The sequence below is a fragment of the Uloborus diversus genome, chromosome 3, assembly GCF_026930045.1.
Source record: "Uloborus diversus isolate 005 chromosome 3, Udiv.v.3.1, whole genome shotgun sequence".
NCBI lineage: Eukaryota > Metazoa > Arthropoda > Arachnida > Araneae > Uloboridae > Uloborus > Uloborus diversus.
In genome coordinates this window covers 55,261,134-55,837,849 of record NC_072733.1, presented here as the reverse complement: position 1 = coordinate 55,837,849, position 576,716 = coordinate 55,261,134, and the positions used below count along the sequence as shown (strand labels likewise).

At 33.7% G+C, this 576,716-nt stretch overlaps 3 protein-coding genes and 1 long non-coding RNA gene across 4 annotated transcripts; all 4 read left to right on the top strand.

The window, feature by feature from the left end:
• Nucleotides 1–9,483: 9,483 nt before the first annotated feature.
• On the top strand, nucleotides 9,484–20,019 carry LOC129218634 (uncharacterized). The gene is made up of 4 exons (XR_008580352.1): nucleotides 9,484–9,573; nucleotides 11,552–11,684; nucleotides 15,935–16,041; nucleotides 19,846–20,019. It is a non-coding gene; the product is annotated as an uncharacterized LOC129218634 (long non-coding RNA).
• Nucleotides 20,020–77,075: 57,056 nt separating this feature from the next.
• On the top strand, nucleotides 77,076–79,422 carry LOC129218372 (probable ATP-dependent RNA helicase DDX43). Its single transcript, XM_054852616.1, has one exon. The coding sequence runs from the start codon at nucleotides 77,156–77,158 to the stop codon at nucleotides 79,139–79,141; it is 1,986 nt and encodes a 661-aa protein (XP_054708591.1). The 5' UTR covers nucleotides 77,076–77,155; the 3' UTR covers nucleotides 79,142–79,422.
• Nucleotides 79,423–138,739: 59,317 nt separating this feature from the next.
• On the top strand, nucleotides 138,740–383,409 carry LOC129218754 (calpain-B-like). Its single transcript, XM_054853077.1, has 13 exons — nucleotides 138,740–138,849; nucleotides 139,464–139,653; nucleotides 156,528–156,713; nucleotides 215,130–215,261; nucleotides 215,967–216,160; nucleotides 256,179–256,347; nucleotides 261,092–261,172; nucleotides 262,871–262,962; nucleotides 263,042–263,216; nucleotides 288,846–288,975; nucleotides 370,235–370,356; nucleotides 372,934–373,139; nucleotides 383,242–383,409. The coding sequence occupies exons 1-13, from the start codon at nucleotides 138,740–138,742 to the stop codon at nucleotides 383,249–383,251; spliced, it is 1,797 nt and encodes a 598-aa protein (XP_054709052.1). The 3' UTR covers nucleotides 383,252–383,409.
• Nucleotides 383,410–417,028: 33,619 nt separating this feature from the next.
• Nucleotides 417,029–553,377, top strand: LOC129218753 (histone-lysine N-methyltransferase NSD2-like). Its single transcript, XM_054853076.1, has 8 exons — nucleotides 417,029–417,132; nucleotides 459,152–459,284; nucleotides 496,868–497,064; nucleotides 516,346–516,481; nucleotides 521,888–521,968; nucleotides 522,060–522,127; nucleotides 545,817–545,997; nucleotides 553,166–553,377. The coding sequence occupies exons 2-8, from the start codon at nucleotides 459,161–459,163 to the stop codon at nucleotides 553,375–553,377; spliced, it is 999 nt and encodes a 332-aa protein (XP_054709051.1). The 5' UTR covers nucleotides 417,029–417,132; nucleotides 459,152–459,160.
• Nucleotides 553,378–576,716: the final 23,339 nt, after the last annotated feature.

Genomic DNA, 576,716 nt, shown 5'->3' with positions numbered 1-576,716 from the left:
ATAAAAATAATAATATATTAATAAAATAAAAATAATAGTAAAGTGCTTAAAATTAAAGCGAGTTTCTAGTTTTATTCCAAACTGATTTTTGCATATCCAAGCACTGGTACACACTTCAATTTTAACATTATAGTGCATTTTATGCCATAGACTATAAATTGGATAGACAAGAAAGAATTTATAAGACTACACAAAGAAATCAAATTTTTTTAACTGTTCGCAAAAAAATAATAGTTTTTTAATGGATACAATAGGGGGCATTAAATGTCATCCCTCTTCTAGAACCCTTGGTTTTTAGTTACATTATCATTCCCAATAAGAACTTTTATACACATAAAAGCAGGCCCGGACTGGTCAGGTCGGCAAGTCGGCGATCGCCGAGCCCCCCCCCCCCAATTGAAGCGTGTTTTTTTTTTTTTTTTTAAGCGAAAAATGATTAAAACAGTGTTTTTTTTTATTTCCTTGTAATTCTTTCGATCTGCTTTCTTATGCTCTTTGCGAGGATCAGAGTCTGATTACTGAATGGGTCAACTACGCTGTGGCCTAGGGCCCTTGCTTTTTCGGGGCCTCGAAATAGCTAAAATTGTTTCAGTCAAAGACTAAATGTGTATGGTTTGACTGCATGGGAGATTAAAAAAATGTCTTGCTGAGGGCCAACCTCAGAACTACAAAATAGGCAAGTTAAGTGGCTGTCAACGGGACCCAGGCCCGAATCTATAAATTTCGGGCCCCTTTGCAACAAAATCTGTAGGGCCTGGCCTCTCCCTCAGAGGCCACAAGCCAGCAGTGTCTATTTGAAACGTTAATAAGTCTTAGTGCTAGTTTTTTTTTTTTTTTAAATTTTTTAGGTCGTTGGGCTTTTAAGGACATGGCCCCGCACTGTGGGGTCTGCAAGTCCAGGTCTGAAGGCCGAGCCCGATTAAGGTATTAGAAGGTCTTATAGGCCAAACAGTTTTTCGGGGCCCCGCTGTAGTCAAACTTTACAATTTTAGCATTATTAGATTTTTGGCTAAAGCAATTTCAGCAATTTAGGGGCCCCTAGGCCACTGCCTAGTTGTCCTATTCAGTAATCAGGCAAAGCGTGAAGGGGCCCCGCTCGAGTAATCCTAGAGTTGAAAAAAAAAAAATGCTCTTTTCCAAATTCCAACTAACTTTCATTTAATCCGATTTTCAAATAAATTAGAAATTGAGTTTCATTCACGAAAATTAGCTTTAATTTCAATGTTTTAGGAGCTATTAAGGATAAGCTAAGATTGCTTCAATAAGGAATATTGAATTTTTTTTCCCTTTCCTCTTTTATTGCTATTGCTGCCATGGAGGATATAGAAGGGAATTGTTCATTAATTTTTAAAAATATGATGTTTAATGAAATACACGAGGTATCCCGTAGGGGACAAAATGACTGTTTTCTGTGGAATGGCCCTATTGCGCTCAGTTAAATGCATCCTTGTTTCAAAACTTGAAGAGTCATTCTTTTGCTCAAGGTCCATTAGAAAATCATGCGGTATATTTAATTCATGCAGTTTTAAAGGAGTACTATTTAAATGTTAGGTTCAGATATTGGAGGGAGAAGATGGGGAAAAAAATTAATTTGAATTCTGAACTTTTGAATTCAAATTATGCTTCTTTTAAATACTTTCTCAAGTAGATAGCAAAAAAGATTAAAGGATTATCAACAAATATTTTTATATTATGAAAAAATGCTTAATTAACTATTGAAGATACAACTTATAATACTAAACACACACACAATTACATTGTATATTTATAGCAGCAATATTGGGGGGTTCAGATAAATGGAAACCGATTTCAGTAGTACATTAGTTATTAAAATTTTGCATTTTTAATAACTCATTCATCAATGTCTGGAGAAGAAATGATTTTTTCATTTTTGCAAAGAAAAAAATACTAAAAGCAAAGAAATTCTAATTTCTATGAGCGCCTCTCCTGAGCCAGCTGAAGGGGGGGGGGGATATTTTTTGACTAAGTTCTATGACCTAGAAATGAATTCCACAAATCCCAAATACAGTAGAACCTCTTAATAAGGGGCCGGCAGTTTTGTCTCTTAAATAGAGGTGCCCCTTCTACGGAGGTATATGAAATGATGCATGTAGTAGATTAACTCAGTATAATTTCATACTAAACATAAACTATTAGCATTTAAGATAAATGCTAAAAAGGTTTTATACTGAATGAAATTTTAAAATGTTACTCTTTAAATAATTAAAATTTAATTAAAAAATTGGCCAAGGTATGGTTTTGTTACATACTTGAATTATCGAATTCATGCAACATTTCAAGTTTTTTACAAAGTTATTCATGGGCTGTTAATTATTCTTCAGCTGTTAGTCTACTTGAAAAAATTACTAACGGGAAAACATGCATGCAAATTTTAGCAAAAAATTGTACAGTATGTCATATTTGTACAAGTTAATTTTAAACTTTCATCAGTTAAATTTTAGATTTTTAAATTCCAGTAAATTCAGTACTTTGTATGATGCATTTATACATTTTCTCTGTAACTGTCCCTTACAGGAGGTACTACTGTATATGAAAAACCAATTACTGTGCTGAACTACAACATGATAAATGTACAAAAGTATAAAAAACCCTATGCATATTTCAGTTTTAGGGGGGTAACCCACTTCCCCCAACGAAACCTATATTAAATTCTTAACAAATCCTGCTCCTGTTCATGGATTATTCAAATAAACTTGAACTAAAATTTCCCTTTTCAAATTAATTAAAATTAATTCATCATTATTTTAAATAATTCAATTAGGTCAATTTAGCTTAAAATTTTAATTGCATGGATTAAAAGGAACACACATAGACATATAGATATTTACATATTTTATTATAGTACTGAATGCATGAAAAATGTTACAATCATAGAAGTGCATCAGTTATTTATACATCTGATCTATTGTTAGCAATTGATAATAGCAATTTTAAGGATGCAATGTTGGTTCAAAGCTGCTTCTCCAAGATTCATCCACTTCTTCCTGAAGAAACGTTGAAGAGAATATGCAAACCAAAAAGCATAAACAGAAAGGTTGGCATTAATTAAAACCAAATCTTCCTGCTGTATGCTATTCAGTACAACATTTACTTGGAAAGAGAAAGAAACAGTGAGATTGCACTAATCCTTGTATTGAAACTGCTGGTTCCAGTTTTGGATCATATGATCAAAAGAAGGATCATAGAATAACTGAAAAAGCAAGAAATGATTTAATACTAAACAACACATTTTGGAGTTAACTAAACCTTCCTGCTATTATATACTCTTCAGTACTTGATAAAAATGTTGCACAATTTTCCTTCACACTTTATCCAGGCTTAGGACTGGCAGCTGTAAATGCTGGCGTGTTTAAAAATTGTTTAAAAAAATTTAAAAAAAAAAGTAAAAAACACATACACACATATTATAGAAATCCAGTAAAATTCCCAGAGAATCCAACAGACTAAAAACTTTTTTTTTTTAATTTTTTTTTTTTTTTTTTGGTTATACATTTTTTTTGAAGAGTTTTTTAAATTTTGTCATTTTTTTACCAAGCTCTAAGTCTGCTAGCTGCACTTTACCTTAAGTACCAATGCACAATGAATAATTTTACTTTTACATCATTAGTTAATCAACTAAGCATTATAAACAGTAGCAGATAAAAAGCAATGTTTAATGAATCATCATTTATTTCCCATACATTTCTAAAATTAAGTTTCACGTATAATTATTTAACTGTAACCCATAAGAGTGTTATAAATTTGCTTTCTAAAAGCAAGTATATGAAATGAAGACGTTAAACTTTGACCATTGAGAATTTGTTGAGCGAAATAACAAACATACACTCCACAATTCATGTTATCCATTTGAGTGGTATGAGAAGGATAACTTATATTAATATTACTAAGATTTAAAAGTTTACAAAAGAAGTTTCTCCATAACATTATAAAATCAGAATAAACATCTAAATTTTGCAAACCTTTAGGATCATAAAAGTTGATCATTCTATCTTGTACTCTAAATAACAATAGAACCCAATGACTATTGATGTTTGCTGGAATAAAAACTAAATCGGCACAAGAGATATCTTCGCTCCTGTAGAAATGACACAACATATTCTTCATTTGTAGGAGCTGACTATGATATGATTTTGCAGCAAGTGAATTATTACCTGCTGAATTTCTTGTTACATGTTGTAAGAAGCCATCTACAATGCTGTCAAATAACCAACCATTTCGAAAGATTTTGCTTTTTGAGTTTAAAATACTTATTTCATGAGCAGATATATTGGGATCTAAAGATTTTAATTCTAAAAATGTTATGGGCACATCTCCTACTCTAAGAATTATTTGATTTAAGTTGAGAACATGTTCAACACTCTGAGTAAACGAAATTCCATTACTTATTTCACATAGACTATCACTTTTAGAACTCGCTTGATTAACAAAATTTAAAAGTTTATTCTGGGGACTATAATCAAAAGTTGGAGCATTTGAAACTGTAGAACTTATTTCAGGTACTGTATCATCACTTTTGGAACATGTCGAGTTATCAAAAATTTTTAATTTCTTATGGGGAACATCAGTACTTGGAGTGCATAAAATTCTAGTACTTACCTCAGGTATTTGACTATCACTTTCAGAACATGCTGGATCATCTAAATTTAAAAGTTTCTTCTTGATTTCCAACTTTTCAATTCTATTCGGATGAATGAAATTTTTGCGTTTAATGCCTCTTGAAGCCTTACCTCGAAACGTGTTTTGCTTAGTGAAATTTACATTTGGGGCCATTTTAACTGGTGTAACATTACTGTGCTCAGTTTTGAGATCTTTAATATTAGAAATGCCTTTACAACTAGATACCATATTTCTTAAATTCCGGATGATGCTGTTCGACAAAAATTTCTCAACAGAGGGATTTTCCATTTGCATTAATAATTCTGTGGTCAGCTGCCGACAAATCTCCAGATTTGATTCCTTAGGTACTACACAAATAGCTTCAGAAGGTTTAGTAACTAAAGTAACAGGTTTATAAAGTTTTGTAGGTGAATCAGATTGAAGAGAAATAGTAGTAACAATCTGTCTTGATATAAGAGAATGTACTTTATGAACATGTTTGCACATTGGATTTCTGTCAGGACAATCGCAAAAATATAAATGACTACATAAACCTATGCAAGCTAACTTATTGCAAGTTTCATAACAATAATCTTTCTCTGGACATTCCTCATAAAATTTTGTGATTGTATATTGGATTTTATCATCTGTTTGTGACTTTAATACCCATGTGTTATGCATAGCATATTCCACATCATCATCAGAAATTTTCATTGCAGATGCATGACGAGCATAGTAATTAGGTGAGTAAACATTATAAGGCTTATTCATCATAATATTGTTGCGGTGTTTTAGATACGTATCCTTCTCGATTTTTAAAAGTACAGTAATTAATGTGTCTAAACGTCTATTGGCTTTTCTTTTAAAGTAAAAGGTTTTCAATTTATTATGAAAAGATTCACAGTACATATTTGTATCAGTGAAAAAATGCGGAAAATTTCGATAAGCCATGGCCCACAGTTGTGTTCTATTAAAATAATTAGCTTCAAAATAATCAACAAGTTCTGGTATCTTTTCTTTATATATCTTGACAAAAGCGTGTAACATTCTTTCAAATTCGGTTCTCCTTCTTTCTTCCAGTAAAGTGATTAATGAGCGATAAACTTCATTTCGAAATGTGACGTCCGAAATGCAGGAGACTAGTTTCCGTTGCCATGCACGATGAATATGCCACTTGCAGAGTAGATGAAAAATCATCATATCAGGGCCGAATGCTCTACTGAAAGCTGGAAATGTCGTTTTATCATCATCCGTCATAATGCAGTTTACATTTAATTCTGGAATTACTTCTTTAATGCTTATAAATAGATTGTGCATTGTTTCTAGATCTAAAGTATTGGTAATAAAATGAGCCACTGGATAACCAAAGCCAAATTCATTCGGAACAATTAAATTAAGCAAGTAGAATCCATACTTATTCGTCTTGTGAGTAGAATCAATACATAAAATTCGACTACAACCAGAAATCATCATCTCTTTCTGCTCCTTAGTTTGCAAACCAAGAGCAAACGACTCAGATGCACGAGGTAAAGTATCAAGCCCTTTTGGGCCATACAATGTTGATTCTCCTAGAGGTTTAAACAAAATTACGGGATTATATTTCTCATTTCTTAGTTTTTCTATAAGTGCAGATACAGATGCAGCATCATCTTTGATTAAAGGGGCTTCAGCTTTTTTTGAATAATACTGAATAGATTTCTTTGATATAAAGGCTTCTTTTGGAATAAAGCTTTGTCTGTCATTTCTATCTCCTGCTTCATCTTGAAGAATCTCTTGAATAATACTTACTGGTACATTTAAAGATGCCTTAGATTTGATAATATTGCGAGTAGATTCATTTAGAGGGTGAAATTTGACATTTTCTAACAGAAGCTCATGGTTATGGCCAGGATAAAAAAATGCTGTAACAAGATCTTTTTCTTCATGGACAATAACACGTGCTGGACAAAAATTATTCACAGGCAAAACACCCTTCGAGTTTTTCCGGCTTGTTAAACGTTCAACAGGGAAAACAGATTTAGTATGAAACTGACATGAATAATAATAAAATACTTTGCCCTTACCTATTTTGCTTCCTGTAGTCTTTTTAAACGAACTAAGTGATTTAGTTGCAACCGACTCCAACCATTTTTGAAAATCTTCAAAGGAATGGAAAGTATGCTTTTCCAATTCAATATTACTATCATGACATTCTGTAACATGGCTATATAATTGATTAATGAAATGATATTTAAACTCACAATCGGGATAGAAACAAGAATTTAGCAACGGGTTACTTTGATTTTCATTACATGACTTTTTATGTTTCCAAACACCTGACCTAGAAGCAAACTTTCTGTTACATATGTTACAATTAAATGTTAATGGTTTATCTATTTTATGTATGTCATCATTAACTAAATTTTTGAAAGAGGTATTGCATTTAGAAAAGTTAGAAGAATTTAATTCACTTTCATTAAGTTCAGCAGCACAAGATGTTTCTTCATCTGTTCCTCCACCAGTCAATGGAGTTCTTCCATCATTGATGCAAAAAATTTCCAAGCCTGGAAGAGAAGAAGAAATAGTTACCTTTTTTTTCCCCTTGACATCCACCAAAAGTTCATCTTCATCAGATATGCTTGGCCATACAGCAGAATTACTGAAATTCAGAGGAAAAAAGCTATAAAATGAAAAAAAAAAACTCAACTAGGAATAATTTTTCCAAAAGAAACTGTTCAAAGAACTAACATGAAAAACCGAGATGAGCATCTTTTTTTGATAGCCTTCTGGTCGTTACATCGCGGGAATACTGGTGCGGGGATATCCTCCTCCTCCTCCTTCTCAAGTCTTTCAGGGAGGCTTGAAGTTTTAGATACAACAGGCCTGAAAGAAAGAAATGTAAGAATGCAAGAAAATAAAGTGCAAATGAATTCTTAAAAATACAAATGAAGGTTGCGTCAACAAGAGGCTTTGGCAGGTAGGTGGGCAATGCAACTAAACTAACAAGGAGTATGCCTAGGTTATGAAAAAATTTATCAATACATTTCTGCAAGAAACATGTAAATACAATCCAATATTATCCAATACAATTCAAGTGTAATATAAATTGAACAACAAATTATTGACACAAAGTTTTCAATGCAAAAGATATATAAATACATGTTAATTCAAAGAAAATACAGCTTAAATTAGTGTTAATTAATAATTTAAAGGAAAAAGTTGAGAATCAAGAAATAAATGCAGGAAGTTTGAATAATAACCTAAATTAACTATCTAAATTTTAAAACTGCATAAAAATTAACTTACTTGATGATACCATTCTTCCTGACTTTTTTCCGTTCAACCAGAATCCATGGGTCTGAATCTGTGGGTGTTACACCAGTTAGTTTCTCTTGAGCAGGCCTAGATGAAACATAAAACACATTATTTTTCATTTCATCGTATTTTGTTAACATCATGCACTATAACAACATGCAATAAGATAGAAATTTAAGCATAACTATTTAAAACTTATACTTACTTTGGTGGTTGATTTACCAAGTTTACCTGAGGACAGAGAGTTTCCTTACTTACTTGGGGCAATCCAACAGTATTTTTAACCATGTGAAGAGCAACAACCTCACTGTACAGCAAAGCAGCAGAAGGCCTACAGTCTGCGGGCAATGGAGCAGTCGGTAATTTCTCCAGGCAAGTCCTAGATGAAGAATATAACCCATTAGTTTTCACTTAATCAATAATTGTTTTAGAACATCACAAGAATAAATCAAAAAATAATAAATTATTCATAACTAGCCAAACTTGTTACTTACTTTGTTGGTTGAATTACCAGTTTTACCTGAGAGTTGGAAAGTGTTACCATACTTTCCTTAGGAAATCCGACAGCAGAAACTTTTCCTTCAGCTCCCTTGGTTGCAACGGATGTGAAGCAATTCTGAAATAGTTGGGCCAACTTCATGTTACCTCGAACATTTAGGTGCAGTCCATCCCTTGCCATGCAGCCTTGCCAAGATGTTTTAGACCTGCAAAAGAATAGTTTTGGGTCATTACTACATAATTCAAACAAAAGATCATTTAACTTACCAAATTTGATGTTTTGTCGTTCCACGCGTTCCGCAAACATCAGCCGCCGCTCCGATAATGGTAGGTAAAAGTTTTCACTCCGAGGTAGAACCCCCGAAATAATTACTTTTACCTTGTTGTTGTTCCTCTCCACTTCCTTCAGCAAATCCCTGTAGTCTTCAAGACATTGAAATTCATCTTGAGTCACGTTGTTTGTACCTACATGCAAAAACAGAAAATCATAATTAATCAAATTCAGAGATGAAACTCGTTTCGTCAGACGTTTGATGGTTGTACCTGGAAAAGAAACAACATTAATTTTATGACCATATAATTCTGATGGCATATATTGTGACAAATATTTCACCATCGAATCACCAGTAATTAATAGTCGCATGACAATTAGAAAAATAAAGTACAAATCAAAATAAACAAATTTAATCATAAAAGAAAAATATGAAACACAGAAATAAACAATAATTGCAGGTCAAAATCGCAACGTGTTTGCCTACACGATGCAAAAACAACGCCTCGTGGTAGGTGTAAATAAACCTGTGCCTGTGATCAGTACTTCACATAACGATTCCCACAGCTTGGCATGCGTGCGGCGACGAGTTCGTTTTGGCGACTCTTTTGGCATGTTTCCTGTTCCTATTGAGGGCGTCTCATTCGAGGAAAACTTGACCCAAGCTATAACAATAGGCTAACCGCGGCATTCCAAAGGAGTTGTCCATGGGTTGCCATAAAGCAATTAGCGCCGGGTTGCCAGCTTGGCGTCAATAGTATTATTAGAAATAGTTATAGTTTGATCTAACTGGTTGATTTCGATGTCAACCGGAAGTTCCAGAATGTTGTCTTGTTTTTGCTTAACAACATGGCGATTCGTGAGAAATCTACTTGTGGTTTTCTACGTAAGTCGTAAGTATTATGATATTTTCTTAATATAATTGAAATTCAGGCTGAATGGAAAAAAAAAAAAAACATATTCTTTCGTAAGCATTTTATTTAAAAATTGTTATTGTGTGTTTTTTTCTGTTTGTTTACCCGTTTTCTCTAGTTCAAGTACTAATATGATTAGCCAGATTTGTTACTTATAATGCTTAATCTTTTAAAATTTCATTTTGTCTACTTGTTATTTAAGAATAAATTTTGAGTTGAAATTTGTCTTTTTCCTTTTGACAAATTCAGTTCTTTTTACATATCATTGTATTATATCATGTAAATTATTGATAGTAGTTCAGATTTTGCTGTGTAACTCAAAGATTAAAAAATTTTGCTAATAAGAAGAAAGCTATGAAAATGTTGGATAAAATATTTTAATGTAGCTGTGCTAATTTCTTAACTTATTTTGGTATGAATCAATATCACGTAAGTAGTAGATAGATGTATATACAGTAGAATACCTTTATAACGTCGACCTATGTAACGCAATTCTCTATAAACCGCACAACTTTTCAGAAGTAAACAATAGGTTTTTAAGTTTAAAAAATCCCTTTGTTATGCCTTGCTAATATAAAAGTTGTTAGGAAAATTGAATTTTGAAAGTTTATCATCTTTCCAGCTTAATTCAAAGCTTTTAAATGAAAATCAATATTCACAGTAAAAAGAGAAAATATCAGATGGCTCTTGAAAATGCTGTTATGCAAACTATGAAACTGGCAGAAGTGAAGGATAATTCACTTTCTTTTAATTTTAAAGCATATTTATTTGTGAATGATTAGTTGTGTTTTAATACTCATTGCAGAGAGAACTAATTCTGAAGTGCTAATATATATATATATATATATATATATTCTGAATATTAGTTTCAAAATTTGTGAAATGACCTATATAATGCCAAAACCTGTATAACGCAAAAGCTCTGGTCCCAAGGTGTGCTTTATTACGGTCTTCTACTGTACTTGAAAGTCATTTTTGTTGTTTACAAACCTAATTAGATTTGAAAAAAAATATTTTTGTAGCCTCATCTCATCAAAAAACTAAGAATTATAGGTAAATTTAATGCACTTATCTTTATACATAAATGGCTACTTCTCTATGTATGTCCAGCGTAATCTTCAAAACTACTGAACCGATTTTAGCCATTTTTTCACTATAGATAGCTACATTATCAGGGAGCAACTTAGGCTATAATTTATTCCTAAAAATCGTAGTTTGAAAACGTTATGATCAAAAACAGTAAATGTCATGTAATTTCCCCATTAAATGATTAATATAAAACCCATTGTTACAAAAGTTTGTTGCCTAACAACAGCAATATTCAATATTAAAAGTAATCATAATGAAAATTTTGAATGAAGGCTTCTATGCAGCAAGCATGACATTTATTGCTATCTTAGGATTTTTATCCTCATCTATATACATAAATGACTACTTTTGTATGTATGTCCGGGGTAATCTTAAAAACTACTGGACCCATTTTAACTATTTTTTCACCAAGATAGCTACATTATCAGGGAGCAACTTAGGCTATTATTTATTCCTAAAAAGCTTAGTTTAAAAACGTTATGATGGAAAACAGTAAATGTCATGTAATTTCTCCATTAAATGATTAAATATAAAACCCATTGTTACAAAAATTCTGTGCCTAACAACAGCAATATTAAAAGTAATCATAATGAAAATTTTGAATCAAGGCTTCTCCGGAGTAAACCTAAGTTTAAAGAAAGTCATTTGGAAACTCTACTTTTTTCTACTTTATTTCAAACATTTGGAAACTACTTTTTGCACACTTAGAGAAACAGCGCCAACTTATATAACGCAATTCTCTATAAACTGCACAACTTTTCAGAAGTAAACAATAGGTTTTTAAGTTTAAAAAATTCCTTTGTTTTGCCTTGCTAATATAAAAATTGTTAGGAAAATTAAATTTTGAAACAGTTTTTCATCTTTCCAGCTTAATTCAAAGCTTTTAAATGAAAATTAATATTCACAGTAAAGAGAAAATATCAGATGGCTCTTGAAAATGCAGCTGTTAATGCAAACCATGAAGCTGACAGAAGTGCAGGATAATTCACTTCCTTTTAATGGTAAAGCATGTTTATTTATAAATGATTAGTTGTATAATTAGTGTTTTAATACTCATTGCAGATAGAACTCATTCTGAAGTGCTAATATAGATATATTTTGAATATTAGTTTCAAAATTTGTGAAATGACTTATATAACGCCAAAACCTGTATAACGCAAAAGCTCTGGTCCCAAGGTGTGCGTTATAACGGTCTTCTACTGTACTCGTTTGTTCATACTTATTGCTATTTTACTTTTATGGGTAAGGAAGAAGCTCGATTTTTAATCACGTCAAAGCGGTGTGTTTTGAGTTCTTTCAGTTAAAACAAAACGAAAGAAAGTAGCGATTGTTTCTCCCAATTATTACTGACCCAGGCTACGCCGGGTATTTTTGCTAGTTAATATATAAATCTAAAACCTCGCTTGCTCAAGTAGCATCAACAATGGTTTTAAAATTTAGGGCTTACTTTGATATAATCGATATTCTATTCCAAACTCAAATTTTATTATGTACCAGAGGCATGTGCAGAGTTTCAATAATGGGGGTACCACTGCATCCGGGCCCGTGATTTAAAATAATCAGTGGGAGGGCAATTACTACTCTACTCCTCCCCGTCCCACAATAACATTACTACTGCATCTTCACTTTTTCATTTTCATACATCACTAGGGCTGGGCAATATACCGATATACCATCATATATCAATATATATCTACTACCGCAATAAAAATATTTAGATTTCTATCTGTTCGATATATCGTTTATAAAGAAAATACGGGACTTCATTACAGAGAAATTAAAATACTGACTTAGCAATACGTAATCTTTCATAGCTCTGTGTGATGGGTGAATGTTTGAAGTTTTAAGATGTTTTCTGCATTGTTCAAAGAGTTATTTAATTTTTAACTATAGTCAAAGGGAAGAATTCACAAGGTCGCCGAAGGTAAATATGGGCCCCTTTGTCAGTAGGTCTCCGGATTTCCTCCCCCTATAGAGTTTTCAAAACTTATATTACTATCATTCAGAGCAGGTTCCTTCCAAGGGTCCCTGCTCTCTTTCTGACAAAGCTGACATGACCTCTCATAGGCACATAAAAGTGAACGTGTATTGGTTAAGAGAGCATCTTAATGCAACAATTAAAAATTAACCAATTGAGGTATCAACACGATTCATAGTTCAAATTAAACAGAAACTATTGATATTGAGCTGAATAAAATGTTTAAGAAAAATACTGAACATAAATATTTTTATTTAAAAAAAATGAAAAACGAAAAAATCCTAATAAGAATACTTATGTCTAACATTTATCACACAAGAGGGAGAACAACTCAATTTTTTCAGCTCTTCAGTTAAAGTGCATGATAAAGCAATAATTAGCTTTAAAACTGAATTTTTTAATCTTAACCCCTCCCCCCCCCCCCCCCCCAAAAAAAAAGAAAAAATGTAATTTGAAGTGCTGCAATTAACCAACGTCATTTACATACTTAGCAAAAATGAGAAAATTATATTTTTCAGTAACATGCTTTTTTTTTAAATTGAAATCCAGAAAAAATTGAAAATTTTAACTGTTAAGATTTGTTCTTTTTTACCTTTTTAATGGCTGCCTTGTGCTTGATGGATCTCCGTTAAAGCTTTGATGTCTGTGAAATTTAATCTGAGGTCCCCTTTGAGGCAGATGTCCAATCTATTTCTTTGCTTCGTGAGAAGCAGCACTACAGAGCTAAATCCTCTTTCAACTAAATATGTTGAGGGGAATGAGATGCGGAGCTGTTCAACTTATTTCCAAAGTTATGGGTAAGTACCCATAAGCTTCACCCAGGCAAGTTCGTAACCGTATTGCTTGAAAGTAATTTTTGATTCACAATCAAATTTCAAATCCATAAACTCTGTCTGCAAAGAGTTTTCCAGTTCATCCACATCTTCGAAACTAAATGGGTCTAAAATCCAGTCAGAAATTTGTAAGTTGATCAAATCTGCAAACCTTGATTCCATGTTCTTTTTTAACTGATCAAGGTGATCAATATGAATCAAAATTTTTTCTTCAGGAAATTCATCATCCACGATTAAACTTTTTTTTAGAATTGGAAACAGGATAAATTCTTTACGGTCAATATTTGCCTTGTGGATTTTGAATTTGGAAATGAATGCTGAAATTATGCTTTTGGCCTTGATGAGGTTTATCTTGTTTCCTTGAAGCTTAATGTTGACTTCGTTCATTTTTTCAAAAATATCTGTGAGATACGCAAGTTCCAATTTGTGCTGTTTCAAATTCTCACTTAAAGCAGGATCATGCAAGTCGAGAAACTCAGATACAAAGTCGAATAATTCAAAGAAAAACAGTTTCCTTTGGAAAGCCATCTCACAGACATATGTAAAAGCAAGCAATCGAATTTTTCATCATTTTCATGGCAAAGCTCACGAAACAGGCGATCATTGAGAGAATTAGTTTTGATCTTGTTAATATCAGTAATGACTAATTGTAAGGTTTCATGTAAAACACCACTCAATTTTTTTTCCGCCAAGTGTTGACGATGAATGACACAACGGAAGTTCCATAAGTGTTGGACAGAATGTATAGTTATCTTATCCACGCCAACTACACTTGGATGGTTGCATAAACTGCAGTTTTAATTGCGGATCTACAAAGTAAGACCAAAGATAAACGTGAAGCAGAAAAGTGCACAACTATCCTGGAGCAAAGAGAAGCTCATTTGGATGCAACAAGACTGAAAAGACATTTTATTCAGTGATGCATATTTATTTGTAAAATCTGTTGAAAAAAGAGGAGATCAGGGGCAACCTCAAACAGGGGCAACAACGTTGGAAAAGTATTATTTCCATTTCAAAAATGATTCAGTGACGAATCATTTTTGAAATATCTGTAAACAAAAAAAGGTGTTTGGGTTTGACGTTTAAAAGGAAAAGCATATGAGAAATCTTGTGTAAGAGGTTCTCTCTACTTTGTCACATCCTTCTTGATTTGTGGGTGCATGACAGCTGCTGGAATTGGGAAGTTATATATATCATAAAATAAAACAATGCGTGATTTCCGCTGTTAATCAATAATACTGAATGATACTTCATCTGAGGCACAGCAGTTACCCATTTAGCGACACATTTTATCTTCCAGCAAGGTTCTACTCCGTGTCACATCTCTAAATCGACTCATAGATTTTAAACAGAAAGAGGAATTTCGGTATTGAACTGGTAAATCAACTCTGCCAATCTCAATACAATCAAGAATTTGGTGTACCATCAAATCTAAATAAATCCGTTCAAGATCTGGTGCCCGCCAACAAAATTTAGCTTGTTGCCGCATTGAAGAGAGTATGGAAACATTGTCAGAAACGATTAATGTAAATAGGTGGTAGAATCCATGTGAGAGAAAGGATTAAAGCATCGAATTCAACAAAAAATGACGCATTCTAGTATTAATGTTGTTTCTTTTTGAAAGTGTTTTCCCCCCTTTAATTTGAATATTCTAATTTTTTGACTCAATGTAAATCTTCATCACTATAAACGTTTGGATTATTCTGTCTAAGATTATTTTTAATTGAGTATATTTGAGATGAAATTCACACTTTAATGTCTAAGAAAGGTAGCATGTTCATTTAAATGCCTAATTTACACTTATATTTGGTTAGAATAAACTTTTTTTCCAAAATGTGGGAAGTATTCTATTATTTAGAATTTGAGTTGTATTTCATCGATTAGCTGAAAATGAAACTGTTAAATTTTTTTAAATAACTTTATAAATGTAATCATAAAGTGCAAATAATTTTAGGTACAAAGTACAAACATGCTTAAAATTGAGTTTTTAAAATTTCATTTTAATAAAATATCTGAAGAGTTCAAAAATTTTGGATGGCCTCTCCCAAAATGATTGGCTAGATCTGCCACTAAGCTAGGGTGTATATATTGGTAAAGATTAAGAAAAATATAAAAGAGATGAATAGCAACGCACACACATGTACGTGCAGTTAGGTAATTTATTGAATTATGCTACAAATATGCAGCACTTGTGTTAAATTTATTTGAATATAAGATAATTAGGCATGAAGAAAAAAAGTTCCAAAAAAAAGGCAATTTAGACTATATTTGGTCAATTAAAGTCATGATGTCCGTGGATCCGCCCCTTTCAAAAAGAAAGCACTTATTTAATATTTCTCGTTTCTTATACTTTGCATAAATGCAGTCATTACATTCTTTTGATTTCTGTTATTAAATTACAGTTTTATCTTATGATTAAAAATTTTGCTTCAAATTTCAGAGATTGTGAATGGAGATAACAAATAAGAATGCCTGTAGTGATGACCATTCTTTACATGCTGTGGAGGAAGTTCTGCTGATGATTACGCTATTTCTAATTAAGTGGCGGTAAGTATTCCTTGGCTATAAACTTCTTAGCTGCAAATAAAATATTAACTTTCATGCAATAAGCAAACAAAAATTAGCTTGTGGATGAAAAGACTTCTTATGTTTTGTTTGATGTCTTTTCAATAATAAGGTTGGTTTTTTTACTTAATTATCAAAAGTCCTTTGTAACCCTAAAGCGTGTGTCTCCGATTCTAGTTGCTATTTGTACCATTTAAATGTTTTTATGATGTTAGCAACTTCTTTTAGTTGTGTAACATCAATTTCTATTTGTACAGAACTTTTCTTTTGCATTTTCTTTACTTGGAAACCAGCCAAGGAAGCTGGGGTTCATAATAATCCCTACTTGCATTAAGACATTCTGAGATCGGTAATATGATCTAAAACTAAAGTCTGTGGGAACAATCCTTTCTCACCCCCTTCGTCTGAACAATACCCTTGTTTTATAATGTCATAGTATTGCTTTTATCATAAGTAATAAAATATGACTTAGTAGTTGTTTGCTATCATGTACAGAGAAAATAATTTTTGTCACTATAATGCACAGACTAAACAAATGTCAACGAACTATAATGTACAGTACAAATGAAAAAAAGGCTATCTTACTTAAAATAATTAAAAATATACCTAAAACACCTTCAAAAAAGTGTTACAAATATAACTTACATTTTTACCGCAATAGTAACCTTTTTTTAAAACTTTGCTTCCATTGATCATATTATAAAGTATGTGAGTAAGCATAATTAGTCCATTTGCAAGTCTATAAATCTTTTATGGTACGTTTTTGATCATATTAGTTTTTTAAATAGTATCTGGAAATCCCTGGAGCAAAGTTTAAACCGTATATGTTGATTAAATTAAAAACTAAATAATTCATTTTACTATTTTGAAATACATATTGTGTTCTTGAAAATAATTTGCCAATAGTTCTGTCACTTGATTGTGAAAATACACATACTCTAGTTTGAAATGCAAGCAGTGTGTTCTATACTGACCCTCAGTGCACTGAGATACATGCCCCTAAAAAGTACACATTTTATCATATTTTGATGACAAAACTGCTCTTTTTTCTTAGCATTGAGCATTAACCATACATTTAATGAGCCTATTTAATAATTTATATATATCTCTACACAAATTGCTCATAAAAACTATGGTTGAACCGCAGTGCATGGAACCGAGATGCCTCAAACATGACACATTTTCACTTACTTCGTCAGTTTAGCCACCCTTGCCAGGGTCCACTGAAGGTCAGCCATAAAATTTGTGATATATTTCATTTGAGGCACTAAATATCATGGTGTAATCACAAAGATTACTTTTGCTGATGCTCCATGCGCATAGATAATTGAATTATTAAAAAATGTCTATGTGTGAGAAAAACCCTAAGACCAACTTTCAGTGTTTTTGTAGGTCATAAAAAATTTTTTGGAAGAAAAGAAATGTGTCTTCTAAAATCATTCAAAGAAACCACTAAAATTTTTTGCGAAATCAAAAATGGCATGATCTGACCTGTCTGACTCTTATAAAAACTGGCTCTTAATATCGAAAAATATCCAAAAGACCCATCAAAGCTTCCCAGTTTCGTTACCGTCACCAAAGATAGTATAAAATTGCGCTTTTAGAAATATCCGCTTAGGAGCCCCAAAACATATCCTTCCTAAAAATTGCCTAAAAAAGATTTTAGTTCCAAAAAATATTTCGGTTCGGAATATTTTTGCGTTTCCCCTATCATTTTCAGATATAGCCAAAAAATCGGTTTTTGAAACAATAGGTGCCGAGAAATTACAGGAGAAAAGCTGAAAGATCCCCTACCATCACCAAAGAAAGCCTACATTTGCATTTTAAACTTCAATTTCGAAAACTTTCGATGGAAGACAATTGAATCTTCCTCCCTCTAGCAACGTCAACAAAGATAACCCAAAATGGCGTGTTTAAAACTTCAGTTTCGAAAAATTTTTGGGAAGAGAACTGATCCTTCCTAAGCTATGGTCACAAAAAATAGCTTCAAATTGATTTCAATTTTGAAAGAATTTTAGGAAAATACTCTGAAATTACTTTTCCCTGAAGTCTTGAAAAAGTTCCTAAAACTGCAATAACATCAATTTCAAGAATTTCTCCATGCACCTTGAATATGCCTGACTCTTTTGTCCTTGCAATGAAACACAACCAAAGATTAACTAAAACTTTTTTTACTCCAATTTCAATAATTTTCTGGGCGCAATCCCTCCTTCCCTGACCCCCTGCCTCCCCCCTCCTGCATTCTTCTTCTGATGTCACCGAAGATTTCTTACTATTTAACTTTTCTTCCTTTTTATAAGTTCATCATTCTTCTGTTTTTTTTTTTTTTTTTAAATTAAAACTTGATATAGAAATTTGAAGAAAGATTTATGTGGACGTTGAATAGTAGTCAAAATATGAAAATTACTTTTGAGGGGCGGCACATTTGGTCTTCGCACGTGGGCGGCTGACACCCTAGGATCGGCCCTGTTGAAGAATCACAGTAACACTACCAAACAGAGATATCCAACCTCGCCTAGCTTTTAAATGGTGTACAATAGTTCACTTTGGAACCCCAAATTATCTAACTACTACATTGAAATTATCTAATTCACGCCTCATTTTTCAGATTTTACAAGACTATCATTGCTTGGATGTTATATTTCAAATACAATTTTTCTTGATCCATTCTTTCGAGCCGATTTCTCCCCATTTTCCAAATTTAATACACAATTGGAATTCAGAAGTTATTGAAGAGAAAATATAAGAGTGAACTGAAAATAGAAATTATAAACAAAATTAAAGGCAAATTGCATGGGGTCACATTTGCCCCACAATATAGGGTGCACTTCAAGGGCGCCCATATGGGGAGGGGGGTCTTTTTTCTTTGCAAATGCATTTCTTCTCCAGCAATTAAGGAATAAGTTATTAAAAATGTCAAATTTTAATAACTTTAATCTGAAGTGAAATCTGTTTCAATGGGGAAAATATCCTGCTAAACCATGGAGAGGATATCTGGGGCACCCCCCTCCCTCTTAAAATTTTGCATATGGACGCCCTTGGTGCACTTACCCCATCTTACTTTAAATAAAGGGAAAGTGCAACCCTTCTTATAAACAAAGTCTGGTTAAAGTAATTAACTAAAACATGTCATGTATGTTAGTATGTAGTAACTTGTTGCTAAAAAAATACAACGTACACTTGCTGACTTCAGCTGTTTGATATGACAACAAAGTAAACCAAACTAACTTTATCAATCTTCGCATTGGAGTATTTAAGTTATCACTGATTGTGTTTTATCTATGAGAAACCAGTGCCAATCTCTACTTATAGGATTCATCACCAGACATTCTCCCAACATGTTCAATGCATGGCAGAAGTCTCTTCAGGCAACATTCCCCAAATTCTCAGGCGACGCACTTACCTGAACTCACCTCACATAAGTTTTTTTTTTTTTAACTAATTTTAAGTAACTGGACTGTTAGTTTTTCCACTGCCTTTAATTTTCAATCCTAATCTTGATTTTTTTTTTCAGTTGGGTATTGACTATTTATGATTAACTGTAATGTAGTTTAAGATAGGTACTGCTTGCTATGTTGTTATTTATATTATATTATTATTACTATTATATTGTACAGATTGTATTACTGTAGATTTTAAGAGGGAGAAAGGGTCAAAAGATATCAAACCCCAGGCAGCAGTTATGTTTGCCATGCCATTACATGCAAACTTTTGTACACATTCAACTTTTTTTGATAATGTACATCTGGAATGCAAACTTATTTATTTTTATTTATTTATTTTCAGCTGTTAATTTAAAACTGACTTGGAAAAAAAGAAAAAAAGTGATGTAGATGCCAGCTATTAAAGAAGACTATTCTGTAGTTATGATTGACTCTATTTGTACCTTTGACTCTTATTTGTAGTAAAAAATTTTGAACTAAAATTTTTAATGCAAATAAATTTGTTTAATTTTTCTAATTCAGTCTATGTTTATTTCTTTTAAGTCTTACGTTTAAAAAAAAAAAAAAAATTCATTCATTTGTGTTAACTACTTATAAAATATGATTTTAATGCTCTATGTATGTTTTCTTTTTTTTTGTATGGTGTACGTTTGTAGTAGTTTGGTGGTAATTTAGTTTTAGATCATGAAATGGCGCCATCCTGAAAAGAAAATCTTCACAAAGCTGTAAAAGACTCGAATATATTTGTAGTTCAAAATTGTCATTTATTACATTTAAGTCAATTGTTGCATTATATCTTGAGCACTTTCATTTGCACACAAGCATAAATATCAAAAAAAATTAGTTACTATTATGGAAAACAAAAAAACTCGTGTACAAATTGAAATCTTTGATGAAGAATTCAACTTTTATGTAACTAGATTAGAATCAGCTGAATAAATAAGATACATATATATTTACACTTGAGTGTTCACATTAAATAAATATTCAATATAAAACATAAATTTGAATCATTTCATTCTGTTTTTGATATTTTCTCACAAAATAGTTTCTCTAAAAATGTAGTTTTGGACACTTTCGTACAGTTTTAAACACAAGGGTTTTGGACAGGGCATAGTGTTCAAAACTGCCAACCCTGCTGTTGTGTTGCTACAGTGGAAATTTAAGTTCAAAATGTATGATTTTTTTTCCTTGTTGTCAAATCTATCGCTTCTAAGTTAACTTTAAATTATGGACAATTTTAATTGTTATTTTCCTTCCTTTCTGCAGGTAAGTGTTCTCAAAACATATCTCTCCAATACCCTAAAAGACGATGAAATGTAAATTGCAGTACATAATTTATTTATGAAGTATATAATACTTTTTTTTTTTTTGATCCCACCATCTTATTAACAGTAAACTGACAAATCTTAAGCTATTTTATACTATATCTAATAATTATTCTTACATTTTTTGTTTTTGCTATTTTATATTTCTGTTGCTATGATTACTAATAATAGAAAATTTATGAGTACAAACTTAAAATATTGAGCTATCATATGAAATAATATGTATAGAATGATATAAAGCAAAAGAGTAATCATAACCAATGATGTGGATCATGTAAACACCCAGTAGGTAGGTAAATATTTTTGGGATATTTACCCGAGGCCTGGATAAATACTCAAATTGGACAATTTCGAAAAAAAATGTAATAGGTGAATAATTGATAAATTTTTATCCAAAAACGAAATAAAATGTAAAATTTAAATTAATATATACTTTTAGGCAGTTTATACTACAGTGAAATCCCGTTACAATGAACTTCAAGAGACCACAAATTGTTTGAAATGCAAACTTATTTATTTGTTTTTTACTTTTCAGTTGTTAATTGGAAACTGACTTGAAGAAAGGGAAAAGAAATGTGATAAAGATGACAGTTATTAAAAATTTACTTTGTACTTTTGATTGTTGCTCACTTTTAACTCTTAATTGTTGTAAAAAATTTGAACAAAAATTATTGTTGCAAATAAATTTTACTTATTTTTTTCTATATTCTTGTCTATATTTCTTTCTTTTTGAGTCTCCAAAACAACGTTTCTCTTCATGTGAAGTACATATATAATATAATTTCAATGCTCCATATATGTTTTTCTTTGTACGCTTTTTTTTTTCAACAGACAATATCTTTTGACATTTTATACTATACCTAATTCCAATTCTTGTATTTGTAATTGTTGTAAATTATTTTCTATTTGGATTGGTATGATCATTAATAAACACATAAAGAATAATGTAATGCAAAAAAGTAATCATAACTCTGTCCACAAATAAACTTTTCTGTGTTCCAATCTTAAAATCATTAAATATTTGGTTCTCAGAAGAATTGAGAAATGATAAAATGCATTTGATGATTTAAGTTTTAAAAAATAGTTATCACTCGAGTTCAACTGTCGAAAAAAGTATTATGAAACATACAAAGCTATTTTAAAGTTCAAAATGTATTTTACTGCAAGTAAGAATCCTATATGCAAAATAACATAAGAATTTTGCTTTTTCTTTTCTTCAACAAAATTACTGAATTAAAAGCAGAAAAAGATAATTCATTATTTTTCATAATGTCGATGAAATGATATAAGAAAGGAAAAATGTTCAGAATTATGTTATTGTCACAAAGGTCTAAAGCAACGGTGATTAACATATGGCTTTTTGGGCCTCATCCAGCAGGCGAACTAATCCACAAAAGCCACCATATCCATTTAACCACCACCATTAAGTAAATTCCATAACAATGTTTAAAAAAAGGGATAGGGGTTTCTTTGTAAGGAGATTAAATTGTAGAAGGGGTGGGGGGTAATGTGTGATAAGATCTTGTGCGACTGGAGGTGCCATTGAAGGCATTGCTCTCTATAGCATGTTTCCTTATGAGCTTTTCCAGGGGAAGGGAGGGGGCAAATAGTGTCACTGCAGTGAAATTATACCACACCAATTCCAAATTGGGTAGTGGTGTGGTGGGGACCAAAACCACACCAATTTACATTTTATAAATACAAAGGGTTGGCACAAAAGTCATGGCAACTATTTTTTTTTCTTGAAGATACCAGCCCGGTTGGAAAATGATATATACAGACAAAAGGACAAGGTGTTAGCTACATGTGTGGACATTAGGGTGTTTATAAAAAAAAATTCTTTTCAGCTAGAGTCCAGGACACCCCCTATTTTTCTTTAGACTTACTAATAGTATTACGCTGTAAAAGTTTTAGCTTCTTACTCAAATTTTAAGATGGTGCTCAGTGGAGCTATTAATTTAACATTAGCCATAGCATAGAAAAAGAAAAATTTAGAAACATTTATTCTCCCCAGCTGTTTTTCTTTTTTGTAAATGTTTTATTGCAATGTATGCATGTTACTAGTGTATATTATAATGTGTAGCATTGTTTTTTCAGTTAAATATATTTTTTTTAGCCTCTTTCCTCATACTTATGAAGTTTGGGGGCGGGGGTTGAGAACCCTCTTTCAGTTGAAATAGGAAGCTAAAATTCTGCCAGTATATTACTATTTATAAGTCTAAAAATATTGTGGAGTATCCTGGTATCTAGGAGAAACTTTTTTTTTTATACATGTATTTTTGAACCAGCCTAGTGGACAATGAATAGTAACGCTAATCAGTGGTGTTCCCATTGAGTATATTCCATATACGCCATATACTCTTAAACATTTATTAGACATATAGGGTATACACTCAAGTTTTAAAAATTTGCATATTATGTTATATTATATATATGATCGCATACACATATTGTGCATAAAATTACTGGGAGTATACCCTCAGAAAAACTAACGGGAACATCACTGACACTAATTTATTATGGTAGAATACAGGGAAATATGGCCTTCACGGGGCACAAAAATAACTCAGCACGCATAAAGTTAACATGACAAACCTGGACCAAAAATCCCTCATTGTACTCCCCTACTATTGTAACCACACTCTACCAACGATGTGGGGTGCGCTGAATACCATCAGCCTCAGTATTTGGTGCCATGAGGGAATCTGGTCACCTGTTGGCGCATAGCATTAACAATGCCCTCTCTTATTGCAAACCGCCTACTACATATTGGTTTTTTAATCTTGCGAATGATATCTAAGTCACAGGGAGAAAAGTCGAGAGTACGGTGGGTGCTCTAATTCTTCCCATCCCCGACGTCGGAGTAGCTGCAGTCCACACTCTGTTTTATGTGGTCTTGCACACGATTCACCAACTGATTGATTTCTCAGCCCTCGCTGCGCTACCAGGAGCGGATCTAGTTGGGGGCCATGGCCCCTCCCAAAGCCTTGTGATTGCAGGAGTTCTTTAAGGAAAAAAATATTATGAGAAGATAACAAAATTTAACACATGTATTTTACTGAAAAAGAAGTATAGGCCTTAATTGGGAGATAAATTATATCCCTATCCTCAAAACAAAACTTTTGTTTCCAAAATGTTTAATTAACTACAGACACTTGGACGATCTCTAAATGCTGCTGTTCTCAGAGTATACTTATTGTTCACAAGACCAAAGAGAGCCTAAATTTTCGTTTTTATGGCTTTAATTTCGAAACTAGGAGGAGAACCCCTTTTCCCGTGCCCTTTCACAAATGCCTTGATATGTAGCAAAAAATTGCATTTTAAGTCTTTTATTTGGAAAAAATTGTCAACGGAAACTAGCTTATCCAGCCCTTATCACTTAACTTACTTAAACAACTTAAATGAATTTTTTTGGGACTTCAACTACAAACGAGTTTTGATAGGACCCCCTCCCTCCTTACTTTATAACGTGATGATAGCTTTAAAAGGAGGTTTTTTGGAGGAGCTCACGAATCTTCCATCCCTTTCTAAAATATGTATAAATATAGTTAAAAATCGAATTTTTAAAGCCTCAAAGGCAAAATATTTCCAGGAAGGAAGGATTCTATGCATTTTCGAAGGATTCTATTCATTAAAAGAAGTGTGAACACTTCTTTTAATGTAAGCAAACATTACCTAAAGGTACATTTTTAGGCTGGACAGCTGAAGAGCTAGAAGAGCACCCCTCCTCTTCTAACTTCTCAATGTATAATGACAGAATATTTTGGTTTCTAAGCTTTATTTTCAAAAAGTATTTTCGGGCCAGCTCCCGAAACCTGACCTTTCTCCGTACATCATCAAAAACATACAAAATGTGTTTTTAGTTTCCTAATTTTCAGAAATTACTGGCAAATTTAAATTTTGAAACATTTTCGAGGGAGATTCCTAAATCTACCCCCTCAGTTAATGCCTCGATACCCCGAAAATTGAGTTTTTAAAACTTTATTTTAATAAAATTTCTGGGGAGTTATCAGGGCCCAATTTCTCAATAGGCAGAGCAGGCAGCTGCCTATGATCATGCTAAACCGTCGTGATGACCCCTGATGATTTGTGGGGTCTCTTTTCTTTTCTTATGGAGGGGGGAGGGTATCGTTTTTGTGGGGATGGACACCGTATCACTCCTTTGAATGCCGAAATGGGAAGATGGGGCGCCGCAGACATTGGGCGCATGCCGGGAACATTGGGCACAACATGCTCGGCGCCCAATGTTCTTGTGCCCAAAGTTAACGGCGCCCAAAATGCTCGGCGCCCAAAGTTCTCGGCCCCCAATGTTCCCGGAGGCCAATCGACGGCGCCCAATGTGCGGGCCCAATCTTCCTAGACTGAGGACCCGGTCCTCAAGCCTCAACCGAAATCCTTTTAAAATTGATGTAAAAAAGTGTGTTGTAGTTGATCTTCAATGATATCAGAAGAAAGTCAGTGTTCGGAGGCTGTCCCTAGAGTTCCTAGCTCTCCTCAAACGAAAATTTTCGAAGTGGAAGACCTAAAACTGCATTAGGCTATTTGTATAGATGATGAGGGGCGGACGGTAGGTTTCAGGAGCTCTTCCTCAGAACCTTATGCAGTCTTTACTTGTTTTGACTTTAAAGTCAAAGGGAGCAACGACACAACTGTGCCTTTTGGTTCATTTAGCGCCACTGTATGAAAACTACCTTTTCTTATAGGACTCTAGGTTCACTATAAGAAGAGGGGCAGGACGAGGACCAATAAACCAGAACTCTGTTTTCAAAACAAAAAGATGCATCTAGATTGTAAAGTTAATTGTTCGTATCTCGTCCAAAGACGGCTGCTCAAGGGCTGATTATATCAGGACTACTGAAAAACGTCTGGAAGATATTGCAACATCGGCCGATGTTTCACCGACATTGCCACCAAGTCCATCATTTAGACAGGGGAGCCAACTGCCCTCCTGGATTTGAGAAATTGATGCACCAGTGTTGTTACGGGCACAACTATTTTGTTTTCTTGTAGATAAATGAACGGATTATAATCGTATGTGTATCGCATGAAAGATAGAGTATATGCAGAACAGGAACTAATCACTGAGTTGTAGCTGGTATATAGTAGCGCACAGTTTTGGGAGGGACCATCCGAAATTTTTGAACTCCCTACGGCCGAATTTAGCTCCATGCCGGCCCTAGGCAAATTTGAAATCTTCGCCCCCTAACTCCCTTTAAGAAGAAAAATATCCTTGACTCAAAAAAACGTAAAAAAGTGTTCCCCAGATTCAAACTGTCAAACTTATGAAGAAATGATGACGTTTCACATTCTGAGGCGCCCCGATGAAATAATCTCAGTGATCTCCCAAAAATTTTTTTATTCGGCAAATTTTGCTGACGATTCAGCAAATACCATGATTGAAAAACATTTGACTTTCATAAGATATGTTAAGTAATCATTATTAAATTACAAGAAAAATTGTCTCTGTGGAAAATGAAAGAATGCTAATATTTTTCTTTCAAGACTAACTATTTAATTCGAAAAATGTGTATTTTAATAGCAAATTTGCCGCCCCTGAAAAGTTTGCCTCCCTTATGAGAGAGTTAATTTCCATTTCGAAAGAAAGAAAATAGTATTGTTAATTTCTTTCACTACTAAAGCTAACCGCAACGGTAGGTTAGCTTTAGAAATAATTTTTTTAGGAATTGAGGATTATATGGATTATATTGGGAACCTCCCTGTAAATGATAGCATTCTTAAACTCATCTTTAATTTCGAAAAAAGAACTAAAAATAGCCTACAATTTCGTTTCTCAGAATTCAGTGAAATTTTTCTGAAGAGGACTTCCGAATATTCCTCTCATCATCACCGAATAGTGCTTTTAAAGCATCACTTTCAGAAAACTTGTAGGAGGAGCCTCCAGTCCTCCAAGTCAAATTAAAACGTCTTCAGATTTAAAAAAAAAAAATCAAAAATCGAAATTTATATAAATCAATTCAGAAAAGTTCTCTGAGGGAAGCTCTGCACTCCTTAACCCTCACATCACAAAAAATGTGTCTTTATACCACTAAAATCGTATTCCCTCCTAAATATATCTATGTATAATGTATATATACTTGTGTCTGTGCATCAAATAAAACGTTACCATTGCGTTAATAGAAAGGTAAGCGATTACGACCGTCTAGGCCCGGATCTGCGTGCCCGCTGACCCCACAGTGTGGGGGGTGCACGTCCTTAAGGGGCCCTACGCAGAAGAAATGGGAGGGGGAAAAAAGCATTAAAGGCTTGTTAACGTTTCAAATATACACTGCCTTCTAGGGGTCCTACAGATTTTGCTGCAGAGGGGGGGGGGGGGGCAAAATTTAGGCTTTATAAGAGTCAAGGAAATTTAAATTATTCCTTAAAATTTAAGGAAAGGTCGTCATGAAAGAAGTATCAGCAAAGTTAACTAAAAAACGCTATTTATTAGCTTTACACAGAAACAAAGAGTCAGACCTTGGCTAAATTAGGGAGCTAACCACTTCCCCCCTCAAAAAAAACAAAATAAATAAATAAATAAATAAAAAATAAATAAATAAAAAGGAGGTAAACTCTCAACTGAACAGTTTGCGCCTAGCCCCCCCCCCTTTCGATGCGAGGTCACCCCGCATATACAATCACTTTTTTAATGTTTCATATATTGAATAGAAATTGCATTCTACATTTTCGGATATATAGTCAGGTCTTAAATACCGTAAACGCTTATAGTCATTTTTGTCTCACTTTGTTTGGGTGATTTCAGCTTAACTTTTCCTAGTTCAAAATAAACCGTCGATAGAAAATGATAGTGTTGATCGATTCAGAAGAATTTGCTTAATGAGTGTGCGTTTTATACTCTTCTCATGTCATTTGATAAAAAATAAATTCGAGTTTTGAATTGGACAGGCGAGTATCCAGGATTTCATTAAGGCTTTGTCCTGTATTTTGTAGAGGTCATTCAATAAATTATGACGTTAAAATTTAGTTGTCTAGTTCTTTAAATGAAGAGTTAGTTTCAAGCCAACCCCCCTCCCCGCCCAAGGTTTTTTTAATACCAATTGCCTCTGGACATTGACACAAAATAGTGAATCGGGGATACACAAGCATCATCAAGGTTCGACTGTATACAAATACTATAGAATTATAACTGTCCGAGTCCGTCGGGCCCGAACTCGGATAATTGGACAGGCAATTAAAGGATGTCCATGACTGAAATGAAAAAATGACTCAAGTTTTTTGAAGAGAGCAAATGTCTGTTTTTGTAAAATTTAGTAAAAAGTTATTATCGTATTGTCATGTGTGTTCAAGCTTAGGATTGTAGCTGTTAATGCTGGTACAACATATTCTGAATTGCAGAATAAAATGGAATAAAAAAAAGCAGAAAAACTAAAACTTTCTAGTTTTTTGCTACAAAAAAGATGATTATGAAATCTTTTAAAATTCAGTGAACTCCAATCATCCGAATCAATTGGAACCGGACCCCATTCAAATAATTAATTTTCTTCAAAAAACAGGGTCTATTTCAATTAATTACTGAAGGTATGCATTAAATAAGGGGGAAAACTTATTTTCAAAGAAGAGCTTTTCATTGATGAATGTACTTTTAGGGCTGTACATTAGCAGATTGGCCAGAGGTTGCAAAAATAGTTTGCTTCATATATATATATATATATTTACCAAGATGTTACTTTATCTTGGTAAATATTTTTACCTCAGAATATTCAATGCATCATTGAAACAGGAATCCAAATGTTAAGCTAGTTCTCTTAGTAAAAAGCTTTGAAAGCAGAATAAAGGGGAGAGTAAAAATGAATAAAATAACTCACTGGCTTTGGTTTAAAGGTTAAGGACCCCCCCCCCCCCCACCAACCTTTAGAAGGTGGATGTAGGCCTGCATTACTGGATGTAACTAAGAACAAACTTTATCTTTCAGTTAATTTTCATTAGTGAAACAATGTCAAATTGGCTATGCTATCAGGGCAATAAAAATTTGAAGAGAAACAAACTGTAACTAGTATGTGTCATTATAAACTAGTATGTTGTGGCCATCATGAAAATTTCTTCTATATCTTTCTTATAATTCTGATCCCTCACCACTCTTGACGAGGAAGCAATATTCCCAACAAAAACAAAATTACACATGCAAAAACTTGACAACCATCCCAATGTCTGAATTATCGCAAAATCAAAGCAAAGAGTGAAAATTGAAGGTTATTTTAAAAGACTTGCTTGAATTAATTACAAATATTTTATTTGTTAACAAACATGAGATGGCAACAGTTAAAAGTTTCAAATCATTTTGAGATAATATTTCCAATCATTTCCATACAATTAAAATCACAAGAAATACGCAGACGACAGTTTATTACGATTTATCTTTCTCATTGTTGCATTCATAAAGCTATTTTTATTCGCAAAAAAAAAAAAAAAAAAAAAAAATCAGCACCTTTTGGAGCGATTGGCGTGAAAATTGAACCAATGCCTGTTTCACATTTATTCCGAATTTCATGCAGAACGTAACATTACTTCTTGAGATATGGCACTCACAATGGAAAAAAAGAATGTTCGATTACCCCACCCCCTTTTCAGTTGTTGACACCAAAATAAAATCAGCTCTTACACCTTCTAAGGGCTACCTGTCAATAAATTTTTGTTTGATTCCGTTCATTATTTCTTGAGATACAGCAGTCACAATTGAAGACAAAAAAACGTTCTATAGCTCAAGCCCCGTTTGAGATATCAGCACCTGCTCCTGTTAGGGGCAACATAAGGCCCAATATTTGTTTAATTACGCCCGTTACTTCTTGGGTAATAGCAGGCACGCATAACTCAAGAAACGTCCTATTGCTCCACCCCCTTGGAGGAATTCGCCCCAAAAACCAATGGGCACATATGTGTACCAAATTTCGTTCGATTTCATGCGGTAGTTTTTGCTGTAGAGCGGCCACAAAAAACTGGTCACACACAGACGTGACACACACACATACAGACATTTTCCAAAAACAGTCGAAATGGCCTCAGCACACCTTAAAACGTTCAAATCCATCAAAATTTGAACGAATTCAATACTTTTTTCTATATATTAGATATAGAAGAAAGTAAAAATAGTTTAACCCATATTAAAGTACAGGTAACTTGAATAATTAAAATATCCTAAAATTTTCTACTTTTGATTTTCCAAAATTGCACAGAAAAATAATAATAATAATATTCTTCATGTACAAGTATATTTGGAGTTCTCGATTGAGAATTATTAAACTTGTTTTAATATTATTCTGATTTAGGTCTCAATTGTATTGTGAACAAAATTATACATATATTTTTATTTTTAAGAGAGGACTAAAATGTAAATTTTTCCATCACCATCTCTCTTTATTACAACCTTAAAATTTCATGATAGACGTTGTTCACTGTCGCACTTTATTCCGACTGAATAATAAATAGCCAATTTATCTGCTTCAAAATGATTGATTTAAGAAATAAAGTACAAATTTGATAATTCATTAACAGCAGTTTTCATAACTTCAGACTTTCAGCTGTATATTTTCATTATTTATTTACATATTTAACTCTTTGCACTATACATCTATTTTTCTTGCTGAATTTTCATTTCCAAAATTTGAATGGAATAAGTTAATTCCCTGGTATCAAATAAAATTGAATATCCTCTCAGATACAGCAATATATCACATAATGCATAGGGATCAAAATTATTTCTGATGTGGAAGTAGAAACTTTCTAAAATTACATGGAGATGTTTACTTTAAAGTTAAAAATATAGACATAATCCAACAAAGTTTTGTGAATAAGATTTTTATATGCATTTTACAGGTACATTCATAGTCCATGATTTCAATACATCTTTTTTATAACAATAAAAATTCAAAAGTAGCTGATATAAGAATACATAAAATAAATCTCACAAGATTCTCAAGTTAAAGTACATTTTAGAATCTTAATACACTGAGTAATTGAATTATCATTCCACTCGAAAAGCCTAGCGCACCACATTGCTAATATTAGACAAAACCGAGCAACACATCACTCAGGATTAGTAGTAAAGTGAAATAGTCTGTTCAAATCTTCAATTTTTGAGGAGATATCCAGATAGAGCACAAGCATCTTCAAAACATACTGGTAACATCAACTGTTGGAGGGGTAGGGGTCCAGGAGCAGTACTTTTCAAAGAACTAAAACCTACAAAATATAGAATAAGTACAGTTAATACAAATAAACAAACTCGGGGAAAAAAAAGGAAAAGTTCTAGGATAGTTCTTTAGAATTTATAAGCACATGCATTTTCAAAATATGTAACCGTATGACCAATAAATGCATTATATCATTTAATGTTTTTCCAGACTAAAAATCGGAAAAGAAAAGATCAAAATAGAATTACTACAGGAGCATATGAAAACAATACAATTGTTTGTATAGATATTTCAAAACAAATAAACAGATTGCGTGGGCCCAGCAGTGTCACCATAATCAATTTTTTTTCAACTTATAGCATCTAACAAAGTTTCCACAGATTGTAGAGCTGCAGAGTAATAAATTATATATTTATGATTTAATACATCTTTTTCACCAGTACAAATATAACTGTTTTCAACAATATGTTTACATGCCAGAAACCGGAAGCAAGGCCCACATAGTATCCCTTCGACACCAGTCTTCATTTCTTCATCAAGATTTTTTTCCCTGGCTTGTTTATCACTCAATTTGATATTACAGTTACCCCTTGTTATATCGTGCTTTTCGGGGGACAAAGAAAAAGCACGTATTATCCGAAAGCGCGAAGTAACCAAGGTTATTAAAAATAGTCATCCATCCAACACATACATGTAAACTAGCATTCACTCTTTTTGACATGATTTTCGAAAGGTTTCGATATGTTTCAATAATTTACTATCGCACGTATTGAAACTTATACAAGATTCAAATTTAAGTAAATTTTCAGCGTCAATATGAAATGGTGATCTTCATCAAGAGTGAGCATTCCAATACCCTCTTATTCCCAAGGGACTTTCTAATCCCTTCAATTTGCAGTAGAAAGGATGTGAAAAGTAAAAGTATCCAGATTGTTTAAAGAACTCTTTTATCCGTCCAGAGCATTCTTCCTTTCTTTGATACAAATCTTGATTTGTGGAACCAAGCACAAATCTTTTCTGTGCTAACAGGCAGTCAGAGAGGGTGTATGTTCTCTTCTACTTAGAACAGTATGACACCTGCCTGCTCTCTCAATCATTGTAAAGGTTTTGGTATCAATACAAAAGAAAACGTGAAGTAGTTTCCAAGCTATATCTTAAAATGAAATATACTGCATGTATGTACATTTGGATAACAAGAGTTGCCACTGCTTTTCCAGCGAATTCAGAAGTTATTAAATACAAAAAAAAAACCTGACTGCGTAAAAACCAAAAAAACTAAAAAGAAAAATGTATAAGCCCAGTAGTTTAGAATGTTATTAAGTACTACTGAATAACTACACCATTGAAATAGTGTTATAACCGTACACAGGTAAGACAAATCATAAATTCAAAAGCAGGAGAGAAGGATCAACAGTGGGGGCCCATTCCTTTCTGATTCAAGGAACCCCGTAAAATTTGAATGGGCTCCGACTGTTGATCCTTCTCTTCTGCTTTTGAATTTATGATTAGTCTTATCTGTGTACAATTATAAAACTATTTCAATGGTGTAATTATCAGAAGTACTTAATAACATTCTTAACTACTGGTCTTATACATTTTTCTTTTTAGGTTTTTACGCAGTCGGGGTTTTTTTTTAAATATTTCTTTTTTATTTTACACTTTTTAGTTAATTTTCATTGACTTAGATGATTATAAGAGGATACACTTCTCAATCTTGTCATTTTATTGAGAGAGTTTGTATCTTGAGGTTTATTAAGTAACTTGCGGTGGTCTAAACTACTGATAATTAGTCCCTCTAGGCAGGGTCTGATTAAAATATCGAGGGGTCCTAGGCCAAATACTTTTTTGGGGGCCCCTGTATTCAAACTTTATAGCATTAGGCGTTGGCTGAATAAATTTTAGCAAGACTAAAGTAATTTCAGACATTTAGGGGCCCCTAAATATCGGGAGCAATAAGCCCGGGCCTAGTTGGCCTATTCAGCAATCAAGTCCTGCTTCTAGGGGCCTAACTCGGCTTAAAGCTACATGTGCATGACCTTCAGCAAAAACAGCCTGTATAACTCATGCTGATGCGAGCTAGGAAACGTCGTCAGTCAAATCTATCTCTCAAAACTAAAAAAGGTAGACAAGAAAGTACATAACGCAAAACTCAGTCTCCTGAATCACGACAAAAACAAATGCAACATGTTAGAGATGAAAATTGAATTAGTAGACTTTCCTTCTTTTGGTGCTTATTGCACGGGTTTATTTTGATGAGGACTACAATCTGAGTGTATTGCCGCCCTTACGCATGATATATTTTTTATTTCAGTAGATTACATATAAAGAACACATGAAAGAATTTACATCAGAAAGAGGGGGAAGTACATGCGGAACGAGGGTGGGAGTTGAACCCACCGCCTCAAGTGTGAGAAAAGCCCGATCGGTAGAGTGTCGGATTCGGGGCCGGAGGGTCCCGAGTTCGAACCTCGATGGTCGAAGACCCACTGTCGTCATTAAAGGGGACTGGGCGATGACTCTCAATGTCCGACTCTCAATGTCCTCCAAGTGAAACGATACCTCTGGGGGTGCTAGTACCAGGTAGCTATTAGTTCCTGGACTAGTTCTAAATTCTCATTAACTGTTCGATCCGGTGATGGTGCTGCCATCTATCGGTACATAAAATAATGGAGGCAAGGCACTTTGTATGCAGTCCTCGTCATAAATACAGTTGTAGTCATTGTGACTCTTGAATAGAAATAGAAATAGAAAACCGAACGGCGGACATTAAGGGCGCGTTTCTAAACTCGAGACCGGTCGCGACCGAGCGACCGATCGAGACCAGGAGTGTTTATAAACTCTCTCCGGGGACTCCGGACGAAACCCACTCGTGTTTACAAACTCCGATCGTGGTCATTTCGGTCGCGACCAGAGCGACCGCGCTTTTTCGCCGGGCGAATTGGTCACGTGACCGGTCGAATACTGTTTTTGCACAAATAGGCCGCGAAACTACTCTTATTTACATTTTGTTGGCTGCCGCGCAGATTGAGAGCATTAGAACAAAATAGAAAAAGTGCATTTTAGTCTAAAATTCTAAATCATTTTAATTTTTTTAACTACTGACAACCTGATCCACTGAATGTTTGGCGGAATCAACTCTTTTATTTTGTCTGTTCTTTTAGAGGAACACATTTACATTGCATGTTGAAGCTAGAAATTCATTCGTACAGCGGTCCTTAAATGTGGGGATAGAAAATAAATTTAAATTTTTACGCTCGAATGATGCATATGTAGGGTAGAATTTAAAGTTGAAATAATGGTAAATTTTTGTATTTAGCTTGAAACAATGATTGAAAGCTTCGTTATCATATTTAATGCATGATTGTTGGCCCTAATATGCTGTTACAGTTGATATTTTTGTCAACCTAAAATTTGCAACTTTAGATCTGCATTTAAGATTCTTTTGATATAGTATTTTCAGTGTGTTGGTTTTAATGAACACAATTCAGTTTTATTTGCTTCAAGCTAAATGGAAATTTCATATGTCAACACTAATTCTTTTTAAATTCTGTTCCTAGTACATATTAACAGGATACTATTCTGTTTCTTTTTTTCTGAACAAGAGAGTTTCATCAAATATTACAATATACTTCCAGTTTCAAAACTTCAACTGAATAAGTTCTTTCTTTAAAGTAAAGCAGCTGCATTTATTCCATGTTAACAAAATATGATAGTTCTAGCTGTATTACAGAATAGTACTTTTAATTTCCATTTTTTAATTTTAAATGGTTATCTCTTCTGAATATTCTCTAAATCTGCCAAAAAACCCAAAAAAGGACATATCTTTAAAAATCTCGACAAAGGTACTGATAGAAAAGTGGACTGCCAGCTGAATATTACTTAGCACTAATTTTACATGTTAAGCTTTTGTTAACTTATGTATACAAGATAGCAAAAAACAATGAGTTCTCAATTTGTACCAGGATACGTGTACAACATATAGTGTAAATTGCACAAGTAGGATGAAAGTGGCATTTTTTGAATTTGATTACCATTTAGTGTGAATGCTCCAATGCTTTTCTAGTACACAACAGCTTTGAAAATATACGGATTTTCTCATGGAAGGGGACACCACTTTTTACCAGAGCTTGAGCATCACTTTCGGTTGATCGGACACTGCGTGTTCTACCATATTGGGGAAGGGGGTATCATTACCTGTTCTAGCTTTTATTAAAATAGACCAGACTAGCATTTTTAGAAAAAGTTGATTTTTTTGAGTAATATACCTTACTATTCACGTTTAACGCATCAAAGAAGAAATTAATATTTGTGCAAAACAAAACTTTTGATGAAATTTCCAACAAATCATATTCTGATTTTTGTTACAGCATTTAATTGGTGTAGTCCTGAAAAAAAAGGTGGGGGATTATGCTTATAGATGAATCAGTGGTATGTTCAATGAACACTGGTTTGGGAAATTAAAGAGTTGGAGAACATCATGCCCTCTTGACTACACACCTGAAATACTTGAACTGCCAGATCTAGGGGGAGCAAGCCGGAGCTTTTGTCAGAGGGTAAAAATCTACAGTATAACTTCGATTTAACGATACCTGATTTAATGATTTTCTGAATTTAAGGATACATTTCACTGGTCTGTCTTGACTGCATTGAATGTCTATGCTCCTCGATTTAACGATATCCTTGACTTAATATCTTTTTCCAGTCCCTTGACAATTGTTAAATCTGGGTTAAACTGTATTTGTCTTTTTTTTTTTTTTAAATCGATGTACAAACTCAAAGAAAAATGAGTGAAGAAATCAGTTGTCTGGATGAATGAAGGTTTACTGCATTACACGTTTCCGTGACATAAAAAGCATTTGAGTGTTTTAGACTAGCGCTTCTCAACCTTTTGTGACTGACAGACTGGCAAAAGCTGTTGAAAAGAGTTCGCAGACCATTTAAATTTCTTTAAAAAATATGTTAAAAAAACTTATATTTGCAGTCTATATTAAAAACATACGACACTTTTTTTTTTGAGGCTGTGGTTTTTCCTCCATTTATGGATTTATTTTAGAAAAAAAAAACTTCCGACTCAGGGAACGATAAAACTCCGTAAAAGATTGTGTTGACAGCAAAGTTTTTTTAAAAAATTGTTGCAGAGTAATAAAAATAAATGAATAAATAAATAAAGAAAGGAAACTTAACAGGATTTTTTTTAAAAACATGAATGAAAAAAAAGTGTTTGAGGACTGGCCATGATTTTTTCCTGCTGACCAGTACCGGTCTGCCGGACCACTGGTTGAGAATCGCTGTGCTTCATTATAAAAAATTTTATTTTTAAATACGGTAAAAAAAATTAACATGAAACTGAAGGGACTAAATTTTTTTTGTTTAAAAAATCGAATTAAATTACACAATACTTTGTCCGGACTAATATTTCATTGCGTGTTAACCATATATCATGTTAAACTTTTTTCACTGTATATCCATAGATGCAAGTTAGGAGACGAGCCCTGGATTGAAAGTATCTTGGATATGTGCCAGCATCCTATAGTGCTTATTTAGCAAAAAAATCAGATATTGACAGTTGGCCCAGTTATTCTCATGGTCAATTTTTTTTTTTTCATTTTGCCATTACCTGAACCACGAAGGTTCAGGTAATGGGAATGTTCAGGGTGTGGAAGGTCCACCTACCACATAATTTAATTACCCTAACAAAAGTTTTGTAGTCCTGCCTACATCTTCGGACATTTTTAAAAACCATATTCAGGGGCGAACTGGATCCCGCAAGAAGGCGTCAACCTTGGCCTCCAAAGGGTGCAAAAAAAAAAAGGTGTAAACAAAAAAAAAAAGGTACACAGGTTTACGAGTTAAAAGAAAAGAAACAGAAAAGGGAAGTCACACAGGTTCGTGAGCGCAAAAAAAAAAAGGAAATTGCACTTAAATGTTTTTTTTTTAATTAATTAAAAGAAACCTTTTTTAAAAAAAATGTTTTTAGGCTTGAGGGCACATTGGCCTGCGGGCCAGTTTGCCCCTGGCCATATTTAAATCGCTTAGATGGAGACTGAACACTAAGCACCCTTAAATATTTTTTAGTGTAGTGTCCATAAAATGAAAGATACAATAAACCAAGTTTTACTGTAAAACTATACCACCTTTGCATTTTTCAATATTAAATTCAAAACAAGTCATTTTGAAAGATCTTCTCTATTTTAATTCTTTGAAACTTTACTGGTAATTAGAAATATGCATTACATAAAATGTTTAATACAAGAATATGCTTTATTTAGAACAACAAAAAACTTTTAAATTACGGTAAAACTACAGTTACCCAAATCAACCAGACCCCATTCGTATTATTAGATTTTTCCGATAGTACATTTTAATCTACTGTCGGCCCAATTTACAAATATTGTTAGTTCCACCAAATATTTGAATAAGTGGGATTTTTAACATTGCATCTATGGCATGGTAAATATTCGGTTCCGGGATATTTTATTTATATGCGTGGTATTCGTTTATCCGTTATGCGATTAAGCAAAGGCGACGGTATTTACTGTATGAATTTTGAAATTCAGAAAAACTATCTTTAAAGAGAATGAGCTATCAATTGGTCAAGTAGAAAAGCTAACGCTTTTCATGCCAAGTGTACTAACAAGTACTGATGCGGAGAGAAGGGTAATAGCATGCGCCGACAGAATAATAATTTTCCAAATTGCAGCGAGTGCCATTGCCTTTATTTTTTGCTCAAATTCTGAAAGCGATTCAGATAGTTGTTGTAGAGTCATACTGTATTATGTTAATGTATGGCATAACAATAAGAAACGCTTCGAATTTTCAAAAACCATTTTATTAGTTAAATTTTTCAATAGTACTTTTGTCATTTACTAATCATAAAACCAGACACATGTTTACATATATATATATATATACAATGGAGTCTCGAAAGTTAGAAGTTCCACTTAATTTGAGGTGTTTAATTTATATTATCAGTTATACAGTTTAGTTCCGAAAAATTGATTTTTATTAAAATCGAAAAATAAATACGTACAGCGTACAGACCTCGTGAGAAAAAAAAGTTGCTTAGAGGTAATTAAAAGCAAAATTTATGCTGAAATATCTGTGATAATTTTTCATGAAGGCAATACTTCCTTTTCTTTGCACAAAGAAAAGAGGCTCCTCCATACATTCTCTAAAAAGGGTGCAAATTTAATCTGGAAGAGTTTTCCGAATAATCCGAGTTTTCATCGATACGAGTCCCCAATTACCTTGAATTTTCGAGTTTCTACTCTGTACCCCATATGGTAGTTTCCGCTTAATGAGATTACTTGGACAATAATTTTTATACCTAACTAAATTTGCAGAAAGTTTTTCAGGGGTCCATCCAGTTTTTATTTTTTGGGACCTCATTTTGTGAAAAAGCTAAATATTTTTGAATTTTCTTTATTTTTGAAAAGTAAATCATTTTGAATTGCCAGGTTATATTTCAATTTGATAGCTATGAACGTGGCAAAATGATGCTTGTGCAAACTTTTAATTAGGTGTAAGAAGGAAATTGTTAATGTTCAAGCTATAGAATCACAAAAAGTCTTTATTGCGGGTCACCACTTTTTCAATTTGTAGTGTCCCATGGTGAGGGGAGACTCTGAATCTGACTTTTATTTCATGATGCAAATTTTTGTGAATGAGCTGCATTTACAATGTGAAATTTTGTGAAGTAGCCACAAAGTGGACCCAATTCAGGTCTGGGTCGATCCCTGTTCTTATATTTTTTCAAACAATTCTGTATAATTAGATACATATTTTGGCAAGCTCTGGGCCACAGAGAGCCAAGGATTGGAGAGCCCCTTGTCCGTTTGGTCGATGGGTGTCCTGCTTCTTATAAAACTTATAACATTTCCTGACATGTCCTATGGTCGGCTCTGGGTGAGCAACAAAGGTTGTTCACAAATTTTGAGGTACTCCCAATGTTGAAAAAGCAACAAGAATAACTGAAAAAATATGCTGGTATCATTGTGGAACTCGACTATGGACATTTTTGCTGTCGTCGTAATATGGCACTCGTGACTCGGGAGAAGTACAGCGTTTTTATTTTGCAGAAATTTTTTAAGAGATAATTTGAATCACAGACAGTTTTAAATCTTATCAAGATTCTGGTTGAGGTTATTGTGTACTTGAATTTGTTATTTTTGATTTCAATGAAATCCTATCAACTTGAAACAGCAAAACATGTGGGAAAAATCAAGTAATTTTGTTTGTTAATTGAGCTTTTTACCGAAACAATATTATCAATGTATCATGATTATTACATTGTGCAAGCAAATGAGATAGAACGAACATCAAAACACCATAATTGAAATAACATTGGACAAGAACTATTCTTACTTACCTGTCACAATCCAAAAAAGGGAAGCATATAGAACAAAAAAGGTCAGCAACAGAGTATGTTAGATTTTAAAGTATACTAGCACTCTCTTTTGCTGCCCATTTTGTTATCGATATTTCCATAATAAAGCTCGTTTGATGCAGTAGCGTAGTATTGACTAACTTTATATTAAAAAAAAAAAAAACGATGCTCCGTTGAAAACAAAATAGATTGAAACAAAACGCTTTTTGAAAAAACCTTCTTTGATTCTTACGGCTATAATGCATACTCAACAAAATTAGTAATGAGAGCTAAATATCAATCAAATTCAAATAAGAGCTAATGAATAAGCTGCTCTTGCAGCCTTGTTTTTTTTTTTTCCAAAGCTTCCGTGATTATAAATTGACGATTAAACTAAGTCATCTTCTCAGAAACATTCAGAGAAAGCCACAGAATACTTATTCATCCGATTGACTTTTTACATCCTCTTCTTTAGACAAGCACGAAAACAACAATAGGATATTATTATTCCTGAATTTTAAAAGCGAACTTTCTGTTTCACAGTACTTAACACTGACTTCCAAAATGTAAACTCCATTGCGCAAATAAACGAAATCGACCGGAACGACCGCGCGTTTGTTTATAAACTCCTTCGATTCAGTTGATGACCGTGACGTCAGAGCCCCGACCGGTCGAGAACGGAGCAACCGAAGATCAAGAGTTTATAAACGCGCCCTAATTACAGCTAAATCCTGGCGATTTTTACAGGGAAATTTACGGCAACCTTGACATTTGGCAACGCAATGGTTTGGCGCGCGAACAAACGGTAGATACACGAGGGGGCCTGAGGATTTAGGTGATTTTGAGGTACGTTTTAATGATTAATTTGAATTTATGTTTCACAAAAACACAAATTAACTCTTCAAATTAGTAATGTTGCAAGTTTCATTTGTTATTTCAACGAATATTTATTCAAAAACTGCCTAATGACTTGCAAAATAGTTTCGCTCGATCTTAAATGTCATAAATGTGATTTGATGTCAATAACATGTTACAAGGGGCCGTGGTAGCCTGATCGGCAGGGCATTGGACTCGGGGCCGGAGGGTCTCGGGTTCGATCCCCGCTGGTCGAAGACCCACCGTCGTCATTAAAGGGGACTGGGCGACGTTAAATATGCTCGTGGTCTCAATGTCCTCCAAGTGAAACGATACCTCTGGGGGTGCTAGCACCAGGTAGCTATTAGCTCTTGGACTAGTTCTAAATTCTCATTAACTGTTCGATCCGGTGATGGTGCTGCCATCTATCGGTATATAAAATAATGGAGGCAAGGCATTTAGTATGCAGTCCTCGACATAAATACAGTTGTAGTCAGTTGTGACTCTTGAATAGAATAGAATAGAACATGTTACAATGTATTTAATATTGAGCTATTGAGATGAAATGATTAATTTATGTATTTCTCTTTCTTCAAAGTGATCTCGTAATGGTTTGGATAACTAGTTCCGAACCCGAGGAAACAAGCACTTGGTGTTCTTGACGCAGGGGTTGCATGCCGGTGACTGTAACTGTTTGCGATTCGAGAACTCTCGCGCGTTCCTTCGTCGTTTCACTAGCCCTTCATTTCCAAACTCACTCCCTATGGAAGTGGATCGTTCCATTACTATTGCAGGTGGGGAAAGGAAGAATATTTCTTCCTGAATTTAAAATAGTGGCGCCATCTACTGGTTTCAAATTGAAACAGCAATAATGCTTTTCAAGTTTTTTATATTTTAAAATAAAATTTTTCTACAAGCTGAGGTACTACTTCACTCTTGGAAAATTTTCCTTGTTCGGCAAATATTCTCTAACGACGATTTGGTGACATCTTTGCAAGATTGATTTCCAATGTCAAAATATCCGTTTTTATAAGATCGATATGTGTCCAACCATATTTTATCATTTGGCACAAGTTGGAATTCTGTTCCGCAAATTAAGAATTTCCGCCCTCCCAAATTTAAGTTTGGGGTGCCCTGCCTACGAGTTACATTTCTTTTGTTCTAATTGTACTTTTGAGTCATTATTATTATTAAATCACTTTCTTCTCTACTTAATTAATTTTTTAGAAAAAAAAAGAGCAAAAAATGAACAGTATATTATGCTTGCAGAAAATTATTAAATCTGTACTCGGTTCATTTTTTGAATTTTTTAGCAAGACTTATGAATACTTGATTATAGTACACATTGAGTTTAAGAATTTTATGAAAATTTTGATTTGTATTTGGATTAGCTGTATTTTAAAGGATTGATCAATTGTCTTTGATTAATCATGACATAGAATCTACTAGAATATATAATTAAAGATATCATTGATTGAATTTATCTAAATTTAAGATTCAATTTTTTATTCTTTTTTTTTATGAATAACTGCCGAAAACGTTTTCATCACTAAAGTTCATCCAAATTATTTTATACACAATCAAATATTTAACTAAAGATGCTATCTTAGTTCCTTTTAAAGTAAGCATTCTGCATCATTAATCATCAACTTAATGCAAATATATGTTATATTGCATGAGGTTCTGCCTTAGCCTGGCTTAGGTGCAGTAATTTACTGTCATAACCTTAATGTTTCAGTTCACTTTCATCATCCAAAATCCGTTCCGAGTCGTCAGCATTATTGTCTGAAGTCAATATTTGATCCGTATCCATTAATTCATTATCCAAAATCCGTTCCGATTCGTCATCTAAATTAATTGAAGTTGGCCCTGAAAACGGCCTTTTTGTTTTAAAATGATCAGACATGGCAAAATAGCACGCTGTAAACGAAATCGTAGCCAAAGAATATAAAAGAAACAATTCCCCCGCTCTTCAGCGCAAAGTTTCTGAGCATGCGCATTAGTTTGCTTCGAGAGCAGCGAAGATCTCTACTTTCCCCACCTGTAAGGGAAATGGAACGATCCACTCCCGTAAGGAGTGAGTTTGGAAAAGAAGGGCTAGTCGTCGTTTCTCTTTCGTTCTTTGCACCGAAGAGAGCTGGGTCGACCCTCCCGGGACGGGGAGCATGACGGTTTCTTTTCTTTTTTGACTTTTTCCTTTTCGCTCTCAGGGTCCCTCAGCTTAGTACGCTATGTGCCGGGCTCTACTGGGAGTGCTTTGGCTTTTTCCTGTTCTACTCGTGGCTTTTTAGTTTCGGTTTTTTTTTACCTCGCGTCTGTGCTGTTCACACGTGCACTGAGTTTCAGTGCGTGTCATCGTGCTTCCGTTTATGCCGTTCAGGTAAGGTTTTTTTGCTCTTTTTTTCTGTTGGAGATGTTGCCGAGCCTTCACGACAATAACTTTTCCATGGCTGACACAGAAATTGTCAATTATTTTTCTACGATATCTGACAAGCTTTCGGTAATTGACGCTATTTCAGGGAATGGTGGCAAATCATTTAGTATTCTTTATCAAGCTAATAATAGTGCAAATACTGGTCTACCTCGGAACAGACCAAAAGATATCAAAAATGAATTAGAAAAAACTATATCGAATCATAAATCTATTGAATCCGTCGAATTTACGAGGACAAACCAAATTATAATTAAAACATACAATGCTGCTTGCGCAAAAGAATTGTTGGGAAAAAACGAAATTCTCAAAATCGACATAGATTCTAAATTGCTCAACGACGGTACCACCACCCGCTTCTTACTTAAGAACATCTCCACAGAAACTAAACTTGATGAAATTGCTGCGGAACTCTACGACCAAGGCATATATAGTAAAGAACTCCGTAGATTTTTTTTTTACGAGGGAGGGATCGCGAAAAGCAAGTGAAACAGTTTTAGTCACCATTTATGGGACCAATATCCCAAGTCACGTTAAAATTTGGTATTCCAGACAAAGTATTGAACTTTTCGTTGACAAACCAAGATCGTGCCAAAACTGTCACAAATTTAACCATATCTCAAGCACCTGTAAAGTTGACCCCATATGCGGTCACTGCAGTGGTAATCATAAGAGTGTTTCATGTGAGAGCGCGATTGTGAAATGCCCCAGATGCGAGGGAAACCATTCTGCGTTCGACAAACGATGCCCGGAATATAAGGAAGAAGAAAAATTTCTTAAGTTTAAATGCGAGAACTGTCTCTCATTCCCGGAAGCCAGACGTCGGTTCAGAATGGAACAAAAAAAATCTATGGCGCAAATTGTTAGAGTAGAAACAGACTTATCCCCTCAAGTAAATCTTCAGTCAACAATGGAGGAATTCCTCCTAGGGGCCCTGAATAGGATGGAGGAGAGGTTTACTAAAGTGTTAGAAATCCAGACCTCCATGTTCGAAAAAGCTATAGTTACTACACTCAACAGTGTACAAAACATGTTGTCCACAGCATTTGCTAACATGGCACAAAGTCCTGAAAGACCCAGGAAAATTGCCAGCTCATCTATTTCGACAAATATTATGGATACTACCCCTTGTCCCTCTAAAGTAGTTCCGGCTACTTCTTCCGCTTCTTCTTCTCCCCCGGTCCACTCTCCTCCCCCCTCTTCTGGGCCCCCGTGACTTTGGGCCCCCCTCTTTTCGTCCTTCTTTTTTTTCTTGACGCTTTGTTTTCCCTTGGTCCGGAGGACCTTTCCCCTGTTTTTTCTTTTTTGCGTTGCTGAGGGCTTCTCAGTGATCCAATGGAACTGTCGTAGTATTACCAACAAGCGCCATTATTTTAATAAGTCTCCCTTTTTTAAAGATAATATTTTTGTACTCCAAGAGACCTTTTTAAAGGACGAACTTTTTTCTTATGCAAATTTGGTCTGTTATCGTAAAGATAGAAGAGTGGGTGCGGGTGGGGGCCTTATGACTATGGTTCCAAGATTCCTGCCCTCAAGGGTCATTAATTTAGACCGCCTCTACTCTGCAGATACTGAAATTTTGGGCGTTAGCGTCTGGCTCAATGACAACCAGATCGACATAGTTAACGTTTACCTCCCTAAAGGAAAAATTTCTTTGAATTGGCTTAATAATTTAAAAAAAAAACTCTCCCCTTCGTTTATAATCTTAGGTGACTTTAATTTGCATCATAACTATTGGGGCAGCACTCTAAATTCTAACTCTTCTGACATTTTAGCCAACTTTATTATTGACAAAAATATTTGCATCATCAATAACAAAATACCTACCCATAGGGCCCCCTCCGGCATCCACTCTCTAATTGACCTGTCTCTATGTTCGGTTGATTTATTCCCTCACTTAAACTATCATGTCCATCCTGACTTATTTGACTCTGACCATTATCCCATTATAATTAATTTTTCGGACTCCTATCATAACGTGAATAAAATGAATAAGAAAAATAAAACCTTTATAAACTGGAATAAAGTCAATAATGATCTTATAAACAATTTTAAAAAGGACTCTAATTATAAAGATCTTCATCTCCTCTTCACTGACTCCATTAATAATAATAGCAACATTCAAAATTTTCAACAACAAAAATTTCCTCCGTGGTGGAATAAAAAGTGCAGATTCCTGATGGGCCAAAAAAGAAGATATCTCAGAAAATCAAAAAAAAATATATCGAGAGACGATTGGATTTGTTATAAATATTTTTCTGCCAAACTCAAAAAAGAAATTAAAAATGCTTCCAGAGACTATTGGGACAAGAAATGCTCTAACTTGGGATCCTCTAAAAATGCCTTTCATCTTATCAAAAAAATTATCCTTAATAAATCCACAGAAATCCCTAACTCCAATATTATTATTAAAAGCGGCACACAGTCCATCACGTCTGCCTTAGCCCAAGCTAATGCCTTCTGCATTCATTATAGTTCCAGACCCACCCACCCAGGCATTCCATTAGATTTCAACATTAATAGTAACGAAACTCTTGACAAAAACTTCAGCCAAACTGAACTTATGAAGGCAATTAAATCTATGAAAAATACTACTCCTGGAGAAGACAATATTCCAGCAAAAATCTTTAAAAATCTTCCTGAAAATATTCTCAATAATCTTCTACTTAACATCAATGAAATTTGGAACAACTTCAGCATCCCGGACGACTGGAACTCCTACATCATCCTCCCTATCATGAAACCCAATAAAATTGCTGATAATATCTCCTCCTACAGACCAATTTCTTTAGGATCCACCACCGCGAAAATTTTTGAACGACTCATACTTGATCGTCTCATCAAATGGACCTTAAAAAAAAAAAATTTCATAACAATCACATGGGCTTTCTTCCGTTTAGGGACTGTAATACTACTCTGGTTAAATTCTCTGAAGACATTCAAATTGCCAGGAGAAGCAAACAATTTATTTTTAGTATCAAACTAGACATAAAATCGGCGTACGACAGTGTTTGGATTGACGGACTGACATGGAAACTAATTAAATGCGGAATAAGTGGCAAAATCGCTAAAACCATTAACCATCTTTTACACAATAGAAAAATTAAAGTTCGTTGGAGAGGAGCTACCTCTTCTCCCTTCAATTTGAATGTCGGAGTTGCTCAAGGATCTGTTTTAGCCCCCTTTCTTTTTATGATATATACTTATGATATTTTTGAAAATCTACTTCTTGGTGATAAAATCTTAATTTATGCTGACGATATTACAATTTATGCATGTGCTGACACTCCTGATCTGGCCAAAGACAAAATTGAAAAAACTCTTAATCATATCGCAAATTGGGCTCAGAATTGGAAACTTAACATAGCTCCTGAAAAAAGCACTGCTATTAATTTCTCTAGGAAACATTATTCTCCTAATTTTTTCTTCAAATGTAACAATAATATCATTCCGTGGAGTGACGAATTTAAATATCTTGGGATGACCTTTACTAGCAACTTTCTTTTTAATACTCATATTAATAACATCCAAAGAAAAGCTGTTCAAAGATTAAATTACTTGAAAACCATCGCCAATAATAAAAGAGGTACCAACGCTAAACATCTTATTATCATCGCCAACAGTCTCATCAGAGGTCTTATAGAATATGGTGTCATCATTTATAATGCTGCCAGCAAGTCTAGTCTTAATAAGTTAGAAATCATCTATAACAGCGCCCTCCGATGGGCCATGGGACTTCCCCGATGGACTCCTCTCCCAGTTCTCTACAAAGAAGCCAATGCAAGTAAAATTAAGGACAGACGCTCGCTAATGACAATTAAATATACTCTTCGCCACATCTCTCTCAACCAAATGTCCCCCATCATAAAGAAAACTAAGGAATTCACTAAAGACACCAGATATAAAAAAGACAATCATCATATCTTTCCAATTTTGTATGAATATTTGTCTGAACACAATATTAACAGTAACCACATAATTAAAAAGAATTTCAAGGATGACTTAAATATTTTCAACAATCTCAAAATCATCCCAGAAGGTCTTCCATTCCAAGACAAACATATAAACCCAGCTATAGCCTTCGCCCTCTACAACGATTATGTTCAAAACCAGCTGAATAAAGCCACTATTCTTAGCACTGATGCCTCCAAAAATCCCAACTCGACCAGTATTGCTGCGATCAACATATCTGAGAATATCGAAAAAGCGTGCCACATCAACAATAATTCTTCAATTTTTACTGCTGAGGCTCTTGCCATCTCTCTCGCTATTATTGAATTTATTACCGATCACAAAGACTACGTCATTTTTACCGATAGCAAGTCCAACATTACAGCTCTCTCGGCTTTTAATCTCAAATCTCATTCGGCAGTTTTCTACATCGCTGAAGCGATCTTTGAAGCCCTGCATTGTGCGAATTCTATTACCATCATCTGGTCCCCGGGCCATATTGGTATCCCTGTTAATGAACGAGCAGATAAACTTGCCAAAGACGGTCCCTTCACAGCGTCATCTACATATAAAATCGCCTCTGAAGACATAATTAATCTGAAAATTAAGGAAAATAAAGATAAAAGAATCAATGATTGGATTAACAGCAAATATAAAAATAATATGAACTATCTAAACAGCATCTACGATTATATCGATTGGACACCTAATAGGAAGATAGGAGTGCTTTTAACTCGCCTCCGTACAGGTACTCTTCAAGTAAACAAAAACATGTTTCGCTTCGGCTGTTCCACCACCCCCCTCTGCCCATACTGCAACCAAGAGGAAACTACTGAACACTTCATCCTTCATTGTCCGGCGCTTGATTTCCCTCGCCAGTCCCTTTTTCGTTCCCTTAGAATCTCCTTTTCGTGCATCCCTCCCCTCCCTTCGGTTATCTCCCTCATTTGTGCTCGCTTCTCGTCTGTTCGTGCTTTCGGCGTGTTTGTGTCCCGCTCTGGCCGTTTTTGAAAAGTTATTTATTTATTTATTTATTTATTTATTTATTTATTTATTTTTTTTTTTCCCTCATGCTGCTCCTCGTTCCCGGAGGGTCGTCCTTTTTCTCTCTGCCGTGATATAAGCCTCCCTTCTGGGATAGGCAAAAATCACCAAAATCAACTCAACTCAACTCAACTCAACTCGTAATGGTTTGGCGCTCGTGAACATGAGAACAAAGAGGATTTTGCTTTGATTCATAAAGGAAACAAACAATGGTACAATTTTATTCATATTTTAATTAAAGCATAAGTAAACTTAGATAACGGCTTGTAATTCAGTGTAGATTTCATATTAAATCAACTAATTTCTAAAGAAATGCATCTTAATAGTATCTTACAAAACTGTTTCGCTCAATGATGAACGTCGTTATTATGGATATGAAGTAATAAGGATTTGATTTCAATAATTTCTTGCTATGAACTTAATACTTTGCTCGTTAGACGAAATGTGATTTCTCTGTTAACTAATAACTATTTCTGCAATAGTTATTATATTTAGCTTCCTATATAGTGTATCTGTTTCATTTGAGTAAAATTGCAAAGTTACAGACAGGAGCAAAATATGGTATTTTCTAGAAGAAAAATAATTTATGCATTTTTCTTTTTCAAAATGCAGGTACCTATTGACCAAATTATGTTTTTAAACAGGAGTATATTCATCTGATGCAGATTCTTACCTTTTTGAATTATAAAACAGTTATCAAACAATCATTTTTTTCCTTCTAGCTTCTGCTATTTAATAGAATTCTGTGTAAGGGAAATCTCAAATTAAATAATTCCCTCATCATCCTTTAAAAGATCTGTCAATCATGCTTTTATTTGATTTTCTTGCCAGTTCCAGATATTGTCACATGCTTAAGGATAAATACTGAAGTATTTAAATCAAAGTATCATGTGGGGTGCAGTAGCTGTGAGCAGCAACAAACGCTCCAGATTAAAGTGCTTATATGTTGAGGATTTTTACTGCTTGATATTTGTTTTTATTCTTGAGATTTTTTCTCCATTCGCAGAAAGATGTCCAATCTATTTTAATTTATTACAGTTCTACTTTTTGAAACTATTCTATATTGTTTATCTGTGTAATTATTCCTAGGCTGTTATGAAACTTGATCCTCAACTTGAATTGGTTTTGTATCATACTATAATTTGAGAATTTTCCTGTAATAAGCAGGTCGTGCATTCAATTCTTGAATAATACTTTTTATGAATTTGTCTTACTTCTATTCTTGATGTAATATTATGAAGCAATCATAGCTGAAGTATTTTTTTCTATAATAGATGGTCACACCTTAGTGTAATATACAACAAAAAAAGAGTATAAGCTATTGATAACAGCTAGTTTACTATTGTACCTGTTGAAGAATATTTTAATTAATAACATGTTGAGAAGCAAAATATTCTAATTATTTTCTGAATAGGATGGATACCTATTTAGAACTATTGTATGCCATTCCATTAGCATTGTTATAGTGTTGAATTCAAATTTTAAATTAAGTTTTTCCTCCACAGAGTCTAAAAACTGTTTCTGGTGTCCAGTTGCAGAGGCTGAAAATTCCTGACTGAATGGCACATAGTAGAGGGAATTGGTTTCATTTGCTGCCGTTTCCTCTGCTTATGCTTTTCGGTTTTTTCCGAGCTTGAAGAGTAATTACTGAATCAACGGAAGTGTGGGTATGTTTGATCTTTAAAATTGTTACTTTCTTATGGATGCTATTCTCTATTGTTAATCTATGTAATTGGAAACTTGGGTTACTCCCAGACTGTTATGAAACTTGATTCTCAACTTGAATTGGTTTTGTGCCATACTATATTTAGAGAATTTTCTTGTAATACATAGGCGATGCATTTAATTCTTGAATAATCTTTCGTATGAATGTGTCTTGCTTCTATTCTTGATATAATCTCTATTACGAAGCAATCATAGCTAAGTAAATTTTTTATATAATACATGGTTACACCTTGGTGTAATAGATGACAAAAAAAGTAATAGCAAATAAGCTATTGATAACAGCTATTTTACTATTGTACCTATTGACAAAATATTTTAATTACAAACATGTTGAGAAATAAAATATATTATTTTTCTGAACAGGATGAAAAACAGTATTGTGTCCATTAGCATTGTATAATATTGTTGCTTTTAAATTAAATTGTTTTTTCTTCCCAGAGTCCAAGAACTATTTCAGGTGTCCAGTTGCAGAGGCTGGAAATTCCCGACTGAATGGCACATTGTAGAGGGAATTGGCTTCATTTGCTGCCATTAACTCTGCTTGTGCTTTTCGGTTTTTTCCGAGCCTAAAGAGTAGCTACTGAATCAACTGAAGAATGGGATTCTCTCTCTCTCTCTCTCTCTCAACATTCCAGGGTCCCCATACTTACTACAACATGGAGATTAACCAGTTGGATGAGGCCTTGAAGACAGTTCTGGTTTTTTGATTCAGACCAGGAGCCAAGCAACCCCTGATCCAGCAGTCCCAAAAGTATCAGTTTGGCATGGGAACTTGTACTTTAACCATGGATATATTTAACAAGCCCTGGTCACCACTAACGATCACTGAGGTCTTCAATCGTCTGGAATAAATTCTGGAACACATTTTTTTATTTGTGTTATACAATCAACTCTCAATATCTCAAATATTCCTTGAGGGGCTGTGGTAACTTCCCATAACTTGAAGTTTGAACCAGTCTGAGATTTGAATGTATTATATATTTTCACTAAACATAATGAAGAGTAACCAAAAGTGTGGGGAATTAGTGTCATTGAACCCCTTAATTTCCAATGACTGGCACAACTAAACTTTTTTTGTATGTGTGTGTGTGTGTTTTTTTTTATAAATAAAGTTTTTTTTTTCTCATATCACTTCTTTAAAAACCTCTCTCTCTCACTTTACACAACCTTTATAGAATGTATAAAGCAATTTTACTCCAGGTGTGGGAGCTTCTTTGAACATCCCATGATTTGCTCAGTGAGTCATCATCACAAGTAATCCCTTTTCCTTGATACCTCATTGCTATTTTTTTCATGTCCTGGTATCTTACCCAAGGGTGCCTCTAGGGTCAGGGACTCAGCTGCATTCCATGTAGTCTAGTAATCAAAGCTGATGTCATTAACCCACATAATCCCTGATCTGGGCCAAAGGGAAAACCGAAGAGTTTTGTATTGCTATATGGTTATCCTAAGGCTTCATGTTAAAAGTAAAGATGCTTTTGAAAAAAATAATGGCATCAACTGCACAACCTGCTTAGCAAGATTAAATCAACTTTATTAAAAGAGTTTTGTTTATAACCATGTATCAAATTTCTGTTTCATTAATCACAAAGTAAAGATTACATATTTTGAAATGGTGCCTATATTTTTTGTAGCTATAAATAACATTCTTATATCCAAGTCTATGTGTCTGTATATTTAGTTTTTTCGACTAAATAGTTATATTTTTGCAAACCCTCAAATTTGCTACTTCTGTGTGATATCTTACAAGTGTGATAAAGTTACATCAATTTATAAACTTTATTTTTGCTATAAAGAAGCCAGAAAGGGGAGGGACCATTTTAATCAGGTGAAGTCTGGTTGCTAATGTAGCAGATAAGCATTAGTTCAGTTATGTTTGATTAAATATGAGTAGAAGAAATTGTCTCAGACATACAGTTCATCAATTGTTTGTATATTTATATATTACAGAGGATATGTTTCTCTTTTGAAAATGAACACTAATAAAAGGTATAATGAAATATTAATTAGAGAAACTAAGCATTAGTTTCTGACTAATTGATGAGCAGGGGCGGATGGGGCCGGCGGGCAACCGGGCATTTTCCCGGTGGGCCGGCTCTTTGTCGGCCGGTTTGAATTTTATTACTGTTTACCCCATCTTTCCTTTTTTTTTTTTTTTTTTTTTTTTTTTTTTTTATAGATCGAACTTCAGTTTTATTTTATAAAGACGCAGCAAGATGCAAAACGGAGACGCAAGCCTTAAAAGTTTGTTGTAAATAGGTCTAACTGATGAAAAGAAAGAAAGAGACAGTTTTATGGACTCATGCTGTGAGACCACATGTTTCCTTGGTGTCTACCGATTTTCGCCTACGCTGATAACGAGAGCATTTTTGACGAGTGGATCACGCCCTCCGGAGAGGATTAACGTCAATCACATGGAGGGGACGATTTCCGGTTTTAGAGAAGGGGTTGGGTAGGGATTTCTAATTTTTCCCTACGATCTCCTCTTAAATGTAAAACGTGTTAGCAGCTGAGATTCAGCCATTTTTTTCTTCGGTCTTTTCGTCTAGTAATTATTCATTATTAAAATGAGCATTCATTTTATTGATTCCATCAGGGGAGGAAAAATATTAATTTATGACGACTTTATGTTCCGAATAAATCGGAAGGGAACTCAAAAATTGTTCTGGAAATGTAGAAAACTAAATTGCAAAGCAAGCATCATTACAATGAACGGAACTGCACAAAATATTAAAAATGTCCACAACCATAAGCCACAGACAAATGAAAAAACAAGAAAAGTCTTTTATAACCAGCTGAAGAAAAGGAGCATAGATGAACCAACTTAGGTATATAGGTTATATTCTTTTATAGAGCTATCGGCAACTAACTACGCGCGTTCCAATAGTTATCTAATTTTCAATCGACCAGCCGAGTTTACCGGTTGCTGTTTTCGAACACAGGCACAAACGACAGTCGAGTCTATTATTAGAGTGAACATTAAAAATGTTTTAAATTCGAATTGCGGACTACGAATTTTTGCAACTGAAAGAGCAGAAACACTAATTCGATATTGCACCTCCTATGTCTAGAGAAGTGCTTCTTAATAAGGGACTCGTAGGGATGGGAGGTGGGGGGGGGGGGGACAGCTATGGGAATAATGTACTTTTAGGGACTGGTAACTAAGTTATATGCTGTCAACAATGTTTTTCAATCCTTAATTCACGAACAACGAATTCTGTATCATTACAACGCAATATAGGACATGTCAATCAATGAAATTAAATAAAAACGTAGTAATTTTAAAAAATACGTCAGACATGTCCTGCTACCGTTAGAGTACATTTATTGACTTCGGCAAAACGGATAAAAAATGAGCATCATGAACTCGATGGAAAATGTGACTGTCTTCGATGAAGACGAAATTGAAATTCGTGTTTAGTTTGACCAGCAAGCGGTTTTTAGGATTTAAACCATTTTTTTCCTAACAAATCGTGTCTGTCTTTATTACTTTGCAGTGTTTTCAAAAATTGAATTTTAATTTAGCTTTGATTTTTATTACCTTTAAGCTTCATTCCATTCTAACAGCTTACAGTTTATGAAAAAGTACAATCATTATTCTTCACAGTCAAATCTAGGAAATATTCTCACTTTGTTTTATCAAAATATGGATCTTATTAATTTATGATTGTTAAAACTTTAAATGTTCCAAGAGGCTCATTAACATTTGATCCAACACATTTTAAGTTCAAGTACAGAGATATATGAGGTAGTGATGTAGTAGAACTTTGGTGCATTTCTCTCTCATCATTCAGGTTTTCGATCAAAAGGGCAAATCGACTCGTTTTTTAAACAAAACAGCACATATCCAAAATCAAAACAGCCATATCTCTTTCATATTTTACTTTAAAAATTTGTTGCTCTGTTACATAATATGTTATGCCTTTGTAACAACTATGTACCTATAAAATATAAAAAAAATATTTTGCTGTTAGCTTAGTTAGTTTTATTCACCTCCTGAAAAATTTTGAAAAGGATGAATTTTGGATGAATTGCTCCTCAGATGAAAAAATAGTTATGATAAACATTTCCGCCAAAAATATTAGTCATGAAGTTGCCTAAAGTTGTCTTTTCTTTTAAATTGGAATTCACATTTGCCTGAAACTTCTCAGTCCCCACAAATAATTTTTTTTTTTTTTGAGCAGTTGAAAAGATGAAACAAAACTTTTTCAAACCAAAAAATGAATTATGGGTGGTCACGGCCGAACGAAATCTTTCGAACAATATATAGTTTTTGAATCTGACCTCTCAGCAGAGACCGCGTTAGCTCCATGCCGCCCCTAGGCAGATTTGTAATCATTCTCTCCCCCCCCCCCCCCAATCAAAAGATAAAATGCAACTTTTCTTGAATGTCTCGACTGAAACCTTTTTAAATAGTAATTTCAAAATTCACTTTTCAATAATTTCATAGTTAGTATATATTCCTTTTTTTTAGGGGACAAGAACATTAAATCAATCATTAAATTAACATTCTTCTGACGGGTTTAGAGAGGTAATTTTTTTTTAAATCAAGTTTCTTTGAAGCGAGCTGCAAGACTCATGACGTAAATATTTTTTTTTTCAAAAATATTTAAAAAATAATCAAAACCAATATTTTTTTCCCTAGGGATTTGTTTTACAATTTTTCACTTACTTTTCGGCTTGAAACTAATGTATCGGTCTCACTTCTATGAGCCAAATGTCCGAGAAAAATTTCGCGGTAGGAAAAAAAAAAACAGGACAAAATCTTGGATTTTTTGCATGCGAATAGCATCGCAGATCTTCAGAAACGAAATTTCCCAAATAATTTTTATTTATTGAAATTACATTCACAGATATAAGTAAAAACAAATGAAATTAAGTATGTCTATAATTAAGCATTAACTAATATTTCTGGGGATGTATAGTCAGTCCCCATTGTTTATCACTTCTTGGAAAAGGTGATACAATTTAATAATAAGAAAATGACTCAGTATGGAAAATAAAAAATAATGAAATTTTATTTTCAACAATATAGTAAAAAATGATCGTAGTAAAATTTTGTGTCCCCTAAAAATGTATTAACCTCGTTTATAAATTCGGCACTGCTTTTTAGAAGTTCTTAGATTCTGCACACACGAACGCGGTAAAGGCATATAAAAATAAATCAAGCCCACAATATATAATTTATGAGCGGTATGAACAATCATTTTCTACAATGCCCCCGAATACTTGCAGTTCTTTTCAACATTAATCCAATTGTTAATTCCGATGCAATATTTTGTACTTCAAGCAGTAAAAAGCACAAAATATCAATACATCTAAAAAAAACTAAAAGCACGAAAGCTGTATGGACGCAAGGTAGTTTTTTTTTAAATCAGAATTACTACAAATTTTACTCTCTGTTTTATGTTTATTATTTGTTATTTTTATTAAAGCGCATTCTTATTTGTTTCATTAATTGGATAATTACAGCAATTTTCAAATTGAATATCAGGTCTCAAATCTATCAAATGCTTTAGCAGAAATTGAACTATAAGCATTCATGTTTTCAAAATTTTTTTGGTTGATATAAAGGATAAGTTTCCTTTATAAAGTTAAAATTGTACATAAAATAAATTTTGTTTTTAAAATAAATGTTTCAAATTCTCAGGTTTAAAAAATAAATTTAAGAAAGAAGGGGGAAAAAAACGATGTAGCACACGAGGCGCTGAAAACAGCTGTGCCAAACGATAACATTCCACTTATTTCGATTCGTCCCAATCTAGTGGAAAGAAAAAACCCCTCCAAATATCCCTATCACAGAAATTACCCCATCCATGCAAAACTTTTTCCCTATGTCCAGAGAGAACCCATCAGTTGTCAACCCACTTTCCCGGTCTCTATTGTTAGCTATTACCCCTCGGTCCCCTGCTGTTCACGGTGACAGGTTCTAGATAAGGAGCGTAGGCAAGAATCGGTATGAACCGTTTCCTTCTCTCCAGGGCTCCTTCTCTCGGGCCGAGCCGACACCCCGGGGGGGGGGGGACGTGTCGGCCCGACTCCTTGGCAGATAAGGTGACATTGTTGCAGGGCTGCCCAAGTAGTGCTGGAATATAATTGGTAATTCTCGTTATCCAGCAACTGCAAGCTCATCGGCTTCGCTTGTTGCTTTAAGCTGATAAGGTGACCATAAAAACATCACCGAAAAAGAAGTCATGCCTAGGATTTGGATTTCGTCTGAGTGGCCTGAGGTATGTCGCTATGGTTCTCAGACGAACAAAACGCATAGAGAACTCACAAATGGGTAGCATTTTAAGCTAATCTTTAGTACTTTACACCCCTATTGAGGTCTGACGGAGGGCGGGAGGGTTTGTCAGGAGATTTGATGAAGCTGTTTTGCTGAAAATTACTCGCAAATATGTTTCTTATGTATTACCTCTTGATTAACTCCGGAAGATCTCCGACCCTGAAGAAGGAGAAAGAAATTCTTGGGAACCAAAGAGTCCGATTCAATTATACTAAACACATGTGTTTTATTATTATTTGGTTTCGGGATAAATATCAATGGTCACAAGGAAAGGGCTGTGTGGCAAAATCTAGCTGCAAGCCATTCTATAAGGAATTTTCTGTGCGGTCTGTGCCTTTTGATATCTCGTCAACAGAGGATACCAGCGAAGGGGATTTGGAGATTTCATATCCCAGTACTTGTGGTTTATAACACCTGGTCTTTAGTAGGAGTTTCTTTGACTTGTGATTTTAGTAAAAGGAGAGTACAACTTGGGCCGTGAGATGATCAGATCAAAAAAAGAATCTTTCAGCAAATAATGACAAATCTCCTAAGAAATGTGCGAAGAAAGAGTGAACTACTACAATTCACTCCGTTAATTTGTAGCTCATTCGTCATTGCCTGATGTAAGCGAGAAAGAGTACCAGGATAAACAATTATGTAAGTACCAATTTATGTTTTAAAAATACACACTGGACTCCTTTTGAGCAGACGAAGAATTTTTCTTACTGTTGATACATTGTTCTTAGTGCTATGGTATTCGTAAATTTCAAAAGCGTGAATCGACACGACACGACACCCTTTTCTCTACAAGAAGAAAACTTAGAATATATCTTTTTAAAATAAGAAACATAACACAGAAGTCAATAGATAAAAAAGTGCCCGAAATCAAATTAATTTTATGCGAAGGGCCTAATGATAGAGGTAAGGAGTTTTAACTTGGTGCGCGGCTTTTTATTGGGTTGAAAAAAATTGATGCTTTAAAGCTTTAATTTGCAATAAAAATTGGATACAAGTGTTTAGAAGTTAGAAAGAACATTTTTTGCAGTTCCAGGAAACTAAACATTGGTCAATATTGTTAAAATTCTTGCAAGGCATTTAATATAATTCAAGTAAAGTGATATAAAATGATCCATGCTCTTCAGATCTTATTTTATTTTAATTCAAGAACTTTCCACATTCTGAAGAATTTGTTAATGGTTTGGTATTCGAATTCGTTCATGTGGTTCCCCATTGTTCAACTATATCGCTTACAGTTTGATCTCCTCATTTTTATTTTGTTTTATTGATAATGTATCATCAATCACATTTGAATAAATTTGCCAATATTTTGAACATGTTTCAAAATTATGCCATGTTTTTGTCATGTAACTAAATTTTGTTTTTGGAAAAAATAAAGGTGTACTTCATTACTTAATTAAGGATGAAGCAATTTTTATTGCAAAATTAAGCATTATCATCATAGTACTTCAGTTTTGTGGGAGCGCCATTCCCATAAACATTTGCAATGTTATGCCAAAAATATTTTTAATATTTTAAAAACCACAAGTTTGTTATCAAAAAAGCGCAATTTAAGAATGAATTTTAAAAAGGGTATTGATATTATATTTCTTCTCTTCAAAATAGTTCGAATGAGAAACTAACTGTTTACTTATTCACAAATATAACTCAAAAGGATTCCAAGTGTGTTATTATTATTATTATCATTATTATTATTTTGTGATTAAAAATTTGTACTATGTCTGCATTTTAACTGCACAGGGGAAAAAAAAATAAAATAAAATAAACCACTTTGAAAATGTTTCTGACACCATTTTTGCTGATTTTAATGTAAAATGACCATTCGAACCTAAATATGAGCACCCTTTTTTCTTATTACACAACACTTTTTTGGAGATAGCCCATCCTCCACCAATTTATTTATTTATTTATTTATTTATTTATTTATTTTCAGTTTTCGACTTTTTATAGTTATTATTTTGATATGGAGGGGGAATTAGTATTATATTCCTCGTTAACGTTCTTCTAAATCGCCAGAGAAGTTGCAAATTTCAGAAACACCAACATTTGTAGGAAGCTTGCAAGAAAGAAGACTGGGGGGCGGTATTCACCCCTAAAATACTATTAAAATATTCAAAAATGAGATTTTTCTACTGCCCTCTCCCAATCTCCACACACACACACAAATTTCTCTCTTATTTTTCAATGTGAAACCAGAGAATCGACCTCACAGCTATATATAAGCCCTTTTCTAATAAAATGTTCACATTGCAAAAAAAATAAATAAATAGATAGATAAAAATAATTAAAGATATGGAATCCTCACAGAATGCACACAAGAATGCAGATCTTTAATGAAAAGAAAAACTTCTCGCATTTTTTATATTTATTCAAATTAATGTACATTTATATTTCTTTGGATGCACCGCCCTCATTGTTTTATCACTTCTTGATGACGATATTAAAGAATTTTTCTCTGTAATTCTTTGCAGAGCATTAACGCATCCATGATTACTTGCGTCATTTCCATGATGGAATCTTCCTTCACTAACAAATCAGAAAGATAATTTCTATTGTCTTGAAAGGGCTCAAAATTTTCAACATGAACGTTTTTGGTTGTGTGTCACCGATGTCGGTATTCCCGTTGGTTTTGGAATTCTTTGTCACTCCTAAAAGCTCTTCTTCCAGTGAGTTCTGAACTGTGAGTTTAATAACTGTATTTCTGGAAAGAGCTTTGGAACCAATCATAAAATGTCTCCAGTGACTCAAGCTGGATTATTAGCACGCCAAAAAGCAGTTGATTACGCGTAATCTGCACTTTTTAGGAGTTTGGATTTTAAGAGGGAAAAATGTTATGTGTTTGCATTGCCGCATCCGCGTAAAACCAAAACTCATCCGCGTAAAATGAAATAAAGGGGCCAAATCTTAAACCGCGTATAATCGAAACCGCGTAAAACGAGGGTCTACTGTATTAAAAGTAAAATTAATTTCATTTTTGGTCGTAACTATATCTGTAAATATAACTCGAACAAACATAAATAATACGGAAGGTTTCTTTACTGAAGATCTGCGATGCGACTGTCAAGAGTTTAGTTGAAAAAATGTATTTATACAAGTTAATTTTTTTTTCTGAATAGGCGTTCGAAGGAGTAAGACGGATAATCTGCTTTTCCACCGAAAATTAAGTGAAATCATTGTCAAAAGAAAACCCGAGGAAAAAAGATTGTTTTTGAGGGAATTTGTTTTTGATTGTTACTTTAGGTTGTAACACCGACATAAGTCTCCCTTCTTGCAACAAATGTTGATGTTTTTGAACTTTTCAACCTCTCTAGTTATTCAGAAGAAAGTTAAGGGTCATAATGTTCCATTCCCCTCCAACTCAAAATAACCGTTATTAAGATGTCGAAAATAGGAAAGAATAGGGGTGAGTTTTATCACCAAAAAGTGGTGGATGATGGGGCAAAAGTAGTTGTCATATTTGAATTCAAGGGACCATTTTCCATAAGAGTCAGCAAAAATGGTCTCAGAAGCATTTTTATTAAAGTTTTTCTTTTTCTTTTTTTGGGGCTGCGCAATGTTATTACTTCAGTTAATTGACTCTTATGTAAACAAACATAAGAATTTGCTTTTAGAACAGTAATTTCAAACCTGGATGGGTTTCTCAAGGGGGTGATAAATTTGTGAGGAGCGATAGAGGATAGATGAATATGAAAAAAAAAAAAAAAAAACTCTAGATAATAATAATAAAAAGTCTGAGAATATCAAAATTGAAAACGTTTGTTTTGAGTTTAGAGAAGGAATCACAAGTTAAAAATGAAAAAAATTAAAGTTCAGGGGTCCATACACCTTGGTTGAACTTTAAGGAAGCAGTTCATCATTCATTGCAACCATGAATTATTATTAGTTATTTTAGTCTTAAGTTTAGTAGTTTCAGTTCTCTCAGTTTCTAAATCAAAAAGAAAATATTTTCGTAAAAAATGTGCTTCTGTTTTTTGAAAAGTATGTTAATGATCTTAGACAAGTACGCGTATTTCCCTTTAAATACCTATAAGTTCGTTTTGGAAAAGAAAGAAAAGAAAAAATAATAATAATGTACTTCTATTTGTTTATTTATCTTTTAAATTTAAGAGTAATTAGATGAGCTTTTCCATGTACATATTACTTTAAATTTAAATTATGCTAGAGGAAAGACAGGCTCAAAAAGGTTGGGAACCACTGATTTCTAGTATTGTGATAAATCATTTTATGATCAAAACCTGAATCGGTTCCTTAAAACTTAAAAGTAATAATAATATTAAAAAAAAAAAAAAAAAAATGTGTGATAGTTAAAAGCGGTAGCTTCAGTAAAACAAATTGAAGATTTGTAGCACGAATTGTTTTGATTACATTAAGCGATTGATAACACGAACGGCAGTCAAAATCATTGGAGTCTGTAACAAATATATAAAAATCATAAATAAATAACTTGATATCTCTTTGGTAGAAATCGATTTGGCATATTCTAGATCAAACAATAAATAATGGACCAATGGACATATTCAAGTATTTACCCATTACAATTTTTTTTTTCAGTGATCAATATGGAATTTTACTGAAAACTTTTAGTCAGAGAAATAGTAATTAATTCAGAATTGATGTCTTTCCTTGCATTTAACAGAACCTCATTTCTATAGAAAACCTTGTTCTTGACATCTAATATTTAACAAAGCATCACGTGTTGGTTCTGTTGTTGCTAACATCATTCAAGAACATATTCAGAACTTTGTCTTCTATCGGTAGAAAATGTGAGCAAAATGTTCATTAATTATTTAACAAATCCATTTTTTAATACACCAAAATAGAATCACTGTTTCTCACAAAACCAAATTTTTATTTACTGATTGTATACAAAATAAATTATTTTTTATTGCGATTTGAGTTTCACTACTTTTCACGATAAGTTGTATTAAAAAATAGACTGGAAAACAATTAAAGTGCTTCATTAAAAAAAAACCACACACACAAACACATTATATATATATATATATATATATATATATATATATATATATATATATATATATCCTGCTTGATTTAAGTCGAACCTCTATGCATCGAAGTAGCAAATTATCGGAGAAAATTTCGATATATAGAAATTTTGATACATAAAAACGGTCTTAGTTTCATAAAAATCTTCTAAGACATTAAAATTAAAACTCATTTTTGTGCGAAACCCAATTTCTAATTTATACGAGCATCGGATTAAATGAAAGTTAATAATTAATAAATTAAATGTGAAACATTTATTGAGCACTGCATTGTTTCTGAAAAACCAACTGTAATGCCGTTTAATGTTTTTGAGTGAAAGTTTTATGTAAGTTTCAGTACTTTTATTACGGCTTTACGAAGTCTCATAATGGCAGGCACTCTGTTTGCAGAAATAGTAAATTTACCAGAAATGAAATTTTTGCTCGTTCATACATCTTCATTCTTCGGCAATTCAACTTGATCCGCAACATAGTGGATTTTCATTTTGACAATGTAATCGGGAGAAAAGTAAAAAATCAATCTACTTAACTTGAATGATTTTCACTGAAGCTAAAAAGACTAGGAATGATAATCAACAGTCAATAGATATAACTAGAAACTGATTTTACTGTATTGCTGGTTGCAACTAAGATTTGTAATAAACTATTGGGAATTTAAGAACTTCAGAACGGAACAACGACCTATCTACACACCCTTCAACCTCAGATTCCTTATGAGTTTCGTAGTAACTTTTAGTGAACATAATTTTCTCTCGTTCTTTTTTCATGAGACAAACAGTCTAAAGTGGAAAATAAAAATATACGAATGTCTCGAAAAAAATTTCGATATCTAGAGATTTTTTCGATACATGGAAACAATTTTTCTATGTAATGGACATGGAAATTTGCTGGGATTTCGATAAAAGATTTCGATTTGTGGAAGTTCGATTTATAGAGGTTCGACTAGCTTCCTTTTTTGTAAGACGAATGCTATCATTTTCAGTTTCTGCACATGTATTTAAACTTTTGTTATTACTGCTCTCTTGTAATATGTTTATAGGCTCCCATACGTGCAGGTTTGATTTTTCTATTACTGTTCGTTTAGTTGAAGCAGCCGTGCTAAGTACAAAAATGGTATCCGCACTTTTTATCAAAGTTGAGTTACTATCCCGAAGTGGTTCTTTAGAACCTATTTAACCTATATTTAATGTTTTATGGTCGTTTGGTAATAAGAATTTTTTTTTTGATAAAAATTCTGAAAAAGTGGAATTTGAATCAAATATACGGAAACGCAAAACTTTAAAAAGCAGTTTCTTGTTTTGAGCTTACGCTAGGGATACGACTTTTGTGCTTAGCACGACAAAATACAGCAAGAATGTTTGATTCTTGCTGTATTTTGTCAATCATGCAATAATTTTTCCATGACAAATTTAATTAGCTGTTTTAAAAACTTTTATGCTGTCATGGTACGATTTATATGCCTAAAACAAATGAGTTCCAATGATGCGCCTACATCGCACCAGCGTTTAACTTAAATTACATTGGTCAAATTTTTTTTTAATGATAATGATAATAAATGCTTTTTTTTTTAAATTAAGTGTTGAACAATTACTTTTACTAATTCTGAAATAAAAAATTTCCAGACAAATTTTAATGACATGAATGGTAAAAAAGAAAAAGAGAAAGGTGGTGCTGAAAAAGAAAGAGAAAGGAAGCGGAAAGCACTACAAAGAGATGCGAAGAAGTGCAGAAAATTGGAAACTTTTTTTGCAAATGAACAGTGGTGGCGCTAGGAAATCCCCGACAGGGTGGCAAACTTGCCCGACAGGGGGGCATAGCCAAATTTTACTTTGCAAGATTCCCCCCCCCCCAGAGCCTGATCATCCTGACATTGGACATGGGGCACATTTCTATTTCAGGAAATTCATTTTGTGCCTCCCCCCCCCCATTCCAGCTTTTTTTTTTATAAGTTGAAGCAATGAAATATTTATTTCGATACTTGCATTTTTACACAACCGTACTAAATTTGGTGGTACCTCATATCACAATGTAATATATACATTTAAAAAGTAGAAGATATGTAGTAGTATACGATAAATATATAAATGTGGTTAAACTTTGCAATAAACCGTAAATACCAAAATGATCTATCATATAATTTTTAATAGTAAATAGAGACTAAATTTTAAGGCGAATTTTTAACAACAAATAGATTTTTTCCTTGTTTTGGCATTTGCAAAACTATCAATGATATCATTGTACTCTAGATTCTGAGTGAAATCATTATTTATTTTTAATTAACATGATAAATTAAGGGTATTTTGGGCCCCCCTGAAATCTAAGAGGAAGGGCTTGTGCCCCACATGCCCCTGCGGTAATCAGGCTCTGCCCCCCCCCCCCCTCCAATTCAAGTGATAAAGAAACTAATCATTTTTTGCTTCTAAGAACACGAATTCCCTATAAAAATTAAAAGCAAAAAATAAAAAATTTAAAATAGATAAAATGAAATATGTAGGGAAAAAAATCAAATTTTAAATGAAAAACATGAAACGTAGGCTTTTGTGAGCAGGGTCATCGCGAGATCAATAAACTAGAACTGTTTGAGAATTAGATATTGACGAAAAGTCTGACTATGATGTAAAATCATTATAAATGTGTGCCCAACAGAATTTTATGCAGAGAAAGAAACTTAACAACAGGAATTTAGTTGTGCTTGTAGAAATTAGGGGGGTCCGGGGGTTCTCCCCCGGAAATTTTTCGAAATTGTAGCTCTGAAAACGCAATTTTAGATGATCTTCAGTAATTTCATGGAGAGAAGGATTTGGGTGCTCACCCCCAAAGAATTTTAAGAAATTGAAGTTCAATAAACGAACTTTTAGTCGATCTGTAATGGTATTTTATAGGGAGTAAGAGTCGAGGTGCACCCCCGAAAAAGTTTTAAAATTAAAGTATCGAAAACGCAATTGTAGGTCATGTTTGGTAACGTTAGAGTGATGGGGTTAGTGACCGATTAAGATACTGAGGGTCCCTCCCCTCCCCCCTTCCCGTAATCAAACCTTATAAACACACAAATTTACGGAGGGAAACTCCCATGGCTCAAGGTTATAGCAGGGCTCATCCACTAGCTCAAAATATTTATTGGGGAGCAGAGAAACCCACATCTTAAGTAAACAAAAAAAAGAGCAACTAATATTAAGTTAAAAAATTCAAAAGAAACTTGAGCCCGATGCCTAGCTTTATATTAAGATGAACCTCGCGAGTCAGAACACGTATAAAATTAAATTTATTTATATTTTCTTTCATTATATTATTTTTCCGGGATAACTTGGGAAAGCATGGAAAAGGGAAGACGATTACAACTACTAAGTTTTGCTAGCGCAAAGCAGAATCAAGAGAAAAAATTGAAAATCTTTTGAAGAGCCTAGTTTGCTAAAACCCAATACAAGTATTTTATTTGATAACAAATAGAAACTGGAAACGGGTAAAAATTTTGCGCTAAAAAAATTAGAAAAGGTGCAAATTTTTACGATTTTTAATTAATTTGTATGGTAATAAAAGGTCTACATCGATTAGGCCTAGCTGGTGGTGGATGGAGCTGACGGGCAACCGGGATAATCAGATAAATAATCATGATAGTTTCATAGGAGCTGCACACATATTTCATTCCTAGATTTTTACAAATATCATCGTACAAATCACAGCTATTTGGAGGAAAATGTGTGGGCCGCCGAAGCATGTTTGAAATAGAAAATAAAAGTTAAAATGTAGTGAGCGAGATTTAAATTATTGAAATGAATAGTCACACCAGCAGTTCTAAGCAAGAAAAATGACAGACTCCGACTTCGGGAATTTTAGAGCCTTCGACTCTGATTCCACAAGAACTGGCAGGGGATTTTAAGGGAAAATGATCGACTCCGACTGCTGAATTTTTAAACCTTCGACTCCTGACTCCGACTTCTTTACCTCAAAATCAGTCCGACTTCAACTCCTCACCCGTTGGTTCTAAGTTTTTGAATGTACTAAACGAAAGTAATGTGTGTGTTTTGTGTAATCCAAAAAAAAAAAAAAAAAAAAAACGAAACTTGATAATATGATCGGCACTATGCTAAACTCGGTAACAAACGAAGGTGAAAAATCGCGAATCTCGTTTTTCAAATTCAATGGTTTGCCGTAGTACTCAAAAAGGGCTATTACTACTGTTCACTCCCGATTATCCGCGGAATTGAGTGGCTCAGGTACCGCGGATAATCCGAAAAAGGTTTAAAACCAGAGGTAAAGAAGACAGAAATTATCTTTTGCTTGAGAATGATTGTATTGTAAATAAAATGTGAAACGTTTAAAAGAAATGCGGCATTAAAAAATATGTGTGTTTCAAGTTCTACAGAACTAAAATAAACTAAAATTTAAATCAGGAACTTTCCGTCAACCTAAAACATTCAACAGCCCAGAAGTGAAAACAGTGTGTGACCACAACAAAAAAGACCCCATCAGAGAATTCCCAGAAGACCTGTAGGCGTTTTCCTAACCTTTCTCAATCGGAACAGATGATAAAGATAATGTCTTATGCTCTTTTAAACTAGGGGTCTTCAATAAACACATGTGTTTTACCGAAATCAGCTGAACGCTTTCCCTTGAGGCACGTGTCAAAGAGAAGTTGATGACAATGCATACCGACTTTCACGTTTTTTTGAGAAGGAGCACTTGTCGTGGGAAAGGGGAAAAAAATCTGGAACGAATTGATTTCAGATCCGCGTTTTTGAAGAACAAAATTTTTCAACTATTTTTTTTTTCTTTTTCCGAGACTTTCGCAGATAATCAACTCGTGAATAATCGAGAGTTTACTGTACTTCAAACAATAAGATTTACACTTAATGTTATTTATAAAAATCAAAAAATTGAAAATAACTAAAGCGTCTGGTGGACAAAAATATTGTTTCGGCTCTCCTGAAAAGAGCCAATTTTCACATTCGGTAGTTCAGCATAGTGCCGACGATATTACGTCATAAACAAACTTATTAAGTATCAAAGTGATTAACATTAATTGCACTAGTTTCTTTTGTGTAAGGTTTTTCTCTTTTTTTTAAAAATTACCTATATACCTAACTTTTTTCAAGTTTTTTGAAGCATTCATAATTCGAAAATGCATAACCATTAGTTTCAAACTTTTTATTGAACATGCCAGTTGAAATAGGTCATAATTTCAAATTTCAAGTTTTAATTCTCTTTCCAGACTAAAGGGGGAAAATGTAAATTCAAAGTCTTACTCCAAAATTTATCTACATAGATCATTTTTGCAGATCTACGGAGTCGGAGGGAAAATGGCCGACTCCAACTCAGGGCCGGATTTAGACTTAACGGGGCCCTAAGCCATTTTAGGTGTGGGGCCCCTTTTGCAGTTTTATCAACGTTTCTCTCGGTGGTGTAAGAGAGGCACTTTTTTTTTTATAATTTTTTTTCTCCTTGACAATGTCGGTCTCTTTCATCTGATACATACAGCAATACTTTAATTTTTGATGATCGTGTTTTAATGTGTTTTCCCTGATGTCCTGTGTTGGATTGACCTTAAGAGGGGAAATGTTATCAAGAAAGTCACACATGACTCCCCTTTAAGTGGAGTACAAAATATTCCCAATTGTAGGGGGCCCGGGGATTTCTTCCCCGGAGGAAATTTTGAAAAATAGATATAAAATTCTGCATTTTGAAGCCTTATAAGATGTAGTTGCAACTACAAAAATATCAGGACAGAAATAGGCAAACAAAACTTTTTTTAAGTTATAAACTCTTTCAAAAATTAAGATAATACACAGTAAAAATTGTTTTTGATTCGAAAAACCAATGACAGCAGTCGACAGAGAGAAACAGCGCGGGAAACGAAAAGACAACGCATTGCTTCGTGCTCACATTGGCTTTCGATACAATTAGTTTTTAATCACCCCTCTAACTCACCGACAAACAATTCAACTCCGACTCCTTTACCTTAAAATCAGTTCGACTCCAACTCTCACTCCGACCCCGCAATCACTGGCAGTGTTACAGGCATTGAGGGAAAATGACTCCGACTCTTGGAATTTTTAACCTACAAATGCCGGCTCAAGACTCCTTGTCTCCAAAATCTGTCCGACTCCGACTGCGCAGCACTGCTTTTTTACACTATTTTAGCACTTGAAAGAAAAGCATATTAAAAAAAAAAGAATATAGCTTGCAAAAAAAAAAAAAAAAAAAAATTAAACAAGATTGAGTCTGGTATCAGTCTGTAAGTTGGTTTGATCGATCTCGAAGGAGCAATGTTGACTTTTGAATTGGACTTGGTCCGATCAAATGATTACAGCGGTCTGGGCTAAGCGCAGCTTTTACTTTAAGTTAGAAACAGTTTCGACTACATGATAACATCTGAAAAAAAAAAAAAAAAGGAAGCAAAATGTATGTTTTCAATTGCTTTTAACACATGATTTATTTATTTATTTAATTTTGCCTTTTCCAAAAGGTTCGCCCCTAACACCCTCCCCCAAACATTTTTCTCAAAAAGAACTCAAACCCGATGCATTATCAACCCGACGTTTAATAATCTAATGATTGTTTAGTTGTGCCAAGCCTGAATGTTTAGTAAATCATTCTCCATTCCCAACAAAACTATTATGCAGCCTACAATCAAGATCAATATAAGTTTTTGAGAAAAATGTATTTAAAATGTTAAACATCTATTTGTTTTTATTATATTAGTCCAAAGAATTTTTTTCCTGCATTTAGCATTTGAAGACAAGACATCATTGCACTAAAAAATTAAAACATTAAATCTACTTTTGTACACTTCCTTGTATGAGGAATAAATCGTTTACTCATCGATATTGTTACAAATTCTGTAAATAGTAATTATTGTAGGAACGTAACCTGTAAATAGTTTCCCGTAATGAATATACAACCCCTTTTCCATTCGGCTAAAGTATACGACCCCTATTTTCTTTCTTTTCATTGATAACGGTCTACTACTTTACAGAAGCGTGTGGAATATTTGAGAAATTTCTTTTCGGTGTATTTAAGCCGTTAGCGATGGATAAACAGTTAGTTTCGATTGAGATTTCGAACTGAGTGCATTTTTGCTCTGTTTATTGCGAGGCATTTTCGCTGTGTTGTTTTCGTATTTGGAAGTAAATACGTGTGTAAACGTTGAGTTTACGGTGTTGTGTGATAATTGCTTAATTGCTGATGAATAATTTAGCAGTTGTTGAAGATCTTTCCTGTACATAGTGTAAATAAATTTCCTGTGTTTTTATCAAGAACTGTGTCTTCATTTCAAGAAAGTGGAAGTCGCACCGAATCCGTTACAATATGTTTTGTTGCAGAATAATCAACAACAATCAGAAAAGTTGTAAATAACTATAGTAATAACTTACTTGTAACTTCTGAGTGAAAATAAAGTACTTTAAAACGCATCAATAAGTGCGGTCTGCGTCTGCGGGATCCTGCACACTTGACGTGCTGATGAAGAGCTGTTTAGCGAATGTAATAGGAAAGCAAAAATCTCCGAAGCATGTCTTTTCTTCCCCGATGACAACCCCCACCCCCTCTCGTCTCGTCCTGGCTATTGTCATTCAGTACGTATACGTATTTCTCTTGTAACCCGATGACGACGCCTTAGGTCTGAGCGTTAATCACCACTGCATTCTGCAGGGACGGGGATGGTACTCTTTTAGTCTAAGTGGACACCCTGAGGTCAAAACCAGCCCATCGACACACCATTTCCCCCGAAGTAATAGCTATATTTTGTCACCATCTGGACGACGTTATACGGACTCGGGCTAAACTTGCCTCAAAGGGGATTGATTTTTGTTTCCTTTTATATATATATATAAGATACTTCTACTTTTTTCTACTATTTTTTTTTCTAGTTCATATATGAGAAAATTTTATCATTTACGATAAACGCCAAAGCAAACAGATTCCCCGACGAAATACTAAATTTTCCCCGACGGGGGGGCAAGACGCTTCCGACGAGGGGGCAATTGCCCCCCCTGCCCCTCCCTTGGAGCCACGTCTGCAAATGAAGAAGCTACATTACCTGCAGCTAAACTGAGCAAAACAAAGGAGGCTGAAACTCAAAGCTCAATCCCTGCAGAGTCCGATAATGCTAATATTAACGCTATACCTAGTACACATGTTCAGGTTTCAGCAGTATGTAAAACTGCAGTCAGTAATCCGTCTAACGAAGATAAATTAAACAAAACAAAGGAAGCTGAAATTCAAAGCCTAGACCTTACAGAGTCGAATAATGCTCTTTCTAACGCTACATCTAGTGCAAGCGTTGAGGTTTCAGCAGTATTTGAAACTGCAACCAATAATCCGTATAATGGAGAGGGAGAAATGTGTTTAGTTAATCTTTTCTTTCGCCCACAAAAAAGTGAATTACATTACTTTTTTCAGCAGCATCCTCAACAGCCAGCTCAAAATTACACCATCCCATTTCAAACAAGTAAAGTTTTTAATCGTAATAATGGCTCTCAACGTGCCTGGGTTTCGTATAATGGAGCAAATGAAAAAATCTACTGCACGGTTTGTTTAGCTTTCGCAAAATCTGAAAATGCATTCACAGAGGGAATGTCTGATTGGAGACATGTGCATCAACGCATAAATGAACACGAAGCAAGTTCAGTACACGACAAAAGCATTGAATCATACCTTTTGTTTCAACAAGATAAAACAATTGATTATTTTGTTTTCAACAAATTAAAAAGAGTCAGAGCTGAACAAGTTATTAAACGTAGAGCAATACTCAGCAGAATTATTGACATAGTAAAATTAATAGGCAAAAGAGGTTTAAGCTACAGGGGTAGTCAATACGAAGCTGCTTATACCTTAAGTGACGAGAAGGTTGATCATGGAAACCTTCTAGAAATTTTACTCCTCTTGGCCAAATATGATGTGGCTCTGAAAGAACATATAAATGAAGCAATTGAAGTTAGCAGGAAATCGCATGAAGCTGGAAACAAGCGGCGTACTGGTTACACCACTATGTTTTCGAAAACTACAGTAAATAAAATTATTTCCGAAATTGGAAATTTAATTAAATTAGAAATCAGCAACGAAATTAAAGAAGCAGGCATGTTTGCAGTTGAAATAGATACAACGCAAGACATTTCTGTAAAAGATCAATGCAGCGTCACATTTCGATATGTCTTAAATGGCGAAGTAAAAGAAAAACTGCTAGCGGTTTTGAACTGCCATGACACTTCGGGTCGCGCGTTTTACACTTTGCTTGAGTCGGTTCTTAAAGCTAACAACTTAAACATCTCGAAGTGCATCGCCGACTCCACTGATGGTGCAGCAAACATGCAAGGAAGCTACAATGGATGTTTCATTTATGAAAAAAGAAGAACCCGAACACGTGCATGTATGGTGTCATAGCCATATTTTAAATTTAGTACTGACAGATGCCACAAAATGTTCTATAGAAGCAGCAACCTTTTTTTCATTACTAAATTTAGTAGCCGTTTTTTTCAAGGAGTCTCACAAACGAATGGATGTTTGGATTAATGTTGCGAAAAGCAACAAAAGACTGAAAGTCATTGGGAAAACACGCTGGTTGGCCAAAGAAAATGCTTTAAAACGAATTTTTGGATCTTATGACGACCCAAGTGACAGTCTCTACGTTGAGCTGCTTCTGGCTTTAAACCAAATTGAAAATTTCCAGCAAATTAACTCCGACACCAGAGCTTCCGCCCAAAATTTTAAAGAACAACTAACAAAATTTTCAACCATTATTTTGTCCCAAATTTATTTAAGAATATTCAAAATCACTGGTCCCATTTCCCGGTATTTGCAAACAGAAGGATTAAATACGTTAGTGTGCAATAGTATGATCAAAAATGCTTTTGGACAACTAAAAGAAATTCAGAGAGATTTCGATTCTATTGTTCAAGCAGCTCAAAATTTTGTTGACTTTAGTTTAAACAAGCTGGAAAATGACGACGACGAAAATGACATCTACATTGAAAGTGAACTAAGCAATAAAAGAAGGCGTAAAATTAAAAAAATGAGCGGAGAAATAACAAGTGACGAAAAACCTCAAAATGAATACCAGCGTTTTAAAATTGAAGTTTTTAATGTAATAATGGATAAGGTTGTAAATTCGTTAGAAAGCAGATTTTTAAAAAATATAGAATTCAGTCAAAGTTTGTCTTTTCTTTCACCAGACACGTTTTCTTCAACTGAGAAAGAATTAGTCCCTAAAGCATCTTTTGAGTATCTATCTAAAAAGATCGCAAAATTTAATGAAGCTGCAACTCCAGAACGAATAGAGGAAGAACACATCAATTTTGCTCAAAACTGGCCTAAACTTAAAACAATCATTAAAAATCAATGTGAAATATATGAGCCGCAGGTACAAGAAACCAGTGATGACGAAATGGAATCTGACCATGAAACTTATGAAGAGCTTGCCTCTAGTTCTTGCAAAAATTGCCAAAATTGTGTTGTTTGTTGTTATAAAGTACTTATCAAGTATAATTTGTTCAAAGATTGTTATTCAGTTTTAACTACTGCATATCAATATTTGTTAACGCTACCTACAACGCAAGTAGCTTGTGAAAGAAGTTTCTCAAGTTTGAAGATTATAAAAACTAGAATACGGAATACTTTAGCTGATGAACGACTAGAGCCGTTCATGCTAATGAAAATAGAAAAGGATTCTTTACAAAATATTGATAATGAAATAGTTATTGACAACATTGCTCAAAAAAGCGAAATCCTAAAACGAGAATTAATACATTGATGTTATCAGATCTGTAATTTAAGTGTGTTTTTTTTTAAAAACTATTTCTTCTTTTAAAAGCTTTTATCTCAAACATAAGGCGTATACTTTTTTCTTCATAGTATGAATCAGAAGTGTTATTTTATATGTAGTTATACATATTCAAAATTTTATAGAACCTGTAATATCTATAAAACTACGTAAATTTTGTAAATATTCATTAGTAGTATCATCATTTTTCGTGCCGAACAATACTTTGTGATTTAGACTTTATTTTACCAATGTAATTAAAATTTCATATATATTTTCAAAAAAATTCTTCAATATAGCTTTTTAAGTTAACCGTAGTGTACAGTTTGCTAGTAGTTTCTTGATTATGTATAATTCAGTTTTATTTTTAATGCAACCAAAAAAGTTCTCTCAGTGCTTAAATTTAAATGTTCACAACTGTAAAAATTTCAAATTTCATTTAAAAAAGAAACTAAGCAACAATTTTGAGTTGAAGAAAAGGAACTTGTTTCAAAGTTCATAACTTACTTTAATTATGTATAATATTTGTGTTTGTGATGTGTTTCTTCTTTATTAATATAATGGTATTAAATATGTGTTTTAAAATATATTTCCGTCATATGTTGTCCGTTTTTTAAAGTATGAATATTTTGAGGCTTCCAACTTTTCACAAAATTCGATTTGTTTTTAGTTCCGTAATAAGCGCTCCACTCAAAGATTTATTAAATATTGTAAGGTTATACATATGTATATACTATATTTTATTTAACTAGTTATTTATGCTATATATGTAGCAATTGTACACCCTTCACTTTTTCATTAGTGCATATGAAATACAGCTTGACTTGTGTTGCAGAAACGTTCTGTAATTATGTAAATTAAGATGTTGAAAAGACTTCCTGTTTTCATTGTTTTCCCTCATCTAAGCAGCCTGTTTGAATTGTAGAATAAGAAACCAGTTTATAAGTTCATCACCTTTACTTTATGTATGAACTTCCATTATCAACTCATTTATGAAAATGATCTCAGAAATTATACATTCTAAAAGATGTTGTCGTCATGTTGTTAGTTTTTGAAAAATATGTTAACACCAGATTTGCTTCAATTGGAGAGAAAAAAATCAAAATAAATTTCAATTTAAAAATTGATCAGTGTTTTTCAGTGATCAATAATTCCAACTTTCCCCATTTTCAGAGTTCAATTCTTTTTTTTTCCTTCAGAAAGTAATACGTGATCAAAGGTTTTAGTGTTATTTCAATATTGAATATTTTTACGTTTTATACATGATACACTATTGATCTGCTTATTTACATTTACAAATATAATTATATCAATTGTACATCTTAAAATTTGTTGTCAGTGTCTTAAATGTACATGAATAACAGCTTTACTTGAATTGATAAAGTGTTTTTTAGGTATATGTCAGTTGAGATGCTGTTAAAACTTCCAGTCTTTATTATTATTATTATTATTATTATTATTATTATTATTTTACTAAACGACCTTTTTTAAGTTGAAGAATAAGGAATCAGTTTCAAATTTTATCTTCTTTACTTAGTACGAGTATATATGCGCATACATTAATTTCCTTTATCTACTTACTTATTAAAATATCATCGGTAATTATACATTTTAAAATATGTGGTCGTCATGTTATTAGTTCCTGAAAAGTATGTTGATAGCATATTTACTTTTAATAGGGGGAAAAAGAAATTCTGACGCTAATTTGGAGAATGATCAATGTGAAATTTCCAACTTCCCCATTTTCATACAATTCCATTTTTTCTTTAGTTAAGGTCTCAAAGTTATATTGAATATGGCTGTGTTCTTTCAATGTTGAGTATGAGACAGTCAAAAATATGGCGTCTATTTCAAGCTTTTGAAAAGCGCGTTAGTAATAGACTCATTTTAAATGCATAAACATATTCCGTATGTATGTAAATTTAGAGCCCGATTAGTGTTGAATTTCAGTATTTTCATCTTGTTCACAATTTTTTCTTTTGAGATCGAAGATCTAGTAATTATGTAGCATTATTCAGTTCTAAGTATTTTTACGTTGATACAATATATATGCGGATATATTTATTAAACTACTTATTTATATTTATGTAAAATCGTAGCAGGTGTATGTATTATAAATTTGTTGTCCAACTCTTGAATGTGTACATGAAATTGTGTGTGAAAATGTGTATTTTTATACTCAATACAAAAACTGCTCTCCAAATGTGTAAATTTACACATTCATCAATCGAAAATTTTCTGTTTTCACTTTTTTTTTTATATAAAACTAAGCATAATTTTGAATTAAAATTTAAGAACACCTACTGATTCTAGAATCATTTCAATATCAGAATTTCACGTCGAGGTACATTAAATAATACTAATTACAGGTATATATAATCTTAATAGTTGCATATACGAAATTATTCATCCAGCTTCTCAACTTCTAATTCACAGCGCCATATATATATATATATATATATATATATATATATATATATATATATATATATATATATATATATATATATATATATATATATATATATATATATATATATATATATATATATATATATATATATATATATATATATATATATATATGTGTGTGTGTGTGTGTGTGTGTGTGTGTTTTTATTTATATATAGTGAGTGACAGGGGCCGGCCTGCCGATGAATGCCCGGGCCGGTCCAAGGTGCTCCATCCGCGGCTGTTGATGAGTGGGAGAAATTGTCTCAGTCAGGCAATGTTCATCAAGGACATGCTTATTTATATATTAGAGAGGATATGCTTTTCCCTTTTTTAAATCAATACATGAATTGTAAATAGAGCTCACTCATTTTCGCTTTCTCTGTTGTAATTTCTTAGTTTTCCAGATTTTGTTTATTTTCCAAACATTGGCAAGGTTTAATTTCAAATTAATACTTTTATTGATACAGACAATGTATAGATTAAAATTAAAAACTGTTGTGTAACATTTGTTTATCACTTCAAATTTTCTGAAAAATTGAAAAAAGTAATATATTTTTATGGCTATGCTAACAAAGGGCGTGCCACAACTATGGAACCTGGGCCAAATTGAAAATATCAAAAAGAGATTAAAATTCATGATTGATATTTCTAAGTTCCACCAAAATGGAAGGGATCGGTGTAGTACATTCTGTCAAGAGGCCGCAAAATAAAGGATAAAGTATAATATAGTTAAATAGAAATGAAAGAGACTAATTAGTTAACAAATATTTTATTGATTTCCTCCCCCATTTTGCGGATTTATATGTCGTGTATTTTATTCATTTTCTCCCTTATGGAGAGAAAAAATTTTAAATATAAGTTTTTATTTATTTATTTATTTATTTATTTTCTAGTGATTCAAGAATTTAAATGGAATATCAACGTCATTTTTTGCTGGTCGGAGTAGAGATGCGACAATGCATTAGCATATCGGTCAGCGGCCACTTTAACAATTTTTTTCAGCCGTTTTTTACTGATTAATCTGCGAAAAGATGCCACGAAGTGCCCACGGTAACATTCGTACACATATATGATCAATAAAGACTGGGATGCCTCGGAAAATTATATTTCTTCTAAGGCTGCCGCGAATCGAAAAAGTTTGGGAACACCTGCGCTATGGGATAGAATCGAAACCAAAAGTGAAACTTTTCGGAAAACGATGGACCGCGTTTCTATTCCCTAGTTTTGAATATATGAAAAAGAAAAAAAGCTACATTTTAATTTAAAAATGTAGATTTCACATGTTAAGAGCATCTGTTAAATAAGTGGAGACAAAACCAGAAAGTTAGAGAATGATGAAATTTTTTTCAACAAACACTACCTTGATGTTGGTATGATGAATATGATTTTTGAGACTTTGATACTAATTTATATACCTGAAATTATTTTCGTTAATAAATATTGGGCAAAATTTGACTATATTTAAAATTAAGCTGCCCAGCCACCAGAAAAAATGGCAATGCTTTATTGAAGGTATTTAATTAACGCCCTTTCATAATAATCGAAGCTTTCTTTTTTATTACTAATTTAAAATGGAAATATTTTCTTAGTTACTCCGTAAAATTACACATACAAATGTCTATGTATGCAGGCAGTCGAGGAGGGGGGCGGGGGAGGAAATAACAGTTGCAATTTGGCCTTGAGCTCACAGATTGGTCCTGTAAACGAGATGCCTGTTCAAAATTTTGTTTTGCGATTTTTTTTTCTTTTTTTTTAACAATGGGATTTTAGGAGTTTACTAACGAAAATTTTTTCTAGCATTTCATTTGCATTGGGCTGCGAAAAAACAAAGAAATAAATGCACCAAAAAAAAAAAAAAAAACTGATCTGATTAAAACAAAAAAATTATCTTCGTACTGAAATGAGAAATTTATATTAAACAAAGTATAGAATACGCAAATTTGCTATCCATTGCAAATTTTATTAAGGAACGGCTCCAGATGGGGACGGGTACCCCCCCCCCCCATTTGAGCTCAAGAAGAGCAATATGTGACACGACCCCTCCCCCCTTTTCTGAATAACCCCCCTAAAAGCAGAAGTTGGATCCGCCCTTGATTTATGCATGCTCTGACTGATTCGAGCATTTTATTATATAAGCATGTATGTACGTTTGTAGCAATGTGTCTTTTGTCCCAAAGGCCCGCCATTTCAAATTTTCTGGAATGGAGGGAGGGGGATAATGTCCCCCCCTCCATTCTAGAAACTTACATTATAAGTGCTCGAATCAGTCAGATTGTGCGCAAAGCATTTAATTAAAAAAAAAAAAAAAAAACCCACCAAATTCGTACAAAAATGCCCAATTTCAGAAACATTTCAAAAATCCAGGGGGAAAGGGCAATTGAATCCCTGATCATCCAAATGACGAGCATGGTTGTATGTGTTGGGGGGGGGGATTCATGGGACAGAACTGCGCTGCCATTAAAATTTTCTTTACAGGTATTTTGGTTTCGTTCTTGGGGGGGAAGGAGGGGTATCACACTCTTGAAGGAAAGGGCACCCCTGCAGATCATGGAACAAACTTTGCCGTTGATTTTTTTTCGGGGGGTTGAGGAGTATTTAAAGAAGTCTTTTTTCTTTCATTTATGGTGTCTTTTTTTTTGGGGGGGGGGGGGACTTTGTACAGATAGCTCCAATGAGTTATTAGAGTCCCTGTATGAAAAGTTTATGACCCTATATGACTCTACCATAAGTATATTAATAAATTAACATATAACCAAATTTCACGGTGAAGTTATAATAAAACAAGTAACTGCATTTAAACTGTGTTGTTTGTTTGTTTGTGGCTTATTAGTGCTTGCTTTTCAAACGTGGTACAATTCGATTTTTTAAAAATAATTTTTCATATTTGCCTCTTATGTGACATTAAAAATATTTTTTAAATTAATTAAAACGAATTGGATGAATAAAACACAATTTAGGAATGGTTCTTAAGTTCAATTATAAACTAATATACTTAAATCATTAAAAATAAAAAATTGTTTTTGTTAAATGTTTTTTTTTCTTAACTGTATACCATTAATGAAGTAACTTAACTTGATCCGTAACGATTGTATCAAAAGAATTGCTTCATTTTGCTTATCGCCAAATAGGGCGATAAACAAAAGAATCTAGCAACCTTTTTCAAATATGGCGGCTGGATTTCGCTGTATTTAACGGACGGTTAACCGAACGTGTTCTACGGTTCTGAATTGTCAAATATAGGATGAAACTGTGTTGTTAACATTCGTGTGTTGAAAATTTTTTGGAAGCTTCGTTTCTGTTGACGAAAACAATGGAAGATGAATTTTGGGATGATGATCCATATGATCCTTCTTCAGCACAAAGCATCGATTACTCGAAACTGCCCCAATATAAATTTGATGAAAACAATGATCGTCCAAAATCTGAAAGACGTATGCATGAATATGGATCGGAAGAAAAAATATACGATAGAAAATACAATCATGATCGTTCATCACAAATAAGAGGCCGAAGGAGTGATAATTTTTCTAGAAATCGACCAATTGAAGAATCAACAAATATCGATGTTGATTCAAGCAATGTTGGTAAAATAATCGGACGAGGTGGGGCAAAAATTCAAGAATTGCAAAGAGAAAGTGGTGCCCGGATTAAAGTCATGCAAAATAATGATAACGGGAACACTACCTTAGTTCGAATTACTGGTTCAACTGATGCAAGATCAAAAGCAAAACTAATGATTGAAAATCTCACTGCCAGTTTTAATAAGCTAGCCACCGCAGGCTATAATAATAATAATAGTGATTTTAGCATTCCTTATGTATCTACCAATAATTCATCGGAGGAAGCACCTATTGATTGGGATTTGTTAAATCTGAAAAGTGAAGAAGCTAGACGCAAGAGGCTTGCTGCTTTGCCTCCAATAAAAAAAGATTTCTATTTGGAATCGCCAGAAATTGCAGCTCTGAGTTCTATACAAGTTGCAAAAATTCGAGCTGAAAATAATTCCACTAGTGTAGTTGCAGTGGAATCAGAAGATAACAGGCCAATACCTAACCCAGTGCAAACATTTGAACAAGCTTTTAAAGAGTACCCAGAACTTTTACTAGAACTCAAGAAGCAGGGTTTCACCTCACCATCTCCTATACAGTGTCAAGCATGGCCCATCATAATGAAAGGATACGACATGATTGGCATTGCTCAAACAGGAACTGGGAAAACCATAGCTTTTCTTTTCCCTGCATTGATTCATATAGTAGGGCAAGTAACTCCTCGTGAAGAGCGGATAGGCCCCAGTTGTCTTGTCTTAGCTCCTACTCGTGAACTGGCTCAGCAAATTGAAATGGAAGCCAAGAAGTATACTTATCATAACATTAAAAGTGTTTGCGTTTATGGTGGTGGAAATAGAAGGGAGCAAATCGAAGTAGTGACGAAAGGAGTTGATATTGTTATTGCCACTCCTGGCCGCCTGAATGATCTGGTAATGAATAAGGTAGTGAATGTCACTGGTGTAACTTACCTTGTGCTGGATGAAGCTGATCGTATGTTGGACATGGGGTTCGAGCCTCAAATTCGCAAGATTCTGCTTGATGTTCGACCAGATCGTCAAACGATTATGACAAGCGCAACCTGGACTAATGAAATTCAAGAATTAGCTGCCAGATACATGACCAAGCCTCTAAAAGTTAATATTGGAGCTTTCAACTTAGCCGCTGTTCATTCAGTTACCCAGCATGTTATATTTGCTGAGGATGAAAATCGTCGAGATTTGTTGATGGACTTTATCGAGCAGATGGGACCCGAAGACAAAGCAATCGTCTTTGTAGAGAGAAAAAGCATTGCTGATCATATATCAAGTGATCTCATACTACAGAACATTATAGTCCAATCGATACATGGTGATCGTGAACAGTGCGATCGTGAGCAAGCTCTGGATGATCTCAAAACAGGTTACGTTCGCATACTTATTGCTACTGATGTCGCATCTCGTGGTTTGGATATTAAAGATATCACTCACATATTTAACATGTACTTTCCACGTAATATTGAAGAGTATGTGCATCGTGTCGGAAGAACTGGGAGAGCCGGTAGAACTGGGACCGCTATTTCGATTTTTACGAGAGAGGACTGGATGCATGCCCAGGACTTAATTAATATTTTGGAAGAAGCCAACCAATACGTGCCTCAAGAGCTCTTTGACATGGCAAGGCGCTACAGGGCCTGGAAATGTAAAAAAGACGCTGAAGATGCTGCTTGTGGAGGCAGACGTAACAGAGGAAGGAGATCTGGGCGGTTTTAGATGCTTAAACCAACTGAAATTGTTCAAACATTGAACTGTGAGTACTTTTTGAACTTCGAGAGCTTTAAAATCTTGCTGTCTTTCAACCATCTGTCTTCTATCTTTATTTTGTTTTGTTTTTTCAAGTTTTTTCTGGCAATATGTTTCCTTTTTTTTTTCTATTTCATGTTAAAATCTGCTAAATCTACATTGAGAATGTGTTTAAACATTAAGGGAATCATACCTTCGTGGAAATATTTTGTATTCATCAAATGAGAAATAAATGTTTTTTTTATTGTTGATTTCTTTCCTTTACAATATGTTTTTAAAAAATTCTTTTAGAGTTTGTCATAACTTTTGAGGGATGAATATTCTATATAATGAACCCAAATTGTACAGTTGTGCTCAACAAAGTTTCTTCCAGGCAGTTGAATATCAGCACCTGTAATTTAAGAAGACTACAACTTTATTTCTTATACTTTTCATTAAGATAGGAGCAGTAAATTTAATTTCTAGTTATTATTTATAGCTTGTTTAGTTGTCCTCTTAAGGAAAAGAATATAAGTAATCTTTAGAATCCAAGAACACCTATAACATTGGTGCAAATTTTTTTGCAAATACAAATGCAAAAGTGACGACCAGCAACAGGCTCTGGGCCCAACTAGGCTGGTCCTTGTCAATTTACAATCCCCAGTGAAGATCAATGGTCCTCTTAAAATTATCTACTGCTTGAAGAGTCGGAGTCAAACTGATTTTGGGGCAAAGGAGTCAAAGGCTCTAAAATTCCCAGAGTCGGTTATTTTCTCCGACACTGCAACACTGGTGTTTTCATGGTCTTTCAAACTTGCTTTTTTTCGTGACAATGACTTACTAAATGTAGAAAAATGCATTCACTTAACTAAATCTGTTTTTGAATACTCCAAAAAATTTCGTTCTTCTCCCTCTCTTCTATTCCAATGATATGGAACTCCAAGGTCACTGAAACTTGATTTTTATTGTATCTACACTTTTGATACATTTGGGCATGAATTGCTGCATGTGTGGGTAATCTGAAGCACTAATGAGAGATTTTTTAAAAACTTTTATATGCACTGTTATGTACACTAATATTATTTGTACTTATTTTACAAATTACTGCACTGTTACTGTGAAACCCTGTTCGACGGATAAATGGGAGTTTACTGTATTCCAGTTAGATTCTAAAAAAAAAAAAAAAAGAAGCAGCAATTGATTTTGCAAATTACAAACTTAAAAATGAATTTTATCTATATTGGAGTTACTTTTTGCAAATGATAATCTTTTTCTGGAACTTATATATTCACTATTAAATGGTAGTTTTTTTTTTTTTTGGTTTTTGTGAAATAATGAATTCTTTAAATAGAAATTTTTATCTATGATTTAGTGCAACCATTTCATCTGCTGGAATGGAACAAATATTTTTTTTTATTGTTTAATTCAGTTTAACTAAAATGTCGAAAACACTTTTAAAACTTTTTCTTTTTTGTTTAAGGGTACAATGGATAATGCGAAAAACTGACCAAAAAACATCAATTCGTACTATTTTTACAGAAGTTATAAGCTGTTCTGTCAGTGGGACATTTTATATTTTGTGAACAAATGTTTCATTTAAATGCAAATGTCTCATAATCGTAAAATTTCAATTCATGTGTTTCTTTCAAATGCTCCCTGCAGATCAAGATTTGTTTAATTACTTTTGAGTTATTTTTTTCAGATTGATAATGAGATCCAAAAAAAAAAAAAAACTGGGGAGCAAATTTTTAATACCATCATTTTTTTTTTTTTGACTTTTTTCAGAAAAATTCAAAATTTTAAGAAAAACTTTGTTTTTGACACTTTTTGAACAAAATATTGTGGTTAATGAAATTTTGCTCCCCAAGTTTTCTTTAAATATGAAATATGCATCTAGGAAAAGAGATAATCAAGTTAAAAAAAAAATTGATGGTCATGGAGTGATTTTTGTGGTTCAAATATTTACGATTAGAAAATACAATATCCTCTGTATTTTAAAAACTATTCAGAATTTTTGAACAAAACTTTACATATTACTTCCCCCCATAAAGATCAATAACATAAAAATTTCAGACCTATATCTTCAAAATGAAAAAAAAAAAGATTTTCATACTCCATCATTTAATAGATGTATTCATAATTTTTTAACTCGTCAGTTTTATTTTTGTAACTAATATGCTAAACATTTGCTAATTCATTGATGAAACTGAGCTTTATATCGTGAAAGATAATTCTTAATTCGTTTAAAAAAGGGGGAGTTAATTGAATGAAGTTTAATAGTGAAAGAAGAGACTTATTCAACGCTATGTGTACCGTTAAATGGTACAACTTTGTGCCAAGAGGGCAACATTGGGACACTAGTGCCGTGGTGATATTTTTTATCTCTAGTGGCCTCTTTTTCAAACTTACGCACTCCAAAAAAATTCACCAGGTAGTGTAACCATTTAGGTAGTTAAAGAACCTTCATCAGAGATTGCCATTGTTTTTGTATGCCTCAGATAATTTAGTCGCTTTTAGTGTGTGATTCGACTCACTCGTGGAAGAGCCAAAAGTCTCCTTTGGGCAGACCACTAAAACTATTTTCCAAGATCTGGTAAGTTCAAATTTGCTTTACTAGTTTGTCAGTTATGAATTAAGCCGCTTGTTGACTTAAAATGTTTCATAGTTTTCACAAGCTCTCAACGTTTATCGAAAATAGGAATTTTGGGGTACAGCAATGGGCCACCTGTTTTTTATGGTTTTTAGTGGCTTGGAGCTTCATTTTATTCTCTGTAGGGATGCTTTCGTCATATTTTGTGTTACTTATTGTAAATAATGGCAAGAAAAGAAAGAAGAAGGCTTGGGGGTCGCCCTATCGCCCGTACTAAGAGTTTTTGAAACTGAGATAATTTTCAAAAATTATTTATTTTGATGAAATTTGGAATAAGAAATGTGATTTTGCATTTTAGTTTTCAAAAATTTTTTTTGATCTCGTTTAAAATTTGTCAGACCTACATATTTTCTGAGACCTATGTATAGGTACTAGTGATGGGCATAATCGAGTTCTCATAATCGAATCACTCGATTATTCAAGATCATTCGAGAACTCGATTACCACGAGTTCTCGATTATCACTTCTCGAGTTCTCGAGCGATGAACTTCTCGAGTACTCGATTATCACTTTTCGAGTTCTCGAGCGATGAACTTCTCGAGTTCTCGATTATCACTTTTCGAGTTCTCGAGCGATGAACTTCTCGAGTTCTCGATTATCACTTTCCGAGTACTCGAGCGATCAACTGCTCGAGTTCTCGTTTGTCCTTTCCGAGTGCTCGAGCGATCAACTGCTCGAGTTCTCGCTTTGAACTTCTCGAGATGTTGAGTTCTCGAGATGTTAAGTTTTCGAGATGTTAAGCTCTCGAGATATTGAGTTCTCAAGATCTCAATCACTCGAGCAGTGTAATTTTTGATCGATTTGAGAATCGAATGAACCTCTCAATATAGTTGACTTCTGACAGGGGTGCCCACCTTGGAGGGTGGGGATCGTGGCGCAGACTGCGCCATTGACATTTTTAGGGGGAAGGGGTGTTTTAAGGGGTATTTTTCTTATTTTTCGGGGGGCTCTGTGATATTGAGGGGGTGCGCCCTTGACCTCAGGGGGCACCCCTGCTTCTGAAGTGATTCAATTGCAGGGGTGGATCCGTCATTTAGGGGATCAGAGGGCTGGCTTTGAAAAGTTAATGATTTTATTTATGAATGGTCATGGTTTTTGTTGCCTTCCGAAAAGATATGCATTGAGACATTTTAACCCTTTCCCCAGAAAAATTTGGAGTGACGGGTTGAGCTGAGGTGCCCACAGGGGAGGTGGGTCATAGCGCAGAATGCGCCATTGAAATTCTCAATGGACGTTAATCTTTTTTAGGGAATGTCCTTTTTGAGGGGGGGGGGGGGGTGTTTTGAGGGATATTTTTCGCTTTTTTTGGCGGTGGGGTGGTCTATGCGATATTGAGGGGGGTGCCCTTGTCCTCAGGGCGGGTCGGCACCTCTGCTTCTGAAGAGTTTCAGTTGCAGGGGCGGATCCGTCATTTAGGGGGGTCAGAGGGCTAGCTTTGAAAAGTTAATGATGTTTCATTCGAATAGTGTTATAATTGAATGTATGCTGTCGAATGCTTGATTATCAAATGATTATTTGGGATGCTTTGGTAGTCTAATGATATGTTTGGTGGAAGTGGGTGCGCTAATAAGGTTCCAACTTGAGAGGCATTAAAATTATAATTATATTTCAGGTAAAAAGGTGGAATACTTAAGTTGAAAACCTGAGGGAAGTCTTTCCCCTTACGTCCACCTTCGACTATACCATTAGGTAATGATACAGGTGTAACAGGCAACAACAAACGTTTTAGAGCCCAACTATACAGATTACTGCAGACACGTGTTTCGGGGTTTCAAGGAACCCTTTTTTCAACGCAAAATAGTGAGATTGTGGATGTACGGACATTACTGGATGTCTTTAGGGACCATTCATTAATTACGTAAGGGTCCCGAGAGGGAGGGGGCTTCAAACCCATTCTCACGCAATATTTTCCAAGTTGATGTTTTACATTTGAAATTGTGCAGTCAAGTGGTTTGACGGGAATTATATATTTTATTTGCGTTTGGAAAATAAAAAAATTATTAGGATGAGCTGTTTTTTATTTGTTTTACGAAGAACGAACCGTGTAAAACATGATAAAAGAATCGCACTATGCATAGCATGTTTTATTTTTAATAATTATCGCATCATACACAAAAAAAAAAAAAAAAAAATGTCGAAAAAACATTCAGTCTAGATTTCAATTTTTTAGTAAATATTTCATTACACAAAAAGGATTAATTTAATAATAGTGAATTTAATTTCGATTCCCAGTGATGTTAGATTCGTTATTTTATTGTTTTGAAAAACGGAATGGAATCAATCTTACCTAAGAATAGGGGGAGCAGTTTGAAAAATCTTACATACTTTTACATGGTGGGAGGGGGATCAAAAAATGCCAAAATCATCCTTACGTAACTAATGAATGGCTCCTTGCACGCAAAAGCTTACTATTTTGTTCAAAAAAGGGTACCTTAAAAACTCCAAAGCACGTTTCAGCAGTACTCTGTTTATTTGGGACACAAAACGTTTGTTATTTCATGTTACTTCTCGGCACTAAGGTATTTACTTATTCCTTAATAAAACAAGTGGTTTACTTCTTGTGTAATTCCTTCCTATGGGTGCAAATAAGAGGGGAGGGGAGGGGAGTTTTGACGCAAACTGCGGGATTGTAATTTATAGGGGATTTTGTCTCATTTGGGGGTATTGCTCTTGGGGAAGAGCTTCATAGGTGGTGCGCCTTCGCTCTTGGGATGGATAGATTTGGAATGATTTTAAAATACAATGAATGCTTTTCGCTTGCTTTATTCGAATGGGTTTATAGTTGAATGTTTGGCGTCGAATTTTCGATAATTGAGAGATTCCTTAATAATCAAACGATATTTTTCGAACAAAAATTGTTAATTATCATATGAGCGGATTTATGGAGGGGTATGTGTTGTGTGAGTGGCGGATACAACGGGAAAATCATGGGGGTCAAGTCCCCCCACAATAAACCGTCGACAACAGTATCCGTACACATTGTGTTCAAACACTTCATGCATAAAATGTCAACGATGACAGTATCTTTTCAGCTCATTAATTATTTTTCAAAGTAAATATTTGAACTACTACTTCGTTTCATTGCCAATCAGGTGCCTTATTCCTGACCGATTTGGTGCTTTTTATTGACTCCCAAACAGATTCAGACATTTTTCGTACCAAAAACGGGAATTTCGTTCAAGGGCGTGGGGGGCTTTCTTCAACATGAGCCCCCTCTCCCCCCAAAAAATGGTTTTCTGTATCCGGCCCTTTAGTGATCCGGTAGTGAAATCTTGAAACAAAGGGTAGAGAAACGCTTTCCATACTATTTTGAACTTGACAATTATTAAGATCAAATATGCACAATTTTTATTAAAAAGTGAGGGATAATGATAATATGGGTGGGTCTTTGGGCGACACTAGCAGGTTTAAACTTGAGAATTGTTGAACTTAAAAATATATTGAACCAGTAAGTAACCAGTAGTGTAATTGAAAATTTAAGGTGGTCTTAGGTTCTTTTTCGGATTATTGTTTCTTAGGGTGAGGGGGGAGGGAGAAATTTTCATAAGATGCGTGCCATTGCTCACAGGGACGGACGGACACCCCTGTCATTCTCTAAAGTTTCAGAATCAAATAATAGCTTCTCAAGTGCTTTTTTCCGAATGGGGTTACTCAGAGAGCACACTTTGTTGAGATAAAGGTTTTAAAACGATTGTTAACGCTGTGACAGTCATGTTAAAACGTTTGTGAAACGTTTAAACGCAATGTGTTTAAAATGCAGTGGTGCCCATCCCCCCTCCCCCCTGGCGATGACATTCATGTCTCAAATGCGACGGAGAACCCCCTCTTCAAAACTTCAATGGCATGGACTGCGCCATGAACCCCCCCTCCCCCTCTGCCCTCTCCATCGGGGGGTATCCTTCTTTAATATATTGCTTGTTGTCGAATGTTCGGTCATCGAGCGTCTCGGATGATTTGAAAACCGGATACGTAATCTGCTTTTTAGAGAAAGTTGGTAATCAATTTAAACCTTTTTGAGGACCAACGCACGGAAAATCAAGCGCAGCTATGAAACTAAGTTCCGAAATGGACCGTCGCGAGCCAAAGCATTTTCAGCAGTTTTGCCTCAACTTTACAATAATCATTCAATTGTAAAGTTGATACTATTCAATCGATTGATACTATTCAATACCAATATCGATTGATACTATTCAATCTCATAAAATCAGCACATCAATTGACTCCAAATTTTTAAGTTGAGTGAATAATATACTAATCAACATTTATGAAAATATAAGGAATATCACATTGAAAATATAAGGAATATGACTTAAACAGAAGCGAGTAAAACAAGAAAAACATTTAAATTCAACTACGCACGCGAAAATAAATGCTACGCACAAAAGTCATAAATATCTTACGTATGGAATTTAAAAGAAAAAAAAATCTGTATAAAATATTATTTTTATTTTTTAAAAAATGGGCCAAAGAGTGGAAGCTAATATTAATTCCACACGACAAACTTCCATATTTCTTTTTAATGTCCCCTGAGGGCTATCAACAGTCAAGGGCACATTGCCAGTTTTCTAGCCACTACCAATAAACCTATAAAAGTTTATACTAGTCTGAGCCGAGTCGCCCAAATGCCGAATTCCTAGTTTCTGACAAGCTAACAGGGAATCTCGTCGAACCAGCATCCCCCAAGGATTGCGACCCCTAAATGAAGACTAAAATCTATCAACTTGATCCCCCTAAAACAGTCTTGCGTTTCGAACTTTTCCGGAGGGTAGGGGGGCAATGCTCATTTTATCGGGAAAAAAAAAAAAAAAAAACTAGACCCACTGAAACGTAAAAACTAGATTTTTTCAAGGAATTGGGGGAGGGGGGCAGGCACTTTACAAGAGAGGAGGAGGGATTAAAGAGTATCCTATGAGTTGCATATTATGCCGAATAAGAGTAAGAATTTCATTTATATGAGTACAATAACTTCTAAAAGCCAGGACGGTTCGCCCCTTATTATACCCCTAAATGATAGGCTTGATGGCACATTCCTATTTCGAGAGCACCCCTGCCAATACAACTCGGGAATTCAACTGTTCCAAAAGTCAAAGGTATCCCCCCCCCCCTTCGCAGGGCGATGGTGCACCCTCTCAAATGTTACGGAGCATCCGTCTAGAAAGAGCTCCCCCCTCCCAAAATGCGATTTAAAAAACCCTCTCAAAAAACCACTTTTATAGAAATTTCGGTTTCGCAGGCAGCGCCATGGACCCCCCGACCCCTCCCGAAAATAAGATTTAAAGAACCCTCTCAAAAACCCAGTTCTAAAAATTTTAACGGCACAGGCCCCACCCCACCCGAAAATGAGATAAAAACACTCTGAAAAAACCGGCCAATGGCGCAGGCCGCATCATGCCCCCTCCCCTTTATAGTGGGGCGCCCCTGTAGCAGTCTACTCAATTCTGGAAAAGCTCAGAAAATGAACTACTTGAGTACTCGATTTAAACGTCTCGAGATCTCGATTTGAAACATCTCGATATCTCGATTAAAAACATCTCGAGATCTCGATTTAAAACATCTCGAGATCTCGATTTAAAACATCTCGAGATCTCGATTTAAAACATCTCGAGATCTCGATTTAAAAGATCTCGAGAAGTCCATTGCTCGAGTACTCGATTCAAAAGATCTCGAGAAGTCAATCGCTCGAGTACTCGATTCCAAAGATCTCGAGAAGTCAATCGCTCGAGTACTCGATTCCAAAGATCTCGAGAAGTCAATCGCTCGAGTACTCGATTCCAAAGATCTCGAGAAGTCAATCGCTCGAGTTCTCGAATTCAAAAGATCTCGATTATCAATCACTTGAGTGATCGACTTGAAAAGATCTCGATTATCAATCACTCGATTATCAGAAGTACTCGATTCCCGAGATCTCGATTATCAAAAGATCTCGATTATGCCCATCACTAATAGGTACCTAACCTTTAGTTGGTGAGAGTTTTCTAGTTTTCAAATGTTTCTATGTCAAAACCTGGGTAGATAATAAAGAACATTACCTACATTTACCATGTTGAACTTCATTAATCACTCAAAATGACAAATGATGATTAAGTTTTAAAAAATTTAAAAAAAAAGATAAATGTTGGTATAAAAAAAATTCTTTATACAGTTTCAAGCAGAGGACAACATGTAGTCGCAGACAACAATAGGCCCGATAGGCTGTGTTTTCTAGGTTAAAATGAGGTATCCCATAGTTATACCCAGTAGGGGTACAACTATGGGCCGTGGGGAAAAAATTCCCCTTCCTCTTCTTTCCAACTTAGATTTATTTTAAACATTTCATTCGAAAGATGAGATGTATAGCTACCATTGCTAAAGTACTCAAATTTCTAAATCAAAGATATACATGGAATTTTCATTGAAAACATCAAAAAGTGGCCCATAGTTGGACCATTTTACGGTACTACTGTATCATATTTTAATTAACTACATTTTATTATTATTACCCTATGTTTCAGAAACTATTTTATATTGTTAAATATAACAGATTGCAAGACATTCTTATGAAATGCTGTGAATAAAAATAATAATATTTAGAATATTATTGATTAAATAATTAAACAAAATATATAATATAAAGCAGCAGTAAGATTCTTATTATCCAGAATTTACAATTATGATTTCATTAATTTAACGTTGAATATTTATTAGTGTACTTTAAATTTGATTCAAATATTTTTAATTTAAATTTCAGAAAAAAAATCAATTTCTTTTAATTATAATTTTTTCCATAAAATCATAATCTTTTTGAACTTTGTGTGCAGTGCATGTTATGATAAAGCTATATTACACAAATAAATTTTGCAGTAGCAGAACTAACCTTTTCTTTTTGTCAAAGTGGAACAAAACAAAACTGGAAAATCACACTGGAAAAGAGATGATGGAAAATCTGTTAAAAAATATAATCAATCTAAAGGCTCTTTGAACCACTGAAAATAATGGACCGGTCCCAATAATTTTATTATTACAATACAGAGTGAAGAACCATTTATCTGGGATCCAGAAAAGAGCAAATTTTTGCCTGATTTTCTGCTCCGAATTCAAAAAAATTTTACGCTCGAAAACCTGACATTTTTCCTATTTCTTTCTAGCTGAGCACTAAAAAAATGAATGCTAATACATTATAGCACGTTTTTTTTTTTTTTTTTTTACTGTACGGCCATACATTAAAGTCTATTACAGCAAATATCTGACTGTATGAAAGTGCGGAAAACGCAGAATATTCATTCGTGAATTTTCCGCATAGTAGATTGCACAGAAACTAGAGTTCATTTATTGATTTTACTGACATAAAGTTTTAGGAATTTAAAAAGAAAAATATTTTTGCTATTAATTCAATGTAAAAGAAACAGTTAACAAAAATTGTAACTACGAAAATGAGTTCTTTCCAAAAATTGTGTTCACAAGAATGAACTTTTCAGACACTGTTACAAATAAGTGCACTTATTCATTTTCTTGCTTCCTGAAATGTTTATACCAGTTCTTATTTATTTATTTATTTATTTTTTTCAAAATTTGCTGTGTGATTTATTTAAAATATCTTTGCTTTTAAATGCTTCTCTCTTTTATTATATCCAAACTTATTAGCATTTATTAACCGTTTCTTTTTAATTTTGAAATGCAGTAGGTACTATTTATTATTGTAGTTTGGACTTTATAAAAAATCAGTTAACATCATTTTTTAACAATCTGTAAAAATGGGAAATTCTGATGTCCGGGATTCCAATGGTCCCAAGCATTCAGGGTAATTGGTCCTCTACAGCTGTATTTTTTATTTTAATTTATGACCAACAAATAGCACCTTACTCTTACAAACCCTATAATGAAATCACCAGGCCCGTGTGCAGGATTTCATAAAGGGAGGGGTTTTTACAGTCTTGTCAGTTCAAAATATTTTTAGGGGGGGGGGAGGCAAAGCATTTGCTCAATACATTTTATCCGGAAAAACAACAAAATACATACAAAAATGCTTAAATTCATCACGTTTGCAGGGATGTGCCAGCTGTGTCAAACTGCTTCAAAACACTGCTAAATGAATTTTTCTGCTCCAAAATTGGACAAACTTGCACCAAAAGTACGATTTTGCATTTAATGTTGCAGTTCCTTCAGCATATTTGGCAGTTTTTGCAGATTATCATCAAGTTTATGTATTTGGAGCTTGTTTGTACGATTTTTTTAATATAGTCCCGATTTTTGCGTATTTCAAAATCCGATTGCATCCGCGATTGAAAAATTCGATCATTTTAATTTATTATGTGATTCGGTTCTTTTGAGTTGAAACATTTTGCATTGACCATTATTTTCAACCATTCGTATCTTTTGTCTTAGGGCCGTGGTAGCCCGATCGGTAGAGTGTCGGATTCGGGGCCGGAGGGTCCTGAGTTCGACCTCGATGGTCGAAGATCCACCGTCGTCATTAAAGGAGACTGGGCGACGTTAAATATGCTCGTGGTCTCAATGTCCTCCAAGATACCTCTGGGGGTGCTACCACCATGTAGCTATTAGCTCCTGGACTGGTTCTAAATTCTAATTAACTGTTCGATCTGGTGATGGTGCTGACATCTATCGGTATAAAAAAATAATGGAGGCAAGGCACTTAGTATGCAGTCCTCGACATAAATACAGTTGTAGTCAGTTGTGACTCGGAATCGAATCTTTTGTCTTCAGAAGAAGAGGACTTGTCAGTTCGTCTTCTTGCCACGCCTACTCAAAAATGTCAATCCAGTTGCATCCAACTTGATCTAAGCAAATGCCATCTGTAAAAATTAATATTGTTCACCAGTTTTTTATCTTGGGTTTCTTAAGATTTTAGGACAGGAAATTGATCCCAAGTTTTGGTTGGAGATAGCAAAAATCGGGAAATTCTAATGCTCTGGCGATGAATATGCAGACATTTAAAGTTTCTGAGATTCAAGCATCATTTTCCATATTCTGAGCCTGCTTCAAAAAAAAAAAAAAAAAAATATATATATATATATATATATATATTTTTTTTTTTTCACATGTATTTTAAAATTCCTTTTCTTATGACATCATTTCTCAAAAGCATTTTTTTTTTCATTGTAATTTCATTATTAATTTTGTGATTAAATATCAAACAGTTAAAAATAGAAGGTTTGATGGTTGCCTTTGCTTGATCTTCAGATTTTTTAATCAAGTAGCTCAGTATGTAACATATATGCCTATGTGTATAAGATCAAATGTAAGTAAATAACTTACAGGTACCAAAAAAAAACAAAAAAGATTAATTAATAGCTCTTTAAAACTCACTTGTAACTTGTTGAGGTAAAGTTTTTAAATTGAACTATTATTTTTTGCTTTTCTTTTTCAAAGCATTTCTGAATATGTTTTTGAGTTTTATGCATATATATATATATATATATATATATATATATATATATATATATATATATATATATATATATATATATATATATATATATATATATATATATAATAAAAATGAAAAATATTGAAAAGACCACACCAAGAGCCCATAGATGCGCAACGCAGCAAAACTAAAAAGCCAAGTAAATATAAAATTAAGCAACAGGCGACTCGGTATGTCTTTGGACCGATTTCCGGATATGTTTTTAATGTTTTGTTGACGAATGGATTGGCTTTTTTATCAGGCTGAACAATGGACAGGATTTGTTTACGCGGATTTCAAGGTAAGACAATTTTGTTATTGGCAGGTACTGTCCCGTGGAAGGCTAATTATCGGAACATGTTTTCCTAATTAGTCAAGGCCAAACCCCCTGCTTTTAGTTTTAGGTTTGAGCTCTAGTTTATTGTTTTTAGCTTAGCAAGTGGTGCGTTTGCCCATTGTTACTCTATATTACATGCACTGGAGCTTAAGCATTCTCTTCTAGTTTATAGTTAAATTTTGGTCTTTTGACCATAATTAATGAATCCTCCACGGCTGATGAGCTCTGGATTCACTCTTTTTCTATTCCTACTTAATAGCTGTTTGCATTTTTCCTTTTTACCATCATTTGTTATTTATAATTTGTTTAATATTTGTAATTCTGTTTGCTTAATTTTATATATATATATATATATATATATATATATATATCTTATGTCGTTTATATGTATGTATGAACTACATAAATGCAAATGAAATTTAAAAATAGATATCAAAGCACCAAAACTTAAATGTGAACAAAAGCAGTGATGTATTAAGCAAAGTAAATATGTGAACTAAATTTAAATCAGTGTAAGAAAAAAGTACAGCAGGACATGACTTGTTTTTTGTGAAAAATATTAGACAAAAAAAAACATAAATAAATATATATAAATAAAAATTCAAACAAAATAAATAAGTGTAATTAAGAGAGCTTCATGGTTTTTACCCTTAATCTCCTTTTTTTTATTTTTTTATTATGTCACACATGTTTCTGTGCGTGAAATATACATAGTTGCTCCAAATTGATGCAAAACTTAACTTTTTGCTGCTGCAAGCTGCTCCTAATTTGCAATTTTACTGCTTCATGCTGCTCCAAATTTACAATTTTACTGCTTCATGCTGCTCCAAATTCACCGTTTTACTGCTCTAAACTCACCATTTTCCTGCTCCCAAGATTGCTCCAAAAGCGAGTTTTGGACGGTACATCCCTCTGTGTTTGTAAAATCCAGGGAGAGGAGTAGCAATTGACCCCCCCCCCCCCTGATCTCCCAAACGACAAGCCTGCTTTTGGCTTCAATTATTTTCATTCTTAGCTGCATTGTCAGGAAAACACGACAGTGCGCAAATAATTCATCACTGTTTAATGATCACAATGAGGGGCTTGGGGGTTCGGAGTGGAGGGGGATGGCTCAAATTCGCAGAAGAACAGGTTTTAAGTAATATACTACCTATTCTATTAATGTATTTTACACACAGCAGAACCTTGTTTATTCAGCCCCCGTTTATCCGGATCAGATTTGTAGAAAAAAATATATTTACGTAAATAATCATTTAAAATTATAATTTCAAGAACAGAATTGCCTTTGGTCCCATCTAATCCGGATAAACGAGGTTGTATTGTACATGTAAGGATCTTATGAAGCCCACCTCTCAGAAGAAAATTTCTGGTTGCGCAAGAAAACCTCAGTACTTATCCATTTTATTGCTTATTTAGATTCAAACCTATTATCTGTTTACTGTGCAATATATTGCAACAAGTACTGAGAAAATTTCACAAATTCTTTTATGACATATGTTTTCAGGTTTTAATATTCTAAGATAATGCTTAGCAAACTAAATGGGAAGAGTTTCGATGCGGATGTAAATTATATTAACAAACGCAATTACTATGCGTTTACAGAGCGGCAACACTCATCACTTTTTGTGAAACGCCTCAGATCAAAACTCCTTATGAGAAACAATATTAAACGTGTATTGACAGCTCATTCAACTATTCCTACATCTCTGTTTTTCCAAAATGTGATTTTAGTTGATTACGAGAAGACAGTCGTAAGTTGCTGGGCAACTTCAAAGAGAATGCTTTTAAAAAAAGTTCTGTGCACAAATTTCAACATTAAAGCTAATTTTAAGTCAAATATGCATTCTTCATTTATTTTCTTATTATTTTTTCCGCAATGGGAGGGGTTTACCCCCTAAAACCCTCCCCTTGGACACGGTTCTGGAAATCACATGGTACAGTTATATTGAACAAATTTTATTTCAGAAGCAAATTTTATTTTTATTTTGGTAGTGCTAAGTAACTTTTACAACTTTACTTTTTTAAATGGTTGTCATGATGAATGGAGCAATATACTGAATTCCCTCTCCTAAAGAAAGTTCTTTTACTTCATAATAATTTGTAGTTTCTTTATTTTTGGCCGTAAAGTAAAACAGTATGACAGCATTTTTTCAGACTAAGAACTTGGGATCAGATGGTTCTCCTGATGTGCCTTCTTAATCGGCCAGATTTTGGCAATTAATCGGCGGAAAATGCATTTTCCAAAATAATTTCTTTTAAGCATACCTTCAACAAGAAACTATGATGAATGCATTTGTTAACAATAAATAAACGCAGTTTCCTGCAAACATTACTATAACATGTAGTATGAAACTATGCAGAGTAAAAATAAAACAAATAGTTTAGAAATTCCTAAGTTAAAGTTATGATACCCTCACCCCAGCTTTAGAAGACACGACATAAAAAGAAAAGAAAAAAAAAACAGTTATTTGCGAATTGTAACTAGTATACACATACACATGATTACATCATACATTTTGCAACTTACTCTTTAAATTATTAATTTTTGTATCAAGAAAACAATATTATTATCAAATATCATTTAATATTTAAAAAAAAAGATGTACATACTTTATTACTATATTATTATTTTACAAACTGATGGTTGGAATAATGTCATTTTTAATTTTTTTTTTTTTATTTTGAAAAAATATACACATTTTACACATGTATACAATGTTACTTCATTTTTCATGTGTGATACTTTGCTCCTTTAGCATAATGCTTCTAGACAACCTTATAATAATTTTTTTATAAAGAATAAAAGTCTTGGATCAAACTCCTACTAATAATAAAAAAATAAATTTTAATTAAAAATGCTCCTAAATTTGCCAGCTGACCACAGGCTACCCTCTAATAGTTTTAATTTTTCTTGTGTAGTTAACATAATATAATTTTATTAACGATAATATGAAATTGGCTCATAGAAATTTGGATGAAATTTCAAATTTATTTTGGGAAAATTCAAAAAGTGAGGAAAAATAATCATTTTTCAGAAATGTAACTAATAATTGTTTCTAAAGTCGAAATTATAAAGAAAAAATATGATGGAGAAATTAGTAGTGTTAAAAATAATCATTATGATAATTAATCGGTGATGGTTCTGACATAAATTTCGCAAAAGTAAAAGCTTGTCGATTTAATATTTTGTTTAATTTAATGTGGTATATTTATCTTTAAATCGTATGTTTTTCACCCAAAACATAAAGCAACATAAATTAGTTACAATATTGGATAATGATTATCATTAAAATTGTAACAGAAGTTGTTTTCGTAATGCAGTCCAACATACCCCAGGCCCGCGGCTTGTTGGTCCACTTCACAAAGGTCTGTTAAAAAATTAATATAAGAAAAAATGACATTTTCAAAAAACATCTGGGACTATGAGATATAATCAAAGAAACTGATAGTAGAAAATCAAATTGCTCATTTAATATTTTAATGGAATAAAATTTCAAAAGTAGAATAATGGTCAATATAAAGAAACAATTTTTATCAGACACTACATTTCTTTTTCAAAGTTTTCACTAATAAATCATGTAATTAGCAGGCCTGTCATTTCAACTTTTTCCAGGAGGGGTGGGCAAAGGTATAATTTTATCGGAAAACATTAAAAATCACACCCACTTTTAGTAAAAACATTAATTTTTCACCCCCCTCCCCCCCCAAAAAAAAATAACGGGCCTGGTAATGAGTATCTTTTACTAAAATGCAGCAAGGATTTTTTTTTTCAATAACATTTTAATAAGGCAACGGTACATCAAAGTGATATTGTATTTCTTCTGCCAGAACACTGTCTGCACAGGAACTAACACGCTATCCATCGCATGTAGAGATGCGTCGAATATTCAATTGGTAATGGTTTACTGCATACTCGGCAGACAAACCAAATATTCAGTCCAGCAAATAACTTCAATATTCGGCAACCGAATAGTACACAAATTTAAATGCTCCATAATTGGTAAACAAATATATTTTGTTACACAATAACTAAAAGTTACAGTATAGTATTGTAGTACAAAATAAATTCAAATTGTTACGTATTAATTTTATTACATTCAAAGCTTTTTTTTTAATGTAAGAAAAGCACTCATATTTGAATTTAAATTTTGTTGCTTTCAATTTTTCTTAAAACCTATGACACATTACATTAACCTTCTTAGTATTACTAACTCATTTTAATATGACACTGACCAGAATGAAAAACTCATAATGGTAAGTAACAGTAAATATATAAAGTCAATTTATATATTTACTTGCTTAAATTTATTACTATTAACTGCTATTTTTTTTATGTAAACTATGACGCAAAAAAAGGAAAGCACTGGGTCATTAATCTTTGCAATATTTGAATTTCTAAAGTTTTACACCATATGAGGTAGTGAAAAGCAAAAGGATGTAAATGACAAAATTAGAAATTTGAAGATAACCATTACAAATGGTAGATGGACCTCTGTTTTAGGGCAAGAGATAGTACTAGCTGTACAGCTTGATTTTAGAAAATTTTCCACCAAAAATGACCAAATTAGCCATTTACAATATTAATTTGTTTTTGCTTTTGGAATGATTTATTTTAAATTAATAATTATACTTAATGTAGATAAATTCAAGATGTTAAATGGAAATGCATAGAAATTCCCTAAATAGAGAAAAATTTTCTATTTTGTGGCTTAAAATTCAGGTATTGCAGCTAAAAAAAATTAATTCAGTATTCGGCAGAATATTCGGTTCGAATTATAACCGAATATTAGGTATTCGGCAAAATATGGTATTCGGTGCATCTCTGATCTCATAAATACAACAGAATGAGTAGCATCTGGGTATGTTGATGGCGTCACCTCGTGAAAACAGTTCAAGTCTTTAAAAACATCATGTAAGTGAAGTATGAGTTTCATTTCAACATACTTAAATTAACAAATTTAAAATATTGCATCACCAAACTACATTACTATTGAAAGCATCATTAACGTGTCTAAATATTTGGGAAATAAGCAACTATTGAATAATAAAGAAAAGTCAGTTATGTTTAAATAGAAAACGTGCTTTTCTTTTGAGCAATTTAGAATTCCCCAATTTTCGTTTGAAAATATTGCATTGTGTAGAACGTGACGTGATGCATTAGGGGTACTGAAGAGTACCGCAATCGCAACATGTGGGTGAGGGGCAATTTGATTTTATGAGGCTCCTGATTTTATCGAAAAATGGCATTTCAAATAATTAAAATTTGATATCGCAATTACTGGTATGGGAAATTCATATTAAATCAAATCAACATGGTGAACTTTATAGAGAAGAAAAAAACTGCATCTCGGGGGGGGGGGGGGGGAACAAGCGCCTTCAGTGGCGCACGCAGGAATTTTGTAAGGGGAGGGTCCAGGATCGAAAATCCCATTCTCATATCACATTCCAACACGACGTCAAACATATTCACTTAATTTATCGATTTGCGAGAACAAAAAACAGTGAAAAATGAATTATTGAATAAATAATTAACATAATTAATAAGAAAGAAAATATCATTATAATCTGCAATTACCAAACTAAAAGCATGATTATTATGGTGTATTCATTTATAGACACCAATCTGTTTCTATAGGCTTTTAAAACATCATAGAATGAAATAAAGTTTTCTAGTTTTTCTTTTGTTTTCATTTATAACTTCCTCAGAATGTGATGGTGACATTGCTTGAATTCAGCAGTGCAAAACCATTTAAACGTTCATCACACATGGTACTACTTAGGTATGTTTTTAGCCTCCTCGAAGTCAAGAAAGATCTCTCACTCGTGCAATGCGTTATAGGAAAATTGCACAGTTAAAAAAATATATATATTTTAATATGAGATTTTTTTTTCTCCTATTAGTGCACAGAAATGGTTGTAAACTTTGTTTGGAATAATTGTACGAGCAAAATATAGAGAATTAAAATCAAACGAAAAAACAAATGCAAGAGCTCAAGGGAGGGGTCCGGACCCCCTGGACCCCTCCCTTCTGTGCGCCACTGAGCGCCTTCCTTCTCCAGCGGCGCCCCGAAATTAAAGTTGTGGGAGGGCGAAAATTTTCAATGAATGATAAAATAGGGGAGGCTATGGATACTTGATCCGTGGAGGTACATGATCCCTCAGCCAAAAATGTATCAAAATCATTAAGAAGAAATTTGAAACGTGACAACAATGTTAAAGTAATACTTGTACATAAAAACTGGCAACACTTTGTCTTTTTCAGCCATTTTGTCTCAAGAAATGATTGTCTGAATGTGTAATGGGGAAACTTTTTTTAAAGAAAGTATTCTGAAGTTTACAATATCTGTTATACACAACTTAAAAAAAAAGCGAAAAGTATATACAGTCATTAATAAGTAAGACACATTTTTTAATAAACTACCACTGATTGCTAATAACAGAACAAGTATGTTTAAAAAATCTCATATTAGGGATACTTGATCCCTTTCGTTTCAGGGATATATATGATCCCAGAGATCAAGTATCCCTGTAACAATATAAAGACAAAGAAAACAATATAACTGGTTTACTTAGTTGACTTTAATTTTAAACATTTAAGACCATGTTAGCATAATAAAATCTATCGTATTATAAGTGGTAGATATAAATAATCACTGCAGTAAATATACTAAATATTTCAAATATCAGTTTGCACTTGTAACCAAACTAAGGGTTCTTATTCACGCATAACACCTCAAACACTACTGATAAATTATGTTCTGATCAGCCAAATGAGCTTGAACAACTTGAAGTTGATTATCTTTGTTTGAATTTTTTTTAAAAAAATGATTTTGTTGGATTTCAATGAAAAAGAGAGCTGCTCATTATGTAAATCAAATGGAATGTAAAGTTAGGTTTCTAGAGTTTGAAATAAGTTTTTAAAACGTAAAAGTAATATGCTTAATCATCCTATTTTTCCTAAAAAATTGACAAAAGTGTAGCAGATGAGAATGAATGTGTTAAGATGCCACACATCCAGTTAGGTTGAGCGGAACCTTAAGAATTGTAATGTTTGCAGTTGACTTTTCAGGTTTTGAAAACTTATGCGAGGCTTTCTTTTCTTTTTCATAAGTATATAGATGCTTACATTCTTCTTCTTCTTTTTTTTTTTTTTGATAAATTCAATCGAAAAATTTTTAATATTGCAAGTAGTGATGTTCTGGATATTCGTATCCGCGGATATCCGAGAGAAAATAAAGATCTGTATCAGTATCCGTTACTTTTCTGACAGATCTTAAACGGATCATTTCTATTTAAAAATTTTTTAAATATTTGAATAAAAGACTCTTAAATTCCGTTTAAATTAGGTTTCATTCCCTATTTAATTTATAAGGTATCATTTTAGAAGCCAATTTGTATCCCCCCCCCCACCTGTTGCAAAAGAAAGGGGAAATAAGTTTTAAAAGTATGCATCAGTGTGTCTTTTTGTGGTATCGTAGCTCCTAAACAGATGAACCGATTTTGATAGTTCATTTTCCGTTCAAAAGTTGACTTGATCGAAAGTGTTCTTAGCTTGGCCTCGTTTTTGTAGAACTTTAATTACTGGAGATATTAATTAAAAACTGACTTAACGTCTTTCACAATTATGGTGGTAAAAATTTACCCGTACGTTAAAAATGTTGGCCCTAATTGAAAGAACGAAGTTTTCTGCGTTTGATATTTATTTGAAACTTCTAACTTATATACAGTAGGAGCTATAATCTTGTTAAGTAAATTTTAAATGCAATTCTAAGCCTTTTTACGCGTGATTGGTAGCGATTTCATAGTCGGAAGATAAGGAGAAAAGCTCAGTGATTTAAAATTTTTGCCTGCTGTCAGTTCATATTTGTTAACAAATGTGTAATCTGACCTGCGAAATTCATCTTAATATGAGGTCGGCTCTCTGGGACATGCTTTGTTTTTTTTAATTTTTAATTTAATGTTAGTTTTTGTTATTGATTTGGGGTTTCTGTTATTCTCCTTTTTTGTTTTTCTTGGCATCTTTCAAAAAAAAAAAAAGTGAGACTAAATTCTTTATTTATTGTTTTTAAAGGTGCTCCCGGCTCTGTATTTCGTCGGTCGGAGTAAGTTCGGTGGAATGAGTCAGCGCTGCATTTATGCTGAAACAAAATGCGAAAAATTATTTCTATCCTGTCCAGTAGCAGCTTTCACTCTTGCTCCTGTATCCTACATCTATCGAGTAAGCTAGAAATAATTTTTCACTTTCCATCAAAGCATTAATGCAGCGCTAGCCCATTTCTTCCAACTCTCCCTCAATTTTAACGGAGATTTCTTTAAAGCTTAAATCATAGTCTTGATTATATTTTTGTCGCAGTTGACATTTTTTGAAGAAACTGCCATTATTCTGACGGCAATACCTTCCGTAACAAATTTTATACTTGGATAGTTGAATTGGGTAAAAATATATATATATATATATGAGATCCGTATCCGTGGATCTTGACACTAATGATCCGTATCCGTATCCGCGGATCTACTTTTTTAAAGATCCGGCACATCACTAATTGCAAGACAAGAAGCAAATAAGTTGATTTTTGCAGTTATCATCGTTATTTTTTTATTACTTTTTGTAATTTAACTTCACACCGCTACTTTTAAAAGAATTATTAGATTTCTTTATAAAATATATTGTTCTGAACTGAATTGGAGAATAAGCAACTGATCAAAAGCATCTAAGTTCATTAAAGTTGTGCAAATTTTTCTACAAATTTCCTAGTTGAATTTAAAACAATGTTATTTTTGTGTTCACATTATTATCATCTAAGAAAGAAAATTAAAAGTATTGTTATTTTTTCCAAACATGATGTAGAAAACAAAAATCCATAGGTAAATTGCTGATTTAATGAAAAGTCTACGTGGGATCAAGTCTCCCCCATGAAGGGATCAAGTATCCCTTAATGTGGGGATACATGATCCCTTTATAAAAATTTTGAAATAAATTATTTTACCAAAACTATCTGTTTAATTTCAACTGGAAAAAATACTGTCACATAGAGGAAACAATTACGATTGTTCACACATTTTTTTATCTGATAATTTGCAGCAGAGAAAAAAAAATTGAAAACAAAAATGGGGATCAAGTATCCCCAGTTTCCTCTACTAATATTCACACGTAAGTAGGGGAATGTGGGGCAAAGTGAAATGGTGAAGATGACTGAGTTTTTTCAAAACTAACAAATCGGAAATTTGTTTTGAAAATTGCAGCACATAAAGAACATTGTATTTTATGATAAAACTTGCGTTGAGACAGTATTTTTAATTTTTAGCAGTAAATTTGAGTCTTCAAAAAAAAAAAAAAAAAAAGGAAAACTTTCACTTATTTTTTTCATGGGGGCAAAGTAAAAGACAAAATATTTTTCCAATAAAATATTTTTTATTCAATTATAAAACACATTTTTGATCAAAAGAATCAGTAAATAAAAGGTTGAAAGAATAAATGAAAATATAATGAAACAATAAACGAATAATTAAATGAATAAATCAATTAATATATCGTCGCCTCGGAACAGCAGTAAGATAGCTTACTGTTATTTCTAGGATTAGATGTCTTACTGTTGCTCTGAGGCGACGATATGAAGAATAATAAATGAGCGAGTAGAACAATGCATGAATAAGAAAATAAGTGAATTATTAAATGAAGCAATGCAAATGAATTGATTAATAAATGAAAACGTAAGTGATTCATATTAACTGATTGGGTGAGTAAATGAAACTATTTCACTTTGCCCCGTATGTACTTCACTAATTGTACGATTTATTAAAAAAAAAAAAAAAAAAAAAAAAAAAGCTCAATATTAACTAAATTTTACCGCATTGAATATTAGGATGTCTCAATTAATATTTAAAATGTTAATAACAAGAACTTTATCATTTCATAGTAACAAAAATAATTTTTGACTTACAACAAAATATTACAATATGAGTATCATTTTTTTTTAAAACTTCCTGTATTACCAAATGCTTTAATCTTCGGCTGATTTTTTTCCTGACTGGAATAGACTACATATGGTACTACATAGTTAAAATAATACGAGATAGGTGGACCTAAAAATCGAGTAAATATTCCACCATTTCACTTAGCCCCATGTCACCCACTTCAAATGGAGTGGGCATTCGGGCATTTAAATATTACAATTATGTCTCCAAATTTGCCAAATCGTCCGATCAGCATCACTGCGTTACAGTAACGAACATTTCCAGTGGCGCACACAAGGGAGGGTTCCAGGGGGTCCGGACCCCTCCCATAGGTCTTGCTTTTCCCCCCGATTGATTATATTCTATGTATTTTGTACCTAGAATAATTTCAAACAAAGGTAACAATACGTTCAGTTGTTATAAGTGAAATAATACAATCCTCATGTTAAAAGATTTTAAAAAAAGTAGTGCTCTTTTTTCTATAACGAATTGTTTGTAAGAAGCAGAATGGTGATTATAAATGAATACACCGCAATAACCATGTTTTTAGTTTTGTAATTAGAGAATAAAATGAGAGTCTATGAAATTGAATCAATTTTTTAATTATAAGAAAAGTAAAAGCATAAATTATTTTGCTCTCTGGTTATTTTTTTAAGTACATTTCATTAAACAATGCAAATTCAAATACAACAGTTTATTTTTTACTGTTTTTCATTCCCGGGAATCGATAAAATCAAGCCAATACATTTGACGGCATATTGGGGTATGATAGGAGAATAAGGCTTTTGATCTTGGACCCTCCCCTTACAAAATTCCTGTGTGCGCCACTGAACATTTCGGTTATAATGTATACCACGCATGAAAAGGTGGAATGCAATATGAAAATGGGCTCTTTTTATCGGGAGTTGATTTTACAATGCCACGCGAAAACATGCCCAGAGGACACATCATTAGTTTCCCTTCCCCCCACTCCTTATGGAGCTATTTCATTAATTGCTACAAAACAGAAACCTTATAGCATTTGCATCGATCGCACAAGTTTGAAAATCAATACGTATCATTTCGCATACAACTCTTCAGTTCAGTTTAATCGATACCATGAATAAAATAATTTGATAAAACTTCATTGTGAAATGATCTCATACGCTACCCGATAACAGAAACATCAATAAAAATAAAAAGAAAAAAGAAAGAAAGTGGTGGGAAAAAGTAGGCCTGAACATGAAAAACATCCCATTGTCCAGTAATAAAAGTGCTTCTAGTTCAAAGCAGTATCAGACACCATCTCTTCAGACTAGAGCTTAATCGATCATTATTACCAAGGTAACAAGTAAATTGACTCAATCGGTATTGGTTGGACACAAATCGGGGGAAAGTACTTAAAATATTGCCTTATTTGTTTAAACTGAATAAATCGTGCGTTGTGGCTGAAAATATACACTTCAGCGCATGGACAGAGAGTTCTTTTTCAACAGTAAATTTCATGTTCTGATAAATATCTCATTCTTTTCGGTATCGGGAAAGGTACTTGGACTTGTTGCACAGTTGAGGTTAAAAATGCTTGTTTGTCAATAGCAACATATTAAATTTACCTCAAAAATGACGTTCTTGATTTAAAACCACGGTGGAAGCAAAAGTTGAGGTAAGTGCTTATAAACTCAAACGATTTATTTTTTAAAAAGTGATTCATCATTTCAGTATTTTTCAGGACAAAAACAGTTCATAAGTTTGCTTCAATTGTAACAGAGAGGTGTTTCCGAAGCTGTCGATTATTTAGTGTCTTAAAAATTCACTTAATTTAATTAAAAATTTCTTATAATTATGTGATAAATCCAACTTCAATTTGCTTTGTAAAAAAAAATATATCATAATAAAATAACCAGAAGTATCAAGAAGTGAAAAATGCCGAGTGTTGGTTTAAAACCTTTTTGCTTAAAAATGGTTAACGATTTACAGAAAGAACACAGATTTTTTTTTTTTTTTTTTTTTTTTTTTAAATGAGATATCAATGTTAATTCCAATGCAAACTGAAAAAGTTATAAATTGGCGACCACTTGGTGATAGACCGTCAAGTTTTCTGTCACCAGCACAACGATGTACATCTACTTAGAGATAAATTATTAAGCTGGCGACAAAGTTGGTACCAAAAATAAGATGCGGAATCCCGTGTCAGTTTGACGATATTTAGGAATATTTTATGCTGTATTCTCATATTAAAAGAGCAAATCGAAACAAGTTTCAGTAAATGCAGTTAATTTTAACTATTCAACATTATAAGCTTATTCAACAAAAGCTCAGCTTCTGTTACTGTCTTTTTTCAGTATTAAAAAACATGTCATTCTCCTAGGTAGGCTTGGACCACCAAGCTTTTGGTTAACAGCCGATCGCACTAGCCTATTGCGCCATGGATGCTTCGCTGCATTTGAAATATTAAGCTATTTCATATGAACAAAGCTTTGTCCTTCGCGTTAAAGGTAGCACGTTTAATGCTTTTTAAGCCGTTATACCCAGTTCTATTCGGCCGCCAACCTTCAATGAGAAGAATAGTTTCAAAACTTTCAGGAAATGATTCGTGGGAACTCTGAGCCTGTTTTTGTTGACAAAGTTCATCAGTGTTTGGTTCCAGCTTGGTCAATTCGTATATTTGCTCACGTAAGTTTGAGCTAAACCTTGGAAAATACTTCAGAGCAATGTCTGCAAGAGATGTGTATCCATTTTTTTTACCGGTTCAGAAGTTAATTAAAAAAGTATTTGGGAGATCCCACCTGCTCGCTTCGCTCGCCACCCTTCCCCCGTTCACCACCTGCGGTGGTTCAATGCCACCTGCGGCGGGTGACAACTGATGATTTTAATGCTTTTCAGTGTGTTAGGACATCCTCAGGACTGGATTTTCGGCCCCTCAAGATTTAGAGGGGTGAAACAGGGTAGAATTGCTGTCCCTGGATGTCCTGTATCCATTGACCTAGTAGTCATTACCAGTCCGAAGGAGATGGGGTTACATACACACACGACAGATGCGCAAAGGTTTTGAAACGGTGATTCACAACCGATGGTCTGGCTTCGACCCGCAGGAAAAATTGACCGGTCGTCAATTTTTCATGCACCTTGTCCAAGCAAAAAAAAAAAAAAAAAAAAAATCCTTACCCAAGAAAACAAAAAGAGGGGGGGGGGGAATAATAATAATAATATCATAGCCTGTACGACATCTTTTACATGAATTTTGTGCTCGATTTTCATTACTTTTGATGATCTTTTTCAAGATTTTATTTACTTATGCATAATTGTTGCAATAATTGCTTATTTTTGCATTTGAATATAAATGTGGATACATTATTTAATCTTTTTCACAAGTAAATTCTAGCGTTATTGATAAAATGTTGCATATTTTTCCGTAGTTTGTCGCATATTTTGTATAGATTTTCGTGTATCTTAAAGGGTAAGCTTACCATCGATTGCGGATCACTGCTCTTAGACACTTCTGTTTTGTATTTTTGTTCCTTTGAGAAGAGTCGTTTAGTTTTTGTTGTAGCGATTTCAGAGAGATGAAAAAAAAAAAAAAGCTCCAGATTTGAAAAGGCCAATTCTCTCTATGTTATTTTTCATATTTTCGTATGTAGTGTGCTTACGAATTAATAAAAAAAGTAAAACTAAAAAGTCATTTTAAGAAGTATGCATTTGAGAACCGTAACGCGGTTTTTACCGTAAATGCGGGCTACTTTGACCCTAGGATCCATCTATGGACTAAATTGAAAAAAAAAGATTAATTTGAATTTTTGGCATCTTGAATTCAAATTATGTTTTTCGCAATCACGAGCGTGTGTGTGTATGTATGCGCGTGTGTGTTTGTGTAGGAGCATGTGTGTGGGTGCGTGTGTGTGTGAGTGTATGTATGCGTGTGAGTGTTGTGTAGCAGTGCTGTGCGTGTAGGCGTTCGTGTGTGTGTGTGTAGGCATGTGTGTTTGTGTCTGTGTGCAGGCATGAGTGTGTGCATGTGTGTGTGTAGGAGTGTGTGTATGTGTAGGTGTGAGTGTGTGTAGGTCTGTGTGTGTGTAGGTGTATGTATGTATGCGTGTGTGTATAGGATATGAACGCAACCTGGACACGGTTTTCGCTAAGGAGCCGGTCGACGGTGATGCTGCAGAGGGTGCTGGCGGGAAAATAAAATCAGCGTAACGTCAAAAACAGTCAAATGAGAACAAAAGAAGCAATCGTGATTGCTCAAAAAAATAATAAAAATAATAAATAAATAAATAAAAGACACAACGTCCTCTGTAAACCTTCAGGAAGCAATTTTGAAACTTATTTTGACAGAATCCGTTAGAGAGCAGCTTCAAGGACTCAATAATGTATACCAAGCAGTTTTATAGTTCTCCACAAGGAGCAACACTACTGGTTTTGTGTTCATTGTGCTAACATTTCTTTATAACCTCTTAGACTTTTACCTGTAGAAGCAGTTCTATAACAGCTAAGAGTTTGTGGGTTTTTGTTTAAAAATTCACAATGACAACATATCTCGTTACCTAAAAATTACAACCTACTTTGGCCCAGCATAAAAACTTGAAAAGATCCATCAGAGAGATTTGGAAAAGTAAAAAATAGCTAAAAGATCATAAACAGGAAAAACACAAGAAAAAACCTGGAATTCTCGACGAGAGATTGCAGACTCAATTCATCAGGGCTCAGTTATATGGTTTTTATCATGAAAAATGAAGAGGAACTGAAAGTTGTAGCAGGTTTAGAAAAAAGTTGACTTAGTTGCGCTTTTTTATTACAAATTTTGTTAAATTTGTTGTAAAGTCATAAGAATTTTGTTCTTGTAAAATAAAATGAGCTCAGGTTTTCATGAATAGCTGTTGATGTGGGAGAAGGAGTTAACGTTGAAAGTACGGAACGCACTAACAAGTTTTAGAAGTGGCCAACAATTTAGGATCCTTTGTTTTACGAATGGTGTTCGGTTAGTAAAATTATTCAACCTCTAAAACTAATGAAAGTATGACCGTTCTCTGTCGGCAATTTCCGAGACAATAACTAGGTATGCACACAATTAAAAAATAAATAAATAAATAATAATAATAACAATTTAAAACAAAAAATGTGCGACTGAAACTTCTTTTAAAATGTATTTTTCTTTCAAATAAATTCTTTTCGTATGAATATACGTCTTTCTTTGACTCTACTTAGTTCAACAATGATTTTAAATAGGAAAAATCACTTTGGGCCAAAGTAACTCAAACGCAAGGGCAACATTGTCACAAAACAATAATAAAGGGTAAAATTACTTGGAAATAAACTGATTACTATTCAAAAATTAAACTAAGAGATCTCTTGATGTGTGACTCTTGATGTGTAAAACAAGTCTCCACAGCTTGGAAGTATGAATAGTAACAAAATTATTGAGAAAAGAGGGAGAAAAATTCCAAAATGTGGGCCAAAGTAGCCCGCGTTTACGGTACTTCTAACGCGCGTACATGAATTCAAGCACTCATTTCCTTTTCTGCCAAAAAAAAAAAAAAAAAAAAAAAAAAAAAATAATAATAATAATAGGCATTTGAGTAATTCATGTAGTGTCCTCGTCAGATTTTTTATGTTACGGTGTTTCAAACCTTGAAATGAGAGCATGAAAACCAATGTATATACTTTTGCATTGCATTTCATTAATTCTAAAGTTCCGAAATTGCTAGAAAATTGCTTCTGACACTATTCGGGCTGATTCCTATATAAATTAACCACCTGAATACGCGTACGACACTCGTTTTCTCCCAATATCCACCGTTTTCAGGAGACACTACTCACTTTGTTATTCACTTTTCGATAATTTTATGATAAGTAATAATTTTAATTTGGAGGAGAAAGGGAACGCTATTTCATTTGCGTTGTATTTTCTGAAAAGCTAGAAAGTTGAAATATTTGACAATCTAAATACTCATAGCAAGAAAGGACGCTTTTCTCTTTTAAAATATTTTTAAAATCGTTCCCCCCCCCCCCCAAATTTTCAAATACTTTTTACTGTAAAAACCTGAGTATCGGCATCACTCGTGTAAGCACCTTATCCGAAACAATGCTCATGAAATAATTATTAAAGAAAGCTCATTAAAAAAAAATCTTTGAAGTGCCGCGCGTGAGTTGCGTTGCAGAATTGCAGCTGTTCAGTGAAATTTTCTCTAGAAATTAAATTTATTAAACTTACTTTCGAAATGCAGGGTATCTGAGACGCATTTTAAAATTTCGTTGAAAAGCAACAAATTGTCATATGAATATGCGGATTGCGCCACAGTACTTCACATGTTCAGAATTTTTTTATGAAATCGTAAAAGAAAAGAAAAAGTAAGAAGTGTGATTATATGTGATTGTTGAATCATCACAGTAAGAAAAACAAACGTCATGTGAGGTGTTTAATCATTTTATTAAATAGAAAGCAATACCTTTCATTACTAGATTCAATGTGTGCACCGTACATTGCTCGAATTACATCGGAACGGTACTTAAGTTCATCCCATGTCCACAAAGGGTACACATATTAAACTATAGTAATGAAAGATATCAATTGCTTTCTGTTTTATAAAATGATTAAAAAGCTCACATTACGTTTGGTTTTCTCCGAGCTACTTATAATTACTTTTTTTTCTTTTCATTTTTTCCTTTTTTCACAATGCCATAAAAATTTCTTGAATCTGTCAAGTATAATGACACAAACCGCATACTCATAATGGTTTGTTGCTTTTCTATGAATTTTTCAAATGTTTCAAGGACTTTTCTAACAGCCTCTATAATTAAGCTTGTAATTTATTGCGAATGTGTAACGTGAATAAATATAATTTAATTTCCTTACTGTACGCACAATATTTCTCACATCTACCTACTCACTATTAAACTTGATTGAAACATAAACTTAATGCGTTAAAAATGTACTGGTAGAAGCATGCCTGGTGTTGCAGTAGTCTCAATTATCCAAAGGGCACGCACTAAGGTTATTTCTATGCTGTACATCTGGAAGCGCAAACACAATTCTGTAATCCCGACAGGTTCAGATAGCATTGATAAACAAAAAAGTTTTTCTTAGGAATTTTTAAGAAATTTAAACATTTCAACTCGTAGGAATTAAGAAAATACTCGTAAAAAAGTGAAGTTGGTTCTCGTTTAAGAGATATACTTGCTTAAATATACCAAGAATTCAAATTTTTTGACTTTAAAGGTGCTTTGTTTTTTCAGAGAAATGATCAGTGAGTGGTAGGTAATATTTAGATGAGTTTCATCTGACACTATGTCGCAAGATGAATTTCATTGTGGACTTATCATTTAAATAAATTAATTTGCACAGCATTTCACAACCTGAAAAAAAAAAAAAAAAGTCATTTTTAAAATGTATGTTTGAGGCGATTTCGTGAGCACTAACAGAAAAAATATGTAACCGTTAATTAAAAATGCGTATGAAACATTATTTTAGATATTAGATTGGTAAGCAAAAGTCGCCAAATCGCATATTTTTATGAGGCTATATTTCATCGATTAAGGGGAATGGGGATCTTCAACTAAATGGCCTCTCTCTGGATCCGCACTTAGTGAAAATAAACTTATAACTTGAGATATCTATCACTTGTATTGAAGTATGTAGATTTCAAATGAGAAAACTTGTGCTACCTGAAATGAAAAGTAATTTTTATTCTGGGAAGCATTAATTGACGACTATTATTAGACTAACCATCAAGAGAGTGAATGAATATTTAAATAAAAACGGGTACTAACGTACTTGATTTAATGTACTTAAATGTGTTCGGCTATGTAAAATGTATATGTATACCAACACACTGCAGATGCATTAAAAAAAATAGGTGTTATCTCTAGAATTGGTAATGTATTAATCAGTGTTGGGCATTAATCAACTAAATCCTCAATCGACTAAAGTATTCTGACTCCCATTTAGTTCAGACTAATATTTTTTAAAATTTAATTCAATTGCAGACGAAGATTAACGTTAGTTTAAACTAACTCGTTAGTTGATTAAAAAAACTAAATTAGTTCAGATTGATTTAGTTCTGATTAAATTAATCAAATTGAATTTAGTCAGATTAAAAGTAATCAGATTAAAAGTAATCAAATTGATTTGATTACATTTTTAATTCAGATTAAATTCGTAAAATATAAATGTCACATGAACAGAGACACATTTGTATTTCTACGTGTATGTACATATTTACGCAAGCATACACGAGTTAATACGTGTATATACGACTATGTGCGTAAATATATGTATATAAACATGTTATCCCGCGTATGTTCGTAGTATATTTGAATTGTATGTTGAGGTATATTTGAATTTTTAAGTGAATATACATATCTATGTGTGCATACAAGAGTAAATATGTGTATATACGAGTTTGTACGTGTACAATAAGAGAATATGCATATGGATATGTGTTACCCCGAGTATACTCGTGTACAGAGGTAAATTTGCTTTAAATTGTGAAAACACATACTTATGCATGCACACAAACGAAAATACGTGCATATACGTGTACACGTGAGAATGTGCGTATAGATACGTTTTATCCCGAGTCTACTCGTGTAAAGAGGAACATTTGTATTTCGACGTGCATATACATATTCAAGCGTGCATATACGAGAAAGTACGTATATATACAAGTATGTTTGTGTACACATGAGAATATGCGTATAGATATTTGTTACCCCGAGTATACTCGAGTAAAGAGGTACATTTGTATTTGCACGTGTATATACATATTTGTGCGTGCATATAGGAGAAGGTACGTGTATATACAAGTATGTTCCTGTACCCACGAGAATATATGTAAACATACGTGTTACCACGAGTATACTCGTGTACAGAGGTAAATTCCTATTTAAACGTGTATATACATATAAATGCATGCATATAAGAGAAAATTCGTGTATATACGAGTAAGTACGTGTACACACGACAAATAAGTGTTTAACCCGAGTATACTCGTGTACGAAGGCACATTTGTATTTCTACGTGTGTATGCATATTTATGCGTTTATAAACGAGTAAATACGCGTATATACGAGTATGTACGAGTACACACGATAGTATGCGTATAGATACGTGTTACCCCGAGTATACTCGTGTACAGAGGTAAATTTGCTTTTAATTGTGTATATACATACTTATGCGTGCACGTAAGCAAAAATACGTGTATGTACGTGTACACATGAGAATATGCGTATAGATACGTTTTACCCCGAGTATACTCGTGTAAAGAGGTACATTTGTATTTGTACGTGTGTATACATATTTGTGCGTGCATATAAGAGAAGGTACGTGTATATACAAGTATGTTCATGTACACACGAGAATATATGTAAACATACGTGTTACCCCGAGTATACTCGTGTACAGAGGTAAATTTCTATTTAAACGTGTATATACATATAGATGCATGCATATAAGAGAAAATTCGTGTATATACGAGTAAGTACGTGTACACACGACAAATAAGTGTTTAACTCGAGTATACTCGTGTACGAAGGCACATTTGTATTTCTACGTGTGTATGCATATTTATGCGTTTATAAACGAGTAAATACATATATATACGATTATGTACGAGTACACACGATAGTATGCGTATAGATGCGTTTTACCCCGAGTATACTCGTGTACACATGAGATTATGCGTATAGATACGCTTTACCCCGAGTATACTCGTGTAAAGAAGTACATTTGTATTTCGACGTGTATGTACATATTAGTGAAGTGCCGGATCGTTGAAATGACGATCCGCGGATACGGATACGGATCCGGATCATTAGTGGCAAGATACACGGATACGGATCTCAAAATATTTTTACCCAAATCAACTACCCAAGTGTAGAATTTGCTCCGGAAAGTATCCCCGTTAGGGTAATAGAACTGTTTCTTCAAAAAATGTCATCTACGGCGAAAATATAATCAAGACTATGATTTACTCTTTAAAGAAATATCCGTTAAAATTGAGGGGGAGTAAGCTTATTTCTAGATAGCTTGGTAGATGTAGGATACAGGAGCAAGAATGTAAAGCTGCTTCCGGACAGGCTAGAAATATTTTTTTGCATTTTATTTCAGCATAAATGCAGCGCTGACCCATTCCACCCGACTTACCCTGACCGACGAAATAGCAGAGCCAGGAACACCTTTACAAACAGTGAATAGAGAATTTAATTTCACTTTTTTGAAGGATGCCGAAAAAGATCAAAAGGAAGAATAACATAACAACAATAACAAACACTAATATTAAGTTAAAAATTAAAAAAAAAAAAAAAAAACATATCCCAGAGGGCCGACCTCATATTGAGATGAACTTCCCGGGTCAGAACACGCATTGCTGACAAATATGAACTGACAGCAGATAGAAATTTTAAATGTTTGAGTTTTTTCTCCTTTTATCTTCCGACTATGAAATCGCTACCAATCACGCGTATAAAGGCTTAGAATAGCATTTAAAATTTACTTAACAAGATTATAGCTCCTATAATATAACTTGAAAGTTCCAAATAAATATGAAACGCAGAAAACTTCGTTCTTTCAATTAGGGTCAATATTTTTACGTACGGGTAGCTTTTACTACCATAATTCTAAAAAACGTTAAGTCGGTTTTGAATTAATATCTCCAGTAATTAAAGTTCTACAAAAACAAGGCCAAGCTAAGAACACTTCCGAGCAAGTTATCTTTTGAACGAAAAAAGCAACAATCAAAATAGGTTCATCTGTTTAGGAGCTACGATGCCACAAATAGACACACAGATACACACTTTTGAAACTTATTACCCTTTCCTTTTTGCGCCGGGGGGTAGAAATTGGCTTCGGAAATGATCCCTTATAATTTAAATAGGGAATAAAATCTAATTTAAACGGAATTAGAGTCCTTTATTCAAATATTAAAGAATTTTTAGAATAGAAAAGATCCGTTTAAGATCCGCCAAAAAAGTAACGGATACAGATACGGATACAGATCTATATTTTCCCACGGATATTCGCGGATACGGATATCCGGAGCATCACTAGTACATATTCAAGCATGCATATACGAGAAAGTACGTGTACATACAAGTATGTTCGTGTACACACGAGAATATGCGTATAGATATGAGTTACCCCGAGCATACTCGTGTAAAGAACTACATTTGTATTTGTACGTGTATATAGATATTTATGCGTGCATAAACGAGAAGATACTTGTATATACAAGTATGTTCATGTACACGCGAGAATATATGTAAACATACGTGTTATCCCGAGTATACTCGTGTAAAAAGCTACATTTGTATTTCTACGTGTATATACGTATTTAAGCGTGCATATACGAGAAAGTACGTGTATATACAAGTATGTTCGTGTACACATGAGAATATGCGTATAGATGCGTGTTAACCCGAGTGTACTCGTGCACAGAGGAAAATTTTTATTTATGATTGTACATACACTTTTATGCGTGTATGTAAGAGAAAAGAAAAGTATATACGAGTACGTACGTGTACGCACGAGAATATGCGTTTAAACCAGTGTTGTGCATTAATCAACTAAATCCTCAATCGACTAAAGTAATCTGACTCACATTTAGTTCAGATTATATTTAATCTGATTTTTTCAATTGCAGACGACGATTAACGTTAGTTTAAACTAACTTGGTTAGTTGTAGAAAAAAAAAAAAAACTAATTTAGTTCAGATTGATTTAGTTCAGACTAATTTAATCAGATTGATTTAGTCAAACTAATTTAATCAGATTGATTTAGTCAACTAAAGTAAGCAGATTAAACTTCGTCAGATTAAACTTTATACCAAATCTAGAGAGATTGAAATAAATCTACACCGGATGTACTTGTATTTTCTCATGTATGCACGCATAAAAATGAATGTACAATCTTAAATACAAATGTACCTCTACACACGAGTATACTCGGTGTAACATTTATCTACACGCATATTCTCGTGTGAACACGTACATACTCGTATTCTCTTATATGCACGCATAAATATGTATATAACACGTTTAAAAGCAAATTTCTCTGTGCACACGTATACTCGGCGTAACAAGTATCTATACGCATATTCTCTCGTTGGTTCACATAAATAATCGTATATACATGCATTTACCTATGTATAAGCGCATAAATATGCATATACACATAGAAATTCAAATGTACCATTGTACACGAGTATACTCGGGCTAAAAAGGAATATATACGTCTATTCTCGTGTGTACACGAACTTACTCGAATGTACACGTATTTTCTCGTATATGCATGCATAAATATGTATACACACATATATATATATATATATATATATATACGTTTAAATACAAATTTACCTCTGTGCACGAGTATACTCGGATTAACACGTATCCATACGCATATTTTTTGTGTGCACGTACATACCCGTGTAATCACGTATTTACTCGTGTATGCACAAATAAATCTGTACATACACTTGGAAATTACACATACCTCCGTGCACGAATATACTCGGGATAACAGGTAGAAATCCAAAAAAAAAAAAAGGGTTTACACTTATCTACTCGTATATACACGTATTTACTTGTGTTTACACGTACTTGTAGGTATATACACGTAGAAATACAAAATTTCCAGTATACACGAATATTCGGGATAACACGTATATATACGGATATGCAAAAAACTACTCGTTTATACATGTTTTTACTCGTATATATAAGTGTATGCGAGAATAAATATGTATTTTAACGTATTAACGTACAAATACAAATGTACCTCTGTACACGAGTATACTCGGGTTACACGTATCTATTCACATATTCTCTTCTGTACACGAACATACTCGTATATACTTGTCTTTTCTCGTATATGCTCGCATAAAAGTGTATGTACAATCTGAAATATAAATTCTCCTCTCCGCACGAGTATACTCGGGTTAACACGCATCTATATGCAAATTCTCGTGTGTACACGAACATACTTGTATATACAAATACTTTCTAGTATATGCAAGCTTAAATATGCATGAACACGTAGAAATACAAATGTACCTCTTTACGCGTGTATACTCGGGGTAACACGTATCTTTACATATCTTCTCATGTGTACAAGACCATACACGTATTTTCGCTTGTGTGCACGCATAAGTATGTATATACACAATTAAAAGCAAATTTACATCTGTACACGAGTATACTCGGGGTAACACGTATCTATACACATATTATCGTGTGTACACGTACATACTCGTATATACACATATTTACTCGTTTATAAACGCATAAATATGCATATGCACGTAGAAATACAAATGTGCCATCGTACACGAGTATACTCGGGTTAAACAAGTATCTATATACCTATTGTCGTGTGTACACGTACTTACTCGTATATACACGTATTTTCTCGTATATGCATGCATCAATGTGTATATACACGTTTAAATAGAAATTTACCTATGTGCACGAATATACTCGGGGTAACACGTATGTTTACATATATTCTCGTGTGTATATGAACATACTTGTATATACACGTACCTTCTCTTATATGCACGCACAAATATGTATACACACGTAGAAATACAAATGTACCTCTTTACACGAGTATACTCGGGGTAACAAATATCTATACGCATATTCTCGTGTGTACATGAACATACTTGTATGTACACGTACTTTCTCGTTTATGCATGCTTGAATATGTATATACACGTTGAAATACAAATGTACCTCTTTACAAGAGTATACTCGGGGCAACACGTATCTATACGCATATTCTCATGTGTACACGTACATACTCGTATATACGCGTATTTACTCGTTTATAAACGCATAAATATGCATATACACGTAGAAATACAAATGTGCCATCGTACAGGAGTATACTCGGGTTAAACAAGTATCTATATACCTATTGTCGAGTGTACACGTACTTACTCGTATATACACGTATTTTCTCGTATATGCATGCATCAATGTGTATATACACGTTTAAATAGAAATTTACCTCTGTGCACGAGTATACTCGGGGTAACACATATGTTTACATATATTCTCGTGTGTACGTGAACATACTTTTATAAACACGTACCTTTTCGTTTATGCACGCATACATATCTACAGACACGTACAAATACAAATGTAGTTTTTTACACAAGTATACTCGGGATAACACGTATCTATACGCATATTTTCATGTATACACGTATTTAAACGTATTTTCGCTTGTGTGCACGCATAAGTATGTGTATACACAATTAAAAGCAAATTTACCTCTGTACACGAGTATACTCGGGGTTACACGTATCCATATGCATATTCTCGCATATTCTCTTGTATACACGTACATACTCGTATTTACTCGTATATGCACACATAAATATGTATATTCACTTAAAAATTCAAATATACCTCCGTACACGAACATACGCGGGATCACACGTTTATATACGTATTGTCACGCACATAGTCAAATACACGTAAGTTAATACACGTATTAACTTGTGTATGCTTGCATAAATATGTACATACACGTAGAAATACAAATGTGCCTCTGTTCATGTGACATTTATATTTTACGAATTTAATCTGAATTAAAAATGTAATCAAATCAATTTGATTACTTTTAATCTGATTACTTTTAATCTGACTAAATTCAATTTGATTAATTTAATCTGAAATAAATCAATCTGAACTAAATTAGTTTTTTTAATCAACTAACGAGTTAGTTTAAACTAACGTTAATCTTCGTCTGCAATTGAATTACATTTTTAAAATATTAGTCTGAACTAAATGGGAGTCAGATTACTTTAGTCAACTAATCAATCAATTACAAATTTAGTTGATTTTTTTAGTTGATGCCCAACACTGGTATTAATTTATAAATAAATGTGTTGTACGCTCAGAGAGCACATAACCCAACTTTGCCCCCCCCCCCCCAGCTTTGTGGTCTTTTTGGCTCAGTGGTTAAAGCACTGGATTCGTGGATCAAACCCCGCCACGGACACACATAGCTCAACCATCCCGTCACACATTCGTACGCCGCATACATGTTATTCATTCGATAAAAATGAAAACCAAGTAAATATTTTTACCATTATTTTTTATGTACCCATGAATGTAGCTTACCAAAATGTTAACTTTACTTTGAGGGAAAAAATAAAAATCCAATTCTTGTTTAACCGTGGTAATTGGCACTTTACTGTATTTCATATGGATGGTAAGATACCAACACTGACGTACGGTACACAAACTTCAAGCGACATAAAAAGGAAAAGAGACTTTGGAGGAATAACACACGAATGGACTTTTACCAGAGGAAATCACAAATCAAGTCTGAAACATAGAAACACCAATTTCTCAACAAGCTTTAATATTAGCTCTATGCGAGACTAAGTGCTGTAAAAAATCCACGATACAGGGAAAAATATTTTCATTTTCGTAAGTAATTCTTATCCTACGAATACGTAATTGAAAAGTTCGATTTACCATCTTTAGAACCAGAACATACTTTTGATCAAAACACGATTGAAAAACTTTCTTTCTCTTAAACACGATATTATTGATTGGCTTTGATTGAATTATATATCATGGCATTGTTTGTGACTTGTAATGTGAGAGCCTTTTTCTTTCTTTCTCCCTTTTTTTTTTTTTTGCGAAGACAATTTACGAGTGCAAAAAGCTTTGTGTTTGAAATGTCAGATGAATTCAGAGAGTTAGCCACCTTTTTGCTATATCGAGCGAAGAGCATTTTGGTGAAATTTATTTGGTATGTGACAGCACATTGATGTCTTAAATGTATAGTATATGTTTTTATTCCTGTACTTTTAAGGCTATTATTACTTCCTTTTACAAAAAAGGAAGTATTTTATTCGCGAAAAAAATTTTCACTCAAAAATCGACCTTAATTTCCATTTTGCTCACCCCCGAATGAATGTTGAGTTATTTTTTTCGACTCGACCACACGTGGATAAGTACCTAAGAACGTATAGACAGGCGAAATATCCATTTTGACGATTCCCGAGTTGGTTACGAGTTTTCTCGTGACGTCTGTATGTACGTATGTATGTATGTGCGTATGCGTGTATGTATGTCGCATAACTCAAGGACGGTATGTCCTAGAAAGTTTAAATTTTGTACGTAGACTCCTAGTGGGGTCTAGTTGGCACCTCCCCTTTTGGTTGCATTCGGGTGCTTTTAAGGGGGGCTTTTGCCCCTTTTTGGAGGAAAATCATTGTTAATTTCGATTTAAACTCAAGTGGTGTTACAATTTGGCGGACACTTGGCCACATATCGCCAGTCTTTTGCTCGCCAAGTTTTGTCGCCAACTTGGCGACAAATTTGGCGCTTTTTTTTAAATCTGGTTTCAATTTGGCCACAGTTGGTGATATATATTTAGAGAGTAAACTATTGAATCAATAATGGGAAAATGACATTAAATTGGAGTAAAAAGGAAGTCATGTGAGGCACACATCAGCTCGTTTTTCAATGGGATAGTATTGAATTTTCGAAATTTGTTTATCAGATCTTCTTGGCTTAAATTTTGTAATTTCTGCCTAAGGTTTCCGATAAATAAAGGGAAGATTTGAATAAAAGGATTTGAGAAGCCTGAAAATATCACATTTAAAATATATTCAATTTTACAACATTTTGGGGAAATAAAAGCTTTAGCGTAACAACGTTTTTGGGATGACTTGTTTCCGGACAAAATTGGAACCATACTTTGGAACAGCAGATTTCACATGAAATTTCATCAAACAGACATGAGTGCAGAACTCTTCACGAAAAACTGGTTTAATAGTATCCAGAACTTTACATTTTTGTATAGACCAGAAACTCGTAATTAGTGAGAGAAAAGTAGAACGAGAAACGCAGCTGGAGTCAGAGAAAATTCAATGTGAGAGAGCTGAAAAAAAAAAGTTAGAGCTTGCTGAAATCCAAAGCGAAGCAAAATTTGAAAATTTAATTGAGCCTTAAAAAATTTAATTGCTGGACTCACTCGTCAAAAATATTCGAACTTTGACAGTTAAAATTCGAAGTAGAGCAGAAGGATGGAGTTAATTTTTAGAAGAAAAAGCAACTAACGTACTTACCTACACTAAAGGATGACGAGTTAAGTAATTATACAAAAATAAAATCAATTGTTGTAGAAGAGTTTCAGCCAAAACCCTCTGTCATGTTTAGAGCATTTCAATAAAAATAAAAAAATAAAAACACTTCACTAGCCTAGTGAAATACACGTTCAATACGCGTCTCGTTTAATTGCGAGTTACGATTATTATTTGAAACTGAGAAATGCGTCAGGTTTTGAAACCTTATAAGGGTCATTCTCCAGAAAACGTAACTTTAGAACGCAAATATTTTTCTATTTCGAAACCTTTTGTTTTCCTTTTTTTTTCACTCTTAAAAGAAAGTGTTACCTACTAGAAGTAACCATAAACAATGGCCCAGCTAAGTTCCAATTATTTACTCATAAATTAAAAAAAAAACAACTTTTAATGTTCAAAAATTGAAGCCAATTTAATATCAAAGTAGTAATTTTGTTAATTGTGCAAACAATGACCTATTTTAAGATTAGTGGGAACCTAATATTAAGCTCTCCGAGTTAAAGTACGGCTTAATTAGCAGTTATTTTTTTAGTTCAAATGTGTGTTAAATTATAGTATTTAATAAATTTGAGAATATACTGGCAATTTATAATTTTGGTACAATGCCTAAGATTGATATATTTCCCCTCCATCAGTTATTTTCACCTATAGAGGTCTGTTAGTAACCGCAGCGTTATGTGATCTATCGGTTGATGCACCGGTTACCGTTTTAAGCTGTTGATTGGTTGATTGAAGCACGTGATCATTAGCTGCCACGTGATCAACCAACCGGTAGCTATCGGTCGAGGTCGTCGAAAATAAGCAAAATGAATAACTGAGTTTCTGTCATCTTTACTAAATTCGTTTTTATTTATTTTATGATTATTTTAAAAGTACAATTGACGAATAATAATATGCCATTAACAAAAAGGAAAAAAAAAAGAAAAACCAGTTTTCGCATTTTGATTTTAATAACTCAAAAGTCTGCTCATTGAATATATCTGCACTAATATGACAGCCTAATTTTTTGGGGGGCTAAAGCTTGGAATAACGTTTTTATCCCAGCTTTCGGGGTGGATTCTTTCAAATTTGATCTATTTTTTAAAACATGTTTTATCCTAGAGAGGGGTGATCAGGCGAAATGGGTATCCCGAAATATTCCGAATCCGCTGGTACCTTTTTTGATCCCGGAGGGCTAACAGATTTTCATAATACAGATCATGGCAACTCTGTTTCGCATGAATTATATATATATATTTTCTTTTCTTTTTTTTTTTCATTATTTTCATCGCAAAAAAATGTAAAATTTTGCCTTGTTTTCCCAAAATTAAGATAAATGTTTTTTTTTTTTTTTTTTTTTTTTAGCATTGTAAATAAAATTAAACCTCCACCCGCAATAATAATAATAATAATAATAATGATAAGAATAAGAATAATGCAAAGGCATTATGCATTCAATGCTGTGGTTTTGAAATTAAAATTTTTTTTGCATTTTCCTCTGAATTTATTGATTGACGAAAAAATCTACAAAAATCGTGATTTCAAATACATTTTGCATTTTTCTTATTTTTGCATAGTTAATAAAGCTATAGTCCGTTTTTCACGAGAAGGCACTTCCCCACACCTCCTCGAACGCAGAGTTCCATTTTACGCCGGTGTGATCGGTAAGCAATCCACGCGCTTCTAAAGGAGACAAGACCAGACATCCTTAACTTGGGCTTGCATTTTAATGTGCAAAAAAGTCTTAGTGTTCTTTACATCACTTGCTTCATTTGTCTGTTGTCATTTTAGTTATTTTTACATTTTAAAAACTGTTACTTTTGCAACAAAATGCCATGATCCGAATATACCTTCTGCCAAAAATAGCGAAATAGAATCATCAGATACCGTGTGACGAGGGAGGAGTCAAGTGTCTTCTCGTAGAAAACGGACAATACCTGAGAATTAATTACTAACCGTTTAGCCTTATGTTTACTTTTTTGAAATTGAGTGTTTTGAAGTGAATTATTTTTATGCGAAACCTTTAAAATTCTGATCGGCAAACTTTTGTGTGACGGAAGAGACGTAGCTGTTTTATGAGACGAAAAGTCGTACATACGCTCTTCTCGCTTTCTTTCTTTCTCGTTGTCAGTGCGTTCATGCGGTGTAGCGATCACTGAGTACAGGTGTTGATTATCAACAGAGCGTCATTGAAACACGTGTGTATAATCAACGCATTTCAAGTATTGTTATAGGTTCTCGTTGTTTATAATCTATTTTATTCATTAAAATATACAATTTTGCTGTGAACATATCTCAGACGTCTTTATTGGGACTCGATCCAGTGCACAGACGGGTATTAGAGCGAAAAAGCTGGCCAAAAATCGAAATTGTCGACTTTACTGGTATTGTCGGTCCTGAGTACTAAAACAGGTAAATAAACATGGAGGTATGTGAAAGCATTTTTTTTTTTTCCATTGAAACTAACCATACAAATTTACCAGCAGTCGAAACTTAACACTTTTATGATTCAGTTGTCCTTTTTTGTTTGGAGTTATTCAAGTTTTTCAACAAACCTTCATTGTTTTATTTTTCACGTTAAAAGTGATATCAGACGAAACATTTATGATATTTTTAGAAGGAAGATCTCGAGCAAGGTTTGTACTCTATGATTCATCAATTTATATTTTTATTATTTCTTTTAATGCTTTTTTCAAGTCTCACAAAAACACATCCCCCTCTATTTTTTTTGTAAGAGTTTTTAAATCTTCTGCTCTCATTTGTACTACTTTCAACTTTTCCTACAATATTGTCTATTTTGACAATCTGCATAAAAAGTTTGCAAGAGTTCGCACACAAAAATAATAAAGCAATAAATAGAGCAGATTACTAATTTCATAAATTTTCCTTTTTTCGGTTATTTTTCGGTTCACAAGGTCACAGTCAGGTGCAAAAATTGAAAACAACTACAGGATATTATAAATTGGACTATGAAAGATATTTTGATGCTGCTGACGGACTTCAAAGTCAGACCCAGAAATAAAACAGGGTGATATTTTTCAATTTTCAATTTCGATATTTTCAAGAGAAATCCACAATTTCAGCTTGTTCCATTTCTATTTGCATGAATTTTGCATCAAATAACCTCTATGTACTGCATTTTATAATATTGTGTAGTTAATTTTGAGTCGTACTCATGACTGAAGCCATGCAATCGCAAAAGCTCAAAATTAAGAAATTAATAATGTGCTCTATTTATAGCTTAAAATTTTTTTGGGCAAACTTTTGCTACAGATTATCAAAGTAGACACTCTAAAAACATAGGGTATAACTTAGAAGTAGTACAAATGAGTACATAGTGTTTGAAAATATTCATTTACATAAAAAAATTCAAAAAAATGGAGGATACTTTTGCGAGGGTTCAAGAATCGCATTAAAAAAAATTTACGGTTTAAAAAAGTAAAATTTGATAAATAATAGAATACAAACCTTCCACAAGCCCATCCACAATAAAATTTTCTTCTAATATAATTTTAAACTCGAAAAATAAGACTTTGAAGGTTTATTGAAAATCTTGAATGTCGTAAGCAAAGACAACCGAATCATCAAAGTGCTAAGTTCCGATTGCTGGCAAATTTTTATGGATAGTTTCAATGAAAAAACAACACTTCCACATAATGGCATATTTATCCACCTGTTTCGAGACTTCAGGTTGACACCGATCATTAAAGTTGACATTTCGACTTTTGGTCAGTTTTTTGGCTCAAATACCCCTCTGTGCAGTGTCCGACGGGTTCCAAGCTTAGCACCCTGCCGATTGAGATACTGTGATTGTAAGCCAGGTTGTGCTGTGCGGCAATATTAGTGTGTGGACATAAACGATAATTTCTCTTCTTTAAAACTAAGAAGGTGATGCACAGTGACACACGTGTATATAGTTTTATGTAAATAAATGATTGCGTAATACAAACTATACTATTTAAAAATGCCGTACAAATGTTTCACTTCTATCATATCTCTTTACGACACACTCTGTTTTTTTTTTTCCTTTTATATTACAACCATTTTCTTTTTCAAATTTAGAGTCTTGTATGTTGTTTGAAGGAAATCTTTTAGATTTCTTAGAGTCTGACGGGTACCCATGAGGGGGCTTTGGGGGCTTAAGCCCTCCCTATCTCAAATTGAGATTTTCGACGTTTAAAGCAAGCACGGCATTGACATTTCAAATGTTTCAACGGGGTTGAAAAGGGTTCAAGTCAAGGATAACTGAATTCAATACTATGTTTTAAAAATAACAAAATAGCAAATACACACACATATGAAATGCGTTATATCTCTTAAAGTGTATGTATGTGTGGGGGGGACAATTATTTCCACCTATTAAAACCTCCCCGCCTCCTCCTTCTCCTCATTCTCGTACAGTCTCCGTGAATTCGAAGTATGGTTCTCAGTTGCACTCTCACAGGCACATAAGACGCGAGCCCATAGGACCTTAGCAAAGTAAGGGGCCTCAAAATCATGTATATCGTCATCAAAACCAAAATAGTTTTAAATTTCAGGATACGTTATGATTTTCTGCTGTGACGGATTTACAGTTATGGGGGCCCGTCGCAATGTATTTTTTGGGTCTCTTTGTCTATCACAGAGCTGGTAAAAACGTTTATTATGCACATTTTTTGAACCCCATGAGCCCACTCGTCCACTGTGGTTCAATGTTTCTTTCAGGTATCTCTCTGAGAGGGTACAGCCCTCCCCTAGTTTACAGTTGTACTTTTAGGACTTTAATTCCGAAAAATTTCTCGAGTGAGATCTGAATTCTACCCCTTTCTGTTTCGCCATCAGAGATCCCCTACATTTACGTTTCAAGGACTTCAGTTTGGAAATGTTTCTGGGAAGTACGACCAGTAAAAACCGTCAAAAATTGTGTTTTTAGGACTTCACAATGTTGAAAAAAATTCAATGCAAAATTATTCCACTTAACTTCTTCGAAGATCACCTCCAATTGAATTTTGAAAGCTTCAGTTCCGAAAAACTTGCAGGAAAGAGTCCACGAACCTCGCTCCTTTTTCTAATACTATTACCAAAGATGAACTACAACCGTGTTTTTATGATTTCGACTTTGAAAAAATTTTCGAAGTGTAATTTCCCCTCATACCTTTTAGATAATTTACAAACTTTTGTTTAAATAAATTAAAATTTTATTTAGAGTAGTTAGTGATGAGTTTATTTCAGAGAGGAGAGGGGTGGCCCCCTTCCTCCCGCCTAAATGCACCCATAGCCCTTCCTAAAGCTCATAGTACCTTCCCGGAGCAAAAGGTCCGAAAATGCTCGCATAGACGTAACATTAACCCAATTTTTCTGATATCCTCGCGAAATAAGGGTTCTTGTCTACAAGGTTATAAGCAAGTTCGATTATTATATTCATCGTACTTCGTACGTCAAAAGAATAACACAATACCACTGGTTTTGGTATGCCACTGCGTGTTACACGGTGAAACATTTTTTTTTTTGTAAAGAAAGAAATTGTTTTACGGGGAGCCAGAGGTTTTGGTGAATGTCAAGAGAATATTCTGAATTTCCTTTCGCACAGCAATTCATTTCTATTTTTACTTCCTTTTACAAACGAGCTGATGTGTACATCACATGACTTCCTTTTACTCCAATTTAATGTCATTTCCCCATTACTGGCAATTTTATAGTGATTCAATAGTTTACTCTCTAAATATCACCAACAGTGGCCAAATTGAAACAGATTTAAAAAAAAAAAAACCCCGACAAAACGGGCGACAAAACAGCGACCAAAATGGCGATATATCGCCAAGTGTCCGCCAATTTATAACACCACTTGAGTTTACATCGAAATTAACAATGATTTCTCCCCAAAAAGGGGCAAGGACTCCTTTAAAAACACCTGAAGGCAACCAAAAGGGGACGTGCCCAACTAGATCCCACTAGGGGTCTACGTACCAAATTTCAACTTTCTAGGACTTACCGTTCTTCAGTTATGCGACATATATACGCACATACGCACAGCCGCACATACATACATACATACAGACGTCACAAGAAACTTCGTTGTAATTAACTCGGGAATCGTCATTACGGATATTTCGCTTGTCTATACACTGGACGAGACAGTTTTTTCAATATAACTTTGTACAAAAGCTTTCCAAATCAACACATTTAATACCGTAAGATCCCCAATACGTAAGGACATGTGTAATGTAAGCAACACTTACTAAAAGAGAAATCAGAGGGATAAAAAGAAGCTTTATTGAAAAAGTAGAATGGAGCGCAATGCGACTGAAGGCCGAAACATCCCTGTGATGGGTGTCCAGCGAGAAACATCCGGTCTTTAGTAGGGGATATGATCTCCCCCGACTGCTAGGCAGGTTTCACAGCGTCTGCCCATGCTGAGAGCGAGGGTGTCAATGAGTTGTTGAGGCATTGCTGCCCATTCGTCTTGCAGCGCCAATCGAAGCTCCCGAATCGTTACTGGTGGTAAGGTACGAGCTGCCAAGCGTCTGCCTAGAAAATCCCATACATGCTCGATGGGATTGAGATCCGGAGATCGTGTCGGCCAATCCATACGTTCAATATCCTCACTCTCTAAGAGCTGTTCGGCAGCTACTGTGCGATGACATGGTGCTTTGTCGTCCATGAAAAGGAACTGCGGACCCATAGCGCCTCTAAAACGACGCACACGTCGAAGATGTGAAGGTCTGTATGACTACCAAGCATGATGCCTCCCCAAACGAGAACACCGCGACCTCCATACCTGTCCCTTTCAATGATGTTCGAGGGATGATTGCGGCTTCCCCGCTCTCTCCAGATGAGTATGCGATGAGAATCGCAACTCAGACTGAATCTGTTCTCATCTGTAAAGAGTACTCGTCCCTATTCATTGTCTCTCCAATTCCGGTGTTCCCGGCACCACAGAGAACGCCTTCTCCGATGGGCAGGCGTTAGAAGTACACACCGTGTAGGGCGTCGTGCAAACAGACCACCACCGTGCAGTCTTCTGGAAACGGTAAAACGCGATATCGGTCGTCCAGTCGCCTGTGTCGTGTGTCTAGCGATTTCTCCCGCTGTCTGCCGCCTGTTTCTTCTGGCCTGTCAGACAATATACCGGTCATCTGCGGGTGTGGTTCCTCGTGGACGACCACTACTGAACCCCCGGATAGCTGTTCCTGTAGTTTGAAATTGTCTCCAAAGTCGTGATTGTCGTGAAACGATGCTGTGAGCAATTCCGAACTCTGCAGCCACACTTGTCACACTGCGACCTTCCTCCAACTTCCCAATGATTCGACCTCGGGTAAAAGCATCCAGATGTCGTCTAACCGATTGATTATTCGCCATTTCTCGCTGACGCAGCAACTCGGTGTGATTTTAACTGCTATACGACGTGCTATCTCTTTGCCAGAAATACTGATCTTACACCGAAAACATGCTTCATAATACTAAGGCACTCCCCCATTACGTCTGCCTGCATATCTGCGCATGTGCTACCGTACATCACCTTACTTAATCTCCTGATTGGTCTTTCTGTCCGCTCTGCCACTTCGTTCAGTTGATATGCTAATTTTTCGACTTCGTCCTTAATTTTTGCACACCAGTGTACTTTCTTATGCACTTATCCACGTCTGGTCGAGTCAAAAAAAAAACCTCAATATTCATTCGGGGGTGAGAATGAAGGTTGAGTTTTTTTTTCGAGTTAGTTGCAACGAATTTTCTCGTGACATCTGTATGTACGTATGTATGTAAGTGCGGATGTGTGTCGCATAACTCAAGAAGGGTATGTCCTAGAAAGTTGAAATTCGGTACGTAGACTCAGTGTGGGGTCTAGTTGTGCATCTCCCCTTTTGGTTGCATTCGGGTGTTTCTAAGCGGGTGTTTTGTCCCTTTTTGGGGGGAAATCATTGTTAATTTCGAAGTAAACTCAAACTTAAGTGATGTTACAATTTGGCGGACACTTGGCGATATATCGCCAGTCTTTTGGTCACTAAGTTTTGTCGCCAACTTGGCGACAAATTTGGCGATTTTTTTTTGAAAAATCTGGTTTCAATTTGGCCATTGTTGGTGATATTTAGATAGTAAACTATTGAATCACGTTAAAATTACCAATCCACGGGAAAATGACATTAAATTGGAGTAAAAGGAAGTCATGTGAGGCACACATTAGCTCGTTTGTAAAAGGAAGTATTGTATTCGCGAAAAAAATTTCACTCAAAAATCGGCCTTAATTTCCATTTTGCTCACCCCTGAATGAATGTTGAGTGTTTTTTTCAATCCGACCACATGTGGATAAGTGCCTAAGAACGTATAGACCCACGAAATATCCATTTTGACAATCCCCGAGTTAAGTACAACGAGTTTTCTCGTGACGTCCGTATGTGCGGATGTGCGGATGTATGTCGCATAACTCAAGAACGGTATGTCCTAGAAAGTTGAAGTTTGGTACGTAGACTCCTAGTGGGGTGTAGTTGTGCACCTCCCCTTTTGGTTGTGTTCGAGTGTTTCTAAGGAAGTCTTTTGCCCCTTTTTGGGGGGAAATTTTTATTAATTTCGATGTAAACTCAAGTGGTCTTATAATTCGGCGGACACTTGACGATATATCGTCAGTGTTTTGGTCGCCAAGTATTGTTGACAACTTGATGACAAATTTGGCGATTTGTATTTTTGAGCAATCACGATTGCTTATTGCTTTCATTTGACTGTTTTTGATGTCCTATCATTTTATTTTCCCACCGCCACCCTCTGCACCATCACCGTGGACAGGCGGGCTCCTCACGCTGCTGCACCTATAGCGAAAGCCGTCTCCAGGTTGCATCCACGTCCTACACACACGCGCATACATACACAACTACACACACGCGCATACATACACAACTACACACACACACGCGCACATACACACACACAAACACATACACCTATACACCTACACACACATACACCTACACACACAAACACATACACACACAAACACACACGCATACATACACACACATACACACAACTACCCACACATTCCTGCCTGCACACAGACACAAACACATATGCCTACACACACACACATACCCCCCCACACACACATACACATATCCCCCCCCACACTTATGTCAGCACACAGACACAAAAACACCCCCCCCCCCACACACAAACACACATGCCTACATACACACACTCGTGATTGCGAAAAACATAATTTGAATTCAAGATGTCAAAATTCAAATCAATTTTTCTTTTTATTTATTTATTTATTTATTTATTTATTTTTTTGAGCAATCACGATTGCTTATTGTTCTCGTTTGACTGTTTTGATGTCCTATCTTTTTATTTTCCCACCGCCACCCTCCGCAGCATCACCGTCGACCGGGTCCTCACGATGCTGCTCCTATAGCGAAAGTCGTCTCCAGGTTGCATCCATGTCCTACACACACGCGCATACATACACAACTACACACACGCACGCACACACATACAAACACACACAAATACACACACACATACACACAACTACCCACACATTCATGCCTGCACACAGACACAAACACATATGCCTACACACACATTCACATCCCCCCCCCACTCACACATTCATATACACAACTACCCGCACACTTATGCCAGCACACAGACACAAACACACATGCCTACACACCCATACACATGCCCCCCCCCACACACAAACACACAACCCCCACACACAAACACACACGCCTACATACACACACTCGTGATTGCGAAAAACATAATTTGAGTGCAAGATGTCAAAATTCAAATTAATTTTTCTTTTTTAATCTGGTTTTAATTTGGCCACTGTTGGTGATATTTAGAGGGTTAACTATTGAATCACATTAAAATTGCCAATAATGGGGAAATAACATTAAATTGGTGTAAAAGGAAGTCATGTGATGCACACATCAACTCGTTTTTTATGTTTTCGAGATATATGTGTTGAAAAAAGAAAAAAACTGTCTTCGTTTGTTCCTAGGTTGCAGTTACCCCACACTCCATCCTATTATTACCATGAACTCGAGAAAAACTCACATCCCTGAAACCCGAAAGACAGGAAACACTTTGACCTTTAGTTCTTCAACATTCGCGTATGAATTTTTTACCGAAAGGTGGAATTAAAAACCGGCCGAGTTGGTTTTCAAATGGAGTAGCTTTTACTTTTAGACTGCTAGTTTTATTTATTCTAAGAAGAAAGAAGGCTTTAGGCGCATTCTGAATAGTAGCCACTAGTAACCAAAGTCACAGAAAATGGTAGAGCCACTTTTGGTATAACCTATTCGCTAGAAGTAAAATTAACAACAAATTAGAAAATTATGATAGTCCACAAAAACACAAAATTTCGCTGGATATATATTTTGAATATAAAGATATAGGCGAATAACAAGAAAGGAAATATTGAAATATTTTACAAATTTGTAAATATAATACAAACGGGGGGGGGGGGGGGGGGGTAGGCAATACATAACTAAATGAAAGCAAATGCGAGAACTCATACAGGCTTTAGTTTATTTATTAGACGGAAAATGTCTGTCGTCTGACACGATTATTTTCCCCAGAATTTTTAATAGGACCATTTTTAATTACAAGTAGATATAAATACAGTAGTGTACCAAGGGGTTTGCAGGAGTGGCTCTCGCCAGGGGCGCAGCTAGGGGGCGTCATTTCGACTAATAAAAGAAAAAAAAACTTTTTTGCATTTTTAAAAAAATTTGATGAAAAAGAAAAAAAAATGCTTCAAGAAAAAAAAAGTACCCCGCAAGGAAAACAGCTATAGGAAAAAATAAAGCAATCCTTAATTCTCAAAAAAAAAAAGGGTGGGGGGGGGGGGGGGTACTTGTGGCATGAACTTCTATTCCGATTCATTGAGTTAGCTAAACACTTTTTCTTACAATTCCTATTCCAGGGAGTGGTGGTGGAAGGCGTTCTATAGCTAATGATTCCATTTTCTTTTTTTCCGGAGAGCTGTCATTATAATAAATGATATGAGCATAAAAAGTCTTATTTGAACAAAATGTTGGGAGGTCTTAATTAGTGAACATATAGTACTTTTATTTTGTCTGCATGTAAATGGTCGTGTTTTTTTCAAAGTCAAGTTCAGAGTAGCAATGTTTCTTATTTTTGCTTTGCTTTCCTATTTATAATAGAATTTTTTAAATGCTTTGGTTTTTATTTAAAAAAAAACTAGAAAGTCGCCCGTCAAGGTATGACGGGTGAAAATTGTTTCTACATTTGAACGAAGCCATTGCCTGTTTGGTGATATTTTGATAGTTGAAATTGTAACCTAACTCCAGTGCATTAACTCTAAACCCCAGTAATCCAGTAAGGTAACGTTCATTGTTGACCATTTTTTCATTTCTTCATGCCCCTGAAATGACAGTCTTCCCAGTAAAACAGTTAAGTTACCGGATCCAATTCAACCTTGCCACAACAAAGCCTTTCCCTGCATGTTCAACATTACCAAAACATATTATCAAATTATCATGCCGTGGCGCGAGTTTCATTGTTGAAACTCGCGCCACGGCATGTTGAAAGTCGCAGGCATTGTTGAAACTCGCGGGTTACTCAATCATTGGCTAATATAATGAGAATTTTTAAGGTTTCTTTCTTTCTTTTGGTAAAAATGTAAATTATGTTTATTGTATTTTAGCTAGGCTTGCCAGACGTCTCGGTTTTCAAACAAAATCCCGGTGTCCCGGCCGGTTTACTTCACGTCCCGGAAAAAGATAAATTTGATTACAAAAGACCAAAGAGGTCCAAAAACAATTAACTGTAAAGAATCATTTAGGATAATTACTTTATCATTAGTAACATTGACTTGTAAAATTAATACCGGATTAGCTTGTGAGGATTTTTACAACAAGATTAAAACCAAAAAAGCCCTATAAAATGAGAAGTTTTCTCAAATAATGTTCACTTTTTTATTCCTCATTCAAAATGTTTTTTCTTACTAAAATAAATTGTAAATATTTATATTGAAGACGTGAAACGTTCAGGTATTATCTGCTTATGTGAAGTTTTATTTTCCCTGTTTTAGATTCATATTTAGTAACCATTAATTCATAGCATTAATAATAAACTGCCCATATAAAGCACTCCAAAAATCAGTTACAGGTGTGTACTCTTGAATACTAGCGACGCTAGGGGGGGGGGAGCATTCCTGTATTCCTGTGTCCCGGTTGAACATTTCAGAAATCTGGCAAGCCTAATTTTAGCCCAATTTAAGGAGTATGCGCAAACGAATGATCTAATGTAAAAGCTATAAAATATTTCTTTAGGTTCAAATTACGCTATATACTGACAAGTTATGGCTGTTGCGTTATAAAAACGTAAAAGAAACTAATTTTATTATTTTTTGAAACATTCAATTTTTTCAAACTTTCACCCTTATGCGTGAACTGAAGATGTCGACTTAGATGTTTTTTATTATTTTTCTCCAATTGAGGACACGAAATTGCAACTTTTGAGAGGTAACGCGATTCCGAAATCAAGAAATCGATTTTTTCGAAGCACCCTATTAACCACCACATGTAAATTCACTTCGAGGTTTAACAGTGTCATCACGTATGCGCGCTAAACGAGAAAAAAAGAGGAATATAGTATTAAAAGCGAGTTATATGTGTGTGTCGAGCGGGATGTTATTTTTAACGAATAAAAGGAATACATGGTCACCACTTTTTGCGGCTGGAACTTGATTCTTTGGTAGATATTTTCAATGAAATGGTCGCCCATTGGCGACTGACACCCGCTAATCTAGAGCATTACTCTCTCCCCCTTTTCTAACCTTGTACAGATAAAAAGCTATATATTTATTATTTGAAACTTAAATACGTGGTGGGGGAAAGGGACCATTAATTTCTTTCTCTCCATTTGTCAGTCTTATATTTAATCTCAATTTGTTTGGCAACAAAAATATCTAAAGGATTTTGCTTGTTTTCAAATTGAAATTGGGCCGTGGTAGCCTGATCGGTAAGGCATTGGACTCGGGGCCGGAGGGACTCGGGTTCGATCCTTGCTGGTCGAAGACCCACCGTCGTCATTAAAGGGGACTGGGCGACGTTAAATATGCTCGTGGTCTCAATGTCCTCCAAGTGAAACGATACCTCTGGGGGTGCTAGTACCAGGTAGCTATTAGCTCTTGAACTAGTTCTAAATTCTCATTAACTGTTCGATCCGGTGATGGTGCGGCCATCTATCGGTATATAAAAATAATGGAGGCAAGGCACTTAGTATGCAGTCCTCGACATAAATACAGTTGAAGTCAGTTGTGACTCTTGAATAGAATAGAATAGAAATTGAAATTGTGCTAAAATTCTCTTTTTGGGCAAAACCACTTGGCGAGTTTCCCCGAAGACAGTTACATAAATACGGGCGTTTAAACAATCACACAATTGTATGGAGGAAAGTGGAAGAACAGCATGCAACGAAACTTGAGTTGATTTTTTAAAAAGGATAATAGCTTTTTATAATCGGTAGTTTGCCACTGTCGTTAACTTTTGGGCAATAACCGTTTTATTTTGTTTCCAAAGATGGATACGGTCGTCTTTTCATAATTTTGATAACCAACTTAATAACTTTTATAATTGAATTTTCCGTTTTAGATACAGTGAAGTGCTCATAATTAGGACAGTTTTGAACTTTTACCTTTAGTAGCGTATTTATAATATGTTTTCCATTTGAGCGAAGTATTTTAGGAAGAGCTTTAATACTTTACCTCAGGACAAGTTTTAGATAGATACACAGATATGACACTTTAAAAATAAAACAAAATAATGTTCACCGTCCCAAGTTAGGGATCTTCCTCCCTAACTTGGGACACTTAAATTTTTTCTTTTATGCATGCAGCGTTAGATAAAAGCTTGGTACTCCAATTATTATTTTAAAGAAGTTTATTTTACAAAAATATAAAGAAAAAATAACATTAGACAGAAATAACATAGTCTTGTAAACTTTCAAAGTTTTCAGAATGTATCCTTTCCCCTGAAAGCCATCTGAAGATTAAGCGGAAAAAATAAGCCAGGCAAGGTAGCACGGACTGAAAAATATAGGAAAAGAGGATTTTTTTTTTCAGATTTATAGGAAATATAGGAAGATAAGAGCGCTGTGAGGCATGGTGTATAATCATATTAAAAGGCACTTGAGCCAGAATCAGGTCTCCTTGGTTCGAAAGGATCAAGTATCTTGAAGTTTACTTTTCAAATATATTTCAAAATTGCAGCAGGGGAAACCAAAACTTGGTAAATCTTTATGCTTGTAACACTGCTTCGAATCTCATAACATACCATAAAAGCAATGTATCTGTTGCATAGCTTCTTCACGAACCCTAGCGACCTCTTTTATCCCCTATAAAAAATGATAATAATAATAATAATAAATAATTTGAATTTTTGGCATCTTGAATTCAAATTATGTTTTTCGCAATCACGAGCGTGTGTGTATGTATGCGCGTGTGTGTTTGTGTAGGCGCATGTGTGCGTGTTGTGTATGCAGTGCTGTATGTGTACGCGTGTGTCTGTGTAGGTGTGTGAGTTTGTAGGTGTGTGTATGTATGCGTGTGTGCGTAGGATATTGACGCAACCTGGAGACGGTTTTCGCTAAAGGAGCAGCATCGTGAGGCGGCCGGTCGACGGTGATGCTGCAGAGAGAGCTGGTGGGAAAATAAAATCATAGGACATCAAAATAGTCAAATGAAAGCAATGAGCAATTGTGATTGCTCAATAATATCAACTTTGAAAACTGATAATGACACATAGCCTCAAAAGTACGACCAAAACGCACCATCTGACACTAGGGGGGTGTAAACCTACCATGGCTGCTCAGTAATGTGGCTATTATTCAAATTTTGTGTTGTTGCATTTTTGAGATTTGAGAGAGTGAACAAATCTCCAGAGGAATAAAGTACTACATTTTAAAACTAGTTTCATGTTGTTGATTTGCCTTACCCACGTTTTTAAGGCCATTCACCGATTAATAAGTCAAAATATTGTGTATAGTGCTCTTATTCAAGTAACAAGAACAATTTTCTGCATTGGTCATAATAGAGTATCGTCTCACATTTACTTAAGTCAATAGAATGGCCTCGTAGTATTCAGCATTTATTTTCTTACATAAATATAATTTAAATAGCATGCAGAAATTCACATAAAATATATGCAAAACACAAGTGCTCCCATTCAAATTAAGCATTGGATCTTTCTAATGACACATTTTCAAAAATCATTTCAGTAAAATTCCACAGTGATTTATTTTTCAAATAATGTTACCCAAGTTTTTTTCGCTTTAGTGACGATGTGTTTTCCAGGTCGGAACAAACAAAAATAGCCTTACAATATAATTCTTGTAAAAAGAATATCGTAGGAAAATTTAGTATTCCCACATTTTTAAAAATTTTATTCAATGGCCTCTGGATATAACAGGATGAAAGGTTGTCCAAATTTAGCCCCCCCCCCCTTTTAAAGTTTAGCTCTGGATAGGTACCTGTTTTAGGTGCATTCACACCGTGGGCCTATCCAGAGGGGAGCAAGGGAGTGCCCCCCTTCCAAAATAAAAATTGTTAAAAAAAAAAAAAACTTTCAATTAACGGTTGTTTCACTTTCGAAATTTGTCAATGAGTTCAGCTGTCGAAACTTTGGGCAGAGTTTACAAGTGTACACATCTTCTTTGAGAGCCCATTGAGAAGTTTAGTTGGGTTAACACCGCTATCATTTTCGAATGACATAGCTACCAAAATCTTGGAGGGAGAAGGGGGGAGGCAATATATCAGTCCTCTAATTGACCAAATGATTCTGCCTTGGGAGACCCGAACTTAAATTTTTGGGAGGAAAGAAACTCTCAGTTTGCCGAATAGAACTCCAAATTTCGCCGAATGATGATAATTTTGCGAATAGAACTCCAACTTAAACCGAATGATATTTTTGCCGAACGGTTAGAAAAATTTAACAAATAAGGAAAATGTTGGGAGTTTAGAGTGACCTGCCTAGACCACCCATCGAGGCTCCTCTGGGGGCACCCGCAAGAGGTCGCCAGCCTTGACTCCCAAAAAAGGGCGTAAAAAAAAAATAAGAAAAGAAAAGTTCGAAGGCATTAAAAAAAATAAAATAAAATATAAAAAAATAAACATCGCACAGGCTCCAGGGCGAAAAAAAAGATAAAAAAAGAAAAGGCGTTAAAAAAAAAGAAAGAAAGAAAGAAGAAATAAAGTCTCGCAGGTTTGTGGTAACAAAACGAAGTCTCATAGGAACAAAGGCGCAAAGGAAAACAAACGCGCACACAGTTTTAAGGGTAAAAAAGAAACAGAAAAAAATCTAAAAAAAAAACCCAGAAGTACACAGCTTTGAGGTCGCAAGGGGCGCACAGGCCGGAGGGCGCATCGGACCGAAGGCCGATTGACCGGCGGGCCAGTTCGCCCCTACCCCTGAGCCTGCACCCCCACCCCTTCCATATTGAGCTTCTGGATACGCCCTTGATCCACACGAGAAGAAATTTATTTTTTGAATATAGGGAAGAATTAGGACTTTTTACAGAGTGGTTTGGTGAGGTGCAGTAAATTAAAGGCTGGAAGCAATACAGTTTAGGTGGAAAATAATCAAAATCGTATCTTATCACTATCTTTAAGATGTGTGTGTAACTCTTGTACTAAAATTACTGCTTGAGTTTGCTTCATTTTAAATTTCAGTCCATGTAAATATTTTGCTCATAAGATTTGAAAGACACGGATTTAAAAAATGACTGTTTCTGTTGCATCTGTACTGCGCGTTTATTTTCCAACCAAAAGTTGTCACAATTTTAAGGACTTCAATTGTTTAGTTCATTTATCTATTTAACACTTTGGGGTATTTTCTCATTATTACTTTTTTTCCCCTCGAACGTGCTAAAACGAAGACTTGGAAAAAGCGGTTTTTGAATTCCTTTAGTGCAAAAAATCGGGCATAAAAATATACATGATTTTTTTTTTTAATCCCTATTCAAGAATTTTAGCTACGTTCCTCAATAAACAATTTAAAGTTTACTTTATTTATTTATTTATTTTTTTTGTGTTAACGGGGGGGGGGGGGGTTCATATAAAATGATTCTTTGATTTTTTTTAATACAATTTTTATTGTTTTTCTTTTGTCTTCATCACAGTCACCACACTAACTCTTCAAACTTTTCTAGCTTTCATTTTAAACGCCTCACGAAAACTGCAACTATAAAATGCTTGAAATATGCTAGTACAAATTTATTGAGATATTTCTTACATATGTTTTACATTAAGTCAATATACATCGATTTTATAGCAATAAATCTAAGCGCAAGCTATCGTATTAGCTCCAACGTAGAAAAACATAGTTACATTGCGTGACAAAATCACTTAGCCCGATGCGAATAGATTTCCAGCAATTGTTGCTCAATATTCATATCAGAGAGTTGAAAATTGTTCTAAAGAAACGATCTTTTAACCTGAGAAACAATCTCTTAACTAATAAAGAAGAACTTTAGCAGTTCTTGACATTCTCAATCAAAATTAAAAACACAAAATTTTTCGCTGTACACAATTTTATTTTTAATACAATGTCAGACGTTTTAAAACAGCTTTAAATTGTTCAAGAACAACCAAAAATTGTTCCAAGCTTCATGCTCTATTGCATTCAGCACGTTTCACGAGCTGAAAAAGATTTTTCAACTCTGATTCGATCCTCTTTTTTTTACTTAAACTCTTTCTGATACATTTTCTTTTTACATATAGTGAATTAAATGTATTTAGTGAGCTTTAGTTCACGCTAAATACATTTTTTTAGTTTGCCTTTTATATTTTACCTTGTTGCGTTTTTATATTTTACTCTCTCTTCATGTGTGCTGAGTGCGCTATGTGCACTCACTCTAGTCAATGAATCCTATGTTGAAGTGCTACTGCTAAAAAAATAAAGTTCACGCACTAACTGATGGTTCACTTAAACTGATATCCTTATATATATAATAGCCTATGATCGAGTACCGCTCCTGACGTCATCAACAATGAAACTCGTTCCACAGCATGATAATTTGATAATATGTTTTGATAATGTTGAAAATGCAGGGAAATGCTTTATTATGACAAGGCTGAACTGGGTCCGGTAACTTAACTGTTTTACTGTAGTAATACTGTCAATTCAGGGGAATGAAGAAACGAAAAAGTGGTCAACAATGAAAGCTATCTACTGAAGTCTAGGGTTAATCCACTGGAGTCAGAGTTACAATTTCAACTATCAAAATATCACCAAACAGGCAGTTGCTTCGTTCAAATGTAGAAGCAACTTTCACCCGTCATATATTGACGGGCCATTTTCTAGTCTGAAATAATAATGTAATGTTTAAAAATGTCAATCTTTTCTGGCGACCATTATTTTTTAATGGAAATTATTGACGATAGTGTTTTAAATAAGCTTGGATTAAGCATTCTATGACTTTTTCATAGCTACATAGTATTGCAGTACATCTGTTTCTGTTTTAGTTAGGATATTCACGTAAGAACTATTAAAGAGAGAGGGCAACCAATTTTGAACCATTGTAATCAGCCGACTATCTAAATATCAAAGTCATATTTTTTGAAAAAATAATATAGCGTACAAAAGCGAAGTTTTTGAAAGCACACAACTCTACTACGGGTGGTGCTAGAGAGTGAAGAAAATCAATAGTTCTTGTTATCGTTGTTGTTATCCTATGCCGCCACTTGGGAAGCTCTTTTCGTGTAACATGCTGGGTTAAGGCAGAAAGGAGCGACCCCTGAGAAAGTGTAACCTCCCAAAATGGCGAGGGAGTCTGTGCTTAAACCAGTGCTTGGTCTCGATAGATGGCAGCAGTGGCGTACTGTACCACAGGATACCGAAAAGATTCCCGGTGCGCCGGTGCCTAAGTCTTTTTTTTTTGAGCAATCACGATTGTTTATTGTTCTCACTTGACTGTTTTTGAGGTCCTATCATTTTATTTTCCGCCAGCACCACCGTCGACTGGCCTCACGATGCTGCTCCTCTAGCGAAAACCTTCTCCAGATTGCGTCCATATCCTACACGCATACATATACACACGCATGCCTACACACACACACACACACACACACACACACACACACACACACACACATATCCACACACACATACACACATACGCATATGTACACACACACACACACATACATACACACACCCACATGCCTGCACAGACAAACTCACACGCCTACATACACACATACCCACACACACATGCCTGCACACAAGCAAAAAAACACGTGATTGCGAAAAACATAATTTGAATTCAAGATGTCAAAATTCAAATTAATTTTTTTTTAAGGATTTTGTACTGGATATTGCGGCGCCAGGTACCATAAGATTTATTGTGCGAAATAAACAAATAAGACTACGGTACTACTTTATAGGATTTTTATTTATTTATTTTTTTTTTTTTTGAAGTACAGTGAACTCTCGATTATCCGCGGAATAGGGTGGCACGGCAACCGCGGATGAGCGAATACGCGGATAATCCGAAAATTACGTAAAAACGATGCTAGTGTAAAACAATATCAGTATGTAAAAGCTAGAGAAAGATCGCTCATTATTGCAAACACACACTACACACATACGTGTACAAATCGTGCAAGCAGATTAACTGACTGTAACAGATCAATCTAGGTTACACCAAACACACAAAGGGGAGAGAGAAGAATTTTTTCAAGTCTGGTCGGGTCACTTGTTTACGCACGTAAGTAGCGTAGTTCAAAAAATCAGTAAGTAGGGCAGGCAGGTCTAAAAATCAGTTAATAATGAAGATGTAAAGCAATAAGTAACGTCGATTAAAAAATCAGCTTTCAACTAGTCTGGGTTCGGTGACTTTAAAAGGTTTAATGTTATTGGAACAAGAAAAAGAAAGCAATAGGAAGTCAGAAAATAAACTTTGCACTTGTTGAGTTAAAATATGAGTATTTATCTACATTTAGTTAACCATCACCAATTTTTTTTTTTTTTTTTTGGAAATGTGAAAGGATAAGCCTCTTGCGAATAATCGGGTGTTTAGTGTATAAATTTACGAATCGTAAAAACAACTATTTTTAGCATCTAACCTTCCTACGGCGCCCTTCTCTCTGTAACTCAGTGGCAAGGCAAGAGTTTTAGTCCGGGGGCGGGGAAGGGGTAGGGGGTTGAGGTCGGAATTTTTTTATATCGTCTTGATGTCGGTGATGGCAGCAGCCCCTCCACAGTTAAAGCATGGTTCTAAAGGGAATGAAAGGAACTCTGCACCCATGGCTACCAACCACAGGATTTTCGGATCCAAGGATTTAACTAGCACGTATTCCACATGTATTGTCCGTTTTCCATGAGAAGGCACTTGACTCCTCCTTCGTCAAGTGGTATCCGATGATTCTATTTCACTGTTTTCGGCAGAAGGTATATTCAGATCATAGCATTTTGTTGTAAAAGCGGCAGTTTTTAAAATGTAAGAATAGCTCAATTGAAAACAAACAAGTGCAGCAAGTGATGTAAAGGACACTAAGACTTTTTTCACGTTAAAATGCACGCCCAAGTTAAGGCTGTCTTATTTAGCAGCGCATGGATTGCTTTCTGATCACCCCCACGTAAAATGGAACTCTGCGTTTGAGGAGGCGGGACGAAGTGCCTTCTCGTGAAAAACGGACAATACTTGGTGGGTATTTGGCGACGTCGGAAGTTAAACGCGGAGTTCTCCAATTCCAAGTTCGACGCCTTATCCACCAAGCTACCTACGGCCAGCTAAATAAGTTGAAGTAGTTTTTATAGCATTTATGGCTTCTACAAGGATTCAGCATTGAAAGAAGAAAATTTGGGTTGTGTGTTTTGCAACAATCTGTAACCTCTCTACAGAGATTTGGAATCTCGGGGTTATATCATGGCTATTTTTCATTTAGAATTTTTTCCATGTTGCAGCTCTTTGTTTCTGATGGGCTGTGGCGCCAGTGTGGACGGAGATTCCGATTCGCAGGCATCCCTGGAAGAGTGGGAAAAAGTACAGCCACCTATCCGGCGATCTGCAACACCAGAAATATCAGATGTCGACTCTGACGATGGTATGGGATACCATAAAAATGACAAAGATATGCGAGCATCTGGTTTTCAGGTAGATATGGATTACAAGTTATCGTTACTTACTCTTGCAGATTCTTGCAAAAAAAATTTCTTAATGGTATTGTAGTTCAGTACGAATTTAGAGTAAGGCAAAGGGGCAATTGCCTCTCGCTATGAGAGTCATGCATTAACATACATATTTTCTCAAACATACTTCATACCACAAGTAAATTTCCCTCTCTTTAACAAAACCCTGTACCCGCTCCGGATTGTAGTTTCATTGTCCAACTCTTAGTGCTTCATTTTATCCAAGAGCCATTCGCGAAAAGATGATGTCAATTTATAATAATTAAAAACATACAATTTATGTTTGCTGGATCATATAATTGCGCAAATAAATTAAACTTTATCTTTATTTATCGATATTTTCTTCTATAAACCTCTTTTTTTTTCCTGCTTTGTTATTTTCTCAGTCATTTTTTATCATAAAAGGTTTCGTTTGTTGTTTGATTAATACTCGTACTATTATAACCATTTTTGTAGAGCCGTAAGATGTTCACTCACGAGGGGATTATTCGAACTTGTTTTTCCAGAGAAAAATTTAAACATTGTTGTTATATTTAGTCAAGACGCTGAATCGGATGGTTAAGGCAGTGCCGAATCTCCAATTTTTTCTAGCCGGGACATATCTCGAAACTTGCTCCTGCTTGAAACCTTGCTTGCTTGAAACCTTGCTCAACTCCTTTTAAATTCTTATATCGAGTTTCAACGAAAAAAGCACAGAAATAGGGTAAATTTGCCACCTGCCAGAAGTTGCCGATCCGGGCTTGCTACCCCTTAGATACTATACTGTGTTAGTGTCAAATTTTCCGCAACTCTCGCGTTTTCGAGATTTCTGAGATTGAAAAGTAACAATCACGGTTGCTCTTATGCGTCTCCTTGCCAATTTGCTATGCAATGCTTATAAGACTAACTGTCCGGTAGTCGTTCTCATACGTACCCTATTAAATCTCAACTAATATTAAGTTCGGTGGCGATGCATAAAAAATTTTAAATTTAGTTCTTATAATTAATGTTTGAGGGTTTTAATTAAAAGTTTCTGGTTTCTGCATGATACACCGAGACTTGCGCGTCGCTGAATGCTAATTTTCAATCGCCTACAGCTCAAAAAGTAGGAAGTTGTGGAAAAGTAGACCCCCACCATTGGATTCAGCAAGCAGATTTAAATTGTGTTACAGCGATGTTTTAATTTTTTTTTTCTGGAAAAACAGTTCCATACCCTCCTCTTGTCAGTCGTATTTTCCCTTTAATGTGAACTAATCTTATTAGAAACAGTTTTATTTATTTATTTATTTTTTTTTTGAGACAAAAACATAGTGTAACGGCACCAGTAACAAGGGTCCACTCACCAGTAACAGACAGTCATAAGTTTAGTGTTAAAATAATAAAAATTTTATGCGGTTAAAACTGATGTTGCTGTGGCCCCTGAATATTGTGCAACCGTCTAGGGATTTTTATGAGCCAGTTGGTATTTACAAGGCAGTAGCGTTAGGTTTTGAACAGCCACCACGAGCTCAGCAGGTGTTTCATGTTCAAAGAACTTATGCACATTTTAAAGAGAAAAAGGGGGTTTGTCCATTACTCATCCTTTCCTTATCGTATCTGTTACTGGGTATCATCAGATTTTTTGGTGTCTGTTACTTGGGGTCGGACCTTTTTGCGAAGTTGAGCAAATAAAAATAGAATTAACTTGTTCAGAGATCCAGAAGCAGCCAAACGTTAGATGAGATGTAGTTGCATGAGAGAAAAATAGTTTTAAAAGTCTAAATGCATTAAAAGGCTCAGAAAATTGATTTAACCTGCACTGTAGAAAAATTCCGAAACGTTACTGAGTATTTCCGTGTCACGCTTCGCGATTTCAATAGTTTTTATCCACTTCCTGGAAATATCAAGTATCATTGTCAAAAAGTTTCCTGAATTGCTATAAGTTGCCCGAATGCAGAGTTCTCCCTGTTGTAAAAAATATGTTTAGCTGCTAGTTTAAAGACTAACTGAGAGTTATTTATAAGGCGTATCGGCATCAGTTCGGTTACGGCACGTCCATGCCGATTAAACTCCCAAAGGGAGTGAATCAGTATGGACTACTTAGCTCTGCAAGAATTGCAATCAAGTGAGATACTTACTTGCAGTTCTGTCTTAGCTTTGGCCATGTTTGCTATACTGCTTTTGGAACTGTTTTGATAACTCTGGAAGGTGCCCAGCTGTTAAATTATCCCTACTAAAGATTACACTGAAGTTCCAGAGACGCGACTGGCTTTAACGGAAAGGTTACTGAATTTTAGCGGAAAAGGTTCCTGGTTTTTGCGAGATATGTTACTGGTAAAAATTGGGCACATCAGCTGCCTATTAATTTCCAGGAACGTTTCTGAATCGTTTTTACAGTGTGAGAGCGATGTCTTAAGCATGTCTGTTACCAGTGCCGTTACCTTAAATATTGTGTTTATTAAGCTCTGGGAGCTGGATGCTTGACCTTAGACGAGCCCATGAATGTTTGCTTTCAAAGAGGAGAAATTTTAGGTTTACACAGTGACCATGATCGTTATCTTAACTCAAACTGGCTTTTGTCAACCCTATTTGATAAAATGGAACCGTTTAAGTCTCATTAGAATGAAAATCCACTTACCATAGCCAGACTATAATGAGCGGGAACTTTTCTAAAGACTGCTGTTCCATTTTAGGGGGTACTTTTAAGGAATGTTATCTTTATTCTGTTGGGATTGATGGGATCACTTAATTTTATCGTTAATATTGAACTTTGAAAAGTGGAGATGCAAAACCCCCTTATTTTTGAAAGTGAGGGAGCAATTGCCTAGTAGCACGAGCCACCTATGCCGAGGTAAAATCCCTAATATGGCTGGACTACATTGTCATTTGGAAATAAATAATAAGCCCAAATCCTTTAAGAGAGCTATGCAAAAGAGAGTCTTCTCAAAATTGTTTTTGGGCGCAAAATATCCGTTTTAAATTATCTCTAACAGTTAAATTAATGAATGACATAACAAATACATTTGTGGACATACGTTATATGTTATTTTCAAACTGTTTTGATTATTATTCAAAGCATCTAATAAATTTTATATTTGAGTGAATGAAACATGTTAAAAGTTTTAATCGCTGTTTTGTGTTCTTTTCTTTATCATAACTTAGTTGCATAGTAAAGAGCTTTATTTTTTTTTCTCCCTCGCAGTACGACAGTCTCCCAACCCCTTACAATTAAACCAGAAGATGCAAAGGTGCGTAGAATTTTGCACTTCTTTAACTCCCATGTCATGTAAAGAACAAAAATATTTTTTTTATTCGTATGTTTTCGGTAGAATATTTAATAAACTCCTTAAAAAGTCAATAAATATAATGAATTTCTAAAGCTGTAACCATGTAAACGTTAGGGTAATGACTATGTAATAATTGCAAATGAAATGTGCCGTTCGTACTTGTGAATATATTTAGCTCACTTTATTTCCTAAGAAACAATTGTTTCACTAGAGATTTACAAGTGAAGATGCAATGCTTTTTAATGAAGTTTCCTTTTTGGGATCCTTGGTCTTTACATTTTTGAATCCGCAAAACTTAATTTGTTTTATACACATACTTTCTGTGAAAGAAAAGGATTCAAATATTTAAAATTAATGCATGTTTTTCAACTTAATAAACTGCATCAAAAAATGCTTATTTGTATAAACGATTCCCTTATGCATTACTTCAAAACATTTCTTAGTCAAACATTTTTTTTTTCGCATTGCGTATTATCACTTGAATGTGTTTTTGAAAGTCATTTAGATTTTTTTTTGCAATAAATGACTCTATAAAAATGATAGTAATTAGAGAATCTTGAACCTTCCCCCTTAACTTTTGACACAGCATTGGTCAATATCATTACATTCCTTACGTTATCAAAAAAAAAAAAAAAAAAAAAACTGCGAGATATTTCTTGTATAGGACTTCTTTCTGTAATAATTGTCGATTATACTTCACTGGTGAAGTAATTGGTGTGTTTGTTACCACAGTTATATACTTTTCGTGCACTACACAAAATTCAGCAACTTAAAATAGTAAAATTTCCAATGACTTTTGGTGTGGTGTAAGTTACTCATGCAAATACAACTGAAACAGTACTGTGAGTGACATACACATAAAGCCATGAGTGTTTGTAAACACTACAAAACGTTTGAATACAACGGTCCAGTTCATCTCGAGTGTAAAACACTACATCTCACCAGTTACGGGAAGAAGCTACCTCACATTTTACACAAACTACATTCTATGCACATCTGAAACAATTTTGCTTAAGCCTCCATAAATAGTCACTGAAAGTGTCTCCAAAGCAGCTCCTTGAGTTTATCCAATTTATGTAGGAAAATTTAAACAAAATAAGTTATTAAACTCTCTTGCGTCATATTTCAACTCAAGTAATTTTTAACCTTTGCAATACTAAAGCTGAGTTCAAATCAATTCAAACCCTGACATTGTGTAGGGTTTCGCTTTAAAATATATGATTTTTTTTTTTTTTTTTTTTGAATTCTCTCTTTAAAAGTCCGTTTTATAATAATGTCCATTTTGTACGTTTCGCACACTTTATTAAAACAGTAAAATCCCTCCTAACGGACAACCCTCAAATGCGGACACCCCTCCTATGCGGAAAAAATTTAATTTCCCGATTCTAAGGCAAATAAAATTTTTAAACCCCTATCCTGCGGACACCCCTCTATTGCCTGCAGAAATTTTTTTTTCTGTTATTGTCCGCATCAGAGGGGTTTTGCTGTATTTTTTTCCAATTACAAAACGAGGAAAGTGTGCTCTCAGTTGTAAATGTACAAGTGATAGCAAATGTTCTCAGAAGTGTTAAAAATTCAAGATGTTTACGGGCAAAAGTCGCATTTCGTGTGTTATTGTTTGTCCTAATAGAAATGAGCATCAGAATTGAAGGGAGTCACTAATGAAGTATTACTATCATTCTTATACAATGCTATTGCTTTTTATAATACAGTGAAACCCCTCTAATGCGGACAGTAACAGGACAAATTTTTTTTGTCCGCGGGACAGGGGTGTAATAATTTTATTTGCATTAGAATCGGGGAATTAAATATTGTCCGCATAGGAGTGGTGTCCGTTAGGAATGGTTTTACTGTATATATATAAAATATATGTACTAGATTGATTTTTTCCCGTGAGTATTTTGTGTTAAATTACATTTTCATAATGTTTTGTTATTGCATTTTGCTATTTCTAATAGATGTTAGATAGCCGTCATTATATAAATATTTCATTCATATTTATTTTCTATGTCCTAAACTTCATATAAATCTGTATAAGGTAAAAATATCTCCCCCATATTAGGCATTTAAGTAATATTGTAATCTTAGCACTATGAGATGTTTAACACTTAGGCTACAGAATAAAGCCAGTAAGCGAAAGTAATGCAGTAAATGGGAAAATGTTTGTGCCTTTACGAATGCAAAAAGAACTAATGCATCTGTTGCTGTAATCTGTGTGTACATCTGTGATTTCTTAGTCAAAAAAAAAAAAAAGTTACTTGCAAAGTTTTAGGTAAAAACACGTTTTGAAATGAAATATAGAGCTCTCGCGTTCAAGACAAAATGTCTAATTTTCCGTGGAATGGCTCTTAGGTTATTTATGATGTTTAAATCAGCATGCTTCCCGAGAAAAAAATGTAAACTTCTTTCTCGTGAGATTCCCAACTATTTTTAACCGACTTCAAAAAGGAGGCGGTTATCAATTCATACCGTATGTATGTTTTTTTTTTTTGTTTGTCCACTCATAGCGTCTCACCTAGTGAACCGATTTTGATGATTCTTTTTTTAATGGATAGGGGATGGCTCAACTTAGGTCCCATTACTTTGTTTGACCATATTTGTTCTTTAGAAAAAAAGTTATGGGCAAAAAACAGTAAATTTTATGCAATTTCCCTATTAAATGTTTTTGTAGCGAAGTTCGCACTTTTCATCCGTGGATAACGGTGGCTCAGTGGTAGAATTCTCGCCTCCCACACGAGCGACCCGGGTTCAAATCCCGACTAGGACAAAGTGAATTTTACTAAAATTTCGTTTCTACTGTTTTCCGTATTTTCTCGAATCTTCTATTAATTTCTGTATCTTTCCAAGTCTGGAAAGTTCCAGCACTTTCTCAAGTTGTATATAAGGAGATGTAACGTTCATTCGTGGTTCTGAATAAAGATCTCGAGTTGAGACTAACGAGTATTCGCTTCATTTTGCTTTCACATTGTCTTCGCTATCTTCATCTACGCGACAATAGGAAACTCATTGTTATAAAAGTTTGGTGCCATATAACAGTAACATTAATAGTAATTGTAATGATAATTTTGAATGAAGACTTCTCTGAAGCAAGCATCAAATTTCTTCAAAGGACATTTCGATAATGGGGAATCTGGCGCTGTCATCTCATTTTTGGCGTAAATAATTTTATTTTAGTAACCCTGCTGATTTATAGTAACCCTATGTGAATTATCAAAATCTTCCTTTCTTCAGCGCTATTGCTCCATAGTAGGGGTAAACCTAACCTGGAAGCGAGGTGATGCAGTGATTAGGATCTGCTTAGCCTTCACAATGCTACCATTAGGTTTGACTCAACTACTCTGTAGTATTTTTATCGTTATCATCTATGCCGATAACAGATGATCGGGGCTAAGTAAGAAAATACAGGATTGCATCATGAGCAACTTAGATGCTGTGGAATGTAAATTAGTTAGGAAAAACGTAATACTTAAATGGTTATAATTAAATTAAGTACGCATGATTTCCAGAGAGGAACAAAGATAAGTTTTTAGTGCCAATTGCTTAAAGTTTGACGCGTGTCGATAGTTTTTTTTTAGTATGGAGCATTTTTAAGAAAAAATGTGAAGTTTCGTGATGGTAACTTCTTATTATTTCTGAAATACCTACATTTACACTAAAAAGAATGAAATAAAAAAAATTTTGAAAAAAAATAGAACCGACTTCAAAATTGCTCTAAAAAGTGAAAAATAATTTTATTCTTTAAACACCATCGATAATGCTTTTAAACATAATTTTTGAAGTTGGCGCAAAAACGATAGATAAAATCATTCACAGCCATAACTCAAATACAACTATAAATTTAACCAGGACCAGTTTCTTCACTATCACATACATTATGCATTGATGACAGCATATTTGAATAGCTATATAAATGTTTCGTTCGTAACTTTGGATGCTTTTCTGAAAAAAAAAAAATGTGAACGAAGCATGGTTACACTGGATTTTACGTTTTGTTTTTGCGCCAACTTCAAAAATTATGTTTAAAAGCATTATCGATGGTGTTTAAAGAATAAAATTATTTTTCACTTTTTAGAGCAATTTTGAAGTCGGTTCTATTTTTTTTCAAAATTTTTTTTTACTTAAAAAATGCTCTCCTTAAAATGTTCGGTTTTCGCTTCCCTTTGAGTTATCGCTTTAAATCGACCGTTTGTTTTATGGAGCGTAACTTCGTTCCTAGGAAGCTAATCACCCTTCTCAAGTCCCCCTCACGTAAGGAGCTCAGAAAGGAAGAGGGAAGTCCCACTCCTTACATCTGCAAAGATTGCCGAAATTCCTCTTCAGGCAAAAAAAAAAAATCTGTCCTAAGAGAAAGCCGTCGCTTATATGAATCATGTTTGTTCTAAACGTGCACATCAGCAGAAAAGCAGAAGCCTAATTCAAAACTTTATCAGTTAAGACCTTAACAATATTTCAGTTATTTCAGTAAGAAACATATCATTGGGCTTAAAGTTCATTAGTATTTTAGTTATTTGTCAAATAAAAACAATTTATTAGACCATAATATTTTAGTTATTCTTTAAGTAAAAAAAAATTCCCTTCATATTCACAATATTAAAGTTATTGCTTAAATAAAAGCAAATCATTAAGGTCTAAATCACTATATTTTAGCTCTTCATAAACAAAAATTCATTGAAAAAACATCAAATTATTCTTTGGGCCAAAGCTCCCTAAGTAGCTTTCTCTTATCTACCTTAATGTTTAGCAACTTAGATCAATAAAATCAAATCATTAGGCCTAAATCACAATATGTTATCTATTCAAAAATAAAAAAATCATTGAAAAAACATCAAATTAGTCTTTGGGTCAAGTCTCCCTAGCTTGGGGTTAAAGCTTCCTAGTTAGCTTTTTTTTTGTTTACCTTAAATGTTTAGATTAAAGTTATATAAAACTACTGCATATCAATAGATAGCTAGAAAAGTGACTAAAACATGCATACTTTTAAAATTCATTTCCTTCAAAACTGGAGTAGAAAATCAAAAAAATTTCAAAATCTTCAAAATTTACCTTTTAGGTGCAGTATCATTTAACACTGAATTTCTTGAAAACCACTGATGATTCTGAAATATCTTATCCCTGCTAAATACTGTTGTGTAACTGGTCAACCAAAAATATGACTAAAATGTTCCCTAAGTATCCTCTTCATGGAAAAAATCCTCATGGGTCAAATCTCCCTTTGGATAAACCTCCATAGTTTTCCCCAATCAAGACCTAATTTATGGCTCATACCTATTGTGTGTGATCTTTGCCGAGAACGATTTCATATGCTTTGATATTGTGTTGCGAGTAATTCGGTGAGGAAACTTTAGTCAAACCAATGAGTGTTTCTTTTAATGCAGTGTTTTTGTTCTTTTTTTGTATGTATTTCCACATCCGCACATAAGTTGAGCTTTAAATGATTTCAACCATTTTGAATGCGCTATTTTTCTGTGATAAAAAAATGATTTGTACAGTAGTGATTTTCTTTTAAATCAGAAAAGCTTCGGAGAACTAAGTTTTAGATTCGCAGTCGGAATTTTCAGACAGTTTTCAATTTTAGCCGAAAAAATACTTGAGCTTAGAAGGGTATAGTAACCGCTTTCTCTAAAGTACTTCGTCATTCTGGCTGTATGCATTCATGAAATATTTTTTTGAACGTTTCAATTTTTAGGGACCCCAAAATCATTAACCTAACATGTACCAGTTTCTACAAGATATTTTTCCGAAAAACTTAAATTCATCGAATTTACGGTATGTAATTAGATAGTCGCGTTAAATAGGGGAGAGTGTTGTACCTTGGGACACTTTTCATATTTTAATTTTTGAAGTCAATTATTTGAATCAAATTTAAAATTACAAGTCACATTAAAATACCCCAACATAATGCTTTGCAATACATATATACTTTTAAATTCAGACATTTTGAAAATGAAATGTTGCCAGCCATTTAAAGTAAAGGTTCCAAGCTGTGCCAAGGTACAATATCCCATTGTACCTTGGGACGCATCCTGTTGTACTATAGGAAAGTTCTTCATGATTCAGGAAACAGCCATATACTTGAACCAATTTTGCACCAGAAAACAAAAGAAAAAAAATTATGGTAGTGAATTAAATCATTAATATTGAATAATGAATTACGAATAATGAATAATAAATTATTATCTAACATTAAATGTGTTTAAAAGATTACATAAGATTAGAACATTATTCCATGTTCCTAAACATATCTTAATTATTAAGAGCCATGCATATGTTGTACCTTGGAACGTGTCCTAAGGTGCAAAATGTTTGGTTATCCCAAGGTACAATCACCACGTGGTTTAAGAAAAACCACCCCACTTGATTAGATGCACTATCATTATTTTCTCATAAGCAAATTATTTAAAGTTCTTCTCTTTTTTAAGAAAATAAAACTATGTTGATTAAATTTACAAATACAAAGACAGAAAATGAAATAAAAATGAAGAAAATGGGTCACTTTTGAGTTATGAATTTTTTTTCTCTCACAAAATTCTCAACTTACTCAAACGTAAGCTAAATGCACGCGTCGCCCTGGTCATTAGCTATGCAACGCTTATGAGTATTTCCTGTATTCATTCATTAGTCATTCTCTTAAACAGCATATTAGTTTTCAATTCTTATACTAAATTCAATGTCTATGAATGAAGTACAATGAAATTCTAATATTTAAAAGGTGCATGATAATATTCTGCATGATAATATCTCTGCAAAGAGAAATACGCCATTGAAAAATACCATTATGCGCTATATTTCAATCTCGTATATATCGAAAAGGAGAAATTTACAAAGAATTAGACCCCACCATCGAATTCAGAAAACCAATAAAAATCCATGTTTTGAAATTTTTTCTGGAAAAACAAGTCTGTACCGTTTCTTTGTAAGCAATAAATATTTGCTCATGAAGCTCAAAGCTTTATCATCGTATTTTAATGTCGTAACGATAACAGGAAACCTCTTACATGACAATATTTGCATGCTAGTTTCTAGATACTTGGACAACATACTGCTTGGAAGGCTCATTGAAAGTTATTTGAACTTCTAGATAAAGTTACTTTCCAAGAACACAATTCATTCATTACGTGTTGGTAACTTGATTTTTTCCAGTGGATAAAAGAAGACTGACGATTTTTGGCGAAGGTAGATCTTTTTACTTCCTTTTACAAAAAAGGAAGTATTGTATTCGCGAAAAAATTTTCACTCAAAAATCAGCCTTAATTTCCATTTTGCTCACCCCCGAATGAATGTTGAGTTTATTTTTCAACCCGACCACACGTGAATATATGCCTAAGAACGTACAGACACCCGAAATATCCATTTTGACGATCCCCGAGTTAATAGACACGTTTAGTGGTGACGTCAGGGGTTGCCAGAAACTCGGGGAAGTTTCCAATCATGCCGTTGCTATGCGCGTTGCTGAGGAAGAAACAACATAGGATCTTCGTGCGAATAGTGTTAGAGCGATGTTTAATTGATGGTTTCTTGCCAATTAAATGCTTTAAATAATTTTTTTAGTGGTTTCAAGTCACATATAAGCCACCTGTAGACATCATTTAACGAGTATCGATAGTTTTTACATGTGAATCGGGTTAAAATTGGACAAAACATAGACTTATTTGGAGTACAAGTGTGTTTTCTAGAGTTATACTCTTCTTATTGTTATTTCTTTTTCTTTGGTGGGAGGAGAACAGCTCCGCCATTAGAGAGGATCTAGAAAGACATTCCCCCTTCCCCGCTTTCGGAAAATTGCTCTATTTCTATAAATTTGGGCGTTTTTTTTTTTCTTTCGATGAAATATATGCATTGACTGCATATGATTTGCAACTCCCCCCCCCCCCCCTCCTTTGTTGAAAAATTTGAAATGACGGGACGAGGGAGGTATAATTTTTTTTAATCTTGTTTAAAGCTTAGTAAGAATTTCAATATAATTATTTTCTTCGGGCGGGATTTTTTTAAAAAATTGTATAAGTTATTTTTTGTTTGTGAAAGGAGAATTTTTACTTTACTCGATTGTGATGCTTGTTTGCATTGAAATTATTTTTTTTTTTCGGGTAGGAGGGGGATGTTACATTTTCCTTATCCTGATGCATGTTTGATCAAGATATTTTAATTTAAAAGTTTTTCTTTAACCCACACATAATTTAAGCTAAACTCCAATTGAGCTCTATTCCGAATAGGAATAAAAACTAGCTTGAAGAAATTATTATAGTTCCCATTGAAACTAGAAAAAAAACTAATATGTATATCCTCGCCCCCCAAAGAGCAATTACTTAAAATTACGAACAGCAAGAAGAAATATCCCCTCCTCCCGAAGAAAAAAAGAATTTAATTGAGCTATGCATTGCAAATAGTAGAACAAACTGAAATTTTTAATATATATTTATGTATATTGATATAAAAATATGTATAACAAGATAACAAGTAGAGTAAATTAAAAATCTTCCGCCTCGGAATAAAAAAAAAAAAAATTAAAATACTCGTGACAATTCGAATTCTGACTTTCACCCAAAGAGCCCGAAGGAATGAAGTTTTATTAAAATATGCATTAATTACTGGAACAAATGGAAAAAAATCCCCCCCCCCCGTCTAGGTATCTGACTAGGCTGACATGGCCTCTCGTCTTCTAAAGAAAAGAATGCATACAATTCAATTAAAGCTACTCCTGTTGCTCGAAAAAAAAAAAAGAAAGAAAGAAAGAAAGAAATTTCACCTTAAACTTTAAAAGAAAAATCTCCCCCCCCCCTCCCCCCCCCAAAGCATGATATTTCAAATTTTCTAGAAGGGTACATGCAAAAGGCAAATAGTCAATGTATGTTGCGCCGAAAAACAGCAAAAATTACGCAAAATTTATAAAAATATAGTTATTTTCCAAAAGCATGAGAGGGGCAATGCCTCTCCTGATTCTCTCAAATGGCAGACCTGCCCCCGTCCCCCCAAAGAAAAAAAAACAATAAGAAGAGTGCATGACTCTAGAAAAAACACTTGTATTCCACATAAGTTTATGTTTTGCCGAATTTTAACCCGTTTCACATGTAAAAAACTATCGATACTAGTCAAATGATGTTTATGGGTGGCTTATATGTAACTTGAAACCACGAAAAAATTATTTGAAGCATTTAATTGGCAAGAAACCATCAATTAAACATCGCTCTAACCCTATTCGTACGGAGATCCTATGTTGTTTCTTCCTTAGCAACGCGCATAGCAACGGCATGATTGGAAACTTCCCCGTGTTTCTGGCAACCCCTGACGTCACACTAAACGTGTCTATTACAACGAGTTTTCTCGTGCGTCTGTATGTACGTTAGGGTGGAACGAAAAAAAAAGTTTTGGATTTTCAATTTGCCGTAGTGCGGAAAAGTTGCCTTTTCATGCAAACAAGATGTAAAAAAAAATATGAAAAATATTGAAGCACGTCTTGAGGTGCCGCAAAGAGCATAAAGTTTTGCAAAATTGCAATTTTTGCTACATTTTAAATTTTTTTAAAAAAATTTCAAACTTATCTTTATGCTTCAAATGCTGTCGAAAAGCAATTTTTATGCTCAACAGGTCGCAAAATAACTTTTTTTTTGTTGTTCGGATTATGTCTTGAGGTGCCGCAAGAGCGAAGTAAGTTTCGCAAAAACGCACTTTTTGCCGAATGCACTGGCATCTGGGAGCTTGAGTCATTGCAGCAGCGGATGTGTAAATGGGGCGGGGTTGGTCAGCAGTGATTTGTGTGAGTGGGGCCAAGCTCAGATCAGGTGTCAATTTCTTTGTCGAGTTGAGTTAGTGAGTAACGTAAATTTTCGTTAGTTGGTAAGATACTTCATTATCGTGAGTTGCAATGGCTCAGTCTAAACAAGTGCAGACGAGACAAACGTCAGAATGTCCGATTTTGGGAATCTTGAGCGATTTCAATGAAGTTTTACTACCTACTTACGAAGATGTAATGAAATGTTGCTGTTTTATTAGACACGGCCTAAAAAGTGCGGCTGGAAAAGATCTTTCTGTAAGTGAAATATATGACTTTTTAGTTTCCAGAATAGATTACATTTGCTCAAGAGCATCTTTGAGACAACCGAATAGAAACCTAATGGATTCTTAGATGGTAAACCAAAAGAATTAAACGAATTTAAAGACAAAATAGGTCAACAGCTGGAAACCTGTTCTATAATCTTCCTGTGGTTGCTTCCTTACCTATTGAACGTTCTTTTTGATAACATACAGGACATAAGTACCGATAACAAATATGTATTGGATATGTGTGTCACTATATCAAGTGGGACTTGCTCACTAGATTTATCTTCAAGGAACCTGGGAAAACTTCCCCACTCCAGATGACTTACGTTTGCAAACCGTATATTTCCATTGTACGTGACAACTAAAAATCCGACTGAAAATATCAAGACTCTAACTCAGTACATTGTTAAAGTGTAGTAAAGTATAGTTTCCTTTATATGGGTGTGGCATTTCGCTAAAATTGTTTGAAACAAATAATAACACTGAAATATATTAATAGTAATCATTATTCATTCATACATTTTCAAGAAAGGATCCATTTCTTGTAGGGATCAAGTGGGCAAAGCGTATACTCCTGTGTGGTTTAAGATCAAGTTAAAACCTTCTCGTACTTACGGCTCTAAACATTCATTTGAACTTATCTTACGTACACGATATCACTCTCATAATTTTAAGAACATTATAGTCCAGGTTATATAAAGAAATGGGTATTTTGATGCAACAGAAAATCTCCATTTGGCTATGTTATGCAAAGAGCGTAGAAATGTAGGAGAACTTGGATTACGACGTGTGTTGAATGTAAGAACACAAAGTAGAGGCGGGGTTAAGAAGTTTAAAGTTCAACAAATAATTTTTGCTGCCAAAGATTACGATTTGATCTCGTGGGGTAAAAATGAAATAACCGAACCCCCCTTGGTAAAACATTTGTCTAGTGAATCCCTCAAAGTGAAACTTGTAACCCCTAAGCAGCTCTTAAAAAGTATGGTTCAGTCGCAGGAGACGAAAAATTGACTCAAGAGTTATTTGGAAGAAAGAGTTATTTGGTACAAAAAAAAAACAAACAAAAAAAACACTTTAATGTGTCAAAGAAGTAGACACAAACATCATACAGGTTTAACCATTTATTTACAATCATTAAGAATACTTTAAATGGTAGAAATTGTAGAAAAATAAAAAGGTCATTTGGTTTGCTTGTATATTTACAAATAATGTAAGAAGAATTTCTCACCAATCGGCTTGCCCATGTTACGGTTCCACGTTATGACAACTTGGTAATTTACTCGCCCATCTTATAATTTTGCTCGGGTAAATGTGATTAAAATTGGAATAGATAAAGAACAAAATCGAATTTTCGAAAAATCGCTTCGAGGTGTACATCCCCCATGCTACAAAATAACTTTGTGCCAAATTTCATGAAAATCGGTCGAAAAGTCTAGGCGCTAAGCGCGTCACAGAGATCCAGACAGAGATCTAGATCTCCAGACAGACTTTCAGCTTTATTATTAATAAAGATTATGATTTTTTTTAAATGTATTTTGTAATTAGTATTTGTTTTCCTAATGTGATGCTTAAAAATGTATTTACTGTCATATTTTGTGCCGTTATATACAGTAGGAAAGCATAAAAAGGAATTTCATTGTTAAATGGAAATTTTGGTTATTATCAAGCTTTAAGCTCGTTGCGGCACCTAAAGATATTGTAGTAAAGCAATGAAATTTCTTCTGCTTCTTTTTAAACTTAAATGACAACTTTCCCCCTCTACGGCAAACCAAAAAAATTGAAAAAAAAAAAAAATTAAGGTCATTTTCGTTCCACCCTAATGTACGTATTGATAAATTGGTTATAAAAATGATCATATTTACTAAATGGTAGATTGGATATAAAAGGTCATTTTTTGATATTAATGATGAATTAAATATTTAAAGCGTTGTGTAAGGAAAAATGCAATAAACCCATATTAACGTATAGTGGAAAATTATCAATCAAAAGTATACTTCGAATAGTTGGGATTCTTATTCCCAAATAAAAATTCAATTAACAATAAATTCATAAAAAAACAATTCAATTTTGTGAAAACTTACCATCCTTTTTTTATTTTACTTTGATATCATATTGTTATAAAATACTAAAGTAAATCATCAATAACAAAAAAAAACATAAGAACCAATATTATATATATATATATATATATATATATATATATATATATATATATATATATATATATATATATATATATATATATATATTCGTAAATTGATTTATGCATAGATTAGATGTAATTTTGGATATTTCATTATGTAATTATTGAATATGTTGGATAGCATCGGAATACGACGATTCCTCTGCTCCCTGATAAATTGGTAACGGCTATTTCTTTTTGTTTTTGAAGGAAACGGTGATGGACTGCTTTTATACTATAGAGGCATTTTTGAAAATCACTGGCTTGACAAAACGTTCATTAGTCCTTCGGTGTTCACGACAGGATTAAAAATATACAGTTCACTGGCTATGGAGATTTAGTGGTCAATACAATCCTTGGAATGTTGATGGATTTTCAAATGTTGATGATAAAATACTGATGAATTTGCTGCTCCATGGCTTATGGATGCACTTCCAAAGGGGTATTAAAACTTGATGGATTTTCGACGATAAGAAGAAATTCAATCTTGATAAAAATGCTCTTGATTAATATAATTAATTTTCATTTTAAACAAGAGATAGTTCATATCATACTCAGGATGATCAAGGATTCTGAAGAAACTTATATCGTTTTTTCCCACGAGGCTGGAACAGCACAATACGTACACGCACCCGCGCCATGCTGATTCTACACGAGTACTGCACTGAACTTTTTTAATCGCAAAAACGAAATGGCACACCGACGCTACCGTCTCAATATCCAATCACATTGTTGCATTTCAAAAGTGACAGCATATGACTCCACCTTTATTTTTTCAAATTTAGGTGAGCAATTTTGGCTCGTGTTGGTGCTGCCCTCTGTCTGTACAAAATAACAATATTGTAAAATTCCAAAAATGAAAATGTTAAAGTCTGATTCTTTAACACGTATGTATGTGCGTATGTGTGTATGTATGTCGCATAACTCAAGAATGGAATGTCCTAGAAAGTTGAAATTTTGGTACTTAGACTTCTAGTGGGGTATAGTTGTGCACCTCCCTTTTTGACTGCATTTGGATGCTCCAAGGGGGGTGTTTTGCCCCTTTTTGGGGGGAAATCTTTGTTAATTTCGATGTAAACTCAAGTGGTATTATAATTTGGCGGACACTTGGCGATATATCGCCAGTCTCTTGGTCGCCAAGTTTTGGCGTCAACTTTTCGACAAATTTGGCTATTTAAAAAAATTTTTTTTTTTAATCTGGTTTCAATTTGGCCACTGTTGGTGATATTTAGGGAGTAAAGTATTGAATCACATTAAAACTGCCAATAATGAGAAAATGACATTAAATTGGAGTAAAAGAAAGTCATGTGATGCACACATCAGCTCGTTTCCTATTAAAAACTGAAAAAAAATGTACTAATTATTTTTCTTTCTTAGCAGGGAGCAAGTATTGCCATTGTTGATGATATTGCTTACCCAACAGCAGCTAGAGAAGTCAGTTCTATGACAAATGCGTCTGAAGAAGAAAGTTTGTTTCTTGACAATGACTTTCCGCCATCTGAATCTACTTTATACCACAGCAAAAGAACAAGAGATCCTCAGATAGTCTGGTTAAGACCCCACGTACGTAATTGAATAGAAACTGAAACTCAAACTATTATAAGTTTTCTTTTCTAAGTATAACATTTGTCTAGTAAGTACTGATTTTATAAGTTCAACTTTAATGTTAAACCCAGGTTTGAGGTATCCAATTTCTCTTGAAAATAAATATATTGAGTATAAAATGATAGTAACGCTCTTTGTTAGCTAAAAATTTGATTACGACAGCAATGCACATTAGATGTTCGAAATATGAAGATTCGCTTTAAAAATTTTAATTTTTGTGTAAGATTACTTATTTGTGAAGCTTCGATTCAACGAGTGCATTAAAATACCAAACAGAAAGATGAATAATAGGGAGAAAATTCAAATGTATGAGTGTACTTTTGAAGTATAAGCTTAGACTAGGGTTCATTGATAGACGAGGCCCAATTCATTCATTGCCACTGTGCGCGTTTGGATGACAGTAAAAAAAAAAAAAAGCCTGATTAACTAACGCAGAATAGTAAACATTACTTCATTCAATGCTGTTACGCGTTCGATGCAGCTTCAAACTTTCTTTAAATGACGACACTGTTCTTGAGAAAACACAGGAGATTTATTTACAGCTATGAACAGGAAATGTAGTTACAACTGCTAAATCAATCATCAGCAACTAAGCAAATAACAATTAAACATCGTAAACTCAACGGTGACACACATATTTACTTCAAAATACGCAAAAACACAGTGAAAGGCTAATACACACAGAGCCAAATACATGCTCTCAGTGCGACGGCTCAGACCAGTCTGACTTTTTATCACGTGCGGAGGCTATTTATAAATTCCAGAGAAGTTTCGACAAAATTCGAAATGCTTTTCGATGTTTCCTTTTTATTTCATTCACAAATCTTAGCGTGCAGAAATGGAGGGACCCTATATACTTCATTCGAATGTAAGGGGGTTGTATATTCATTACGAGAAACTATTTACAGGTTAAGTTACTACAATAATTTTTAGAAGAAGAATAATGGAAAATATGCCAAATTTAGCCAGATTACAACAAATTAATTTCAAAAATAATTACTATTTACAGAATTTGTAACAATACGTTTTTGTAAAAAAAAAAAATATTTCTTCTCCTGTGATTACTTTATCAGCCATTCAAGATAGGTCAATGTATCTTAATAATGCATTGAATAGCTTATAGTTTCTTGTTTTGAATCTGTTAAGACAAATATTTTTACATTTTTTGCTACACGGGGTCAAGTGCTACATTTATCACCCCATACTCTAAATCTGTGGCAGAAATTTGGTGAGGTCAGTACAATGCAACAACTGGGCACAAGTGAAGAGAACTAAAAATGCTACGTTTTACATGTGCCTAAATTATAATTCCGATTAAATAACACATAATCGGACTAGATTTTATATTCCTCAATTTTTTGTTTGTCTACACTATAAAACTAATAATTTGATATGATATCATTTTGTTTTCATAATTGATATATTTTTTAAAAATAATAAAAACATTACAATAGATAAAAACGTATTTTAAAGTAGTATTACTTTTCTTTTACGTATCAACTAACCCTACATATATCTTCTGACTCCACTACTGGGGCTATTTGATATAAAAGAAGTAACAACTGCATTATATTTAATTCTACCCTCATTTTTTTTTTTTTTTTTTTTTTTGAAATAAATAAATATATTTGTTACGCATGATAGCTCACTGTAACATTTTAGACCATAAACATTAAAACAAATTCAATGTAATAAAAAAAAAATCCCAAACATAAAATGTGTCCATTAACCTAAGTCGCCATATTCCTTAAGTCTCGATTCTGCATTTTTCATCCATTAGAACAAGTTTTAGTTTCATATCATCAGTAATTATTATGACTTATTAAGTACTGAGAGCTGGTAATCATATTTTCGAAGAGAGCAAAGAACTTTATAAATTATTGCTTATTTTCGTGAGAGCGTGATACACACGCAAAAAGTGCGTGCGTTTTTAAATTTATTCATACAAGAATATTTTACAATAGAGTTCTTTGCATTTTTAGATTACTTTGTGTTTTTAGTTCATTGTTTGAAGATTTTATATTACTGGTAGCTGTGGAGGGGGATTTTTTTCTTAGTTTTTTCTGTTTCATCCAATTTGAGTATTTTTTACTTGTGAAATACGTTTTCCATTGCACTTTTAAATGTCTCAATAAACCTAAATCTGTTTTACTTTTGAGAAATTTATCAAATGAAAGCATTTAAGAGCTTATTCTTTACTATTCGTTTGCTGGTTTTAACAAATCGCACGTAGGAGAAATACTAAATCATACCATATTGAGAAAAATGATTTGATGTACTAAGTATTGAAACAATGAGAATAGTTTCAGCCATATTGTAAAGATTTCCGCAAGAGATATGAGTTGACTCCGAAACTAGTTTGCGTTCGTTGAGACATAAGCCTATTTTTCTTTATTGCCTTAATAAAAATATTGAGTTAATTATTTATTGTATGTGTCTCTCTCCTTTTAGGAAAAAAAAAATATTTATTAAAAAATTGTTTCAATGAAAGCATTTGTCATATCATTTATCCCAACTCTTTTTACTTTCTTTTACAAAAAAAGGAAGTATTGTATTCGCGAAAAAAATTTCACTCAAAATTCGGCCTTAATTTCCATTTTGCTCATCCCCGAATTAATGTTGAGCTTTTTTATCAACCCGACCACACGCGGATAAGTGCCTAAGAACGTGTAAACACCCGAAATATCCATTTTGACATTCCCCGAGTTAATTGCAACGACTTTTCTCGTGACGTCTGTATGTACGTATGTATGTATGTGCGTATGTGCGTATGTATGTCGCATAACTCAAGAACGGTAAGTCCTAGAAAGCTGAAATTTGGTACGTAGACTTCTAGTGGGATCTAGTTGTCTACCTCCCCTTTTGGTTGCATTCGGGTGTTTCTAAAGGGGTCTTTTACCCCTTTTTGGGAGTAAATCATTGTTAATTTCAATGTAAACTCAAGTGGTGTTATAACTTGGCGGACACTTGGCGATATATCGCCAGTCTTTTGGGCGCCAAATTTTGTCGCCAGCTTGGCGACAAATTTGGCGATTTTTTTTTCTTTTAAAAATCTGGTTTCAATTTGGCCACTGGTGGTGATATTTAGAGAGTAAACTATTGAATCACATTAAAATTGCCAATAATGGGAAAATGACATTAAAATGGAGTAAAAGGAAGTTATGTGATGCACACATCAGCTCTTTTCAAGTGGAAACTAATTACGTACACTAAAAACAATCAATCGTAATGTATTTCGTAACATCTAAAAAGAGTACGCCTAAAAGCTTTTGCTCATGAACAGCGTTTTACAGATGATATGCAGCATCTAAAATTTGTTGAATTGTTAAGCAAGATTTTGATTAGAGTTAATTAAATCGTGCAGACTGAGACAATTTGACCATGCGTAATTTCGTGAAATATAGATGAAATATGAAATATTTCATGAACATTTGTGAACTTTTTTGCAAGATTTTCAGCTGAGAAGCTTCATAAACAGAGTATCACCCAAAAATCTGAATATTTCAAACCTTCGTCTCTGTCATTAAAAAACTGTGCACAACCTTTATTTTCATTCATTTTGTATTTTTATGTAAGAATTAAATGTCCCCCCCCCCCCCTTGCTCAAATATACATATTTTTAGGAGATACATATTGTAAGTATGGTTGATCACGAACTTATTTGCTATTTACTTTACGTTTTCTTTGTAATGAAACGAGGCAGCTCCTCCCCCCCCCCGTTTAAAGTACGCTAATTATTTATTTATTGACATGCTATGTAGTTGCAATTTTCAAAATTTTGCATTTTTGTTGCTAACACATCAAATTTCCTGCAGTTTAATGTACGAAGTATTTTAAAAATCCAAATGAAGGGAGTTCATGTTATGAAATATTTGGTTTGATTTTTTAATTGGAGGTTATCAAGAAAGTTAGAGAAAAATGATTGATTGGTTTTCTTTTAACAGTTGGAAGTTTTCTGAAATATTTCAGTTGAATAATATGATAATACTTTTCTTAAATATCTTTGAAATCATTTTAAAATATTGCAGAATGCGATTAAGCATTAATAAGAGTGAGAACAGGCTGTTTTCCCCGCACTGACGCTACACCACGAAAAAAAAACTTTTATAAAGTTCACTTCACTATCCAATGAGCGAGCGAGCGAGTGAACATTTTCATTTGGCATATGAGAGCATCTCTTTACCAAGATTCAGTTGCATTGGAATGGAAGCAAGCCCTAATTACCCAATAGGCCAACCTAGGCCCTGGTCTAAGGGTGCAAGCCAAAAAGGGCGCATATCCCCGAAGAAAAAAAATAAAAAATTAACAGCTCATTAGAAAAACAAAGAAGAAGAAAGCGGCGTGCTAATATTTGGAGAATAAAAATTCAGCTAGAACTGATTTGCAACCTGCCCACTAAGCAGAAAAAACAATAGAGGAGAGGGCGCGTAATGCTTGAGTCAAGGTACCATTTCTGGTCAAAACAGATCATTTTCCAGGGGCGCCGACTCCGAGGACGCTGCAATGATCCAGAACCCCCCCCCCCCAAATATTTGTGGGGGTTCCGGGCACCCCCACCGCCAGCAAGCAGAAGAAAGAGGTCAATACAAAAAGGGACGAATTTTTAAATATTTAATTAAGCTTAACAAAAAGAACAAATTATACCGTTGTGTTTCTGTTCTTATACTGTTTGTGTTTTTATTTTCACTATTATTTTCTCTGCTTTAATTTATTTGATTTACGTTATTTTATTTTTATTTAGTTATTTTTTTTTTCTCGTGGAATTATTTTGCGGTAGAAACCCGAAGTGAAAGTAGATATTTTCCGCCAAGTGTTTCTGTTTAAAAAACTGAAGCACATTTTCTCGAGAGTTATTCGCTCTGAAAAATTGGCCTTGTTTGGGTTCCCCCCCCCCCTTTTTGTGCTGGGTGTTTGAGCACCCCCACTGGTTTTCAAAATCCGGAGCCACTGTAAATTTTCAATATCTTTGATTTGAACAATGATTTCTTAAAAATACTGCTCTGCCAAAGTAAAAAAAAAAAAAAAAAACTTATTAGAGATACGCCACATACAGGGAAATTCGTAAAAGCTATGATATAGAAAATGTTCAGAATATAAAACTTGGTCATGTAACAATTTTTCTTTTGATGTCTTTAAATCATGTGAGTAAGTATATGTTTTGCAATTAATAATTTTTTAATTCATGTTTAGTTTTGACAGTCAATAATTAGCGGCGCTCGAAGTTTAAATTTTTGAAGGGATGAAATTATTCATTTACTTAATGAAGCTTAAAATTTTACGGAAGGACAAAAGACGAGTATGCACAATTATACGTGTAGCAAAATCTAACGAAAATAGAAAATAGACATAATTTTAAAGAACATTGTTATGTTGTCTTTAAACTCTCAGACATTGTTTGACGAATAAGGAAATTCTGTGGAATTCACATGATATTTCCTATTTTGTACACAAAATATTCACCATAGTCAGTTTTAGTTCTCTACACACACAAGCGTTGCGTGTAAGTTTACTAATAAATAATTTCTTAGACACAATTTTCTACATTTTCCTTTATAATTACCTCTGTTATTGGGTTTCACTTCCAACATATTACTTTTCTGAACATTTTTTTTAAAATATCGTCTTGGAGATCACAAAAGAGTGGATAAAAATACATGGGATACCCCAAAAAATAAAAGAAAATTAAATATATTTACAGAGATAGAGACCAGCAGTTCTAAATCTTTTCAAGGTAAAACTGAAACTATCAAGAAATTCAAGAGTCATGATATTTAAATGTAAAAAAAGGGGGGGGGGGGTGGAATACTTAAGATATCACTGCTAAATATTCTCTCAGCTCAAACGGGTAAAAGGTTTTTCCTTTGACCACAGACATTTGTTTTCCAAACAGATAAACATTTTGAGGCGGAAAATTGAAAATTTCACTGTGGAAAACCAAAACAGTTAAATATTTTTGGAAAAGAAAAGCTGGGGCAAGATGTTTTACAACATATTTTAAGAAATGAATGAATGTTTCGGGACGTGGCTATATGGAGAGGAAGGCGTTTTCTGAGCCTAATCCCATCATGTTGCGCCACCAAAGCTAACCCAAAATTGCTAATTTTATAAATTTAATTTCAGAAAAAAAGTCCAGGTAAGATTCCCCTAACCCACTTCTATTAACATCTTCAAAGTTTATCGGAGTTTGCTCTTTATGAAACGTCAATTTCAAAAAGTTTCCGAGTGTTTACGAGTGTCTCTTATTTTCAGAACATCATCGAAGACTGCCAATAATTTTTTTTCATAGGGCCTCAACTTCTGAACATCTGTACAGGAGCATCCCTCCCCCCCCCTTATGAGCATTTTGAAAGTGGTCTAAAATTTCGAAAATTTACTGGAAGAGAGTCCTCAAACCCCATCCCTTCACCCAGCACCGTTAAATGCATTAAAAGTCCTACAAATGCATATTTAGAGTTTTCATTTCAAAAATTGTTAAAGGGAAATCCTTCATATCATAATAGATCGTCTGAAACTTTGTTTTTAAGGCCTCAAGCCCGAAAATTTTCCAGGGATGTGACCTTGACTTCTGTATCCTCTTCCCCCTTCCCCATCTCATTTAAAATCGCCAAAGAATAGGACCTGAATTTTGAAAAACAAATCCGAGTAGCCGCAGAGTTCAACATTTTTCCCCCAACATTATAAAAATTGTCTAAAGTTTTGCTTCTAGGTCTTTAAATTCGAAAAATTGACAGAAGAGAGTTAACAAATTCCATCCCTTCTCCGTTTGTTATTAAAGATAGCTCACATTAAAGTATTTAGGTTTTCAATTAAGAAAACTTTCTGGGGGAGAATGGCTTAACCCCATCCATTTCCCTAACATCATAAAAGATGTCTTCGAATGTTGCGGTCTTTAATTTCAAATAAGTTTCATGCTAAAGCGCCGATCGCCCGCTCATCGATAAAATAGCCTCTAAAATTGTTTAGGACCTCAGTTTCTTCGTTTTCCCTCCCAGCATCATTAAAGTTTTTCAAAAATTTCGTTTTATGACTTTAATTTCGAAAAGGGATGGGGAGAGTTCCCTAACTAATCCCTTTCTCTAACATCATCAAAGATGACCGTTACTTCTAGTTAAATCGCCTTAAATGTCCTAAAATTGTATTTCTGAAGCGTCAACTTTGGCGAATTTTTATGGTGCACCAGCGAATCCCCCCCCCCCCATTTTGAACATCACCATAGGAAAATTAAAAAAGAAACTCATCCCTTAATTTTCAAACTGGGAAAGGGGTGCGAAATTTTCACTTATCCCCCTGACGATTTCGATACATTTCGGATATGTCAAGGGGGTGGGAGGGCGTAATCTCTAAGCTTGGCGTAGGGAGTAAATAGACGTTTATCCGGCCCTAAATGGGAGGGACATAGAATGGAAATGTGTCAACCTCCAGGTCTTTAGGATACCTAGGAAAAGAAATTTTTTTTCTTCTCTTTTTAGCGAGAAGGCCGGCGAAGGGAGGAAAAGCCGTGATTGGACGACAAGGAACGCGTGAGTCTCTCAAGGAGCAACAGCGGTGGAGGGGTGAGTTGGGGAGGGTGGAGAGGAGAGGGAGAGCGCGTTGTGTTCCGAGATGAAGGGAATGGGAGTATAGGGGGGGGGGGGGAGAGAGGATTTCTTTGCGTGCTGAGAGAATCGAATCGTGATCTGCTTGAGTCAATGAGATAACTATATTTGATTTCTGTAAAAAAAAAATCGCTTTGGAATGAAACCGTATTATTTTCATGATTGGAGACCCTGTTATAAAATTTGATGGCATTTATTTGGATGTATTTAGAACGAAACGTTTTTCGCCTCCAGCTCAGTTGCTTCCTATTTCGGGCTGATGAGTGCTAAAAAGCACGAAACTGCAGTCCTCGGGAGGAATAACTGAGCTGGCAGTGTATTTTATGTATTTCTGCCTTAGCCCTGGCTTAGGGCTGTAACTTACTGCAAAATACCATGCTTTGCCATCAGTCTTTGAGTTGAACCACACCATTGCTACGGTCACTCGTCTGGTGTGCTAATTCTACATTAGCTACCAGTTTGTTTGGCTCTCTTGGCTCCTTTAAGAGGTTTTTCGCCTCCAGCTCCGTTGCTTCCAACTCCGGGCTGATGAGTGCTAAAAAAAAAACGAAACTGCTGTTCTCGGACGGAATAATTAAGCTGGCGGTGTAATTTAAGTATTATGCAGACTTGCCAACCCTCCGGATTTAGGCCTGAGTCTCCGTACTTTACGTTATTTTCGACACATCCGGATTTAGCGCTGATATCTCCGGATTTTTGTTCAAAAACTTAACAGCACCAAAAATTAATACATTTCTTCAAAAAAATATTCATTTTGATTGAAAAGAGAAAAAAAAAAAACCGCCCGCAAAGCTCTCAAACAGTTTTTTGGCGTTTTGCCAAACTGCCGAAACGCAGGTGTAGCCTACGAAAATGCAATGCAGCACAGAGGTTAACGGACAGAATTTTCGTAGGCTACGACATGGGACTCGCTTGTTTCTACGGAGTACGTCGTTGATCACGTAGCGTGTCTCATTGGAAGAAACAGGTGAACTAAAATAACTTTAACTTTGACGGTTTTCCTGCTAGCTCACGTGGTCAGAACTTGTTTGTTGTTTGTGTCGGCCGGTGCGAGTGCGAATTGTGTAATGTAAATTGTAAATGTACATGTATGTTGTGTTGCGTGTTGAGTAATATAAATTGTAAAGTGCGAAACGATGTCAAAAAAATATCGGACGGCATTCAGCAAAAGCTACACTGAACAATTTCCGTCAATCAAATCGTCAAGAAAAGGCGAACACTTTGCGTTTTGCTCCACCTGTGCCTGTGACTTCTCCATTTTGCATCGAGGTAAAGCTGACATAGAAAAACATATAAGCACAGAGAAACATACACGGAACTCGGCTAGCTTAAAAAATAATAAAAAACTTGATGCCCTTAAGTCTAATCAAGACTTGAATGTTATCCGTGCGGAAGCTCTTTTTACTACGTTTATTGTGGAGCATAATGTCGCAATTCATGCTAGTGATCACGTTGGAGCGTTGTTCCGAAAGATGTTCCCCGATAGCGATATCGCAAAAAAATATGGGTGCGCAAGGACCAAAACTACTGCAGTCATTAAAGAGATGGCAAAGTTTGAAAAAGAAAGTATTGTGGAAATACTGAAGAAAAGTCCTTTTTCAATTGCTACTGATGGTAGTAACAAAACTGATTGTAAATTATATCCAATTTGTGTCACATATTATAATGAATCTTCATTGCAAATTGAGTCTTCTTTGCTGTGTTCACCTGTTTTAGAATCAGATGGAACTGGGGTAAACATATCTCATCTTTTATTAAGCGCATTGAATGAAAACCAAATTGATCTGGACAATTGCCTAGCTTTCGGGGCTGATAATGCCCCTGTGATGATAGGAAAAAAAATTGGTGCTGCTGGCATTATGAGTAAAAGCATTTCCAATTTATGTGTTATTGGCTGCCCTTGCCATCTTTTAAATCTCGCAGCTGAAAAAGGTGCAGCTATGCTCCCTGTAAATGTCGAGGAATATGTTATTGACATATATTACTATTTAGATAAAAGTTCCAAAAGAAAACAAAACTTAAAGCAATTTCAGGCATTGCATGATACAGAGACAAGAAAAATAATAAAACATGTATCAACTAGATGGCTTTCATTAGGGCGTTCTCTAAAACGCCTGTTGGAGCAGTGGGATCCGTTGGTATCTTTTTTCAAAGAAGAACTGAAAAGCAAGCCTAATTCAAATAATACTTTAAAAGATTACAAAATTCCAAAAGTAAAGGCCTCTGAAACAAGCAGCCGTTTTAACATGCAAGTAGTAGAGTCAACATCATCTAGAGCTAATTTTCAATCTAGCGCTGTTAAAAGACAGAAATTAGATCCTGATGTTGGTGATCATAAACTGTCCAAAAATATTCTTTCGAGAGAAGAAAGAATCTTTATGTTTCTAACTTCTGATTTAAGTAAAGCCTATTGCTTATTTTTAACTCATACTATACCACTTTTTGAAGAACCCAATGTCAAGTTGCAGTCAGGATCTCCACAAATACATATTCTTCATGAAATTTTAATTACAACTTTTAGGAATGTTTTATCCAGATTTATTGTTCCTTCAGCAATTAAAACCAGTAATGGATAATTTGAAGTTTTTTTTATATGTGTTTTGGCGGCATAAACCCAGATTTCAGACCCGTAAAGAATAGTCGGTCGAATAATTTGAGTGTAGAGTAGTACAACCTTGAAGTGCGACAGCAATAATGTGTCTGTTTCGTAGAGTGTTTCCCATTGACTTTAATAGCGAAAGTGCGATTTTTAAGAAAGGATTGAAGGAAGTTGATAAATATAAAATGGGAAGTTGAATTTGATGAACTTATAAATCACAAACCCTTACGCCAAACGCGATCAAACGCTTTTTCAATATCAAGGAAAATCGTGATAGTTCTTTGTTTAAAAATTATGCCCTCAGTGATGTAATTAACAACGCGGAGTAATTGTAGTTGACAAGAATATTTATGCCTAAAACCGTATTGATGGTTGGGAATAATAGTTATCATCAAGATGAGATTTAATTTTTGAGGGAATTGCTTTCTCAAGAATTTTAGATAAGTTACAAAGGAGGGAAATAGATCTGTAATTTTGAGAAAATTTTGGATTAGAATTTGGTTTGTGTATCGGAACAACTATTGCGTGTTTCCATTGGCTAGGGAAATAACCAAGTTTGAACGACTTAATAATTTTGACTAAATAAGTGATAGCGTTCATAGTGAGGTGTTTAATGGTGTTGTTGGTAATTCTGTGCTGCCCGGGGGTTCTCTGTTGGGAAGTTTTTCAATAATTTGTACAATATGAGTGGGGTAAAAAAGGTGGAAGGGGTCATCTTCAGGCGGGTTCTTGAAGTAATTGTTAATTCTTCTGTTGACTTTGTTTACAGTGGATTCATGATAAGCGTATCTATTATGCATAAAATGACTTTCAAAAGTGTCAGCAAGCATGCTGACTTTTTCTTGCTCAGAGTAATTGATTTCGTTGGGTCCGTGAAGTGGTGGAAGGGAAAATCCTTTAATAGTAAGGCAGTGGTGCAGCGAAGGGGAGGTTGGTATGGGGGTGGAACCCCCCAGGTACGAAGGTATCATTGGTTTAAAAAAAATAAAATAAAATAAAAATCCCCCTCAGAGGCATTTGTTTTAACATAAATGCCAATTCTAATACATTATTTTTTCAAATTAAAGGACTGTTTTGATCCAAAAAAAAAAAAAAAAACCTCTAGGAGGCATTTTTTAATCGAAAACCCCCCTCCAGTAGTATTTTTGATTAAAAAAAAAACCTTACAGAAAGTATTTTTGGATTAAAAAGCCCTGCAGAAGATATTTTCGAAGAAAAAACCGCCTTCAAAAGGTATTTCTTGCTGCGCTAGTGTAGTAAGGGATTTAGTGAGATTATAGAGAGAATTATCAGTAGTGTTGCCATTTTGGAGGAAGTTATTCCAGTTCTCACTATTCAACGACGGTTGTGTTTTTCTGGTTTTGATAAATTTATCCTCATTTTGTTTAAAGCTCTGTATCGTATTGACGTTTATTTTACTACATCGGAACAGGTTTTTTTCCCCCTTCAAAATGCAAAATTGAAAATTTCCAAAAAAATTGAAATTTTATGACTTAAATAAATGCATTTTTTTGGCTGATACAACGCATTATTTTCTCTAAGCAGGTGATTTAATTTATTATTTTTCTTTAATTTTTACAAGGCGCTTTATGCGTTCATAATCTACTCCCCCTTTTCACGCACCCCTCGTGATGAAAATATGACCTATTTCGTTCCACATGTTGAAGTTTCTTTAGGTCGCACATCTTTCTGCTTCAGAGTTTTCTTTTTATGCGCTCTACTAAATGCATTTCCGTTTGAATTTTAATAAACTAGAGTCGGCGCCACCAGGCTGGCTAATGGTTGCGGAGATCTGGCTATTATACATTGGTTTAACAGACTTTTGATTGTGGTCAGTTCCTGATTGGCTTAACATGCTTGTGATTGTGACCTGCACCTGATCGATTTAACATACCTGGGATCGTGGTCCGTACCAGGCCCGGACTGGCCATAGACTTGACCGGGACTTTTCCCGGTGCGCCCTCTCAAATGGCGCCCTTCTATTTTCTTATTTTCCAAAACAATGTTTTAGCAAAATGGAAAGAAATTATGTGGAACCAAGAAGTGATTTGCATGAGAATATTTTCACATGCAAAAGCAATGTTCTTCTTGTTTATATAAACGTTCCCTTTTATTACCCTCATAAAGGCAGTTAATCCCCTCTCCTTTTGTAAACGGTCTGCTCCCAGGGCATCGTTTGTGGCTTATCTTTTGCTCCAAGTTTCAGTTCTGAGGACAAAAGCGGACCCATGGTGTTTCCCCATAGACTTGATCGTCTGTGGGGTTGATTCCCCCATTGATCGTCTGCTACGATCAACGCCCGCTGTTGCTAGGATATCCACCAGTCACATGGTTTGGTTTATGAGCAGCAAAAGGGTTGCCATAGCTCGGTCTACTCTTATTATTAGTCTATGTGTTTCCCCAATAAATAAGGGATAGAAAGTGACAGCACATATCTATGGTCAGGAATACGAGAATGGTTTGATTTATTGATTGTACTTAAGTTGTAAAAGAGCGTATAGCATGACTCCCTGTTCTGCTAACGATCATAAGTGCAATAGAAGCAAGTAAGAAGGCAAATAATGTTAATTTTTGAAATCTGCGCATTAAAAATAGTGTAATGTCGAAATAAGCCGCATAAAAGCAATATTTTATTGGATGGATGAACACGATGACAGATGTCGCATTTTTTGTCGGAGTCAAGGCGCCCTTTTTGGAACTAAGATTTTCGCATGGCGCCCTTCCCAAAATAAAAGTATGACTTGTAACTGACAGTCAAAAATAAATACGAGTCGTGTATCTGCATTGAATATCCCTTATTTATCCTGCAGAGGCTCTGTAAAAAATAGAAAAATGTTTCACAAATAAGTCTGACTTAGTTGAGAAAAAATGGTTAATTTTCGATGTGATCCTAGGAGTACTGCAGGGCTCCCCAGGGCACATTTGGGGAATTACTGGACTAAACAATAAAGATGCCGAACAGTTTTAAAGATAAAACATTTTTAGGTTTTAAGCTAAATTTTGTCAATTAAAATCATAACAAACATCTTTGCCGTTGGCAAGCTTTATGTTCCAAAACATAATCCAGTTTTTTTAACTGGATTTAATTCCTTCACTGTCTTTTTAGCCACAGGTGTGCACAAAGAAAGTGGGTCATGTCATAGCCTTCGGCATTGAAATTGTTAGGGGTTAACTTGAGATATTTTTAAATTCTCATTTTAGGGGTCTGTGACAACAAAACTTGTCACAATTTCAAATAATACCTCATACTGAAAATCAATTAACGCCATGCACCAAACCTAGATGTCAGCACCATACAAACAGAAAACCCGTTTTTCTCCCAGCCTACCTGAGGGGGCTTATTACGAGTTCTTCGGCTTCGACTTCGGGAAGTTACAAATCTCACCTTTCTCATTCCGAACGAAGTCGTTAGGCGTATTACGAACTGCAAGTGAGAAGCATACTCACAGTGGGAAAGACTTGCCGTTCGGGAAAAAAATATGACGTCGTTTTGTAGGCGTGGTGTAAGATGAACCAATAAGAGATTGCAGAGTGAAAATTTGAAATGGTGTTGTTTCTATGCGTTCTCGTTTCATATGGATTTTGTGAATTTTACTAGTGGCTTCGTTTTTTTGTTTGTTTGTTTTTTTTTCACCACATGTTAAACATTTTTTTATAACTAATGAAATTTCAAAAATTAATTAGAGATACAAAATTTCCGGAAATTTTGCGGCGGTGGAAAAAAAAAACTTTTGAATTAAAATGGAAAAATTGATTTTTTTAAATTTAAAATGTATTAATTGATATATTTTATCAGAAAGCGTTTAAAATTTTCAATATTTGAAGGTGTATGCAATCCATGGTATTTTTTTTCTTTCAAACAGATATATTCATAAAACTTTTGCTATTAAAGTAAATTCGCCACTAGCTTTCTTTGTTCTAAGTATCAGAGATTTTCCAAATTACAGTGTAACAAACAAAAAAAAAAAAAAATCAAAATGCTTCTGACATAATTCTCGCTGCTTGTAAAATGAGCCCCGGAATTCAAATATGATCACCGTTTTCTCCCTACATGTCCCATTTTTTAGAAATGGTGCCCCACCCCCTCTCCCCATTTTTTCCCCGTTTTCGATAGTTTAATAGCCATTATTTTTATTTGGAGGGAAAGGAAGCATAAAAATAGCCATTTATACTCTTCTGAAGGTCTAGAGAAGTGCAAGGTTCCAAAGTATGAACATTTAGACTAAGTTAAGAGACTCACAGTGGTACTCCCCCTAAAATATTTTGAAAATCATCAGAACCCATATTTTTTGTATAGGGGTTTTTTTTGTTACAATTTTTTCACTTATTTTGCGATCTAAAACTAGAGTGTACAACTTACTCCTGTAAGCTCCATGTCCGAAAATTTTTTTACGAAGTCAAAAAATTAAACAAAAAGAAAAAAAAAGAAGCATCGCATTTTTTTCAGAGTCGCATCGAAGATCTTCAGTAAATAACCTTCCTGTATTATTCAACTTGCATTCCCAGATATAAGTATGATTAAAAATGAACTTAGGATATGCTTATAAAGTTGCATTAATGTATAGGGATTTATTTAGTAAAATATCTCTCATGATTTAATTTACTTCATGTGAAAGTTACGGCTTTGTTTTGAAATTTAATGAACAAGACTTTAAATTCATTTCATTTTAAATTTAGCGTACAGTAGTTTTAAAAAATGTCGAAACCACATTGATATCTACACTAAAATGTAATATATTTTGCAGTATGTTTCCGTATTCTGTTTCTGCTCGATGGAATAGCCAGTAATTTTGATGAATTTTCCCTCCCCTCTTGCATACACTGTTTCATTTTTTTAAAAATAAACATCGCTTGCTGATTTCCCTTTGCTAGGGCTTAATGTTTTCAATTTATTGTCCTTGTGACTGGCAGATAGCTAGTCACGGTGATTTAATATCATTGCGAAAATCAACCATCGGTTCGTCGTGTTACTGAACGTAAATAGCGAAATTCGGGACCCCATTCATTAATTTAACTTTTTTTTTTTTTTTTTGCAGGCGATAAATCTTTTCGTAGCTTATAAATTATTTTCTTCGCTTTATTTATTTAATTTTTTGACACGATAAATCTATAATTTGTCAGTATTTCTCCTGTAAATAGACTTCTATTATTTTTGTATTTTGCAAACGTCATTTTCTAATTTGTTTTTCGATGGTTGTTGTCCTTATTCTAATTAAAGTTATTTTATTTACTTTAGAAATGTTATGCGTTTTTAATTACTTTTATTTTATAGACAAAAACATTTGTGCGTATTTTTATTATGCCTCGAAAGGTTTTTTTTATTTTTATTTTTGTATTCCTATCCTATTTCAAATTTGATTACGAAAAATACAGTTTGACTGTCTCTAAATCAAGACTAATTCAAGTCATTTATTTATTCCTTTGTTTTCCATTCGGTAAGGAGAGAAGCATCCTTCTTGAGTTGAAGTAGTTTTCTTAAAACAAAATCTATTTTTCAAAAACAAAAAAGAAAGGAAAAAAAAGAAAAGAAGAAGGAAAAACATGTTTTGGTCCATATCATGTTTGTGCTCTCTGTTAGGCGTTATGTAATTCAAGCACATTTGTTTTTAATATCGTATGAGGAAGAAAGTCACAGAACCGAATTGCACCAACAATCTTTCCTCACATAGTTAAAAATCATTAGGTTAAAAAAGAAATTTAGTGCAAAATTTATAATTATTTTCAAAGGTTATCTATTTGTGAACAAATCGCATTAAAAAAACGAATTCTCAATTTGGAAGAAAATATTTTATGATCTGATTGTTGATAAAAAGAAAAAAAAAAAACTGTCAACATTAATACTAAAAAACTAAAAAAAAAAAAAATTATTCGAGTTTTTGAAAAACATGCCAATGGTGGGATTCGAACCTTCGATCGCGTTTATACAACGCGCGTGCTTATACAACCACGCCACACAGGAACACAAGCTCGCCGCCCAAATACAAGTTAAACCCTTTGAATCATACGCTACTCCAGCTATCTAAGATGTGTATGCATTAAATGAGCTGTTTAAGTTTACTAAATCATTCAGTTTGCTCGTCAGTTGATATTAAGTAAATGTAGAAAGTTATTTCCATTTTTATTGTTATGTTTTTGTGAATTCTTGAAGCTTAAAACTGAGAGCATATATATTCGAATAACGTTGATGATTTTTGGCTGCAGAAATCAGTTGTTTTAGTTCAAGGGTTCTAAATGTTTTAAATCTTTTTCTTTCTTTCTTTTTTTTATCTTTAAGTTACTTTTACGGAAAAGTAGGGTAACATAAAAAGCAAAATTGTATGTAGTTCGACCTGGGGAATCCATTGGTTTAGTTACGTTAATAAGGTTAGTTCTATAAACTATTTTCAGAGCGCTGTGTTTCATTTTATGTGTATAAAAAAAGTTGCTTTTGTAAAGGGTTCAACATGTAAGACTCTCCAGTTAGATGCAAAACGTTTTAATTGATTGCAATAGCAAAATACAAAAATCGTGCTAACACTAACATGTCCGCATTGTTGAAAAAGTTCCATCTCACTGTATCTCACCACGATCTCACCACCTCTGAAGCGAATGAGTAAAAAACCCAAAAACGGGTTCTTTTTTCCCGATTCCGTACAGCTCGTAATAAGCCAACAGTGCACGCGTCGGGAAATCGCCTGTTTTTCCCGATCTCACTCCCTTCCGAAGAGCTGGTAATAAGCCCCGAGATTTTTTTCCCTTCCCGCCACTTGCTCGAGAAGCTATGGAGAGACGGGGGCTGAAGAATAGAGAGGCCTGGAAGAAGCGGAGGAAGAGAGGAGTATTTTTTTGGTAGCGCGACTCGAGAATGAAATAATCGATAAAATAACCCCTTCAAAGAAAAAGCACAGTCGTTGGCCAAGTTAAAAATAGAATACAAGCATGAATAACGTACTTGGTGCCCGATGGAAGCAGATGGCGGCCAGAGACTAGGAACTCTGGACTCGGAAACATAACCCCTCAAAATTGATGCTCAAGACGCTGGCAATCTTCTAGCACCGCCTGCAGCCCTCATCTGAATTCATCTAATAAGTCGTCGGAGCTACATCCTCAACTCTCAAAGAGCCCGGCGCAGCGGAGCAGCCCCAGCGTAGCAGAGCAGCCCCTGCACGGCTGAGCACGTGTGAAAATGGCGCAACGACTTCCCACCGCCTGAATATTTTCCGGATCCCCGGAGCAAGGGTAGGAAAACATCCTAGCCCTGTTGGAAAAATGTCCGGCTCCCTCGCCGTGTAAATGTGAACTCAGTGGCCAATAAGGCGAAGAATCAGTGTATCCAGTGCGCGTGTTCTTTCAAGCGAGGTCTCGTAGAGGTCGATTCTACGGCCGCGCGCGACCTAAGGTCGCTTCTATACTCCAATCCACATCCGGCGTCGTCGTCCGAGTTTTTGAACTGGATTCTTTGGGTGAGGTTAATTTTTTTGCACATGTATATTTCTTTTACCATGTTTAATTCCTAGGCACATGTATGTTTTTTTACCATGTTTGTTTAATCGGAATAGTTTCAAATGATGCTATATTTATTGAATTATACTCATTTAAGGTGTACACCTAATTTCAAATAATTGTGATATCTAATGTCTCCTAGAGAGAATAAAGTGTTTTTCTGACCTAACGTTAATCGTTTTTGATGCAGCCAAGCTCATACTCCTAACTCCTGTAACCAGGAGATTCTTGTACTAACCACTATACATATCGCGTCCGCCCTGCTGGTGGTAAATCCCCCCCCCCAGCATAACATATGGTGCCGTTCTAAAACTAAATTTTTTTTTTCTCAAGGTTGAGTTTCTGGGTTATTATTGAATTTTCACGAGAAATTCAAAAAATATTTTTAATTGAGCTGCATTTTGATTCATTTGAAAGTTGTGATAAATTATTGATTCATTCGATCGTCAACTCATACATTGTTTTGTGATATGCCATAATTCCATTCTGATGTGTTTTTATTTAACGATGCATGAATTCTTTAGAATTGAAATTTTGAAATTATTGCATTTATGTATTACATAGATTATGTTAGGGGTATTTATATATATATATTGATTATCAAATATATTGAGATATTTCATCATGAAATGAACTTTTTTTTTTTTTTGCAATGTAATTTGAAGTGTTGCAATGATTATGCAATGCATATATGTACAATTTCTAGGAGTAAGGTATGCTTTTTTTAACATTTGTTTGAAATTTGTGTCAAAATCTCGCTTTGCTATGTATTATGCTTACGCGAAGTAAATCACTTGCCAGAGTTAATCAAGCCACATCCCCAATCGCTGCTCACAATTCTAATTCACCAAATATGTCTTTGGCAAATGCTTTACCCTCTTTCTCAGGCCAGGAAAATGAATGTGTCAGAAATTTCGTTTCACAAATATCAGATGTGGCCGAGTTAGAGAAATGATCACCTGAAAAGAAGTTAATATTCTTAAAATTAAATTTAAAGAACAAAGCACTTGATTTCCTGATCAACGACCCTCGTGCTGTATCAGCTAAGTCTTTTGATGATTTAACAAAATTATTGATAGATAAATTTTCTGTGAAAACAAATTTTCAACAAGTGCAGGAGAATTTCTCTAATATAAGGCAGAAACCAAATCAGTCAGTTTCGGACTTAATCGAGCAAATTGAAATAGCTGCCACTAAATACATTGATGTCAATGATCCTTCAGCTGAAATTCAGAAATTAAAGGAAAATTTAAAATTTTCAAAACTCTTAGAAGCCTTAAGGGAGGACATCAAAATTGAAGTCAAAAAACTCGGTCCAGTTAATTTTGAGGAAGCGGCAAAATTTGCCAAAAATATAGAAAGTGCATTTAGCTCTGATGAGTATAGTGTTTCAAACATAAGCTGTCGCCCGAATATTGAGATTCAAACTTTACTTCAAAACCAAATAGAGACAAATAAGCAAATAAAAATTCTCACTGATCAGTTAAATCAATTCAAAGAAAATTCTGTCCAGGTGAATAACACCCACCAGCAAAATTTACCAACCACGTCTTGGGCCAATCCTTCTGTTCAGGAATTTATTCCTAGGTCCCATTTCACGACAAATTTTCAAAATGACAAAATTTCATGTCATATTTGTGGGAAACCACATCTTACCACCCAATGTTGGCATTACCCTACTAACACTAGTCAGCAGGGAAATTCGTATAGTCAGCGGGGAAATTTATACAGTCATCGGGGCAGTAATTACAGCCAAAGGGGTAGTTTTAATGGGCATTCAACCAATAGGGGCAGTCGTAGATCTTTTACTAGTAGGCGAGGTCCTTTCAAACCCTACCAAAGAAATTCGAACTATGGGGGGGGGGGGGGGGAATTTAAACTAAAAGGGGGTTTTTGGCAGAAAAATAAGAAAATAGAACTAAGGGATCCCACAGAAACCCCACAAAAAGAAGCAACCCTTAGTAATGACAGTAACAAAAGTTCTCAAAACAAAAGAAAAAACTTAAAATCTGACGTGAATAGGGACCATCCCAAAATTTCTTCCAATGATAATGAATCAGCTGAGAATTCTGAAATTCAAATTTTATCATCATGTAATATTCAAAATCCTTGCAGCTTACCATTAATTGAAGTTAAATTTGGCAAACAGACTTACATTGCTCTTATCGATTCAGGTGCAAGCATCAGCTTGGCTCAGGCTGACATATTATCTAAAATAAAAGAAGTTGCAAAGGTGGAGTATGTCTCCCGTTCAGTCAAAATTCAACTTTTGAACAGCTCCACCATTCCTTACATGTCATCTGTTAACCTGTCTTTCAAAATAGACACTAAATAGTTCAGGAACCTATTTTTCGTCACGCAAAACAACTGGGGCTACGATTATCAGTTCATCTTAGGATATGATTTCTTACAGCGAAACAAGTTGATAATTGATCCTGCCAATAACAGGCTTATCATGGACAATAATCACTTCAAATTTTTTGACCCTGACACTGAACCTGAAAATAATCAGACTCCCAATGACACCGATTTGGACAAATGTATATACAATGCTAAAGTTGTTAACAATATAACTATTTTGCCAGGAAATTTTGAGGTAGTGAAACTTGCAATCCCAGAAAAAATGCAGATGCACAAACAGGTCTTGCTCACCCCAAAAACAAATAGAATTGGTTATCGAATCAGTGATTCCATTCACACAACCACCTGTGACAATTTTATTTATACAATTATTGAGAATGACACTGCTAAGAAGATCAAAATCAGAAAAAAAAACAATTGTTGGCACACTCGAACCTTTCAATGAAAATAATTTAGTGAAACCCACAGAGGAGCAGATTTCTCAGGTCAACAATTTAAATATCCAGGATATTGACAGTTTGAGGAAAGAAGAATTAAAGGAGTCTGACTTTGATTTAAATCACCTTAATGAAAATGATAGAAAGGAAGTTTTGAAGTTGTTGATGGATAATTACTCTGTTTTCTCAAAGAGTTATGCCACACTTGGTCTGACTGACGCCGTTACCCCGGAATTCAAACTTCTTCACAATTTTCCTTTGCAGACAAAGCCCCACCCCATTCCTAAAGTTGCAAAACAGTTTGCTCAGAGGGAGATTGCCCAGCTCCTAGAAGCCAAGTTGATCGAACCAAGCACTAGTTCCTATAATTTCCCTGTACTTTTTGTCAGGAAAGGCAGTCATCCCAACCAAGATTCCAAAGAATTAAAATTTCGCATGGTCATAGACTACAGGTTATTAAATAGCATAACTGAATCCTTTAAAATATGCCTGCCTAAAATTGCTGAAATCATACAAAATATTGCTGGTCAAAATTATTATTGTGTTTTGGACCTTAAGTCTGCTTTTTTCCAAATTAAACTTCAGGATCAGGATAAGGAAAAACTTGCTTTCTGCTCAGAAATTGGCAATTTCCAGCCTTGCCGCTTGCCGTTCGGTGCCAAAAATTCCACTTCTTTCTTCCATTTGGCCATATCTAAATGTTTAAATGGCCTGACAGGCAAAAATGTTCAATTTTTCTTGGATGATATCATATTAGCTTCTTCATCACTCCCTGAAATGCTCAAATTGTTAAGTGATGTTTTCCATCGACTGAGATTATTCAATTTGACATTAGACCCTGCTAAAATGCAAATATGCAAAAACAAAATTGTGTACTTGGGCTACACCTTTGATAAACATGGGTATTCTCCATCTGAGGAAAACATCAATAAGATTTTGTCTTTTCCCAAACCCAAAGATCTTCAAACCCTTCAATCATTTCTGGGAATGGTAAATTATTTTCGGCATATGATTTTTAATTTTTCAAAAGTAATTGAACCTTTAACCAATCTAACCAAAAAAAAAAACACACCTTTTATTTGGAACTCTGAATGTCAAAATGCCTTCGACACATTGCAGGACACAATACTTAAGAAGCCTGTATTAAGAAATTTGAACCCTAATGAAGAATTGTATCTTGTGACTGATGCTTCTCAGCAGGCAATATGTGGCATATTAAGGCTGTTCCGGTAGAAAAATATGCTAAACTTGACTCTTTGGGAACAGCGACAAAAAAAATCTAATCGCCTGATTGCAATGAAACTTTTTACTATATCAGATGAATGTGTAAAAAACAACGTGCATGAAGTAAATTGCTGCTGAGTTACCTACATTTATCACAAAATGATATTAAAAAGTACTTTTTGTCAAATATGAAATATTTCTCTTGAACACATTCATGAAAAATCATCTAAACACAGAGATTCGAGATTTTTTTCTCTGAACCATAGAAACAATGTAGACGCATTGCAATTGAAATATTTTGTAAATAACATTAAAAAAATTTTCAATGCTCACGTGTTCTGAAACTTACTCGATTCTGTCCACTAATCTTATAGTTGCCTAAAGTGCCAATAGATGGCGTCAAAAACTCGAATAAGTAAGGATACGTGAAATTAAGATCTATTTTATTAATAGCTCGGCTTTTTTCTCATTTTTATGCTAATAAATGATTCCATATGGACCATAAACTTTCTGTAACAAGTTTCATTCCTTCATATTCTTCATAAATCAGTCTAGATTTTTTTTTCTATAAAACCAATTGTTCGTGATCGCGTGGGGATCCCGCCGGACAAATATCGCCATCAGTGAGTTTTGCAGACGAACTAGATTTTTGCGAAAAAGTGAGGCTTTCCATGCGCATGCCTGAAGTGATGGCCAGTGGTATCGGATGTCAGTGCTTGTAGCTTGTGCTTGAGGCGGCAATGATTGTAGTCGAGGAAAGAGAAAGGGGGGAGGGAGGACGTCCCCGTGTGTATTTTCCGTGTTGTTAGAAACAGGTGGGTGAACAAGAAGTGGAGGGTTGGCCTACGAGAGTGCTCGCCACAGAATCTTTCCTAATCCGCAATGAATATCTTTCTAAATTGACGCAACAGAGATCATTAAAATTTCGTGATATTTTATTTCAACAACGATTTTAACTATTTTTCAAGAAGTAATTAATATTTTCTAATGTTAACGAAGGACAAAGATGATCTGAAAATAGTTCTTATTTAATAAAAAAAACCTTGCTCAATCCATTTGCGCAGGTGTGACATCTTTGTGCATATATTTGCCCTTTATAACAAAGAGCAAAGTATTATGTATGATAATATATGAACTTTCAAAAAAAAAAAAAAAAAAAAAATTGAACTTGAAAAGTAAAGATTTTTACATATTGTGTGCGTACGCGTAATAGGCTCAAATCATTACCTTGTGGACACGAAACTTTTTTAGAAAGTAGGTACTTCGTATATTATGTAACGTTTAATGGTTTTTATATTTGAATGTATCAAAATTTTAAGACAAAGCTTAAAATTCTGGGAATAAATTGCAAATACAAGAATAAAAATGTCAAATTTGTGCAAATGGATTAAGTAAATCTTCATCTCAATTTTATACTTTAAAGTTTTAGACTTGGAAAAGTAACAGATTAAGTAAACATTATATTGATAAGCGTTTATTTAAAGTGCACAAGAAGTATTATAGTGTGATCCGCGAGTTACTGACCATCAGCCAGTAAGTTGAACTAACTTGTAACAAAGGTTTTGATTTGACCATTATGAAGGTTACGTACGATATACTTACAGAGACATCTAGAAGTTTTCAAGGAAGTCACTTTTCTTACTGGTGCAAATTGTTATCAGATAAAATGTTGAATCACCTTTTTCTAGGTTAAATTTAATTTTACAGGTTCATTTACTGAGATATGCTGATCAATGCTTATTCTCAGTGAAGGAAAAAAAATGCATTTAATAACTATCCATTTATGCTGTTTGTTATTGAAGGTTGGTCGATTACATGCATTGATCTAAAATGCCTTCAACGCCAGTAATTGACAAACACGATCTACCTGTAGTAATGACATAGTTAAATGCTAGTTTTAATACTTTTTTCTTTATACCAAAGTAATTACAAACATTTTTATGCTAAAGATATGAATGTGTATAGTACAACTTTTATTGAGAAAAAAAGTATTTTAACCATTAATTGACTAGCTTGGTTAATTACTAATGCTCCAGATCAGCGGTTCCCAACCAGCATGTTGTGACTTCCAAGGGAGTCGCGAAGAATTTCTTATAAGAGAACACATTCAAAAACATATCATTAAACAGTTTAAAAACTAAAATATGTAGAGGAAAAAAAATCATTTTAGAGAAGCATCAATACTTGAGCGTAGTGGCGAATTTAAAGAGCCTGATGATCCCTCAGCATTATTACATTTTGGTTTACGGACTTGCATCCCTACAAATTGCCGCGAAAGAGTCGAAAAAAACCTCCCTATAACATTATCTAAAATTGTCTGAAAGTTCGTTTTTGGAACTTCAATATCGAATTTTTTTGTGAGACAGTCTCTTAACCCCAACCCTCATCCTGAAAGATGTCATGTAATTGCGTTTTCAGGACTTAATTTTGGAAATATTTCGAGAAGTTCCTAGAACCCTATCCCATTCCCTAAAAATAGCAAAGAAATGGATTTTTACGCTTTCAATTTCGGAAAAATTTCACAGGAGTGCCTTCTATTCCTTTTGCATAATTAAAGACCGTACAAACATTCCTTTTCAGGATTTAAATTTTAAAAAAAATTCCGGGTGAGGGTCTCCGATCGTTTCGCCTTGCCATCAAAGATAATCTACTATTCAATTTCTGAAACTTAAATTTCCAAAGTTTCCTTCATATTACCCCCAATCATTCCCCCCCCCCCCCCAATCACTAAAACTTGATTAAAATACGTTTTGGAGACTTCAATTCCGGAAAAATTCCGGGGGAGAGGCTACCTATCCAAAAATTTGCCTAATATTTAAAGGAACAAACAAAAAATACGAACAAAAAGACTATTTTTTTTAAAAAATATTTCTAAAATCCAGGGGGTTCCAATGGCCCCTCCTCACCCTGATTTCCCAAATGACGGACCTGAAATAAACTTTGAAACGAAATCCAGGAAGGATAGATCGTTTTATTGATTTTTAAAATATTTTTGGGGGAATACCCCTTTGGATCTCCATGCTACATATTTTCCTGGTTTTCACCTCTCTAGCCCTTCCGAAGAATGCTCGTAGTCATAGTATATATTCCATTCTCCTCCAAATAAAAATGATGACAATCAAATGACTACTCATCATCGAAGGGGGGGGGGGGAGTTCACTAATCTTGCTAAAACAAAAGGAAAAAAAAACAGTACTTAGTTAAAATTTCATCACGTTTGGGAAGCAGAGAAGTGCTTGAACTAAATCCAATAAGTAACTTTTCTAACTTGGTTGTCCGTTTTCTGCTCAAGTCATTGTGGCAAAATAAGACGCATGTTTTATTCTGATCAACGTTTTGAATACAACCAACTTTAAACTATAATACTCAAAAATATACTGTCGTGAAATGTATGATAAATTTACATTTTCCCCAATCAAAATTGAATATTTATATCTCTCATATACAGTCGGCTTCCGCTCCAAAGCGATTCAACTTACGCCAAATGCCTATAACGCGAGTTTTTCTCGAGTAACGAATGTTAGAGCTAACGCTAATTTCTCACCCACAACACGAAAACTTTTGGAAAAGAATCGTGGCGCAAAATGACGGCTTCGCTATTTACTACTAAATATTAGTTTCGTGAATATACTTTCATCCTTTTAGCATCACTAACTGTTCTAGTTCCCACCCAGCGCTAGTCAAAACATCGCTTTGTTAGTGTGTATAAATAACAACTCCACAATTTTCTTTTAATATTTTAAATTCTAAATATGAAAGGTGATGAAATATTCTGCACCAAAGCACGCTGTTTCATGCTATGTTTGTGAAGATAGAAGGAAAAAGTGAAAATTTGTGACAAGATAACGAATTCTTGAACGCTTGAAACTCTAAAAAATGGTTCGAAGGCAGTGGCGGATTTACCAGGAGGGTGGTGGAGACGACCGCCCCCTCCGTAACTGTCATTTTCGAAAACCAATAATATAGAATTAAAGGAATTACTAGCTTTCGCTATTAATTTCAATTAAGTACATTCCACAAATTTGCTTTAAATTAAGTTGAGACAGTGTAGTCGAAGATGGACAGCATTACCCACTTTTTAATTTGAAACCGAAGCTCGCCCCTCCCCTCTTTTTTGAACATTAATAATTTTTATATTTCTATATGTATCTTCCAACCTTTTTCTTCCATGGACTACACTATACTGGTATGATGATACATTTTGCTATAATTTAGAACAGTGGTTTCTAACCCTGGGGATGATAGCCCCCAAAAGGGAGATTTAACTCTTGAGGGGGCGATAAGTTTGTGAGGGGCGATATTGATTCCCTCCCCCCTACATAGTGGGTTGAGGGGAGGAATATGGCTTTCACGTTTTTCAACCGCCACCCCCTTGAAAAGAATGTAAATCCGCCACTGATCGAAGATAGCACAGCAATACTGTATAGTACTATTACAGTGTAGTGCTTTATTATTACTGCATACTGTATATGTACCGTACTGTTTTTTTTTTTTTTTTCATGTCTCTCTCTCCCATTGATAATTGATATTGTGCATCGTTTAAATACTGCTGTTTTTTTAAAAATACGGTAAAAATTCAGCTGTTTATGCAAGAAACGGTAATATATTGTTAAGAAATGGTCTGGAACAGTTTAAAGGGTGTTTAAAAATGTCTTAAATAATTGGATAAGTTAATACAAAATTCGTATATTGTACACGTATATTTGTATATAACACACACACAAAATCAACTCCTTCAAAGTTTCAGTAAAGATACTAAAGTTAGTTGAAATCTATGATCTAATAAACTTTAATTTTAAAAGCACCAGCTTTGATACGGTGCTCCAAAACTTGAATTTGTTTATATATATATATGTTTTTTTTTTTTAATTATAAAATGAGAAAAAGCTTACTGATGATCAATTGGGTGACGGAGAATTAAAAACAGCAACAATAGTGATAATAATAATGAACAGAAATTTAAAATTAACTTAAAATTTCTTTCTATTAGAATTATGTTGTCTGAAAATTAATTTTTTTTCTCTCTTTTTTCTTCAAGTAATTATTCTATTATACCCTTCTCAAATAGTTTCAATTATGCGTGCTCAGTCATTTAAAACGAGGGGCACCATGACCGGATAATTGGACAGTTCGGGCAATTAGAGTTTGGATAACTGGAATCCTACTTTGATATAACACAAATGTAATGTATCTTCAAATTCAGAAACCTGTAATTCTGTTATGGGGGGAAAATTCACTTCAGAGAACTCATAATTTAAAAATATTGATTTTATTTTTAAAAAACCATTTTTTGTGAAGTTATTTCTGAAATTAGATTTTTTTGGAGTTTTAAATAATAAAAAATGTAATAAACATCCATGGAATGACACAACCAATGATTAAAAAAATTATAATAACGAAAATTTAAAAAGAATCGCCGTTTTTGGTTCTGGACCAAAAATGGCCGCCAGGGGGGGGGGGATTTTGGAATGCCTCCGCTTTGTAAAATTTTTGTTTATACAATGTCTACAAGCATGCCGAGTTTCATAATTTTATCACAATTTGCAGTTTCTTCCCCCGTAGCCCCCCGACTATTTCCAAGTTAGGCGAAAACCAAGATCGATCTCGGGGGGGGGGGAGCTGTTCCTCCCCCTCTTTGCACGACTGGGCCCTGTTAAATGCCGTAAAAAACTATGTTTTCTTCTTCAAAATTTTAAAAGATTCGTACCACCAAGTTTCCTCTGTAATTCCATGGTAATTTTTGTGGACCTTTGTCATGAACAAAAGGTAAAATTCCTCGTAAAGATTAAAAAAATGTGACCTTTCAAAGACAATTTTCTTTTAAACTGTCCAAGTCTGATTTAACAAACTTTCCAGTCTTTTCTATTACTATTTAGCAATTTCTAAAAATGCTGCATGAAGGAAACAAAGCTTCTAAAGATTAATATTAAAAAAAAAAAAAAAAAAGAAACTACTTTAGATTGACAACTTTTATTAGTAGATTTAATAGCCAAAAAGAAGACATTTCTAAAATATGTTGCGATAAATTTACCGAAGTTTCCGCGGTTAAAAAGATGAACCCTTGGTATAACGAAATCATTTCTGATCTAAACTTCAAATCGAAGCAAAAATGCTCTCATCTCATTTCTCTGCAGCGGTTTTGTTTGCTTTTCCGATTCCTTCGCGCTGTCAATGCCTGAAGGCACTTGAGGGGTGTGTTTCGAACAATGAATGACATTCCTCACTGACTCCTCTGAAGAACAATATCTCCTCCACACAAATTCCGGTTTGTCCCCTTTTCTGGATGTCGCGTAAATCCTGTCAGTTGTAAAACTAGTTTGCGGCTAAAGCGTACAACGAGCATGATGCTTTCGTCACAACCAGGGTGCAACATTTTGCGCCATCTATTGGGTAAAGGAAGTTTTTTTCATAAAATGGGACACTCTTAATGCAAAAGGATAAGGGAAAATTCTATCCCATTGAATTTTACTCAAGAAAGTTGTCAGGTGCTGAATCCCGTTATCCTTCAATTAGGCGTGAACTCTTGGCAATTTTTGCATCCGTAAAACACTTTCTTGAAAATCTGTATGCAAAACCCTTTACAATTTTAGCCGATGCAAAGGCACTAACGTATCATCTGAAGTTAGAAAAACAACCCGACATTGTTGCACGTTGGTTATTATACCTGCAGCCTTTTGATTACAAGATTTCACATCTGCCCATAAGGCAGCATCAGGAAAGGGATACTTTTGTATCTGGTATCTTGCAAAAAATTCAAAACAACACTCTGACCCATAAGGAACCCTATTTTGTCGACTCACACACCAATGTTGTCATGATCAAACATACAAACCCAAAGGGAAAAAATAAATCAATTCATAATAAAATCTTAATTCCGCGCTCACTTATAACAACTTGCTTAGAAAATGCACATGCACCGCACTTCGGTGTCAAAAAGACCTATGATTTTCTTTATCAAAAATTGTTTTGGGTAGGGATGTTTTCGGATACTAAGAGTTTTTGTGACAATTGTTCTAAATGTCTGGAAAATAAGTCTAGAAGCACAAAAACAAAATGTGCATTGATTCCAAAGAGTCATTTGGCCCCAAATGAGATATTAGCAATCGACTGTGTTGGGCCTCTGCCTCGTAGCTATGACAATAAGAATTACATCCTAACAATTGTCGACCACTATTCTAGGCATCTGGAGGCAATCCCTTTACAAAACATCAAAACCCCTGCCATTATAAAGGCTATGAATGGTTACTTTTCCCGATTTGGTCTATGCAAAATTTTGTTATCTGACAACGGTCCAAATTTTCGCTCTAAAGAATTCGAGGATTATTTACAAAATTTGCAAATTAATCACAGAAAATCCTCTATATATCATCCGGAATCAAATGGCTTGATTGAACGAATACACTTGTCTTTAAAACAGAGTCTCTCCGCAATGTTTGAGAAAGTATTTGAGTGGCCAGACAGACTACTTTTTTTTAAACTCCATTACAACAATTCTGTCCATGCGGTCACACAGTTTGATCCTGCTGAATTGTTTTTTGGGAGAAAACTGAATATGCCATTCAGCAATTTTGAACAACCCCAGACGGTCGAAAGTCATTCTGTGTACATAAAAAAGTTAAATGAACACTTTGCTGCAGCAAAAAAAATTGTGCAGGAAAATGAGGAAGGATACTTCGAAACTGCGAACAAACAAATCAAAGGCAGGAAAAAGCCTATTTTCAAATTAGGGGACAAAGTATATTTAAAGAACTTCCATGGCTCAACTGCATTAGGTAGTAAAAATTCAGGGCCCTATGAGATAACACGTACAATCAGAAATGATAATTATATCATTCAAAAAGATGATAAAGAAATGAAAGTACATATGAGCAAATTAATCCCCATTCATGAATTGCGTCCAAATTTGCAGCACTAATTTGCTTTGATCTTTGTGTTCCCTTCGCCGTGTCATGTCTTTATTGCTGCACTCTGGTATAGGGAAGAAAAAGTGAGGAAAATACCAAAATTTGATTTCCTGTAAATGTAATTTTTGGCCAAAATTGCATTTTCTTTCGGTTTAATAGCTGGCTGGTTTCGTGTTTGACTGATCAGGAATATAAAAAAAAAAAAAAAAGAAAAAGAAAAAGAAAAAAAATGTTGTAAATCAGCAACAATTTTTTTTTTTCCTTTTATTTTTCTTCTCTCTCGACCATAAAAATTTGTGCAGTAATGTTGGCTAAAGTTGATACGTGCAATCGGGACATTTTAAACAAACGACATGATTTCGCAACCCAACGCTTTTGGTATTCCTCATGAGTTGATGATCGAATCTTATCAATAGCAAAATATGAGTTGCTGCATCATATGAATATTTTGTATTTGTTTTTCTATTATATGTATATATGCAATTTTATTCAAGAATTTTTCATTTATCATGTATGTCACCAATGCGACGAGCTCGTAGGATGTGCCTACCGTGTTGACAGTGTAACGCGCCAATTTTTTTGCTTTTAAGGGGGGGATAAATGTGACAACAAAACTTGTCACAATTTCAAATAATACCTCATACTGAAAATCAATTAACGCCATGCAGCAAACCTAGATGTCAGCACCATACAGCGTGCATCTAACAGAAAACCCGTTTTTCTCCAAGCCTAATTGGAGAGAGATTTTTTTCCTTCCCGCCACTTGCTCGAGAAGCTATGGAGAGACGGGGGCTGAAGAATAGAGAGGCCTGGAAGAAGCGGAGGAAGAGAGGAGTATTTTTTTGGTAGCGTGACTCGAGAATGAAATAATCGATAAAATAACCCCTTCAAAGAAAAAGCACAGTCGTTGGCCAAGTTAAAAATAGAATACAAGCATGAATAACGTACTTGGTGCCCGATGGAAGCAGATGGCGGCCAGAGACTAGGAACTCTGGACTCGGAAACACAGCCCCGGAAAATTGATGCTCAAGCCGCTGGCAATCTTCTAGCACCGCCTGCAGCCCTCATCTGAATTCATCTAATAAGTCGTCGGAGCTACATCCTCAACTCTCAAAGAGCCCGGCGCAGCGGAGCAGCCCCAGCGTAGCAGAGCAGCCCCGGCACGGCTGAGCACGTGTGAAAATGGCGCTACGTCTACCTATCGCATGACCATCTATCGGATCCCCGGAGCAAAGAGCCCGGCGCAGCGGAGCAGCCCCAGCGTAGCAGAGCAGCCCCTGCACGACTTCCCACCGCCTGAACATTTTCCGGATCTCCGGAGCAAGGGTAGGAAAACATCCTAGCCCTGTTGGAAAAATGTCCGGCTCCCTCGCCGTGTAAATGTGAACTCAGTGGCGATTAAGGCGAAGAATCAGTGTATCCAGTGCGCGTGTTCTTTCAAGCGAGGGCTCGTAGAGGTCGATTCTACGGCCCGCGCGCGACCTAAGGTCGCTTCTATGCTCCAATCCACATCCGGCGTCGTCGTCCGAGTTTTTGAACTGGATTCTTTGAGTGAGGTTAATTTTTTTGCACATGAATATTTCTTTTACCATGTTTAATTCCTAGGCACATGTATGTTTTTTTACCATGTTTGTTTAATCGGAATAGTTTCAAATGATGCTATATATATTGAATTATACTCATTTAAGGTGTACATCTAATTTCAAGTAATTGTGATATCTGATGTCTCCTAGAGAGAATAAAGTGTTTTTCTGACCTAACGTTAATCGTTTTTGATGCAGCCAAGCTCATACTCCTAACTCCTGTAACCAGGAGATTCTTGTACTAACCACTATACATATCGCGTCCGCCCTGCTGGTGGTAAATCCACCCCCCAGCGTAACAGGGTCACGTTCTCGGAAGGGGGGCGGGGGCTGCGTAGCATTTGGAGGAGGTTCGTCATTGCCCTGGCGGTTCAGGGTTGTTGCCCTTATCTAAGCTACAATACTACCTTAAAAATATTATTATTTGAATTCCTGCAAAAAATCATTATATTATTACATTTTATGTTGCCTTTACATCATTTTCGGAAATTTTTTAATCTGTGTTTTCCCTCAGATGAAGCTCGACACTGCCCCCCCCCCCCCAATCTCTATCTTGCTGACTTGTGAAGCTTATCTTCTGTCTATCTTCTATCTTCTATCTATCTATCTATCTTCTATTCATATAATAAAATAAGGTGTTTGTGTTTGTGGCGCGCATCCCAGGAAAACGGTAAGGCCTAGAAAGATGAAATTCGGTATACAGGTGCAGTTTTTGCCGAAGTTTTGCACCTCGGGCTTCGATTTTTGATATTTTAATTAAAAAAAAGTTATTTAATGTTTTATGTGATTTTTTTGCGCTTTTTAGTACTTTTTACCTCACAGACCCCGAACCAATCACGCCAGACGAATATTTTTTGCACTACAGTGTAGGAAATTTAATTTTAAATATGATAAATGAAAACATTTTAAAGATAGAACAATTTTTGTATTTTTTATAGATTTTTGAAAAAACCTTTAATTGGCATTTTTTTTCTGGGTTTAGTTTTTTTCGAAACCCATCCTGCGAAAGGTATTGAACCCTCAATTCTAAAATTTTAGTTGGTAATAGTAAAAACATTCTTCCCCCTTCAGAAGAAAAAAGTTTTTAAAAATACGCAATAGTTTTTTTTTAACAATTTTTTTAATGCAGAACGCAACGCGAGTTGTTCGCTTGCCGGCTGAGTTCCGAACTTACCTCATCACGTGATCCAACTAAAATCGTTTGCCTTCTCTTCACTTTTTTTTTAGTTATTTTTTTGCAAGCGTTACTTTTTGCACACTCGGGGCATATAATGGTCACAAACAATAATAGTAATTTTAAACGTATATCCATACATAAAAAATGATTTCTCAAATAATTTAATTTCAAGCTTTTCCCAATAGTTTCAGTGTTATCAAAATGATATTATTTATTACGTACTGCAAAGAGGCACTGGATGAGTAAGTGTTCGATTGGTTGTATTTTCCTGTAACTTTCCTCCAAGATATTTGCTATGACATGATCAAATAGACTTATAAGGACACTAGATATTACTTATGTTTTATTTATAAAAAATATGTATTTCAAACATTAAGAAAAAAACATGATATTTTAACTCATTTTCATGGTAGCAGTTACTTTATAGCATTCATAAGCCGATTTCATTACAAATGCATAATTCGTATCAAATTTGACGTTTGAGATGAAAAAAAAAAAATAGTACGTGTAGCTACTATAAGAACAGAACAAATGTGTAAACAACTCGAATAATCTTTTGACTTTGGGGACTGAAATTAAATTAATCACTAGTGTCATGTCTTATGTTATATCCACACTAAATTCTTCATCTTAATTACTCTTTATTAATTTTCATTTTTGAGAAATTATAATATTTCGTGATTTACCCAATTTGTAAAATCAAGTTTTCCCTTCATGACTGAATGCCTTTTTTGTATTGCTATTCATCCAAAAACATACCTTTTTTTTAAAAGTACATTTATAGAAGCTAGTAATTGTCTGATATTGATTACCACTCGCTCCTACTCTCAATTAATTGAATAACTAAAATTCTTTAAAAGAGCACCATGCAGAGATGCAAAGATTTTTAACAATCCAAAGAAAATAAATTTACGATTGAAATGATATTTTTAATTTATTCTTTTTGAGTTTTGAACTTTAGCACAATAAATAAAGTGGAAAAAATATTTAAAAACAGTCTTTGAAAACAGACAACAGTTTGAAACGTCATGTATATCTCTTTTTAATTTTAAATTGCAGAAGCATTTTGTCGAAAATGACAAACTAGCATATGCAGGGACAAAAAAAAAAAAAAAAAAAAAACCTGGGCATGAATATCGATCGCACGGAGAAAACCTTGTCAGCTTAAGGAATCGACAAATTCATGTAACAAAATGACAGCAACATGTTTTAAAACAACAGCAGATACCAGTGAAAAAAATTCAATCAACAACACAAAAAAAAAACTATCACTGCAAGAGATGTTGTTACTTAATGCTACTGAGCTAGTGAATGATGCATTTCAGAAAAAATACGAACAAGCAATGAATTTTCGGAAGTACTGTCTGTTGAGAAACATTTAGCAAAACTTCGCATTCTTCGAAACTAGAAATTATTTCCTCCCCCCCCAACCGCCCCCTACGTTATTCAAATTTTCAGGGGTTATTTTGGTGGTCTTTCCTCTCTTTTTTAGGGGGGCCTATTTCTAGGGGTAATCATTAATATTTAAGGGAATGTGCCAACGCTCTTTGGGGGTAATGGGGAGGTCTCTCCTACTATTTTTTAACTTGCAAAAAATATGACTTCTTGTTTGGACAGTTTCTGCAACGCAAAAAAGGCTTCATTTGCTTTTCAATGATTTTTTATCCTTTTAAAAAGTCCGCACTAAATCTTAATTTCTTAGATATTATGAGATATTATGGAGGCTCAGTCGGCGCCCTTCAACTCAGCTTTCCCGCGCCCTGTCGACCACCCAGTCCGGCCCTGGTCCGTACCTAATTGGTTTAACATACCTGTGATTATGACCGGCACCTGAGTTTAGCTTACCGTCTCCCACGAAATTTTGTAAACCAGCATACAGCATAATTATGAGAAAAAATCAAAACAGAACTTGAGGTTTCCCAGCCACTCGGTTCATAACACGTCGAGTTAAGAATATGTGATTGCGACAAATTTTCAAGCCAAAAATTTTCAAAAATGCAAGATGTCGTAGGAATCATCACGAAGAAAAATAACAAAGCGCCCAGTTTCTCAAAAGATGACTTCACAGATTTTAAAGCTTACCACGAACAAATAAAACATTTTAAAATGATTAAAGTAAAGTTTAATATTTGTATAAATATTAAACTTTACTTTAATATTTATACAAATTTTACATTGAACGAAATCAAATTTATTACGTTTCTACTGCTCTGTAAAATTTAAATGATTGCATCTGCTTTGTGTATGAATATTTTAGCCTTCTGGTTTTCTTCTCAATCTTTTTATAACTGTTATTATTTATTTATTTTTTGTAGGATCAATTGCTTACACCTTCTTCTGAATAATATTTTTCATTTAATTTTTATTTGATTCTTCAGTGATATTACCGCTGGAGAAAGGTGCAGGCACCAAGTATTAAAAAATTTGCAGTTTTGAAGTGTAAAATTAGAGTTTTGAGCTTCAAAAATTCATATTTCGAGAAAAGGCTTCTTTGCGGGTAAAAATAGAAGTTTATATCTCTGTATCCAAAAAGATCGTATTGATTAATTAAAAATTAAACTATGGGCTGCGCAAATAGGGGAAAAACGTATTCATTTTCTTATTAAATAAATCCAAAGTTATTATTTGCATCCGTAAATGTTTTATATCAGCTTTTGAGCCGGAAAGTCTTCTATTCTTATCCTATACATTCCCAATCACATTCCCGATATTTAATTGAAAGTTTTTGACTCGCTTGTGTTTGAAGCAGTAGCGCAGCGAAGGGAGGAAGGGGGGGGGGGTGTTTTCACCCCCCCTCCCAGTGCCATTGGTATTAACATAAATGCAAATTCTAATACAGTAGTTTATGCATATCAACGGCTTGTTTTGATCAAAAAAAAAAAAAACCCTTCAGAAAGTATTTTTCATCAAAAAACCCCTCCAGAAGATATGTTTGATGAAAAACAAATAACCCCGAGTGTATTTTTCATCAAAAAACCCCTCCAGAAGATATGTTTGATGAAAAACAAATAACCCCGAGTGTATTTTTCACCAAAAAATTCCCTCCAGAAGGTATTTCTGGCTGCACTAGTGGTTTGAAGCATAGACTGCAAAAACTGCCAGGCAGCCACGACAGCAGCAACGGGAACTCAATTTTTTTAGTATAGTTTTCATTCGTTTTGAAAGAAAAGTATGATTATTTAACGGACGATTTTATATAGTCATTCACATTCAAAGCAAAATAGTTCTTTGAGCCTGAGAGATGTAAAGATGATGAGGTGCATGAGAGGTTCTCGATAAGAAGTAGTTTAAAGATTAAAAAAATGCAGGTTTCAATGTAAAAAATTCGTTTCATTTGCAAAGAAAATGTTACAATGTTGTGAAAATGAAGTTTTACAATATTTCTGTCTAAAAAATATACAGACAATTTTCAAAAATTTCCTTGCAATTCTGGAAAAAAAAAAAGATGTGGTTACGAGATTAATCGTGAAATTTAAAAAAAAAAAAAAAAAAACGAAATGTTCTAGTGTTTATTTGTTTTCATTGAGAAATAAAAAAGAAGTTACCCAGTCGGTAACTTGGCAACATTAGTGGACAAATTTGGCGAAAAGACTTGAATACCCCTATTAAAAGAGAGAAGTCCCAGGAAATTTTCAAACACAAGGTATCTGGTATGCTCTAGAATCTTCCATGGTAAAAATCAGGTATAAAAGTGAGGTGCTATATAAGAAATGAAAGGAACTTTTCATTCGATGATACTGCTTGGGCAAGAGTAATACTGTGCCTTTATATGAAATTTGTTAAAGAACTTCCTGACTTTCTTTTTCGTTAATAGTTTCTCGCTAAGCTGTAAATCGCTATGGTTGTGCTAAATAGAGATAGCGAATGAACTGGAAGCGGAAACGGAACATCTCATTTTATAGAGAAGTACACTGTTAAAAAAAAAACTGAAATTCAGGTGGTTTTCTGACTGATTTTAACAGAATATTTCCGTAATGCTTCAAAACGTATTTTTTCCTTACAATAACAGAAACATCACGAAAGGAAATAACGAAAACAGAATTTTTCCATTTCTAGGGTTGCTACTGTGCTGTACTTCGCTCTGATTAGCCTTCAAGTCATGATAAACATCACTTTTGATAGTACTTATAATTCGCACTGTTACATTTTGCTAATTAAAAGCATATTTAGAATAACAACTCAGATGCTGTAGACAAAATAGATAGCTTGCTATTTCATGTCTGGAGAGTAATAGTACTCGTATGTCAAAATTGTTTATACGCCTTTGAGCTTTGCAGGTTTGGAAAAATGTTAGCGCCATTTTTAGACTGGCAGATGTGTTTTGATCTCCCTGGTGATTTGATGTGGGTTTTATTGAGTCAATATTAGAATATTCTTGTGGTTTTAATATTTTGCTCAATACTTTGAACAATTCTATTCGTTAGTCATATAGTGTGTTCTATTAGTGAGAATAGTTTTAGGATCTCGTGTTATCAATTTAAAATAAAGTCTATTGGATTAGTTGTATCCAGATGCAATGGAGATACATTCAGCACCGCTGGTCACATGTAAGTGTTGTTGAATATCTTTGTCCATGTTAATATACAAATGTAATTTCCTTATTAATATGCATTTGATAGAATTCCGATGTTAGTTTATTTAGAATTTATAGAACTATTATAAAGTTATTTTTTATTGCTCTAACGCATTGCATTCTTGAAAGTCATTAACGCTAAATGCCAACATTTCGTATCTACCGGAGAGGAGTGCGAGCAAAAGATAGGAAAAATCACTTCAATAAGTACTTAATTCAATTTGTTAGGCTCTTATCCAACAACTTATTTGTGATTATTGCAAGTTTCTTGGAAAAACAGTTCGGGTAAAACGAACTGATTGATATTGATATGCTTAAGTATAATGATTATGTACTAAAAATCTATGTTGCGATTCCAATGAGTGAAAAATTGGGATATCGTTGGGGGGGGGGGGGTGTAGGCATGCAGCATCTGAATCAAAAATTCTTCACGTGCATGTCAATGATTCTGTTTTTAAATACAATAGATATGCGGTACTCTCTATCAGGTATATTATTAAATGATAACGTCAACCTGTTTTTAATAGTATTTTATTTGACATATTCTGCAAATAAAAATATCATATTTTTCATGTATGTTTTTCCATGCCACCCCAGACACTGTGCGAGGAAGGGAATATCGAACAGTATCAGCAGGGATAATTGGTGTCATATTCAAATCCATCAATTTTTCTGCTGGTACTATTTGATTAATTTGATTCATCTGAAGTTGATATAAAAAGTTTTGGTCAGTCATGGATGCTCGGAGTAGAGATTATGTTAGGTAAGTTCTCTCTTCAGTTGTTAATTTAAAAAATCTTTGAGTAACAAATGCAAATACAAAAAAGTAATAATTTTAGAACAGTTAACTATGTCTGTATTATATATCATTTTAAAGAACTAAATTTTTGATGAAACGAAAAGTCAATACTTGACATAACTTTTTAAATATTTTTTTGAAAATAAACTCTTTTTACTTAAATACGGGAAAGTGAGAAATGGAAAAAATATCGCAATGAAAAAATAAGGAACGTAAATTTTGTTAAAACACAGAAAGATCGTAAATGAACGGAAAAATTAGAAATGGAATTTTCCTTCAGTCACGGGAAATTTATAAACGGAAAACTACAACTACGGAGAAATAAGAAATGGAACTTCTGTTAAGTCACGGAAAGTCATTGAACGTAAACGTAATATTTACGGCAACTTTGCTGCCGGTACTTTCTCCGTTATTTTCAGGAAATTTTTTTAACAGTGTAGGATCAGCTAGAACGCAAGAGCAGTAGAAACTTCACTGCTTGCGCGTTCACGCTAATTGTACCTTTAACAAAATGAAGTATTCTATTTCCGCTTCCAATTCTTTCGCCATCTCTCTGTTGCACAATTTTTAAGGTTTCTTCAATGATCCGAGTTTGGCCTCTACCCGTCATGATTGCAAACATGCAACAATATTTTTAAAGGTTAATAATAAAGTGTATTTACAACTTAACGCATTTGCCCCTGTCTGACACAGGCGAACGTTACTGGTAAATTTGCTCATTCCTGTGTCTCCCACGGGCGATCTTGTATCTCGCGTTATTTTATCTGTAATGTCCGTCTGGGATTCGTTGTAATAAAAATAGATATACTAGATTATAATTAAACGTATTAACCATAAATGGCACCACTACGCTACATTTTTCATTTACATATATATAAATATATATATATTAGGGTGGTCCTTATTTATATGGGAATTTTTTTTTTTTTCGGAATTCAACAAGTGACGCCCCCTAGTTTTGTGACACTATAATAAAAAGTAATCGGTGCAAAATTTGAACTCGATCGGTCAATAATAACACGTGCCCCTAGACCGTTGAACTTGAACACTTTTGATAATTTTCTCACAAATCTTCGAGTTTTTACTTCAGACCCCGTACATCGTTTCTCCTATGTTTGCAAAATATTTTTACAGCGAGGTATCACTAAAATTAATCTTTTTAATTACTTCATATCGTCTAAAGATTTTACATTGAATAAGAATGAAATAGTGCTTTAGAAACTTTACGTTAATCGTACGCTTTTCTCAATGTATCTTAATCGTGTGCATTTTTTTTCCCTCGATCTTGGACTGTCTCTAAAATACTAAATTGCTTCTGTGACTCATATTTGGTAAATTGATTGTGAAATTCTTCGATTAATTGTGCTCCTCTTTCAGTTGTATCATTCACAACTTTCAGCATTTTAACGATATCTCTTCCCTTTAAATAGCTTCCTTCATTTTGAAATGAATCAGGATCAAATAGGAAAACTTCTTTTGGTGTTTTTAACTTATCAATTAGTTTTGTTGACTTGTAATCTATATATATAAAAATGGATGTATGTTTGTGGGTTTGTGTGTATATTCCATATACAAATCCACAGTTTTCGTCGGATTTCTTCCAAATTTGGCGCAAAGGTAAATTGTTGCTCAGGAATTCATATAGGCGGGTTTGCGGAATTTTAAAAACACCCAAAGGGGTCTAATTTCATATTTTGAGTCATAAAATTGCTCTTTTCTGCACGAACTAATTTTTGTATAGTTATAAATTTAGTCTAAATGAAAAGCCCGCAAAAAACTGCCCTAGATGAAGTTTCTTCAAAGATTGACTTTGATCGTTAAATTTGTGAACCTTGGTTCAAAGCAAATGAAAATGGTTAACAACATATAACCACCAGGAGATATTTTAAATGCAATCAACACAAAAAGTATCCTGAACAATGGCCGTTAATGTTGATTAGCGACAAACGTATAGCATGTTTGGCAAGAAAGCCGAACGAAAAAGAAATGCTGTCTTTCAGTAGTTCTTAAATTGCACCCTCCAAAGACACAGGGATGCATTGAAATCACCATCGGTGTTTCTTCTTCAATTTGCTTGCGCATTTCGCAAATAAGTTTTCAAGCAATAATACCGTAACAGTAAACGAAATTTTGATCTGTACTTTCTATACATAAACAGCTCAGAAAATACCAAAATGAGATAGGTATTATCGAAGTACAATCATCAACAGTTTTACAATTAGAATACTAAATTTATATTAAAACGACATCACTGCATCGGAAATATAATTTAGTATTGTATTATCCTTAAACAAATCAATATGTATATGTTATTTATACTATTCCGTGATTTACCTAATTCAGTTCACCCAAGTTTCACAGAAATCGCTCCAGGTTATCAGAGACCAGGGGTAAAAATACTAATATGGCTAATGAATTGCAAAATAATCACTTTTGTGCATAGTAGCGTAGATTTAATTTATCTTTCAAGGAGGAGGGGGATAGTCATGGGGTTCATTACATGTACATAAACTATCATACTATTATTGCTAATGTGTGGTAGAGTAAAAGACTGTGCACCTTTAGACTCGAAACCACACGAAAATTTAATACGGCGGAATTCATAGTTTTAGAAGGATAAAAGTTTAAAATTTGAAAAATGTAAAGAAATATTAATTTACATTTAAACTTTTAAAATGCATAAAATGTCTTCATTTTTTACGTAAACAAATTTCTTAATCGTTTAAAATATATCGAGCGTTAATATTACTTTAACGCTCGAAGCAATCGTACACCTGAAGAAGCATCATCGCTGACTAGCAATCATTTTTAACCAGTTAGCGGGTATGAGGCTACTTTTGACACGAAGAGATTGCTACTGAAATGGGCATGATGAAATATTACGCCACATTACAAAGTTTTTTTTGTTTTTGTCTTCATCGTGAAATTAGTTGAGCAAAGCTCCATTTCCAGTTACAAGATTTTCAGTTCGATAACTTTTATTGTAAACAATCGAAAAATATTACTGTTTGTAATTACCACTAAGTAATTCAACCGTCACTGAAAAAATGCTGTAAGATAAAAATTAATACGTATCAGTGTTATAGAAGCATCTCTGTTCACAGTGGAGGGATAAGGCGAAACAATTTGTATCTCAAGTATATCCGCTAATCGCAATAAATCATTCTTTTAACTTCAAGAAATTAAACTCTCCAATGAGACTTAAGTTCTGTATCACGATCAATAAGTCAGAAGGGCAGGCGATTAAGTACTTTAAATGCATGTGAAATTTACTTATTTCCCATATAGATAATTTTATGTTCCATGCTTAAGGTTGGGTTCATTCAAAAATGTATTTCATTTTGCTGCTGGAAGGGGGACTAAGAATTGTATTTAGGAGCAAAATTTGAGTTAAATTTAAGAATGAGAAAATTTTGAATAATTTAACTTTTTAGTACTTGGATTACGTTTCTAAACGTGGAAATACATTTCCTTCGTTTAAAAGCTGCGGATATGGGGAATAGAATGTGCAACAAGCTTTTGTAAAACATAAACAAAACAATTGTCTATTATACAGTTGCAAGTAGGAACAAGACGGTTTTTTCTTTCTTTTAATTTCTTGGCCTGCAAATAAATAAATTAAAAAAAAAAAAAAACGACGCGGATAGTGACCAAAATGTGCACGCCTATTTCTTTTTCTATAAGGCAGTTAAATTGGTGGGTTTTATCGGGGCCATCGTGAAGGCAGTCGGTTTCCCTCTTTCTACCGGGCCTGCTTCAAGATTTAATTGCGCAATCCACGTGATCCCATACTTTTAAGCGCTTCATCCCTTCTCTTCAAACTTACAATTCGATATGGAGCACGAAAGTCTTAAAACTTCAGTATCTTCAGTTGATTTTGACATATACACAGCAAACAATAGTTCTCATACATATTTCATTGAAAAAAAGATCAGAAAGCAATATAAATAGTGCAATGGTATTTTTGATTATCATACATTTAAGTATTTAACATATGTACTTTTTATGTTTTGAATTGTAATTATTCTTTTAAATTTTAATTGAGTGCGACAAAAATGCTGTAAGTTCAGATTACTGCCGTCAAAACTTAAATAAAGAAAACAGATTATTCATTACATTTTTGAAATTTGTGAGATACAATAATCTGAAAATAAATCTTTTGGTAGTTGATCAGTTTAAATTTGGTGTTTAAAATGACCAACTTCGAAAATTCTCAGACCTTTTAAAATTTATTAACATTTTAGAAGTAAGATCCTGATTTTACAAAATTTCGTCTTTTTGCTTATGATTATGTTAATCTTATTTGGTCGAAATAATGTGAAAATTTCAACCAGAACGTTCAAGAATAGAGTAAAATTCAGTGAGAAATTTTTTTTTAAATAATACATAACACATTTCGAGAGTACACACTTTATTTACAAACATAAAAAATAGCATAAAACAGCTTTAAAATTGAACAAATTCAGTGATAATCTGTTACTAACGATGTGACAAAACTAATAAGCACAAAAGTTACTAATGTACCCATAAGCTACAAACTAAGGGTTTGTGTTCTCAAGTTTTCAAAAATTTGAATATTAAAAAACAATAACAATGATTGTAAAAATGTAAGTTCAGAGGAGTTTGAACATAATTCCCCAACACATTTATTAATTGCAATAATGGTTGTTTATGTGAATTCCAGCCAAGTTTCATATGAAATCTGAGATATAACTGCCTCTTTAACTATTTTATGGAAAAAAAAATTCATGAGAAATTAGAAATGTAATCACATGAGGTTTCTAATTAACCAATTCAAATCCTTAATATGACACTTGAGACAGTCACTATGATACTTGAAAGTTGTTAAGAATGAAATTCGTATTTTTGTCTTTAAAGTACTTTTAAGTTTTTAATAGCAAACACTTGGATGAAATTATTTGCGATACACAGTACATTGTTTGAAAAATTATGCTGTGTAAACCTGTTGGCTTATTATGATTATATATTTAATAAATATATAACCATTGTATATGTTCATATTTCATAGTAAACTCAGAAAAATTAGAAAACGCATTTTGATCAGTTTAAAATATTTGATATGTATTAGGACTTTATTTTTATGAATATATTTCAAAATCACCCCCTATCGATTTCGTACATTCAACACAGTACTTTAAAACTATTGAAACTGAAAAGGTCTATTTAAACATACTTGTGCTTTAATGTATACTATTTACACATCGTGTCACACAGGTACCTTTTTTAAAATCTTTCCGCATAAAATTAGTTGAAATAAATTCAATTAGACTCATCTTTAAAAATGACCTAAATCTTACATTTTCAAACATATTAACCTTTAGAACTGTCAATTTTTATTGTTAACTTTCTTTCCTGTCAACGAAAATTTGCCTTTCATTTTAATTATGCTTGGTAGTTGGTCAAAGTACATAACTTTCTTTTATTGCTATTAGAATGGCAATCATTTTTTGTTTTTGTATAATCATTAAGAAATATATTAGATATTCCTGATAAACAATATTCAATATGATTTAAGACAGATGTTCCACAGGTACATTTAACTAAGAAATCCATCCCCAGAATTTCCATTTTTTCTATTGAAAGCTGCACTAATAAACTTCTTTGGTCGTTAAAGTTTAAAAATGATTTCTCGTGATCTTTACTTATAAGTTTCCTAAATATTTGAAAAGTGTATACAGTCACATCTATTAACAATTTTTGGGGGAATTTAAGTTTACCTCTGTCAGTCAGTAGTAGAAGTTGATAAACATCTGAATTCTCCAATTCTAATGTTTTATCAGACACAAACATAGAAATGCATTCTGAACACTGTATCTTATGTGATAATTTATACCCTACATAACCGGAAATATAAACTAAAACTGACATTTCATCATCTTTAATTTTATCATGACTATTACTATTAAACACATCATAGAAAGGTTCAGGTATTTCAATTTCAGGACTGTTAGTTAACTCTCCACAATTCAAATTCCTTAACTTAAACTCGCCATTCTTTTCTGAATACAAACTTATTAAGCTTAGTATTTTTAATTTCCGCTCTGCTTCCATAACTTGAATACAAGATACGTTGTAGTTTGCCCCACTCATTTGCCGATATTGGCCAAATCTAGCATCAACAAAATTTATGATCTGCAGTTTGTGAAGGAAAATGATCTGCCAAATATTAATTCATCAAAATTCTTCACATCAGAATTTCGTCCCTGAATTTAAAAATTAACTAAATCACAACATTAATTTGATTAAAAAATGATAATAATCAGAATTCTGAACGATTTTTAGTACATGCACTGTAAAAAAAATCCGGAAACGTTTCTGAGTATATCGTGCAGCTGTGGTTCATTAAAGTTTCAAAAACGTTTCTGAGTATTTCGGAATCCTCTTTCTGTAATGTCCAGAAACGTGTCTGAGTATTTCGGAATCCTCTTTCTGTAATGTCCAGAAACGTGTCTGAGTATTTCGGAATCCTCTTTCTGTAATTTTCAGAAACGTTTCTGAGTATTTCGGAATCCTCTTTCCGTAATTTCCAGAAATGTTTCTGAGTATTCTGTGCAGCTGTGGTTCATGAAAGTTTCGAAAACATTTCCGAGTATTTCGGAATTCTGCAAAAAATTTTCAAAAACGTTTCCGAGAATTTCAGAATCCTTTTTCCGTGATTTTTTCTAAAACATAATTCTTTATTATAGTATTGCATACCATATCAGTTTCAATTCTTTCATATCTAAGAGCAATAATACAAGCAATTTTAGAATTATTCGTGGATTTTTTTTTTTTTTTTTTGGAATTTCTAATGACAAATAGCATGGTTAACATATGCACAGTTATAAATTTTTGAAAAATTATGAAATAATCTAGTAGTTTCATTCCTAATCACAAAATCGTCGGGGAATTGGAGTGGGGGTACCTTCTGAAAAGTGGGGATTGTTTGTTAAACAATCTTAAACTTCAGTTTTTCTCTCAATATTTTCAAGACAAAACTATCAACATATTGTATTTTTAATGCAGAACTTAAAAACATATCTTGTATCAAACTTGATAGCTTTTATCTTCGGATAAAATTTGACAGGACTTACCTACCCTTCGCGTTCCGGAATTCGTTCACCTCAAGTCAATTTCTCTGACGAACAAAGTGTACCGAAAAGTACCAACAGAGAAATTGATGAATTTAAATATGACACCAAGTCCCCCTGCTGGAACCATTCGGGTTGATTCTTCTGTTCTTGCCCTTTTCCAGCTCATCACAAATATAAATACTTATTCAAAATAGGTTACTGATTTTATTTTTACAGTGTGCGCAAAATGCATTATATATTTTATTTATTAAAACATTGAACTCTATTACATGATTATTCCATTTCATATATACGAGAATAACCCCTCCCCCACCATAAAAGTGATGGTGCACCCATAAAATGCTATGAAGCGCCCACCCCCCCTTGAAAAAGCAACATCATATACATTATAAATCAAAGTATCACATACATTATAAATCAAAGTATCATATAAATTATAAGTCAAATACTTTAATATGGTGTAAAAATACAAAACTATTTTATTAAGTCTTTTTTTTTCTTTTTTTTTTTTTTTGCTTTTGGTAAAATTGAGGCTCGTAAAACGAAAAAAATGAAGACACTTTTAAATACATATATGTATCTATTTGTTAAAGAAATTAATACACATTTAACTAATTTAAAGCGTTTCGCTAATGCAAATATTTAAAGAGATATCGTCATTTAGATAATACTGAAGCACTATGTTCCTAATTACAAGAGATAGTTTTTTTTTTTTTACTTCATACAATCTAGCTACACTGTTTACAAGAGAATGAAAACATGCAACCTTAAAGACGAACTATCAAACCTGACAATTTGCATATTATAACATTTAATTCATAATGCTTGATACATAGCCAAATATTAACTGAGATTGACACATAAAAACAAAGTACACAATAACACATATTTAAATTTTTTTATAATCTTCAATTCATAAATTTTACAGAATAAAACTAGACACACTTGCACTTTAAATATGTGTTCTATGTAATGTAAAATATTTTCAAATTGCAATAGTTCACAACGAAAAAATAATACTGAAGAAAATAGTTTTTTTTAACGAGATTTATATGAACTAAATCTCTTTAAAGTAATAGAGTTGCAAAGCGACTTACCTATTCGTCGGTGGTGGTTTTTTGCAGGCTTTGGTCACCAAAAAGGTGATTTTTATGACATAATAAAATTCTGCCAACAAAAATTACCCATTTGGTAGAAAGAAGAAAAGTATCCAAGAAAAAAGTAAATTACCTACACAAGTTATGCGACGCAATGAATTTACATGGCGTCCTCTCGGTAGTTATTTGGTTTTCAATTTCAGTTTGTATTCCTTCCGCGAGCATGCGTCGAGAATTTGCACTTCGTACTTAAAAATAAGTGACATAGCTTCAAATTCAATCTTATGACGATACATATGCAAGAAAATATAAGACTTTAGAATTATCTTCAGTGAATTCATGCGAGGAACAAAACTTCTACTAATCCCCTTGATGAGTGTTACTTCGCATACATGAGTCAGCACTTGTTTTCATTGCGTGCTTTCGAAAGTTTCAGTTTAGATTTGCTGCTGGACTATAAAATTGCGAGCTGCGCATGCGTCGACTCTTACTTTCTTGCTATACGGGAAACGTTTTTGATTATAGCAGAAAACTGCGGAGGGCGTACTAATCTGTGTATTACGGAAAACTTTTTTATATATTCAGAGAGTTTTCCGAGATTTTTTACAGTGTGTAAATGTAGTCACTTTTTTGTGATTCAGACTAAACTTAAATTGCTCTTTTATTAACAGGCAGATACCCTCACACGTTTTTTACGAAATATAGAATAAATAAATTAAATAATACTATAAAAAGAAAAATATTACTTACTCAATTTTTAAGGCATTATCTCCTGTTAGAATTTTGAATTTTCTAATTCTCATCCAAGTCTGCATGTCTGTAACGGACAGCAAACTCGACTCGAACTAAATGCTCTTTGTAAGCAAACGCCGTTCTGTCGATAGCCGCTGGCCGTAGGGTTGGGGACCATGGGATCACTTGGATGACTCATCCCAGGAATTCGCTCGCTTGAAGCAGGCCCGGTAGAAAGAGGGAAACCGACTGCCTTCACGATGGCCCCGGTTTTATATAGTTCGTTCCATAAGTTCGCGTCCACGTACTCCATTTTTAATGCTTTATGTATCTTAAAATAATAACTGTAACTGTTTCTATGGCAACTATTATTCAGTGGAGCCATTCTTACCCCTAATGACGACTGTGCCTCTGCAAATTAAAATTTCGATATTCTCAAAGGAATAGTTCAGAGCAGCAAACTTAAATAAGTGATCTTACTGCCTGCAATAGTTGAGTTATCATGTACAACATTTACGGCAAGTGTGAGGTTTTAAAAATTTGAAATAAAATTTTAATCTAGACAAATTTTGAATCGTTGCAAGACACCAACATTAATATCTAACTGTCATTTTTACCTACGAAAATAGAAATTCGACATAAATATAGGAAATAAAATGTAGTTGACGTACGTCTTTTTATACAATTTACACTTATCTAATATTACTCCATGGCATGCTACTAAATCGCCATGGAAAGGGCAAACAGACACATTTTGTGAAGTTATTTATACTACGTGAACGTTTTCTACGGAATGTGCTTACATTCCTGAACACTTACAAAAAATTATAGAATGAGTCTATCTAACACGTGAAACCTTGAAAGTATGTAATGGTGGCATATTTTGCATATATTTTTAACTGATAAAAGCCACTGAATTTATTAACGACTCTTTCTAGGAAAACACTCCAAGATTTTTTTTTTCCAAAATAAAATGTATGTGAAGAGTACTATAGCATGCTTTAATGTCTTGAGGTGTACAAAATCGTGAAAGGCAGCACAACGGTTTTCGTATTCGAAGCACTACGCAAAAGGTTGTCCCACAAGATATGCAAGACAATCATTTGTCTCTGCCATTAAGACATTGGATGTACCGGACGTCTGATTCAACCGCAGACAACGTGGCAGTGGACACGGCAGAACCAAAGAATATCGTTGACAGAACCCCGATAACATGTCTCATTGCTTTTTCGTTTTTACTTGATGCTATTTTTCCTGCAAATGCTCAACTTTCTGTGCTATTTACAGTCTTTTGAAAATTTGAGCATAGAGTGGTGTGAATGCAGTTTCTTACTGTCATTTAGATAGAATTCATCCATTTAATTATCTAAATGATATGTTGCATTGAGAACACCCGGGCAACGCCGGGTAATAAGCTAGTTGATTCTGTAAAGAGGAACATCTTTACTAAGAAAGTATTCCAAATCATCTACTGTTATCTGAAATTTTTTATAGTCATCAGAAACGTCTTCCTATTCAGCAAGCATTTTTTTAGGTAGTCTTTTCCTATCTATAATAACTTGTAGAAAATTAATGCAATACTGCGTAAGAGATGAACAGATGCATAGGACAGTGACAAACACAAGATTAAAAAAGAACGAACCTTTATTTGCAAGCACGGGAACTCAACTGATTTAGTGTTGGCGTTGCCAATCAAGAAGTTTAAACTAAACATCACAAATATTGATACGATATAAAATCGATATATTACAGTACCCCCCTTCAAAAAATGTATAAACACTATAATACAATAAAACAATTAAAAGCCAAGTCTATCGGGTTTCTTCCTATTTCTCAATGGGTATCTCCTAACAGGAATTTTAGCATCAACATTTTCATTTGGCATATTAGTAACATTATCTTGTACAATGCATTTGGGATTTACATTTTTATCAAAAATAGGAGAACTAGTACTACAATCTGGTACATTATTATTAGAACTTGACAAATTATCAGAAAATGATGAATTATTATCCAAACATGGTTCATCATTAGAAATATTAATCGGTTGACTGTCCTGAATAATTTCATTTGAAGGCTTTATTTCATCACAATCAGACAGTTCTTTATGCATATCATCTTCAACTATACTTGAATCGGTATCAATAACAGAAGATGGACGGATTTGCTCATTATGCGCTAAAAAAAATTTGCCATCAATGTTGACTACCCATGTGTTAAAACCTTTTGGCTTAACTAATGTGCCTTGAGTCCACTTTTGTTTACTTCTATGAGATCGTATCCACACAATTTGATTAGGTGAAAAACTAGAATTTCTAGAATGGGAACGGTCGTGATAAAATTTCTGCTCGGCTTGTTTCTTTTCAACATGCGAAGAAGTGCAGGGATGGAGTAAATGTAATGTTGTTCTAATATGACGACCTAGAAAAAGTTCAGCTGGTGACTTTCCAGTCGTACTGTGAGGAGTCGAATGATACATTAACAAAAATCGCTGAATTTTGTTACCAATAGATGAGTTATCATTCCTATCAGCTGACATTTTATCTAGAGCATATTTAAACGTTTGCACAGATCTTTCGGCTAATCCATTAGATTTTGGATGATAAGCAGGAATCAGGGTATGCACAACACCAACAGATTTTAGAAACTGCGAAAATTCACGAGAAATAAATTGAGGACCATTGTCCGAAACAATTTCTAAAGGAAAACCATACCTTGAAAACAATTGCTGTAGAGCTGCTATAGTACTTGACAATACCGTAGAAGACATTTTGATTACTTCGATCCATTTGGAGAAACTGTCAACCACGATAAGGTAATTACTTTGATACTTTTGAGCAAAATCAATATGGACACGATGCCATGGTGCTTTCGGCCAGCGCCATGGTTGAAGCGGAGATGCAGGAGGATCTCTAGCTGTTTTCTGACAACCCAGACATTGAGATGAGATACCTTCTATGTCTTTATCCAAATTTGGCCACCAAACATGGCTACGAGCAATAGCTTTCATCTTTGTTGTACCCTGGTGTGTACCATGCAGCAAATCTAATACTCTGCTCCGGTATACACTTGGAATAACAACACGCATGCCCCACAACAAACAGTTCTTGTCACACGAAAGTTCATCTCTCCTATTGAAGAAAGGCTTTAACTCAGGATTATCAGTACTTTCTGGAAATCCACTCTGAACATACTTCAGTATTACACCAAGAACTTTATCTACTCGCGTAGCACGAGCAATGTCATCCGACATCAGAGGCAATTCGTCAACATAAGATACCCGAAAAATATCAGAAGGATACATATCTGTTTCAATATTTTCATCAGGTAATCTAGACAAAGCATCAGCATTTTGGTGTAAAATTCCCTTTTTGTACTTAATTGCATACTTAAATGAAGATAATAATAGAGCCCACCTTTGCAATCGGGCAGCAGACATAGCAGGAATGGATTTATCGGGAGCAAAAATAGTCAACAAAGGTTGGTGATCCGTGACTAAGACAAATGTCCGTCCGAACAGGTACTGATGGAATTTCTTGCAACCGTACACTATAGCTAGAGCTTCTTTTTCTGTTTGTGAATAATTACTTTCAGCTTTAGTCAATGTTCTAGATGCATAAGCAACGGGACGTTCCTCCCCTTCCACTATATGCGATAAAACTGCCCCTAGTCCAACAGGGGAAGCATCACAAGACAGTTGTAAAGGCAACCTTTCGTCATAGTGAGCTAAGACAGTTTTAGAGGTTAACAAAGATTTACATTTTAGAAATGTGTCCTGGCACTGTTTGGACCAGATCCATGGGACATCCTTGTTAAGTAATTCATATAGAGGTGATAACAATGTAGATGAATTTTTAATAAATTTAGCATAATAATTTAAAAGTTCTAAAAAAGATTTGAGCTCTGTGACATTTTGTGGTGTTTTGATATTTTTTATTGCAGACACCTTTTCTTCAGTTGGATGAATTCCAAATTCATCTATTATATGTCCTAGAAACTCAACCTTAGTTTGCATAAAAACACATTTATCACCATTAAGATGCACATTGTAGTTTAAAAATTGTTGTAAAACTTGCTCTAATAAGCGAAAATGTTCTACTTTTGTAGTTGATGAAATTAAAATATCATCCTGAAAGCAAATAACTGAAGGAAAACCTTGCAAAATTTGTTCAATAATAGATTGAAACATTGCAGAAGCGGAAGTAATACCATACTGTAATCTAGTAGGTCTTACTAACCCAAGATGAGTATTAAGTGTCAAAAGTTCCTGAGATGCGTCATCTAATTCAATTTGTTGATATGCATGAGTCAAATCCAACTTAGTAAAAAACTTACCTCCCCGAAGTGTTGCGAATAAATCTTGCTGGATCGGTAGAGGATATTGATTCGCATCCAACATTTTATTGACACTGACTTTGTAGTCGCCACACAACCTGACTGTTCCATTCTTCTTTGGCACAACAACGAGCGGCGTAGCCCATCTTGAATGCTCAACAAACTTCCAAATACCTCTTTGTTCCAGAAGCCTGATTTCATCAGAAACAGCCTTTTTTACTGCATACGGAACCGGTCTAGCCTTGCAAAAAATTAGCTGAAAGTCATCCTTCACTTTAAGCACAGCTTTAAAATGCTTGATTGGTTTGTCACTCACTTGAAAAATATCTTTGTATTTTCCCTTAAGAGCTTCAACACAACTTTCACTTTTAAAGGATACTGAAAATATTTCACTCCAATTTAATTTGAAAATCGGTAACCTGTTCTTTCCAAAAAGAGATGCACCATCACCCTTCACAACAACTAACGGTAACATTTCGCACTGATTATCGCACTTAACTTCCACGAGAATTTCTCCCACTACTGGAATTTCTTTTCCATTGTAATCTTTCAGTCTAGTAGATGATGTCAAGATTTTAGAATTTGGTAGATTGTTCTTTACCCATACTTCTGATGTAATAGAAACGTCAGCGGCTGTATCTAGTTCCATGTCTAAACTTTTGCTATTAATAGTGACCGGAATTATGTATTTCTTATTTCCCGAAACTTGATTTACTGATTTCACAGCATAGAGCGAAAGCTTAGATTCACTTTCCATTACTTCAACCTTTTTAGCTGAAGAACCTCTACTTCTACACACTGGTGAAATATGTCCTATTTTGCAACAACTGTAACATTTGGCATTTCTGTACTTGCACTTAGCAAAATCATGTGTAGCACCACAACGATAACACTTCAAGTTTTTCTTGCCGTTAGTATTTGCAACATAGTTCATACGTGGTTGAGGGTTTTTATTTGCTTTAACGTGTTCAGTCTTACGAACTTTATTCACAGCTGGTGTGAATGTTTTCATATTAGCGGCATCGCTTTCAGCAATTTCAATTGCAACAGCTGTTTCCACTGCATCTGATAGCTTTAAATTTTTTTTCGCGAGAAGTCGCTTTTGTATATTTTCATTACACAATCCACATACGAATCTATCCCTTAACGCTTCGTCCAAAAATGCGCCGAAGTCGCAGGTAGACGCCAATCTCCTTAATTCCACTAAATAACGAGAAACTGATTCACCAGTCAGTTGATTTCTTCTATGGAATCTGAATCGCTCAGCAATGAGGATTGGAGACGGTTTGAAATGCTGTTTCAAGATACTTGTTAATTCGTCGTACTTACAATCTCCTGGAGATTTTGGTAACAGCAAATTTCGAAGAACTTTGTAAGTCTTTATTCCTATTACGGAAATAAAAACAGATACTTTCTTGTCTTCGACTACGTCGTTTGCAAGAAAAAAGTGTTCCAACTGCTCCACGTACAAATTTATGTCGTCATGTTCCGCTTCGAACTCGTGTAAAGTTCCGATGAGGCCTAATTTGCTCATTTTAACTACAGTGCGTTTTAACCAACTTTTAGAGTTCACTTTTACTCACCTCGTCGCCATTATAATAACTTGTAGAAAATTAATGCAATACTGCGTAAGAGATGAACAGATGCATAGGACAGTGACAAACACAAGATTAAAAAAGAACGAACCTTTATTTGCAAGCACGGGAACTCAACTGATTTAGTGTTGGCGTTGCCAATCAAGAAGTTTAAACTAAACATCACAAATATTGATACGATATAAAATCGATATATTACACTATCTTCAAAGTTAATTCCTTCATCCAATACGGACAAAGCTACTAGTTCATCCCCTAAGTACCATAAGTGATTTATGAATTTTTCAATCACAGCTTCTGCTGCATGTTTGTCATCATTTTGTACGCTGCAGGTTTTTTAGATACTAGACTTTATATTAATTTAAAAGGCCTAGAATGGGTTGCTGCGAAAAACTATATCTTCATACAACATTTAACTGTAAAACAGCATTTCCGGGCATTCTCTTCATGTAAGGTCAATTTAAATTGTTTCCTAAATGTATAATTATTCAAACAATAAATTCCTTTTGCCACCCATCTGGCTCTCAGATAAGCTCCAGGTTGCCGAAAACATATCCTTGTAGGAGGGAGGACTTCAACAAGAAATATTATTACACGTTATGAGAATTCTCTCTAATATTTCTTAATTCCGCTTTCTACGAACAATAATATGTCATTAAATTCTTCTTTTAGGATTAAAGTGGTATGTGTACTTTTTGAATTTTGAAGCGCTTAAATAATGGAATATCGAGTCTAGAACTAAGAAAGGCAAGAACTTCTTTAAAGACACTCTGCAGTACGATTTCAAGTGCATGATGATAGCAATACAAATGCAGTATATCACCGTTCAGCTTTTACTCTAAAAAATTACAAGCGCAATTTATACGGCCGGTATTGTAAGCCGCTGTATAAAACACTACAGCTTGAACAGTTAGCAATAAATAGCAATCATCTAAGATATATATATATATAATACAACTGAAGAAATATCTCAGAAATTCTGAGTAGCTGTTCAACATTGGGACCTGAAGCTTATCATGGTAAGCCTATAGGCGTTTTTTTCTAGTTACATCTGGATGTAGCTTTGTATCCCAAGGAATAACAAAAAAATCTAAATTTAAATTCATGAAATCTGATTTTACCTCTTGAAGATTTTCTCTTGCTCTCTTAAGTGATGTACGATTGATCACAAGGTTATTTGGATTTAAATTTACTGCATCTACATAGGTTGTTAATAAATGAGCAGCATCTTTGTCCCTAATATGGCATTTGTCTAACATTGATGAAATGTGAGCAAATATCAATAGTTGTCAAGCTTTTTTGCGTTGTGGTAGACCAGATATAGAAAAAAGGTTCAACAGGTTAGGTACCCATTTCGGCTTCTAAATCTTGCGAATTGCAAGAGGAATTTGATGGTAATAAAGGATTATGTACTGAAATAGAAGACAGTTTAAAGTATAGATTTTTATATTATTCGATCTCGAATTTTTTTAAATTTATATTTTAGATATGGATTAGATGTTATTTTTATGGTAGGGTAATCGAGGATTTTTCAAAATTTAAATTATAAGAATGCATAAACATTTAAGTATAAAACTAAAGAACAGCGAATTAAAAAATATAATTGTCATTACTTATATTCATAGCATGGAAACCTAGTGACGCTATTTGCCACACCTATTACATACACAGAAAATTTTCTAAATCAGCACCCCTAAAGCCTGGTGGAGGCAATTTGTTGTTGTCAAAAATCATTCATTAATGGCCTAGGTCATTCATTAATGACCTTTAGAATCCCTTGTGTCCATCTTGGTGGAAAGAAATGTTCTCCTGCCGCTTGGTTTGAAGCGAGCGCGAATAGCGGTATGCCTGTCCCAAGGCCATTGGTGTACATGTACCCTTATGTAATATGTAAAATTTTACAGAATGAAAGTGAGAGAATGGTTGGTCTGGAAGCAGCAACATCTATTGAGGTTCAAAATGACTTTAAATATGAAATCTAGGGTTATTTTTACATAAAAATGAGAAAATCCGCAATTTTTTCTTCGAAACTCAAAAAAGGGGGCCCTAGGGGCACGTGTTAATATTCATGGATTGACTTAAAATTTTGCATGGATCATTTATTTGTATAATGGAACAAATTGAGGGGACGTCGTGTAAAATATCTACAACTTCAAAAATAAGGACCACCCTATAATATATATATATATATATATATATATATATATATATATATATATATATATATATATATATATATATATATATATATATATATATATATATATTCTTATCGCGTTTAATATCCCAAAGTTAAACAGTTAACAGTAAATTAATTTTTTCAAGCACGTGTTTTTAAAAAATCAGCTCTCCCACGACTTTCTGGTAGTTAATTATATGAGGTAATGAATACTAAGAGTAAAGTGATTGTAAGTTTTAAAATTAGTTTGGTTGTAGGAAAATTGAAGACATGGCATGTATGGTAATGTTTTGAAAAAATTAAGGGTTACATTCCCGATACTGATTGTTGAAAAAAACAACTAAGTCCTAAAATGCTTTTAAAAACGTCAAAAACTAAGAATACTTGAAAATAATTAAACTCATAAATAGAAAATCTAAGCCTGAAAATGGTGAAAAATAATCAAAGTGATAAATGATCGGAAAAAACGTTAAAGTTCCTAAATGTATGAAAGAATGATAAAGTTTGAAATAATTGAAAATAAACTAAGTCACACACACACAGAAATACTATGAAGTTCGAAAGGTGCGCAAATAATCTAAGTTGTAAAATATGATAAAGTTCGAAATGCACGAAAAAAATCAAAGATCGAAATATATTTCAAGTGTAAATAGGTATAAAAATACAATTGAACTCCTAAATGTATGAAAACAGGAAAAGTCGGAAAAATGATGAAGTCGAGTACACTTGTAAATAAATAAAAGATGCGAAAATAGTTAAAGATCCAAATGCATAAACAAATCGTGAAAAATAAGAAGATCAAAAGATTTTAAAATAGTCTAAGACCCTAATGCGAAAAATTATTCGAACTCTAAAATGCATGAAAATGATCAAAATCGCGAAAAATATTCCTAGTTCAAAAGTGTATGGAAAGGATCTAAGACGTAAATGAAAAAAGAAATGATGGTGTGTATTGTTTTAATACACCGGGCTGGATGGTGGGACCATCAACTTAAAACAAAAATTTATTTTGTGAAAAAACAATCAAGTCCGAAAACGCGGGTGCGCAAAAAGCCCTTGTAACCTTTCATGGTAAAATGGTAAAGTTCTAAAACGCGCGAAAAAAAACCCTCGTAATCTTTTATGGTAAAACGACTAAGTACAAAACGCGGGAAAATTTCACCGTAACCTTTCACGGTATAACGACAAAGTCCAAAAGGCGCGAAAATATTCAAAAAAGCGCGAAATACCCTTGTTATCTTTCACAGCACGCAATCGGGAGGAAGAGTGACAGGCGGAGGTCACAGGAGGATCAACCCGAGGTCACAGGTGCAGCCAGCTGAGGGCTGCGCCTGCTAGCGCAGAACCAGCCTTTATCTCCCTAATTACGGCGTGCGGTCGGGAAGCCGGCAACAGGTGACCTGGGTAGTGTCGTTAGACGTGGTCACCGCAACGTCGCATTGTGTACGTCACTGCGAACTGACATTCGAAAGTTGCTGCCACCTGTTGGCGACTTCGCTAAAGTTCGCAGCGGTTCCTTTATGAAGGTCATTAACGAAGTGAAAACGTCTCAATGACACCGTTGAGAAGTTGTCTTGTAGTCACTCTGTGACATTGCTGTAACTTCACACGTAGTTCACAGACGGGTCGCAGTGTCGCTGTGACCACGGTGCGTGGTTGGGAAATGGAGCTAGATGACCTGGGCTGCAAACTTGTCGTTAGACATCGTCACTGCAACGTCGCCGCGAACTGACATTCGTAAGTTGCGGCCACCTGTTGGCGACTTTATTTGTGAAGCACACGAGAGTCACAAAAGCGTCTTATTTTGGTCACGGTGCTATAAGGGCAATTTTAGATTTCTGAAAAAGTGGTCACATACGCATCCCATTTTGGTCACTGTGTTATTAGGGGTTAAATTGTGACGTCACCGCAAGAGGACAGTGACGTGAAGATAACGTGACGCAACAGTCACAAATGGGTCATTTTGTCATTGTTCTTCTAGAAAGTTATTAGAACACTTAAATTTTTGGTTTTGATTTGATTGTGTAAATGAGAGAATGATCATTTCACCGTCATCAGTCAGTAAAAAGAAAAAAAAATTATAAATGCATATTAGGGTCACAATGCAACTTCTCCAGAACGTTACCTCGTGACCGGTCACAATTCAGTTGTTTCAGTGACGTTGTAATGAAGTCACATGAAAAATATCGCAAATGTGTCACAGTGTGACTTCTGTTTGTCGTCACAATTCAGTCACTTTGTGACTGCGAGTCACAGTGGAGACACTGTGACTTAGCCGTGACACGTTGTGCTATTAGGGACAGTACGGTTAATGCGTGCTAATATTTTTAGTTTCTACATCTCTTTTGTACAGCATTTTACTGCAATATATACTCCTTTGAGCAGGAATTAGTAACTGGAGGGAGCAAGTCCAATCATTGGTTGAGGAAACGCTGAGGCAAAGATCCCAAGTCAGATAGCTCAAATGCGTCGAATAGGAGACACGCTTTACGTGAAACGAGTGAAAGAAACTTGATTTCTTCCAATACTTAACTTTAAAATAAATCACGTGACTTGAAATCCTCGCTTCAAGCTTTGAAAGCTTCGTCTCTCCACCTTTTATCCCTTCTCAATAATACTGTATTTAAAAAAAATCGTCGTCCCAAGAATTAGTTGTCAGAATGAAACGAAATCTTACATACGTGAGGTCAACGGCATAAGAAAGTTAGGCAAGAAATAGTGATATTTTGACTTGAGAAAGGGATTACAAAATAAAAGCCAAATGATCATTTATTACTGGGAAAAATCCCAAATGAATGGAGGTTTCCGTACACTGTTAAGCCACCTCTAGTGCAAATGTACGAAGCGATACATTCGAGCATTGAAGCATAGAAGTCGCGTACAATGTCCTAACGTCATGTCGTACCGCAGTTACTGTAAACGAGCTACTAATTCGATCAAACTCAGGTTGTCCAATTTACCGTCTCAAGTGATCCCAGATACGCTCGATTTGGGACAAATTGGGGCATCACGTAGGCCAGAGAAAGTGATAATGTGGAAAAAGAAGTCTCTGACACCCTTGCTGTGTGTGACAGACCACTGTCCTGGTAAAAAATAGCTCCTGTGCCCCGTCATGAGTGCCAACACGTTGCAAATTCGGCGTTTGCTTGCAATTGCATGCGTTGTATACATGGTTGTCGAATGTCTTCAACTCAAAAGGCTCACTTCTTGTAACCCCGCTAAGGGTTCTTGTATCCTCAGTACAGATTCCTTATAAAACTGAACCTCAACTGCGTTAGCTTCGGTCATATTTTCTAAGATATTCTATAGGAATCATTCCCTGGTAAATCACGAAGGTTCCAATCTATTACTATCATAGGTTTCTTGGAAAATTCCTTAGTTATTCCAGAAACATGACTGGATTTTATTGGGAAGGTTTCTGAATTCTTCAGGAAGATTCCAGGAAGGTTACTGACTTTTAGAGGGAAGTATTTTTGTTTTTTATCACCTATATTACTTGTAGACTAGCTGCCAATTATTGTCCAGGAACGTTCTTAAGTACTTTTGACAGTGTAGCTTAAAAAATTTGTTCTAATAACAAGTAAAAATATTTTTTACGAAACTTTCAGGAGCTAACTCTCAAACCTCAGCTGTTAGTTGATGGCGTTAGCAGACACGATATTGTGCAAGGGATCTTAGCAGACTGTTGGTTCCTATCCTCGTGTGCTGCCGTTGCTCAAAGACCAGATCTCATGGAAAAAGTAAGATGTTTTTGTTTTTAAAACGAGCTCAAAATTAAAATTCAGTCATTTTTTTTAGAAAGTAGACATTGTCTAAGTCCTCCTTTTTTTTAGAAAATAGGCATTGTATAGTTATCATTTTTAATAAAAATTCCAATCAAGCGCTAAATTAGTTTTAAAATGTTTCTAATATTTTATGTTGTGAAAAATCCATTTTAACTACATTACAAATAGTTGGTAAATTGAATTACTTGCTTTGTTCAATAATGCTAAAAGTATTATGTGATATTATATTTCTATTTTAGAGGTTTTGAAACTTGTGTAGAAAAGGAATTTAATTGCAAAACGCAACATTCACTTCAGTCAAGCATTATGCATACTAGCTATCATTACAGGATATCAGAAAAGCAATTGAAAACCAAAGTGCTATAAAAATAAGTCTTTTGTTCGATTCCTTAGTAAAGTTTCGAAGTTCAGTGACGCAAATATGTTCAGTATACATGATATAGAGTATGATGTACAGTATACCACTTTGTAAACGTATATCTTATTTTGCATCCTTTAACAGATTCCCTTGTACTTCAACATTCCCCTATTAAAACTTTACCATGAAAAATACAATTGATATTTTGAAACTTGCTTTTAAATATTCTATTCTAAAGATAAATTTTATTACAAATAAAATCATTTTTACCAAAAAAATCGTAAACAAAACCTACTTTTCAGGTTATACCGCCAAATCAACCACTAAGCGGGGAAAATTATAAAGGCATTGTTACATTCCGCTTTTGGAGGTTTGGAAACTGGATCACTGTTTATGTGGATGACCTGCTACCAACAAAGAAGAGAAAACTTATCTTTTCAAGAAGTTCGGAACCAAGAGAATTTTGGGTTTCTTTGCTGGAAAAAGCGTATGCAAAGTAAGTGTAGTTTACCTTCGTTGAGAATGTAAACGAGCCAAAGAATGGTTCAGAGTTAAAATTTAGTTTGGTAAGATGAACTGTCTCAAATAAAATAAATCTATGTTTTATACACAGGGTGATTCACAAAAACGTATCTTAGGCAATCAGAACTGGAATTTCAGAGCCCTTCGTCCATTACAAAACTAAAGCTAGCCTTTAGAAAGTTGAAGAACCATTAGTGCGGGAATTAAAAAAAAATTGCTTTTATAAGCAGTCTATATTTTTTCTTCTTATTAAATGAGGGTGTATTTAATTTCTCTCTTGTCCAACAATAGCAATAGGACGAAAAAAAAGAATAATCGGATATTCAAACTGAAAATCGGTTTTGGAACAGCACCGAAAGCTAGGGAATTCAAAATTATTTTTTTCAAAACAATCTCCAAAAAAAAAAAAAAAAAACTCTTATGTACTCTTTGAAATTAATATTAATGAGTTATCAATGGTCTGTAGAAAGACTCCCAAAAAGGAATTAGCTGCGTAAGCGTAAGCCTCCGTACTTCGAACCCTGAGCCCAAACAAATCGAAAAAACTCCATAATTACCCAAACAAGTGAAAGAGGTTTTAAAAACATTTTAAAGCGCTTTTTGGCGTTTTCGCCCCACTGTGCGTCGTACTACTAGTGATGTGTCGGATCGTTAAAAAAGTAGATCCGCGGATACGGATCCGGATTCGGATCATTAGTGTCAAGATCCGCGGATACGGATACGGATCTCATTTTTTTTTTTTTTTTTTACCCAATTCAACTATCCAAATGTAAAATTTGTTACAGAAGGTATTTCCGTCAGAATGATGACAGTTTCTTCAAAAAATGTCAACTGCAGCAAAAATATAATCAAGACTATGATTTACTCTTTAAAGAAATCTCCGGTAAAATTGAGGGAGAGTTGGAAGGAATGAGCCAGCGCTGCATTAATGCTTAGATGCACTGTAAAAAAAATTCGGAAACGTTTCTAAGTATATCGTGCAGCTGCGGTTCATGAAATTTTCAAAAACGTTTCTGAGTATTTCGGAATTCTCTTTCTGTAATGTCCGGAAACGTGTCTGAGTATTTCGGAATCCTCTTTCTGTAATGTCCAGAAACGTGTCTGAGTATTTCGGAATCCTCTTTCAATAATTTCCAGAAATGTTTCTGAGTATTTTGGAATCCTCTTTCTGTAATTTTCAGAAACGTTTCTGAGTATTTCGGAATCCTTTTTCCGTAATTTCCAGAAATGTTTCTGAGTATTCTGTGCAGCTGTGGTTCATGAAAGTTTCGAAAACGTTTCCGAGTATTTCGGAATTCTCCAAACAATTTTCAAAAACGTTTCTGAGAATTTCGGAATCCTTTTTCCGTGATTTTTTCTAAAAAATAATTCTTTACTATAGTATTGCATGCCATATCAGTTTCAATTCTTTCATATGCAATGAAACAAGCAATTTTAGAATCATTCGTGGATTTTTTTTTTTTTTTCTGAATTTCTAATGACAAATAGCATGGTTAACAGCATAACATATGCACAGTTATAAATTTTTGAAAATTTATGAAATAATATAGTAGTTTCATTCATAATCAAAAAATTGTCGGGGGAGGGAAGGGGAGTACTTTCTCAAAAGTGGGGATTGTTTCTTAAACAATATTAAACTTCAATTTTTCTCTCAATATTTTCAAGACAAAATTATCAGCATATTGTATTTTTAATGCAGAACTTAAAAACATATCTTGTATCAAACTTGATAGCTTTTATTTTCGGATATAATTTGACAGAACTTACCTACACTTTGCGTTCCGAAATTCGTTCACGTCAAGTCAATTTCTTTGACGAACAAAGTGTACCGAAAAGTACCAACAGAGAAATTGATGAATTTAAATATGACACCAAAGTCTCCCTGCTGGAACCATTCAGGTTTATTCTTCTGTTCTGCCCTTTTCCAGTTTATCACAAATATAGATACGTAATCAAAATAGGTTACTGATTTTATTTTTAGAGTGTGCGCAAAATGCATTATATATTTTATTTATTAAAACATTGAACTCTATTGCATGATTATTCCATTTCATATATACGAGAGTCCCCCCCCCCCACACCATAAGAATGATGGTGCACCCATAAAATGATATAAAGCGCCCCCCCCCCCCTTAAAAAAGCAACCCCTTGAAAATGTCAATGGCACAGTCTGCGTGGTGAACGCCCCTCGTCTTCTCCCCATATGTGCATTGCATATTAATAACATAGTATTTAAAAAATGATCACTTTTAAAACGATGACATGAAATAATATTACTTTTTATTTCGGCATGTAAATACAGCTGTTCCATTTTTGCCACTGACTCATTCCTCCTGACTGTCCTACATTAAACTAGTATATCCACGAAGGAAATGTTATTTTCGGAACAACTAGTGTCAAGGAATTTTTTTACTGTTTACCACATTTAACAAAATGAAAAAGCAGATGAATTAATTGCATAACTATGTTCTTACTAATAGATAACATGGTCATTTTCTAATGGTATAAATTTTTTTTAAATGAATGAATAAATTATAATAAAAAATGGTAAATAATACTGGCACATTTTTTGTGAAGCATATAACAATACTAGAAAATATTTGCATTACCATATTTTTAATGAATTAAACAATTGATTTTTTTTTCTTTTTAAACCAAAATGTATGTACATCCAAGTATTTCGAAATAACTTTTCTGTGATTGCTTCTCAAATATAAATCTAATTTCTTTTGCGTAATTAATCAGTTTCAGTTGGTTACAACAAATAATACACCGCGCACATCGGTATGTAAGATAACTTTAAATTAATTCGATAAACCCAAAAACAGTTACAATTGGAGCCTCATCAAATGCAAACGAACAAAAATATAAATGTATATAACAACATGTTTTAAAATCTTCATTAATACTTACAAGTGAACATGAGTGGAAGAAAATCTAAGTACCTCCATTACAACTGAATAAGTAATCCAAAGGGTTTCGTTTCATTAAGTATAAACATGGGTGTTGAAACTATTCACGCTTGAACACACAATATATATCTAATTATAGTCGCACTGGAAAGCAAATGGTTGTTAACTAACTTAATAGCTGCGTACATCGTCTAAAAAATCAAGGGTAGTCCAAAATGCAAAGGCGTAAAATTAGTTTCGACACATTTTACTACTCTCTAGACATGAAATAACTAGCAATCCAACGCTAAAGAGTTGCTGACTGCAGCAACCATAGATAAGAAAAAAATAAGTTCTCGTTATTTCCGACTCATTGGCCCCCATGTTGGAAAGATGAAATACGTTTCGAAGCGTTGCGTCATCACTTCCGCGTCTAGATTTCATGAAATAACAAAAAGCTTTCTGAATAATGAGGAGTTCGCTATTAGATGAAGGGTTCCTACTATTTCGGAAACGTTTCCGATATATCCAGAAACGTTTCCGGAATTTGTTACAGTGTGGAATGTGAAAAATTATTTCTAGCTTACTCCTTAGATGTAGGATACAGGAGCAAGAGTGTAAAGCTGCTGCTAGACAGGCTAGGAATAATTTTTCGTATTTTATTTCAGCATCAATTTAGCGCTGACCCATTCCACCGAACTTACTCCGACCGACGAAATACAGAGTCGGGAACACCTTTACAAACTGTAAACAGAAAATTTAGTCTCACTTCTTTTGAAGGATGCCGAGAAAAACAAAAATGAAGAATAACAGAAACCCCATATCTCAATAACAAAAACTAATATTAAATTAAAAATTAAAAATAAACAAAACTGTCCCAGAGAGCTGACCTCATATTAAGATGAATTTCGCGGATCAAATTACACATTTGTTAACAAATATGAACTGCAGCAGGTAAATATTTTAAATCATTGAGCTTTTTCTCCTTGTTTTCCGACTATAAAATCGGTACTAACCACGCGTATAAAGGCATTTAAAATTTACTTAACAAGATTAGAGCTCCTACTATATAAGTTGGAAGTTTCAAATTAATATCAAACGCAGAAAACTTCGTTCTTTCAATTACGGCCAACATTTTAAGCGTACGGGTAAATTTTTACTACCGTAATTGTGAAAAACGATAAGTCGGTTTTTAATTAATATCTCCGGTAATTAAAGTTCTACAAAAACGAGGCCAAGCTAAGAACATTTTCGATCAAGTCACCTTTTGAACGAAAAATGAACAATCAAAATCGGTTCATCTGTTTAGGACCTTCGATGACACAAAAAGACACACTGATATGCACTTTTAAAACTTATTTCCCCTTCCTTTTTGCAACGGGGGGGGGGGGGATACAAATTGACTTCTGAAATGATAATTTATAATTTAAATAGGGAATAGAACCTAATTTAAACGGAATTTAAGAGTCTTTTATTCAAATATTTTAAAATTTGTAGAATAAAAATAATCCGTTTAAGATCCGTCAAAAAAGTTACGGATACGGATACAGATCTTTATTTTCCTTCGGATATCCGCGGATACGGATATCCGGAACATCACTAGTACTAACGATCCACTCTGACAAGATTTCACAGATTGCTAAGTTATGAGAGCTGCAGGCCAAAAATTTAAACAACCGCAGTGAGTCTTTCTTAAAAACTAAAATGCTGTGTAAAGTCGTCTTTGTGTTATAAGTATGTGGTATGTCATGCATCCACCAGTGTCTGGCATTGTATGCATGTAGCGCGTCAGCATTGCGTTTGCGACCCTGTGTTCCTTAGCGTTTTTTATCCTTGTAGTATGACTGATCTGTGCCATATCGATTTTCTTTCTATCTTGAATCACCCTGTATTTAATGTTTAGAATTATTAATCGACTTCCACAGAAAATTTTTGAAATCGTGAAAACAGGATTAAGGGGCTTATGACACCCCTTCTGTAACGTTGACTGCAACGTTACAGAAGGGGTGGATAGTCAGAAATCCTTCCTTTGAGTTTGAAAATTTTCTAAATGGATGTGCTAAACACACATTTTACACTATTTTTAATGATGATAGGAAAACGGTTAGGGTTCGGAGGCTGTCCTCAGAAGTTTTTTGACATTGTAGTTTTAAAAACTCAATTTTATTATATTTTGAGACTTAAAGGGAAGGTGTGCGTAGGCACTCTTCTTCGGATGTTTTTTTTAGAAACTGAAGGCCCAAAAATGCATTTAGGCTATGTTTAATGACGTTAGACCATTAGGGGAAAGGACAGGATTCGGGGGGCTGAAATTAAAGTCTCCCGAAACACCATTTCAAGTTAGAGGAGAAGCTACTGGTAAGCGGCTTTCTTCAGGAAAATTTCAAAAATTATCGAAGTCTTAAAAGGCAATTGCAAGTTAACTTCTCTGACACTGAAAAACAGAAGGGACTCTCCTGCAAGCAATTTTTGATATTAAGGTCTAAAAACAAAATTTTAAACTCTCTTTGGTCTCGTCAAAGAGAGTCGTGACTCAAGGACGTAGCCAAGGGGTGGGTCCATGGGGCCGGACCCCCCCCCCCCCCTTCCCGAAAGACCCCTCTCCTTTTTTCTCAGTTGCTGCATCTCGCATCAACAAAATTTTTCCGAAAGATAATAATTTTATAAAACGCTCTCCCCTTAAATATTCCCAGTAATCGGCAATTTTCTCAGCGCTTAAATCAATTCAGAACACGAGAACCTCGTGCAACAACTGCAGGTTCCCAATTTTCGTCTGCTTTTTGCTGTGTCACCTGCTCCGTCCGAAACGGGGAAATGTCCCTTTCGACTTTCAAACCAGCTGGGTCCTGTGACCTTGAAATTCTGCCCCTCCCCTTGGTCCATCAAATTGCCATAGGCAATGTAAAAACAAGCATTTATTGCCACTCCCGCCGTATCCCACAGTCTCATTGGCGTGGTTTTCTTTATTTCTTTCTCTTTTCTTTTTGGATTTTCGTGGATTTCGTAGACGCATGTTGTACGAAAGACAGCCAGAATGAGGTGCGTTCCTGGTGAATAAGTAATTGAATTCCGATTCTTTAGTTTTAACACGCAGTTTTTATCTACGTCATACTTATCGAAAACATATCTTGAACAAAATTGTATGCTAAAGAAAATTAAGTTTACCCAAACTAGGTAAGTCGCAGTGCTCCCTTTTAAAGTTTTCTTGATAGTGCGAGCAATTTTACGTGTTTATGTGTTTTTCCATTTAAAAACTAATTTTTGATTCTAAGCCAACAGCGAAAAAAGAAATTCTACACATTTTGTGTGTTTGAGGATGAGAAAAATAATTATTGATTTTTTTTTTCATTTTAACTCTATATTTTTGTCATGTTTCATTTCAGATTCATTTTATATTTTGATAAAAATTTTATTTGAACTTTTAGATTACTTTTAACATCTCTCTCCTTTCTGAGTAACAAATTACGTAGATTTTTTACTGATGTTTTCCCCCCAATATTTAAGCATGATCATGGAACATATTAAATGCCCAAAGAAAAGAATTCGTTTTTGAAGGTAAAATAAATAAAATAAATGAATAAATAAAACTTGAAGTTGATGTAGCAAACTTTTTACGGTATCAAAATTTTATAGAAAAATTAAATTGAAAATTACTTGAATATTTTACTGTGATCAGTTTATGAAATTACAAGTTCGGCCATATTACGCATGTAATAAGTAATTTATTAGAAATTATTACTTTTAAATCTTACTGAATTGTGATTCTATGATCCCAAAAGAAAAACATTTAGTTTTTAATTGACGAAAAAAAAATCTTATTCGATGTTGTTCCATAAAACATATTTGTATTTGCATCATTGGAATTTATTTTCTGATTGTTATTCACTGGCTTTGTACTAAGGAGTTATTTAATTAGCATCTATGCGTCCATCTTTAGTAAATTGTGAAGGTAGCATTAAACGTAACAAAAAACAGGCATGTGCATTTAACTATAAATTACTAGGTGAAAATTACCGCTATTTACTGAGTTACAAGCAAGGAAACAAAAAAGGTGAATACGAGGTAAATGTTTTTGAGCTTTTCTTTTATATATAGCCTTTTTTTTAACACTTGTTTTCTTCAAGCTAAAGATATTTACTATTTCTTGCAATAGAGTGTTTTGCTAACATCGTATTGAAGAAAAAAAAAATCATTACCTGCGTCGTAAAATATGATATGTATTGTTGTTAAAATTAACAACATGTTGTTAAAATAAAATTACACAGATGCTTAATTTAATTCATTAGGTATACATTTCATTAATCGGCATGTAAAAGATCCCTTAGGTCGTTTGACTGTGAATACTCTTGACAAAATTAAATTCCTTTTGCAGTTTCACATCGAAGAGAGCTCAGGTCTCTCCATCTGGTGGAAACTGGGCATCAAATTTTTCTGTGACATTTACATCCGCGCCTTAATGGTGGCATATGAATGACTGGATGCCATACCATTGGTTCGCACTTGTTCTGCAAAAGGCTAAAGCCTCTAACACAGCCCCGTTAGAAAGAAAAAAATAATGATAAAAAACGGCAATACGCCTTTTCCGATATTTAAAATTTTTTCGAACAGCTTTCACCCTTTGAGGAATAGCGACTTCACTTGAGAACACCATTTATTTCTTGCTTCTCTTTTTTTTCAGCTAACTGTGATCACTGTGTCAGTTGGCTGAAGAAAGAAAATATATATATATATATATATATATATAAAATGGTTGCAACAAAGGAAGCCTCCGTCCCTCAAAGAGTTAATAGTTTGTTCAAGCTTTTAATTAATGATTAGGAATAATAAATAGAAAACGGATAAGATTGGAAATATCATTCTATTTCGTGTTATCAAAAGAATATTATAAATGTAAATAAATAAAAACTAATTCAAGCTTTTTAAATGAAACCTTCTTAACATTTTCGTTGAGAGAGTTGTGCGATTTTGCCTGAAATGTTGTTCAAATCGGACAGGGTTACGTTATGTAACATTCATATAGTTATACATTCGACTCCATAGATATAGATTTATTTATCCTTATATAAATAATGCCGATGATCGAGTAACCCGCGTGTTTTAACAATGAATTCGCATCACGGCATGATATGTAATTCGATAATATGGTTTGGTAATGTTTAACATGCAAGGAAAGGCTTTATTGTGACAAGACTGAACTCGATCCGGTAATTTGAACAGTTTTACTGGTAAGACTGTGTCATATCAGAGGAATGAAGAAACGAAAACAATGAACGCTATCTACTGGAGTTTAGGGTTAATCCACTGTTGTTAGAATTAAAATTTCAATTATCAAAATATTACCAAACAGGCAATTGCTTCGTTCAAAATGAAGAAGAGTTGAAGCAATTTTCACCCGTCATGCCTTGACGGGTGACTTTCTAGTTTTCAAATAAAATGGCATAAGTACAAATGTACATATTTTGTTGAAATATATTACAAAGCTTTAATATTTTATTAAATTATTGCATGCCTTTTCCAAGTAATTTCTAGAACAGTTTTTTTTCTTTTATTGTGCTCTTTTTATTAATAGAAAATATATCAATTATTTTCAGGAGGACAGAGGTTCACCCATATTTTTAAACTTTGTATGTGATAACTTTCAGTTTAATGTTAATTTGCAAACTGACAATAATTAATATACCACTTAACATAAACTTTTTGTTAACTATTTTTAACTATTGACTCTATTAATTTTAGTTAATTATCATATTTTAATGATCTGTTTTAATTGGATTTATCTTAGCCTTGTGTAATTATCAGTTACTAATTCTGCTTTAGCATGCCTCTTCTTTTTGAAGTTCGTGCAACCTTGGACCCCCCCCCCCCTTAACAAAGTTCTAGCTACGTGCCTGCGTGACTCCATTTTGAATCCACGCTTCGGCGCAACACACTTGACCCACCACCACTTTTCCACCCCCTCAGAAGCTGCAGCCGTAGGCAATAGTACCAACTTGCCCCCCCCCCCGCCCCCCCCCCCTAGATTTACACATCTCCCTGTCTGGTGTGTCCGTCAAAAGAATTCCCTTCCGTTAGTACTTCTTGAATAGATTTTTTTTTTTTTTTGACGGAAGTTACTAAAATTTTTAGGCGTATTTCCGGTTTTCAATGCATGAAAAACGATTTTATAAGAGGTGGTAAAAAAAATCTTCGGTGTTATTCTTTGTGATTTCAAGCATTTTAAGGTAAACCATTCTGTTATTGAAGTTTTTGCGGATGGAGTATTTATTCAGAGGCAAAGACAGAGGTTCAACGGCGACAATAGTGACACATCTCAAAAACTGAAAAACGTAAAGAAAAATCTTAGAATTTTATTAAAAAAAACTAAAGGGCTCCGCTCGCAGCTCTTCAGTCCCCGTTCGCCGCCGGCGGGTGACAGCTGATGATTTTTATTCTTTAGGATGTCTTTAAGATGTCTGATTTCCTTTTTTGTCATATTTGCAATTCCATGCCAAAAAAAAAAGTCTAATTTTAAGAAGTTAATTTTCACATCTGAAAACCAAAAGTTTCTTGCAGCCGTTTTGAAGGGACAAGTTGTTTCGTGTAAAAAGGAACCCTTAAGATTTAGCTGAATTTAAAAATAAGTCCCCCTCCTCCCCCTGATTTCTCTTTAACGGTAAAGTTATTTTCCACCGTATTTTTTTTTTTTTTTAATATTTACACGAAAAAAAGAAAAAGTCATTAAATATTTTTTTCTAAATCATCTCAGAATTAACTTTTTAAAAACTCCATGCATATTTTCTCAAATGTTTGAACATGTCCCCCCCCCCCCATGCTTCATGCCATGGGGCTGTCCATAAGTGATACCATACTTATTTTCAGCATATTTGACACTTCTCCCCCTCCCCCCTTTTGTCAAAGTATCACATTTCACCTCTTTGTCACAAGTCACTCTATATATAGAGTGACTTGTGACAAAGAGGTCAAATGTGATACTTTGACAAAAGGGGGGGGGAAGTGACTTGTGACAAAGAGGTGAAATGTGATACTTTGACAAAAGGGGGGAGGGGGAGAAGTGTCAAATATGCTGAAAATAAGTATGGTATCACTTATGGACAGCCCCATGGCATGAAGCATGGGGGGGGGGACATGTTCAAACATTTGAGAAAATATGCACTACATAGACACATAGCTATAAAACATGTTTTTATTTTAACCAAAATGTGTGATGTTGCACTTCTTGCTACCTTCTCCCTCCCCACTGTTACAAACTATCTCAATTTCATGAACCCCCTCCCCCCTTTAAAGCGTGACATCATTTGTGGACGACTCCCATGTTATATAAAAATCGACGCTTGATATCACGCGAAGGCAATTTTTATGCGTCTGAAAATGAAAGTTTTTTTTTCTGAAGCGTCACTTGCCAGTAAAGTAGCCACAAAAGAAGAAAAAAAAAAATCACAGCCAATCAAGTGTGAGACCAAAACGCTGCGTATAAAAGGCGTGTGGGGGGGTGGGTATTGCCATGAACAAAAAAGAATGAAATTAAGGTAAGAACTCCGTCGAAACGGCAAAACCCATGATTATCGACTTCAGTTTCCTGATTCCGTATTCAGTTTCCTATTCTTCTAGAGGGCAACTTTCGGGGGCCATGGGGTCATTGCTGAGTGCCTTTGCTTCTAAATCACTTAATGACATGTTTCAAATACCTGCGAATATCTCTTTCGGCGACTTAAAATGATCTCGCAATTTCTCATGGCCACGCAATTATTTTTCATCAAGGTTTCCTGATCCCAGCTATTCATTGCTTTTCAGTTCTTGGGCCTTTTTTTTTTTTGTACGTAACATTTGATTCTTGGAAATCAAAACAAGGAATCCGCACCAAATAGTCACCACCACAAAAATATTTATCCAAATTAAAAAATGTTTAGGTGTCCAGCCGGAGGCATAAAATTTATAAATTTCTTCAAAAAACTTGATTTTTTCGATTTATATTTAAAAAAATTGCATATACATTAAACAAAATATCAAGTTTGAAAATTATTACAAATATTAATTTGGTTGGTTTTTGAAAAAGTTTAGTTTTATAAAATGTTATTTTTTTGGGGGGGGGGGCGGGAGTGAGGGTAAATTTCTATTTAGGAGGGGGGTCATCCTATTGGGCAAGTAACTCTGCAAAAGAGAACAGGCATCGGCCATCTGGAAAAAAAAAAATTCAAGCATTTTATTCGAATAAGACCTAAAGCAATGTGGAATACGGGGGGGGGGGGGGGGGCAGTTGAGCGGGTGGTGCAGACGGTCGGCCGTCTGAATAAAAAATAATTCAAACTTTTTATTCGAGCATATTATTAATAAGATCAAAAGCAATGGTGTGTACCAAATGGGGGAGAGGGATGGAGTGGTTCATGGCGCAGAGTGCGTCAGTTACAAAAGGGGGTGTTTTTAAAAATTATTTATTTTTTAAGGTCTTGTATTGGGGGGCAGCCCCTCTACCAATATCCCCCTCCTCCCATCCCCCGTAACACATGAGGGGCTACCTATTTTTCATTGGGGGGGGGGGGCACCCTAGCCACCGGAATTGAATACTAAAATGTGTAATAGGGAAAAGTGAGGGTGCCATTTTTCACTTCTAGGGTGCAATCTTTTCACCAGCGGTGTACGCTGGGTTTAAGGGTGCCAGTTTTTCACCGGAGTTAAGGGTGTCATTTCGGCACCGTATACGTGCCGCTGATGCTACAAGCTTTTCCCCCCTGAAAGGTGCCAACCGCAACTTGTGGTTTTAACAGTAGATTTATTTCAATCTGTTTCGATTCAGTCTATATTTTAATCTGACGAAATTTAATCTGATTACTTTAATCTTGAATAAATCAATCTGATTAAATTAGTCTGAACTAAATCAATCTGATTAAATTAGTCTGAACTTAATCAATCTGAACTAAATTAGTCATCTTCGCAAACTAACCAAGTTAGTTTAAACTAACGTTTATCCACGTCGGCAATTGAAAAAATCAGATTAAATTTAATCTGAATTAAACGTGAGTCAGATTACTTCAGTCGACTGAGAAATTTAGTTGATTAATGCCTAACACTGCTTCTCCGAGAACTCGAACACATTCGTTTCCCCCGTACAAATCAGGAAAAAAAAAAACAGTATAAAAAATTCTCCGAGCGAGATAGGTTTAACTAAAATATCTTACTGCTTTTAATGATCGAGAGGCAATCACAAACTACTTTCCAATTCTTAAATATACAAATATTTCATGATGAGCACCTCAGTGATTTTACGAGAGCCAGGGACGTAACTAGAGGGGGGCAGACGGGGCTCGTGCCCCGGGCGCCAGATTTTGGGGGCGCTAAACTGACTAAATAAATGCTTAAATTTAATTTTTTAAGAAGGACAAGCTATTAGAAGCCACCCCCCCCCCCCCCCCCAAAAAAAAAAACCCACGCTGTCCAGGCGCTGGCAGAAAGTTTGCATGGTTTAATGTGGATAAAGAGTGAGAAGGATAGACAGAGAGAGAGAGAGAGAGAGTAGGAGGGCGCAATAAATAGTATGAATGTGTTTTCTCAGAGTGATTAACACTTGTTATATCTTATCTAAGAATTTTCCCTTGGAGGAGGAATATGGGAGTTAAACTAAGGGAAGTACACATCAATACAAAACAGCGGAAATGCTCAAATGTCCTTTTTCTACAATTAAACGTCATAAAGCTGTCAACATGATGTCTTCCTCTCAGCTTTTACGAGGACGAGAACTTGTCTACCCCACCCCAAGGGCCTAAGGGAAAATCGTTACACTGTTCCCATGGCTTAGGAATGAGGAACCTGCATGCATTTTTTTTTTTTTTTTAATGAAAATTTAAGCCATTTTATAACGATAGACACCGGTTTCAGTTCATTCTGTCTGCTAGTTATTTTTTAATTAATTTTTAAAGTCTACCGATTAGCCCCGCCTCCTTAGTTTCCCCATCTCCGTCAAGATTCATTCCCGCACAAACTGCCGAACTGCAAGTACTAGATTGTATCTCATTGCAAATATTCAGCATCGTACATAACAAGTTGAATATTTTTAGACTACCAAGAGATAAAAATAGTGCAATGCCATCAACACTATTAAAAAGAGAGATAGAGAGAGAAACTAAACTGTGTTATTCACTCTTCTGTTGCTACAGAAGCTAACAGAATTGTATATTAATTATATAAAATTGTTTTAATTTTTACAAAAGTTATCCCTGATCACTTCTCCTTTTTTTTTTTTTTTTAATTCTTCGAATTGCAACGAGTTTATTTTCTTTGAGGATAGAATGTTATTTTTCATGTATTGATTTATTTCATTTTGCTCTGCTTCAACTATTGCATTCAAAACAATTATTGAAATCAAAAGTCTCGATTTAAATTTTGAGTAATTTTTAAGATTTAAAAAAAAAAATGAAGAGGCTTTTTGAATGATTTGCATCTCTAGTCTGCAAAATTCATGAATAAAAATAATGATGAATAAATAAAATACTTTAGGAGCAAACAATAAAAATGAGGAAGAAACGTATTGAAGAAATGATAAATTCTCAAAAATTCTAAATTTAAAATCATATTTCCTTTTTACTTCAAAACATATTGAAAGAAGTAGAAAATTCGAAAGGAGTTACAATAAAGATTTATATAGTTTTCATTTATTAATTTGTATTACTTTCCTCTGCTCTAACTTCTGCGTCCAAAACCCGGGTCGTACGAAGACGTGACGTTACCCCCCCCCCCCGTCCCTCCATGCGACCAGAAAATTAAGCTGGTTCGTTGTAACTTCAATGCACAATAGACGAACGTCTTCGTAATTTAATTGCTAATGAATAAAAATCTGAATTATATAGGTAGTTAATATTAAAAAGGTAGCAAATGAAACTTTTATTTATATTTATTAAGTGTTAGCTTTTCAAAAACAATTTTCGGAAAAAGGAATGCTGTTGAAAAACTAAATTATATTTATCTGTAAAACGTCACTACATCAGATAAAAAAGAAGCAATCAAAAATTATTTCACTACGCATTTAAATCAATCTGAAAACATGTATAAGCATTTAAAAGCACAAAAATAATGAATATTAATTAACCTAACACATTACGTGTCATTTTTCAGATTAATAATATCAATTTGAACTGCCCAAAATAAAAAAAAAGATATAAAGAGAATGGAGTTGTTTCCGAAATTTATAAGAAATATTTTTTCCTGAAAGAGCATGCTTAAAAACAATGGATTTGACCATTTTTTAAATAATTTGACAAAGTTTAATATTCTTAAAAATTATTTTAATCGGTGCGCAGATTCAATTTTCTTTTCTTACGCTTCTGCACATGACATCACAAGTGATGAAATACCATTCACTGATGTCATTACCACAGAGCACAATATTTAATTCGCTTCTGAATTATCATAACCTGGAAACGTGCTAGACAGCAAGCGTAAACATTCAGCGTGCCAGTGGAGTGCGCGCTAAAGTTCATCACTTTTGATGTTATAAAGACCACGCCTTGTTTTAAAAATCGGACATTTTGAAATATTAATTAAAAATTTAACGTTTTGAAAATAAAAGATTTTCCTGGCTCCGTGTTATTTCTTTTTCGTCCTATAAACTTCAGTTATTAAAAGTAGTACTTTTGACTGATGGAAACAACCCCATTAGGGGAAAAAAAAAAAAAAAAACGCGTAAATTTGATATCTGCTTAATGTTATAAAGTATTAAATTAAGAAGGTTTATTCCCCCATATTCCATGCGGGGAGAGGTATCTGCCTAGCTTGACACTAGCAATTTGTTTGATATCTTCTTAATTTATTTTTTGAGTGTCATAATTTTTCATGGCTAAAATGGCAAAAGTAGTGTTCATTTGCTCTGCCTCATTAATAAACACAAATACTGTTTTATGAATGTCAGCATCTTTTGCAAGCTGCGACAGTCACTCAGGCCTGATTGAGGCACATGTCTACTAGGCCCTGGGCCTGGGGTCAATCTTCCTAAGGGGCTTCGATTTTTTAAAAAACCTATGACAGCATTAAAAAATCATGTATTTTTGTGAAAATGAAAAAAAAAAAAATCATGAATTACGTTTTAAGTAAATGTTAGTTAAATATTATCTTGCGTTGACTTAAAGTGATAGAATAGGGGGGGGGGCTTCCAAAGCATTGTAGGCCTTGGTCTCAATTTTAGTTAGTCTGGCCCTGCAGTCACTGGCATTGGTCTAGTTTGTAAAGTTCTGAGTGGTATCCATAAATCTTTATACATAAAGGGCTAATCTCTGTCCGGGGTAAACTTCAAAACTACTGGAGGGATTTTAACCATTTTTTCACCATAGATAGCTACATAATCGGGGAACAACTTAAGCTATAATTTATCGCTAAAAAACTTAGTCTAAAAACGTCGTGATTGAAAACAGTAAAGGTCATGTAATTTCCACATTAAAGATTAAACCCATTGTTTCGAAAATTCGTTGCCTAACAACAGCAATATTAAAAGTAATCATTATGTAAATTTTGAATCAAGGCCACTCTTGAGCAAGCATTTTCGAAACCCATTGTTTCGAAAATTCGTTGCCTAACAACAGCAATATTAAAAGTAATCATTATGTAAATTTTGAATCAAGGCCACTCTTGAGCAAGCATGACATTGCTTTCTTAGGAATTGCATCCTCATCTTTATACATAAAGGGCTAATCTCTGTCCGGATGTCCAGGGTAAACTTCAAAACTACTGGAGGGATTTTAACCATTTTTTCACCATAGATAGATACATTATGAGGGAGCAACTTAGGCTGTAATTTATTCCTTAAAAACTTAGTTGTAAAAAGTTATGGTGGAAAACAGTAAATTTCATATCATTTCCCCATTAAATAATTAAATTCGCTACTCCAATAAATTATAGGGGGCGCAGCAGCCACTGTCTAATCGCAGATGAAAAAATGTGAAACAAACAAATGCCATAACTTATAACTTGCTTTGACGTTTAGTGAATGACAGTACTTTTTCATCGTATTTGTGCGAAGCTTTCTTTTTTATTCTGCTGAAATTACATTACACCTCAAACTGCTTGAAGCCGGAAATTTACCCTAAAGAAAACTCGTGGATTGGAATGTTTTACCTTTTTCTTTAGTATTGGCAATCACCGTAAGGTAGCGTATTCGAGCTTTGAAGTTGCGAATATAAAACCCATTGTTACAAAAATTCGTTGCCTAACAACAGCAATAATAAAAGTAATCATAATGAAATTTTTAAATCAAGGCTTCTCCGGAGTAGACATGAGTTTAAAGTAGTTTCAACATTTGGAAACTCTACTTTTTGCATCCTTAAGAAACATAAAAGATAGCTTATTTTTCTTGTGAGTGTGTACTATTTAATTTTAAAAAGTGCACGGTTTTTTCAGTGATCTTTGTTTTTGTTAGCTCATATTTTGGAAATTCTTCAAATTTTTATATGCTTAAATTCGTGCCTTCGTTTCTAAATGAATATTCGTTCGTTCTTTATACTTATTGCTATTTTATTTTAATGGGTAAGGAAGAAGATCGATGTTTAATCACGTCAAAGTGATATGTTTTGAGTTCTTTCAGTTAAAACAGAAAACGAAAGGAAGTAGCGATTGTTTCTTACATTTATTTCTGACCCAGGCAACGCCGGGTATTTTTGCTAGTATGGAAATAAATCTTTCATTTTTGTTTTCTTAATTAATTTTTAAATTTTACATTAAAGTGATTTTATTTTGAATTAGTTAATGATGTACAGCTCAAAATGAATTTTTCAAAGGGGGGGGGGAGTTGTGTCTCAATAAACCGTACGCCCATGACATATAGAGGGTCAATAAATGATCTGTATTTAATTTATTGTGTAAACAATTTGAAGTAATTTACTTGTGAACAAAATATTGATGTTCAATTCAAAGTAAGTTTTCTTGTTGTCGGAATTTCGGGGGTTGAGGGTGGGTGATTCAGCTAAGATATACACCTCTTCTTCTTCTGAAGATCAAAATAAGTGCACCTTTGTTGTCAATAAACAACGGCAAACCACGCTGCGCTCCTATCCGTTCTCGGGGGCCACGTCCTATCCCCTTCGTGATTTATCCCGCGTTCGCCTTTTCCGTGTTCGCCCTCTGAGAGCCTGAACTACTCATGCGTGAAATGCGATTAAGCACTGAGGTGAAAAAGCCAAGCTCCGCCATTAGTGGTCCAATTTCTTATGCCTCCATTCGTACCCACCTTCTTATTCAGCCATTTGTGGTCACACATTCGCCTTTATACAAGGGTGAATCAGAAATCCATTTTAGTTAGCTTGAATGATTTTATACCTTAATAAAATTGTAACTTTTTTTTCTTTCTTTCTTTTTTTTTTTTTTTTTTGACTCCTTTGCAAACATTTCTTCCTTTATATTTTAGCATTGAATAACTTTTTGTTGTTCTACATTTAAGAAAAACAGATCAAAAACGACAAATTTGTACTCATCCGTAGGATAAAAAATTAAGTATATTTCATGAACAAAATTTTCTACAGAAAAAATAAAACCGTTTGGGAGCACAGAATATTGATAGAGATTGCCGCCTACCATACTTGATTAAAATCAAAAATAGTACGACACGAAAATTTTTTGATTTTATATGGAATGACTCAGTAGCAAATTTCACATTTACTCTGCTCAAAATAGCTCTACAGTTTGGATCAAAGGGAAATAGTTTATTTTTTTACTTATTCATTTATTAAATATTACGTATTTCTTCATTTATAAATTCATTAACATTCTTTTACTTATTAATCAATTTATTTAATCATATATTCACTTATTTTCTTACTCATTCCCATGGATGCAAGACCTTCCGTCTCAGGACGGATTTCCGTCTTGGATCGAATTTCCGAGACAGAGGTCGGGACGGAAAGAAATTCGATGGCTTTCCTCCAGTTTTTACTAAAAAAAGAAAAGTTGCCAGCCGCCCCCCCCCCTTGCCACCTTTTTCTATAATATTTTCGAAGATCGCCCAATATTGTGATTTTGGGACTATCAGTTTGAAAAAATTGATGTAATAGTCCGAACTCCTCCTTTCCCTGAACTTTACAAAAATGGCCTATCAATTTCCTTGGAACACTGGAACCTTTTTTTTGGGGGGGGGGGGGGAGGGATGGGGGGATTTTTAACTTGATGCAAAAATAAAAAAAAAACAGAGCTTTCTGTACCAATTTAATTATAACTTTAGCAAACATTTTCCCAGCCCTCATATTAAAGGATTTATGACGACATTTTGATTAAAATTGGAAAAAGCAAATAATTAATTATTAATTAGTTCATTTGATTATAGATAAATATTTCATTGTCATCGAATCTGAAGTCGCATTCTAAATTTTTGACTGAGATTACCAAGATTTGGATAAAACTTGAGTTTCAAGATTTGAGCAAGACAAATAAATATTTGAATAAACCTTTAGACGTTGTTAGGTACTAGTAGGAATTGAAAAATATGAAAACAGTTCTGACATATTTTTCTCAATTTTACGTAATGAACTCAAATTGAAAGAAAAAAAAATTCTTATTATTGTAAGCAGAAATTTGAATTGCATTTTAAATTTTATTTTTATTTCATTAATTAATTAATTAATTATTTTTTGTATTACAATTGAAGACAGAAATGCGCGAGAAAGACTTCATTAAAAACACGTCAAGACTTAAACTTAAAATATGATAGAATGCACAGCTAGGCAGCAAGTAAAAAGTACCTTATTAAGAAAGGGTGGGAGGAAAATATTGCTTGATATAAAATGCATTTTACAAAAGACGATGTGCTAAATCGGGAATTCTCAATCGATGCTCCTTCGGAAAAAATATGATCTGTCTTCCATGATTTTTACCTGTCAGCGTTAGTTAAAAGTATTTATGCAATGACAGTAATAATAATAATAGTCATTATAGCTATTTACAAGATCCATTTAATATGCAGCTAATGATATGCAGTAAAATAATTTTAAAAATTCTCCATTTTTTTTTTTTTTTATCTGAAGCGAAGTCTATTTTACAGTATATAAAAGGTAATGAAAGTTGTTAGGCAACACTTAATACGTGTTTTACTCACATAAAATCTGAGGTGAATTTTCAAATTTCTCTCATTCTTGCACTTGATGTGTATTAGAGAAATAAAGGATTTACATAAAATGCAAAAATCATAGAAAGAGGGAAAAAATGCTTTATTAAAATTTTATAAATGCATATGATACATTCTTCAAATATTTTTCTAGGGTTATTTTTTTTCTAAGTAGTTGCTTTTTTAATTTTCTTAATCTTCTATTTAGTAGTCTGTACTTTTTCTTCTGACGCGTTGCTACCTCTTGTCCCCCGTCCAGTTGGAAAACTACGGCTTGATTTGCTGCTTCTTCCTCTTGTAACAATTTTATCATTGAAAACAAATCTAAGTGTCTTATTGATGCTTTGTTGTTTAAGCTGCTGTGCCAGCCTTCGACTACGTTGTTAGTTCGAGCACCATTGGTATCGAAATGATTCCATATAGAGCTGCATGAAAAAAAAAGAAAAAAGAACGAATTGAATTGAGAATCTAAGTAAAAATTTACTTTTCAACTGACTTCAAAAAAAAAAAAAAAAAAAGAGTCCGTTATCAGTTATGCTATATGTATGTTACTAGTTTTTATTTTATTTACGAATTTCTTATACATTATCATCTTAACACTAGGTGTACAAATTTTGATGATGATTTTTTAATTGGTGAGGGTTGGTTTAAATTATGTCCGCTTATTGGTCAGTCCATTTTTCGCTTTTAAAAAAATAATAAAGGAACAGTATTTTTTTTTAACACATGATTAGATATGAAACTAATTATTACAAAAATAGGCTGGCATTACTATGTACTTATAAAATATGTTTCAACTAAAAGAAATGACATCAAAGAAAAGGAGAAAAAATCTAAGAAACGACTTCAAATTTGCATCAAAGAAACGAATCAAATTCGAATTTTAAGATGGAGCACCACTATTTTCAAATTAATAGACTACAGCTATTATAAAAGTAAAATATTTAGATTTAAAAAAAATACTCACGCACACAGCATTTTTTGTACTTACATCGGAAATTTGGCATCTTGCTCATCGAGCCAAGTTTCTGCCATGTAGGATATAAAAGTGTCTTCTTCTCCTGTACTTGGCTGATTTTCTTGTATAATGAGGAAGGCCTCAGGTACCAGAGTTGGTGGAACTAGAGCCAGAGCAGCCATTTTTCTGAAGAAATTCCTTACTTCTTTATTTCCAGCATACTCAGTGACTAGACCAAGTCTCTGAACCTGCGAAAAAAAAAATCGAAATTATTATGATTCGAAAAACTTGCATAATTCTTTCCCTCCAGTTACTTAAATCTAGTTATGAAAGTACACACTAAAAACCTTCAATTTCATTAAGATCTTAATTTTCGACGTAAATTTTAAAAATTCAGCGACAGTATTTAATTTTATTTTGTCATAATAAATGTTCATTTACCATGTACAATCTATACATATAATAAAATAAGATGTTTGTGTGTGTGTGTGTGGTGCGCTTCCCGGGAAAACGGTAAGGCCTAGAAAGATGAAATTTGGTATACAGGTGCTGTTTTTGCCGAAGATGTGCACTTCGGGCTTTGATTTTTGATATTTTAATTAGAAAAAAAGTTATTAAATGTTTTATGTGTTTCTTTTGCACTTTTTAGTACGTTTTACCTCACAGATCCCGAACCAATCTCACCACACAAATATTTTTTGTACTATAGTGTAGGAAATTTATTTTTAAATATGATGAATGAAAGAATTTTGAAGATAGAGCAGTTTTTATATTTTTTATAAATTTTTGAAAAAACCTTTAATTTGCATTTTTTCAGGGTTTTATTTTTTTCTAATATCATCCTGCGAGAAGTATCAAAGCCTCATTTCTAAAATTTAAGTTGGTAATAGTAAAAACATTTCGCCCTCTTCAAAAGAAAAAAATTCTTAAAAATACGCAATAGTTTTTTTTTTACAATTCTTTTAATGCTGAACACATCATGTCTTTTCGAGCATCGGTCGAAGAAAGCGTTCTTCAATCTTTTATGCCTGTGACGTCACTACTTGGATTTCGATTCGATATTTACCATAGAATCTTAATCGCAAGCAATGTTAATCTTTTTTTTTACTATATAGCTTACTTCTACATTTTATGACGTGATGACCACGTGTTTTTCTGGTAGCGCTTGCTTTTTTTCTTTCCTTTTTTTGTTTTGTTTAGGGATTGCATTTATTTCTCCCCCCCCCTCCCCAAGCTGGACCTTTTGCTGTATCTATATTACGTTACATTTCATAGTTGTGCGCATTTAATTCAATAAAAACAGCGAGATTTTTTTATCTTTGTCAAACGCTACTTTTTGCACACTACGGGGAATTTGAGCTTTTTTTTTTTGCTCTACTTAAATAAAAAAAAAAGTGGTTTTTTGAGTGATCTTTGTTTTTATTAGGAAATGGACGGGGAGGTTAAAATAAATAGAGATGCATAAGAAAATTTAGAGACTTTTAAGAGATCGTAAAGGTAGATAGCCGCTGCAAAAATGTGAATTGCTCAAAAAAAAAGAGAGAGATGGATTGATTAATACTGCTGCCGAAATTATTTAAACAGCCGCCGAAGGCGGCAAACGTGAAGTAAAAAGGTAAATGACAAGTTAGCCTAACAGCCGCCGTAGGTGGTTGCTTGCACAGAAAGGCGAATGGCGTAAGAAGGCTAACCAGCTGGTCGCCGAAGGCGGCTAGTTTAAAATAATTTTAAATCCAAATTTTTTTTAATTGAATTCTAAGTACATAAATTTGTGTTTAAAATTTTATTGATTTTACTGATCTAAAAACTAAAAGGGGGGAGGAAACTTTTACTCACCTGCTTCCATATACATTGGCTGAAATGAAAGAAACAGCCTTTCACGACAACACCTTTAAATACTTCTTCCAGTGCAGCTATGCAGGCCGTCTCGAAGTCCATCATGACGAACTTCGGATGAAATATCAGACCATGGGAACGTGCATGTTCTTTTATCGCCGAGAATAACTCAATATATGTTTCTTTGGATTTGCTCCCGATCAAGCAAAACGCTAAGGGAAAAATCTTTCTTAAGTATGATCCGTGGATGGTATATAATTGCGAGAACAATTTTGGTACGATTTTAAATGTACCATCCATGTGAATGCTATCACTTTGGCAAAGTTTTTCCAAATCCTCTTCAGAACAAAACACCTGAAATAGAAATAAAGTAGTGTAAAAATATTGCTTTAAAGATTACTAGTACGTGCATTTTCACTCAAAAATACAAGTTTGTACTTTGATTCGTGAAAGCGTAAACTCGCATGCAGAAAGATACAGAAAAATTAATATCACAGTCCATAAAGTATGCATGCAATAAATGAACTCAATCCTTACCATCATTCGATTTTCTGGACCAATTATTTTGTCTATGATGAGGAACTCCCGATTACCATCTCGAGTACTTGTCCACTATCCGCTCAACGAAATATCCTGGATGGTTTTAGGCAAACTAGGTCTTGTCGAGTTTCTGACTTTATATAATTCAGTTTTAATTTGTTGGAATGGTGGAATAGCACTTGCTGTTTCAATATCAACGGCAATTTCAGACAAACATTTCCTAAAAATAGAATAATATGAATTCATTAGACAACCTCCACCTGATAATTTCATTTTTATTTGTGCGTAAAACATACAATATTTTTGAGAAATTGTAATTAATAGTTAGCTTAAAAAATATTACGTACTAAAAAAAGAAGTGTATTTTTTAGCTAGGTTCTGATGGGAGAGGGCAATTAGATAAAATTTCATGAAGTCCAGAACTAATTTAATGCCAAGAGTTATTTGAAGTTTTTTTTTCTTTAAAAGATGGGAAAAGAGGTTTTGTTTGATTTACAAAGTTTGTTTTTACTATGTCAAATATATTTATGTAAGACGTATAAAAACATTATGATTGTTGTGTAGCTATGAAATTATTGGTTATATATATAACCAATAATGTTGTAATATTATAATAGAAAATATCGGATAATATCACAATATCAGGAATTTCTTATCTTTTTGAACCCTGTTTATGAGGAAAGCCTATGCGACCTTCTTTTCATTATGAATTAAAATTCAATTTTAAATATTTCAAACTTTCTGTGAATAAGAATTGCCCCTGATTCTGAGTATTTCTTGATCACTTCTGAGGGCCCATAATGGTCACCTTTTCTTTCATTCTTCGTTTTTTTTTCTTCAGATAATGTATTTTTAAAATGATAATACAGCAATAATTTATAAATACAGAGTTGGTCAAAATTAGAAGGACAAAGGCTACATTTTTGGCTCTATTTGTTCGGAACATAGTAAACATTTTATGTATTTAAGATAATATGAATGAACGTCTTTATCAAATTAGTTTTATTGGAAATGTACTGGAATTTCGTATTAATAGAGTGAAGCTTGAATTCAGACATGTATGTAATATGATCCAGTTTTCATAATTTTATTTTTTAATTGATTATGGGCAATCTTTTATAATTTAAATTTCTCAACTGTTCTACATTCCATAATGATTTTTGGTATAAAAAAATCATTAATTGCTTACGTTTCACTGCATTATTTGAGAAACAATTTTTTCCTGTTTATTTTTCTGTTTTCCTAGCAATGCTGAGCACCACCATAATATTAGATGAAATAAATGAATCTGCAAGTATTAATTAAGCATCAGACAAGATGTTTTTTTTTTTTTTTCAAGAGAGGGAAAACTTAATGCTTCAAAGTCTTTAAAATCTTTGAATCATGTTCATTAACTTAATGTTTATTTTTCCCATTATTTAAAATATTTTTAGTATCTTTATATTGTTTGCAGTTAATTAAATATGAACAGTCATCTAATATAGTACTAAAATTGTATAAGCATCATCTTTTTCAGATCATATTTACTACCAGAAACGTACATTATCAACAATTTTCCCGTTAGTAAAAAATTGTTCCTTCTATGAGGGGCAACATTTAATATACCTTAAAATGTATACATCAATAACATATTTTAATATTTACAATGCGTGTAGAAACACTTATCACACATCCAAAGCTAACACTGTGTTTAGTTCATTTTTTCTTTAAAGTAGATAATAATTCAATTCTAAAAATGGGATAATGATATTTGTAAAAAAATACTTAGCGAATGCTTAACACATATAAAATACTTCTCAATAAATTCAAAAGCGATTTTTCGTAATTTCGATAGTGCAAAAATTTTCAAATATTATTGTCAGAGATGTGAATACGAAAATGTTATTTCTTCACCACATTTATACAAATTTCTAATCTGTTGCTTGTAGTGATAATCAATCTATTTCAAAAATATCAGATTAATGAATTTTGCGCATAATGGGGCCCCAATTTCGGAATACTCATTCATATCCAGGATATTCGAAATCTAGGATTTCTTCTGTAAGTTCAAAAAAAAAAAAAAAATCTCCTTCATTTAAACGTTTAAAACCATTAACTTTCAGTTATTATTTTTTGAAAACACAATTTCTGAAAGCCTATTTTTACGCTTCTGCGGTCACACGTGTCATGCACAATTTGAACCTTATGCTATAGTTGTTTAGCTATCTTTTAGCATCTACTTTTAGTTTTACGATACTTCTATCTGTTTTCCTATTAGTATACACTACAAAGCATATTGAGTCAAAATCTAATGTTATTTTAGTGAAAACTATTTATTAATGCATGAAAATTAAAAGTAACGTTCGCGAATAATATAACGTTACATGTTATAAGCACAATTTTTATTTTTTAAAGATTGATCAATAGAAAAGGAGAAGAAAAAAATAAAAGAAATCGGGCACAAATATTAATAAAATTGTGAGAACATATGAACTGTCGCACAACGCAATAATGTTCGCATTTTTTAAATTCTAAAATTTGGAAGGGTAGCGGTACAGAGAATTCCGAATACGGGATCACATATACAATATGCTAGTCCGAAAAAGTAAAACTTAAATAAAGCGCTTCAGTTCTCACATAAAATATACGAGCAGGCAAATTGTTACAAAAATTATAAGCATGACCAAAAAATGCAAAATGATTTTATTCCCAAAAAACTATACTGCAAAATTATTGTATCGATAATAAAATAGTAATTAAAACTTACTTGAATATCCTTGGCACCGGTTCAGTTGCATTTGCTCGTATTTCATCCTTTATCTTCATTAAAAAGCTCTCTTTTTCAGCTTTCTTCACATCTGGCTCATGATTGTGAAAACCGTTTGAGCTATAAAATTCATTCTCCTGTAAGCATAATCTCGCTTTGCAATGTGGTTTTCGAACGCATGTCCAGTAACTTTTATTTTGTTTGCAATAGCTTAAATGATAATAATATTTTTTGTGGTTAAGAAGTTTTCCTCCTCTTTTTGTTGACGAAAACGAAATGTCGGACATTTTTCAAGCGTAGAAATCCTGGTGTTTAGTACTGCAGAGCAGAAACTGAAGTGCTATATTGAAAGTTAAAAGTTTGTGAAACTGGTTTGACCTTTCAGTCCCCGGTTTCTTGCCCTTGGAAGCCCTGTAGGGGGTGTATCTGACACCTGCGTCTCCATTGTAAACGGGCAGGTGTGCTCCATTGTATATTTTAGAGGGCGAAGAAGGAAAAGGAGAAAATGGAAGCCACCCCCTTCGTTTCGACTCCTTCGGAACCGGTTCTATTGCAAACCAGGGACTGAAACCTGACGTTGTGCATGCTCCTCCTCTTTTTGTGTCACGTGAGCTTCGTTCCGTTTTTAGCTAATTTTAAGCTGTAATTTTGAAGAATCCAAGTCAGTTTTTTAAAAACTGAGTTGATTTTTGGGAGTTTTAAGTAGAAGACTATTCAAATCAATTAACGTTCCGCGATTACCCGAACCATGCAGGTTCCTCATTGGAGCCATTATCTTTATCCAACAGAACCATTCTCTAAAGAAAGAGTATCTTCTCTAGCTCGTACCACGAACTTTTTTTCTGCTTTTTACTCCGTTCTCAGGATATTTTTTGCTCATCTTGTATAGTTTTAAATCAATTTTAAGATATGTCGAAAAAACTGTCTGAAGCTGAATTCAGAAAGAGAGCGAAAGACCACGAAAAAGAGGCCCCCAACAACCTTCATCTTATTTATCATCGTGGTTAAATGCTAAAGACGTTAGGAGAGTAGGAAAGGCATTGTTTATCTAATTTGAATGATGTAATACAAATTTGTTGAATTTTATAATTTTTCTCATTCTTGGAAAAAAAATCTCGCACCATAATAATGGAGATTCAATTTAAAGTTCGGGAGGCTGCCAATTTTTCTTTAGAAAATACTAGGGTTATTTTGAGGATAAATTGAACTAAAACGATAAATTTTCGACTTAGTTTCAATATATTTTTTCCATCCACACAGTATTTTAAATATGCTTAAATCATCAACGTCAATCAATGTGTCATAAATCAGCTATTTTTTACGGCTCTAAACTTGAATTTTTCTTTGGTACTTTTGATGCATATTAATAATTACAGTAGTACCTCGTTTATCTTGCCCCCGTTTATCCAGATCTCCGGCTTATCCAGATCAAATTTTTAAAGTTAAAAAATACATTCACTGAAATATGATATAATTCTAAATTATGATAGCCGGAACGAAACTGTCAATGTCCCAAATATTTGCACTTTATTTTGATTAAGTACAGAACTCCTGCATAGGACGTGCAATAAATTATAGTCATCTAATAAACAACATGGCATATTTGAAGTGTCATTCCTACACCACAGCAGCTGAACTATAAATGCTTAAGTGTTTGCAAGTAACAATCCTATGTAATTTTGTTACAGCGTTTTTTGCTGTTATAAAAGATAAGTTTGCTTATTTACGAATGTGTTTTACAAATTACCCGGATTTTCGTTATCCGGATTGCCTTTGGTCCTCGCTAGTTCGGAAAAATGAAGTTGTACTGTAAATGAAAATAGCTTGAACGGAAGCGCACTGAAAACATATAATATTTAACAATTTTAAGATATGTGTGTTTTTTTTTTTTTTTTTAATTTTATTTTAAAGATTAACAGAAAGAGTTTTGATCTCAAGCACACTAGGTTTCTGTTTTTCTATTAACTGTTTCTCAGACGTATACTATATACCAGAGTTGGGGGACGTGCGTCCTTTATAAAAATTAGCTCTTGTAATAATTAATATTTAACTGTACAGATTGCGAAAATTTAAAATGTGTTGCACATAAAATTATTAAGATAGAGTTTAAATAAGATAATCGGTCCTTTTGAACTACAGTAAGATGTCAGCTTAAAGTCAGGATAAGTCAAGTATAGTAATATTCAATTAATTTCAAGTAAGAAACAAAAACAAACAACCTACTAAATTTTTTATTGGATTTAAAATTATTTCACGCATTATTGCGATATGTTGCTCTTTTGTAGTTGAATATTGTTATTTTTCTTGTGAATTTCTTCATAATAGTATATTAAAATACTGAAAAATAAATAATTGAAAATCTTTGTTTTATTGAAGTTATAATTTTTAATGTATTTTTTAAAAGCAATATTGCAACAAGTTGTGAATTACTCTCTTGTGGAAATAAAAGAATATTTTTCCTTGAATAACTTCGTATGTTAAATAATAAATAAAATATTTAATGATTTTTACTCCCTATCACTATTTTTAAAAAAGGAATGCAGTGATAAACTGTATAAAAACTTATGATTACTTAAAAGTCGCATTTATAAGGCTTATGGCATTATAGGCAGCGGACTCCTTTATCACTGCGTAATTCAAATATGGCTTCCAGTGGTGAAACGGTTCGAAAATGATACCAAATGGAATGTTATTTATCTATTTGTTCTACTGGTCAAAGAGTACTTACTCCATCACGGTGTATCGAAAAGTTACATTACAAGACATGTATAAATTGCAAATGCAGTTTGTGTAAAATTCGTCCATGGCTCATATGAGGCAGTGAGAAGCAAAGGGACGTAAGTGGACATTTTCAAGTTTTGAGTAAAACGCGTATAGCCTAGGTAGGCTTTCATTGATTTTTCTCTAAATCATGCTGTACAGCAGCACCTACCAGGACTACTTTTACTATCTCTTGCCCCAAGACAGAGGAGGGGTTCACCTACTATGTGTACTGGTTATCTCCAAATTTTTAATTTTGCCACTTGCATACCTTTGCTTCTCACTGCCTCAAATGTAACCGTCTCCTCCGTGATTCTGCTCCATTTGCGTTGAAATTTGATAGTTAGAATTAAATTTTAAATTTATTTAAGATCTTAACTTTAGGTTTAAGTTTCAGTTTATTGTAAGTTTACCATGTGGTGCGTTTAGCCCAATATGATATTCTATCGTGCATATACTGGAGCTTAAAAACCCTCTTTTTAGTTCGTAGTTTAATTTTTTGGTCTTTTGACCATATTTATTGAATTTTCCACGACTGATGAGCTCTTAATTCAACCTTTCAACTTTTTTTTATCAATTGCTGCTTGTATTTTTCTTTTTCTCGACATTATTATTCTTAAAAATAGTTTAAAACTTGTTATTTGGCTTGTATATTTTATATATATTTACTTAGCTTTTTAGTTTTACTGCGTTGCGCATCTATGAGCTTTTGGTTTGGTCTTTTGTTTTGGTCTGGTGTTGACGTTATGAAATTTCTCGGGGATTTTTTTTTTTTTTTTTTTGCTTTGTTTATTTTGTATGGGGGGGGGGCGCCGAAACGAGGTCTTGCCCCTGTTCGAAAATGACCTAGTTACGTCCCTGACGAGAGCTAAAATGGTCTCAATAAAGCGTAACAGTTTATTCATGGTTGATCAGCACTTCCAGCACTGCACAAATCCTTTTCAGGAAAACCCAGAGAGAGGAAGCCTTCCACACCGGTTTTTCTAAGGCTCCATCTCAATTGTTTTCCGTTTTAAATGATCTCGCGAAAAATATAAGTTTAAAACACAACTAATGATAAATATATCGTGCCTTTCCTCACTTTCTTCGTTTTAAAGTCAAAATTATATCAATATGAATTATGAATTATTTTTAAACCATTGTTATGAATGAATAATTACTAATCCATCGAAACTCTTATCTGATTAAATTTATTAAATGTTTTTGCATTATAACGAAGATGAGAGAAAGTAACCATTTTCGATTTTGAAAACTCCTTTTAGAAAAATTTTCTGGCTGCGCCACTGCTTGGATGTTCCTAAACAATATTCAAAAATTGCATTTTCTTTCAAAACTTGCAGGAAAATACTTTTTGTCACTTTTATTCTATTTGTTCACTTGTCATTACTACTTCACAGGGTGCATTAGGCGCTACAATCATATCGTGCTAGTTGATCCTTTGGAGCAATTAAACGACTAATCAAAAATACCATGACGGAGGAGTTCAAAAAGAACTTCGCGCGCTCTGAAAACAAGTCGAACGTCATGAAAATGTTACGTATCATCAGTTATAAAATGGCCCAGACATAAAATGGTGGCTGAGTTTAGGCTCGTCACTGGCGATGACTGTCTCCCAAAACCCATCCATCATCTTCGAATCATTTCAAGTCCCTTTCTGCAGTCTTCGTGATCCGGGACGGATCAAGGATGCTGACCATTTCGACATTCCTGTTCTATCAAAACGCTCTATTACGAGCCGATACTGGGAGGCCAATGATGGCCTTTTAGATTCATAGACTGTTGCTACAAAGTTGCTTCTAATATTTTTTGTATCTTTGTCTACTTGTTTATTGCCTTATTCCAGTTGCTCTTCTGTATTTGCAGTTGTCCTATAATCCTGTTATAAAAAACTTAAAAAAAAAAAAAATCACTAATTCATTTTTTTTCAGACCCTGAAAAGTTTTATTTTTTCATCACTAAGAGGAAATTTCCAGCCCCATATCTGAGAAACTGAAGGGTGGGGGATCGCATCCCTCCCTTCCCCCATCTCCTTGGCGATGGCCCTGATTTCAGTCCGAAAATTGCACTTTGACCCTTTCCCATCCTAATGACTTCCTCCAAAGCCCGGAGCGGGAGAATCCGGCGGGATCCACCCTTCGGCCAAATAAAAGCCTGCAGCTAATGCGAGACACAATCAACCGACCTTCACGCAATGCAATCCTTATGCTACGAGAACACTTGGCATAGACTTGTGGCGCCTGAAAAATTTTTCTTTCTTTCCCATTATTTGCTTTGCATAAAATGGCATGAAAGGACTTATTTTTCATCAAGCCCATTAGTAAAGAAAAACTAGGTAAAGCACAGCTATTCAACAGAAGTCAGCACTTTTACACTATGATTAAGTTGGAATTCTTTCCTTAGTATACTAATGAGGGAGTCTTGAATAGTAAAATAAAGAGAGAGAATGAGGATTGTCTTACCGTGTTACCGTGCACTTTTAAAGCTAGCTCAGTTTTTTTATTCTATTAGTTTTTATCTTCCTCCCGTCCGCTTAAAATCAACTTTCGCCTGTGATCACGACCACGAGTCTCTCATATGCAGTAATTTGAGTGTTATGTTATACCTAAACAGCAAAGAAAAATCAAAGCATTTAAGAGAAATAAGTCCAAAAATTCCACAAGGTTTGTGCTCAAATTACATGTTATTCGTCTCTCCTTCCAACCCGGTCAAGTCCGCCTACCGCGGGAGAATTTTTTTTGTATGAAGTACGATTCCAAGAAATAAATGCCCAGAGCGATATCATTAACTAACGAAGTCTGCTGACTGATTCTCGAGGGGGAATATGTGAATAGTTTTCCACCTCATTTCGGGAAAGCGTATTTCGAAGCAAAAAATATTTCTCCTAACGGTGAACAAACATTTTATTCTGATGGAAGTGTTCCTTTTCTTTTCTTCATATTTTCAAAGCAAGATTTGTTGTAGTGGCTATAAATTTTGAGCAGAGTATCGACAGAAAAGAAAAAAATGTTTTTAGTCTTTGGTGGTTTTTTTTTTTTTTGTCAAAAGCTAAAAATTGCTCATATAGCTTTTGTTGTCTTACTAGCGGTACCCGCACGACTTTGCCCGTAGTAGAAAATTAAAAGGCCATTTGGTGTGCTTGTATATTTACAAATAATGGATGATGCATTTCTTGCCAATTTGTTATCTTCATTTGCTCGCCCATGTTACAGTTCCACGTTATGATATTTTCAGAAGAATAATAATTTATTCTTCCATGTTAAAATAATTTCCTCGGTAAAATGTTTTTGAAATTGGAATAGAAAAAGAACAAAATCGAATTTTCAAAAAATCACTTCGAGGTGATCGCCCCTATGCTGCGAACTAATTTTGTGCCAAATTTCATGAAAATCGGCCGAACGGTCTAGGCGCTATGCGCATAACAGACATCCAGACATCCAGACTTTCAGCTTTATTATTAGTAAAGAAGATGAACACCCCGTTCATTCCTACTAGATTACAAAAATAATTGTTCAATGAATGCTCAGTATATTTGCACACGAAATCACAGTCATGTATTGTTAAAAATGCATTAATACACAATACTGAAGAGTTTAGAAATTCTGATCAGGAGCTCCCCGTTAGGAGTATCGATTGCAGAACACAATCGATTATTTCCAATTAATTTGCGTAAGTTATATCAGCCAATTAATCGTCGTTTAGCATAGTAACTTTAGTCTTCTTATATAAAGGTAAGAAAGAATGGAAGATGGTTTGGTAAATTCTGTATCTCAGGGCCAGACTGATGCAAGTCACGTAAGCGCTACTTCACATGAGAGAGGGAAAACGTTTGTCAGGCGCATGCAAAGGATGGGACACGCGCTCTTTTAACACTGGTAAATAATTAAAAAGAATCTTTTTTTTTTTTTTTAGAATTACGTTCACATGGCTCGATGCGGGATAGGAATCTACATACAATGTATGCACTAATAAACTGAAAATCGCAGTTTTTGGATTTACGTTAGTCTGACTCCAATGCACAGAATTCACACACGAACGGTTTTAATTTATCACTTCGTGTGCATACATGGGTAATGCTTTTTTTTCTTTCTTAGATACATAATTTAACAATTGTAATGTAAAACGATTCTTTTAAACCACCGCCAAAGAAAAGATGAATCGTGATACATTTGCAGGACCGATCTTAGTAAGTGTGCAGCGCAAGCAACGCGCACGGGCTGCCGAATGTAGCATATAAATTTTGATAAATCAAATAAATATGTTGAAGTTATTGAAAAATCAAAATAATTCCCTATTTTCCGGTAGCATGGAATAGTTAATAATAATTACACTCTGGCGAACCCAACTATGGGGAGGGGTCATGACCATGGCGCAGATGCGGCATGGATTTCTTTTTTTTTGGGGGGGGGGGGGGGGGTTATGGGTGTTTCCTCTCTTTGGGGGAGGACTTTCACTTTTGGGGGGTTTTCATGGGCTTCTTTGTTTGATAGTATGTACTAAATGTCAAGACCGGTCGTACTCCAATGTTGAATCACCAACAATTGAGGACTCATTTGATTCTAACGAGGAGACATACTATGTGTCATTATTGGGGCAATTTACTTGCACCCAGGATGAAGAAGAAGGAGGAGGAGAAGAAGAAGAAGAAAAACAAGGAGAAAAGGAAGCAGAGGTATTAGAAAATTGGGGCCGTGGTAGCCTGATCGGTAAGGCATTGGACTCGCGGCCGGAGGGTCTCGGGTTCGATCCTCGCTGGTCGAAGACCCACCGTCGTCATTAAAGGGGACTGGGCGACGTTAAATATGCTCGTGGTCTCAATGTCCTCCAAGTGAAACGATACCTCTGGGGGTGCTAGCACTAGGTAGCTATCAGCTCTTGGACTAGTTCTAAATTCTCATTAACTGTTCGATCCGGTGATGGTGCTGCCATCTATCGGTATATAAAATAATAATGGAGGCAAGGCACTCAGTATGCAGTCCTCGACATAAATACAGTTGAAGTCAGTTGTGACTCTGAATAGGAATAGGAATATTAGAAAATTAGGAACTAGATGGATAAATTTCTCTATTTTTTTTTTTTTTAAATTTACCCCGCTTTTATCACTTTTATCATTTTCAACCCTTGAATCTTTAATTATTCAATATCATCTTTAGTTTCATCTTTAATTATTCAATAGCTTCAAATCAAACAGAATCACAACAAATCCGTAGCATAGGCCTACCAGGGAAACCAAGTTAAAAAAAAAAACGTGCTAAGTACACTACCTCACAGGTGGCGTGGAAACGTGTGCATATTATGACGATACAACTCTTACAACTTTTTGAATCATTACATCTCAAAAACGGTGGCTCTTAGGGGGGGAAAAGTATTGAGACTTTTTTTTATAGATAATTATCTGATCTACAATTTTTGTCCGGGCTAATTTTATGATAAAACTTACCGTTTCGCTGAAAATCACGAAAAACCCGTTTTTGCGACCTTTGACTCCGAGTAATATTTTTTCCATTGGGTCGGGTCGATGAGAACTTTTTATTTTTCATTTATGATGGTGTTTTGAACAATCCTACTAATTTTCTGCTGGGTTCGAGTTTTTGTAAGCTCGGATGTCTAAATTGTCCGGACCATTAAACCATCAATAAGCTGCTTAGGAATCACTTTTCCTTGGTCAGTGTTGTAATAAACTCTTTGCTAGTGGATACTTTAAAAGGAATCCTATTTTCCTTTCGAATTCCCCTCCCAGAAGTTTCATCGTTATAAAAACGAAACAAGACGAACACGAAATTGGCGGTAGAAAACCGCCATTTGATTTCACTAGACGGGCTTCTGCAATAGAGATTTCAAGACAAAATAGAACACATCAAAGCCCCCCAATAGGCTTGATATTTGACATGTTTTTGCATCAGGCGGTGTGCCTAAAGTTGACCATTCATAATATTGTCATTTTTGAAAAAAAAAAAAAAAATCAGTTGACGGGTTTCTGAAATGAACGATTCAATTATACCTGAAATTCTCTTTTACAAAAGGATCAAATGATTGATTAAGGAAGTGGAAGAGATAAAGACGTAGGGCACATAAACGCACGAAAATGCGATCCATCACACTATCTAGTGATGAAAATATCATTTTGTATTCTTTCCGCTACCCTGATTTATCTTTAATATGCTATTTATTCGTTCTTTTGAAGTCAAATTTTTTCATCAGTTGATTAATTTTGCTAATGTCTCACCGAAAAAGAAAGGAACATTTAAAATATCAGTAGATATCTAATTAGTTAATTGAAAGCTCTATAATTAAAAACTATCTATTATTTTCAGTTTTCACCTAAAATACCGGTATTTTACGTCAGCTAATACCATTATTACGAAACTGCACCTGTATTCTTTATACCTGTAGCAGGTATTGCGATCACTAAACACGAGGTCACGAGGTTTGTAAACGCATTCATGATAATGGTACAAAACTGATTTTATTCAAGTAAGGTTTGAGATTTTAAACAATGGTTTTTGTAAAAAATTTGAACTCCGGAGAATAATAGAAACTTGTGCAATGGGATGATACTAAATTTATTAGATCCCTTTAGAGGCACATGTCTCTTCCTCCCACCCCCTCTTCCCTTCTCCCATATGACAATAAATTCTCGCTATGGTCTATTTCTCAAACAGAAATTTCGCTAAGTAATGTGTGTTTATTTTGAACACTTTCATTTTTCATTAATATTCAATAATAATAACAGGTTGACTCGCTTCTAAGGTCATGTGTCGGGTAAACTTTTAAATTTTGTGCGTTTCAATGCCTAAGTGTACTACATTCCAATTTTCCAGAACATATATATCAACTTGATTATTTAGCCGTGATTATATTATGTTGTCAACTGTTTTGTGCTCTTATTTCTTGAAACAAATCATTAGAAATAATAAACATTTCTTATTTTATTATCACTCAACTTTATATATATAATGAAAAAAAAAAAAAGCAGATCAGAAGCGTAAGGAATTCCAAGAACTTGAGACATTGACAAAAATGATCTGCATAAGAAAAAAGGGCGGAAATATCTGAGAGATGGGCAAATATCTTTCCCACTGGGGCTCTAGATGCTTCAATCTAAAGAGCAAGGTTTTCGTAGCATTCGAACGGAATTGTAAAAAAGCAAAAAATCGTTTTTCGCAGGCTAAGACCACTGGTAAGCTTGTATAAGGCTGGAATACACCACTCTAAAAAAATAAGTAACGGAAATCATATCTGAGTGGGGTTAAAGTGCCACCTAGGATATTTATGACACTGGAAAGGGTGCGCGACGATATGCACTGTGCAGGGTACCATCTGTGGAACGTGGGTAAACAGTTTGCTAACCTTGAAAGATGGTGGAAGCCAACTGCCCCTTACGTGCTTTAGAAATGAAAAAGCTCATTTTACAAGACATTCCTAGTGATATTCTGACAGATTTATTGCTTTTCCCGTAGTCCAAGGAAGTGATTTAATGAGGCAAAAAGAGCAAGGAGTGGAAAAAATTGACCCCCATGCGTTTGATCTGCCGAAATCCGTCGATGAGCTGGGCTTAGAAAAGAGAGATTTATGTAACATATGGGAATAACATTTTACTTTGGGAGGAGGGAGAGCAGAAGTTTCAGTTTACGTAGTTCCCCAGACACCAATAGATAAGCTAAATTCCTTCTCAACATTGCTAAGTCGACGAAGAGTGAGAAATAAGCATAATGAAAGAAAGAAACCATGTCACTACAAAGGCGAAGAATTCTTCAGAAAATAAGGAATAGAAACTATCCGTTATGTTTCTTCTACAGAAATATATTGAAAAATTGTATTCGTGAATGATTGTTTCTGGTTTTGACAGTGTTTTTTCATATACGTGCATCTTTAAAGTATTGCGACTTTGTTTGCCACAAAAGAAAAAAAAAAAATAAATAAATAAATAAATAAAAATAATAAAAATAATAAAAATAATAATAATAATAATAATAATAATAATAAGATTTGCACCCAAGATCATGATCATAACTTCAACTTTAAATAAGTATTTTACTCCGGACCTTATCCGGATAATTTTCAGTGGGGGGGGGGGGGGGGTCTGGATCTGGGTACGTGTGTGAATAAACTATATAATAACTAAGAATTGCTCAGGTCATTTTTTGACCATCGGTTTCTTATTGCTCATCAGCTTTTCACTTCTTCTACCATACACATCAGCACAATGTTATTTTGTGGTGCAACATAAATAAAAATTATTTTAAAAAAATGCTGTAATGCTCGATTCTGATAAAAGTGACTTCTTTGAACAAACAATACATATCAAGAAACATTTGCTACTTAAGAATGTAATAACATATAACCTGAAGAACGTGCTAACATATTTTTCAATTAAAAATTATATTTTCATCCCCTCTCCCCCTAATAATAAAGAAAATTTGTTTGTAGTTGTTGTTGTTGACTCTCATTTAGAAATAGGATGGTGGTTTGTTTTCTGTAATGAAGCGATTGAAGAAAAGTTGGAAATTGTCTTTGAAGCCTAATGCATTCCTTATGATGTGGAAGTTTTGTACAGTATAAATCCACGCAAACGAATAAGTTTTTTTTTTATTCTTCAAGTGATTAGTATAGATTTAAAAGGTTAAGTTAATTGCTAAGTTATTTTTCTACAAAGCCTGAAATGATGCTATTGTCCTTATCAGAGCCTGTTATTTAAAATTTATTTTTATAGTTTTTTTAATTTTGAAGTTGTTAGTGAAGATTTAAGGTTGTATTTTTTCACATATGAGGCAGTGAGAAGCAAAGGGACGTAAGTGGACAGTTCCAAGTTTTGAGTTAAACGCGTTCAAAGATAACGTCCTAGGGGGGCTTTCATTGAATTTTTTTCCTAAATCATGCTATATAGCAGCACCTACCAGGGCTACTATAGTTAGTACTATCTCTTGCCCCAAGACAGAGGAAAGTTTCCGTTACTATTTGTACTGGTTATCTCCGAATTTTTAATTTTTCTACTTACATCCCTTTGCTTCTCACTGCCTCATATACTTTCCATATTAACTTATCATTGATTGTTAAAACGAAGTTTTGTGGCGTTACATTGTTATTGTTGTGGCGTTACTCCCATAAGTTTCTATAGAAAAACCAACCTATCACAAAGTCGCTTCCCCTTGCGGGTTGGCTTTGTGACAACTGTTGTTATTTATAACCGGATCATGAATTAGTATTTCTTTTGCACCAATATGTTATTGCGTAACCGAAGAGAAGCTACACATAGTAGCTACGTATACACATAGTCACATATTACTACACATAGTAGCTAGTATTCTAAGTTGACATCTTCAGCGCGCGCATGAGGCTGAAAGTTTGAAAAAATATGCTAAGCTTGAATTTTTCAAAAATTACTAAAATTAGTTTTTTGGTATTTTTATAATGCAACAGCCATAAATTGTCAGTATATAGCGTAGTTTGAACCTAAAAAAAAAAAATAAAAAAAAAAAAATTTTATAGCTTTTACATAAGATCTTTCGTTTGCGCATATAACTTAAATTGGGCTAAAATCTCCTGCCCAACGTAAGGCTTATGCGCAAACTAAAGATCTTATGTAAAAGCTATAAAAAAATTTTAGGTTAAAACTACGCTATGTACTTACAATTTATGGCTGTTGCATTATGAACAAATACAAAAAAAAAAAAACTAATTTTATTATTTTTTGAAAAATTCAATTTTTACCATATTTGTTCACATTTTCAGCCTTTTGCGTGAACTGAAGATATCAATATAGATTTTTTAAAATTATTTTTCTCCAGTTGAGGATACCAAACTACAACTTTTGAGAGGTAACGCGATTCCGAAATAAAGAATTCGTTTTTTCGAACCACCCAATCATACACACAAATCTCTTTCAGTCAGACAGATCTCTTCTCCTCCTCACCCCTCCACATCCACATAGTTTTTTTTTTTTTTTTATTTAATAACTCCTAATTTTTTTACACCTTGGTCCATCACAGAATGTTAATGAGTCTTGTTACGGATAACATTTTAAAAACATTCTTTGATATACACTTTAACTAGAGACGTAACATTTTTACATGATCAAAACTACCATTTTTAATCCAATTATACTTTTGATGAAATGCTTAATTTTTGTAGATTTTAATGAATTAAATATAGTTAATGCATGTTTATAGCCTTTAAGAATGTTAGTTTATTTTTTGAGGTGGTGATTTTAGGTTACTTTTCAACTGTGACTATTTTCACTTATTTGCCCGAAAGTTATTCTAAAAGCCCCCGTCGTATGCATTTGTAATTGCAAACATACAATAAACACTGTATGATGAGTTATAGACTGTATAAATGTATGCAGTCCTCTTATTTTGATGAGTCTCGGATAGTGTCAGTATTTTACCACTTAGAAACAAATGGTGCTAACAGAATAAATGAGTAGTTATCTTTTGAGGCTATGAAAGTTAAAATGTGATGTATCAGCTTTATGGGTTAGTTTAATAATTTTGAAAATTTTCAAAAAATATACGATTTTTAAGTATGGAAATAACTTTGGTTACCTACTATAACTCCGCAGCATTAGTTTGAATAGGTTGCACATTTCAGCATGCACCTGTGCATTATTTGGGCAAATTTATTTCTACTTAACTAATTTCGTTTCACTAATTTATTCATTAATTTGAGAAATTGCAAATACGCTCCAAACTTGGGACACTGTTCCAAGTTAGGATACTAAAGCATAAAAAAGATCAAAAAGGAATATTGAGGAATTAAAGTGTGTAATTATGTTAAGAAAAAAGTATAAACACAATTTTTTCCAAATGATGACTATTCTGATGACAATAAATGTCTCATACCATAACAGGACATAAAAGTTGTCATTATTAAAAGAATTCGAATCTATTGATGAGCAAAATGCGTTCTGCCCATATTACATATGTTAGTTCTACTTATTAAAATGAGTCTCAAAGATTTTTGAGACAAATTTACTTGTTGTTAATTTCACGTATTATGAAGGAATGAAAATGAATGGGAAAAGATGTGAAATGAGGAACACGGAAAGCTAAAAATCAGTTGCATTAAAAATCATATGGGTTCACAATTGCTTTTACGCTTCCAAATATAGAGGTTAATGCGGAAATATTACATTCAAAAGAATTGAGAAGGTAGAAAAGACATTCAATATTTTCAAATGCAAGTATACATTCTGAAATCTTTGAACGTTTACAAGATTATATTACTTCCATCTAATGATATTTTTTTCTTTATTGAGTTATAAAATAAACTTTTTTAAAAATGATAGTTGGTTTTCCAAACTATTATCTATTGCTGCATACATGAAAGGAAGATCAAAATGTTAAGTGTCCCAAGTTAGGGAGGGGGATCCCTAACTTGGGACAATGAACATTTTTTTGTTTTATTTTTAAAGGGACATATCTACACATCTATATCTTGTCCTGAGGTGAAGTAGTAAAGCACATCTTAAAAATAGATTATTTCATTCGAATGGAAAACATATGATCAATATGCTACTAAAGGTGAACGTTCATAACTGTTCCAAGTATGGGTATTTGACTGTATTTGATCATTTTTCATTTAGTACATGCTTAATTGAAGATCTCGGTGCGAGAAGGGACAGCTGCACTTTTAATTAGTTTTGTGTTTTACAATGAAATGCATCAAGGAAAATATTATCTTTCATTATGTACAAGAACGAGACATCTCCAACCAATATTTCAGAAAGTATTTTCAAAAAGTTGCTGTAACTGGCACCGTTGCAGGAGAAAATGAAGAAAACTGTTACACATTTTGTTGTATTATACTGTTACTAAAGTACTTTTTATCCCAAGACTGGCATTATTTTCTTATTAGAGCCAAATATTATTGGAATTTATTAGAAATCAAAAATTTGTTACGATTATCATGTGTATTTGGTGCAAAAACGGGACAGCTCCGATTTACAACATTTAATTACACCTAGTTTACATTATATTTTATTGAAATGTCATTGAAGTTGGTCTCATGGTCAAAAATTCTATCATAATATGAAACATGAAAAGACAAAAACTTGAAAATATTTTAAACACTTGTTCGTGATTCCTGAAGGTTTTCAAGGGACTGTGTCTTTTTTTTTTTTTTTTTTTGCACCGAAATCTTCAATTGAAGTTGAAAAATTATTAATTTTTTTGTTTTGTATTTTGGAACGTACAGATTGCATGGATCGTACGAAGCTTTGGAAGGTGGACAATCAATGGATGCATTAGTGGATTTGACAGGTGGCTTAGCAGAAATGTACGTTCTGGAAACAGCTCCCCCACATTTATACCATTACTTATTGCAAGCTTCTTCAAATGGCGCTTTCATTACTTGCTCTAGAAAGGTATTTATACATCTTGCTTATAATGGTGCCTTAAAAACTACGAAGTTTTTTTCATATCTTTATGTAGCTCATGCGTACTTAATATGCATGAAAACTGAGTTTAGACACTAAAGATTCGTTAAATGTAGCAACTAAATTTCGAGTGATTATTTTTTTTAGTTGGGTCAGTTTCCTTGCCTATGTGCGATATGTTGAACAACTGAATAGGTTGACTGGAGCAACCGTTTCTTGTTATAAATTACGCATTTTACATTCAGAGTTGTATTAGAATGCGGACAACAAACTTTTGCCTATTTTATGATTCCCACAAGTAACGCTGTTCCGTAAAAGTACTGGAGGAACTGAATTACTTTTAGAGTAATAGAAAAAACTTCTAAATACAAAAAAAAAAAGTGCTTTTTTCCCCAAAAAATAAATATAGGTCAAAACAGTAACACAAAACGTTGTTTCAGTCACTTATTGAGCAATCACGATTGCTTATTGTTTTCATTTGACCGTCCTTGGCGTCCGGTTCCTTTTTCAGCTTATACCAGGGGTCTCTGCAGGCGCCCCTCCTCTGGCCCTGACCACTGTCCCTCGAAATCCAGTGGCGTGCATGTCCTACACACACGCGCGCTCATGCACACTCACACAGAACTGCACACACACGTAACCGCCCAGGAGGAGGGGCAGGCTTGATTGGACAGAAGTCGTTTCTAGAAACAATAAATCCAATGAGTACAGTCCTGCCGAAACTCGAGATTGCGAAAAACATAATTGAAATTTAAAATTTCAGAATTAAATTAGTTTTTTTATCATTAACCGTTTTCTTGTTTATATATTTATTTATTTTCAATATGAAACGGCTGGTAGATCTCCAACCGAATAAAAATATGACTTTTAAAGAGCTAAAATAGTTTAAGAATGTAATGACTTAAATGAAAAGAAAGCCGTTAAGTTCTTATAAAATTATATTAAATAAATTATCTGAACCTCTTAGTCGTTATATATTAGTAAATAACAAGTATTATATATTTTCTTATATTATTTTCTATATTAAAACTTTTCAGTTTTTTAATTAATATCTTCATTAATTATTGTCATCCAAAGACGTAAGCTAGCTAAGAACACTCTCGATCAACTCTCTTTTCGAACAATTTTTTTTCCTCCGAAATCGATCCACTCGTTTAGGCGCTAGAAAGCCGCAGATACACACACACAGACACATCAAACTTATAACGCCGTTTCCTTGTGTGTCGGGGGGTTAAAAACAAGTAACTGCAAATGATTAAATGTTTTAATTTTTATAAACATACATTTATTTACATGAAATATATTTTCCTCGTAACAGGTGAATTGAAAAAGTACGACGTAACAGGGGACGTGAGGTCCCGCTCTTTTTGCAAATTTTTAAAAAATCGTGTAATTATGATATGTTCCTCTAATTTCCCACAGATGTTCATTCAACTTTTATTAACAAGGGGAAAAATATTTTTGAATTTTTAATCGAAATATACCTTTTCCAAGGAAATTTTTCTAGAGTCTCAAGAATTTTCGAGAAAATCATTTGCTGTAGTAAATAACTATACGTAATAAAAACGAATCTATTATTGAGCAATCACGATTGCTTATTGCTTTCATTTGACTGTTTTTGGCGTCCTATCATTTTATTTTCCCACCGCCCGCCACCCTCAGCACCATCACCGTCGACCGGCTCCTCACGATGCTGCTCCTATAGCGAAAGCCGTCTTCAGGTTGCATCCATATCCTACACACAAGCGCATACATACACAACTACACACACTCACAGACACATACACACACACACTCACAAACACATACACACACACTCACAAACACATACACACACACACTCACTAACACATACACACACACACTCACAAACACATACACACACATACACCTACACACATACAAACACACATACACACACAAACACATACACACAAGCAAACATACAGACACCTACACATACACGCACACAAACATACACACACACATACACACAACTACCCACATATTCATGCCTGCACACAGACACAAACACAAATGCCTACGCACACATACACATCCCCCCCACACACACATTCATACACACAACTACCCACACACTTATGCCAGCGCGCAGACACAAACACACATGCCTACACACATACACATACCCCTACACACAAACACACATACCCCCCCACACACACATAAACACACACGCCTACACCCACTCACTCGTGATTGCGAAAAACATTTGAATTCAAGATGTCAAAATTCAAATTAATTTTTCTTTTTTTTTCAATTATTCTGTAGATAATCATATTGGCATGCAAAAAGTTCTAATTTTTGTTTTGTTCCTTATTTCATTTCTGAAGAATAAAAGCCATATTGAAAAAAAAAAGTATTAAAGTATTGAAATGTGTCACACAAGAGTGCAACTTACCTGCTGTGGCTTCTAAAATTGTTCGAACGCTTTAAATATGTGTGATAAAAATGAAGTACTCCTAGGAATTGAAATAGTAGTTCAATACTTTTTCATACTGTCCCTACGTGATTACATCAAGCCAAAATTTTTTTTTACAAAATATTAAAACTGTTTAAAATGGGTCAAAAATGAGGTGACCGAGAAATATTTTCAGAAAAATTCGAAATGAAAGTTATCGTCTGTCGTCTTCTTTTTTTATTATTATTATTTTTTCAATGCGGTGATGTTAAAAAATCTTTTGACATTAATTTTTGCTTGTTTACTACACAAATAATTTGTATTATTTTAAAAATGGCTCGTATTCGCAAAGTATCAATTCACTTTGCGAATTAAATTTGAAAATGTATTAATTCTTCATTATATTCGAAGTAAAACAGTTCGAACTATTGCAAAAGCAGTTCATTTATCCCATACCACTGCGTAATATTTAATAAACTTTTTCTATTCTATTCAAGTGTCACAACTGACTTCAACTGCATTTATGTCGATTACTGCATACTAAGTGCCTTGCCTCCCTTGTTTTTATACACCGATAGATGGCAGCACCATCACCGGATCGAGCAGTTAATGAGAATTTAGAACTAGTCCAAGAGCTAATAGCTACCTGGTACTAGCACCCCCAGAGGTATCGTTTCACTTGGAGGACATTGAGACCACGAGCATATTTAACGTCGCCCAGTCCCCTTTAATGACGACGGTGGGTCTTCGACCAGCAAGGATCGAACCCGAGGCCCTCCGGCCCCGAGTCCAATGCCTTACCGATCAGGCTACCACGGCCTAATAAACTTTTTAAATTAGAAAATTGGATCGAAAATAAGGTGAGAGATGGTTGAGCAGCAAAGTTAACGAAATGCGATTAGAGATTTATAATTAGAAAATCTGTGAAAACCCCCCGTTTGAGTGGTGTGAAAATTTCAACAGAATAGTATGAAAAATTTTCCTTCCAATTTCAGTTGTAACTGTTTACCGTGTTTTCAAAAATGTTTACTTAGTGTGAAAAACAGAAAGTTTAGGTTTTCCCTCGCAAAATCAATGAGATAAATTAACCCGAAACATATAGAAATACACTGTTGGAAGGATTGTCTTTGTAGTACACTTTTTTTTCGAGATGGAAGATGGGATAGGATTTCTTAGAAAATTATAGAACACTCGTCTTCTTCCAGCGCGATAACGATGGACAACTCGCAACCTTTCTCAGTGTTGGTCTGAAGCCTCATCCACAAAACACGGATATAGAATCGTCCGATACCACGTGCTGGGGGCGTGACCAAGTGCCAACTACTGAAAAACGGACAATAAACTGAGTCGATTCCAAGGCACGTACTATTTTAACTGGCTAGTATACCGAAATAACTTTGTCATCCAACTATATTATTTCAAGAGGTGTTTAATACGTACAGTTTCTTTTTCTTATCAACTGAAAAGATGTCTAAAAAAATAATAATTTGAATTCTGACATTTTGAATTCAAATTATGTTTTTCGCAATCACGAGTTGCGACAGGACCCTACTTATTGGTTACTACCGTACTCTATTGTTTCTAGAAACGGCTCCTGTCCCTCCTCTTGGGCGGTTACGTGTACAGTTGTGTATGTGTAGACTCGTGTGTGTGCACGTGTTTATGCACGTTGACGAGTGTGTATGTGTGAGAGTGTGATTGTGCATGAGCGTGCGTGTATCTAGGAAATGGACGCCACCGACCAGGAGAAGCGGCTACCGGGAGGAGTCACGCCTGCAGAGGACCGCCTGGGGTTGAAAAAAGAACCACCACGCCAAGGACGGTCAATTAGCAATCGTGATTGCTCAAAAAAGTGCAAAAAATGTAAGAGAAAAATACGCTCCCAGAGCATCGAATTCATTACTGATTCATTTTCATGGATGAAGACGTGTATGTGTGTTTTCTACACTAGGAAAACCAACAATCAATGCATATATATGTTACGGAAGAATGTGAGTGAGTATGTGTGTGTATGTTCTTTATACAAATCCATAGTTTACGTTGAATCTTCGCAAAATTTGGCAGGTGATTTGATGATTAGTAATTCATATAGGATTTTTACCTTTTTATGAGTGATAGCACTAGTTGTCAAAGCATCTCTAATCAAACTTTTCATCCATCCATCCATCTATCAATTATATATATCTATATAATGTGCGTGTGTGTACAATTTATATTTAGTTCATTCTTCCATCTGTGTTTTTCAATGAACATTCTAAGAAAACTTGAGGAAAAAAAAATGCTTCATACTTTTACTTTTTTATTTGAAAGGGTGACTGGACAGAGTCTAGAAAAGCAGATGCGAATGGACTGGTGTCTGGTCATGCCTATACCATCAGCGCAGTGGCGACGGTAAGTTATTGGCAAGTTAGGCATTAAAAAAGAAGAGCAGTACTTGTAGCATATACATTGTCTTCATCATGTATATCACACACATAGACTTCGTTATCATTTCAAATTAAACTCAGAGTAAATAATGAGACTCATTAACCCATAAATAACTAGGACTTTATAGACAGATAGCAGATGCAGCCAGAACTCAAATCAAATGCAAAAATTCGAAATAAACTGCAATTTATGAGAAATGACTGCATACTGGTTGTGTTCATATGCATTTATCAGTTAATTTAGTACAATTTTGATCACTTTAAAGATAAATACGTAAATTAATAAAATCTCTCTCTCTCTTTTCTCTAAATGAAGAGCAAAATATAAAATTTATTCCAAAATTACTTGAACTTATTCAGTTTTTTTAAAGTTAATTGCATTAACCAATTTAACCGAATAAAAGAAAATAATTCCTTAAGGATTTTATGAGGAGTTTATTTTTAAAATGGTTCAAACTTTAGATCTTTTGCTATGTTTAAACATATTTTATTTTAGGATGGAAATGAAAAGGGTTGTTGGTCAGTGAGGAAATGAGGGGGGAGGGAGGGAATGGAGTGTTGTGTGTAAAGGAGTCGTTCTTCAATATCGTTCCTGTTTTTATGACTGCGATTGCGAGCTCATCCCCCCCCCCTGCCCTCAATATAGAGTCCTGACTTTCTACTAGAACTAGTGAATAGTTAACTACTGGAAGTTTTTCTTTTGAAACGACAAGACAACTTTAATGAACTAAAGAACAGGTCTTTCAAGCCTCGAAATTTTGGGGTGCAGTTTATTTCTTAATTTGTTTTGAAATTACAAAAGTTGGTCTTAAGCAAAGAAACACCCCTTTGAAATCAGTTACATGTCAGCAGTCTTCCACAGTACACACAAGACATAAAGGCACGTTTATAGGGTAGCACAACGCAAGAACACATTCACACAAAGAAGAGAGTTTTCGAACCCGGAACCTCCCCATCGCAGTCAGACTCCTCTGACCACTAGACAGGGCGGGCGGCAAAACAATTAGTTGAAAAACATTTACACTAAAATCGTTCTGTAATGATCATTTTAGGCAATTTCCTTTTTTTTTAAAGATAAGATAAGATTTATCAACAAAAACACACATACATAACAAACAGTAAGCAAAATAAAATAAAGTTAAAACATACAACGTGAATTACAAACGACAATCACAAAACATTAAGAAATTCTCTATTATAGTTCAACATGAGTTTGTAGTAAGAATTCAACACTAAAGAGCGCCAAAGGCACTGTCCGCAGTGTTATTAAATATATATATATATATATATATATATATATATATATATATATATATATATATATATATATGTACACACACATATATATCACAGTACACACAAGTAGTAAATATTTCACACCGAACAATAATTTGAATGTTTGACTCCAGAAAAAAAAAGTAATAACTCGCATTGAAACATTTTATATTATAAAAAATACAATACAAAATCCCCCCCCCCCCGATCGGCAAGTCAGTATATTTTATCAGCTAAAAGTTTTGTGAAAAGTTTTGTCTTTGTAAAATATATAATTTATGATTACTATTTCTTGAATGGAACTCAATTCTGTAATATTATCTCTGATGCTTTTTGAACACAAGATCAATATGACTTCTACTTTTAGTTACTTAAAATATCCTTTCAGGTGAAACTCAGTACCGGGTCTGAAGCTTGTTTAATTCGAATACGAAACCCGTGGGGAAACGACACAGAATGGAATGGCCAATGGAATGACAGGTATGTTGTAAGAAAAAGCATTTTTCAAACTAAATGCTTTCTTAGGCCAAACTAACTAAAATATTTCTAATTATTACAGTGATATGAACTGGCACAATGTTGATTCTAACACTAAACAAAGCATTGATTATGCGAAGCGTGGTGACGGAGAATTCTGGATGAGTTATCATGACTTCTGTCGAGAATTTGAAGAAGTTACGATCTGCAGCCTTACGCCGGATTTAGGATATTCCTCTTTTAAGCACACAACTGCGGTATGTTAAAATATAAAAAAAAAGAAATATATTTATAATTTATACTATGCGTGAAAATAACTCCGAAAATTTTAGGAAAATGTTTTGCGCACGATTTTATTACATCAGCGCAACATATATTTCTACGAAAATCGGAACTTTTTTTGTGAAAGTTTGAAATCTCTTTGCATTGAACTATAATGCACTCCTAAAATGAAATTAATGCCCTTAAAATATGTAGTTTTTTTCGTCTAAAATCTCCTAGTTTAAAAGTACAAATCAGCATTTTTACTGGCAAAAGACAATAATAAGGCATACTAATAAACATCTCTGAAGATACAATATTATTGTTTGGTTGTTTAAACAAATGCAATGTATTTCAACATTTGGTAGAATAAATTTTTGTGTATGATATAAAAACTTCAAATTTCATTAGAATAATAATAGTCAAAAGTACTAGCAAATGGTTTTGTAATCGATGTGCTAAGAACTTTTATAAAGAGAAGATGGCATAGACCATGTCAATTCAGGTAAAACAAGAAAAAAATCTTACCTTCATAGTCTCGGAAGTTTTTGAATTTAACGTATGTTACTTAAAATACAGGAAGAAGTAAGTAACAGGCATATTATCACATAAAATAACACCGCCAGCTAAGTTATTCATTCGAGGACTGTAGTTTCGTGCTTTTTAGCACTCATCAGCCCGGAATAGGAAGTAACTGAGCTGGAGGCGGAAAAAGCTCTTAAAGGAACCAAGAGAGCCAAATAAACTGGTAGTTAATGTAGAATTAGCACATCAGATGAGTGACCACAGCAATGGAGCGGTTCAACTCAAAAATAGAAGCCAACCCCTCCCCCTCCCCCCGTTTAAAGTACGCTAATTATTTATTTATTCAATTGCTATGTAGTTCCAATTTTCAAACTTTTACATTTTTGTTTCTAACACATCACATTTCCTGCAGTTTAATGTGCGAAGTATTTGAAAAATCCAAATGAAGGGAGTTCTGAAATATTTGTTTTGTTTTTTAATTGGAGGTTATCAAGAAAAACGATTGATTGCTTTTTTTTTCTTTAACAGTTGGAAGTTTTCTCAAATATTTCAGTTCAATAATATGATAATGCTGTTTTAAATATCCTTAAAATCATTTTAAAATATTGCAGAATGCGATTAAGCATTAATAAGAGTGAGAACAGGCTGTTTTTCCCGCACTGATACTACACCGACAAAAAAACAACTTTTACAAAGTTAACTTCATTATCCAACGAGCGAGCGAGTGAACATTTTCATTTAGCATATGAGAAAATCTCTTTACCAAGATTCAGTTGGATTGGAATGGGAGGGAAATGTGTCAGCCTCCAGTTGTTTAGGATGCCTGGGAAAAGGAAAGATAGTATGTTCCCCCCCCCCCCTCTTTTTCAGTTTTTTATAATCGACTTCAAAAAAGGAAGCTATGAATTCGTCTGCGGCGTTTTATGTATGTTTTTCTGATTTCTACTGCACCGATTTAAAAAATCTTTTTTTTTTTTTGTTTGAGAGGGTATACTTTCCTGATGGTCCCATGGTAATTTTGTCTGGATCAAATGAGGGGTCCTGGAGAAATCTAAGAAACTTTAAATTTCACACGTTGTGGCTACGTAATCTAGCTTAAGTCAGCGGGCGGAATACGTCACAGGTCACGTGGTTAGTAGTGGGAAAATGGGGGTTCTGCCGCAGGAGGCGCAATGCGCAATATTGCGCCTCCCACTCTTCCTCTGACCTTGGGGTTGCGCATGAATCTTGAAGAAGGTGACGAGGGTTTTTTCCCGTGATTTCGCCCTTCCTCGCTTTTGCTCGGCTACGTTTTCGCCCTTCCTCGTTTTCGCTCGGCTACATTTTCGCTCGAGTTTTTGCTCTTCCTCGTTTTTGCTCGCGTTTTTACCGTGAAAGGTTACAGGGATATTTTTAGACTTTGTCGTTTTTACCGTGAAAAGTTTTTGGACTTAGAATATTTTTCCGTAACCTTATACGATGGTTTTCGAGTGGCAACCTGTTTAGGGTATGACAAAACGTCACAATTGTTGTCATAAGAATGTGTGATACTTTTTGTCATGCCATCCTCATGAAGTTGTACAGAGCTATTTCCAGTGTTTTTTTTTTTTTTTTTTACAAACATACTGGACTTTGTCGTTTTTTTTTTTTTTTACCGTGAAAGATTTTCCCTACGTTTCTGAACTTTGTTACAAAATAAATTTATGTTTTAAGTTGACGGTCCCACCAACCAGCCCGGTGTATTAAATACACCCCATCAACTTCTTTTCATCTGCCAATGCAATTTGCATACAAATGCAGATCAATTTTGAAGATTTTTCACAAGTTAGATCAATCAACTTTAATATTCAATATGATTTATACATTTTCATGAGTTATGTTTTAATCGCGTTATTAATCGTTTACACTGTCATTTTATTATTTTCATGCATTTATTATACTTGTAAAAATAAATCCCAACTCTGTTATATTTATCATTCTTTCGGTGATTCTTTTTTTTTCGGACTTTGAATAATTTCGACGAATGGTTGTCAAGACAACCAAAGTTTCGCGAATTTAATTATTTTTTGAATATTTTTCGCGAATTTGATTATTTCAATGCTTCATGAACTTGGATTATTTTTCATGAATTTGATTATTCATTTTAGAGTTCGAATATTTTTTACATTCAGGTCTTAGACTAATTCGACGTCTTTCGTTCTTTTGATTATTTTCGAGCGTTTTCAAACTTTAAATATTTTTCACAAAACTTTTTTTTTTTTCATAGTACCAATCAGCTTTAATATTCAATATGATTTATACATTTTCATGAGTTATGTTTTAATCGCGTTATTAATCGTTTACACTGTCATTTTATTATTTTCATGCATTTATTATACTTGTAAAAATAAATCCCAACTCTGTTATATTTATCATTCTTTCGGTGATTCTATTTTTTTTTCGGACTTTGAATAATTTCGACGAATGGTTGTCAAGACAACCAAAGTTTCGCGAATTTAATTATTTTTATTTTACAGAGTGTCGGGAATCGAACACCCAAACTTTGAGTTAGCAAAAACGTATGCTAACCACTATGCTATATTTCCCATTACACTTTCAGTCTTAATGTGAATCTGTACCATGACAACGAATATTACAATTAAATTAATTTTAAAACCATCAGTTAATTCACTCTTTAGTACTAATCATGGCATATCATTAACTGTATTTCAGCTCATAATTGAAACTATCATCATTATTATTATTTTTCATAATAACAAAGTTTTCACTTAAGTAAAGATTTATTTAAATACAACCCATTCGAGATTTTAGATTTGGTTCAATGCTTTGTGGACTTGAAATATATTTTAAACTTTGATTTTCTTTTTCATGCATTTCAAACTTTATCATTTTTATTTTTTCTAACTTGTTAAATTTTCTTAACTAATTTCTTTTTTCTTTGTCAAATTGACAAATATTTTTTCTAACTTGTAAAAATTTCGAAGAAATAATTTTCTTAACTAATTTTTTTTTTGACTTTCATACAACAAAATATTTTTTCTTACTTGTTAAATTTTCGAAGAAATAATTAACTTAAATATTCTTTCACACATTTTGAACTTTAACGTTTTTTCCTGTCATTTAGCACTTTGATTTTTTTTTTTCACTATTTTAGCGTTTTTCAATTATTTTCAGTCTTTAACTATTTTCTTAACTTTTTAGTCTTTAACTAATTTCAAGCATTTCAGACTTAGATTATTTTTTCGTGATTTCGATTTTTTTTAGTATATTTTAGAGTTTGATCATTTTCTCGCTTGTTTTTACTTTATCGTTTTTTTCCGATATTTTTAAACTTAGAAATTTTTCACAAGTAGTGACAGGAATCGAACCTTCAAATTTTTCAAAACGTTATCATGTCTTCAATTTTTGCAATCATGTCAAACTTGCAATCAATTTACTCGTAGTAGTAATTAACACTTATCATTAACAAATTTTCTCAGATTTTAAAAAATCAACTTAATTAATTTTTTCCAGTAAGCAAATTGCACACTCAAGGTACATTCCAACACTGCATATACGTTTCAAGAGTTTCATTGAATTTATCACATTCCATTTAATTAACTCTAATAATTACTTTTTCATTAATACTTAACTTAATCATTTTATCATACATTTATTCCAGTTACAAAATTATGCTTAAAAGTTATTTATTTTTCTTAGCACAAGAGATTTTAACATGTTCCTACTAAAATGCTTTTCACTCTAGTTTGAGTTTACTAAAATAGCAACTCATTTACGATTTAGATTCATTTAATCGTCTTTGATTCTTTTTTCATTGTTAATATTTTAAATTATCACATACGTTATTATTTTTATACATTTATCCATTTAATTTTCCAAAATCTACAATCAATTTACTTTTCGTATTAATTAACACTTATCACTATCAAATATTTTCATGAATTTTAAAAATTATCTTCTTAAATAATTTTTTACTGTAACCAAATTTCCCACTCAAGTTATATTTTATCACTACATATGCTTTTCATGAGTTTCACTTAATTTATCGCATTTCATTTAATTAACTCTAATAATTATTTTTTTATCATCGATATTTAAGTTAATCATATTTTCCTTTCTTAATTTTTTTTTTCATGCAAACACTCTTGATGGAATAAAACAAAATTTTCAACTTTCATGAATTAAATCCCCTCTGAATATTTTATTTTACTTTACCATACTTTACTATTTTACTTACTGCGTTTTACTATTTATCATTCATTACAGCTTTTCCAAAATATTACTTTACAACCAACCAATTTCATTAACAGAATTTTCATTACAATTTATAAATTTCACTTTTATTTAATTATTTTTACCTACGGTAAAATAAAACACATAACACAAAAATGTTAAACATCAATGAAGTACCCAAGAAATGTTAAAATTATAGGTCGAGTATCAAAACTTCATGTCAGCAAATTTTAAAAATAGACTTACCGAAAAATAACTTCTACTGAAATTCATTTCAAAACTTGGAATCAATTTACTCTTAGCATTAATAAACACTTATCATTAAGAAATTTTCATGGATTTTAAAAATCAACTTATTTAATTTTTTTCCAGTAAGCAAATTTCGCACTCAAGTTACATTTTATCACATTTTATTTAATTATTTTTTGATTAGTATTAAACTTAGTCATTTTATCGCTTAGTATTTAACTTAATCATTTTCTTGCTTGTTTTTACTTTATCGTTTTTTTTTCCCCGTTATTTTTAAACTTAGAAATTTTTCACAATTAGTAACAGGAATCGAACACACAAATTTTTCGAAACATTATCAAGTCTACAATTTTCATCCAACTAAGTTAATTTAAAAACTTGCAATCAATTTACTCTTAGTAGTAATTAACACTTATCATTATCAAATTTTCACGATTTTAAAAAAATCAACTTATTTAATTTTTTTCCAGTAAGCAAATTTCGCACTCAAGTTACATTTCATCACTTTATATGCTTTTCAAGAGTTTCATTTAATTTATCACATTTTATTTAATCAACTCTATTAATTATTTTTTGATTAGTATTTAACTTAGTCATTTTATCGCATAGTGGTTTACTTTATTATTATTTTTTTTTTCATACAAGCACTCTTGTTAGAATAAAACAAAATTTTCAACCTTCATGAATTAGAATCACTTTGACTATTTCATTTTCCCAATAATATTTTACTTTAACAACTAATTTCTTTAACAAAATCGATATCATTTATTTTAGTCTTTATCCTTTTCGAACGATACATTCAAATGGACAGCTATACGTTAGATTAAGAAACTTAATCTAAAATTTGACAAATTAAGTTAAAGCTAAATACTGACTAAAATTAAGTACAAAAGACTAACCTTTTTGGGGTGAAATCTCTCAAGTACCAGCTATCGCGAAGTTATTTAAAAACAGTGAATGAAATTGTAATAAGTGGATTGTTAATTATAACTCAATCTCACAAATTACAACTACACGCATGTTTTATTTGAAATCGCTGCATACGGCTGTTTGCCCATCGTCGATTTGCAGAAGGCATGCCGTAAAATCGCAAATCAACTCGGCTGTTGAAAAAAACTACCGTAATCCTACAGCACTTCGGATGGTCCACACACAACGGTGCGAATTGAGGAAATGACTTTATCAATATTTCTATCTACCCTTTACCGATAACAGATAACAAACCCCACGTGCGAGTATGATTCACCCCTTAGCAAGTACGTCTTGTAAGTGATGTCACTGTTTCTGACCAATTAAAATTAGTTCACGTTTCTCAAATATCAAGCACATAGATCGACAATAGTCTGATGTCAGGTTTTCCAAACAAAATTTTAGATTTTAATTCGTAGTTTCGAATTAATTTCTTTTTCATTTCAAACTTATAAAAAAAAATTTCCAGCTTGTAAGAATATTTCTTTCAAAAACAGATTTTTGATTCAAAACAGTATTTTTTCAAACTTGTAATATTTTTCTACTTAGAAAATGAAATCAAAAATTTTTGTTTTCTTTAATCATATAAAATGTTTTTAAGAAATAATTTCTCAAACTTGTAATATTTTTCCACTAATTAAAAAAAATCAATTTTTTTTCAATCATATAAAAATAAATTTTTAATCTTACAACAATAAATTTTTCCGCAAAAATATTTTTTTTTCAAATCAAAATAATAATAATATTTTTGTAACATATTATTTTTTTTCTTTTCAATCTTTTTTTTTTTCGCAAAACTATTTTCTTTTTTTTTTTTTTTTCAAAAATTTTCAAACTTACAAAACAAAATTTTTTCAACTGAATCTTTAAACGAAATGCTTTAATTAAATTTAAAACTCAATATCACTTTACTCTTAGTATTAATAACCAATAGCACTTAACCATTTACTCTTTGCACTCTAAGTATTAATTAACACACATGCATTAGAAATAATAATAATAATGTTTAAGATACTTACAAATCATCCACTCAAGCTTTCAAATATCCATCTAGCATGTTATTGTTCATTCGTGTGAGGGAACTTGTAATAAAACTTTACACATCAACCGAAATTATAAGCGAAAATATCACATTTTTAGCACTTAATATAATTCTACAATTAACAAATTGGTTTTAACTTTGAATTTAAGAAAAATAAAAACTATTACACACTTAGTAACATATCTATCGATGTATATTATTTCATGACAAATCACAAATAGGTGAGGATCTTTTATCGATCATGTGACCAACTAAGTTAAGAAAGAGCGTTCTTATCTCATATGAGAATTTATAAGTCTTTAATATTTCTCTTTAATGTAAGTGTATTGATACGTACGAGTTTGTGTATGTGAATATAACTGTGTATTGTTTTCAAACCATTGACATGTTTAAGCTTTACGGTTCTAATTTTGACTTTCCACTTAGCATTAGTCGAAGTCCTTCGCATGTATTAAACTATAGAAATATTACAAAAATTGTAAAAAATGAATCCATTTTTACAATCCACACATTCTTTTTTAGAAAGGTAGTTTATGTTGCATATGAGCTCATCAAATAGTCACTTACGTAGAGAATCAGCCAGTTTACGAACTTCTTGTGATGTATATGTGCTGATTTTATCACATCGACAATCACAGGGATATTTTTTCTCAATTTCCGAAAGGATGTACTCTTTTAGAGTATAAGTCATAAGTTTGTCTTTGACACTACGTGAGATACAAGGGGACGCGTAGCACAATTTGTCAATCTGGCTTTCCAAAAGTAGAATTCTATCAGGCATCAACTGGAACACTTCTCGTTTCAGTTTGAACAATCTTTGCACACTAACACAGATGTTACCATTCGCACTCGACTTTCCTTTTTTTTTTTATAACAAAAGCGAAATCACGGTCTTCGATTAATTTTTGATTTATATTTTTACGTAGGCTTGAAATAAGTGATCTCCACACATCTGGTTCTAATAAAATTCCATCCTTAGTTGGTCGAAGAATACCATCTTTCCCACACGTATATCTTCTAATATGCACGCATGTACGTTTCCGAAAAGTATTCACCTAAAGTGAAAATACAATCACCCAAGTGTATCATATCATCAGGCTGTGGAGAAGCCTCAGTGTTCATTTTCATGTTCGTTGCATCCCATCTGTTCATCTTCAGGCTTCAAAGTTTCAGAATGATTTTCACCAGCCTTAGTCATTCTTAACTCTCATAGGATTAAGAGTCACAATACTAAAACAACTTCCTGCGAACTTAAAAAATAAATCAAACTAGGTTTTAACACTAGCGGGTGAAGAAAAATCCTAAGTACATAGAATAAAATTTCACGACATCTTTCAAAGCTCAGAATCACTCTGAAAATGATTCTCCAAACATCCACTATAAACCAATGAATATTCACTTTAACCAATGAGAAGTGTACATAAATCTCTTGCTACTGACGTCATAGAATATCACACGAACTTTTGAGCAGAATTGAGTTGTTTTACACAGTATTCAGATTTTTAGAAAATGCCAACACTTTGACTTCCAAATTCATCCTGACCTACTACGAGTAATTTTAAGATGGTAGCAGGTTTTCACATCACACCGAATGTCGATGACGGTTTAGCATCTCATGCAAATTGACATGATCAATTACACGTGATTGACCATGTCATGCGCGAGATGCGAAACCGTCATCGACATTCGGTGTGATGTGAAAACCTGCTACCATCTTAAAATTACTCGTAGTAGGTCAGGATGAATTTGGAAGTCAAAGTGTTGGCATTTTCTAAAAATCTGAACACTGTGTAAAACAACTCAATTCTGCTCAAAAGTTCGTGCGATATTCTATGACGTCAGTAGCAAGAGATTTATGTACACTTCTCATTGGTTAAAGTGAATATTCATTGGTTTATAGTGGATGTTTGGAGAATCATTTTCAGAGTGATTCTGAGTTTTGAAAGATGTCGTGAAATTTTATTCTATGTACTTAGGATTTTTCTTCACCCGCTAGTGTTAAAACCTAGTTTGATTTATTTTTTAAGTTCGCAGGAAGTTGTTTTAGTATTGTGACTCTTAATCCTATGAGAGTTAAGAATGACTAAGGCTGGTGAAAATCATTCTGAAACTTTGAAGCCTAAAGATGAACAGATGGGATGCAACGAACATGAAAATGAACACTGAGGCTTCTCCACAGCCTGATGATATGATACACTTGGGTGATTGTATTTTCACTTTAGGTGAATACTTTTCGGAAACGTACATGCGTGCATATTAGAAGATATACGTGTGGGAAAGATGGTATTCTTCGACCAACTAAGGATGGTATTTCCTTAGAACCAGATGTGTGGAGATCACTTATTTCAAGCCTACGTAAAAATATAAATAAAAAATTAATCGAAGACCGTGATTTCGCTTTTGTTATAAAAAAAAAAAGGAAAGTCAAGTGCGAATGGTAACATCTGTGTTAGTGTGCAAAGATTGTTCAAACTGAAACGAGAAGTGTTCCAGTTGATGCCTGATAGAATTCTACTTTTGGAAAGCCAGATTGACAAATTGTGCTACGCGTCCCCTTGTATCTCACGTAGTGTCAAAGACAAACTTATGACTTATACTCTAAAAGAGTACATCCTTTCGGAAATTGAGAAAAAATATCCCTGTGATTGTCGATGTGATAAAATCAGCACATATACATCACAAGAAGTTCGTAAACTGGCTGATTCTCTACGTAAGTGACTATTTGATGAGCTCATATGCAACATAAACTACCTTTCTAAAAAAGAATGTGTGGATTGTAAAAATGGATTCATTTTTTACAATTTTTGTAATATTTCTATAGTTTAATACATGCGAAGGACTTCGACTAATGCTAAGTGGAAAGTCAAAATTAGAACCGTAAAGCTTAAACATGTCAATGGTTTGAAAACAATACACAGTTATATTCACATACACAAACTCGTACGTATCAATACACTTATATTAAAGAGAAATATTAAAGACTTATAAATTCTCATATGAGATAAGAACGCTCTTTCTTAACTTAGTTGGTCACATGACCGATAAAAGATCCTCACCTATTTGTGATTTGTCATGAAATAATATACATCGATAGATATGTTACTAAGTGTGTAATAGTTTTTATTTTTCTTAAATTCAAAGTTAAAACCAATTTGTTAATTGTAGGATTATATTAAGTGCTAAAAATGTGATATTTTCGCTTATAATTTCGGTTGATGTGTAAAGTTTTATTACAAGTTCCCTCACACGAATGAACAATAACATGCTAGATGGATATTTGAAAGCTTGAGTGAATGATTTGTAAGTATCTTAAACATTATTATTATTATTTCTAATGCATGTGTGTTAATTGATACTTAGAGTGCAAAGAGTAAATGGTTAAGTGCTATTGGTTATTAATACTAAGAGTAAAGTGATATTGAGTTTTAAATTTAATTAAAGCATTTCGTTTAAAGATTCAGTTGAAAAAATTTTATTTTGTAAGTTTGAAAATTTTTGAAAAAAAAAAAAAAAAAAAGAAAATAGTTTTGCGAAAAAAAAAAGATTGAAAAGAAAAAAAATAATATGTTACAAAAATATTATTATTATTTTGATTTGAAAAAAAAATATTTTTGCGGAAAAATTTATTGTTGTAAGATTAAAAATTTATTTTTATATGATTGAAAAAAAATTGATTTTTTTTAATTAGTGGAAAAATATTACAAGTTTGAGAAATTATTTCTTAAAAACATTTTATATGATTAAAGAAAACAAAAATTTTTGATTTCATTTTCTAAGTAGAAAAATATTACAAGTTTGAAAAAATACTGTTTTGAATCAAAAATCTGTTTTTGAAAGAAATATTCTTACAAGCTGGAAATTTTTTTTTATAAGTTTGAAATGAAAAAGAAATTAATTCGAAACTACGAATTAAAATCTAAAATTTTGTTTGGAAAACCTGACATCAGACTATTGTCGATCTATGTGCTTGATATTTGAGAAACGTGAACTAATTTTAATTGGTCAGAAACAGTGACATCACTTACAAGACGTACTTGCTAAGGGGTGAATCATACTCGCACGTGGGGTTTGTTATCTGTTATCGGTAAAGGGTAGATAGAAATATTGATAAAGTCATTTCCTCAATTCGCACCGTTGTGTGTGGACCATCCGAAGTGCTGTAGGATTACGGTAGTTTTTTTCAACAGCCGAGTTGATTTGCGATTTTACGGCATGCCTTCTGCAAATCGACGATGGGCAAACAGCCGTATGCAGCGATTTCAAATAAAACATGCGTGTAGTTGTAATTTGTGAGATTGAGTTATAATTAACAATCCACTTATTACAATTTCATTCACTGTTTTTAAATAACTTCGCGATAGCTGGTACTTGAGAGATTTCACCCCAAAAAGGTTAGTCTTTTGTACTTAATTTTAGTCAGTATTTAGCTTTAACTTAATTTGTCAAATTTTAGATTAAGTTTCTTAATCTAACGTATAGCTGTCCATTTGAATGTATCGTTCGAAAAGGATAAAGACTAAAATAAATGATATCGATTTTGTTAAAGAAATTAGTTGTTAAAGTAAAATATTATTGGGAAAATGAAATAGTCAAAGTGATTCTAATTCATGAAGGTTGAAAATTTTGTTTTATTCTAACAAGAGTGCTTGTATGAAAAAAAAAATAATAATAAAGTAAACCACTATGCGATAAAATGACTAAGTTAAATACTAATCAAAAAATAATTAATAGAGTTGATTAAATAAAATGTGATAAATTAAATGAAACTCTTGAAAAGCATATAAAGTGATGAAATGTAACTTGAGTGCGAAATTTGCTTACTGGAAAAAAATTAAATAAGTTGATTTTTTTTAAATCGTGAAAATTTGATAATGATAAGTGTTAATTACTACTAAGAGTAAATTGATTGCAAGTTTTTAAATTAACTTAGTTGGATGAAAATTGTAGACTTGATAATGTTTCGAAAAATTTGTGTGTTCGATTCCTGTTACTAATTGTGAAAAATTTCTAAGTTTAAAAATAACGGGGAAAAAAAACGATAAAGTAAAAACAAGCAAGAAAATGATTAAGTTAAATACTAAGCGATAAAATGACTAAGTTTAATACTAATCAAAAAATAATTAAATAAAATGTGATAAAATGTAACTTGAGTGCGAAATTTGCTTACTGGAAAAAAATTAAATAAGTTGATTTTTAAAATCCATGAAAATTTCTTAATGATAAGTGTTTATTAATGCTAAGAGTAAATTGATTCCAAGTTTTGAAATGAATTTCAGTAGAAGTTATTTTTCGGTAAGTCTATTTTTAAAATTTGCTGACATGAAGTTTTGATACTCGACTTATAATTTTAACATTTCTTGGGTACTTCATTGATGTTTAACATTTTTGTGTTATGTGTTTTATTTTACCGTAGGTAAAAATAATTAAATAAAAGTGAAATTTATAAATTGTAATGAAAATTCTGTTAATGAAATTGGTTGGTTGTAAAGTAATATTTTGGAAAAGCTGTAATGAATGATAAATAGTAAAACGCAGTAAGTAAAATAGTAAAGTATGGTAAAGTAAAATAAAATATTCAGAGGGGATTTAATTCATGAAAGTTGAAAATTTTGTTTTATTCCATCAAGAGTGTTTGCATGAAAAAAAAATTAAGAAAGGAAAATATGATTAACTTAAATATCGATGATAAAAAAATAATTATTAGAGTTAATTAAATGAAATGCGATAAATTAAGTGAAACTCATGAAAAGCATATGTAGTGATAAAATATAACTTGAGTGGGAAATTTGGTTACAGTAAAAAATTATTTAAGAAGATAATTTTTAAAATTCATGAAAATATTTGATAGTGATAAGTGTTAATTAATACGAAAAGTAAATTGATTGTAGATTTTGGAAAATTAAATGGATAAATGTATAAAAATAATAACGTATGTGATAATTTAAAATATTAACAATGAAAAAAGAATCAAAGACGATTAAATGAATCTAAATCGTAAATGAGTTGCTGTTTTAGTAACCTCAAACTAGAGTGAAAAGCATTTTAGTAGGAACATGTTAAAATCTCTTGTGCTAAGAAAAATAAATAACTTTTAAGCATAATTTTGTAACTGGAATAAATGTATGATAAAATGATTAAGTTAAGTATTAATGAAAAAGTAATTATTAGAGTTAATTAAATAGAATGTGATAAATTCAATGAAACTCTTGAAACGTATATGCAGTGTTGGAATGTAACTTGAGTGTGCAATTTGCTTACTGGAAAAAATTAATTAAGTTTATTTTTTTAAAATCTGAGAAAATTTGTTAATGATAAGTGTTAATTACTACTACGAGTAAATTGATTGCAAGTTTGACATGATTGCAAAAATTGAAGACATGATAACGTTTTGAAAAATTTGAAGGTTCGATTCCTGTCACTACTTGTGAAAAATTTCTAAGTTTAAAAATATCGGAAAAAAACGATAAAGTAAAAACAAGCGAGAAAATGATCAAACTCTAAAATATACTAAAAAAAATCGAAATCACGAAAAAATAATCTAAGTCTGAAATGCTTGAAATTAGTTAAAGACTAAAAAGTTAAGAAAATAGTTAAAGACTGAAAATAATTGAAAAACGCTAAAATAGTGAAAAAAAAAATCAAAGTGCTAAATGACAGGAAAAAACGTTAAAGTTCAAAATGTGTGAAAGAATATTTAAGTTAATTATTTCTTCGAAAATTTAACAAGTAAGAAAAAATATTTTGTTGTATGAAAGTCAAAAAAAAATTAGTTAAGAAAATTATTTCTTCGAAATTTTTACAAGTTAGAAAAAATATTTGTCAATTTGACAAAGAAAAAAGAAATTAGTTAAGAAAATTTAACAAGTTAGAAAAAATAAAAATGATAAAGTTTGAAATGCATGAAAAAGAAAATCAAAGTTTAAAATATATTTCAAGTCCACAAAGCATTGAACCAAATATAAAATCTCGAATGGGTTGTATTTAAATAAATCTTTACTTAAGTGAAAACTTTGTTATTATGAAAAATAATAATAATGATGATAGTTTCAATTATGAGCTGAAATACAGTTAATGATATGCCATGATTAGTACTAAAGAGTGAATTAACTGATGGTTTTAAAATTAATTTAATTGTAATATTCGTTGTCATGGTACAGATTCACATTAAGACTGAAAGTGTAATGGGAAATATAGCATAGTGGTTAGCATACGTTTTTGCTAACTCAAAGTTTGGGTGTTCGATTCCCGACACTCTGTAAAATAAAAATAATTAAATTCGCGAAACTTTGGTTGTCTTGACAACCATTCGTCGAAATTATTCAAAGTCCGAAAAAAAAAGAATCACCGAAAGAATGATAAATATAACAGAGTTGGGATTTATTTTTACAAGTATAATAAATGCATGAAAATAATAAAATGACAGTGTAAACGATTAATAACGCGATTAAAACATAACTCATGAAAATGTATAAATCATATTGAATATTAAAGCTGATTGGTACTATGAAAAAAAAAAGTTTTGTGAAAAATATTTAAAGTTTGAAAACGCTCGAAAATAATCAAAAGAACGAAAGACGTCGAATTAGTCTAAGACCTGAATGTAAAAAATATTCGAACTCTAAAATGAATAATCAAATTCATGAAAAATAATCCAAGTTCATGAAGCATTGAAATAATCAAATTCGCGAAAAATATTCAAAAAATAATTAAATTCGCGAAACTTTGGTTGTCTTGACAACCATTCGTCGAAATTATTCAAAGTCCGAAAAAAAAAAGAATCACCGAAAGAATCTATACATATAATAAAATAAGATGTTTGTGTGTGTGTGTGTGGCGCGCATCCCGGGAAAACGGTAAGGCCTAGAAAGATGAAATTTGGTATACAGGTGTAATTTTTGCTGAAGTTGTGCACCTCGGGCTTCGATTTTTGATATTTTAATTAGAAAAAAAGTTATTTAATGTTTTATGTGTTTTTTTGCACTTTTTAGTACTTTTTACCTCACAGTAAACGAACCAATCGCACCACACAAATATTTTTTGCACTATAGTGTAGGAAATTTAATTCTAAATATGATGAATGAAAAAAAATTGAAGATAGAGCAATCTTTGTATTTTTTACGAATTTTTGAAAAAACTTTTAATTTGCATTTTTTCCCGGGTTTTACTTTTTTCTAATATCATCCTGCGAGAAGTATCAAAGCCCCATTTCTGAAATTTAAGTTGGTAATAGTAAAAACATTTCGCCCTCTTCAGAAGAAAAAAGTTCTTCAAAATACGCAATAGTTTTTTTTTTAACAATTTTTTTAATGCTGAACACATTATGCCTCTCCACTCATCGGTCGAAAAAAAGCGTTCTTCAATCTTTTATGCCTCTGACGTCACTACTTGGATTTCGATTCGAGATGAGGCATCGAATCTTAATCGCTAAATTGTAATTGGAGGACGAATTTTCTTTGCATTATGTCAAGCTGTGCGTTTAAATTCTTGTGTTTTTTTATTAGCGATGTTCTGAAGTTGGCCATGCTGTGACTTCGTCATTGCTAAAGCTAAGAGTTTGATCATAAATATCTTTGATTATTAATATTAAAAACTGAATGCATTGTTTGTTTCATTTATTTTTTTTTATTTTGTTTCAGTCGATACATTGTTGTGTAATATAATTCAGCTCTTTTTCTTTTAGCGGTTTGGTACATTAATTTGTTCTATAATGTGAATAAAAGTTTTTTTTTTTTTTTGAATTTCAATCGAATAGGTAGATAGATATACATTGAGTGTACAAATTTTTTTTTTTTAATTTTGTTCTCGAATTAATACTTTTTCTCTTTGAAAAAAGATTGTTAATTACTATCAGAGGTAAATTTCCATGGATCTAGAAAAAGATAAATCTACAGGTCGATGTACAGTGAGAGATAGACAGACTCCGTTTATTTAAAGAACAACAACGGGGGTTGGGGGGGGGCGCTGCTGTGATTTGAAAACATTGTTAATTACTGTCAGAGGTAGATACGCATAGATCGTATAGATAGATAGATAGATAGATAGACAAATGCAGAGGTCGATATAGTAGATGGAGAGCAAGAGACATGCCCGTTATTTAAGGAACTTCAACGGGGTGTCAATGCCCCTCCCCCCACACACCATGTCTTTGAAAAAACAATGCTTTCAAGTAAAAGTGGAAGTGTTTTTTGTTATTTTTCGACAAAATTTGCATAAAGTGCAAGCAGTTTATGTCTCCCCTCCCCCTCCTTTAAAAATATTCCAAACGACGGAACTGGAGATAGATCTAGGAAATATTTTATTTAAATTAATAATGATATAGATATAGATCGATTGATACCGCCACGAAACTTATTTAAGCAGCCGCCGAAGGCGGCAACACTGGCGTAAAAAAGGCAGATGATAATAATGATATGTAGAGAAAAACATTGATTAATACCGTCGCTGAAATGTCTAAGCAGCCGCCGAAAACGGCAACCCTGGCGTAAAAAGGCGGACCAGCTGGTCGCCGAAGGCGGCTAGTGATAAATATAACAGAGTTGGGAGTTATTTTTACAAGTATAATAAATGCATGAAAATAATAAAATGACAGTGTAAACGATTAATAACGCGATTAAAACATAACTCATGAAAATGTATAAATCATATTGAATATTAAAGCTGATTGATCTAACTTGTGAAAAATCTTCAAAATTGATCTGCATTTGTATGCAAATTGCATTGGCAGATGAAAAGAAGTTGATGGGGTGTATTTAATACACCGGGCTGGTTGGTGGGACCGTCAACTTAAAACATAAATTTATTTTGTAACAAAGTTCAGAAACGTAGGGAAAATCTTTCACGGTAAAAAAAAAACGACAAAGTCCAGTATGTTTGTAAAAAAAAAAAAAAAAAAAAACACTGGAAATAGCTCTGTACAACTTCATGAGGATGGCATGACAAAAAGTATCACACATTCTTATGACAACAATTGTGACGTTTTGTCATACCCTAAACAGGTTGCCACTCGAAAACCATCGTATAAGGTTACGGAAAAATATTCTAAGTCCAAAAACTTTTCACGGTAAAAACGACAAAGTCTAAAAATATCCCTGTAACCTTTCACGGTAAAAACGCGAGCAAAAACGAGGAAGAGCAAAAACTCGAGCGAAAATGTAGCCGAGCGAAAACGAGGAAGGGCGAAAACGTAGCCGAGCAAAAGCGAGGAAGGGCGAAATCACGGGAAAAAACCCTCGTCACCTTCTTCAAGATTCATGCGCAACCCCAAGGTCAGAGGAAGAGTGGGAGGCGCAATATTGCGCATTGCGCCTCCTGCGGCAGAACCCCCATTTTCCCACTACTGTGGTTTTGCCATGACCGGTGTATTTTAACAGCTAAGGTTTTGCCTTTGTCTTGAACGATATTTAATTCTCGCGGCATATGGATGACTAATTTTCGCGACGCCGCCTGTTAATTTTTAATTATAGATGTTACTAGTGTATTTATTACTACGTAGCAAAGCAGTAATTTTGTTACTTTAATTGTTGAATCAATTACCTTAATATTTTTTTTACTAATAAATAACTTTATTTAGTCACTAAAAGGTAAATGTTTTTTGAAATTTCAGTTTTAATTATATTTAGTGTTCAATTCAAGGGGAATTGAATAGAGAACACTCCTCCCCGATGGTTTAATTTATATTTTTTAATAATATATTGTAACTGTTGTCTGATTTCTGAAGCTTGACCAGTGTTCTAGATTTATTATTTCACGATGTCGCCAGTTTAATTTGAAATTAGGGTTATACTAATTGGCAGGCTTCAAAAAAAAAAAAAAAAAAAGGAGGACGTTCTGAGCTAGTCGGATTTGTTTTACCGATTAGGAAAATTCCTTTTTTTTTTTTTTTTTGTTTGAAACAGTATACTTCCCCAGCGGTCAAACGTTAATCAAGTCCGGGTTTGATGAAATCGAGGGAACTCTTCAAACATCATTCTCACATTTAAAGCGATTTGTGCTTTATTAACTTTGTATATTGTCTCGTTTAATGAACGGGTTTATGATTTGTTTTGTTCAGTGGATAGGGGGTGGTCTAACTTACGTTCTAAGTCTTCGATTGGCTTTATTTGAGGATGGAAAACAACTTATAAGGAAGCCAAGAGTACCAATGTTATTTTCCATCTCTAGCTCAGTCCCTTTCCTATGCCTGGCTGATGAGTGCTAATAAGCAGAAAACTGCAGTCCTCGACTGGAAATGACTGAGCTGGCGGTGTATTTCATGTAAGAAATGAGTTATTCAAGTTGTGTTGCCAGGGTTGACAAGTATTTCGCCACGGGTGGAAAAAACCACGGTTTTCCCCTTCCAGCAAAAATAGATTTTTTGCCAGTATTTAAAAGGGAACAAAAAATGGAATTTTTACAGACAACTTATGTAGTTTTTTTTAAATTTTGCTCTCAGTAAATTAATAAAAGATATTAAACATGCTTTAATTAAATTCTAGTTTTGGTTTTCTTTGACAGCTAGCTTAAAATAAATGTAATGTTAAACTTGCTTAAACGAATGCTTCCAAAGATTTTTTTTTTTTAACAAAAATTTAATTTACAATTTGAATTTGAGACAGGAAAATAAATGCAATGGGGATGATTGTCTAAAAGGACTAGACATTTACAGTTCTCAACCGCTTTTCCTCAGGTATCAATTTCCCCAGTCAGAAGAAAAAAACGTATTACTTCTTCAGAGAAAAGAGATAATTTTCTATATTGTTTGACTATTTTATGTCAAAATGAAAATGAAATAGCTTGAAAATCTAAATTAAATCTGTAAAAAGAATAACAGTTTAAATATTTGATGAGGTTGATCGTCCTGCCAGGAAAGGGTTATTTTTACCAGGATAGTGGCAAAAACTGGGAAAACAAGTACAACAGTTGTACAATTTGAATAATCCAATTGAAACTTAAATTAAAGCAGACCAAGACTAGGTTCTTCATTAATATAAATGTATAAATAAAGCAATTTAAAGTAAACTAGGGGAAATAGATAATGATTTAAAACTTGCATATTGCGATGCAATGTTTAAAAAAATGTCCTGAAATACCCGATTTAACTGAATTTGAATAAGTTTTGACTATTTTTATGAGTAATTGTCAATAATAAAATTTCATTTAGTATGAATTATACATTTTTATCACATTTATATTTCACACTATGTAATACTAGTTGACCTCTTATAATTTTTATTACTCTGTTGGCATTGCAAAATTTGTACTACTTCCCTGCAAAAAATTAAAAGATGAGAATTTCTTATTTAATAGTTAGGACAGTTTAATATTTTATACCAAAGTCAGTGAGTTGATTTTTATTGCTTTTTATTCTCCATTTTCTTTCTGCATTCATGAAATAAAAAACAAAAGCATTTCACAAAAACAATGGGTTACTGTTCTACTGAGGCAATTTAATATTTTAGGCACAAAAACATGAAAATTATTAGAATGCAGTTAAAACTACTATGATATTAAACACGTTATATTCAATCCTCATAAATGAAACAAATCTAGTTTTGCCACTTTGTCAAATATGGGTAAAAAATAGTTTTTTCAGGACACTTTTATGATTTTTTTTTCTACCTTTGGCAGAAATGTGCCAAACCTAATTTTTAAAAAAATTTACTTATCTGAAATTTTATGTTTAAAATAATTAGGCTCATAGAAACATTTTACTGCATTATATTGCAACATGTTGTGGTGCAGGTTTAAAATGATTACTTTTGTTACTAAACGCAAATTTTGCAAATTATAAATAAATATAATAAATAATAAAATTGATAGTTAAAAAATTTCATTCCTATATCTTTGTTAACATAGCTCAATTCAACTTTCTCTAATTCTGTTTTTGCCATTTTTTCCACTGTCCCGGCATAAATGACTTCTTGCCTGCAAAATGTCTAACCCTTTGTGTTGCCCACTATTGCCCTTTAAAGTGCAAAAGTGCAATAATTTTGAATACAATTGTCTAAGTGAATTGCTTTTTTTTTTCAATATTTTTTCCCCCAATAATTAAGCCTTACATTTAAATATTCTTTTATAATGGCACGAAAGATATCCCTGGAATCTTGTTTCCCGGTCTGTTTGTACACCCGTACGCAACACAAACAGGCATTTTAGTTAAATCAACAGAAAATATTCACTGTTAAACGCAGCATTCTAGGTAGAATAGCGACAGGTTTTGTCGCTTTGAGCGTCTCCCCTTTCTTCTATTCTCCTTGGATTGAACGACAAGAAACACGTGAGTCTCTCAAGAAGGAGCAACAGCCGTGGAGGGGTGAGGTGGAGAGTGTGGAGCGGAGAGCGCGCGCTCTGTGCCCAGACGAGGAGAATGGGGAAAACGGGGGGGGGGAGAGGATTTCTTTGCGTGTTGCGAGAATCGAATCGTGGTCTGTTTGAGTCAATGGGATAACTATATACAGTGCAGAACCTTTTATCCGGGAGCAAAAAAAAACCGGGAAACCAGAAAACCGGCAACTGTTTGCAGATTTTCCCGCCATTTTTTAAAAATACGCATTTTTGGCAATTTTTGAAAAACTAACTTTTTTTTTTTTTTTTTGAAAAACCTAAAAGAATATGAACTGTTTCTTAATAAATACCATATTAATTACGTAAAACTGGGGAAAATTTTAACAAAAACGATCTTCAAAGGGTTAACCTTTATGCGGGCCAAAATTTCCGAAATATTTTCTTGAACTAAGAAGCACACTCTTAAGTTGGAAATTTTCGTGTTTTATTCTAACTGAAAACTAAAGAAATGAAGAAATGAATATTGTCGAAGTTTAATGCAATATTTTATTGAATGGCCTTAAAAAATGAAAGCCGTTTAAAGCGTCAGTGATGTAGCGATATTGCGGGAAACGCCGAAAACCAGATTCGCGAATTTTCCCGATATTTAATCGTGGAATCTAGAAATCGTTAAACGCATGACTGTAATAATACTGCAAGAACTCATAAATAAACTCCTATAGATGTTGCAAAAAGCAATAGTTATCAATAACCACCGTAATCACAAACACAAAATCTTTATAAAAATTTTTAAAAAAGAACGCGCTCATGAAAACAAATTTTTTACTTCCTTTTACAAAAAAGGAAGTATTGTATTCGCGAAAAAAATTTCACTCAAAAATCGGCCTTAATTTCCATTTTGCTCACCCCCGAATGAGTGTTGAGTCTATTTTTCAACCAGATCACGCGTGGATATATGCCTAAGAACGTACAGACACCCGAAATATCCATTTTGACGATCCACGAGTTAATTACAACGAGTTTTCTCGTAACGTCTGTATGTACGTATGTATGTGCGTATGTGTGTATGTATGTCGCATAACTCAAGAATGGAATGTCCTAGATAGTTGAAATTTGGTACTTAGACTCCTAGTGGGATCTAGTTGTGCACCTTCCTTTTTAGTTGCATTCGTATGCTCCAAAGGGGGTCTTTTTCCCTTTTTTGGGGGGAAATCATTATTAATTTCGATGTAAACTCAGGTGGTGTTATAATTTGGCGGACACTTGGCGATATATCGCCAGTCTTTTGGTCGCCAAGTTTTGTCACCAACTTGACGAAAAAATTGGCGATTTTTTTAAATTTTATTTTTAAATCTGGTTTCAATTTGGCTACTGTTGGTGATATTTAGAGAGTAAACTATTGAATGACATTAAAACTGCCAATAATGAGAAAATGACATTAAATTGGAGTAAAAGGAAGTCATGTGATGCACACATCAGCTAGTTTCATACAAAATAGCAGGAAAATCGCACATTTCCGTTCAAAAACTTGTTTCTAGCCCTTCCCTTTATTTATTTATTTCGTTTTAAAACATCGAAAAGTGGTGTTTTTCTTTTACAGATTGAATGTGAGGGTCTCAGGTCTTATGAATAACTTGAAGTTTTTTTGTGTTTAAATTATTCTTTCACTAGTAGTTTTTAATATTTCAATAGTATTTATAAGCATTTCTGAACTGTTTTCTTCTTATTTTAATATGTATTACTATTTATTATACTAATTTAAGTTTTATAAACAATCGGCCAACAAAGGTTTTTATCGATTCAGAAAACAGGGAAATTCAGATATCTGGGATAGCGATGGTCCCGAACTTCCCGGATAATTGGTTCTCTACTGTATTTTTGATTTCTTTAAAAAAAATCGCTTTCAAATGAAACCGTAGGATTTTTTCATGATTGGAGATTGGAGACCCTGTTATAAAATTTGATAGCATTTCTTTGGATGAATTTAGAGCGAAAAGGTTTTCGCCTCCAGCTCAGTTGCTTCATATTCCTGGCTGATGAGTGCTAAAATGCACGAAGCTGCAGTCCTCGGGTGGAATAACTGAGCTAGCGGTGTATTTTATGTATTTTTGTCTTAGCCCTGGCTTAGGGCGGTAACTTACTGCAAAATACCATGCTTTGCCATCAATCTTTGAGTTGAATCGCGTCATTGCTGCGGTCACACGTCTGGTGTGCTAATTCTACATTAGCTACCAGTTTGTTTGGCTCTCTTTGCTCCTTTAAGAGGTTTTTCACCTCCACCTCAGTTGCTTCCTATTCTGGACTGATGAGTGCTAAAAAGCACGAAACTGCAGTCCTCGGATGGAATAACTGAGCTGGCGGTATATATTAGGGATTTCTGCCTTAGCACTGGCTTAGGGCGGTAACTTACTTCAAAAGAGGCATATTTTTGTTGCGCCATTTCTCATTATCGATTTTCAACAAAATTTTCAAACTGCTTTATCTTCGGAATGGTACACCATTCCGACGATATCCACCATTTGGAAATATGTGTTCAAATTATCTTGCTACAAATACACATTGTGTCGAAAAAGTCCTCGACACATTTAAAAAAAATCGTAGAAAAAAAACAAAATGTCGTATGAATATGCAGTTAGCACAAGAATACTTCACAGGGTCAAGAACACTTTTTGTGCTCATTTGTGGTAAATTGTAGAGCATTTTGCTATCATTGAAGACCTGGAGGTACGAATTGCCCAAGTAGAACAAACTGTTCAGCAGTCCATGCTGGCGAGAACATGGGATAAACTCGTGTACCTTGTTTAGATGTGGTTCAAACAACAAACGGTGCACACATTGAGCTTTAGTATTGAAAGGTAACTTAATCTTTTCCAAATTTTAACATGTGTTAAATTCAAAAACTTCTGAGACTCTGAAGGCAACCCTCTTCCTGTATTGACATGGACTAGAGTAACGGCAACAGTAACAGACAAGGGTCCAGTAACAGACAGTCGTTTTGGATTTAAATAATAAGGATTTTAGACGGGTAAAACTGATGTTGCTGCGACCTATGAATACGGTGCAACCATCTGGTGTTATCAGAATGAATTTTATGAGCCAGTTGGTATTTACAAGGCAGTGGTGGAAGATTATGAATGGTTACCACGATGTCTGTCTTTGTTTCTTGTTCATTTGAATTTAATAAGGTTTTAGATATAAAAATTAAGAACTTTTGCACATTTTGAAGAGAAAAAATGGAGTTCTGTCCATTAATTATCCTATACTCATCCTATCTGTTGCTGGGTATCATCAGAATTATCGGTGTCTGTTACTGGAGATCGGACTTTTTTTTTTTTTTTTTGAAATTGAGCAAATAAAAATAGAATTAACTATTTCAGAGGATCCAGAAGCAGCCAAACGTTAGATAGGATGTAATTGCATGAGAGAAAAATAGTTTTAAAAGTCTAAATACATTGATTGATAAGCTCAGAAAGATGAGTTAATTTGAGAGCGATGTCATAAGCATGTCTGTTACTGGTTTACTGGTACCGTTACCCTATGCCGGAAGTATTTTTTAGGATGTCAACCGATTTTTAAGAACTTTTTGTGGTTTTTAGATTTTTTTTTTCGAAAAACTTTCGGAAAGAGAATTATCCTCACGCAAATATTTTACATAGAAAGTTTCAGACTCTTATATCGTGATGTGACATCGAAACATTTTGTTGCTTGTTCCGCTCAACTCATTTATATTGTTTTTTGTAATACAGTATCAATTTAGTAAAAGTTCCGTTAATTGTACTAATACGTTTAAAATTAGTATTCTGTTTCATCATGAGAGGATCTTCAAGAAATTTTATTGGGCAGTGGCGCACCCACGGCCACGGAGGGGGTTAAGGGGCTTAAGCCCCTCCCAGAGATCAGGAGGAATTTAGAAAGGGTCATGACGCATGACCTTCTCTACCAGAGTAGAGGGAAAACCTAATACTGGTTTTTTTTGGGTCTTTAATTTTAAAAATTTTACAAAATGATTGAAAATTACTCCTCTTACAATACGGCTGCTGCAAAAATCTTTTTCCAGAGGACTTTTCTCTCCACCGAGAAGCCAACATATTTTTCTTTAAAAAAAAAAAAAAAAAAAAAAAAAAAAAAATATATATATATATATATATATATATATATATATATATATATATATATATATATATATATATATATATATATATATATATATATATATATATACTATATACTATATATTTGCCACAGCTTTCTTTATTCAAACCTTTTTCAATTTGAACATAATTAGGTTGCTGTATAGCTTTTATCATTTACAAGTTTATACTGATTTTGTAGCTCAATAGATATACAGGGAAAGCAGTGAGACACAGGAAATAACACGATTTTATTCTTCCCTGACATTTTAATTTCGTCATATAATATAAAATAAAATCTGTGTTTAAATTTTACTAATACAAAATTTAGAAAAAAGAAAATCTACATAAATCTGAGAGGGGAAAGCTGTTGAAATTTCAGTGATTTTGCCTCTCACTTCGCGTATTAGTGCTCCTTAAAAATTTCTGACCACTCCCAGGAACAAAGCTCGAGTGCACCGCAGATTGGGAGTTTTGTTCATGAAAAGCATTTTGAGATCATGGATGAATATTATAGTTTTTGTAACTCCGCATTTAAGATATTGCATACTGCCAAACTATGAAGCGGACAAAATGTCCGAACATAATGAATTAGGTCTACTACGTCTCGGTACCATATTGAAGGAAATATCTATACATATTTCTTTTAACATTTTTCACTTTCTCTGTAGTCGTCGGATCATCCCTATAAAAGACTGTTATACAGCCGTGATGAAATAAAGCTTTAGTAAATTACTACACTGCTACTTTTCAGTTAAATGAGATCGCACGCAGTATAGATGGGGAAGGGGGGCAACTACCCCCTCGCTTCCAAATAAAAAACGCCCCTGCCTTCTTTAAAATTAATGGTCGATTGAAAAAAAAATATACAGGGTTCATAGATTTATTTCACGAAAGTAAAACTAAAAATTACAAACGAATGAACTTTTCTCATGTTGTTTCATATTAATGGAACTTTGAATTAGAAGGCAGAAATTTACAGCTTCAGGAGCGCCGCTCCCTTATCCCCCTTACTTTTGACCCCCCCCCCCCCGCTTTTTGGTGCACGAGCAGCCTATGGCGCAGAGCACTAAACTTTTAACGATGCTAGCAGCGTAAGAATTTATAGTAATATCACTTGCAATAAAATTTGTAAGGAGTTTTGAAGCAATAATAGTAGTGAAAGCTGTGAAAATAAGTATTTGTCTGCATTACGAATGTTAAAATATAAAGCCATGTTTTAATATTTTTTCCAGGATGGTCCTCAACTTGCCACATTCACAAAATTTATTTATGGTCGTTGGGAAGAAGGAAAATCTTGCGGAGGATCACGGAACAATTTAGTTTCCTTTGCCACTAATCCTCAATTTCTGCTCTCCTTATCAGGTAAATTCATGATTTCTGAAAAAAGGCAAATTAAAGAGCAATCATGCAAGAATTTACTTCAAATGTTCACTGATTTTAAGGTGCCGCGGTACTGAGATCTATTTTGGAACTCGACCACCGTTTCAAAGGACGATTCGATTTTAACGAATAGCAAAAAGGCATGGGCTAAGCAGACTTGATTGACAGACGAGTATCCAATCAGAGACGAAATTTAGGAGAAAGTACTGAACTACACAAGTGATCTATAGTCGTCATTGAGGCTCTTCGCCTGTGCCTAGGGGCTCGGGGTTGGTGTTGTCTGCGTCTGCCCTTACTTCAAAAGTATCCCGCATTTACTACCCAGTCCCCCACATGCTGACTTCTCGCTTCCCGCTATTTCGTTAGAAGCTGGCACATCAAATCTTGGGACAGTATCGTTGGTAGCTGTCCCTAGAGTTTTGTAAGCGGAATTCTAATTATCGAAGACAAAAAAATCGCAACTTCGTAATGTGTTTTTCATAACTTTTTTCCAAAATATTATTGATGTTTTTTTTTTCTTTTCAAAAAAAATGGTCGACCAATAATTTTTCTTTTTAAACTTAAGAAATGAATTAATTGATTAAAATCGACAATTTTAATCATGCTAAGTAGCTAAGACACTTCTAAATTTCACTACTTCAGCCTTTTTAAAGTCTGTACAGCCTTCGTCCTTATTTTTGATTCTGTTAATATAGGGTTTGTCTCCAGGCCCGTAATTTCAAATTTTATAGGGCGGGGGGGGGGGGCAGAAGGTATGTGCTTAGTGCAAATTATCCCAAAAACAGCAAAACCACGCCGACTTACAAAAAACAGGGAAGTCAATTTATTTTTCTATTACTCAACCTGAAAATTCAAATGGTTAGTAGCCAGTGGCCAGCAGACACTTTTTCTATCACTAGAAGCCACATTTTTCAGAACCTAACTTTTTTAACTGAAAAAAATCAGGCAATCTTCAAGCGTTGCGCTTAAAGGTGGATCTGAAAAAAAAAATGTATTGGGAAAGTATCCTTGTCGCTACATTGTATGCATATTTATAAAAGTGGAGAAAAGGAAACGTAAAAATTAATCTTGCTTCAATCATTATTTCCAGTTGAAAATTTAAAGAGTGTATGAATAAAAATGCAAGAGTTATTTTGAAAACATTTATTATAGATGAAAAAGAAGTTTTGAAATGTAAACTTCAAGTGCAAGTATAAGCAATAAACAAATATTTATATACTTTTGCCAGAAATGGGGGAAAATAAAAATGGACTGACGTCTAAAAGATACCAGCTCTCGACATAAAGAGCACTTATTATTATTATTATTTTATTAATACAAATTTTTAATCTGGTTCGAAAAAGTCGAATTAAAATGCAATATACAGGGTCGTTCCATGTCAAGTGACCTAGGGGTTCCCAATCGACTCTCTCCAATTTTTATCAAAATTTTAACGGATGTTCATAGAAGACGAATATGAAGCTATGCCAAATATCCATAAATCGTATGGATCTGCCGATATCCATAGTTTCGCCTCTTTTTCCGCGTTGCGATTAAAACGACAAAATCATCAAGTTTGTGCTTTTAGTCGAGGAGCAAACGGTCAAATTTTAGCTCCCGTGCGATTTTTGTGATACAATTATAGCAGTTAGTTTTTCTGAAAGGTATTTGCATGAGGAAAACGAATTCAGATGTTGCCACCCCCCAAAATGGTGCAGGGGGGCTGGGGGGCAGCTATAACTGCCGTGGGGGGCAAGTGATTTCCCGTTCAATTTTTGTGATACAATTGTGTGACTTAGCTTTTCTGAAAGGTATTGGTACGAGAAAACCAAATTTCGATAATGCCAACCCCGAAAATGGTTCAGGGGGGCAGGGGGGCGGCTATAACTACATTTGGGGGGGCAAGCTGTTTCCCGTTCAATTTTTGTGATACAATTATGGGAGTTAGTTTTTCTGAAAGGTATTGACACGAGGAAACCGAATTTGGATGATGCTACCCCCGTAAATGCTGCAGGGGGGCGGAGGGGGGAAGGGATTATAACTGCATTTGGGGGGCAAGCTGTTTCCCGTTCAAATTTTATGATATAATTATGCGAGTTAGTTCTCCTGAAACGTATTGGCACGAGGAAACCGAATTTAGATGCTGCTAACTCCGAAATTGGTGCTGGGGGGCAGGGGGGGGCGGTTATAACTGCGTTGGGGGCATGTAATTTTTCGTTTAATTTTTGTGATACAATTATGGGAGTTAGTTTTTCTGAAAGGTATTGTCACGAGGAAAACAAATTTGGATGTTGTCAACCCCGAAAATGGGGCAGGGGGGCGGGGGGCGGTTATAAATGTGCAGGGGGGCAAGAGGTATTCTGTTCAATTTTTGTGATGCAATCATGGGAGTTGGTTCTGCTGAAAGGTATTGGCACGAGGAAAACGAATTTGGATGTTGCTATCCCCTAAAATGCTGATGGGGGGCAGGGGGGGGGTATGACTGCAAACATAACACACTTATATATTCAAAATTTCTCGGTTTACAACAAGTTTTCAAAGTTTAATATGCTTAAATCCACTAATAATAACATTAAATGCAAAAAACTCCGAATTAAATTGCTGACACGTGTTTCGAAGCTATTAAGAGCTCCTTTTTCATTGTAAAAGATGTGAGTTTATGAATGAAAATTCATCCGACTAAAGACGATCTTTCCATCGATAATGGGTTCCTGGTAACAAAGTTTATCATTTCAGTAAAAAATATTAGGAGGAAGGGGAGGTCCCCCCCCCCCCCCCCCGTTGATTAAAAAAATGCAAAATTGTATTTGTGTACTTTATTATTCTTTGTATATATTTCCTCTTCCGAAATAAATTTGTACCCTTTACCCAGGCCTATCATTTTGGGGGGGGGCAGTGTTAAGCCCCCCCCCCCCCAAATGACGGCTTTGACGGCCCCAGCTCTGAAAGAATAATGTTTTTTCGTTTGAGTTTTTCTCCTTTTTTTTAAAGTAAATTTTAACTAAGTGGTGGGAGCGCTTGGATGAAATTTCCAACACCATGGTGGTCGTACATTAAAGAAACAAACATATGTCGAAGGAGGTCTTTTTACTCCTTTCTCCTTTGTACTTATAGAAGCGGAGGACAAAGGCATTGTTACGAGAGCTTAACATGAGTTCCTTGCCGCCGCCTTTAATTTTGCTTATCTCTTCCTTCCCTTTGTATTGCGGCCTAGTGTATCTTCAATTCTTGGTTGGCGGTCAGTTTTTCCAAAAGCAACAATGTCAAAATCTGATCCAGTTCTCACGGAATCGGCATGTCCAGTTTTACAACCTATATGTCTCTAGTTATTCTACAAAGCAACTTGATGGGTCTCATTTTCCTAATCAGATCGTGATAGTATTGGTTTTTTACAATATCTCTTTTCTCTATGAAGCACACCGTACCTTTTTATTCTTCTGAAAGAAAATTCTCACGAACAAGTTTCAGAGAGGGAAGAGCAGATCTCTTTAAATGGTCAAAACAGAAATTTATTGCTGTCACCAGTATTATCTATTTTATTGGACATTTTAATTGGCCACTTTTTCTCTGGAGTCACATGAAATGGAAATTCGTCAACAAGGGAACGTTGTACCATTTATTTTTAAGAAAGAGAGGAGAAGGGATTCTTATTTTAGTCTAGCTCATTTAAAATAAAAATATTGTATGCAGAAGTTTGACGCACGTCGTTTATTAGTTTAGTAAGCAATTAGTCACTTTCAGATGGATCTCACTGAACCAAATACAAAGCTAAAAATAGGAATTAATTATACATTATGTATTATATGTCAAGAGAAATCCACCGAAGGACTAATCATTAACCCTACCACACATGAAAAGGTTTTAAAGAGTGTGCTAGAAAATGCTAATTATGAAAACGTCAAGTATGTTTCATCTAATATCCGTTTGCGTGGAACGACTGCAAAAATACTGGCTGACAACAAGGCATCATGGCATCGAAGTTGTTACCAAGATGTCACTCATAAGGGACATTTTGAACGCATAAAAAAGCGATATGAAAGTCAAGCTCAGCATACATCACCTGTTACAAATAGTAGCACATCGAGACTGACACGTTCACATTGCATTCCATTCAATAAAGAGAAATGCTTTTTCTGTGACAAAGGTCAGACACGTGCAAAGTCCCTCAGAAAACTGTCGGTTGATCATGCTCAAAAAAGTCTGAGTGATGCTATTGCTAAAAGTGGAAATGAAGCCCTCCAGATAAAACTTAATACAGCAATAAACCCTGAAGATGGTCACGCTATCGACATTCGATACCAATTACAATGTTTTGCGAAGAATGTGACAAATGTACTACGATGTCCTAATGCCAGTGCACCCAACACTTCTAGAGCCCCTGAGAGTGCGTCAGAGATTGAATTTACTTGTATGATTCAAGAATGTTTAAAAACAGGTACATTGAGTATGGCTGATGTACAAACCACGTATGAAAACATTCGTGCTATGAATAACGTCCCTTATCCATCCATTACAAGGAAAGAAACAAAAGAATTGCTACAGAAATCTGTTGCAGATATTGAATTTCACCGTCCGCAGAAAAGAAGTCAAGCAGAAATTGTTAGTATGAAGCATGCACGAGACAATAACATGATATCCCAGAATGATGATGAAGATTTAAACATGACCATGAGGAGTTTGTATGATGCTGCTAATTATCTCCGTAAATCTATTATGAAGTCACGGTTATGAAAGTCACGGTTTCAATAAATGTTTTGTTTTGTTCAAAAATACTCTTTATATTCTGAAACCGAAAGAAACACCTGTACAAAAAATTTGGGGGGGGGGACCCCTCCCCCCTTCCTCCTAATATTTTTTACTGAAATGATAAACTTTGTTACCAGGAACACATTATCAATGGAAAGATCGTCTTTAGTCGGATGAATTTTCATTCATAAACTCACATCTTTTACAATGAAAAAGGAGCTCTTAATAGCTTCGAAACACGTGTCAGCAATTTAATTCGGAGTTTTTTGCATTTAATGTTGTTATTAGTGGATTTAAGCATATTAAACTTTGAAAACTTGTTGTAAACCGAGAAATTTTGAATATATAAGTGTGTTATGTTTGCAGTCATACCCCCCTGCCCCCCATCAGCATTTTAGGGGATAGCAACATCCAAATTCGTTTTCCTCGTACCAATACCTTTCAGCAGAACCAACTCCCATGATTGCATCACAAAAATTGAACATACCTCTTGCCCCCCTGCACATTTATAACCGCCCCCCGCCCCCCTGCCCCATTTTCGGGGTTGACAACATCCAAATTTGTTTTCCTCGTGACAATACCTTTCAGAAAAACTAACTCCCATAATTGTATCACAAAAATTAAACGAAAAATTACATGCCCCCAACGCAGTTATAACCGCCCCCCCCTGCCCCCCAGCACCAATTTCGGAGTTAGCAGCATCTAAATTCGGTTTCCTCGTGCCAATACGTTTCAGGAGAACTAACTCGCATAATTATATCATAAAACTTGAACGGGAAACAGCTTGCCCCCCAAATGCAGTTATAATCCCTTCCCCCCTCCGCCCCCCTGCAGCATTTACGGGGGTAACATCATCCAAATTCAGTTTCCTCGTGTCAATACCTTTCAGAAAAACTAACTCCCATAATTGTATCACAAAAATTGAACGGGAAACAGCTTGCCCCCCCCAAATGTAGTTATAGCCGCCCCCCTGCCCCCCTGAACCATTTTCGGGGTTGGCATTATCGAAATTTGGTTTTCTCGTACCAATACCTTTCAGAAAAGCTAAGTCACAGAATTGTATCACAAAAATTGAACGGGAAATCACTTGCCCCCCACGGCAGTTATAGCTGCCCCCCAGCCCCCTGCACCATTTTGGGGGGTGGCAACATCTGAATTCGTTTTCCTCATGCAAATACCTTTCAGAAAAACTAACTCCCATAATTGTATCACAAAAATTAAACCAAAAATTACATGCCCCCAACGCAGTTATAACCGCCCCCCCCTGCCCCCCCAGCACCAATTTCGGAGTTAGCAGCATCTAAATTCGGTTTCCTCGTGCCAATACGTTTCAGGAGAACTAACTCGCATAATTATATCATAAAATTTGAACGGGAAACAGCTTGCCCCCCAAATGCAGTTATAATCCCTTCCCCCCTCCGCCCCCCTGCAGCATTTACGGGGGGTAGCATCCTCCAAATTCGGTTTCCTCGTGTCAATACCTTTCAGAAAAACTAACTCCCATAATTGTATCACAAAAATTGAACGGGAAACAGCTTGCCCCCCCAAATGTAGTTATAGCCGCCCCCCTGCCCCCCTGAACCATTTTCGGGGTTGGCATTATCGAAATTTGGTTTTCTCGTACCAATACCTTTCAGAAAAGCTAAGTCACACAATTGTATCACAAAAATTGAACGGGAAATCACTTGCCCCCCACGGCAGTTATAGGTGCCCCCCAGCCCCCCTGCACCATTTTGGGGGGTGGCAACATCTGAATTCGTTTTCCTCATGCAAATACCTTTCAGAAAAACTAACTGCTATAATTGTATCACAAAAATCGCACGGGAAACCATTTGCTCCCGGACTATTTCCTTGCTCACGGCCTGAGATGGTTACAATACTGGTATTGGTGATCCTGAACAACTTTTGCGGTAGAAGAGCCTAGTTATATAGCAAAAGATCGATGCATGGTAGATTTTTCACAATTTGCTGCGAAAGCAGGATAAAAATCGCATTTTTACAAATTCCAACTTTACACATCGGCTTGTACCTGCTGAGAGATTTGTTTTCTGAAGCTAATTATTTCCTCGTTTGTATTGTCCGTTTTTCACTAGTTGAGACTTGGCCACGCCCCCAACACGTGGTATCGGAAGATTCTATATGCGTCTTTTGGGGATGAGGCTTCAGACCAACACTGAGAAAGGTTGCAATTGGCCATCGTTATCGCGCTGTAAGAAGACGAGTGTTCTATAATTTTCTAAGAAATTACCTCCCACCTTCTTTCCCGAAAAAAAGGTGTGCTACTAAGACAATTGTTCGACTTAAAAGTATTTTAAGATTTGCAGTGTATTTCTATACGTTTTGGGTTAATTTATCATTGATTTTGCGAAGAAAATCCTAAACTTTCTGTCTTTCACGCTAAGTAAACATTTTCTGAAAACACGGTGAACAGTTGCAGGTGAAATTGGAAGGAAAATTTTTCCTTCTATTCTGCTGAAACTTTCACAGCTCTCAAACGTGGGTTTTTCATAGGTATTCTAATTATAAATCTCTAATCGCATATTGTTAACTTTGCTGGTCAACCATTTCTCACCTTCTTTTCGATCCGATTTTCTTCTTTAAAGCGTTTATTAAATATTACACAGTGCTTAGGGATAAACGAACTACTTTCGCAATATTTCGAACTGTTTTACTTCGAATATAATGAAGAATTAATGCGTTTTCGAATTGTGTTTGTTGTTACTTTGCGAATACGAGTCATTTTTAAAATAATACGTAGATTTGTAAAGTGAACAAGCAAAAATTAATGCCAAAAGATTTTTTAACTATCACCGCATTGAAAAAATAACAAGGAAAAAAAAAAGAAAGAAAGAAAACGACAGACGATAACTTTAATTTCGAATTTTTCTGAAAATATTTCTGTGTCACCTCATTTTTGACCCATTTCAAACAGTCAATATTTTGTTAAAAAAATGTTGAATTGATGTAATCATGTAGAGACAGTATGAAAAAGTATTAAACTACTATTTCGATTCCTAGGCACTTCATTTTTAACCATACACATTTACAGCTACGAACAATTTTGGAAGCCTCAGTAGGTAAGTTGCACTCTGTGTGACAAATTTCAATACTTTAGTACTATTTTTTTTTCCAATATGGCTTTTATTCTTCAGAAATGAAAAAAGGAACAAAACAAAAATTAAAGCTTTTCACATGCCAATATGGTTATCTACAGAATAATTGAATAAGTGCCTGAAACAACGTTTTATGTTACTGTTTTAACCTATTTATTTTTGTAAATACGAAAAAATATACATGCTTTTTTTATTCAAGTTTTTTCGATTACTCTAAAAGTACTTCAGTTCTTCCAGTACTTTTACGGAACAGCGTTACGTGTGGGGATCATAAAATAGGCAAAAGTTTGTTGCCCGTATTCTAATACAGATCCGAACAAGGACGCACACAAGGGAGGGACGATGGGGCGACCGCCCCTTCCTTGAGTCGAGTGCAGAACTCTTCCACGGCATGTCTTTGATACTGAAGTTGAAAATTGTTTTAGCCTATCTTCAATAGTTTGACGAAGCTCTTGCTCTCTGGAAAATGAAAGTGTAGCACATATCTTATTCTTAACACATTACTGATAGAGATCTGAACTTTGTATATAGGAAGTATTTCAAAGTTCCAAAAATTCAATTTTAGAAGATTTTAGATGATATTAAATAGGGTTATAGGGTTCAAGGGCTCTTCTCAGGAAAGTTTCGAAAATTGAAGTCCCCCCTCCCCCAAAAAAAAGAGGAACTTTAATGGGACACCTTTGATGGCGTTAAGGTAAGGGATGGGGTTTGGTACACTCCTCCACAATTTTGTAGAAAAGGAAGTCCCTCCCCTTCCCAAAATAACTGAAATGAGACGATCTTTCATGGTGTTTGGAAAGGGGGGGGGCGGAGGTTTGCGAATTTATAAAAGGGTAAGGGTGTGAAATCAATCGCCTCCTCCTTGAATAGTTTCTGGATCCGTCCTTGGCTCTGAATGTAAAATGCGTTATTTTTATCGAGAAACGTTGCTATAGTCAACCTATTCAGTTGCTCAACATATCCCACACTGGCAAGGAAACTGACTCAACCACAAGAAAAAAAAACAGCAATGGAGAAAATTAAGGTTTGACGCAATAGTAATTTTAAGTGATTTAGTCTCAAACATTACAATATGCGCAGTCAACTTATTATGTGATATTTATTAATTAGTTTTTGAAGTATAGATACATAATGCATATTTTAAGCTCGAAAAATATTCTTCCACATTATGAAATTTTAATGATGTGTCATTATTGATGAAATCGTTTCTACGCCCCCCCCCCCCGCACCATTTAGGTGAGCTAACTTTGTGGTTTTTGGGTCGAGAAAAAGCACTAAATTTAGATTTTAAATCAATAGCCGGTACGGTTTTCCCAGATTTTGAATTGTGTCACTTTCCTTGCCGGAGTGCGATATGATTTTTTATTAAAAACATACATGATCATAAACAAATTGTGACTAGAGCTATCCAGGAAGGAGGGGGGGGGGAGCCGGTCTTTTCCATTAAAACAATTGTTACTGCGATTTTGGTAACTTAGAGCAAACCTAAGGAGTCGTTCACAAATGATGCAAGGCCGACTAGAGGAGGAGGCCATGTAAGAAACAGGCAGTGAAAACATCGCGCAGGGGAATGCCGTCTGAATCGCCTACCACCCACTCTCTAAATTTCCCCCAACCTTTGTCTGCATTCCCATCATTCATTGCGTGAAAGTGGAGAGGGAGTCCTTTGTTTATGTTTTGCGGAGTCAAGTTTGAATTCTCTTGCTATTTACTCGTGTTTTTTAGTATCTACTATGCTTAAAATTTGTATTTGAAAACTCAAACATGCCTGATAAGTGTTGTGTTACCGGTTGTAGATCAAACTACGATGGAAGTACGTCGTATGTTTCGGTATTTAAATTTCCGAAGCAAGTAGAACAACGCGACCGTTGGTTGAAAAAAATCCCGAGGAAAGATTTGATAGTTAATTCTCGAACTGTTGTTTGCGCGAAGCATTTTCCGGAAGAGCAGATTGTTCGAGAAGATGAATTTCCACTAAAGGATGGAACTACGTTGAAAGTCCCAAGGAAATATCCTAAACTTATTGACAATGCATATCCCTCCATTTTCCCGGGATGTCCCTTCTATCTCACCGAAACTTATCAAAAGAGCCGGCAGTCAAGGGAACAAAAGTTAAAATGTTTGGATGATGCAGCATTGGCTGAATACCATGAAATGGATAAAATCGAAAGTTTTGATGCATTTTCAAATTCTGTGAAGGATAAGCTCATTCATGCTGAGGAGGGAAACATAACCATTGTAAAAGCGTCAGGTACTATATTTATTTTGATTTTAGATTTTCAACCTGCCCCTAAAATATTGAAAAGCATTCAAATAAAAAACGACATGACTGTAGCAGTATTTCATGGTGATAGTGAACTTCCCACCCAATGTTTTAGTCACATTTTGGATGGTAACCTTTTGAGCAGATGGAGCCAACTCGAAAATATAATAAGTTCTGGGGTCGCATCATTTACCCCGCTCACTGAGAGCAATTCCGATTATGAATTAGCTGTTAAACACTGGAGAGCATATTGTGATGCAGGTGCATCTGAATTAAATTCTTATAACAAAAAATTATTTTTGCTTGAGCAACTACAGTTATGTGAAAAACAGAGAATGTCTAGAAGGTATAGCACCAATATTATTACATTTGCATTCTCTCTATACATTAAATCAGCAATTTCATACATGGTGCTTTATGAAAGTCAGCTTTTAACTATTCCCTCCATAGATTACTTTAAAAAAATATTAAATCTTATCAAGTTAAATCACTCCACTAGCCTTGAAACAAATATTGAATATATTAAAGGAAAATTCTTAAAATTGGATGAAAGTGACAGAACAGTGAATTTAATAATCGATGAAATACATGTCAAAAAAAATGTAACTTATAAGGGACACTGCATTTCAGGATTTGCTGAAAATAATCCTAATTCTGAAGCAACTTCAGTCCAAGCATTTATGATTTCCTCTCTGTATTCGTCTTATAAAGAGGTTATAGGACTTGTGCCTGTATGTAGCTTAACAGCTGATGATTTGTATAGCTTAACAGTACAAGCTCTAAAGCTTCTTGAAGAAGCAGGCTTTACAGTCATTTGTTTAATTTCTGACAACAACAGAGTAAATAGAAATATGTTTGAAAAGTTGGGAAATGGAACAATAGCGAATTGTGTTAAAAATCCTGCAAATGAATCCAAAGATCTGTACTTGTTGTTCGACACCGTTCACCTTTTAAAATCTATTCGAAACAACTGGCTTAATCAACTTGACTCTGAAAAAACCTTTATTTGTCCAGATTTTCAAGATAAAACTAATACTTGCATTTCTCCGAAATTTTCACATCTAAGAAAGCTCTTTAACCTAGAAAAAAATTCAATCATTAAATATGCCCATCATTTAAATTTTAAGTCTTTATATCCATCTACTTTGGAACGTCAAAATGTTAATTTAGCTGTAAAAATCTTTGACGAAACGAATTGCGCTGCTTTAGAAATGAGAGCGAATGAGTTACAAATTGACTGTAAGGACACTATCAAATTTCTGAAACTAATTAAACAGTGGTGGGACATCATGAACATAAGCCATGCAAAAAAAGGTATTTTCACTAGAAATCCGAACAGTGCTCCCTTCAGATCTGAAGATGATGAAAGATTAATTTTTTTATCCAACATGGCTGAATGGCTAGAAAACTGGAAAGCATTAAATCATCCCCCTCGTTGTGGAGGATTGAGCAATGAAACATTTTTTGCTCTTCATCATACAACAGCGACCATCGTTTTAGTAATAAAACATTTGCTAAACAATGAAGCAAAATATGTGTTAACCTCCAAGTTTCAGTCCGACAATTTAGAGTCAAAATTTTCTCAGTATAGGCAGATGTCAGGAGGAAATTATCATGTATCAGTCCAGCAGTTACTTGAGTCAGAGAGGAAATTACGCTTAAAAAGTATTTTACAATTACATTCAAACAAATTTGGAAACATCCCAATCAAGAATTTAGTACTTGAAATATGTGGAAATGAACAAAGTGAATCAATTGAAGCAGGCCCGGACTGGCCCGCCGGGCAACCGGCCACATGGCCGATGCGCCCCTACGCCAGAAAAATATTTTTTTTTTGTTTTGTTCAAAAATATTCTTTACAAAAATAAATTATCCGCCCCCTTTCTTTTTGTTACTAAAAAAAAATATTTTTTTCCCCTTTAACTGATGATTTTTCTTCTCTCTTTTCCTGACACCTCGAAATTGTTAAGTACAAAAGTTTTACGGTAATATAAGTCTTTTATCACTGAGGAACCTGGAATTATTTTGCCTTTCTTTTCAAAATTTGTTCCTTTCTTCTCAATCATTGTCACTGCTCACTGGTGCGATTTTGAAGGTAATTTGGGGGTCAAAATCCTTGGAACAGGGGTCTTGACGAGTAAATCATAAATTCTAGGAACCGCTGATAGCTTACTCGATACCCAGAATCACCAGCGAAATTCTGGTGGAAATTTAATAGCGGCGATTAGGAGGGAGGAGAGCGGATAGACATGGAAGATTATTCAGCTTTTTTCTTGAGTGCTTCCTGAAAAGTAATTATCAGTTGTATATTACGCTACCATTTTTAATAGTAATTTAGATTTTGCCTCCCTTTTTCTCCGAAATAAAAATTGTATAGCTAGTCTTTGTAACAGTGTATCAGGACCGCAATATTTTCTACTGCAATTTCAATCATCAATTTTCTTGCTATCTTACCTCCGATTGCATTAACACAATTAACAAGCATCTAGAGGTGACTCATCTTTATTTGGCAGAAAGCAACATCCTGTAGCGCCCTTTTGCCTTCTAAAGAGCCCTGCAGATTTTTTTTTTCTTACACAGACAAACACCCCATACCTTTAATAGTTGTTGTTTTAACGCACAGGTGCGCCCTTCTGTCGTCATATTAAAGCGCCCAGCAGCCATACTGTGACCCCCCCCCTCTTTTTTCAGGTCTTTAGAAGAATAGTTTTTGAAAGGCCCGTTTTTGCGATCGTGAATTTTAAAATCTTTTAAAAAGACAATTTAAGAAATTAAAAAAAAAAAAAAAATAAAACATTTTCAGAAAAGAGAGCTCTTTAAATCTAGAATCAAGACAAACATCCAATTCCTGCAATTGTTAGTTAGTCTGTAAGGGCCCTGTTGCGTTTTTAGATGCGCCCTCAGTCTTTTCAATTTACGTAATCTCGACAACTCGACAAAAATGTCTTTTTTCCATGGTTGCGGAGTCAGAGTCGAAGAGCCGGAGTCGGTCTGATTTTGGGGTGAAGGAGTCGGATTCGGGAGTCGAAGGTTTAAGATTTCAAGAGTCGGAGTCGAACTCTCTTTGGGGTAAAGGAGTAGAAGTCGAAGGTTCTAAAATTTCCGGAGTCGGAATCAGAGCCGTAGTCATTTTTTTTTTATTCGACTCCGCAGCCCCGCTTTTTTCCTTGAAAAACTCCCCCCCCCCTCCCGATCTCCGTTTTTCAGGTCTTTAATGCCATTTTTCATACACTGTCGTACGCAACAAGTTTCTTGAAGGGTCCGTTTTTGCTATCTTGAATTTTGAAAAGACTTAAAATGACATTTTAAGACATTAAAAAAATTGTTTTCGGAGAAGAGAGGTTTTTTTTTTTCTAAATCTTCTCTTAAGGGTGCTCTTCACTGAGAGTCTGAAAGATTCGGATCTAATGTTAACCTACGGGGGGGAAAGTTGGAGCTTGTTTTACAAATTCCTGTACAGTTTTCGGATCCGTTTTTTTTCTGAGTATTTTTCAAGACCATGTCTGTTTCTTTTAGTTTTTACTTTTTTGATGTGTCCATTCTCCGATTTTTTAAAATTCGAGAAAAAATGAATTTCTTCGAAAACGAGGTACTGTTGGACATTTCGCTCTGTAAAACATCTGCAACTCGTGCTATCGAAATTTTAAGAACGCCCTGACACGCAAAATATTTCCAGCTCTCTTTTGAGATCTTGTTTGAAATAATGCGACCATTTTTTAAACAAATATCATGTTCTAACTATTGAAAAAAATTTCAAAATACGTTCACTTTTTGCATTTGCCCCGCCTTAGAATAGTTACCTCCCCTTTTTGAGGGGTAAAAGTTAATGGGGTGTAAGATTTATTACCCTCTCATTAGTTCCCCTCAATGACCTCCGCTGGACGTCCTTTCTTCTTTCCTCTTTTCCTAAGGCTTTCGTGAAGAATCAAGTGCTTTTGAAAGTGAATCCATGTAGATGCGTGCTATTAGCTGTTAAATTCGCAACATCTGCTTTTTTTCAAATTTGTCAAATTGTTTATTTACAATATAATGAACATTGTTACAATGCTGTCGAATGCGAAAAGTTGACATTTTTCCCTTCCAGTGGAAAAATATTTTTATATATAGATTAAATCGTATTCCAGATACTGGGTATTTTGCATCGTTTTACATGTGTTTTATGTTACTACAAATGGTACACACATAAAGTGCTTTCCACAGCTCAACAAACATTTTTGAAAATTATTTGTGTCTTTAAGAGCCAGACTCGTCAAATTTCTTTAGAAGGTTTGGGAGGTGGAAAATTCAATAGCGGAAAACATTCCGTACACCAACATACTCATTAAATACATAGAAAATCATGAAAAATATATTAGCAATTTAATATGATTCAGTTAATGTAAAAAACACACCGTGGTAGAATTACTAAGCATTGTATGTATTAGTTTTAATGACGTTTTCAGCCTTATGTTGCCGACAAAGCTAACTAAAATGTGAACAATATAGAATGGGGGTTACAAGTTTTCACTGTTTTCTATTTTCATTCTCAGAAGCTAGATCAACATTTTAATACAATGTAGAAAAAATTAATTACAGGCATAAAGGTTTTCAGGTCACATAAGCACCCCCCCCCCCCTTAAAAAAACATCATTAAAGATCGTCTTAAATTTCGTTTTTATGGCTTTAATTTCAAAAAATTTCGGGAAGGGAGTTTGTGAAAAGTCCTTCTTTGACCATAAAAAAAAAAAAAAAAAAAAAAAAAAAAAAAAAAAAAAAAAAAAAAGTCGTCTAAAATTGCATTTTTGGATTTCAAAAACCTGCATGTCCCCAACGTTAATAAAGATGGCCTACAATCATGTTTATAACACTTTAAAAATTTTGCCTCCCCCCCAACATCACACTAAGACTGCGTTTTTAGACTATTTCGAAAAATTCCGGGGAAAGCTCCCGAACTCCCCGTTTCCTAACAGAATTGAAGAACCTGAAATTGTGTTTTTGGCGTTTCAAGTTCAAAAATTTGCTGGTGGAAGATCACAGGACCTCTTACTTACTTCCAAATACTACCAGAGATCGTCTAAAAGTGCATTTTGAAAATTTTTATTTTCGAGAAAATTAAAAGGCATAGCCCCCAAACAGAGTGCTTGGGAAAATAGGGAGTATTTCTGAGTAAATAGTATGCTTACGATAAAGATCATGTTAATTAAATATAGAAATGGTTCCCTCTCCTAAACAAGAAGCTAAATCCTTTCTCTCGCTGTATTTAGATATTACTAGGAGTCAATAGAATAGAAAATGTGGGATCTCAAAAAAGATTTTTGTTCTATACGAATGAAAATTACTTGATAATCATTGGATTAGAACATTCATTTTATTCTGTGACTGAAGACAGGATACGATAATTTTTCGGCACAGAAGTGCGTAACACAGAACTTAAAAGAAAAAGTTTGTCTTGTTTTTTTTTTTTTAATTGTGAACCCTTACTTGTACCTATAATTGCTTTCCTAAATGTAAGCTGTTCATTTTCATTTTTGTTTCAACTTTATGTATTTCCTGCAAATCTGTTTCTTGCCTTTTTTTTATTTTTTATTATTGATTCATTAAATGCAAGATGCATGAAAACGAGGCAGAGCGATAAAAACTTTAAAATCTGGCAGAGCGAGGCGTTGAGATTTTTTTCATCTAAGTATTTCGAGATTTTTTTTTTTTTTTTTTTTTTTTTTCAGGCAGATATACATGTAGGTAATATTTTCGTGCCTTCTGAGAAAAAGGACAACCCTTAATATTTATTATGACAACTAACGAGGATCAGACACCAACAAGACTCATTAGAAAATTTTAATAAAAACTCAATGTGTTGAAGTAGAAGCACTATATACACTATATGACCAAAAGCATTGGGACACTTTCAAAAATTCACATGTTTAGGGATTTCTCGAGAAATAATAGACCAATTGCTCTATAATTTGTTTCGCATAAAATGTATACTCTAGTTGTCATTTTCCAATAAAAATTAAGTCTGCTATTCATTTAGGGGACCGACAACAAATTGAGTAAAAAAGTTTTTTGATAATTTTTCATTGCAAATTGCTGGGAATAAGCTATAATTTTCAGAAATGAGTTAAAAATCTATCAAAAACTTATTTTTATATTTTTGTGAAAGTATCTCTTATACCCATGGAAATATAAGCATTTCTTTCAAAAATGCAAAATTTTTTTGAAGGTTTTCGCCTTATATTACGCAGAGTATTTCGTCAAACGTTACTAAACTTTTAAAATATTTGACAGCATTTTAGAGAAACATAATAATAAAATTTGAAGTTAAAATATTGAAAATTTGTTGAAATATGAACAGTTAAAGCTATTAATTTTTCACTGCGCAGACACGAAAGATAGCAATTTATAACGTTCATAATTCAAAGCTCAGATACATCCTACAATCCATGAAAAAAATTCCACCGCAATTTCTTTAAATTTTAAAAAGTTATCAGCAATCTAATGAGCCGAATTTCTATAATTCTAGGATAGGCGACGAATGGTAAGGAATTGTTAGCAAACTGGCAACACTTTCCTGCCATCGTTATAGAGTGATTCATGATAAGAACAGATTATTTGTTGCTGGTCCCCTAAATGAATATCAGACTTAATTGTTATTGGATTTGACGTCTGGAGTATACTTTTCATGAGAAAAAAATTACAGAGCAGAGAGCAATTGGTCTTTTATTTTTTGAGAAATCCGTAAAATTGTGAATTTTTGAAAGTGTCCCAATACTTTTGGTCATATAATGCATGTAATACCTCATGTATTTTGCCGAATTTAGTAACTGGGAATCTGAGACTCTAAAAGTGCTAGGTTTAGTTTTATTGCAAAATTTCAACGCAAGATAGTTTACAAACATTGAGAGTGGGGGAAGGAGTGATTTTTGCCTTTGAGCTTGGAGCAGGGTGAGCACCCTTGTATACACAGATCAGAGAAAAATCTTTAATTTTTCAAATTTAGGAAATCCTTATCCGTAGCCGTCCGCGACTTTGCCGTTGTTATGCTCAATTTGAAAGAACTTTCACCATAACAACCCCTTGAGAAATGCTATCGTAGCCTTCTCATCTGCATATAGTACTTAGATAAATAAATAAATATTTTTTCAAAAAGAAAAGGATTCAAAGATAAAGATTAGGGGAATTTTCTGGTCACCAGTGGTGAGAAAAGGCATTTATAGTAGCCACATTTTTTTTCTAGTCGCCACTACATTTGTAAAACAGGTAACTAACCAACAAAGTAGTATTTAATTTAGCACTAAAATATAAATATTATCAGTTCAAATAAAGGTTAATGTAAGTAATTAGTGGCATTAATGTTTATTGTACAATCAAGTATTAACTATGCAAAGAGGATCTAGTTTCATTTTTAAGAATGTTTTCTGCTAACTCGGATGGGGTTGGGGAGAGTGGCAAACAGGCAGAGGAAGTGAAAGAATTTCGCCAACCGATAACTAGTTAGTCCCCACTTTTATTCGGCACTCGATTTTTCAGATTTATTAAGTAGGATCATCCATTTTTAAAGAATATTTTTTTGTTAGAATTTGGAGTTCATTTCGTTAAAATTCAGTGTGGTCATGTAGGCTATCTTTTTTTTTTCCTTCCTTTTTTGATATTATCAATTTTCAATAACGAACATTTTTCTAAAAATAAAACGAATTTATAAATTTATTTATTGCAAATATTCATTCTTCGTTAATTTTTCCTAGATGAGATCAGGAACCGTATTAATGGGGAAAAAAATCTTCGTTTCAAAAATTAATTTTAGTGCGAATGCAAATAAATTAATATCACAAGCGGGATTGCAAAATGCCGCGCCTTTTACACTGAGTAATTTTTCTTTTACCTATGTAGTCAAGACTCAAGAGGGAAAGAACTAGAATTTCCTTGGAAGGGTCTGTAAAAAGCTGCGGTTTCATTTCGCCGTCAGCTATTACCTCCTTCGACTACTCTGCACAGCAGGGGAGCGTCCGGTCTGTCCCCCTGCAAAATGTGACAGGTCACATGATCCACACTTTCATCGGCCACCGCTCGTTCTATTGGTTGTTGAAGTGTCAATCACTTCACTGATGAACATTGCTTTCGTTTAAAGAAAAAGCCCATTTTCAAGCGAGATCGTTTTTCTTCCCCACTGAAGAGCAGCCTTAAGGCTGCTCTTCAGTGGGGAAGCAGCCTTAAGGCTGCTCTTCAGTGGGGAAGAAAAACGATCTCGCTTGAAAATGGGCTTTTTCTTTAAACGAAAGCAATGTTCATCAGTGAAGTGATTGACACTTCAACAACCAATAGAACGAGCGGTGGCCGATGAAAGTGTGGATCATGTGACCTGTCACATTTTGCAGGGGGACAGACCGGACGCTCCCCTGCTGTGCAGAGTAGTCGAAGGAGGTAATAGCTGACGGCGAAATGAAACCGCAGCTTTTTACAGACCCTTCCAAGGAAATTCTAGTTCTTTCCCTCTTGAGTCTTGACTACATAGGTAAAAGAAAAATTACTCAGTGTAAAAGGCGCGGCATTTTGCAATCCCGCTTGTGATATTAATTTATTTGCATTCGCACTAAAATTAATTTTTGAAACGAAGATTTTTTTCCCCATTAATACGGTTCCTGATCTCATCTAGGAAAAATTAACGAATGAATGAATATTTGCAATAAATAAATTTATAAATTCGTTTTATTTTTAGAAAAATGTTCGTTATTGAAAATTGATAATATCAAAAAAGGAAGGAAAAAAAAAGATAGCCTACATGACCACACTGAATTTTAACGAAATGAACTCCAAATTCTAACAAAAAAATATTCTTTAAAAATGGATGATCCTACTTAATAAATCTGAAAAATCGAGTGCCGAATAAAATTGAGGACTAACTAGTTATCGGTTGGCGAAATTCTTTCACTTCCTCTGCCTGTTTGCCACTCTCCCCAACCCCATCCGAGTTAGCAGAAAACATTCTTAAAAATGAAACTAGATCCTCTTTGCATAGTTAATACTTGATTGTACAATAAACATTAATGCCACTAATTACTTACATTAACCTTTATTTGAACTGATAATATTTATATTTTAGTGCTAAATTAAATACTACTTTGTTGGTTAGTTACCTGTTTTACAAATGTAGTGGCGACTAGAAAAAAATGTGGCTACTATAAATGCCTTTTCTCACCACTGGTGACCAGAAAATTCCCCTAATCTTTATCTTTGAATCCTTTTCTTTTTGAAAAAATATTTATTTATTTATCTAAGTACTATATGCAGATGAGAAGGCTACGATAGCATTTCTCAAGGGGTTGTTATGGTGAAAGTTCTTTCAAATTGAGCATAACAACGGCAAAGTCGCGGACGGCTACGGATAAGGATTTCCTGAATTTGAAAAATTAAAGATTTTTCTCTGATCTTTGTATGCAAGGGTGCTCACCCTGCTCCAAGCTCAAAGGCAAAAATCACTCCTTCCCCCACTCTCAATGTTTGTAAATTATCTTGCGTTGAAATTTTGCAATAAAACTAAACCTAGCACTTTTAGAGTCTCAGATTCCCAGTTACTAAATTCGGCAAAATACATGAGGTATTACATGCATTATATGACCAAAAGTATTGGGACACTTTCAAAAATTCACAATTTTACGGATTTCTCAAAAAATAAAAGACCAATTGCTCTCTGCTCTGTAATTTTTTTCTCATGAAAAGTATACTCCAGACGTCAAATCCAATAACAATTAAGTCTGATATTCATTTAGGGGATCAGCAACAAATAATCTGTTCTTATCATGAATCACTGTATAACGATGGCAGGAAAGTGTTGCCAGTTTGCTAACAATTCCTTACCATTCGTCGCCTATCCTAGAATTATAGAAATTCGGCTCATTAGATTGCTGATAACTTTTTAAAATTTAAAGAAATTGCGGTGGAATTTTTTTCATGGATTGTAGGATGTATCTGAGCTTTGAATTATGAACGTTATAAATTGCTATCTTTCGTGTCTGCGCAGTGAAAAATTAATAGCTTTAACTGTTCATATTTCAACAAATTTTCAATATTTTAACTTCAAATTTTATTATTATGTTTCTCTAAAATGCTGTCAAATATTTTAAAAGTTTAGTAACGTTTGACGAAATACTCTGCGTAATATAAGGCGAAAACCTTCAAAAAAATTTTGCATTTTTGAAAGAAATGCTTATATTTCCATGGGTATAAGAGATACTTTCACAAAAATATAAAAATAAGTTTTTGATAGATTTTTAACTCATTTCTGAAAATTATAGCTTATTCCCAGCAATTTGCAATGAAAAATTATAAAAAAAACTTTTTTACTCAATTTGTTGTCGGTCCCCTAAATGAATAGCAGACTTAATTTTTATTGGAAAATGACAACTAGAGTATACATTTTATGCGAAACAAATTATAGAGCAATTGGTCTATTATTTCTCGAGAAATCCCTAAACATGTGAATTTTTGAAAGTGTCCCGATGCTTTTGGTCATATAGTGTATATAGTGCTTCTACTTCAACACATTGAGTTTTTATTAAAATTTTCTAATGAGTCTTGTTGGTGTCTGATCCTCGTTAGTTGTCATAATAAATATTAAGGGTTGTCCTTTTTCTCAGAAGGCACGAAAATATTACCTACATGTATATCTGCCTGAAAAAAAAAAAAAAATCTCGAAATACTTAGATGAAAAAAATCTCAACGCCTCGCTCTGCCAGATTTTAAAGTTTTTATCGCTCTGCCTCGTTTTCATGCATCTTGCATTTAATGAATCAATAATAAAAAATAAAAAAAAGGGCAAGAAACAGATTTGCAGGAAATACATAAAGTTGAAACAAAAATGAAAATGAACAGCTTACATTTAGGAAAGCAATTATAGGTACAAGTAAGGGTTCACAATTAAAAAAAAAACAAACAAGACAAACTTTTTCTTTTAAGTTCTGTGTTACGCACTTCTGTGCCGAAAAATTATCGTATCCTGTCTTCAGTCACAGAATAAAATGAATGTTCTAATCCAATGATTATCAAGTAATTTTCATTCGTATAGAACAAAAATCTTTTTTGAGATCCCACATTTTCTATTCTATTGACTCCTAGTAATATGTAAATACAGCGAGAGAAAGGATTTAGCTTCTTGTTTAGGAGAGGGAACCATTTCTATATTTAATTAACATGATCTTTATCGTAAGCATACTATTTACTCAGAAATACTCCCTATTTTCCCAAGCACTCTGTTTGGGGGCTATGCCTTTTAATTTTCTCGAAAATAAAAATTTTCAAAATGCACTTTTAGACGATCTCTGGTAGTATTTGGAAGTAAGTAAGAGGTCCTGTGATCTTCCACCAGCAAATTTTTGAACTTGAAACGCCAAAAACACAATTTCAGGTTCTTCAATTCTGTTAGGAAACGGGGAGTTCGGAAGCTTTCCCCGGAATTTTTCGAAATAGTCTAAAAACGCAGTCTTAGTGTGATGTTGGGGGGGAGGCAAAATTTTTAAAGTGTTATAAACATGATTGTAGGCCATCTTCATTAACGTTGAGGACATGCAGGTTTTTGAAATCCAAAAATGCAATTTTAGACGACGATTTTTTTTTTATTTTTTTTTTATTTATTTTTTTTTTTTTTATGGTCAAAGAAAGACTTTTCACAAACTCCCTTCCCGAAATTTTTTGACATTAAAGCCATAAAAACGAAATTTAAGACGATCTTTAATGATGTTTTTTTAAGGGGGGGTGCTTATGTGACCTGAAAACCTTTATGCCTGTTATTAATTTTTCTACATTGTATTAAAATGTTGATCTAGCTTCTGAGAATGAAAATAGAAAACAGTGAAAATTTGTAACCCCCATTCTATATTGTTCACATTTTAGTTAGCTTTGTCGGCAACATAAGGCTGAAAACGTCATTAAAACTAATACATACAATGCTTAGTAATTCTACCACGGTGTGTTTTTTACATTAACTGAATCATATTAAATTGCTAATATATTTTTCATGATTTTCTATGTATTTAATGAGTATGTTGGTGTACGGAATGTTTTCCGCTATTGAATTTTCCACCTCCCAAACCTTCTAAAGAAATTTGACGAGTCTGGCTCTTAAAGACACAAATAATTTTCAAAAATGTTTGTTGAGCTGTGGAAAGCACTTTATGTGTGTACCATTTGTAGTAACATAAAACACATGTAAAACGATGCAAAATACCCAGTATCTGGAATACGATTTAATCTATATATAAAAATATTTTTCTACTGGAAGGGAAAAATGTCAACTTTTCGCATTCGACAGCATTGTAACAATGTTCATTATATTGTAAATAAACAATTTGACTCAGAAATATTCCTTTCAAATCTATTTCTTTTCAAACCACAAATTTGAAAAAAAGCAGATGTTGCGAATTTAACAGCTAATAGCACGCATCTACATGGATTCACTTTCAAAAGCACTTGATTCTTCACGAAAGCCTTAGGAAAAGAGGAAAGAAGAAAGGACGTCCAGCGGAGGTCATTGAGGGGAACTAATGAGAGGGTAATAAATCTTACACCCCATTAGCTTTTACCCCTCAAAAGGGGAGGTAACTATTCTAGGGCGGGGCAAATGCAAAAAGTGAACGTATTTTGAAATTTTTTTCAATAGTTAGAACATGATATTTGTTTAAAAAATGGTCGCATTATTTCAAACAAGATCTCAAAAGAGAGCTGGAAATATTTTGCGTGTCAGGGCGTTCTTAAAATTTCGATAGCACGAGTTGCAGATGTTTTACAGAGCGAAATGTCCAACAGTACCTCATTTTCGAAGAAATTCATTTTTTCTCGAATTTTAAAAAATCGGAGAATGGACACATCAAAAAAGTAAAAACTAAAAGAAACAGACATGGTCTTGAAAAATACTCAGAAAAAAAAACGGATCCGAAAACTTTACAGGAATTTGTAAAACAAGCTCCAACTTTCCCCCCCCCCCCCCCCCGTAGGTTAACATTAGATCCGAATCTTTCAGACTCTCAGTGAAGAGCACCCTTAACGACCAACATTCCGTCCCACCGTACCTGTAATCGTTAATTTTTAAGCAAAGGCACCCTATTGCGTTTTTAGTTGCGCCCTTCAGTCTTTTAAAACTGCCCTACAGCCTTATTGTAACTCTTGTAACAATAAATATTTTCGCGCTTTACACGACATTTATGCTATTGCGGCAAAAAAGTCTTTTTTTCTTCAAAAAACACTCCTCGCCTCCAAAAATTCTGCCCCCCCCCCCCCTGAAAAAATCTTCAGGGCCCCCAACAGGCCACTGGATAGCCCCCCCCCCCCCGCACCTCGAATGACTATTTTGTTAAACGAGTGGTTGTTGTTTGTTTTTAACTGTTTCAATATTTCTACTTTAATTATGAGTTCATTTGTTTTAATTGTTTAAATTTGTTTGTAATTATTATTAGTTTAAAGTTTTGAGCAGTTATGAGGAACTTTTAATCCTAATTTTTATAACAATGTTGAAAATATTTTCAACTTTTTAAATTTGAGTACACATTTATTATTTATTTTTTAAAAATATTCTTTGGTCACTCGGACCGTAGGTTTTTCTGTGGTGTGCCCCCCCCCCCCTACTGCGGCGTCTGCGGGTACGTAGATTTGGGTCTGCCCCAGAAGAAGAGGACCTTTCTAGAAAGATGTTTTTTGCCATCTTGAATTTTGAGACAACAGAAACTTCTTGCAATTTACAATAAAAAATTTATTGACGAACTATGTTAAGTCAAGAAATGAGACAACTTTTTTCACTGTGTGATAATTTATTAAATTATTCCTGCAAACTTTATATTTATAACCTTTTACATTTTTGAGGGAAATGTCCGTTTTTCCATTTTAATCATTATGTACATATATTATTAATTCATATCTTCTCTTACCTGATTCCACAATCTTCATTATTGATTTCAGTCCATTTACTTATTTTGTAAAATTTATTCACAATTATTTATAGATTTTCCGTTTCTTGCAGATAGCATAATATTACGTTCTTATGTTTAGCCATGTTACTTTAGCTTTGGATGTGGTCATAATTTTGACCTAAAGAAAAATTTCTTGTAGACTATGGTACGGTAATCACGTTTTTTAAACATAACTATACAGCCGAAAAAATCATATTTTCCTTTTATTATAATAAGATATTTAATATTGTCAGTGGTGTATCGGGAATCAATACTATTTTAATTCGCTCAAAAAAAGCAGGAAAGTCCATGAAATGTAATCAGTTGAAGTAAAAATGTCATAAAAGCTTTACAGGTTCCGTTTGCAAAATTTATATTTAATTACTAGCTGCGTTGCCCGGCTTTGCCCGGTCTATTTTGAAAACAAAAATTGTGTCGAGTGACGTATATTCAACAATCAGGCATAAATAAAAGAAAAAAAATCATCATGCAAAATTTCCCCTCCAAACAATGACGAGAGATATTAAAATACTTTTAAGAAATTTAAATGAGAAAGATGAATTTAAAAAGCGTAACCATGGAAACACAAAGTAAAATAAGTTTCAGAATTGAAAATGAGAAAGATGGAAATGATGGATTCAAAAAGCGTTACCGTGGAAACGCAAAATAAAATGGTTAAAAACTTGAATAGAGAACAGATTTTTGAACTTCATTTAATTCGCTTGTAACTTTTTTTCTAATGGAGATAGAGGGTTAAACTTCCGACCATAGGTCGAGTTAGATCTGGAGTAAAAAAAGGTAGCTCTTTTCAATGGTGTCAAAAAGAAAACTGTAGGACAATTCCTTCAATTTTTATTGATAAATTTAATGAAGACAATAGTGCCTAAATTTCAGCTAAGCCTAAACAAATTCAAGTTAAAAACGTAAATAACTCCCGCCGCAATTAAGTTAGAGCGTTGGAACAAATTGCGTAGAACGCGGAAAATTCTTCTCTTTCCAACGATATATAATGTTACTAATTGCGAGTAATTTTTCACCCCCATATTCGGGAATTTATGTGAAAATTTTCCCTAAATTGGAATAAAAAAAGAACTATTCATCGAATTGTTTTCGAACTTGTCTGCCTGCAAACCTTCTCAGGACTTAAAGGAACAAATTGTGAAAATTTCAGCAAAATCGGCCGGGTAGTTCTCGAGTTTTGAGAGTTCAAACAAACAAACGTTTTTGGACACTTCATTTTATACTATGTAGAGATTAAAAGATTTTTGGTTGGAGGGCAGTGGCTCAACCAGAAGAGGGACCCACAGCTCCCCCCCCCCCGGAATGCTGAGCTAAATGTTTTTAAAAACTATTCTTTATTATTGAAGAGGAAAAAAGAACACGTATAGTGGGAAAACAAAGTGATTTCAATTTTCAAAATAATACTGTCCGGGGGAAAATCCTAATTTATTTTAAAGAAATCTTTGAATTAAAAATATTTAATAGTTGCAGCTTATTGGTCAAGTTCAAAAATCGCTAAAAGTTGAGTTTTGTGAGCTTTAATTTCGAAAAATTTCTGGCTCTAGTATAAGAAGATATGGTCCTTCAATCGTGTTTTTAAGATTTGAATTTAAGAAAATATATAGAGAGACTTCTGGATTTCACTAAATGATTTGCTTCATTTTAAGGTACAACTTAACGCTGAAAAATTAAAATTCTGAAGTAAAATTATTATTTCGGTTAGGATGGAAAATAGCAAATTTCATGTAATTTCCCCTATTAAATGTTTAAATACAAAACCCATTGTTACAAATTTTGTTGCCTTACAACAGCAATATTAATAGTAATCATAATAAAAATTTTGAATCAAGGTTTCTCTGGAGCAAGCATGATATTTATCCACTATCAATGCTTTCTTTGGATTTTTTATCCTCATCTATGTATGTCAATAATCGAAAACGGGGCTAAATAAAGAAATACGGATCTTTATCACGAGTGTTTTGTCTGTTGTGAAATATGAATTAGTTTTTCAAACCTTTAATATTTAAATGGCTCTAATTGTTATAGCTTTTTTTCCCTTTTGGTATGAAGCATTTATATGGAAAACAGAGGTGAAATTTCCTGATATTAACATTATTCTATCTCTGAAATACATTTACAGAATAAAAGAATAAAATACAGAATTCTTAAAAAAAAAAAAAAAAAGAAAAAAATACTAAGCACTTTTCACACTCAAAGGGACAAAATAACTTATCTGGGTCAGAAAGAACACTATTTAAGTATTCCTGTAGTTTTCAATTATTCCAAGAAAATGACTCCACAAACGAGGAAAAGTGCAGCTCAAGTCATTTCAAACCAAACTTTCCCCTCAAAAAAATATGCCAGAAAAGTTATTTTGTCCTTTTGAGTGCATTCTGAAGTGCTTAGTATTTCTTGAAAAATTCCGTTATTCAAAAATCGATCCTGACAGTCCCTGAAGCTCCATCCCTTACCCAAAAGTCAACAAATATGGCTTATAATCGCGTTTTTAAGACTTCAATTTCTAGAATTTCCGCCGAGACCCCTGTACTTTTTCCCCCCTAGCATCAGCAAAGAAAGTCTTAAATTGCGGTTTTAAAACTACAAGTTTCAAAAACTTTCCGGGGGAGAACCCCCATACCCCCCTTTCTTTTCTTCCCTATTAGATCTAAATCTTTTTTTTTTTAATATGCTCCCCCCTAAAAAAAAAGTTCTGGTTGCACCACTGTTGAAGAGGTGATTAAAGACTACTCACACCGAAAGTTGATGTAAGCAAGAAACATAAGCATTTTTTTTTTCTCCTCCCTCGCTCTGCCGACTACAATCATTGATTTGTAGACCCCAAAGCAATTTTTACTGTGTATTATCTTAATTTTCTAACGATTAAGTAACTTTTATAAGCTTTGTTTGTCTATTTTTTTCTGATATTTTTGTAGTTCCAATTTCCCCTTAAAAGGCTTCAAAATGCAGAATTTTACATCATTTTTTCGAAATTTCTTCTGGGGGAGTAACCCTCGGACCGTAATTTTAGAGTATCACATAAATCACTTAAATGGAAACCCTGCACTACTCTCCTAATAAAGACCATTCCCCCTCTTAAGGTCAATAAAACATAAAAAAAAAAATTAAAAAAAAAGATCGCAGGCAAAACATTAGAATTCCAAGAACGAGAACTCCCCCCCCCCAAAAAAAAAATCCCCAAAACACCCAAATAACAATTTTAATGCCCCACTCGTGGGATCACCTATGCAAGAAGTTTTGTAATGAGCAATGACACATGAAAATATTTTCACCCTCGCACCCTGTCGTATACATCTACAATGGGTAAATAAGTACAGAAATATCCTGCGCCCCTCTGAAGTTCCAAGGTTTACGCCCTTCTGAGGGGTCCAGTCCGGCCCTGAATTGAAGAAAGGTGTGATTCACTTTATAGTGATATCTTTGAAAATTTTGACCACACACAAGTAACAGCGGATGATATTGAAATTTTAACTTTTATCGGTGGATATTGTGTTCACAAGTTAAACGTAGAGTGTCCTCAATGCAAGATTTATTTCCAGTCATCCAAGAATGTATCACTTGAAGATAATATGGAAACCAATAGTAACTTACTTTCTGTCAATTATTTTACTTACATCAACCGAGGAGGTTTAAAGCTTCCATCAGAAAAGGTAATAGAAATGCTGTCATCATGTTTTTTACTATTTCAAGCTCTCATTTCAGAAAAATATGAAATTACTTTTATGAATTCAAATACCAAACAACATTCAATAATAGTGCACATTTCAATGAATTACATTCAAGGCAATTTTTTCAAAGATAATCCAAAAGAATGTGACGACTGTAAAAAATCTCTTTTATTTTACACTGAAAAATTAATTAAAACATTTAGTAATATCTGTTTAAATAACTACACAAAAGTTCTGAAAGATCGTCAACAGCAAATATTTACTGACCGCAGGAAACTGAAAAAATTCAAAAGTGATATAAAAGAAAAAATAAATACTACTGTAGTACTTTCTGATACCAAGTCTATTAGGAAAGAACCAGAACACTCAAGCAAACTGTGTAAAGATACAAAGTCACAAAATGATAGTCAAACGTCTTATTCTGAAAAACAGTGTTTGGACAAGCTAGCAGCGGCACCAATCGTTTTAAAGCCGCATATTTGCAATGTTTGTCAAAAGAGTTTTGCCCAAAAACAGTACCTTAAAAAACATGCTTTAATCCATAGTGGTGTAAAAACCCATGTTTGTGACATTTGCTCGAAAGCATTCGCAGATAAAGATAAACAGCTGAAGAGACATTATCAGGTACACACCGGTGAGAAACCTTTTACTTGCAACGTGTGTGAAAAGAAATTTTCCCAAAAACAACATCTGAAAAAACATAGTTCTACGCACAAGACATAAAAAGAGGTTAGTCTTTCATTTGTTTTAATTTTTAGCATTAATTTAAAAGCTTATTTAATCTTATAATCTGTTTCTTTTTCATTTTAAATTATTACGAAGTCTATTTTTTATGTTTTTCAAATATTAGGTCAAAAAAATTTATTAATGAAGTTAAAAAAATATATTATCATTTGATGATTGTGCAGATACTCATGAAGTTAAAAAAATATATATCATTTGATGATTGTGCAGATACAAATTTTAATTTTTGATGAAAATTTTGTTTAAATTGACCTTTTACATTATAGTTGTGAATATTCTTTTAATTTTCACCAATATAAGATTCCAAATGTATAAATAAGATGAATTATTATGTAGAAAATTTGCAACCTGAAAACGTGCTTTTTTTCAGATTCTAATTACTTTTAAAAGATATTTCCAAGCACTTTTCAGTTCAGTAAAATACCTAAGAACTCAAATTTTTAAACGAAGTGTCACATTTGTTCGATTTAAACAGAATATGTAAATTAAGAAAAAGAAAACTTCTCGTTAAGTATAAAGTATAATTGTAATATTAAGGGAATAAAGCATCATTGGTTTAAACATTGCTTATAAAAGCAGCAAGTTGTTCATTTTCCTAACAAGACAGTATTTAGTTCACTTTTAGCACAAATATTTTACTTGTTAAAATTAAGTATTTTATACGTTAAGATTTTCTTTTAACAAACTACTAAGTGTATTTTTTAAATGTAAAATTGTAATGTGTTTCTCATTGTCAACTAAGACAAACGTATTGGTTTCATTCCGTGTCGCCGTTCAATGCGGCCATTGAGGTAAGACGACTTGTGTGACTCACTCGAAGCTTACCCGGCCTCAATGATGTCACGCCTGAAAGGGGTAGGGAGAGAGGGTTCGGGGTTCATGAACTTCGGACAGTTAGTCTCAAGGGGGAAGGAGGGGATTATAAGAAATATGACTTCACATATTTTGGTCCAAATAAAAGCGTTCGTTATAGCAATATGTTCATCGAACATTGCGTGAGATGTAACGAGGGGAGAGGCTAAGGTGAAGTGTAACGTCCTTTATGGACAATCCGTGTTTACGTTAGGCTACTGTGTACTGAAGTGTTATAACTAACTTCTTCCCCCCCCCCCAGAAACGAAGTTGGTTACCTCCCCCCCGCCATGAAAATATTCGCCCTGGGGGTAGTCGTCATCTCTTAAGCCGGTCCAACCGATGAACCTATAATTTTAAAACAGTATTCAAACCAAAGACACTTTTTATAACGCATCGCAAATTATTACATATTTCTAAACATTAATATTCATGCAATACTTAGAGAAATAGCCTTGATTTTAATAGTCAATTGCTTTAAATATTTCAGATTGATTTTTTATTGTTTTCTCATTTACTTTTATTTCTCACATGTAAATCCTTTCTGGAACAATTGCCCAGTCCCCGACTTTGTTTTTTTTTGGGGGGGGGGGGGAGAGGGGGGGGGCAACTTTTGTTCGAATAATGTTTTCATCATTTTTCAAAAATAACTGCTACTGTAGATCTACTGACTGCATATCCGCTCTATATGATCTGAAATTTTGTACAATCCATACAGATGCCTCAAAAAGACCCAACCCGTAAGAGCTACTGAGTCACCCCCCCCCCCCTCAAGAAAAGGGAGAGGGAGATGGAGAGAGATATTAAGTCTTCAAAACGAACGCAACCCTTAAGCATTTCAATGCCGCAGTCTGTGTGGCAATGAAGTTTTCCTGTCCCCCCCCCCCTTTTTTTTTCATCAGCGCACTTGCAATTTCGAATATAGGACGTTAGTGTTTAAAAGGATATCGTTCAAAATTCAGAAAGCCTATCCTTAATAGAAATGTTTCATTCGGAAAACAAAATACCTTACTTTTTGTTTTGTAAATACAATATTTTTGTTCTGAAATTTTCAGTTTAAAAAGTATAGATTCCCCGTAGACGACAATTACGCGAAGCTAGAAACGAAAGGAAAGAACACAAAGACATTTTTGAAAATTTAAATGCCCGCCAAATTTACACTCTTAATTCAAAAGAGCGAAAAAATAACTCTTAAAAAGAGTGAAATCTATTGCGGGTGCATTCATTCTTTCTGAGTGCTAGCTTTATCGAAAAAAGACGCTTTACGAAAAAACCAAGACTAAAACTTTTTTTTATTCGCGTGAAATTCGGAAACACTCCGTTGATGAGCGAAATATAAAAACATTCTTTAAAAGAAGGACTCAAAAACATTTTCATTGGTTCGATTCTGTCACGTGATTTTGTTTAGGGAGAATCTTCTACACCTCCACGTTAGGCTTACCCAACGTTGGTCGCGAGTAACAAGTGGATGTCGCATTCTAAATGTCTTCATTTAATGAATTTAAACAATATTTGTTGCCGAATGAGGTTTCTGAAGGAAGTGCACAAAAACTGCATGGTAAGTGCGAAGAATTTTCTTTTTTATTAAAACTTGTAACTGTTAATATTTCTTGAACTGCTCGTATATCATTACAAATCATCCACGTGCAATGTTACGGCGAACTTTTTGTAACTTTTTCTTCCAAATGAATGAAACTTTCATCAACAATTTTATTTCGATCATCGAATCAAAAATATGACATTTGAAACGGTCGTTACCATCTTTGGTGTGTGTGTACTGTATATATATTTTAGGCAGGTGTTACAGACCCGACCATGCGCAAATCTATAGGTTGGATACCGAATCCGCTCCCGATGGTCGGAGCTCCAACCACTGCGTATATTTTTAATTAATCAAACATTGTTTTTGTGTATAATAAACTTTAAAGAGTATCATAAACTTTGTATAATACACTCATTCATATGTGTAACGGGCCATTCATTAATTCAGGGTCCTGAGGGGGAGGGGGTGGAAAATTCTCTACATACCCTTGCTTGGAGAGGGGGAGCGGGGGGGGGGGGGTAGATCCATTCTTACGTAATATTTTCCAAGCCGATATTTTATATTAGAAATCCGCGGTCAAGTGGTTTGGCAAATATTATATTTCATTTGCTTCAGGAAGGTAAAAGTATGTATTGTAGGATGAGCTGTTTTTTACTTTTGTGTCAAAGAATGAAACGTGTAAAATAAAATAAAAGAATCGCACTGTGTTTTGCATGTCTTATTTTTAATTATTATCGCATCATATACAAAAATTATTTGTCAAAAAACATTCGGTCTAGATTCCTTAAAAAAAATTTAAAAAAAAAGATAGTTAATTTAAGAACGATCCCAGTGATGTAATATTTGTTATTTTATTATTGTGAAGAAAAAAAAGAATCTGACCTAAGATGGGGGGGGGGGGGAGTTTTACATACCCTTACATAGGGGGAAGGGAAGGTCAAAAATTGCCAAAATTGTCCTTACGTAATTAATGAATGGCCTCGAAGAAACAAAATTGAATTCAAACGTATCTTGTCACAATTTATGAGTGACTTTTTAAATTAATTTGAACTGATGTAACTTTTAAAACATTATTCATGTTAAAAGGCACACCCAGAATATCAATATAGAGTTTCAAAATTTTAAATCTATTTATTTGGAACTGTGTGGGTTTTTTAGTTTTATTTCAATCTTTAGATTCGGAAATGTACGTAATATTGCACGTGGGTGATTTGTAACGATGTACCAGTAGTTCAAGAAATATTACCAGTTAAAGTTTTAATAAAAAAGAAAATTCTTCGTATTTACCATACAGTTCTTGTGCATCCTCTTCGGAAACACTAAAAACATTTTTTTTTTTTCATTTTTTAAATTAAAAAACTAATTTTTTTTCAAATGAAATAAGTTTTAAAAACAGTTTTAAATTCAAATACACAGCATAAGCACATGAAAACACGTTTAAAAAACAATTTCACCAAAGGCGAGTGAAATGATTTTACCTATTTTATTCTAAAAAAAGAGTGAAATAGCGGCTTTCCAAAACAGAAAGCAACCACTCATTTAGGATATTAATTTAGTCTTAAAAAGAGTGAAAAACACTTATCAAAAGGGAGTGAAATAAGCCTATCCAAAAGGAGTGAAAATAACCGCTCCGCAAAAGGAATGAAATTCACTCCTATAAGGAAAGTGCGTTTTCGACACTGGAAAGGAGTGAAAATTTACTCAGTCTGAGTTAAAATCGCTGGAATTTTTTAAGAGAGTTGGGTTGTCTCAATTGAAAGCGGTAGCGATCACCCCTGCGCTAAACTTAGCTTTGCTTTCGGGAAGGTGTTCCGAAGTCTCTTCTCCTCATGAACGCACAATAGCCTGTTTTTATGCAAGTGGCATCTTGATAGCCCAAATAATTGCTGAATTTTTTACAGTTCAGTCAAAACTGAAGTCAAAAGTTTTCGTCAATATTGTCTTAATTAAAAAGAGCAATCTCAAAATGGGCCTCTTTGATTTGATTTTTCTTCATATCATTAAAAGGAGCACACTTTTAATTATGCAACATTAAATTCTTACTTATAACGTAAATTACTTTTTCAATTACTTACAAATTCATGTCAAGCAATTCTAATAAAATTTACAATATCTACTGCACACCTGTGTTTTGAAAGGAAAAAAAATCAGATATTTTAGACCGTTTGTTTTTGTGGGAGAGCGCTCCCCAAGAAAACTCGAAAAATGTAAAACGTTTCGGTGCTTTTTTCTCAGCTCCTATGAGAACGAGAGTGTTCGACTAGGTATTATTTTAAAGCTTTCAGGAGGAGGGGGGGGGAATATGATTTAAATTTATATGTCACTTCGCAAGATTATGCGACACTAATATTTCAAAGTCATAAAAAGCATTGCTAGATATTTTCAAAAAAACAGAAAAAAAGAATTTGAATTCTGAAATTTTTAATTCAAATTATGTTTTTTGCAATCACGAGTTGTGACAGGACCCTACTCATTGGAGTTATTGTTTCTAGAAACGGCTCCTGTCCCCCCAAGCCTGTCCCTCCTCCTGGGTGGTTACGTGTGTATAGTTGTGTGTGTGTGCGTAGGCGCGCGTGCGTGCATGTGTAGACTAGTGTGTGTACGTTGACCTGTGTGTATGCACGTAGGCGTGTGTGTATGTGTGTAAAGGCGTGTGTGTGCCACCGCCCAGGAGAAGCGGATTCCGGGAAACAGGGCTCAGGATCAGAGGAGCCGTGCCTGCAGAGGACGGTGGTGCGGCATAGGCCCCTGGTCCAATCTGAAAAATCAAAGGATCTCAGCAGCGGTTAAATAAGGACAATAAGGAACTCGGATTGCTCAATAAATGTGGTGCATAAGTGGTAAAATAATTCAGAATGATACTGTAAAGGGTTCTTTCCAAAAAGTAATAATGAAACTGTGAGAAAGAGATTTACAGATGTTTTTAGATGTTGCAATTTCTTCGCTATGTAATTGTTAATTGAAAATGTGAAAAGCGGTAACTGAAAATCATGTGTTTTGACTGCCGTAGTTGTGAATAAAAATTCTGACTGGGATTGTAATGAGCTCATAATGGGAAAAAAAATGGCTTTTCAACCGTTCCACCATTTAATTTACTGAACTGAAGTAGTGAACCATAGACATTGGTGACTTCTGAAGATATTTACGAAAAAAAAATGCCTAGGGCAAAATACTCTTAATATCATATGGCAGTAGCAGATCCGGGGGGGGGGGGGGTCGCTAAGGGAGCTTCTACACTGTTAAAAATTTTCCGGAAAATTTACGGTAATTGTTACTGGCATCCATGTTGCCAGTAACTATTACCGTAAAAATCAAATGTTACTGTAAAATTTTACGGTTTCCTCGGTAGGCCACAGCAACCAGTTGGCGCTGGGATCGCTTATTTCTCCGGTATAAATTACCGTAAAAATCAGCGATGCAATTTTACAGTAACAATTACCAGAAAATCTTCCTGAATTTTTAACAGTGTACCTTCTGAACTTACACTACATAAAAATGAAGTTTCAGAGATTTTTAGCACTACAATAATTTTTCAAATTTAAATGGGCCCATAAATATGTAAACTATATATGTACACTGTAAAAAAAAATCCGGAAACGTTTCTGAGTATATCGTGCAGCTGCGGTTCATGAAATTTTCAAAAACGTTTCTGAGTATTTCGGAATTCTCTTTCTATAATGTCCAGAAACGTGTCTGAGTATTTCGGAATCCTCTTTCAATGTTTCTGAGTATTTTGGAATACTCTTTCTGTAACTTTCAGAAACGTTTCTGAGTATTTCGGAATCCTCTTTCCGTAATTTCCAGAAATGTTTCTGAGTATTCTGTGCAGCTGCACTGTAAAAAAAATCCGGAAACGTTTCTGAGTATATCGTGCAGCTGCGGTTCATGAAATTTTCAAAAACGTTTCTGAGTATTTCGGAATTCTCTTTCTATAATGTCCAGAAACGTGTCTGAGTATTTCGGAATCCTCTTTCAATGTTTCTGAGTATTTTGGAATACTCTTTCTGTAACTTTCAGAAACGTTTCTGAGTGTTTCGGAATCCTCTTTCCGTAATTTCCAGAAATGTTTCTGAGTATTCTGTGCAGCTGTGGTTCATAAAAGTTTCGAAAACGTTTCCGTGTATTTCGGAGTTCTCCAAACAATTTTCAAAAACGTTTCCGAGAATTTCAGAATCCTTTTTCCGTGATTTTTTCTAAAATATAATTTTTTACTATAGTAGTGCGTACCATATCAGTTTCAATTCTTTCATATCTAAGAGCAATGAAACAAGCAATTTTAGAATCATTCGTGGATTTTTTTTTTTTTTTTTCTGAATTTCTAATGACAAATAGCATGGTTAACAGCATAACATATGCAATTTATAAATTTTTGAAAATTTCTGAAATAATATAGTAGTTTCATTCCTAATCACAAAATTGTCAGGGGAGGGGAGGGGGGTGCTTTCTCAAAAGTGGGATTGTTTGTTAAATAATCTTAAACTTCAGTTTTTCTCTCAATATTTTCAAGACAAAATTATCAACATATTGTATTTTTAATGCAGAACTTAAAAACATATCTTGTATCAAACTTGATAGCTTTTATTTTCGAATAAAATTTGACAGAACTTACCTACCCTTCGCGTTCCGGAATTCGTTCACCTCAAGTCAATTTTTCTGACGTACAAAGTGTACCGAAAAGTACCAACAGAGAAATTGGTGAGGTAAACTAATGTCAAGGATTTTTTTATTGTCAACCACATTTAACAAAATGAATAAGCACGTGAATTGTTGCTTACTAATAGATAACTGGGTCATTTTCTAATGGTATAAATATTTTTTAAATGAATGAATAATTTATAATAAAAAAAGATAAATAATACTGGCACATTTTTTGTGAAGCATATTACAATACTAGAAAACATTTGCATTACCATATTTTTAATGAATTAAACAATTGATTTTTTTTTTCTTTTTGAACCAAAATGTATGTACATCCAAGTATTTCGAAATAACTTTTCTGTGATTGCTTCTGAAATATAAATCTTTTTTCTTTTGCGTAATTAATCAGTTTCAGTTGGTTACAACAAATAGTACACCGCGCACATAGGTTGTAGGATAACTTTAAATTAATTCGATAAACCCAAAAACAGTTACAATTGGAGCCTCATCAAATGCAAATCAACAAAAATATAAATGTATATAACAACATGTTTTAAAATATTCATTAATACTTACAAGTGAACATGAGCGAAAGAAAATCTAAGTACCTCCATTACAACTGAATAAATAATCCAAAGGGTTTCGTTTCATTAAGTATAAACGTGTTGAAACTATTCACGCTTGAACAAACAATATATATCTAATTATAGTAGCGCTGGAAATTGTAAAGAAGCAAAGGTTATTAACTAACTTAATAGCTGCGTACATCGTCTAAAAAATCAAGGGCAGTCCAAAATGCAAAGGCGTAAAATTAGTTTCGACACATTTTGCTACTCTCTAGACATGAAATAACAAGCAATCCAATGCTAAACAGTTGCTGACTGCTGCAACCATAGATAAGAAAAAAATATTTCCGACTCATTGGCGCTCGTGTTGGAAGGATGAAATACGTTTCGAAGCGTTGCGTCATCACTTCCGCTTCTAGATTTCTTGAATTAACAAAAAGCTTTCTGAATAATGAGGAGTTCGCTATTGGATGAAGGATTCCTACTATTTCGGAAACGTTTCCGATATATCCAGAAACGTTTCCGAAATTTGTTACAGTGTAGTAACGTATTAATGGGGATGAGGGGGAGGGTGTAGAAGACTGTAATCCCTGTTCCAACTTGGGCAAAATTTAATAGCAGATTAAATTGTGATCTGCAATGGTATGGAAAGGCTTGGAAGAAATAGTTTCGTTCTGCAATCGGGGGATTTTATTCTGAAAATTTATTACTTTCAGATTAAACCAGTTATATGTATTTACTTCATTTCTTGGATGAGAGGGCTGTGGCCATGCTCCCGTCCCCTCATGTGATTTGTAATACCATGGAAAATATTTGAGGAAATGGCTTCGTCCTGTTATCGAGTTTTTTTTTACCTGAAGTTACTACTTTCAAATTAACACATATATTTTACTTCGTTTCCAGGAACCGGAATGTAACTTTTTACCATTTCTCGGGCTGTTGGACGGACGCTCACACAAAAACAGTCTAAAATGTCTAAAACAATTTTATTTCCTGTCAAAACTCAGCTACAGTAGATCCCGTTTTTTTTTCTTTTCCTTTTCTTTTTCAGTAGATCCAGTATTATATATATATATATATATATATATATATATATATATATATATATATATATATATATATATATATATATATATATATATATATATATATATATATATATATATACTAGAGGACCCGACAGAGACGTTGTTCTGTTCAAACTTCGTAAATTTAACAGTTGAAAAACTTCAATAAACTATCAAGTGTTTGAACCGTTTTGTTACAAAAAATAAGTAAATAGAAAATGTTTTAAGCTGCTTGGTGTAAGAATGCGTATATTTATTACGTCTTGATTTATCTAGTGCCCACTGAGCAGTTGCGTCATCAAATATTTTTTCTCGCGTACTTGAAAGACTTTCACAGATTGTATGGTTTGTTCCTTCAGCCATACCCAAAGGATAAAAATCATCCTCTCATATTAAGTATAAAAAGCTAACTACCCATGTGGAAAAAACGGGAAAACCCGCTACAACGTCCCTCATATGAAAAGGAATACAGCAATCGAATGGATATCGTTTTAAAAAAATGATAAAGATAAAAACAGTACGCTGAATAAGCGAAAATCACCCCCCCCCCCTCCTGATGTAAAATAAAAACGTTCGTCAAATAAAATGACTAAACATTCTTTAAAAACCAAAAACAATTTTTTGAAATTTAAAATATTTCACCAAATGAACAAAAAAATACAATAAATTACATTAACAGTAGTAAGCAAATAATCACGCAATTGTATTGTTATGGCCCATGTCACCAAGTCACCACGTTCCTATAATGTAGCCGATCAGTGAGCGAAGCAAACTCCGACCGATTAGTGATCCCATCTTTTGAACGAAAACTTCATATATTTGCCTAATGGCAACTACTCTGTTATAATTTATCTGGACGAAAATGAAATTAGTTTCGTCTTCGAATTCCACCATCTTTTCCTTTAATAATGTACCGATTGGTTTGATAATCCTTAAAGTATTCTTGCCATTGGTGCCAAAACTCAGATGGATTTGAACCGAGAAACAAATGTTGTTATGTACGGTACATTCCGATCATTTGGTTTCGGTTAGGAAAACCTAAATCACCGATCCGGTAACATGGTCTTTGGTTTAAGGGGGCGCTGGACAGAGATCGAATTTGAAAGTTGCTCGCCGCTTCACTAGAGCTCGTTTTTTAACATGGCGAGAAGGCTTGTGCTAAACTCACATGATTGACAGACGAGCATCCAATCAGAGAAGGAATTGTCACTGTATCTAGGACCCCTCACATGTTATTTATTAGCTGACATCCGAATAATGGACAACCTTCAGGCGTTGAGGTTTCCCCTTGTTGCTTGACTTGTTTACTATTTTACTACACACGCGGTCACCCCACAGGGTCTTAGGAAGACCCCCTGCTTTGCTATGAGACAGGACACTTTCAGAATCGGTACGTTGAGTTTAGAAAGACAGAACTTCCGCTGCCGCTAGAAATTTCGATTTGAAACAAAAATAAATTTAAGTTTTGTTATGAGTTTTTCTTTACTGTTTTCTACCAGTTTTGAACGATGGGAAAAAGCATTTTAAATGCAAGATTTTTTCCTAAAAGACATTTTAAGAGAGATAGCAGATTTTGTTGAAATTGGAAAAAGTATTAAAACAACATACACATACATTATTTTAAAGTAACACACGCATGTATAAAACATTTTTACATTTTCTTTAGTCTTACATTCTACGCAATCTAGAGCGCCGTACGGTATTAGACTATTGTAGGTTGGAAAAGGGTAACATTTTGGAAGGGGGCTTAGCTTCAACGTCCCATCTCAATCCCCATTTTCTTTCAGTTTCCGACATTTTCATGGCCATAATTTTTATTTGGACAGGAACCATATTATAACCAGTATTATAATAACCATTAACATTCCTATGAGTGTTTAGAGAGGTGCAACGTTCAAAAGCATACGTATTTGGAGCAAGGTGAGAGTCCATGGAAACATAATACCTCGAGCGAGTACAACCCAGGCAGGCACGTAGCTAGGATTTTGTTAAGGGGGGGGTCCAAGGTTGCTCGAACTTTAAAAATGGAAGCATGCTAAATCAGAAGCATTAACTGTTAATTGTATAAATTGATACTATTCCAATCAACTAATAAGTATGATAATTAGATTAATTAAGTAATGATGTAATATAAATATGATAATTAAAGCTTTGCAATATATTTGCTTTCAGAAAAAAAAAAAAAACCGCCCATATTTATTTTAACTACATTATCAACTGTCTAACTCAATAAATGCTCCATAATTCCCCACTCCTGACTGTTTCGAATTGGATTTTGGACAGCATTTAATGCTTCTATGGACGAAAATATCGCCAAGGCTCATTAAAGAAAAGCTCGAAATGTTTCTTAATTCATTTAAATTTTTAGAATTCATTCAGCGATAAGAAATGGAATGATATTTCCAATCTTCATCTTTTTTTTATAGTATTTTCATATAAAAGCTTAGGAAAACATTATTAAAGCCGTTCAAACAACTAAAATACATAGAAAGTGTCATTGCTCGTTAATAAGTATTTTCTTGTGATGTATTGCTAAAATAGATATCTAAGGATCAGTTATGGTATTTACGATGAATTAAGTTAAACAATAAAATTTCTTTGTCAAAATTTTGAAGAAAATTTGAATGATAATTTATTTAAAAATACTATTTTTTAGGCCGTCAAAGGTATTAAACATTTTTCTTGGACATTTTCTATTTTAGGAGTTTCGCATGCAGAGTCATTTAAGGGTGATAAGAGGAAGTATTACTTTTAGAACTTTGGAAAATGAATAAATACACTTACGAACACGTTGTATATACATAATATTTTTATGTATAGTCTTTACCCCTCTTCAGGAAAACAAATGAACAGAACTATGGATTTGATTTAGTTTATTAAGCTGATTCAAAACAACTTCTGTGCAAAATGTTCCATTCTAAATTTAAAATTTCAAATTAAACAACAACTGTAAGTAACAGTAATGAATCATCACAACAAAATTTGACACTCTAGTCCTAGTTATTTTACTAACAATATGGAAATATAAAAATTTTAAATTTCTACATTTGGCGGTAGTCATCCGATTTCGATCCTTTAGGAGTTAATCTTTGCCCTATTTGTGATAATACGGCAGCACCAAAATTAGATATACTGTAAAAAGCTGATCATATTTCGGTGACAAATATAAAAGGTTTATCGGTAGTTTGAAGACTCAATTAGCAAACATTTTGCTGTAAGTCTTCAAATGTTATAATCTAAATGTTTAAAAGAAGACAAATCTCTTGTAAAAACTCTAAGAAAAGGTGTAAATTAAAAATCTAGATATGATTTAAATTGATATTTTGAAATTATATAACAACTAGAAAATCACCCGTCAAGATATGATGGATGAAAATTGATTCCACATTTGAATGAAGAAATTGCCTGTTTGGTGACATTTTGATAGTTGATATTTTAAACCCTAACTGCAGTGGATTAACCCTAAGCTTCAGTAGATAACGTTCATTGTTGACCACTTTTTCGTTTCTTTAGTGCCTTAAAATGACAGTCTCACCAGTAAAACAGTTAAGTTACTGGATCCAGTTCAGCCTTGTTACAATAAAGCCTTTCCCTGCATTTTAAACATTACCAAAACATATTATCAAATTATCATGGCGTGGAGCGAGTTTCATTGTTGATGAGGTCAAGAGAGTTACTCGATCATTGGCTGTTATATATATGAGGATAAGAACAACAACTATTATTCTTGCATTCGGAGTCTACTGTGCTTTTTAACCATGAATGTACAGATACTTGTAAAATAATTCTTAAATACAAAGAAGTCAGTAAATAGCTATCAAAAATTTGCTAAATGAAGCATATGCACGAATATTATATAGTATTTTATTCGAAAAATGGAACTAGAAGATAGAAGAAAATATATATTTTCAGTTAAACTAATTAATAACTTTTCCTTTTGACCTCGTGAACACAATTCAGTTAGTATTTTAAAATAATGATTTAAAAGAATTTCTTTGTGAAATATATATGTATCTTTAAACGTATATATCTTTACACATGTGTTAATCATTCCAAACTTAAAACTAAAAAAATCAAACACATCCAAACTTTTTTTTTAATTGAATTTCTTTGTTTTTTTAAACTTTGATATCACTGAAATCAATTTTGTTATATTAATATTAACCTTTATTTATTCATCCTTTTTTTTACTACCCCCCAGATACATATTTTTTTTTTTTCCTTTTTTATAAATCATATATAAAAACGCAAGAGATAAAACATTCGCAAAAATTCTAGTTCTTTTCGGTACATTTTTGCTCAGAAAGAGTGAAAGAAAAAAAAATCTGTTACCTTGTGATGAAAATGAACTAATATTCAGAACGAATTTCCAGACATTAGTTTCATGGTTGTAGAAAGGCAATCTACAACCATGTTGTAGAAAGGCATTTACAACTTTTCTTAGAGTTTTTACAAGAGATTTGTCTTCTTTTAAACCTTTAGATTATAACATCTGATGACTTAGAGCAAAATGTTTGCTAATTGAGGCTCCAAACTACCTCTAAACCTTTTATATTTGTCACCGAAGGATGATTAGCTTTTTACAGTATATCTAATTTGGGATCTAATTTTAGTGCTGCCGTATTATCACAAATAGGGCAAATATTAACTCCAAAGAAAAAGGGTAGAAATTTAAAATTTTTATATTTCCGTATTGTTAGTAAAATAACTAGGTTTAGAGTATTAGATGAATGCTAAAAGTTGCGAGCTTTCGGGACACAATGATATAAGTAATTCATCATTGTTACGAATGAAAATTAGAAATGAAATAAATTGAATTGATTGGTTAAAAAATGAAATGATATTCGATGCTATTTTTGTCTGAATAAATTTTTAAATAAATGAGAAACGCATAAATGACAATGCATAAAATTGCTCCTATTGTTAAAAAAAAGAAGAAAAAAATCACATTAAAAAGAACTGCAATACAACTTACCCAGTGGGGGTTGGCTAATTTTTTCTTATGTGTTTATGATTTTGCTCCTGATTTTTCCCTTTAACTTTGGAGGAAAACATTCGTGCAACCGACCCATACCAATGGCAGCGAATGAGAAAGGGAATGTGCGACCTAACAGAGTTCTGCACTATCCAAGACTCTAGGAGCCTTAGGCACCTTCTAAAAAGACTATATTACAAGGGCGGCTGACCCCACTGTCGCTTTCCTCCTTGTATGACCTTCCCGCAAAAACATTCCTACAAATTTCCTGTCTGCCCAGGGTCTTCTGTCTGCCTGTCTCCGACATTTTCATCATTGATGACTCTCATCAAGCTTTCGTTAACAATAAATGTTTGCTTACGAGCTGCCGGCGATTTCCTTGCGGGAAGGGGCACTACGATAGTGTCTCCTTTTTCGGATAGCTGCTGGCGATTTTCTTGCGAGGCAGGGGACTAAGATAAAATGTCTCTTTTGGTCAGGTCTGCGTCGCGTACCACGGGTTGAAGACTTCTGTCGCTCCCCCCCCCCCTCCCAGAGGTTCTGTTGTTTTGAACTAAACTGAATGTGAGAAAGTTGTCGTTTAAAGAAAATATGTAGGACAAAAGAATTTTTTATTTAATTTTTTTTTTGGAAAATTCTGTTTATGTAAGTGCAGGGGGACAGTGACCTATCAGGAAGGGGGGGGGGTCCGGACCCCCTGGACCCCCCCCCCCTTGGCTACGTCCCTGACCCAGGACTATAGAAGATAGAAGGGCTGGGTCTTAGCGCCACGAAAGAAGGAACGAGGGGGAAAGTGCCAGTGACGTCACTGGGTAGACTCGATCTGGGACATTTGTATTTTGTATAGTGAGTGCGCGCGTAATTCTTCACTCTCTTTTCCCGTTTTTATGTTCAAAAGTTTTTTGAGGTTAAGCTTCAAAAGAAATGAAATACAAGGGTAAATGTTTTGAGTCCCATCGACAAGTTAATAAGCGATACTAAAAACTATAAACATAATTAAAATCTACAATACAAATTTTTAGTTTCTCTTGCTTAGTTATGGATATTCTTTATCCAATATGCGTGTTTTAATGGGGTAGAAAGCGGAAATTTTGCACAATAAAATTGAGCTTATAAAGAAATGAAAATAATTTACTATGCTTGTCAAGTTTCCTCTTGTGTGTACATAATTTTGTCAGTTTAGACTTAAAAAAAATAATATTTTTATTTCAAACTTGTCTCAAAGAAAATGAAAGAGATAAGATAGATATAAGGAATAACTAAACATATTTGAATTTCGTGATACCTCTTTTGAATATAAATACTGCCGATAATTTTTAGAGGAAGTTTTTTTTTTTTTTTACGAATAACTATAACTCTGACCAAGAATCTTAACAAACGTTGTTTTTGAAAACTGAAGTAGAACCTCATTAAACTAGACTAAGAGAGGATCCAGGTCTTCTAGATTGTTTAAAACGAATTAAGCAAAATAACCTATAAAATGAACCAATATACATAAGTAAAATATTTGAACACAGTAAAAATTGTGTTTTTAATTCAAGAGAATGAAATATAAAGCTGTATTAGAAAAAGTTAAAAAAATAAAAATACAGCCTTACAAAAATACATTATTGCGCTAACGCGTTCTTTATTTACACCGTATGTACATTCAAATGGTTGTCCGGATAAAGCGAAGTCCAGATTAATAGGTGTTTACTGAAATTGCTAATCAGTATTTTAATTACTCCAATTTAAAAATAACATATTGAAATTTAGCAACGTAAACCAAATTTTAAGTTTCAATGATTATCACCAAATTTATAAAGCTAACTTATTTGTAGACTGAAAAATTTCTTCATGTCTGAATTCTACAAAACATTACGTTACAGTAATAAATGAAATCTTTCCGAATATTCTACAAAGTTTTCTTCTGTGATAAAGTCCATTTAAAAAAAAAAAAAAATTGCCGGCTTACCTTTTGTCCTCAGAAAGTTTTTCATTCAAATATCGGATTCTTCCATATGTTCTTACTCGAGAAAAAAGTTCAATAGCCTTTTTATATGGGTCAGGAAATTGGTCTTTCAATACAGAAGAACAATTAAATGGCCTAGTTTTTGTACTATCATAAAAACACTAATGTATCTGATTTGGAAGCTTTAAATAATCACAAAAAAAAAGCTCCTATACTAAAATAGATACACGATTGAGATAATCACGATATAGTGCTCATTTTCCATCTCCCTTCTCCCATCTTTAAGTCACTGTCGCATCAATGCGAATTATTATATATTTTAAGCATGGGGATACAGTGTTCAAGAAATTGTTAAGTTAAATTTATTGAATAATATTTATAAAGAAATTTCGTGCATTACATCTAAATGCATTATAATTTTACGGTTGAAGGAAATTTATTACGGTCTCACAGTGCAGTTACTAAATTAATTAAATATAAAAAAGTTGCATTGTGACAGGGTTAAACCAAATCCTGCATTAAAAAATAACTTCGCACACCACATTTTATAAAATTTGTCTTGCTCTATATCTTAACTTTTTAAAATTCTTCCCCAATTATTTATTGAAGCAACTTCAAAGCTAGTATTCAATAAAAAAAAAAAAAAAAAAGCATTTCAAAACAGAAAAGAAGGTTGTATTTCTAATTTTTTGGATGTGTTTTGAGCTCTTTGACAATCTTGAAGGAAAACTTAAGTTTCTAGAACTTTTTCAGTAACTAGGCCATCAGCACGTGAAGGCATTTTCAATACTTTCAAACATAATTACCCACAAATATTTTCGATTCTAAAAAATGTGACCTTTATGTCTACTTTAGCATAACGTGAAGGGAAAATAACCTGTCAACAGATTTAGCGCAGGATCTGAAGAAGCCCTAGTCAAATGTTATGAGATATTTCCAAATTAAAATCAAACCTTGAAAACAATATTCATATCCTTATTCATAATGAGTGATTTTTAGCCTTGTCTGGGAGTGGCCTCGGCCCCTTCAACTGCCTCTTCAACAATCCTTGTACAAATGTAAAAATTCTTAAATTCTATTTTAGCTAAGGCATACCACAGTTCTTTGGGCATACGCTGTGGAAATTGTCCCGCGGAGTGTACCCGATGACGTCAAAAACGAGTTTTCTCCTCTCGCTGTCCATTTGGCGGCGGATGAAAAGATCAAAGGAACGAGCTAGCCCTTGTATTCGTAAGTCCTGGTTTTACCAGTGGAAGCAGGGACCCAGCGGCAGGCGAAAAGATCAAAGCATTGAAACAGCCCTCGTCTACTTTCTATGGTCTTGCTACACACGCGGTCACCCCACAGGGTCTTAGGAAGACCCCCTGCTTTGCTATGAGACAGGACACTTTCAGAATCGGTACGTTGAGTTTAGAAAGACAGAACTTCCGCTGCCGCTAGAAATTTCGATTTGAAACAAAAAGAAATTTAAGTTTTGTTATGAGTTTTTCTTTACTGTTTTCTACCATTTTTGAACGATGGGAAAAAGCATTTTAAATGCAAGATTTTTTCCTAAAAGACATTTTAAGAGAGATAGCAGATTTTGTTGAAATTGGAAAAAGTATTAAAACAACATACACATATATTATTTTAAAGTAACACACGCATGTATAAAACATTTTTACATTTTCTTTAGTCTTACATTCTACGCAATCTAGAGCGCCGTACGGTATTAGACTATTGTAGGTTGGAAAAGGGTAACATTTTGGAAGGGGGCTTAGCTTCAACGTCCCATCTCAATCCCCATTTTCTTTCAGTTTCCGACATTTTCATGGCCATAATTTTTATTTGGACAGGAAGGGAGTATTATAATAACCATTAACATTCCTATGAGTGTTTAGAGAGGTGCAACGTTCAAAAGCATACGTATTTGGAGCAAGGTGAGAGTCTCGTATAGGCATTCCCTCCAAAATATTCAAGCGATCATGAAAAATGTCTCTTTTTTAGGGGTTTGTTTTACAATTCTTTAACTTTTTAATTCTTCGATGTAAAACTCGAGTATCGGATTCACTCTTATGAGCCCCATGTTCAAAAAATATGTTTTAAACAAATCTTGAAAATATCGCACAGTGCATACGAGTCATATCGCAGATCATTCGTGAAGAAACTTCCCTCATTCTTTATATTTATTCAAGTTACATTCACAAATAATTAGGATTAAAAACGAAACTAAGTTTTTTTTTTGCAATATAACATTGCTGCTATTCCATAGCTCATGGATCATCCTCACTGTCACTGTCATGGACCGCCTCCTAACACTTCTTGATATAGTGATAAAAGATGGGGGCGGTGCATCCCTTTATTGAAGATCTGTGGTGCTGTTCGCATGCAACATGTAGTGTTTTCATCTCATGCTCTATTTAAAACATTTTTTACAACGAAAAACATTTTTTGGACATGGGGCTTATAGGAGTCCAAAACCCTGATTTTACCATGAAAAATGAAAAAATTATAAAACAAACCCTTGGATTAAAAAAAATGGCATTTTCGATATATTTTTTGATATATATATTAAGGGAGCACCATTCTTTCTGATTCTTATGTAAAACAACCCTCTCTCTGATCCAAATTTAACCAGTTTTCTCCCATGACCCCCACTTTTTTATTTATTTATTTATTTGGCTGCACAGTGTAATTCGTTATTTTCTATTTTTTGCTACAGTTCGTGCAAATGAGCAGCATATGCAGCAATGGATCATATCTTCCACCCAAAACCTGGTAACAGGAATACTAAAAAGCCGAACCACGTTCTTATCTCTTCTGTCCTACCTAGGGATTACAATACTGAACCAGAAATGCAATATCGGTATTCGGTATTTTTTTAACGTGACACCGTAATACCGGTATTAAAAATTTCCCAAAAAACATTCAAAAACATAATGTTTCATTGCGGTATTTTGTGCAAAAAGTGCATTTTTTAATTACTGTGAACAAACAAAAAATGAAGGAACAAATATCATAATAAAAAATCAATAGTAGCCTCAAACAAAATACATATATTTCATTGTCACTAAGACTGGAACTCATTTTAATGAATAAATTTCCTGCAGTTGAGAATATTTTTTCTGAATTCACGTAGGTCGATGGTACTGTTAATAATGCACGATATTCCTGTAGTTGCCTAAAGTCCTTCATCTTTAAATAATTTGGTCTTAAACTTGAAAAAATTATTTTTGTGAGTCTCGGTTTTTCTTTTGTATTGTGTGTATTTTTTTTTTTTTTTTTTTTTATCGTTATTATTTATAGAACAGTTACTAATATACAATTCTTTCCCAGTATTAACATCGTACTCAACAATTTCCTCTTGATCAGAATAGGTTTGTGTTTCCTTTTTATTAACCCTTTGGTCTGAAATTTACGAAGAATTGGATCTTGTTAGTTTCTTTTTATTTTTCGTTTTCTTTTCCAAATTCTTTACAATTATGTACATTTCTAAAATATGTTCCAACTGATTATGCCTTATCTCTTTACAAATATTCAAGGTATTATAAATATTATCTCGCTTCGTACAAAGCTAAATAGCGACACAAAACAGCTAACAGCATGCTAATACCGGTGACAACAAATTACTGTTTGTTATACTAACAAGAAAAAGGTTTTTTCAAAATTCACGACAGTTAAGATAATTATTTAAAAAAAATAAATCATAAAGCATTGAAGATAAATCGTTCATAGCACAAACACATTTGTAATTACACAAAAAATTAGTTTTTACTTGTGGGCAAGTCAAGGAAATGAGAAAATAAAAACGTGGTTCACTAAACTCATGAAAGTGCGATTAATTACACCATCTGGCGATAAAAATATCTTTTTGTAATCCTTCCGCTACTTTTATTCATTCATATTCTATAACTTCGTGCTTTTGAAGCCGAATGTTTGCTTCATTAGATGGATTTCGGAACTGTCTCATTGAAAAAGAAATTTATATTTGAAATAACAGAAGATATCTAATTAGTTCAATTGAAAACTCTTTAATCAAAAACAATTCATTTTTTTTAAACAAATATCGAAACTACCGGTGTTTTACCCCATCAAATACCGGTATTACGATATTGCAAAATGATTCCAAATACAGGTATTCGGTATTGGTATACCGGTATTGCAATCACTAGTCATACCCATCGCCACACTGTTACCCGGTGGCAAAAACTGCTAGTTGATAGCACTTTATCATCAGTTAGACCAGAGGTCTCCAACCTTTTTCACTCGCGGGCCACATTGTAAATGTTTGGAGGCTAGGCGGGCCATTCCCACATTATTTTCGCTCAGATGGTCTATTTAGCACTAGACTCCCCCCCCCCTTCACCCATACATCGCGAACTTTCTTTTTTTTTTTGAATGAAGCGCCAGTGGTGTCCGCGGATCGGATCTGGCCCGCGGGCCGAAGGTTGGAGAGCCCTGAGTTAGACTATCTGATAAGGATGAACTCACGATTGAGCTGATATGTGTTATGTTGCATCAAAAATAAGGAGAAAGCCGATATTCGATTATAAAAAAATATTTTTGATCAAATGAATCAATAAATAAGAGGTTGAAAATAAATGAAAAGATACGGAATAAAGAATAATTAAATAAATTTATTAATGCACGAGGACAAATAAAGGAGTGAATGAACAAGACAATAAGTGAATGAATAAACAAAGAAATGAACTCGTAAGAGATTTAATAAATGATTGAATATTTTAATGATTAACTGTTTCACGTTGCCCCATCCAATTTGCCCAGCATGTAATTAAATATATGTAGAAATTATTAAAAATACAAGTAAGTTTAATATTGACTAAATAAATTATACATAATATTAACTGTAATGAATATTTGAAGATCTAAATGATTCAAATGTTAATTACAAGAACTTTACCCTTTGATAATACCAAAAATTATTTTCGACTGGCAATAAAATATTGCAACAAGAGTATCACTTTTTGAAAATTGTTTGTATTATCATATTCTGTGATTTTCAGATGTATTTTTTTCTTGACTGGACTTTCGTGCAAGAACAAATATATATCTTAGTTCTAATCTACAAGTTTTCAATCATTTTCCAAAGTTCAAAATGTAAAAACCTCCCTAAAACACCGAAAATATGCTCAAAGTTCGAATTTTAGCTCGAGATCCTACCATTGTCCACGAGAATACATCTGTGCAATAGCGGTAAACTGCTTATTTTACATGTATAATAAATCGTCTGCGTTCGAATAAAGACCTTTACATTTAGAATTGCCGAATGCTTTTGATGTTTTTAAGAAAATTGAATGTATTAAAGTAACATTTGAGCAAATGTGTAGACGCAAAATTAGTATGTTTGTCTGTTCCCTCGGAATAATCGTAATATTTGAATTGTAACAGGTACGTTCACTCTCTTACGTAAGTATTTTTGTTGGAATTGTAACTTAAAATGTAAAAACACATGTTAAATTTTTAATGTGTTTTAAATTAAACAACTAATGCTCAGATGGACCCTTTTAGCCTCAGTTTTGTTCCAAACAACATCATTTATAGGATACAATACAGCTGAATTTAAGGTAGGGCTGAAAGGATTAATGAAATTATGTGATTTTACTTCACTCTATTTAATTTAAAAAACAAATATTTACAAATATATGTCCATTAGCTTTCACTTTAGAAGTATGAAAAATAGTAAAGGCATGTTATTTTAACTTTATTATAAAGTTTTAATGAATTTATATTAAAATTTATGTTTTTTGTGTTGGTCTTACACGCAGAAACAAATTTTAAAAAAATTTAATTTACATAATTTGTTTAAATACTTGTAACAGAGGACAAAAAGAGTGAACATACCTGGTACAATTCGAATATTACGATGAATCCAAGGAAACAGACAAACATACTAATTTTGCGTCTACACATTTGCTCAACTGTTACTTTAATACATTCAATTTTCTTAAAAACATCAAAAGCATTCGGAAATTCTAAATGTAAAGGTCTTTATTCGAACGCAGACGATTTATTCTCAAAATGTATACATATAAATGTATACATGTAAAATAAGCTGTTTGCCGCTATCGCACAGATGTATACTCGTGGACAATGATAGGATCTCGAGCTAAAATTCGGACTTTGAGCATATTTTCGGTGTTTTAGGGAGGTTTTTACCTTTTGAACTTTAGAAAATGATTGAAAACTTGTAGATTAGAACTAAGATATATATTTGTTCATGCACGGGAGATGTGTGAAGACCGTTAAAACCCATTTTTTCAACGGAAAAAAACATGAAAAATCATGTTTTTAATGAGTTATACGGTGGAAAAAAGCATTTCTAAACACCCAGCAGCGATCAAAAGTTGTGTTTTATCATCCAATTCTTCGATTTATACTAAGCATTGAGACACGTATCAGGGAAAAAATATGATCATACTTTTTAGTTTTCAAAATCGCGACTTGAATCCATTCTGAGCTCTGCGGTACTTAGGGGGTTAAAAAATTCAAAATTGTAGCACCACTACGAAATAGTCCAAGAATTTTTCCGCATTTTGAGCCATAATAGAAGATTCTAGCTCAAAACCCGCGAGTTCGGTGGATTTTTGCCCACTATGCCACATTGTGCGACGTACTTATGTTTTTTTTTTTTTTTTGGAGGGGCCCATATAACAAAGATTAGCTCTCCTCCCACTTTTTTTTTTTGAAATTTGAATTTTGTGTGTGTGTGTGTGGGTGGGTGGGGGAGGAAGCAACAGTGCCTTAATTTTGTCATTTTTTTTCGAAGTGGGGCAAGGATTTTATACTGTCCCCCAGTGGCACAACCAAAAAATAGTTTTAGGTGAAACACAATTTCAGGTAATCTTTGAAAATAGAGATGTTCCTCCGAAATTTTTAAAAATTGAAAACATTAATACATGTTTCATGCATAATTATAATTTAAATATTATTACATATTTCATAAAATTTTGATTTCACGAAAATTTAGGCAAATAATCTCGCAAAAATTAGTGAATTTTGTAGTATTTTATTTTAGTTAATGTAACGGTTTATTTGCACAATTTTTTTTTTAATTCTTTTTTTTAAAGTTCATTGTAATCACTTTCAATGGGCATATAATTATGACATCTGTTTTATTTTTGTTTCATATTACACCTCTGATACATTTTTTCGAAAGGAAGTTTTTCTTTTGCATTAAAATATAGTTATCTCTGATATATTTTTTTATTGATCCTCAATAAACTTCACGATTATATATACCCTCATGTATATTTTACACTTCTGATATATTTTTTCGAAAGGAAGTTTTTCTTTTGCATTAAAATATAGTTGATATTGATAATACGGCAATTACATAAAATAATGCAAAACTGTTACATAGTGTAATATTTTCACTAAAAATGTTTAAGATTTATTTGAATTACTTGGGGGCTCGGCTCGTCCCATGCTAGGGTATGAAATCTACTGTCAGATCTACCAAATCTACTGTCAACTCCTCACGTTTTCTATTTATTTGTTGTAAGACTGGGGGCGGAGGAAGGAATGCATTTCAAGTTTGTTCTAGTTCATTCCTAGAATTCTAAAGAAAGGGTAGGGATACTATATACAAAAGAGAACATGTTACTAATCTCAACTAACGAACACATGTAGTTTAGCTATTTCTATTTTAATTTTTTTTTCTCAAGCAAGAGTAAAAATGTCTTAACATAAAAATGAAAAAAAAATAAATAAATAAAAATAAATAAATAAAATAAATGAATAAATAAAATAAAGATTAAAAGGAAAAAAAATCAGATAAAATAAAAATAAAATTAAAAAAAACAACAAAAAAAATTAAAAAAAGAAAATGAATTTTTTAAATACGCCAGCAGTAATGGTACGAAAACTGGTCCAGAACTAAATCCTACTACTTTCCTGTTTACGAACTAGCGAACTAAACGAAATGTATACATCAATACATAAATTGTTTTAAGAAGCTTTTTAAAGGAATATTTGGAAATTCAAGCACTTTTCCTTCAATATGTAAGCGCACAAACCTAAAATAGTCCTTACACTAAGATTCTGTATAATCTTAGGAATGGCGGAGTCTCATCAATCTGCTGCATGTCCAAGTGTTGATCAGGTAATCTACCCGAATATTTGGAATGATCGAGTATCAATAAAATATTCAACAGGCGAAAAGTTCTAGGGACCAAACATTGAATAACAAGCAAGCTTTATCTTACGTTGGGAATTCTATGAATTAAAATAAATAAATTAATTAAAATCCTTTATTGGCATTTCTCTTTCAGCGTATTTAAAATTTTACTAGCAGTTTTAGTATTTTTAATTTTCTTTCTTTTTTTCCTTTTATTTTCATGTAACATTTTTTCTATTTGATGTCCAAAACATTGAATAATAAAAAAAAAAAAAAAAAGCACACACATCACCTTAGGCCAAATTTATCATTTATCCATTGATGTTTTAGTGTCTTTTTTTAGGGATGGCTCGAAATACATTCAAATTTTCCAAACAATAATCATTTTTATCAACAAATTGTATTAAAATTTTCCTATGCTGTTGTTTCAAGTTGATTCTGTGGATAGTTGCAAATAACTGAGATGAAGTTTATTCTATGACCTTTACACATCGATGCTCAAATTGTCAGGCATTATTGGGCTAATATAACAATAACAATAATAAAATTCTTTGTTATAATTTTCTTTTCGAGTCGAAACATTTTCATTAGTTTCACATCTGAAATTCAATATTTTCCACGAACACAATTCTCTTTCTTTTTTCATTATTTATCTTTTATTTGTATGTACTTTGTTTTCCCCTTAAATATTTGATTTTTCTACTCTAGCACCAAAAGTTTTTAAGACATTTTGTCTGAACCTAGCCACTCAAGCCAATCAATAGTAGGACAAAATTAAATTGAAAAAAGACGTTTCGAGAGAAATAATGTCGGGTGCAATAGTTATAAATGCTTCTAAGTTCAGAAATTACAGGAGAAAGAAACACCAAAGTAAACACACATTTTTCAATCTCTAATCATCACTTTCAGTTTACTTATGGGAAACTCCGTAGAAAAGAGGAAAAAGTATCAAAATTGTAAATTAATTTTTTCCTCACAAACTTGTTATCAATGAAAAGATAATTGTCTAAAGTGCATGAAAATGACAAAAAATTGCAGCAAAACTCAAAATTAGAGTTATTAGGCTTCAAATCATTTCGTTATAACCATATTCTTATGAATAACTTTTTTATGCTACTTAAGAATAGCTGTTTAGTTTAACATTGTTGTGGCATTTATTTTCTTAAATATGCTATTATGAGCTCTAGAAGAGTTATATGGGTGATTTTCAAATGTATTGACACATTACGTTCGGCACAATTTGAAACTTTTTGTTGTTATAAACATTAGAACTTTCCTAGGATTAAATTCCTCACAGTTATAGCTTTTTAATCAGATGATTATTATTGAATTAATTTGCTTAGATTTTAGAAATTCCAAAAAAATTCTTGGCAAGTCACCGTTTTTCTCCTGTTACTTTATGAACCACTATCTGTATTGCCCGGCTTTGCACGGTTAACCTCGAAAAAAAAAGTTATATCAAGTGACACATGTTCAACAATCAGACTTCAATTAGAGAAGGGAAAAAAGTAATGTAAAATTTCCCGTCAAAATAATCATTCTTAAAGATACAAAACAGCAAATCAAAAATACCCCAATAAATTAAGCGCAACTCTCCATAAATACAACTAAAGTTCTTGATTATCTTCTAATGGCAGTACAAAAAATGAAAAAAAAAAAAAAAAAAAAGATAAATCGCCGAATAATAATCAAAAGGGGAAATTTTTACCTCCAAAACAAAAACCAAATTGTATTTAGTCATAGCCGGGAAAAGAAAAGTGGCAACGTTCTAAACGGTAATTTAAAATGAGATCGCGCAAATGATAGTTTTCCAAATATGAAATTCCGTTCCATTAGGCTTAAAATGCTTTTAATTTTTTTCCCGGTGATTTTACGGCCTTTGTTTTTTTATGAAATGCGAAGAAATTATTTCAATTTCAAGGGTATTTTTTGTGGGGTTCGAATAGCGCCAAATGCGAACTGATCGGATAATTATTTCGGGTTAGAAAGAGCCATTTAATACCATTTACGTGCCATAAAATTAAAATTTGAACGATTCGGGACTTTTTTGGCGTTCGACCCTCCCCCTCCCCCCCCCCCCCCCTTCTCGGGTGCCCAAGTACCTCACTGCCAAATTTGGTCGCGATCCAACGTAAACTGGATTTGTATAGGGAACATACATACACAGATACACACACCTATAATACATTCTCTGTCTCATTTATATACAACAAATGACCAAAAAGTGTTGGCTCCCAAAAGTGTTCGTATACACTTTGAAATTTTTTAGTAAAATCAAAATAACGTGAAACTGAATTCGAATATGAAGTTCAATATTTTTTTCACATAATTCCTGTGTCATTCTAAACAAAATCCTGGAGTTTTCTGAAAATATTGACGGATCTTCTTTTTGAAATGGGTAAAAAAACGAAGAGACAAAGAAAGGATACGATACAAAAGTCATCGTACACTCAAATACATGATGTTTTTTTTTCTTTCATTTAATCCCGGTTATTGAAGATACTTCACTTGACGCAATAGTTTTTTTCAAGGTAGACCGGGCAAATTCGGGCAACGCAGCTAGTCCTAAATAAAGGGTAAAGTTCGTGATAAAAGCATACTAAATCAAACAATAAATGTTTTCATTGCAATTACCAATGAACAGATAAAAAATGTCAGTACTGAAACCACTTTTTAAAGATTAAATAAAAAGTTCATTAATACAGATTAAAGTGTACAATCTCATGATTCTATAAGATATTTTCAGACAGACAGACATATTTAGCGCGTCTAGATCGCGGTTAGCAAGATAAAGAGAGCATACTCCTTATTTTACGGCATGTGATATTAGTAATAAATATTGTTGGTCTTTACTCAATATCGTCGGGTCAACCTGCAATCGGTTGGCCCGACGATTTGGGGACGCTTTTCAGAGTCGTATAGGTTTTTTTAAATTTTACAAGAGTAATATTTGAGGTCTGACGTTGTATCATCAATAAGCTAAGGAGAATAGACCACTGGAGGGGTGTGCGAAGATTTTGCTTCAAAAGGCGAATGATTCTACCTTTCAATCTAGTGAATTGAAACTATTTAGAAATATGCATCATACAACAGACAGCTTAACAAATATTTTAACCACATGTCTTCCCTACGAGATATGCAAATTATTTCGAATTTTTGCAGGGGAGGGGGGAGATAAAGCGCGTGAACTGAATGAAATTTTATCGAAAAAACCACAAAATCACGCCAACTTACATGTAAAAACCTTAGTTTTTTAAAGTAGGGGGGGGGGGTGATTAAAAATTCGAACTGTTGTAGCGTATTAGGTATGTAGCCACTTGGTAATGTATCACTCGTATTTAATAAATTTTGTATACAATTCTCCAAATTCAGGCCTCTTGCCAGAACAGAAAAAAATAACTCACAGGCTTGGAATTTTGCGCAGTAGTTTGTGTAAGGAAGTTACAAAACTACTGCACCAAAGCTTAAAGTTCAGCGGAATTAAAAATATTTTGTAAATTTTCTCTTTCTTTGATATTTTTCTAAAAATCTGAAAATTTCAAGTCTCTTGCCAGAGCAGAAGACATTAACTCAGAGTCACGAAATTTTGCACAGTAATTAGTGTTAGGGGGTCACAAATTTTCCGTACTAAGGCTAAGTGCTTTGAAGAATTCCGATTTTTTCAGTCCACTCTAATGTATAAGAATTTAAAGAAAAAAATGGGCCCAGTTCATCTATTTTAACTCGGAAAATTTTAAACTTTTATGGATAAATTTTGTGCAAATTCTACGCCTGACACCGCAGAATTGCCTCTATTTTAGTTTGATTTAGTATTTTTTTTAAAGTTATTAATTAACTTTATTTTTATTGGAAAATAAGCTTATTTTAATTTTTTTATTTTTTTTTTCGATTAACTTTCTTAATTACTTCTACGGAAAGTAGAAAAAAAAATGCTTGCATCATCGACTTCGGCTTTCTCTTGCTTCTTTTGAAAACTACAGAAACATGCAGAGAAACATGAACCTCCTTGAAATACAAGTTCCAGGAAAAGAACAATGCTTACTTGCCTTGCCACCTGGTATTGCATTCTATACAAAGGGGTGTTTTGCTGCATAGTTAGATAAGGGGTTTACCGCCTTTCCACTCTGTTCTTAAGGGGTTTAGGGTAATCTTAAAGCCCATTCTAAATGTATACACAGTCCCTAAACTCTTATCGGGGGAAAGACATCATGTGTCGGATTAAGGGCATAACAACTCCGCCTCCTCAGAGTGATTGACCGCAATCGCTACTACTTCGGGGGGGGGGGGGGGGGTGATGCGTTGTATTCTATCACATTAAGCCAACCTAAAATAATGTTAAAATAACGTTTAACATTTATTTTAAAAAAACTTTTCATTTTTTCACAAAAATACATGATTTTTTTTATGCTATGCATAAGTTAAAAAAAAAAAAAAAAAAATTGGGGCCCTAGGCCCAGGCCTGGTTGGCATGTGTGTTAATCAGGCCCTGCATCTCTTATGTATTGGAGCTTTAATTTAAACGGGAGAGAAAAGGGGGGAAAGTCGACCTTATGTCACAATCTTTCATTAGTTTACAATAGTAGCGCACAGGGCCTGACTAAAGTCAGTTGGGGCCCCGATGCAACTCTGGGGGCCCTCTCCCCTACAGTTTCCATTTCTCTGATAGCCCCGCATCACACATCCGTAAACTTTGTGTTTCAGTGAACGTTTTTTTATAAGTGTTGGATTTATCTTTTTTTTTCGTGGGGGGGGGGGGGCTGTTCAGAATCTTATCACAGTTTTGTATTAGTAGAACACAGAGAACACTCTAAATATCAAATCGAAACCACATTGGAAAGAAAAAAATGTTTACCTGATTGAAGAGGGAATGTTAGAATCTTTTCACTGAAGAGTCATCGAAGTCTCCATACAACGAAGTCGCAAGGGACTTTTGAAAATGTTCGTTATATAGAAACTTCGCAAAAGAGAAAATCGTAAATTTCTATGCCTAATTTTTAGCAAAGGTAATTTCCGATCACGCACGGAATAAATCCATTTTAAAACAGCCTGATCAACTTCGTCAACACGCAGGGGTGTGCACAGAAATTTTGGGGCTCATCACAAGTGACTTTTCCGGGCCCCCTACATATTTTTTACCCATATATTTCACCCCCAGTTTTAAACATATTAACCCCCTTCAAGCTCGGACCCGGGCCCGGGCCAACAGTTGCCCCCCCCCCCCCTGCATACACGCACAATCGTACTTGTTTTCCAAAATAGAATTGCATATTTCACTAGCTTTACTTGAAATGGAATTTTTATTTTTTAGTATATACTGGACACACTATTTGCCGGAATTCCGTATTTGCGGCTACATCTTTCTTTTTAATACCGTTTCGACAAGTGAATTTTTTTTTTTAAGTCAAACACTTTCTCTTCGACATTTTGAGAACAACGCACAACGTTGCAGAGCAAGGTGAAAACGAGCAAAACGTGCATTTGGTCACTTCAGGGGGGGGGGGATGGACACTTCCACTATAGGGGCCTTAATTTCAAAAGACTCCAGCGCAGCGTCAAAACATTTCCAGGAAACTCATCCCCTCTATGATTTCTGCACTCCTCCTTTCAAATGCCTCCCCTTCCATCACCACAAGTGACAAAGAAAAAGGAATGTTGAAAGACAAGATAAGTAAGTTGTAGAATGAGTAAGCCTCAACAAAAGCCCCAGAAGAAAAACGTTTATTTTCCAACACTAGGACACTTTCTCCCCCATAAAAAGTTGGCAATAGAGAAATTTGGTTGTCTAATTCCTGAGCCTGAGATGCAAGTTCATTTCAAATGGAATTTTTATAAATAAGTAAGTGCACAAATTTGATTACTATTTTATGCAAAATTGTATGTGTTCACTTCATAAATCTAAATGTACTTTATTATTTTTCAATTTATGTGTTAAAATCATCTACTAATGAAAGAGAGAAAAGACTGAGGGAATAAAAATTTACTTAAAAGAGTTTGGAGCAAAATTAACAGCACTTATTATTATTATTATTATTTTGAAACAAACTACCTTGAGATAGTACTATTTAAAGTACTTTTTAACTGAACTCATTTTTTCTTATTTTGAAGAAGTTGAGCAAATTAGTAATAGGGAAGTTGCAACCTATTAAATGTTCATATTTTGGCTATTGCATATTGTTAATTGACCCTCAAAACTAAAAAATTCACCATCGCCGAATTTTAAAACACCGTGGTTGATTTTTAATGAATTTTTAAAAATCCACGCGCAAAAGTGCGCTCTTCTGAAACGTCACGAGCCTACGTCACAGGGCGCGAATGGGCAGCCTTCCGCCGAAGATCCCTTGTTTTCGCTAGGGACATTTTGAGCGCGCTGATATTTTTATTTTTTAGAAATTCAATAATCCTTTTGAACACACTATGGAGGCCGGATTCGTTAAAGCACAATCTAAATAATCTTCCTCAAATAATATCAATGGTGATATTCGAATATTTCCGAGAGGATGAGAGGTTTAATTTCCAGAAACGCGAGGAGTTTAATGCGAGGAGAAAAGCCTTTTACGTTTCATCTTCGAAGTCGAATGCACGTTCTTCGGTTTCTCCCATGACATGGGAACCGGTTCGCTAGCGTTTCTCTCCTATCGGACGTCACTTCCTATGCCATCTGATGTCACAGGCGCTTGAACTTTAAAAATAAATTTAAAAAAAACTACTTATCGTATCGCAAAAATTTTTTCACCTATGATGTTCATACATGTTACTCTATCATATAAAAATAAAATTGAAAAATCGAAAACTTCCCTATTATGTAAAAATGACTTTTTAAAAATTTGCAACTGTATGTTCTTATTAAAGGAGGTAAAAAAACAAATCTTTTAAACTTGAACATATTTTTGATGACAGAGGTCTTGGTAAAAGTGCTGGTTTTCATTCAGAACTAATCGACTTTATATATACTTTTGGAACAGTTTATTTATTTACATTCCATTTATTATTTTTTTTTTTTTTTAATTTTCATTACGATCCGATAATCCCCTACCCCCGACAAAAACGTATTTTCGTCCTTGTTATAGTTATGTTGCGGTCCGTCACCGAACCTTTATGGTTTGCGGCTGCAGCTGTAACCCTCAAAAAAAAAAAAAAAAAAAAAAAAAAAAACTAAGTTGGAAACCTCTTGAAAAACAAGACGTATAACTAATCAATTTTTATTCACACGAAAACATTCTGTACTTTTATATCTACAGAGAATATTTCGCTATTTATGTGAAAACAAAGCATAATAGCGGAAAGTTGAATCAAAGGTTGGGGGGGGGGGGGGGGCAAAAAAAGTTGCTGTGGTGCCCAGGGGGGGGGGCAAAGAAAGTTGCATACGGGCCCATAAATCCTGTCGACGGCCCTGTATACTAGTGAGAAATTCACCGAATGACGTGGAGATGGCGCTAGTGGTGACTCTGTGCCAGGGAGGTTAAAGGGAAGGAGATAAATCTTTACTATGTAGAAGTGGCAACGTTTGTTCACTTTTTCCAGAGGGCGCTGTATGTGCACCGCTCCCGACAATCGCAGCAGATCAATGTAAATGATACTAAGTTTCTCATTTTTTTAGAGGCAGCTATTAAAGCAAAAAAAAAGAAAAATACTGCTGGAAATTGGTTTTAATAAGGGGCCAATATAGTGGACGATGTACAGCTTTCGTCCACAGGAAGTTGGCGCAGTATTTTGATGGAAAAATTTATTTTATTTTTTATCACCAAGTTGCCGAATTCGTCTGCTATGAATATTGCGCTGTGCGATGTTTTATTTTTTACGAGTTGGAATGTTTCTATTCCTGTAAATAATTGACGAAATGAGAATGTAATAGAATTAATTACGTAAATACTTTTTTTAATTAGTTGTAACTTTCGTGACATGCTTCGAGAAGTAATTAAAGCGAAATAATTTTTTGCTTTCATGACCTTTAACAGATAAAAATAAATGTTAATATTCTATTTACTCAATTTCAAGCTGATATTGATTATAATCATTTTATTCACGTGTTTACTCACTGCTTTAAAGAGAATTGTTATCATTATTTTTTTATTATTGCATTTTTTTCGACAACCAAATGGAAAAAAAATCGAGAAACCTTATTCATTCAAAAAATTATACCTTGGAACGCTTTTTTGAGATAGTTTGTGGGGATTTCTGTTGAAATTAATCATATGTATTTTTAAATGAAAAAGGTTTCCCGATTTTTTTTTCGATTTAGTTGTAGAAAAAAATGCAATAATAATAAAAAAAATAATGATAACAATTTTTCTAAGCAGTGCGTAAATACATGAATAAAATGATTATAATCAATATCAGCTTGAAGTTAAGTGAATAGAACATTAACATTTATTTTTATCTGTTAAAGATCGTGAAAGCAAAAAATTATTTCGCTTTAATTAGTTCTCGAAACATGTCACGAAATTTACAACTAATTAAAAAAAGTATTTCCGTAATTAATTCTACTACATTCTCATTTCGTCAATTATTTACAGGAATAGAAACATTCCAACTCGTAAAAAATAAAACATCGCACAGCGCAATATTAATAGCAGACGAATTCCGCAAGTTGGTGATGAAAAATAAAATAAAATTTTCCATCAAAATACTGCGCTAACTTCCTGTGGACGAAAGCCGTACATCGTCCACTATATTGGCCCCTTATTACAACCAATTCCCAGTAGTATTTTTCTTTTTTTGCTTTAATAGCTGCCCAGGCTCGGACTGGCCCGCCTGCCAACCTGCCCGAGGGCAGGTGCGCCCTTCCTACTTTTATGATGAAATGCAATGCAAACGCTTTCGCTGAAAAACAAAAATAAAAACTTATCTTGCAAATTCAGAATGGAATTTTCTAATTGATTTGAAAGCTCTCATACCTTCCATTTTGAAGTTTCGAAAATTTTCCTCCGAGCCCGCTTTCCCTAATGTAATCTTCTAAAATTTTCCGTCTTTTGAGTTTCAATTTCAAGAAATTGCCGGGAAAAGTTCCATCTATCCCATTACCTCTCTTCCCGTAATGTTTCCAAAGATGACCAACAAGAGCGTTTTTAAGACTCTAGTTTCAAAAATAAATAAATAAATAAATAAATAAAATAAAAAAAGAAAGGAAAAGAAAAGGGAGAGACCTTGGAATCTTCAATCAAGAAGTTTATTATTGTTGGTAAAGTCGGTAGTGGTTGCCGTTTGAATACAGTTGTCTAGGCGTTTGTCAGTGAGTTTTTCTACACTTATTTTTTATGAATTTCATAGTGGAAAATTTGAATTTCGTATAGATATGTAGCAGTGCGCATTTTATAACATAATGACCTCTTGACATCAATGTCGCCTAGTGAAAAAAATATCACTCAGAAGATGCGAAATCAAACCACTGGGCGACTTCAGAAATTTCGAATGTATTTATTCCTTATTTTTTTTTTTTTTTTGTAAATTGCTGTTTTTGGCACTTGATTGAAAAAACTAGTGAAACGTGCCTTCCCCTAAAAGTTAACAAAGATGGCCTACAGTCAAGTTTTTTACAATTTCAATGGGAAGTCCACAAAATCTCTCCTCTCCCAAATAAACAAAAATCGTTTAAAATTGTTGAAAAAATTCCGGGAAAAGGTCACCAAACTCTCTCTCTCCCCCCACCCCTAAAACATCACAAAAAATCGTCTACAACTGTATTTTTATGACTTTAATTCCAAATATTTTGCAGGGGAGAGTTCCTTGAGACCCTCTCTCCAATGCCATCGAAGATTGTCAAAACTTTTGAATTTTTGCATCTTTAATTTCGAAAAAATCGCCGGAATCGAAAACTTTTTCGAAAATGTCGCTAATGAGGGCTTTCAATTGCGTTTTTAAAACTTCAATTCCGAAAAAGTTCCGGGGGAGAGCCCTCGATCTCGAGTCCTTCTTCTAACGTCAATGAAAACTCACTAACATTATGTTTTTGAAGTTTCAATATTGAAAATTTGACGGTTTACTCCCGACTCCATCCCTTCCCTTTACGCTACCAAAGATGGCTAACCATCGTATTTCAAAGCTCCAATTTCCATCAATTTCCGATGGAAAGTTCCAAATCCCGTTCCTTTCCCCTAAGTCATAAAAGATGACTTACAACTGCGTTTTTGCGACTTCAATTTAAAAAAATTTCCGGAGAAGAGTCCCCATGTCTTTCTTTCCTCATCTTTCAACATCATTCAAAGATCGTCTAAAACAGCTTTTCTGGAACTCTTACATCGAAAAGTTTCTGTTGAAAAGTTCTGAACCCCATGTCTTCTGCTACATCATCAAAGGTGGCCTACAATTGCGTTTTTAGGACTTCAATTCCAAAATTTTTTTCCCGGGGGAAAGCCCCCGAACCCCCTGGTTTTTAGCAATACTATAATTGCGTTTTTGAAGCTATCATAAAACGACTGGGGAGAACTCATCTTTCCCTCCAAGAACACAAAGATAGCAAATAATTGTGTTTTCGAAAATATACCCTTAAATTTCAAAAAAAAAAAAAAAAAAAAACTCCGGAACGGGACCCCCAAACCTCCCTTCCACTTGTTTACTTCCAAATAGTCTAAAAATGCGTTCCGAATCAAAATATTCGGGAGAAAGCCTGTAAACACTCCTTTCTTTGCGCGAATATTAACCAAAACTCAATCAAACAAATCCAAAACTATCTTCAAATTTTACTTACAAATGCAATTTTAGTATTTCATTATGTTCGGTACGTAAACTGGTAAAAAGAGATGCCATTTTGATGCTGCAACCTTTCTTTAATAAGGAAAAAAGTACATTTGAGGACCTGAATAACAACTGAAAAAACTTCGAGTTTGCAAACGAATCCAAAGTTAAAGGGTTTAATTTAGATAATAGATCTAAAATATTAATCGAAACTTTTTTCAATTTTTTATTCTTGTGTGTGTGATACTCAATACACTTATAACTTTCATTCAAACTCTTTGAACGAAGTACATTATTCAAAAAAAAAAAAACATTCTTCAGTTCTTAAACTTTAAAAATTTTATTTTCATTAGTCCCCCTGCCCCCCCCCCTAATGAATTACTCAATTTCTTCTCTCAAAAGGATCGTCTGGATCCGCCACTGATCGCTCCCCTAAAATGATCGTCTATATCCTTTCCGCGACCCCCCCCCCCCTTGGCATGCGCTTTCAGAAAAATTGGGGTATGCGCCTTTTTGAGGACCCAGTCCGACCCTGTAGCTGCCTCTAAATAAAAATGAGAAACTTAGCATCATTAACATTGATCTGCTGCGATTGTTGGGAGCGGTGCACATACAGCGCCCTCTGGAAAAAGTGAACAAACGTTGCCACTTTTATACTAGCAATCCCGTAGGACATTTCTCTCCTTCTTCCTACTCCGTGGGGAGGTTAAAGTAAGGCTCCGTGCTCTGTGCACAGCAAAGTTTCATCACCCATCAGTTGAAACGTTGAAAGTTTGTTACCAAATGGACGACATGCGTTTTTGCTATCGCTCAGTAATTTCTCGCCGTTCTGTTTGTCAACGTATTGCAGTTGTGGAATAGCAAATATTAGCTACAGCTACACCCAAAGGAAAGAACAATTTTATAGTGAATCAATTGCCCATTGCGTTTTTCTCCTAACGTATTGGATTTTTTTACAAAAATATTATGTTTTCAAAATGGCCTCAAGGGGCACATTGAAACACTTTTTGTGGGGCACTTTGATACGTATCCAGGCCCGTGTACAGGATTTCATAAAGGGAGGGGTTTTTACAGTCTTGTCAGTTCAAAATATTTTTTAGGGGGGGGGGAGGCAAAGCATTTGCTCAATACATTTTATCCGAAAAACAACAAAATACATACAAAAATGCTTAAATTCATCACGTTTGCAGGGATGTGCCAGCTGTGTCAAACTGCTTCAAAAGACTGCTAAATGAATTTTTCTGCTCCAAAATTGGACAAACTTGCACCAAAAGTACGATTTTGCATTTAATGTTGCAGTTCCTTCAGCATATTTGGCAGTTTTTGCAGATTATCATCAAGTTTATGTATTTGGAGCTTGTTTGTACGATTTTTTTAATATAGTCCCGATTTTTGCGTATTTCAAAATCCGATTGCATCCGCGATTGAAAAATTCGATCATTTTAATTTATTATGTGATTCGGTTCTTTTGAGTTGAAACATTTTGCATTGACCATTATTTTCAACCATTCGTATCTTTTGTCTTAGGGCCGTGGTAGCCCGATCGGTAGAGTGTCGGATTCGGGGCCGGAGGGTCCTGAGTTCGACCTCGATGGTCGAAGATCCACCGTCGTCATTAAAGGAGACTGGGCGACGTTAAATATGCTCGTGGTCTCAATGTCCTCCAAGTGAAACGATACCTCTGGGGGTGCTAGCACCAGGTAGCTATTAGTTCCTGGACTGGTTCTAAATTCTAATTAACTGTTCGATCTGGTGATGGTGCTGCCATTTATCGGTATAAAAAAATAATGGAGGCAAGGCACTTAGTATGCAGTCCTCGACATAAATACAGTTGTAGTCAGTTGTGACTCGGAATCGAATCTTTTGTCTTCAGAAAAAGAGGACTTGTAAGTTCGTCTTCTTGCCACGCCTACTCAAAAATATCAATCCAGTTGCATCCAACTTGATCTAAGCAAATGCCATCTGTAAAAATTAATATTGTTCACCAGTTTTTTATCTTGGGATCAATTTTCTGTCCTAAAATCTTAAGAAACCCAAGTTTTGGTTGGAGATAGCAAAAATCGGGAAATTCTAATGCTCTGGCGATGAATATGCAGACATTTAAAGTTTCTGAGATTCAAGCATCATTTTCCATATTCTGAGCCTGCTTCAAAAAAAATAAATAAATAAATAAATAAATAAATAAATAAATATTTTTTTTTCACATGTATTTTAAAATTCCTTTTCTTATGACATCATTTCTCAAAAGCATTTTTTTTTTCATTGTAATTTCATTATTAATTTTGTGATTAAATATCAAACAGTTAAAAATAAAAGGTTTGATGGTTGCCTTTGCTTGATCTTCAGATTTTTTAATCAAGTAGCTCAGTATGTAACATATATGCCTATGTGTATAAGATCAAATGTAAGTAAATAACTTACAGGTACCAAAAAAACAAAAAAGATTAATTAATAGCTCTTTAAAACTCACTTGTAACTTGTTGAGGTAAAGTTTTTAAATTGAACTATTCTTTTTTGCTTTTCTTTTTCAAAGCATTTCTGAATATGTTTTTGAGTTTTATGCATATATATATATATATATATATATATATATATATATATATATATATATATATATATATATCTTATGTCGTTTATATGTATGTATGAACTACATAAATGCAAATGAAATTTAAAAATAGATATCAAAGCACCAAAACTTAAATGTGAACAAAAGCAGTGATGTATTAAGCAAAGTAAATATGTGAACTAAATTTAAATCAGTGTAAGAAAAAAGTACAGCAGGACATGACTTGTTTTCTTGTGAAAAATATTAGACAAAAAAAAATATAAATAAATATAAATAAAAATTCAAACGAAATAAATAAATGTAATTAAGAGAGCTTCATGGTTTTTACCCTTAATCTCCTTTTTTATTATTTTATTATGTCACACATGTTTCTGTGCGTGAAATATACATAGTTGCTCCAAATTGATGCAAAACTTAACTTTTTGCTGCTGCAAGCTGCTCCTAATTTGCAATTTTACTGCTTCATGCTGCTCCAAATTTACAATTTTACTGCTTCATGTTGCTCCAAATTCACCGTTTTACTGCTCTAAACTCACCATTTTCCTGCTCCCAAGATTGCTCCAAAAGCGATTTTTGGACGGTACATCCCTCTGTGTTTGTAAAATCCAGGGAGAGGAGTAGCAATTGACCCCCCCCCCCTGATCTCCCAAACGACGGGCCTGCTTTTGGCTTCAATTATTTTCATTCTTAGCTGCATTGTCAGGAAAACACGACAGTGCGCAAATAATTCATCACTGTTTAATGATCACAATGAGGGGCTTGGGGGTTCGGAGTGGAGGGGGATGGCTCAAATTCGCAGAAGAATAGGTTTTAAGTAATATTCTACCTATTCTATTAATGTATTTTACATACAGCAGAACCTTGTTTATTCAGCCCCCGTTTATCCGGATCAGATTTTTAGAAAAAATATATTTACGTAAATAATCATTTAAAATTATAATTTCAAGAACAGAATTGCCTTTGGTCCCATCTAGTCCGGATAAACGAGGTTGTATTGTACATGTAAGGATCTTATGAAGCCCACCTCTCAGAAGAAAATTTCTGGTTGCGCAAGAAAACCTCAGTACTTATCCATTTTATTGCTTATTTAGATTCAAACCTATTATCTGTTTACTGTGCAATATATTGCAACAAGTACTGAGAAAATTTCACAAATTCTTTTATGACATATGTTTTCAGGTTTTAATATTCTAAGATAATGCTTAGCAAACTAAATGGGAAGAGTTTCGATGCAGATGTAAATTATATTAACAAACGCAATTACTATGCGTTTACAGAGCGGCAACACTCATCACTTTTTGTGAAACGCCTCAGATCAAAACTCCTTATGAGAAACAATATTAAACGTGTATTGACAGCTCATTCAACTATTCCTACATCTCTGTTTTTCCAAAATATGATTTTAGTTGATTACGAGAAGACAGTCGTAAGTTCTGGGCAACTTCAAAGAGAATGCTTTTAAAAAAAGTTCTGTGCACAAATTTCAACATTAAAGCTAATTTTAAGTCAAATATGCATTCTTCATTTATTTTCTTATTATTTTTTCCGCAATGGGAGGGGTTTAACCCCTAAAACCCTCCCCTTGGACACGGTTCTCTACATATCAATGTGCCCCACTATCGAGTGTATAAATGTGCCCCACTCAAGTGCATCATTCTTCTTTTATACATTAGTAATTTTAACATTAGTAAATACTTTTGTACAAAATTATTACTATTTTTTGTACATTCAGCAGTCAGTACAGTTGCATTACGATATTTCAAATATTTTTACTCAAAATTAAAAAGTAATTATTAAATATTTTAGTACAACATTTTAAAAAATTCTCGAACGGTACATAGACTTTATCTGTACGCGTGCATGTTTTTCGTTGGTGTGCTACTGGTCTGCATACTCACTAATTATGCTTTGTTCTTATATACAAGGTTTGTTACAAAATAAAATGGCTGGTAAAGAGTGGGTTCTTGGATTCAGAAAGAGAAACAGTACTATAACATTGCGCAAACCTGAAAATAAAAGTGTTGCGCGTTCGTTAGGTTTTAACAAGACTGCTGTGTTGGAGTTTTATCAAAACTACGAATCAGTCCTTGCTAGGTACCAGTTCACTGGTAGCAGAATCTTCAACTTTGATGAAACTACAATTACCACGGTTTTGAGTGCACCAAAGGTCTTGGCTCATAAAGATCAGAAACAGGTTGGACAAATTGTTTCAGCGGAAAAGGGGGATCTTGTAACATTTGTTGGCATAGTATCAGCCACTGAGACAGCAGTCCCACCAGCTTTTGTTTTTCCTCGGGTTCATTTCAAGGATTATTTTTTGGAGGGTGCTCCTGAAAGAAGTTTGGGGTTGGCAACCAAAAGTGGGTGGATGAATGCAGATTTACATTTAAAAGTGTTGGAGCACATTAAGAACCACGCTAACTGCTCGACAGAAAATCCCATTTTACTACTGTGTGATAGTTGTGAAGCCCATGTTTCAATTGCGGCAATTGATTATTGGGGCATTCCAAGGCATTTGGCTGTTACGGATTCTACACTTCATAAGGATGTTTTAGCCTCCTACTCATGATTAGTGCAAATAGTAAAATTAAACTTTTTGTAAATGATTAGTCCTATGTGTAGTTATGTCATAACATTGAAAAAAGTTTAGATTTGTGTTGAATTTCTAAAGATATAGGAAGATATATAGCATGTTACGGACTCTACGCTAAAAAGACATGGAAATTTTTGCTTAAACTATCTTCAAGTTTTCTGTGAAAGTAATAACTACTCTTACCTAATGAAGGTTTTCCACTATGTCTCAGTTTATCTATAATACATTTAAGCACCAAAATATTTTTTAAAAAGGTAAAAAATATTTTTTACGGAATTATTTACTGAAGAACTGCACGATTATGAACATGTTACGGACTCTACATATTTGTCACGTTCGAGTATTGTTTGAATTATTGTTTATAGAGTGTAAACAACAGCAATACTACCTCATTGTTCAATAGTTACAATGATAGAATCAACTGTTATGACTATTTTTTCATCATATATGTGAAAGGTGCCCACCTGGGGGGGGGAGGGGCATGCCGCAGACTGTGCCATTGAAGTTTTTTTAGGGGGGGGGGGTTTGAGAGGTATTTTTCTCATTTTTGGGGAGAGGTTTTTGATATTATGGGGGAGGGGGTCTGTGGGATATTTAGGGGAGGTGCACCGAAGCTCTAGGGGTGGGGGGGTTACCAGATTGAAGGTGGCCTCTTGTTGGAACAGACCAAGTGATATGTTGATTTCTTCAGTCTTGAAATTGATTTTAGAAAAGATAGGTTTTAATGCAAATTTCACTAACAATTCAATTTTTATAGTAGAACCTTGGTTATCTGAAGTGATCAATACCGGACCATCTTCGGTAAGTCGAAATTTCGGGATAATTTTTTTTTGAGGGGGGGGGGGCGGGACATGTTAGGAAGAAGATGTTTTTAACCCAATACTTTTTAAATTGTATTTTTAAAGTTAAGTTAAATTTTCTGTTAATTTAATTTAAAAAGGCAACATTTTTTGCTTCAGGAATCACATATATTTTTAAGCAACAAAATTTTATTCATTTCCGGTTTAAATAATTGCATTTAATTAATTAAATGTATGATCAGTCTCAGTCACGTATGGCACGAAAGATCTTATATTTTTGTTTAATGGCCCTAATATTAATGTACGAAATGGCATCTGACATGCCTTACTTTGTTCCTTTATTTTAACGTGAAAGTGATTTTTTTCTTTTTTTTTTGTACAATATATACTCCTATTTTATACTGGAAATTTTTCAAATGTCACACTGGAAATATACTGAAATTCGGGATCACCAGATCAGTCAACATCCCATAAGATAATAGGGTAAATTGGGACTCGTTAAACCGGCCTTGATAATTTTAATACCCTTTTTTTTTTTTTTAATTTACGACCAATAAAAAGTAGCGCCTATAGTTCTACAATTCCTATAATGAGATCATATTGTACAGTTATTTCGAACAAATTTCAGAAACTGTTATTTTGGCTGTGCTACTTTTAATTGATTAACTCTCATAACTAAGCAACTTTATTTTTTTTAAATGGTTTTCATGAAAAATGAAGCAATAAATTGAATTCCTCTGCTAAAATAAGTTTTTTTAGTTCTTAAGTATTAGCAGTTTATTTTTTGTTGTAGGGAAAAAATCAGGACAACTTTTTTTAGACCAAGTACCTGGGGTATGTTGCTTTACTTTTAGAAAACACACAAAAACTTTTAGAACAATTAAAAAAGCAATACTCCAGTATTAGCAATAGTGAAGTTGCTAAAAACACAAATTGTGCTGATTGTTGAAAAAGAGTAACAGTAAATGTTGGTCAATTTTAATTATATTGATCTTTAAACTTTGGTTCTTGATTCTAATCATAAAACATTTGTTTGGTACAAATGTTGGATAATATTTAACATTAAAATTGTAATAGAAGTTGAGTTCGTAATGTGGGGACACCGGGACTGTGGCAGGTTGGTTCACTTCACAAAGTTCTCTTAAAGTATTAATGGGGAAAAAGGTAATGAATTCAAAATTTTCTGGGGTGGTGAGAAATATTTAACTCATGGTAGAAAATAAAATTACAAATTGAAATTTATGATGAGATAAAAAAAAAGAAGAAAAGTAGAGAGCCAGACCAATGTGCCCTGACTCCCCCTATACACTTACTTGTTCAGTCAAAATTCTTCTGAAAGTCAAAGTTTTTTTAAAGTATAAGTTGTAATTTCCTTTAAAGGGCTACTTTTTTTTTTCTTGTGCAGGCTGTTCAAACATTTTGGTAAAGAAAGAGCTGTGTTGAAACGGTTGCCAAATGTAGAGTCCGTAACGTTTTGTAGAGTCCGTAACCAAATTTAGAAAATTAATTAAAAATACCGAATTTAAATATACATGAAACTTATTTTAGAATATTGTAACACTATAGGTGAAGTTAGAAAACATTCAATTTAGTGACATAAAATGCATAAATAAAAATTTTAACAAAACTTTTCTTCTAATTATTGTTACGGACTCTACAATCACCATTTCCACAACTTATAATTTTTTAACGAATGCACTTTTTGATTTAAATTATTATATGTATTAGAGATAATCCATTACTTTATTTGTCCCAAGCACCAGTTTTGGCTTAGAATTCGGTTCAAGTCACTATTGAAGAAAAATTCAATGTAGAGTCCGTAACGTTAAAAATTGTATTTTTGATGTTTTGATTGCGATTACATGGATAATATGAAGTAAATGAAGAAAAAAATATGACATGTGTGTCCTTTGGAATGTGCTTTTTTAATATATATAAACATTTTAACCTTTTAACAAGTTTTGTTACGGACACCCCTATGTCACAAATACCTTGGAATGCCCCTATTGCAAAGAAAATGGGATTATTTACTTATCCTTTCCTTCACACACATCACACAAATTGCAGCCCTTTGATGTGGCTGTGTTTGGTCCTTTTAAGGGAAAATTGAAGATAACGTTCAATGACTGATATTTAAATCACCCTGGAAGAGGTTTGATAATTTATGATATTCCAAAACTTGCTAAATTAGCCTATTTTGAAGCATTTACACCGAAGAATATCATGAAAGGTTTAAAAACGCCAGGAATTTACCCTTTCAACCGACTGGCTTTTTCTGATTCTCATTTTGCACCATTAGAAGTCTACAAGATAAACACTACTCCACCCTCGAATGATGCTCTGACTACCTCCTCTGCCGTCATTCAAACTCCTGTTGATTTATCGTCCGACCAAACTCCGAACCTTGAAACTCAAACTGTTCCTGATACCGTACCATCAACAAGTGAAACTGCAATGACACCGAAAGACGTGAGGAAGTAGTAGCGATTGCGGTCAATCACTCTGAGGAGGCGGAGTTGTTATGCCCTTAATCCGACACATGATGTCTTTCCCCCGATAAGAGTTTAGGGACTGTGTATACATTTAGAATGGGCTTTAAGATTACCCTAAACCCCTTAAGAACAGAGTGGAAAGGCGGTAAACCCCTTATCTAACTATGCTGCAAAACACCCCTTTGTATAGATTGCAATCCCAGGTGGCAAGGCAAGTAAGCATTGTTCTTTTTCTGGAACTTGTATTTCAAGGAGGTTCATGTTTCTGTAGTTTTCAAAAGAAGCAAGTGAAAGTCGAAGTCGATGATGCAAGCATTTTTTTTTTCTACTTTCCGTAGAAGTAATTAAGAAAGTTAATCGAAAAAAAAAATTAAAAAAATTAAAAAGAGCTTATTTTGCAATAAAAACAAAGTTAATTAATAACTTTTAAAAAAATACTAAATCAAACTAAAATAGAGGCAATTCTGCGGTGTCAGACGTAGAATTTGAACAAAATTAACCAATAAAAGTTCATATTTTTCAGAGTTAAAAGAGATGAACTGTCCATTTTTTTTTCTTTCAGTACTTATACATTAGAGTGGACTGAAAAAATCGTAGTTCTTCAAAGCACTTAGCCTTAGTACGGAAAATTTGTGACCCCCTAACACTAATTACTGTGCAAAATTTCGTGACTCTGAGTTAATGTCTTCTGCTCTGGCAAGAAACTTGAAATTTTCAGATTTTTAGAAAATATCAAAGAAAGAAAATTTGCGAAATATTTTTAATTCCGCTGAACTTTAAGCTTTGGTGCGGTAGTTTTGTAACTTCCTTACACAAACTACTGTGCAAAATTTCAAGCCTGTGAGTTATTTTTTTCTGTTCTGGCAAGAGGCCTGAATTTGGAGAATTGTATACAAAATTTATTAAATACGAGTGATACATTACCAAGTGGCTACATACCTAATACGCTACAACAGTTCGAATTTTTAATCACCCCCCCCTTACTTTAAAAAACTAAGGGTTTTACATGTAAGTTGGCGTGATTTTGTGGTTTTTCGATAAAATTTCATTCAATTCAAGCGCTTTATCTCCCTCCTCCCCAGCAAAAATTCGAAATAATTTGCATATCTCGAAGGGAAGACACGTGGTTAAAATATTTGTTAAACTGTCTGTTGTATGATGCATACTTCTAAATATTTTCAATTCACTAGATTGAAAGCTAGAATCATTCGCCAATTGAAGCAAAATCTTCGCACACTCCTCCAGTGGTCTATTTTATCCTTAGCTTATTGATGATACAACGTCAGACCTCAAATATTACTCTTGTAAAATTTTAAAAAACCTATACGACTCTGAAAAGCGTCCCCAAATCGTCGGGCCAACCGATTGCAGGTTGACCCGACGATATTGAGTAAAGACCAACAATATTTATTACTAATATCACATGCCGTAAAATAAGGAGTATGCTCTCTTTATCTTGCTAACCGCGATCTGGACGCGCTAAATATGTCTGTCTGTCTGTCTGAAAATAGCTTATAGAATCTTGAGATTGCACACTTTAATCTGTATTAATGAACTTTTTATTTAATCTTTAAAAAGTGGTTTCAGTATTGACATTTTATTGTTTGATTTAGTATGCTTTTATCGCGAACTTTACCTTTTATTTAGGACTAGCTGCGTTGCCCGGCTTTGACCGGTCTACCTTGAAAAAAACTATTGCATCAAGTGAAGTATCTTCAATAACCGGGATTAAATGAAAGGAAAAAAACCATCATGCAAAATTTTCTCGCCAAACAATGACGACTGATACTAAAATACTTCTAAGAAATTAAAATAAAATGAGAAAGATGGATTTAAAAGGCGTAACCATGGAAACACAAAATAAAATAAGTTTAAGAATTGAAAACATAGACTAATAATAAGAGTTCTTATTATTAGTCTATGATTGAAATGAGAAAGATAGAAATAAACAATGGATTCAAAAAGCGTTACCGCGGAAACGCAAAATAAAATGATTAAAAACTTGAATAGAGAACAGATTTTTGAACTTCATTTAATTCGTTTGCAACTTTTTTTCTAATGGAGATAGAGGGTTAAACTTTCGACCATAGGTCGAGTTAGATCTGGAGTAAAAAAAGCATATCTTTCCAATGCTGTCAAAAAAAAAAAAAAAAAAACACTGTGGCACAATTCCTTCACTTTTTATTGATGAATTTAATGAAGAAAGTAGTGCCTAAATTTCAGCTAAGCCTAAATTCGAGCTAAAAACGTAAAAAATTCCCACCGCAGTTAAGTTAGAGCATTGGAACAAATTGCGTAGAACGCGGAAAATTCTTCCCTTTCCAACGTTATATAATATTACTATTTGCGAGTAGTTTTTCACCCCCATATTCGGGAATTTATGTGAAAATTGGGCCTAAATTGGAATAAAAAAAGAACTATTCATCGAATTGTTTTCGAACTGGTCTGCAAACTTTCTCAGAACCGGGATTAAATGAATACAAAATGGGAACAAATTGTGAAAATTTCATCAAAATCGGCCGGGTAGTTCTCGAGTTTTGCGAGTTCAAACACACAGACGCTTTTTGGAGACTGCATTTTATACTATGTAGAGAAACGAAGTAACACTCATGAGAAAAACAGATATTCAAATATTTGAAATTTCTTAAATAAATAAATATTTATACTATTTTGACTTAGTACCTAAGCTAGTTTAAGCAGGATTAATTAGATGATTTCTTTTTAGAAAAGAAATTACAGAATTTACAGTGGCTCCCAAAAATGTTCGCACACCTACGACTTTCAATGACGTACTTGGGCATCCGAGAAGGAACGTAAGGGGGGAGGGGGTCGAACGCCAAAAAAGTCCCGAATCGTTCAAATTTTAATTTTAGGGCCCGTAAATGACATTAAATGGCTCTTTCTAATCCGAAATAATTATCCGGTCAGTTCGCATTTGGCGCTATTCGAATCCCACAAAAAATACCCTTGAAATTGAAATAATTTCTTCGCATTTCATAAAAAAACAAAGGCTGTAAAATCACCGGGAAAAAATTTAAAAGCATTTTTAAGCCTAATGGAACAGAATTTCATATCGGAAAACTATCTTTTGCGCGATCTCATTTTAAATTAGCGTTCAGAACGTTGCCACTTTTCTTTTCCCGGCTATGACTAAATAAAATTTGGTTTTTGTTTTGGAGGTAAAAATTTCCCCTTTTGATTATTATTTGGCGATTTATCTTTCTTTCTTTCTTTTCCTTTTTTTTTTTTTTTTTTTTTTTGTACTGCCATTAGAAGATAATCAAGAACTTTAGTTGTATTTATGGAGAGTTGCGCTTAATTTATTGGGGTATTTTTGATTTGATGTTTTGTATCTTTAAAAACGATTATTTTGACGGGAAATTTTACATTATTTTTTTCCCTTCTCTAATTTAAGTCTGATTGTTGAACATGTGTCACTTGACATAACTTTTATTTTCGAGGTTGACCGTGCAAAGCCGGGCAATGCAACTAGTGTTTCATAAAGTAACAGGAGAAAAACGGTGACTTGCCAAGAAGTTTTTTGGAATTTCTAAAATCTAAGCAAATTAATTCACTAATAATCACCTGGTTAAAACTGTAAGGAATTTAATCCTAGGAAAGTTCTAATGTTTATAACAACAAAAAGTTTCAAATTGTGCCGAACGTAATGTGTCAATACATTTGAAAATCACCCATATAACTCACCCATATAATAATAATGAATATGGTTATAACGAAATGATTTGAAGCCTAATAACTCTAATTAATTTTGAGTTTTGCAGCAATTTTTTGTCATTTTCATGCACTTTAGACAATTATATTTTCATTGATAACAAATTTGTGAGGAAAAAATTAATTTACAATTTTGATACTTTTTCCTCTTTTCTACGGAGTTTCCCATAAGTAAATTGAAAGTGATGATTAGAGATTGAAAAATGTGTGTTTATTTTGGTGTTTCTTTCTCCTGTAATTTCTGAACTTAGAAGCATTTATAACTGTTGGACCCGACATTATTTCTCTCGAAACGTCTTTTTTCAATTTAATTTTGTCCTACTCTTGATTGGCAAGAGTGGTTGGGTTCAGACAAAATTTGTCTTAAAAACTTTTGGTGTTAGAGTAAAAAAATCAAATAATTAAGGGGGAAAAATGTACATGCAAATAAAAGAAAAATAATGAAAAAAGAAAGAGAATTGTGTTCGTGCAAAATATTGAATTTCAGATATGAAACTAATAAAAATGTTTCGACTCGAAAAGAAAATTATAACAAAGAATTTTGTTATTGTTATTATTAGCCCAATAATGCCTGACAATTTGAGCATCGATGTGTAAAGGTTATAGAATAAACATCATCTCAGCTATTTGCAACTAGCCACAGAATCAACTTGAAACAATAGCATTGGAAAATTTTAATACTATTTGTTGATAAAAATCATTATTTTTTGGAAAATTTCAATGTATTTCGAGCCATCTCTAAAAAAAGACTAAAAAATCAATGGATAAATGATAAATTTGGCCTAAGGTGATGTGTGTGTGTGTGTGTGTGTGTTTTTTTTTTTTTTTTTAAATATTATTCAATGTTTTGAACATCAAATAGAAAAAATGTTACATGAAAATAAAAGGAAAAAAAGAAAGAAAATTACTGAAACTGCTAATAAAATTTTAAATACGCTGAAAGAGAAATGCCAATAAAGGATTTTAATTAATTAATTTATTTTAATTCATAGAATTCCCAACGTAAGATAAAGCTTGCTTGTTATTCAATGTTTGGTTCATAGAACTTTTCGCCAGTTGAATATTTTATTGATACTCGATCATTCCAAATATTCGGGTAGATTACCTGATCAACACTTGGACATGCAGCAAATTGATGAGATTCTGCCATTCCTAAAATTATACAGAATTTTAGTGTAAGGACTTTTTTTATTATTAGTAAGGACTTTATTTTAGGTTTGTGCGCTTACAGATTGAAGGAAAGGTGCTTGAATTTCCAAATATACCTTTAAAAAGCTTCTTAAAACAATTTATGTCCTGATGTATACATTTCCTTTAGTTCGCTAGTTCGTAAACAGGAAAGTAGTAGGATTCAGTTCTGGACCAGTTTTCGTAGCATTACTGCTGGCGCGTTTAAGAAATTCACTTTTTTTTTTTATTTTTTTTTTTATTTTGTTTGATTTTTTTTTCCTTTTAATCTTTATTTTATTTATTTATTATTATTATTATTTTTTTTTCATTTTTATGTTAAGGCATTTTTACTCTTGCTTGAGAAAAAAAAACTATAACAGAAATAGCAAAACTGCATATGTTCGTTGGTTGAGGTTAGTCACATCTTCTCTTTTGTATATAGTATCCCTACCCTTTCTTTAGAAGTCTAAGAATGAACCAGAACAAACTTGAAGTGCATTCTTTCCACCGCCCCCAGTCTTACAACAAATAAATAGAAAACGTGAGGAGTTGACAGTAGATTTGGGGGTGCGAGACAGATATATGAAATAAACTTGTATCTATATGCAACCATTCCACATGCATATACCTCCCCTCAGTGCTCTTGCCCATAGCTCACCAGGACGTCTGCTTTTCTGGAGAGGTTGGCACCTGTCAAATATCCATCGCCCGCAAACGCGACGCCACCGACGTGAGACCATATCCTAACCACACTGCCAAATTACCAAAACGCAGGGGAAAGGAACGGGGGAAATCTAGAATGTACACAGATTCACCACAAAAAAGACGCATTCTAGAAATATACGAGGCAGAACAGCTGAAAATTCTTGCAGCACAAAAGAGGCAACATTCTAATAAAGAAAAACACGCTGCCAACTTACACGGAACATCAAGTAAAAAGTCGAAAGTAATGAAAAGAGAAGGAGCGAAATTTATACTGATTCAATATCAAGCAGTTCAGATAAAGATGACATTGAATATGGATCTTCAGACTCTGTCAAGACTTTTAGCGATCTTGACGATGTTCAGCCATGCGCAGGCGAGATTAATATTGGGGACTTTCTTCTGATACAATTCCTCAAAAAGAAGAGTATAATACATCACATTGGTAAGGTTCAGCTTATATATGATCGAGATGAGTATCAAGTGTCATATTTGAGAAGGAAACCAAGTTCATCTTCCTTTATTTTTCCTTTAACTCCAGATGAAGCTTCTGTTCATTAATCAGATGTCATACGCAAACTGCCACCTCCCTTAATTGCTAGAAGAACTAAGCGAACATCTTCTACTGTGATATTTTCTGTTGATTTCTCTCCTTATAACGTGCAATGACAACTCATGATGGAGAAATTAATATTCATAGTGTTATTATTTAATGTTGCTCAACCACCACTATTCAAGCGGTATTTTTCTGACTATTTGTTTGTTATCATTTGTTTACTCTCTTTGCGTATTTTCTTATCATTTTTTGTTCACAAGTTGTGTTAAATGTGTGATATAACAAAGAAATATGTATACCTACCTATTATGAAAGTTGTTTATGCAAAGTTTATTATGCTACGCAGTCTCAGAGGTGTAATCAATGTTTTTTTCGAGTAGCTATAACAAAAGTTACTAATAAATAGGTTTTCCAAAATTGTTTTACCGCTTTTTTGTGTTGTTTTTATAACTGTAACAATGTATCGCACCTTGTATCAAACTGCCCCACAGTCCGTATCAATGTGCCCCGTACATGGGGCACATTGATACAAATGGCATTTTTCAAAAAACCCTCAAGATGGGGTTATTAGGTTTCAGCTAATTTTTTTCCAATTTTTTCCTAGATACTACGGATCATACCCAAGAGGTTAGCAGCGACAAAGTCCGGAAATATATGTCTGACTAAAAACTACTGGCTTTTGAAAAAAAGTGTATCAATGTGCCCCACCTTCCCCTACATTATTCTTTTTTATTGGGTGCGTCTCGAAAATGAAACTAACGTTTCTTAGTTAATAAAAGTGTGCTCTTTTTAATGATGTGAAGGAAAACCAAAATAAGAGAACCCTTTTGAGATATTGCTTTTTGAAATTGAGACAAAATTGACGAAATCAATTTTTGGCTGGTTTTTCAGCTAAGACAATTCAGCAATTATTTGAGCTATCGAAGTATTTAACGATGTTTTCTTACTGATGTCTTCAAATTACATGCCTTATCTTGTGCGCTTACTTTTTTCCGTTTACTTTTCTCGGTTCTTCTTCGTAATGTTATTTCTTTGAAATTTTTAAAGAGCGAAATGCCTTATGAAACGATTCGAAGCACGGTGCGGAGTTCCGCACGGGTCGACTAGTTTGAAAATAATTTCACAATTAATTTCAAAACCTCTGTCAAGATTTATTTTTTTTTTCGAACTTGAACTGTTTACAAAAGTTAGTCTATTCTATTTGTTTCTCGCATACAGCTGAAGACTTGATTTTTCCTATTCATGATTATTCTAGCATTACATTTCGCACTTTCAAAAAGACCACAGTTACTTTTTTTTTAACTTAGTTGTTTTTCAATGCATATTTCACTTTAGGAATAAATTTTAAAGAATTCTTTTTCTTTTTTAATTATTTTCATAAATCATGCATTACAATTACTTATTTTTCCAAAAACATAGCGATTTTCGCATTTGCAACTATTTTTCATCGAATAATAAGACAATGATAGTGTTTTTTGATTCCTTTTTATAATTCTCATGTGTATTTCATCATTCCAAAAACGAATGCATACATGAAATTCTGCACTAATCATCCTTAAACGAGTAATTTTAAGACTCAATCGGGTTATTCGCATATAGTCTATTTCCAAATCGGTGTTATTGCGCACATAGATACAACTTTTAAATTGATGTTGCTATCTCTACTATTATTATTATGCACAATTCCAATCAGTGATGCAAGCTATTTAGATATGCAATCTAAGACTCCTATGCTAATTTGTATCAGTTGTATCTTTAAGTAAATTTTCATTGGTATTTTCCTTCCACAGATAATAACAGATTACTTTTCATGATTAAATTTGCGTCGATTTCAATGCAGCCATACTAATTCATTTAATACCCACTCAAGGCAAAACTATTAATTTTACGATTTCGAATATGTTTTCACTATAAATTTACTCTAAAGACAAATCAACATCAACAATTAGCATCATCTTTTCATTATATATTTTTTTTATTTTTAAAGGTTTTCATTTTATTTCCATTGCAAATATAAATCATATAGCATGATTAATTCAGATTTTTTTCCCCATCTCATCAAAATTGACGCATTTTCAATCCATCGAAGTTGTCAGCAGTTTTTCAAATCTACATTCATTCGTTGAAAAGTTTTTCTAACTTGTAAGAATAATTTTCCAAGAAAAATTTTTTTAATTAAGTTTTTTTTTTTTTCACGCTTATAAAAAAAATCGAACTTGTTAGAATAATTTCTTCAAAACAAAATTTTTTAATCTTTTTTTTTTTTTTTGTTTTTTCATTCTTTCGAGCTTTCAAATATCCAACTATCATGCTATTGTTCATTCGTGTGAAGGAACTTCTAATGAAACTTTACCCATCCATCGAAATTATAAGGGAAAATATTACAATTTTAGCATTTAATACATATAACCTTCGTGAGGCGTTCATGATCTCCCTGTTACAACTCTTTCGTTACGCCACTCTTTTAGCACGAGGGATATTACACCATCAACCATTGATATCAATAGCTTAGCTAGTAGTAGACCATGATAAGAGCAGGTTAAAGCAACAGCTATAGCTAGAGCCAGGCATCCCCTATAGCAGAGGTACTCATCCCGGGTTCCATGAGTTCTATATGTGATTTGTCAGGGATTCAGCAAGTGATCACTATTTGCTTGAACAAAACGCCTAACTTTTAACAAAAGTTAAATGTTTATAAACAAAAATCGAATTCTTAAAGTAGATTTGATTTCAAAATTAAGTAGCTATTTTATTTGTTGCTGTTTTTCATTATCAATTGAGTGTATTTTGAAAACCAATATAAAAAAAATTAGATACCATACCATTCATTATCTTCTTAAAATGCATGTATGGGCGTAAAATAAAGATCCCAAAATAACTTTGTAAGTTTCAGTAGGATAACGCTTTGATGTCCTATTCCTCCGGCTCTCAAAAGGTTTCTTTGAGAAAACGGTAAGCTCCAAGTACTCTCCAAAGTGCGAAAGGTTGAATACCCCAGCTCTATCGCAAGGAAGCTATATATCAGACATATCAGGAACAGAGTTCAAACACTAACAGTGACGACTGACTAACTTACTCACTATGCATACAAAAGATGATTTGGAAGGTCGTCTAAAGTTAACCCATTTCCTCACTTCAACCACGGAGCTAGGTGGGTTTAAGGCCCCTATAGTGAAGCCTTATAGGGGTTTAAGATGGGATCACATTACAATGCCGGATGCAAGCTGACGATGACCGTTCAAATACTGCTCCTCACTAATGTATCTCTATTTACTCAGTAATGTATCTGCTTTTATATCATGCGTATTACTTCTAAAAAGGTTTTTTTTTTTTTTTTGTTTGCAGCGCCACAATTTTATGAACAATTTATCAAATTTCATAAGCATCGCATCATTTTAAAGATTTTGTTCTTTCGGCGAAAAATAAACAGAAAAGTCACATTTTGGCAGATCTTCGAAAAATCGGTATATTCTGGTTTCTAAAACGCATTGCTTTAATGTATAACGCCCGGGGAGTAATACCTAGTCTCACAGTTGGAATTAAAAACGCGAAGATCGTGGGTTCGATCCCACGTGGGCTTTGTTGTTTTTGAATGACTTTTTTTCCTCGAAAAAATGTTGATCCAAATTTTCATGAAAATATAATCAAAAGTCATTGCAGTATTCTGAACCACAGTAACGCTGTTTCATTAAAATCAGAAAAAAAAATTTAGTTTCATGAACGGGTGTTTTTTTAAGGGGGGGGGGACTTTCTTAATGCTTCATGAAACTACAAAAGTAAGGTATCAATTTTTCCTTTCTCTTTTAGCAAAAAATAATCGAGTTCCAGAAAGAAAATGCAATGTTGTTATCGCACTCATGCAACTGAGGCGACGCTGTGTCCGCCATCCGAAAAGGAAAATGCTTCAAATAGCATTTGTTATTTTTAGGGTAAGTGTGCTTTGTGCATAACTATCATGAATAAGAAAAGTGCAACCAGTGACGTAGCAAAGGACTGGGATTTGGGGTCATACCCCCCCCCCTCCTCCCATGAAGCAATAAATTATATGTGTACACACATATGTGTATGTTTATTCAGTGCCTAAAACTGCATTTTTTATCTATAATGTCTCGGGGGTTATTTTCGGTAATCTCCTATCATCACCAAACATAGCCTGAAAAATTAGATTTTTAGAGCTCTTATGTAGAGAAATGTCCGAGGAGTGCCCCGGAATCCTAACCTTTTTCATAATATCACTAAATGTGACCTAAAAGCGCATTTTTAGTTCTTAAATTTCGAAAAATTTCCGAGGGATAGCAACCACACCCTAAGCTAAAACCTAACGTCACAACGTGCGACCTGATATTACGTTTCAAAAACTGTAATGTCTGAAAAACTTTCTAGGGATAGCCTTTGAAACTGATTCTTGCTCCTAATGATATCAAAGGATCCTCGGGTGCAGGACTTCAATTTCGAAAATTTTAAACGGGAAGGAACCGTGCCTCCCCCCCCCCCCCTTTCACCCCGAGAAATTGCAACTTCGAAATAGATTTCAATTTTTTTTTCCTTCCATAATATATTGTTTAGTTTATACTGTGCATTATTTCTTCAAACACAAAAAAGGTCTTAAAATGAGGGGTACTGGGGGGTCCATTGACCCCTTAATTTCAAATAAAACAGCAAAATAGAAACCCGAAATTTCTTTTCACTACATTTGTTTGATTGATTTATTATAAGGTACACCATGCCTTCAAAAAAAAAAAAAAAAAAACTCCCTTTCCTTACCCTTGATTACAAATACTGTTGAAAGTTTATAATATTAATTTTACGTGCGGAAGCTTGTTCAGATAAATCAAACTCAGTTTCGCGCCATTTGTTTCAATGCTATACCCATGGTCCATTGTTATTGCTGAATAAGCCAACTAGGCCATGATCTAGTTTCCTCTCCCTCCCCTTCCCAATTTTTAGGAGCTCCCAAATATCTAAAATTGTTTAAGTTCAAATCTATTATTTGAGAATAATAAATAAAATTCCGATTTCCCTTTTTATTTTATTCCCTTTTCTTCTGCCTACTTAAGGTGTGAGGAGTTCTAATTGTGTTATATTACAAATATTTTGAACTAGTATGTGAGCACCGTAAAAATTTGTGTTTATGAGACTTGTCTTCAGAAGACCCCAAAAAAAGTTAAGCTTAGGGTCCCCCTTTGTCATAATCCTTTTCTGACTATACCATAGAGGTGCACACCTTTTTCAGTGAATAACCACTAACATTACAGGCGCACTAGTGGAGCGCCGCATGCCCCAGTATAAAAACTGACGCTAATTAACGTAGGAAAATTTATATGTTATGACTGAAGTATTAAATTCATTTTGTTAAACGGTACTTTGGTAGAGATGAAAAAATAATAGCTGTATCAAAAAATGAAACTACAAAAATATTGCATACCACATGATTCAGAGTAAAAAGCAAAAGGGCCATTCCACGAAAAAGTCAACCCTTTGTCCCGCACATGACGGTTCATATATTTCATTAAAAATTAGTAATTATAAAGGGTAATGACGAAAGTTTTTGCTTAAGAAATCTCACACAAGTTTGTTAATTGTTAAGCAAAAAAAAAAAAAAATTGTTCATTAATGGTTTTAAGTATTATTTTAATTGAAATATATGAGGCGTCACGTGCGGGACAAAATGAGCGTTTCCCGTGGAATGGCCCTAAACCGTTTTCAATGAAGCGGAGTTCCCTCTTCTCTCGCTCACACTTGTCATCAATCAAATATTGGAGAAAAAGGAATCATATTCACAAAAAAAAAAAAAAAAACTGCGTTTATTGTTCTCGACAATGATACATTTTTTGCAGGATGGGCAGCCAATTTGCCCTTTCTCCCGATAGCGGTCAAGAAATATCCCATAAAATGTGGTCCCACTATTCAGTCAGGATTTGCTCATCATTCCTAGACGACTGCCTATATTCTTGTGACCTCAGGCGTTCTCTAGCATCTGAGCAGTAGGCAGTTGCGGGAAGCTCCATTACGCAATTATGGAAATCTCAACTGAGGCAGTGGCCCCCTGATGGCAAAGGGATGCAAGTGGCAAAATTAAAAATTTGGTGATAACCAGTACAAATGGTAGGTGAACCCTTCCTCTGTCTTGGCGCAAGAGATAGTACTAGTAGCCCTGGTAGGTGCTGCTGTACAGCATGATTTAGAAGAAAAAAAAATCAATGAAAGCCTACCTAGGACGCAATCTTTAAACGTGTTTTACTCAAAACTTGAAAATGTCCACTTACATCCCTTTGCTTCTCACAGCCTCAATTATAAATCATAGAATCCCTTGTAAGCGTTACGCAACCCGTGGAGCATATAATTTCTTACACAAGCATATAATATTACATTCAAATCAGAAAATGTTTCGAGCTAGTTGTGCTTTTATTAAGTTGGATTTTCTCCTGTAATATTCTGTAAATGACGTGATACGAATATTTTATCATCATTTTTATTAATTATTAATTCGAAAATTTCATTTCCAGGTAAAAGAACCGTCAAGATTGAATTTGGAGAAATTTTTACACACTGAAGAAGTTGGGAACTCTGGGCCTTATGTAAATTATAGAGAAGTTTTCGGAAGATTTGAACTGCACCCGGGACATTATGTTGTTGTTCCTGCAACTTTTGAACCAAATTCTCCTGGATCTTTTTACATCAGAATATACGCCGACGCACAAATAATTTTAAGGTATTTCTTTATTTGCTAATCTTTTTCAGTTCCAGTTAGAAAAAAGAAAAAACGCTAACAAAAGTGGCTTTTCGAAATGTTTGTAAATCAAGCTGAACAACTTTGCTTAAATGACAAATTTTTAAGGAGCTACATATTGCAAGGCAAAAAATTACTTGCGCAGTAAGGGAACGAAGAATAAAAAGCATTTCCTTTAAGATCCTTTCTTAAAATTTTTTTGACTGCTGTTTGAAATTGAAGATCCAAAATGGTATTTACGGGACAAATGTTTTTTTTTCTTTTTTGAATTATTTGATAGTTATTTTGCTATTGTGTACATTAGGGTGTCCCAAGTTATAATGGCGAAAAGAAAATTTGCGAAATCGAATACGCATACCCTCCAGATTTTTTCCATTTCACCTCAGAAACATGAGAAAAAATTTTTATTGCATTAAAATAACAAGAACCCGTGCCGACTTGAGGTCAAAGTTGGACCTGAAATTCTGCACAATGACTACAGTAGAAAGATTGCTAACTGTATAATTCCTTACAACACACGACATCAATTTTTTAAAGCAGATATTTACAACAATATTACACTACAAGAAACATATTACTGCACATATATTCGCTCTTTCAGCTACATCGTTTACTGCTCTAAGCATTGAGACCGTCTTTTTCGCATCAAGGAATGAAATATTATTGACCCATAAAGAGGGACACTCGTTGAGAAAACTATCATCCATTTTAAGTCTAGTAAACAATGACTGGCTTTTGGCTGATATGAAATCATCAATTGTTTTCTCTGCAAAATAATAAAATAACCGGTAACAAATGCACGATCTAAAGGAATTATTAATTAAACAACTAGATGAAATCAATGTGCAAAACTTACCATACAATGAACCACAAAGTTCTTCCTTCGATGGAATGTACCTTTTCTCATGGGTCTCGAAATCTTCTCTACGTAAATTTTTCACCATTTTTGATTTTGTTTCTTCTTCTACCTCATCATCAAAAAGAGCTAAGACTGCTATTTCGTCAGACAAATACCATAAATGCTGGATGAATTTTTGTAGAGCAGCTTTTGAGATAATTGGGTCCACATTTTCGTACGTTTTCAAAGATTTCAAAAAGCACAGATCTTTATTGGGTGCTTTGACTGCCAAAATGCATTGAAGCCATAGTTTCACATATATTGTCACTACAAACAAGCAGACATCTAACAATGCTTCATTTTCCTTCTTATCTAATTTTAATTGTGAACTAAATAGTAATAGTTTTAGGGAGTAAATCGCTCGAGCCATCAATCGAGCTTGGTGCATGGCTCCCGGTGGTCTTATTTTAAATTTATTTTCTATATCTCCACCTAAAAATATGATAGACAGTTCTATCAACTCTCGATAATCATCCCGAACCGTAACTTTAGTAAACTCAGCACGGTAAAAGCCAAGTAAATTTTCAAGTTCGGGTACAATTCGGAACAACTCCGCAGCTCCTCTATAACACTGTATTTTAGTGGGATCGATGTTTTTCCAAGACTCTCTGAGATTTTTGAAGAGTGGAATATCAGGGCTTGTTGTGACTTGTTTAATTTTCACTTCGAATACTGCCTTTAATACCAGTTCATATATATGATGGCGGCAAGCAAAGAAAAGCATTTCTCTATCAAATTTTTGCTCAAGAAGAGCGCAAGCACCATTAAAATGACCCGTACTGAAAGCTGTAGTATCGCAACAGAGAATTTGAACTTTATCTTCGAGATTCCAATCTAAAACTGCCTTCCAAACAGCCTGTGCCTGTTCTTTTCCTGTAGAATTACCCAGTTTAGGCACAGCAATGAGTTGTTCCTTACATCCATATGAAATAACTATAGGTAAGCGATCTTCTTTTGATTTTTGAGCACTCAAAGCAGGCAACAGTTTCCCAATGTAAAGTCACTACATCCGGTACCTCGAATTGAAAATCAATTTTTATTTTTTCCGCGCGCTCCTTCCACTTTTCAGTTCGAATTCTCTGAATTGAAGATTTACTTATCGGAAATTCATCTATGTTACACCCAAGTGCGTCAATAGTAGCTTCCAGAATAAACACAGAATCTCGTATACTTAACTGACACCTATCCAATGCAGCAACTAACTTTGGAGTAATAAAGTCGCTCCTCATTACATATAAGTCGAGCCCTTTCCTCTTTGTCAGTCAGTTTTTTATCCACTCCACCTAAGTAACCACGTCGCCCGGGCTCTCTTTAGAGTTGTAAGAAAATCCGATCTTCCTCTATTTTGATTAGCTGAAAGGCATCAGCATGTGCGATATCGAATAAATTGTTTAAATTACTCACAAATTCTTGTTGGCGTCGCCTGAATACTTCTTGATGTTTCTTTGCATTTTTTTGTAAGTCTCTCCAAATTTGATATAGGTTTTTAAGTTTATTCACACAATTTGGCAACGATTTGGTGGGAATGCGTGCCTTTTCCCAAAAAATGATGCACTCCCGAATAGCGAGATTTGCACTTTCACTGATGGTTAAGTTCACTTCTCGAATGTTATAAAATAAAACAGACAGAACTTGTCCGTTAGAGGGAAGTTTTGAGCCCGTAATTTGATGTTTTACGACTCCTATCAAAAATATCTCTTTTTTCGAACTACGCAATTCCACTGATATGTTTCGTTCACTATGGAAGAACTATACTGCTCTCGCTGACCGGAGTGTATTCGTACTGACTCTTTTGACGGTTTCCACATTGCCACGGACAAGCCCCCAACATCTGTTTTTCTGTTTTTATTTGTTTTCTGTGCACCATTTACGGCTGTTTTGAACTTCGCAAAGTATCGCGTCGCCAGCGCTCGGTTGCTTAGAAATATGTGCTATTTAGACGTTTAGGCGCAAGTCGGCACGGGTTACCGTGCTTCAAATTGCATGAAACTTGTTTTGCAACAGTTTTGACATAAAAGGAAAAAAATAAGAGGGTATGCGTTAAAAAAAAAAACGTCTTTAATTTTTTTGGGGACACCCTAGTGTACATCTATTACTTCAACTCTTACTATTTAGATTTAAATGCGTGTTGATCAAATAATTACTTCGAGATAAAATACACTTTACGCAACATTTTACCCGATATCTTCCAGAAATGCGTGTGTCTATAATTTAAATAAAATTCATCATATCTAACGAGGGGAAAAATAAGTCTTTCCATGCTTACGTCTCCGAAACACATATTTTTAGCTGTTGGAGGAGAAAAAACTAATCTTTGCATGTTTGTTTCTCCGAAACACATATTTTCAATATTTGCTGTAAGCATGCCAGACCATAAGTTATAATTTTTACTCTTTCATAAATCTATGAACTTGTAGTTACATACACATAACTGAAAAGTTCTATCACGGAACCTTGGAGGAGAAAAATTAATTTTGCATGCTCAGGGGTGGTTACAGGCCACGATGTTTTTTTTTTGGGGGGGGGGGGAGGGGGCATGCCGGAGAATTAAATCCCCACCTCCCTGAACAAACCTGCAGTTTTGAGTGCAAAATATTTCTGAAACTGCATGTTTGCGTCTCCGAAACACATATATATGGGTCATTCTCCAGAAAATGTAACTAATGAAAATGAACGTAAATATTTTTCAGCTTTGAAGCCTTTTGTTTTTCATTCTTACATGAAATTGTTACCCACTAGAAGTAACCACAAACAATGGCTCAGCTAAATTCTTTTTTTTTTCTCATAAATAAAAATATCCTTTTTCACGGAAAAAAAAAAAAAAAAAAAACTTTTAATGTTTAAAAATCGAGGCCAATTTAATATCTAAGTACCGTAAAGTGGGGTTATTTGAGCTTCCACACTGTTAAAAATTCGGGAAGATTTTCCGGTAATTGTTACCGTAAAATGGCGGACTTACAGCATCGCTGATTTTTACGGTAATTTATACCGGAGAAATAAGCGATCCCAGCTCCAATTGGTTGCTGTGGCCTACCGAGGAAACCGTAAAATTTTACAGTAACATTTGATTTTTACGGTAATAGTTACTGGCAATATGGATGCCAGTAACAATTACCGTACATTTTCCAGAAAATTTTTAACAGTGCAGAGACTACTTGAACCGATGAGAAAAAAGTTTAAAGTCCGTCCTGGTCCTATAAAACTCAATGTATAGACTTAAAAAAACGTTCTCAATGACAGGTAAGCAGTACAGTGAAACCTCTCAGGAGCGACCACTCTCCGTTCCTGAAAAAAGTGGTCGTTAATGGAAGTTGGTCGTTCTTAGAGGTCAATAGGTCATTTTTTAACATGCAAAGGTAATATAGCACCTATGGAAATTATTCATATTCTTCCTGCAGGGTAATCAAAAACAATAGAATAATAATGTTTAAACAAAGAAACTTCTTCTTTTTTTGAAATTTTTAATGTAAAATATACTTTTTACATGATTTTTACATTTAAACACTATTTAGTAGCGTTAAAATATGTAAAGAGATTTGCCTGCTTCAGGCTTTTAGTTTTCTCTGAAACAACTGAGTGCAGTTTCCCCGCATGAGGCACGAAAAACTACGTTATGACGAGAACGGAATTTTTCCAGCCATCCATTGCTTTCTGAGAAGTCCTCAACTCCCAATGCATCAGCAATTTCTTTAGCTTTTTCTTTTAATAAGGAACCAGTTATGGGGATTTTTTCAGTCTGGCGGTTTTGAACCACTCAAACAAAACTTCGTTTATGTTACCGAATTTTTCTTGACGTAATCGCTTTGCACCACGCGATTTAAAATTTTCCCATTCTTTTAGAAGAGTTGCCTTTTCTTTAATAATTTAATTGATCTGAGTTTTACCACAGCTAAAGATTTCCGCTAATTTTCTTTCCGATTTTCCCTTCTCATGTAAATGTATAACATCAATACGTTTCTCGAGCGTGAGGTAAACTCGCTTTTTCGACATTTTTACTGCGATGTTGATCAAATGCAGATCTAATGCAACACTGAAACCAATCCTTTAGCTATCTGAATGAGCTGTAGATTTTGTTCACTCTAATGACCTAGGATTGGACCGTTCCAACACCCCGCTCCCGTAGTAACCAAGAAATTCCAAGAAGCAATCCTTTGTTTAGAGAACTTCTTTTCTTATCACCCTTCCTCAATGATATTGGACGCAAGTCTGACTTGACTGGTGATATACCTGTGCAAACTTTTAACTTCCCAAGGGTCCGAAAAACTACGCCCTCCTTTTTGTGACATTTTTGAGGTTTAGAACGGGAGAAGACAAGAAAGGAACGTGTTTGAAACCACAGGAGAATAGATTTTAATCCCTTATTCTGGTTTCTTTCCACTTTTGTTAACAAGAGAAGACTGATATGTGTGTAAACTAAATGTTCTATTGCTTTTCATTTGTTCTCTCTCTCTTTTTTGGTTTCTAACGAAAAATTCCTAGCATTTGTTACAGCTGAAGTTTTCGATTTTCCGGTCGTTGTGAGAGGTTTCGTGGGTTTCGATGGTCTTTCCCAGAGGTATTTTAACATTAGGTATATACGGGGGAAAATCGGTGCCATGGAAAATTGGTCGTTAATAGAGGTGGTCGTTCATAGAGGTTTCACTGTACTAGGTAGAGGCTGGAGCATGAAACGAAGTTTCTACTATTCCCGCCTTTTTGTGATTCAGGTTATGATTGCAAGTTGTCTAAACAATTGTTTTTAGTGTCTGCAAACTTTCACACGTAAGTTCATGCCTACATTTAATGTCATCAAGGTAAAGATAGATTTATGTTTGCATTCTATTTTTTAATAAAATAACAGTGTTTCAAGGTTATAGCTGTATAATTAACACACAGTAAATAATGTAAGTTAGTAAAAATTCACTGGTTGTCTTAAAATGGACTGCTTAAACACAGCGTTCAAGCAGCCCCAGCCCGCATTTCATCACTAAATTATATTAAGTAAAGTTTGTAATTTTTTAAAATACAGAGGTTAGTTACTATTTATACCCGTTTATTTGCAGATCTGGGGATAAAAAAGGTCAGAAAGTGAAAGAGAACCCCTTGAAGTAGGAAATAATGCGGGTTATTAAAAGGAAACATTACAATTGCGTTCAGATTCAACTAATTTCGGAGAAATGCTTTAGAGAGTGGCATCAGCCCATTTTGACTAAAGTACATCAACTCTAAAAAGGAAATTAAAAGATCATTCACAAAACAAGCCTGGACATCCTGTAGTATTGAGTAGCGAAGAGCAGGTATTAAATAATATCAGAGAAAATAAATACACCCAAGCTATTAAATTGAGGAGTTTTCATTCTTTCTAATATTTAAATAATAAGCATTTCAATTAGTTTTAGTTGTAGTTAGATTATATTTCTATTTGAGAAATTATGTTTGCCTAAAATATGTTTTTATGCATACGTTGATTTTATATTAATTTATATTAAAAAAATGCACTTTATATTAATGGTTTGCTCACTGAAATGTCTGTTTTGAGTGTTCCTTCAAAATCATTGGTCCTTCTTGATACCACCTCCTGTTTTACAGCTTGTTCTAATGGTTTTCCGAGTGCTGGTTCCAGCGCGGGGCTACTTGACCAAAATCTTTAAAAATAGAAAAAAAATATATGAAGAGTTGTTGTTTAAAAATGGCTTAAGGTGGTAGCAAAACATCTGAAAAGTGGTAAAAACAAGGTTATCAGTTCACTTTACGGGTTTAACGAAAAATTCAGTGTAAAACTCGCAAAAATATAAAATTTCGGGTCCAAGTAGCCCCACTTTAGGATAATAATTTTGTTAATTGCGCAAACAATGAGTTATTTTAATGATTAGTGGGAATTGAATATTAAGCTGTCTTAGTTAAAGTACGGCTTAATTTTTAGTTATCCCTTTAGTTCAAATGTGTGTTAAAAATAGTATTAGTATTACAAAATAGTAAATTTAAGAACATACTGGTAATTTATAATTTTGGTAGAATGCCTAATATTGATGTCTTTCCTCTCCATCATTTATTTTCACCTCAAAAATAATGACATTGATAAGGTCTGTCACGGAGGTGAGGAATTTTCCATTAATATAAGTCTAATGGATGCATTTTTCAGCGAAATATTTTTTTTCTTCGTTGCTACAATCTGCATATGTTAAACATATGAAAACATGTCCACTTCTTTTTTTACATTAATTTACATCCCTGAAGTTCAAGTTCACGGCGCACATAGGAGTATTTGCATCAAAAAATCGGACAAAATTATTTGATGCGATTTTTTTTGTCATATAATGCTTTGAAACTTGCTACTAGATCAAAATAAGGTGTTTATTTAAAGGAAAAAAGATATTTCTTAGAAAATTATTATCTTTTTTTCCTCTTCTATACACTTACTGCAATTAAAAGGTTGCTCATCTAGTATTTATTACAGCGTGCTTGCGTCTTGCGATCATCATATTTACTCCTCCTAAGGAAAACGACTTTGTTCTTCAGAGCTGCCTAGGTCTACTACCACTTCTTTAGTAGGGGTTAGAATTTTCTAAATGTCTGTTTAGTCTGCATCTGTTACAGTCCACTCGTGAAAATTACCGTGAAAAATGTACTCGGTGATGCGCTTATTTCGGGTTACAGCTTTTTTCTCTGGAAATTAAGCAATTGGTTGGATTGCTTGAGAGGTAAACTTCAGCACCTGTCATCAAAATTTATATATACTTTTAGGCATAGGATGATTACCTTACTCGTATAGGCGGACAAAATCTAACAGAAAAAGAAATAATATTTTTTTTGTAACTTTGTTTCCTTTACCATCAATAATTACAACTAGTAGTGTGAGCTCTGTTTAATATTTGCATCGTTTTCGGTAATGTTTTAAAATCTTTATTTATACTGTGTGTGCTGGTTTTCTTCATAGCCCTATTTTTATATCAGCACCATATTTTGCTTTTTTCCCTCTGAAGACGTTTCTCCCCCATGTACTATTATATTTATACAGTCGTAACCCATCGTGGTTAAGCAGTACGTGAAGTTGAATTCAGAGACGGTATCTGTAACTCGTACAGGGTTCTCATCCGGCTAACATTCCTTCTAAACAAACACTTTCTGCGATTGAACATCTAGGGATGATTGCTTTTGTTATCATTTTAATTTCTTCCCACTGCTTTCTAGGGAAGTCTGTCTGCAAAGAATGCGAGTGTCTCTTGAGGTGTCTGTTTCATAACAACAGTTAGATTATTATAGATTAACTAATAGTTTTTTCGAAGTTTGGTTGATCCGGTTGGTAAAGAATTTAGTTATTTTATGATTTTGGATTTATCATTGTTTTTATAGTGCACTGGCTTATACCAACCACATTTGTCATCTCTTCAACAGGTACCTGATTTTGTAGTTCTTTAGTTTTACAATTAAGTTCTTGAAAGGACTTTGATGATTTCTGCTAATTGCGCAGATTTTGTAAACCAGTAATGAAATATCTTAGTCATTGTTCTTTATTTTTCAAGAAACGATCATAAATATAGCATTCAGAAGCCTCTTTACAATTGAACTCGGTTTAAAAATACTTGAAAACACGACTCAATATGATCTGCCTATTTCCCTAATTCCTCAAGTTTTCCTTCCAACAATGTAAACTTTTTATCCAGTATCATGGCTTTGAATTCTTTCATGGTACCATGCAATCCTATTTCGGTGAAAGATTTGACAGTTTCAGAAGAATTTATAAGGAAATAAGAAAAATTTCCGAACTTGAAACAGTTAAGCCATTTTTACTCACCAACTTTAAACTCTTAAAAAACAAAATGGCGGAAATGGGCGGAAGATGTTTTTACAGAATATCATAGCAGACAGTCTATATTTTATGCCTATAACAAAAGTACAGCCCGACTCGGCCCGGAAAGTAAACAAAAACTTTAATTTCTAAAAATTTTAGTGAAAAATAAACACCCAATCTTGACTTAATTTCACAGAGTAAAAAATTGAGAAATGATAAAATAATTCAACAAAGCTGGATTTTAGATGGAGCTATATACCTCCCTTTTCCATACTCAAAAGTTTATTTTACTAAATTCCATCGCATTTAAATACAGTAACAATAAAACGGAGACTTAGCACGAAAAGCGTCAAAAGCAAAAGCGAGAGGTTCCAACAATGTCCAAGTTTCGACTAGCGTACACCAACGGAAATGCAACAGGTGAGATTTTTACTGCTGTCCTTAGATAGAACAGTTATCTAACTTGAAGTAAAGCAGGTTTAAAACAATTTTCGTCAAACTTTTAAATTTTGGTTTTTCTCCGGTTTTACTGGCCAAATACTCCTATGTGCGGCGGTGAGAGTTCACAATAACCACTTAGTTTTTCAAACAAAATCTATCTTCTTGTTTTTCGACAAAAATCTCCCAACTTCTTTATGGCTGAAAATAAACAAGGGGGCTCCCTTGTATCATGGAAAATACAATGTGATGTCATTACTGCCACCTATTAATGAGATATAGCGTTTTGTGTTTGGGTAACGGAGGTGAAAATTTGTGTAACATGATTCTTTATCCTACTACAACGAACTAAAACATAATATTAAAAAAATTAAATGTACTTAAACAATTAGTAACTTCTGAAAGGAATAATAAATAAGTATATACTTTTAATTAAACAAGTTATTGAACAACATAAACAGTCACACCAGGTGTGTGACATGCCACGGAGGTGAGAATTCACATGTTGTGAACCAAAAATTTATTAAAATAAAAATTATTGTTAAAAATTGGGGGGTGGCAGGTTTAAATAGATATATTTTTAATGAAATTAAAAAGCATTGTTAAATGAATTGTTCCTTAAAGTTTTTACAGCAAAAGACGAGTGACAGAAAAGTTACACTTTTTAAAGAATGACCCATTTCTAATATTTACTGTGTGCATGAACACTAAAGTTTTAATGTTTACTACAACATAAGTCTGTAAACTTAATAGACAGGCTATATGATCTGTTAACTTTTATGTCAGCTCACATAATCTTGTGTCTTTTTCTTTCATGTCATACTTTTATGTTAGCATGAACATAAAAGTTTTTAATTTTTATTGCTACATAAATCTGTAAATTTGTGTTTATGTACAATGAGAAAAAAAGTGTATGCATTGAGTAAATAATGTAATTATAAATCTCTTTAAACTGTATGTATATTTTTGTCTTTCAGGGAGGCTTAAAAGAGAAACGAAACACAGACAAACTCTTATTTTATATGTAAATATGAAATGGGCTATTGGATATTTTTGCTTTTAACTTATGTGATAATGTCAAATTTGTATGTTAAAAGAGGGAAGAGAAACGAGCAAAATGTAAAAATAACACACGAATATGTGTATAAATTGTTTTCAACGACACATACACTTTAATATTTGCTATCTTTGGAATTTAAGGAATGAAATAAAATAATTTATTCATTAACTGTTCCAAAAAACTTTTCTTTTGTTAAATATAGTTGACATTCATTCTTAAAGACTAACGAATAAGGGAACCCGCTGTAAAGATGCGTGGCAAAATGAAGAATATTGTGTCTAATTTTTTCGACAAAGAAAACAAATGCGAGGGATCCTACTGAACAATCAAAATGTTAGTGGAGAAATTCATCCATTGATGATCATAGGTTTTTTGTTTGAGGACTCTACGAATCTAATTTTTGTTCACGGTATAATAAGGTCTCATCACACACACAAACACACACACACAGTTCAAAATACGTCACATTTATTTTCGTTAATTGTTTTCAATGTTAAACATAGCTTATTTATACAGTGCACAGTATAAATGACTAAAGTTCAATTTAATTAAATTAAATGCCAATTCGTAAATCTGTGGCCCAAAGGAAAAGAAAATTATCCTGCCATGGTAGGATGTTCTACTTACATCACTCATCAATTACAGGCATTGGATTTTGCATTTTTCAGACTATAAAAAACTTTTTTTCCTGTCAAGAACTAACTTGACCGTTCGTGGCTCCACAGAGCAAAGGGAACTTTATACTTCTTTGTTTTGTATTTATTTTTTTTTCCAGGGTCGTAGTCCATCAATCAATTTTTGATTACTTCGATTAGAACCTAAATTTCGAAGAGGGTGGACACATACATCCGTCACGATACATCCCGATGTCCTTAGTAAGGGGATTTATGTATGTTCACCTGCAGCAGGTGGTGTTGCGGTGGTACATTGTGCAATCCGCCTGCGCCGCCTCCCAACTTCCTCCGTCTGTGACCTCCCCCACCGCCTGCCGTTCCCCCACTGTCTCCCAATTCACTCCGCCTCCCCCGCTGCGCCTCCCAACTCCCGCCCCCTCCCGATTACGCGCCATAGAAGGTTACGGGGGTTTAGCTTCGGTTTCAAATCATTTTGGCGAAAAATTTTTGGACTCTGTCGTTTTTACCGTGAAAGGTTACGGATAGTTTTTCCCGCATTTTTTGACTTCGTTACTTTTTTCTCGTAATCTTTTACGCAGATATTTTCACACATTTTTCCCCCCGCGTTTTTGGACTTTGTCGCTTTACCATGAAAGGTTACGGTGGTATTTTCGCTCGTTTTGTCGTTTTTTCTCGCGTCTTTGGACTTTAACCATTTTACCGTGAAAGGTAACGAAGGTTTTTTCCGCGTTTTTTGGTATTTTGCCGCTGAATCATTTTTTTCCAGACTTAGATTTTTTTTCATGCATTTTTGGACTAGAAATATTTTTCATTTTCATGCATTTAGGATTTCGATTATATTGTTCTATTTAGGTCTTATACTATTTTAAAGCTATTTTGCTTATTTTTGGCGATTTGTAGACTTAGTTTATTTTTATACCTTTTGATCATTAAATATTTTCGCATCTTTTATTTATTTACAAGTATACTTAACTTTATCATTTTTTCCCACTTTAACTATTTTCGTTCATTTAGGAGTTCAATTGTTTTTATACGTATTTACACTTGAAATATTTTTCGAACTTTGATTTATTCATGCATTTCGAACTTTATCATTTTTACAACTAGATTATTTGCACGCCTTTCGAACTTCATAGTTTTTCTGATTTAGTTTATTTTCAATTATTTCGAAGTTTATCATTCTTTCATATATTTCGAACTTTAACGTTTTTTCCTGTCATTTAGCACTTAGAATATTTTTTCACTATTTTAGCGTTTTTCAATTATTTTCTCATATTTTTAGTCTTTAACTATTTTCTCACTTTTTAGTCTTTAACTAATTTCAAACATTTCAGACTTAGATTATTTTTTCGCGATTTCGATTTTTTTCGTACATTTTGGAGTTTGATTATTTTCTCGCTTGTTTTAACTTTATCATTTTTTCCCAATATTTTTGAACTTAGAAAAATTTCACAGCTAGTGACAGGAATCGAACCCTTAATTTTTTCGAAACATTATCATACATACCATGTCTTCAATTTTCATCCAACCAAATTAATTTAAAAACTTGCAATCAATTTACTCTTAGTATTACTCTAGTAATTAACACTTATCATTAACATACTTTCATTGAATTTAAAAATCAACTTAAATATTTTTTTCCAGTGAGCAAATTCCGCACTCAAGTTACATTTCATCACTACACATGCTCTTCAAGAGTTTCATTTAATTTATCACATTTCATCTAATTAATTCTAATTATTATTTTTTCATCAATATTTAACATAATCGTTTTATCGCATATGTTTTTACTTTATTTTTTTTTTCATACAAGCACTCTTGTTGGAATAAAACAAAATTTTCAATTTTCTTGAAGTAGATTCACTTTGGCTATTTCATTTTCACAATAATATTTTATTTTAATTTACCATATTCTCACGCGTTTTACTATTTTTCATACATTTACCAAAGTGACGAAAAATGCTCCCGCTATTATATTCAAAATACAACACTTTCAACACAGTTATTTTCGAAGACGAGAGTTTACCAGTTTTTCTAAATTATTACTTTACAGCCAACTAATTTCATTAACAGACTTTTCAATACAATTTATAAATTTCAGTTTTATTTATTTATTTTTTCATTCGCATGCAAATAAATTCAAAGTCGTATATTTCATACAAGTCAGCTTCAAGTTTGTATTACTAAAGAAGCTTTTAACAAAACACTCCCACATCACAACTAAGACTTAAAAAAAGATATTTTTACGAAATTTCAAATCATTTCAGGAATATACACATTCATAGAAAATCCCCAGCAAAATAAAATTTAAGTTTGCTTCACGCAATTTTCAGCCTATCACAAGTAATATATTTGCACCTTTAAGAATTTTCATTAAACTGGGAATTAACGCTAGTTCATGATCAACATAAACAGATAGGAATAGACACATACAATCTTCGTGGGGGAAAAAAAAAACCTTAATCAATATTCAGTTTATCATGCGAAGGAAAAAAATATTTTAAAGTCAAAAATCTAACCTTTGTAGGAAAAGACTATTCTGTACTTGTGCATTGATGCATTATTGAAGATAATAAATAATAATGCAAAATATGCCTCGATTTTAAATTTAACAACGGCATAAAAAGTAATACTATCCAAACTTCATTTCCATGTCTTCATAGAATGTTCTGACTGCAACCAACACTCTCTTCGCAAAGCGTCCATCCACATCGAAAGCCCAGTGGATAATGAATGATACAACATAGGCTTATCTCTGATTTCATCTTATCAGAGTGAGTCATGGAAATCACATGGTAAGATTTCAACTCAATACTAACGCTGTAAACTCACGTGACCTCTTTTATCGCTGATAACTATTAGATATCACAACAAAACCATTTGTAATCATCCCATCGGGCAAAAACTCAATTAAATTAGATACATCGATTTAAATCTTTATTTCAAACTATTTTCCTAATGATCACGCAGTCGGGAGGTGGATTGAGTTGGGAGGCGGATCGGGAGGCTGGTGGGAGTTGGGAGACGAAACCGGGAGGAAGAGCTTTTTAGAACTGTCAATTTTCATCTACTAATGACATTGTTTTCATAAGTAGCTAGAAGTGTTTAAACAATGTCTTATGCAATATTGTAATAGTTTCATTTCATAACAAATGTAGTGGAGGGTGGGCCATAATGAGGCAAAAAATATCTATTTTTCATTTTTAGTATATTGGTGGGTTCTAAAGCGCAGAAAGATATTTGATTATATTAAATGTATCAAATTATCGTATATTGCAAAAATTTAGCCCATTTAATGTTAGAAAAAAGAGTTATGAGGATTTATGAATTCGAAGAAAAGTGTCTCATTGTGGCACAGTTATGGGTCACTATGACACATTAAGTATGGTCACAATGGGACAGCTGAATAATCACTGTATTCTTACGTAAAATATTGCCGTCTCATATGCCAATTCTCATAAATCTCTCGTACTTTTTCCGTAACACATTTTTGAACTAGAATCAGAGTAATAAAAGCCTATCCTCTGACTCGGGCCCAGGGTTGCAAAGAAATATATTATTTTTGCTTAAAGCATATTTTAAATGTTTAAAACTTCTTTCTTATATAAAAAACAATTTTAATTACAGTAAGCAGAAGAAAAAAAATATTAGGATTTAAAAAAACAGGAAAAGAATAAAATAATAAATGCCCAATATTAATTGATGATTAACTTACATAATTATTTCATACAAATATTAATTATAATTATAAAGTGCTTTGAAATAACTACCATGTTTGGCAACCTTATTAACACCTAACTGGTTTCTGGTTTTATTTTGTACAAAGCTATGTAGTAAAATAAAAAGTTCACTTGTAATAATTAGTTAAAATGTAAATATTTTTAAATCAAGCCTACTTTTTATTGTTAAATATCTTTTTTGTAAACCAAAACAAGAAGTAGGTAAGTGGCCCAAAAAATTTGTCCCATTGTGGCCCAAACAACAAAATAAAGATTGCTACCTCATATCATTAAAATAAACCATGAGTTAAAAATAATACAGCTGAATAATGGAAGATTAAAGTGTCAGTAACAACATAAACTACAACACTTAGCTTAATTGATGAAGTTTTTCAACGTTATGATAGATGCAAGAAATTGTCCAAATAACTTGTAGTGTGTGTCAAAACAGTAACTCCTTTTTTCTACAAAACAAAAGCATGGAACAGCATGGAAGTATTAATTCTGGTAAGCATTTTGGTTATGTTACCACCTCCTAGGTGGTGGTAGCTGTCAGAATTGTATTTATTTTTGAATTTACAATGTCTCCTTGTGGCCCACCCTCCCCTACTTAATGTCGAAACAACAACAAATTTTAGCAAAATATTCAGTATTCGGCTGAATATAAGATCAGAATTTTAACTGAATGTTCGGTATTCAGTGCATCCCTAGTTATTGGTTCATTGCAGTCTTCTGAAAAAAATCTGAGCTTAAGGAAAAGAAGACACACAGGTATAAGTTTTACATTTAATAATAATGATAAAACTAAATAATTTTTAATTTAAACTTTACTGGCTGCTTTAGCATTAGCGTAAATATAAATATATTAAGATGAACTGAAATTTTTGAGCATTATATTCAAGAAATCAATTACTTATTTTCTTGGCTGCTTTAGCATTAACGTAAATATAAGTATATTAAGATGAACTGTAATTTTTGAGCATTATAATCAAGAAATTAAATACGTATTTTATTTCATACTTTTTAGTGCAAATCAAGCTGATGAAAAAGTCTTTAGCTTTTAATTTTTTTTAATATTTTATTTCAAAGTTTTTTCGTTTTATTATTTAAAACAAAAAAACTTTTTTACAAAAAAGTTAAAACGAAAAAGCATACATTTGTGTTAAAGGCTTATATTTAGCTTATGTAATAATTTAATGGCCATCCCCAACACACTCCCCTTTCTTCCGCTGGCCACCCCCCAATATCTTCGTCTCTCGCCCTGTTACCACACGTCCCTTCCAAAAGTTCGTTCTAAACGTCTTTAAAGCGGAGCGGCCTGACGCATTGTGCCGTTAGCACACGAGGAATCTCACATAAGTAAAAATATTTATTTTAAAGGCTTATATTTAGCTTATATAATTTAACTGCCAGAACCTACAAATGTATGCTTACTTAGATTTAGTCTTGAAACTTATGTGCGAAATTTATTAACAACACTTTAGTTTTATGATTACTATTATTTCATTGTTTCTGGTAACAATTGAAAAGCGGAAGTGTGTTACGTTTCACTGGGCTAAATTTAACTCGGCAACCGGAAGCAAAGTGTGAAAATTATGACGAAGAAAGCAATTATAGAAAAAGTCTTTAAAAAAATACCTTTTGACACATCACTACAACACTACAAGCATTTTATTATACAGTGAAACCTCTCCGAGCAGCCACCCTTTCGTTCCGTGAAAATGTGGCAACAGAGGAGGTGGCCGTTCTTAAGGGTTTTCATTATTGAACTCGAGCTATACTACTAGCTAAATAATTCAAAACTTTTTAACGATGTTTCAAGAAAAAAATGTTTCATTCTATGATATCTCCTTTTTAGGAAAAAATGATTCAATTTGTATTTGTTTACAGTTGTGCAGAAATTTTTTTATTTTCAAATTAATTTTTAACTTATCCCAGCAAATATCGAATTGAGTCATCAGCTGTGGCTTTCGAATTAGCGATGATCTCACAAATTCTCTCCAGAAAATTTTACTTTTGTTTATCACAGTTAATATTTCATCATCTAAATCCAAAATACTGCCTAAAAAAACTTTTTTTTTTTTTTTTACAATCATCAATCATTGAGTAAAAAAATTATTAAAAGTTAAATCTTTTCCCTAAAGCTAAAAATTATTGTCTTCCTTCTGGGAAAAAAATATCAGTCCTCATTGCTAAAACAGCCAATTGGAGAAAAATTAGTTTGCACCTACAGGTAAACGTCTCTATATCTCAGTATCCCCCCTCCCCCCCCCCAACACATACACACTAAAACCCGAAACCACAAAATCAAGCAGAGAATTCCTGGCAGTTCGCTAAACGAAAACATTCAGGTCAAAAAAAAAAAAAAAAAAACAGAAATGAAAGTGTTGTCGCCAGTTTATTTCGAAGCTCAGGCTGGCGACTACCCTGCCGTGGCCGCCCTTAACTGTTGATTTATCATTATGCGAATAGGTCAAAAACTCTGTCGTGGGAAATTTGCTGTAGGTAGGGGGCAGGGGCGGATCTAGAGGGGGGCCATGGGGGCCATGGCCCCTCCCAAAACCTTGTGATTGTAGGAATTGTTTTAAGAAAAAAAAGAAAAAAATATTATGAGAAGATAACAAAATTTAACACTTGTATTTTGCTGAAAAAGAAGTTTAGGTCTTAATTTGGAGAGAAATTATATCCCTATCCTCAAAACAAAACTTTTTTTTTCCAAAATTTTTCTCCATCTTTTACATCATTTCTTGATTCCAACTACAGACACTTGGACGATCTCTAAATGCTGCGGTTCTCAGAGTATACCTTTTGTTCACAAGACCAAAGAGAGCCTAAATTTTCGTTTCTATGGCTTTAATTTCGAAACTAGGAGGAGAACCCCCTTTTCCCATGTCACGAATGCCTTGATATGTAGCAAAAAACTGCATTTTAAGTCTTTTATTTGGAAAAAGTGTCAACGGAAACTAGCTTATCCAGCCCTTATCACTTAACTTGCTTAAAAGCAACTTAAATGAATTTTTTTTGGACTTCAATTACAAACGAGTTTTGATAGGACCTCCTCCTTCTCTAGTTTATATCGTGATGCTAGCTTTAAAAGGAGGTTTTTCGGAGGAGCTCACGAATCTTCCATCCCTTTCTAAAATATGTATAAATATAGTTAAAAATCGAATTTTTAGAGCCTCAAAGGCAAAATATTTCCAGGAAGGAAGGATTCTAAGCACCTTCACACGTCCTTTAATGTAAGCAAACATTACCTAAAGGTGCATTTTTAGGCTGGACAGCTGAAGAGCTAGAAGAGCACCCCTCCTCTTCTAACTTCTCAATGTATAACGACAGAATATTTTGGTTTCTAAGCTTTATTTTCAAAAAGTATTTTAGGTCCAGCGGCCGAAACCTAGCCTTTCTCCGTACATCATCAAAAATAGACAAAATGCGTTTTTAGTTTCCTAATTTTTAAAAATTACTCGAAAATTTAAATTTTGAAACATTTTCGAGGGAGATTCCTAAATCCACCCCCTCACCTAATAATGTCTCGATACCCCGAAAATTGAGTTTTTAAAACTTCATTTTAATAAAATTTCTGGGGAGTTATCAGGGCCCAATTTCCCAATAGGCAGAGTAGGCAGCTGCCTAGGGTGGCAAACTTTTCAGGGGCGGCAAATTTGCTATTATAATACACATTTTTTGAATTAAATTGTTATTCTTGAACGTAAAATATTAATATTCTTTCATTTTCCAGAGACCATTTTTTCTGGTAATTTAATAATGATTACTTTCACACATCTTATGAAATTCAAATGTTTTTCAATCATGGTATTTGTCGAATCGTCAGCAAAATTTGCCGAATAAAAAATTTTGTGGGAGATCACTGTAATCGGGGCGCCTCAGAATGTGAAACGCCATCATTTCTTCATAAGTTTGAGAGTTTGAATCTGGGGAACACTTTTTTACGTTTTTTTGAGTCAAGGATATTTTGCTTCTTTTAGGGGGGGGGGGCAGATTTCAAATTCGCCTAGGGGCGGCATGGAACTAAATTCAGTCCTGGGGAGTTTGTTCAAAAATTTCGGATGGCCCCTCCCAAAACAATCGGCTGGATCCGCCACTGTGTCAGCCACAGCTGATTTGCTCATTTCGCATGGAATGACCCAGCTGTGAAATTTTCATTAATTTTCAACAACGATTCATACATTTTTCTGACATAAATTGAAATGCACTGGTTTGACCAGTTATGGTCACTCTAGCTTAGTAATGGTTGAGGCATACACAGAAATTTTTGGGTCTGTCACACATGACTTTTACGGTCCCCCTTCCATATTGTTAACTGCTATGGTGCTAAATATATTTCAACCACCCTTTTAAAAATCTCGAGCCCCCCCCCCCCCCCCCCCCCCCGCCCTGTGCACGCCCCTGAGTTATGGGCCAGGGCCATACTAAAAACTAAAGCTGGTCATGCTCGCTGAGTTCAATTATTTTCAGGAAATACACAAAAAAGTATGTTAAAACTTATTTTTTCAGCAACATCATCAAATTTCAAGTAACCAATTCCAGCGTATTTAAATTAAAAATTGGATAAATAACCCCCATTTTTATTAAGTAGTTTTATTACTTGGCCTGGTTGTCACGCAAAAATCTGAGGCCTGCTTTCGCTTATATCTCAGCAACTAAACCACTTAGGTATTTCGGGATTTCACTTAATGATTTGCTTAATTTAAAGGTACAGCTTAACGCTGAAAAATTAAAATTCTAAAATAAAATTATTTTTTTTGGTTAGGGTAGAAAAACAGCCAATTTCATGCAATTTCCCAATTAAATGTTTGAATATAAAACCCATTCTTACAAATTTTGTTGCCTTGCAACAGTATTGTTAATAGTAATCATAATGACTATTTTGAATCAGAGCTTCACTGGAGCAAGATGTCGTTGCTTTTTTAGGTTTTTATCCTCATCCATGCCAATAATCGATAACAGGCTAAGTAAAGAGACATGTTAGGTTCTTTATCACAAAACGTATGTTGTGAACCATTCTTTTGCTTATATCTCAGCAACTAGTCCACCTCGAGACTTCGGAATTTCACTAAATGATTTGTTTAATCTTAAGGTACAACTTAACGCTAAATAAAAATTTTGTTTAAAAACAAAAATCTTCAAAATAACGGATTAAAAAAAAAAATACTAAGCACTTCACATGATGCACTCAAAAGGACAAAAAACCTTTTTTGGTTCAGAAAGGCAATTATATAAGAAAGGACAAAGTATTCCTGTAGTTTTCAATTATTCCAAGAAAAAGACCACTAAGGAAGAAAAGTGCGCTCAAGTCATTTCATATCAAACTTTCTCATTAAGAAAAATATGCATGTTTCAACCCTCAAATTTATGATTGAAAGCTAGAAAATGATAAAACATTCCCTACATGACTTGAGCCGTACATTTCTTCGTTTGTGAAGCCTTTTTCTTAGAATAATGGAAAACTACCCGGATACTTAAATTGTCTTTTCTGAACTGGAAAAGTTATTTTGTCATTTTGAGTGCATTGTGAAAAGTGCTTAGTATTTAAAAAAAATCTGTTATTAATCGCATTTTTCAAAAGTGATTTTTGACAGATCGCTTTCAAAAGGTTCGTTTGAACCAGGGCTGCGGAGTCCGAGGGAAAATGGGCCTACTCCAACTCCTAGATTTTTTTAATCTATTTATTTATTTATTATTTTTTTTCAACCCACTCTTCCTAATGGGAAGGGGGAAAACCTCAAAACACAGATTGAAATACTAATTTCTTTTTCTGAAAATTTAGCGTTGTATTTCATTGCTAACCTAAGATGTACACACCGTTAGAAACTAAACTTGAATATCAAATTTTCCAATAGTTTGGATTTTATAAGTAAGAATACTTTAAAATCCCATGCTTTAAAATAATTGAAAAGAATTAATTTGCTCTCCTTTAATGTATAACATACAGATGTTGATCAAATCGTTTGTTTTCAATTTTTGAAAGCTGTAACTTAAGAGAAAAAAGAAAAAAAAAAAAAAAAAAACCTTTTTGCTAAGTCAAAAAACCTTTCTTGAGAAGGGGTAGTCAGCCCCGGGTGACATCCATCTGGTGGGTGACTCCCTAAGTTAATTTCAGAGTTTATAAAAACAATAAATACTTTTTTCCTGGAAAATTTCCCCCATAAATCTTAAACTATACTTCATCTATAAAATTTTAACGAAAATTGGGCACTATAGTATGGGGAGAGGCAGGGTACATGTACGTCTGGAGCAAGTCGTACACAAAATGTGAAGGAAACATATTGTGTCATAAATAATCCTGCATTTATCTTACTCGCAAATACAAACTCCAGTTGCTTAAAATATCATTACAAATTAGAATTTATTGAGGTGATTTGCTGCTACTCATCGGTACCTTATAAACAATTCTATCGATAAAATTGTGAAATGAAGTTTGAAACATTATCAGATGCTTTCATTTTTTGTTATCAAGTTCAAATTAAACTTTGATTACAAAGACTAATTCTTAATGGGTTGTGTTTTTAATCAATATTTAATATTTCATAAGGTGTAAAAATTAGAAATTAAAATGCTACAAAATTTAAAATGCTTTTCGTTTAAAAAAAAAAAAATTAGCTGGACATTTTACATTACATCCATGATTTTATCTAAAAAAAGTAGCAGATAATGAAAACAAGCAATAAATTAATGTTTTACATTTATTACTAATTAACATTATGGATTTTTTCCTTAGTGTCATATTTATTTATAATAGTAAAACTAATGTAATGTGTCAGAAGATTTAATAAACATTGAAAAGCAATAAGATTTAAATTTAAAATCTAAGCATTTTTTTAAACATTTAAATTAATTTAAATGAGAAAAAAATAATAAGAAGAATTTTAATTAATATTGTGATATGGTATTATACTGATACTTTCATTCATTGCATAAAAAATGTTTCTTTGGGAATTTTTGAAATTTTAAATTTTTTCACTATGCAGTTGTCGAATGTTGAAGTAGGGGAATGTGGGACAAAGTGAATAAGCGGGACAAAGTGAAATGGTGAAATATTTACTCTGCTGTTAGCGCCACCTATCTAATAATATTTTAACTATGTAGTAAAAAAATGTAGCCTATTCTAGCTAAGGAAAAAATAACTCTGAAAATCATATGTTTATTTTGAAAAAGCTCAGTCAGCTTAACCATTTCACTTTGCCCCACATTCCCCTACTCTGCCAAAACAAATAATCGGTTTGTCTGCCGATATACAGTATACCGAATACCAAGTATTCCGTGTATCTCTAAAATAATAATAATAATAATAATAAAGAATGAATGAATGAATCATCAAAATTCAAAGAACTGGGTGGATAGGTTTTCAAGACGTTGTTTAGAATTTTATGCTATTTAACATTTATTTACATGGGATTGCTTTTTTAAAAACTAATCTAAAGTTTGTTAGTTTTATTTTATTTTTATCCTCATTCTGGTAACTTTATCAAAATAAGTTTTTCATTTATGTTTTTTCTTTATTTATCCTTGTTGATTTCTAGCAGTTTTTTTTCATTGTGCTGGACATAGACTGCAAAGTTTTGATAATTTCGATAATTGTGTAACCTTCTCTATGGGAAAATCATTGTGTTTTATTGAAAAAAAAAAAAAAAAAAACATTTATAATCAGTTGATCATTCATTTGTTACTAAAATAATCTTAATTCACTTAAGACATTAATTATGCAATTAGTTTATTATTTGGAAATTTAAAGCTTAAAATATAATTGTGTTGTGCATTATTTTTTATTTCCAATGTAGACAATAAATACTTTTATTGTCAATTTGAGGGAGAAAAGTAAAACACGCGAAAATTTCGTCATAGTAATACGAGTCTTTTCCCCCTTTCTCACCACCCAACATGACCTCCACTCTCACTTCTAACTCGACAATAGGAGTAGATAACACGGCATGTTCCCCCCTGTATTCCTACCTCCATGGCAAGCAATCCTTCTACCATGTATTGGCATTTATCGATATTTAGGGATCGCCAAAACAGTTTATTTTAGACAGTAGGCAAAGATGGCGATGGAGTGGCTCAGACTTTCAGATCTCTTTATTAGGAGGGAGGTGTCCCCCACGTGACAAGCTTATCTTGATGTGTTTGACAGTTTGGGCCAGTTGGAACCTCACCTTACGTTGTAATGCATTATGCACCACGGTGAAAACCTGTAAAGTTGACCACCTGTCTAAGTTTACCTTTTAGTACCTTTTGTCAGGTACAGAATTAGTCCTATATCATGCATATAAAACAGTATAAATTGACCTATCGGGCTCACCTGAGATGCGCACCAGTGGGGGAGAAAGTGGGGAGGAAGCTCTTCCCCTAACCAAGATCAGCGAAGCAGAAAATCGGTTTCCCCCCGTCGGAGCTTAAATCTGCATGGAACGTTTTTGTAACCCTTTCCCTTTTTGGCGAGGATTTCTTAACAGAATGACTTGGACAAAGAAAAAATTGCCAATATATGATTGAGAATTAGTTCAGCCAAAATACAATATTTTTAAAACTCGTTTAATTAATTTTGCTACTTTAAAGTATAAAAGAATGTTTGTTTATGTTTATTTATAAATTACTTTTAAATTTAAATACTTTGGCGAGACAGTTCGAAAAAAGAGCTATTTTAAAGACAAAATCTCGTAGGAGTGTATTACGTTTTTCTTATTTGTTTTACTTCCAAGGATAAAAGTCATAAATTTAAAATTAAATTGATGCCTACACTTATATTCTAGAATTGCTGAAAAAACGAATGATTCTAATGGTGTTCTTGTTTTCCGGAGAACGATCAATAAAATTGTAAATTAAGATAAAAAATAAAGGAAGATTAAACTGATATGACACTACAAAGCATACATATCATTTTTGAATAAGAAAATGTAACAAATGTTCGTTTCAACAATTTTATGATAATAGAAGCTAAAAGAATATATGTGTCAGGATTATTATTAATAACTATTGCGTACGACATTTTCTAAAACAGAGAAAGTCTTCTTCTATAAACATACATCGTTAAAGATTGAAAAACAAATATTCAAAACATTATTTACCTGACAATGACTACAATAACTGGTACTCGTCATTCTCTTACAAATTATTGTAAACTAAACTTAAGATACCAATTATGTACTGATAGTAAGCAAAATCTGGTACTAATTATTACAATATACGACAATGCTCCGAAGAAAAATGTACGTATTATATGCAAAATTGCCATTTCCGTGAGCAACGGCAATTAAGTAACACAATGGTGTACTTGGAAATTGTCCCTATTTGTATGAGTAAATTTTAATTAATCACACATTATTGTTACCTACAATAAAAGATTAGACACATAAACCTTCATCTGTAATATTCGTTTTTTTTTTTTATTTTTTACTTCGTCATAATTCGAAACTAGAAATACGGATAATATGTTAATGCATATGCATATGCAATCGCACATTTTTACTCTTTTTGTCGTTAATGCATATAAATACATAAAAACGGCATTATTACGCCGAAATTAAAATAAATATATTATGTCAAACGAAAAAAAAAAGAAAAATCGTTTGTTTTTCCCCTGTTACCAAAATTTTTTTTTAAACAAATGAGTAAATGTACTTTTAAAATAAATAAATAAATAAAAACAACAAAATGACAGCTTAAAGAAATAATTTTCATTATCAAAAAAATAAATAAATAAATAAATAAATAAATCGTCTGTGCATTTTTTTATGTAGAAACATAAAGGACTCCGAATTTTTCCACCAAGCACTTTTTAACTTTCACGTGAAAATGAAAACAAATCATACCGATAATAATTATTTCAAAGTAAAAACCATGGCTGCGGAGTCGGAGTCAATCTCATTTTGGGGTAAAAGAGTCAGATTCTGCAGTCGAAGGTTTTCAATTCAAAGACTCGGAATCGGTCATTCTCCCTTAAAGTCCGCAACTCTGCCATTGTTTGTGGAGTCTGACTTTTTTTTTTTTTTTTTTGATAAAGGAGTAAGAGGCGATGAGGAAGACTTTAAATTTTCGAAATTAGGAGTCAGTCATTTTCCCTCCGTATAGAAAGTTTTGCCAAAGTCACGGAGTTGGAGTCGTGGAGTCAGAGCTCGACTAATTTTCGAGTGTAGGAGTCGGATTCGGAGTCGACTGCCCTAAAATTCTAGGAGTCGGAGTCGGGAGTAGTTCATCAAGATCTATTTCCAACAAAATTTGTTTGAAGCAAATCCGCAATTAAGTTTGGAATTTATATTAACTTTTAGTTTCGCCGTAGGCGCTAATGAAAAAGGATTTGAACTGTTCAAAATTGAAAGGAAAATTGTTCAAATCAAAATGATATTTTATATACATGCTCCTCAAAAACTTTTTCCTGCGAAGTTTGTTTGAAGCAAATTTGCCTCTAAGTTCGGAATTTATATTTGCTTTGAAATTCCCCGTAGGCGCTAATGTTAATTTTTTTTGAAGTGTTTAAAATTGAACGAAAAACTTCAAATCACAAAATGAAACATAGGAAAGAGGTGTCCTCGCCGAGATCTGTTTGTTTGAATCGGACTACTCCCTCAAAAGTTATTAGGGGAGACAGATTCCTTCAAAAGTTATTAGGGGGGGGGACAGACCGACAGATATTTCCCCCCATCTCAGTACCCTACTTTTCAATTTTTAATTTTTTAATATTTATTTATTTATCTTATTTATTTTTGAATTTTTTTTTTTTGTTTTTCGCAATATTTTTCAGATGCAAATAAGCCAGCCTTCTTTCATGTCTTTTTTCTTCTTTTCAACTTTTACTGGGAAAGTAGGGTAAAAACTAAGTTGAACAGCACTCAATGGTTAATTATATATTGTCTAAATATTTTGCATAAAGCATTTTTTTTTTGTATTTTTTGGTAGCGGACGGCATGTAATTTTCGCTCGGGCGCTGTTGTGTCTTCAGGACGGCTGAAGCTAAAGGGGGGGGGGGGGGATAGAAAGGTTTTAAGCTCAAATTAAACAAAAAAATAAATAAAACAATAAAAAAATACATCTGTTTTTCTTGACACTGATAATGATATTTGCCGTGGTTTTAGTGTACTAGTGATCGTACCTGTGACCTCTAAATATTTAAAGGTCAGAAAAGTCACCTTTACTTTCACATTTTCAGTTGTTAACAGACTAACCTTATCTTCTTAAATGTCATTCAAAAATATTCTTAAGACTTGTGAAAGAGTGTTTCTTTTGTAAGTGGGGGCATGGGGGCATTATCAATACCACCAAGGGGGAGATAGCTTTATTCAATAGTATTACTTAGAGATTAAGTTTGAATGCTTCTAAAAGACAGATGAAAATGCATGAAGCTCTTTGTAAAAATATTTCCAGGAAGCAACGTATAGTTTTCGAGCACAAACCTTTTTCCTACTCGAAAAATCTTTGAAAGAATGAATGTACATACAAGAATTGGGGGGAATTAGATGCACCACCTGGTCCATCATAATTGTTTCTAGTTCAACTTGCTTGTCCCTTGCTCTATTATTCAGAACTGGATTAGTAACCCCATGTTCCTTCAATATTGTGAAGATCAAGGGGGAAAAAATGTTATATGTTATGCACACAAACATTCATACTTTTACTTATATCGCTTTCCGAAAACAAAATTGACAGGGGGGGGGATCAGCTTAGGAGAAAACCAAGGTTGTACGTAATGCTACTTTTAACTGATTTATTCGCAAATACTGAAATATGCGCATTTACCGTTTTTTTTTTAGTCTAAATTAATGGTGTATAGTTAAAGTACAAACAGTCTTTTCCTAGACTACGAAATTTGAATAGTGTGTCACTGCTGATACCGTTTATACGTCACCAGACACTTTGCGAATTTTGTGGCAAAAAATAGCATTAAATTTAGATTTTAATGAATGATTAGAATACTTTTTTTTTTAATTTTCAAAATGTGTCACTTTTGTGCCCTGGGTATTCGAGGGTCCAGGGAACAGACCCCCCCCCCCATACATAATTTGATCTTGAGATACAATTTGTTAATTGTTAAAGAAAACGCATCAGTGTTGCAAATTCCTAAATTTTTCCAAAAATGTCAAAATAAATGAACAAAATCAAGAAAATGGGGAAAAAGAGCAATAAAAGTCAATTAATTATTTTTTACAGAAACAATATACATGCATGTATTTTATTTATTTGTTTATTTTTTTCAAAATTAAGACGACATCCTATGTGCATGTATTGCAAGATAACGAGCTAAAAATAAATTCCACTTATGTTTCATTTCTTTTCGCCAACAAAACTTTTACTGATAAAGCGAGAGATATGTCAACCCCGGTGAAATCGAGATCGCTCGACATTCGGGGGGAGGAAAGAGCGCAGTTCATGCTTGGCGTTAACTTTTCTCTTTCGGTGCGCACTTCGAGTTTGCCCGAACTATCACCACCTGTCTAAGTTGAGCACTAAAGTAGTGCACCACACGTGGTCAGCTTAGACAGGTTTCACTGTATCACTAAATGAAAATATGCTCCTCATCGAGTTCTGAAAATGCAATAGTAGTAACACAGCAAAAAATTATCAACTGTTTATGTTATATAAATTATAACTGTTATTTATCCGAGCCGCTATCAGAAAGGAAAACTTTGTACACTGAGAACAGTGGTATTCCCATAGGGTATTGTTAAAGAATCAGACTTTAACATTTTTATTTTTTGGGATTTTTACAATATTGGTATTTTGTACTGATAGAGGGCAGCACCAACACGAGCCAAAATTGTTCACCTAAATTTGAAAAAATAAGGGTGGAGTCTTATGCTGTCATTTTTTAAATGCAACAATGTGATTGGATATTGAGACACAGCGTCCTTGTGCCATTTCGTTTTTGTGATTCTGAGTTATCTTCAAAAAAGTCCAGTGCAGTACTCCTCGTGAAGCAGCATCATGTGGGTGCGAAATCTGTGTGTATTGTTCCAGCCGCAGAAAAGGAAAAAATACAAGTTTCTTCGATATCTGAAAACATCATGAGTAAGATATGGACTATAAGTATTTTAATGAATGTTCAATTATATTAATCAAGAAACTGTTTATTTAGAAGTAAAATTTTTGATCTTCGTCGCAAATCAACAAGTCAATACCCACTTGATGTTGCTGCAGAAATCATGGAACTTGCCAATTCTTTAATAGTCCAAGGAATTTATTAATTGCAAAACATCTTCAAGTTTTTTTTCAAGACGCCAATTACTACTTATAGTCGCAAAAATTAACAAGTTCAATATCACTTGATGTTGTTCCAGAAATAATGATCTTGCCGATTCATCAACATTCCAAGAAATTTATCGAGCACTCAACTATATATAGCCTATGAACGGTTCTACTTAATCCTGTCATCATCTTCAGTGGACCAACAATAGTTCTTCAAAAATGTGATCTTCAAACGTATTAATAGTGATAAAGCAGTACATAGCCAATTCATTCGATAAAAAAACAAAGGAAATAGCCGTTAAAATATTGAATGCATTCAAATGAGCAAAGAAATCGTCGCATTTCGATGCTATCCAAAATATCAACTAAGTACATAGTGAATTATCCAATTTCAAGTATTGTTTAAGCATAGATCAAATTGAATATATATATATATAGAATATTGATTGATATGGTTTTTTTTATTGTTGGTGATTTGGTTTAATATTTTTGATAAAAACATGATATCAAAATAAAATAAAAAGAATGATGGTAAGTTTTCACAAAAATTGAATTGTTGTTTTTTATGAATTTATTGTTGATTTATAATTTTCCACTATACGTAAATATATGGGATTTTTGCATTTATTCTTACACAACGCTTTAAAATATTAGTTTCATCATTAATATAAAAAAAAATGATCCTTTATATTCAGTCTACTATGATCATTTTTATAACCAATTTAACATTTTATGGTGCCGTGTGAGCGAACTGGGGTTATTTTACTTATTTTAATCAATGATTGAAAACCACTCTGGATTATATATGATAATTTAATGCCAAAATGATTTTATATTATTATGGTTGAATATTTGTGTCATTTTTTTCATGAATGCATATATATATATATTTTGAGTTGCATATATATTTTGAATAAGTACTAAAATTTGTATCATGGCAAATTCATTGTTACCCCTCATCCCAACATTTTCTGGAGAAAACTCCGAGAATGTGCATGCATTTCTGGATAACATTTGTGAAATTGCTGAACTCGAAAAATGGTCAGCTGCAAAGAAAATAATAATCTTAAAATTGAGATTACGAGACAAAGCACAGGAATTTATTTCCGAAATCTTAAAAAGAAATGCCGATGCTACATTTTCCGAGCTTTCTCAAGAGTTAAAGAGAAAATATTCTTACACAATTTCTTTTGAATCTGCCCAAAAGGATTTCTGGGGTATATCACAAAAGCAGGGGCAATCCGTAACGGATTTAAGTGAATGTGTTGTTAAAGCCGCTGATAGATTTTTAAACCCAAATAACAACGCAGAGAAGGATCTTTTGGATTTAGTGGATAAATCAAAATTTTCCAAATTTATTGATGCTCTAAGGCCCGACATCAGAATTGAGGTTCAGAAGCAGGGTCCCAACACTTTCAAACAGGCACTTAAAATTGCGAAGCATGTTGAAAATGCCCTTAACACTTCTGGGAATTTCTGTAACCCCCAACTGGAAATTAATGTTTTGTTACAAAGCCAGGAGGAAACTAATCGAAAAATTTCCATTTTGACAGAGTCTGTTAACAATTTAAAAAGTTCAAAGGGAATAAATGAGAATGCTGCAACTTTTAATTATGATGTAAATTCTCTTCAGGTGAATAGAACAAATAATTTTCAAGATAAAAATTTTAATCAGGGTCCATCAACTTCACAAAATCAAACCAATTTTGAAAATATTCAATGTCATATTTGTGGCCGTAATCACTGGACCACTAAATGTTGGTACTTTCCAGGTCACAATCAAAACAATTTTTCCCAGAGGAACCGCTCAGGTCATAGGGGTTACCACAATAGGCAAAGGGGAAGAAATTTCAAACCGTACCACCGCAACTCCTCCAACCAGGGTAATTTAAACTAGTAGGGGGTATTCGAGGTTATGCTAGCCATCAGAATTCGGAACCCCATAATCATGTCAATGAGACTGTAGGATGGCAGGATCCAAATTTTTTTCAAGATAAATTTTTGTCAAATGAGATCAATGATATTTTTTCAAGGGATGATGTGAAAAATGTGCAGAAGATGGGAACCTTACAAAATTTTGATAATCACCATCAAAAAGATAATGAATTAAAGTTTAAATAATAGGGTGCTAATGTCCTGCACTAATTCTGAAAATTCCTTACCCATCATCGAAATTACTTTTAGGGATTTTAAATGCTATGCACTTATGGATACTGGTGCGAATATTTCAATTTGTCAATTTTCTGTTTTAGAACAAATCAAGGAGGTTTCACAATTAAATTATGTGTCAAGGGGAGTGAAAATTAAGACCGTAAATAATGAAAGCATAAATTGTAGGTCAGCTGTGGATTTAAAATTCAAAATTCAGGGGAAGTGGTTTTCAAATCTTTTTTTCACTACAAATTTTTCTTGGAATGCTAATTATCAATTCATTTTGGGGTATGATTTTTTTCAACGTAACAAAATTATTCTCGACACTGTAAATAAGAGAATAATAACTGACAAAACTAAATTAGACTTCATTACTATTTCACCTAATGAGCAAATCAAGCAGGCTAATGCTATTTCTGCAACCAATGATACCATTGTTAATGATGTTCAGGAATTTTCAACTAATTATTTCAAAGTGAAATCTGCTCTTAATGTTAAAATTCCTCCAAATTCTTTTGAAATTGTAAAAATGTGTATTCCTAAAGAACTTAAAAATTCCAATTTATTGCTTTTTTCACCAGGTAAAATTCAGGATAAATGTAGCATTAATTTTTCTCTGCATTCTGCCAAAAATGCTGAGGGAATGTACATCATTGTTGACAACAATTCTGACACCGATTTTATCATTCAAAAGAATCAAGGTTTAGGTACTGTTCAGGAAATTTCTGAAAATGACTTCGAACAACCTTCTGATTCTCTGACCGCTCAAGTAAACAATTTGACAATTCAGGAAATTAAGGAATTGAGAAAGAAAGAACTTTCACCTGATGATTTTTGCTTAGATCACCTTAATGAGGATGACAAAAATAAAATGACAAAATTATTAATGGACAACTATGAAGTTTTTTCAAAAAATTATTTAACACTTGGCTCTACGGATTTTATTGTACCTGAATTTAAACTTTTTCATGACTTTCCTCTGTCAACTAAACCATATCCATTACCTCGAATAGCTAAGCAATTTGCTGAAAAGGAGATTAATAAGCTTTTAGAGGCAGAAATTATTGAACATTCCACTAGTAGTTATTCATTCCCTTGCATTTTTGTCAGAAAGCCATCAAAATCAAATGATCCCAATGCAAAACCAAATTTTAGAATGGTAGTTGATTATCGCCTTTTAAACGCTATTACTGAGCCATTCAAAATCTGTCTACCAAAGATTTCAGAGATAGTGCAAAATATTGCGGGTAGAAAATTATATTGTGTACTCGATTTAAAATCAGCCTTTTTCCAAATTTTATTAAAACCCGAAGATAGGGAAAAGTTAGCATTTTGCTCCGAATTGGGAAATTTTCAACCCAAGCGTCTTCCTTTTGGCGCAAGGAATAGTGGGAGCTACTTCTGTTCTCTGATTACTCATTGTTTAAAGGGATTAAAGGGTCCTAACTTGCAATTTTTCCTTGATGATATAATTCTGGCTGCTGATGATATAGCCCAGTTATCAAATCTTCTCCAGCAGGTATTTGATCGACTGAAACTCTTTAACTTGACTCTCGACCCAGCTAAACTTCAACTGTGTAAACCCTCCATAACATACTTAGGTTTCAACATTGACCATAATGGATATTCTCCTTCTGAGAATAACATAAATAAAGTAAATAAATTTCCTATCCCGAGGGACACCAAGCAGGTTCAATCATTTTTGGGTATGACTAATTACTTTAGACATCTTGTTTTTGAGTATGCTGAAATTGTCGCTCCTATAGTTAATTTGACTAAGAAAAACACACCATTCTTTTGGTCAAACGAATGTCAGGATGCCTTTGAAAAATTACAGGATGCCATTTTAAACAAGCCAACACTAAAAAATTTTGTAAAGGATGCTCCTTTATTTTTGGTTACTGATGCTAGCAAAATTGCCATTTCAGCTATACTTATGCAAAAAATCAACAACCAATTTTTTCCAATTGAATTTTTTTCTAAGCAATTGTCACCTTCTGAATCAAAGTATTCTTCTGTGAGGCGGGAATTTTTCGCTATTTATTCTTCTATTAAACATTTTAGAGAAATTTTATATGGAGTCAAATTTACTCTTTTTTGTGATGCAAAAGCTTTGACGGAATTCCTACACATGGAAAAACAACCTGACGTGGTATGCAGATGGATTTTATTTTTAAGTGACTTTTCATACGACCCACAATTTATCCCTGGGGCAAAAAATCCAAGCGATTTCTTAAGCCGCGTATATGAGGAAAATCAAATGACAGTTAATAACATTAATCTTTTCCAACCAAAACATAACTTGTCGAAGGACATTATTTTCCAGGAACAGCAGAAGGATAGGGAAATTTTAGAAATTATTGAAAGATTGCAAAACAATGATAAAAATACTTTGGAAACATTTTGTTTAGATGATAAAATTTTACTTAAGAATGTTGAGGTAAAGAAGAGGAATAAAATTCAAAAATTTAAAAGGATTTATGTTCCTTCTACTTTAAGAAATGCTGCTATTGAAAATGCCCATACTCCACATTTTGCTGCTCAAAAGACGTATAATTTTTTGCAAAAATTATATTTTTTTCCATCCATGTTTACTGCTGTTAAAAAATTTTGTCGAGCCTGTCCAAAATGTCTGGCCAATAAGACCAAGCGCAATAACACTGTACCAAAATTCATTCCTAAAAAGGACTTAAGCCCTGGTTCATTTTTATCTTGTGATTTGGTAGGTAAATTATGTAGATCGGTTGATAATAAGTTTTTTATTCTTACAATCGTTGATCATTATTCCAGATTTTTGGAAACTTTTAGTTTATCAAATACTTCTTCTACTAGTATAATTAAATGCTTGAACACTTATTTTTCATCTTACGGAGTTCCTAGGGTAATTTTGACTGATAATGGTCCTAATTTAATTTCTGATGAGATTGAACAATTTTTTAAGGGATTAAACATTGAGCATAGAAAATCTTCAATATACTATCCTCGTGGGAACTCAACAATTGAAAGAACCCATCGAATTTTAAAAGAATCCGTCGCATCCTTATCTGAGAATACATGTGAATGGTCTCAGAAACTTCAAATTTTTAAACTTCATTATAACGCCAGTAAACATGGTGTTACTGGTTTTTCTCCTGCTGAACTATTTTTGGGTAGAAACATCAATGTTCCAATGCAAATTTTTTCTGATATTGATTTAGTGTCTCATTATGATGCATATGCTAAGGAAATGGCTAAATGTGCTGATGAAAATAAAAAAGCCGTGGCACAGAACGAAGACAAATATTTTAAACAACACGAAAATCAACTCAAGGGTAGAAAAATACACAAATTCCAAATTAATGATAAAGTATTCATTAAAATTTTAAACAAGCCTGGTGCCTTGATGCCTAAATATAAAGGGCCATTTACCATTGAAAGAATTTTTAGAAATGACAATTATTTATTAAAGCCGCAGGAGACAAATGATAAAAGCATTAAATTGCATTGTAGTAAAATTTTTCCTGCAACTTAAATGATTTTTTTTTGTTTCGGCATTTATATATTGTAGTATGCATTTGTATTGTTTCGTCATAAGATCTATGTAATCACTTTAATGATTAATATCAGATTAGCTACCTGATATATGATTGCAATAATGGTTGATCATGGTCTAAAATTAGCTACTTTGGAGAATGTTGTAACTAACACTGCAATATTTATTGTGAATTATCATGGAAATTTTCAGGAAATGTACAATTGTTGCAATTTGAATGTTGAACAGTTTTTCAGTTTTAATATGTTTTCATATGCATTAGGAACCACAAAAATTTTTTTTTCCCTTGATAACTCTTTCATGCTAATCCAGAGTTGTTTTCAATTCCATTGAAACCATTGTGAACTTACCATTTCAAAATTTTTTTTGAAACTATTTCATTGTGATATCATATGTTTTTTTTTCCTTTGGGGGGGAGTAATGTTAAAGAATCAGACTTTAACATTTTTATTTTTTGGGATTTTTACAATATTGGTATTTTGTACTGATAGAGGGCAGCACCAACACGAGCCAAAATTGTTCACCTAAATTTGAAAAAATAAGGGTGGAGTCTTATGCTGTCATTTTTTAAATGCAACAATGTGATTGGATATTGAGACACAGCGTCCTTGTGCCATTTCGTTTTTGTGATTCTGATTTATCTTCAAAAAAGTCCAGTGCAGTACTCCTCGTGAAGCAGCATCATGTGGGTGCGAAATCTGTGTGTATTGTTCCAGCCGCAGAAAAGGAAAAAATACAAGTTTCTTCGATATCTGAAAACATCATGAGTAAGATATGGACTATAAGTATTTTAATGAATGTTCAATTATATTAATCAAGAAACTGTTTATTTAGAAGTAAAATTTTTGATCTTCGTCGCAAATCAACAAGTCAATACCCACTTGATGTTGCTGCAGAAATCATGGAACTTGCCAATTCTTTAATAGTCCAAGGAATTTATTAATTGCAAAACATCTTCAAGTTTTTTTTCAAGACGCCAATTACTACTTATAGTCGCAAAAATTAACAAGTTCAATATCACTTGATGTTGTTCCAGAAATAATGATCTTGCCGATTCATCAACATTCCAAGAAATTTATCGAGCACTCAACTATATATAGCCTATGAACGGTTCTACTTAATCCTGTCATCATCTTCAGTGGACCAACAATAGTTCTTCAAAAATGTGATCTTCAAACGTATTAATAGTGATAAAGCAGTACATAGCCAATTCATTCGATAAAAAAAAACAAAGGAAATAGCCGTTAAAATATTGAATGCATTCAAATGAGCAAAGAAATCGTCGCATTTCGATGCTATCCAAAATATCAACTAAGTACATAGTGAATTATCCAATTTCAAGTATTGTTTAAGCATAGATCAAATTGAATATATATATATATATAGAATATTGATTGATATGGTTTTTTTTATTGTTGGTGATTTGGTTTAATATTTTTGATAAAAACATGATATCAAAATAAAATAAAAAGAATGATGGTAAGTTTTCACAAAAATTGAATTGTTGTTTTTTATGAATTTATTGTTGATTTATAATTTTCCACTATACGTAAATATATGGGATTTTTGCATTTATTCTTACACAACGCTTTAAAATATTAGTTTCATCATTAATATAAAAAAAAAATGATCCTTTATATTCAGTCTACTATGATCATTTTTATAACCAATTTAACAGGTATACTACATATACGCCGTATATTCTCAAATATTTTTTAGATATATAGCGAAAACCCACAAGCTTCAAAAATTTTCATATAATGACATGTTAGGTTTTTGATCGCATGCACATATTGTGCGTAATGGATTACTGGGAGTATAACCTCAGATAGTGGCGGATCCACGGGGGGGGGGGGGCGATTGCCCCACAAAAGGTTTAAAATTCGAAAAATTTCCCAGAAAAGGTCATCAAACTCCCCCTCCCCCCCCCCAACACTTCACAAGAAATCACCTTTAACTAATTTTACGACTTTAATTCCAAAAATTTTCCAGGGGAGAGTCCCGCAACCCCCTCTCTCCAATGTCATCGAAGATCGCCAAAATATTCAATTTTTAGAGCTTTAATTTCGAAAAAAATCGGAGGAATAGAATTTTTTTTCGAAAATGTCGTTAATGAGGGCCTTTAATTACGTTTTTAGAACTTCAATTCCAAAAAAAAAAAAAAAAAAAAACAGGTTGAGAGCCCCCGATCCCGAGCATTTCCCCCTAACATCAAAAAAGATCCACTAACATTACGTGAAGCTTCAAAAAGCTTCAATATCGAAAAGTTGATTGATAGCTCCTGACGCCATCCTTTCCCTTAACGCTACCAAAGATGGTCAACCATTGCATTTCAAGGCTCCAATTTCGAACAATTTCCGATGAAAAATTCCAAACCCCGTTCCTTTCCCCTACGTCATAAAAGATAGGTTACGACTGCGTTTTCAGGAATTCAATTTCGAAAAATTTCCGGAGAGGAACCCCTATGTTCTTCTTACTTCATCTTTCAACATCATTCAAAGATCGTCTAAAAACAGCGTTTTTGGAACTCCTACATTGAAAAGTTTCTGGGGAAAACTACTGAACCCCATGTCTTCTGCTACGTCATCAAAGTTGGCCAACAGTTGCATTTTTAGGACTTCAATTTCAAAAAATTTTTCCGGGGGAAAGCTTCCGAACCCCCTGGTTTTTAGCATCACTAAAGATATCTAAGAATGTGTTTTTGAAGCTCTAATATCAAAAAACGACTGGGGAGAATTCCTGAACCCCATCTTTTCCCTTCAAGAAAACAAAAATAAAAATCAACTGTTTTTTTCGAAAATACACCCTTAAATTAAAAAAGATTTCCGGTGTGGAACCTCCAAACCTTCCTTTTTCTTATCAACCACCAAATAATCAAAAACCATTTTCGCATGGGGAATCATATCTGGGATTTTGGGCGGTCCCTTTATTTTGTTGTCCAATAGTGAGAGAGAGATTATTAAATTAATATCTTGATGCCGCAACATTTCTTTTTTTTTTTTCTGGAAAAGTAGATTACGTTGGCCAATCATAGTTGGTTATTTTGTAGGAGTGGTAGCAACTTCCCAATGTTCAGCCGTAGCCTACGACGATGCAACGCTGCGCTGTTAGAGGACCTGAGTTTTTCGACCGATTTCAGAAGCTGAAACGGGTCAGAATTACAATTCAGTTTGAGCCAATAGGTAGAGCTTTTAACGCGGCCAACAAACCGCACGATTGCATTTGTTTGTGTGTTAAAATGCAGTTTTGCTTTCCTTTTGAATAGCAAATAATTGATAAAATTGAAGCTGAAAGGAAATGCTGTTGGATTTGAAAGTACTACTACAATGAAAAAATGTCCCGCAAAATAATGTTTATAATAAGCTTTAAATAGTGTTTTAAAGGAAATGTTTTATATCGGACCCAACCCTGTCTGACATTTTAAAATTACGTAGAATAAAAACATATTTTAAATCGAAGTGCATTATTACCATGGGCGTATCCAGAGGGCGGCATGGGAGGGTAGGCGTATCTTTAAATTGAAAAATATATTTAAAAAAAAAATTCGAATTTTCAAAATTAATTTGAATTTTGAAATTTTGAATTCAAATTTTGTTTTTCGCAATCACGAGTTGCGACAGGGCACTACTCATTGGGGGCTATTGTTTCTAGAAACAGCTCCTGTCCCCCCAAGCCTACCCCTTCTCCTAGGCGGCAACGTGTGTATAGTTGTGTGTGTGTGTGTGTGTGTGTGTGTGCAGGCGTGTGTGTATATGTAGGCACGCGTGCGTGCATGTGCAGGCTTGTGTGTGTGCGTAGACCTGTGTGTATGCACGTAGGCGTGTGTGTATGTGTGTAAAGGCTTGTGTGTGTGTGTGTGTGTGTAAAAGGCTTGTGTGTATGAGCGTGTGTGTGTGTGTGTGTGTGTATGAGCGCGCATGTGTGTAGGACATGGACGCCTCTGTCCAGGAGAAGCGTATAGCTCAGGACCGGAGCAGCCGCGCCGCGCCGCGCCGCCTGCAGAGGCCGGTGGGCGGTGGTGTCCCTGGTCCAAGCTGAAAAAGGAACCAGACGCCAAGGACGGTCAAATGAAAGCAATAAGCAATCGTGATTGCTCAAAAAAAAAAATTAAATAAATAAATAAATAAATTTAAAAAAAAAATAAAACTAATTTGAATTCTGAAATTTTGAATTCAAATTATGCTTTTCGCAATCACGAACTGCGACAGGACTCTACTCATTGGAGTTATTGTTTCTAGAAACGGCTCCTGGGCGGATACGTGCGCATAGTTATGTGTGTGTAGGCTTGGGTGTGTGCGTAGACCTGTGTGTATGCACGTAGGCGTGTGTGAGTGTATGTGTGTGAAGTCGTGTGTGTGTATATGTGTGAGTGTGTGAGTGTGCATGTGTGTAGGACATGGACGCCTCCGACCAGGAGAGCGGATAGCTCGGGACCGGAGGAGCCGCGCCTGCAGAGGACGGTGGGCGGTGGTGCTGCTGGTCCAAGCTGAAAAAGGAACCAGACGCCAAAGACGGTCAAGTAAGGACAATAAGCAATCGTGATTGCTCAAAAAAAAAAAAAAAAAAAAAACATGAAATTAAAAGAAAAAATAATTTATGTTTATTTTAATTTCTTAATTTATTGAAGATTTGTCTCCTCTAGTGACTTGATTTTTAAAGTAAATTTTTTCTTTGGGAGTAAAGCGCTTATATATAATTTCAACTTTGTATTTCAGTCTCGTTAATTGTAATTGGCATCAGTGGTGCCCAAAGGGGCGGGGGAGGGGGATTATGGCACAAGTTGTGTCATCCAAATTTTTCGGGGGGAGGGGATTTTTTAGAATGATTTATAATTAACTATTTAAATTTATGAATTGCTTTAATTTTAAATTATATCATTTATTTTATTTTATTCTTTTTATATTTTATTTCATTTATTTATTTAGCTTGTGTGTGTGTGTGTGTGCATGTGGTATGTCATTGGCGTAGCACAGAACTTTTCTTATAAAGTAATAATAATAATAATAATAATTAAAAATAAAAATTAATATAATAAAAAACGAGAGCAAAAAAATAAAATAGAAAAAGAGGGAAGATATTTTTTCTCTTTTTTTGGGGGGGGGGGGGGGAGTGAGGGATTTGCAGGGGGGCACCTCTGATTGGCATGGATTCTTACTTTAAAAAAATGAAAATTTGGTTATCTGGCCTCGTCCGTTATTTCAGGGGGTGGGGGAAAGCGAAAAGCAACTATAAAATCTCTCTAATGAATTCTTTTTATAAAGCCGGGGGGGGGGGGATTATCATCTCCTCCTGCTCCCCCCTAAGTGATAGGCTGATAATCGCATTGTTTAATTAAGTATGAAGAAGTTGATAAAATGAAGTTTCAATTTAGGAACCGCATTAAAGGAATGTTTTTAAAGTGGTGCAAATATTAAAAAAAAAAAAAGAATCCACCAGTTTTGGAGCTAAAAAGAAAGCCTCTACCAAAGTATTAAAGTATTAGATGTGAGGTTATTTAGCAATTTTATACAGTACATATACATGGCCACAGGTACCCCCCCCCCCTGTCAGGAACGATGGAATTACCTCCCCTCTAAAACTATCCTCCTTCAAAATTACATTGGCGAAATTAGCACCATGAGCGGCCCCTCATAGACACTCCTTGCTCTAACACAGCTAGTTATCTGAAAGAAAAAAAAAGCCATGAGTGCTTTATAGCATGGCTCTGATAAAAATATTATGACTTTAAGAAAGCTCATTTCTGTTTGAAAAAAGAAGACATGGTTTTATCCTGGAGGGGATATTTCTAATTTGGGCACGCACGGGGGTACAAGGGCAGTCTTTTTCACTGAAATTGCTAAAGGGTAATTTTATAGGTTTTTTTTTTATCTTATTTTGGGGAGTCTTTGTCATTGGGGGCGCTCCATAGCGTTCGAAGGGGCGATACGTTGCCCATCCACCCAAGAACGATGACGTACCTATTCCATTGCGCGGAGCCCCCCTCACATCCCCCAAAGTGAGACTACACGAAACGAGATCAAAAACCTTCTTCAATTGCCCCCCTCTAAAATTTTCAATGCTTCACGCTGTGCTACATCTCCCCTGTTTCTTCATTGGCATCTCTGACAGAAACAACTATCAGAAAAAGCATAAGCAAGTGCTTGTATTTTATGGCTCTGATAAAAAGATGCATGATCTTGAGAGAATTTATTTGATGTGAAACAAAGCAGACAGGGAAATCCAAAGTGGGGCACGGGGGGATGTCCTGGCGAAGACAGTCAATGAGATTAAATCATGTGCATGAGATCAAATAAAATTCTTATACAATCTTCAAAAATTTCAGTGTTGTCTGCACCAGGACATCCCCCCCCCCCCCTCGGTCTAGGAAGATTGGGCGCCGACTATTGGGCGCTGGGAACTTTGGGCGCCGGGAACTTTGGGCGCCGAACATTTTGGGCGCCGGGAACTTTGGGCGCCGAGCATATTGTGCCCAGTATTCCTGGGGCCTAAAATGCTCGGCGCCCAATGTTTCCGGCGTCCAAAATGCTCGGCGCCCAATGTTCCCGGCGGCGAATTTTGCCACGCTCTCAATGCTTACGTTACGGTAGCTACCGGTTAGTTAATCAAGTGACAGCTAATGATCACGTGCTCCAATCAACTGCTTAGAACGGTAACTGGTTGATCATAGAACGCTGCGGTTAGTAACCGGTCGACCGGTGAGGTTCGTCGAACGTAAGGAATGCTTGCGTTCGCCGAGCTCAACTGGTAGCTACCGGTTAATCGATCACGTGACCTCTAATGATCACGCAGCGGTTAGCAACCCGTTACTCAGTAGTCGAACGGTTAGGATCGCCGAACAAAACCAATTACAGTACATTGGCGAAATGAGAAATAAAAACGAGCGCGTTCTATTGAACAGCATGGTGACCTGGATACATTAAAGCAACCTCGAGTAAAGTGTAAGCAGAGCCGCCCCTTTAAATTGTGAGGTAGAAATTGCAATGCGAAATATTGCTGTTTAAAGTTTTAGTTCGTTTTAATTTCACGATTTACTGTTTTTTGTGTTGTGAAATATTTCCGTTTTCGTAGGCTTTCTTCTGAATCTTAATTTACGTCTGTATTGTTATTGTTGTTATGTTTGGAACCCTTTCCCCCAACTACCAATCACTTCTGAAGTGCTCCAAATTCAGAATACAATATGAATAGCAACCCCCTTCTGCAAGTTTTCCGGATTTTTCGCATGCCATGAATGTAAGGGAAAAAAACGGAAACGAACAAGTTCAAAGGGTGCAAGAATGAACTAGCCAAGGGCACTCACTTTGGCTCCCCTCCCCCCTCTAACTTAACTATCACAGGTGCTATGAATTCAAAGTCAATTATACAATATTTGCTCTAAACTTCTTTGATAGGGAACATTTTAATATAATTAAGATTTTGGTGCAATCTGCAAATTGTTATCAATTATCAGTTCATTCAGGCAAAATTAACAAGGATAAAAAAAAAAAAAAAAATTAGAGCTCTGAATATATTATTATCATTAGCATACAAATGAACTCACAAGACTATAATGATTTAGTACAGTTAAGGAGTGACACAAGCTCGGAGTATAAAACAATCGAAATGGAAAAGCTTACAGTTCCTGGGGCCAATGACTACTGATTGATGCGAGTAGTTGGTGGTAGCCAAACGTGTCATTTTAATTTTTTCTAGGAAATGGGGAGGGGGGGGGGATTGTGCAAAGGCTGACACTGGTCGCTCAGATTCTCACGAGTCTCACAGAGCATAGGAGCAGTGACTCAACATCTTCCCACCCATCCTTTCCCCTTTTTATTATTTTTTTTTACAAAACTAAAAACTGAGACTGATGAAGGTGAAATTAAATTAAATGAAAAGGATTATATTCTTTCCTGAGATAAAATGTATTTCTTAGATCATTAAATGGTAGTATTTTTTTACAGATTTTCTCACGACATTTTTATTGTTAAAAAACTTTATGAAATAACCAAAATCTTCAACATATTGTTCAGAGAAAACCAATAAATTAAAACATCAACAACATAAGAGAAGCGCACTCAGATTGTATTTCAGTTTATTCTCAAGAATATAAAAAAAAAAATCAACAGTCAAAGAAACTCATTTTGAAACAGCATGTATTATCTACCATGTTAAAATCTGTTCTGCGTCTCTTTCAATGTGAGTTTATTGCGAATGTTTACAGCAAGCAGAATTTTCCAAACATAACAACAATACAGACGTAAATTAAGATTCAGAAGAAAGCCTACGAAAACGGAAATATTTCACAACACAAAAAACAGTAAATCGTGAAACTAAAACGAACTAAAACTTTAAACAGCAATATTTCGCATTGCAATTTCTACCTCACAATTTAAAGGGGCGGCTCTGTTTACATTTTACTCGGGGTTGCTTTAATGTATCCAGGTCACCATGCTGTTTAATAGAACGCGATCGTTTTTATTTCTCATTTCGCCAACCGGTCGACCACTGAGTAACCGGTTGCTAACCGCTGCGTGATCATTAGATGTCACGTGATCGATTAGCCGGTAGCTACCAGTTGAGCTCGGCGAACGCAAGCATTTCTTGCGTTCGACGAACCTCACAGGTCGACCGGTTACTAACCGCAGGGTTCTATGATCAATCGGTTACCGTTCTAAGCAGTTGATTGGAGCACGTGATCATTAGCTGTCACGTGGTTAACTAACCGGTAGCTACCGTAACGTAAGCATTGAGAGCGTTTCAAAATTTGCAGCCGGGAACATTGGGCGCCGAGCATTTTGGACGCCGGAAACATTGGGCGCCGAACATTTTAGGCCCCGGGAATACTGGGCACAATATGCTCGGCGCCCAAAGTTCCCGGCGCCCAAAATGCTCGGCGCCCAAAGTGCTCGGCGCCCAAAGTTCCCGGCGCTCAAAATGATCGGCGCCCAATATGCGGCGCCCAATAGTCGGCGCCCAATCTTCCCATTTCGTCCCCCCCTTGACCGTCTGTTTGTTTTTGCATTGAAATGAATTCTCTCAAGGTCATACACATTTTTATCAGAGTCTTGCAATACAAGGACTTATGCTTCTTCAGGTTGTTATATGGATGCCTCTGTTGCCAAATCGATTAACTCCACTTTAAAAAAAATCCTCATTTCTGCTTTAATAGTGCTTAATCAATGCTTAGAATGTGAATTTATATTAAACTTTTTGTTCAGTACATTTCTGATCCTGCGATGGCAGAAAATGTAACACGAGGGCCCATTAACTTCTAGGTAAAACGCTATCTTCTTCGTCACTTTTATCGACTTTTTGTTTCATGGAGTTAATCGATTTGTGAAGTGAAGCATCCATATATGTCAGGGGTGTCCACAAGGGAGGGGGGGGGGAGGGGTTATAACGTAGCCTGTACCATCAACAATTTCGAGGAGAGGGTGAAAAAGGTTTTTGATCTCATTTTGTTGAATTTCATGATTGTAAAAAAATATGCCATCTAAATTAATGCGGGGGGGGGGGGGGGGTTTAAATTTATTTGTTTAAATTTAGTTTTAATTTAAATTATTTATTTTATTTATATTTTATTTATTTAGTTAGTATGAGTGTCTGTGTGTGTATGTGATTGGCGTAGCACAGAACTTTTCTAATAAAATAATCTTAATAATTAAAAATAAATAAATTAATTATTAAAAAAAATTAAAAATAAGAGCTAAAAAATAAAAAGGAAAAGAGGGTTGAGAAAAATGAGGGGAGGAAGGGGGATTTGGGCCATTGAACTGGGGGGGGGGGGGGGGGTAACCCTGGACTTCGTACGTTTAAACAAAACTTAAATATTGAAATGCTTTATGAAGTTTATACCAAAACAAAATAGTAACACAAATGAAAGTTTCAGAAAGTTGGGATTTAGCATCCAATAAAGCAAAAAAAAAAAAAAAAAAAAAAAAAAAAAGAAAAAAAAGAAAAAAAGAAAATCGTATTTTTAAAGTTTAAAAATGCATTTTACTAAAACAAAATGTCATCTGGTAAATGCACCGAGAAGAGTAATAGAAGTTTCAAACGAAAATTTACGAAAAACAAGGATTCTTTGTCTGCAGAATGCGCCATTAAAATTTTTAGGGGGGGGGGATCTTCGCAATGTTTAGGGGGTGCGTCCTTGATCTTTGGGGGTGGGGCACCCCTGCTTATAGGATAAAAGTTTTTCTTTCCAGATGTTAAGGGAGATTAATTTGAGTTGCCTTAGATGCTTATGATTTGCTCTATGTTGAACGCGCTATAAGCGCTACCTAGTGTCGAAATTCCCTGCCCCTGTCCCTCGTTTTCGAGGGAAAATAAAAGGCTCTCAAGCAACAGCAGATCCTCGTAGGCTACGATTTGACTCAATCTAGAGAAGAGATGCATGCAAGTTCATTTAACGTATTTGTGAGGTGCTGGCAACATCGATACTTCACATGCGTTATACTTGATTTTCCCGCTTTCACTCAAAAATACGTTGACTTGTTTGTTATTAAACAGTATTGACAAGTTTTGCTGATTAAATTCTAAACATGCTCTCCAATTTTTAGAGTACACTGACCGTTTCTATATTGAAAACCAGAAGTTCTTTGGTAAGTTGTAATTTTTATGTGAAAAGAAATGTTACTTGTATTGTTTCTTGTACCATCCACTTGCTGACGTCCATCTTGACACATGTGTTCATGTCACAATGTGGTTTATTTGAGTTAAATGTTTGAATTATTCTCCGTCAGTTCATCGGCTTCTTGAAAGTTTCTTTCGATGTCCCATAACTTTTCATAACGAAATTATTTTTGCCCCATCTGTTTACAAGGAACATGAGTTTCGCTAGCATTAAAATAAACAAGGGGAATTTAAAATTCTAGACAATGAAAGGTGATTTCGGCCTTGCTTCAAAGAATGAAAGGATACCACTCTTTTGCGATATTTTGTCTGTAACTATGTATTTTAAGATTGCTTTTGTTTCGATTTAGTTATAATAGTTATTTATCAAAGATGGGCATTTTCACGGTATTTGACATAGGGGTGACCGTAACAATCTTTGTTAAAAAATTAAAATTTTTATATATATTGAAAAAGTTTATTCCAAAGGACATGCATGTCATATTTTTTTTTCTTTATTTACTTCATATTATCCATGAATCGCAATCAAAACGTCAAAAACAACTTTTACAGACTCTACATTGAATTTTTCTTCAGTAGTGACTTGAACTGAATTTCAAGCCAAAACTGATGCTTGGGACAAGTAAAGTAAAGGATTATGTCTGATACATATAATCGTTTTAATCAAAAAGTGCATTCGTTAAAAAATTAGAAGTTGTGAAAATGTTGATTGTAGAGTCCATAACAATTATTAGAAGAAAAGTTTTGTTAACATTTTTATTTATGCATTTTATGTCACTAAATTGAATAGTTTCTAATTTCACCTATGGTGTTAAGATATTCTAAAATAAGTTTCATGAAAATTTAAATTCAGTATTTTTTATTAATTTTCTAAATTTATTTACGGAACATTTAGCAACTGTTTCAACACAGCTCTTTCTTTACCAAAATGCTTGAACAGCCTGCACAGAAAAAAAAAGAATAAAAGTATCCCTTTAAAGGGAATTACAACTTATACTTGAAAAAAAAAACTTTCAGAATATATTTGACTGCACAAGGGTATACGGGAAGTCAGGGCGCATTGGTGTGGCTCTCTACTTTTCTTTTATCTCATCATAAGATTCAATTAGTAGTTTTATTTTCTACCATGAGTTACATTAAATATTTCTCATCATCCCAGAAAATTTTCAATTCATTACCTTTTTTCCCCATTAATAATTTAAGAGAACTTTGTGAAGTGAACCAACCTGCCACAGTCCCGGGGTCCCCACATTACCCTAAACAACTTCTATTACAATTTTCAAGTTAAATATTATCCAACATTTGTACCAAACAAATGTTTTGTGATTAGAATCAAAAACCAAAGTTTAAAGATCAATGTAGTTAAAATTGACCAACATCTACTGTTACACTTTTTCAAGAATCAGCACAATTTGTGTTTTTAACAACTTCACTATTGCCAATACTGGAGTATTGGGGCATTTCACGGTATTTGTGACATAGGGGTGTCCTTAACAAAACTTGTTAAAAGGTTTAAATTTTTATATATATTGAAAAAGCACATTCCAAAGGACATGCATGTCATATTTTTTTCTTTTTTTACTTCATATTATCCATGTAATCGCAATCATAACATTAAAAATATAACTTTCATAGTTACAGACTCGAAATTGAATTTTTCTTCAATAGTGACGTGAACTGAATTTCAAGCCAAAACTGGTGCTTGGGACAAATAAAGAAAGCGATTATCTCTAATACGTATGATAATTTTAATCAAAAAGTGCATTCGTTAAAAAATTATAAGTTGTAAAAATGGTGATTGTAGAGTCTAACAATAATTAGACGAAAAGTTTTGTTAAAATTTTTATTTATGCATTTTATGTCACTAAATTGAATATTTTCTAATTTCAACTATGGTGTTACAATATTCTAAAATAAGTTTCATGATTATTTAAATTCGGTATTTTTTATCAATTTTCTAAATTTGGTTACGGACTCTACAAAACTTAACCGACTCTACATTTGGCAACTGTTTCAACACAGCTTTTTTTTTACCAAAATGCACAGAAAAAAAAGAATAAAAGTAGCCCTTTAAAGGGAATTACAACTTATACTTCGAAAAAACTTGGACTTTTGGAAGATATTTGACTGCACAAGTGTATAGGGAGAGTCGGGGCACATTGGTCTGGCTCCCTACTTTTCTTCTTTTTTTAATCTCATCATAAAATTCAATTAGTGGTTTTATTTTCTACCATGAATCAGGGGTGCAGAAAATGTTTTTCCTTCTATCATTTCCCCCAATCCATGTGAAAATTTCCCCAAAATTTTAAGATACATATAAGCTTAAATAAAAATTCTATATCATTATAGGTTTAAAAAATATGTGTCACAAGTGTTGCTCTAGTACTTGGCATATACGTAGTAAGTCAGCAAATAGAGTTGTGAGGAGAAATTTTTTGAATTGCTAAAAATAATTTGAACATAAATTTATTGAATGCAATACTTTACTACTTCTTGACTCATTATATATGACAATATCCAACATTAGAAATTACTGAAAAATCTTACTAGGACCAGTGAGTGAATATATACTGGTCAGCAGACATTATCCAGGGGTCTGGCCAGAGGATATTTGGGTCCGTTAACGGACCCTTCACAAAAATCCGATCAACCAAAACGGACCTTTCACAAAATCCCGATCAAACAAAACGGACCTTTCACAAAATCCCGATCAAACAAAACGGACCTTTCACAAAATTCTGATAAACAAGATCGGATCTGTCACAAATTGTTTATTGAAAGAGCAAATCTGAAAGCAAAATAATGCATATTTCTGTTTATAAACCGATAATTTTTGGAACCTTTTTTTAAGTCAAATTAGAGGGATCAGCTTATACAAAATCGGCTAATTTTGAAAAAAAAAAAAAAAATCGGCACTCTTACACAGCGATAAATAATTACTACTGCCAAGTAAATATAATGGTTGTTTGTTTTATCACAGCTAATTAGCAGCGGTGTTGTTGTAAACTTTTTTGAAAAGGCATTGGTAAGCACTGTTCTCCGCTCATGATTTAATAAACAATAATAATATATATCTGCGAAATGAACTTAGAACTGCAAAGGGATAGTAAAGGTGAGGAAAAAATATGATCGCTTCAGATAGGGTTACCAATTTCAAAACTATCACCACTTAGCGTCTGGCGTTGAACCTTTATAATGACTTGATTAGAAAATATTCTCATCATTTTGTTGGCTTGTCAATATTTGCGTTTTTACGGTGCGGGTGCGATGTTTAATCGTTATTTTGGGAGAAAATTATATGGGTTTTGATTTTTCGATGCTAACAAGGATGATGAACTTTAAATTAACTCTTTTAATTATCGTTTTTTTTTTTCTTTAGATGTCTACATTTTGAAAAACGCAATCTTTTAACATCCGATATGAGAATCATATTTTGTTCTTTTTTCAACCCCACTTATAAAAAAGTAACAAAGTTGAACTTTGCCATGAATTTGTTATTTATTTTCTACTATTCCCTTTACAGATATTTTTAAAGACAAATTAAAAAACATAGCACTATTATTACTGATGAAAAATATTTTAATACTAACAAAAACGCAAAACGTTACAGCAAGCATTTACTCCGAGCACGTGGAGGGAAATCGCACAGGGTTACCACGGTGGTGTTCTCCCAGAGGGAAAGTTGTGAGCGACATAGGAAGAACCGAGGCGAAAACGAAAAGCGCCAAACATCTAAAGGTCAAGATTTACGGTCGCCACTCGCCACGTGGCGACTCAGTTTTCAACATTGGCGACCCCAAAAAATTTCTACAGTCACCAACTTTTTTGGGGGGGTTATTTTTAATTTAGATCCCAAGAAAAGAATTTCAATGCGTTAGTACTATAAGGATTCACCGATAGAGACCGTACTCCGACTGGATGTTGTTTATTTTACAAAGCTTGCATGTTCTTTCTCACTGCCTGCCTGTATGTTGGTTATTTTACGATGCTTGAATGCTCCTCTTACGCGATTTAGGCCATGTAAGAAAAGCAAAAAATACAGTGAATTAGGAAGCCATTTGCACAAGATTAGAGCGTTTGCTTTTTATCTTGACTCTGTTTTTTCAAGTAATTAGCGTACTATAATCATGATTTCAAAATCATTGTATTTTAGATTATATTTCAGACTAATTTTGATTATTTCTTCAAAGTAATTACCTTTTCACGTTTTTAGTTTAGTTGCTCAAATGGTATATGGTATATTAAATTCAAACTTGATTTTTTTACATCATATTATACACCGCCTCCGATTATACGCAACTTTTTTTTCTTCAGGCCCATTTTAGAACCTGCAGATTATAGGCCGCCCGCGGATAATTACACAGGAAAATACGGTTATTTCACGGGGTTCGTACGCTCCGAAAAACCTGGAAATTGTCATGGAAAACGACATAGTTAAATATGTGAGGGAAATTTCAAATCCCCCCCCTCAAATTTTTTTTTCCAATTTTTTCCCAGGGAATTTTGCACCTTGAGTTCTAATCTTCGTTTTTATCGATGTTTCCTGAAAAAAAAAAAAACAAAAGTTTTGAGGGCAAAAATGACGCCGGCAATAAAATAAAAAAGGACCGCGGACGCCATTTTTGCCCCTCAAATAGTTCCAAAGAAAAAAATTCCTAGGGTGAACAGGAATTATCCAAAAATTTAACGGGAGAAGAACATTTTCCTGCATCTAAAGCACAAACCTGCGAATGGTAGGGTCAATTGGGAAAATCGTTTTTTAATCGAAAAGTCTTTTCAGCTAAAAATGAAACGTAGTCGCCATTTTTGGTCATTTATAAGATGGAAGTAGACACGATGCTTAAATGCCTAAGTTTCCAAAAACAAAGCAGAATTGGATGTTTTCTTTCACTGCAAACTAATGAAAACAACGCAAAATGTGCTGCAACTTGTTTTTATTTTTAATTTATTTTAAATATATAATTTTCTTGAGAAATGAAAAATTTTGTTCTTAAAACTTAATCTTATCCTCATTGCCTTGGACGCAAATGTGCTAAAAACTTTTCAACTGAATTGTAGTTTCACGAAGATTTATTATTTTTAAATTGTTTTCCCGCTACAAATTCAAAAAATTATTTCTTTTTTTTTTGTCGTAGCCGCCATATTTGGTCATTCCCAAGATGGCAGTACACAAGACTTTTTAAGAGCTTAAGTTTCCGAAAATGGCATTGGATGTTTATTGCAGTGCAAACTATTGATAACAACGTAAAATGTGCCCTTTTTTCCCGGGTAATTCGTAATTATTTTCTGGAAAAATGCGAAATTTTATCCTCAGAGCATTTTTTTTTATTCTAATTGATTTAGACACTTATGTGCTAAAAACTGACTATTTGTCTTAATTGTAGTTTTTTAAGGATTAATTATTGATCTTTTTCTGAAACAGTTTTATGTTTTGCTTTAAATCTTGTTCTGAAAGTATAAAAATATGTTGCAAATTTTGGCTCTTTAAATATGAAAAAAAAAAAAAACATCATATTGTGTGTTTTTTTACATAAACCCTCGAAGGTCGTTCCGATCCTATTTGATTCCCAATTAACTCACGCAGTCTTTATTCTGAAAAAATCGTCAAAATAGGAAGACAAATTATTTAATTTTAAACTTGAAAAGGCAACTTGTTTTTGACCGCAGAAAGCTGCCCCCTCCCCCCGTGTGCCCCATTTTATCATTCCTTTGCCATAAACAATATTCCATGTTGTCCCATAAATCCTGTATTTCATTAAAAATCCTATACATCATTAAAAATAGAAAGAAAAAAAACTATATCTTATATTTCTGCTGTGATGTGGACGGTAATACTCGCAATCGATTAGGAATACGTTCCATTGAAAATCGTTTATACAACGGAGGCTAGTTTCTACTTATTCGAATAACTGTTGTAATTTTTTAATCTTCAATCGCATCAGATTAAAATATAAGCCAAATAGTCCTTTGATCGTTTTCCCTTCATAGTCATCCTAACGTGGAGATGATGCGTATGGAACGTAGTCGCTTTGTTTGGTCATACCCTTAGTTCAAATAATGCAAAAAAAATGTTTTTTTTTTTTTGGAAATATATTCTTGGTAAATGCTAAATTGCATATTATTGGAGGAGGTTTGTGGTTATTTTTATGCCCTCCCCCCCCAAAAAAAAAAACAATCTTAATTATTGAAAAAATTCAAATCATATGCTTATCTAATATCTTTTCTATTCCCTTCGTGCTAAATTTCTTACAATTAATTCTTTTCATTAAACTAGTTGCCTGAAAAGTGCATGTTGATTTTTACTACCATGGCGTTTGCAATGATTTACAAAAAGATTTTAAATTAATTTGTTGTTTTTATGGGAAATACTTTTTTTTCCCCTGTGGGACTATGGTACTGTGTACACTACTTTATTTTTGGTTTAATGACTTTTTTTTCTTATGAAACTTTAAAATGGGTGGAATGAATCAGGAGCTCCCAACCTTCACCCAATGCCTCTTATATTTCCATGATTAATATAATTTATATTTCTTGTTAGCATTCATTTAGCATCACTTTCATAATATTTGTTTCAAAAAATACAAATTGAAATCCCCCCCCCCCCCATTCTTGTACTAGAGCGCTGTTTTCAAAACACGGTAAAACTGGTGGCCACCAAGTAAAGCTCAAAACTCGCGGTCGCCAGTCGCCAAATGCGACCAATTTTCAAATTTTGGCGACCATTATTTTCATTTCAGTCGCCAATGTGGCTACCATTCGCCAATGCAACCTTCCCTGACCTATAGTCTTGACATATGACCTTTCCCCAAATTCTTTTGTCCACTAAAAGTTCGGCTATCGGGTCGCCGGGGATGAAGGAGGGAAGGGGGGAAGAGTATTGTCTAATTGTGGCTAATTGTGCTATGAGGGAAGGGGGGGGGGTAATGTCCAATTGTGGCTAATTGTGCTATGTGTTCTTGTTCTGAATAGAAAACAAAAATCGCAATCACGACGGCAAATTCGTTACAAAACTTGCTATTTCGAAAACTCGGCTTTCTTGACACGCGATCGTAAAAATAGACAAATTTCATACACCAATTTAGTAAATTATTCTTTTTTCATCTTAAAATTATTTTTCAACTTTATTTCTCCTTAACAAATGGCTATTTCTTCGTTTTGCGGTATTTTTAAACTACGCGTTTTCAAAATGGCGTCGCGTTATTGTTCATTTTTACCAGTTAAGACGAAAATGTCCTTTCCAAAATAAAAAGAATTGAATTAATCTTGTACATTTGGTTTACATATGAATAAACAAAAATGGCGCCTTTGAGTCAAAATGCACCGAGATAAGGTAAAAACGATATCGCTAAAAAAATTTTTTTTTTGCAAGATTTTTGATTTTTTGTTTTGATCATATTGTTTGTTTTTCCTTTTTTTTTCTTTTTAAAATATAATACCTACTGCAGGAGTGGACATTTCTCCTTAAAAAAGTTGTTATTTTTAAGTTTCGCGGTAAATTTTCAAAATGGCGTCCTGCGTTTTCAAAATGGCGCCGCGTTGTAGATTGTCCATTTTCACCAGTTAGAAGAGGAAAATGTGTATTCCAAAATAAATAAAGAGAAGTACAATCGTATTTATAAAACAAGTAAATAATAATAAAAAAAATGACACCCTTGCGTCTAGAGAAGGTGGAAAGAATCCGGCTGAAACCCTTTTTTTCTTCTGCTGGATCTTTTATTTCACTTTTTTTTTTTTCGTTTTGTTTTATATTGTTTATCTTTCTTTTATTTATTCATTTTTTGACACTCAGGCTTCGATTTTATAAAATTCTGTATGAATTTGGAAAAACAAAAAAATATTTTTGTAGAATCGCAAATGGTTTAGGTTTTACATTCTATTCAAGTTTTTTTGGTATTTTGTTGTTTCCTTTATCAAGGAACTAACTTGTGTTTTGGTTGAAAGCTGTGATGTTTCTAGAAGTTTTGAGAGCTGAAAAAAAAAAAATAATAATCTTTTTTATTTATTTATTTTTTTATCGTGATGTGTTTTGCTTAAAGATAAATTAATGCAGATTATAGTTTGCAAAAGATGTGTTAAATAATATCTGGGCAGGGGTGCCGTTTCCCCCAAGTTCAATCCCCCCCCCCTCCAAAATTTTTCCTCAACCCTCTTTTCCTTTTTTATTTTTAGCTCGCTTTTTATTATTCATTTTTAATTATTATTTTATAAGAAACGTTCTTTGCAACAAACGTCCAATGACATATACAGTGGCTCCCAAAAGTGTTCGTACACCTACGACTTTCAACGAAATAGGCCCCGATCCATTGGTTAGAATTAATATTTCGGAAATGTATTTAATTGTAAGATCTATGACCAATTTTTAACAAAACTACATAAAAAGTTATTAAAAAATATTAAAACTTAATTTTTTAAAAATCAAAAACCAAAAAGTGCTGGAAATTTGTTTCTCACAAAAGTCTTCGTACACTTTATAAAATGTCTTTATATTATTGAATAATCGAACTTTTGATTAAGTTATTAATTAGTAGAATGTCATACAGTATTCATAGCACCTTTTAAACGTCTGGGAATAGATTTCATTCTTTTTCTTTCTTTTTTTTGCGTAATTTCTGAGTAAGTGTTCAACCATTATTTAGAGTCTTACTGTTTCTAGCTCTATTTTCGTTTTAAAGCCCTATTTTCGTAATCTAGCCTCCAGATATCTCTAAATATGTTACATTAAGTTCAAATCTGGAGATTGAAGGGGTATTTTCTAAACTTTGGGACAATTTTCGAGACACTAGACACAAACGTTGAAACCCGCGTGCTTCTTATCGTTATCTTGATAAAAAACAAAGTTGTTTCCAAAAACCAAATTGTTGGCTAAGAGATCAAAATTGGTTTTTCAAATATTTAAAGGAACAGCATGATTCATTATTTCATCAAAAAATTACAAACTACCAAGTCCTGATGCAGATATGCACCCTCACACTAGAAAACCTCCACCATCCTGATTAACTGATCCAAATAAAGTCTTAAGATTAAGTTCCTAATTTTTTCTTCTACTTACAGTTATACAACAAATACCTTTGTTGACCTTTTCTTACCTTGTTTTCGGTCCGAATCCTTTCTTTAAAGCATTTTATCAAGCACTTTACTATACAAACAAATAAATTAACTAATTTAGAGACATTTCTAACCAATTTACCACTACTGTGGGAAAAAAATTCAATTTCTGAATGGTGTTTGCGGTTTTTTACGAATACCAGCCATTTTACAGTAATAAGCGCAATATTAAGGAATAAATAAACAAAAAATAAAGCCAAATGACTTATAAGGGTCAACACAATGCAACAATATTAATAAAACGACATATGATAATTTTGATCGTGAATTTATTCCAAAATATTTGAGTGAAGGATGACTTTTGTGGCGTGTTATTTTTTTGTTTCTTCGTTTTCTGACCCATTTCAAAAAGAAGATACCTCAATATTTTGAAAAAACCAATGAGTTGTATTTAGAATGACATAGGAATGATGTGAAAAAATATTGGACTTCATATTCGAATTCAGTTTCGAGTTATTTTGGTTTTACTAAAAAATTTCAAAGTGTACGAACACTTTTGGAAGCCACTGTACACACATACTAAATAAATAAACGGAATAAAATAAATAAAATAATTTAAATTAAAATTAAGTTTGGCTATCCTTTTTTGAGATTTGGCTACCATTTTGTGAGGATCTGGTAGCCATTGGCTACCAATTCAAAATTTGAGTTTTGAGGTATACCACCAAGTTTTTTGAGTCTAGTGACCATTGGCCACTTGAAAATTTTCTGAATCTTGAGGTCTGCAAACATCGCGCCAGCATTTCCAACAGAGCCAACGTAGTGAGCATCTGCTGGGGAAAAATACGTTCTGCGCATACACGACCAAAGAAGAATTGCATTTTTTTTTATTTTATGGGAAATTTTTAAAATATCGCAAAAAACTCTGACTTGAATCAGCAAAATTTCCCCAAACGAGTAAAATTCCCCCCGCTCTAGGATCGCCGGATCGGACATATTCTGCACCCGTGCCATGAACTACATTAAATATTTCTCATCATCCCACACAATTTTTAATTCATTAACTTTTTTCACATCAATATTTTAACCAGTGGCGGCTCGTCACTATGGGCCGGGTGAGCCAGGCCCACCCAGAAAAATTGTACACAACTAAATAGATCATGTCAAAATAACATTTAGTATTTCTCTAGAAAATTAAAAAAAAAACAACAAACAGCGTATTGGGGACATGAAACACATTTTAAATCTCTAACACGTTGCATATTGCTTCTAAAATGTGAAAAGTTTTCTATCTGTTAGCGTTTGCGCTTGCAAGCTCTGAAAATGATTCTTGGGGCTGTGACTGGTTTGCCCCTCCACTAACTTGCCACGCCTCCGCTCCTAACCAATCACGACAATAGGGAAGTATCAACCTATCAAATATTCCAATTTTAACTATTGCACAATGTTGACAGGCTTACAAAACAAAAAAATTCACCATGGCCGGATTTTTAAAACCAACGATTGATTTTTTATGAATTTTTTAAAGAGCGATGCGCAAAAAAGAGGTGTGGCCTAAAACGTCAGCAGCTGACGTCATTTCCCTGTTCCGATCAGAGCTCCATTTCCATGCCGTGTTGCGCCTACCAGGGGGTGAATAGCACTGTCTTTTTCAGCCTTTTTAAAGCCTTTAACCAGCATTTTTTCCATCATGGAGCTAGGATTCACGAAAGGTCAATCTAATAACCTTCCTCAAGTAAAGTCATTCATGGTGTTTGACTTTTTTCGAAAGGACGAGAGATTTAATGTCCTAGAAGTACGGGGAGTGAAACAACAAAGTTTCACCATTGTTATTCTTTAAAATTGTACGTACATATCCGTCTATGTTTACAGTTCATATTATTCGCATTAGTTTTCCTTATCAAGATTGATCATTTCCATTTGTGTGTCAATGGTTTTTTTATCTGAATATATAAATTACAATGTAAGAGCGCTATTCCAGCTCTTACTTGGCGGCTTTTAATGAGGCACGCATTTTGTAACAACCCTACTGCAAGTGATTCCAGTACTAAGTTTTAGAGCAGTTTTTGCATAAAAATTTTTCGCTTTGTTGGCAATAAAAGTTGATCTGCTTTTTTTTTTTTTTTTTGTGGAAAATTGTTTTAAATCCATTAATACATGTTAATTATCCTTGAGTTTTTGTGCAACTTAGCAAAAAAAAAAAAAATTTTTTTTTGCTCTTTTGATAAAAATAATAAATTTGAAAATGGTGTTCATTTCATAAAATAAGTAAATTTCTGCATGTGAGAAAGGTCTTGTATATATAGAAACGCTTCTGGTGATAAACTGAAAATGTATTTTTAAATTATCAATTTGTAATAGTTAAAATTTGAAGATAGTTTGAATGTTAAAAAGAAAGTATTAATAGTTTTTGTATTGTTATTAAAATGGTAATAGTAATGCATCTATTACTTTCTATTTAAGTTTATTGTGCAGGGTTTAAATTCCTTTGTTTACTTGCATTTTTTAAAAAATATCTCATATACTTATTAAACATTTATTTATGAACAGTTGTGAACATATATTTCAAACTGTGTTTCTCACTTGACATAGTTTTTAATTAAAATGCAGTGCAAATTTTCATTTTCAAATTTTAATTAATAAACACACTTAAAAACACTTCTTTCGAAGATCCTGCTGGGACGGAACAATAACAAATCGCTTGTGAGGATTTTTTTTAGATGTAGATATGTATCCAGGAACGAAGCAATACTTGTAATTGATTCTACTAGCCATGACAAAGAAAATCAAATTAAAAACAATCGCAGAATGCATTAAACCCTACAGACAGCAAAGGATTTTCACTAGCCTTTTATGCCCGCTGCTGTTAGAAGGCTCTTGTTTTTCTGCGCCCAAGCCCGGATTACCCAATAGGCCAACCTAGGCCATGGCCTAGGGGCGCAAGCCAAAAAGGGCGCATATCCAGGAGGAGAAAAAAATGAACAGCTCATTAGAAAAATAAAAGGAAAGTGGCATGCTAGTATTTGGACAGTAAAAATACAGCTAGAACTGATTGGGACCTTACCACTGAGCAGAAAAAAGCAATTAGAGGAGAGGGGGCGTAATGCTTGAGTCTAGGTACTGTTTCTGGTCAAAACAGATAATTTTCTAGGGGCGCCGACTCCGAGGGCGCTGCGATGCTCCAGCAACCCCCCCCCCCAATATTTGCGGGGGTGCCGGGCACCCCCACTATCAGCAGAAAACTGATGAAAACGGTTTTGTATGGCCTCTTTTTCTACAAGCAGAAAAAAGAGACCATACAAAAAGGGAAGAATTTTTAAATATTTAGCTAAGCTTAACAAAAAGAACAAATTATACTGTTGTGTTTTTGTTCCTAAACTATTTGTGTTTTGATTCTCACTAAAATTTTCTCTGCTTTAATTTAATTCATTCTATTTTACTTTATTTTATTTTCATTTATTTATTTTTTTCTCGTAAAATTTTTTTGTGGTAAAAACCCGAAGTAAAATAAGATATTTTCCACCTAGTGTTTCTGTTTATAAAACTGAAGCACCTTTTCTTGAGAATTATACACTCTGAAAAATTGCCCTTGTTTGGTCCATTGTGCTCGGTGTTTGAGCACCCCCGCTGGTTTTCAAAACCCGATGACACTAAATTTTCAATATCTTTGATTTGAACAATGATTTCAAAATTCGGTAAAGCTATGATATAGAAAGTGTTCAATGTAAAAAACTTGTTCATGAAACATTTTTTCTCTTGATGTCTTTAAATCATGTCAATAAGTATATGTTTTGCAATTAATAATTTATCAGTTCATGGTTAGGTTTGACAGTCAATAATTAGCAGCGCCCAAAGCTTAAATTTTTGAAGGGATGAAATTATTAATTTACCGAATGAAATTTCAAATTTTACGGAATGACAAAACACGAGTATGCATAATTGCACGTGTAGCAAAATCTAACGAAAACAGACAATAGACATCCCTTTAAAGCATATTTTTATGTTGTCTCCAAACTGTCGGACATTGTTTGACGCATAAGGAAATTTTGGGGAGTTCACAGTGACCTCCTGCGGCCTTTGCCAATAATATCCCCTATTTTGTACACAAAATATTCACCATAGTCTGCTTTAGTTCTCCACACTAAGCATTGCATACAAGTTTCCTAATAAATAATTTCTTTGACACAATTTTCTATCTTTTCCTTTATAATTACCTCTGTTTTTGGGTTTCACTTCCAACATATTATTTTTCTGAATATTTTTTTTTCAAAACATCATCTAGATCACAACAAAGTTGATAAAAATAAAAGAAAAATTAAATATATTTACAGAGAGAGACCAGCAGTTTTAAATATTTTCAAGGTAAAAAATGAAACTATCAAGGAATTCAAGAGTCATAATATCTAAATGTAAATAAAAAGGGGAAAAAATACTTCAGATATCACTGCTAAATATCATCTCAGCTTAAACCGGTAAAAGCTTTTTCCTTGGGCTACAGACATTTGTTTTCCAAACAGATAAACATTTTGAGGCGGAAAATTTGAAAATTTCACAATGGAAAACCAAAACAGTTAAATGTTTTTGAAAAAGAAAAATTGAGGCAAGATGTTTGATAACATATTTTAAGAAATGAATGAAAATTTCGGGACGTAGCAATGTGGGGAGGGATGCGTTTTCTGAGCCTATTCCCATCATGTTACGTCACCAAAGGTAACCTAAAATTGCGAATTTTATAAATTTAATTTCAGAAAAAAATTACAGCAGAGATTCCCCCAAACCCACTTCTACTAACATCTTCAAAGTTTTTCTGAGTTTGCTTTTTATGAAACGTTAGTTTCAAAAAGTTTCCGAGTGTTTCTATATTTTCCGAACATTATCGAGATTTTTTCATAGGACCTCAACTTTTGAACATCTGTGCAGGTGGGTCCCCCTCCCCTTCTTAGCATTTTGAAGATGGTCTAAAATTTCGAAAATTTTCCTGAAAAGAGTCCTCACCCAATCCCTTTACCCAGCACCATCAGATGCATTAGAAGTCCTACAAATGCATATTTAGAGTTTTCTTTTCACAGGCTTCATATCATAACAGATCGTCTAAAACTTTGTTTTTAAGTCCTCACGCCCAAAGATTTTCCAGGGAAGTGACCTTGACTTCAGTATCCCATCCCCCCTTCTCCAACTCATTTAAAATCGCCTAAGATTAGGACCTGAATTTAGAAAAAAAAAAAAAAATCCGGATAGCTGCAGAGTTCAGCCTTTCTCCAACATTATTAAAATTGTCTAAAGCTTTGTTTTTAGGACTTTAAATTCGAAAAATTTACGGAAGAGAGTTACCCAATTCCATCCCTCCTCATTTTGTTATTGAAGATGACTCACAATAAAGTATTTAGGCTTTTAATTTCGAAAACTTTCTGGGGGAGAATGGCTTAACCCCATCCATTTCTCTAACATCATAAAAGATGTCTTCGAATGTTGCAGTCTTTAATTTCAAATAAGTTCCTTGCTAAAGCAACCCGCTCACCAAAAAAATATCCTCTAAAATTGTTTTAGGACCTCAATTTCTTCGTTGTCTCCCAGCATCATTAAAGTTTTTCAAGAACTTAGTTTTATGACTTTAATTTCGAAAAGGGAGGGGGAGAGTTCCCTAACCGATCCCTTTCTCTAACATCATCAAAGATGACCGTTACTTCGAGTTAAATGGCCTAAAATTGCATTTCTGAAGCGTCAATTTTGGCAAATTTCTGGAGTGCACCGGCAAATCCACAGCCCCCCCCCCTTTTGAACATTAACCATGGGAAAATTGAAAATGAAACCCATCCCTTAATTTTCAATCTGGGGAAGGGGCGCGAAATTTTCACTTATCTCCCGGACGCTGCTACGCCTCTGAGAAAGAAGAGGGTGGGATACGATTTCGATACACTTCGAATATGTGAAGGGAGTAGGAGGGCGTAATCTCTAAGTTTGGCCTAGGGGCGTAAATAGACGTTAATCCGGCCCTGCCCGCGCCTTCCCCCAAAGATCGCCAAGCGCTTCTTTGTCCTAGCCAACCCCGCCGCCTCGCAGCGCGGCAGTGACGTCAGTCAAAGGATAGGACTTACAAGCAAATGACGTCACTCGCGCGTGAACTTTAAAAAATTATTTTAAAAAAAAGTACTAGTCGTATCGTAAATTTTTTTTCGCAGATGATGTTCATGTATGTTACTCTATCATATAAAAATAAAATTAGAAAATCAAATACTTCCCTATTCGACCAGACACTAAAACGGCAATCCATGTCACTTCGATTTCTGCTGCATGGGCTCCAGCTCCCTAGCCCTCCGAAAAATAGCTTTACCCAACACTGTAGAAGGGCAATAGCAGGTGGGGAAGGATTTGACACACGTCACTTGTACGAAACAACTGTCGAAAAAGGGCAAAAAATGTCTAGCCCACTGAATGAAAGTACTCTTATCGTTTTCCACCGTCCTTCTTTTGTATTTGTCTTTAATCATAAATCATGTTTGCTCTTTTTTAGCAGAGTATGAGAAAAGTTTTCGTTCGATGAAATGCATGTTGGAAAATAGCTTTTATTTCTATTGGTACATATTTCGTTGGTGAACTGTTATAGTAATTTGTTGATTTAAGCATTTTAAATACTTTCTAGTAATTGTTCTTTGTGTACAAAACCCTTCTAGTTTCTGGTATTTTTGAAGCGTATATTCGTGATGTTTTTTGTTGTTTTTATATAGTGTTCTGAAGTGCTTTGATCATGTTTTTTCATCTGATTTTTTCCTGTTGGCGCAAAAAAAGCATCGCTAAAAACGATGTATGACATATGTTGTCATACATCGTTTTCTTGGCGACGCTTTCTTTGCGCCAACAGGAAAAAGTCGCCAAGGGTGGGGTATATCCATTGAGAAGGAATACTAATGGAGGGAGCGACAGCAAATGTCTCAGTCAGATAAGCTTCAAAAACATTTCTCCCAGGTCAGGTGACTAGTTTGGCTGGGAAGTTGTCGCATTTTGGCACGCAATCGCTCTTTTGACACTAAATATTTTTCAGACGACGGCACTAATTATGAAGTCGGGGCTACAAATCAGAGCTGCAGAGTCTGCCCATCTCTGTTCAATTCAAATGAATATGTATTCTAAAAAAATATCGTCTGCTTTCAAACAACAATATTATTAAAACAGAAGATTAAAGCCAAGCTAAGTAAGAAGAAAACAAAGTAGAATAATTCAACCGCCCTATTTTTTAATTTGTCGTCTGCGTAAATTTATTTTTATTATATTTTGGAAACAATTAAGAGTTGTTATTTTTTCAGAGAATATTAGATCAACCTAGTGTGTTATGAGTAAGCGAAAGTTTTCAGCCTGAATTATTGTGATGAGTTTTTTGTGCATCGGTGTAGTTAAATTGAGCGCGTGTGTGTGCTTTTCGAAAAATAGTATTGAAACTTTCTCTAGAATTGTTAGAAGATTAACAGAGTTTTGAGCAATGTTGAAAGATCAGCAGTTCTAAAAGGTATCGTTACTGATTATTGTTACTAGAAAAGGCAAAGCTGCGAACCTTTTGCCAATTTTAAATAAATAACGGATACAAATACAGGTCTGTCATTCAAACTCCCCTCCCCCACTTCTTCCCGGATTTGAAAATATGATGTAACTGCATTTTTCATGTATTTTGATGTTTATTCCTTGTAATGACGGTCATGTACAAATATATGTTTAAAGAGTTCTCTCATTGACTGAAAATTTATGGATTCTTGTGTTTTGTAATCAATGTTTTGAAATTATTTCATATGCAGGCACACTAGTATTTAAATTAAAGCATAAAAGTAACAAATATTTATTTTCAAATCTAAAACTTGTTCTAAACGCATCTGCTGTTCACAGGAGCTTGGCGACAAGCTACTCGCCAACAAAGCAAACGTACACAAATTACTTGAGAGCCGTTAAAATAATTACTAGTTAAGTAAAAAGTGTTTTTATGGAACTAAAATGTTATTTGCACTCATGATATACAATGTTTTATTACATTTATAGGTAAAATCAGTACAAAAATTTAAAAATTATAGGCAACTGTGGGAAATGTACTCGTTGAATGCATATATATGTTATTTTTTCTTTATTTTGAAGTAAAAAACATTTGTACATGCCTAAGAAAAGTTACTGGATTTCCTGGTATGGCTTTTTCTTTACAGTTTATAATGCTACAATACTGCACTATTGCTATAAATCTAATTTTTCCCTTCTACAGTTAAATGTTTTTATCATTCATGGCTTCAGCTAATGAAAACTTCTTCAGCGGTTACGGTCAACTAGAAATTGCTCCCCAGGTCACATGGTATGGTTGCCGTATCGGGATAGTAGGGTTGCACTCTCTCCATCTATTCCTTCTCAATGGGTATATCACATCAGTTCCGAAATGGCTGTTAGTATCTGGAACTGGCATTTACCATTTTATGAGTTCTCCCCCGATTCTACTGCATCGCATCGCGTGCATATTTTTATTTATTTTTCTGTTTGAAACTAATATGATCGGAATTTCTGAATGAGGAGTTTGTTTTCGTATAGTTGGTTTTGAGTATGAAAAGTTCTGAATTGGTTTGAAACTTTTATACAAAAAAAACCTCAATTGGGCGAGATCTATTCAATTTTCTTTTTTGTTCTGATATTTGGCGAAAGTAATAAGTATTAATCGTATAATAGGTCTTATCGATATGTGTTTTCTATTCTATAGTACTCTAAGACGGAACAAACCTAAATTATTTCAATTTGATCCGGTACATCGCTTTAAATTCTTAAAGGCGTAGAGCCACATAACCTCAAAAATGACCAAACTATTCGATTTTTTTTATTGTTTATTTTGAAGCTTCAAATTTTTTCAAAATTTATGAAGAGAGTTTCAATGCTCTAGTTTAATTATTTAAAAAGTTATTGGCTTTAGTTCACTCAACCTAGGTGCACTTTTTCTCGATTTCAAACTGTTTTTGAGCAATCATGAATTGCTTATTGTTTTCACTTGACCGTTGAATGACGTATGCCTTTGATTTTATTTTTCTATTCTTATACTGTCGGCCTCGCTTAAGGTACCGCTGGAGAGAGCCTCGGAAAATTCGAAATCAATGTTAAGTCTACGGGGAAGTTTCATCCCGATTGCTAATTCGCATTTAAATATTTTGAGATATTTTTTTCTGCATAACATTCTTCAGAACAGTACAAATGACGCCCCTTTTTTATTTTTTCATTTTCCGCGAAAATTTAATATTAAATGGCTGCTAAATTTATGAGTTGGCAAAGTAAGATGTGCTTTCTGTTTAAACCCTTCATAAATACTCAAGATCTAACATTTGCTCAAATTGAAAAACTACGCGTCATTCTTGAAAGTTTGGGCTTTTCAGGGATACCTTTCTTTTAATCATACTTAAATTAGGATAAGAGTAATTGGGAGGGAAAAACTGGAAAATTTTGCAAAAGTTGACGAATTTCCGTGTTAACCACGCCTTCCGCCAGTGACAATAGAGAAAGAGGGGACAGCTTCTTAAACCCCTGTTGGGGTGGGGCATGCAGATCATCTTCAGGGTAATAAAAAACATGTGTTTAGGGGGAGGGGATGACAGCAATTAAGGGTTGAATGAGCAAGAGCATTTATTTCCTTTGGGTCTAAACTTGGAGTAGACTATTTTTTGAGCTTAGCTACGAAACTTTATCCTTGCTTACATACAGATTTGGAAATACATATCCTAGCAGGGGGAAGCTTCCCAAATAATTCAAATAAATTTGAAACTTTTTTCAGCGAAAATATTACACTATGTAACAATAGGTTTGCATTTTAACTTTGCGTAATTTCCATATTATCAACTATATTTTAATACAAAACAAAAACTTCCTTTCAGAAAAAATGCATCAGAAGTGTAATATGCAAATAAAATAAAACATGTCATAATTCTGTGTCCATTGAAAGCGATTACAATGAACTTTGAAGAAAAGCATCAACAATCTTTTGTGCAAATAAACAGTTGCATTAACTAGGGAGAAATACTGTGAAATCACTTATTCTTACAAGCCTAAATTTTAGCAAAATTGAAAATTTTTTCGAATTTTATATGAACAGAATTATTCTATAAAAAATTATTTCGCAAGGTTTAAATTTTCTTGATTACGATGCTCTGGAAAATTGCTAGAATGAAAGCCTTGCGAAAATAAGTGCTTTTACTCAAAGTCATCACATAAATACATTATCCTGAATCACTATTGATCTAATGAACTAATTTTCACGTCCTGAAAATCTAACTTCATGGTTCGAAAAGAGCCTTAGGCTATTTAAAAAGCTCTATTCCGGAATTAATGCACCACTAAGTGCTTATAGTCATACTTTTTTCCCCTAGTTTTTTGTCTCTCACTACCGAAATATGGCTAGGGGGGAAGGGACAGCAATTAGGAAACTGAGGTGCCCCTTGTGGGAGCACAGAGCGATTTGGAATGAGGTACAATGAGACATTGAGAAGGCTCATAATCAGTTATGTTATGGCACTATATTTTAAATATTGAATACAGGTTAATATATAGTATAAATGTTACACAAAACATTACAAGAATAAAAGCTAGTTATAACGATAAATTACTTATAAAATAACGTTTGGTGCATCACAAATTGAAAAAAAAAACATAGATAAGAAAATGGGAATTATAGAATGTAAGAGACAGTCAGATCTTCATTGTCGAGAAATTATTCCATCGTTTGTCATCGCAATTGGCCATTCCTTTTCAATGTTGTTACCATAGTAACCAGCTTGAACTCGAAATAAGACTTTTTGATAGTGAACTAAAAAGCTGTTTGTGCTTGAAAAACTATTTTTTTAAAAAATTTATAAATAATTTGCTTTTAAAATATTTTTTAAAAGCTTTCTGCATAATTTATTGGTTTTAAAAACATAATGGGTTGTTTCCTTCAGTCAAAAGTATGTACTACTTTTAGTTACTGAGATTGATAGAATAAGCAAAAAAAGAAAAAAAAAATCATGGAGCAAGAAAAACTTTCATTACCCAACGCTTAATTTGTCATTAATAATTTTAAATGTCCAATTTAAAAAATAAGGCGTGGTATTTATGGCGTCGCAGATGATGTAATTTGGCGCATCTGTTTACCACGTTTCCATGTTATGATAATCAAGATGTGAATTAAATATTGCACTCTACGCTTGCTCTCAACCATATCGTTGCCAGTACACGTGAATAAAGATGCGAATTAAATATTTCGCTCTGTGAATGGCAACAGAGAGTGGCGTTTCATCATTTGTGACATCATCGGCAGAAGCGTAAAAATGAAAGGGTGCCGATTAAAATATCTTTTTAAAAATATTAAACTTAGTCAAATGATTTAAAAAATTGTCAGATCCTATGTTTTTAAGCATGTTCTTTTGGGAAAAAATACTTATAAAATTTTGGAAACGACCCAATTTGAGGAAATTAATATTTTAAATGTAGTTTTCATAGTAAGAATGGTTGTGTACAATTTTCCTGCTCCATCTTTTTAATACATATTGTTTGTTTGTAATTTTGCTGTAAGGCTATTCAATTGTTTTTGAGGTACCTATTGCGTTTTAAATTTAAAACTTTCATAGATTCATTCATTTTGAATGAACTTATGATCTGAATGACGAATGAATCTACATCTGAACGATTTAATCTGATTAATAATCAGATATAGACAAAGCCTAAACCCATCATCAAGCCTGCAGTTTCAACATAGGCGAATGTAACCAGGGCCCAATACAGGCTGATTTTGCTACCGTTTTTCGGTACCTTCACAAAAATCTTGTTTTAAAATTAGTACTTTCACAAAAATCAAATTATAAAATCAGTGGCTTCACAAAAACATCGAAAATTTCACAAAAATGTGCATTTTAAAATATAAAATTTGTTTCTCTGTTTAAAACAAAATTTACTTATAACATAAAATTCTAAGCAGGTTTATATGAACAATCGCTTAAATAGCAACCTTTTTGTAGTATTTTAACTAATTTTTAGCTGTTTCTCGCCAAAGTGTATTCATGCAATATTATTACAATCTTTCAACATCTATTTTGGGAAACCGTTTTTTTCTTAATTTCCTATTTTGTACACAGTACATAGCCCAATAAGCTGAAATGACGATGATATTTTTCGTACTTCTTAGGTTTTTAGTTCCCCCCCCCTCCTCAAAAAACGAAATCTGTTAAAAATAATACTTGTGATATTATTTTTAACAGGTATATAATAATTTACACTTTTCGAACTAAAATTTCACTTGTTCTACTTCTCTTTTACAAAAATTAGGATGCCTCTAAAATTAAAAAAAAAAAAAAAAAAAAAAACTGCTGATAAAAAAAACTTTCCCAAAAATAGAATGATGCAATACTTTCACAAAAATAGGTAGTGAGAAAAAAATCCTGGATTGACCCCTGTACTTTCACAAAAATAGGTAGTGAGAAAAAAATCCTTTATTGGCCCCTGTACATTCACAAAAATAAGTAGTGAGAAAAAAATCCTGGATTGGCCCCTGGTAACACCGTTTTTTTCTTTTTTTTTCTAAAATCTTCTTGTATAACTTGTGTAGCAGGTATTCCGGGCGAATATTTTAGTGCTTCGTAATTGTTCTAAAATATATCCTAAAAACTACCAATACGTGCACCACGAAGTGTTAAAAAAGTGTTAAAATGTATGCTGAACAAAGTACGTGTTCCGAAAAGCTTTATCCGAAGTGTTCTCAAAATTATTCAAAAACGTTCTAAAAAAGGGGACAAGTGTCCATGCTTAAAAAGTATTTTGAAAAATGTTCTCAGGAGGGTTGAAATACTTATTTCAAAAAATGTGTTATCAAAAATGGGACAAGTGTCCATGCGCAAAAAATGTTCAAAAAGAGTTTGATTATTTGCAGTGCACTATAGAAATCAGCAAGAGGTTGAAGGCGACAAAAATTTCTAGGAGAGCACATGATTTTTTGCATAAAGCTCTACTAAATTACAGCTCCATAAGCCATATGGTTCTGCCAATATCCAGTTTTGTAAAAGCTTTTTTTTCTGCGCTCTGATTGAAATGACAAAATCACCAAGTTTGTGTTTTCATTGCTCTGGACCTGAGATGTTTGCAATACTAATATTTGGATGCCTCACTTGCCAAATCGACTAACTCCATAAAACAAAAGGTAGAGAATAGTTATGAAGAAGGTGCTGTATCTGTATGAGTAAATAGGTCCTTATGATACATTTTCTGCCATCATATGGTCAGAAATGTACTGAACCAAAACTTTTTTAGAAGGTGGAGAGAATCGATTTGGCAATTGAGACACCCATTTGGTGATCCTAATCAACTTTTGGGGTAGAAGTACCTATTTGTATAGCAAAAACTCTATGCATGGTAGGTTTTTCAATTTGTTGCCAAAGTAGGTTACAAATCGCATTTTTACAAATTCCAACCGTACAACTCCGGCTTGTATCTGCTGAGAGAATAGTTTTCTGAAGTTAAATTTTTCCTCGTTTGTAGCCTGTTGCTTTGTGCGAAAGGTATGTAAGTGGCATTTTGATGGCTCAAATAATTGCTGAATTATCTTAGCTGAAAAACCAGCCAAAAATTGATATCGTCAATTTTGTCTCAATTTCAAAAAGCAATATCTCAAAAGGGTCCTCTTTAATTTGTTTTCATTAAAAAGAGTACACTTTTATTAAATAAAAAACGTTAGTTTCTCGAGACACACCTAATAAAAAAGAATAATGTACGTAATTAAAAAACATGTGCGTCATTTCATGTGAAATCAATAAAAAATATTTGATCTTACCAAAAAAAACAACAGGATCTACTGTAGCCGAGTTTCGACAGGGAAAAAAAATTGTTTTAGATATTTTAGACTGTTTTTGTGTGAGCGTCCCTCCAACAGCCCGAGAAATGGTAAAAAGTGACATTCCGGTTCATGGAAACGAAGTAAAATATATGTGTTAATTTGAAAGTAGTAACTTCAGGTAAAAAAAACTCGATGACAAGACAAAGCCATTTCCTCAAAGCTTTTCCATGGCATTACAAATCACATGAGGGGAGGGGAGCATGGCCACAGCCTCTTATCCAAGAAATGAAGTAAATATATAAGACTGGTTTAATTTGAAAATAATAAATTTTCAGAATAAAAACCCCGATTGCAGAACGAAACTATTTCTTTCAAGCCTTTCCACACCATTGCAGATCAGAATTTACTCTGCTATTAAGTTTTGCCCTGGTGGGAAAAGGGATTACAGTCTTCTTCACCCCCCTCATCCCCATTAATACGCTACTACATATATAGTTTACATATTTATGGGCCATTTAAATTCCAAAAATTATTGCAATACTAAAAATCTCTGAAACTTCATTTTTATGTAGTGTAAGTTCAAACCTCATGGAGGAAGGAGGACGGGGGTAGAAGCCCCCTTAGCCCCCTCCCCCTTGGATCTGCTACTGCCTTTTTTTTTGTAAATATTTTCATAAGTCACCAATGTCTATGACTCACTACTTAACTTCAGTAAATCAAATAATGGAACGGTGAAAAGTCAATGATATGAAGAAAAATCAAATTTTGAGATTGCTCTTTTTAATTGAGACAATATTGACGAAAACCTTTTTGACTGAACTGTAAAAAATTCAGCAATTATTTGGGCTATCAAGATGCCACTTGCATAAAAACAGGCTACAAACGAGGAAATAATTAGCTTCAGAAAACAAATCTCTCAGCAGGTACAAGCCGATGTGTAAAGTTGGAATTTGTAAAAATGCGATTTTTATCCTGCTTTCGCAGCAAATTGTGAAAAATCTACCATGCATCGATCTTTTGCTATATAACTAGGCTCTTCTACCGCAAAAGTTGTTCAGGATCATTGTAACCATCTCAGATCGTGAGCAAGGAAAAGCACAAACTTGGTGATTTTGTCGTTTCAATCGCGACGCGGGAAAAAGAGGCCAAACTATGGATATCGGCAGATCCATACGATTTATGGATATTTTGCAAAGCTTCATATTCGTCTTCTATGAACATCCGTTAAAATTTTCATAAAATTTGGAGAGCGTCGATTGGGAACCCCTAGGTCACTTGACATGGAACGACCCATATATATTGCATTTTAATTCGACTTTTTCGATCCAGATTAAAATTTGTATTAATAAAAATAATAAGTACGCTTTATATCGAGCACTGGTTTCTTTTAGACGTCAGTTCATTTTTATTTTCCCCCATTTCCAGCAAAAGTATATAAATATTTATTTATTGTTTACAGGGGTCTGGCCAGAGGATATTTGGGTCCGTTAACGGACCCTTCACAAAAATCCGATCAACCAAAACGGACCTTTCACAAAATCCCGGTCAAACAAAACAGACCTTTCACAAAATCCCGATCAAACAAAACGGACCCTTCACAAAATTCCGATAAACAAGATCGGATCTGACAAATTGTTTATTGAGAGAGCAAATCTGAAAGCAAAATAACGCATATTTCTGTGTATAAACCGATAATTTTTGGAACCTTTTTTTAAAGTCAAATTAGAGGGATCAGCTTATACAAAATCGGCTAATTTTGAATAAAAAAAAAGGCACTCTTGAAATGCTCCTGCACGCGATGAATAATTGCTATTGCCAAATAAATATAATGGTTGTTTGTTTTATCACAGCTAATTAGCAGCAGTGTTTTTGTAAACTTTTCTGAAAAGTCATTGGTAAGCACTTTTCTCCCCTCATGATTTAATAAACAATAATAATATCTGCGAAATGAACTTAGAACTGCAAAGGGATAGTAAGGGTGAGGAAAAAATATGATCGCTTCAGATAGTGTTACCAACTTCAAAATTATCACCACTTAGCATCTGGCGTTGAACCTTTATAATGACTTGATTAGAAAATATGCTCATCATTTTGCCAGCTTGTCAATATTTGCGTTTTTACGGTGCGGTGCGATGTTTAATTGTTATTTTGGGAGAAAATTATATGGGTTTTAATTTTTCGATGCTAACAAGGATGACTTTAAATAAACTCTTTTAATTACCGTTTTTTTTTTTCTTTAGATGTCTACATTTTGAAAAATGCAATCTTTTAACATCCGATATGAGAATCTTATTTTGTTCTTTTTTCAAGCTAACTTTGCTTTATTAGGATTCAAATAAATGAAAAGTCTCTTTATTTCTGTTAGAACTCTCATTTCAAGTTTTTAAAGCAAAATTCCATTTTCTGTTATGAGTCAAAAATTAAAATGCTGAATAGATGGTTTATTTTATTTTATTATTATTTTTTTGGGGTCAACTGTGTTCACAGATATTAATGATATGTTATCATAGGACTCTAAAATGCAATTTTAAAATAAATTTATCAAAAATATTTCTTTTACAAGCCGTTTTTTATACTTTTGATGCCTTCACTTTGAGAATTGCGATCTCTTTGCATCCGCTATGGGAATCCGATTTTTCGAATTTTTAATGACTATTACGCTTTATTAAGAGGTAAGCAATTGAAATATCTTTTTATTTTTGTTAAAATCACGGAATTTGTAAGTTTTAAATGAAATTCTGTGCTTTTTAAGAGTTGAATGCTGAACCCTATTCTGAGTTTTATTTTATTTATTTATATTTTTGTTACAATTATTTTAAGTACTGTACAGAAATATATCTAGTATAATTTAACATAATGTAGAATGGTAGATAAATATTGATACTTGAAAGAGCGATGCCCCCCCCCCCCCCCCGGCAAATATCAGAAAAAAAACCAGAATGATTTTCTCGACGTAGAAGAGGAAAACACTCAACTTTAAGTTTAATTGATGCAGTTTGTGGCATCTCTAAATTCTAAAATTTCGTTTTAACAAAAAAAAAATTTTTTTTTGCGAAATTTTTTGATTTTTCACAAAATTAATTCATTTTTCACAAAATTATTTGATTTTTAACAAAAAACGGACCCTGTGAAAAATCCTGGACAGACCCCTGCTTTATACTTGCACTTGAAGTTTACCTTTTAAAACTTCTTTTTCATCTATAATAAATATTTTCAAAATAACTCTTGCATTTTTATTCATACACTCTTTAAATGTTCAACTGGAAATGATGGTTGAAGCAAGGTTAATTTTTACGTTTCCTTTTCTCCACTTTTACAAGTAGCTATGCATACACTGTAGTGACAAGCCTACTTTCCCAATAATTTTTTTTTCAGACACACCTTTAAGCGTAACACTTTAAGATTGCCTGATTTTTTTCAGTTAAAAAAGTTAGGTTCTGAAAAATGTGGCTTCTCTAGTGATAGAATAAGTGTCTGCTGGCCACTGTTTACTAACCATTTTAATTTTCAGGTGGAGTAATACAAAAATAAATTTACCTCCCTGTTTTTTGTAATTCGGCGTGGTTTTTGCTGTTTTTGGGATAATTTACATAAGCCAAAGCACATACCTTTTGCTGACTCCCCCCCTCCGCTCTATAAAAATTCTAAATTACAGGCCTGGAGCAAACCCTATATTAACAGAATCAAAAATAAGGATGAAAGGCTATACTGACTTTAAAAATGCTCAAGTAGTGAAATTTAGAAGTGTCATTAACTACTTAGCATGATTAAAATTGTCGATTTAAATCAATTAATTCATTTCTTAAGTTTAAAGAGAAAAATTATTGGTCGATCATTTTTTTGAAGAGAAAAAAAACCCATCAATAATATTTTGGAAAAAAGTTATGAAAAACACATTACAAAGTTGCGATGTTTTTTGTCTTCGATAATTATAATTTCGCTTACAAAACTCAATGATACTGTCCGAAGATTTGATGTTCCGGCTTCTAACGAAATAGCGGGAAGCGGGAAGTCAGCATGTGGGGGACAGAGAGTGAATGCAGTGAACTGAGAACTTTTGAAGTAAGGACAGACGCAGACTACACAGGGTTCGTACGGGTCATGGAAATCCTGGAAATTCATGGAAAAATTTTTAGCAAATTTCAGACCTGGAAAAGTCATGGAAAATTGAAATTTTTAGTCAAAGTCATGGAAATTTATTTAGAGTCATGGAAAAATGTCCTGGGCAAAGATAAATTAGCAGTTTCTTAAAGAGCATTAGACATTTTGAGTGATTCAACAGTGTTGCATATAAAAACTATTAAAACTGGAAAACTGAACGATCCCGATAAATCTGAATTTTGAAATCTCATTGTATCCATTCTTTAGCAGCCACACTTTTTTTTTGCAACGCGATTTTACTGTTTGGACATCACCCATTTTGAAGTTACATTATTTTCAACATTTTTTTATATTTTATATTCTGTAGTAGCGAACTTGCACGTTCTTGATTTTTGCCACACGCACTCAAAAAGCGCAATTCAATTGCATCCGAGTTCGTTTCCATAACTTGTATGAAATTTATTTTTAAATTTATCTTAATTTGTTGAAGGTTTAAAAAAATAAAGACATGAGTCAGGTGAATATAATACAGAAATAGGGGAATTCTAATACCCTAAAACAGTAGTGCCCAACATATGGGTCTCAAAACTGATTCATGCGACCCACTGCTATGTTCAGTGTCAAGAATCAAACACTATATTCCAGAATTTCTGAACCTATTAATTTTTATGCATTTGAAAATGTGCAAATAAGTAAACAAGAAGATTTGTATCAGAAGATATATTCACTGCTGAATGTGTTTATTAAATAAATATCTGGTTTAGAAACAATGAATTTAGTAAAGAATGTTTCTTTACTTTGAAGAGCACAAGAACTGTCAAGTTATTCGGATGATTAAATGTACTGTTGACACTGAAACCCTTTTTAAACCAAATTTATTGAAATTTAGTAATAACTCATTCAACTTTTGACCCATTCATTATCATTTTGCCTGTTTATAAAAAAAAAATAATAATACAAAAAAACTACACATTTAAGCATCATTATATTTGATTCACTGTATTTTTACTTTACTTAAATTTATATGAAGAATACATACGAAGTTTAGTTTTTTAGCTGTACACTGATTTCAATTATTTAATGCTTGGATGAGATAGTGGCATTAACGTGGAAGTTTTGCTAATGCTCATTTTCAAAAAATGGCAAGTTTGATATTAAATAGTACTATTCCCTTCATGTAACGAGGTCATGAAAATTTTTTATGAAGTCATGAAAAAGTCTTGGAAAAGTCATGGAATTTTTTCATCCAAATAGAGTATGAACCCTGACTACACTAACCCCAAACCCCTTGGCCAGGACTATAAAGATAAGGGTCACAGGCGAAGAGCCTCAATGACGGCTATAAATCACTTGTGCGGTGTTGTACTTTCTCCTAAATTTGGTCTCTGATTGGATGCTCGTCTGTCAATCAAGTCTGCTTGGCCCATGCCTTTTTGCTATTCCGTAAAATGATTTCCTTTTGAAATGGTGGTTGAGTTCCAAAATAGATCTCAGTACTGCAGCACCTTAAACGAATACCGTCGAATGCAAGAAATATTTGATTAAGCGGGGAAATTTTATTTATCTTTCCTGGTTTTCAACTTTTGCTTAAAAAGTAATAATAAATCAATATCTAAGTAATAGAAAAAAAATGTTTTTGATTAAAAAGCGTTTTAAATAAGCTAAATAATCAACAAAATAGTATAATAACTAAGTATATATAATACAAGTACGTATGAAAATTATAAATATGCAACTTACAATTTGAGGTATTAAATCTTTGTTTCAACACCTTTTTTCAGTTCATATTTTTTGGAAAAAGTCCATAATAGTGGATTCCTTGCTCAGTATATTTTAAAGAACACTTTTCTAAATTCAGTTACTGCGTTTTACATAATCAATAATTATCAATTCCTTATTTTCTGCAATGTTAATATTTTGTTGTGCTTTTTTAATTTATTTATCGACTGTCTGTTGGTAATGGCATTGGTAACTATAAAAGAAACTAGATAGAATAGTGGAAATGCTTTGATGGAAAATTAATGTTTTTCCCGCCCATTGTTTGCCAATAAATGCTATTTTAAGTTTTTATGTTAGTAATTGCTCTTATTTAATTTATTTTTAATGTATTCAAAAAAAATTTTCAGCAAAAATATATGTGAAAGCTGATTACTCTTATTCGATTATCCGAAGAAATTATTTGATTAAGCGTGTATCTCTAACATTACATCTATGGCAGGGGGGGGGGGATCTCTAATATTACATTTTTAAATTCGGTTCCGCGAGATTTTACCTAATTTAGCGGGGCTAACAGTAATGCAGGCATCCATGTGCCTCGGAATCGAATTATTTATTAACAACCTTCAGGACTTTACACAATCCTTTTTACGCAAAAATGGTATCAAGCACATAATATCCAGCCCCAGGCATTCATTTGAATTTTGACGTCAGGAATTCAAACTATGGTTGCGATAAAAGCCATTAGTAGAAAAAAGAAACTCCTCCTATCGCAATCCGCGATAGTTAAAACCATAATTTGAATTCAAGATCTCAAAATTTCAACTTTGAAAAAATTGAAATATTCTTCAGTGTTTTGGTTTTTTTAAAGGGCATGAAAAATAATTATTGGTTAATAAGTAAGCGCATACAAAGATCCCAGAGAATTACATATTTTATTCAGGGTTGGGTTTTTTGCCGGGAAAAAGGTATTTTTGCCGGGACAGTGGAAAAAATCATGGCAAAAATGGAAAAAAACCGGCAAAAATGGAAAAAAACGGCAAAAACCTAATTGCAAATAAAGTAGCATTATATTGTTAATCAAGAAATAGTGACAATATAATATAAATAATGCACTTTAATATTTTAATTATGTCTCCATGTTACTTCTAATTTATAAGGTGAAAAATAAATAAAAAAGAAATGTTGGGATTGCAAAACTTAAGATTTTAAATGTTTGCTAAAACAATTTTTCAGAATGAGCAAATTCCTTCAATGCTAAAACAAAGAATGGTTTACTTAACCCTTTCAGATGGAATTTTAAAATACTTATCCAAAAGTTTTTATTTGGTAGACAGTGTACTATGGTAAAGAGTATCTTATAGACAAAATTTCAAGCTTATAGGTGAGGAATTAAAAGAGTTATGACACATCCAATAATTTGGACATATGTTATAGAAATACATATTTCAGATAATAAAACGATGAGAGACATCAAACAAACTTGTTTTAAAAATATTATCTAAACAATAATAAGACATAATGTAAGCATTTGAAATGATTAATATAAGATTATATATATATTTTTAAGTCATAAAAAAACACTTGCTTTTCCGACGAGAATCCGTGGTTGGAAAAATAAGCAAATCCCATTCTCTTAACCCCTATTTCTTTATGTTGTCAATCCAAAATGAAACATTCTTGTACAGATAATAATAATCAGACTGTGAAGAGTCAACTACGAAAAAATCAAGTAACTTATTCAATTAATAAATGATTAGCAGCTGTTTAAAGTTCATGTCCGGTATACCGGACGCCATGTCTGAAAGGGTTAAGCTTATTAAATTAATAAAAAGATTGCATTCTAATTATATATATATATATATACATACATTTAATTAATCACTTTTTTTATTTATCCCACTAAGATTTTTAAGCTGTTTAACTATTAACAGAATATTTACTTGAATATAGAAAAATATCAACTTTCTCTCACTAAAGAAATAATGCATTTACATGCAGTACCTAAAGATTTCTGCACACTAGTCGCAACTCTTCAAATGTGTCCTGCAAGTTCTGCTGCAATAGAGAGATATTTCTCAAATTTTTCTTTTATACAATCAAAAATATGAAGCCCTTTGTCAGTTGCTTCTCTCGCGAAACTAGTTTATTGCTATGCCATACTTAAACAACAAATAGGTTTTGATGAAGATGGTATAGACTATGATATGACGATTTAAGTGATATTTCAATCTAAAGAAATGTGTATTTTGCTTTTTAATTACTTTTATTTTATAGTTTTATCTTGATTAAGTATACTTTATATAGATATTTAGTATTCTGTAAAAAATGCTATAATAAACAAGCTAATTACATTTTCATTGTAAGTTGAAGTCTTTGTCTTAGATGCTACAAACTGAAATTTTATGTTAATGTTTAAAAATTTAGAAGTGAAAATGCTCCATAACTTTAAAAGTAAGTTTTAAACTATAAAAATAATTAAAATTTTATCAAAATCTTTACATGCTTTGACTTTTATATAAAAGGAAAAAAAACTGTCCGTAAGTTGTTAACACAACATCTATTTTTGCAACTTTGGCAAAAACTGGCAAAAACCTATTTTTGCCGGGTGGTAAAAACCGTGGTTTTTTCCATGGTTTTTTCCGCCCCCGGCAGAAACTTGCCAACCCTGATTTTATTTATTGAAATGTTTAAAAAATGCTATGAATGTGATGTGACCTCTCGGTATTATGATGTAGTTTCACACAATAAAAATTGAAGTTAATTCTAATTTTGATATATGGAGAATATGCTAGCGATTGAGGAAACTGATTCTAGAAAAAAAATAGTTACCAATTTTGTAATTTGGCATAAGGAAGCATACTAAAACGGAAGTTAATGCTTCTGCGTAATCATGTGCTCGTGTTGGCATCAAGACTGTAATGTAGTAGTTTAATTAATGCTGTGTGTTGTTTATTACTAGTTGCATGGGGTTGGTGTCTTGTCTTTAAATTTAGGTTGTTTACCTTGAATTTTCAAAAAATGCTCAAGTGGATATTTTTCTAAAACAATTTCAATTTTGAAGTAGAAGAGAAGTTCGAAATGTAGCAATTGCAATAAGGACTATCTTATATTGTTCAGCATTACTAACTGCAGTCCTCTCCATTGTATCTGTATAAAATATTATTGAGAAAACTTTATACAGCGAGCCCACCCGCTAAATTAAGGCACGAGCCGCCACTGATTTTAACAGAACTTTGTAAAGTGAACCAACCTACCACAGTCCCGGGGTCCCCACACTACAAAAACAACTTCTGTTACAATTTTAATGATAAATATTATCCAACATTTGTACTAAACAAATGTTTTGTGAATAGAATCTAAAACCAAAGCTTAAAGATCAGTATAATTAAAATTGACCAACATCTACTGTTACATTTCATCAAGAATCAGCACAATTTGTGTTTTTAGCAACTTCACTGTTGCTAATGCTGGAGTATTGCTTTTTTAATTGTTCTAAAAGTTTTTGTAGGTTTTCTAAAAGTGAATCAACATACCACAGGTTCTTGGTCTAAAAAAAGTTGTCCTGATTTTTTTCTTTATAACAAAAAATAAACTGCCAATACTTAAGAACTAAAAGAACTTATTTTAGGAGAGAAATTCAATTTATTGCTTCATTCTTCATGAAAACTATTTTGAAATATGAAGTTGCTTAGGTATGAAAGTTAATCAATCAAAAATAGCTCTGTCAAAATAAGTTTCTGAAATTTGTTCAAAATAACTACCTTATGATTTCATTATAGAAATTGTAGAACTATAGGCGCTGCTTTTTGTTATTCGTAAATTTGAAAAAAAAAAGTTATTAAAATTATCAAGGCCGGTCTAAGGAGCCCCAATTTTCCCTATTATCTTATGGGATGTTGATTTCCAAACAGAAAATTTGATAAAATATTAATGAGGTTTCTTTCATGCACGATATCCATACTTGTCATTCTTTAAAAAAAGTAATGGCATCTATTGTTAAATTGTGGCTCATTAATTTTTTGTATTTGATGTTTTTTAATGAAATCTATGTCCTCTACATCAGGAAAAATAAGAAAAATCCCCCATCACGGATTTTTTAAAAATATTTCATCTTATAATATTTTCCTCAACAGCCATATATTTGCGAATCAATTCTTTCTTGCTTGTTTCTTCTAAGTACAATATTTATACCCAAGGCACCTGTGGTTAAACTTTGCTTCATAAGCATATTTTTAGCAGTTTCTATTCCAGATACTTCCTTTGAATGGACTTTCTTTTTCCACTATTTTTTTATTTTCTAATTCATTATTTTTTTCACTTTCAACTCTTAGCCTTTCTGAAACATCTTTGTTAATACTTCCTGTATTTGCAAGCATACATTTAAGCTGTTTTAAATAACTAATGCAGGTAGTTGTCAAATCTGAAGCTCTTGTTGAAATTGCAGACAATATTGCACTTTTCAAATCTTTATAAGGTGAGTAAATTGTGCTTTGTGACGTATAATTTTCGGATTGAAACTAGGATGTGCTCTGAGAATTTAAAAGTACATTAGAGAAATTGGTAGCATCTGATTGCAATCAAATTCAAATGTGACAACCAGCAACAGGCTGGGCCCAGCATACTCTGAGGAAATTGTTATTTTGTGCGCGAGTGCAAAAAAATTCTAGAATAAGTATACCGCTGGCTTCTTATTGTTATGATGGAGCGAAGTTTATTTCATAAAGTCATGGCATTGCATACTTTTATGTTTCAATCATTTTAAATTAACCACAAATGCATTAATATTCATTTAAAGGAAAATATACTGTTGTATCTTTTAAAACAACTTGCTGGTATGATAAGCCTAACCATATACCCATTTTACCCCATTTTCAAAATATGAGATTAAAAATAAAGGGTGTCCCAAAATTAACGCAAGATTTGAATTTGCCGCCATTTTTGAATAAATTGTGGGCAATCTTGAAAAAAGGACAATTTGGCAGCTGAGGGTCTAGGGTTATTACAAATGGAGCGTTTTCGATTCTATAATGCGTTTTCATTATCGAACAATTATTTGAAAAATAATGAAAGTTTGGGCGGGTCGAGCAGTTTACTGTTATTGGCGCTCGATATCGCAATTAGGTAATGCGCAGATGGTTGTGGTATTGCTGACATAGATGTTTGACTTCAAATAACCAGGGCTGCGGAGTCGGAAGGAAAATGGCCGACTCCGACTCCTGGATTTTGAAACGCCCGACTCCGACTCCGGATTTTTTTTTAAATTTTTTTAATTGTATTTTTTAAACTCCCTCTCTCCATTCAAGGGAAGGGGGAAAACCTCTTAACAGAGATTGAAATATTAATTCCTTTTTATGAAAATTTAGCATTTTGTTTTTTATTGTAAACCCAAGACGTCATACAACGTTAGAAATTCAATTTAAAAATCAAACTTTCCAATAGTTACGAGTTAAAAAGTGAGATGACTTAAAAATCCCTTTTAAAAATTTTGAAAATGATTATCTGTAATTTGCCCCCCTTTAATGTTTAACAAATATATATTGATCAAATCGTATGCTTTCAATTTTTGAAAGCTGTAACTTGAGAGAAAAAAAACTTTTTTTCTAAATCCAAGTTCTTGAGAGGGAGTGGTTTGCCCCTGGTGACATCCATCTAGTAGATGACACCCAAAGTTAATTTCAGAGTTTATAAAAAATATAAATACTTTAATTCTGAAAATTTTCACGAATATATTTTAAATTATATTTCATCAATAAAATTTCAATGAAAATAGGGCACATATGCGTCAGGAGCTAATTTTACACAAAACGCGGCGGTATACAAATTTGTACGAATAGCTTTTACTATACCTATATTTCTTCTTCGCTAAATTTTAATTTAAATTTTATTGGCTGCTTTAGAATTAACCTAAATATGAAGATTTTAAGATTAACTGCAATTCTTGAGTGTTGTAATCAAGAAATTTTTTACACTTATTTTGTTACATACTTTTTAGTGAGAACCAAGCTTACAGAAATAGTCTTAATAAAGAAAAAAACATTAGATTATTTCATCGAATCTTTTGGATTTGTGCTTTCGAGTCAGAACTTCTTTGAATTTGCCGATCACACTTAAACGTTTCAACCTTAGCTACAGGCGTCGACTTACTAATTTGTTACGTTTCTTTTACTATTTTAAACTGAGATAGAACAAAACACTATATTTCTATTTTTATTTGAAAGTGATTACTTGAAAATGTTATTCAACAAAACCGTTTGCTGACAGTTGCTATTAGTTAAGTTAAAAAGCAAGCAAACTAGGGGACGGCTACAGAAAGTTCGGTAAGCATTCAAGCTAGCTGATTGCCATAATGGCAGTTATTTTCTCATAAGTATCTTTTTATCCATGTCCAATTGAACCAATTGGCAATCAATTTTTAAAAAATGCAAGGAGAGTCAGTGAAAAGGAAAGAAAAAAAGAAGCCCGGAGTCAGAGTCGGAGTTGGCATGTTTTCCAACGACTCCGACTCCGACTCCTTTATTCCAAAATCAGACCGACTCCGACTCTTCGACTCCGACTCCACAGCCCTGCAAATAACCCCATAGGGAGAAGTCGAATGATGTAAAATCACACGATCTAGGGTACAATTCATATCACCGAAACCAGAGAGTACACGAACAGGAAATTCCTCATGCAGTGATTGAATTGTTTTGCTGGCTGTATAATAATAGCATAACACTCCATTTTTACTAACCCTAAACTCCCAGCTGTCAAATTGTTCTTTTTCCATGGCTGCCAACAATTCACAACAAAAATTGTGGCAAATTCAAATCTTGCGTTAATTTTGGGACACCCTTTAGAAAATTTTTTTTTTCTTCCCTGTAAGTTGAAGCAGCAACAAAAATGTCCAACTAAAGATATTATGACATAGTAATAAAAATTTCTCAAAAATCAGGAGCTGGAGATAAAGGTTTAAGCAGACAACATGCGGCTTGAATTTATCTACTTCAATTTAAAGTGTTACCTCTCACTAAAAAATAATCTATTGGAAAAATATATTTTGTGAAACAGAACTCAGAACAGCCAAGTATAATATCCCACTCAAAAAAATGCAAATTTAATTTAAAATATTTTGTTTTTAAAACCATATATTTTGACTACCCATTTTACCCCACCTGACCCTAGACGCCATGTTTGGTCATTCACAAGATGGAAGTAGGCAAAGTACTTAAGGCTCTTCTATACCGTCCATCTTGGTTTTAGACGCTAATGCTTTCTCTACGGGAAAAATCTGGTACCTATTCCAAGCATAACAAGAGAAATTACTTGAATATTTTCATGCGGTTTGTTTTAAACGATGACTATGACACAGAACTAGAGATGTGCTTCTTTATTTTTTCTGTGGTTATTTTGAAATTTTTTTATAACATTTTAAATTTTTAAACGACTATTTTCACATGTTTGGAAAATGATATGGAAAAAGTGAAAAAGGTGTGATGGAGCTTGAACATTTCTCTTTAAAAACCTTCCACCAGACCACACCCAACGACTATTTTCACACGTTTGGAAAATGATATGGAAAAAGTGAAAAAGGTGTGATGGAGCTTGAACATTTCTCTTTAAAAACCTTCCACCAGACCACACCCATTTCGTTCCACTTTGAGGGACTCTCTTCTCCCCTTAGCCTGAAGTGACAGGACAGGCAATAAATTACTGGATCTCTAATGAGCCTTCATCCCCTGCTTCATCCTTTGTCGTTTTGGGGTTTCCGTTCTTACCAAACAAGTTCTTTTTTGGAGGTCGAAAATGCTGACTAAAATGTAAACACTCCTAATAAGAAATGCGAATTGAGATGAGAGAAAGCTTTGATTTGGGGGACCGGAAAGTAATGTTTTATTTAAACTTTTTTTTTTTTTTTTTAAGTTTCTATTAGTTCGAAGTCTTTCATGTAATGACAAATTAATGAAAAAAAAAAAAAGAATTATATATTTTATATATTTTGGATGAAACAAAAAAAGCAAATCCAGGGGTCTGGCCAGAGGATATTTGGGTCCATTAACGGACCCTTCACAAAAATCCGATCAACCAAAACGGACCCTTCACAAAAATCCGATCAACCAAAACGGACCTTTCACAAAATCCCGATCAAACAAAACGGACCCTTCACAAAATTCTGATAAACAAGATCGGATCTTTCACAAATTGTTTATTGAAAGAGCAAATCTGAAAGTAAAATAACGCATATTTCTGTGTATAAACCGCTAATTTTTTGAACCTTTTTTTAAGTCAAATTAAAGGGATCAGATTATACAAAATCGGCTAATTTTGAAAAAAAAAAATCGGCACTCTTGCGATGCTCTGATGCTCTTTCAAGCGATAAATAATTGCTACTGCCAAATAAATATAATGGTTGTTTGTTTTATCACAGCTAATTAGCAGCGGTCCTGTTGTAAGCTTTTCTGAAATGGCATTGGTAAGCACTTTTCTCCCCTCTCGTGATTTAATAAACAATAATAATATATATCTGCGAAATGAACTTAGAACTGCAAAGGGATAGTAAGGGTGGGGGAAAAAATATGATCGCTTCAGATAGGGTTACCAACTTCAAAATTATCACCACTTAGCGTCTGGCGTTTAACCTTTATAATGACTTGATTAGAAAATATTCTCATCATTTTACCAGCTTGTCAATATTTGCGTTTTTACGGTGGGTGCGGTGCGATGTTTAACTGTTATTTTGGGAGAAAATTATATGGGTTTTGATTTTTCGATGCTAACAAGGATGATTAACTTTAAATAAACTCTTTTAATTACCGTTTCTTTTTTCTTTAGATGAGGAGCAAACATTCAAACCATGTTTTCTCCTTCGGGTACAGTTTTTCAGGAAACACAAAAAACTAATATATTTAAAAAAAACTTGTTTCAGACCCCAATTATCATTTTTTTAGTTGTATTACTGATTACTAGTAAGACTTGTAGGCGTACTTTACCTAATAAACTTAAAATGAATTAGAAAAATGCATTTGAAATTTGGAGAAATCATGTTTTGACCGAACTCAAAGGAGGAAACGTGTTTTGAATGTTTTCAATGTGGATAAAACACTTTTTGAATGAAAAAGATAGTAACTTAAATTGTTACGATTACATTTTTTAATGGAATAAAACTAATTAATGACATAATAAAACTGATTGTTATAAAATAAAGCTAGAAATTTATATGTGAAAAAAAAATTGTCCTGCATAATCCTCATCCAAACAATCGCGCACTACTTCCTCCTTTCATCATTGCGTGCAGGTAAACTGTAAATAATGTCTTTGTACCAATTAAAATCAGGTTGATTTTGCCACTCTTCGCCATACATTAAGTTTAAAAGTTTGTCTACGTCTCTTTTCTTTTCAACTGATATTCCATGGGTAAGAGGAAGAGATTGTAAGACAACACTTTTCACAATGTGCATCTATTATTTCTTCCATACCTAAATTAATAATAAAAATTTAGGTAAAAGCACACCGCTCTAAAATAAACAAACAAACCAACATAGTACCAAGCAAACAATAACATAACCTCTGAAACACTAGACACATTGGGAAATAGCTGGGTCACGTGATCAGTAAGAACAGCTCTGATTGGTTGGCTGGAGGAATCAGTGTTTGACTGGAAACTGGCTCTGGAGGAAACACTTTTTGAATGAAACCTGAATTTTATAAATAGGTTTATAATGGGAAAAAATATGTTTTGGTTGAAAACAATAGCATATTTTTGTACCATTTAATGTTGAGTTCAAAGAAAAATCACTAACTCATTTTTTTTCATTTTTGGAGAAAACACTGTTTGAATGTTTGCTCTTCAGATGTCTACATTTTAAAATGCAATCTTTTAACATCCGATATGAGAATCATATTTTGTTCCTTTTTCAAGCTAACTTCGCTTCATTAGGATGCAAATAAATGAAAAGTCTTTTTATTTCTGTTAGAACTCTCATTTCAAGTTTTTAAAGCAAAATTCCATTTTCTGTTATTAAGTCAAAAATTTAAATGCTGAATAGATGGTTTATTTTATTTATTTATTTATTTATTATTTTTTTTTGCTTCAACTGTGTCCACAGATATTAATGAAATGTTTATCATAGGACTCTAAAATGCAATTTTAAAATAATTTTATCAAAAATATTTCTTTCACAAGCCGTTTTTGTACTTTTGATGCCTTCACTTTGAGAATTGCGATCTCTTTGCATCCGCTACGGGAATCCGATTTTTAGAATTTTTGATGATTGTTACGCTTTGTTAAGAGGTAAACAATTAAAATATCTTTTTATTTTTGTTAAAATCACGGAATTTATAAGTTTTAAACGAAATTCTGTGCTTTTTAAGAGTGTCTTGGTTCAAAAAGTTAAATGCTGAACCCTATTCTGAATTTTATTTTATTAATTTATTTTTTGTTACAATTATTTCAACTACTGTACCGAAATATTTCTAGTATAATTTAACATAATGTAGAATGGTATATAAATATTGATACTTGAGAGAGCGATGTCCCCCCCCCCCCCCCCCGCCAAATATCAGACCACTCCAGAATGATTTTCTCAACATAGAAGAGGAAAACACTCAACTTTAAGTTTAATTGATGCAGTTTGTGCCATCTATACATTTTAAAATTTCATTTTAACAAAAAAAAAAATTTTTTTTTACGAAATTATTTGAATTTTCACAAAATTAATTCATTTTTCACAAAATTAATAAATTTTTCACAAAATTATTTGATTTTTCACAAAAAACGGACCCTGTGAAAAATCCTGAGAAAAGTGCTTACCAATGCCTTTTCAGAAAAGTTTACAACAACACCGCTGCTAATTAGCTGTAATAAAACAAACAACCATTATATTTATTTGGCAGTAGCAAGTATTTATCGCTTGCAGGAGCATCGCAAGAGTGCCGATTTTTTATTATTTTTTTTAAACTAGCCGATTTTGTATAAGCTGAGCCCTCTAATGATGTGACCCCTCTAATTTGACATAAAAAAAGGTTCCAAAAATTATCGGTTTATACACAGAAATATGCCTTATTTTGCTTTCAGATTTGCTCTTTCAATAAACAATTTGTGAAAGATCCGATCTTGTTTATCAGAATTTTGTGAAAGGTTCGTTTTGTTTGATCGGTATTTTGTGAAAGGTCCATTTTGTTTGATCGGGATTTTGTGAAAGGTCCGTTTTGGTTGATCAGATTTTTGTGAAGGGTCCGTTAACAGACCCAAATATCCTCTGGCCAGACCCCTGGCGTTGCATGTCCTCCATCAAAATTCAGAAGTTTTCTTTTTTTGACCATATTAAAAAGACTAAAATAAGCGGGATCCCCCCCCCTCTCTTTGAAATGTAACCTATCTTCATTAGAAATTGTTTTCTGATTGTGCCATTGCTGCCGTCCTCCCAATAATTAAAAATAAAGTCAGCATCGTCCCACCTCTTGACTGTAAATATCCGATAACCGATATGTAATCATCCCGCCTCACCCTTTTTTCCCGGGACTACACCACAGTTTTACACTTAGAATCACACCAGAAAATCTAATGTTAGAATCTTTATTAGATTTTCTGGAATCCTTTTACGTTCATAAAAACTTAAATAATCATTGCAATGAGTCTTTTGCTGTTCCGCATTTATCTCCAATCTTATTCAATCTTACATGTTAGAATACGTCATATTTTGCCTCAGCACTCGCTGATAGCTGATTGGTCAATGTTTTTCTGGTTTCGTATTTAAACTCTCCCTTGACCTTGATTCATCCATTTGTTCATTTCGCACAGAGGAAGGAGGCTATTGCCTTTGAAACATGTCTGCGTTTTTAAAAACTTTTTATCCTTTTTGTGCTTTTAAACGTTGTTCCATTTTTATCTAAATTATTATACTGTTTAAAAATTTAGTTCAAAATAATTTCAATTACTTTTTAGTTCTACCATAAATACACATATGTTTTTAAGAGTGATTTTAATAGTTTCTTAAAATTCTTATGCTAAGTGGTTTCTGGAAGTAAAGTATTTTTTAAAAATTTTCTATAATCTTTCCATGTAGAAAAATTTAATATACTGTTTTGTAGTTTTTTTTCCAAAAAAATTGACTTGATATGTTTTTTTAAACCATTTTGTTAAAAAAGTAGCATTTTTTAAAATACATCTTTAGATCATCAACTTTACACAACTTAAAAAGTTTAAAATACTGCATTTTATACAAACATACAATGGATTTCAAGTAGAGCAAAGAAAGGAAACCATTATCATTGGTAACGTAAATCAGGGAAATATGGTGAACTAAATCAGCGAAAAGTCAGGGAACTTTTTTTCACAGTTCCTGTCGCCATCCTGAAAAATTACCACAGACCCTTGGTACTGACTTTACTTTCAATTCTGTTCAACCTTCGCGTCGGTTTTACTGTTCAACTGGGGTTTTGGCCGTCAGCTGATTTCTTTGATAGCTCTTCACGACGGGGGTCCTTTAGGAGATCTTTTCCCTCCGGAACAATGACAGCTGTGACAGGTTACGTGTTCCTCTCTGACATTGATTACCATCCACTCCATTGGCCATTAAAGTGTCAATCACTTGATTGAGGTTCACTCCCGTCGTTCAAGGAAGAAAACCTTTTAAACCCTAACTTCGATGTTTTATCTCACTGAAGAGCAGCCTTAAGCAAGAATTTCCATGTCTTTTGAGTGTAGAGTCCGTAACATGCTAAATATATGCCTATATCTTTAGAAATTCAACACAAATCTGGACTTTTTTCAATGCTATGACATAAGTACACTAATCATTTACAAAAAGTTTAACTTTACTATTTGCACTAATCATACGTAGGAGTCTAAAACATCCTTATGAAGTGTAGAGTCTGTAACAGCCAAATACTGTGAAATGCCCCACTTACCTCTTTACAGGGTTAGCTTGACCCCCCAAAGGGCAACTAAGCAAATTTTCTCCTCTACTTAGGAGCATTTGGTTAATGCTTTGGGTATTTTTCAACATCCTCTCAGGTCTAAATTTTGTCTATACTTATTCTGTAAGAGAAGTAAAAACTCTTAAAACTCCTTTAAATTGCAATGTATTAAGAATGCTCATTTATTTTCAAGCCTATGAACAATTAGTTACAAAATGCACACATGTGAAAAAAATCATAAATTTTTGACTTAAAAAAAATTTGTTGACCAGATAATCAAAAAGTGTGACTTGTCAAAAACTTGTCAACACTGCTTTAATGGAAGCCAAAATGTTTAAGTGATTAATTTTCTCATGATTTCAAAGACTTAAAAATAAAATGAAATTTTTGATCTGATAATTTGCTTAGTTTTATTTTTCAACTCTTTATAGATTTCAACGATGGGAAGTGAATCTAAATATATGCCAGGAACTTTGCTGTGGTCTAAAATTGGAAACTATCCTTTTTGGCCTTCCATGATATCATATGATCCTTCTACGGGTCAATGTTTTAAAGAGAAAAAAGGTATATACTGGATCTCTCTCTTTTGAATTAGTTGTGATTTTATCAACAAAATTATTCCTAGGTCTCATATTTCTAAAAATTATGAAACTATGTTGTGGTTTTCTAACCAGGAAAAGTCAGGGGAGGGGAGGATTTTTGAAAATCTAATTTTAATTTTCTTCAGTTTTTGCATTTGAAATTAATCTGGGTAACATCAAACTTTTGCTCAAGCAAAATATTCGTGAGCACTGCACAAGCTCCAGTCAGGGAAAAAAGTGTTGGCAAATCTTGAGATATCGCCCAATCCAAAGTTGCGGGTGTGACATTTACACTAACTAAATTAGTCATCAGCAAAAATATTTTAGAGTATAGGTTTCAATTTTTATATTTTTCAATAAAGATCACTTGCAGGTACATTGATGCCAATTTGCAAGTTGATTGATATTTTATTTATTTTTAAAAAAATTAATTTCTACCCGTTGCGGGTGTGACATAAAAAGGACATGCATTTTCACCTTGCGATCAAAACATTCAAAACTCTGTGAATTATATCAACTGATCGAACTGGTCTTTTTTTATGTTAGACAGTAATACTTAACTAATTATTCTATACAAAAATTTAGATACTCACTCAATTAGTTTCACTGTAAAAAATATTCAAAGTTGCCGTTGCGGGTGTGACACCCCGTTGCGGGTGTGACTTGTGTGGCCAATAAAATAACAACTTACACAAATAGTTATCAATCAGACATTTTATGATTAGCACAGTAATAAATAAGAGAAATTGCAAATAGCTAAGGAAATTTTTTTTACATAAATCTCATTTCCAATCTAGAATTGATGATTTCAGGGGGTGTTAGTTTTCTTATTACAATGTTCTGTTTCTCCCATGATATGTCTGACTGATTGGGCCAGATGTATACATGTTCTGAAGGTTTTTTTTTCCAAGTATTCGACTTGTATGTCTTCTCCATCTATTTGCTTGATTTGACTTTTTTTTTGAGGTAGAAAACAAAACAAATTCTACAAAATCTCCAATGGCATTTATATTACCAAGGGAGATCGTTTCCGACTGAGGCAGCAATGAAACTATCTTCAGTGCAGTTTCTGCAGTTAGTGCCTGCCACTTGAATTGTACCCATATCGATCGGTACAACATGGTGTACCGATTGTAAGTTTGGTATAGCTTTGTACAAGGCAGCAGCGTGCGTGAAGCATTTTTGCAACATCTTTTGTGATGTCGCTCTCCGCAGAATAAAGTACTCTGATTTTTTTAAGAGCCTTTTCTGCTCAAATAGCAAAATCCTATGCAGAATTGACTGTTGCTCTACGCTGTAGAACGGCAAGTGACACCATTTTTTTTTTGTTACCGCACCAACACCATCCACAGCTCCTTATCCATGAGTCCTTTCAAAGTATGACCATGCAATTTTAATGTTGTAGTCTTTATGGTTGTATGACATTAACAGAAGATTGTACCTGTCTATGGATTGCATTACCAAAGGTTTGAGTTCTTCAAAAAATTGCCATTGACTCTGCTTCTACAGCTGGAGATGGTGTGGCCCCTTTTGTCGAAGATTTCTTTCTCTCTCTCTACACTTTCTCTGCCTCTCATTCTGGTTTTGCCTCTACATTTTCTTTTTTTTTCATGGCCACAGATGTAATTTTTTAAAGTAGTTTCCTCGTAATTTCTATTCTTGCTTTGTTTCTTTCCCTTTCTTTTAGAAAATATTCCGAGTATTTAGCCGAGTTTTCTTTCATCTTTTTACGATGATTTCGGAATCTTTCAGTGCTGTTCATTCTTCTGCAAAAAAAAAAAAAAATGTGTAAAGTGAATAAATATAGCACTACAAGTCCCAAAATACATTGTTGAACATGTTTTTTTTTTTTTTTTTTTTGAAGTTCTTTGAATTTTTTAACCCCAAATGAAATTAAAAACATTAAGTTTTGATTCATTTAAAACTTTAACTGACAGAATTTTATACAAATTTTTTTTAAATAAATATTTTAATAAAAGTTTCATTACTATTTTATCATTTCTTTATATTTATTTTGAATTTGAAGTAAAAAATAATCTGTCCCTAATATTACATTATTTGTTTTAAAAAGTAAAGGGGGAAAAGTCAAATGCTGAAAGCAAAATTATACATTTTTATACATATTAAAAAAGATAAAATCTTGTTTTGGTTTTTTAAAGTTTTATTTAAAAAAAAAAAAAAACAAATCTTACCTTATTGAATAGTTGCCTTAATTTTAAATCAAGAAATACAAAAATGTTTCTTAGGAGAACCAATAATATAGAATACCAAACTAAATAAATCAACTGCACATGCTCTAAAGATACTAATTTTGAATTAACTGGGGTCTAGACAAATAAGTCAAAGGCCAAAGGTTAGGTCAAAGGTTAAAACATTAGTGCTGTCATCTACATGCATTCCAGAATCACATTTGTGTTTAATTTAAAAAGATGTTGCGGGTGTGACTTTAACTAAATGTCACACCCGCAACAGGAACACGTCACACCCGCAACGCTTAATAACTCCAATTAAAACATTGATTAATTTTTTTTCTGTTTGTTATTCAAAGTGCTTTAGTAAACTATTTTAGAATACTAAGTTTCAAAACTTTTAGGCAAATAAATTTTTCTGTGGAAATATAAATGCATTTTTTTGTTGCGGGTGTGACACAATAATTAAGAATAATTAAATATGCTTACCTTTTGTAGTGAAGATTAGTAGAAATTTCTCTTCAGGAAAAAACTGTTGCTAATGAATTTCAGATTATGTGTGAAACTTTATAGATTTCTAGAATTATTTGTTCAGCTGTAATAGACCATGCAACATAAGCAGTTTTGGTGCAGTCTAGGTCGCACTGATATAGTTCCACTTTAGTAATTAAAATAAGAATGTTAATGACATAAATGAAATTTTTTTTCAATAAAATAAGAAATAGTATACTTTTAACAGTGTGTATGCAAAATTTCAACCATATTGAATGAAATTTGAATTTTCATCCTCATGTCCACTTTTTTTTGGATTGGGCGATATAGCCTTTTGTCATATTGTATTCCCAGGGACCTACGTAGAGCTATAAGGGGTCTCTTCTTTCTGCTCCTGACAGGCATGACCTCTTTCAGACTTATCTACATCCTTTTACATTGGTGGACTCTCCTAACTACATTTTGTGTGGCGAAGGAGTTGACATGAGTCGACTGCTCTGCACTTCGGAAGGACCGTGATTCCTCCTTTTTCAAGACACTGTCCCTTGTTCGAGAATCTTCGCTTTTGTATTGGACTGCAAGACTTTGTATGCTCAAAGGAGCAAATAGTTAATTTTTATTCCTTAGGATGTAATTTAAAAACAAATGCATTTAGTGCTAGGTGTTGGAACTAAGCCATTAAATTGGCTTTTTAGCTGAATATTTATTATTAATTTTATCACTCGTTATTTTATTTTGAAAGGATCTCTTTATAGAGGAGGAATGAGTGGATTGAACAGTGTAACTGTGCTCCCCACTCATTTTTTTCCCCTTAGACCATTAAAACACAGACAGGGCAACGCATGTTGCTGTTGAAGATGAAGTCTTTGAAAGAAACGCATGTAACTAGAGTGTGAAATAATGTCCTTTATTTTTGTGTGTGTGTTCTCAGATGTAATTGTTTGTTCAAAAATAGTTAAATTTCTTTTGCTAGTTGAGTACATTATATATATATATATATATATATATATATATATATATATATATATATATATATATATATATATATATATATAAAATAAGCAAACAAAATTTCAAATATTAAACAAATTATATAAAAATAATGATGATAAAAAGGAAAATTGCAAACAGCTATTAAATAGGAAAAGATAAAGTATGAATCCAGAGCTCATCAGCGGTGGAGGATTCATTAATTATGGTCAAAAGACCAAAAATTTAACTATGAACTAGAAGATAATGTTTAAGCTCCAGTACATGCAATATAGAGTAACATTGGGCAAAATCACCACATGCTAAACTAAAAACAATAAACTAGAGCTCAAACCTAAAACTAAAAGCAGGGGGTTTCGCCTCGACTAATTAGGAAAACAAGTTCCGATAATTAGCCATCCACGGGACAGTACCTGCCAATAACAGAATTATCTTACCTTGAAATCCATATAAAAAGAGATAATTCCGATATTCAACATGATAGAAATTCTTTCCAGTTGTCAACGTAAAAATAAAAAATAAATTCATATCCATAAGATCACTCCAGAAACAAGCCAGTCGTCAGTTTCCCACGTGTAAAATTCATCCACTCCGGTGATCCACAAAAAATGGTTTGTCACGATTGTATCATACATTTACACAGTTAAACGGTTTCAAAAGAAGCGAAAGGCTCATCGAAGGCTATACTTAAGCAAATGTTTTCAACCAGATTTTTAGGGAAGTTATTATTAAAAAAAAATGTTTTTGAGTACTGAACTTTCTTGATTAAATGCAGAAATGGTATTGCAAATTCTTTTTATTCTGATAGCTTGCGAAACAATGATGCCAATAAAAACCTTTTTACATAAGCGGGAGGAAAAATCTTGTAAGCTGTTAACTGTGAAATTAAATTTGCGTCTTTTATCATAGATTGTAGTGTAACAATTTGAATCAATTTGTATGTTGATATCCAGAAAATTAAAGCTATTTTGATTAAAACTAGTCTTTTTGAGCATTAATGAACTATGATAAATAGTTTTGCTAAGTTCAGAAAAATTCGGAAAATTTATACACAATAGGTCATTGATGTACCTGCAACAAAGAGGTGTAGAAGAAGGATTGTCAATTGAATATTTTCTCTCATAATATAAAAGGAAAAGGTTGGCTAATGTAGAGCTAAAATTAGCTCCCATTGCAATGCCATTAATTTGTAGAAAACATGAATTACCATTTTTGAAAAAATTATTGAAAATACAAAATTTAAAAAGACCAAGAAAAAAAATTCATTAAAATCAAGGGAATCCTTGACTGAATTAAAAAGTTCTGACACAGAAGAAAAAAGTTCAATGAGTGGGATATTGGTGAAGAGGTTTTCAAAATCAAATGTTTCCAAGTTATTTATATCAAGCATATTAAGTAAATTGATCACTTCTACACAGGGGCGGACTGGCTGACTTTGGCCCAGTCGGCAAAAGAATATTTTGGCCCACTTCTGTAAATAAGTCGAGCAAAGACATTAAACTACTACTAGTTTCTATTTTTCTTTAAGTTCCTAAATCAAGATTTAAAGTTCTAAAGTAGAAAATTGCGAAACGTAAAATATAGCTAATGCTGACATATTTTTAATGTGCCTTGAAAGGATATTTATGGTTATGAGCCTGAAAAGGCACATCTTTAGGCTTCTATACTGAAAACATAGGAAGGACACGAGGAAAGAGATGAGGAACCAGGTAAATCCTCCCGGGAAATTTTTTGAAATTGGTTGGTCTATATAGGCCTAAGAAAAGAATCGGGACACAGGGTTCTAGTTCTTTTCCAAACGATATTTTCAAAGTTGATGTCAAAAAAGGAAATTTTACAATTTTCGGTAGCGTTTGTTTCGACTCCGGCTAGACGGACCACTAAACTCTCCATTGGAAGAACACTTATTCTCGAAATTGATCTTTTAAAAATACCTTTACAAGTTTTTACATCTACTATCCTAACTTTATTATCTTGCCCAGGGTAAAGCTTTACTATTCGTCCAAGCATCCATTTACATGGTGGAAGATTATCTTCCCGTACTAAAACCATGTCTCCTATTCTGATATTTTCTTGATCACTTACCCATTTTCCTCTTTGTTGGAGGCTATTCAAATAAGACAAAATCCATCTCTTCCAGATTGTCTGAACTGATTTTGTAATCCTTTGCCAAACATTTAAACGATTTGATTCAAGGTCGACCAGCGAAGGTTCGACGATAGCCGTCATAGGCCTGCCTATTAAAAAATGTGCTGGTGTTAGCACTTCTAAATCGTCTATTTCGACAGAAAGCGGGATCAGCGGTCGAGTGTTCAAGACTGCCTCGATTTGGTTGACGAGAGTCAACAATTCCTCATATGTAAATTTAGAGTTCCCTGCTGCACATTTAAAATGATATTTAAATGCCTTAATATTTGCCTCCCATAGGCCACCCCAGTTTGGACTCCTAGGAGGAATAAAGTGCCACTTAATATTTTCCTCTAAAAAAAGTTAAACAATGATTCTTGATTTCTAACTAATTTGAACAATTTATTGAGCTCCTTGTTGGCCCCCACCATATTAGTTCCATTGTCTGAAAAAATTTCCTGACATTTACCCCTTCTTGAAATAAATCTTTTTAGTGTAGCTATCAGAGCTTGTGAGGTTAAGTCACTAATTATTTCAAGATGTATAGCTTTTGTTACCATATAGATGAATAGGCAGACATAAACCTTAATTTCAGGACCCTTCCTCTGATACTTATTTTTAATTAAGAAGGGACCACACAGATCAAGTCCGGATGAATTAAATACTTTATCAGGGGTCACTCTCTGACTCTGCAAATTGCCCATTTTTTGCTCACATATTTTAGGATTGGCCCTAAAACAAACAATGCAGTGGTGCACGATTTTTCTGCACAAATTTCTTCCATGAACTGGCCAATATTTTTGTCTTACTTGGAAAAGCAAATGCTGAGCTCCAAGATGAAAATATCTTTCATGATAATATCTGATTATCATTTCAGGTAATTTACCCTTTGAAGGCAGTAGTTGAGGATGCTTACTTAAGTTAGATAACTGAGAATTTTCCAGCCTTCCTCCTACCCTAATGATGCCTTTATCGTCTAAAAAGGGAGACAAATTAAAAATCTTACTTTTGCTGGAAATACCACCTCCAGATTTTAATGCCGCTATTTCCCTAGGAAATTCTTCTTTTTGCAGCTCCCTGACGAGGTACGTTTCAGCATCTGCCAGCTCATTGCGTGAAAGGGGACCTACTTTTTTGCTTTGGGGGTATCTGGTATTGTGCACAAATCTAAAAATAAAACTACAAATTCTAATTAAACTTAAAAATTTGTTACTGCGTTTAATATGTTAAAGGACTCTTTTTTACTTTATTTTATGATAAGTGCATTAAGATAATGAGATATATTTAGTGATGTAAAGTTCTTGCATGTGAACATTTCAAGGCCGGGCGGGATGTTTGCGTATGCGCGAGCTTGCCACTCGGCCGTAGTGAGTCAGTTGATGAACGGACGCCTCAGAGAGAAGGCATTTATTTCTGACGTGGGCATTGATATGTTTTCCCTTGAAGCCCACATTCCATTACCATTTAAATGTAAATTAGTGTACATAATTTTGTGTTGTGAATTTTATTAAAAGCTCCAGCAAAATTTTATTGATTAAGTTCATCAACCAAATATTACCGTCCACTAAAATATAATCGCGGCACCAGCGTTAAAGGAGAAGGAAAACAAAAGGTTCCCCCACAATTTTGTTTTCTTATTTTTTTTTTCTTATTATTTTTTTTTCAAAATTAAAATCCATTTTAGTTTTTGTTTACAATAAAATGTCGGGGACTCTTCCCAAAAATACTCTGAAATGGGAAGTTTTAGAAATGCAATTTTAGGCTACCCTTAGTAAAATTAATGGAACAGCGTAGGGAGCACTCTACAAAAACGTTTAGAGTTTGAACTATTAAAAAACGCAAAACTAACTTTGGTCACGTTTGAGAAAATAGGAGGGTCAGTGACCTCATTTGGAAATATTTAAAAACTGAAGTATACTTGACCCAATTTTTAAACTACATTTCATTACTATAGGGAATCTGGCGACTCTCCTTCAAAATTTTCCAACATTGAAATTTTAAAAATATAACCTTATAATATGTTTGGAAACATTAAAAGGAAAAGAGAAAGATTTCCCCCAAGATTTTTTAGAAGGGCGCCGTGCTCTTCCGCTTTTAAGCTAACCTTCGACCCCTGTCCTTGAAAGGTCATTCTTTCGTTTCAATCATTTATCCACAAGAATCTGATTAGAATATATCTGAATGTTTTTTGCATTATCTTTAAAACTAAACATCAAAAAGCTTTTTAATATTTTAAAAATAATTACTATCGAAAACACTTGAACTTTGTTTGTACCTAGTATACCAATAAGTAAAAGAAGCACCTTTTTTATTCAACAAAACTTCTCTATCCTTTTATCCCATTTATCTGAAAGCACACTGCCCCTTTTTTGGTCTGGAGGTAACACTAGTTCTCTGAAAGTTTTTCTCAAACTGAAATCAATTTTTGGCTATAATGCAAATAAAAGGGTTACGAAGCTCTCCCATGAAAATTTCTATAACAGGTTGGCGACAAATCAGGGAAATCAGGGAGATCAGGGAAAAGTCAGGGAAATATCAGGGAATTTTGAAAAAATAACAAAAAATCAGGGAAAATTTATTTTATGAAGAAAAAAATTTTTTTTTGCTTTACAAAATTAAGTACTCTAATTCCCTACGCATTTTTCGCCAATTATCTGTTCAAAAAAAAGTAAAATTAATGTGGTGCGATTATACACTGCCGTATATTTGTGCATCTTTTTTCCTCAACGTCAAAGTATTGAATCTTATTAACCACAGGATGAATTTCCTAAGATTGCTTCTGTGCCTGTTAGTTGTTTATTTTACCTAGCTTGAAATTTTTTTTTTATGCTTTCAATGCTACGTAAAATAAACAACCATACAGGCAAAGAGGAAGCCTTCATTAATGCCTGAGCTCCTTTGCCTTTATTCTATTGTCTCGAACTAATTAGCTTACTGTAATCATGATTTCAAGAAGAAATCTTTGGTTTTTAAATTAATACTATAAAAGCTTAAAAGTTATTACTACTCCGCGTTTTTTAATTTAATTGCTAAAATTGAACTTTCAATAAAAAAAAACTTTGTTTTTCGCCGTTATACTATTTGCTGTCACCGCAGATTATAAAGGTTTTCTTTTCTACAGACTTAAGTGATTCTTTAATTTTATAACCAATAAATCGTCTTCTTTTTATATATTTTGAAATTAGTAAATTGCTTTTTTTTCTTTTTTTTTCTTGCATTTCAAATTTGTTTGTTACAAAAGCAATCTAAGATTTTTTTCGTTACATACTGAAATCATTTGAAATAGTTAACTTGTGTACTTAAGTGAATATCTTTATTTTTTTATTGTTAAAATGCTGTATTCATTCATTAAAACCTATGTTCTTGATTAGAGAAAAGCTCCCTATGAATGGGTCAAATGGTTTCATCTGTTTTGCATAAATATGTCAATTAGTTGTATAAAAATAACTACATTACTTCTATTCTTTCACTATTACTTGCTATTCTTGCAACAATTATTATACTGTTTGAAAACTTAGTTCAAAATAATTTCAATTACTTTTTAGTTCTATCATAAATACACATATGTTTTTAAGAGGGATTTTAATAGTTTCTGAAAATTCTTATGCTAAGTGGTTTCTGGAAGTAAAGTATTTTTTTTTAAATTTTCTATAATCTTTCCATTGTAGAAAAATTTAATATACTGTTTTGTAGGTTTTTCCACCCCAAAAAATTGACTTGATATGTTTTTTGACCATTTTTATTAAAAAAGTAGCATCCTTTAAAAATATATCTTTAGATCAGAGGTTCCCAACCTGTGGTTCGCGAACCCCCAGGGGTTCGCGAGGTGCAGGAAGGGGGTTCGCGAAAATTTCGGTGCAATGGCGGATTTTTCCTACTTTGGTAAAAAATTATAAAATATTCAATTTGCACACATAGCTACTAAATTTTTTTTTAATTTGAAAATGCGCCAAACTCTTGTATTAAGCTCAAAAAAAAAAAAAAAAAAATTCTCATTTTTTTTTTTGACAGACAACAAAAAGAGATACCTTTCCTTCTTTATTGCGAGGCGCCATGCAGAAACGTTGTATTAAGCTGTGGCGGGGATCACGATGACCTTAAAAAGGCGCCATCGCGTGGAGTCAATCAAACAATAGCAAAAGGCTCCAAACTTAAAATTTATTACTGGATTTTACCCATCTGTTCGTTTTCAAAAATATATAACATCAGCATGCTCATAGTTCTGGGGAAATAGTTGTTAACAGACGTATTTAGAGATACTTTAGAGATGCTTGAAAACAAGTGATTTTGTTTGCAATTGGTTTTTCTACGTGAACTTGCTACTCTGTTTGTGAAGTTATAATCGTGTTGGTAATTTTTATGATTTAATAACTTTCTGCTGTTATGGATCGACGGTTGAAAACTGGTAGTTTGGTTGAGCGACAAATGAACAAGCAGTCAATCGATCAACCCTCAACATCAGCAGTAACTTTCGAATCAACACAGGATATTGAAATAGATAGCTGTAATAAACTGCCGCCTCCCCCGACTAAACAGAAAAGTGAACTAGGGGAGAAAAAAGGAAAAAAGCGAAAATATGAGTGACTATTTACAAATGGGTTTTTATTTTACTGGAGAAGAGTCTGAACCTAGATCGCTTTGTCTTCTCTGCAACGAAGTTCTAGCAAACAGCAGTTTGAAACCGTCACTTCTGAGAAGACACCTCGAAACAAAGCATCCGTTACACAAGGACAAACCTATCGAATATTTTAAAAGAAAATTGGAATGTAACAAAAAGTGTAGCGTCTCTACGTTCCTGTTAGAATCCAACGAAGATAGTAAAATGGCCCTCGAAGCTTCATATCGAGTCAGTTATAGAATTGCAAAATCTGGACAGCCACATACAATTGCAGAAAATTTAATAGGACCGTGTGCTAAAGATATTGCTAAGTGTATGCTGGGAGAAAAGTCAGCAAAAAAAATTGACCTGGTTCCGCTATCAAACAACACAGTATCACGCAGAATTACTGATTTGGCAAGTAATGTGGAGAAAGAACTTGTGAATAGAATAAAAGAGAATAATTTTGCGATCCAACTTGATGAGTCGACTGATGTAGCAAACGCTGCAATATTACTTGTCTATGTTAGGTATATTTTTAACGATACAATTAAAGAAGATGTACTATTTGCAAAACCTTTGAAAACCAACACAACTGGAGAAGCAATTTTCGAACTGGTCAACAGTTACTTTGAAGAAAATGGAATAGATTGGTCTTTGTGTGTGGGTGTGTGCACGGATGGTGCAAAATCAGACAGGAAAATTCGTTGACTTGTGGTGCGAGTAAAGAAGATCAACGAGAAAATTGAATGGACTCATTGCTGCATTCATAGACAAGCATTAGCATATAAGCGTATTCCCGCAGAATTATCCGCTACTTTGAATGATGCGGTAAAAATTGTAAATTTCATAAAATCACGTGCCACAAACTGCCGTCTATTTCACGCGCTTTGTGAGGAATTGAGAAGCCTTCATGTTACTTTATTTCTTCACACAGAAGTTAGATGGCTTTCCCGTGGCAAAATTTTGACACGCTTATTTGAATTGAAGTCAGAAGTCCAAGCATTTTTTGTTGATCATCCATTTCACTTGTCCACTTGCATATTCGATCCTCTTTGGATGCAAAGGCTTGCATATTTAGCTGACATCTTTTCAAAATTAAATGAAATTAATCTATATTTGCAAGGTGCAGTTGTTAATATTTTTGTTGTATATGATAAAATTGAAGCTATGGTAAAAAAATTGAATTTCTGGATCCAATGCCTGGAAATGGGTAAGTTTTCTTGTTTCACTTCTCTTAGTAGTTTTTTATCAGAAAACTCAATGAAACTTGATGAAAGCGATAAAAGAAATGTATGTGAACATCTGCAACATCTTGAACTAACTTTTGACGAGTATTTTCCTAATAGGCGTAACGTCCCTCTCTCAAACAACTGGATACGCAATCCTTTTGGAGGAAATCCATGCTTAGAGAACACCCTGACATTACCTGAAAAGGAAATGCTCATCGAGTTATCCTGTGATAATTCATTGAAAACTACCTTTAAAGAGCTCTCGTTAATTGACTTCTGGCTCAGTGTAAGAAATGACTATACCGTTTTGTCCACAAAAGCAATTCGAATTTTATTACCATTTTGTACAACATATCTGTGCGAGAAAGGATTTTCCTCCTATACTTATCTCAAAGATAAATACCGAAGCAGATTGAATGCAGAGCCTGATTTAAGACTCAAACTGTCAGACATTGAACCAAACTTTCAGTTTCTTTGTTCCGTCAAACAGCCACAAATATCGCATTAAGGATTTTTTCCCCAATTTAAAGTATGCTTAAAAAAATAGTTGGTTTATAAAACTTCTTGTTTATAATTTTTCTTGTAGATGTAGTTTAAACTTTTTATTAATGTTTGCACTTAATGATATTTTACAATTATATTTTTGTTTATTGCAATCAAATGCTGCAAAAAATGGAAAGCAAACATGCTGTTTTTTTATTGTTTCTTACATGTTACTAATTTCAACAACAGGGGGTTCGCGAACTTTTTTGCCTGTTATAAGGGGTTCGCAAAGAGAAAAAGGTTGGGAACCGCTGCTTTAGATCAACAACTTTACACAGTTTAAAACGTTTAAAATACTGCATTTTATACAAACATACAATGGATTTCAAGTAGAGCAAAAAAAGAAAATCATTATCATTGGTAACGTAAATCAGGGAAATTTGGTGAGCTTAATCAGGGAAGTCAGGAAACTTTTTTCACAGTTCTTGTCGCCACCCTGTATAAGTAAAATTCTAAGCTGTCTTTAGTGACTTTAAGGGAACGCCTAAGGTTCGAAATTACTTTGTCTGGCAATTTTTCGATATTTAAAGGGGTCCGGGAAACAAAATGTGTCAAATTTTGCATTTTTTCCCCCTATCATTTAAAAAACTTTTTCTGCTTAAAAGGGCGTTTGAATCTTGTTTCTATCTTAATTAGAACGAAAGATATAATTATTTTTGTTGCATTCTTTTAACTAATATTATATTTAACTTTAAAACTTCAAACGTGTTTCTCTCCATGATGGAATTTTTCCCCGATTTTTCACATTCAAACTCTTATAAGTCAAGAACTGATAAAGATAAAGTAATGAAATTTGGAGCATATCTTTTTCAAACAGTTTACTTTGATTTTTATACGGTGAATTTGAAAAAAAACATTACTTCAAAAAATATGATTTTTTTTAAAAAAGTATCTTTGAATTTTTCAAAATTTTTCTTCAAATATTTTCTATTTTTATTGAGTTAATATTTTTTTAAATCGTCGAATAAAAATTAAAAAATAGATATTTGTGCATAATTTTTTTGAAAAAAAATTGAAAATTGACCAAGAATATTTTGAGTTTTAGCAATTTAAAGCAACCCCATTTTTTAGAAAACAATAACGAAATTTGAATATTTTTTTTTTGATATTTATGTTATGATTTTGCGAATCAAACTGATGGTGAATCAGTGTAAAAAATTTCAAAACTATGAATTGTTTATTACCATTTTTTTTCAAAACGTGTCCCGGACCATTTTAAATCTGTATTACACAATTTCCTTCTTGGGCCTTGATGCAAAAACCAAGAACCAGGTAAGTCCAGACTCACTTATTTTTGGTAAGACCAATAAATCACATTAGTGTCGGATCGAAAGGCTAATATCTTTCCCACATTATTTACTACAAAGTAGAGATCTAATCTTAAGTTTGTGACCCGTTGTTGCACCAATCGCAACAACCAATTCTCCGCACGCAAAAATGAATTTAAAAAAAAAGGGAAAGTTTGGTCATCAAAGTCCTCAATTGTAGACTTAATACTATCGTGACTTAAGGACTACAAAGGGATCTCATACCTGAAATACCAAAGGGACCCAGGGTTACCAGCTGCTCCGCATTTTGCGTAGTTGCTGCGCAAAAATGGCAAAACTCTGCGGCTCCACAAAGAAGTTCTTTTGCTCCACATTTCCCTGCCGAAGTTTTCCAGCTTAAATTTTGCTATTTTATCATAACAAACATGTAAATATGGGAAATTAAAGATGCTTATACTCAAAGATTGAAATTGTGTATAAAGCTGTTTCATTAATTTAGAAATAATTATTTTCATACTAGTGCTTAAAATAATTATTAAAGCTCTAAAAAAAATCAAATAAGTGGTTTTAGTTAATTTTACTGATTTTTATACAAAATTCCGAACCGCTCCGCAAAATTTTAAATTACTCCTCAAAAACAGCACTGATGCTCCTCAAATTGTTTCGCCAAGGTTGGCAACCCTGGGACCCCCGTTAAGTCTAAGTCTGGCCCTGATTACAACTAATGTTACTCAAAAAATAAAAATAAAGAGAAAAAAAATCTTACCCCCCCCCTTGCCTCCCCTGGAACTCAGGCCGAAATCCCCTGTGTTCAGGAACTCTCCCTTCTAAGTTGAACTTTTGTTCTGTTTCAGATTCAGTTTATCGTAGTCCAGACTTGCTTTCCCGATGCGATTCTGAGATGAAAATACTCGTATAGCGATAAATTACATTAGTCTAATGAAATCGATTGCCAACTGACAGCATTTAGTGGAATCTGCTGCACCCAGTGAATATCAGGCCAGGGGCGTGTACAGAAATTTTTGAGGCCCGTCACAAATGACTTTTACGGCCCCCCCTCCATTTTGTTTACCACTACGTCCCTGTTTATTTCACCCCTCATTTAAAAAATCTCCAGCCCCCTTCAGACTCGGATCAGGACCAGCAGATGTTCCTTCTCCCCCCCCCCCCAACCAACCTTGTGCATGCCACTGCTCGTGTATCAACACCCCAAAGCATGGCCCTTACATTTATAGCAGGGCCGGGGCCGCTTTGTCTAGTGGTGCAGGCCAATTGTTGTTAATAGACATACTAATATAAGATTTTTTGAAAGCTCCTTTTTCGTCCCAGTTCCTTTTACAGGCCACGTCGGACTCGAATTTCTCTGGCCCCCTCCCGTTTCCTCAATGTGGGAGCCATGGACCCCAGAGCTCTAAAACTAGTTGACAAAGAGAGGAAAGCATTCACACCTGTGGACTTCGGCTATTTACTTTGGCCCCTGGGGCTAAGGATTGGGAGAAAAAATAACCTGCTTAAAAACACTTTTTTCCTATAGAGTGAACAAATTTCATTTTTCCTTCTTTTCTGCTTTAAAAAATGTTATATGTGAGTTAAATGTATTAAGTTCAATAAAAAATTGCTTAAAGTGGCCCACTCGGCCCAGTCGGGGATCCCCGACTAGCCAACCCGGCCAATCCACCCCTGCTTCTACACTATTATTAACAATCCAAAACCAATTCTTTTGTTGAAGTTTAAGTTGTTCGAGAATTTTTTTGCGAAACTGTTCAAGTTTTACTCTCAGATTTTTTCCGATGGTGTTGGTGGCATAACATATAAAACGAAACCCAACATGTGTTTTATGAAATTTTGGAATTGCATATAAGTAAGGTAAGTTAACAGAATCAGGATGTGGCAATTTAAAAAGTTTTTAAGCAGCAGCAAATTTTTTGATGATGGAAGATTCATTAAGTTTGGGGGAATTATAAGTGGTGGTTTTTTCTAGTTTATTTTTCAAAATATTAGCATATAATTTTTTGCAGCAGATAGAATAATTAGAACTGGCTTTATCAACAACTGTAAAGACAAAGGATTTTTTAAACTCATTAATGGCATTATTTTCATAAGCAGAGAGATGGAAGTTTGAAGATTCTTTGTGGACAATATCACGTAAACGTGATTTCAATTCAATTAAAAAGTGGTGTCTATATTCAAGAAATGCATTAAGTGGAACATTAAAACTATGGGAGATTTTTCTTAAAAAATACTCAAGTTCAAATGCAAGCTTATTATAAGATTTCAGGAAATTAATACGAAAATTAGGCCGCTATTTAGTACCCAAACTAAAAAGTTCAATGAGTTTTTTGTTTTGTAAAAAATTTAAATCACCGGTCAGAATATTACCTAGAGCAGAGTTGTTGAAGATGGAATTAGAGAAATTAGCACAATTGCAATCAAAGTCCAAATATTTATCAAAGTTTTTTAGCAACTTCTTAATAGTTTAGAATTTTTTTCGAGAAAGGAGGATTGAATTTATAGCTAAAGACGATTTGTAGTTCCTTGATGGGAAAAAAATCCAAAAGTTTACTGTGTAGTTTTGAAAAGTTTAAATAGTCGAAGGATTTTTGCAAAAAACTAAAAGTACATACAGTAGTAGGTTTGATGTTGTTGAGTAGAACCAACTTTGTAGATCAGAAGATCATAACAAAGAAATTCAAAGTGTTTATTTTTGAAAAGGTAATTTGGAAGGAAATTTTTGAGTTTTCTTAGAAATTTAAGTTTTAGACTAAAAAGAACTTTCCTTACATTTCCTGTGTTATAAGAATGACAAAATGAATATTCAAGCTTATCTAGAATTTCAATGAGCGAAAAAATGCAGAAACGAGGAGGGGATTTTCCTGATCCTCTTTTAAAACAAGAAGTACTAGTATTATTTCCAAATCTAAACAGTGAATAAATACTAAGATTTTTAGATGAGTTATGATATGCTGTATATAATTTATTATCAAGGGAAGAATTTAACCGATAAGGGAAAATAGATTTGAATTGCAGAATAAAATGAGATTCTAGTGAAAGTCTCTTCTCCAGAGAATGTTCAAAACCTAGAATTGAAATAGAAATATTGTCAAAATTGTAAAATTGAAAGTGCTGAAGTTCTTTGTCTTCTTTGTTTTTGAACGAAAGTATATCGTCTCTGTGATAGTTGATACGAACATTTAGTGAATTCCTAGTTTGTCCAATATAACAGATTTCAGGAAAGACATTTAATAAGATAAACAAGATGATGTTGCTTTCAAAAGTTACCCTCAAATGAACACTAGCTTCAGTGTCAGCCAAAGATCAAATTTTACAACGATTATTTGTACGTAAACCCATAATAAAGAAAGAAGGTGCGGTAAGATAATTTATATAGCAACAGGACAAGTACACCGTGGAATCGACGAAACCCGAAAATTAAAAGAACAAAAAAGAAACAGGTCAACACAGAATCTTCATACTTTCATCTCTCTGCTGATGAAAATAATGCCATTTATGAGTTTAAAAAATCCTTTGTCTTTACAGTTGTTGATAAAGCCAGTTCTAATTCTTCTATCTGCTGCAAAAAATTATATGCTAATATTTTGAAAAATGAACTAGAAAAAACCACCACTTATAATTCCTCCAAACTTAATGAATCTTCCATCATCAAAAAATTTGCTGCTGCTTACAAACTTTTTAAATTGCTACATCCTGATTCTGTTAACTTACCTTACTTATATGCAATTCCAAAATTTCATAAAACACCTGTTGGGTTTCGTTTTATATGTTCTGCCACCAACACCATCGGAAAAAATCTGAGTGCAAAACTTGAACAGTTTCTCAAAAAAATTCTCTTACACCGTGGATGGCTAATTATCGGAACTTGTTTTCCTAATTAGTCGAGGCGAAACCCCCTGCTTTTAGTTTTATGTTTAAGCTCTTGTTTATTGTTTATAGTTTAGCAAGGGGTGCATTTGCCCAATGTTACTCTATATTTCATGTACTGGAGCTTAAACATTCTCTTTTAGTTCATAGTTAAATTTTTGGTCTTTTGACCATAATTAATGAATCCTCCACGGCTGATGAGCTCTGGATTCATACTTTATCTTTTCCTATTTAATAGCTATTTGCAATTTTCCTTTTTATCATCATTATTTTTATATAATTTGTTTAATATTTGAAATTTTGTTTGCTTATTTTATATTTGCTTGGCTTTTTAGTTTTGCTGCGTTGCGCATCTATGGGCTTTTGGTGTGGTCTTTTCAATATTTTTTACTTTTATTATATATATATATATAGCCTTGAAATAGCTTCTTCCCGTTCAAACATATTTGCTATTTCAAAATAGTAATTCAATCTTGGTTATTGTTTTATTAGAATTTTGTTGAGCTGCAGATTTGCTGAATGTTTGGGGAAATATTATTTTTGCTTCAGATACTGAATTTCTGGTGTAGTGATGCAACTAATATTGTTATGTAAATTAGGGGAAAGTCTTAAATTATTGTTTATGGAAGGAGGGGGGATGTAACTGACTTGGCATACATGACAAAGTACTAGTTTTAGTGCATCGTTGTAAGAAAGCTGATGGGTCCTTTATCCTTGTTTAAAGTGAAAATAATGTAAAGTGCTATGGCACATATTGTGAGTTCAGTTTTATAGTAATTCCTTAATATCCTTTTCCTTGGATTTTTTTCTGGACTCCTTAGAGTTTTTTTTTTTTTCGACAAAGTCAGGGTTTGTACGGGTCATGGAGAAACACCCCCAGACCATAATTCCACCTCCGCTGAACTTGACTGTTGGCACAATGCATTCTGGCAGGAGACTTTCTCCAGGTAGATGCCAGACCCAGACCCTACCATCCGAACGGTGAAGGGTGAACCTTGATTTGTCACACTAAAGAACCTGTTTCCACTGATCTATTGTCCAATTTCGATGTGCTTTGCATCACATTAACCAAGCAGCGCAGTTAGACTTAGTGATCAAAGGCTTATGGACAGCAGCATGACCATGAAAACCAAGCAGATGTGCTTCCTTACAGATGGTATTAAATGAAACAATACTCCCTGATGCCTGTTGAAACTCCTCGCAGATGAGGGCCATCGGTTGGGTGCGGTTCTTCCGAATTTCTCTGGACAGCACTCGTCGGTCTCTATCTCCCAGTTTCATTGGTCTGCCGACTTGGGGCACATTCCGACAATGACCTCTCACCTTCCACTACTTTATCACATAGGCCACTGTTGATTTTGGGTACTTCAAATTGAGAGTAATGTCCTTTAAGGATCGGCCACATTTGTGATACCCGATAATAGGGAAGTTGCAACCTATTAAATGTTCATATTTTGGCTATTGGATATTGTTAATTGACCCTCAAAACTAAAAAATTCAACATCGCCGAATTTTAAAACGCCGTGGTTGATTTTTAATGAATTTTTAAAAATCCACGCGCAAAAGTGCGCGCTTCTGAAACGTCACGAGCCTACGTCACAGGGCGCGAATGGGCAGCCTTCTGCCGAAGATCCCTTGTTTTCACTAGGAACATTTTGAGCGCGCTGATATTTTTATTTTTTAGAAATTCAATAATCCTTTTGAACACACTATGGAGACCGGATTCGTTAAAGCACAATCTAAATAATCTTCCTCATGTAACAACAATGATGATATTCGAATATTTCGGAGAGGATAAGAGATTTAATGTTCCAGAAACGCGAGGAGTTAAATGCGAGGAGATAAACCTTTTACGTTTCGTCTTTGAAGTGGAATGCTTGACCTTCGACTTCTCCCCTATCGGAAGAGGGCATGACGTCACTTCCTATGCCATTTGACGTCACAAGAGCTTGAACTTTAAAAATTAATTTAAAAAAAACTACTTATCGTATCACAAAAATTTTTTCACCTATGATGTTCATACATGTTACTCTATCATATAAAAATGAAATTGAAAAATCGAAATCTTCCCTATTATACCTTTCTGAAATCAGAGAGCTCCGAACTGCAAGGCATCTTGCATGCAACTAAAGCCGATGCTGTTTCCTACACAATATGTACCGGCAGAGGCCATGACGTACCTTAGGACCGTAGATATCGACATTTGCATAGGTGTCCAAATACTTATTGGTAGTAAGTGTAGTTTGTTGATGGTACAACGTTAATGTCCTAAATCTTACTCGTTAAAATTGGAAAAAGCCAAATAGTCTGTATAACCCTGAAAAGCTTTGAATAGTTAGTTTTAAGCTAGTAGAATGCAAGTTGACCCGATGATGCTGAGTAAAGAGCAACAATATTTACAGGGTTCGTACTTCCTTAAAAAACCCTTAAGAAACCCTTAATTTCATCAAGCAAAATTAAGATCCCTAAAAAACTCTAAAAAAGTCCTTAATTTTCTGAAAATTTCCGTAATATTTTAAACACTGTATCAAGTTTGATTCCCCTTTTCTTTTTTTTTCTTTTTTACCCCTTCAAATCTTTATCCTCCGCGATATCTGCCGAAAACGTATGTTTTGCAGACATGCCAACTACGTTAAACACGTGCTTCGCCGAAAATTGCTTGGCTTGTTTGAGATTGCAATCTTTTTGCATCCTGCAAATATTTCAATCTTTTTAAATGTTGGAAGGTTTTTTTACCATATACTACTTTATATCTGTTTATTTTTTTCATTATTTCGATAATATTTTTATTTCTTAAATTTATTTTATAAAAAATGCAAAAGGCTATCGAAAAAATGTGGTCCTACTCCCACAGTCTCTGATTGTATTTAAACTTGCCATGGTTACTATTTTTATGCATTTAAAAAAGCTTTCTATATATTTATGGTGAGTCTCTAATGGTTTTGGTTAGGCTTTACAGCCTGTAAAATTTTTTGGAATTTCAAGATTAAATGAAGCATCTTCAGTTTTTTTTTTAAATTATGAATTAATATTATGAAGTTTTTTAAACCAAATTATGAGGTCCAATGCAAGGAAAAAGGATAATCAATTATGTATATATATATATATATATATACAGTCAAACCTTGATATCTCGAACCTCCTTATCTCGAAACCCTTGATGTCTGGAAACATAAATTTTCCCCAGCATTTTCTATAGAAACTCCTATGTATTTTCCATAGTTATCTCAAAATTTATTTTTTGAAACCCTTGATATGTCGAAATGTTTGCACAGAAGCAAGTTTCAATTGTCGTTTTGCTTTGGCAGTTTTTGTAGTAAAACCAGTTCCAGGGACAATTGCTTAACGTTTTTCGTCCCTTTTCTTGGAAATTTTGTGAGTAGGGGATTGGGGCAAGATAATAGGGGAGTGTTGGTATGAAGGAGGTGCTGTGTTTTCCCCAGAGTTTAGAATCTTTGTGCATTTCTCTCGAACATGTTGTCCATTTTGAGGAAAGGGGTTCAATTTTTCGTCCGTCAGTTTTCAAGCAAAAACGGAAAATGCGTTCCTCATTTTCATCACTCAGTTTTTTTAACTCCTACAAAATGGCTGCTGAGAACTTTTTGAATGTGAGGTTACTGGTTAAAGATAAAATTAGAATTTTTAAATTTTTAGGTGAAAAACCAAGTTGAAATTGTTGTTTATTTCAAAATCTCATCCTGTGCACTTTTGACAATTAGAAAATTTCAAATCTAGTGAAATATTGAAGACTACTTTATTGATCGTAATTCGAAGTGGTCCGATAGTACATATATAAATGAATATAGCGTACGTGTGTGTAAATGTGAGAGTTACTAGTGTAATTTTTTGAAAACCTTGATAACTTGAAAACTCAATATCTCGAAAAAATTTCCCATCTCAAGAGATTCGAGATATCAAGGTTGTACTGTATTTTCAAATGTTTTTTTTTTTTTTTTTTGTAAAAGACATATTTCCCCCCCCCCTAAATATATATATATGAAAAATATTGATATTAGGAGTGAAACAGCTAAGATTGAACTCTGGCTCCAACAACCCCTTTATTCAAGGACTCAGGAGTTAGAAATTGCTTTCTCTCTTTCAAATTAAACTTTATATAGAAGTAAACTAACTTTGTTCAAAATAAGATTTTCGTAACAATAACAGATCAAAAGCAATAATAACAAAACACTAGTTTAAATATCTTGAAGAAAAGAGATTTTGGTTATTTTCCTTCAATTTGCCTCTCACTCTAATCATGTATGCTAAAAAATAATGCTTTAATATACAACTAATTTTCTACAGCTATCCCCATTTTCCATTTTTTTTTATGACTGAAATTTGAGAACTAAATGCTATGTATTAAGAACAATATGTGCCATCTATTGTATTAATTACTACCCAATCATTTCAAGGATAATTAATAGGGAAAAACTTTCGTATTATGTTTAAAACTGGTTAATTCGCCATTTTTTGTTGAATTTTGGAATGTCATGGACTCAAAGGGCTATTTTGATCTCATCTCTTTTCTGCTTGATTTTAAGAACCCTTTTTTTTGTGTGTGTGGGGGGGAGGGGGTCCTCCTTTCTGCTCTTTGATCACTCTCATCCCTATGATGTGAAATTTCAAAATTTTATTCACTGATAATAGGACATCCCAGTCGATTACGCCTCTCCCTCCTTTTTGGAAACAGTGATGCATTTGTGTATGTATATATATATGATATGTATCATGTACTTTGCCCCCCCCCCCCCCCGGAAAACTTTTAAATGGTATACGTAAAGCTATCTAATCATTTCCCCTCTAAGTCCTTTTTTTTTTTGAGAGTCCTTAAAAAGTCCTTAACTTTTACGTTTAAAAATGAGTATGAACCCTGATTTATTATTAATATCACATGCCATGGAATAAGGCTCTCCTTATCTTGCTAACCGCGAGCTGGTTGCTCTAAATATGTCTCGCTAGTTGAAACCAGCTTATAGAATCTTGAGGTTGTACACTTATACCATAAAACCACAAACTGAGTTTCAAATTTATTTTTAAATGTATATACTTCATAGTGATGGGCATAATCCAGATCTTTTGATAATCGAGATCTCGGGAAGCGAGTACTTCTGATAATCGAGTGATTGATAATCGAGATCTTTTTAAGTCGATCACTCGAGTGATTGATAATCGAGATCTTTTGAAATCGAGAACTCGAGCGATTGACTTCTCGAGATCTTCTGAATCGAGTACTCGAGCGATTGACTTCTCGAGATCTTTGAAATCGAGTTCTCGAGCGATTGACTTCTCGAGATCTTTTGAATCGAGTACTCGAGCGACTGACTTCTCGAGATCTTTTGAATCGAGTACTCGAGCGATTGACTTCTCGAGATCTTTTGAATCGAGTACTCGAGCGATTGACTTCTCGAGATCTTTTGAGTCGAGATCTCGAGATGTTTCAAATCGAGATCTCGAGACGTTTGAATCAAGTACTCGAGTAGTTCATTTTCTGAGCCTTTCCAAAATTGAGTTGACTGCTACGGGGGTGCCCACTAAAAGGGGGTGGGGCATGGCGCAGCCCGTGCAACTAAAATTTTTAGAGCCGGTTTTTTGAGAGGGTTTTTTAAATCTCATTTTCGGAAGGAGGGGGGGAGGGGGTCCATGGCCCAGCCTGCGAAACCGAAATTTTTAGAAGCGGTCTTTTGAGATTTTTTTTTGTAATCTCATTTCGGGAGGGGCGGGGGAGAGCTTTTTCTAGACGGATGCTCCGTAACATTTGAGAGGGTGCGCCATCGCCCTGCGAAAGGGGGGAGGTGGACTCCCTTGACTTCAGTTGAATTCCCGAGTTGTTTTGGCAGGGGTGCGCTCGAGATAGGAATGTGACATTTAGCCTACCATTTAGGGGTATAATAAGGGGTGAACCCTCCTGGCTTTTAGAAGTTTTAGGTTAAATTGGGGGGTATTGACACCCCCTTTTTAGAAAGGGGATCAATACCACTGCCCCCAAAATTCCAGGAAAAATTCTAGTTTTTACATTTAAGTGGGTCTAGTTTTTCGTTGTTTTTCGATAAAATGAGCAGATACACCTTTTGTCCCCTTACCCTCCGGTAAAGTTCGAAATGCAAGCTTGTTTTAGGGGGTCGATTCGCTAGACTTTAGTCTTCATTTTGGGGTCGCAATCCTTGGGGGATGCAGGTTCGACTAAATTCCCTGTTAGCTTGTCAAAAACTAGGAGCTCGGCATTTGGACGACTGAGTGATTTATTCGAACGGTTATGCATTTGAACTAATGATTTTCAGTTATCACGTGATTATTTCGAATGGTTTCAGGCTCTCAAACACGAAGTTGATAATGTAAACAAGTAAGGGAATAGTTGCTCTGCGCAAAAGTACTCATTCTTTCCTAGTTTATAGCTTTGCTTTTTTTTTTTGATGTTCTTGTTGAGAGTAGTTAAGTATATTTATCTGACTAATACATAAGGAGGGAGGGTAAAATATTTCTGATTGCGTTTTCCAGAGGATTGGGATTCCCGGCGCATTGAAAAGTGTACAAGTGTGGCTTGAAGCGAGACCCACGCTTGAAGTGCATTGAAGTTCATGATTATTTTTTTTCTTTCTTGATCCGCTCTTTATTTTTCTTTTTCATTCGTCGACTTTAGGAATATGCAATAACAGTAAAAGTGTTGGGAGTGAAGTTGAAATGTTTCTGAGTGCATTAAAAAGAAATATTGAAGTTTGTCGCGTGGGATTAATTTTAGCTTCCACTCTTCGGCCCAATTTTTAAATAAAAATTACATTTTATACAGATTTTTTTTTTTGAAATTCCATACGCAAGATATTTGTGACTTCTTGTGTGCGTAGCATTTATTTTCGCGTGGGTAGTTAAATTTAAGTATTTTGCTTGTTTTACTCGCTTCTGTTTATGTCATATTCCTTATAGTTTCGTAAATGTTGATTAGTATATTTACTCAACTTAAAAATTTTCAGTCAATTAATATGCTGATTTTATATATATATATATTTTTTTTGTAAAGTTGAGGCAAAACTGCTGAAAATGCTTAGGCTCGCAACGATCCATTTCGGAACTTGAGGTTCCGGAGCTACGTTTCATTTTCTGTGCGCTGGTCCTCAAAAAAGTTAAAATTGATTGTCAAGTTTCACTGAAAAGCAGATTACGTATTCGGTTTTCAAATCATCCGAGATGCTCGATAACCGAGCATTCCACAACAAACAATATATTATACAAGAGAGAGCACGGGGGAGGGGCGTAAATGGCGCAGATCGCGCCATTGAAGTTTTGAAGAGGAGAGGGTAACTTAAGCGGGCTTTAATTTATTTTAGGAGGTTCAAAGTCGCATTTGAGGGATGAGTGTCATCGCCATGGGGGGGGGGGGGGGCACCACTGCATTATAAACACCTTGCGTTTAAACATTTCATAAACGTTTTAACATGGCTGCCACAGCGTTAACAATCGCTTTAAAACGTTTACTCAACGAAGTGTGCTCTCTGAGTAACCCCATTCGAAAAAAAGCAGAAGCAATTAATTGATTCAATAACCTTATAGAATGACAGGGGTGATACATTTGAGAAGCAATTATTTGATTCTAAAACCTTATAGAATGACAGGGGTGTCCGTCCGTCCCTGTGAACAATGGCGAGCTTTTTATGACAATCCCCCCCTCCCCCAAGAAACGATAATCCGAAAAAGGGCTAAGACTACATTACATTTTTAGTTACATGGTTTGTACCATACCGGTCAAGGGCGCCCATATGCAAAATTTTAAGGGGGGAGGGGCTCAGATATTTTCTCCATGGTTTAATAGGATATTTTCCCCATAGAAACCGATTTCAGTACAGATTAGAGTTATTAAAATTTGACATTTTTAATAACTTATTGATTAATTGCTGGAGAAGAAATGATTTTACATTTTTGCAAAAAAAAAGTACTAAAAGCAAGGATGTCCTAATTTCAAAGAAGAGGGAGGGGGCTGGAGCCCCCACTTGCTCCCCCCCTATATGGAAGCCCTTGATACCGGTTTAATATATTTATAAGTTTAACAACTCTCAAGTTTAAACCTGCTAGTGTCGCCCAACGACTTGCCCATATTATCATTATCCCTCACTTTTTAATAAAAATTGTACATACGTACGTATTTAATCTTAAAAACTGTCAAGTTCAAAACAGTATGGAAAGCGTTTCTCTATCCTTTGTTTCAAGATTTCACCACCGGATCACACCAGGGGCGGATACAGAAAACCACTTGAAGGGGTGGGGGTCATGCTGAAGAAAGCCCTCCCCCATGAACGAAATTCCTGTTTTAAGCACGAAAAAATTCTGAAACTTTTTTGGGGGTCAATAAAAAGCCCCAAATCGGTCAGGAATAAGGCACATAATTGGGGATAAACGTTGCAAATTAATTTCATAAGCAATAAAACAAAATAGTAGTTCAAATATTTTCTTTGAAAAATAATTGATGTATTGAAAAGATAACATACTGTCATCGTTTGCATTTTATGCATAAATTATTTGAACACAATTTGTACGGATACTATTCTCGAGAGTTCAGGGGGGGGGGGGGGCATGACCCCACGACCCTCCATTGTATCCGCCACTCACACAACACATGCCCCTCCATAAATCTGCTCATATGATAATTAACAATTTTCGTTCTAAAAATTCGTTCGATTATTAAGGAATCTCTCAATTATCGAAAATTCGAAGCCAAACATTCAACTATTACCCCATTCAAATAAAGCAAGAGAAAAGCAATCATTCGATTTTAAAAATCATTCCAAATCTATCCATTCCAAGAGCAAAGGGCACCACCACCTATGAAGCTCTTCCCCCAAGTGCACAACCCCCAAAAGAGACAAAATCCCCTGAAAATTACAATCCCCCATTTTACGTCAAAACTCCCCCCCCTCCCCTCTTATTTGCACCCATAGGAATGAATTACACGAGAAGTTAACCACTTGTTTTATTAAGAAATAACTAAGTACCTTTGTGCCGAGAAGTAACATGAAATAACAAACGTTTTGTATCCCAAATATACAGAGTACTGCAGAAACGTGTTTTGGAGCTTTACGGTACCCTTTCTTCAACAAAATAGTAAGCTTTTACATATAAGGGGCCATTCCTTTGTTACATATGGATGATTTTGGCCATTTTTGACCCCTTCCCCCCCATGTAAGGGTACGTAAGGTTTTTCAAACCCTTCCCCCTATTCTTACGTAAGATTCCATTTCGTTTTTCGAAATAATGAAATAACTAATCTAATATCACTGGAATCGAAATTTAATTCACTATTATTAAATTAAACCTTTTTGTGTGAAGAAATATTTACTAAAAAGTTGGAATCTAGACTGAATGTGTTTTCGACATTTTTTTGTATATGATGTGATAGTAGTTAAAAATAAAACATGGCATACAATAGTGCAATTCTTTTATTATGTTTTACATTATTAATTCTTCGTAAAACAAATAAAAAACAGTCATCCTAATACGTTTTTATTTTCCAGACGCAAATGAAACATCGGCTTGGAAAATACTGCGTAAGAATGCGTTTGAACCCCTCCCCCCCCAAGTATGTAGACATTTTTCCAACTCCACCCCCTCGGGACCCTTACGTAATTAATGAATGGTCCGTAAAGACATCCAGTAATGTCCTTACATCCACAATCTCACTATTTTGCGTTGAAAAAAGGGTTCCTTGAAACCCCGAAACATGTGTCTGCAGTGATCTGTATATTTGGGCTCTAAAACGTTTGTTATTGCCTATTACACTTGTATCATTACCTAATCGTATAGTCGAAGGTGAACGTAAGGGGGGGGGGGGAAGACATCCCCTCAGGTTTTCAACTTAAGTATTCCCCCTTTTTACCTGAACTATACTTTTAAGGCCTTTCAAGTTAGAACCTTATAAGCGCCTCCAACCTTTACTTCCACCACCGGGACACACAACACATGTCTCCCACAGACCCGTCCATATGTTCATTCATTAACACCTTTCGCTCAAAACATATCATTAGACTACCAAGCATTCCCAAAGAGTCATTTGATAATCAAGCATTCAACAGTATGCATTCAATTATAACACTATTCGAATGAAACATTCGAAAGGCGCAGCCCGTCTTTCTGGGGGAAGGGTTAAAAGGTTTCAATGCAAATTTTTTTGGAAGACAGAAAAAAACCATGCTCATTCATAAGTAAAATCATTAACTTTTCAAAGCCAGCCCTTCGACCGCCTAAATGACGGATCCGCCCCTGCAACTAAAACACTTCAGAAGCAAGGGTGCCCATCCGCCCTGAGGTCAAGCCCCCCCCCCCCCCACCCTCAATATCGCAGAGACCTCCCCCCAACAATTGAGAAAAATACCCCTTAAAACACCCCCCTAAAAATGTCAATGTCTGCGCCATGACCCCCCCCCCCTCCATAGGTGGGCACCCTTGTCAGAAGTCAACTATATTGAGAGGTTCACTCGATTATGAAATCGATCGAAGAATACACTGCTCGAGTGATTGACATCTCGAGAACTCAAGATCTCGAGAACTCAATATCTCGAGAACTCAACATCTCGAGAACTCAACATCTCGAGAAGTTCAAAGTGAGAACTCGAGCAGTTGATCGCTCGAGAACTCGAAAAGTAATAATCGAGTACTCGAGAAGTTCATCGCTCGAGAACTCCAGATACGATAATCGAGAACTCGTGGTAATCGAGTTCTCGAATGATCTTGAATAATCGAGTGATTCGATTATGAGAACTCGATTATGCCCATCATTAATACTTCATCCTGGTGAACTATAAAAACCAACCAACAATATTAGAGACAGAGCAAAGCATGCATGGAAATTCATTCATGCATCAAGATATTTGCCAAACATGTATCAATGTAATTGATTCTGTCAACTCCCCCGAAAAGTTGCATTTTGTAGTTTTAATAATGAATAATTCACAAACTTTAGAAGTCATTTTATGTTTTTTTCCTCAATGAATAAAAATCTACATCGTGAATGCAGTTCTAAATTTTAGCATGTTTTCCAGATAGTTTTTTTAATTGTATAAAACTTCGATTTTTAATCAAACTATTTCTTACATGAATTAGATTATAATTAAAGACCTTATAAATTTTGAATCTCTACCGACTTCAAGAGTTCCGCGCACACACGAAAAAAATAATGTTTTTGTCTATTGAAATTTAGACCACTTGCCAGAGCAGAAGGAATTAACCCAGGGATAGGAAACTTTGCATAATAATTTTTGATAGGGATTTACGAAATTCAAGACAGGCCCATTACTTTAAATTTATTCTGGGGGGGGGGGGTAAAAGACGTGAACTAGATGAAATTTTATCCAAAAACCACGCCCACTTATGTCGGTTTTTCAAAGGGGAACATTGATTCCCTTCCCTTAAACCCTCTAAATGACCAACCTGGTTCAAGGAGTGGTCTGACACCTTTGATGTGATTTAAACTTTGAAGTATTGCAGCGTATTGGGCATGTACTACTTTGTAATGCGTGTCTCTCGTATTTTAGGAAATTTTTCAAAAAATCTCAAAATTGAGGCCTTTTGCCAGAGCTGAAACAATTAACTCACAGGATTGAAATTTTACGCAGTAGTTTGTCAGAAAGTTAAAAAACTCCTACGCTAAAATTTGAAGTCCTTAAAAATTTAAAATATTTTGTAAATTTTTGCTTTATTTGATCTTTTTCTAAAAAAAATCTCAAATCCATGTCTCTTGCTAGAGCAGTGAAGACATTTACTCAGAGTCATCATATTTCGTACAGTAATTAGTGTTAGGGAGTCGCAAATTTTCACACTAAGGCTAAGTGCTCTGCAAGAAATCGATTTTTTTCGGCCCACCCTTTTAAATATACAGTTGAATCCCAACTTACGCAAGGGATGCGTTCCAAGTCTCCTCGCATTGGTTGATATTTCGCTTTGTGGAAAAGGGTATCTATAAGATTTTTTTATGAACATACCAATTATTTCAGACTGTTGAAAACACCCCTCAAACTGTTTTAGCCCATTTCTTAACTTTCCATTACCGAATTTAAACATAGGGAACTAAAATTTTAGTGTACTTTAAAAAAAGGTATGGTTTTGAATAAAAATACTGTAACGATGCACAAAATTAATGGGAGAAAGTGGCATAAAATGAAACAGTACGGTACGTATAGTTCGTAGCAATAGTATAATGCAGCACTAAACGGTACTGTACAGTAGATACAGTAATGCTATTTGGCGCTCCTTTTAGTTCAAGCATATCGAAAGTCTTTACATTTCTTCAGTTGTCAGAAACATTCTATTTTTATAGCTTAAAACAATGCTCCTTTGTTCTGTTTTCAGTGCTAAACTTTAGCCCCGTAACATCTTTCATTTTAATAAACTTCAACAACTGAATCATGTCCCCTCGGTCTCTCCTTTGCTCAAGACTGTACACTAGGGTGTCCCAAAAAAATAAAAGTCGTCTTTTTTAAACGCATACCCTCTTATTTTTTTCCTTTTATATGAAAACCATTGTAAAAAAAGTTTCATGCAATTTGAAGCACGGTAACCCGTGCCGACTTGCGCCTAAAGGCCTAAACATGCAAATAGCACGTGTGTTCTGTTGGCATAAATTAAAGTTAAGTTTAAAATCCAAAAGTTAAGATATTTAAACTAAGCCAACATTAACTGGCCGTGTAATGTCAAGTTGGAGACAAGCAAAAAACATGTTTCAGAAAAATACATTTATTAAATATGACTAGAATAACATCCCCATAAAATACACCCCCAAAATATCATAACATAAGTGGTTCCAGTAAATAAAGAAAAATGTCACCAAAATGTCGATGCAATCGCTTGCCACTCCGAAGGATCAACTTTAAGGCTCCCAAAAGGTCCGCCGGATCACACTTCAGGAATGTCCGTAATGAAAAGCACCATTACACAATTCGTAGATCGGTGAACATCTCAGGTAGACACGTCGGAACACACTTCCCCGGCATTTTAATTGGCCGGACACAACACAACTGTTTCTTCACCTGGACTCACTAATTCCAGGACTTGGAAGATTAAATATCACATACCACAAAAAACCCCCGCTAGCATCGCGGGGAAAACCCCCCCCACACGTGAGCCGGACTAGGCTTCACGATCAAACACAACAACTGGGGATCATTGAGAGAAGAGAAGACGAGAGACTGATCGCTGCCACTCGCCACAATATATATGTTTTATCAACCAATGAGATTCCATGCCTCGATGACGTCACCACACTAACTTCTACTTTGACCATCACTCATTTGCATATTCCACTGCCGCGAATATTCGTACTCCTCTCCATAGCACGTGCGGTCAACGAGTGGAATTAATTCGAGTCGATCAGGTGACAACTCAACTTTTCTGAATCGACACATCGAGACATGCAATCTCCAATGATTTCAGTAAACAGTCGCCATTAATTATGGCGTGGGGGAATCGTCGATTGAAGTGTTAGCACTAACTAGTTGACAGGTTCTACTTTTACCAGACTGGGCTTAAAGTAGGTACACTTAACTTTAAATTATTTTCTTTAAATTATCGGCTGTGGACCGAGAATAAAAATAAAATAAAATAATATTTTATGCCAACATGTTCATAAGCAAGCGAACGCAGGCGACGCGATACTTTGCGAAGCTCAAAGTAGCTGTAAATAGTGCACAGAAAACAAACGAAAACAGAAAAAACATATGTTGGGGGGGGGGGGGGGGGGCTTATTCGTGACAATTTGAAAACCGTCAAACGTGTCAGTACGAATACAATGCGGTCAGCAAGCGCAGTATAGTCCTTCCATAGGGAACGAAACATGGCAGTGGAATTACTAAGTTCGAAAAAAGAGAGATTTTTAATAGGAGTCGCGTAAAACACCAAATTACGAGCTCGAAACTTTCCTCTAACGGACGAGTTCTGTCTGTTTTGTTTTATGACATTCGAGAAGTAAATTTAACAGTCAGTGAAAGTGCAAATCTCGCTATTTGGGAAAGCATCATCTTTTGGGAAAAGGCAAGCATTCCCACCAAATCGTTGCTAAATTGTGTGAATAAACTTTAAAAACCTGTATCAAATTTGGAGAAACTTACAAAAAGATGCACATAAACTGCAAGAAGTATTCAGGCAGCGCCAACAAGAATTCGAGAGTAATTTAAACAATTTATTCAGTATTGCACATGCTTATGCACTTTGGTTAATCAAAATAGAGGAAGATGGGATTTTCTCTTTGAGCTGTCAAAGAAGAAAACAGGCGCATTAAATACAATTCCGCTTCAACATCCTTGGAAGTGTATGAACCTGTACAAGAAGATTCCTCCTCAAAATCTAATAAAAACATTAATCCAGAAGATTTCCCTGAAACATTTAAATCAGTACCTGGAACAAGTTTATCAGAACTTGGAACAAGTATATTATAACCTGGAACAAGTATATCAGAACCTGGAAAAAGTATTCCAGAACCTGGAAGAAGTATTCCAGAACCTGGAACAAGTATTCCAGAACCTGGAACAAGTAGTATCAGAACGTAGAACAAGTAAATATGTAATGAGCAGCAATTTTATTATTCCAAAATCAGTTGCTTATGTGTTTATTCTTGAAGCTACTATTGACGCACTTGGGTGTAACATTGATGAATTTCCCATAGGTAAATCTTCAATTCAAAGAATTCTAACCAAAAAGCGGAAGGAGCACGAGGAAAGAATAGAAATTAGTTTTCAGTACTAGGTACCTTATGTAGTGAATTTACCTTGGGATATGAAACTGTTGCCTGCTTTGGGTGCTCAGAAATCAAAAGAAGATCGCTTATCTATAGTTATTTTATATGGATGTGAGGAGCAACTCATTGCTGAGTCTAAACCGGATAATTCTACAGGAAAAGAACAAACACAGGCTGTTTGAAAGGCAGTTTTAGATTGGAATCTCGAAGACAAAGTTAAAACTCTCTGTTATGATACTACAGCTTCCAAAACAGGTCATTTAAGTGATTCTTGCACTATTCTTGAGCAAAAAATTGATAGAGAAATGCTTTCCTCTGCTTGCCGCCATCATATGTATGAACTGATCTATCCCGCTAAAATACAGTGCTATGGAGGAGCTGCAGAGTTGTCCCGAACGTACCCTAACTTGGAAAATTTACTTGACTTTTACCGTGCTAAACTTACTAATACCCTTGCTACGGTCAGGGATGACTATCAAGATTTGATGGAACTGCCTATCATATTTTTAGGTGGAGATACAGAAAAAAAAATTTAAAGTAAGACCATCGGGAGCCATGCACCAAGCTTGATGGATGGCTCGAGCGATTTACTCCCTAAAACTATTATTGTTTAGTTCACAACTAAAATTAGATACGAAGGAAAATGAAGCATTGTTTGATGTCTGCTTGTTTTTAGTGTGACCATACGTGAAACCATGGCTTCAATGCATTGCATTTTCGCAGTCAAAGCACCCGAAAAAGATTTGTGCTTTTTGAAACAAGTGTACGAAAATGTGGACTCATATCTCAAAAGCTGCTCTACAAAAATTAATCCAGCTTTTATGGTATGGTCAATAATATTTCATTTCTTGATGTGTAAAAGATTGTCTCAATGCTTAGAGCAGTAAACGATGCAACTGAAAGAGCGTTAAAAATGATGCAGGACCTACATGGTTTGCTAACAGCTGATGAGGAACAAAAACAATTTGTGTTACGTTGCGTTCAAGAGCTCCGAAAGCTCTATCCTAACTGCAAAAAGCAAACATTGAAATAAAAATATGTACAGTAATGTTTCTTGTAGTCTAATATTGTTGTAAATATCTGCTTTAAATAAACTGATGTTGCGTGTAGTAAAGAATTATACAGTTAGCAATTATTCCACTGTAGTCGCAGTACAGGATTTCAGGTCCAACTTTGACCACAAGTCGGCATGGGTTCCCCTTATTTTATTGCAATAAAATTTTTTTTCTCATGTTTCTGAGGTGAAATGGAAAAAATTTGGAGGGTATGCGTATTATATTTCACAAATTTTTTTTTCGACATTATATCTTGGGACACCCTACTGTACACATTTAGCATTTTAAGCCTGGAATCGTAGTCTAAATGAGAAAGTCCATTTATTAGCCTTGTAGCCCGCCTTTGAACCCTTTCCAATACATTAATATCTTAAGATAAGGAGACCAAAACTGAACAGCATACTCCAAATGAGGTCTTACGAAACTTCTATATAATGGCAGAAGAACTTCTTTAGATTTGTTTGAAATAGATCTATTGATAAACCCAAGCATCTTATCGGCTTTGTTACTAGCTATGCTGCACTGTTGACTAAACTTTAAATTCTGACGTATTAAGACGCCCAGATCAGTAACTTTTCTTGCCTGACTAATGACTGAACCTTGCAAATAATAACTTGTACACTTATTTCCATGCCCTAAATGTAGCACTTGACATTTCCCAACATTAATAGCCATACCCCATTTATCAGCCCATTCCGTAATATGATCTAGATCCTCTTGCAGCTGATTGCTTGTTCTTCATTTTCTACAATCCCTATAACTTTGGCAACATCAGCAAAACAATTCATGTTCCCAGAAATATTTTTATGAATATCGTTCATAAAAACAATGAACAAAACAGGCTCTAACACTGATCCTTGAGGAACCCCACATAAAACCTCACTCCGTTTAGAATAATTTCCCCTCACATCTACCCTTTGTTGTCTTGTGGTCAGGCAGTCTTTTTCAGGGAGAGTCCAGAGCGCCCCCTTTTTCTCTAATATTTTTGAAGGACACCCAATAATTGTGATTTTGGGCCTATCAGTTTAAAAAAATTGAAAGAGAGTCCCTGAACCCCTCTTTTCCCGGAACTTTACCAAAATGGCCTACCATTGCGTTTTTTGGACTTCAATTTAAAAAAAAATTCTGGGGGAGACCCGCAGACACCCCCCTCCTGTAATTGGCGTTTTTTTGGTTTTTAGAATTTCAATATCAAAATGCTTAAATATTACAATTTAAACTAAGTTCATGTTGTCAGAAAAGTAAAAAGCTTAAAATTCAAATCAAACAAAGATTCCAAAACTGACATCGTGAAAATCTACAACATTTATAACCATAAATTTTTCCTTAAGCATGCATGCTGAGGGGGTGGGGGGGGGGAAGGCTGAAAAATATTTTCCGTCTTGAACACATCATCAAACTTGCACCCATGATTGTAAGTTTTTGAGGTTTTTCGGTAAAATTGAAAAATGCTTTTATTTCATTTTATCTGTGGCGTAAGAAAAGAGATGGTGTCCTGATCCGAACCCCTAGCTTGAATCTCAAAATAAATTAGTTCCTACAAAATATAAGTTCTTATGCAATTAACTGCTATGACAAAAATTAAAGTTTTTCTCTTTTGTTTAAAAGGATGCTTTTCATCATATAAATTATCAATTTTATATGTCTGTGAAAAAGGTAAATCAAATTATGAGTAGTTTGTAGTTGCTACATTTTGAAAAAAGTAGTTGTAGTTCTCTACAAAAAAAATGTAGTTTTTCCTATCACTGCTTGGGACATTAATTTCTAAGAATCTATTTTTAGCAATCATGGTTTTTGTAATCTCTAATAGTAACCTTCACCACTAAATGGTGCCATAGTAACAATCAGCACCAAAAGAGTTAAACTGATGATTTTGTGAAAAAAAGAAAATTTCATGACTCAAGTACTATTTTCTTCACTTTTATTTCATTTTCTGTCTTAGCATTTGTAAAACTAATCATTGGAATGTTATTTTTTATAAAAGAGGAGTACTGGAAATATTTTGGTTATGGAAAAAATAATGATAGTGCATCTAGATTGACCACCACTTTGGTTTTTCCAGAGGTAGGAGTAGTCCTAAAAATCCTAAAATTTCAAATTTTGTCCTAAAATGCCTAAAACTTCGAGTTTTGTCCTAAAAATCCTAAAATGATCAGTATGTTATTTCCTACTTGCACAGAAAAATAAAATTCAACCTAAAAATGAAACTTTTCATGATGATATGCCTATATTTTAGGATAAAATAAACTTCGTAGTCCCTAAAAAAATTTCTCTTAAAGAGAAAAGAGAAAATCCTATGCTGTTGCTTTTTCTTTTGGTGAGTATGAATGCAGTTAAACAAAACATATGCTTAATATATAAAACTGTTTGTTTTATTTACTGCTTTGTAACTCTTGCAGTCATTCCTCTCCTTCAAAAAATAAATAAAAATATTACTATAAAGAAAATAAACAGCTGTGCAACAAATGTTGCAGAAAAAGAGTTTTGGGACATGAATAGAATATGATATTTTTGTTTTTTCCCACTTGAAAAAAAATTTAAAATATAAACCATCAGGGCAAGGGGCAGTATTCTTTTGTTCTCTAATTGTAGTTCTGTGTGTGTGTGGGGGGGGGGGAGGAATCACAGCTTATTGAAATAAAATAAATAAAATGTATGGAGTTAGAATCCAAATATGAATGCTTGGTTCAAAAAACATAGAGCAAAATTTAAATGGTTTGTTCCTAGGTGGGAAGTAATATTTATTTTTATCATGCTTATTTCTTGTTAGCTTGTTCTTCCAGTACAGAGTCAGTTTGCTTTGTGTTTTTGTCCTGCAAAGTTGGATTATTCCTTGCACATAAAATTTTTAAATTTAGTCATTAACTTTTTGCTTAAAAATGTAGAGCAATTTGTGTAATTAAAATGCCACGAAAAACGAAATTATCTTCCTTGTGGTTGGAAAAAGCAGACAGAAATGGATGCAAGATCAGTGCGGTGCAGAAAAGGATGCATTTAAAGCAATTAGTTCTGTTTGCACATTATCTTTCCAATATTGATAATCAAGGATTTTCACAAGTATTGTTTCATGCTGATGTGGCAAGACATCAGTGACGTCCATGTTTCTTGTCTTCTACTGAAAACAAATTGGTTATGATGAATGAATGCAAAGCTTTTGTACCACATTCACTTCAAAGATAAAATTTTGACTGTAGAGGTTTTCTTAGTTATAACTGCTGTAAAAAACAAGTATTCACTTGCATCTTTAAATGATTTATCTGTATTTTACGGGGATATTTTTGATGATTCTGAGATAGCAAAAATATCAAAATATCTGATACAAGATAAGTACAAAATAAATTTTGGACTTATGCCCCCTACTTTAAAACCCTCCTTATTAAGGATATTTCTTCACCATTCTTAGTAATTCACTTTGATGAAACAACAACAAAGTGAGTAAAGAGGCAATTCGACATGCCTTTATCCTACTGGTATATATTTCTACTTCGAAATGTACACTTTGTTATTGAATGCATTCAATCTTTTATTCTTTATCTATTATAGTTTTAAGATTGAATTAGAAACGTTTTGTCATCCACTATGAAAATAAGTTGCAAAAACTTTATCTTTGTTGTCATAAAAATGTCCTAAAACTTTGCCAAAATTGTGTCTTAAAATTTTTGAAATCACCAGTCAGACCCCTGTTTTTCTCAAACCATGTGGTGATTGTACCTTGAGACAGCCAAACATATTGTACCTTAGGACAAGTCCCAAGGTGCAACATATGCATGGTTCTTAATAATTAAGATATCTTTAAGAACATAGAAAAAGGTTCTAATCCGATGTATTCGTCTCAAAACATTTAATGTTAAATAATAATTCATAATTTTATTATTTTTTATTTATTATTCATAATTTAATTCATAACCATGACAAAAATGTTTTTTGTTGCAAAATCGGTGTCGAACCAATTTTGCACCAAAAGACAAAAATAGGACTGTTTCCTGAATCATGAAGAGTGTCCCATGGTACAATAGTATGTGTCCTAAGGTACAATATGATATTGTACCTTCGGACAGTTTGGAACTCTTACTTTAAATGGCTGGCAATATTTTATTTTCAAACTGTCCGAATTTTTAAAAATATATTGCAGAGAAATATGTTGGGATATTTTGTTGTGACTTAGATTTTAAATTTGCTTTAAATTGCCTTTAAAAATTAAAATGTAAAAATTGTCCCTAATTACAGCACTCTCCCTTATTCCACATTACTAGTACACTACTATACTCCAAAATGCTTGTATTTTATTGATGAATCATTAGTTTCATTTTAAAACTGCAATGTGTGCAGATTCAGATTACATGTAATTCAAGAAATAACTTAAAAATTGTAATAAAAAATGAAGATATATGACTTTAGGAATACATCAAAAAGTATTTTACCTATTTTAATGTATATTTATAAGCATATTTTAACTAAAATGTGTAGAAATCTATAAATTTTTGCAGCTCGAGGGAAACCTAAACTGATTTATCATGTGCAGTTTTTTGGTCAATCTGTGGAACACGGCTGGACTAGTCCTGGTAGAATATTTCTTTTTGATGGTACTGGAGAATCTGGATTCAACAAGAAGAAAGAAGCTTTATTGCGTCAAGCATGTGGAAAAGCAGCCAAGAAAAATATTCAAGTTATGTTTAATGTACCTGTACGTAAATGTTTCTATTTTGATAATGATAAAATAATTGCTTTTTGGTTAAATAGTAAATGCTGTTGTTTTGTTTAACTGAGTTGTGGTTTTTTTTCCACAAAATCAGTTTATTTTAGAGGTCAAAAATTCAGAGAAATTAGCATTTCAATATTCTGAAGAAAAAAAGAAAAAAATGAGGAAGAAAGTAACTTCTCGAAAGTTCTACCAATCAGAAAAATTTTTTTTTTCTTAAATTTGCACAGAAATTCAAACTGTCACAACAACGCTCCAGAAAATTACTCATCTTTATTAAACAGTTATTTTGAAAATTGCACACTAACCTACTTTTGCATTAGCAGGATTGACAGCTATTCACGTATTGCAGTTTCTCTGCAATAACAAACTCTGCTAAAAAGTTAGTTTGCTTTGCATTTCTTGCCAAAATTTGTTAACGAATCATTTTCAAGCAATCTGTCTAATGCCCCTCTTTTCTGGCGTGATGTGTTTCTATCAGGACTTTTGCTAACACATACATTCTTCTTTTTCTGGTCCCTTTCACAATGTATTATTTTTAATTATTTAGTTTTAAATAACTACAACACTTTAGTACTATTATTCAGTCTTCTCTATTTTTATTATATTTTGTTATTTTAACATTATAATCGCGTATGTACGGATATGGAAAATCAAAGTTATTAATGTTCAGACTTAGTATGAACTTTGATAGTTTGTTAATTACAGTGTACTCCCTATTATCCGTGCTAATCACCGGGCGGCGTAGCACGGATAATCGGAAGACACGGATGATCCGAAAAATCATTTAAGGAATAAGCAAGGTAACTATTTAAAGGGAAATTAGAGAAAATTAAATAATACATATACATACTCACACAAACCAGGAACTTTACTTTGAAATTTATTGCATAAAAAATCGGTGATACATTTTTGTTTTGTTTTAAATTGTTGCGTTTGTTTAAATTGTTGCGCATGTCCATATGAATTTCTCTTACTGCAATTATTTCTCCGTAATCGTAACCTCTTTCACTCATGTAATCCAATAAATGTTCCACAGATTGTAAAGCAGTAGAATGTGAAATTGTATTTTCTTCATGTTCATCTTCGTTTTCGGTATCATCACTTGCATTTGATTCAGTAACAAGTTCAATGATATTTTCGTGAAATAGACATTGAAATCCTGATTCACATTCGTCGCTTTTTGAACCACTCTTCGACATTTTCGGCGTCAACTGATTCGAAACCTTCGATTTCTTTAACTTCCTCAACGATGTTATCGATATTATCTTCGGCAGTCGAAGATGATTCTTCATCCAATGACTCTTGTGGCAAGATTTTTCTCCAAGATCGTGCAAGGGTAACTGATTTTACCTTTCACCAGGTAGCTACTATACCATGCACTGCATCCAATAATGAATACTGCTTCCAAAAGTTTAAGCATTACAACTTCATGGATCAAGTTTTTTAAAAGTTCAGCTCTGTACAGTCGTTTCATTGATGCAATTACACTTTGATCCATGTGTTGTATTAAAGGTGTAACATTTGGAGGGAGAAATTTACCAGTAATTAACCTGTCATCAGACTTCAGCAAACTTTCATTTGGATTTAATGGAGCATTATCTAAAAACAGTACTGCTTTCAAAGGTAAACCTTTAGCTTTTAAATGCTTTTTAAGTTCAGGAACAAAATGTTCGTGAAACCATCGCAGAAAAATATCTTTTGTCATCCATGCTCCTTTCTGATTACATTACATAACTGGCAAGTTTTTTGCTCTGTACCTTTAAATGAAAGGGGTTTCTTGGCCTTCCCAATCATTAAGAGTTTCATTTTATGGTCACCTGAAGCATTTCCACAGCACATGATGGTTACTTGCTTTTTAGGTGACTTGTGACCTGGGGCTGATTTTTCTTCTTGTGAGGCAAGTGTTTTTGTTTCATGGGCAGATCCAGAGGGGGGGGGGCATGCCCCCCCCCCGAGAAAATTTTAAGAATAGTTAAACCCCCCCCCCCCTTTTTTGAGCAGAAATGTAAAAAACTTCCCTTATGATGCATGAGAGGGGGGCCATCGCTACCCTGAGAAAATTTTTAAAATAGTTATAAACCTTTTTCAGAGTTGAATATTAAAAAAAAACCTTATTACTCCTCAAAGTCCAACATGAATATAAAAACAACGCCGAGGAGCCATTAAACCACATTGAGGAAGTTTCAACTATAGTGAAAACTATACTTGAGCCTCTTTCCTCACTTAAAAAAAAAAAAAAAATCATTGTAATTCATGTGAAGTCTAACTTGAATTTAAACAAACCTCACGAAAATTTTAAAAATATCAAGTGTATACCAAATATTTGAGTTCATTTAGCACTTATGACCACAGTGTCTCCCACAAAGCGAGCAAGAATAGCCGGATGGTTTCTGGACTCTTTGGAAGGTAGGCATATTTTTTACTGTTAGTGGCAGATAAAGAAATAACCACGATTTTGAAATCTAGAGAAAATGTCTGTCTAGTTTCATATGTAATTCGATATAAAAATATAGTATTTTGAGAAATAGATTCACACACCGTAATAAGCCAATATCTCACTGCTGGATAAGACGAAAACGATTTTTCAGTCCCTGATTTAAGAAATGGTTAGTTATTTTAGTAATTAACACCTACACAGGTTAACTATATCGTATGCAATATTAAGTTGAAACTAATGGAAATTACAATTTGAGAAAAAAACATAAGCGCAATTAGATCCGAAGATTTTGTATGATATAACACTTTTGTGTTGTTCTTTTTCATATTTTAAATGTGTTTCATTTCAAAAACTTAGTTTTTCTAATTTTCAAACTAAAATATTAACATTGCTTACAAATTTACGTTGCAAAAAACCTATGCTTATGTACATTGGAAATAAAAGCAGCTCCTAGTTTAAGTTTGAAAGAAATTTGTACAGAACTTTTCAACGAAACACTTTTTATATATATAATATTTTTAAATTATTTTTTTACTATCCTGTCAATAGATATACTACCTGTTTCAATATTCCATCCGAACAGACAAACAAAAATTAATAATATAATACATTTAATGCTTACGCATTTAGTTAGTTAGATTTAAGTTTGAACCTAGCCTTATGATGTAATTATTCTTCATTCCCTTTTTAATATGGGACCCTCCAAACCACTCTTCTTGTTAATATTATCAAAGATTGTCTACAGTACTGCGTTTAAAAAAGTAACTTGTAAAAGTTTCCAGGGGAGGGTTCAACACCTCTTCTTTTCGCCAACATCGTTCAAGATTGGCCTAAATTTTGTTTTAAGTGCCTGAGTTTCAGAATGTTTCCGGGAGAGAACTCCTTCCCCCCGTAACATCATTGAAAGTTTTCAAGAATTATGTTTTTGGAGCTTCAATTTGGAAAAATTGCTGGTCCTCTAAAAGTTACTCATGAATCATGGATTGATTACATTTGCAATTTAAAGAGTTCAATTTCGAAAAAATTTTGCGAGAGGACCTCAGAATCTCTTCAGCCCCTAACCGTACCAAAGATAGTCAGTCTAGAATGCGTTTTTAAGTCTATAAATTCAAAAAATTTCCTGGGATGGGCTTTTTAATCTCTCCTCCCCTTAACATCACTAAAAATCGTCTAAAACATCCTTTTTTGAGCTACAATTTCAAACAATTTCCGGGGGAGCATTCCAAACCTCTTCTCCCTTACCATTACCAATGATAATTAGAATGCATCTTTAAGACTGTAAATTACTCGTAGAAAAATTTCTTTGTATGGGCCCTTGAATCTCTCCTTTATGTATCATCACGAAAAGATCGTATTAAACTGCTTTTCTTAGCTCTACAATTGCGAAAAAAGAACCCCCCGCTCCTTCTTCGTAACATTATTGGAGATAATGTTTACGTTTTCAAGGTTTCAATTTCGAAAAATGGTCGGGGGATGGGGAGCTCGCACCCGAGCCCTTAATGTAACGAAAGACAGTTAAAATGCATTTCTAAAGATTACAAATCAGAAAAACTTCCTTTGATGGGTCTTCAAATCTCTCCTCTCTCTAATATCATCAAAGATCGTCTAAAACTGCATTCTGAGAGCTACAATTTCGAAAAATATGCAGCTGAGCGCCACCGAACCTCTTCTCCCCCAACATTATTAGAGATCGTCTAAAATACATTTTTAAGACGGGGAAGAAACCCCCGGACCCCCTTTACTTCAGAGTTAATATTGTACTTACGGTTGGTTCATATCTGATTCCTCTTAAAATAGACGTTCTATACAGTCTCCTCAGAAACTAATTACTGATTACAGGAATACCACTTTGAGGCGACAATATATGCACACGTTTGTTAAAGAAAAGAGGAATATTACTGGAAAGGTTACAGCCTTTATGTTCAACTTGTGTCGCCTAGTGAAAATTCCTGAAAAATGCTCTGGTTAAAAAGTGGGCTCTATATTGATATTTGTAAAATTCTAAAATTTCCAAAGCATCATATTTTTTCAAATGGCCCCCTCCGAAAATTCTGTCTGGATCTGCCCCTGTTTTGTTGGCAGGCATTTCCAGTATAATCCTGTTTCATTGGCATTGTAAACTTGATCAAGAGACAATTCTTCTTTGGGAAAATTTTTTTGAAATTCCACACAAAACGTTTCAGCAGCAGTCTTCTGGCCAAGTGCTTCATGAAAAAATTTAGCTTTTTCTGTGCACATAGCACCCGAAATTGGAATTCCTTCCGCTCTCATTTGGTTAAACCATTGTAGAAGAGTGGAATATAAATCTTTGTATGTCGACGTTTTCATACTTTTTCATTCATAAAGTGCAGATTTATCACAATCCCTAGTGTAAGCAGAAAGCTTTTCTCTGTTTTTCATTGTATCGCGAAGTTTGCTTTGCACTCCAATGTCATAATCTTTTGCCAGTTTGCACCATTCAGGGGTCTGTCCAGGATTTTTCACAGGGTCCGTTTTTTGTGAAAAATAAAATGATTTTGTGAAAAATCAATTATTTTTGTGAAAAATCAAATAATTAATAAAAAAAAATCTTGTAAAAACGAAAGTTCAGACTCTTGAGATAGTGGAAACTGCATCATTGACACTTAACCCCTTGAGGACCAGCGCATGAAAAACGAAGCGCAGCTACGGGACCGAACGTTCCGAAATGGAACGCCGCCATCGGCCCGAGCATTTACAGCAGTTAAGCCTAACTGAACAAAAATATTCATATAAAATCAGCATATCAAAATAATTACTTGAAATTTTAAATTTGCTGTAACAAAGTACTACTGATTACTAATTATTAATATAAAGACTATTACATTATTAGAAGGGAGTGAAATAAGTAGAATACTAAAACATTAACTATGTGCACAAAGTTAAATAATATGTGCACAAAAACAAAGTTAGAGTTAGACATCTTGAGTGTGCAATCAAAGAAAAAGAAATGTAGCAAAAAAATATGTAAATTTAATTAAAACAACTTAGGTCAACGAATTTAAAATAGTTCAATTCCCACACAACAAATGAATCTCAAAATTGCTTCATAATTCTCTCGAAAACATTCCCTTTCACTCACTTCGCTAACCATTTTTATTGCAATGTTCCAGTCTCCAAATGAAAAAGAATAAATAAAGAAGAACAATATCAGAAAGGATTCAAAAATAATCATAAACTTCAGTGCCGCTTGAAATCATTCCTGTACTCTCATCGAACGGGGAATCCCAAAAGTCTGGAACACATACGCAAAAATATTTTAACCATCCTCCCCTCCCCCATAATTTATTCAGCTAGATGTATATCTCTTTCAATTACTCGTAACAAAAAACAAGAAGCAAATATATAAACAAGAGCAATTGAGACCTCATAAATCATTCGCGCAGAGCAGTGATTCACTGATGTTTACATAAAAAAAAAATCTATCCCATTGAGAGGCCCAAATAAAAAACTAAAGCCTATACATGAAGGTCAAATACCATGTGACTCGAATAAGATCAAAGTTATAGCCATTTAGCGCCATCTATTATCGTTTAAATATTCTTTTAATTCGTTCCATTTCGAGAAAGCGTATATGTGACGCTGGGACGTCAGCGTCGATCAGAGCGCGTAGCGGTTACGTGCCACTGGGCTGATAAGAGAGGAATTGTTGCGTAGCGTCCGCGTGACACTGGGTGCGAACGGGTTAAAGTTGAGTGTTTTCTCTTTTTTCTGTTGAGAATATCATTCTTGAGTGTTTTTCTAGTATTTGGGAAGAGGGGGGAGGCATCGCTCCCTGGGAGATGGGCACCCCTCAAGTATCAATATTTATCTACCATTCTACATCATGTTAAATTATACTAGAAATGTTTTTTGTATAGTATTTAAAATAACTGTAAGAAAAAAAATTAGGCAGGGGTTCAGCATTTAACTTTTTAATCCAAGACACTGTTTAAGAGCACAGAGCTTCGTTCAAACCTTATAAACTCTGTGATTTTCAGAAAAATAAAAAATTTTTTTTATTTGTTTACCTCTTAACTAAGCGTACTAAACATCAAAAATTCGAAAAATCAGATTTCCACAGCAGATGCAAAGAGATTGCAATCCTCAAAGTGAAGGAATCAAAAGTATAAAAACGGCTTGTAAAATAAATATTTTTGATAAAATTACTTTTGAATTGCATTTTAGAGTCCTATGATAAACATATCATTAATATCTGGACACTGTTGAAGAAAAAATAAATAAATAAAAAATAAACCATCGATTCAGCATTTAATTATTGACTCATAAAAGAAAATGGAATTCCCCTTTAAAAACTTGAAATAAGCTTTGTTACAAAAATAAAGAGACTTTTCATTTATTTGCATCTTAATAAAGCGAAGTTAGCTTGAAAAAAAAGAATAGAATATGATTCTCATATCGGATGTAAAAAGATTGCGTTTTTCAAAATGTAGGCATCTATAGAAAAAAATAACGATGAATAAAAGTTTATTTAAAGTTAATTATCCTTTTTAGTATCGAAAAACCAAACCCATATAACTTTCTTCCAAAATAACAGTTTAAAATCGCACCACCAGACACTAAGTGGCGATAAGTTTGAATTTTGTAACCCTATCTGAAGCGATCACATCCGCCCCACCCATACTATCCTTTGCAGTTCTAAATTCATTTCGCTGTATATTATTGATGATTAAATCATGAATGGGGAGAAAAGTGCTGACTACGCCTATTCCGAGAATGTTGACGCTTTTCCAAAGAAGTTTACAACAACACCGCTGCATAAAACAAACAAGTAAAATTATAAACCAAACTGACTTTCACTGTTAATTTCTTTCCAAGAAACCAATAACAGGCATTATATTTATTTGGCGGTAGTAATTATTTATAGCTTGCAGGAGCATCACAAGAGTGCCGATTTTTTTTTCTTTTGCAAAATTAGCTGATTTTGTATAAGTTGATTCCTCTAATTTAACTATAAATATGCTGTATTATTTTAATTTGAGATTTGCTCTTTCAATAAACAATTTATGAAAGATCCGTTTTTGTTTACCAGAATTTTGTGAAGGGTCCGTTTTGGTTGATAGGATTTTTGTGAAAGGTCCGTTTTGGTTGATCGGATTTTTGTGAAGGGTCCGTTAACGGACCCAAATTTGCTCTGGCCAGACCCCTGCCATTATCAAATTTTTTCATAATTTCCAATTTTTGTTTCACATTTAAAGCATTCCTCTTCCGTTTCATGCCAGCCATGTTTACCAGAAAAGTCACACAGTGATCTGATTATAAATGTAGCTTACTGCTTAGCCAATTTTCAGAGACAGGTGACTTGCCTTCCACGGGAACCGAAGACTCCCCTCTGGAGCGGTTCATTTTCTTGGCATTGTGCCAGACCCAGTCTTTTAAAACTGGTCTAGCAGTATGAAGAAGACTGAAGAATGTGGACCGGGGGGGGGGGATAATGTGTGACGGATAGCCCCAAATGGACAATGCAACAATAGAGCACATGAGGGTAGAACACATGTCCGATTTGACCTCTGTGCACAGATAGTAGGGTACGCTTCGTATTACCTTGATTTTAGTGCCTGAAAGAAGCTTTAAAAAAGTGATTCTGAAATGATGCACGGATAATACGCAAACTGGATAGTCGGGAGTATACTGTAATTTAAAAATGATTGTACTCGATTTCTTAGTAATTACAATGTAGACTTTAAAAGAAAGCTTGCTGTTGTGGTCGAATCTGTTACCTGTCAAATTTATAATATTACTGGTAACAGATTTGGCTGTTTTCCATTCTTGCATTAAAAAAAGGTTCCATGTGACCGGTATGGGAGGGGGGGGGGTCCTGCATTGGGTGACCCTTAAAGAGGAGAGGAGTTTAAAATATAAATAGTTTAATCTGAAAATGCCCACCAAAAAATCTTAAAATTATATTGAATTTAACAAAAGTAGAGTGCCTAATATTGTCAGGGGGAAGGGGATGTTACATATGAGGCAGTGAGAAGCAAAAGGATGTAAGTGGACATTTTCAAGTGTTGACTAAAACGCGTTTAAACATAAGCTCCTAGGTAGGCTTTCACTGTTTTTTTTCTTAAGTTATGCTGTATAGCAGCACCTACCAGGGCTACTAGTTGCCATTTCTTGACAGTGGAGAGGTTCGTTTGCCATTTGTACTGATTATCTCCAAATTTTTAATTTTGTCACTTACATCCCTTTGCTTCTCACTGCCCTCATATGGCATCTAGGGCAAAAAATGCACTCACAGTTTATATTTGTCTTCCAAGCTTTTGTTACGCCACAAAAATAGGAATGAGTTATTTCTGAAAATTGTATACGTTTCATATTTACATAAAACATTTAAAGTTTTTTTTGCAGGGGGGAGGGTGACACTACGAGTTACCGACCCTTGTGACACCTGGTACAGCCCAGTAGCAGAAAGTTTTGAAGCTGTCTGCGACAAGCTTTTAGAACTTCAAAATCTGTCTGCAAAATTTGCGCGTAATTTCAATAAATAAATCACACGTTAAACAAGCATTTTTTAAAGAATTTTATTTGAAACATGGTAAGCATGATGCATTGGTATTAATTTTGTTAACTACTTTGGACACGACAAATCGTTTCATCAATTCATTTCTTGTGGGATTTTTGAAATGGGAAGGATAAGTTGTCCCATACATCGATAATAAAACAGCTTTTAAAAATTTTCTGGTGCCTTTGAACCCAGAAGGAGGACCATTTAATTGCACAAAAACCCTCTTATCATTTGTGCCAACTTCTTCATCAGTCCCATCTTTTGAGCGTAACCTATGCTTCCCAACAACATCAATTACTGACCCCCAAGTTTCACACACTGCCTCAGATACTGGCATTGAAATAACAAAAACAACTAATTTTAGAAAAGTAGGGATTTTTTCTTTGAGTTCATGGTATGCAATTTTAAACAGGTGTTTAAAGTCTGGTGCATCACCCTCCACAACAACTCTATGTATTAAATGAATCATACATTCGCTGAAGATCTGAAACTCGAACCACAGAGTTTTTCTCAGGTCTGCAGAAGACTCCACGAAAGGAAAGATATTTAAAATGTCATTAAAACTCTCTTCCGTGAGTCCCCTGTTAATTTGAGCATCATTTATACTGACATTTGATTTTGGATAAACCAAAAAGTCATAGTTAAATAAATGACTGCTCTTTTCAATAATTGAAAAAAAGGTGGGTTTACCATCCGATTCCACGCTGCGGAAATATAAACTACATTGTTCATTCAATGATTTTACATACCTTGATAGGTGTGCGAAATTAGCTCCAAGTTCATTACTCCCATCATTTTTATGTTGCGACCTGAGTATCTTGGAACTAATAGGTTTCTCAAAAAGTGGAACTCCATGGTATGTGCTAGACAACCCACTATTTAATGGAGGAAACATTTCCAATGCTGTTTTTAAATTTGTAAATAGTGGCAGAGGTAGTTTAGATAACGCATCTGAAATCTGAATGGCTTGTTGACCTCCTTCATTTTCGGATGCTGCAATTGCAAGTTCATCAAAATATGTCTCCATAATGTTGAGAGAGGATGTGAGACTTTTTACGTGCATAGTATATTCCCATGGCAACAGATCAGTCTCTTGAACTTTTTTGGATGTGTTTCCAAGAGCAGAGCAAATATCTGAAAGTGCAAGAATGTTCACCATTGTCAACTTATTCATTAATCTGTCTCTTAATGTAAAACCATCAGGGTCATGTTCACATGCAGATATCAACACTCGATAATCTGCTAAAAATGCCCGAAAAACTGTTTCGCAATGGGCCGAAAACTTCATTGTCTTAAAAACTTGGGGTCTGTAAAAAAAATCTGGGAACTGTTCGGAACATTTCAAAAGAGCTTCAAAGCTTTTTCCCGATGAAAAATTCTTCATTGCGTCATGCACTAAAGTAAATGCATCTATTACTAATTTGGGAGCATCAGCATGCTTCTTAATTAGTTCGATTTTGTGCATGGGGTCCCACGAAACTAAAACGTTTTTCACAAGCTTATTCTCAAGATGCTTTCCAACATCTTGTATGATGTATTGTCCATCCACTGCAAGACCTACGAGATGGTTACGGATATAAGGCAAGTCCAAGCCAAATTTTTCTACCGTTTGTAAAATTTGCTTTGCTAAGCCACTTCCTGTTAAATCAGTTGCTGGACTGTGCTCAAGATAGATGGATTGGAACAATTGTTTGCTATTTATGTCAAAAATTGGTACTCTTAATCCAATTATATGGCGACTTCTGCGATTAGCAGTCATTTTGTCTGCCACTATGCCGAATGGCAAATCGTTGGAAATAATAAAATTGCAAATTTCTTTAGACAAAATTTGATATGTATGTGATAAAAAATTTCGCGCAAACTCTTTAGAATGATTTTTTAGTCCAACTTCTCCTCCACAGTTGTGAAATTCAGCAATAATTGTTTCGTAATCTCTGTATGAAGACTCTAATTTATAGCTGAGATATGCTGCAGTCGCACAGTTTATTGCTGCCAGTTTACCATTCTCATAATCTTGCTCTTCCTGCAAATTTTGTCTGTCGAGACGGTTTAGGTTTTCAAGGTGTGTTGAGGTCTTTGTGTGTCGTATTAAATCAAATTTTAAATGTCGAAAAGCAAGTGGCATATTTTCTTTTTCACCAGTAAAGTCATCTCCTTTACTGTAATCGTAGGAGATGGTTGACTGACACACTTGGCATCTAATTCCATCTTGGCATCTTTCAAACTTTCCTGCCCATTTCATAAGACCTGCCACTGATCTTTGAGACTTCAGCAGAATTTCAATTTCCTCTTCTGTCAAAGTTGAGTCACTTATAGAGGAGACTGATGGGACTGATGGTTGACTTTGCTGTTTGGGCATTTTCTTGAAGTCCTCAAAGTCTTTAGAAAGGTCTGTAAGAAATTTTAAAAAAAGTTTTAAAAAGAGTCCATTTTGTAAAAATGACAATACTATTGTTAAATTATTATTTAAAAATTTCCCTTATAAATATATATATATTAACCAAGGAACCAAGATTCTATGGAAAAGAACCATTTGGCACAGTTTCTAGTCTAAGGAAGCAGTCTCCAAACTATAGCTCAGTCACAAGCATCTAAATTCAGACTAGATTTAAGATGCATATATCAGCTAAGACATCAGATTTTTTAAATTTAAATAAAATATTTGAAATTTAAATTTGATATTAACAAATTAAACTGTTTTAGTTAAATGTCTATATCAGATTATTAAATTTTTATGTATACTCATTTGGACCAAAACGGACCCTTCACAAAATTCTAATAAACAAGAGCAGATCTTTCACAAATTGTTTATTGAAAGAGCGAATCTGAAAGCAAAATAACGCATTTTCCCTTTTGCAATTAAAAAAAAGTAAGAAATCAGCACCCTCCTGATGCTCCAGCAAGTCATAAATGATTACTACTGCCAAATAAAAAAAAGCTTGTTTGTTTCACGGAAAGAAATTAACAAGCGAAAAATAAGTTTGATAATTTTATTTGTTTTATCACAGCTAATTAGCAGCGCCTGCGCCGTGGCGTTATTGTAAACTTTTCTGAAAAGGCGTTGGTAAGCACTTTTCTCCCTGCTCATGATATGGACTTTAGAACTGCGACAGGATAGTTAGTGTGGGGGGAGGGGGGGGCGGAAAAAGATCGCTTCAGATCCAAATCGGTTTACAAACTTCAAAATTATTGCCTACTGTCTGGCGTTAAACCTTTATTATGACTTGATTAGAAAATATTCTCATCATTTTAGGAGCTTGTCAATATTTGTGTTTTTACGGGTTTATGGGTCCGCGGCGGATGCGGTGCGATGTTAACATGTTTTGGGAGAAAATTAAATAGTTTTGATTTTTCGATGCTAAGAAGGATGATCAACTTTAAATAAATCTCTTTTCATTTGTATTAAAGTCACAGAATTTATAAGTTTCAAACGAAAATCTGTGATTTTTTTAAGAATGTCTTGGGTCAAAAAGTTAAATGCTGAACCCTTGTCTGATTTTTTTTTGTTACAATTATTTTAAATACTGTACAGAAATATTTGTAGTATAATGCAACATTTTGTAGAATGGTAGATAAATATTAGTATTTGAGAGAGCAAGTACCCCCCCCCCGCCAAATACTAGAAAAACACCCCAGAATGATATTCTCAACATAGAAGAGGAAGACACTCAACTGTACGTTTAAATGACGCAGTTTGTGCCATCGCTAAATTCTAAAATTTCATTTTATCAAATTTTTTTTTTTGCGAATTTTTTTTTTTTTTTTCACAAAATTAATTCATTTTTCACAAAAAAACGGAGGGACAGACCCCTGTTAAATGTCGGGTCAATTTAGGATTCAGGATGTTTTCCGAAAAGAATCGTTGCTGCATGCTATTTTTCAGTAAAGTGTAAATTCTGCACAAATATTGTACAGAAGAATTTTTTCACCCTATTCCCATGTTACTGACGGCTAAACGATCCGATATTTCGTTCCCGAAGTTTTGATTAAAATCGCGAAAAATCGTGAACAGAAAATAATAAATGCGCCCCGCGCGAGCTCGAATTTTCACACTGCAGGGAGTTTTCCCCAACCATCTACCGCGGTAGGCGTGTTCCAGTTCCTTCTCGGTCGTCCCCCCCCCCTCCCCTCCGCGCAAGTTCGGGTGCGGAGGTGCGCAGATGTGCATTGCCGAAGATTAAAGGTTGTGTAACTTTTGCCTATCGTTTTGCACAATAAGTTTATTGCACTTAAGCAGTGTAAAAACACCTATTTTCGCAAAAATGAAGAATTCGGCGATTTCGCACAATTTGTATGAACAGAGCCAAAAATCGGAACGAAAAAAAATGCTTCTTGAGACTGAGTTCTCACGATAACGACGGATTTATGAAATTTTCAGTCTCACGAAAATTGGTGCTTATACATTTGGTAAATTTAAGCATTATTGTAACTCAGATTTACTGAATACCAAAAGAAAAACCGAAAAAAGAAACCAACAATTATTCGACACTTACTTTGCAAAGCTTGTAGGACATCAGATATAGTGCCGTCTTCATTTCTAGCTCGCTTTACAGGACGATCATCAGGATGATCTTCTGAGCTGTTTTCTGCAGGATCTTGATTTTCGTTATCGTCATTTTCAACACATTCTCCGCTGGGCTCATTTACCCCACTTTCATCCTGTTCGAGCTGTCTTTTCTTGTTCAGTTCCACGTTTTGAAACATGTCTTTAAGCCCTTTTGCAGCCCATATTTGATTAAATTTAACATTTTGATTTGGGTGGCGTCTTTGAAAATGCGTGCTCAAATTTTTTTTTACTAGCTCGCATTCGCAAACCCCACACAAAACTTTTTCGCGCGACGTCATTTTCAGAAGAAAAAAAAAAAATCCCAGTGAAAGCGAGACTAATCTACCGTGCGGCAAACGCTGACCCTCTGGCTGCACGTTCTACATTCCCATAAGCATCTGCTGACCACTGAAAAACTGGTTTCTTAGCAAATGTGTCACCTAAAACCACCTCAAGCTGTGAACGAGCACGTGCGTCATTGTATAACTTGAAGCCTTTGCTCTCCTATTCTTTTCTGAGCGTAGTGACGAAGGGGGGTGTGCGAAAGAATACGTTGTTCGGCAGCCCCCGAGAAAAATGGCTGTCCCTCTGCGTTTCTAAAAAAAAATTTCCCCGCGGCATATTTCTGCGGACAAGGTAGAAGAGGCGCGGAAAGGGAAGCCTGCGTACTTACTGCAAGGAGGGGGGAAGGAATGTCCGCAAGTTGCAGAATTTTCCCCGCGGCATCCTGCTGACAAGGTAGAAAGGAGCTTATGCCTGCGTCCTTATCGCTAGAAAAAAATTCTGAAAATTGCGGACAACTTTTATAACTATTTTTGTTTTAGCGCAGAACAAAACTGTCCGCAATAGACCGACGTTGGCGGCGACATTGTCGCCGTGTCGCGGTGTTTCTGCCACTGGGTGGTACAGTAACTCCATTGCTTGTAATACCAAAATACATGTCTGCATTTTTTGTTGCTATTTTGCTCTTTAAATTTTGCTTCTTACTGGCAAGTGACTGTATGATAAACTTACTAGGTCATCAATATATCTTTCGTCAATACAGTCGAGGCCCGACTTACGCGAGGGATGCATTCCAAGACACCTCGCATAAGTCGGAATTTCGCGTTGTGGAACATGGTATGTTTAGTAATTTTTTATAAGCATACCCCATTGCTTCAGACATTTGTAAACACCCTTCATATTGTTTCAAACCATTAATTAACTATATATTGCAGTATCTTTTACAAAGAGCAGACTTTTCTGTATTTTGGAAAAAGCGTTATATTTTGACATAAAATTCTGTAATTTAGCACAAAATCAATGATTAATGGGGTAGAGAAACTTAAAATAAAGCAGTTTGGTACTTACAGTATGTACACTACTGCATTATTATAGCACGGAACAGTATAGATATAGTAAATATATTTATAATTAAAAAAAATGAAGGTTTATTCAGAGCAATCAGAATGTTATCAGTCTAACAGCTCATGCACATCAGACAACTCGTCAGAAGAAGAATGAGTGACGAGTTCATCTTCGGCTTTTTTAGGATCATTCGGTTTTTTTTTCGGTGGATCTGTCATCTTTATCACAAAGGATGTTATCTTTGGTTGCCTTAGTTTTTCTTTCTCTAAGGCAAGTAAATTGTTGTAAGGAACCTTTGCAGTCGCAAGGAGATTAGGGAAGGTAATAGAACGCATCATATTCTGATCATGCATCTCCGACAGCTTTAGCATATCTCTTGCGTGTATGCTCATTTTGTTAAGGACTTCAAAATTCAGGGCAGGCAACTCCTTTCCATTCTCTTCGTCTTCGTCTTCTTCCTCATTTGCAGATTTAACAAATTCTGCAAGGTCAGTATTCTGACAAAGCTTGGCCATGGCAGTAAATGAGCTCGTTGATATCCTCTTCCTTCATATCGGAGAACCCTTCTCCACCCAGGTGCTTTGCCAACTCCACTGCCTAAGTGTTCAAGCATGTCCAGAATTTTTACCTTTAATTTAATCATCAAAAACTTTCTCTTTTTCTTCCCATCTTCAGAAACTTTAGTTGAAAGAAAACGTTTGGGTGCCATTCAATTTTATAAACTTTCATATGTAGAATGATAAATACTGAGAGGATATTTGTGTAATCGAAAGCAAAGCGATGTTTAGACTTGTACAGTGAGTGAACTTCCTGTTTCAGTGATTCTAAAGGGATGAAAGTCCATTCACGAAACCAATATTTAGTGTCAACGAAGCCCATATTAACGCTCTGCATTCTTTTCCAGAAGTTTTTGCACTGCAGCTGTGGAATTTGCGTCAGAAAAAAAAAATCATTACTCAGGAAAAACTCGGTTCGCGTTGTAGCAGGATCCGACTAACTAAAAACATATGTGCATTTCTTACATGGTTTGGGAAAACCATAAATTTTTCATACCATATGTCCGGAAAATTATTCAAAGTTTGACAAATATGTGTAAAAACAGTTTCATAGAAAGTTTATTTAGCTTTGATTTTTATTTTAAATGCATTTTCTCGAAAAACCCAAAATTTGCTTCTCCCCTTGTTCCCACCTTTGGCTCACCCCCTAGGAACGAGCACTTTTAGTATGTTTACTTACTAACTACCCCTAACAATATTCTGAAGCCAAAAATTATGGCATATTCCATGCCCCCCTGTTTTGAGCACTCATTGACTGGACTACAGTGCTGCTACATTTAAACTTTGAACACTGCAGGGTTGCCAACCTTTCCGCTTTGAGCAGAGTTGCTCCGCTAAATCTTAAAACTCCGCCCGCTCCGCCAAATGTTTCATTTTCTCTGCATTCCCATGGCAATTTAAGTGTCTATTTTTTTTCTCCTCCATTTGAGACGATCGAAAATAATCAATCCGTATTTTAAGTAGCCAAGGCATCGTCGACATTGTCGCTCGCGCTTAGAGTTTGGCTAACAGCCAAAAAAACTGCTGCTGCACGCCAAATAGGAGACACCCAGAGAGGAGAGGAGCGTTTCTGGTGGTTTAGGGGAAGAGTAAGCCAGAACGAAGCGCTTTTTCCCTCCCCATGTACTTTGCGCAGCTGAATTTTACTCCTACTGCTACGCATGCGCATTTTGTGTTTATGTTAGTGAAGAGCGGAGCCGCGTATATTGCGTTTCACAGATCTCGCTCACGTGCGCGGTGCGTTGTGTTCACCATTTTAGCTTGTGAAGTAGTGTCCAGAATGGCGCCAAAGAGGACACATTCGCAAGAGTTTCTTAAAGAGTATGAGACAACTTGGCCTGTGTTAAAGAAGTCGAAAATTTCTTCAAATTATGCATTTTGTACAGTATGTGGCTTTGACTTTTTAGTTTCTCATGGAGGACGAGCGGATCGTCGAAGGCACTGTGAAAGTGACAAACACACTGTTAAAGCCAAGGCTTGTGAAAATAACAAAACATTGGACATATTTTCAACGATACAGTCAGGATCAGGACTAAATGTCATTAGAGCAGAAGCTCTGTTTACAAAATTTTTAATTGAGCACAATTGCCTATTAGCGATTTCGGACCATGCTGGTCAATTGTTTAAGAAGATGTTCCCAGATTCTTCCATAGCCAAAGAATATGCCTGTGGCAGAACCAAAACCACAGCAATAGTCAAGAGCTTTGCCTCAACTACACAAGAATCGATCGTTGATAAATTAAAGAAAAATAAATTTAGTTTGGCTACAGACAGCAGCAATTCACAAGATGAAAAATTATTTCCCATTGTAGCAAGCTTTTACGATGAAGAAGCGAAGAAAATAGTGACTTCATTGCTTTCTTTACCCCACCTAGAAGGTGATTCTACAGGAGAAAATATTTTTGAATCGATTGAAAATGATTTGCAGCAAAAAAGCATATCGTGGGAAAACTGTGTGTCTTATTGCTCGGATAATGCTTACGTGATGATGGGACAGAAGAAAGGAGTGAGCTCTTTTATAAAGAAAGCAAACTCAAATATAGTTATTCACAGGTGTGTGTGCCATCTAATCCATCTTGCAGCTCAACATGCAGCTAAAAAACTCAATGACTACGACATTGAACAATTTTTGGTGGATGTTTACTACTACCTGAAAAAAAGTGTAAAACGTGTTCAGCTGTTTCAATTTTGCCAGGCTTTGTGCGGGTTGGAGCAACTCAAAGTTCTCAAGTATGGAGCTACCAGATGGTTGTCCTTAGGAGAAGTCATCAACAGATTTTTAGATCAGTGGCATGCTTTATTTAATTTTTTTGTGAGGAAGAAGAGGGAAGTTCCACAACATTTTTAAAAATAAAAAAAATGTTTGAAGCACCAACCACAAAATTATACTTATTATTTTTGCTGACTGTGATTCCCATTTTCAATAAAACTAACTTATTGATGCAAAAAGAACAACCAATGATACATGTGTATCACCAAGAAATTACTTCTTTGTTTACAGAACTGTTGGCTAGATTTGTAAAGGCCGAAGTTGTTGTAAAAGCAGATTCTATATTTGATATCAAGTTCAATTCTAAAAAAACTCGAAAATCTGATGAAGAATTGGTAATTGGATCAAAAACTCGCCAATGCCTAAACTCTCCCAATATTTCTGCAAGCTCCAAGGAAAGATTTTATAATTGCATAAGAAGTTATTATGATACGGCATGTGCATACATCAAGAAAAAATTTCCACTGCAGGAAAAGTTGTACAAATGTGCCTCAGTTGCAAACATAAAAGGCAAAGAAACACAGAAGCTTTCATCTAGCCACTTCTTTTTAGATTTGTTTGGATGTACAGATGAAGCAAAAGATGCTGTAGAAGCTGAATTTAACTTGTATCAGGTGGATACATTTAGCGATGATATTATCTCAAACAGAGCTGATGTTGCTTGGTCAAAAATTAAAGAATTACAAGATCACAATGGCTGCATTAAATATAAAAATCTATCGCTGAATCAATGCTGAAAGTTCTGTTAATCCATCATAGTAATGCGCCTTGTGAACGTGTCTTCAGTATTGTTCGTCAATGTTACTGATTATCGTTGCAACCTAAGCCATGACACATTACAAGCGTTGCTTATTGAAAAATGTGCTTCTCGGGGCAGGGGATAAATTTTGCTACAATTCTATGTTTTGTGATGAGGAATTGGAAAAAAGCCAAAAAGGCCACCTATCTGTTATTAAAAAAATAAAAAAAATTTAATTACCATACCAACTATTTTCTAGTTATTTCTGAGTTTTTTCTTTAATTAAGTGCAACAATTCACAGGTATGTATGTTAAAACTTAGTGACTATGTTAAATATTTTGTTCATACAATTTTGAATGCCTTTTAAGACAATTTAAAAATGCTCCGCTCAATTGACCAAATGCTCCGCTCAAATTTTTTCAGTGCTCCTCTTGCCATTCTTGAAATGTTGGCAACCCTGACACTGAGAAGTGCAGTTGTATAGCTATACCAAAATCATTCATTTCAAACAGTTTTTTTTTTTGGCCTCCAGTAATAGATTTTTCCCTTATTTATGTTTTTTCCCATCAAAGGTTCTGAATCACCGCCCTCAAAAGTAGGCCGCCCCTAGGCGGACTGCCCCTCCGCCCGCACTCTAGTTATGCCACTGACCTTTGCTTTCCGCATACGTATTAAGAACAAGTTCGCAAAAAATATACCAAAAGCAAAATTGCTAAATTATATTTTTAGGTACACGTAACTTATTCAATAGTAACTATTTTACTTTTAATGTGAAATTTAAAGGGAAAAATGTTTTTCTTGTATTTAATTTTTTGAAAATTTACTCAAATGTGTGTTTACTTAGGAAGTACGAAGGGCCTCATGGAATTTAGCAATAGAAGAAGCTTTGGAAGCACATAAAATAAGCAACATAGAAGAACGTTTTGCTACTCATGTGTTTATGTATGAAACAGCTGATAAGAAAGCCAAATCCAAAACTGGTAATTTAATTTATACTTCAAATTAGAAATTTTTGAACTGAATTTACTTGATTTCTTTGAATTTTTTTAATCTTATTTTATTTCAAATTATTTTAAATTATGAATATTGAAGTCTTTAATATGTAAATTCTTTATAGTTTTCAGTGTTTTTTCTTTCTCATCTGCAAAATAATTATTTTCTAAAATGTTTAGAATTTTTGAGAATTTTACACTAAAGCCTAACAGTTGTCATTTTTTGCATATAGTATCTTTGCATTTCGGAATGAGTTTCGTGCATAATTTGATATTTGAGCTCTGACTTTTAGTAACAATTTAAATTTCCTTTGAATTCAAAGGATTAAAAAAAAAATATTTCTTCCTCTACTTCTATGTGAAACCAACTAGGCACTCAACCTGATTAATTCAGATTTTCATGAAACTTTCAGAAAACTTACTCTTTGATACCTTACTTTTGGTTAAGGGAAAGTGGGACGCATGTGGTCATTGGGCACCATGGGTGCAAGACCTTCCATCTCAGGACGGATTTCCGTCTTGACAAAATTTCCAAGATGGAAAGCGGGATGGAGCGGAGAGAAATTTGATGACTTTCCTTCAGTTTTTACTTAAAACAGGGTGTCTACTCACATGGAAAACCTGGCTGGAAATGTCAGAGAAATTGACTTTTATATGCAGAAAATCTGGATTTTTTAAAAAAAATATTAACCAGTTTCAAAAGATTTGTTTTCCTTTTTTGTAGTTTAGTGTAATAAATTTGGTCAAAAATTCATCAACTTGAATTTACTAAAAGAAAATATTTCTTTCCTTAAACCAGTTCTTAAACCCCACCTCTTGTTTACTAGTAGTACTCTCACACCACACAATCTTCTTTGAGGCTGACCTTACCAAAGTTGAATAGTTCATGCCCTTCCTTCCTCTGATAATAACTGTTTCTTTCCTCAAACCAGTGCTCCAACTCACTTTTTTGTTCTCTAGTTTTGCTCATTCCAGTTTCCTTTGGGGGGTTGAGAAGTTTACACTGCCTAACAATGGTAGTTTTTTTGCTTCTGCAATTACCAATGAAAAACCGTTTAGTTTCCTATACCAGTTATAGATAAGATCTTCAAAGTAAATAGGTAAACTAGCTTATAGAGCATTGATTGTTCGATTTCAGTATTATTTAGGTGTTTGTGTTTTAATTTATGTGTAAATGTTTTGAAGCAATTCCTCTTGAATCAGAGCAAAACAAACTGTAAAAATGTCATCAAGGGAAAGTGTTTTTCCTTGATGACATTTTTACAGTTCCATTCGGTGGGTAGAGAGCCTGGCTGTTGCAAAAAGGGCTTTACCATTTTTCCACACTTAAAAGTCTACCTTACACTAACCTTCTAAAAAAACACCTGGAAAAATTTTGTTTAGGGTATAAAAAACTTGGAAAAGTCAGGGAAGTTAAATGTTTTTTGAGTAGACACCCTGTTAAAAAAAAAATGAGTGTTTGAAAATATGCTTTAATCATTTTATGGTTCCATAACCATGAATTTGCTTCGATATTCTCTCGATGTTCCGCCATTGGCATCTTGTTTGCCACTTACTTTTAAAGGTTTGACTTTTAGACTCGCACTGTGTTTAACTTTTTCTAGGTAGCTCTGTTACTGCTAACTCACTTCATTGCCGACTGGTGTTGCTTGCTATTTTTGCAGATTTTTTGAACTAATCTAATTTTGTCTCTATTTAAAAAATAAGTTTTTTCTCTCACTATTTTCGATCATCCTTTCGCATTTTCTTATTCAATTGCGGGGTTTTTTTTTTCTGATACTTGCATAAACGAAAATCATGTACGCTCTTAAATGTCTAAAGCTGAATCTGAATCACTGGTTGAGTGATTGCTGTCGGGACGGAATGTTTACGATAACGTAACGTCTATATGCAGCTGGAGCAAAAGGTGTCCACATGTGTGGAAAAAACGGGAACTATCGGGGATTTTTAAGATTCGATAAAAATCGGAATTCACTGGAACGAATCGGGAAAAACAAAAGCTGGTTTGAAACACCGATGGGCAACTGTTCCTACATTTTTGACATGTAACTGTTATATGTTGACCAAAACTTGATGAATGACTGAGTTTGAATGTCTTTCAATGTAACACTAACTAGAATAAAAATAGAAGGGAGCAGAGGGAAAGGAAATGAGAAAAATAACGGCAATGCGGGCACGTGAAAACACACTACTCTTGCAAAGGGCACAAGTGCCCGCAAATTCAACCATGCTTTAAAACACTTATATCTTTGATAATCTAAAATAAAGGGGAGGGGGGGGAATCAAGGGTTCTAGAATAAGAAAATTAATAAAACACAATTGTAGGCCATTTTCGAAGTTAGGGGTGGTTCGGGATTTTTCTTTTGTGAATTAATGACACAGGGGGGTATTCTAATCTGAAATTGTTTTGTAGCTGAAGTATTAAAAACTATTTCAGGCTATGCTTAGATGACTTAGGGAGAGGATATTAGGGACCCTCTCCCGAAAAATGTATGCAGCTGAAGTCTTAACTTTTAGGGGGATCTCTAAAGGGCAAATTCCGAAACTGGAGTCTTAAAAGCACAATTTCAGACCATCTTTAATGATCTAGAGGTTTGGGCTCAGGGTTTTCCTCTCATCAGAAAAGTTTTCATAGCTGAAGTATTCAGAACTTCATTTTAGGCCTCTTTGGAGGACCTCAGAAGAGGGAATTGGAAGGCTTTCTCTTGATAAATTTTATAAGTTTAATGCCTTAAGCTGTAAGGCTGTCTGTGGTGATGAAAAGGTTGAAAGAGGTAGGGATGAGGGCAGCTCCTGAATTTTGTTTTTGATGAAACTGCAGAACCTCAAATTTAAGTCAAAGTTAGGGGAAGGAGTTCGGGGGGCTCTGCCCCGAGAATTGCTCCTTGCTGAAATATTGAAATACTATTTTGGCTATCTTTGGGAGTGTTAAGAGTTAGGGAATTCTGGAGTCTCTCTCTTGAAACATTTTCGATATTGAAGTTTTCAAACTTTTTGTTTTCTTTGGCTATGTGGGAAGGACAGAAGGGTTGCTCTTAAGGGAAAAAAAAATCTAAAATACAAGCTTATTTGTCTTAGGTGAACACAAGGGGGGTGAGGATTTCACTGTCCCACCCGAAAAATTTCCGTTTCTGAAGTTTTAAGAACTCTTTTCTTGGCTATCTTTGGATGACTTAAGGAGGAAGACAGTCGGAGTTTGGATTCAAATCCTCTCCCCTGAAATTTTTTCGCAATTAAAGTTCCCAAAACGAACTTTTAGATGAGTTTTATTGATGTTGGGGAGAGAGAGGATTGAGGTTATTCCCATGGAAAATTTTTGAAATTTTAAGTCCAAAAAAAAAAAAAAAACAAAAAAAAAAAAAAAAAAAAAAAACAGAATAGTAAGTTATCTCTTATGACGAAGGAAAATGTTCAGAGATTATCCCCAGGAATATTTTTGAAATTCAAGCAATAAAAACGAATTTTTTTACGATCTTTAATTATGTAAAAGGGGACAGTAATCCTTGCCCCTGGATTTTTTTTTTTCGAAATTAAAATCAAAAAACCTATCCTTCGGCTATTTTTGATAAAGTTAGGAGTCGAGATGGGGTTCGGAGCTCATCCCACATTATTTTCAACATTAAGTCCTAAAAACCCAACTTCAGACCATCTTTTAGGATAAGAGTTGAGATTTAGAGAAGCTCTCACAGAAATTATTCAAAATTGAAGTTCCAAAATCAAAATTTGATAAGATTTTGAATGCTGTTGGAAGTGAATTCTGCACTCTTCTGCAGGAATTTTAGAAATTGAAGTCCATAAACCGAAGTTTTAGCTAATCTTGGAGAATATTTGGGGAGGGGTCCGGAACTTTGTTATGAGAGGGAAGGGGGAGTTACTGCATCCCCGTAGCTGTACTCCTGAATTCGTCATCACACTCAAAAATGATGCTATTTCCAATGTGTATTTTTTTTTTCAACTATGCAATGATACATTTTTAAATCTAGGGATAATGTTGCGACCCCCTAAAAACTGCTTTGTTACCCCTTGGGGGTCGCGACCCACACCCACAGGTTGGGAACCCCTGGTTTATATGATAGAAAACTTTTGACTGAATTTACGAATTCATGTTTAGAGTTCGAGAAAAGTGACAAAAATTTTTAAGTACAAGAACTGGTTGAAATATTGTAGAAAAATAATTTTGTGTTGTCCAGCTCAGGAATTTCCAACCTACAGCCCTCAGGCCAAATCCGGCCTGCAGAAAGCTTACAAACTGAAAAAAAAAAAAAGGATAATATGCTTCTTTTTGAGCACTAAAAAAAAACATAATAAGCCTAAAAAAATCTCAAAAACAATTTCTGAGCATGGGTGTTGCCCAAGGGAGGCAGAGAGGGGAACTGTGCCTCCAAAAAATAAAATCCCCGACTTTCTCTTTTGGGAGCCATCACAGGTAGTCCAAAATTGCGTTTCTGGGGGAGAGTGGCTTACCTACTGGTTCCTCCTCGTTAGACTAAAAATGTCCTTCAGCAGTGTGTTTAGGATTTTAATTTCAAATGATTTCCTGGGTGTTCCACCTTTCTCTTCCTGAATGTTTCAACATGTAGCTTAAAATTGCGCTTTTTAAACTTCAATACCAAGAAATTTCTGGAACTACTCCTGAATTCTGTCCGTTTTGTTAACATTATCAAAGATATGCTGAAATAGACTTTTAGAACTTCATTCCCAAAAAGTTTCTAAAGAGGGCACCTGAACCTTCATATCTTTAACATTACAAATCACCAAATATAGTCTAAAATTACATTTTTAAAACTTGTAAGGGGGAAATGCCTTTTATGTCACCAAAGATAACCTGAAATTTTTTTCATATAAGATAATTTTGGGAATATCTTTCTTTACGCAACTTTTCTTTAACAATGCCTAGAAATGCGAAATTTAATGTGAATTTTGAAAATTTCTGCCAAGGTGTACTCTGAAACCTGTCCCCCTAACCATCTCTAACATCACCAAGGGTTGACTAAAACTGCATTTTTAAGACTTCAATTTGAGATTTTCTCCTGGGGATCTTAAAGCCTAAAGCTTTTAAAGACATAACTTTTAGTATCTTTTTTTAAAGAAATAAACTGTTCATAAGGAATTTCTCAGAATTAAACTTATCTTAAATTTCTTAAATTTACTCTTTTTTATACATAAATTTGGGGAGAAGGTAACTAAAAACCATCATCTTGTTGTGCCTTGGCTTGCTCCCTCCCCCCTAACGTGAAACCTATCTTCACCATTGCTGCTGAGCACTTATTTTTTAAACAAAGCATTGCTTTGGGGCTTGTGCTAACTAAACCATCTGAACTTACATATCGTTAAACTCAACAACTTTCTCAACAGAAAAGGCCCTTTATTTATTTATTTATTTTGTTTTTTCAGCACCCATATCTTGTGATTTTTCTGAACGGAAAGGGGCTGATCAGCCTCAAATAGAAAGAGCTAAAAGGAAGAACTCTAATGGTATCTATATACATATGTATTTTTTAAATTAAAATTTGTAATGTATGCCATGTGTTTTATTTTGACATATTAAGTGAAGTTTATTTTGCAGATTCTCTGGAAGAACTTCATCCTGTGAAAAAAATAAAGCATAATGATGTGAAGCTTACTTCTGAAATTGTAAGTACTGTAATCTCTACTTAATATGCTTAGTTTGGAGTGTAATTGATTTTGATAATAATAACCAATTGATAATAATAAATGAATTTTTGTTTGATAAATGTACCAATTTAAGACACTTATATACTGAGTTTCAAAATAAGATTAATCAACTCATCCTATGTTTCTATACCAGGGGTCCAGCTGAAGGCAACATTATTTCCACTCCTTTTTTTTCTGGTTTTAGTTCTTGAAAGTTAAACCCTAGCAGAAGGGAAACGGATTTTTTTTTCGTGAAAGGATTACAAGAGGCTTTTCAAAATTTATTAGCCTTCCCTTTGCATTTTTCTTTCAATAGCTATTGCCACTGGGAGGAATTTCTAATTCAAATGCTGGGGGATGTACTGCCCCTGCCCCTAAGGGAGCATCCTGATGGGCTATAATTCTCCAGCATAAAGCAAGAAAGAGAATAGCCCAAGTTTTGCAAAGAATAATGATAATTCAAAGCTATTAAATTAGCAAAGTGTAATACGCGATTGGAGTAGTCGAACTATTAAATAGAAATTTATCTTCTGCTGCATGAATAATCTTATATTAAGTGACGAAAAGTCATTCTTTAGAATATCAATGATTTATTAAACAATTAACAATTGTAAAAGATAAAATGAGAAAATAATAAAGTAACTTGAAGAATCAATAACTCAAAGCCATACGCAAAATTAAAGTATAATCATGAACTTTGTAGACCTATTATATCTATTTACTAATTCTATTAAGTATTACCGAATATTCCATTGAAGAGGTTTTCATGATCTCTATTCATATATCTCTAATACTAACATTTCAATAATGCATCACGAACACTAAGTTCGGCGAGTTCTAGTAGAATCTATTAGATCACATCTAACTACCGATCAGAAAACTAACTTCCTATTAATCCATTTCAAAAACTGAATGGCTATCTCGATGGCTGAAAAGCCAAGAGCCGAAAATCCCAACTGCAAACTGCAAGTTGGCAAACTAAAACATCTATCGTAGATGCGAGAAGTGAAAAAGAGAAGTCATATCGCACGAGCGTATAAATACTGCTTTCCAATTAGCATAACACATCATCTCAAGTTCGACACGTGCGGAAAAGATGTGTGCAAAAAGCTTCTAGAATGGCTGAGAACAAGTGACGTCATCTGACCTTCAATTCGCCGGGAAGCGAAAACAGATTCACTCATTGTTTACGTTTTCATCTGAAGTTGAAGTACGTGGGAAGAATCGCTTGTCAAAGCAAAAAGGATATTACAACGCGAACATGCTAACATGCACAGTAAGTTTACAATTAAATAGCTTTAGTTTGTAAATGATGAGATACATATAATTAAATAATAACATTGTACTTAGGATAAACTTAGTGTTTATCACATCCCACCTATTTTCTTTTGTTATTTTGAAAATGGTTTTATCTTCATGGGGTAGTGTCAATCACTGATCAACATCACATGACTGAGCGCATGTCCGCCCTGATGCACTCATGACAGCCATTTTTCACTTTTCATGTGGCAATCGTTTGCTCTTTTCATGCTCCCTGTATACTAGAGTCAATTCGCAATAACTCAAATCTAAAGGGATCAGCGAAAAAGTTCGACTTATCGGAAGTTCGACTTACCACTAGTTTCGATTTTCAACATTTTAATATTAAAAACCATCAAATATTTTAATATGTACATATCACAGAGAAAATTACAGAACTTTAAAGTTTTTTCACATAATATGCAGTTTCTCTGTTAAGAGTTCTGAAGTCGAAGTTGTGTCTGGTCTTTAACTTCTCCAGCCATCCAGCACTGGCATGGAAATTTTTTATGTTCAGTAATATAGCAAAATTCATTGCCTTCTCATGCAGCAAAGACCCACTTATAGGAATGGTCTTAAGAAATGATTTTGATACTGCTGGAACCACTTGAATAGAGCCGATTCAACTTCAGGAAGAGTGCGCACCTTCATTCGTTTCAAATTCGTATTCTTTGATTCATACCGCTTTTGTAGAATTGTTGGATGGGAAGGTATGATTGGAACTAACTCTTGCCCAAACAACGTAATACATTTAGCAGAGTGAAATTGGAGTTCGTGAAACAGTATAATTGAAGACGAATAGCTCATTAAACATCAATTAATTTATTAAAAGATAAAAAACAAAGTATATGGCTTTGACAAAAAGTAAATAAGGATAAGTATATCATTATTGCAAATACCCCGTTGACCTAGACTAATAATTATTATCAATTGACCCGACTATCGTTCATGAGGAACGAAGTCTTCAATGGACAAACGTCATACTACTTCAATTAAACAAAAAAAAGGCTAACAGCCTAAGCTTGCTGAACAGACAGCAAGTTGGCTTGCCTGACATGAGCCAACACGTCTAGGCTGTGCAAGAAGTGAGAGAGAGATCAACTGATAACAGCTTTGCTTATATTCAGAATCTCATTAGCATATCTTCACTTCAATGCTACCTGATCGTGATCTTCAGTGGCCAAGCCCAAAGCGTGTGTACGTGACGTCACATGTTCAAGAAGAATCGACGTTAAAGTAGTCACGTCATGGGCAACGCCCACTACACGTGCCGTTCTCTATTCCAAGACTAGTTACGTCACGGATTCTAGCGTTCGTTAAGGAACAATGATATGAAAACTGCAAATATGTAAAATGTTATCTAACATACAAAATGATAATAAACTTTCACTTAGATTGACATACTATGTCTATCAAGGCCTCCCCATTATCATTTTGATAATCTAAAAAAATTTGAAAACTGTATAATATTAACAATCTTTAAAAATTTAGCCATATCCTTTTACAAAACACAATAACAATGTTAATAGAACAACAATTATTAGAACACTTATTTCAACATTAACAAAATGGAATTCCGGAGATCCGTAACGTCCGAGAAACACAACATCAGAAAACAGTTCATGTTCGAGGAAAGTTCATCTTGTTAAATCAATTTAAATTTCTTCTCAATTGAAAGTTCCTTGTACACATTTGTCTGAAAAACATGAAAAAAAAAATACACAAGTAACTGTTCAAATCAGCATACGTAATACATTATAAAAAAAACTCTAGGATTTCTAATATTGATCAATGATAAAATTGAATTTTTGAAAAAAAATTGATATACTATGTTTGAGTTTTATTTTAAACTTCTCATAAGGCATTCTGCATCGCTAAGAGAAACTCAAACAATTTTTTTTTTTTCATTAAACATCATAAACTTTTGGTCCTTTAAAAATTTGACCCTTAAAGTTGTGACCATTTAAAATTCCAGTTTTAATATTTTTATACTTGTTAGGTAAAAAAAAAATTAAATATTTCAAAAAAGTAATTTTAACAATTTTACAATTTTTCCCATTCAAAAATTAATTAACCCTAATCACTTCATCAATTACCCCACTGGAAAACGATCTAGTGGCTTTTCCTTGACTTTTAACGAAGATAACAATCAATCAAATTGTTCACCTTGTAAGAGATTTAACATGAAAAATATCATATGATGTAAGTGCAAATACGAATATTCAAGAGTTACAAAAAACATTTTCAAAATTTGGAAAAACATTCTTAAAAACAATGTTATTTTTGTTCACAATAAATATTTTCAATAAATGTTTGCAATTCAAAACGGGTTTGAGATTTCGTGAAAATATCTGCCAAATTTTCCTTACTTCGAATATATTTAATGTCAAAAACATTTTTACAAACTAGATCTCTAATAAAAAATAGTTTCACATCTATGTGTTTGCTTCTATGGTTTTCAATAGGTGAATTTACAAAATCAATTGATGCTTGATTGTCAACAAAAAGAATAGATTTAAATTTAGATCTTTTGATTACTTTATTTTTGATACATTCATCTAATACCCTATCAAACCACATCAATTCCTTAGCGGATTCTGTCATTGCAACAAATTCAGCCTCCATAGTGGATAAGCTTACACTTTTCTGTTTAAATGTACGCCATTCAATCGGCGATTTGTCTAGAAAAACAATTTGTCCGCCTAAGGATGTGCGATCGTCTCGATTTGACGCGAAGTCAGAATCCGAGAAAGTAATCAATTGAATTTTGCTGCATTGTAACTTTAGTTTTAAATCTCTCGTTTTCCAAACATATCCGAGTAATTTGACAAGGCCATTCCAATGAATTATACCAGGATTTGATTGGAATTGACTAAAAATATTTACTGCATATGAGATGTCTGGACGAGTTCTATTTGCTACAAATGCTAAGCAACCTACTAAATTTCTATACGGATATTTTGTCATTTCTTTTACTTCATCATCAGTTTTAGGACAATCAACATTTGAATAAATGACTCCTTTGCTAATGGGTAAAGATGCTACAGGAATGTTAAAATTTTCGAAACGTTCATAAATTTCCTGAATATATTCCAATTGACTTAAACACAAATCATTTTCTTCGTTTAAGAAATCTACCCCTAGCAATTTGCGTGTTTTTCCTAATACTTTTAGATCGAAGTATTCATTCAACATGTTGATTGCGCTATTTATATAACATTCATTTTTACCAAATAAAACAATGTCGTCGACATAAAGAAGTAAAATTACATATTCATTAAAATAAACACAATTACAACTTGAAAATTTTAAAAAACCAATTTTATACAAAACTTTTCCATTTCATAATACCATAAACGGCCACTTTGATGTAAGCCGTATATAGCCCTTTTGAGTTTACAGTATAAATGTTCTTTACCTTTAATTTCAAAACCTGGAGGTTGTGTCATAAATATGGTTTCCTCTAAAGGTGCATACAAATACGCGCATTTAATATCACATTGAACATGCATCCATTTTTCACATACTACCAATAGTGCGAAAAAAAATCTAATTATGCCGAATTGGACCACCGGAGAGTAGGTCTCCCAAAAATTTAGGCCCCTGATCTGAGTATGACCTTGAGCACATAATCTACTTTTGAAACGTACTACCTGGCCTTCCTCATTTTTCTTTACCGAATAAACCCATCTCGATCCTATTGGTACCGTATTTTCAGGCAATTCAGAAAATTTCCACACCTCGCGATTTAACATCACGTCATATTCCTCTTTCATTGATGCCTTCCATTGATCCCATTCTTTTGATTTTAATGCCTGTTTGTAAGTACTCGGAACTTTAATATCCTCCGCTAGTCATGAAGAATTCAAATCTACCTTTGGTCTATTAGCGGAAATTTCACCTTCAAATAGATCCTTACCTACGAAACTAAACATATTTGGATCATACGCGATATTATGTTTATTGCAATATTTGTGAACATCATGCATGGATCTTAATCTGGTATTTTTCCCTTTCTCAAAAAAATAAATATCATTCCTAGAACTATCCGTCCTGGGTCTAACTTTTCTAACCCAAGTTACACTTTTTAAAGGTTTACTTTTCCCGTCAACTTCGCTTTCTGATTCTGATTGTAATTCGCTTTGACTAGTTTCCCCCTCCTCACTGAAAACAGATTCTTCTGCCGTCTCGTCAAGGTCAGAACTTTCGACTTGAGTGAGAGGCCAATTTGGGGTGACTTTTTCTTTCTCTTTTAGGCTCGCGAATTCATCTTTGTAGAAAGTGTTTTCTTTGAAGGACACGTCTATGGATTCTATAATTTTATTGAGTTCAGGAACAAAAATACGATATCCTTTTCGTTTAAAAGCATAACCGACCAACACTCCTTTTTGAGCTTTTGCATCGAGTTTATTTCTTAAATTCTTTTGTATAGCTACGAATACAACTGTGCCAAATGCTCTTAAATGACGAGCCGAAGGTTTTCTGCCACCGTACAGTTCAAAAGGTGTCTTTTTCTGGTTTTTGTGGCAGACGCGATTCCACGTATAGACAAAATATAACATGGCTTCAGGCCAGAAATTTTGTGGTAATCCGCTTTCTTGAAGTATTACACGAGTTGCGTTAGCTACCACCCTGTTAAAGACTTCCGCTACTCCATTTTGCATCGGAGTAAATGGTACAGTTAATTCGTGCTTTATGCCCTTTTCTTTACAAAAATCATCAAACTCATTGTTTACAAACTCAGACCCATTATCTGTTCTTACAAATTTTACATTTTTACCAATAAAGTTTTCTGCTCTTAAAATATGGTACTTCAAAATTTCAGGAACCAGGCTTTTATTACAAATTGGATAAAGTGAACATCTCCGAGAAAAATCATCGATTATGGATAAATAATATCTTTCTCCATTCCTTCCCTTGACACTATATGGTCCCCAAACGTCAGCGTGAAGGAGTTCAATCGGTCGTTTCGACCGAATATTATCTATAGACTTAAAACTAACGCGTTTGAACTTTCCGATTTTACAATTGTCACAATTTAGTTTTATACTTTTAAATTTGGGTAAACCATTAACGGATTTTAAATCACCGGTTTGGTTGATAGAATCTACGTTCACATGAGCAAATCGCTTATGCCAAGTTTCCAAATCTACTGAATTATTTTCAGGAATGGGATTCTTATCTACATGATTATTCTCAGAGATTTCACTATTCACAGTTTCAACAATATACATGCCATTTTCAAGTTTTGCTTTAAAAATTGGACCCTTTTGGCTAGATACCTCCACGAAACCTCCTCCCCCTACAAATTTTGCACCACCCTGGTCAAATTTAGTACCAGATAAAATATTACGACGTAATTGGGGAGAGTACAATACATTTTGTAAAATTACAGTTTTTTCACCAAAATTAACTTTAACATCTCCTTTTCCGACAATTGGAAAGGTTTTCTCCTTTACTGCTACCGCCATACGAACATCCCGAACTTTCTCAAAATTCACGAACCAGTCCTTTCTAAAGGAAAAATGGTGAGAGGCGGCTGTATCAAAGGTAAATAGGTTCCTAGATCGCCCTGTGCCTGAATGACTTAAATTAGCTTCAGAGACAAAATATAATTCGTACTCACGTCTGTCGTTGGAAAATGACAGTCTCCGTCCTTTGGAATTCCATCGGCGACCTCGACTTCGGTTTCTACTTCGGTTCCATCTATTGGGTCTGTCACTCCTCTGCTGGGGTGAGACTTCTCGAGGATAACCTCGTTGAGTCGTCTGGTGGTTCCGTGGTGGATGACACTTTTTCCGGTTTGGGCATACACGCTTAATGTGGCCCTGTTCGCCACACGAGTGGCAGATAATCTTTGTCATATAAGCATATGAATTGGCTTCTTTCTCCATATTAAGGTTCTGGCGACCCTCTTCTACACTCAGATCAATGACAACCTTATCGAATCTAAACTCAGGTGCAGGACGTGTGAGAATGTTCTGGACAATATTGTCATATGATCTAGGTAAATTTTGGAGAAGGTGAAACGTCAGGTAATCCTCGGGAAACTCTGGATAAGCTAATTTTATGTTGTCAAAAATTCGTTGAAGGCGAGCGGCGAATAAATTTAATTTTTCGCCCTTTTCAAGATGGCACTGATTTAATCGATTAAAATTTTGCATTTGAACACATCGATTATTAGGGAAGAAATGATCCCTTAATTTCTTCCATGTCTCCGCAGGATCTTCTATATTTTCAATGATTTTCTTTAAACTTTGGTTGATATTTAAAAAAATTATTGACAGCGCGGCTCTTCTTCGTATTTCGTAATCGCGAACATCTCTAGTGGTGATTTCGGCTTCCTTGCTGATAACGGGCACTTTTTCCGATCCATCTACAATGGACCACGCATTCCTGTCCATAAGAAGGAATTTTGCATTTATTGCCCATTCCGTATAATTTTCATTCGTAAGTGGCTCTATGGTAACCCCAGAAGTAGCCATTATAAATCTTGACTTTTAAATTCGCATGCACGATAAAAAAAAGAGTCTTGGATGAAAAACCTACAGTTCCATTAGGTAGCAAAAGAGTTCACTTCCAAAAAATTGCCGATTCAAATATCAACTAGTGTAGCTTTTCCACAAGCCTCCGAGATCTCTATGAAATTTCGTAATGTGACTGAAGAACATCGGTAAAGGAAACGACTAACACCATTTTCTTACACATCGCTTGTTACGGCCTCCCCGAATAAAACTTTCTTGCACAGCGGTATTTGCTCGAAAAAAAAAATTTTACAACTGATTCACTTTCAAAGAACTCTACAGGGGAAAGGCAATCTGGGCCCATAACCCCTTGTTGGATGGGAAGGTATGATTGGAACTAACTCTTGCCCTAACAACGTAATACATTTAGCAGAGTGAAATTGGAGTTCGTGAAACAGTATAATTGAAGACGAATAGCTCATTAAACATCAATTAATTTATTAAAAGATAAAAAACAAAGTATATGGCTTTGACAAAAAGTAAATAAGGATAAGTATATCATTATTGCAAATACCCCGTTGACCTAGACTAATAAGTATTATCAATTGACCCGACTATCGTTCATGAGGAACGAAGTCTTCAATGGACAAACGTCATACTACTTCAATTAAACAAAAAAAAAGGCTAACAGCCTAAGCTTGCTGAACAGACAGCAAGTTGGCTTGCCTGACATGAGCCAACACGTCTAGGCTGTGCAAGAAGTGAGAGAGAGATCAACTGATAACAGCTTTGCTTATATTCAGAATCTCATTAGCATATCTTCACTTCAATGCTACCTGATCGTGATCTTCAGTGGCCAAGCCCAAAGCGTGTGTACGTGACGTCACATGTTCAAGAAGAATCGACGTTAAAGTAGTCACGTCATGGGCAACGCCCACTACACGTGCCGTTCTCTATTCCAAGGCTAGTTACGTCACGGATTCTAGCGTTCGTTAAGGAACAATGATATGAAAACTGCAAATATGTAAAATGTTATCTAACATACAAAATGATAATAAACCTTCACTTAGATTGACATACTATGTCTATCAAGAATCTTTTTGATTGTTGGATTCCTTTCAATGTCAAAAATAAGATTTTGTCTACTTTCTAAATTTAAGGTTTTTAGCTTTCGCTTAGACATCTTTAATAGTAAAGAGACAAATCCTTCTCTCTCTTTTCTCGGGAACTCATCAGCAAATGATTGAACTAAAGAGTGAAGGGGAGTGCATCATAACTTAGGTCAGCCTTTGAATTAAGATACAATCAATTCAGTTGACAACTTGACAGATTAAAAGCAGATTCGCTGTCCAGCAAACATGTCTAAGTACAACAAAAGAAAACAAGCTATACTTGTTTCCGCACGTGCAACTGATGATGGAATGAAACCGATTTCTAATAATTTCGTAAATTAGCAGAGTATAATAAATGACTTTAAACTTTTTAAAAAAAGAAATAGCTTTATTTTCTATCAACACAAAATAAAACCATAATCATTTTTAAATAAATATTTCTACAATGACCAATCCAATCCTAAGTAAAAAGCTTTAAAAAAAACTATTGCACTATTATTATGAGTTGCCAGGATAAAATGAATATCACTGCTAATAATCATTTTCCTATCATTAATTATACTAACTCTGTAAAACTGTCTTCTAACAGAATCCCATTGTGAGGGAAAAAAAGCGAAGTCTTCCGACTACACAAACATTGTGTATTAGATCGCAGAGTGCAGGAGGCGAAAAGACGAAGACCAGATTCTTTTATCTTCCACCTAATTACCATATCATTCACTAAAGCAACATAGGACCAGATGCCAACGCTCACTACACGTGTTTAATGCAATTAGCTCGAGTCAGCAATGACGAGATAAACGACTCCTTCTTCAGCGTCACACTCGTGCCACTCCCCTTCAATGACCTTCACATGTGCAGACAAAAAGAGAGCAAGATAACATCCCAGGGTTTGAAATAGGGTTCAATTTCTAGGGGGGAATGTCCCCCTTTACTTCAGATTCCAGGGGTTTTTTTTGAAATTGGGGGGAATTTTTATAAATTCTGAAAATTTGTTTAGAAATTTTTAATAATCAGTTTTATTTTATTTTCTATTTATTCATTTTTAAATTATAATTTTTTTAATGTAATATCAACCCCACACATTTTCAAATAATTATTCAGTAATTTTGCAATTTTAATTTATTATTTCATTTTTAATAAAGTATTTTACAACTAAGTAACATACACATACACTAAATTATTTTTTTAAATTACCATTTTTTGGATCTAATTATCTGAATGGGGTTCGGTCCCCATTGTTTAGAATAATGTTTCTACTGCACAAAGACTTTTTTTCTGAGGAAATTTCCTATATACCTATTGAAAACGGACTGTCGTCATCAGCTTTCGGATCGCATTTCGACCGGCGGATCGGAATCGGTTGATGTCGCCAGATCGGAATCAGTTGATGCCGGCGAATCGGAATTCGTCTATGTAACTTGTATTGCTTTGAATTGACGGACGCTTTGTTCACTTCTTTCCAAAATGAAAATGGATTTTGAAATTTTTTTATCTTCTCCGCGTTTCCGGTCTGGGGTTCATTATTGAGTTTAAGAATTTATGGGCGTTGGGGGGGGGGGGGGGGATCCCGCACGGACCTTTGGATTGCGCGGGATTTACTGATTTTTTGCGCGTTTCGCGCAATCCTGCGCTCTATTTCAAACCCTGCATCCGATAAATTTCCGATTCAGAATCTGTGAAAAATACGATGTAGGAAATTACTGATACTAGATTTATATAATACAGATTGAATAGTAAAAAATGAGAAACGTATTCTAGCATTTTTTTTATCTAACAGTAACTCCTTTATTGCACATTGGCTGAACAGGTGTTCCCCTTGCTTTAGAGGTCTAATGTGCAGGAATTCCAAGTGAAAGTAAATGACTTTTTCTCTCATTGTCACTTGTTTTTTCTTCCTTTTTTTCGTTCTTTTGAAATAAATTTCAAGTCGTCTTTGAGAAAACTTAGAGTTAAAGAAAGTTAACTTCAAGATATAGAGAATAATTAGCATGGAATTAAAGACAAAGGGGATAAAAACTTCGAGTTGTAGTAATATTCAAGTTATCGGACTTCGAGTTATCACGAATGAACTGTAGTTTCTTGCATTTTAGTTGACAAAAGAAGGACTTGTTCCAAACCTTAAATTATCCCACTGCATCGAAACATTGTGGTTTAATTTTATTTTTTTTCTTGTTAAGTATCTTTCAAAGAAGTTTACAGTACTTATGTGTTACTAAATTCCATAAAATGGCCTCGGGCAAATTGATCAACTAACTTTTGATAGTCTCCTTTTTTAATTTTTTGTGGATATTTTTAAAAAAAATAATTTTCGCAAGATTTTAATCAGAGCAGTTTCAGATGTATAAAATCATTACATTGAGATAAAACATCACAATGTAACTTTACGGTCTGAAAATGAAAGCTATTGAGTTTTGATTTTTTGCAACCCAGTCTAAGTCCAAATCAAAACTAAATTGGTTTTTCTTTCCGATGGAAACCCCAAACCAAAATTGCGTAATGGTTTCTAAAGCTGAACCAAAGCTGAAATTGGAGTTTCAGTTTATTTATACGGCTGTGCTAAGCACAATAGTAAAAGTAGTCATACTTGCACTTTTGAACAAAACTGAGTTATTATAACCAAGTTTTTCTCTATTTTGTATTTTACTTAATAAATGAAATGTTTTAGGGTCATTTGACCAGGAACTATTTTGTTAAAAAATTCTGAAAGAAAAAAAGATATTTGAATCACAAATGTATGGAAGAACCAAACTTCAAAACACAATCTTACAATTTTAAGCAAAATACCTGCTAACTTTTTCAATCAAGTAGAAAGACGGTTCGTTTGCTTGTTGTGCCTCGGCAAACAGTATTGGATGCGGTATGCTACTTCAAGTGGCGTGGAAATGATAGTCGATGTCCGGAAAAGGTACAAAAACGAATAGTGAACATTTCAGTTAATCGGCAGGTCATCCAAAAGTGAGTTCAATGAAATCCTTGGGTTTCCACAAGAGAAGTCGTTTGTAAGATGAGGGAGTTGGTGACCAATAAGTGCGATTAAAGTCAAAAACAGCTCATTCAGAAATTTTACGAGTTTCAAAAAGTTCAGGCATTCGTATGACTCAAAAGATAATAGAAACGTTTGAGATGGGCCGCAAGTCCACGCTGGAAGAGATACCTTTCACTGATTTATCGTTCATACTTACAGCTCTTACTTCGATTCTTTAATAAGATTCAAAATTCAGCATAATAAGTCTATTTGACTAGTTTAAAGTTTTGTTAGAAATTCTTGAGAGATTTTGCTTGATTAATAGAAATGTATGCGGCCTACGGCCGTCCCTCATCTTGACCGCCCGTATGCGATCTTGCACGCGCTGCACACCTGTTAGTAAAGGCCCTGCAAATGACAAAAAATCTGGTATTTTTTGGATGAGGGCTGTAAAAAGAATTGAAAAGTGTACCAGAAGGACAATTTAGAAGCTATTGTACTTCTGTGAACCTAAGGGCACTTTAGCACCGCAAAGTAGACTGGACATTTTAATTTGACTCCACACCAGTTCATACGGCCAAAAAACATTGTTTTTGACATATCATTTTTAGAGTGGACGTTGAATTCGTTAGACCTCAATCCCATTTATTACTGTATGGCCTGTTTTAGAGTCAAAGGTCACCCTAAACTATACTTAAGTTTGGACTCTCTAAATTAATTGCTTTATTGGGAATAGGATTGATAAAGGATTTGCGGCTCTGGAAGGAAAATTTCAATAAGCTATTGCACCTCTGTATTGCTTCAAAAGGCAACCAGTTTGAAACCAATTAATTTATTTTTTGCCAAAGGTCTCCTCTTATTATTATTTTTTGTGTTTTGTTAATTTATTTTTAATAAAGTTTCAAGAAAAATTGTTTCCCGGGTTTTTTTGCCGCATCCTTTACATTTGGTTCTCACAGTTAGCAGAAACATAGTTCTGTGATTAAAGTAATGAAGTTTTATGAAGAAGGAAAATAAATTCTTCACTAAGGATAGTGGTTTAAATTTTTTTTGCAAAAAGTATTAAATGTTTTTTTGATTTATATGCAAATTATATTATCATACAACAACTTGCGTTATCTAAGTTAGACAATAGTTTAACATGCAAGGAGGGGGTGGGGGAGAAATTGCATTAGAATTTAAGTATAAGAAGTTGCTAATCATTTTTTGCTGAAAATTTCAATTAAAACTTTCTGAAAAGTTGAAAAAAATCATTTTTCAATTTTTCCGGAGTTTATTTTGTTTTGATTTTAAAGAATTGTTTCTTATTCATAAATTTTGGCATCAGCTTCTAAATTTAAATTTAGTTGTAGTTAACTTTGCCATTAAAAAATAATAATATGGGGGGGGGGGGGAATAGCTTCTTCAAGTTATTTTTCCCAAGAAGAATATTTTAATTACACTACAAATGAAGCAGTTCTAGATCTCTAAAATAAATATAATACTATTGAATTTCCCCACTCACAGACATATTTATGATATATATGTTTTGTAGAAATATATTTTTTACGAAATTGTGCTTACTTGAGTTGGGACAATATGTTAATACACATTTCTTGAAATGCAAAAGAAAAAAGAAAGTGAAAAGAGTTTACGGAGGCCTATGTTTAAAACATAGGCCTCCGTGGACGGTCTTTATATTTTTTTTAAGTATGAGTCCTTGGGCCCCCCCCTGTGTACTCTATATTTCCATTTAAATGCAAAAATTATACATAATTAAAAAAAATCATTGTTGATTTATTTGCAGTGTTTTAGAAGTTCATTTATAAGTTTCTCGTAATTGCTTTTTAAAAATTCATGAAAGCTAGGTTTCAAGATTTTCAATGCATTCCTTATTTTAGCATTTGTAAGAGGTGATTGAAAATGAAAATATTCATCTGATTCTTTAGCTACATCTCATCCAGCCCCTTTCCTATAACAATCTGTATAATTCCAGGCATCGCAGCGTTCCTATATTCCTATATTTTCCTATATTTCTGAAAAAGTTCCTATAATTCCTATATTTTCCTATATTTTCAGTTTCCGATTCCTTTTTTTTACTTTTCCCCTCGACTTTTGGCTACCGCCTTTTCCGCGATCCACGTGCAGCCGCCATTTTATCTTTCCTACTGTGCAGGGCTCCCAAATGGTTCGCTTTTCCCGCCAAAGTCCGTGTTTTATGGTAAAGTCCGCTTTAGACTTTTAACATTATGGTCTGATTAGTTCGCTTTTATATTGTTTTTACTTAAATATCATATTTTAAAAGTTTTTCATTTCGTTAAAAGTTACTGTTCTCCCAAGCACGCCGCCGCAGCGCGTGTTAAACAAAGTTCGTACGCCCATGAAAAACCTTGAAAAGTTCTTGGGGGGGGGGGGGGAAAGGTCACACACACACATTTTCTAGTGTTTGAAAACCTTGAAAAAGTATAAAAAGTTTCTTTATTGCTTGAATTTATTTATTGTTTGGATTGTGCTTGCAATTCTTTTAAAAATATTTCATTAGTGCAATTTTCTGAACATATATATTCGATATGATTTATCGCGAAAAATTGCTTTCGTGTTTGAGGTTTCAATCCTTTTGCATCTTGTTAATATTTTGATTCTTTTTACAATCGAAAGTGATTTTGACATGTGCTTACCTTAGCTTAGCTTATTTTTCGTTTAATTTCAATAATTAATGAAGGAATTATTTTGGAAACCATGGCAACATTGAACTTACTCGGCTCGGACGCGGAAAAAATGCTTCTCGCTTTTGAAATTTCAATCCTTTTGCATCTTGTAAATATGTTGATGTTTTCCACAATTAGAAGTTATTTTAGTATATGCTACTTTAGTTTAGCTTATTTTTCGTTTGATTTTAATAATTAACGAAGGAAATATTTTGGAAACCATAACAATAACATTGAGCTTATTCGGACTTCGCAGAAAATTGCATCTCGCGTTTGAAATTTCAATCCTTTTGCATCTTGTGAACATTTTGATGTTTTTGGCAATTTGAAGTTATTTTGACGTATGTTTCTATAGATTGGCTTATTTTTCGTTTAATTTCAATAGTTAACCAAGGAAATATTTTGGAAACCATAACAATAACATTGAGCTTATTCGGACTTCGCGGAAAATTGCATCTCGCATTTGGAATTTCAATCCTTTTGCATCTTGTGAACATTTTGATGTTTTGACAATTGGAAGTTATTTTGACATATGTTTTTATAGATTAGCTTATTTTTCGTTTAATTTCAATAATTAATGAAGGAATTATTTTGGAAGCCATGGCAACATTGAACTTACTCGGATTTCGCGGAAAAATGCTTCTCGCGTTGGAAATTTCAATCCTTTTGCATCTTGTAAATATTTTGATGTTTTCCACAATTGGAAGTTATTTTAACATATGCTACCTTAGTTTAGCTTATTTTTCGTTTAATTTCAATAATTAACGAAGGAAATATTTTGAAAACCATAACAACATTGAGCTTATTCGGAATTCGCGGAAAATAGTTTCAATCCTTTTGCACCTTGTAAACATTTTGATGTTTTTGACAATTGGAAGTTATTTTGACATATGCTACTATAAATTAGCTTATTTTTCGTTTAATTTCAATAATTAACGAAGGAATTATTTTGGAAGCCATGGCAACATTGAACTTAATCGGATTTCGCGGAAAAATGCTTCTCGCGTTGGAAATTTCAATCCTTTTGCATCTTGTAAATATTTTGATGTTTTCCACAATTGGAAGTTATTTTGACATATGCTACCTTAGTTTAGCTTATTTTTCGTTTAATTTCAATAATTAACGAAGGAAATATTTTGAAAACAATAACAACATTGAGCTTATTCGGACTTCGCGGAAAATAATTTCAATCCTTTTGCATCTTGTAAACATTTAGATGTTTTTGACAATTGGAAGTTATTTTGACGTATACTACTTTAGATTAGCTTATTTTTCATTTAATTTCAATAATTAACGTAGGAATTATTTTGGAAACCATGGTAACATTGAACTTACTCGGACTTCGCGGAAAATTGCTTTTAATGTTTGAAATTTCAATCTTTTTGAATCATGTAAATATTAAAATATTTTGCCCAATCGAATGTTATTTTCCCATATTCCAACTTAGATTAGCATGTTTTAGGTTTAATTTAGTAGAAAATAAATAAATTTATTTTATGGGAAGCATGCCAACATTGAACTTGGTTCGTGAAAATTTGCTTCTCTGAGCTTTCAATCATTTTGCATCTTATAAATATTTTTATATTTATGGCAATTAGAAGTTATTTTGACATGTTACGTCAGATTAACTCGATTAAATTTTCACTTAAATAACTAAAAAATTAATATTTTTTGTGTTGTTTAATTCAAGCTTATTTAGTTTTCCAAACATAATTTTGATTATCATTAGCTTATTTTCGGTTATTACTGTTTTTTTGTGTGGGAGGGGGAGGGGTATTAAATTTAAACAATTGAGCATATAACATTTTAAAGTAGCGTCTGTATATGAAACAAAGTTGAATTAGGTAATTATATGAAGTTGAATTTGTACATCATTTCATTGTCATGATGCCTGCTGCTGTTGTTGTCGTGTGCCAAGTAGGCTGGCAATTTGAGGTGCACTGCTTCACTTTTCCAACTGTAGAGTAATTTGGTGTGAAGTCCGACTTCTACAGTACACACATGCCATAAGGACCCGTTTATAGGGGACAAGGACAGGAGAGAGAAAGTACTTCCATGCCCGAGCCGGGATTCGAACCCGGACCTTCCTATCGCAGTCAGACTTCTCTGACCACTAGACAAGGCAGGCGGCATGATGCCTGCTAAAGGGGGGAATTTGTTCCCCCCCCATAAAAGTTCAAAGCCCTGCAATCATGGATTATTTTTTTTAATGTAAGCTTTATGATTCTTGAAAATATACTTTGAATATGAAAATTGCAAAACTATGCCTCATGTGATCTGCTTCTCTTTGTGATTGAGAATTTCAGACATTTTTAGGGAAACTTTCAATACAGTAGATCTGTTTGGTGTGTGATGGATTCATATCGGTGGAGAAGGGATATAAATGCTATTAAAGAAGCATTACAATACAGAAAAACACAAAAATAATTTTAAACTATAGAAAGATGAAGCACAGCTTCATCTATCCTTCAGTGAGACTCCCAGCATCCCTGGTTCAATTCAAAATGTATCATTACGCCCATTTAGTTCTATTGAGGCTGCCTTAAGTGCTGCGCTAAGTGCCTCCCCCCCCCCTCCCATCCAAATGTTTGTGTAAATAATATTATTCAATGGATAAAAAGATCAGTTGTGCAGAAGGTGATAAAGGAATTGTATCATTAAAAATCAGTATTATGGTTAATTAACAAATTATTTTCAGGGATTTAGCAGCAGGCAGCTAATTTGCCTTTTGATGCTTCCTTGTGTTTAAATGAATAGTCCTCTCAAGATCCTCTTTTTAATCCTAACTGGTCCTCTTTAGTCCTCTTTTTGAATGAAATTGGTCCTCTTTTACCCTTTTCTAAAACTAAAATGTGTTGGGAGCCCTGCATTAGTTTCTAGAAAAGTGAAATTTTATCTGCACAATTGCATTCGATCCTCATTGATTTGGAGGCTTTGGTATGAACTTAAAGAAACGGTTTTGATTACTAAAATGCAGTTTCCTAACAACTTCTCATTTATTTATTTTGAAGTAATTTAAAAACCTATTTTAACTTAAATTTTCCAAAATGCATGTTTTTGTAAACAAGTGCAAGGTTCTATTTATTAATTTTTTTATGAAAGTAGTAAAAACTAACCCCCCCCCCCCTCACTTTTGTACTTTAAAACTTTGGGACAGTGGTGGCCACCAAGTTTTTTAGGTCTGGATTATTTTGCTTTAATGACCAAATATTTCTAAATCAAATATATATTTTACTGGGTGTCCTTCAAAGTCATGGGAAATCGTGGATTTCAACTATGATCGAATTTGGTACTGAAAAGTCAGGATTTTCAGGGGGGGAAAATGGTCAAAAAGTATCATATCAGAGATTTTTCTGAAAAAAAAAACAGTATACATTTAAATTTTTATTTTGCATACATTTAAATTTTTACCTGAACACTTTTTTCTAGAAAAGAAAAGGAAATTCACAATAATTTCTTTTTCACAAAAATAAAGAAAATTCACAAAAAATATTTTGCTGTTTCGCATAACGGGGACTTAAAAAATGAAACCTGGATTGACCCCTGATATTACTGTGACATGTGACTTTGATTTCAGCATAGCACATGTTTCAACAACTTGTAAAACTTTAAGTTTGGCTTTTACTGCATTGTCAAGTGATAACATAAATTAGAACAGAACTTCACGAATTTCATTCTACTGCACAGTTTGCCCATCGCAGTATCGGATCATGCAAAATCTTTCATTAAAAATTAGATTAGTGACACAACTATTTTAAGAAAGATTTGTGTTCATCTACAAAAAGTTTCGTCTATTTTTTTTTATTTTTAAAGAAGTATGCCTTAATATGTTTAGTACAAATTACAGTTTTACGCTCTTTTACTGTTTGTAAAATTGATTTTGTGTGTATTTTTAGACTTATTTATGCGTATGTATTGCACTTATGTCAGATAGTGTAATTACATGTTTTTAATCGAATAGTAGTATTGCATTTTGAAAAAAAATGTCATACTGGCGAGCTTTGTTATCGAAATTCCTGTATATCCTTTTTTTTTTTTCAAAATATTCCTATATTATTTCGAAAAATTCCTATATTGTTTGCAGAAAATTCCTATATTTTCCATCGAATTCCTATATTTTTTTCAGAAAATTCCTATATTTTCCTATATTTTTGTTGGCAAATGTCACTTCTATCCCTGTAATTCTGAATTTGTTAATGTAGAAGATACTGCAATACTTTGTTCAGTTTCCATCCTTGACTCTTTAAGATGTAATAACTAGGGTTTTAATCCTGCAACGAATTCAGTCCCACAGGATTTTGAGATTGAGGAGGAGACAATCCCACAGGATTGATTTTACTCTTCTAAAAGTTAAATTTTAGAGTCAAATAGAAAAAAGTTGTGCTTTTTAGGAAATACTGATGTTGTTAATTGGATTAATAGTTTTTTCGAATTCCATACACCATTTATATAGTACTGCAAAGTCACATACAAATTAACAGTTATCGTTTGTATGCAAAAGTGTGCCCTTCGCTTCATATAGCATGGGAAGGGAAAAACGAGTGCTATGGCCCCATACTGCAGTTAGTTTTACCGAGTGTAAATAACTGGATGGTTAGCAAAAGATCCAATAAGCATCATGTCCTTCTAAAATAGATTTTTCTTTAGGAATTCATGCTTGGCTTTTGCTCAAGAATTGCAAATTTTGGACAAAAACAATGTCTTTTTGATTTTTGTATTGCTGTATCCAATTTAAATTACGCAGCCTTGTTGCTGCATTAACAATGGTCATTGTATCAGTGCATTTGATATATTACCAGACCTGCCAACTCTCCCGTTTTTCACGGGAGACTCCCGTTTTTTACTCCATTCTCCCGGTTGTACGTTTGAGTATCCATTTCTCCCGTTTTTTTAATTTTTTCGGGTTTTTTTTTCTTTTTTTTAAAATTAAACTTAATTTTCTTCCTTAAAATAGTTACTCACAGCCCTAATAGATGGCGTGGCTAGCAGAGCAAACCCGCACTGCTCAGTGAGCTCACGTTCGACGAGCACGACCGGTTAGTTAATCACGTGACAGCTAATGATCACGTGCTCCAATCAATCAACTGCTTAGAATGGTAACGGATGCGGTAACCGGTTGATCATAGAACGCTGCGGTCAGTAACCGGTTACTTACCGATCGACCGGTGAGGTTCGTCGAACGCAACGTGAGCGGCAAACATCCGATGGGTGCGTTCGGAGTGTCGACCGAAATGCTTCTGGAGATTAAAGGTCAAGATTCACGGTCGCCACGTGGCGACTTAAAAAAACGTCCTCAGTCGCCATTTTCCCCCATGTTATTCCTAACAAAAAAAAAAAAAAATAAAATCACTTGGATGCAGACAATCAATGGACAATCAATGGAAGCAGACTCCTGAGGATAAACACTGAGAGGAGGGGAGGAGGTGATCAAGGGAAGATCGTTTTTTTTTTTTTTTTTTTTGTTGACCAGAACGGCAATACTTTCAAGTTACAAGTGAAACATAGGCACCATATTTGGTCACTCACAAGATGGAAGTAGGCAAGATACTTCAGCGCTTTAGTTACCAAAAACAAACTAGAATTTGGTGTTTATTCAAATGCAAACTAATGAAAATAATGCAAATTGTGCTGTGAAGCATTTTATTTATTTATTATTATTATTTTAATTACTTAAAATAGATTTATTGAGAAATGAAAAATTTTGTATTTAAAATTTCATCTTATCCTTATTGCATTGGACGCTACTGTGCTAAAAACTATAACAGTTCAATTAAATTGATGTTTAATGAGGATTTTTTATTTTATAATTATTTTTATACTACAAATTCAAAAACCTAAATCTTTATTTTTAGCGCAGTCGCCATATTTGGTCACTTCCAAGATGGAAGTAGACAAGATTCTCTAAGTGCCTAAGTTTCCAAAAACAGAATTAGATGTCTATTGCAATACAATTCAAACTATTGAACATCCCACAAAAAGTTCCGTATTGTTTCCCCCTGGATAATTAATTATTTTCTTGAAAAATTCAAAATTTTTTCCTTCACATTTTTTCTTCATATTTTATCCTTAATGCTTTGGACGCTAATGGGCTAAAAGCTAATTTTTTCATCTAAATTATTGTGTTTTGAGGGTTTTTAATTATTAATAATTACTTTTATGCAATAAATTCAAAAATCTATTATCTGAAATTTTTCGCATAGTCGCCATGTTTGGTCATTCGCAAGATGGAAGAAGACAAGAATATTAATTGCCTAAGTTTCCAAAAACAGAATTGGATGCTAATCTCAATTCAAACTACTAAAAATAACGTAAAAAGTGCCAGAAATAATGTTTTTTTTTTTTAACTTAGTTATTTTCTGGAAAAGGGAAATTTTATCAGCAAAATTGTATTTGATTCTCACTGCTTTAGAGGCTTTGCCGATAAACTAAAACTATTTCATCTAAAATGCAGTTCTTCTCATGGATTTGTTTATCAATTGATTTTGAAAAAAGAAAAATAAAGAAATAAAAACGTATTTTAACTTAAATTTTGCAAAATGCATGTTTATAGCTTTTAAAATTTACTTTGTAAAGCTTTATATATATATATATATATATATATATATATATATATATATATATATATATATATATATATATATATATATATATATAAAAGCAGAAAAAATACCCCCTCCCCCCATTTTATTTTTCAAAACTCGGCGAGATGGTGGCCACTAAGTGTTTTGGGTCTAGTGGCCACTGGCCACTTAGAAATTTTCTGAATCTTGTCCTTTACCGGAGATTGTATTTTGGTTTAACTCTACGTTCGCACTTCCACTTCTATCTCACGCATGCGCCGTTGCCGTTTTCGCGGTATCGTTCAGTTTTCAGACGCATGCTAACTGCGCCGCGTGTTTTCATCTTGATCTACAGCGTGCGTTGTAGTTTAACATTCATCTTTAGCGATGTCTGAAAAAAAGAAATATCTACAAACAAAAAGAGCGATTATACGAGTGAATTCTCTTTCATGAAAAAATTAAATGAATACTTGTTATAACAGTGTTTTTTACTTATTATAGCATCGTTTAAAATCTCCCTTTTTCTCCCTTAAAGCTTTGACTGGATCTCCCGTTTTTTCTTTTCATAAGGTTGGCAAGTCTGTATTACAGCAGGTAGTGAACGCTGATTGGTTTCACCAGCTTTCAGTAAAAGTTTTTGGATAACTTTGCTAATTTTACCTCTCACTTAATAGAGACATTCGAAAACTTGAGTCGCTTAACGTCTTCCTGTGTTTCATCATCCAAGTTTCTGTCGCCTCTTTTAGAGTCATGCCGAATACTGCAGATAAGTCGGCTAATTCATCCAGCATAATTTTCAATGTACCACCCATAATTATAACATCAGCTTTACCGTGATGAAGATTCACACACAACTTCACGGTGATTGAAGCTGGCACTTTCTACAGGTTAGAGAGCAAATAATGTTAGGTTACGTCAATCTGTAATGCACTTTCTCATTTTTTTTTCTAAATAGTAAATTTCTGGCTTTCAAATTTTAGTGGTGGTTTTCGAAAACGTTTATAGTTCAACTATCGTAACAACTTCTAAATGGCTGAACGTATGAAAACAAAAATCGTCCATCGTTCATGACATGAAACACAAAGTTTTCTTGCTCTCCATGCAGAAATACAAGGAAGGTGATTCGAACTTCAAATGATGTTTGTGAAAACACTCATTTTATGAACGGCTAAAGTTGGAAAACTTGGAAAAACGTTTGAATAGGAAATCTTTGCAGGATTTTGCTCGCTATCCCGCAGGATTAATCCCACTAAACATCATACAGGATCCCACATTGATCAGGATTTCGGGATTGGAAACCCTAGTAATAACTGAAGGATTTTTTTAAAAATCATGTTTCAGTTTATTTGTAAACTTTTTTGCACAAAAGTAGTAGGCGCAATAGTTTCTGATCATTTCAAGGGAAACCCAATCCCTGATTAGATTGAACAATACCTAGTCTATAAAGCTATTATATCCTTTCAATACATTCATAATGGGCGGGGGGGGGGGGGGACTTGTAATGTTTTTAAAATAAAAACTTGTGTTCTCTGAATGGTATGTAAAATCCTAGATCTTTTATTTTAACTTTTAAAAGTGAAATAGCTATTGATCTTATTTCTTTAAAGATGTCATGGCTAAATTTTAAAATTTAGTTTTAAACTGTAGAATAAAACACATTGAGATGTTTAGAAAGACATGTGAATGCATAACATTTTGGCATTTGAAGGAAACTCTTTTGATGAATTTAGCTCTTTTGCTAAAGAACTTGTGTACTCAGGTTAAACCATGCCTGATTGATTCTGATAGCAATTAGTAATTGATAATGTAAACAGCGATCACATTGAGCAAATACTCCTGCATTTTGTCTATAACTACAATGTATATGTAATAAGAACTTAGAATATACACAGGCAAAAAATAAAATCCTAACTCGGAGAGAGAGAAAAAAATGACTTGAAATTGTAGTACCCCCTCCCCCGTGTGTCCCATGACTCTTATTTTATACAGGCTGGGACATGAACGTAGGCTTTTTTTTTCCTTCAAATAACTCGTGTTGTTGAATTCATTTCAGAAATAGTTCTTTTCAGAAGTAAAGTGTAGTTGCTTAAAAAATGAAAAATGAAATTTCGTATCAACTTGCACAAAAATTCATTTACAGCACAGATTTTGTAGTTTTTAACTACTTGTCCAGGGTTAGTCACAAATGCTTGGTATGCTGTACGCAGCTTGTGAACCATTGACTGTTAACAATTAAGTTTCCTGATTTTAGTACAAGTCAAATGACATTGGATTAAGTTTATACCTGGTAAATCCCTTTGCCACAGGCCGTGCCGTAAGATGGTTTGAATGACAAAAGGCTAAGTGCCCTCGGCTTAAAATTGCTTTGTGTGTTTCTTCACTCAGAAAGGTTTACTTTCTTTTTTTACTAGGTTTTTAGGTAAACTTATAGAGATTTAACACTATTCTAAGACCTCATATATTTTGGTATTTCTTTTAATTTTTTTAATAACTTTTACTGTATTTGGAGTGAATTACAATTCTGAGGAGAGAGGTACAATTGTTAAAAATCTAAAAAGACTTGTTTTTTCATTTTTAGAAGATGAGAATTAAAAAGAAAAAAATGTTATCTGATGGAGACTTTGACGATGTGTGTAAAATATGTAAAAAGGATATGGTAGATTTTTCATGTTCTGGAAATTGTCTGCAATCCTATCATATTGGATGTGTAGGATTACTTTCTGTTCCAAAAGTTTTCAAATGTTCGGAGTGTGACTCGGGTAAGAAATTTTTACTTAACCTTTTAAGTGCCATGTTCCCAAATAGGAACATCAATTTTAAAAAAATGTCATAAAATGCTTTGCTCTTAAGGCTATGAAAAAAATTTGTTTTTGTTATTAAAAGTAGACTTGATTTTTTGAATGGAAAATAATTTTCCCCTAATAATAATTGTAGGCAATAAAAATTCACAAAAGTCTTTTTGTCGATTTTAATGGAGATTAAAAAATATATATATAGACATTTTTTTTAAAAAGCATAATATTTATGAAATTTCAGAGCAATAATAAATAAGGATCTTAATAACAAATAAATAATGAATAAATACCTTTGTGCTGAAAATTAAAATAATCAGTTATGCAATGTATTGAAGCACAAAACATGCAAATTATTGCAGACATGTGTTTCGGTGTTACAGGGAACACCTTTTTCAATGCAAAGAAGTGTGAGCTTCTGGATGAAAAGTCAGCCGAGAAAAGCAACATGCTGGAACAGGAGATAGTAGAAATACCAAAAATCAGAAATTAAACAAAACAAAAAAAGATAAAATGACAAATTTATTACATAATTCCATTAGGAAAAAAGCCGTTAAGTACTAAATTTCCAAGAAAACCCATAAACAATGCAAATAGTCCAAAAATGAAACCAATCTAAATAAATTAGCAATAATTTTACCAGTGGGAAAAACTAAGTCTAGAAGCAATGTATCAAATGGAGAAATGGAGAAAAAAAAAAGCGAAGGATAAACAAATAGGAATTAGTTGATCACAAAACGAAATAAGAAAGCAAAAAATGAAAAAAATAAAAGTAAGAGATGTACCACGTTTACATAAAAATAGTAGAAGAACTAAACCTATTTTAAAAATGATGTCCATACACAAGAAAAATAAGGAATTGCAGTAAAATCATTAACTATATTAGACTGGTTCCTCAGGATGTGGAAAGATTCCCAAAAATCAAGATCCAACGAATTGGGGCATTTTTGGATAATTTGATAAGAGTTAAAATCAAAAGAGTAGTTAGAATCCCAACAGTGTTGAGCAATGCTGGATTTATTCAGCTGTTGTTTTTTCACATAGCTTTGATGCTCTTTTAAGCGAAATTTCAAAGAACGGCGGGTCTGTCCAATGTATCCGAGTCCGCAATTGCAAACAATTTTATAGATACCACAACAATTTAGAGGGTGAATAGAATCTGTAAGAGAAGAGAACGAAAGTTTATTAATGTGAGAAAACACCACTTGGAATTGGAATCACTTCAGAATCTTAGCAACCTGAAAACTAATACCAGGAAAGAAAGGCAGAACAACCAAACTTTTAGTGTTGAAAGTTCTATTAAGAACAATATTTTGAGATTTTTTGCGAAGTTTTTTATAAATGGAATCAACCAAGGTGCGTGGATAGTCTCTATCAACAGCCACAGCTCGCTCTTAAATAATTAAGTTCCGCATTAAGAAGCTCAGGTGTAAAACAAATATCCATTGCACAATAAACAAATGTGTTGAAAGCAGAATATTTTTGATTAGGAGGGTGAGACGATAATCTGTGTAGGGGGGTAAGGAAGCAGCAAAAAAAAAAACAACAAACAGCAACTAGGTTTTGAAACTACGATAAACCGTAGTTTCAAAACCTGACTCAGTTCGAGAAACGAGAACATCCAGAAATGGAAGGCAATTATTCTGTTCTTTTTCCCAAGAGAATTGAATATGAGGATCAGTGGAATTTAAAATAGATAAAGCTTCATCAATGCTAAGTTGATCGTGGTTCATAAGAACAAAACAGTCGTCAACATAGCGAACATAGAATTGAAACTGTAGTTTCTGAAACAACTTGATCTCAAAGTAATGCATGTAAATATCACTAAGGATGGAGCTAAGTGGGTTTCCCATAGCTAGACCATCTGACATAGTATAAAATTTATCATTAAAAACAAAAGAACATTGCTTTAGACAAGTATGCATGAGGAAAACTAAATTCTCAATTTCCTTATACGTAAAATGAAATTCAGAAAGTCTACTCTGAAGGCATAACAATGAACCCTCGACTGGAACATTCGTAAATAATGCGTTCACATCAACAGAAACCATAGAAGAATTATGTGGACCGAAATTCTGAATTTTTTTTGTCAAAATCGATAGAATTTTTTACAGTAAATACGTTATGACTCATAAGAGGAGAAAACACAGAGAGACTAAATATTTCGCAAGTTTATAAGAAGCCATACCAATATTGGAAACAATCGGCCTGAAAAGAATGCCAGCTTTATGTACCTTGGGTAAAGCATAAAATCTAGCATAATTTGTAATAGAAGGAATAACAGAGCGTTTAATATTTAATGGAATAGACTGAACAGACTTGACAGCAGAAGAAATATTTAACTCATTATAACTAGGATCATTAAAAATCTCTAAGTATGGACCAGAAGAAATCAAATAATTAGTTTTGTCAACATAAGTCAGGAACAACAATTTGACCATCCTTGTCAGCTTTGGTAACAACTATATCTGAATTAAAAATTAAATTCTTTACAGTATGACTAGCAGTATTAGTAAAGACGGGTTTGGAAATTCTAGAATTAAAGTCCACATTGGAGGCAATAAGATGCCTAACGCAATCTTTTTGAGTGGAAGATATGGCACTAAATTTTAAAGGCTTTCTCAGTAGGAGCAATACGCATAGAATAAGAAGGTTTGCTGGCCAGAGAATAATTATTATTGCGTTTTAGAGCATTAATTTGAGAGCTGTTAAAAGGAACACTAGAAATATTAACGGCAACACTTTTATTAACCACTGGTAAATTTTCCGATGGAACAACTTTCGAATTTTTAAAGTTGAGCTAATTTCTTTTTCAAAATAAGTTGATGATTCTCCGAAGAACAAAGGATTCTTGACCAAGAAGTTCTATCAACATCATCAAAATCAGAAATAGAATTTGAAATAGAGAGATGCAAATCATAGAGCTCACGTTCAATAAACAAGAGGCGTTTCCTAGTTTCTTGGATCGAAGCTCTAAGTAGAGTCAATTTTGACCGAAAGATAACTTTATCAATTTTTACAGAGCATAGTAAGTTACATTTCAAAGAAATAAAATTCGGAATAATTTTCCTGCATCTACATTCTTGAAGAAATTTTAAATGATTCAAAAAGCGAAACTTCTTAATACGAAAAATTTTCCAGGGAGGAGTTCTTGCCAGGAAAGTACACGATCAAGGAAATATGCAAAAAAATCCAACTTGGTTGCATTCACAAGGTTGCTATTTCAGCCAAAAAGCGACTAAAATGTAAAAAATCTTACTGATGTTAAAAAAAAAACGGAAAAAAAAACAGCTTTAGCTTCAAGTATCATCTGCTGAACTTATCTAACTTCGAACTCACTTAGGTCTGCCAAATTACGGGAAAAGTTGCTAATTAATAACCATTACAATTATATGGGTGCTAATTACGGATTCAAATTCCAATTAATTGGCTGTTGATAATTGGCCGAATGATCCTAATGATTAATTTTAATACTTCCAATTTCTCCATCATATTTTTATCTTATGATTTGAATTTCAGAAATAGTTAATAGTTAATTTCTAAGAAAAAATTTATTTTTCTCCAGTTTCCTAATTTTCCCAAAGTAATTTCAAAATATCATCCAATTTCTTTGACTGACTTTTCATATTATTGTTTAATAAATTATGTTAACGAAACATGAAAATTTAAAATTATTAGGGTTTAGCCTGAGGTCAGCAGGTTAATTTAGAAGCACTTTAAATTTAAATTTATTTTTACATTTTTAGTCACCATTTAATCTTTATTCATTATAAAACTTTCATTTTTTGTCCAACGCTTTTATTTTTTATAATTTTAAGATTATCTAAAAGCACTATGCTAAAGAAGAAAAGCATCAACCTGTGAAAAATGTTGCAACGTTGTTTACATATGTATAGTTAATCAAAGTAGAAAAAAATAAATTAAAAAAAAAAACATAACTTCAACCATCAGTTTGTATAAAAAAAATCACTAACTATTATGTATGTACATATTTTTTTTAATCAAATGATATTAAATAATAATTTTTTGTTAATCCAAAAATTAATAATTTAAAAGAGTAAGTTGTAAAATGTATGATGTAATCCTATGTATAGTAAGAGGAAACAAAATTACTGAAAAAAAAAGACTTATCATCAAAGTTGGGATGAGGGTACTTAACTTAAGCTCATTAGCTAGTCCTTTGTGTTTCATTCAGTTTTATGCACTATGTTTTTACTCTATGCACTTTCATACTACATGCTATAGGGTCATTCCATGTCAAGTCATCCAAAATTTGAGAAAATTTTTCACTCACATTTTTGTATTTCTTAGAAATCTGGCTCATCGATTATACCCTTCAAGGTAGTCAAAAGTCCAAATTTTTAGATTTTTAGCTCTTTTATTTTCTTATTTATGAGACTTTTGGACTTTTTGGAAAAACCCTCTCTTTTTTTATGGATGCTTGAACATAAAATAGATGAAAACTCATCACCAAATATAGATAGAAAGATTTAGTAAAAGCACTTTTAAGTACATTAAGTGCTGTTTAACTGTTAAATATAATATGCAACATAACTAATTTTGTAAAAATTTTCATTTTTTTAAATTTAATTTTAAATTTTTTTAGAAAACATGATTTTTTTTTTCAGTAAGTCCCAAAAATATTTGTGAATTTATCTTTATTTTTGCAAAATTTCAAGTTGGGATCTCAATGGATCATATTTTTATGAATTTTTGAATGAAATTTGATTTAAGAAATAATGATATTTTTCAGATTATATTTAGTTAAATATGGGATTCTCTTCCTGGGGGTGACGGTGAAATGAGTAGTAACTATGACTATGCTTGAAATGAACTGGCATTAACTTGTAGATTGGTAAGCTGCTGCTCTCCCCACCACCCGGTATCACCACTTACTATTATTATTATTTTTATTAAAAAAAAAAAAAACTTATTTAAATGTGATACATGTTCTTCTTTAAAACCAGACAAAGTATATCCCTCCCCACCCATACATACAATTAACACTATACTAGTATCACTTCTTCCCTGGGGATTGAATTGAGAATTATTTTTACCCTATATATTTTCTTCTTTTTCAGATCAAGTGTTTCTTTTTAGATTATAACTTCACAAAGTGTACTTGATTAATTCAATATCTGATAAGGAAAGTTATGATTCATTATATTCCCTACCCCAGCACCAACCCTCAATTTCGAAAGGAGGAAAGAAATAGTTTTTCCCCAAGATCATAGCAAAATTGTGTTTACCCCATGTTGTTTTAATGTTTTTCCATTCTTTTCACACAAAACTACAAATAAATTAAAGTATCAAATCATATGTCTGTCCACACATAACTTTCTACAACATCTGAGGTGCTGTTTTTTCTTTTCTTTATTGCTTGTTTTCTTTTTATTTTCTATTGTGAAGGAGAGTAATGCAACAAAATCTGTCTATACATATATTAAAAGCAGTTATAGATAAAAAAACATTTGCTCTTTTGAGCATAACCTTCCATGTTAAGCTTCATTCCAGATTGCCCCCCTTCCCATCACTCCTCCATCCCACTTTCCAAAAAAAAAAGTTGCCAATGAGTGTGGTTCTATTCAGTGATGTTCCCATCAATTTTTCTGAGGGTATACTCCCAGTAATCCATTATGCACAATATGTGTATGCATCATATACATAATATGTCTAAAAATAATTGAGAGCATACAACGTATCTAGAATGTACCCCTAGTGCATTTTGTCTGTTGAAGTTTACCCAACTTTTAGTGTTTGAATGCTAAGCAACGTCATTGCAATGAGGTGAAACTATGATGAACCTCCCCTCCCCTCCCCATCACCCCCCGGTACATCAGTGGATGCAATGAGAAATAAGAGAGATTAAAATACGAGCTGACCTCAAGCGTATCATTTTTACACCATAAGCTCTATCTGTTTGAAGACATTAGTTGTTTGCCATCGTAATTTTCATATTTCGCCTATATTTGTATTGAATAGAGCTTAACTTAAAAAGAAAGTTATATGAATTGACGATAACCGCCAAGTTAGTAATTCCTTTGCTTTTTCTGGCTGCCGAGAATGTCTCGTGGATGAACGTTATAGATTTCAAAGAGATTATTGCTGTAATACTTCAAAAGCACTTATATTTGCAAAATTTGAAGATATCGGTGATTTTGCGAATTGAAAATTTCGTAAATTTTATAGAAACAGACCTAAAGTTGAAAAACAAAACTATTTCGCGAAGCTTAAATTTTCGTGAAGAAAAAGTTTCCTGAGAAAACTACTATTGCAACTACTTTAGCCTAAATTAAGACAAAAACAACTGTTTTGTATAATTCCAGAATGGGTCACACTCAAGAAAGCCCCTTTTTTAAGATCCCATTTTCCCTTAGGATAAACTGAGTTCCAGTTGTGAGCCTTATTTTTTTACATCATATACAAGAATAATAAGATTTTGAGGAATAGTATTATTTCATTGACTTTCATAAAACATACAATCTGGCCATGTAATGTGAAATTCCAAAACACTTCAAAAATTTTGCAAAATTTATGCAAACTGAAAAATTTAACAAAGATGCTAGAAATTTTATTTTTAATCAGGATATAATGTTCAAGCCATATGGAACAACTTTACATACTATGCTATTCTTTTATGATAGCTAAACTGTGGCTTTAATCAAATATTAAATGTTACTCTGCTTGTAAGGTATTTAAAATTTGTTTTGCTGTTTTTGTTTCATCTTGGCTAATTAACATATCTGTATTTTAAAGCCAGGCTAAAATAAGTCACGTTACCACTACTTTGCAGGTAATGCTTAAAACATTTGTCTAGTGCATACAAGGATTGGGACTCATACTCTTGCGCACTGGTGTTTAAATTTCAAAGTTTCTTTTATACATTGTTCTGGCTCAGTACTAAGACTTTACTTACATTCCAGTAATAACTTGAAAATCGCCATTTTTTGACTCTGTTTAGTCGGACCATAAGGTACAAAATTGTACCTGTAGTGACTTTTGTTTTAGTTAAATGAAAAAGCAATCACTTAAGACACTAAGTTAAGTTCCCCCTCATACAAATGTGAATTTTAACCCATGTATACTGCTTAAACTTTTGAAAATGTTTAATGATATGATTTTTCCTTTCCACTAGGTAATTTTGCTTGTTTTATCTGTAAAAAGTCGAATGGTTTAATTAAAAAATGCAAGTATTCAAAATGCCGAAAATTCTATCATGATAAATGCCTTAACAAATACTGCTACACAAGAATTCGTAATAGCTCTTCAGATAAAATATGCGGATTTCATTCCTGTTTGACATGCTACTCAGAAAATGCAGAAAACATCATGTCTTTCAAAGGTTAGTTGAAGTTATATATTTGTTAGTGTTTGTTGAAAGATTTTAGCTGAAAACTAAATTGACTGCTGACTATTTGATATTTTGTGCTATGTAGGGATTGCAGTACCCGTATTCAGTATTTCTAAAATGTGATACCTTAATACCAATACTAGAAATTTCTCAAAAAATGATAAAAAACATATCATTTTGTCGCCATGTTTCATAATTTTGTGCAGACATTGTATTATTCATGAAAACAAATTGTGAACAAATATAAGATGAAGGATCTAATGTCGTAATAAAAAGTCAATAATACAGTGAATTCCCGTTACAATAAACTCCAGGGGACCAATAAAATTTTTTTGTTATTACAGTCTTAAAACTTCTGCGTTTTTGTTAAAGTGTTAAATTTGCGAATCAACACTCTCTCTAATATAATTAAATCTACAACATTTATCTTTACTAACAATTTAAAATATAATTAAGTTCATTCATCATACCTGCCAACTCTACTGGTTTTTCCAGGAGATTCCTGAATTTTGATCATTTCTCTTGAATGTGTGTAGGATGTAAGGAACATTTGGTTGTACTAAGAAGGATAATAAAAAATTTCTTAATATCCTAACACACAACAAAAAATTCGTCATAAACATCTGGATTTTTTAATGATCTACTGGATTTTCCCCCATTAGATGTTGGCAGGTATGCATTATTTATTCTGTAAAACAAAGAAAAAAATATTGAACCTTGACTTTTTTATTCATCTGTCATCTTCACAAAATGTGTTTTCTTTTTTATGGGAGATTTGATCTCAGATGATGTTATAAAAGATTCTAATTTATGAATGCCACTTATACTGACCAATGTGCAGAAATGGACTATGTGTGACTAAACACAGGCTTTTTTTGTCTCACACGTTTTTCATGACATTTTTGTTGTTCCAGCATGAGCAGATTTCTGACCTGAATGGTTCTGTTTTGAAATTACTAATGGAATTTTCACATCGTGACTTGTGAAAGTCGATTTTGATTTTCAAAAACAGCATTAAGTGAAAAATATTCATACTCATTGAAAAAAACATTTTGTTGTAAGTTCATAAGTCGTTGTTGAAGAAATTTGTTTCATTAAAACAAAATTTTTTATACATTATCTTTATGGATTTTAAAACGGGACTGAACGTTGTGTTCTTTGTAACTTGCAAAGAATATATGAAACCAGATATTTATTTTGCCAATTTTATTGACAATGTTATTTATATTTATTTAATGAAACAAGAATTAAGCAAAAAAAAAAAGTCTGCTTTTCAGTCCTTGGTGAATTTTATTTAAAGATTTAAAAGTCAAGCAGGTGTTTTTTTTTTTAACCATTCATTTTACTTTATGGTTCTTTTATTTGAAAAGAAAAAAAAAGAGGAAAATTATTCAATGCTCTGTTATTTTTCTTCTTTATTTCCAGTTAATAAAATTTTATATTATTTCAAAATTTAATTATTCTTATTGCTATTAATATTATTATTATTAGAAAAGGGGAAAAGATGTTGTTTATTTTGATTGTTAAAAAATGTCTGCCAAATAGATTGGACATGGGACTTGATATTGTAACAAGTTTTTGTCAAACTCTGATATGCTCTTCTGTTCATGGTTGCCAGATGTGACTAAAATTATCCAATCTGGCCAACTTTAGTTCTAGGTATTTCTCATTATGTATAAATTTTTTTTTAATCTGATTTAGACATCTAACTTGCACAGTTTAATTTGTTAGAATCAAATGTTACTTATGTGCGGTAGCCCCCTGTTATATCGCGCTTTTCGGGGTACAAAGAAAAAGCACGATATAACCGACGTCATTAAAAATAATTATCAATTCAAGATACAAGTAAATTAGCATTCTTTCTTTTTGACATGATTTTCAAATGGTTTTGATGTAATTCACGAGTGTACTATCACATGTATTAAAATTTAAAAAAGAGTTAAATTTTAGTATGAATTTTCAGCATCAGAGAGGGAGAGAGGTACAAATATCAAATGGCGAATTGAAGATGATATTTCTTAACTACAGTGAGAAAATAATGAGCATTCCACTACCTTCTTATTCCCAATAGATTTTCTAATCCCTTCGATTTGCAGTAGAAAGGATGTGCAAAGTAAATGTAACCAGATTGGTTCCAGAAAACTCTTTCACCCATCCAGATTATTTTTCCTTTCTTTGATGCAAATCCCGATTTGTGCAACCAAGCTCAAATATTTTCTGTACTAAAGTCGGTAGAGGGCGTATGTTCTTTTCGGGTCAGTATGACAATTGCCTGTTGTATCTCACTCATTGTTAAGTCCTTAGTATCAATACATAAGTAAATATCTTGTAGTTTCCAAACTATCTTAAACTTAAATATACTGCAGGTACATACATTTGGAGGACATGAATTACTGCTCCTTTTCCAGCATATTCAGAAAAATTAAAGATTCTTCGTTTTGCTCATTGACAAAATAAAGATGAAACAGACATTTTCTGAGAAATACCATACATTTTCATGAATGGTTCAAGCATAAAGCAAGGTTTTTCTTTTTAGGATTTAATGTTTCATTTCGGGAGACAGAAGAAAAGTGGGATCTATCGGAATGAGCGATATATCCAGGCGCGATGTATCGAGGAACTGCTGTACATTTAAGTTTCAACTGTGCTATTTAAATCAAAAAAAATCTGACCTAAATAAAAAATAAATCTGATTTTCTTTTCATTAAAAAAATCGCAATTTTTATCAACCTTGGTTTGTTGACCAATTGTCAAACATATAAGTTTCTTTACTATTCAGTTGCGAAATATTAAAAGTATATTTAATTTTGTTAATCTGAGCCTTTATAAGTGCTCAGCTCATTAACTTTTAGTGAAAGTTCAACCAGGACGTGTGATAGTTCTTGAAAAAGCATATTTATCTTGTGCAATATCAAGAAGAGCCAAAGTTAAAAGTAACTTGTTTATTATGGCTATGATATATACAATGACATGTTAAACAAAATATTGAGAATATGCTCTTTACAATATTAAGGAGCTCATTATACTTTAAATGACTTCTGAGGCAAACATTCTAAGTCGCCAAAGTTGTCAGAAAAATGGACAGACTCAACTGAGCTGCCGAAAAGCAACCTTGACTTGGGTTGAAATTGAAAGGGAGAAGCATGAGGCAAAGTGCCGGGAGCTTAAATGCTACTGACAATTTGCATATTCTGCTGACGTGATCTTGTTGCAAGAAGGAAAGAACAAAGAGAAAAAAACTAATGCAAATTAAGGTTGCCAATACCTTTGGAAAATAATTTACTTCTTTTCATATTAATGGCCCGCCTCTTGGAATCAAGATTGCACCAGAACATTATATAATAAAATTAACTATTTAAATTTACAAAATTTAAATTCAGCATCAAAATTTGAAACTCTGGCACTCTTGCAAATCTGTAAAACAGCACTTAACTAATTATTATTATTTTGCTAATTGTTATTGATAGTTGAGTGTATCGAGGCCCACCTATTTCACCCCACAAGCACTTAACTAATTGCACAAAACATTTAAAATAAATGTAGGCTTAATATTAAATAAGTACTGCACCTAATATGGCAAGTCTCTATCAATATTTAAAATGTAAATATCAAGAACTTTATCATTTTATAATAATAAAAAATAATTTTTAACCTACAAAAATGTATTACAATATCAGTATCGATTTTTGAAAACTGCTTGCATTGTAATATGCTTTGATCTTTAGAGAGAACCTTTTCCTGACTAGAATAGACTTTATATACAACCAGATAACTGATACTAAAAGTAAATATTTCAGTTTCACTTTGCCCCACATTCCTCCACTATTTTCTTTAAAATAAAAAAGTAAAAAAAAAATCTTTTTAAAAGATACTTTCAAAAATTTACCAAAGTTATTTTATAATTGTAAAAATTCAAACTTATAGCTCTACCATTGGCAGTTAAATTCATGTACATTTTTTATTCATTCTTGTTTTTATTATAAAAACAATATCTCTTATTTGCGTTTCTAATATCAAGTATGTTTTTTAAGTTTTGTGGTTTTTAAAACTTTATTTCAGGTCCATTTCTAAGGTGCTTTTTCTGTCCAACAGCGTTTCATAATCGTGATAGTTGCATTGCTGCTGGCTCGAAGTATTTAAGTGAAACAACTATACTTTGTCCTGATCATTTGAATCAAACCAGCAAATCAACAACTTTCATTAATACTTCAAAATGTATGATCTGTGAACAGGGTAAGAATAATTTTAGTTTTTATTTTCTTTGAACAGTTATTTAATGGTGATTATGCCATTATATTACTAGACAATCGCCTGCCGAGGTATAACGGGTAAAAATTGCTTCAACATTTGAACGAAGCAATTGCCTGTTTGGTGATCTTTTGATAGTTGAAATTTTCACCCTATCTTAGTAGATAGTGGTAATTGTTGACCACTTTTTTTGCTTCTTCATTTTCTTAGAATTAGTCTTACCAGTAAAACATCCAGTTCAGCCTTTTCAAAATAAAGCATTTCCCTGCATTTCAAACATTACCAAAAAGTATTGTCAAATTATCATGCTGTGGCACAAGTTTCATTATTGGTAACGCCAGGAGCGTTACTGGATCAGTGAATTTGCTATTATATATGTGAGGACAGTTCTTTCAAGAAGTGTTGGTGGTCACTTTTATAATTGAGTTCTATGTTCATTATATTTAACTAATGAATAAATAGAAAATAAGAAAAATATTTTACCATTTGATTAGAGATGTAAAATACCCGGGTATTTATTTTTTTGGGATAAGTACCCAGGGTATATACCCAGGTAAATATCCAAAATGGGTATTTTCCAGGGTATTTATTTCAAAAGTTTTTATTCAACTTAAATACTTTTCTGCATGTATTCCACTATTTATATATATAACCAACCATGTACATAACAAATTTTTGCCAAAAATTGTATTTTGATGACATATTTAAAGAATTATTGTGTGAAACAACTTAGCAATCTAATATGATATTCACATTAAATGTGTTGGATATGCCTAATCAATGTTGATAGCCAAATTTCAGATATAAAAAGCCATTCTACAAAAAATAAAAAGCTCACTGGTTACAAAAAAAAAAAAAAAGCAAACATCAATTTTTTAAGGTCCTAGTCTTTCATAGCCCAGTAATGTGTCCCTGCATGACATCAAAATGTAACGAAACGTCACTGAATTTATTATTACTATTTATTTACCTATACCTTTTGCAGAAATTTCCTCCAAACCTAGTTCAAATGTTCAGGCGTATTCTGCATCTCATATTCATATATATATATATTGAAAACATATTAAAGAGAAAAATTAGAATTCCATAAACCACAAGCCCAAAGGTGTGCAAAGCAGCTAAACAGATGAGCCAGGTAAATATAAATATCAATAAAACAACAAGCAGACAAGGTTACAACAATAGATAAATGACAGAGATGAAGCCAGAACTCTTTAGCAGTGGAAACTTCATCCTATGGTTGAAAGACCAAAAAATTATATTAAAACTAAATGTAGGATGTCCTGTTCCAACATTATTGGTAGCCTTGGCTTCTAATGTCCAAGACAAAACCCCAGTGCTTAGTTTAGGTCTTAGTTCCAAAAATCTGCATTCATTTTTCACATGTAGTGCATTTAGCCCAATGTAATCCTGAATGCTAGCTTTTTTGGAACAGGACATCCTACATTTAGTTTTAGTATGATTTTTTGGTCTTTCGACTATTGGATGAAGTTTCCACTGCTGAAGAATCATCATTCATCTCTGTCATTTATCTATGTTGTAACCTTGTTTGCTTGTTTTATTGATGTTTATATATATATATGAATATAGTGTTCACATTTTTTTCAAAAAGGGGCAGGGTAAATTTCTCAGAGAGGGCATTTTCGATTTAAAAAGAGGCACTTTTTAGGAAGTAAAAGGCACTCGGGGATGACCCAGTAGGAAGTCAACACAAGGGGTGCCCCCCCCAAGAGCAAGGATGCATACCCCTCCAAAATCAGGAAGACCCCCCCCCCCCCCCCCCCCCCGCTCGGCCAAAAAAGAAGAACGTGAGCTTCTAAAAATTTCCGATTCAGCAAATTTGTTGACAATAATGCAACATACTTTTTTTTTTCTTTTTAAACAACACTTAATGACCCCCTATTAGATCTAGGTATGAGTGCATGGTCGTATTTAATAATTGGGTCAAATTTAAGTCGAGTAAATTGCGAATTTCTTCTTCCTAAACAATCGGGTTTGGAGTGATCCTGAAGACACTTTTGTGACATATTAAACCATGTACTAACTATGTGTATTACAGTCATGAAATTAAAAAGAAGAAACTCACAGGAATATACTCATAATTTTCAAATTTAGATTAAAATTATATATCTAGTGATCTGGTCTAATCAAATTGTCTTGGAAAATATTGATAGCTGATTCCCTTATGCATCACATCAATAGGAACATCACTTAAGTTTTATGAAAGTTGTTTTATAGATGTGGTACATCCATCAATAATTCATTTTTATGACACTAAGTAACTCTCAAGATGTAAGCAGAGATTGTTACATTTTCTTTAAAAGGACGTTCTGGGCAATTCTATGGTGTCGGACGTAAAAAATGAAGAAAAATTTCTCAGTTTTAATTCTATTTACCAAATATAAACTGTTCCAAAATAAACAAATTTATTTACAAGATACTTACTACATCCCCCGTTTTCCAAATCGTTCCCCCCCCCAGCAAGGGCTCACCCCTCCCTAATTATCGCAAAGACCTTCCACTCAAAATAAACAGTCCCCCCCCCAAAAAAAAAAAGAAAAATGCCCTCAAACAACCCCACTTAAAAAATTTCAATGGCGTGGCTCAATCTGCGCTATGAACCCCCCCCCCAGGGGGCACCCTGCTAAAGTTCACCTTTTATTACTGTGCTTTATACAAATAGCCAATCAATAAAAGAAACAAAAATAAATATGCGAAAAATATTTTTGTATTTTAGTTCAATATGCATAATATTGTACACTAAAGTGCGAATATAAAAAGGTTCGTAAACCCAAAGCGGAGATTATAAGATGGCTATACGATTACACTAACATGGTAATGTTAAGCATGACATGCGACACATGCAGCATTAAGGAATTATGCACTATTACCGTGTTTTCAGAAAGTTATTCCTAAATGTTAACGGTTTTGAACAAATGAATGAAAATAATTGAGGTCTTCATGCTTTGGTTTACATCATGATATCATTGCAAACTGAAATATAAATTTTGTTCACAGTGATTGCTTTTGCTAAGAGATTTTTTAAGACAGCTGTTTCAAAAACATTTTGGGAGTATCTCCAACAGCCCCAGTGGCAGAAAGTTTTGTAGCTGTCTGCGAAAAGCTTTCATCGACAACTACATAATCTGTCTGCAAAAATCGTGCATAGTTCAACAACTCTTTGGGTCAATACCTTTCAGAAAAACTAGCTTCCATAAATGTATCACGAAAATTGTCTCCCGCCTCTGTATTGTTGTATCGCAACCTCCTCCTCTTCCCCACCACCATTTTTGAGACTGGCGACATCCAATTCTTTCTCTTTGGGCCAATGACTTTCAGAAAAACTTAACTCCCATAATTGCATCACAAAAATCGCCCCCACTCCTCCCTGCACAATTGCATCACAACCCCCCCCCCCATGCCCTCCTGCACCATTTTTAAGACTGGTAACATCCAAATTCTTTCTCCTTGGGCCAATATCTTTCAGAAAAAAATAACTCCCATAATTGTACAACAAATATCCCCCCTCTCCCATTATTGTATTACAAAAATTTCCCCCACTCCCCCCTGGATCACTTTTGAGACTGGCAACTTCCGAATTCTTTCTCTTTGGGCCAATACCATCTAGAAAAACTAATTCTCATAATTGTATCACAAAATTGCATCCACTCCTCCTTGCATATTTGTATCCCAAAAATCCCCCCCCCCCCCCCGCCCCATTTTCGATACTAACAATCCCCCAAATTCTTCCACTTTGGGCTAATAACCTTTCAGGACAACTAAGTCGCACAATTGTATCAGAAAAAAAAAGGCTGTATTCAGCTTTATTAAAAAAAAAAAACGGGAACGGTTGGACTTAACACCTTTTCCTACGCTCATCAAAGATCTTCGCAATTAGCATTTCGATTATTGTTCGGGAGACTGTCTCCGTAGCCCAAAAATAGCGTTTTATTAGGACTTCAGCTTGGATAAGGGAAAACCCCATCGCCAGATTCCACGAAGATGACGTCATGCGTACACTCCGTTACCGATGAACTTCGGCGTGCGCATAAAGATTGCAGAAAAATAAAAAGGAGAGAGAGAAAAAAAAGATAGTCACATGTGATTAAGAAATAGGGAAAAGATCGAAAATACACTAAATTTTCAAATAGAGACATAAAGAGACTAAAATAGCGATAGTATAAAGAGCTTCCCCTGCCCGGAAATTGGCAAATTAATATTTTTATTAATATACCGATAGATGTGTAGGGGTGCTCTGCCATTCGGGAAACACGGGCGAGTCATGTATTAAGATGTTTTCCTCTAACGCCACCTGACCCGACCTTTATTGATGCAATTCTACAGGACTGAGGCGAACGCGGAGAAAAGTGCTCTCTGTTGTCGCCTCGGCTTCCCATCTTCGAATGACCCCCATTCTTACGCGGGATTTCGCCACCAGGGTGGGAGGAGCCATCCTCTCCTCTGATTGGCCTATCCACTCACTTCCTTTTATTTTTCACTTTTAAATTTTTTAGTCGTTTTTAATTTTAAACTTCCTATTAGACATTTTTTATACAGGGAATTTAGGAACTCTAAGCTCCAGGCCTTCCAGAAAAAGACATATGTTCATGTTCATGTGTAATTAAAAATGAAAGTGAAATAAAGCAGCGTAAATAAATAAATCAAATGGTTATAGAAGGGGGGCTGAAACTTACATTTTCAGGAGAGGGTGGTGATTCTAATTTAACCGAATGAAATTTCTTGAACGATGCACTTATACCATACTTACATTATACTTAATTAGAAGAAAATCATCCAAAAAAGGAAAAGAAAAATCAAATGTTACGATTTAGATTTGATGAATAAGGACCTTTTGGGGAGATCTTGGCGATCTCCCATCACTGATTCACGCCCTTTATTCACGACATGAATGATATCACGATATAAATGCGAATGGTTGCAAATATTTCATTTAATAAATATTTTCCTGAAAACGATTGTGGGGAAAGAAACAGTGCAATATTATAAAGCAATAAATTTAAAAAAAATCGCCGCGATGTACCCTTTTAATGAGAAATATAAAATACACACTTATTCTACTGCAGGGGCAGGGCACGTTTCTTCGGGTCTAAAGAGGGCAGGGCGCATCAGCTCTTTAAAGGAAAGGGGCAGGGCGCCGCGCCCTTTGAAAAACGCATAACGGGAACGCTATATATATATATATATCATACAGAAACATTTGAAATTCAAAAATAGAGAAAGAAACAAACCAAAGATGTTCTGAAGAATAGACCTTGCAAACTAAGTGGCTGGTTTACCCCCTGATAACGTATAAGTCCTTAGTTCGCTTATTTCATTTTGATATTTTGACTTTCTCTTTTTATTGTATTTCAAGCATATGTATTGATTGTGAGAAAAAAAAGAAATATTACAGCTGTTTTACAATGTTTTAATTTAAGGAACAAAACAATTTAATACTAAAAATGAATGCAATACAACTTAAATGTTAGCATAAAAATACTTGATCAATCCTTTTTCAGTAAAATGTGTTTGAAGATGTTTAAAATTTTTTAAATTAATTCTAAAGGAAAGAAACTGCTGAGGTCTGTTTCAAAATGATAAAGAACTGATAATGTGAAAGAAAAATTGAAGATACCTGCACTTGCAGCAGGAAAGAATTTTGATACTGTCTCAGAAATCCTGTGTTACTGATGGAATGACTTAAAATAAAATCCCAAAATAGTATTTTAAAAAGAAGAACATTTGATCCCTAAAATAAAAGTGATTATAAAATCAAATAATACAACATTAAAAATCATGTATTATTTGCTTTTATTTTTAAGCACAAAGATATTTATATCTTTCAAAAGTGTGTATGCTTGAAAGAAAAAAAATGTTTATTACACGTTTTTGCTTCATGTCAAAAAGTATATTTTAGAATACTTTTGACTTCTTTTGTACAGTTTGTTTTCAGATATTATTTAAATTCTTGAAAAGTAATACCAACAATGGGAAAAAGCAGAAATCAAAAAAAAAAAAAAAAAAAGAAAGAAAAAGAAAAGAAAGCACTCACAACTGTAATAGTTTTAAGTTTTTATATTGTGGTTTAAAACTAATCTGAATCAGATTCAGATGTTTCTGAGTTGATCTCCGAGTCAGAACTTTCAGAAGAATTGGACAAATTATTCTGTTTCTTGAGCGAGTCTTTCTTGACTTGTTGATTTTCAGGTGTAGTATGCATTTGGAGTCTTTGTTTCTTTTCGTTTGATTCATCACAATAGGGAAGTTGCAACCTATTATATGTTCATATTTGAACTTTAAAAATTAATTTAAAAAAAACAACTTATTGTATCGCAAATTTTTTTTCACCTATGATGTTCATACACATTACTCTATCATATAAAAATAAAATTGAAAAATCGAAAACTTCCCTATTTAGAAGGTTTTTTTTCGTTTGATTCATCAAAATTTAGAAGTTTCCAATTATAAGCTAAATAGGTGAGCTTACATGCTCTTTCCAATGTTAAACGATTCCTTTTTTTGATATGCATCCAACTGAAAGTACTGAAAGTTCTTTCAGTAGCGGCTGATGAAACAGGAGCATTTAAAATCCGCAAAGGCACTTCTACTATAATACTAGTTCCACGTTAACTTCTCCATCATAACAAAGGATTCATACTTTCTAATTCTTCCCACAATATTTTCCTTCTGCATATCCCAGTCTTTTCCCTATAATGAACAAGTTCAGTCTTCAGTTGAACACTATCTGATTTCATATTCTTCCCAACTTGATATATAAATGTTAAACCATCGAGCAGATCAGGTTGTTTCAGATCTGCACCTTGCATCATTGGATCCAAAATATTTGCAGCAAGATGAATTGGACCAGTGCCAAATTCTTTCCTTTCTTTAAACTTATTCAAAATTTCTCTTTCTTCAATTTTTTGCAAAGGGGATATGGGAAGCTGTTCCTGTAATATATTCTCTAATTTGTTGAACTGCCCATAAACCAAATGTATTTGCGGATCATTTGACTCTAGAGATAAATCAACTTCACTATTGATTCTAAAATATGAACCATTTTAACAATACAAAGCGAAAAAACTTCATCATCTAGGAGCCTCTTCTTTAATTCACTGGACAACTAGGATTCACTGACTGCTCGAGTTTGAAGTACAAACTTGTTCGTGCCATTTAATATCAGGGTTCGTACGCTCCTTACAAACTCCTTATAAACTCCTGCTTTTTAAGAAAAGAAAACAAGGGCCCTTAAAACTCCTGAATTTTGCTATTATCTCCTTACAAACTCCTTATTTTTTTATTCTACATGACCTCAAAAATGTTTTTCTATCGCCAGTCCGATAGGAGTGATTACGTTGTACCTAATTTTACCAAAGTTCCGCTATTTATTCGTCTGCTAATACCGGAAATCCGATTTTTTCGTTACACAAATTTCTTCCCCACATCCGAATTTTTTTTTCAAATTTATGACGATTATGTAGATAGTTATTTGTAAAATAACATCTCGTAGATTTGTTAAAGTACCATTCTAAAGGTTTTTTTTTTCTGCTTCTATAAATTCATTTATTTACCCCCCCCCTGTATTTGAATTTGATTCCGAAGCGACTCACGTCAAAGATAATGCAGTAAATGCATATTTTACTATAAATTTAGTATGTTTGTGCGTTCAATGTTTTGTATGAAAACAAAAATAAATAACATTAGGGTTGTACATAGTTTTTCTGAAATAAGTTTTAAAAAATACATCTTCAAACAGGAAACTAGACCTTAAAAAATAAAATGAACTCCTGCAAAACTCCTTAAAAACTCCTTACTTTGGATTTTCAAAGTTGAGTATGAACCCTGAATATGACAAAATTAATAAGTCCCTTTGCTTTAACCCCCTAAAAAAATAAATTATCCTGCCTTCCTATTCAAATTTTAGAACAGTTCATTCTAAATTCTGCCAGTTTTTTTTTTTAGAAAGATTTCATTAAGCCTTTAATTAAAAAAAAAATATATATATATATATATGTTTTTATATTTTTAATCTTTCATTTTACAGTCCTTGTTTTAAAAAGAAAATAATCACTTTTTGATACCACCTAATTTTTTTTTTTTTTTTGCAAAATGCGCAATTACTAGGGGATTTACACTGCCTTCGGATAAATACCCAAAAAAATTAACCATCCCACCCTACATCACTAATTGGGTGTATTAAAATTAGTTTGAATAAATTTTCATCATGAAGTACCAGGGAGCAAATGCAAATGAGCAAGGCAACAGAAAACAATATTTTGATTTTTTTTCCGCTTATTAATGTGAAAACTATTTCTATATTTGCCGCATTATCACTTAAACAGCAATAAAATAAATAACATCATAGTCTTAATAACTTCTCAGTTTATTCTTCCAAACATCCCTCATGCTTCCTTTTTTTTTTTTTTTTTTTTTCATTTTGGATATGATTAACCTAATTGTGATTTTGAAATCCTGAATTTCACCATTGAATTGCTTATACTTCTCCAATTATGACATTGAAAAGAAGAATTCATTGGTTCACGATATGTTTCTGTTATAATTTCATCAAGTCTTTCTATAAACTATATTATAAACTGTGTAGTTTTACCAATTATTTCATATTTAGATTTGAAAAAAAAAAAAAAAAAATCCCATTCACTTTTTGCATTTTTTTTTGTAAAATACCCAATTTTTGGGTATTTACCCAGGCCTTGGGTAATTACCCGGGTAAATACCCAAAAAATATTTACCTACCCTCTGGGTATTTACCTGACCAACATCAGTACGTTTGATGCATTACCACTAATCATGTACAAGAAATGTTTTTCAAAAGTTATCTTTCTTATTTATTTTGTGATCCTCATAAGATCCTTATATAATTTTTATTTTTTAAGGAAATTGATTATGTTTGAAACTAAGTGTTCAGAGCTGGTTGCCTTAAAAGTCTTCAAACAATTTCGCACATGTTACATAGGAACACCCTTTCATATTTCACTGGTTACAATGTATGAAATTTCTTTTACTTTCTAAAGTCAACTGAAATTTAATGGTTAGTTCTAAAAACAAACAATAACCTTTTTTAAAAAAAATGTGGGAGTAGGGAAATACTTGAAAGTGAAATATTTTCAATTAAGGGCTACAGTTATAATTAAGAGCTGTGAAAGGAATGTTAGTTCCTGTTGACAAAGCTATCAACTTTTCGAACAATGCCAGGGTTGGGTTTTTACCAGGACATGGAAAAAACTATGTTTTTACCAGTAAAAACCTAGAAAATACTCTTAGCCCCTGTTCATTTGCTAGCAGGCAGTGATTTTATTATTTTTAACCAATAAGCTTCTACATATTTTATAGTTTCTTATCATCTATTATTTTGTTAAAAAAACTTTTTAGAAAATAATATGTATTAGCAAATAACCATTGGACCATTGGACAAGTAATAAGATGAGAGCTTTCTCATGAGTTTTAGGTGCAGAAATATTTTTTCAAAATAATGGGAAAGGGAATGGCTCAAGTTTTGTACTATTAAAAATTTTAATTGATGAAATTCCATTACATTTTCAAAGTTTTTCGATTGCTAACATTAAAATAAGAATTTATTTGTGACACATGTGTATTATATGAATGTACATTGCAGTCTTATTGGAACTCCACTGTGCATACTCACTTACAAACTTCTATTTTGATACAAACTGTTAAAAGGGCACAAAGATTTAGATTGGTAAATCCGTCTTTGGTCTTTTGTTTAACTAGTTTGGTGAATTTATGTCTTGTTTTCTTTTGTTTTAAAAATTTAGCTTAAAATAAAAAAAAAATAAATTGCATTTATTTTGCTGTGAGCTTAAAAAAAAGTCTCCTAAATTAATTTCTGAATAAAATAAAAATAAATACTTTTAATAATGAGAATTTTTACAATAACATATTTTTTAAGCATTGGTGTAATATTTATTAAAAAAGATAAAAAAATTATGTCAAAAAACAATTTTTTGTTTTTCTGAAAGTTGTTGAACATTTTATATTATTTATGTTTTTTTTTTCAATACAGAATATCAATACAGAATGTTCTTAGAGCCAATTGTTTTCTTAAAATGAACATATGGTTGATCTGCAAATCCCCTAAATCAATTTAAAATTCATATTTTTTTATCATGACCAATTAAATGCTTTTTTTAATTTATAACCCCCCCCCCCTCCTGAGTCCAAAACTGATTTTAAGCAGAGGGAAAGGGTCTAACGTTTGAGTGCTATTATAAAATAAATAATAACTTAATAATGAATGGCAATGAATTATTATCCCTGAAAATTGATTTTAGTTTAAATAAAGGTGGGAATTGTTCATGTTTAAAACCTTAAACATGGACCGTTTCAAGCTTAATTTACTTGGAAAACAAAACATGTGCACATAAATGGTAGAAACAATAAAAAAGTATTGTGAATTTTTTTCCCTCCTGGATAGTAACAGTGTTAACGCTCAACTATCTGTAACCTGGGTCCCAGACACCCATTAATGAAACAGATTTGGGTCCTTTGGTGGAAAAAATGAGTCCTTAGATTTTGAACAGAAAATCATTCCATATAAATGAATAATATAAATTTTTTTATACTTGGGAATAAAACTATCCACATAGTGATTTAAAAAAGTTATAAAATAAACTGAATTGGTTAATTTTGCAGTTATTTTTTGTGATTATCATTGAAAAATTATTTTTAAATAATACAGATTCAAGACTTAGTTATGTAAAAAACTATTTGGTCAGTTATAATGAGATTATAACACTCAAAATTGACTTTTATCATAAGAGGGATTTTATCATAAAATACTAAACAAGTGCCTCTGATTGATCAGGCAGAAAGCACTCACTCCCTTAACCTTTGTTTCCCTGAAATTTTTCTAGATGAAAATACCGAACAGCCCCCCCCCCCCATGAATTATCAATTATCATTGGTAATTACACAGAAATAGAAGCAGGGTTGCCAACTGCTCCGCATTTTGCGGAGTTGCTGCACAAAAATGGCGAAACTCCGCGGGTTTGCAAAGAAGTTCTTTTGCTCCGCATTTCCTTGCCGAAGTTTTTTAGCTTAAATTTTGCTATTTCATCATAACAAACATGTAAATATGGGAAACTAAATATGCTTATGCTCAAAGATTGAAATTGTATATAAAGCTGTTTTATTAATTTTGAAATAATTATTTTCATACTAGTAATTACATTACTAGTAATTATTAAAGCTCTAAAAAAATCAGACAAGTGGTTTTAGTTAATTTTATTGATTTTCATACAAAATTCCGAATTGCTCCGCAAAATTTTTAATTGCTTCTCAAAATCAGCACAGATGCTCCTTAAATTGTTTCTCCAAGGTTGGCAACCCTGTAGAAGAAACAAATCGCAAGCAAATGAACCCAACACAAAAATCGCATTCAATCGCAAAAACAAACCATTCTCTCACATGAGTGCGAAAACTGCCATGGAAACCAATTTCAGTACAGATTACAGTTATTAAGAGTCATTTTTTTTAAAGCTGGACAAAGTGAATGGGAGCCTGATAGTTGACACCTTCGATTTTCCTGAAACTTTCAGAATATGTTGCTAGTATTGTGATAAGACAAAGTGTAGCTTCTTTCTTCTCAAATTTGACTTGTTGGCAATTCAGTGGAGGTCAAAGTTTAAGGACGTGAGAAAAAAGAGCTTAATATATGATTCCTTTGCTTCAAAACCAATGAGTGTACCAAGCCAATTTTTTTTTTGTGGATACTACTTGATACTAGGTACATGCTAGCCGAAATATTTTGGTCGCTCATTCATGGCTTTGAGGGCAAAGGTCAATTGAAAATGCTATTTTTTTAACTTTTTTTGCCTTGTTTGGGCCCGGATATCTGCTAAAGCCGTGAGTAACCCTCGGAAATAAGTATATACCTAACTACTCACCACAGTATAGTACTAAGAAAAACATGAAATATCATGGGTTACTCTTTGCTTTAGTAGTTAAACGGTCTCAAAGTCGATGATTTTTTAAAAATAGCCAAGTTTAGACGTCAATAACTCTGATCGCGACGCATCAACAACTTTGGGACACAGCTGTAGTTATAGTCCAAGTGGTCTAGTTTAAGGTCCAGGTTAGAAACCCATGGCAACTAATAAACTTTTTTAGTTATACGGCCTCAAAGTTGAAAATTTGAGCTATAATTTCTTTTTTTTTTTCAATTACTCTATGATTGGTGAGTTAGTAACTTAGAAAAACATCTGTAATTACATTCAAAGTGATCTAGTTGTAGACTCAGGCCAGAAAACTTTGGGATCTAATCATCTTGCTTAATTAAACGGTCTCACAAAAATGATAATTTTAACATAAAGTGTCAAGTTTCAACTAAGCTAATCCACGAAAACAAGACTTTCAGACACAGCTGTAATTGTGCTCCAAGTGATGTAGTTTTAGAATCTGCTTCATACCCATGACACTTTTAAAATTTCAAAAAAATATATTTTTAATTCGAACTTTTACTTGTTCAATATAGTTAATAGCACGTGTTGTTGAGTTTTCTCCCTTTTCAAAATGTATTTCTGATTTTTTTTTAAAGTTTCGTACTTTATTTTATAGATGGCTTCATTAAATTATATGTAAAACCTATAAAACCGGATAGTAGTGGCTGATGTAGCCATTTTAAACAAACAACACTGAACCGAAGCTTTGAAAGGCGGAGCATTTCAAAACAAAATCTATCAACAACCAGCTTTTTTTAAATTTTTAGCAGAGAGAATGTTGGCCAGATATTGTGTAAAGATAAGGTACTGCTATTTTTTTTTTAATGTTAACCAACTATTTTTTCATTTAAGTAGTTTACAAGTACTAGTGTTCAAATAGTTGTACTATTTTAATGAGACTTAACACGTGGTTTAGTAACAAACTGTATATAGTTTAACAAAATATGTTCAATTGAAAGTAAGGTAGACAAAAATTGATTCAAGTTTCAAAAAATAATCAATATAATTTTTTTCTCGTTAGTCAAATAAAATATTTTCTGAAAATTGTGGGCAAAGAATCAAGGTAGAAAATGTTTGAGACCTATTTTCGTGTTGATTTACTTTTTTTCTTTTTTAACAGAAAAAAAAAAACCACTGTATTAGTGGATCGCTATTGTTCAGGTCTGATATTTTACTTTACCCCTAAGTTGCATATGAGAAGTACAAAAAATATGCTTAGTGCACCAAACAAGGCCATCCTAAGTTCGTGACCTCATTTATGATTGACTACTCCAACTTTTGCACATTCATTAGATAACATATTTCCATGGAAAAAATATAATTTTCAATTACGTTTTCCTACACTGTTCTAAAAAAGAAAGGCAAATTGGCTAAACTAGGAACATTGGTCTCCAACTCTGAAAAAAAAAAAACCTCCGAAAAGAAACCATTCTCTGTTGCCAATAGGATAGCATATTAAAACACATTTGACACGTTCAATAAACTTGTAAAAAAATCAAATTTCCTTCAGCGAAAAGGTGAAAGTACAATTGTCACATTTAAGACACTGATAAATTGGCATTTTATGATTTTAGGTCACTCAGCACAGTTCGTAGACATATGTTTAGCGTAGGCAAAACAGGATCATATCCTCCACCCCATCACCCGGTGTCCTAGTGAGGACACTGGGCTGATAAGGCTAACCATGACCTTAATGGGCAAAAATATGCTTTTCTAGGTTAAAAAATCAAAGGAAAAAGCAACGGTTCACAGCGGCATTTATGTTTTTTTAATTCTTCAACTACATAGATTGGGCTTCAAGAAAAATAAAGAACTATTTTTAAATACTTATAAACGACAGTTAACCATAACGAAACAAAATTTAAAATCACGCTGTCTTGATGTCATCTACATCAACTACATTACAACTGTTTCTCGAAGTTACTAACTCATCAGTCATAGAGTAATTGAAAAAAAAAATAAGTTGAAATTATAGATCAAATTTTCAACTTTGAGACCGTGTAACTAAAAAAGTTTATTAGTTGCCATGGGTTTCTAACCTGGACCTTAAAATAGACCACTTCGACTATAACTACAGCTGTGTTCCAAAGTTGTTGATGCGTCGCGATCAGAGTTATTGACGTCTAAACTTGGCTATTTTTAAAAAATCATCGACTTTGAGACCGTTTAACTGCTAAAGCAAAGAGTAACCCATGCTATTTCATGTTTTTCTTAGTACTATACTGTGGTGAGTAGTTAGGTATATACTTATTTTCGAGGGTTACTCACGGCTTTAGCAGATATCCGGGCCCAAACAGGACAAAAAAAGTTTAAAAAATAGCATTTTCAATTGACCTTTGCCCTCAAAGCCATGAATGAGCGACCAAAATATTTCGGCTAGCATGTACCTAGTATCAAGTAGTATCCACATAAAAAAAATTGGCTTGCTACACCCATTGGTTTTGAAGCAAAGCAATCATATATTAAGCTCTTTTTTCTCACGTTCTTAAACTTTGACCTCTACTCAAGGGCAAACAAATCAGTTTTTTAAAAAAATAAACTTCACTTTTTCTTATCATAGTACCACTAACACATCCTGAAATTTTTACGAAAATCGAAGACATCAACTATCAAAAGTGTCCAAGCTTAAAAAAAATGACTCTTAAATGTTGACATTTTTAATAACTCATTCATTAATGGCTGGAGAAGAATTTTTTTTTACATTTTTGCAAAAAAAAAAAAAAAAAAGTACTAAAGGCAAGAAAGTTCTAATTTCTAAGAAGGACAGGGGCTTGAGCACCCACTTGCCCCCCATATGCGTGCCTATTCATTCGACTGTATTAAAATTTCAGTTTTTGTGCTTACTTGTAGATGTGCATTATTTACTAAATGATTTTCATTGAAATCTGTAGCAAGTTTACTTCACCTGATTTTATTATTTACCTTTCACAAGGTAAATGTTGTTACATGTGGCTGAAGTAAAGCATGTCTTATGAAGGTTTTTGGGAAAAATTCATGGAATTCATTTCAGAACAAAAATGGTTTTAAAAATAGTTCAAAATTTTCAGGTGGAGAATTGATATGTTGTGAAACTTGCCCTCAAGCCTATCATGCAGAATGCTTGAATGATCCAATTCCTACATCAGCATACTTCTGTAGTGACTGTTCTAGCAGAAAACCTCTTTCTTATGGAATGATAGTTCTTGGAAAAACAGGATGTTACAGGTATGTTAAATCAAACTTGGTGTTTTAGTGAATGGTTTAGAATTGCTCTATGAAATTCTTTTTCCTTAAGGCCGTTTTACAGCTTCATTGCATTAAAATATCTCAAATTCTTCATGAATTTGTAGATACTTATTGGATTTTTGTACCGAATAATATTTTTATCAAAACATTTTTTAAGCATTAACAATAAGTAAATTTATTAGATTGGGTAAAGGAAAATTCTTTGAGCAGTTTTAGTTTCTTAAATACATTAAAGACACTTGATCATGTTTTTTTTTTTTGTCAACTTGTGTTGAAATTTCTCAATGCTGAGTGATAAACATGAAATTTCAAATTTTGAATAAGTAGACAACTGCTAGCAGATACTTTAAAATTTAATTAATAAAAAATAATTTATCCCTTTTATACAAATACAAAAGTGATGACCAGCAACAGGCCCTGGGCCCAGCTAGACTGGTCCTAGTCAATTTACAATCCCCAGTGAAGATCAATGGCCCTCTTAAAACTATCTACTCCCTTGCTCATTACCACCTCTTCCGGTAAGCTGTTCCAAGGTTCCACTACCCTGCTATAATAATAATTTTTCCTAATATCGATGTTAGTCGAGATTTAAATAGCTTAAAACAATGACCCCTTGTCCTGTTTTCAGTGCTAAACTTCAGCCCCGTAACAGCTTTCATTTTAATAAATTTAAACAACTGAATCTTGCCCCTTCGGTCTCTTCTGTGCTCAAGACTACATTTTTAGCCTTCTAAGCCTAGAATCATAGTCTAAATGAGAAAGTCCATTTATTAGCCTTTTAGCCTGACTTTGAACCCTTTCCAATACATTAATATCTTTCTTAATATAAGGGGACCAAAACTGAACAGTATACTCCAAATGAGGTCTTACGAAACTTCTATATAGGGGCAAAAGAACATCTTTAGATTTCTTTGAAATAGATCTATTGATAAACCCAAGCATCTTATTGGCTTTGTTGCTAGCAATGCTGCACTGTTGGCTAAACTTTAAATCCTGACTCAGTAAGACCCCCAGATCAGTAACTTTGTCTGCCTGACTAATGACTGAACCTTGCAAATAATAACTTGTACACTTATTTCCATGCCCTAAACGTAGCACTTGACATTTCCCAACATTAACAGCCATATCCCATTTATCAGCCCACTCCGTAATATGATCTAGATCCTCTTGCAGCTGTTTTGCTTGTTCTTCATTGTCTACAGTCCCCATAACTTTGACATCATCAGCAAAACAATTCATGTTCCCAGAAATATTTTTGTGAATATCGTTCATAAAAACAATGAACAAAACAGGCCCTAACACTGATCCTTGAGGAACCCCGCTTAAAACCTCACTCCAATTAGAATAATTTCCCCTTACAACTACCCTTTGTTTCCTTCCGGTCAGCCAGTTTTTTACTCAAATGAAAGTTTTCCTTCCTATTCCTATATCAACTAATTTGCTAAGTAGAGCAACATGCGATACCTTGTGGAAAGCTTTTGGAAAATCAATGTAAACAACATCTACAGGCTTCTTATTATCCAAAGCCATAGTAACTTTGTCATAGAAATGTAATAAATTAGTTGCCCAAGATTTTTCGTTCCTGAAACCATACTTAAAACTAGTCAATAGATTATTAGTCTCTAAAAAATTTACTATCTTAATTTTTATCATTGTTTCAAAAATTTTGCAAGCCACCGAAGTTAGACTCATAGGTCAATAATTTCCCGCACTCTCTTTAGACCCTTTCTTGAAGAGTGGTGTAATATTAGCCAGCTTCCAGTCCTCTGGCACTGCCCCCGAGTTATAAGAAGCATTGACAATATTTACGATTACATCTGCTAATTCCTCCGCTCATTCAATTAAAATTTTTGGATAAATATTATCTGGTCCCGGAGCCTTAGTCACTTTAATTTTTTTCAAATGAAGTAAAACGTCATCCCTGGAAAATACAACGTCCTCAAGCTGTACTATAGCTTGTGTCTTGTTGATGTCAATTGTTGAGATACAGTTATCGTTAAAAACATTTGAAAAAAGTTACTAAGAACATTAGCAATATCACTATCGTCCTGAATTAAAATTCCATGCTCATCAACCAGTGGCCCAATATGACTATTTCGAACTTTCCCCGAATTAGCGTATGCAAAAAACCTCTTGGGATTCCTGTTTATGTTATCTGCCAATCTTTGCTCCAACTCTCTTTTCTGAATCGTACCAAATACTTAAATATACGCCTTGCCTTACAATATTGGAGCCTATCTGCACTGTGACCAGTTTCTTTAAACCTATGAAAAGTGACTTGCTTGTAATTTAGAGCATCTTTAGTTTCCCTGGAGAACCACATCGGCCAAATTTTAGTGTTGACACCCTTTCTTCTAAAGGAAACATAGTCCCCAACCGTTTTCGCTAGATTTTACTTAAACTCTGCCCACTGAAGATTCACATCGCTATTGTCCAATCCGGAAGAAGAACTGCTTTCAAACTCTGCCTAAGTGCCACAAAATCAGTATTTCTGAAATTGGGCACAAACCTGAAATTCTCTGCTATGTGCATATCAAATTTAATCTTAAACCTAATTCTGTTGTGGTCACTATCTCCAATGTGTTCCCCTATACATAACCCCTGAACAGAACCTTCCATTTCGCAGAAAACTAGATCCAAAATCACGTCCTGTCGAGTACCCTGAGTGACAATTTTATCCAAGAAACAATCGCCAATTACTTTCAAAAATTCCTCTTCTCTGCTATTACTATGGCAAAAATTATTCCAAACAATTCCTGGAAAATTAAAATCTAAAGTTATGATGACTGCCCCCTTGCTTGAAATGTCACTAATAATACTAAACATCTGTTCATCTTGACCCTGGCTTAAGTTGGGTGGCCTATAAATGTTCCCTAAATGTAGTTTTCTGCCCTTATTGCTCATCAACTCCAGCCAAATCATATCAATTTCATTAGGTTTATCATTAATTACCAATTCATTGCAAGTTAAAGTGTCTGTGAGGTAAAATAAAACCCCACAACCTCTGTTACCTTCTCTATCTTGTCTAAACAAATTATACCCAGCAGTAGATAATAAATCATCATTTTCGGCAGCCCATGTCTCGGTAACTCCAATAATATCCAACCTCTCGTCTTATGCTTTTCAATTCATCCATCTTGTTCCTAATACTGCGGGCATTTGTATATAAAACCTTAAGTAAGCCCATCTTACTTTCATTTAATGCTGCGCGATTATTTGAATCCCAACTGTTGAAATCTTTTCTCTTATTAGCCATCCTATTTCCGTTTCTACTAAAATCCCAATAGTTAGTCCCTTTCAAATTCTGCTTCTTAAACCATGCCCCCATTCCAACTTAGTTTTTTGATTCTAAATCATCTAAAACCAAACCACTAACCATTTTGACCCCTGTAGAGCTCAGATGCAGGCCATCCCTAGCAATCCAATCGCGTTTACATTTACTCCACTCATTAATAAACCTGATACTAGGCTTAACACAAATTTCCTTGAGTACCAGGTTCATACACCTAGCCCGTTGGTTTAACCAACTCCTATGTTCTCCATATCTGGGAAGCAAACCAACCACTTGAACATTTGCCGAACAGTTGGTTGCTTTGTTCAACAGGGAATCCCATTCCTTTGTAAACTCATCGTTGTTACTATGGCCTACATCGTTAGTTCCCACCCACAAAGTAACTACATCCTCTTTATTAAATACCCCCTTCTTTTCAGCAACCATATTTACATCTCTCACCCAAGCCCCTGACAAACAACATCTAGCTACCTTACGTCTAACTCTGCCTATTGAGTCTCCCACCTCATGCACCATTGAATCTCCCCAAAATTATACCCTTTGTTTCTCAATCTGTCACTTCAGCAATAACTTCCCCCTTTACCTCTTGAAT

Excerpts from the sequence above, each read along its gene's own strand:
- LOC129218372 (XM_054852616.1), top strand. The coding sequence starts at position 77,156 with ATGGAAGATGAATTTTGGGATGATGATCCATATGATCCTTCTTCAGCA.
- LOC129218754 (XM_054853077.1), top strand. The coding sequence starts at position 138,740 with ATGGCAGCAGCCCCTCCACAGTTAAAGCATGGTTCTAAAGGGAATGAA. Across the intron at positions 256,348-261,091 it reads TCATTACTTGCTCTAGAAAG|GGTGACTGGACAGAGTCTAG; the intron begins GTATTTATACAT and ends TTTATTTGAAAG. Across the intron at positions 288,976-370,234 it reads ATTTCTGCTCTCCTTATCAG|CAAAAAATAATCGAGTTCCA; the intron begins GTAAATTCATGA and ends TTTCTCTTTTAG.
- LOC129218753 (XM_054853076.1), top strand. The coding sequence starts at position 459,161 with ATGGGAAGTGAATCTAAATATATGCCAGGAACTTTGCTGTGGTCTAAA. Across the intron at positions 497,065-516,345 it reads AAGTTATGTTTAATGTACCT|GAAGTACGAAGGGCCTCATG; the intron begins GTACGTAAATGT and ends GTGTTTACTTAG. Across the intron at positions 521,969-522,059 it reads TAAAAGGAAGAACTCTAATG|ATTCTCTGGAAGAACTTCAT; the intron begins GTATCTATATAC and ends TTTATTTTGCAG.